Source organism: Mustela nivalis, assembly GCF_964662115.1.
Source record: "Mustela nivalis genome assembly, chromosome: 3".
Lineage (NCBI taxonomy): Eukaryota > Metazoa > Chordata > Mammalia > Carnivora > Mustelidae > Mustela > Mustela nivalis.
Window position 1 is genome coordinate 153,203,261 of NC_139022.1, and position 575,832 is coordinate 153,779,092.

The following is a 575,832-nucleotide window of genomic DNA, read 5'->3' on the forward strand; positions in this document are numbered from 1 at the left end:
TTAGATTCTCTATCAAAAGGATGAATACGTTAATACAAAAAAGGTAGAGAGGGAGAGAGAGAAACAACTATATGCTATTTACAACAGGCTTACTTTAACTTTAAGGATAAGTGGGCTAAAAGTGAAGAGATGATAAAGATAGCATAAAAATGGTTTAAAAAAAAAGAGCAGAGATGAGCAAACTTATATCAGACAAAATAGACTTTAAGTGAAATGTCACTAAAGGCAAAGAAGGACATTATGTAACGAGAAAAGGATCATTTCATCAAGATATAACAATTATAAATATGTATTCACCTGATAAGAGAGCACCTAAATAAATAAAGCAAACATTGACAGATCTGAAGGGAAAAACAGACAGTAACATAATAATAGTAAAAGACCTCAATAATGGACAGAATATCCAGACAGAAAAGCAGTAAGGAAACACGGGACTGGAAAACACTAAAGACCAGGTGAACCTAACAGAAACAGATGGAACATTCCACTCAACAGCAGTAAAATACACATTTTCTTCAATCACACATGGAACATTCTCCAGGAAAAAGCACACGTTACGTCTCAAAACAAGTCTTAATTTCAATGGTAAGAATATTGAAATCATACCAGGTAGCATTTCAAAAGCAAAGTGGAATGAAACTAGAAATCAGTAAGAGAAGGAAAACTAGAAAATCCACAAATATGTGGAAGTTAAATAACACATTCTTGAACAACCATTGGGTCAGAGAAGGTATCAAAAGGAAAAACAAAAATTACTTGAGACAAATAAAAACAAAAGTATAACATACAAAAACATATGGGATACAGTGAAAAGAGAACCAGGAAGGAAGTTTAAGTAATAAACACCTGCATTAAAGAAGAAAAATCTAAAAAAACAAAACAAAACAAAAACAAAAACCCAACCTTAAAACTCAAGAAAATTGAAAAAAAGAAGAAGAAAAAGAAAAAACCAAGCCAAAACTTAACAGAGAGAATAAACAATAGAGATTAGAGAAGAAATCAATGAAATTGAGAATGGAAAAACAAATAGAAAAAAAATCAACAAAGTCAAGTTTTTTTTTTTTTAAAGAAAGAACAGACAAATCTTTCACAGACTAAGAAAAATTAGAAAAATCAAATAAATAATATTATAAGGGAAAAGGGAAATATTACATCTGACAGGAGAGAATAAAATGGATCATAAGGGACTACACAAGAGAACCCTTGTGTGCTGTTGGTAGGAATTCAAAATAGTGTAGTTGCTTATGGAAAATACTATGAAGGTTCCACAAAAATTAAAAATAGAATTAACACATGATCCAGCAATCCCACTTTAAATATATATCCCTGAAATTGATGTTAGGATCTCAAAGAGATTATCTGTGCTCTCAAGGTCATTGCAGTATTAGTCACAATAGCGAAGACAGAGAAACCTAAGTATCCATGAACAGATGAGTGGATAAAGAAAATGGATATCCACACAATGGGATACTATTTAGCCTCTGAAAAAGGAAATCCTGCCATAGGAAAGAACATGGATGAATCTGGAGGACATGATTCTAGGCGACAGGATCCAGCCACAGAAAGACAAAAACTGCATGCTTTTACTTCTATTTGGTATCTAAAATAGTCAAATTCACAGGGATGCCTGGGTCCCTCAATCAGTTAAGAATCGGACTCTTGATTTTGGCCCAGGACTTGATCCCAGAGTCTTGGGATCCAGCCCCACCTTGTGTTCCATGATCTGTGGGGAATCTGCTTGAGATTCTGCCTCTCCCTTACCCCTCCCCTCTTGCACATGCACGTGTACACGTATGTGTGCGCGCACGTGGATGCGCATTCTCTCTTTCTGTCTGTCTCAAATCAATCAATCTATCTCTAAAAACTGAAATAGTCAAACTCACAGAAGCAGAAAGTAGAATGGTAATTCCTAGGGACTGGAGGGAGGAGAAAATGAAAAGTTATTGTTCAAGAGGAGTAAAATTTCAGTTCTACAAAATGAGTAAGTTCTAGGAGAGCTGCTGTACAATACTGGGGCTACAGTTAACAATATATTGTATACAGCACACTTAAAATTTTGTTGAGAGAGTAGATCTCATGTTAAATGTTCTTACTGCAATTTAACATACAATAAAATAAACCAATATTTATCCTGTATCAGAAACGCAGTTAGAAATTCATCTGACAGCATGTTTCCAATCATAGGATTTCTCGGTTTTACAATCTGAGAAGTGGAATTTGTAACACTCGGTTGTCCTTATATTTCCCTCCATCCCTTCCCAAATACACAAACAAGATAGAGATGGAAAAAGCATATAAGTCAAAGTCAATTTTTTCCCTCCGGGACCAGTCAGGCACTTCAGGAGGAATACTCCTTTTACTGTCCCTTGAGCTTTACAAACTCTAGTCCTGAAGCAGCAGATAGTATCAAACACAAAGTCAGATTCAGAAGGTAAAGGTGGGGTCTGACATCCTGCATTTCTAGCAAGTTCCCAGGTGATGCCAACGCAGCTCGTCTAGGGACCACACTTTGGGTAGTAAGAAACCCATGCTTCTATGGCAAAGACTGACAACAGTTGCATTTTATTCAATATTCTCAGTTTCCCTTTTTGAGGTTAGGAGACACGGATCCTCCTCAGCCAACAGAGCAACTCTCTTAGCATCTTCCACCTGGAGAAAAATATTCCCATTCCCACAATGATAAAGGCTCATTGTACTTAGCCTGTTTATTCACTGGTGAGAGTTTCCTTGGAAGGAAGAAAATATTATCTAATAATAGTAATGCCTTATATTTACATGTGGTTTATAATTTACCAAATATATTTACAAGTCAGTTCCTATCAGCCTCACAATGATTCTTAGATGTAAAACAGAGGGGTATATTTTAAACCAACTTGATAGAAGCAAACCGATAGAAGCAACTGCCTTCAGAGTTGGAGCTTTCTGGGAAAACTTTTAGAAGAAAGTGACTTTGAATATGAAGATGAGAAATGGGTACAGTTTTGAGTAGGTGAGGACTGGGAGCAATAACATGCCAAGAAGGGAAGATGGTATTCACACACTCTATAAATATTTATTGAGCTACTACTCCCCAAACCAGTAAGGTCAGCAGAAGCAAAGACATTTTAACTTTAGTCCAGGAAAGTAGGCACCATTAAAGAATTTTGGTTCAGGGATAGATTGAATCAGATTCAGCATGGGAGCATTTGAGTTTCACACAGGCAAAGATGGTGCGAGTGGGGCCATCCAGTAGGGGGCTAGGGAAGGGGAAGAAGTAAGAAAGATGAAGGCGTGACCTAGAGCATTAGCAGTGGAAAGGGATCAAAAGCTTTGTGCCTGACTGGAGGTAGATTGTGACAGAGGGAACAGTAACAGGTGAAGGCTTCAGAAAAGATAAGCGTTTATATCTCAAGGACCATAAAAATGTGCATGCCCTTTGACTTAATTATGTCTCACTGGGATTCTGGGCTAAAAAAGAAATAAATTCCCCAAAGGCAAAATGTCTTTTCACAGACATGCCCATTGTAATATTATTTGTAACAGTGAAAGTTTGGGAACAACTGAAATGTTCCTGAGATGGTATGATTAAGTAAATTATTGTGCAAGATGACATCATAAAATTAAAGAAAAAACGGAAGAATATTTTTAAAAGACCTAGATAAACACAGAGACATATTTCCTGGGTGGAAGAATTAATGCTTCAATGCTATAATTTTTTTTCAAATGAATAAATAAGTGCAATGTAATGCCAAAGAAATTTTTTCTAATTTGAACAAATTGATTCTAAAATTTTATGAAAAATACATATATCACATTTGTCAAGAAAATGTTTAAAGGAAAACTATGATAAAATACTTGCACTAATAGGTATTATAATATACAATTTTTATAATAGAGTTATCAAAATTGTGCATTATTGGCATGCAAACAGAACAGAGTAGTACTCAGAATAGATATAAAATATATGTAAATGTAACATATGATATTGACATTAGAAATCATTGGCAAAATCATGGTTTTTCAATAAAGGGTAATGGGATAACTGACTATGCATTCAGAAGAAAGTTAATGTTTACCATATTTATAAATAAAATATATAATTATATTTAATGTGCAATTCACATATATTTAATATACTAATATATTAATTAATATATTATTTGATCACATTTTGATTTAAATATATTATAATTAAGTATCAATTATGTAGTTAATATATATGACATTTATATTATATTTATAATAGTATAATATAAAATATAATAAATATAATGTTTATAATATTTTTTAAAAATTCCTAGGATGATTAAAAATCTACTGTTAAAAAATTAACAGTATTCGAAGCAAAGAAGCAATAGAGAAAACCCAGAATATAATGGACAGATTTGACAAGATGAAAAATCAAAACTTATGTCCATTAAAATAGTCCATAAACAAAATCAAGGGAAATAGGACAGAGAAATGTTTACAATAGATTTCACTAGGTGTTAATGTGTATAATAGAAACAGAACCTCAAAGATTGATTTTTAAAAAGACAAACATATCAGAAGAAAAATAGGCATAGGATTGAACAGTCACAGCGTAAAAAAGAATTCAAATAATAAACATATGGACTCAACCTCCCAGGAAGTCAGAAAACTGTGAATTAAAACAATAAGACACCATATTTTGCCTACCAGACTGGCAAAAATTAGACTGATAAAACCCAGTGGCTGAAAGAATGTGAAAAAACATCCTTGGTAAGAGGGTAAATCAGTAAGAATGTATATTGCTAAATATTTGGGGAATAGTTACCTATGTTATGATTCAGTAATCTCACTTCCAGGATTTTCTTCTCTAACAGTTTTGGAAAGCAAACTTGGCAGTGTTTAGTTCTCATTCCCTCTGACCCAACAATGCCATTTCTAAATGTCTCTCCTAAGGTACATGCAAAGATAATCATGGCAGCATTATTTACAATAAAAAGCTGAAATTACTGAAGATCTAACAAAGGAAGAATGCTAGAATAAATTACAAACTAGACAGCCATATATTAGGAAGTGGTGATGCAACATGGGAGCTTAAGTGGGTAGAAGAAGAATCAATGAAACAAGATGGAATTGGGAGGAAGACAAACCATAAGTGACTCTTAATCTCACAAAACAAACTGAGGGTTGCTGGGGGGAGGGGGTTTGGGAGAAGGGGGTCGGATTATGGACATTGGGGAGGGTGTGTGCTTTGGTGAGTGCTGTGAAGTGTGTAAACCTGGTGATTCACAGACCTGTACCCCTGGGGATAAAAATATATGTTTATAAAAAAATAAAAAATTTAAAAAAAACAAAAAAGAACGAGTGAAGTCTGTAGCCAGTAACCTAGAATGTATAATAGCACTAATCTTAAAAAAGACACGTCACAGAAATGGTTACATTTTTAGTTTAAAGAATATTTGCATGTGCATATGGAGACATAACAACATACATGTAAGAAAGGGACAGATATGCTCCAATCTGTTCATGGCAGTCACCTCTAGAGATGAGATCAGAGGAAAGGAGGAGGGTGTGTGATCTGAGAAGGTTATATCTGACTTTAGAGATACAGATTTTTTTTTTAACAGTGCTGTGATGTGAGTGATTTTTTTTTCACCCTTGTGGTTCTTTTTTTTTTTTTTTTTTAGCATTTTTCTTTTTCTTTTTTTTTTTTTTTTAAGTTTTTGAGAAAAAAGTATAATCCTCAGAGAAGAAAGATGGAGAACCAAAGGGAAGACTGTCCCCAGCCATGAAGGAGGAGAAAGAAGAGAAACACGACAAGAGGCAACCCAGAGAAGTCAGGGACAGAAAGGGTCTGGGGAGGGCAGGGGCTGAGAATCCAGGAAGGACAGCTTCGGGAGGAAGGAGGCTGGAGACAGTGTTGCAAGCCAGGGTGAGCTGTGCCTGCGCATCTCTGGAGAAACAGAGAATCAGGGCCTCACCCTAAACCTCCTGAATTAGAAGCCTTTCAAGTGACACCCAGACACAGTAGCTTTGAAACATGCCCCCCCCCCCATGATGGTGGTGTGCGGTCAAGGTTGACAACCACTGATTGAAGGCACTGAAAGGGTAGTGAGTCAGGGAAGCAGAGGAGTGTAGTTCATTCTTTCCCACTAAATTTGACAGGTGCAGAAAGGAGTGAATTAAATTAATAAAAGTTACTAGAACATGGTAAAGCACAAACAGGCACCAGGGTCAAGGACGATAGGAGCACATTATAGGCTGAGATGAAGCAGCCCATGGGCAGAAGGGATTAAATATTCGAGGAAGGTGGTCATAAAAGAGAGAGGAAGAGGGGGGAAAAGAATTTGTTTCTAGATTTTCTGTTATTTGTCAGATATTTACATATGCTATCACCATTATTATTTCTTTTACTGGTGATTAATAACCACCATCATTATTATTATTTTTGAGGCCTGTATTACTGTATCCTAGTATTTACTGTGAGGCAACTGAAGCTTAGGAAATGTGTATGAAGAGCAAGGACTCAAACCCACACCCAAAGCAATCAGCCACAGAGCAGGGTCTTGAAGGCACAGTGACTGCTTGTGGTTTAGGGACAGGGTCTGTGCACCACACCACGGAGCAGAAAGCCAGCCTTGCCTTTCTCTCCTGGTGAGCTGCCCACTAATCACTCAACAACCAATCTCACCTACCAGAAGCCAGGAGCACAGCTGAGGGGACCGGCCTGCAGCTGACTGGGAACCCCAAGAAGAAAAGCGAGGTCCCCACCTTCCAAGAGCTCACAGTCCGGACTTACCCAGTGTGCTATCTTTTTCACCAACTATGAAAACTGTCTGACTAGAACAACTCCAAGAAACAGAGTAATCCTTTGCCTTGCAAAGGTCATATAGAAATATTCTGTCATCGAAGATTTCATGTCACCCAGGGGTTCAGGAAATAAATAGGAGTTGCATGTTTTCATGACCCCCAGGAGAGGAGGCAAACGTATCTGGAGTATCACAGGAAGCAGGTGGAGGGTTGTGCATGAAAGATGCATCTCTCCCAGGACTCAGAGAACCAGATGGAATCTCTGGTCATGTTACTGAACAGGAAGCATCAGGTGATGTCGGTGGGCTTCAGGTCCAAAAAGATCACCAAGCATCCTGGGATTTTTAACTTCTTCCTGAGACCTGGCAAGTGGCTGCCAGTGAATATTACTTGCCAGATACTCTGGGGTGACAGGAAAAGTGGCATCAAAGGGGGAAAGCCCAATGTTCCGGTAACTTTTATTTCTGAAACTCGAGAGGCTTTGTTTAGAATATCTCCTTGATACCCGCTCTGGATTAGGAAGCAATCAGCTGCAGCAGTAATCAAGGGCATCAAACACACTTCCCACTTAGTAATTGGTGGGTAACTGTTTGATTCAGACAGTTACTATGGGTTTCCGTACTTTTTTGAAAGAGAAAAATTTGCAATTGTGCATGGTTTTGTTATGACCAAATTAAAAAAAAAAAAAAAAAACTATTAGAAAAAAAAAAATCTGCATTTGCAGAAAATAAGAAAAGGATGCCCCTACCACTGTTTCTGTTCTATTCGTGCGGTGGAAACACCGCACCCTGGAAATTTGGGCTCTGGGGTATCAAAAAAGAAAGCGAAACCCTATTCAGGTTACTGACTATTTTCTTTTGCCCCTTTCACTCTGACGCCTCCTTCTTGTTAGAGAAGGGGAGATTCAACTCCCTGGAGCCCCCGTCCAATATTGTCAAGCTGCTGTTATTCAGATAAGGAAAGAAATTTGACATGGAGACGCTCCCTATCTTGACTGCTGGCAGGAATACCATCTTCGATGTATTAAGCCATTTTTATGATTGTTTTGCCTCTGTGTTTTCTGGAGCAATCTCCGTGGAAGCTGTATGGCCCCGATCATGCGAAACCAATCTGGGATGATCAGTTATTTCTTCTCCAGGTGTCTGGGGTGTTCCGGCTCCCCCAAGCACCTCCCTCACCTTGCAAACCTGGCAGGTTCTGGACATTTTGCATGCTGAAGAAAATCACTGTTTTGCCTCCAGCAAGGAACATAAGTGTTGCAACACTGACTCCTCCTCTAATGAAGAAAGAGTGAACAAGTGCACCGAGTTGAGCTTCTCAGAGAGCCACCCGGCGGGGACCGCGGCGCCCGGGCAGCGACCGACCGAGAGCGCGGGTCTGCAGGGCTTCCCCCACCCCGCCCCCACCCCGCCCCCGCCCCCGCCGCTTTCCGTCTTAGTGGATCCTCTCCCTCTCTCTGGATTTTACCCGCTGTCCGCCAAACAGCTTTACACACAATGATCTCCACGTCCTTTTGCAGGAAGTGCTGACGGACGGATATGGCAGACTTGGCTCCCAGGCAAAAGTGAGTAGCCACCGCCTGGCTGGGCCTGTGGCGGACGCGGGGGCTGCGGGTTCGAAGCCCGCCAGGCGTGCGGCGCCGGGGGCTGCGGGCTCGAGGTCGGCCAGGCGCGGGAGGGCTGCGCTTTCAAGGCCGGCCGGGTGCGCGGCGCTGCGGGCTGCGGGTTCGATGCCCGCCGGGCGCGGGCGGCTGCGCTTTCGAGGCCGGCCAGGTGCGCGGCGCTGCGGGCTGCGGGTTCGAGGCCGGGCTGCGGCTCCCGGAAAGCACCAGAACCCAGCCTGAGGGGGCAGAGGCGCTATCGGGCGGCGGCCGCAGGTGCGAAAGTCCGGGCTCTGACCGCAGGCAGCACTGCTGCCCCCTCGGAGAGAAATTAAAAGTGCCCCCTCCCCCTGACAGCAGCGCACCTTGGTCTTTTGTAAAGGCGTCGTCGGATGCGCCCTGGAGAGTGAGTTTCGGCGTGACCGTGGCATTCTCGCAATGTAAATTATTTACGTGAAACTGGAAAGAAAATACAGCGGGAAGGGGCTCGGGCAGGTGAGGCGATGCCCGCGGGCTCGCGGGGTCTCCCGGCGGCGGCGCCGCGGACTCCCGGGCAGCCGGTGGGGAAAGTTCAGGGTCGCCGGTGCTGGCCCGAAAGGCGGGGCTCCCGCGCGAAGGCAGCGAGCGCCGCGGCAGGTCCGAGGCTCCCGCCGGAACCGTAGCCCCGAGCGGGGGCGGGAGGGAGGCCTTCCAGCCTGGGAGGCAGCGGCAAGCCGAGCCCGCCGGCGGGGAGCCGCACACTCGCGGGACCGCGGAGCCCGGCGCCGTGCGGGGGACAGCGGGGCGGGAGTGCCAGCCCTTCCAGCAGGAGAATATCCTTGTAGTGACCTCTACCTGTGTCCTGGCGAAGCAGCGCACGTTGCCCTAATAAGCAATTTAGGGTTTTCTGTGATCGGACTTGAAAACGGTGGCAAAATAGTATTATTAATCTGGAGAGATTCGTTTGTTTTCATTCATCGCGTTGGCTGGTAAAGATTCTCCCCCAGTCTCCTGCTTCTTGGTCAGTGGAGTGCTGCTATTCCTAGCCGTGCCTCTGGCTGTGCAAACTCGGTCAAGGCAGTCATCCTCTCTGGGCCTCCCTCTTTCTTGCAATATTTAAGCAAATTAATCAAATTAATCATCCCATATATAGATATACATATATACACGTGTGTGTGTGTATATATGTGTGTGTGTGTATGTATCATTAAACATAATATGTGTATATACATAGTGTATTTTATATATAATTATATATACTATATACTATACATTATATAGTGTATGTATTCTATATTATAAATAATATATGGGGTAAATATGCTGGATGGTATAAGGAAGAAGCAGATGAAATTTTTAATTTTAGTGGTTTTTAAATATTGGAACTCATGGGTCCTTTTGAGAATTAGCTGTGAGTCCTCTCCCAAGGGGCAAAAATATTCTTATGTAATGTACATAAAGTTTTGCAAGCAATCCCTCAGGGTTTGTAGTTGCTCCCTGAAGACCTGAACCCCAGATAAACATTCATTTCCTTCCTTCTGAGAACCTTTTGTATTGAGACCACCCAGCTAAACCTCTGCTGGCCGCTGGGCTGGCAACGTAAGTAATAATCTATAGCCAGCCCTCCCATGGGGTCTGAAGTCAGCCATGCTGATGAAGGAGAAAGCACTCCTGCCGTGAGTAAGCTCCTGGGATAGGGTTTCCCAAAGGTTTCACCAATCTCTGCCTCTGGGGAACCTTCCTCACAAACTCTTTTCATGACTTTCCAAAGGGAAGGTCCTCAACCCTGGAGTTTTCAGTCCTGTACACAACACTCTAGGGCCACCTGTAGAAAGTGACTGTCTCAAAGATAGATCTTCATGTCACCTAGCTGGATGTCAAACAGTGAAGCCAAAAGCTTTGTTTTGGAACAGAGCGCTGTTCACTCCCATGTGTGTAGTAGGGATAGTAATAGTGTTCTTTTGGACCTCGGCACTTTTCTTTTAAAGTACTAAGGACTTGTATTGGGGTATCTGGGTGCTCAGTTGGTGAAGGGTCCAACTCTTAATTTTGTCCATGCTGGGCATGGAGCCTGCTCAAGATTCTTGCCCTCTCCCTCTGCCCCTTACCTCTCGAAAAGAAAAAAAAATAATTAAAAAAAAAAATTAAGTACTAAGGACTCCTGTCTTGTGGGACCCAAGTCTTCCATTGCCAGTGCCAGCAGGGTACAGCAGAGGACACATGGAGCTTTGGAATCTGACAGACCGGGCTTCAAATCTTGACTCCCACACTTGGACAGGTCACTGAACTACTCTAAGCCTCGCTTTCCCTGTTTGTAAATGGGGAACAATACTGTCTTTCTTGCACAGTTATTAGGAAAATGGAAAATGAGAAATGGAAATGCCCGGTTTATAGTCAGTAGGAAGCTGGTATTATTAATATTAACATGAAGTTATCAGTAAGTGTTAAATAGTTTTATACTTTTCTGGAGCAACTTACTCTTCTATGGGGCTTATGTCAGCAAAAGAAGGAGTGAAGTCAATTCTGCTCTAATTATTCTCAAAGATGAGGGGTGGATTCAGAATATACAGTTGGCTTTACTGTTTCACCTTTGTCAAGCAGAGCACTCTGTGTGGCCAGCAAATAAAGTGTGTCCAGACTGACATATGTTCTCGACCCTTACTCCCAATTCTCTTTTGGCCTGTAATCTTGAACATGACATAGGTAGCTCTCTACTTCTAGCAACAGACACTGCTGCATGGACACTGCAGAGCTCTCATGGTTGCACCCATCTCCAGAAACCCTCGAGACTGTCTCTGTACAGAAAATTGTGTCCACTGTCATTGTTCGAAGGGTGGCATAGATATAGCCAATTCAGTTTATCCCATCTCTCCATCCATCTCTGCGTCTCTGTCTCTCTCTTTGGTACTGGCCCTTTGGTTGCAAGAAGCTGGATGACATTGAGATGTAGGAAAGAAGTATCAGAATCCTAAAAGGAAATTGAATACCCTCAAAGTGGCCATTCCAAAGATGGACAGGGATAGTCTGGCAAGGCAAAGATGACAATACTGATACCAACTTTCCACCGAGCCTTCAAGATGGACTAAGCACTTTGCTATATGATCTCAATTAATTCTCATAGCAACGCTGCAGGGTATGAATTATCATGTAGAGCTTTACAGATACATTGAGACTTAAAAAAGTGTGCATAACTTGTCCAATCTGCATAGCTGCTAAAAGACAGAAGAACCAGGATCCAAACCCAGGTCTGTTGGACTTGAACGCTCACTCTTTTTGCACTGCCTCGTGCCTCCACGCTCCCTGGCATCAGAAGGTTGCTTCATGCCAATTGCGTCCCAACCCAGTTCTTCTTCAGAGCATTTAGAGCAGGAATAACCTTATCTTCTAGATGATTTAAGCAGAGTGAACATACACTTTGCATGTGATACATATTAACAGGCAGCAACAATGAAATGGCCTATGAAGAAGGATGTTCCCAACCCTTTCCAGACTGAGCTGGAAGTCGAGTTAGGCAACACCAGGCCGGGGCAGGCTAGGCTGGCTTCCAGCCACCAATTCCCTGAGCCTCTCTTTTAGGTTGAAAAGAGCTCTGTAATGTTCGCTCTTGACTACTTTGAGAATCAGGACACCATTTACAGTTACGTCCCCGTGTGAACTATTTATTCACTCATTTATTCATTTAACAAACACTTGCTGAGCTCTGAATAAGGCAGACAACGTCCCAGCTCCTGTGGAGCTTCTGTAGTAGAGAGAGTGACAGATCAGAGGCAGTGAGCAAACGCAGAAATAAGATAATTTCAGATACTGAAAAATGCCATGAAGAAAGTAAATAAAGAGAGGCAGGGGCTCAAGAGAGCAGGGCTTGGAGGCAACTTGAAGAGGGGCAGCCGAGACGGTGTCCACAGAGAGGTCACTCTTGAACTTAAACCTGCATAAGAAGCGGGAGCCAGCCTGATGAAGGTCTGCGGAAAGGGCTGTCTTCACAGAAAAACCTCCAGGGAAAGCTCTGGAAGTGGAATAAATGAAACATTAGAGCCTCAAAGATAGTGAGATGGAGCCTTGCAAATCAATTTGAGTTTTAAGTAGGAGAAATTCCTCATTGACTGCCTATCATACTCTTCATGGCTGTGCTGTGTACTTACCTCCTATCTTATTTAACCTCCCCAACCATCTGGCGAGTTAGCTATTTTTGTCTTGACTTAATAGTAGAGGAAACCAAGATTCATAGCAGGTAAGCAGCTAGCACAAGGTCACAAAGCTGGTCTTAGAACCCGGTAGTCTGTTTTGCTCCAAAGCCTAAAACCTTTTGCTAACACAGCATGTGGCCTTTGAAATAATCTCTTCCAGAAGATTGCAAGGAGCTAATAGACGGAAATTGTCAAAAGTGTATTAGGTGACTAAATGCTGACAGGCGATTTGTATATCATGCCCCAAATTCCAGTGAGTGTGTCTAAACTTGCTCAGTGCAGCACACTAGCCCTAGCCACGTGTGATGACTGAAAAGTTGAAATGTGATTAGTCCAGACTGAGAAGAGCTGTAAGTGTAAAAATATACCCTAATTTCAAAGACCTAGGGGAAAAAAAAAAAAAAAACGCACTTCATTAATTCTTACACTGATCATATGTTAGGATGGTAACATTTTGGATGCTTCGTTTAGATGAAATATACTATTAAAATGAATTTCATCTGTTTCCTCTTAATTTCTTAATGCAATTAATAGGAAAATTTAATTGCACATATGACTTGCATTATGTTCGCATTTAACACAACTGGTATAGACCAATGAGTTGACAAATATATGATAGGAAAGTTTCCTCCCTTCTTCTAACACCATTTCTTCTCATTTTTGGTTCAGACTTCTCAAGTCTTACCCAATGGACAAATCTCAGACCAAAGGGTCATTTTGAATCTAAATTTAGGTTTACCTTAAAGTTACTTCCCAGGACAATGTCTTTTGTCATTCTGGCACTCGTAAAATCAGATTAGGAGACAGCTAGGGCTTCATGTTTGTGTGTAAAGCCCATCAAATAAGACATCTCACTGGGGTGATGTTGCTTCCTCTCTTCCTCTCGCTTAAAGCAGCCTGAACAACATGCAGTCCCAGTTTCCAGAAGGACTGCTCCAAGAATATAACAGAAGGCCATTTTGGTTTCTTTTGTCTGCTGGCTAAAGTGGTCTTTGAATATCATATCACCAAAGTAAAGATGTGGTTTTTTCCTTGCAGTTTCATGTATGCCAAAGGGAGAGCAGTCCGATTTCTGAAGTTGTTAGAGGAAGCCTCTGACTTGAGATATCGGAGGTCTGGGTTCTACTTTGTCTACTGGTTTCTGTGTTAGCCCTCACCCTGCTTCCCCCAACAATACTATAGTAAGTTCAGAGATGATGAGATAATGCCACATAAAATGCTCATGAAGAAATGATTCTGCAGATGTTGGCTATGGGTACCACTGAATCTTTTCCATGGGGAAAAGATTCCTTTCTGTAGCTTGAGCAAAACATTATATGGAATGTTCTGGGATGCCTGGGTGATCAGTTGGTTAAGCATCTGCCTTCGGCTCAGGTTCATGATCCCAGAGTCCAGGGATCAAGTCCCACTTTGGGCTCCTTTCTCAACAGGGAGTCTGCTTCTCCCTCTGCCTACTGCTTCCCCACTTGTGCTCTTTCTTTCTGACAAACAAATAAATAAAATCTTTTAAAAAGAAGAAGAAGGAGGAGAAGCAGAAGAGATGTTCTTTTGGATATGCAAATAGTGTTTGTTCATTTTCACTTGAAATCTACATCTGGTGGGGGGATGACAATGTGAAGCTGAGCACAAGTGAATTTTAGTAAATTTATATCAACAGGAGCCGCATCTTTCAGCATCTTCTAAGCCAAGAAGTCTGTGCCAGACTCCATAGGGAAAATAACAGAGCAAAACAGGTCTTTGTTCTGGGGAAGCAGGTTATCTTGTTGAGAAGATGGGCATAAACAGAAAAACACCAGGAGCAATGTCAGACAATATTCTCCCAGTGTTATGTGAATGAAACAGAATTTGGAGATTCCAGAGGGCAGTGTACCTGAGAAACAGAAGGTATGAGATGGACATCAAAGGACATAAACTGAGGCTGAAGACAAATGGAGCTGGGGAGAGAGGGTATTTTTTCCAGTAAGAAAACATGCACGTAGTCCATGTAGGCCCATGACAATAGGAATGTGCAGGGATGGTTTGTCGTTGTGAAAAAAAAAACAAGTGGCATCGCTGGAGAAACTTTTACAACATACTGATTCCTCAACGCACTCCCACAGTTTTCATTTAATCAGTTTAGGAGTAGGGACTACTCGGTATTATTGTTGTTGTTGTTTTTAATTTTTAAAAAAATTAAAAAAAAATTTTTTTAAATTCTCCAGAATATTCTAAAATGAATATTCTAAATCAGAGTTGAAAACCATTGAGGAAAAAACACAAGGTTTTTAAATCATAGTCATAGGAAGTAAAATTTAAAGGGTAATATTTTAAAGGGGAGTCAATGGACAATCAAGAATTCTGGTCTTTATGGAAATTGATATACATGTATATTTCTTTTTTCTTTTCTTTTCTTTTTTAAGTAAGCTCCATGCCTAGTATGGAGCCCAGCATGAGGCTTAAACTCATGGCACTGAGATTAAGACCTGAGCTGAGATCAAGAGTCGGATGCTTAACCAATTGAGCCACCCAGGCGCCCCTATATATATATATATATATTTCTATGTAGTCTTTTTAATTCACTGGTAACTGTTATCCATAGTGATCCTATCCACTTGGGAGTGGCTAAAAGTTGTAATTCGCTCCCTATTTCCTTACTCTGTGTGTTCTTGCACTGTCTTGTAGTCAGTCCTAGCTAAGTGTGTGACAGCTGGTATGTCACAGCCGCTTGGATCCACCAGGCTTGGTGTAATCTTTGCGAAGGGCTTTATCATTGTGCCCATTTGTGCCCACGGTAGCTATTTTACAACAATCTGTAAACTTCCCTCACCTCCTCAACTTGACAAATTGGGCAATAGAGTTTAATTACTTGCCTTGGACCTTGAGGCTAACTGGCAATGGAGGTGAAATTAGAATTCTCAGCCACTGCATTCCCCGTATCTTATTTGGCTCCCAAAGCGAGGCAGCCCAGCCTTATGCTACTGTTAGAATACTCTGTCCTGGCAATGCTGTTTCTTCAGTGAATGAGTCAGTGTTACAGATCAGTAGGTGAGAGATGACAGGTTGGCCCGAGCTGCAGCACTGGGATGGTGAGTATCAGCAGAGGCAGGGACAGCCACAGCAGTCTCCGGAGGACCATCCCTATCATCTGGGAGTTCCTATTCCAGTGAAAGTCTGGCCAGGCCTATGATAGAAATTCCAGCCCTACCTCTGTGAAGTGAAGTCTCCTGGGTCCCATAGCTTGTGGGCTATTCTAATTCCTCTCCAAAACTCCCGTTCGTGGACAGGATATTGATTTTTGTTACACGTCTGAAAAGAAGAGAAGAAAGCCCAGCTGTTTTTACAGCTGCATTTTTAAAAGAATTATTTACGTGTTTTGGGAACTTCTGGGTTTATTGGCAATGGTGAGGCTGGGAGGTCTTTATGAAAGGTAACAGAAGAAAGCTAGAGTCTGGGCACTAGACTCTTTAGAACTAAGAAGGGCAGCTAATTTTGCACCCTCCACCAATGGTTATTTCCTTTTTATCCATCTCCAAATCCATTACCGATTTAAGAACAATTTCCATATCTTCTGTTAGAGCAAAAAGAAAGTCTCTAGAACAGTAGTCCTCAGCACCGATTGCTCGAGACAGGCATCTCGGGAGCTTTAAGAATACAGATCCCCAGGCCCCATCCATAGATCCATTGAATCAAGATTTTGGGAATGCAGCAAGGGCATCTGTATTTATTTACAATTCTCCAGGTGACTATAATGTGCATCAGTATGAGCTGATCTTACTGCTCAGCTAAAATCCAAATCTTAATTTCTTATTCGTATTTCTCCTTTTGTCTTGTTTTAGATCACATGACCCCAGAGAACCATCCAAACTATATTTGGGTTGTCATTCTACTCCTTGGGAAACATGGTCTCCAGCATAATATTAAGTCTTCTACCTATCTAAACTAACTCCAAACTCCGAATGCCCAGCATAGCCTCATGATGAAAACTTCTGTAAGTGCAATTTGGAGATCAGATTGCCAGAAGCTTGATAACTATGAGATTGAGAGATAGAGGTTAAGCATCCCTGCCACTCATGCATTAAATTTCCCAATTGCTATGTTGATCTTTAGCAATACTTGCTTTCCTCTCTCAGCCATTTCAAAGCCAATTAACTCCATTGTTGTTCACACCCTTATTAAAAATATAATTACAGCAGTATTCTCTAGGGATTGTCATTGGATAGACTTTACAACGTGAAATGGCCAAGAACTAACTAGGTTGTGTAAACCATCTCAGCCCTGAGAAATCATATGGGATGCAGGGGACTCCCAGCCCCACGGTAGGCTAGGTGAGTCATGAATTTTAGTGTGGAAAGAAACAGTTACAAGTCACCCAAATATATCATAACCTAGGATACAGAAAATGGGTGTGGAATCAATTTGACAACAATTATTTGAGAATAATTATCCAGGGTCTAATTAACCATTTTCAGAAGGTTGTGTTAATGCCAAAAAGCAACCAAGTTTTGGGTGCCTGGGTGGCTCAGTCATTTAAGCACCTGCCTTTGGCTCAGTCATGATCCTGGAGTCTCGGGATTGAGCCCCACGTTGGGCTCCCCGCCCAACAGGGAGTCTGCTTCTCCCTCTGCCCCTCACCCTGCCCATTCTCACTCTCCCTCCCTCTCCCAAATGAAAAATGGTTAAAAAGGAAGCAACCAAATTTCTATATAGATTTGGAGGGAAGGAAAGAAAGAGAGTGATGTACCATTGTAGTTTTCTGGAGTGTTGAAGTTGCAGAGTTAGAAGATAAGAAATCATGAAGGAGGTTGCAGAGAGTAGCATCAGCAGAGCCCTCCTGGGAGCCAAGCATCATGGATGTCCCCAGTTTTCATTCACTCAACTTTGATGGAGGGCCCACTACAGCCAGAGGCTGTTACATGACCTGGAAGGAGAGTGATAAAGTTTCTGCTCACATGGAATTTATACGTCATTGAGAGGAAAGAGATACTCCACATTGAGAAGCCAATAATTAAAATCCAGTAAGTTGGTTAGTGCTTTGCAGACAAATGAAGGGAGGTCAAGGGCATGGCGTCTGATGAGGGCTGCTTTGAATAGAATCACAAGAGGTGTGCTCTCTGATGTGGTGGCCTCTGAGCTCACACATCAGTGTCAAAGCAATACAGAGGTCAGGGAAAAAGAAGGCCAGGTAGAGGGAACAACAAGACGCCCTGAGGTTGGTAAAGGGTTGTCACGTTCAGGAAACAGAAAGGAGACCACTATGGCTGGATCTCATGGAGGAAGAAATACAGCGTCAGATGGGGAAACAGTCCAGAGGGTAGAGGTCATGGGATGAAGTTAGGATTTTAAGTTCTTTAAGGAAATCATTGGGAGGTTTTAAGGAGAGGAGTGATGTGTTCTTTTTTAAATTCAATTAATTAACATATAGTGTGTTATAACATACCTTATAACATGTATTATTAACACAGAGTATAGTTTCAGAGGTAGAATTTAGTGATTCATAGTTGCATATGACACCCAGTGCTCATCACATCATGTGCCCCCCCCTTAGTGCCCGTCACCCAGTGACTCCATCCCCCCCACCTCCCCTCCAGTGACTCTCAGTTTGTTTCCTAGAGTTAAGTGTCTCTTAGGGTTTGTCGCGAGAGTATTATGCTAAGCAAACTAAGTCCATCAGAGAAAGACAATTATTGTAAGATCTCTCATATTTGGAATTTAGAAACAAAGCAGATGATCATAGGAGAAGGGAGGGAAAATAAAATAAGACAAAATCGAGCGTAACGTGTTCTACATTGCATTTTAGAGCTCTCTTGGGCTTCAGGGTGGAGAATGCAGTGTAGACTGGAAGCAGAGAGGGAATGTGGCAGGTCCAGCAGGGAAGGATGGATCAGCTAGGATGGGGGCAGGAGAGTAGAAGAAGCATGGGGTTCAGGAGTGATTCTGGAGGTAGGGTCAGCAGGCCATCCAGGTGGATAAGGCCAGCATCAGTAACGGCAGACCTAGTCCTGTCTGAGGTCATTGCTCCCACCCCATCCCTACTCAGGTCACTGGTTACGAGCCAAAATGGAGTAACATCTAATGCTATTTGGAAGCATTAGGGATTTTACGTTAGCTTATTTAAGCAGGAAAAAAAAAAAATCAAATTCCTGTCCAGGGAGAAATTTGTTTGCTGCTTTTTACCTCCTAACCCTTAAAATGTCATCCTGTCTCATAAGACTGTTTTGTTGATTACTACGCTTTCCGTAAAGGCTAGAAAAGTCACATTCACATTCCTAAGTTTATCTTTTTTTCCGAGTTTTTTGAGACTCTGGTTGCATTTACTGAATTCTTCATGCCATCAGACATGTACACACGGCTTTTTGCCATTGGTCCATTTTCCCAAGTAAATGCTGACATCATAATAGCAAGCATGGAATGAGCACTTACAATATCCAAGGCATTGTTTTAAGAATTCACATTTATAATTCACATTATAAATTCACACTTATTCTTCCCAGCCACCCTCTGACTCAGTATTCTTATCACTATCACTTTATAAATGAAGAAACTAAGGCAAAAAAGAAAGAAAGAAGAAAGAAAGAAAGAAAGAAAGAAAGAAAGAAAGAAAGAAAGAAAGAAAGAAAGAAAGAAAGAGGTGAAGTCACCTATCTAAGTTCACACAGCTGGTAAGTCACAAAGCCAGGTTTTGCACGAGTCTGGAAGCAGAGCTCCAGGTTCTCAGTCACTAAGTTGTGCTGCTTTCCCTCTGTCTCCTTTTCGCTCTTTCTTTTGTAACTGAAATTGCTACTTTCAAAATCAGACTTGTTTCCCCTGCAAAAATCCCCACCACGAAGAGGTGCTTTGGTGGGCCAGGGCTTCTGGAAGCGGAACTGGAGAGGAAATGCCATTTAAGCCACCCAGCCAAGGTGGGAAGAGAATCTCCCCGCCCCAGGGAGCTGCTGGAAAAATGCCCCCTCTTCACCCTATCTCATCTTCTGCCCACCACTCAGTTCCTGTGTTGTGCCCACCTATTGGTCTCTTCTCAAAAGATGAAAGAACTCAAAGTTTCTCAATAAGTTGTGGAACAAATTCTGGTTGCTCTTCAAGATCATCTGAGGCTGGCCTTTAGAAACCTACCACAGCAAGGGTGTCATCAGATATAATGCTCAATAATTTATCAGTAATTTACCAGTTGCATATAATACCCAGTGCTCATCACATCACATGCCCTCCTTAATCCCCGTCACCCAGTTACCCCATTCCCCACCCACCTCCTCTCTGGCAACCCTCAGTTTGTTTCCTATAGTTAAGTGTCTCTCATGGCTTTTCTCCCTCTCTGATGACTTCTCATTCAGCTTTCCCCTCCCTTCCCTTATGATCCTCTGCATTGTTTCTTATATTCCACATAGGAGTGAAACCAAATGATAATTGTGTTTCTCTGACTGACTTATTTTGTTCAGCATAATACTCTCTAGTTCCATCCATGTCAATGTAAATGGTAGATATTCATCCTTTCTGATGGCTAAGTAATATTTCATTGTATATATGAACCACATCATCTTTATCCATTCATCCGCCAATGGACATCTAGGCTCTTTCCAGTTTGGCTCTGGTAGACATTTTTGCGATGAACATTGCAGTGCAGGTGCCCCTTCAAATCAATACATTTGTATCTTTGGGTTAGATACCTAGTAGTGGAATTGTTAGCTCATGAGATAGCTCTATTCTTAACATCTTGAGGAACCTCCGTAGTATTTTCCAAAGTGATTGTATTAGCTAGCATTGCCACCAGCAGTGTAGGAGGGTTCCCCTTTCTCTGTATCCTTGTCAACATTTGTTTTTTCCTGTCTCATTAATTTTAGCCATTCTGACTGGTATGAGGTGGTATCTTATTGTCATTTTGATTTGTATTTCCCTGATGCCAAGTGATGTGGAGCATTTTTTCACATGTCTGTTGGCGATTTCTATGTCTTCTTTGGAAAAGTGTCTGTTCGTGCCTTCTGCCCATTTCTTGACTGGATTATTTGGGATTTGGGTGTTGAGTTTGTTAAGTTCTTCATAGATCTTGGATACTAGTTCTTTATCTGATGTATCATTTGCAAATATCTTCTCCCATTACGTCAGTTGCCTTTTAGTTTTATTGACCATTTCCTTTGCTGTGAAGAATACTTTTATTTTGATGAAGTCCCAATTGTTCATTTTTGCTCTTGGTTCCCTTGCCTTTGGAGACGTGTCTAGCAAGAAGTTGCTGCAGCCTAGATTGAAGAGGTTGCTATGTTCTCTTCTAGGATTTGATGGATTCCTATCTCACAGTTAGATCTTATATCCATTTTGGGTTTATCTTTGTGTATGGTGTAAGAAAAAGGTCCACTTTCATTTTTCTACATGCAGTTGTCCTTGCTAGGACAACAAAAAGAAATAAAAGACATTTAAATTGGCAAAGAAGAAGTCAAACTCTCACTCTTTGCAGATGACATGATACTTTATGTGTTACCACATTTTTACTCTAAAAATATTGAAGATTCTCTCCACAGTTTCATTATTATAAGTGAAGTAAGCCTGGGGAACACAGTAGTCCAGACTATTTTCTCTACCCTCCATTGTATATCTTCTTCCAGAAAATTCTCTCAAGTTACTTGGTTTTCCAATAATCAGCATGAAAGTAAGAGACCTCCCTCCTTTCATAATGGTAGTATCAGCAATGAATTTAACAGAATTGACATTTATACAAAGAAATGTATTAAAGATTATCCCTTTAGTGAATTCTTCAATAATAACTGTAGAGGCAATAATTGTAAAAATTCATCTTCTATGATGGAACTTTTAATTTATTACATATTTCAGTTAAATAGAAGGCATTTTTTTGCTCCATTTGCCATAGTGTAATTTTCTCTAGAAACTGAAATGCATTTATTAGAAGTGCTGAATTTATGTAATCAAGTCATCAAACTGTTCATTCAATTGTTTGATTTTTCAATAGAAGTATTATTTTAAAATGTTATACAATATATGTCAGATATTTCCTATGGTTATAATAACTTTAAAAGTACAAAGGAAAAAGAGAACTATAGTTATAGTTGCATTAGATTTTCATCTTATTTAAGTTAGAAAGACTGCAGTGAGACACCAATTAATTTAAAAAGTTTGAAAGCCATTTGGAGTCTTTGAATATCTTCCAAATAGCTTAGAACCCTATAGATAGCTTCACTTAAAAGAATCCATCTTCAGGGGCGCCTGGGTGGCTCAGTGGGTTAAAGCCTCTGCCTTTGGCTCAGGTCATGATCTCAGGGTCCTGGGATTGAGCCCCGCATCAGGCACTCTGCTCATCAGGGAACCTGTTTCCCCCACCCCCACTTCTGCCTGCCTCTCTGCCTACTTGTGATCTCTGTTTGTCAAATAAATAAATAAAATCTTTAAAAAAAATTCATCTTCAAACCAATACGGTAATTTCAAACCAAAAAGGTAATCCTCTTTTATTGGACAGGTTTGACTAAGTACTCAGCAAAAAGTGAGAGTGAATATGTACTAATGTGGATATGTCCAGAAACCAAGTCATTCAAATATCAGAGCAATGTGATAGGATCTGTTTAGTCACAAGTATGACTCCATCCATCACCTCATTCAGGGTTTGACTAGAAGTTTTATTTCTCTCTTAGCGAACTTTTCTGATTTTGCTTTTCAAAGGACATCACTGAAATCATAACACTGTTCAGACCTGTGACTTTTAAAACTCTATTTATTTTTGTACATGGTTTAAAATTCGAGGTATAGGGGCACCTGAATGGCTCAGTGGGTTAAAGCCTCTGCCTTTGGTTCAGGTCATAATCTCAGGGTTCTGGGATAGATCCCCTCATCAGGCTCTCTATTCAGCAAGGAGCCTGCTCCCCCCCACCACCGCCTGCCTCTCTGCTTACTTGTGATCTCTGTCCAATAAATAAATACATCCTTTTAAAATAAAATAAAACAAAATAAAATAAAATTCAAGGTGCAAAAGAATGTTCATTTAAAAATACTTCTCTCTCCTATCTCACAGCCAGCCATTGCCTCCATGGGCAATCATTTTTAGTGGATAATTATCAAAAATATGCCATGCTTTTATGAAGATACACTAGCTATATGAATATGGACTTTTTTTTTTAGTTATTTCATAACTGAGATACTATGATCCCTTGAAACCAGAGCCTGCTTTCTATTGCAGACCTCCCAGTCCTACTAACACTGATTCTATATTGGTCCCAGAACTTCCTGTCTAAACTCAAGTGTATCATTAAGTGTGGCTAATAGAGGATGAGTTTTCGGAGAAGGGTTCATCCAACAAGTACAGAGGAGGAGATGAATTTACATGAGATGTCCATGTGTGGGTATTGGAAGGCATATGCTTTCAAAGGTGATTTTACAAATAATCCAGATGGATTTATATTAGAGTGAGAGTTACCGCACTGTGCCTTACTTTCTCATCTCTACAATCAAGACACAAATACATCCATTCCACAGTTGATGGGAGAATAAGACAAGAAGAGAGTATATAGAACCCTTGGCACCAAGAAAGCACTCCATTCATGGGAGTCATTAATTTCACCTTCATCAAAGAACCCATGATTTAATGGGGAGACCAACAAGTGTGTAGACAGTGAGGCAAAATTTCCAAGGGCACGGACTCAGTGTGGGGTCTGAGCTTAGCATGATTAATGAGCCTGTAAGTCTCTCAAAAATCCCATCTGTGTCATTCAGTTCAACCACTTCCCTTTTTTCCTGCATTTAATCAGCAGACCAACATGGCACCTCTAGCTGGCAGTCCTTATAAAAGAATTTACCTTTTGTTTCCTTTGCCTTTGGAGACGGATCTTGAAAGAAGTTGCTGTGGCTGATATCGAAGAGATCACTGCCTATCTTCTCCTCTAGGATTCTGATGGATTCCTGTCTCATGTTGATGTCTTTTATCAATTTTGAGTTTATCTTTGTGTATGGTGTAATCAAAAACTTCTGCACAGCAAAGGAAATAGCCAACAAAACAAAGAGGCAACCCACAGAATGGGAGAAGATATTTGCAAATGACAGTACAGACAGAGGGTTGATATCCAGGATCTATAAAGAACTCCTCAAACTCAACACACACAAAACAGATAATCATATCAAAAAATGGGCAGAAGATGCGAACAGACACTTCTCCAATGAAGACATACAAGTGGCTATCAAACACATGAAAAAATGTTCATCATCACTAGCCATCAGGGAGATTCAAATTAAAACCACATTGAGATACCACCTTACACCAGTTAGAATGGTCAAAATTAGCAAGACAGGAAACAGCATGTGTTGGAGGGGATGTGGAGAAAGGGGAACCCTCTTACACTGTTGGTGGGAATGCAAGTTGGTGCAGCCACTTTGGAAAACAGTGTGGAGATTCCTCAAGAAATTAAAAATAGAGCTTCCCTATGACCTTGCAATTGCACTACTGGGTATTTACCCCAAAGATACAGATGTAGTGAAAAGAAGGGCCATCTGTACCCCAATGTTTATAGCAGCAATGGCCACGGTCACCAAACTGTGGTAAGAACCAAGATGCCCTTCAATGGACGAATGGATAAGGACAATGTGGTCCATATACACTATGGAGTATTATGCCTCCATCAGAAAGGATGAATACCCAACTTTTGAGCAACATGGATGGGACTGGAAGAGATTATGCTGAGTGAAATAAGTCAAGCAGAGAGAGTCAATTATCATATGGTTTCACTTATCTGTGGAGCATAACAAATAGCATGGAGGACAAGGGGAGTTAGAGAAGAGAATGAGGGAAATTGGAAGGGGAGGTAAACCATGAGAGACTATGGACTCTGAAAAACAATCTGAGGGGTTTGAAGGGGTGGAGGGTGGGAGGTTGGGGGAACCAGGTGGTGAGTATTAGAGAGGGCATGGATTGCATGGAGCACTGGGTGTGGTGCAAAAACAATACTATTATGCTGAAAATAAATTTAAATAATTAAAAAAAATAAAAGAATTTACCAGCGTACTAAAGCAGCATATTCCTTCTTTCTGCTGAGACTTCTTCAAAGTCATGCCACTAGAAAGGATCCATAGAAAGTTTGCTAAACCTCTCTTAAGCTTCAGGGTTCTTATTGGTGAAAACAGAGATGATAGTGCCTACATTCCAGGACTGCTTTGAGGATGGAGTACAATAAAGGATGACATACACCTTCTCTATCCTTGGCCCTCAAAATGAGCCTGAGCCCTTCTCCCATGACCCCATGTGTTTGGATGGTTAGAGCAGCACATCGCACATAGAAGAAAGGCTCAGAGATGACAATAGTTTGTTGATTTGGTGACTTGCACACCCAGCCCCAAATGGTGCATTTCAGGCCCGCGCTTATAGCCAGATACATAATTATTTGGAGTTCACGGGCCTTTGGAACCCAAATCTGGTTAAGTATTCAAGAAAACTCCTCAAGAGAGATGAAGTTCAGAGATTAGCTAAATACACTTTCTCCAGCTGCCCTACATTTGATGCCAGCAGAGCTGGTTGGGCAATGTGCAATTCTGAGAAATGAGGGAAGTGAAGAAGCACCTGTTCTTCCTCCAGTAAAGCCAAGACGAATGGAAAAGCTCAGAAATAGGTTGTACCTTTGCAAGCACAATGGGGAATGTTGGAAATGTGCTGCAGAAATCACATTGCTGGTGAAAACATGGCTTCTCACTCATGCTAGAAAGGTGTCAGGCTGGCCTCAGACCAGACAAAGGCCCGTATAGCAAGAGGCTGGATGCTTCTAGAAGAACTGGGCCCCAGGCACCCAGGATGGAAAAACCAACCTAACAAAGCATATCTGTTTCCATTTGTGAGAGATGAAATGATAACGGGTTTTGTGGAAAACCCAACAATTACAAGGGCGAAAACTGCCTGCTTTCCTGTGGTCCCACGGTGGGAGCCTCAGATTTGGTGGCTGTGTGGCACTAGTTTGTGGACTGCACCAGAAGAAACAATTAGGTTTAGATGCTTGTTGTTGTTTTCAGTTTCATTTTTATTCTTTCCATATATTTCTAATTCCTTGAACACAGTTGTGTCTGATGGTATGAAAAGGACACTTCCGTTTGTGAACAAAGTGTGTAGTAAGAATCCAACAGCAAATATCTGCAAAACTAAAGCAGGTATAGGAACAGCAGTAACAGGGGCTCCAAATATCCTGTGTTGTATTGTTAAGGTGAGAATCAGTAATATCCTGATTGTCACTACTGAGAATCAGTAATGTGCAAGAGGAATACTTGGAAACCTAGGGCACAATGTCTGTGTAACCACATGAAAGGTTGTGGGTTTCTTTAAAAATCAAAATCACATATGGCGGCTTAGGGAAATCTTCAAGTGGAACATAAGGAATGTTTATGGATTCTCAACAAAGTTCTCGGGAAACTAAGAATAGGTCAAATGCAAAACCAGTTCCCACAGTGGTATTTCATGGAGACCCACTTTACAAAAGTGGACATTGACTGGGAACTTTTCACTTTGGAAGCAATGAATTTCCAATAGGACATGATTATCATACAATGTGATAGGTAGCTCTGATTATCCAAAGACCTAGGACATTATTCAGAGGCAAAGCATTAAGCTTCTCCAGGAATCTTTCTTCTGTGCAGGTAGGCAGGAGCTATGGAGACCTCTATTTTGTGGGTGAATTTGCCCAGACATGGCAGACATTCAGTGGGAGAGGAAGGATGACACTGATTATTGATGATGATGGTTAAAAATGAAATCACCTTAATGAATCTCATACTTGGACTTGGGGACTGAGTCAGAGCCCTAGTTCTGTGCATGAAGTGCTCAAACATCATGTCTCAAAGTCAAGATCTTCATCATGAACTGCTGGTTCATGATGGTTTTCCCCTTGGTTTTGACAGAAAATTTCAATTCTCTAAGGGATTTGATGCTTTAGAAAATAGGAAAGGATTTTAATATTGCCAACCCCAAAATAACAACTCCTTGCCTTCCAGCTGGTATCAGTTTGTCACATGGGAACTACATTCAACTACAAGCTCCAGCCTTAACAATGGTCTCAATATTCTGGGCACTACTCTCAGAAGAGAGATCAATTTTCAATAAAACTTCATTATCAAAAATAGTCAAGGGGTCAGATTTGGCCCATGAGCTTTATTTTGCTGACCCCTGTTCTGGACTCTCTTGGTGCCTCAACATCCATCTGTTGTCATAACACATTTAATTCAGACTAAATTCTGTTTAATATATTAATGTTTTAGTTAATGTTATATAATACATTATGAAACTGATGTCACACCAGATGTGATTGTATCTAAATTTTTGTTTGATTTATTAATATTTAAATAATATTACATCATAAATATGTTGTCATATGTGAATTTTTAAAAATCTTTGGGGGCACCTGGGTGGCTCAGTGGGTTAAAGCCTCTGCCTTCGGCTCAGGTCATGATCCCAGGGTCCTGGGATCGAGCCCCACGTTGGGCTCTCTGTTCAGCGGGGAGCCTGCTTCTCTTCCTCTCTCTCTCTGCCTGCCTCTTTGCCTACTTGTGATCTCTGTCTGTCAAATAGATAAATAAAATCTTTAAACAAAAAAAAAAATCTTTGTTTATTCTATCAATATTTGTAGTCAGTAACAAACACGACTTGAGCTAACAAGTCTCTTAACTGTCTAATGGATAATGTAGTAAATCCTCTTCCCCTTTTTTTTTTTTTAAGATTTTATTTATTTGTCAGAGAGAGTGAGCACAGGCAGACAGAGTGGCAGGCAGAGGCAGAGGGAGAAGCAGGCTCCCCGCTGAGCAGAGAGCCTGATGTGGGACTCGATCCCAGGATGCTGGGATCATGACCCAAGCCGAAGGCAGCCGCTCAACCAACTGAGCCACCCAGGCGTCCCCCTTTTCCCCTTCCTTAACTCTTTCTGATGCAAAGAGATTTTAGGTATTTACTGTATTAGGAATAAATCTTTTTACCTTAGCCCTATGTCTCTTGCTATTAACCATATCTTGTGATAGCTTTATATCTTGGTAGACTGAATTGTTGTAATCTTCATTATTTGTCCTTCAATGTCCTCCTCCCTCATATCCTTGTTCACTATACACCTCCATCACTGAGTCTCTTTGGGCTTTGGGGGGTCCTTGTAGTGTAGTGACTAGACTGGACTGGAGGGTTTCAGCTTGGTCACATCATCTCTTCCTAAAGCTGCCCAGTTGTACCTTTTGCCTGCAGCAAGCAGTAAACTAAGTAAGAAAAAAAAAAGTGAAAGTGGGGAAGAAATTGAGAAAACCCAGAGGATTTTTTGGAAGAGCAAAGTGGATCACATGAAAAGGAAACGTTGGCTCTTGCAAAACACTCTGAACTGACTACTGATGCATTCCATAATTCCTTTAAATCTTAGCTGTGGACCACACTTAAGCTTTCTGGAGGGTTGAAAGCGTGAAAGCAAAGCTAACATCCTGTAGAAATTTAAAGTGAGGAGCTCTGGTAAAAGCTAGTCTGTGATGGAAACCAACCAAGCAGAGTTTACACAAATGACATTTCTATGAGGGGAGAAATTTGGGACATAACTTCAGCACAATGGGCCAAACAGCTCTGGAATGAGCTCTGCTGCCCTGACAGGACTACACTACTAATCTGGGAACATCTACTTTTGCACTGAATTCTCTCCTCGGCCCTCCTGACCCAGTGGGAAAAGTTAACCTGGTTAGTGAGATCAGTTATAGAGGGACTGTGTTGTCTTTAGAAGGCTTGTGCAGGGACATCTGAGTGGCTCAGTTGGTTAACCTTTTGACCCTTGATTTCAGTTCAGGTCATGATCTCAGGGTTGTGAGATCGATCCCCGAACTGGAAGAAAAGAAAAAGTTCTGTGCCAACGTTCAAATTAAAATTTATCATAATTATCCGTGCGAGTAACTCTGCAAAATTCATGGTACAAATATATCAAACTATTTTTTTATGTCTTGTATTTTTTTTATTTATTTTCAGCATAACAGTATTCATTGTTTATGCACCACACGCAGTGCTCCATGCAATCCGTGCCCTCTCTAATACTCATCACCTGGTTCCCCCAACCTCCCACCACCGACCCTTCAAACCCCTCAGATTGTTTTTCAGAGTCCATAGTCTCTCATGGTTCACCTCCCCTTCCAATTTTTGAAACTATGCCAAGGGCTGGAGAAATAATAGTGAGCAGAATGGTCTCTTCCCATGCAGAGCTTACAGTATAATGAGGAAATAGAGCCAATCAAATTTGACCCGGGAAAAGAAATGTTTTAAGATCATTGGAGTCTGAGAAAGTCTGATTTTATTTGATACTTTAAGGAGATAAAATAAGGTAATTTTGCATAAAAATATAAATGTTTGCAGCTCAGCATATCATAGAGTATGCGAGGAGTCAGTGACTGGTTAGAAAAATGGAATTTTATATGGGCTTAAAATTTTAATTACTTTTTTCTGGCATTATAGAAGGAAATAAAGAAAATTGTTATCACCCATATCCTACCACCTAGAAAAAATTACTGTTTACATAATGGTAAATTTTCCCTCTCTCATTATTATATATAATATCAATTAATTTATATAATATATTAATTAATATATATAATAATATATATTTTTTCGAAACTTCTTTTTAAAACTTAATGTTACATGATAATCAATTATATGTTTCTGAAAACATGTTTTTGAAGCCGTCCTAACATTCCCTCATAGGAATTTACTGAGTTTGCCAATTTGATAAGTCTAAAATAATATTAACTTTCATTTCTTTGATCACTAGGCATAATTATCTTTTTCTGACATTTACCACCCTTCATATGTCTTCTTTTATGAATTACGCTTTATGTCTGTTGTCAAGATTTCTATTTGTTTCTCAATATTGTCTCAATTTTTAAAAAATGAACTCTTTCTATTTTAAGGGTATTAACCTATTTTCTATAATATTTATTATACACGTTTTTACCCAGTTTGGTCTTTCTCTTTTAATTCTGTGTAAAGTGTTTTTTGATAAACACACTTATAGATTTTTATGGCTTGAAAGTTATCCCTGCTTTCCTTTGTTATACCTTGATAGCTGTTTATTCAATAATACTTCATGAATGTTATGTCTCAGGCAGAAACCATCATACTGGGAATAAAACAGAACAAGACAGGGATGGCTTTGGCTTCTCAGAGCTTATAGTCTAATGAGGAAGACAGACAGGAGCCAGGCACATTCTATTACACTTTATGTGTAACATGGCACATTATAAGCTCTGTGAGAGGAAGTACAGGTGGCGTGAGGCACCTAATTTGGGCGCTGAGTTAAGAGAAGGCTTCTGGAATGAAGCAGCTTTCTAGCTGAGGATGAAGAGACAGGGTGATGTCAGTTGGAATGAAGAGACTGGGTGATATCAGTTGGGGCAGAGAAAAACAGTATGTGCGAAGGTTCTTGTTCAGTGACCTAAATGCTAAATGTCCCGTGTGCATACTACAGTGTGGAGTGTGTACGTGCCAGAGGGGAGGGGAGTGCCGGCAGAGGATGTGAGCAAGAGCACTGGGGAGCCCACTGGTGACAGTAGTTCAGGGAGAGAGAATGGTGATGGGCAAAGAATGTGCTGCATCAGTCACCCCTTTTCCCTGCATAAATTATATATTCCGTTCTTGGGCATATCTTAGGGTCTACTGCAGAATAATTTAGCTTTATTGCCATATGTCAGTCAGTTTGGGGGCCAGCACCGTACTGGTTTTGAGTTTTATGAAACAATTAAACTGTTAGGACATGTATCCTCTCATCACTTTTCACTTCCAAGATTAATTTATCTACTCTCGTCCGTGTGTTCTGGGTAAACTCTAAAATGATTTTTAAAAGTTAGAAAAGCATGTGTGTGTGTGTGTGTGTGTGTATGTGTGTGTGTGTGTGTGTGTGTATAAATATATGTATATGTATGTACGTATATGCGTGTGTATACACACACACATACTATCTCTCATTGGTAATTGGATAATGCATTAAGCCTGTAGATCAGTTATGAAAGAACTGACAATCTTTTTTTTAAAGATTTTATTTATTTGACAGAGAGGGAGACAGTGAGAGAAGGAACACAAGCAGGGAGAGTGGAAGAGGGAGAAGCAGGCTTCCAGCTGAGCAGGGACCCCTGATATGGGGCTCGATCCCAGGACCCCAGGATCATGACCTGAGCCAAAGGCAGATGTTTAATGACTAAGTCACCCAGGTGCCCAAAAACTGAAAATCTTTTTTTTTTTTTTTAAGATTTTGTTTATTCATTTGACAGACAAAGACCACAAGTAGGCAGATAGGTCGGCAGAGAGAGAGGAAGGGAAGCAGGCTCCCTGCTGAGCAGAGACACCCCCCCCCCCACATGGAGCTCGATCCCAGGACCCTGAGATTATGGCCTGAGTGGAAGGCAGAGGCTTTAACCCACTGAGCCAACCAGGCACCCCCTGACAATCTTTTTAATAGAGTCGGCCCATTAGGAAACATTGAACATTTACCCATGGACTTGAATTTTCTCTTACATTTCTTGTTAAAATGTTATAGTTTTACTCTAATAGGCTATTTTTTTTTGTTAGAATTATTCTTACATATCTTACAATTTTAGTTTTTTTCTTATGAATGGACCTTTTTCCATATCTTCTCTCTGATATTGCTGGACTAAAAGAAAACTACTAATGTACATATATTTTCTTTTTGTCTAACTAACTCTCAATTGATTATAAGAATTTTTATTTGATAATAAGAATTTGTAATCATGATGTCCATTAATGGTAATTTTCTTCCTTCCGATAGTTGCCCTTCCAATTTTTATTTGATGTCTTCTAGCATTGATTCCAACATCTATTAAATAGTCGTGAGAATAGTGAACATCATTAGTATCAATTTTAAGAAGAATGTCTGTTATTTAACATTTTTTGAAAAGTATGTTCAATGAGAGCTAATAAAACAAGCATGGGAAATGTTACAAATGAAATCCTCTCTCCCAGGGATTAATAATTCATATTCACAAATTAATGGTGTGAGATCTTTAATAAAGAAACTAGCTGAACTGAGTTGAACCCAACATTTCTTAAATGTATTTGACCACAGAAGACTTTTTCTCTCAGTTGGAAATTTACACCAATCATAACAGTCAACATTAATATTTATTTGATCCAGTTTTTCTGTTCACCCTTGTCCTTTTTTTTTTTTTTTAAATCTATTGCCACATGGACTATGGTTTGGTTTTGCTTTTACTTTTCCCAATAATTTAGAAGACAGTTACCCTCTTTTTATTCTATGAGTGATTGGATTTAAAGTTTTTCAAACACTTGCCCCTGTATTTTATACTTAAGTCATAGAGATCATCTACTTTTATAATTAGGTTCAGAATGAAAGGATATGCTTGAATAGCTCTATTAAAGATGAGACAGTCAATCCATTTTACTTCCTTTCAACCATTTCTTAGCATTTGTAAGAATAATTTGACATTTTTTTCAGGTTACTGTCAGTTACATATTTTATATTATTTTACTTCTCTTTATGAATTTTTTTATTTACTTAATAGCAATGCAATCATAGTTACAATATATTCTGGGATAGTTATATGGTTATCTAGTTTCTGTGTACATGGCCATTTACACTAAATTTCTTATTTTTGACTCATTTTAATTAATCTCTCAGGCAGCTAATGAGATCTTTAAGAGTTATTATGGAGGGCATGTATTGCATAGAACACTGGATGTGGTGCAATGGATTTTGAAACACTGAAAAAAATTTTTTTTAAAAAGGATTATTGTAAGTGAAGCAAGAGCATCATATTTTTTGAATCCTTTGATCTGTTTAAACAAACCTCTGTTTTCTTTGAACATAAAGAATGATTTTACTGTGTATGAAATTCTTGTCTCAAACATCTTTCTTGCCTTTTACATTTAGTCATGTGGTGGAAAAATCTGAGATGATTCATATTTTTGTTTCTTCATAATTTTTTTCCCTGGGACTTATAGGTTTTACTTTCTAATTCAAATATTTTGTCATAACACATCTAGGTGTGAGGTTTTTTTTGGATTTTAATAGAATGTGCTGAATATGTCAATTTTCAGAATCAGACCTTTCATTAGCCCTGGGAAGTTTTCTATTTTCACAACTCCTTTTGTGATTTTTGAATGTTTTTTCAGTTATGTTTTATTTATCCTCTTTTTTAAAAAATTTGATTTGATTTGATTTTTTTCCAGTGTTCCAAAATTAATTGTTTATGCACCACACCCAGTACTCCATGCAATATGTGCCCTCCATAATATATCCTCTTTTTAAAAACACATTCTTAAAATTTGAATGCTTTTTTGTAGAGATGTAACTTAAGATCCAATGAAATACAAAGACCCTATGTGTTTGGCCAAACTCATATATCTGAGTAACCCACATCCCTGTCAATCCCTAGCAAACATTCCCATCATAATTTCCTCATACCCTTTCCTGGGGAATCCCAAACCCAGAGGCAACCTCTGATCTGATTTCTATCACTTAAGATTTTTTTTGCTTGTTCTGAATATCATATAAATGGAATTAAACAATAATACTATGTATGAGACTTCTTGCATGAGTTTTTTAGATTTTTTTTTTTTTTAGATTTTTAAACATTTTTTTATTCAGGTTATGGTCAGTTACATATTTTATATTCTTTCACTTCTCTGTCATGAGTTATTTTATCTCTTCAGCAATGTAGTCATATTTACAATGCATTCTTGGATAATTACATGGTTATCTGTTTCTGTGCACATGGTTATTGTCCAAGTTGTTGCTTGTGTCACTGATTCATTTCATGTGTTGCTGAATACCATTCTGTCGTATGGATACACTCTGATTTGTTGATAGATTTTCCTGCTTTTGGTTACCTGGGCTATTTTCAGTTCAGGGCTATAATAAATAAAGTGGCTATTAACATTCTTTTTAGGTTTGTCATGAACGTAGTATTCTTTTTCTTTCTTTTCTTTTCTTTCTTTCTTTTTCTTTTTTTTTTTTTATATATAATTCTGTAGGGGTGGGATTTGGAGGTCAAAGACTGAGAATATATTTACCTGTTAAGAAACTGACAGCAGTTTTCTGAAGTGCTTGTTGCCATTTTACATGCCTCCCAGCAATTTAGGAGTTTCGGTTGCTCTGTATCCCTGGTGACATTGGCGTTGTCACTCTCTCATTTAGACCTTCCGGTAGGCACGTAGCATAATCTCATGGTGATTACTGGTCCTTTTTTCAGGAGTACAAAATAGCCCTAATTTGATTTTGTGCCTCACTTTATGTATCTAGCATCTCATCTCATTGCTTCCTTTTAAGGAGAGCAACATAGGGCCTCTGTATTTTAAGAAGTATCTGATTCTGTGTCCTGTAGTGTCAGTCTTACCTCTTACTACCTTCAGTGGACATATGATATTATATGATATGATATTAATACCATTCATTTTTTGGTTTCCCTACCATCCTCCTGGTCTTCCCCAGCCTTTTATCTCATAACAGCTACCTGTCCACTTTCATGGTGTCTTTTTGTTACATCAACTGAGAATGAGAAATGGTTTTCTAAAATTGTCTTTGAGAGGATGTTTCAGTTTCCTTGTTATATACTTTACCTACTGTCTGTGCTATTTGTTTTTCATGTTTACTCATCCAGGAATGAAACTGAATCCACCTGGACCCAATATTTGTGAACACATGGCATGTGCAATGTGTTCTGGGACCTGCTCGTTATGTACCAGGCTATAAGTTTTCTGGTTCACAGCTGGAGGGCAGAATGACGTGTCCTAGTTATCAGCATCTAACAGGAATGCCACTGGTGTAGTTTTGTGTATTGAGGCAAGATCTTCTCTTCCTGCACCACCTATTCTCCTACCCACAACACAGGAACCACAGAAATTCATTGTCTTTGAGATGCCTTTCTTCTAGGACTCTTCCTCTTTCCCCCCACAGTCTTTACCTGTCAGATATATATTCCAGGATCCAATGTGCCACTGCCTGTTCTTGTAATATCCCAATTCACTATTTCCCGAAGGTTGAGATTTTCTTTTTCTTTTTTTTTAATATCTAATTTATTTATTCATTTGACAAAGATTATAAGTAGGCAGAGAAGCAGGCAGAGAGAGAGGAGGAAGCAGACTTCCTGCTGAGCAAAGAGCCCGATGCGGAACTCGATCCCAGGACTCTGGGACCATGCCCTGAGCCAAAGGCAGAGGCTTTAACCCACTGAGCCACCCAGGCACCCCGAAGGTTGAGATTTTCTTATGGATATAGAGGGGATGTTCTGCTGGGTTGAAGATGGTTGCATTCAACAAAAGGGTAGCTGAACAGTTTTCAAAAAGGGAGTGAACTATCTGCCTGTCTTATTTTAAGCCAAAGGTTTTGTTTTGTTTTCAGCAGCAAATTGTATGTTTATTAGTAAATGGGATTCACCTTTCAGTGCCAGGGGTCCCATTAGTCCTCACATTTCCTTGGAGTTTCTGGCTACAGTCTGACCATAGGTCTTGATTTTTTTAATATTGTCTAGACCTTTTCTTCTTTTCCTTCCTCCAACCCATGTCTATTTAAGTAGTCAAAATTGGTACTTGTTTCCAGAAATCTAATAAATGTCTTCTTATGTCCTTTTAAGTTTTAAAATTTTATCATTCTGCACATTTCCCCCTTGAATCTCGGCTAACTTCCTCACTTAATCCAGCTCAAGTTTGTGTGAACAACTGTCATGTTTCTCTATTTTGCATGATGAATCCTCTATCATTCTTTAGCATTTTGAAGTGCTATCTCAACAAAAGAAACCTCTCACAGAGGACCAAATATCCTGGGAAAGAAGGGTGACAGAAATCTAATTAATCCTATTTTTGTTATTTTCTTAAAAGGAAGATTAGGTGTATGTCTTCAAAGATGTGGCATTATTATCTCTGAGTAGCATCTGAATTCAAGACAATGAATGCTTACTGAGGTCCTATGATGTATCAGGAACTGTACTAAAAAGTAGATATATAGAGTTATAGAAGACAAGATTTCTTACACTGGGGAATTCAAGGTCTTCTTCCTACCTCTACCATTGCCATGTGCAGGACAGTGAGTCCAGTCTTTGGAATTTGAAAGTCAGCCACATTGTTTAAAAATCTTTTGAAGAGGGACACCTAGGTGATTCAGTCATTAAGCGAGTCTGCCTTCAGCTCAAATCATGATCCCATGGTCCTGGACTCGAGTTCTGCATCAGGCTCCTTGCTCAGCAGGAAGCCTGCTTCTCTCTCTGACCGCTGCTCCCCCTCCTTGTCCTTTCTTTCTCTCTTTCTCTGGAAAATAAATAAAAATAATCTGTTTTTTCTCTTAGGATTATATTCGTTGTCTCTCAAGAAAGCTCTTGACTTTGGAATTATATTACATTGTTATCTGGGGGTACTAAGACTAGTGAGGTAAGAGTCTTTGAAGAATAACACTAAATAATACAGGAACTAAGACTGAGGCTTCAGTGCAGTTCTCCAGGCATCCTGTAGGAACCCTCTGCTGCATGCAATGAAAATCACAAACCCTGCTTCCTCAGGAAATAGACTTATCCTAGCCATAAGATTCAAAACATAGCTATTAATTATTTTATCATCATATGTAAGTATGTGTTATACACAGGATCCTTTTCTAATGAAGAAGTGAGGCAACAAAGGTAAATTATAATCTTCTTTTGAGAGAAAAGTTTCACACAATTAGCCTTGGAAATATATTCCCTAAAGTACCATGAAAACAATGCCCCATAAAACAGTGCTTCTAAGAAACACATACGTCCCTGCCCTTGATTTTTCTTATCACCACCAATAAAAATAAGAGCTAGATTGTTCTCTTCATGACTCTCAAAAATAAATAAATAAATAAATAAATAAATAAATAAATAAAAAGAAAAACATCAGTCTTGACTTTCTCAATCTTAACTTGCAACCCCAAGGATACCAAACAAAGATAAAGGTTCAAGGAGAAAAAGATCAACTACCTGCTCAAAATATTTAGCACAGCAATTCTGAGCTTTTGATAAAGACTCAAAATTCCTATGTTTGTCCACTAGATAAAAAAAGGATCTTTGTTATTAAGAAACCATATTCAAGAAGTAAGGTAGCCCCACTAATGCTTTTCTTGCTCCGTTATGAATCACTGGTCTCTTTACACATATGTATGACAAGTTCTTAGCAAAGCTGTGTTAGACTAGCACAGATCCCCATGAGATCTGTACTAATAGCCACTGAACCATCACTTAGTAGATTTCTACTCCCTTTTATGCCATGAGTGGTGGATAATACTTCAGACCACAAATGGGCAGACATGTTGAATCCAAAGTTTTGGCATGACAGGGTGCTGTCTGCCCCCTTGTGATGATTTCAGACCCAATGGAATGACCCTGGTCATGGTAGGAACTCAAGAAATCTTGGTTCATCATTTCTTTTCTTCCATCCAGTGGGTCTTGTTAGTTACACACTCAGCAGAATGTCTTGCTGAGCGTGGCATCTCCTGCAGCTACTGTCCCCCTGGCATAACCACATGTTAGATAGCTAAAGGATTTTTTTAACTATATTTTGCCAGGAGCCCAACTTCCATAGCACTAGACTCCATTCACTTTTCTACTGCCTGTAGAGAAGAACAGCTCAGTCTTTCTGAAAGGATTGTTCTCAAACAGAGGCGCATTTGAAGCAACACATCAACAAGGTAACCTGGTAATTGGTAATTGGTGTTCCTTCCAAAGCCAGATGAAAGATGTGGTGTGGGCTCAGATCATCTTCCTTCCCACTATGGAGCAAAATCTACCAAGAACACAGCTGACACCGAGACACCATCAGGGATTTGTAACGTGTTTAAGAACGAGGCCAGGAGTTAGGGTCATTATACAACATCCCTTAAAGGGAGGGATTTCATTAAAGGAGGAATTTCCACTGACATTTTCAGAGTCACATAAAATAATTGTCAGCTTTCACAGGAGCAGAGGAATGACCTAGGCTATATTGCTTTCCTATCATGTATTTTGTTAATATATCTTGTATTATTAGTTTGCTTTCAAACAGATGCCCTGACATATTTTTCTAAAGTGGAAACAAGTCATATTATGACCATCCTTCTTAAAAGAATTACCTAAAAGATATGCATTTAATCTCTTAGTCATTTTCCAATTGCTATTTCTTGCCCATTTTGTGCTGGATATGATCTAAGGCACCAAGATGAAAAGGGGACCATTTTCCACCCTCAAAAATGCACAAGTCTGGTGGAGGAAAGAGCTGTGATAAAGTCATGGATGCAGTTGGGGGCAGTTACTGAACAAGCAGAAGAAGAAAGTAAAGAGGAGATTTTATAGAGAAAATAGCACATGCAAACTTAACAGCACGTCACATGTTCCTGAGATCTGGCGCAGTTGCAAGTAGCCTGATGGGCAAAACAAGTGAGGAAGAAGTAGGAAAGGACAGCAAGTATAGCTGAGAAAAACAGGTTGGGTCAGACTGTAAAGGGCTGAATACTGTGCTCAGTGCTTTCTTCTGTGATGCATGGGAGTCACTGTTAGTAGAAGATTTGAAGTCAGATCTCTTGTTTCATAAGCATGGTTTTCTCTGCAAGATTACATTCGTCCCTCCAAAAGCAAAAGACCACCACACTGGATTTGACCAAAGATCACTGAGTGCAAATACATAAATTGTCTGGCAGAAGCAATCAGTGAGTTTTCTTATTATTATCTCCATCTAACAAATGAGGAAAGTAAAGTATAAGGAGTTAAGTTAGGTGATCCCAGGCAACCTGGCTTCAGAGTCTCTAGCCTTAACTACAGCACATATCCCCCTTGAATCTAGAGACCTTAATGCATTTGTGTGTTCTACTGCAATGAGCATTGGTAAGGACAGGCTCTGTTCGAGAATATATCTGATAACTGGCTAAGTTTGAAACTGAAAGGATGAATGGTCTGTAACACAGGTCTTGGGATCAAGGAATGAAAGATACCCCTGGTCATGTTTCCAAGTATCTTTTCCTTTGCCCTTTCCTGGCTTTTTGAAACCAGGCATCTGGGACTGGGCAGCCTCGTCCTGTTAAGAGCAGTGAAGTGCTAGAAGGAAGCTACTCTGAGACGTTACTAACACTGCAACTGTCCTCACTACCCGAGACTTTGAAAGTTAAATCCTGCAAATCAGAGAGATGGATTTTGCCCCTGAGTAGTACAGGTTGTTTGGTTTTGTTTAAATATTCATGAAGAGAATGGCAAAGAAATTGAAATGTAAGTTGAAGTTAACCCAGGACAGACAGGCCCTACAAGTGTTTCCCTTTATGCAATGATATTAATAACATCCAAATAGGCCTTCCTTAAGGCTGTCTTCTTACTTTGTACTTACCGAAGGAGTAAGATATCATTTACCTTGGAAGCTTGAATGTTAAGTAAACTCCACAGTATGATTCAGATATTGTGGTTTTAAAAGTCACCTCCTGTGTTTTGAATATCTATAGCCTTTGATACCTTATTAGGAGTCAGTATTTGCTGGAAGTTTAACATCAAAGATCCATTATGTGGAGGAGGCAGAATTCCTCCGAAACACAGAACCAGTACAGTGGGCACTGTTAGAGTAGGACATATCTATGAGTGCAAAGAAAAGCTTTCAATTTACTAGTACAGAACTTCCTCGACTTACAGTGAAGCCATGTCCCAGTGCACCCATGGTCAGTTGAAAATATTAAGTTGAAAATGCATTTAGGACACCTAATGTATCGAACATTATAGCTTAGGCTATAATGTGCTCAGAACACTTCCATGAGCTTCCAGTTGGTCCAGATCATCTAACACAAAGATTGTTTTATAATGAAGGGTTGACTCTTATGTAATCTATGTGATATTGTACTGAAAGGGAAAATAGCATGGTTGTCTGTAGACAGAAGGTTGTAAGTGCACCATTTGTTCACTCTCATAATGGCTCTTTGCCACTGCTCAATATCACCAGAAAGGCTCTTCCCACATATCCCTCGCCCAGGAAAAGGTCAAAAATCACAGTCCAAAGTATGATTTCTACTAAATGCATATTGCTTTAATATCACCTTAAATTGGGGAAATCCTAAGTCAAACCATGGTTACATTGGAGACCTTTCCCTATGATACCCTGCAACTACTATGCGAAGTAGTGATCTCCATCTACCCAGATGTGTTTGAGCAGAGATCGAATAACTGTCGGAGGGTGATGCTAAGCTGGAATAAAAGCATGATGTCTGAGGCTGAGCTAGACTGGCCTACGAAGGTTCCTCCAGCTCTAAAGTGTTATGAAATAATTTGCAATACTGGCCTGCACAAAGACATTAGTATTCCATTTTATCATACTCACCCTTTCCATATGGAAAGGATATTCAGTCCATGTTTTGGAAATCATTGTCACTTTCATGTTCATTCTTATATCTCTGAAATTTTAATATATGTTGAGCATATAGATATTATATACCTATGTTATATATTTATATATTATATACCTATATATAGATATGTAGATCTTTGTATCTGTGTGTATATGCAAATGGCATATGCACATATACACATATACACATATGTGTATGTGTATATGCATATGGCAAATACCTATAACAGCATTTCCTTAATCCTCTGACCATGTTTATAGGATAGATCATAAGAGGTGTTTCTTTGATTATAGTACAGATGAAAAAACATGGGCCCAGTATCTTTCCACATTCTCCTGCTTCTGAGGCTTGTTTGGTAATGGCCCTTTGAAGAGAGTCCTTTATTTTATGTGTGGCTATTTTGTTCAGTTTTAATTACAACAAAAACTACAGAAGGGAGGGGCACTGAGAGATTTGGATAGCTTTCTATGGAGAGATCTTATCTTTTGTTTTGCTGTTAGACTGCGTCATTCCTGGTCTAAGATTTCCCCTCCTCACACGTAGTTAATATTTAAGAAGCACATGTTAAATTGAGTTGTCATGTTAGCACTTTTCCAGTCTCGGGTTAGAGCAAAAGGAGGCTATGCACGGCTTACGTCTGATGAGACAGCTACAAGTCAAAGCATCCTGACAACAGGGCAAATCTCAGGTAATGTGATGCTGCCGGGATTAACATAGAAGTAGCAAGATAAACGTGTAGGGGTGGCCAAACAAGACTTCCCTCCATAAATGCCTGAGTCACATGATAAATTTCTCAGACGCATTTATAAATCTGGCCCCAGCTTCTATTGCCTTAGGGAAGCTGTAGAAAGCAGAGATAACTGCTAGACTGAATGGAGAATTGGTTTGTTTTCCTGTTGTGTTGTGGAGGCAGGGATGGTTGTTTGGTTAGACCCTGCCAGAGAGCCCAAAAAAGGATTCAGAGTCCTCTACTTGGAAATAAGGAGTCAATCTTTTTCTTTCTCTCTCTCTCTTTATTTTTAATTTATTTTATTTTAGAGAGAGAAAGAGAAAGGGGAAAGGGAGAAGAAGAGAGTCTTCAAGCAGACTCCCTGAGGTCAATTCCACGACCCATGAGATCATAACCTGAGCTGAAACCAAGAGTCAGTTGCTCAATGACTGAGCCACGCAGGCGTCCCTGAACCTCTTTCTGCTTTGGTTTTGTATAAGAAATCTCACTCAAGGATCAACTACATATTTCTATAAGGTCATGGTTTTGCAAGGCACTGGACTGTGTTTCCCCAAACCAGTGGTTTCACTAAGAACTGAGTGTCGTCTTAGAACTGCTAATGTCTCTGAGGCATCTCGGTAGACACTAAATCATATAAGCCCACTCCCTAAGGCTAGTCTGTGTTCCAAGCCAACACAGGTTATTCTCTCTTGCCATAAAGTTTCGTTTGCAGTACTCATTAGTCACTCTCCAAGCTTTGAACTTAGGCAAGCATGGATCAGTGTCACATGCTTTTTTTTTTTTCTCTATTGGGGTGCCCTCAAAAAGCTGACCTGTCCCAACAGGTGAAAATTCCACCTTTATTTTTCTTGTCCAGCTGAATTTTTACTTCTTCCCTTTCATTTTATCCTCTTGCCCCAAAGCAGTGTTTGGTATACTTAGGCCCCTTTCATTATAGATTCTGAAGATGGCACCAGGAGGGTGAGTGATTGAACTTCGACCTCTGCTTAATGCAGTTTCCCTGAGTCATAGAAGATGGATCCATGTTTTTTTGCCGCTTTCATGAGATAAAAGATTCTTTGGCAACATACTTCATTGTGAAATCATGGGACATGAGGGAGAGAAGGTTTCCAGTAGAGGGATTTCTGCCCACTCTTGCACATCACTTTGGCTTTGCAGAATACTTCCAGGGATTTATTTTTCATTCCACTCTCACAGACACTCCAGAAGGCATGTATTATCAGTCTTGTTTTTCAGAGATGAAGAGAGTAAGGCAAAATGGTGAAGTGGTGTGCTCTTTAGCCATGCGGCTAAGCAGCAGCCAGGCCAGGGCTTGGGCACAGGTCTTCTGACACATGCCATATCCAAGCCTCTTCTTTCTCCTTCATGGCTGCCTTCCAATTTTCATGGAAAGAACCCAAGCCTGGAAGGATAAATAGCAACAACAAGAGTAAAATTAAGGATCGACTTTTTAACATTTACCGTGTGCTAGATACCATATTAATAACTTCAGGTACCATATTGCTTCTACCCTTTCATAATTTTTGAGGGCCACTATCTTCATCCCCACTGAAAGAAAAAACTCAGTTTTATATAGCAGAAGTGACTTGCTCAAAGGTACATGGGTTGATGGAGACAGAATTCATCCCCAGGTATTGAACCATGGAATTTTCTAGATCCATAAAGCAAAAATTTGAGGGAAGGAAAAAAACAAAAACAAACAAAAAATAAAAACAACAAACAAAACAAAATAAAACAAAACAACAGGGCCTTGTGAACAGAATCCTGAGTAAGAAGGATAAAAGATCTGAAAAATCTGAATCCAAGTTCTAACTCTGCCCTAACAGTATCCCTAACAGAGGGATAACAGTGCTATTCCTCTGTGTGATCTCTGACAAAGCTGTTGACTCTTTGGACTGTTTGTTTATTATAAAATGGGGCTAGTACTGTTTGGCCTGATGTCTCAGAGAGAAGGATCCCCAATCAGGCCAGACAAGCCTAGAGTCTCTGGAAGCTGGAGAGCACTGTACAAAGAGAAGGTATCCTTTTTAGTGTTGGAATTGTGACTGTACCCCCAGTGTCCTGATGTGTCGGAGCACTGCTGGAAAGTCTGGGCTCTTCCCTCAGTCCCGTGTTCCCTCCATAGCTGCAGATCAAGCTTGGTTAAGAAGAGTTTCATTCTCAGAGAGTGTGTCCATAAGAGTATCTCCGTGTCCTTGTAGTATGAAAATTTATTGAGTGAGATTAAGCTACCCTCTACAAACAGTGTATTTTTTTCAAAGATTTTATTTATTTATTTGACAGAGAGAGAGTGCAAGCAGGGGAAGTGGCAGAGGGAAACAAAGACACCCCCCCAACCAATGTGGGACTTGATCCCAGGACCCCAGGATCATGACCCAAGCTGAAAGCAGATGTTTAACCGACTGAGCCACCCACTCTTCCCCAAAACAGTATATTTTTGAGCAGTCTCTTCCTCTTCTGGGCAAAACTATTGTCAGTCAACAAATTACATTATCAGTCACTGCCTGGAGGGTGTTTATATTCTGAGAATGACTTACAGTCTTCTCTTACCCTGGAGCAAGTATGGCTTTCAGATGGAAGAACCTGGGGCAACTTGTGGCCAAAGCCAAGAACTGAATTACTCTTGTGTCCAGGGTTGTTGACCACCATGACCATTGCCATTTACCTATTGCCTCCTATGGGATGGTGCATTAAAATATTATTTCTCCCGACTTCCCTGTGAAGTATTTTTATCCCCAACTTCCAATGGAAAAAAGTGAGATTCTGGGAGAAATACTTCTAGAGCTAGTAAGTTTTTTTGTTTTTTTTTTTTTTTTATAAATACTCCTTTATTTTAAAACAAACTGAGGGTTGCTGGGGGGAGGGGGTTTGGGAGAAGGGGGTGGGATTATGGACATTGGGGAGGGTATGTGCTTTGGTGAGTGCTGTGAAGTGAGTAAACCTGGTGATTCACAGACCTGTACCCCTGGGGATAAAAATATATGTTTATAGAGCTAGTAAGTTTTATGCTGGTCTTCCTGTCCTGTCATCCATCCCCTGTCACCTCAGCAACTACTCAAGTTCCCAGTTTCCTGCCCCTCCTCCCCGGCAGCCCCCGCTTCTTGCCAGTCATCAGAACCATTCAGGGCTTAAAGGACCATGCTTGCAGGAAAGAAACTGCATTTTCTGAAATTCACACCCGCGCTTTGGACTGGGTCTGGAGCAGGACCACTGCCCTCTGTGTCTACATTTTTTTTTTGCGGGGAGGAGGGGGGGGACTTTATCAAAGCCTTTGTTTTTCTTCTATTCGTTCAGTCCTGGGTTTCTATTTAGTTGCAATGACAGATAAAATGTTTTTGGAAATTTTGCTGCCTTAGAGTACAGATTTGGAATTTATGACAATTAAGGAAGCTACAAAATATAGCAGGAATTGAAGTATGCCAAATACTAGTTTTCAGTCTCCTTTACAGGTCTACAGCACCTTATTTGGGAATATCAAAATAAGCTATGTGGTTACTGTTGCTCATGTAACAACCAGATTTTATTTAAAGAGCTATAAAGGACAAAGTATAAAGGGAAAGAATATATGTTGGACAACTTGTTGTTTGTTTGTTTGTTTGTTTCAATTTTCAACTTTTGAAGGAAGGTTTTTAGACAATATTTTAGAAGTTTCCTAAATTTCACTCCCTTTAAGGTAAACATACAGCTGGAAGAATGATGTCTTAAAAACCTTTCTGTCCTTACCAGATTCACAGGAAATTGCTGGAAATTTTTACCTCACATAGAATCGCAAAGTAGATCACAACTCTTCCTTTCAGAAAATAACATTTTCAACCAGATATGTTATTTGTCTCATAAATGTAACCATTTTTACCTCTGAGAAATCTTAACCTGCTTATGTCCCCAAGTCATGCAGCCTGGCTGGAGGTGTAAGGAAAGGGGAGGGGGGAGTCAGGGGGTCCTGCTTCAGAGAAAAGAAGCCCCATTCCCTCTGACCCTGGGGTTTCCTGCAAAGGGACTGCCTCTGCTTTCTCTGTGGCCAGCTCTGGAGAACCAGAAATCCAGCCTATTGGGGACAGCCAGCTGACCTCACAGGCAGAGGACACGTAATTAGCTCCTTTGAACTTTGCTGTTATTGAAATGGTGGTGGTTGTTTAGGGTCAAAGAGTTCAAGGAGGGACAGATCAGCAGGCTGGGGAAGTGGCAGGCTCATTGGACTATGAGCTTACTTGTAGAGTGTCTGCAGCTCACTGAGGACAATGCCATCAGAGCTGCGGTAAACACAGTCTAAGTGACTGATTTTAGAACCTAAACCAGATAGGTGTTACATGCTTTTTAGTCATAAAGAAAGGGAGGGGAAGGAGAGAACAAAGACCCAAGTGGTGGAATTTAGGAATAAAAACAAAGCAAGAAACCAGAAAAATGTTTCTTTCGACAGCCAGCATATTTTCTGTTTAGAGAACAGCTGCCCCCTCCTTAATCACAAATAACAGAGAATAAAATAAACCAGGGCACCTGGATGGTGCAGTGGGTTTAGCAGTCTTGATTTCATCTCAGGTGGTGGTCTCAGGATCCTGGGATCAAGCCTCGTGTCGCGCTTAAGATTCTCTCTCCCTTCCCTCCACTCCTCTCTGCCATGCTCTCTTTTTCTCTCTCTCACTCTCTCTCAATAAATCTTTAAAAGAAAAAAAAAAGAATAGAATAAATTAAGATTAAATGGCCAATTACTCAATAGGGACAGGGAAATTAGAGTCAAAATTCCTGCCTTGTCTTTGAGAAAGGAACAAGGCAAAGAGGAGATAAAAATGCCATTGTCTGTTCTGTAAAATACAGAGACTTCTGTAAGCATCCTGCAGAAACATGCCTTCTGTCTGATGCCAGGTCATCAGCTTTGTAGCCTCCCTAGGGGCTCCATGGAACCATGCACGAATAATAAATGATTCTGTTTGGGTACTTTGGCAGGTGTGATCAGGAAAAGGGAATCCTTCTCTGGGATAAGGTTTTCTCAACCCTCCTGCTCTCAGAGGGGCCCTGAGATGAATCCAGGGTGAGTATACAATTTGTCAGCACCATTGACAAATTCCTTAAGTGGATCTGGGCTACCCAGAAAACTGCTCCGTCGCTGGGGAGCTGGGGGAGGGGGGTGCGAAGGATGTTGTAAGAGGAATTGAAGGGCTGGCTAGAGAAACGGTTCCATATGCCTTTCCACTGCAACGCCCAAAACAGCTGCACAACTGTCAGGGCAGGGCTCCTCTGCTTGCCCGTCTCGTCCACATGCTTTTACATGCCCAAGGAGCATCCCCAGGGGCTGATGTAGATCCAAGTTGGCAAACCCAAGTGGTAAGAAAGCCCTGAGCCTTGGATTCTGGTACCTTTGTTCCAGTACACAATTGAACAAAGATGTGTGCTCAGAGCAGCACTTACTGGTGGCAGAAGCTTCCTGAAGGGGGTGGGTCTCAGCCCAGCCTCAAAATTGTCTCTCGTGGATGCTGCAGGGTTAGCGCACTGGTCTACCTGCAGCCGCCATCCACATTTACACCCTGTAGGTCCTTCTGTCCAGCCTCAGGACTGAATGGCTGGGATGAGAGGACCAGCAGTCATGGTGGTCGGGAGGGATAGTAGGAAGCTGAGCTGAATGGGGAGGCAAGGATACAAACTCAACCTGGGCCCTAGCCCCATCTTTAGTCCCAGATCTGAGCCAGGAGGAAGCCAGCCCACAGTGAAGCCCAGGGGTTGGGGAAGCAGCCAGAGGAGGAGGACTCGGCCCTCTCACTAAGTGGTGTTCAAAGACAGAAAAGAGAAGAATGAAGAATTGATTGTATCTTTAAACACTTCCATTGAGTCTGTGAATCTCTCCAGGTCCTAGAGCAAAGCACAAGGGGAGAGCTGACCTCACCCTCTTCCTTTCCCATGTGTGACTTATTTCTCTTCATGACTAAAGTTCTTGGCAAAATGATTTACCTTGGGTAAGAAGAAGTTGGGGTCATAGAAGAAAGTGGTGCCCAAAGACCTCCACATCCTTACCCCCAAGACACATTCCCTTGGAAAGGGCTTGATTGGTCCCCACTTAGTCCATTTGCAAACACACTGGAATCTCTTTGCCAGTGGCTTTAGGCTGCTCTTGAGGCTCCTGATCAGGAGCTCCATGCCCTGCCCTCCTTCCTGTGCAGTGGTCTTCATGCCTTAGCCCAGGGAGTGAGGAAGATTATTTCAAGAGAAGCAATCCTCTTGAGGAGACAAGCCTGCTAGGTGAGGTTCGTTCTGCTTTTGTTCATGGAGATCCCACCTACACTCTACCCTTTATTCACTTTTCTACTATCCCCCTGGCAGATAGTACTACCCTCTGCCAAGCAAGACTCCTTCACCTTCTTGCCAAGGCCAGACCCCTGTCACATTTCAGAATGAGACTTCATAAAGAATTCCAACTAAGGAGTTTGACAACCTCCTCAAAGGAATAAGAGGACTTCTCTTCTCCTAACTGCAATTGCAATGGTTTCTTTGGGGGCCAGAGCCATGAACACATTGAACACTTCTATTCTGATAAGCAAAACTTAGTTGACTTCTTCTCTTTCCTATTTTTTCTTCAAAGATCCAGGGAATTGCTAAATGTGTCCCACAACTCTGGCATGTCTTCTTCAGAAAACTTGTAGACATTCTTCCAAAGGTGTAACAGTTTGCTATGCCCTGGGCACTTTCTCATGCTGGAGGAGGCAGTAGAAAAGAAATCTATGGCTTTCATACCACCACTTCCACACTGTAATCCTTACTGCTGTAATCCTTAATGCAAACAGAGTACAAGGGGTGGGATGTTCCAGAAGAAAATGGTTGACATAGTCAGTTCGAAAGAGATTATTCTGAAGCTGTGGCTCCAATTTTATACAGCTATTTCTTCACCTAGTGTTTATTGAGCACATACTGTGCAGCAGGGTTCTAGCGCTATAAGGTGAATGACAGATGGTACTATTGCAAAACCTGGGGAGTTGAGTCTAGGGTGGACCCTCACAGTCAGTGAGGATTCTAAACTCAGGGCAGATGTCCCTTGGCCCCAATTAGCTTCTGCTGTGGGGAACTGCCCCCCTTACTGGCTTCTTCTGGTGGGAAGAAGTGATAAGGTAGGAGGAGCAAGGGTCCAAGAAGGTGCTTCTCCTCAGGGAGTCAGGCTTTGGAGAATTCTTAAAAGAGTTTCAGTGAGCCTTAAGTAACCCAAAATTTGCTTGCCCCTATAAGAGCTGCCCGTTCTGCATGTGTGTGCAGTTTCTGAACAGGCAGACAGCACGTGAGGGAGAACCTTAAGAGAGGACTGTTCTCTCACTCGTTTTGCTTTTTCTCTATTTAAGTTCCTCTCTTCGCTTCCTTTCCTTTTATCCTGTCCTACTCTTGGCACCTCCCCAGAAGCTTAGTGGCTCCTCCCTGCCTATAGGATTAAGTTCAGACTTCTCAGCTTGCCAGGCTCAGTATAGGACTGTTGAGTATGCTATCTGAAAGAACAATTCTCTTGTTCTTTTTCAGCACCTGTATTTCACAGGAGTTGATGGGCTGCTTTTTCTGGGAACTTGATATTAATATTAATATTTTCCCTTTAAAAATCAACTTTACCTTTTGCTTAGAGCCTGTGAAAGACAAAGGTCTTCTCCCAACCCCGGAACCAGCCAAACCCAGTAGACATAGGTGAGCAAGCCTTCCCCTGACCCCATGCTCTGACCCTTGGAACAAGCTGAAACAAAAGCCCTCATGTTTTACAGCAGCAGGTTTTCTTACCTGCCCTATCCCCATTACTGAGCAATGATTACAAACCTCAGTACTTTAATATGTAGATAAATTATTAACAGTGGGTTGTACCTTTTCCCAGGTTGTAAAAGGATGACTGGTTAGAGTCCCAACATTCTCCTTATCCATGTAGGAAATGTAGGGGAGGATGACATCTCAGAACACTTGTCTCTAAGGCTCGTAACAAAGATGTGGCAAGCTCCAGCCAGAAATGTGAGTGGGGTGACAGGCAGCAGGAATGTCACAGGTGAGCCTTGGTGACTTTCACCTTTCTTTGTCAATTTTGATCCCCTCCCACTTTCTCTTGTGAGATTGAGAATGGGCAGGGGGGCAGGAACCATGACTAGGATCTCAATGGTTGTACAAAGTCTTAGGGAACAGTCTGTGTTTTGATACGAAATGGTCAAGGACATTCTGTGTTAAGATAAAGACCAACATGAAGGCCCACCGTGGAGCTCAGGTATTCCAAGAGGAAAGTGTGGCACACTTCCCTGGGCCTGGGCACAGAGATCAAAAGTCTAGCATGACAATATACTAGCATGATCATATGACAGATCTGTCCATCCTAGGGGAGTGGGAAGGGGCAAACTGGGGTAGGGCAGGGGGAACTAAAAGATGCTGGAGTCAGGAACGCATTGCCTTGATGTGGAGTTGGAAACATTTCCAGATCCAGCTGGAAAGTAGAGAGACAAGGAAGAGGCCAGCCAGTGAGCTATGCAGAGCCACTGGAGCCCAAGCTTGCCAGGTTCAAGTTGGGGGATTGGGCTGAGGGGTTTTCTTTTGTTTCTTTTAACAGATGTCATTTTTTGAGAGCAGTCTTAAGTTTACAGAAAAATTGCAAAGAAAATAGAGTTCTAATGTTTCCCAGTCTTCCCTACCTACAAATTCCTCTGCTATTAACAATTAACAACTTACATTCGTGTGCTACATTCATTACAATGATGATCCAATATGTATGCATTAGTATTAATTCAAGTCTGTAGCTTACATTAGGGTTCACTCTTTGTGTTGTACAGTTCTGTGGGTTTTGACCGACACCTAATGTCAGGTATCCACCATTAAAGAGTTATATGGAATAGTTTCACTGCCCTAAAATCCCAGCTCCCTCAACCCTCCTTTCTCCCAAACCATCAGCAGACACTGAGCTTTTTACTGTCTATATTGTGTGCTTTCCACGATGTCATATAACCAGAATCATACAGAATGTAGCCTTTTCAGATTGCCTTCTTTCCCTTAGCAAATATGCATTTTAGCTTCTTCCGTGTCTTTTCATGGCTTGATGGGTCATTTCTTTTCAGCTCTGAGTAATATCCCATTGTATGGATGTGCCACAGCCTATTTATCCATTCAAGCAGACTTTTCAGTGAGTTAAAGGGCAAAAGGAAAGGATGGCCGGGTGGTTCAGTCGGTTAAGTGTCTGCCTTCAGCTCAGGTCAAGATCCCAGGTTCCTTGGACTGAGTCCTATGTCGGGCTCCCTGCTCAGCGGGGAGTCTGCTTCCCTTTCTCTCTCTCTCTCTGCCCTCCCCACCCCCGACCCTGACATGTACGCTTTTGTTCTCTCATTTGTGCACACATATGCACACATAAGCCCTCTCTCTTTCAAATAAGTAAAGTCTTTTTTTTTTTTTTAATGGCAAAGCAATGAAAAGAGTGGATGAAGAGAAAGTAGCAAGGGCCTCAAGATGTGAAAGAAGAAAAAGGTTTGGAGAAGTGGAATAACAAACTTGAGTGCAGAGGCCTGAAGCAGCCTAAGGCAAGGTTCTCGAAACCTGTATTCAGGCCAGAGCCTCACTGACTCTCACCAGGCCTCCCCTGCTTTTATAGACAGAAAGTTTTATAGAAACTTCCTAAGGGCAGGAATCATGCCAGCCTCAACCTGAGAGCCCAACATGTGGCAGATAGCCAGTAAATAATTGTTGAGCCATCTAAACCTCCAGAAATCTTTTCTAAAGAGGAACTTTACCAAATCATCAGAAAGCCTGAAGCCCCTGAAGTGGGTCTCAGCTGCCCACTTGGCTGAGCCTCTCTTTGCCACAGGATAGGGCAAAGTATACTGGGACGTTCACCTTCTGCACTGAGAATGCATCTCTCTTGCCACCATCTTCACCTGCCTTGTGAGATGTTGTGTGGACACAAGCAAAACCAACTGTAGGGAGGCAGGAGAACCAAGGGAGATATGGACCAACCTAACATACCAGGTTAAAAAAAAAAAAAAAAAGGCATTCTTTCCATAGGATTGGAATCCAGCTTTCTGTGCACTCATTTTTCAACCCAATCACATGCCAGTAGAATTAGCCCACACAGCTTCTGTAGAACAGAAGGAATAAGCAGGGTAATTCAGGTGGTAAGAAACAGCTATGAGAGCAAGATGAGCCATGCCTTCTACTCAGAAAGATGCTCCCATGTGGGAGCAAAGTCTCTGCCACACTAGTTATGGTCCATGGGTGGGAATGGTTGGAGCCCAGCCAGGGGAATGCAGCTGAGTGGAAGGGGTTGCTCTCCAGAGGAGCTGGTAAGTCAGGTCAAAAATTGCAGGACAAATAGCAATGTGCCTGTTATGAATTACTAGCTCCATGGTGCTCCCTGGGCAAAAGAGTATATATCACTCAGACCTGATGTGCTGGTGCAAGGTCATTGCTTAAAATCTGGTCATCTCCTAGAGCATGGCATTGGTGTTCCTTGGTACCCATATCACTTTCTCTCAGTGTAATAAAAAGGGTAAATGGGGCCAGGAAGACAATGATGGAATTTGTTTGGGGATCTGGTCCTGTTCTACCCACATGCATGCCCATGTATCTTGCACGGTGACCACACACAGTGGAGAACTCTTGAGAATTTTGTATCTACAAAAAAGAAGATAGTGGCTATTTGGCCCAAAGGCTTCTTGAATAGTGGGGCTCCTCCGGAGACACACATTGACTCCTTGTCCCCACTGTTACGTAACTAGAGGAGGCAGAGTTACTGTGGGTAGTTAGAGGGCAGAGGTAGAAACATTGGGTAGAGTGAGGAAGAGCTGCCTTCCCACCTTGAATCACCCAAATGGCAATCCCCCGAGGAAGGAAGACATGTCTGCAAGGTGGACGGTCCAGTGTTGACTCTGCGTGTTCCTAGAGGGGCAGCAAGAGCAGCCCAAACTTCTCTGTCTAATCAAAAACACAAGCAGAGGAGAGTCAAGCTCAAACCACAACAGACGGTCAATCTTGGGGACAGCTGGCGTCTCCTTGTGCCACAGCATCTGGCCCCTTCTGCTGCACCTGCCTGGTGTCTGGGGCATTGCTTGCATATGCAGAACACCTCCCTCTACCCCCACCCTGGAACTGCAACAGAATTTTCTGTATCCAAAATTTCTTTGAGGAAGATAGTGTCTGCGCCTCACCAGCACCTGTTTTCTTAAGGTATCTGCAATTTAGATGCTTCCTAGCACAGAATTTTTGCCCTAATTTCTTGTTCATTTACTTTTGTCTTCACATGGAGGGCCTGCCTGGAAATCCAGGGCACAGTCCACCATTTGGCAATAGTGGCAAAGAGACAGTGTGAGCCTAGGCTACTCTGCCCTGGGAATACACATCTCCATGACACTTCCCATTCTCTCTTCCCATTCATGCTTTTCCTCCCTGGCTTTCCAGAACATTCTTCAGACTTGGCTCCTTCCATCCTAGTCTATGCCTTTCCTTCCCACCCATCCTGTTTGTTAGCCACAGACATGGAAGCCCCTTTGAATATCCACCCATAACCATTATAAAACCTAAACACGGGTCTCAGAGTCCCCAGGAAATTTGGAGGTGGGGGAAAGAGAGGGTCACAGAGCTGAGAATGGCAGGCAGAGGTAGGCTCTGGCTCTTTCACAAGGAGCCCTGAATTCCCAGGGCCATTAAAAACAGATATTTATGACAAAGCCCAGAGACATGTACTTACTGTTTATAACAAAATTACGGGTCACTCCCTTACTCATGTGTTCTCTCAGCAAATGCTGACTGAGCACCAGTCATATAACAGGGTAGGCCTGGAACAGGAAGATACCTGAAATATAGTCCTTGCACCCAAGAAGCTTCTGAGGGACACAGACCCCTGGACCCATAATGTGGTAAAAAAGTGTGAAGTCTGGGCTCCTGAAAGATACCTGGACAGTGGGTCTGCCTGAGGAGCTGGGATCCCATCTGAGCTGATCTGGAAAGAAGTCCTAAGGACTTGACACCTGAACTGAGTCTTCAAGGTAAGGTTGAGAGGAGGGGGTCACTGAATAGCATGTTCCCAACATAGCCAATGCAGGGGCTAGGGTACCAAGCAAGCAAGGAGGTCACTGGAATTAAAGTGGCTGGAGACCTGGGTGCACAGCCCAGAGAGAGTGAGACCAGAGAAGGTAGAGCTGGCTCAGGAGGGACACTGAGGTCTTTGCATGAGAGGACAGTGGACTGGAAAGGTGTGCAATCAATTAGATTTATACTTCCAGAAGGAAAGCCTGGCTGAAATGTGGAGAATAGTTTAGAAGGGACAAGATAGTAGACACAGAGAATGCATTGGAGTCTGTTACAATACAATTGGCTGGAAATGATACCCTTAGAAGCCTTTCTCCACACCAGTCCTCCTTGGGCTTCTGGTCAGAAGGGAATGCGAGCTGGAGAAAAGGGCTTGGGGGCAACTCATTCATTGTCTCATCGTCTTTGTGCTCCTGGTGGCTATAATGGCTTTGTTTTACAGTCACCATCTTGTCAAATCAGTATCACATGACCGTTCCCCTCCGGTGAAAACTAGTCTCCAGAAGTGGGAGACAGCAGATGTGAGATGTTGAAGCCACCCAGCTTGCGGTCCTCTGTTCCCAAAGCTCCAGCAGCTAATACCCAGTGAGTGGTCTCACAATCCCCTGTGAAGGATACAGAGGTGCAGAGCCTTAGGGCTCCTTTGAGTCAAGATGAGACATACCCTCTATATCTCAAAGAGCTTTCCAGGGTGAGTCCAGTCCAGGCTGGCTGGGCAGCCCAGCCAGCAGTATAGTGTCACGGCATGGGAGAGCCGTGAAGCCAAGTTATCAATACTCGAGACACCAGCACTGCCCAGGAGAAATACAGGGCACTAATGTGCTTGGGAGAACTTTCTCCTGCTCCCAGTATTTTAACAGAAAGAGATGCAACCAAATATCACCCTAACTTTCTCCTCCCCAACCCAGCCTCTCACCACAAGGACTCAACAGGCTTCTCTAAGAGCAACAGATACGTGGTCAGAGTGGAGACAACTGTTCTAGCTCCTTGATAAGCCTCCAGCTCTCTTTCCCAGCAGTGTCATGTAGAAATTTTACCAGGGCACCACTCCTGCTAGGAGTCCAGAGATAATTATTAACAACCAACCAAATTCATAGTGAGAGCAAATTCAGTCTTGTTGCAAGGCTCATGCATTTTCCAGAAGCACATTTCCAGGAGGACTTCACCCCCACTGGATTCCTTGTCACGGCGCAGGACAGAGAGACAGACAAACATCAGGTCTGTCGTTTCAGCCAGAAGAGACACAAGCCTCCAAGCCCGAAACCTCCGAGAACTCACTTGCAAGGTTTTCCTAGGAAAGTAGAATTCCCTATTTGACATCTCCAAACAGGTGTTTGGAGGGAATAAAAATCACATTACCTTAGAAGGAACTGGAGTAGTCTGGCCTGACTTGGGGATTATTTAGAGAGAACATCATTCAGAGTACAAAAGAACTCTAAATGATGATGAACTATTAGGAGAATTTGACTCATTGCCTATGTACACCCACCATGAAATGAACACATTTTGGAATTTAGGTCGGGAAAGAGGTGGGGATTCATTTTGCTCTTTCTCGTATATGGATGAGGCTTCTGTAATTAAAGATTTCCCTTGTCTAGAGAGCAAGACTGTTGCCTCCTAGGTCAGTTCGCTTCCTGCTAAGGAAATCTGAAAGTCTGGGATGCTTCAGAGTGCCCTAAAATCAATGTTTCTCTAATGTTCCTAAAAAATTTTTATGTGAAATAGAACTTTATGTGAAATAAAACTTTTTATTGCTGTAATACAGAAGTGGATCTTGGCCTGAATCATGCCGAAATCTCATCACTCTAAACTGGTAGTAACCCTATATTTGCTTAGCACTTGTGATACAGGTAGTACTAGGGTAAACTGTGAAGAGTAAGTCAGATGACTTACCTTTTAGATGCTTCATGGATACTTACATTATTTGGAAGGCTGACTAAATATATGCAAAGTGCTTAGAACTCCACTGCAGCCTCAGTGTGTCCCTGCTCCATGTGTACTTGGCTTTGACCAAGTACAACCAAGCCCTGTGAGAAAGAGAAGGAGGTAGGGTGTGGGCCAAGTTGACCTTATCTACAAACACAATAGGTGGGCACACATGCATTGCAGGGGTCCCCATGCCCACGTCTAATTCATTCTAGTCCACCAAGTTCTCACTGTTTTCATAATCTCAAAAGGTTAAGGGTGCCTCAATTAGAGGTAAATAACTCTTCTGAGGGATATCATTTTAACCCACTGAGCCACCCAGGCGCTCTGAGGGATATCATTTTAATCGGCCAACCATTATCAGGAATTCTTTTACATTTTCCCAGGAACCTAAAAGAGCAACAGTCTTATAGGTAAAGGGACAAAGAAAAGGCCAATCTTCTGATGAGAGAGAATTCAGACCATCAGGATGGATCCACTCCAAAGTGACTTTTTCTGTAAGAATAGATTCAGGGTTTAGTGGGTTGCTTACTTACAGGTAGGAAAAATATTTTGAACTCTTATGACAAAAGAAGGGGACAGAGTGCTTCAGAAACAGTGCCTATTTTGTTTTTCCCAGATGTGTATCCATCCAGACCATGAGGTCTTAATATTCCACTCAGTTCTGGGCTCTCTATCTAAAAGCAACGGGTCACAGGCCATCATGTGTGTCTACAGCTGACCACAGTACAGTACCAAGATGTCTTTTGAACTGTGTGGCCTCTCTCCATGTGTGAAGTAAAAGGAAAAGCCCCTAAGGGGGCGCCATTTTCCATACCTTAGAGACCCTTGGCCTGGATTAAATTAAATTAAGCAAATGGCATGGGATCCATAGGAGAGAGGCGCAGGACCTGGCATCAGGCCACACTTTCTGGATATGGAAGGCATGCCATGGGCCTGCCAGCTCTATTGGAGAACACAAGGATTAAGGGCAGGACACATCAAGAATCCTGTGTTCAATTCTGTAATATGCCTTTGACCAGGGGCATTGGCAACTTAACAGATTATCCAGTGGACGGCAACAAGGAGACAGACTGATGACACCTAGAAATGTGAGAGATGGGAGTCTGTTTCCCAAAGGAATATGGTGACTATTCTTCAAAGGACTGTCATATGGAAGAAGGATTCTTCCTTGCCCAAAATGATAAAAGTAGGGCCAGGGAAAGGAGGCTATAGGATAACCAAGTTTTTCTAGCAATTAGAGTTGTCTAGAGTGGAGAAGCATTGCGCAGGCTGATGCCTTACTTGGTGTTTGATGTGTTGTTTCAGTGGTGGGGGCATGTTGTGGGGGAAGGAGAGCGGGAACACCAGTCAGAGAGATTGAAGAGGAAATGCCTTCCCTTGGGCAGGAGACTGGACTCACTGTTGCTAACTGTAAAAATGATTTTTTAAGTGGATGAACAATAAAGTGGGTGTGTGTTCTCTGTATCCCACAAACTTTGATTTTCTATGTTAACTATTTCATGCACAGAAAACCTGAGAAGCAGGGAAGCTAAGAAGGTAGCAAGATATTTTTAAAAAATACCTTAGATCACAGATGGCAGGAGCATAGTGTGGGTAAGACCATGGGCTATGGAAGACAAGGCCACAGGTGTTCAGGTTCTGCCTCTGTCCCCATTGAGCTCCATGATCTTGAATGGATTATCCAACTTAGATATGCCTTCACATTTGTATCTGTAAGGTGGAAATAACATGTTACTTCTACTGTTGTTGTGAGTCAGTTACTGCACCTAAAACTTGAGAGCTCTGTCTGGCACATGGTGAGTGCTCAGTAAATGTTAATGATTATGGTTGCAGAAGGAGAAATCATCATGATTTCTTAAGTCCATAAGAGAATTTAAACAGGATGGCATTGCTTTCAACAGAAAGCATACATGTTCGGAAGTGATTAATTCTGTAAGTGGAGTGAATGACAGCTAGTCCCAGGAAGAAATAGAAAGACGGACCTTGGTGATTTTTGGGGGGTAGTGAAGCCCAAGGAGAATGGAAGGGTAGCCAAGTTCCTAGGATTTCCCTGGACTATTTCCTTGGACTGTGATATGGCTTCTTGGTTCCCCAAGACAGAGAAAAGTCAACGCTTCATCCAGATTACTTGTCTACCCTGGTGTTGACAGTACAATAACATCTGATTGACAACTTAATTATCTCTACTGTCTAAACTTTTTTTCTTATCACAAAAGATCTGTATGACCGGGGGAAAGATGAGAAAAAAAGACAGAAGAGGGCTTAGTTTCTCATCTTGATAATTGCCTGAGAAGGCTTGTTGAGGGTCTAGGAGCCCTTCATCCCAACTTTGGTCCTTTGAATTTCCCAGACTCTAATCACTTTGCTTAATTGGCAACTAATGAAAAGAAAGGAGAAAGATCTTGATTGTCCCTCTCAGGACATATTATGTGGCTCTTGAGATTCTCCCTTCTTAGTTGTCCAGATGAAATAGATCCCTGGGGAAACAGCAAAAGTCTTCTGCTGTTGAGAAAAATGTTTTCCAGTCTTGGAGTTACACCACTTTGGTTCTATGTGAAATAAGGCCACTCTGTCCTAACACTAAATGATCAATTGCATATGATGGAATGAGCTTATTCTTCGTGCTCTCAATAAATACAACGAAACCACAGACAACTCTGGATGGTCTCTTCGGAAACTGTATGGTGCCAAGAACAGGAATTTAATTTGGTTCCTTTATCCTTGGGTTGTTTATAAAACCATCATTATTAAAAAATACTAAGAAATATTTTGATTCATTAGTGTGCTCTGGGACATGATTCAGTGCTTGGGGATAATATGTACTAATCATTCTCTAATCAAGCCCATCCTCTAGGACTCTCCCAACTGGTATGTTCATGCTTCCCCTGAAATTTTGAGTAAGGATGAAACAGTGGCTAGAATCAAGTGTAAGATGAAAATTATTTCTCCTGATTTCCTTGTTCTTTATTATTTATTTCTTTATTATTTTATTTATTTAGTATTTGTTTATTTCTTTATTATTTTTTCCTCTTTCTTGTACTTTTTATGATACTAGCCATAAAATCTATCTGCAAGCAGATCTGTCCATTACACAGAGGTTATATGACCTCATTTATGGAGGGAAAATTATGTCTGGCAACAGTATCATTTTGGCCAACTAACTGTGGGATGAAGAGTTAGGCAGTTTTAGGTGTCTCTAGGTTGGCAATTATAAGCTATTCTTTATTGGACCTAGCATATATGTTGATGGTGGTTTAACTCAGCAAAACTTTCTTCACAAAGGTTTCACTTGTCCAAAATGTTTTACCCACTAAGCTGTAAAGAATGCTCACAGAACCTCTTGATATGAGAAGACAGGCTACAGGTTAGATTCTCCCAGGTAGTAGATAGGTCTTCAAAAAATTTAGTGGATTATGGTAGAACAGGGATCAGATGTAAGTGTGACACACTCTAAGTCCACTATCAGCCATGTGCAACAACTTATCAGCTCTACTAAACAATAGTTGGAGACCTTACCACTGCTATTGAACTCCACAAAAGATCTCCAGAAAGCAAAAGATAGAGAAATATTTCAATGTGTGTGGACAAAGGAAGAGAGCAATGTGGACAACTTGTACCTTCTATTCGCATGCACAGAGCCTGAGTAATTGTCCCTGGTCTCCTTCCCTCCTAAAAGCCTTTCTGTTTAAGAAGGCTTTAGGATCTATTCCCCTTAATCATAAAAAAGGAATTCACTGGGTTGGAAAATTTTAGCCTCCACTTTATTCCTTACTTCACAAAGAATTGCACTTAATCTGTAAATGAGTTCTGATGTTAGAGAATAGGATGGTGCAAATTGGTATTATTAAACTTAATAAGAGAGGAGAAGGACACTTTTAGAAGAATAACATAATGTGAGGGAGATCTCTCACTTATTAGGGATCTGCCCAGAGATGTTTCTGAACTTAACAGTTACATTAAATAATTCAAAATTACTGTAAGTGCAGAGCTCTTTCCTCCCACAATCTTACTGAAATTAAGGGTGCCAAATCATTCTCTCATTATTACTTCTCAGTGGAAAGGTATGGCTCCTCCCGCTATTAGGCTAACTAGACTCTAATGCCTAACTAATTAATGTACAACAATACCAGGATTATGGGGTGCCTGGGTGGCTCATTGGGTTAAAGCCTCTGCCTTTGGATCAAGTCATGATCTCAGGGTCCTGGGATCGAGCCCCACATCAGGCTCTCTGCTCAGCAGGGAGCCTGCTTCCCCTCTCTCTCTGCCTGCCTCTTGTCTACTTGTGATCTTTGTCTGTCAAATAAATAAATAAAATCTTTGGAAAAAAAAAAAAAAAAACAATGCCAGGATTAGTAAGCATGACTTCAATTGACTTTAGCCCTAAGAAGATCACCATTGGCTACATAAACAGAATGACCAGTGGAATTCCTATGTAAATATTGTTGGCTGGTTTTGGACATTCAACAATATATCCCAGTAGAATTCTTAGGACACATTTTCATCGCTATGAAATCTCAAGAACTGAACATTTTAGGATTTAACTGAATGTATTGCTCATTACTTTTTTTAAAAAAAGATTTTATTTATTTATTTGACAGAGAGAGATCACAAGTAAGCAGAGAGACAGACAGAGGGGGTCGGGGGGGTAGCAGGCTCCCCACCGAGCAGAGAGCCCAATTTGGGGCTCAATCCCAGGACCCTGAGACCATGATCTGAGGCAAAGCCAGCAACTTAACCCACTGAGCCACCCAGGCGCCCCTCTTGCTCATTACTTTTGTCCAAGGACATACTAACCAATGATACATTTTTAAATACCTACTATACACCACTTCCAGTCTTGGATTGAGGAGGTAGGCGATACTTATCTTCAGAAAGAAATTCACTAACTGTACAGAACTGTACACAATAAATGTCAAAACAAGAAGCGTAGAGAAGTGCTGTATGAAATTACTGTGTAACCCTCCCAGGCTAATGTAGGCACTCTGTAAACACTTACCGTGGTAGACAGTTCTTTATCTCCTCACTAGCATATGAATTCCCACCCTGCTGGACTGGAAGCTTCATGAGGACAGGGCCCATAACTCATTATTATACCACCTGTCTCACCTGGTCTGTAACTAGCAATCAGTAAAAGATTATAGCACGGAGGAAACTACATAGAGAAAGTAGGGCAAAGGATGGGCAGAACTTGAACAGATATGGGTGTTTAAAGGCTGAATGAACACATAAGCCAAGACAGGAAGCAAGAATTAGCATGGCAAATATAACCTTTCACTGTCTCAGTAAACATTGACAGATACTTCTCCATCTGCTAGATACTGTGTGGGCAATATAGGTACAAAGGTGAAGAAGCATCATTCCCACGGGCTGAGAAGAGATTTTTCAGAACAATCTGAATGGTGTGAGGTGGGAGAGGCTGGCTGGGATTAGGAGTGGTTAGGATTGGACAGCTGTGAAGAATATTTGGTGTGAAACACCGGGACTTTCATCATGATGACAGTGAAAACCAGCCAAAAAAAAAAAAAAAATTAAGGAAGGTTAAAAATTCATTGGAAAGGTCACAAAAGTCACCATGGTGGCATTCTTAGGAGAAGGTTTGTTACCAATGGAAACTTTAGTCACAACACCAAGAACCCAATACTTTAGGAAAAGTGAGATATATATTCACACAGGCAGAAATTTCCAAGACTGGGTGATATTTGCATTTTTATTGTTTAATTTTTACCTAATAACTAATGAGTATATTAATACTATTAACAGTGTTTTGTAATTTTTTTCATAAATACAAGTTATTTCCTTAAATATTACACTCTGAAAAAGCTTAGGTGTCTTGTTAAAATGTGGTTTTAGTATATTCGTAGACAAAAATCTTTTCTAGCCAACTGCCCTTTTTTTTTTTTATGATATACTTCAATGGATTGATGGGACTTGCTCATACTAAGTTCGTAGAGAAACTTTGCTAGAATTTATCTGCTCTGTGACCTTTCTGTAGAGCCAGACAGTATTACAACTAACATCAGTAACTCACCTACCTCTTCAACATGATGTTTCCCATGGAGCATGCAGTGAATATTTTGCATTTTGCATACGCGTCCAGATTTTAATAATGTGTATTCTGGTTGCAAGCTAGTTCTTTCACAGGGTGTATAACTATCTTCAGACCCCATAAATAATGCAAACCACAGCCAGTGGCACAGACATCAACTTACAATAAGGAGTGTTTATGACATGTAAGAGCCAAGCATATTCAGCTTCTAAGGACAAGTGGGAAGACAAGGAAGACCTGAGTGTAGAAATGCACCTTAACACCATCTTTCACAAAGGCCTACTTTGCAACTGGGTGACAAAAATCTGTATTTGAAAAGGTTAAATTTGGTATGGTAAAAAGACAGATAACCTAATTAAAAACAGGCACAGGATCTGAATAAGCACATCTCTGTAAAAGATATCCAAATGGGGGTGCCTGGGTGGCTCAGTGGGTTAAAGCCTCTGCCTCCCAGCTCCTGGGATGGAGCCCCCACATCAGGGGGGGGGGTCTCTGCTCAGCGGGGAGCCTGCCCCCCCCGCCTGCCTCTCTGCCTACTTGTAAATAAATAAATAAAAATCTTAAAAAGAAAAAAAGATATCCAAATGGCCAGTAAGCACATGAAAAGATGCTCACCATGGTTACTCACTCACTAGAGGGAGACAAATCAAAACCACAATGAGATACCACGTCACACACACAAGAATGGCTGTAATTAAGATGACAGACAATAACAAGTGTTAGTGAGGATGTGAAGAAATTAAAACCTTCACACTCTGCTGATGGACATATCGCAATGGTGCAGCCACTTCACAAAACAGTTTGGCAGTCCCCAAAAAACTAAACATAAAGTAACTACATGATCCAGCAATTCCAAAGCTAAGTCTCTGTCCCCCCAAATTGAAAACAGATACTCCAACAAAGACTTGTACACAAATATTCATAAGCGCGCTATCCACACTCTCTAGAAGAAACAACCCAGGTGTCCATCAACAGGTTTGTGGGTAAACAAAATTTTATAATCTGTACGATGGAATATCATTCCATGGAAGGGACTGAAGCAGTGGTTGACAGGCTAGGACAGAAATGAACCTCCGAAACATTATGCAAAGTGAAAGGATCTAATCAGCGAAGACCATATATTTGATGATTCCATTTATATAAAGTGTCCAGAATAGGGAAATCCACAGAGATAAACAGTAGATCAGTGGTTGCCAGGGGCTGAGGGAGGGACCATAGGAAGTAAATGTTAATGTTACAGGGTTTCTTCTGGGGGTGATAAAAATATTCTGAAATTGGTGGTGCAGATGAATGTTCAACCTTAAAAACATACCAAAAACTTCACGAGTTGTACACTTTGAAAGGGTGAATTTTATGGCCTGTGAATTATGTCTCAATTAAAAAAAAAATTTAAAGGAAGACAAAAAAAAGATGAAATTTGGAATTATTGATTTTTTTTTAATTTGGTATGTAGTAAAATTAGTCCTTGATCTGAAGAAAGCCATGGGCGGTGGGGGGAGTATAATTGGGAGAAGTTATAAGCAGAGAAATGGATGACTCAAGAAAATTAGGGGAGAATTAAATGATAACAAGAAACAGTCCACAGAGATTAAATTGTGGTTTCTCAAAACAATCAGGCAGATGTACATGGGGACCGTGGTGCATATGTGTGTGTATTTGTAATATATACATGTAAATATGTTTAATATTTTAGCATATATAATACATAATGCTATATATTTAATATACATATACTTTATTACATGTTATATATATTATGTAATTATATATATTCACATGAGAAAAATTCTCATAGAATAGACGACTAAATGTTAACAATAATTATTTTTATTTCAAGATGATTGAAATCTTTTTCTTGCTTTTCCTTCTCAGTATTCTCTTATTTTGTGTGCAATCATATAATAATTGAATAAGAAGAAGAAAGTGGGAGGCACCTGGCTGGCTCAGTCAGTTGAGCATGCAACTCTTGATCTCAGGATTGCAGGTTCAAGTTCTGCATTGGGTGTAGAGGTTACTTAAAAATAAAATCTTTTAGAAAAAAAAAAAGTGGGTGTGGTAGGATGTCTCTTGAGACATCTGATCAGATGAAGAAAATAGGAGCAATTTTTAAAGTCTTACAGAAAAAATAACTTCCTACTTGAGGAGACTTGCCTTTGGGAAGACATTGGGAGAAAATCACATAAAGTGGCATCACTCACTATTGCCTAGAAAACTTAATCTCAGAAACTCTGAAAGCAGAGTCTACAAAAGGCCTTTTCCCCTGGCTTAATAGATTCTCTCTCAGGTTGAGGCATCCACATGTATAATCTACATAGTCACTAGGTACTGGACCTATCAGAGATCTATCATCTCTCTATCTAGCCATGTATCTCTATTGATCAATCAATTGATCAATCTATCTTTAATTGGGATGTCTAAAAGGCAGTCGTAAACATAATGAATATTCCTTTGCTAAGTCACAAAATCACTTTAAAATCACTGTTAAGATTATACCACATGCCTTGGGCGCCTGGGTGGCTCAGTGGTTAAGCCGCTGCCTTCGGCTCGGGTCATGATCTCAGGGTCCTGGGATCGAGTCCCGCATCGGGCTCTCTGCTCAGCAGGGAGCCTGCTTCCTCCTCTCTCTCTCTCTCTGCCTACTTGTGATCTCTCTCTGTCAAATAAATAAATAAAATCTTTAAAAAATAAATAAATAAATAAATAAAAGATTATACCACATGCCAGAACCCTCACCTGACCTGAGTACATGCCACTGACTAAGTCAGACACGTTCTTGCCTCTGAGCTTACCTCTGAGGCTGGCAGGAGCCAGGAAGAAGTCAGTCAGGGTAGGACAAGCCCCACAGGCTTTGTGACGCTCAGGGTAGGGCTCTTACCCATAATTTCCAGTCTGAAGCTAGAGGGGAAAGACAAGAATCCCATCCTCAAAGAGTTCCCAAGAGGAAAGCCAAGGTGGCCGGTCCCAAAACAGTTCAGAAACAAGGGTTCAGTCAGACAATAGGAGCCAAGACATGGAGCCCACATAGAAGGGTTTGGATGTGGGGCAGGAAAAAATGGGGTTCACTGGAAACTAGGTGAAAGAAAGAGGGGTGGTAGATGGAGAAAAGTGGCAAAGTGTCTGCGTTGGTGCCTGCCATCAGGCTAGAGAACATTCACAGCAGCATTGTTTGTGAGAGAAAAATGTGGGAAAGAGTTACCATCAACAGGAGTGAACAAGTTAATTGTGGGATATTCAACTAATCACATTTTCTGCATAGAAAATTAGCTGGAGTGGTATGTGTCAACACAGAAAATGAAGAACAGCAAAAAACTACTCTTGAAAGGACTGCATGTTAACAACTGCTTCTTCCCTTCACAATTTGTTTGCTGAAGCGTCTTTGGAGTGTCTTTCAATTGAATGTGACATATCTTTTTGAAGGGGTAAGAGGCAAAAAAAGTTTCAGTTGCCAAAATTAAAAGGGAAACTGGGAAGAATTTAACTTCTGAACTAGAAGGTTACTCTTGCCAGAAGCCTTTGAGGAGGGCAACATTCTGCATTTTGTTTCCTAGTGTTTTTCCTTAAATAAAGGGTTGTGGACTTCAGGCCAATCTTGTCACTTGAGCTCCTAAGTGATTCTGCCAAATCCCTTAGAATTGAGCTCTGTAGGGTCCAGCAGACCTACTTTGGCTGCGTCTTCACAGGAACAGTGCTTCCCAGGGAACAGGATCAGGGCTGTGGAAGAGGAAAAAGCAGGTGATGACTGGATCCTTGCCCAAAATAATAACTTGATTTTCTCTGCCTGCCACTGTACCGTCACAATGAAGGTCTCCTAGATTGCAAGAAACTCTCATAAAAATGAACCCACATCTGGAAGGTATTGAATTTTATCAGCCAATAGCTGCACAGATGTCCCTAGAGAACAAGACCTTGATAAATGACACCACAGATGGGATGGGGTTCCTGTCCAGAAGAGGAGTAGGAGAAGGTGAGAATAAGGACAAAAGGGGCGAAGAGTGTGGAGTCAAAGGGTAGAGATAAGACATGCTTTATCTACCAGACAAGATTTTTCAAGGCTAAGGCATCTGGATGGCTTAGTCGGTTAAGCATCCAACTCTTGGTTTTGGCTCAGGTCATGATCTCAGGCTTGTGGGATCAAGCCCCATGTTGGGCTCCCTGCTCAGCAGAAAGTCAACTTGAGATTCTCTCTCCTCTCCCTCCTCTTCTGCCCCTCCAACCACCCCACCCTGTTCCCACTCTCTCTAAAATAAATAAATCTTTTTAAAAAATGAACAATCACAATAACAAAACCCACAGAAACAAAACAAAATCTATATCTATATTTATATTTAAGAAAAAATAACTCCACAAGTATCAAAAACATTCTTCTCATCCACAAAGTTGAAGCAAAAATGAGTTTATTGCATTTTTCACCAAGCAGAACCCATTTCTGCTTAAATAAAAATACTAACACTTTCCTTGGAACAAATGAAGTGTTATCTGTTTCCCTGGGAGAGAAAACACCTCCAGCAGGAAAACAGACACCAGGTCTCCACTGTGGTTCCAGGGAAGGGAAGCGTGTCCCCTACAGTGTGAAGAGATGGACCTCACTCTGCCCCAGGAACTGGCAGGAGATTGGAGCTGCCTCGGCTAGCATCGGGTCTCCATAGGAATGGTGCAATTTGAGACGGGTTGGATAATGGAACTCCTTCCAAAGGTGTGAGTCAAGTATTCAGGACGGTAGTTGGTATGGGGTTGGCAAGCGCAGGACTGCCTCTGGCCGCTGGGGTGAGGGGCAGGGACAATTCCACCTGCCCTCCCCAAGAGCCCTGGTGTTGAAAGCTCTGCCTTGAGGAAAGCAGTGGCCTTAGGTCAGCCCAGAAAGGCAGTGAGGGGATAAATGCACCAACCTCACTCCTGGCCTCCCTTGGTCTCCTGTGGCACTAATTCATTCTGGAGGTCTGAAGGCAAGTGAACCATGGAAGCAGTTCAGACAGGGCAGGGCAGGGAGGAGGTGGTGTGGACAGTCTGGGTAGTAGACACTGAGCATGCTCCAGGTCCAGATAGTAGAGAGGGAGCCCTCCCCTGTTCCAGATCATGAGCACAAAGCATGCCTCTGGGTTACAGAGCCTTGAGTCTGGAGAAGCATGTCCATGCTTTCTGAAACCCAGACTGCTTGTACCTCCCCATCAGTTTAGCTATTTTAGGAGCTTGTTTCTCCAACCTGCCCCAGCCCCTCGTGTTAAACCATCTGATTGCAGTGGCTCAGGGAAAAAATAATTATTATTATTATTAGCTTTCAATATTGACATAGCTTACTGAATACATAGTACAGTTTTGCTCTGGTTTAAAAAGCTCTGCTATTTCAAAACACACATTTAGATGAGATTATTTGCGTAATACACAATTCTATACTCTTTCAAAAAGTAAAATTTCTTTAAAAGATATCTCCTAGAGTGAGTAGAACTAAGAGCTCATTTAGAAACCATGGCAGTCTCTAGGAAAGACATTTTAAGGGTTTGAGCTCCAGCAGTTCCCAAACCCAGATCTGTGTCCTACAACCCCAACTGACATTCATGCACCTTTAAGGTCAGACCTTAAATTTGTTGAAATGCTTCCTCTTCCGGTAGACAAATACCCACTGCCTTAGCCCCTGGGCTTCCTGCACTGCTATCCGCTGCCCTGGACCTTTATTCCTGGTCCCTCCCACATTATCAGGGACCCCAATATCCATTGATAAAAAGGTCTCCCTCTTCCTATCCAGCACAACCGAGTGCATCTGTTCTGAGTGGTCAGTGCCCAGGATGCACCTGTTGCTGGAGAGTGTGGACATTACGCCTATTGACACAAGAGTTACTTGGGTGACACTCCTCACCTACTGAGAGAATAAATAGCCCCCCCTCTTTAGAAGCAACCAGCTCTTATTTTGGCCATCTCCCTCCGCAGGCCACCACATCATCCATTGTTAAGACTCAGTGCACTGAGTAACACATCTATCCTATGGCTGTTTGTGGAAGTATTCATAAATTTTTCTGGAGTGAATTTGGAATGCTCCTCTGAGGACAGATACTGCAACATTCAAGTTGTTATGTACGCCGGGGTCGCTATCATTCTTATTTATTTTTTGATTCCCTGTGTGGCTTTTTGTCGCGATCTGAGTTGTCTGCTGTGGTTATATGGCAAGGTTTCTCAGAGCGGTTGTAATACCAGTTAAAGAAATATTGCTCATGGCCATTTAGTTCCATCATTAAGCATGACCTGGGGATAAAAGTGAGCTTTCCTTTATGAGCAAACACAAGGAAAAAACAAACAAGTAAACAGAAAACAAACTGGAAAAGAGGAAACTAAATCCACTCTCAGAACTAGTAAGCACTTTCCTTCTCCCATCAAATTATAGACTTTCTCAAGAGCAGGGACTATGTCCATTTGTTTATTACATTATTCTGAGTACCTCTAATAGTGTCTGATACATAGTTGATAATATGTATCTATCTAATTAATTGACCCAACAAATTAGGCTCAGACTTTGCTTCTGGTGCTAACCCTGTGCTTCCAGTAGCTGTTGTAGGATCTAATAAATTTTGAGGTTAGTTCATCTACTTCTGGCATTTATAGGCAAGGATTCTTTTATTTCTATTTTGAAACAAACAAGCCACTGCTATCAAATAAAAGAGTGGGGAGACCTGTCCTCCACTCCTGGCTGTCCACCAGCAGGTTTCTCAGCTTCACAGTGGTTTCTTTTCACTTCATGGATGTGATGAACTTCCAGTGAGGTTTGAAGTATATTCTCATCGGCATGATTTTCCTCGCTTTCAAATTTTGCTATCCAAAGCCACAGCGTACACACTGCAGACTATATGGCAGCACAGACCATCCATCCTACCATGTCTGTTTGGGTGATTTCTTACGTGATGCATTACAGAATGACAATGATATGTTCCCAACAGAGCCTCTTAACTGAGCTAAAATTTACATGTTTATAAACCTCTGTGAATAGTCTTCCTTAGTGACAATCTCTACTGCCATGTCTTAGGAAATTAAAAGGTGACATCTTAAAGAACTACACTCCCAGTCACAGAGACCCAACCTTTCCCAAACTGTAGGCAGCGCACAGGAAACTCCTGCTATAGATGGACTCAGAGAGGTGCCTCAGGCTGCTTGCCTTCACAAAAGCAGGGGCACCTGGGCGCTCAGTCAGCTGAGCATCCAACTTTTTATCTCAGCTCAGGTCTTGATCTCAGGGTTATGAGTTCAAACCCTGCACTGGGCTCCACACTGAGCGTGGATCCTACTGAGAAAATAAGTCTTTAAAAGTGCAAAAAGCAGACAATGAATGCAAAATGGCCACCATAAGAGATCATGGTGTATAGAAATGGAGAGCATTGCATAGCACCTGATGATTTTGGTGATCCAGTTAATAATTAAGTGATGTCTAGGAGTTGTGTGATAATTTAGAGAGTCTAGGGTAAGAAGCAAGATGGAAGTCAATTCTAGTGGTGGTAATAAATCAATAATTGATTAGTGATCTTCCACAGTATTTCCTTATAAGGATCGTTGCTAAAAGTTGTTGCTGTGATCACACAGCCTTCTAAGATTGCAGTGTTCTCTTGCAAACAAGATTGCAAACAGGGTGTACTGTTGAAGTGGTTATCTATTTTACAGTATCATGATTTCATCTTGTCAATATTAACTCACATCATTAGGATGCTCACTGCCCCAAAGGCATTTTCTTGAGATTTCCTAGACTGTTCTCAGGAACCAAAAGCTGCTATGCAGAAATTCATATTTTTATATTGGCCCAACTACTACACCAAGATATTTATATGCATGAAATGTATTTTTGCTTTACTGATAAAATAATAAAGAAGACCTTAATATCTAATAAAATAAGGTCTTCCACAAGCTATACACAGAAAGAGATTAAGCAGAGTTAAATGGTCAGGTAAAGACTCTAAAATACTATCAGTCTACATCTGACAAATGTCCATGTTCTGTCTTGAGTAATTCAGTGTCTTGTTTTCCTTGTTAGAAGGAAAGTCTATATAAAACTCAGCATTAATCAAAAAATATGAAACTGATTAATCACAATTCAACTGCAGGAAATCAGCCTGGTCAGGGGAATTCTAATCAATTATTGATTCACCACAACCCACCAGAATTGGTTTCTTCATCATCATTTGTTGAAGAGTCTCAGTTAAGCACTTGAGAAGAATTTGTTCTGCCTTTGCTATCATCCAGAGCTTCCAGGATTTGAGATGCCCATTCTTGATTTGCTGATAACCTAGTAGGATATGAATAGAGGACAAACTTGTGAGCTTGAAGTCCTATCTCAATATTATACATCAATTGAATAAGAGAAATGTAAAATTAGAACATGTAGCATCATTTTATCAAATCTGAAAACTGTGATGTACTCACACCATAAATAAAACAAGATTTCAGTATTCCCAGGACTACTTAGTAATTCTGCCATATTTTTCTTTCAGGAAGGACAACCCTAGCCCTTTCATTGGCTTAGTCTTTTCATTGTTTCTCTTGGAATGAAATACTTGCATTATAATTCAGTTCAGTATACTTTCTAATTTCCATTGTGATTTTTTTCTTAGACCTGTAGGCTTGTCAAAAATATATTGCTTAATTTACAAACATTTGGGGGATTTTCTAGTTATTCTGATATTAATTCCTAATTTAATTCTGTGGTCAGAAAGCATATTTTTGTACTTCAACCCTTTGAAATTTGCTGAAATTTGTTCTATGGCTTAGTGTTTGGTCTATTTTAATGAATATTCCAAGTGCATTTGAAAAGAACATGCATTCTACAGTTGTTGGCTATAGTGTTCTATAAATGTCAGTTAAGTTTTTAATCATACAAACCATTTATGTATATACTTACTAATTTTTATTTACATGTTCAATTTCATATTAGAATTGTATATTAACATCTCCTGTGATTATGTATTTGTCTCTTTTTCCTTTCAGTTCTGGAAATTTTTGCCTTATATATTTTAAGGGTATGTAATTACATGAGCATAGATTTTTACTTTCCTGATGAGTGGATCCTTTTATTATTATGACGTATCACTGTTATTATCTACTACTACTACTTTTATCTACTACTACTACTTCATCTGATATTAGGTATAACTGTACCAATTTTCTTTTTGATTAGTATTTTGATGATGTGTCTTTTCCCATACCTTTATTTTCAAACTTTGTGTCCTTACAATCTTATAATTGAAGTATTTAACACATTTACATCGATGTTATTACCGAATTATTTGAATTTAAATATGCTATCTTATTTCACTCAGCATGAGTCAAGCAGAGAGAGTCAATTATCATATGGTTTCACTTATTTGTGGAGCATAACAAATAGCATGGAGGACAAGGGGAGTTAGAGAGGAGAAGGGAGTTGGGGGAAATTGGAAGGGGAGGTGAACCATGAGACAATATGGACTCTGAAAAACAATCTGAGGGGTTTGAAGCAGCAGGGGGTGGGAGGTTGGGGGAACCAGGTGGTGGGTATTAGAGAGGGTACGGATTGCATGGAGCACTGGGTGTGGTGCAAAAACAATGAATCCTGTTATGCTGAACATAAATTCTAATAAATAAATAAATAAATAAATATGTTATCTTAATATTTGTTTTCTTTTTGTCCATCTATTTTTTGTTCCCTTATTAATCCCTTCTTGGCTTTTAAAAATTTTGATCAACAACAATTTCTAAATTATTCCATTTGTTCTTTTTATTACCTTAAGTAGTCATCTGTTATAACTGTTTTAGTAGCTACTGAAGGGTTATAGCATGCATCTTTCACTTAATTTCAGTCTACTTTGTTAGTATTTTAATACCTTCTGAGATCATGCAAGTAGCTTACAAAAACTTAATGTCATTTATAATTCTTTCAGCCTTTTGTATTATTGTTATGCATTTTGATTCTACATATATTGATAAACCCATAAGACATCATTGTTGTTTTAAATAGGCCGATAGTTATTTAAGATTTACCCAGTATTTGCTTTTTCTGGTAGTCTTTGTTCTTTCCTGCATTAGCATGCTTCTGTCCATGATCATGTTCTTACTGCCTGTAGAATTTATGCTAGTATTTCTTTGAGTTCAGAGTTCCTGGCTGTGTATTTTCTCAGTTTTAGTTTGGACTCACTTCTCTGTGGTCCCCTCCTTCTTCAGTATTGCCTTTTAAGACTCAGTCACCTTGGCGGCTCTTTGCCTGGTGAGACTCCAATCCCAGACATTTTATACTAGTCCACATCTATTCCCTGCCCCCAAATTGGCAAATGCCTTAAGAGAAAAAGAGCACAGACCAATGAGAGAATTGCCTCAGTGGGCTTCCATTATCCCTGGGATCTTGTATCCCTCTGGTTGACTCCAATACCTTTAAGAACTTGGTAATAGAGATAGATAGAAAGATAGAGAGATAGATAGATAGATAGATAGATAGATAGAGATAGATAGGTAGATAAATTGGTAGGAAGAAAGAAAAAATATATGTATCCTTATTATGTATTATATCTTTAATATATATTTGTATTGTATTCATTTATATTACATATATGTGTATTAAATAAATATATAGTTGTTCTTAGCATATTAGTTTGAACAGTGTGAAGCAAACTACTCTATCTTTAGTAGAGGTAAGGTGAAGCAAACTACTCTATCTTTAGTAGAGGTAAGGTGGAACTTCTCACTTAAAGAGTAGGGAAAAGGATTTTATAATATTGAATTTACCATATAAAGACATTCTCAAATGTCAGGCTATGTGGATTCCCAAAACTCTTTAGCACACACAGAAGTCAGAAATCTGCTCTTAACTTTTCCCCATTGAGAATGATATTTGTTGTGGGCTTCTCATAAATGGATTTTATGACATTGAGGAATATTCCCTTTATCCCTATACTCTGAAGAGTTTTAATCAGGAATGGATGCTGCATTTTGTCAGTTGCTTTTTCTTCATCAATTGAGAGGACCATGTGATTCTTCTCTCTTCTCTTATTAATTTGTTCTGTCACATTGATTGATTTGAGAATGTTGAACCATCCTTGATCCCAGGAATAAATCCCACCTGGTTATGGTGGATAATCTTTTTAATGTACTGTTTTATCCTATTAGCTAGTATCTTTTTGAGAATATTGGCATCCATATTCATCAGGGATATTTGTCTGAAATTCTCCTTTTTGATGGGGTCTTTACCTTGTTTGGGGATCAAAGTGTTGCTGACCTCATAGAAAGAGTCTGGAAGTTTTCCTTCTGTTTTTAATTTTTGAAACAGCTTCAGGAGAATAGGTATCATTTCTTCTTTGAATGTTTGGTAGAATTCCCCAGGGAATCTACCAGGTTCTGGATTCCTGTTCTTTGGGAGGTTTTTGATCACTGCTTCAATCTTGTTACTAGTTATTGGTCTATTCAGGTTGTCAATTTCTCTCCCTTTTAGTCTTGGAAGTTTATAGATTTCTAGGAATGCATTCATTTCTTCTTGGTTGCCTAACTTACTAGTATATAGCTGCTGATAATGATTTCTGATGATTGTTTCTACTTACTTGGTGTTAGTTGTGATCTCTTTCCTTTCATTCATAATTTTACTAATTTGGGTCCTTTCTCTTTTCTTTTGGATTAGTCTAGCCAGTGGTTTATCTATCTTATTAATTCTTTCAAAGAACCAGCTTCCACTTTCATTGATGTGTTCTACTGTATCTCTGGTTTCTAATTCATTGATCTCTGCTCTATTCTTAATTCCCTTCTCGTACGTGGGATAGGCTTAATTTGTTGTTGACTGTTCTTTAAGGTGTAAAGAGGGTTTGTGTATTTGGAAACATAGGCAGTAACCTCTTTGACATCAGTCACAGCAACTTCTTTCAAGACACATCTCCAAAGGCAAAGGAAACAAAAGTGAAAATGAACTTTTGGGACTTCATCAAGATAAAACCTTCTGCACAGCAAAGGAAAAAGTCAACAAAACAAAGAGGTAACCCACAGAATGGGAGAAGATATTTGCAAATGATACTACAAAGGGCTGATAGCCAAGCTCTATAAAGAACTTCTCAAACTCAACACCTAAAAAGACAGATAATCAAGTCAAAAAATGGGCAGAAGAAATAAGAGACACTCATCCAATGAAGACATACTAATGGCTAACAGACACATGAAAAATTGTTCATCATTAGCCATACAGAGAAATTCAAATCAAAACCACATTAAGATACCACCGTACATCAGTTAGAATGGTAAAAATTAACAATGCAAGAAACAACAAATGTTGGAGAGGATGTGGAGAAAGGGGAACACTCTTATGTTGTTAGTGGGAACGCAAGTTGATGCAACCACTTTGGAAAATAGGGTGGAGGTTCCTCAGAAAATTAAAAATAGAGCTACCCTATGACCCAACAATTGCACTACTGGGTATTTACTCCAAATATACAGATGTAGTGAAAAGAAAGGCCATATGCACCACAATGTTCATAGCAACAATGTCCACAATAGCCAAACTTTAGAAAGAGCCAAGATGCCCTTCAACAGACTAATGGATAAAGAAGATGTGGACCATATATACAGTGGAATATTACTCAGCCATCAGAAATGATGAATACCGTACTTTTGCATCAACATGGATGGGACTGGAGGAGATTATGCTGAGTGAAATAAGTCAAGCAGAGAAAGTCAATTATCATATGGTTTCACTTACTTGTGGAACATAAGGAATAGCATGGAGGAATTCAGAGAGGGAGATGAACCATGAGGGACTGTGGACTCCAAGAAACAAACTAAGGTTTTTAGAGGGGTGGGATTGGAGGGATGGGTGGGCCTGGTGACGGTTATTAAGGAGGCCACATATTGCATGGAACACTAGGTGTTATATGTAAACAATGAATCTTGGAACACTGCATCAAAAACTAATGACACACTGTATAGTGACTAACATAATATAAAAAAAAATAATTTTTAAAAAGTCAGAAACCACTATTTCTATTTATATGTTTAAGGATATGTGATAGGAGTCAAGTTTAGCCACAAACTGCCAGATGACACTGAGATATAAATGATTACTATTCAAAAAAAATCAGTATTAAAAAAAACAACAACATAATCCACAGGGGGAAACAAACACAATCAGTTGATGAAAAGATTGCTACTTTTACTGCAGGGACTGCAAGAGTTCTACAATACAAGCATTATATTTATGCCTCACAACTTGTCCTCATTGAAGTCCTCTTTGAGAATCTTTAAGAATAAATCTACTCCCATTTTTATGACTATAAACATAAAATATCAGAGCTTTGTCTCATATTTCTCTTCAAGACTGATAGGAGAATGTTGAATGCTAATGCTCTGAATATCTGCAGTAACATCCTAGAAACTTGGCTAAATCCACTCAGACTCACCCATCCAAGTTGATTAAGTCACCTGGTTAACTCTGCAGACTACCAAATCTAACTGAGCATGGGCGAGGAAGAAAGTTGAGAAAATTGAGATTATAGTTAAGAAAGCATGATATTCCGCAGTTATTATCTTGAATACTTTGTTCCTATAGTGTCTTTTATGGACATTGTTATTACAAAACCCAAGTGCTAACATTTACAGGTCATGCTGCCCCAAACAGGACTAGTTATGGCTGTAAGTTTATCCCAATATTGAAAAGATTCAAGAAAACTATAAAATATGCCATACTACTTAGAATAACCCCCCCCATGGAATATGACCATGAAGCCTTGGACAAAAATTCATACTCGTTATGAAAGATTATACTAAGACAAATGAAAAAGAAATTATTATGGAGGATTCCACCTTAAAATGTCCCCAAACATACCTTGTTTCAACAATCAAAGCTCTGGATATTATTTGCAACACATGAATGCTAAAGAGTATTATTTTCCACCATGATCCCACATGTATTCAAGTCATACATCAGAAATGTGTGGATGGAAATCATTACTGTCAAGCAAATGGTCATGTTGCAAAGATTGTCATGATGGAGTTGGTTCCAAGGTGACTGACCATTAAAAAGTTCCAGTGTTCTCTCAGAGTGTGATTCTGTCACATGTTCACCAGTAGGATTTGGTTCTGCTCATGGAGCTGCACTATCTTAATTTGTCTTAGCCATTTCCCCCGATACTTTCATATAGGTTAATCAGAGAGTCAGTAGTAGGCAGCTGCATGGGATACAAGTGTGTACTGCTGATGTTTTTACTCCTTTTGTTTTCCCATTTTTTGTTCCTGTAGAAAAACGTTGCAGTGATTTGGGCAGGGAGCAAGGCGATGGTTGGAGAAGAGAAGAACACATAGAGGAAGTCACTCTGAGTAGGGTTTTGCCCCATTAAAAGACTGTGACTAATGTCTGAGTCTCTAAGTCCTTATACTGAATAGTGCTTAGGTAAGAAGTAAGTCAGGAAATGTGGGGGTTGTGAAAGCTTAATAGGTCATCCATTAACTGACATTTCAAACATAAATGTACAAAGTGATCTCCTTATTTCTCTCACCCTCGTAAGTGAACCATCCTCAACCCAGGCTCAAACCAGAAATTTACAGATTATCCTATATTATACTTTTCTACCCCCCTATGCATTAGCAGGTCTTATTATCTTTATCTCAAAGATCTTTCTCTAATCCCTTCTCTTTTCCCATCTCAGTTCTACTGTTCCCATGCTGTCATAAGGTCATCATCTCTGAGCTGTACTTAATCCTCTGGTAGCCTTCTCCAGAAGCCTGATTCCATCATTCTTTACACCCTGTCTCTCCACTTGCATTTTCCACAGAGTTGCCAAAATGATCCAGGGAAAAAAGCTGTATCACATACTAAATATTGTGTAGCTTCTCAGTGTACTTTGACTAGAAACCTAACTTCTAGACCCTGAGGTATCAATCCCTATCTGCTTCCTTAATCTTCTTTAAGACTCCTTTTGCCATACACTCGAGCCAAACTGGCTTCTTGAGTACCTCAAGCAACCCCAGTGCTCTCACAGCTCAGAGCTTTTTGCACCTGCTATTTCCTCTGCTGAGGAGGTTTTTTCTCTGGCTCTCAAGCATTGACTTCTCCATTTCTTATGCCCAGTTTACATAGTTCATATTCAGAGAGCCCTTCGCTGACCACACATTAGTAAACTGTCATCGGCTTCATGGGTTGTCACAATACCACATTTATTTTCTCCTTAAAACTTACCATTGTCTATCACTGTTGTATTTATCAGCAATTTTTATTTTTTTTTAAAGATTTTATTTATTTATTTGACAGAGATCACAAGTAGTCAGAGAGGTAGGCGGTGGGGGGTGGAGAAGCAGGCTCCCTGCCCAGCAGAGAACTTGATGTGGGGCTCAATCCCAGGACCCTGAAATCATGACCTGAGCCGAAGGCAGAGGCTTAACCCACTGAACAACCCAGACGCCCCAGCAGTTTTTATTTTTTAATAAAATAGTTGTCTCTTACGTGTTTCTTGTCTTGGCTCAAAATATGTCTCACTTCATCTTAAACCTCAGCTTCAGTAAGCAGAGCTCCTGGCCAGATATCTGAAGCATATGGATTGCTGAGCCTCCTGACAAGTCGTAAAACAGTGTCTATATTTACTTGAGCTGCGTTTGAGCAGTGACCAAGTCTATCTATTCGTCACCATGTTCCCTAGTACAGTGCTTTTATATAGCAAGCAATCAGTTAGTATTTAACACAGCCATAAATGAATGAATGAATTTTTTCAGGAATGCTAGAGCCAGAGAAACTTGAAGTTTGAAAAGTTAAGAAATTTTGGTACTTGAAGAGCATTAGGAAGTTGACATAAACCTTCTTTTATATTTCTATGGAATCTGTGATTCACTTTACATGTAAGATTTCAGGAATACACAGGCTTCCTGTAGTGAAAGTGAAATGTCAGACTGTGCCTTACAAATTTGACTGTGAGAAGGCCAACCTTGAACAAAACTGAAGAGAGAAACAGCCCTTACTCTTTCAGGGCATTTTGTGTTCATGTGGCCTAAATGTCAGTTTACTTGGTCATTATCTTGTGTCCTTGTTCTTCCTCAGGAAGTAATGTTTATCTGGATACACTGAGTCCCAGTGTTCAGGCAAAAGAAATCCTGCATCATTCTAGCAGGCTTGCCAGGAGGCTCAGGCCTTTGCTGTCTGAAAGGTACAAATAAGAACAGGGAACTTGCAGTTGTAGAGGAAAATATAATCCAAAGAGACTCACTGCTAGAAAATATAAGCATGTTCACTCCAGGTGTCGATTGGAATATATAAGTGTACCCTCTCTCCACTCACATGGTGGTAACTCTTAAAAATAGAGGTAGGTGAGGGAATGGGTGAAAAGATAAAGGGGTGTGGTGCATAAACAATGAGTTCTGGAACACGGAAAAGAAATTTAAAAATAAAATAAAGAAGTACACTTATCTTGATGAGCACTGAGAAATTGTTGAAGCATTCTAATTGTATACCTGAATAGAAACTAATATAGCTCTGTACGTTAATTATGCTTGAGTTAAAAAAAAAAAAAAAAAAGAACACCGCCATAACAACATCAACAAAAAAACAGTTAATCATTTCCGTTTAGAGCTGTCAAAATGGAAATGGGGTAGAGGAAACTTCCTGGTAGATGCAGAGACTAAACATATGGAAAAGTAGAATCTGAATCCAGACCTACAACCAGTGCTCACCTTGGGCAGGTCACTGCCCGCCCCCCTGCAGCCTGCCTCTCTTCATCTGAGATATGAAACCACTGAACCAGATCATCTCATTCAGCTCTCTCGGCTCTGACTCTTTGATTTGAGAAATCTTGTCGCCTGAAACTGCAGTCTCAAGCAATAATCTTCTCAATGGGTTGTATTTGTAATTATATACTTACTGTTCTCACAAAGTTTCATAAAATAAGAATCCAGTGCAATTACTTTTATGCTACTTTTGTATTCCTGCTTCTTTTGAATAGAAAAATCCTTGCGTATACTTCCTCAAAGCATGGGGAAAAAATATGAAAAATGCACCCTGGAGGTCTACATGCTTCTTTGGTCAAAGACAAGGTTGGATCCAGTGAATCTGGGCTGCTTGAACTCTGTGGTTTGTTATCAGAGATAATCTTGAATTTAAGCTCTTGTGTAATCAATCAGAAAGCTAAAGGAAATTGAAGTTTACAAAATACTGATGCTAAGATAGATACCTTTTACTTCCTGCCACAGGACTTCTTTTACCGCAACCACTAATAAGCCTTTTTTTACTAGGAAGGATAAAAGGTTGGCAGGTCTTGACACGGTCATAAAGAAAAATGAAATCTTGCCATTTGCAATGACATGGATGGAGTTAGAGTATCATGCTAAGGGAATTAAGTCAGAGCAAGACAAATAACACATGGTTTCACTATTAGGTGGAATTTAAGAAACGAACAAACAAAAAAAAATGAGCATAAGGAAAGAAAGAGAGAAAGAGGCAAACCAAGAAACAGACTCTTAACTATGAAGAACACACTGGTAGTTTCCAGAGGGGGAGACAAGTGAGGCGGATGGGTGAAATAGGTGATGGGGATTAAGGAGTGCACCTGTTGTGATGAGCCCCGGGTGTTGCGTGGAAGTGTTGAATCACTATACTGTTACCTGAAACTAATGTTACACTGTATGTTAACCTAACTGGAATTTAAGTTAAAAATTTTAGAAAGTTATTCATGTTTCTGTTAGCCATTTGTATGTCTTCTTTGGAGAAGTGTCTGTTCATTTCTTCTGCCCATTTTTTGACTTGATTATCTGTTTTTTGGGTGTTGAGTTTGAGGAGTTCTTTATAGATCTTAGATATCAGCCCTTTGTCTGTAATGTCATTTGCGAATATCTTCTCCCATTCTGAGGGTTGCCTCTTTGTTTTGTTGACTGTTTCCTTTGATGTGCAGAAGGTTTTTATCTTGATGAAGTCCCAAAAGTTCATTTTCGCTTTTGTTTGCTTTGCTTTCGGAGACATGTCTGGAAAGAAGTTGTCAAAGAGGTTACTGCCTGTTTGTTCTCCTCTAGGATATTGATAGATTCCTGCCTAACATAGAGGTCTTTTATCCATTTCAAGTTTATCTTTGTGTATGGTATAAGAGAATGGTCGAGTTTCATTCTTCTATACATGGCTGTCCAATTTTCCCAGCATCATTTATTGAAGAAACTGTCTTTATCCACTGTATATTTTTTCCTGCTTTGTCAAAGATTATTTGACCATAGAGTTGCAGGTCCATATCTGGACTCTTTACTCTGTTCCACTGGTCCATGTATATAATAGAATATTACACCTCCATCAAAAATGATGAATACCATACTTTTGCATCAACATGGGTGGGACTGGAGGAGATAATGCTGAGTGAAATAAGTCAAGCAGAGAAAATCAATTATCATATGGTTTCACTTACTTTTGGAGCATAAAGAATAACATGGAGGACATTAGGAGAAGAAAAGGATAAGCGAATTGGGGGAAATGGGAGGGGGAGATCAATCATGAGAGACTGTGGACTCTGAGAAACAAACTGAAGGTTTTGGAAGGGAGAGGGATGGAAGGATGGGTGAGCCTGGTGGTGGGTACTAAGGAGGGCAAGTATTGCATGGAGGACTGGGTGTGGTGCATAAACAATGAATCTCAGAACACTAAAAAATAAAATACATTTTTTTAAAAAATTTAAAATTTTAAATAAAATGCATAAAAGTTTACATACAAAAAAAAAAAAAAAGTCTCTAGTCAAATGTTAGAATTAAATGCCCAGAATTTGTCTTTATGCACAAGACTCACTGGGTAAGTGACAACCATTTATTGTGACCATGTATAACATCCACAGAAGAATACATGAGATGCTAAATCCCCAGCAGCTCAAGGTTCAGTTTTGTTTTGTTTTGTTTTGTTTTGTTTTGTTCTCAATGAAGTATATTTGGCACAATGTTACATTAGTTCCAGGAGTACAGCAGAGTGAAGGGTCAAGACTATAGTTCATGCTATGCTCACTTTAAGTATGGTTATCATCTATGACCAAACACTGCTACTACAATTCCATTGACTATGTTCCCTATGTCTTACCTTTCACCCTTGTGACTTACTCGTTCTATATATCTGGACTCCTGTAGCTTCCACTCCCCTTCACCCATTTTGCCCAATCTCCCCCACCCAGTCTGACAGCCATCTGACTGCTCTCTGTATTTATGGGTCTACTTCTGCTTTTTTTTGTTTGTTCCTTTGTTGTGGTTTTTCAGATTCCACATAAAAGTGAGGTCATATAGCATTTGTCTTTCTCTTTCTGAATTATTTCAGTTAGCATCATAGCCTCTAGGCCCATCACAACAATTCAAGATTATTTATTTATTTATTTATTTATTCGACAGAGAGAGAGAGAGAGAGAGAGAGAGATCATAAGTAGGCAGAGAGGCCAGCGGGGCGGGGGCGGGAGGAAGCAGGCTTCCCACTGAGCAGAGAGCCCCATGCGGGACTCTATCCCAGGACCTTGGGATCATGACCTGAGCTGAAGGCAGAGGCTTTAACCCACTGAGCCACCCCGGTGCCCCAGCAAAATGTATCACCAGTAACACTTCTAGCTTTCTTTTCTCACAAGAATTTTGGGATAGGACTAAAGTTACAGGTATTTCAAGGCTCTCAAGGAAAAGATGTTATTGCTTGGAAAATTATCCTCTGTGAAGCTTGAGTTTCCAATATGGATCCGTCTGCATGACCAAGTGTGCAGGCTCTGGCTGGGTCTTCATCAGCCAAGTCAAGAGGACAGTGGAGGCATGTATGCAGATAATCCCACATCAGCACTCTTCCCTTCGGAAAATGAAAAGAAGCTTGCCTGGTAATGTGAGGAGCCTTGTGAATTAGATAGATGGTGTATCTTCTATGACTTATGCCAAGTCAGATATTTTCAGGATAAAGCCTTTGGTGAGCTGGATACCATTCAACCAGTTCCTTCAATTTTCCACTGTACTTTGCTTTTGTAATTATGGCTACAGTTTTGAAAATAACTTTATTATGACTTATGTGGGTAAAGTTGTGTCTTTAGGGATCAGAATCCCTCTGAGGAGTAGTGCCATGTTTGTTGCTAGAATGATGATCCTGCAGAGGTCACTTTCCTAGCAGTAATCTGTGGTCTTGATGAGGGGGCATCCAAACCATCTAGTTCATCCCTTTGCAACCAGCATTAGGCCTCTGTGGGATCAAATAATTTCAGAGCAGTAATCAGTTCTGTAAGAGAACACAAGAGCAGGGAAGCAAGGCCCTACCAGGAGTTAAATCACTTTCTAGGGTCACACAGGGGGCTGGGCATGAAGCCAGGATGAGAATTGGTGGATCTCTCATTGAATCATTATGCTTCTCTGATGGCTGGCAAGGGAGAGCAACATAATGCATAGCCTTGGAAGAAAGACCTTTGTCAGGTAGGAGTAAGCAAACTATTTTTGTAAGATACTAGATAGTCAAATATTTTTGGCTTTTCAGGTCAAATGGTCTTTGTTGCAACCACCTGGCTCCATTAATATAGCATTAAAGCAGCCACAGACAGTATGTAATGGAATAGGTGTGACTGTATGCCAATAAAACTTTATTAATGAACACTGAAGTATGAATTTCAGTTATCACATGTCACAAAATATTGTTTCAAATTGGATTTTTTTTTTCAATTATTTAAAAATTAAAAACCAGGGGCATCTGGGTGGTGCAGTCAGTTGGGTGGCCGACTCTAGATTTTGGCTCAGATCATGATCTCAGGCTTGTGAGACTGAGACCCACATTGGCTCTGTACTCAGTGTGGAGTCTGCTAGTCCCTCTCACTCCCCGGCCCTGCTCCTCCCACTCCCCCCCTTCACTATGAGTGTGCTCTGGCTCAGGCACTCTTTCTTGCTCTCTCAAATACATATATACATACATACATACAATCTTTAAAAATGTAAAAAGCATTCTTAGCTCATGGTGGGCTGGATTTAGCCTGGGGCAAGAGCTGCCTACCTATGGTAGAGTCATATATCTCAACCCAGAAGAAAATTGATCCTTTATCCTAGAGGATACCCATCCTCTCTGGCTCCACTCCACAACCAAGAACCTTAAATCTCACTCATTTGTCCTCTGCAGAGGTGCTGTCACATTAAACTGTGAAGTTAAGTCAATTTACATTTCATCTATGAAGTGTCTCTTATTATATAAAAGTCAACCTAAGTATGACAAAGTTCATTGGACTTACTTAGAAAAGGACAGAAAGGAAGAATTCCTTCTGACAAACAGAACCGGCCACAAATGCCAGTTCTGCTGTCAGTGAGTGGTGCTGGTTTGGATTGAACCTAATAACGTAAGTCAAAAGAGAGTATGATGTTGCCTATTGGCATGGATTTCGTGGAAAATACAGAAAATACCCCCAAACTCCTTGCTAACATCACTGACTGCATGTTTGCAATGAAAGGAAATACTTGGGTTTATATGTAAATAACTGCCTCAAGAAATCTACCACCTTCCTTGGATCAGTGGGAGTTCTAGTGGCCCATTCCTTGGACAGGTCTGGTTTGTTTGCTCACTTAGCATTCAGCCAAGCATTCTCTTCGACTCCAAGGGCTTTCCCTGCTACTAACACTGTTTGTATCAGAAGGGTAGAAAGTCCTCTAGTGACTTGTTTTTTCTGGGTTGAGATTAAGCAGATGCAGGACTTGGATGAGGGCAGTAGGTCTAAACTAAGGTAATAATGCTTTTTGCTCTTTTTCCCTTTTTGACTGGAATGCCCTCAGAGGAAAAGAGTGATCCAAGAAGGTTTTCTGGAAGCCAAAAGAAAACTAAAGGATATCACATCAGTTACTTGCCACACTGGTGACTTTTGGCTGGAACCACCACAAATGAAAGGCTTTAGGTGGATCTCTAGAGCTATACTCCAGACCCCTACCATGGGCTAAAAGGCCCTGAGGACTACTAATCCACAGTGCTCTTGCAATCTTTTCACACATAATACTACCTCACAAGAATTACTAATGCTGGCTTCATGTTGCCTATTTTTATGTTTATGGTCATTAAGACTTTTTGGTTGCAAGTGATGGAACCCAACTCAAACTGGTCAAAAATAAATACACACAAAAAAATAAGTACTATTAGCTCAGAAGTCTGAAAAAACTATAGTTTGATCTTTAGACATAATTGTATCCACTATTTAAGAAACAAATATCAGGAGTGCCTGGGTGGCTCAGTAGTTAAGCATCTAAATTCGGCTCAGGTCATGGTCCCAGGATCCTGGGATTGAGCCCCACATTGGGCTCCTTGCTCAGTGGGAAGCCTGCTTCTACCTCTCCCTCTCCCCCTGCTTGTGTTCCCTCTCTCAGTGGGTCTCTGTCAAATAAATAAATAAATGAGATCTTTAAAAAAGAAGGAGGAGGAGTTGGAGAGGAAGAAGAAGAGGAAGAAAAAAGAGGAAGAGGAAGGAAGGAGAAGGAGGAGGAGGAAGAAGAAGAAAAAGAAGGAGGAGGAGGAGGGAAAGGAGGAGAGGAGGAAGAGGAGGAGGAAGAGGAGGAGGAAAGAGGAGGAGGAGAGGGGGAGGAGGAGGGGAGGAGGAGGAGGAGGAAGTAGTAGTAGAAGAAGACATCATCTCTCCTTTCCTTTCTTTGTATTATCTCTGCTTTCATCTGTGTTGTCTTCATCCTCTGACAGGCTTTCTCTACATGTACAGAAAGCTGGACCCTGGCATTTCCAGACTCACAAGGTCTTTGCAACTCACAGTCTCAAAAGGAAAGAGCTTCTCTTCCAGCATCTATTTCTGTTTCTGTGAAAAGACTTCAATTGTCCCTGCTTCAGTCATGTGTTCACCCTTGGACTTAACGATAAGTCCAGTGGGATGAAATACTCTGATTGGCTAGCATAGGCTGGATGTTCACCTGTTCAGTGTTACTCGAATCATGTGGAGTGAGCAGGAGGAGGTTTTGATAATGAAAGAATGGGGGGCAGACACAAAACAAAAAGCTATGCACTACATTGATAAATTACTCATTTGCATTTAGCAAGAACATTGTTTTCATAAAGAGTAGGCAAATCAGAAGCTACCTGGTGAATCATTAGTTATCTCTAGATATTTCCTTATTCTCTCTCCATTCCCTGGTCGTCTTTCTTTCCATCACTGAGCTATGAGCTGAAGAAATGCAAATGAAGGGACTCTATCTCGCTCTCATTACTCTTGTGCTCTAGTTCAGGAGGACAGCACATAAACAGCAAGGTGCAAGTAACTGCAGTGGGCTGTGATTCTTGCTCAAGGGGCTGGTGATCCACCCACTATGGGCCAAAGACAACAGGGATAAAGGAGTTCATCTTCCTCTGCTATCGTGAGGATTTAGACAGGGCAAAGACTTAGATGCCAGTCCTAGCATCACTGCCTTACGGAAGCCTGCCTCGATTCTGATAAAAGGATCATCATTTTTGGCACAACCCACAGGTTCCTTAAATACCAAAAGTGTAAAGCTAGCAAATATATGGCTTGCTGAGGAAACCTCATACCATGGCAAGAACATAGTGAGAAAATAATACATTTTTAATCAATTTTAATAGAAAATTAATCAGTAAATTCCTCAGCTGGCAAGGAGCTATTAGAACACAAACATAAAAAGTATTTTTCAAGGAAGGCTCCCTTTGAACACTGCCAAAACTTACCCAGAGTAATGTTAAAATAGGAAGGCAGGTGACTCTTCAAGAAGAGAAATTATAGTCTCTAGGAAAAAACAAGGATAAAATCATTAGGATTTCACTCCTTTGGATTTTCTTTATTTTCTTTAAGCTTTCCAGTGGTTTTCAAGACATGAGGCTATGTATGCTCAGAGTAGAAGCCTGAAGGTTTTAGAACCCCAGACTCCCATGAGTAAAACAAGGTGTTTGGTTTAATGGGACCCATGGTTCTGTCCAGCATGGACATGTGGTAATCCTGTGCCCACCTTTCTGATCTATATTCTGAGCTTATACAGAATGTGGCTTAGCAACCCCTGTGAATCCCCAAGTGCTGCTATTAAGAGAAGAGGACACGTCCTCCCTGTGGTGAGACATCTGATCAATCAGGAAGTGGTTAGTCAAACTGGATATGATAGCAACTGTACCTCAGCCTCCCTGGAGTGTCCCAGAGGTGCCCCCAAAATTCATGCCTTGCATAGGAAGTCTAGAAGATACTGTGCTGATAAAAATTTGGACTGCGCATGAGAGTTCTGCCCCCATACTTGGGGAAAAAGTACCTATTTCAGATCCTAGGTGTTGCCCTCCGTCCAGCTACAGAAAGTTCTCTTTAGGGAAGGATAAAGGAATTAATGTTTTTGACATTTGGAAGAAAGCTGACCAGACCATCTTAGATATTGTTTCTTTTACACCAGCCCTCTGAGACAACACTTTAAGATGGAAATAATAGTGGGATTTTTTTTTATAGTAGGCCCATAGGGTTAGTTAAATTTAAATGGTATGACACATGTAAAACATACAAAATGTAGGTGCCTATTAGAGGATAGCCATCAACCACTCATCCATTCAACAGATGTTTATTGAGTTATCTATCATGTACAGGAGCTACCCTTAATGCTAGGGATAGCAACAAACAACACCATGAAAGGAAATTATGTTTTCTGTATAGGAGATAGACTAAACAAATAGTATGTCAGATGGTGATAAGTGCTAAAGAGATAAATAAAAAGAAAGGAGGAGTATGATGGAGTGTACATGTGAAAAGAAACAATTGCAAATAGAGCAGTCATGCAAGAGTAGACATACCTTTAGTATGTGCAAGGCATGGGGGAAAGATATAAGTAAAGAACTCTCTTGCTATATACCTAAATATTTGATAAATTATAAAATCAGTCATAGACTGTCTTCCCATCTTGACCTGATACCTTCATTACATCTTGGAAGGCCATGCTCAGATTTGGAGTTTTTAAATCCTCAGAGTACTGCACTAGAATGTGAAGTGTTTTGCCTCTAGCCAGTGTCCCTCCCTATTCCCACCCATTCTCATCTTACATAAACAAGGTCCTATACCATAAAGGTTCTCAAACACATGAGTGAATGCTCCAGCCCAGAAGTCCCAGTTTCATGCACATAACCCCATAAACAGCTGCATCTCATCCCTCCTCTCAGGCTTAGGCATATGGCACTGGCAGCATGGTGTTAGAAGTAGGGTTGGGCTATTGGGGCAGGGAACTCTGGCTACTCAGAATGTTCTCTAGGAGTTGGGGAGGGGACTCTCAGTAGACACCTCACTTTAGCCCTGCATACTCCTTGCTTTCTAAAGAGGGAGTTCTGGGACAGTTGCCCTTCTTATCTGGGTCAAAGGAAAGAACCCATGAAGAACCCACTGACATGGTAATTTTGAACAAAGACCCAAAGAAGCTGAGAAAGAAGTCCATGGAGGATATTTGAGGAAAGAATATTGTGGACAGTAGAAGTGGCGAGTGCAAAGTCCTGAAGGAGGAACATGCATGATGTGTTCCAGAAGCATCAAGGAGACCAGAGAGGCTAGAGGGAAACACGTGAAGGGAGTGGTGATCTCAGAGAGAGGTCTGGAGGCCAGATCTTGAAACATCTTATAGGTCATTGTAAAAACTTGGACTTCCATTTGAGCAAGATGGGAAGTCACTGGCAAGGTTTAAATAGAAAGGTGGGAGGATCTAACTTAAGTTTTATTTAAAATATTAAAAATTCAATTAGCCAACATATAGTACACCATTAGTTTGAGATGTACTGTTCAATAATTCATCAGTTGTGCATAACATCCAGTGCTCATCACACCATGTACCCTCCTCAATGCCCATCACCCAATTATCCCATCTCTTCATCCACCACTCCTCCAGCAACCCTCAGTTTGTTTCCCAGAGTTAAGAGTCTCTTGTGCTTTTTCTCCCTCTCTGATTTCTTCCCATTCAGTTTCCCTCCCTTCCCTTATGATCCTCTGCATTGTTTCTTATAATCCACATATGAGTTAAACCATATAACTGTCTTTCTCTGATTGACTTATTTCACTTAGCATAATACCCTCCAGTCCCATCTACATTTATGCAAATGGTAAGTATTCATCCTTTCTGATGGCTGATTAATAGTCCAGTGTGTGAGTGCCGGTGTGTGTGTGTGTATGTGTGTGTGTGTGTGTATATACACACGTCTACTTATCTTTCATCTGTTGATGGACTCTCAGCTCCTTCCACAGTTTGGCTATTGTGGACATTGCTGCTATGAACATTGGGGTGCAGGTGCCCCTTCGTTTCACTACATTTGTATCTTAGGGCAAATATCGAGTAGTGCAATTGCTGGGTCATAGAGTAGCTCTATTTTTAATATCTTGAGGAAACTCCATACTGTTTTCCAGAATGGTTGTACCAGCTTGTATTCCCACCAACAGTGTAGGAGGGTTCCCCTTTCTCCCCATCCTCACTAACATTTTTTGTTCAGTCTTACTAATTTTAGCCATTCTGACTGGTGTGAGGTGGTATCTCATTGTGGTTTTGATTTGTATTTCCCTGATAACATGTGATGTGGAGTATTTTTTCATGGTCTATTGGCCACTTTGATGTCTTCTTTGGAGAATTTTCTGTTTATGTCTTCCAGATCTGACTTATGTTTTAAAAGAATCATACTGTCTGGTGCTGGAACTAGATGACAAGGGGCAAAGACAGAGGTGGGAGGCCAACCAGAAGGCTCACATGATCATCCAGGCAAAGCGCAACTGCTTTACCCAAAGTGGTGGCAGTGAAGGAAATGAAAAGAGGTTTCGTTTTTAAATCTCATTTAAAGGTAGAGTTAACAGGATTTGCCAGTGGGTTGGCTGTGGAGGGAAAAGAGAAAAGAGTCAAGGATGACTCCAGAGAATTTTTGGCTTGAGCAACCCCAGAGATGAAGTCAAAAGTTTTATTTACTTTGTTTATCCGTACATAGGAGTGAACATAATTATAAACCATATTACTGGCAGCTGTCTATAAAAACCTCTGGATGATTTGAAGTGCAATTAGAGCAAAAGGTTTTAAATAAGAAGGGAGATAACTTGTATTGTCTTATGCAAGCAGTGTGCAAAACTACATACACATGTGTGTTTTTTTGTACACTAAAAAATATTCACAGCTGGACAGAACTTGTTTGCAAAATCATAAATATCTTTTGTTTGAACTTCATTTTATGCCTTTAATCAAAAGGGCAGTCCCTGAAATTACTGTGGTACTGTAGAATGAGCCGTTGGTCCTGTCGTTGGCCCTGGGCATGGCCCTTCTTAGCTTTGGGATCTCCAGCAAGACCTTTAATTTTTTCAAGCCTCAGTGCCCACATCTTAAAAACGTGGATGACGATTGCTCATCTCGTCATCCCCTAAACAGCATCCAAATCCCAGGTGTCATTAAATATTAATGGCCTCCACTTAAGCAAAAGTTTAAACAAATACTTGGTCTTACCCGTATTATAATTTATACTCTTGTTCATTGTTCTTTCTTGCTCTGAGCAGTTGATGACTGGGTGCTTTTTTTTTTTTTTTTAGCTGTGATTTATGTGATCAAAGAAGTAAAACCAGTTAGCTCATTTGGTTATATGCTGAAATTCGTGAGATGCTCTTTTTGTGTGTGTTCACCAATTAGCTCCACTCTGTTTCTTGGTCACACATGTCACCTCAGCTTCACATATGCGTGGAATTGATTGCAAAATGGATCGGACCAGAGAGTGTAAATCTATCACTCCCATTGAGAAAACAGTTCAAGAAACAAGCATCCCTGCTGGTAGTAATATTGTCTTCGTATTTGAAGGACACAACCTTGAATCCCTTATGATCGTGACAAAGAATAAACATGTACATGGGTAAATAAGTACAATATAGGAAGGACCACATAAGACTAAGTAACTGTAACGTTTAAAAATGTCTCATGAAGTATTTGGGCACTAAAAGAGCTGAGACATTCTTTCATAGCCTCCCAGAATTTCTACACCTTAAACTGTTGGAGCTTCCAGTTCGAGCTCTCAGAATCTTTGCTTCCTCAAATGCAAACCAAGAAGTCAGACGCCTTTACCTCAAAAACGTCTTCCACCTTAAGAGATCAGTAGTTCTCTGAGTCTTCTTCCCGGAAACCGTTCCTTCCAGCTGACACAGTAAATATATTCACATGCATTTTATTTAAGCCTACACTTCGGGATCCAGTGCTGGTGAGCTGCAGTGATTTGAAGGTGTCAGCAAATCCTCTGAAATCTGAGAAAATTATTATCCAAACCAATTAATGGAGTTGTCAACCCTGTGTGATTGATTTTGAAATCTATCAGCAGGGCTCTCTGTAGAAGAAAGGAATCTCAGGGGCAGGGTTTGCCATAAGAGTGAACCAACCTGGGGTGACACCTGGGATTTAGCTACTGTTTCAGACTTAACCAAATGGGGCAGTCATTATCCTCAGGACAGATACAGGGCAGCTGTCTTCCTTATAGCCTTGCAAAAGTAATAATGTGTGTATGTGTCTGTCTGTCTCTGTGTGTGTGTGTAAAGGGATAGAAGGATGGGGGCAACTGGCAGAGACATGAGGGAGACATGGGAGGGGAGAAGACAATCACAAAACAGCAACCCACCCTGAGCAAATAAAAGAATTTTGTAGAATGCAACTCTGGCTGTGTGCAACACAGAAAATGAAGGAAAAATCATTTCCTTCATTTGTTATATAAAAATGGTCATTTCAATGTTGATGATGAAAGCCCAGAAGGAAATGAGGGCTTAGTGGTTAGTTCTGCATATGGCTTTTGTGTAGAATAAAGCTTCATAAAGGTTCTAAATCCCTGGCCCACAGACCTGAACTGACAGATGTGAGACTGGTCATTACCTAAGTTTTGAGAGCCGAAATCTTTGATGAGTTGGCCCCAGGAGCAAAAGGAAGGGCAAAACCAGAGGACTTTCCAAAGCCTTTGCCTAAATCTGAATCACAGTTCTCTCAGCAAATTACGGAGAAGCAACAAACTCCAAAGGTTAATGCGTGTGGCTTTTGTTGGAGGAGTTTCTGCTAATTATCTTTCTTATTGAAATATGACAACACTTTACTAAGTGCTCACAATATACTAGGCATTTTATACATATGATTACCCCTCCTCAAAATAATTCTGCAAGATGGATATTATTCTGCATATATTAAAGGTAAGAAAACTGAGACCTAGGAAAGTTATTACGTCAGAGTCAAATAACAAGTTAACAGAGGAGCTATGATTTAATTCCCAGTCTTGCCAGTAGCAAGTTCAATGCCCTTTTCCATACTGCAGCTTGCCTCTGTTTGATTGTCTGCTGACTTGGCAAATGTGCCCATCTCCCTAGTGGGCTTTTATATACTTCTCTCCATTCTGTCAGTCTTATTGCTGTGAGTGAGATACGGGTAACAGGAAATCATAATATACATCATTGTCGTCAGCATATAGTTGGTTCCTTGTTCTGCATTGGTTTCCTCCCTTGTTGCAATATTTATTTTGCCTTTGCTACAAACTAACAATATAAATTTTATATTTTCTTTGGGATACATCTCTCCCAACATATTATGAATAATGAAAATGGCTTAAAATGTTTAATTAAGAAGCTGTAAAATAGACCTTAGTCAGACAATACTTGCATTAGTCTGGATTCATGGCGTCCCTTTGTCCCTAGAGCTATAGGACCTTCAAATTAAGCTAATCAGTACTATTGTTATGTGCAACGTTGGCACTTTTACTCTCTGCTTTTCCTTTCCTGGCATCTGTGCTTCTAAATATAATGTGATATGAACTCCTAAGTTGTCCTAGTGGTTTTGATAAATTTTGGGAGGCTAATAATTTGAAGGGGGAAGAGTGATATATACTAAGAAGTGTCCCAACTTACATGACAGTATCTGAAGTTTACCTGTAATATACTAACAGCTTAGATGCTGGTCCTGAAGTATCAATCATTCCAAAATTTGAGCTTTCCAGTTTTCTGCATAGCATTTTATCATGTGTAAATATTCTCCAATGTACCATTTGTTTTCTGGAGGTACAAAAGGATACAGCTATGTACAGAATGTATCTCACCTGGATGAAACAAGAAAAATTGCTATGCACCAGTAAATTGCTTATTAAGCCTTGCATACATGAGTGAGGTACTGGGAATGTGGTCTATAGTTAAGGAGAATGGATCACACAGATTAAACCTATAAAACTACCCTATTATGGTAGTATCATATAGGGCATTATTACCAAAAACTGAAAATGTCGTTTTTTTATCTTACTTTGTTATTTATGTTTTTTGACTTAAAAAAAAAAAAAAACCTGTATTAAAATAAGCTAAATTACAGTGTGGCCACAAACAAACTCCATCAGTATGTTCCAGTTACCGTTTGCTTTATGACAAACTGTCCCAACCTAGTGGTATAAAATAACAATCACATTAATAATGCTCACAAATTCTGCACGTCAGGAAATCTGACACAACATAAGATTGATGTCTTTTGTCTGCTGCGTAACACTTGGGGTCTTGGCTGGGAACACTCAAATGGCTTGGGGGCTGAAATCATCTAGAAGCTTCTTCACTCATGTGTTGGGTGCCTGGTTGGGCTAACTCAGACTCACTGGGATGCGTAACAAGAGCACCTTCCTGTGAACCTTCTGTGCAGGTTGGGGTCTTGGGTGGCCAGGTTCGGAGAAGGAGCATGCAGACAGCCAGTGTTCCAAAAGAGTCTCTTCTGACCCAGTCTGCAAAGTTGTGAAGCATCACTTCAGACCCTCAGCTCAAAGAGGGGAGGAGAAATAGAGTCCTTCCAGGAGAATGGTAAAGTCAAGTCACGTGGAAGAAGAACATGTTGGATGAGCAGTATTATGGGCCATCATGATCGTCTTTGGAACATACCATCTGCCATGCATTGGTTTACAACAAGGGCTTATTTCATGCTCAGAGTCTACTGTGGATCCAGGCAATTCTCCAGAATGGATTGTGGGCCTAGCAATCCAGGCTGCTGCTTCCATCTCACAGCTTCTCCACATCACTCATGACTCCCCCAACACTTCTGCAGGAGAAGAACAGCATGGAAAATCCTATACCAGCTCTTAGAGGCACGACCTGGAAGGAACGTAAGCGACTTCTGCTCACATTTCACGGCTCACATAGCCATGCCTACGTTTAATGGAGCAAGCAAGTGTGGTCTTCCTGTGTGCCCGCCAAGAAAATAGAGCTAGAAATGCTGGCAAATGGCAATTGTAATATTTACCACAGCTTCAGACATCTTGCCCGAGTGGTGAAGTCCTGTAATTCCCACCAGCGCTGGTTTCTGTATGTCAAATTCATTCATTCCTTCATCCATAACAAATATGTGCTTAATGCCTACTATGTGCAACACATCAGTGGCTAGTTCCCGGAAAGAATTCAGGATTCAGCTACCTTCAAAAAGCATATGATTTTTCGTCAGAAAACCAGTTAAAATTTCATTTACTTTGTTGTTGATTCCTTTGTTAGGGGATGGGGGGTGGACAGATCCTACACTGTCCTGCCCCTTCCAAGGACTATGACATAAGACTTTTTTCTCTCCTTACCTCCCATGATAGCGATTTTATCATTTTTATACACCATTATAGTCAAAACCCTTTTTCTTCAGTGTTCATCATCTATCCCCCCTTTTGTGGCCATAATTTCATGACAGACTATCGGGGATGCAGCTGTATTTCCAGAAAATGCAGATGGTGGCTATTAAATTGGACACTGCCATGGCAATACATTGTGTGATAAATTAAATGGCTTTAATCCAGTTTAGAGTAATCATGCATCATTAGTCTGAAAGCCTGATTCTATAGCCCAGTTCCATTTGTTGTTGTTTTAAAAGGAGATTTAGATATCAAGGCTGCAAACTGTAGATAAGTCTGGACAGAAGTCTCCTCTATTTTCCAAAAGCAGAGCTTGTAACCACATTTCAACAATGAAAGGAACGAAAACCAGCAGGAACTCTGTTTGGGGCCCATTTGTTTTCAGTCTTCAATTAGAAAACTATGTTTCTAATGGAAAACCAGAGGGCAATCCTCACTCCCTGCTGAGAAAGAATGATGAGGAAGAAATGAGCTCTGTGATAGACTGAAGTAATGATACTGTGGTTTTGCCTGGGCAGCTGTCTTTGGGTGACTTTGGGTATGTAGAAAATCACTCTTAACCTTGGTCTATCCAATGCACCAAATCTCCCAATGGAATTTTCTAAATTATTATGAACTTAGGGCAAGTAATTATTTAAAATCAAATAATAGAAAATGTAAACAATGGAAATCGTTGAAGGTACGTACTAAAAATATCTTCAAGATGAGTTTAAGTCAATGTGTAGCTGGCAAAACTAAAACTCAGGATTGATAAAGCTCTTCAGTGAGACCCCTAACTTTCGAGGTGCACCCACAGTGACAAGAACCCCTGTGAGAAATTGTATAGGAAACTTACTGGTCTGCTAGCCTATCCCAGTATCTTATGTGTATGCAGGCAAAAACTGGAATTTATAGGATTATTATCATAGATTTTAGTTTGTTACAGCTATATGGCTTTGTGAAGTTTTACAAACTAGGTCAACTAGTCAGCCCTCAGATCTCGCATACCATATTTGGCTGAGCCAAAAGGAACAAGCAGATACTATCAAAACCGCAAGCAAAACTGTCAATGGGCCTTCTGATGATACCTTTGCCTTTTAATGAAATCTCAGGTCTTTTAAGGTCAGTCAGATGTAAACTAAGCTGGAAGATGATTGTACTAAAAGGAAAGTTACTTAGCAGCACAACATTTTGAATTCCAAGAATTTTAGTTACATCATGGTAACCAACTTCACTTACTTGGCGCTTTGGAGTTCAAAGCAGTTATTCTCAAATTCATCTTCTGACATTCTTCTAAAACTTTTGAAACCTCACCAGTCCTTAAAAATTAAAGAAACTCTGTATGGATGTTTAAGTTTTATGTGTTTGTCTTGCATCTTTAAAATTCTACATGTGTGTGTACTTCTTATATCCCTCAATGTACATGCTATCTATCATTTATTTCTTTTCCATGCTTACGTACAAATAATGGCATTTTATTAAAGATTATTTATTTATTTGACAGACAGAAATCACAAGTAGGCAGAGAAGAGGAAGCAGAGAGCCTGATACGGAGCTCAATCCCAGCACCCTGGGATCATGACCTGAGCCGAAGGCATGGGCTTTTTATTTTTTTTTTTTTTTTTCAGTTTCTTTTCAGCATAACAGAATTCATTGTTTTTGCACCACACCCAGTGCTCCATGAAATACATGCCCTCCCTAATACCCACCTGGGCTTTAACCCACTGAGCCACCCAAGCACCTCCAAATAATGACATTTTTGAATGTGAAACTAGGGATTCCTTTGCTGGCAATATCAAATGCCTTTAAACTGTTACTTTAAAGAATTTTCTCCTTTAAAATCAAGGTTTAAACTAAATGGCTTCTAAAATCTCTCCCTTCTCTGAGAGAAGGAAAAGAACTAGTATTTACTGGACATGTACCATATACCCCCCTCCATGCTTACATACAGGGTCTTACTGAATCCTCACAACAATCCCGTCAGGTAAATGTTACTAGTCTTCTCTTACAAATGAAAACCCCAACTTCCTAAAAATTAGTTTGTGCGAATCAATGTGACCAATCAGCCCTGAAGCTGGACTTGCACTCCACATCTGTCCAGCATCGCCCACTGTCTCCCATCCTTGCCCCTCCTCACTTTACATGCTATTTGGCAGTAAGCAATGACTATCTACCCCACATAACATTGAGCCTTTCCTTTTTTTCTTTTTTTCTTCTTTTTTTCTTTTTCTTTTTTACTCCATAGAGGTTAGAGCCAAACCTTCTACTCTGTTTACTGGCATCATAAAAAGCTTCACAAATAAATGCAACAACAACAACAATGGCAAAAACCTATACCCTGAAAATTCAACCTACGTTTAATGGTGGGAATATCATTACATCTAATTGTTTACACAAAGTGAAGTTGAAATTAGAAACATTTTCTAATTAATTATGGTCAAAATAATTGCTATGAAGGAAAAAGCAGCTTCAACTATTTAAGAGAATGAGTAATAAAATTTTCCAACTTAAGTTAGTGCCATATACTTAGAGAAATTAATCAAAACACCTTTCCGGGGTGCCTGGGTGGCTCAGTGGGTTAAAGCCTCTATCTTTGGCTCAGGTCATGATCCTGGGGTTCTGGGATCATCGGGCTCTCTGCCCAGCAGGGAGCCTGCTTCCTCTTCTCTCTCTGCCTGCTTCTCTGCCTACTTGTGATCTCTGTCTGTCAAATAAATAAATAAAATCTTTAAAAAAAAAAACACCTTTCCAAATTTATTCCTTTAAAAATGAGTGGAGCAGCACCTGTGTGGCTTAGTTGGATAAGTGTCTGCCTTTGGCTCAGGTCATGATCTCAGGGTCCTGGGATCAAGCCCACTCAGGCTCCCTGCTCTAGAAGAATCTGCTTCTCCCTCTCCCTCCATCTCTCTCCCATGCTCCTACTCTATCTCTCTTTTTCTCAAATAAATAAATAAAATCTTTTTTAAAAAAGAGAGAGAGGAAAAATTAAACCTATGATTGATTTTGTGTTACTTACTTATTTGCTTTGTAAGCACAAATGTATTTTACATATTTTTCTCATGAGGTCTTATTTTTTAGTATCGTGTTTTTATGTGTTTTTTTAAGTTTTTACTTTAAGTCCAGTTAGTTAGAGTTGTGTTATTTTCAAGTATACAATACAGTAATTTATTGCCCTGTGCTCACCACAAGTGCACTCCTTAATCCCCATCACCTATTTCACCCATCCCCCCACCCACCTCCCCTATGGTTACCATCAGTTTTTCCTCTATAGTTAGGAACCTGTTTCTTGGTTTGTTTCTCTCTCACTATCTCTCCCTTTTTTTCCCCTTTCACTTGCTTGCTTTGTTTCTTAAATTCTACATATGAGTGAAATCATATGTTATTTGTCTTTCTCTGACTTACTCATTTCACTTAGCATAATACTCTCTAGTTCCATCCACAAGGTTGCAAATAGTAAGATTTCATTTTTTGTGGCTGAGTAATATTCCACTCTGTGCGCATTTGTGTGTGTGTGTGGTATACACTACAGTTTCTTTTTTCATTCATCAGTGGAATGAATGAAATGGGCTATTTCCACAGTTTGGCTATTATAGGTAATGTGGCTATAAATATCAGGAGGCATATATCCCTTTGAATTAATGTTTTTGTATTCTTTGGGTAAATACCTGGTAGCATAAATGTGGGTTGTAGGGTAGTTCTATTTTTGACTTTACGAGGAACCTCCATACTATTTTCCAGAGTGGTTGCGCTGGTTTGCATTCCCTCCAGCAGTGCAAGAGGATTCTTCTTTCTCCATATCCCTGCCAAGACCTGTTGTTTCTTGTGTTGTTGATTTTAGCCATTCTGACAGGTATGAGGTGATATCTCATTATCTCATTGTAGTTTTGATTTGCACTTCCCTGATAATGAGTGACGTTGAGCATATTTTCATGTGTCTGTTAGGCATCTAAATATCTTCTTTGGGAAAATGTTTATTCGTGTCTTCTGACCATTTTTATTGGGATTATTCATTTTTTGGTGTTGAGTTTTATAAGTTCTTTATATATTTTGGATAATAACCATTTATCATATATATATACTTTGTAAATATCTTCTCCCATTCTGTAGGTTGCCTGTTGATTTTGTTGATGGTTTCAGTTGCTGTGCAGAAGCTTTTTATTTTAATGAAGTCCCAATGGTTTATTTTTGCTTTTGTTTTTATTGCCTCAGGAGACATACCTAGAAAGAAGTTGCTGCAGCTGATGTCAAAGAGGTTACTGCCTGTGTTTTCCTGTAGGATTTTTATGGTTTCAGATCTCACATTTAGGTCTTTCATCCATTTTGAATTTATTTTTGTGTTTGATATAAGCAAGTGGCCCAGTTTCATTCTTATGCCTGTTGTTATCCAGGTTTCCCGGCACCGTTTATTGAAGAGACTGTCTTTTTTCCCCTTGCATATACTTTCCTGCTTTGCCAAAGATTAATGGACAATATAGTTGTAGGTTCATTTCTGTGTTTTCTATTGTTCTATGATCAATGATCTTGATGACTACAACTTTATAATATAACTTGAGGTCAGGAATTGTGATGCCTACAACTTTGCTTTGCTTTTTCAAAGTTACTTTGGCTATTTGGAGTCTTTCATAGTTCCACACAAATTTTAGGATTGTTTCTTTTAGTTCTGTGAAAAATGCTGTTGGTATTTTGATAGGGATTACATTAAATGTCTAGATCACTTTGGGTAATACAGACATTTTAACAATATTCCTCCATCTAATTTATGAACATGGAATGTCTTTCCATTTCTTTGTGTCTTCTTCAATTTCTTTCACCAGTGTTTTATAATTTCAGTGTACAGGTCCTTCACCTCTTTGGTTAGGTTTGTTCCTGGGTATCTTATTGTTTGTGGTGCAATTGTAAATGGGATAAATTCCTTAATTTCTCTTTCTACTGCTTCATTACTGATATATAGAAATGCAACAGATTTCTGTGCATTGATTTTGTATCTTGCAACTTTACTGAATCCATGTATCTCTAATAGAGATACACTGTTCTAGCAGTTTTTTGGTGGAGTTTTTCTGGTTTTCTATATGGAGTATCAAATAATCTGCAAAGAGTAGAAGTTTACATTCTTCCTTGCCGATTTGGTTGCCTTTTATTTCTTTTTGATGTCTGATTGCAAGAGCTTCCAGAGCTCCATTAAATCAAAGTGAGAATACATATTCCTGTCCTGTTCTCAACCATAGAGAAAAAGCTCTCAGTTTTCCCTCATTAAGGATATTAGTTGTGGGTTTTTCATGTATGGACTTTATTATGGTGAGGTCTGTTCCCTCAAAACTGGCTTTGTTGAGGGCTTTTATCATGAATGGGAGTTGTACTTTGTGAAATTTTTTTCCTGCATCTATTGAAATGATCATATGGTTCTTATCCTTTCTTTTTTTAATGTAGTGTATCGTGTTGATTGATCTGTGAATATTGAACTATCCTGGGAACTCAGGAGTAAATCCCACTTGATTGTGGTGAATTATTCTTTTAATGTATTGGTGGATTTGGTTTGCCAGTATTTTATTGAGAATTTTTATTTCCATGTTCATCAGGAATATTGGCTTGTAGTTCTCTTTTTTAGTGGAGACTTTATCTGGGTTTGGGATCAGGGTAATTCTGGCCTCATAGAATGAATTTGGAAGCTTTCCTTCCTTTTCTGTTTTTTGGAATAGTTTGAGAAGAATAGGTATCAACTCTCTAAATGTTGCCTTTGAAACCATCTGGCCCTGACCTTTATTTGGGGGGGGGAGGTTATTATGAATTCAATTTCTATGCTGGGTATTTGCTCAAGTTTTCTATTTCTTTCCATTTCAGTTTTGGTAGTTTATATGTTTCCATGAATTTATCCATTTCTTCCAGATTGTCCAATCTGTCGGCATATAGTTTTTCATAATATTCTCTTATAATTGTTTGTATTTCTGTGGTGTTCATTGTTACTTCTCCTTTCCCTTTTTTAATTTTATTTATTTGGGTCCTTTCTCTTTTCTTTTTGATAAGTCTGGCTGGAGGTTTATCAACTTTACATTTTGTTTTTTCAAAGAACCACCTCCTGGTTGCCTTGATCTGTTCTATTGTTTTTGTAGTTTCTACATCACTTATTTCTGCTCTAATCTTTATTATTTCCTCCGTTCTTCTGGCTTTATGCTTCATTTGTTGTTCTTTTTCTAGCTCCTGTAGGTGTAAGGTTAGGTGTGGGGTTTTTTGAGATTTTTCTTGCTTCTTGAGGTAAACCTGTATTGCTATATACTTCCCTCTTAGGATTGTTTTTGCTACATCCCAAGATTTTGGACTGTTGTTTTCATTTTCATTTGTTCCCATGTATTTGTTTTAATTTCTTCTTTGGTTTCCTAGTTGACCCCTTCATTTTTAGTAGCATACCGTTTAACTTAAATGTATTTGCGGTCTTTCCAAATTTTGTCTTGTGGCTAACTTCTACCTTTATAACACTGTGGTCAAAAAAGCCATATGGTATACTTTCAGTCATTTTGTATTTGTTGAGGCCTTTTTTTTGACCTGATATGTAATCTATTTTGCAGAATGTTCCATGTGCACTTGAAAAGAATGTGCATTCTGTTGTTTTAGGATGGAATGTTCTGACTGTATCTGTTAAGTCCATCTGGTCCAGTGTGTCTTTCAAAGCCATTGTTTCTTTCTTGACTTTCGGTTTAGGTGATCTGTCTGTTGATATAAGTGGGGTGTTAAAGTCCCTTACCATTATAGTGTTATTATCAATTAGTTCCTTTATATTTTTTATCAATTGTTTTACATATTCAGGTGCTCCCACATTGGGTGCATAAATATTTAAAATTGTTATATCTTCTAGTTAGATTATCCCCTTTATGATCATATAACACCTTTCTTTGTCTCTTTTTAGTCTTTGTTTCAAAATCTAGCGTGTCCAATACAAGTCTTACTACTCCAGCTTTCTTTGACTTCCATTCATGTGATGTTTCTACACCCTTACTTTCAAACTGCATGTGTTTTTAGGTCTAAAATGTGTTTTGTAAGTACCATATAGATGGGTCTTGCCTTTTTATTCATTCTGACATCATATATCTTTTCATGGGAGCATTTAATCCATCTACATTCAAAGTAATTATTGATAGATATATATTTATTGCCATTTTATTATCATTTTATTATGACTTTTGGAGATCTTCTGTTATCCTTTCTTGTCTTTGTCACTTTTGGTCTCTCTTTTACATTCAAAGAGTCCTCTGTAATATTTTTTACAGGGCTGATTTAGTGGCCACAAACTTCTTTAGTTTTTGTTTGTCTGAGAAACTCTTTATCTCTCCTTCTATTCTGAATGACAGCCTTGCTGAATAGAGTATTCTTGGCTGCAGATTCTTCCCATTTAACACTTTGAATATATCATGCCACTCCCTTCAGACTTGCCAAGTCTCTGTTGAGAAATCTCCAGCTAACTTTGTGGGTCTTCCTGTGCAAGTTAAGAACATCTTTTGTCTTGCTTCTTTTAAGACTTTTTCTTCATTACTTTGCAAATTTAATTAAAATATGTCTTTGTATTGGCCTGCTTTTGTTCATTTTGATGGAAATTTTCTGTGCCTCCCGGATCTGGATATCTGTTTCCTTCCCCAGATTAGGGAAGTTTTCGGCTGTTATTTCTTCAAATAGATTTTCTGCCCTCTTTTCTTTCTTTTCTGGGACTCCTATAATGCAAATGTTATTGTTTTATGGAGTCACTGAGTTCCCTAAGTCTGTTCCTGTGTTCCATAATTCTTTCTCTTTTTGTTCAACTTCATTATTTTCCATTATTTTGTCTTTTAGGTGACTAATTCATTCCTCCACTTCTTCCAGCCTTCTGTTCATTGCATCAAGCCTGTTTCCAATCTCATATGTTGCAGTCTTCATCTCTGATTGATTCTTTTTTAACTCTTTTTTTCTCTGTGGTAAGGGCCCCACTGATGTCTTCTAGTCTTTTCTCAAGCCCAGTGAGTATCCTTATGATTTTTGTTTTAAATTCTCCATCAGGCTTGTTACCTAGATCAGTTTCACTTAGATATCTAGCCATGGCCTTATCTTATTCTTTCATTTGAGATAAATTCCTCTGTACTGGCATTTTGTCTAAGTCTCTGTCTTCTTCTGTGTGTCAGAAAAACCATGTCTTCTGCTCCTGAAAGCAATGGCTTTATGAAGAAGAGGTGAGTGTCCAGGTAGTGTCCAGGGCCAGTTTGTTTCCAGTGTATGCTGTATGTGCTCTGCTGTTGTGTTTTGACTGTTCTGTCCTTCAGGCCAGTCATCTGCTGAGGCTCTTCTTGCCACGGTGGGCAGTGTTTGGTCTCTGGCCTGAATGTGGTGAGTTTTATATAGGTGTGCTCTGGTTGTCTTGTGAAATGAGAACTAATACCAACTCCACCAGAACTGAGGCCCTTTCCCTCTAGTTGGGAAACGTGGTGTGGGCAGGGATTTATGCTGTCTTCTGGGGGAGTGGACTGCCACACTGGAACTATGACTAAGAAGGGCAGTCTTGCTAGACTACACAGCAGTAGGGCTTGGTGTAAACTGTTTGCCTAATGCAAACAGTGTCAGTGCTCTGCTGCTTCCTGCAGGTAGTTCTGTGTTTATGATGAGTGGTCTGGGAGGGAAATGGGGTGCCAGCCAGCTCCTTATTCTCAGAGAGGCATCTCCACCAATGCTGCCTGTTAGGGTCACACTCTGAGAAGAGCAGAGCAGTCTCACCACTCTGTACCCAAGGCATTCCCCAGATCTCCATTTCCATGCTGTTTATCCCTGTTGTTTGCCTGACTTCTCTCCAGGAGCAGTGTGCAGTGCCCTCTGGATTCTATCCCAGCCGAGCTGCTGACCTTTAAAACTCCAGGCTTTAAGCTCTACTACTTGTAAGAACTCACACATTTCAGCCCCTCTTATTTTCCAAACCAGTAGCTTTGGGGAAACATACTCCTTGCACGTTCCCCTGTGTGCTCCTCTCTCTCGTGCTCTCTCCCTCTCTCTCACTTTTCTGCTTCGATAGCTCCTTCCCTCCACATTAGCCACAATCTGTTTCTGCCCTAAACCACACCTCCTCACTTTCTACCTTCTTTGATATGGTCTTTTTTCTCCCTTCAGTTATGGTGTTTGTTCTGTCAGTCTTCAGGTTGATTCCTGAGGTATGTAGAATGATTTGATAGTTATCTAGATGCGTTCACAGACAAAAGGAGCTAGGATCTTCCTACCGTAGCACCATCTTCTTCTCCTTCCTCTCATATTTTAAAAAGCAAGTTTCTTTCAATTCCACCATAATAAAGGCATTTACATATCCCACTTGTGACAATTTTTTGTTCAGTTGGCTCCATACACACATATTTGACATATTTGACAAATCTTTGGGCTTTGTTTCTCCTTTTTACCACATTTTATTGTCTCTCTCTCCTTTCTTTTTTTTTTTACTGTATTTGATACACAATATTACATTACTTGCAGGTGTACAATATAGTGATTTGACAGGTTTATACATTATGCTATGCTCACCACAAGTGTAGTACCAATTGCCCCCTACACCACTATGAAATATCATTGACTATATTCCTTATGTTGTGCCTTCTATATTCTGATCCTTCTAAATTATTGTTTTAAGTTTGCCTCCTCTGATTTGGAATTTATCCTTTATTTCTGGCCCTGATTTTTTTTTTTTAAAGAGAGAGCAGGGAGGTGGGAAGGGACAGAGGGAGAGAGAGAATCCTGAAATAGACTCCCTGCTGAGCACAGAGCCCAACACGGACCTTGATCCCAGGACCCTGATATCATGAGATGAGCTGAAAACAAAAGTCAGCCATTTAATCAACTGAGTCAACCAGGAACCCTGGCCCTGATATCTACAAAAGCATTTTTCCAATTAACCCTGAGTAACCATATAGTCACAGCTTTTAGCTATCATGAGTCCCATTACCATTCAGTCTCAGTTAAACTCTGCCTCCCAAGACACAGATTCTCATTGTCAACATCTACTTGAGTTAAAAATGATGAACTGTCTTCTTCATTTCATTTCAACCAAGAAAGAAATCTTTTTAAAACTTTGGTTTAATAATTCCTGAAATGAGAATGATAACAGATTCCCATGAATCTGAGAAAACATTTCATGCTTCCAGAAATGAAGCAATGATGTCACTCAGGCACAGTTGGAAGCAGTGCCACTAGAGCAAGGAGTAAATCTCAGGCAAAGTGAGCAGTGAAGGAACTGACAGCAGAAAAGTGGGTCTCCTGGGATCAGGAACAATTGTAAATCTTTCCCAGTTGTGGCTGTGTTTTCTAGCTAGGTTAACATAAGAAGCTGTGAAACCAAAAACTATATCAAGAATCAATGATGTATAGTGGAACAAAAGGGACTGGCTTTTAGTGGTCTGGCAGATGGGGTAGGGTTGGAAAGAGGGTCTGGCGTCACTATCCTACTCTTCTACCCAACATCCATTCCTTTTCTAGGTCCCCAGAACTTTAGAGATAGGAGTTTGTGTGTGTGTGTGTGTGTGTGTGTGTGTGTGTGTGTGTGTGCGTGCGCGCGCTTCATGCATTGAAGCAATTGAAGGTTCTTTCCTATTCTCAGGCTAGTTGGATGTCTCCACTTCCCTCTTCTTTTCTTTTTCTTCCACTCCCTTCCCAAAGGATGAAAGAAGTCATGCTTCAGGCAGGCTTAGGGGGACTAAATAAGGACATTATTTAGATCTGCAAAAAAGGCCAACTTGATTGCCTTGGTTAAGTAAATAGTTGTTCTGTCAAAAGCATTGCTCTCAAAGAAGTTCTGAGGCTGCCTTTCACCACTCTAAGCCTATATATCTGTGTCTCCATCCTTTCCTGCAGAGAGAGGAATTAAATTTCACATTCTTAAACCATTGACAGCATGGTGCCCCACCTTGTACATTTATGCCTGGTTTCATATTCTTAGGAGGAGTTATAATGATGGCATACACCTGGGGGGAGATATTGAAGCATTCTCAACCCCTAATCAGGAAAATAATGTTGCCACCCATATATGAATTCAGTGGTGTTTAAGAAAACCCTCTGTTAAAGTGTTTCTTCTAGATTATTGAGTAATTTGGTATATAATAACTCATAATGGTATTTATGGTCCTTTACCTTTCTGTGGTATCACTTGTGATGTCTCCTTATTTTATTTGAGTCTTTTCTCTTTTTACTTAACTAGTCTATGTATGGGTTTGTTAATTTTGCTTATCTTTTCCAAAAACCAGTTCTTAGTCTCATTAATTTTTCTACTGTTTTTCTATTTTGTATTTCATTTATTTCTACTTAATCTTTGTTATTTCTTTTCTTATGCACATTGTTTTATTATAACAAATATAAGTTCCTCCCATAAAGCCCTTTTTATTCATAAAAAGAAACTGATAAATTCCTAAAACCAAACAATCTACCAAAACTATATTTTTTCTAGTTATTTTTATTTAAATTCAATTAGGCAACATATAGTACATCATTAGTTTTTGCTGTAGTGTTCAACAATTCATCAGTTGCTTATAACTCCCACTGCTCATCACATTATGTGCCTTCCTCAATGCCCATCACCCAGTTACCCCATCCTCCTACCTACCTCCCCCTTCCACAACCCTCAGTCAGAGTCAAGAGTCTGTCGTGATTTGTCTTCCTTTCTGATTTCTTCCCATTCAATTTCCCTCCCTTCCTTTATGATCCTAATGCACTATTTTTTTATGTCCACATATAAGTGAAACCATGTTATAATTGCCTTTCTCTAACTGACTTATTTCATTTGAAATAATATCCTCTAGTTCCACCTATACCAATGTAAATGGTATATACTCATCCTTTCTGATGGCTGAGTAATATTCCATTGTATATATAATCCACATCTTCTTTATCTGCTGAAGGACATCTTGACTTCTTCCACAGTTTGGCTATGGTGGACATTGCTGCTATGAACATTGGGGTGCAGGGGCTCTTTCTTTTCCCTGTATCTGTATCTTTGGAGTCAAGACCCAGTTGTGCAATTGCTGGGTCATAGGGTAGCTCTACTTTTAACATCTTGAGGAACCTCCATACTGGTTTTCCAGAGTGACTATTCCAGCTTGCATTCCCACCAACAGTAATATTTCTTTACATCTTCTCCAACATTTGTTGCTCCCTGTCTTGTTAATCTACCAAGACTATATTATAAAGAAATAGAAAGATTAAACACACTTATAACTAGCATGGATATCAAATCAGTAATCAAAAACAACCCAACAAACTGGACCAGATGGCTTCACTGGTGGATTCTATCAAACACTTAAAGAATTAGTGCCAATTCTTCCTCATGCTCCTCTAAAATTTTAAAGAGAAGGGAACACTTCCAAACTCATGTTATGAGGCCAGCATCACCCTGATACCAAAGACACCCACAAACACCACCAAAAAAAAGTACCATAGGCCAATATCCCTGATGAATGCAGATGTAAAAATCTTCAACAAAATACTAGCAGACCAAATCCTGTAACACATTAAAATGATCATACACCATGACCAAGTGGATTTATTGTTGGAATGCAAAAAATGGCTCAATATATGCAAATTAGCTAATGAAAAATCACTTAATTATTTCAATACATGCAGAAAAAGCAGTTAACAGAATTTAGCATCTTCTCATGATAAAAACTCTCAACAAACTAGGAATAGAAGGGAAACCTCAACATTATAAAAGCTGTACATGAAAAACCCAAGGCTAACTTCATATTCAAAGGTTTAAAAAAGAAAAAGCTATCTTTTAGTCCAAGATCAGGAAAAAGACAAGGATGCCACTCTCACCACTTCTGTTCAACATAGTATTAGAAGTCCTAGGTAGAACAGCTAGGCAAGGAAAAGTAATAAAAGGCACCTAAATTGGAAAGAAAGAGATAGAAATACCCTTCTTTGGAAGTGACATGATTTTATATATAGGAAATTCTAAAGGCTCCATAAAAATACTTTTAGAACTAATATATGAAATCAGTAGAGTGCAAGATTAAAAATAAACATAAAAAATTAGTTGCATTTCTATACATAAACAACAGACTTTCTAAAAAGGAAATGAGAGAAAAATTCCATTTATAATAGCAACAAAAAGAATAAAATACTTAGGAGTTCACCAAAGAGGTAAAAGTCTTATATACTAAAAACTACAAAACACTGATGAAAGAAATCAAAGAACTCACAGAACAGTGGAAAGATCCCCCATTTTCATGGATTAGAAGATTTAATATTGTTAAAATGTCCATACTGCCAGAAGCAATCTCCAGATTCAATGCAATCTCTATCAAAATTCCCGTAACATTTTTTAGAGAAATAACAAACACAGTTCTACAATTCCTATGGAACCACAAAAGACCATGAACAATGAAATCAATCTTAAGAAAGAAAAACAAAGCTGAAGACATCACACTTCCTGATTTTGAAACACATTACAAAGGTCACAATAATCAAAACAGTATGATACTGGCATAAAGAGGCATATTGACCAATAGACCTGAATAGAGAAACTAGAAATAAATCCAAGTATATATATGGTCAACCAATCATCAGAAGGGTTCTAAGAATACACAATGAGAAAAAGGACAGTCTCTTCCAACAGATAGCCCTAGGACAATGGGATATACACATGTGAAGGAATGAAATTGAACCCTTAACTTACAACATACACAAAAATCAACTCAAAATGGTTTAAAGACTTAAATGTAAGACCTGAAACTGTACAACTAGAAGAACACCAATGGAAATCTTGATGACATTGGTCTTGTCAGTGATTTCATGGATATGACACCAAAAATACAGGTAACAAAATAAAAATAAACAAGTAATACTACATCAAACTAAACACTTCTGCACAAAAAAAGGAATCAATAAACAGAATAACAGAGCAACCTAATGAATGGGAGAAAATATTTGAAACCATATATCTGATAAGAAATTAATATCCAGGGGCGCCTGGGTGGCTCAGTGGGTTAAGCCTCTGCCTTTGGCTCAGGTCATGATCTCATGGTCCTGGAGCCGAGCCCCACATCAGGCTCTTTGCTCAGCAGGGAGCCTGCTTCCCCCCTCTCTCTGTCTGCCTCTCTACCTACTTATAATCTCTGCCCATCAAATAAATAAATAAAATCTTTTTAAAAAAGATATTAATATCCAAAATTCAGACAGAACTCCTATGACTTGATACCAAGAAACTCCAAAACAAACAAAAAACTAATAACCTAAATTTAAAAATGGCCTAGGCCTAGGCAGTAGACATTTCTCCAAATGAAGACATACAAATTGCCAAAAGATCTGGAAAAAAAAACAAAACCTCATCATCATTTGTAGTCAGGGAAATGTAAATCAAAACCACAGTGAGGGGGCACCTGGGTGGCTCAGTGGGTTAGGCCTCTGCCTTCGGCTCAGGTCATGATCCCAGAGTTCTGGGATTGAGCATTGCATCGGGCTCTTTGCTCAGCAGGGAGCCTGCTTCCCCCTCTCTTTCTCTGCCTGCCTCTCTGCCTACTTGTGATCTCTCTCTGTCAAATAAATAAATAAAATCTTAAAAAAAAAAAAAAACTCACAGTGAGGTAGCACTTCATACCTGTCAGCATGGCTGTTATAAAAACACAAAAACAAAAACAAACACCCCCCCCCAAAAAAAGTGTTGTGAAGAATGTAGGAAACTGAGACCCTTGCATGCTGTTGGTGGGACTGCAAAATGGTGCAGCTGCTATGGAAAATAATAAAGAGATTTCTCAAGAAATCAAGAATATGATTACCATATGATTCAGCAATCCCACTTCTGGATATATATCCAAAAGAAATCGGGATCTCTAAGAGATCTGCCAGATCTCTGGAGATTGCTTCTGGCAGTATGGACATTTTATTGCATCACTTTTCACAATAACCATGATGTGCGAACATTAACAGATGAATGGATAATGAACGGATAAAAAATGTAGTGTATACATACAATGGAATACTATTCAGCCTTTTTAAAAAAGGAAATTAGTATGTAAGAACATTGATAAACTCTGAAGACATTATGCTAAGTGATATAAGGTAGTCACAAAAAGACAAATGTTGCATGATTCTGTTTATCTAAAATAGTCAAATTCATAGAATCAAAAAATGGAATGATGGTTGCCGTTGCCTGGGAAAAGGAGGATTGGGGAGTTAATAATCAATGGGCATAAAGTTTTAGCTAAGCAAGATTAATAACTTCTACATGTCTGATCTTAGTCAACTGTAATATCCTGTACCCTTAGAAATTTTTAAGAGTTAGATCTCATGTGAAGGGTTCTTATATAATAAAATAATTTAAAAAAAAAAATATGTCAAGTATTCTTGGGGGGGGTGAGTTCTTGCTTATTTATTCCCCTCTCTTAATTCCAGTTGCCTTAGTCATTGATAAATAGAAATGTAGCCTCTTTCTTATGTTTTTTACACATTTTATAAAGAAGATGCTTCTAGTAAAGAGAGGTGAGTTTTGTTTCATGTAGCATTAAGCTTTTGTTTATTGTTCAATTCAGTCAGCAAACATTTGTTGTGAACCTGCCATGAGCCAGGCACTCAGCCATGTTTTGGAGATCCAGAGGTGAAGTAAGATCCCTGTCTTCAAAATGCTCTTACTGGGCAAAGCAAGCACATCTTCTCTGAGTTGCACTAATGCAAAATAATAGTTGTGTGCCAAGTAAGAATAGATGCATAGGGCAAGTGATAAAAATGCTCAAGCAGAGCTCAAAAAATTGTCTAATACAGAGTAAACCACAGAAAGGCTCCTAAAGGGTGCCTTTGATAAAAATGGGAAACCCTCAAAGATTCCTCCAGCCCCAGAGTTCTTACTAACAACTTCGTCAAGTAGAGACTTGTTCCCTTAACAGGAAGGAAGGAAGGCAGTCCTTTACCGAATAGTTGACATAAGTTAGGTGTTGTCCACTTTTCTTGCCATGATTTCACCAAATGGAATTGTGGACCCTGAATAGCAGCATTTCTCTTCCTGTCTTTTTTTTTGTTTGGGGGGGGTTGTTTTTTTTTTCCCCCCAAAAATCACCCACAGGGTAACTGAATGCTCCAGCAATAAGTGTTAGAAAAAAAAACAGGTAGGCATTTCTGTGCAGTCAGAAGGAGTCTGTGTACTCTGTTAACACAAAACGTTTATGAAATCAATTTTTGGTACCTGCTGGATCAGGCTGATATGTGAACTAGCTTCCCACAGCCCATCTTAGTCGTTTCTGGGTGATTTGCCAAGGCTGATATTTTAACACGAATACAAAGGGGATGAGCACTGTTCTCCTAATATATTCATTACTTGCCACACCATGCTGGTAAATAATATGCATATGATAATTTGAGAGACACAGTGTTCCCATTGCTCTTTTTTTATTCCTGGAACTCTGCCTTTTATAAATGCTGCAAAAATCAAAGGCAAAATTACCCAAAATCTGATTTTACGTTTCTCCTAGTCACCCTTCCTGGTGCCCACACAACACACATAGTACGTTCTTCATTTGGTCAGTGATTTTAGACAGAACAGCCCCTTCTGTTCCTACTCTCACTGTAGAATGTTCTAGAATAACTCAATGAAGACTCATTCATTTGTTTACTTACAAATATTTTTAAGCACCTACCATGTGCCTGGCATTATGCTAAACCTATGCTGTGTTTAATAGAACAATGGAAAAGATGGAAGCATCTGAATCAGGCACTGTTGGGGGTTTTTCCCCAAACTTCTCCAAAATCTGTGGCATCATAAATAGACAAAAGAGAACATAAAATGTATGTGTTAAATAAATGATTAATAATGAATGAGAGAATTCAAAAGCTCTCCGGAACACATATTTCGACGGACAGCCATGAGTAAGTTGATAAGCTGAAAAACCAGCATGATTGGGCCCTTGGATTTGGGGAAGAAAGCCCCATTTATAGACTTGGCATTTTGAAAGCAGATGCATAGATCAGTTTTCTTAGAATTAAGTGAACACATAAATGTTTTTTTTTTATTAGCTTTATTTATGGGTATTTAAACTATCAGAATGTTTTAGTCCTTGTGGTCAGTAATTCTTCCACTTATTCATTTAACAAATATTTATTGACTCACTACTGTGGATCCATCAGATGTTGTTGTAGGCACTGGGAATTAAGAGTCCTATGCTCCTTGAGTTTACAATTGACCCAGAGTAGGATGAAAATAAATAAATGGACAAACAAATATACCAGCTGTTAGAACTTGTGATATGTGCTATAAAGAAAACAAATGGTGTGTATAAGAACGTGTTTGTGTGTGTGTGTGTGTGTGTGTGTGTGTGTGCGCGCAGAAGGGTTATCTACATAAGGTGATTAGGTGAAGCCAATCATGCAAATAGAAGAAAAGAATTTCAGGCAGAAAACAGAATATTTATTTCTTGTTTCCAAAAGATAGCTCTGCCTGAACCAAAGCAATATACAATTATCTTAATCAGAGATTGGCAAATCCCTCCTACCATCTGTATTTATAAATAAAATTTTAGTTCTGTTTTGATAAGTGAAGCATTTTTTCAACACAGCTATGCCTGTCTTTTGTTGTGGTGGTGGTTTTCACAGTGTCTATGGCTGGTTTCATACTACAACCACAGACCTCTGTAAAGGCAGCAAAGGCACTATGTTTTTCAGCAATGCTGAAAATATTTACTATCTGGCTCTTTATAGAAAAAGTTATCAACCCCTGATAAATCAGCAGTTTACATAATCATTGCATTTGTCGTCTTTTTTATTCTATTGTCTTTAGCCCTGTGAGATTAAACAAATAGCTTATAGAAACTCTGCTAAAATGCACCTAATGAAGATAGTTGATATTTGTTAAGTGAAGTTAGGTCCCAGGCACCCTTTAAAACACTTAGGCTCACAATAGTCCTGTACAGCAGGAATCCAGTTTATAGATGAAAAAATTTAGACACAGAGAAGTTAAGTAATTTACTTGATGCTGCACAGCAAGTAAGTGGTGGCATCAGGATTCAAAACCAGACAGTCTGGGTTGTAAACACTATCTTAAACTGACCTTGTGATTTAACATTCTGCCTTTCCACTGCCATAACAGACCCATTACTGAAAACTGTCTGTCTGTTCCTAATTTGCACAAATAAGCAGACATCTTGCTCAAGAATTTAGAACTTGCTTTGAAGGCAAATTTTACAGCTATTCCTTGCTTAGCGTTGAGAGTGTAAAGAAGCCTTCCACATGATTGCCTCTTAGACTTCATTGAGAAGTGCTGGCAAACAATTCGTGCTTTCAGAAATGGCCCGGCCCATACTGGAAATCTAGACTGTTGTTTAATTACCCAGATGTCCTCACTCTTAAATGTACTAGATTATTCTACAACCTTCTTCCTTGTCTTGGCTGTAAGACATGCCATTAGAGCTAATACCACCATCTTCTTATTTTCTAAGGATCCAATGTGACTTCTGCATCCTCTCCCAGATTGCTTGATGATCTCCCCTAAAACCCTGGGAATATTTGGTACAGCCGTGTGTTAACTCACCTGAAAGTTATATTTCAGAAATCCCCAATTCTGTGGTGCCCAGTTCAATCTAGATTTCTAGATTCTAGACTTCTATTCCTGAAACTGTATATGCTAATCTCTAGGAAAGATGTCTGTATTTCTAGATCTTCTTTTTCTTGCCAGCATGTTTATTTCTTTTTTTTTTAATTATGTTATATTAGTCACCATATAGGACATCATTAGTTTTTGATGTCATGTTCCAGGATTCATTGTTTACGTAGAACACTCAGTGTATTGGGCATATTTCATTTCTAAAGAGATTCCCACAGGTTGGTATAAGCTTCCAAAAGTAGCTTGTACTTAAGCACACATCCCATGTAAACACTGAATATTAGAGAGATTACCTATTTTGCTAAGTTCAAGTATGGGCTACAAAATGTTATTGAGTAACCACAAAGTGCTAAACAGTGCCCAGTCACATGGTGGACACTATCCTTGTTCTTGTGGGATGGTGGGGACAAGGACCACTAAAGAGAAAATGAACATACAACGTAGCAAGCATTATAATGAACAAAGTGCAGGATGATACAGTCCAGGATCTTGGCACCTACCTAGGACTTGGGGTTGGAGAGCATGGTCAAGCAGCTCTCTGTAAATGTGTATGTGTGTGTGCGCGCGCGCGCACAAGTATTTTCGTTTATAAAATGGGGTTAGACGTTTTAATATTTTAACACTTTAATATTTTAAAATGTTTCTTACTTGTTGGCTCCCCCCTAAAAGGAGTATGTCTTCTTCCATTACAGGATCTGATACAATTTAGTAATTGTTTCTGTGTCTCTTTTCTTTTGCCTTGTTATTTAAGGAGTGTAGACTTCTTTGAAGTCAGAGAATAGCCTTTCATGATACGCATTCAAACGTGTAGATGAATCAGATAACTGCATCCTTGATGAAGGAGATTGTTTTAAAATACATAAACCAGTGGGAAGGCAGAAGTGTATAAGACAAGGGTTTTCTTACTGGATTTCTAAGAGTCCCAGACCTCTGTGCTGATGCCTCCACAGGGGCCTTACGGTGCCACCTGGATGGGACTGATCCACATGTTTTCTTATCTTCTTTCAGCTAGTCTTATCTATATTTTGCAATCCCATATAGATTTTACAGAAACAAAAGAAAGCTACACTGCTTCTAAAAAGTCTCATGAAGTGGCAGTTCAGACTTTCTATTTAACAGGTCTGGGTTGAAATTACAGTGCAGTCCCTTAAAATCTGTGTGTCTTTAGACCCATCACTACCCCTGCCAGCCTCCTTTTATTTAGGAGTAAAATGAGGACAGTAATAGCTATTGTTATCTCCAAATCACCATGAGGATTTAAAAAAAAGTGTTAAGTGTACCTCACAGTAAGTTTGCATTGTTAAATTGTTAAATGCTTGCGGATAGTACTCTGCATCAGCACTCACGGGGTACTGAACAACGCTGACTCACAGCCATTGATGTGATCTCACTTTATCTTTTCAGTCCGTGTCCTTCGTCTCAACTGCCTCTGCTCTCAGAGCTCAAGGGGGACTCTTGGGCAAGTGTTTTCCTGCCCCTGCTCTGGAAGACAGTAGTTTTCAAAGTATTGACCTTGGATCAACCGCATCCATATCACCTGAGAAGTTAATAGAAATGTAAAATCTCAGGGCCTTCCCCAAATCTATGAATCAGAAACTGTGGGGTGCAGTTTAGCAATCTGTGTTTTAACAAGCCTTCTAGGTGATTCTGATGTACACTGAAGTTGGAGAACCACGATAAAGAAGAGACACATGTGGAAAGGCCATTATAGGGAAAGCCAGCAAAGTTCAGGGTGGGCCCATCAGTAGCAAAGACAGAGTCTAGTAAGAACTGGATCACTCAAGGACTGGACACGAGATCTAAGTTGAGTTCCAAGATGTCTCCAGTTACTGCTCATAGGTCTTCACCCTGGTGCTGCCTTTCCCATGAATCAGTGACCTTCCAGGGCCGTGGTTTTCAACCAGAGGCCGTTCTGCCTCCCAGGGGTATTTGGCAATATCTGGAGACATTTTTTATGGTCGTGACTAGGCAGTTAGAACTGGCATCTAATAAGTCGAGTCCAGGGATGCTACAAAACATCCTGCAAAACACAGGACAGCCCCACAGCAACAGACTACCCAGCCAAAGCATCAATAGTGCCAGGATTGAGGAAAAAATAAGATAAAACTGCTCTGGATATCTTCCTCCTGATCTACTTGCCTCTCTTCCCATAACCAACTCACTTCTTTACCTTGTACCCTGCAAGCTCTTTAACTGACTTCCATGAACCTGAAGGAGGTTCAGGGACCTCCAGGAGTCCATCAACTCCCAAAATAATATACAAAATTTATACATATGACATATAAATTTATACATATACATATATATATATGTCATGTACTATATATATATTTTTTTCATGTTTGTTATTTATTTACGGGGAGGGGCAACATTTGGGAAAGGAAGCCACATGGCTTTCATCAAATTCCCAAAAGTTTTTTTCTATGTTATGCTTTCTCTGTATGTTTCTATGTTCTGCACATTCACCATTTTGGTTTGCTGATGGTTTCTGTTTACTCTAGAATCTCGGCTACTCTGCTGTCTTTCTACTTTACAGGTTCTCAACTTCTACTCTTCCTGCTGCTTTCTTTTTGTTGTTACATTTCCCCATTTAAATTCCCGAGATGAGGCGCCTAATGATCTCTACTCTCCCCACTTCAGGGAGAGCTTTTCACACCAGATACCCTCCTAGGCCCCTAACAGTCCGGCATAATAGCTGCCCTGGGATCCTGGTCAAAACACAGGTGCATGGAGAAGGCCAATGGGGGCGGGGGTGGGCACAGGTTGGGGCAGGCACCACAATTGCCACATCTAACAAAGAGAAGCAGAAAATCCAGGGATTGGGTTCTGGCTAAAAAAGCCACAGGCCATCTAGAAAGCAGGCAGAGCATAGCGTCCCTCTTAAGCAGAAGGCAGAGTACAGCGAGGACAAGCTGACATTCAGAAGCCTAGGATGAGGGTTCATGGAGTTGAGTGGGAAAGGTGATCCAGGACAAGAAAGAAGGGTCAGGGCTCAAGGGCTCCACATAATTAAGACAGAACAAGAACAGAAACAAACAGAAATGAACCAATAAAATGGAACAGATCAGCCGAAGCGTGGCAACTGTGTCTCCCTCTCGTTGCCTTTATGCTCTCCTTTCTCACCAGACACCCGTTTACCCAAAAACCCTGGTGAGAGGCTGGTTGGACAAGACAGCCAGAAATGCTGGATGCATGTGCTGAGGAAGACAAGGGGCCTGGACAGCAAGCAGCTCTGAGCTTTGATTTGCCCTCTGGGCCTCTCCTACAAATGCTTCTCTCTGTCTCTCTCTCCCGATGTTAGCTTTTCCTTAGCTCATTTCACTAGGATAGAATTAGTTTGTTTTTCTGACCAAATAGTAAAGAAGTACTTGTTTCCTGAGTCTTAATTTTAAAAGCAACAGAATAAATATTAAGGAAAAATAACACAAAACTCTAAACCACACTAAATTGTATTATTCTTTATGTAGGCTTAAATGGGTTGCTCTTCTTTGGATCCATAGATTCAAAGGAAAAAAAAAAAAAAGTTCCTTGACCCTAAGTTATATACATGGGTTAGGTGACTAGGATGTAACACCCCAGCCTCAAGAAGAACCTTAGAAGAGTGGTTTTCAAACTTTATACATTAGAATTCTAATGTTCAGGTGGCCCTTCCATTAAATCAGAATGGTTGGGGGCATGGGAGCCAGGAATCAGTATGTCTTTAGGTTTCCTGGTGATTCCAATGTGCAACAGATTTTGGGGAACCACTGTCTTCGTGGTTGTGTTAGTAAGCCTCTGAACCTGGCTGGCTGCTGTCTCGCCTCTTTACTTTTCATCAAAAAGTAGAATGTGAGAGAAAGCACATTTTTTTCAGTTAATTGACTTAAACCCCAGTTAACTGAAGTTGTGCTGTAATTTATTGCCAGGAGGCAACCAAAATGGGAGTTGCTTACTTCAGTGAAAACAACAGCCAGACTGGCATTTTGGCAACCTGTCATCAAAATAATTGATTTATTCACTGATTTTTGGTTGTTGGTTTAATCTTCAACTCTGTAACCTGGTGTTTTAATTTATCCAGATACAACTTTGGACCCTGGGGATTTTCTAACTCAGTCACCACCTTGTTCTCCAGAGTCAGTTGAGAACAATAAACTCTGGACAGCGCCAGATCTTTGTGTGATAATCCAAGGAGAAAATACCCATCAGAACCCTCCAGCAACACCTCATTATCTCAGTAAACATTTCCAGAGCTCGCCCAATTCCAGTTCTGTCTCAGATCCCTGGTTTCTTTTCCATCTTCAAAGGGGAAGGGTTTTGTGGTTTGTTTTTTCATAAAGATAGTTTGAAAGACCATAGGGCCTGTGTCTGAGCACATTCTATTTTGAAGTCATGTTCTCCTAACTATTTGGCAAAAATAGTGTGAGCTCTTTGGAGCAAGACCTTTACATGCTTCCACTCACTTTGTGCTTCCGTAGCCCAGAGACCCTCATCTGCTGGTGCACAGCCTGGAAGGAGAGAAAGCAAACCCTGTGAGCAAGAGATCAGACTCAGGGCTACTCAGTCTCTAGGAAGGGCCTAACGCACAACTTAATGATGGTCCCCAAAGGCATGCTGGATTCATGAACAGAAAATTCAGGAGGTGCCTGGGTGGCTCAGTCCAGTAAGTATCCAACTCTTGATTTCTCAGGGTTGTGAGATCGAGCCCCAGGTGGGGCTCCACACTCAGCATGGAGACTGCTTGACATTCTCTTTCTCCCTCTTTCTGCTCTCCCTGTGCGCACTCGCTAACATGCTTGTTCTTTCTCTCTCTCTCAAATAAATGAAATAGACCTTGAAAAAAAAGAAAGAAAGAAAGAAAGAAAATTCAGGCTAGTTGGACTCTATTGCCACAGAAGAAACAAGATTAAAATGCAGTTAACTGGAAGTTTAGTGATCCAGAGACAGTAACTCCAAAATTCAATAACAGATTTGCTTACTAAGAAAGCCTGTGGCATCTCCATTCCTGGAGAAACAGTCTGCTATGGGATGGGGATCAAAGAACTGGGTCACAGCCCTACCTTGGTCTCTAACTTGCCATATAACCATGCGTGTTACATGACTTTTCAGGACTTCCATGTTCCCATCTGTCAAGTGAAAAGTTGAGCCGAGTGATCACCAGAGTCCCTTATTACGTACCAACATTTTATATTATATATAAAAACAGAACAAGTAGCCTTCTGTCTCGAGTGGGTATTGATAAGCAGTTGCTTATCTGAGGTTCCTTCCAACTCAAGAATTTACAGACTATTAGTTTCTTTCCTATTTTGAATTGCAAAAATACAACCAGATTCACATTAGATGATACCAAATAACTATTATTAATTATATTAGATATGAAAATAACACCATGGCTATGTAAGAATATGGTCACAACTGCTAGACTTAATACTGAAATGGGTAGGGATAAAGTAACCTGATGTCTGGAATTTGATTTTTTTTTTTAAGATTTTATTTATTTATTTGTCAGAGAGAGAGCGAGAGCGAGCACAGGCAGACAGAATGGCAGGCAGAGTCAGAGGGAGAAGCAGGTTCCCTGTGGAGTAAGGAGCCCGATGTGGGACTCAATCCCAGGATGCTGGGATCATGACCTGAGCCGAAGGCAGCTGCTTAACCAACTGAGCCATCCAGGCGTCCCTGGAATTTGATTTTTAAAAAAATAATAGAACAGTGTATCCAGTAATCTATCCAGATCTCACAAGATGGCTTTTGGGTTGGCACACTTTCTGAATATGGAGTCTGTGTTGTAGAAAAAGGAGTCAAGGGCTAGGTGTATGAAGATGTTCAGGGTCTTAAGTGTTCTGGGCATAGAGCCAAGGGACTAAAAGCTTTAGAGACTGCACAGAGTCTTTGTAAAAAACTGGGATGTGGAGGTTGAGTTAAATTACCTTTTCCTTCCTCTATCTTGTATGGATAGGTTGGTAAACCAAAAGCAATTTCCCCTGAGAGGGAAAATGGGAGTCCTGAGAGGTTTTAGTGACCTTGCTGGGGACACATACAAAGGGCAACATCAAAGGCAGAATAAAGATTGAAGGTTGAGGCTTCATGACTACCTCTCTCCTACACTTCCTTCCATTCTTGCTGGGGAAGTTCCTGAAGTGTAAATGTGCTTTGGGCCCCTACTTGTCCATGCACGTTTTGTGTTTGTCCAGTATCCACATCTCTCTAATCATTCTTAAAACTCTTTCCAGTGGTGAGAGCTCTCCTTTCATAAAATTCACAAGATCTCAGAGCCGTGAGCTAAGAACACCATCCCTGGCTTCTTACAGGACATCAGAAGAAGCAGAGATGCTACACAGAGTAAAAATTCTTACAGAGTAAGAATGTGATGCATGTGTGGTAGTCAGGAGGACCAAATCCTGTAAATCCCACCTACTCTCACTCATTAAAAATACTCTCGGGTTTTAAATTGGCTCCTAAAAGAAGTATGAACTGGTCACAGAAAGATGTTGATATAAACACACCAGCCCACTCAGGCACAAACCATCTGTATTAGTTTCTTGGGGTTTCCATGACACAGGGCCACAGCCAGATAGCTTAAAACAACGTGTATTTTCTCCCGCTTCTGGAAGGTGGAAGTCTGTCATCAAAGTTTCAACAGGGCCAGGCTGCCTCTCAGACTCTGGGTCTGAGAGGAGTCCTTCCTCACCTCTTGCGACCGTCTGGTGGTGGCCACTCACCCTGGCCTTCCTTGGCTTGCAGGCTGCGCCCTTCCACTCTCTGTCTCCATCATTACAAGTGTGTATGTCTCTTCTCGACTTCTTAGGAGAACACCCATCGTCATTGGTTAAGGGCCCATTGTTACCAGGATGACCTCCTCTTAACTAATGTATCTCCAGTGACCCTATTTCCAAATAAGGTCGCCTTCTGAGGGGGGACCTTACCGTCTCCTTTGTGGGGGATACAGAATAGAGTTCCCTTCAAAATATGGTCCAAGCAAATGACATTATGAGAAGGTGTCCATCTGCGCACACTATTGTGACTAGGCTCCTGACTTTACTCTGTGTTAGAGTTAACATTTCCTTTCTGTCTGAAAAGTGATTTTTGGCAAGAAGGATTGAGAGAACAGTCCATGCTCTATGGCCAGGCCCAGCTCCCTCAGAAACCCATGTTCCATCCTATGTGACATGACTCACGGAACCCAAGTGAAGCCAGGTGTGCCAACACAATGATGGCTGGGGAGAGCCAGGCTTGCCATGGGAAGGGCTGCTCAGGGTTCATGGCTTACCCCGCACAGTTCGCTCTGCTGCGTTGGCCTTCACCCCTCTCAGTTCTTCCCCCTCTCCTGGCTCATTCACTCTGCTTTGCTGAAACCACAGCTGCTTCAAATGTAGCCATTTTAATTCTACATTGAGCTGTAAACCAAATAAGTCAAGCCATACAAATCCAACCACCACCACAAGCAAGTTATCCATTTACTGGGCTTTTTCTCAGATGGGGACAGGAGGCATTTGGGGCCTTACCTGCCTGCAGAGTCAGCTTGCTGAAGGGTAATCATCCAACAGGTGAGTGCTCATCAGAATTGCACAGACTGGTCATCGAGGATGTTCAGATCCACAAACAGATCCTACCAGACACCCTTAGTGAATCTAGCAAGCTCTGCCTTCACCATCTGCGCTGTAAAGCAAACATCCAAACTTTGCCTGGTTGCAAATGGTCAGAGTAAATCACTGGGCTTCTTGGATTCTGGTAGAGGTCCTGGTGCCACAGGCTCTGCTCTTCTCTTCTCCCTCCCTCCACCCCCTGCCATGAGGAACAGGGAGATGTTAGGACAGTGAGAGTGTACTTACAGAATCAAAGCTCTGTATGCACTCCTACCACACTGCTTGTATTACCTGCCTTCTGGGCAAATGGAAAGGAGGTGAACCACTCTGCCACACAGAAGATGGAAGGTACAGAGACAAGAAGAAACAAGAAGAAAGAGGAAATCGATGTCAAAGCAGGAAGAAAACATTAATCTTGGGTAAAGCTATCAAGACTTAGGTGACATGGTGATCTCCGAATGTTGAACTGGATGTAGCCAAGGTGCTGGAATCTTTCCAGATTTCAGGGCCTCCTAAAATCCAGTGAAAACCAGTTAAGCCTCAACTTAGAACCAGTTAAACTCCAACCTATCTTAAAACCCATTAAGCCCCAGCTCCCCATTTACCATGGTTGATTACTTGACCTTTGCCTAAATCCTCCCTGTCCTTGTTGAACTGACACATAACAAGACACATAACAAGAGTCAGGGGTCTGTCGGAGTGGCCAGCTCCACTGCGGCTCATCTCCAGACAGCTCAGTTAGGCACACAGGAAAGCTGAGTGGAAAATAAGTCTCTCGGTCTCTAGAAACTGGATTGGGATCTCGATCCAAAGGGACAGTTTTGCCATTGATCTGTGGCTTAAATAGCATGTGGGACAAATCCAGGATATTGTGAAGGAAACATTTTTTCCTTCCATGCCTAAATGCCAAGCATAATTTTTCTGAGTTCTCTCAGTCAGTACCCCTGTTCGAGTGGAACTTCTATTGTGATGTCCACTCTTGAAATCGAGGCTGCCTGCATAGCCACCACCATCATCCAGAAAGCAGAGAATGTGCCGCCATCTTTTTTCTTTCCATCAGTTTTTATCTCTCCTGCTTTGTGTTTATTTATGATGGTTCCAGTTCCCTTTGCACCTGGAGCCACAGTGGCCTTGCTCTGGGTCGGTTCCAATAAAACTGAGTCCTCAGCAGTGAGGTTTTGGAAGGAAAAGAAAGGCAACACAGGGTAGGGCCAGAGATGGAGGCAGATTTGAAAATGCACAGTTATCTCTGGAACTCTGACTTCCTAGCAGTCAAATACTTGACAGACCTGTTACAAGTGAGGATAAGATTAATTATGAGACTTTCTGGAGGTGGGGAGAGGGAAAGGGGGAATAAGTGCTTTCATATTTGTCACTGTTTATTCAAAAAAGAGTAATGCTGATAATGAGGGCTGCTGACCATGAAAAACAGTAACCATTTTTGAAAGGAAGTGGGGGAAATAAAACACTAACATTTCTTTTGAACATCTTCATTGTGTTATCATGTACATATCACAAAATTGACCTGTTTAAAGTTACAGTTCAGTGGTTTCTAGTATATTTAGAGTTCTGCAGCCATTTTCAAAATTTGATTTGAAAGCGTTTCATCACCTCAAAAAGGGACTGATTACACATTAGCAATAAATTCCCAGTCTCCTTCTCCCCTCCCCCACAACCTCTGACAACCATGAACCTACTTTGTGTCTCTGTGGATTTGCCTTTTCTGACAAGTCACAGAAATGGAATCATATACTTTATGAAGTCTTTTGTTGCTGGCTTCTTTCTCCTAGGATAATGTTCTTGAGCTTTGTCCATGTTGTAGCAAGTGTCAGTACGTCATTCCCTTTGTACTGCCGAACAATATTCCATGATACGGATATATGATATTTTGTGTATCCCTTCATCAATTGATGGACGACACACTAGGTATTTTAATTAAAAGGCAAGTTGCCATGATCTCTGTAATCGGCATTGGGTGCCATTTTAGTTGTAGGTATGAGCAGGAACTGTTTTATAAGCTCATATCTACAGCTAAAATGGGGCCCAATGCCAAAGTATTGACACTTGCTACAGCATGGACAGGGAACCTTCTAGCCATGGGACCTCGAGGATGACGTAAATTCCTTAAATCTGAATTTCTTCATCTGAGAGGTGGGAATACCATTAGCTATCTCTTTAGATTGCTGTGGACATTTGATGCACAGTATCCAAAAATAGCAAGTAAATAATACATGCTAATGATATTAACAGTTAACACTGATAGCACATTTAGTGCGGCAGGAATTATGGAAATCCTCAAAGCATCTCTGGGAAATAAGAACTATTATCTTCTCTTTGCTGCTGAGAGACAGGTTAAATACTTGCCCAACATCCAAAAGCTAGGAAATGGCCACACCAAATTTCCAGAGGCTTCAGTTTGGCCACAACTCCCCACATAAGGGGAATGGACAGCAAGGGTTTTATAATTTCAGGGAGGAGCTGCCTGAATATGGATTCAAGGATACCAGCTAAGACCCAAGGATCCTCTTTGCTCCCTGCCCCTCCTCTTTTCCATGTCTCCTCATTCATACCTGAGCCAGAAGCAGGGAAAGAGAATGACACACTAGATGGGGGAGTACAACCAGCGGACACCTATCAGACCAGCTAGAGTGCTCAGCCTCACACTCAGCCGTGAACTTGTAGGCATGTTCTGTGTTGGCATCATTGACAAGATTTCATACGGTCTAAAGTTATTTTATTAGACGGGAGGGTGAACACTTTTAGATACAGATCCATTCTATCAAGAGAATTAAAAACACAAATAAAAATATAATCTAATTATGCTATCATCATTAGGTCAACCTGCAGGCATCCACTGCCACAAACTTAAATAGAAATAATTTTTTGCTATTGATACTAAATTCCTTTAAATCCTCGAGGCCACATGGCTAGAAGGTTGCCTGAGTCACAACTTTATGGCTTTCAGTCTGGTTCTAAATTTTTACATATCCATTAGACTGTCTCACCAAAATGCTGTATGCAGGAACATCACCATGATAGCACACACTAATTTGTTTTCATAATGAATGATCGATGCAGTAAGACCACTTTGGAAAATGTCACCAAAACCCATAAGGAAAAAAACAGAAGCAGAATCCCAGGATGAAGCTGTTGGAACAAATGCAGGGCTTAAGAAACCTCAAAGTAAAGCAAATTGTCTGGCTAGATGCTATGGCCTCCTCGGTATGGGGATCCGGGCCCCTTGGTTTATGGGACTAGGAGAAGCTGCACAGAGCACCCTCCAGCTAAAGTTGACATGTTGACTCATTCCCATCAGCTAAGGAATTAGCCTCTTGTGCCCATGTTGACATTTCAGGTCTCAGATTAATGGTTTCAGATGTCCCCATTACCATCACCACTCACCAACCATCAGCACTTTTAAATTAGTATTGGGAACAGAGGAGTAAACAGAAGCACAGCCCAGCCTTCCACCAAATTCAACTACCCCTAAAGGGGGGGGGGGGGAGGAACATCTGATAGTCAAAAAAACAACTAGGTTGAAAGACACATTTATGTCAGCATTGACACAGGCTAGTTATTTGTTACTCCATGAGGGTCATTAGCTGTGCTGCTCTAAGAGTGAGGGAGAAAACATTTCAAGGCTAGAGGCAAATAGCATTTCAATGGTCCCCAACTGGCTGAAGTCACAGGAAAACTAATACAGATTTTCCTTCTAACATTCCTCTCTCAACAATCTCCCTGATTATACAGTATAAAATAGAAACAATTTTGGCTACTAATCCTAAATAATCCTAAACCTTGGATACTAAAACCAGGAACTATTTATTCTCTTATACTTCTAGGTACGAAGGTGTTTTCTACCCATATTACCACAATCATAACAATCTGCTCTTTTAATTAAAAGAGTATGTTCTCTCCCCACTTACAGCATTAATGCTTCACGTGCATAAAGGACCTTTTCATAAACCCACTCACGGGTATTCAGGGATCAGGATGGAGGTAATATTTTTTAAATGTTCTTAATATTGCAATCAATTGGGGATTATTTTTTTAAGCCAATTCCTTGAAAATTCTGGATAATGTATTTTCATCAGTTGTTTTTTTATTGTCTTTTTAGTTAGGAGTATAACCCTAGCTTGCAGATACTCTAAGCTTCTTCAGGAAGGGGGATTTACACTTGCAGTCTCTGAGCTAAAATAAGCAGGAAGCCATTTTGTTCAGGCCCACAGCTGGTGGCCACCTCATCCCTGTCTCCACCTGTGGTCGCCCCAATCAAGATGATCGTTGGCCCATTTGTGCAGACTCACATTTTTGCCATGGTTCTTTACTGGACTGGAAAAACTACTCTGCTTTCTGGTGATCACAAGCTGATGTTGTCATGTTTGTAAAATGCAGCTCTAAACTCTACCCTTCCCTGCTAGTCAGTCAAGGAGACCTGGACTTTGGTTCTTTTTAAATTATCACTAATAGTCTTTATTTACTTTGCACTCCCTCCCAGAAGGATCTGAAGTAAATTGCTTTAGATATGGTTCTGCTCTACTGTGACCTTGGGCAGATTGTAACAGTCATAAAAGTTCTAACCTTTCACAGTGCTGCACTGTTAGAAAGCCTTCTCCAACCCTTCCCTTGTTAAAGTTATTACCCTCCGAGAATACCAGTTGACCCATATGTTTCTGGTAGAGCTAACAGATGGGAAACACTCTGGAAAACAAGGGCAGAGAACAAATGCAGGGGTCTCCCTCTTAATCTACAGACTGGTAGGACTAGCGTTTCAGTACGTTGGTCCAACTTTGGCTTCAGTTCTGGCCTCCAGAGAAGTTCCCATCCTGGATATTTGTCAAGAACAAGAGGGCAGAAATGCCCAGACCAGGGGGGTCAGCCTGCCAAGGATCCATACAAGGAACTTCTTAGAAAAATACGAATTGAGGAATTTGGCCTGGATATCAGTAGCTGGAAAGAGGCCTTGAATTTTCTTAGCAGATGATTTCAGGAATATCTAAATTCTGGAGTTTACAGATTATGGACTACAGCTTAAATTATAAGTCTAGAGTCTCTAAGAATCATAGCATTTCAGAATTGAAATCAGTCCCCTAACTGATCTTCCAGCCCTGATCCAAGCACCCAACCCTTCTAGAATTTCATATGGCTTCTGCTTTGGGAGCTCACCTTTTATCAGATAGCTCACTTCATGCTTGGGACATATTAATCATTAAACAGTTACTCTTCTTGGTGCCAGGCCTTCTGCCTTCTAACATGACCCATTCATTGTGGTTCTCCCCAGGATTGGGCATGTGGATGGTCACATGAGGCGCTTTGCTCTTTTGTTGAACTCGAATATGCTTCCATGTGATTTTCTCCAGGTAGAGGATTTCTCTTCCTGTGCTTTTGGATATACTTTCTCAGCAGTCACAGAAGCCCTGAATGATTTCAGAAACAAGGCACAAAGCCTGTGAGAGTTGGCACACCTTCCTTTTTACTCCCAAGTTCCCCTTGTCCTCTATGTCTCTTCCTTTTCCTCTGATATTTGCACCCAGCTCTCATAATTCTTCAGGAAATTAAACATGAACTCATACACAGAAGGCAGAAGGTTCCAGTGGAAAGAGAAGAGGAACTGGGTTCAAACCCTGAAAATATTCACCTCTGAAGCTTTATAATAAATATTACTATTTACCTGATGGGGGTGGGAGTATAACAATAGAATATAAGTGAATATTCATTATAAATTGCAATGTACTATGAAGTTACTGAATTCTTTAATGTTAAATTCTAGAAGATCTCAAGCATCATGTGGTCCTAGGTTCTTGTTTTACATGAAGACATTAAACTGAGAAAAAAAGTGACATGTCCAAGGACCACAACACCAACTAGAAATGGAAGCCTGATTTTCCAACTCACAATCCTTTGCTCCTTCTCCTGCCTCTCTGTGGAACGATGAAATCAATAGTCATCCATGCACAGACCCCTAAACAGTACCCAACACATATTAGGTGCTCAATAACGAATGGCTGAAGAAACATATGAGTAAATGAATCAATGAATGACTAATATTCCTTTATGAGGATGACATTCTTTAGTTTCCCTCAAATGTCACTTCTGTTTTTAATCATTTTAATTAAGAGTCTGTTAAGGAGCTCAATGCTCCACATGGACTTGTGAAGATTATATGAAACAATGCATGAAAGTCCTTCAAAGCTTTGGTGTCTGGCAGTGTCTGGCAAGTCAGTAAATGTTAACTAATTACTATTGTACTGTTTTCTAGCCGTTGTTCTAAAAAGATTGTGCTGATGCTCTAAAAACTCACTAATCTGAAAATCACTTTGCAGTCTACTAACCAAAGGAACTGCAAAAGTAGTTAACTCCTATCCTGTGCCTTTAACTAGGCCATCCATCCCTGCCCCTCGTTGTTGGCACCCAAAAAGACACAAAGTCCCACACTTTCTAACTTCTTTCTCTGGGCTCATGTTTACTTAGCTCCTGACCTTTGGGCTCTGTCCCCCATTCCCAGTCAGGACTTGCCTCTTGGACCTGACAAGTTGTTTGGCTTTACCCTATTTTACCCTGCACATTCTTTCTCCCTCTCCTTCAATCTCAATCAAATCAAAATTCTGGAATTTCCCTTGGTTCCCTGAACTCCCAAGCATCCTGACAGCTCTCTTCCCCCTAAACAAGGCCTTCTCACTTGACCCAAATTTTGGCATGTCTGCCTCTGCGTTATATGTAGGTCAGACACTTTCTGGTTTGTAGCATTTGTTAGAAATGCTGATTTTTAATACTTGGGTCTGGAGGGTAGACTCAGGCTCTTCATCTTTCTGTGTTTCAGAGAAGAGGAATAAAAATTATTTTTCTTCTTTTTTTTCCAACTTTTTATTGATATTCCAGTATAGTTAACATACAATGTAATATTAGTTTCAGTTGTACAATATAGTGATTCAACACTTCGATACAACGCTCCTTGTGTGTCACGACAAGTGTACTCCTTAATCCCCATCACCCATTTCACGCCCCCCACTCACCTCCTCTCAGTTTGTTCTCTATAGTTAAGAGTCTGTCTTATGGTTTGCCTCTCTCTCTCCCCCTACCCACATTCATTTGTTTAGTTTCATAAATGCCACACGTGAGTGAAATCATATGCCTTTTATCTTTCTCTTTTTTCCTTAGCATAATACACTCCAGTTCCATCCACATTGTTGCATTGCAAATAGCAGGATTTCGTTCTTTTTTATAGCTGAGTAATATCCATTATACACACACACACATACACACACACAACATTTTCTTTATCCGTTCATCAGTCAATGGACATTTCATCTCTTTCCATAATTTAGCTATTGTAGATAATACTGCTATAAATGTTGGTGTGCGTGTATCCCTTTGAATTAGTATTTTTGTATTCTTTGGGTAAATACCTAGAAATGCAATTCCTGGATTGCAGGGTAGCTCTATTTTTAACTTTATGAGCAATCTCCATACTGTTCTTCAGAGTGGCTGCTCCAGTGTGCATTCCCACCAACAACCCAAGAAAGTTCCTTTTTCTCCACATCCTTGCCACCTGTTGTGTCCCGTGTTGTTAATTTTAGCCTTTCTGACAGGTGCAAGGTGATATCTCACTGCAGTTTTGATTTGTATTTCCTCGATGAGTGATACTGAGCATCTTTTCATAGGTCTGTTGGCCATCTGTATGAATTCCTTGAGAAACCGTCTATTCATGTCTTCTACCCATTTTTATTAATTATTTTTATTAACGTGTAATGTGTTATTTGCCCTAGGGGTACAGGTCTGTGAATTGCCAGATTTACACACTTCACAGCACTCACCATAGTACATACCCTCCCCAATGTCCATAACCCAACCACCCTCTCCCAGCAACCCTCAGTTTTTTTTTTTTTGTGAGATTAAGAGTCTCTTACAGTAGATCTCCCTCCAGATCCCATCTTGTTTCATTTTTTCCTTCCATTCCCCACAAACCCCCCACTCTGCCTCTCAAATTCCTCATATCAGAGATATCATATAATTATCTTTCTCTGATTGACTTATTTCACTCACCATAATACCATCTAGTTCCATCCATGCCGTTGCAAATGGCAAGATTTCATTTCTTTTGATGGCTGCACAATATTCCATTTTGTGTGTGTATATTTGTATATATACCACCTTTTCTTTACCCATTCATCTGTTGAAGTACATCTAGGTTCCTTCAATGGTTTGGCTATTGTGGACATTGCTGCTATAAACACTGGATTGCACATACCCCTTCAGATCACTACATTTGTATCTTTAGTGTAAATACCCAGTAGTGCAATTGCTGGGTCATAAGGTGGTTCTATTTTCAACTCTTTGAGAAACCTCCATACTGTTTTCCAGAGTGGCTGCACCAGCTTGCATTCCCACCAACAGTGGAGAAGGATTCCCCTTTCTCTGCATCCTCGCCAGCATCTATCATTTCCTGACTTGTTAATTTTAGCCATTCTGACTGGTGTGAGGTGGTATCTCATTGTGATTTTGATTTGTATTTCCTTGATGCCGAGTGATGTGGAGCACTTTTTCATGTGTCTGTTGGCCACCTGGATATCTTCTTTGCAGAAATGTCTATTCATGTCCTCTGCCCATTTCTTGATTGGATTATTTGTTCTGGTGTTGAGTTTGATAAGATCTTTATAGATGTTGGATACTAGATTGATACAGTTTGAAAATATCTTCTCCCACTCTGTCAGTTGTCTCTTGGTTTTGTTGACTGTTTCCTTTGCTGTGCAAAAGCTTTTGATCTTGATGAAGTCCCAATAGTTCATTTTTGCCCTTGCTTCCTCTGCCTTTGGTGATGTTTCTAGGAAGAAGTTGCTGCGGCTGAGTTTGAAGAGGTTGCTGCCTGTGTTCTCCTCAAGGATTTTGATGGATTACTGTCTCACATTGAGGCCTTCCATCCATTTGGAGTCTATTTTTGTGTGTGATGTAAGGAAGTGGTCCAGTTTCATTTTCTGCATGTGGCTGTCCATTTTTCCCAACACCATTTGTTGAAGAAACTTTTTTCCACTGGATGTTGTTTTTTGCTTTGTTGAAAATTAGTTGACCATAGACTTGAGGGTCTATTTCTGGGCTCTCTACTCTGTTCCATTAATCTATGTGTCTGTTTTTGTGCCAGTACCATACTGTCTCAATGATGACATCTTTGTAATAGAGCTTGAAGTCTGGAATTGTGATGCCACCAACTTTGGATTTCTTTTTCAACATTCCTCTGGCTATTCGAGGTCTTGTCTGGTTCCATGTAAATTTTAGGATTGTTTGTTCCATTTCTTTGAAAAAAACTGATGGCATTTTGATAGGGGTTGCACTAAATATGTAGATTGCTTTAGGTAACATAGACATTTTCACAATATTTGTTCTTCCAATCCATGAGCATGGAACACTTTTCCACTTCTTTGTGTCTTCTTCAATTTCTTTCATGAGTACTTTATAGTTTTCTGAATACAGATTCTTTGCCTTTTTGATTAGGTCTATTCCTAGGTATCTTATGTACCTAGGAATAAATGGGATCGACTCCTTAATTTCTCTTTCTTCCGTCTTGTTGTTGGTGCATAGAAATGCAACTGATTTCTGTGCATTGATTTTATATCCTGACACTTTACTGAATTCCTGTATAGGTTCTAGAGCTTTGGAGTGGAGTCTTTTGGGTTTTCCACATAAAGTATCATATCATCTGCAAAGAGTGAGAGTTTGACTTCTTCTTTGCCAATTCAGATGCCTTTAATCTCTTTTTGTTGTCTGATTGCTGAGGCTAGGACTTCTAGTACTGTGGACATCCCTGCTATGTTCCTGACCTTAGCAGAAAAGCTCTAAGTTTTTCCCCATTGAAAATGATATTCACTGTGGGTTCTTCACAGATGGCTTTAATGATATTGAGGTATGTACCTTCTATACCCACACTTTGAAGACTTTTGATCAAGAAAGGATGCTGTACTTTGTCAAACACTTTTTAAGCATCTATTGAGAGTATCATATGGTTCTTATTCTTTCTTTTATTAATGTATTATATCATTAATATTGTATTGTATCAATAATGTATTGATTTGCAGATGTTGAACCAACCTTACAGCCCAGGAATAAATCCCACTTTGTGAATAATCCTTTTAATGTACTGTTTGATCCTATGACTAGTATTTTGGTGGGAATTTTCACATCTGTGTTCATCATGGATATTGGTCTGTAATTCTCTTTTTTGATGGGGTCTTTGTCTGGTTTTTGGATCAAGGTAATGCTGGCCTCATAAAATGAGTTTGGAAGTTTTCCTTCCATTTATATTTTTTGGAAGAGTTTCAGGAGAATAGATATTAGTTCTTCTTTAAATGTTTGGTAGAATTCCCCTGGGAAGCTATCTGGCCCTGGGCTCTTGTTTGTTGGGATATTTTTGATGACTGCTTCAATCTCCTTACTGGTTGTGGGTCTGGTCAGGTTTTCTGTTTCACTCAGTTTTGGTAGTTTATATGTCTCCAGAAATGCATCTATTTCTTCCAGATTGTCAAATTTGCTGGAGTACAGTTGCTCATAATATGTTCTTATAATTGTTTATATTTCTTTGGTGTTGGTTGTGATCTCTGCTCTTTCATTCATGATTTTATTTATTTGGGTCCTTTCTCTTTTCTTTTTGATAAGTCTGGCCAATGGCTTATCAATCTTATTAATTCTTTCAAAGAACCAATCCTTAGTTTTATTGATTTGTTCTACTGTCCTTTTGGTTTATATTTCATTGATTTCTGCTCTGATCTTTATTATCTCTCTTCTCCTGCTGGATTTAGGCCTTCTTTGCTGTTCTTTCTCCAGCTCCTTTAGGTGTAAGGTTAGACTGTGTACTTGAGACTTTTCTTGTTTCTTGAGAAAGGCTTCTATGGCTATATACTTTCCTCTTAGGACCACCTTTGCTGTGTCCCACAGATTTTGAATCATTGTGTTTTCATTATCACTTGTTTCCATGAATTTTTTTCAATTCTTCTTTAATTTCCTGGTTGACCCATTCATTCTTTAGTATGATGCTCTTTAGCCTCCATGTATTTGAGGTTTTTTTTTTAAACATATGCCCTTTATTATGTTCCTTTATTTATAGGGAAACCCAAACATTTCAGATCTAGTTTCCAGCAGTTTATGGAATGCCTTTATTGATGATGACTTTGACTCCATTTGAAATTTCTCTATTTGCTGTTACAGATGGTGAGTGTTAGTATCACATCCTACTTTCAGGGTTGTCATTGGTTAAATTTTTTTTTCATTTATTTATTTTCAGCATAACAGTATCATTATTTTTTCACCACACCCAGTGCTCCATGAAATCCGTGCCCTCTATAATACCCACCACCTGGTACCCCGACCTCCCACCCCCCCGCCACTTCAAACCCCTCAGATTGTTTTTCAGAGTCCATAGTCTCTCATGATTCACCTCCCCTTCCAATTTACCCCAAGCCCCTTCTCTCTAACTCCCCATGTCCTCCATGCTTTTTGTTATGCTCCACAAATAAGTGAAACCATATGATAATGGCTTTAAAGCTATTCCAATCAAAATTCCACTGGTATTCTTTAAAGAGCTGGAGCAAATAATCCTAAAATTTGTATGGAATCAGAAGAAACCCCGAATCGCTAAGGAAATGTTGAAAAACAAAAAATAAAACTGGGGGCATCACATTACCTGATTTCAAGCTTTACTACAAAGCTGTGATCCCCAAGACAGCATGGTACTGGCATAAAAACAGACACATAGACCAGTGGAACAGAGTAGAGAGCCCAGATATGGACCCTCAACTCTATGGTCAAATAATCTTTGACAAAACAGGAAAAAATATACAGTGGAAAAAAGACAGTCTCTTCAATAAATGGTGCTGGGACAACTGGGCAGCTATATGTAGAAGAATGAAACTCGACCATTCTCTTACACCATACACAAAGATAAACTCAAAATGGATAAAAGACCTCAATGTGAGACAGGAATCCATCAGAATCCTAGAGGAGAACATAGGCAGTAATCTCTTTGATATCAGCCACAGAAACTTCTTTCAAGATATGTCTCTAGAGGCAAAGGAAACAAAAGCGAAGATGAACTTTTGGGACTTCATCAAAATCAAAAGCTTCTGCACAGCAAAGGAAACAGTCAAGAAAACAAAGAGGCAACCTACGGCATGGGAGAAGATATTTGCAAATGACAGTACAGACAAAAGGTTGATATCCAGGATCTATAATGAACTCCTCAAACTCAACACACACAAAACAGACAATCATATCAAAAAATGGGCAGAAGATATGGACAGACACTTCTCCATGTGTTTGAGTTCTTTCCAACTTTCCTCTTGTGATTGAGTTCTAGTTTCAGAGCATCGTGGTCTGAAAATATGCAGGGAATGATCCCTATCTTTTGGTACTGTTTGAGACCTGATTTGTGACCCAGGATATGATGTATTCTAGAGAATGTTCCATGTCCACTAGAGAACAATGTGTATTCTGTTATTTTGAGATGGAATGTTCTGAATATATCTGTGATGTCCATCTGGTCCAGTGTGTCATTTAAGGCCTTTATTTCCTTGTTGATCTTTTGCTTGGATGACCTGTCCATTTCAGTGACGGGGGTGTTAAAGTCCCCTACTATTATTGTATGATTATTGATGCATTTCTTTGATTTTGTTATTAATGGGTTTATGTAGTTGGCTGATCCCATGTTAGAGGCATAGATATTTAAAATTGTTAGATCTTCTTATGGGACAGACCCTTTGAGTATGATATAGTGTCCTTCCTCATCTCTTATTATAGTCTTTAGCTTAAAATCTAATTTATCTGATATAAGGATTGCCACCCCAGCTTTCTTTTGATGTCCGTTAGCATGATAAATTGTTTTCCACCCCCTCACTTTAAATTCTACCCATTTTTTAACTGGTTTATTTTTCTTCTTTACTTTTGTAAAGAAGCTAGTTTAACCAAACTAGCTCTTTCCACCCCTTTCCATCTGTTGCCTCTGGTCTCCCATTTTATTCGACATGCCCATGAAGTATGATTCTTGAGTGCTTTATTGGGTTATTTTCCTTTTGTGGACTTCATATATATATCACACACATATATATAAACACATGCCATATATGATCCGCATCATTTTCCAGGATGCTTGAAGCTTCCTTCTTAATATCTGTGTGTATCTGAACTTTATCAAGACAAAAGACTGAACTTGGGGTAATGTCAGTAGACAAGAAAGAACTTTGGTAAATTCAGAAATAGGGGATTATCCCTGAAGTTCTGGTATGGACAAGACTTATTCATTGTCTTTCTAATCTCTGTGTCTCCTCATGAATTACCACTTAATATCTTCTCATTTAATGGTGCATCTACCCTTGCTATAATCCCAGCCTGAATATAAGTTCCTACAGAGCATGGACTTGAACTTTTTATATTCATAACTCTGTCTTTAGAACCGAAGAAACAGTACTTGGCAAATAGCAGACAACCAATCAATGTTTGTTAAAGAATGAATGAATGAATGAATGAATGAATGAATGAATGAATGAGAAGCAGGATGGAATTGTGGTTGGACCATAGCATTAGGCATCAGAGAGATCCCTATTCTGGCAAAGCTACTTCCCAGCTATGAGACATCTCTGAATTTCAATTTCTTCATCTGTAAAATAAGATGGTAATGGTACATCCCTCATAGGTTTGGGAGATAGTTAAATAAGAGAATGCCTATTAAAGTTCTTAGAACAGTAGCTAGCATATTTTCAAAACCAGATAAATGTTAACTGTTACAGCCATTCTTTTCAGTGAAAATCCTCAACTATTGAAGCTTATTAACGATAACTGAACTAATTTAGTATGACTCGTAGTGATGACTGTACTAAAGACAGATTAGTTTCATTCAATTGTCAGCAAGATGTTACTTAGAGAGCCAGGTTGACAAAACATGTATCAGTCACACCTGCCATGTTTGAAATACTATACTAGGATTTCAGGAGTGAGCAAGAGGCAAGGACAGGAATGACAGAGTCTCTCCTCCAGGGACAGAAAATCTATAGGAGCTTCTATGTAGGCAGTACTATGCTGAGTATATATGAATACTAGGAGCTATTTCCTCCCACATCATCTGACTTCTTGTGTTTTGCAGAAAATTATTCTCCAACACTTAACCTTTTTTTTAAACCCTTACAGTGAGCAACCCACTCACTCTCTCATGAAACATCTCATTCTACTTGGGAATGGTAGTCACAATTAGAAAGGTTTTCCTTAAAATTAGCACAGATCTATTTTTCTGTGATTTCTATACATTGATCTATCTTCTGCCTTCTGAAGGGGATGATTTTTTCCCTAAATATCAAAAGTTAGCTAAGTAAGACTTGCAAGCCCAATGCAACTACCCGTATATTTTTGTAAATAAAGTTTATTAGAACACAGCCTAGCTTACTTATTTATCTATTGTCTGTGGCTGCTTTTGCACAATAGCAGACTAGTTGCAACAAAGAACGTATGGCCTACAAAGTCAAAGATATTTATTATTTGTCCCTTGTAAGAAAGTTTCGACCTTTGCTGTATATGGAAGGCTTTGAAACACTTACAATTAATATGTGGGAAGCCCAGAACTGTGCCTAAAACTGTAGGTGGAATCTAGTGGAAGCAGAATAAAAGCACAATATCACCTCCTTTGTCCTGGACACCATACTTCTAAGATTAGCTTGATCTTTGACTGACATGTAATCCTAGCATGTATAAAGGACTACCTCTCTGAGATTATTTTCCCCAGGAGCTTCTGTTAAATTCTTCCTCCCCACCCTGCACTGCTGTAGCTTAGTGTTAGAAACTATGTCCAAAACTTTACATCCTTCCAGCCTGTCCAAAGCAATCTGAAAACAACTGAGCATATATTAAAGGACTGCATTGGTAAGGGTCATATCAGATGATGATATGCCCAAGCTAGGATTTTTTAAGAGAATACAATCAAGAACCCATTGATATACCTGTGGGCAAGGTTGAACGAACTAACAAGGGAATTTGTGACCACTGCTTCCCCATAGAGGGGGAATGGCAGGGAGGGATTTTGCTGAGACCCAGTGAGAGCTGGAGCCATGGAAGAAGGCCTGCCCAGCTGGAACTGTGGTAGTAGAGACACGACCACTGCCAGCACCAAGCCACGAGGAAGGCAGGGAGGAAGGAAAATATTACCCTGATGTGCTCTGCTCCCACCCTCTGCCTCTTGTGAGTGGAGCCCAAGCTGAAGCTTAAGTGCGGGATCAGAAGTCACCTCCACAAGGCACAGGGCAGGCCTGAGAGGAGGTGCAGAAGTTGGGGGGAGAGAATGACAAGGCTAAATGATGCGCCAGGCACTTAATAAATACTGAGTGAATAAACAGATGGATGAATGAAGTGAGCCCAAGGCCCGTTGTTCAGTTAACGTTTGTTAACTTCTGTTAACGTTTGTTAATTTCTGTCGAATTGCAGAAATGAGTGTTGGGGCCGTGATCTCCTTTATGATCTTGCCCCAGAGTCATCACTGCTATGGCTTGGCATTCCAGACTTTCTCCCCTTAGTGGAGGCCTTGTCCTGTACTCTACACCCTCTGCACCCTTCCCTAGCCTCGGCGGACCCCGCGGTGTTTCCTGCAAGAGGGTAAAAGAAGTCTGGATTCTTCTGAACAGAGCCAGGACCTTATAAAAGAGAGGGCTTTAAGTCCTGAAGTTATTCTCAGAATCTAAAATGCATTCTAGAATGTTTGGAGTCTTAAAAAAGAAGAGCAATTGGTGGCTTTTAAGACAGCTGCCCCAGACATTTGTCTTACAGGTTCTGGATTTGTCAGACACCTCATTATCAGGTGCCTTGGGGCTGGCTGTCTCATGTCCAAATGGCTCTCAACACATCATAGGCTTTTATCGCAAAGATGTCTGGGCTCTACATTCCTTTGGACAGTTGTAGTAATGCTGAAATAGGGGTGTGTGTGAGAGAGATCCTCAGTGGCCCACTTGTCACTCGCTCCTCCATCAGTTGTGTCAACCCGGAAAGTATTCAACACTTGATTCCCCAGGGGATATTCCTAAGGATTCTGAATTTTGAAGACATAGAACCAATTTGAAGGCTAGCTACTCTAACTAGATTTTTTAGCATGGAACGCACAAGACAAAATTGGGCACTGAATTGGGAATTGTGTGGTGCATAAAAAATGAATCTTGGAACACTGAAAAAATAAAATAAAACTTTTTTAAAAAGCAAAGTTTAAAAAGTAACTGCAGACGTCGGTGGCCCAATTTTGATTCGAGTCCTGGAATCATTTTTGTTCTAACTCAGAGCCTCAGAGCCGTAGTACTGGCAGTTGTCACCTTGTGCCTCCCAGACTCAGGCCATTCAATTCCCAGGGTTTAGAATGTCCTATACAAAACCCAGGGCCAGATACACTGGAAGGAGCAAAGTGGGAACCAGGATTTCTGATGGGCATGGCCCAAGTGATAGAAGCCCACACCCAACAGCTCAGTGAACAACCTTATCTTCACCAAAAGTTAGTCCCTCTTGGAAAAGCATTCTTCCACTGAGGCTCACATGAACCCATGAGACAGTGTCAAATCTGAGCTTCAGGTGAGCGCCACCAAACACCAGAAATTCAGCCCCGGCCATGATGGGATTTGTCAATTAACCTCACTCAAGGTCTCAAGGACCAAATTTCATCTAAATTTCGTCAAATTTCAATCTCGTCCCAATTAGGATGACTGGCAAAATTTGAGTAAGAACTACTCATATATAGTAGTACTATGTCACTGTTAATTTCCTGATCTTAATCATTGCACTGTTAAGTGTAAGTTAAGTGTTAAGGTAGGAGAATGCCCTTAGTCTTAGGAAAATATACTGAAAAATTTAGGGGTTAAGAGGCATCATGACTGCAACTTATTCTCAAGTGATTCAGAAAAATAATGATTTTCATATACGGGGAAGAAAGTGATAAATTAAATATAGTAAATTATTAACTGTTAGGGTATCTGAGTGTAGGATTTATGGGATTTTCTTTTTTTACGATTTTTTGCAACTTTTCTCTAAGTTTGAAATTACTTCATAATTAAGTTGCCAAGAAACTAATTTCAAAAAACAAGGGCCATCGGGGCGCCTGGGTGGCTCAGTGGGTTAAGCCGCTGCCTTCGGCTCAGGTCATGATCTCAGGGTCCTGGGATCGAGTCCCACATTGGGCTCTCTGCTCAGCAGGGAGCCTCCTTCCTCCTCTCTCTCTCTGCCTGCCTCTGCCTACTTGTGATCTCTCTCTGTCAAATAAATAAATAAAATCTTTAAAAAAAAATAAAAAAAAAAAGAGGGCCATCGAATGCCTATCACTGAAGGGCAGTGATTGCGGTCACACTGGCGCTGAGAAGTGAGTCAGAAATGATCTCCCCTCTTTGTCATCCTTCAGCTAAAATGAGTCATTTTGTCTTTCAGCTAAAGAACCTTTCTATTCATGGAGGTGAGCACTACAGAAGCTTTCCACATAAATCCTGAAGGTAAGGGCAACCTGATCACATGTCCCTCTGTCATACCTCCATCTGTCCTGCTGTCCATTTCAACCAGGCAAGGGTGGGGACTTGCCTAACTTGGCTCACAGAGAAAATAATTCCAAACTGGTCGATGTCCACATTGTCTCATTCTGCTGTTCTCAAAGACCTTTTCGATCTTCCAACTCGTCTTGCTCAAAACCTTCCATTTCTCTAAAAGGAAATACCAAAACTATTAATAGCTGATATCTCATATTGTGGTGCAATTATGAGAGATTTTTATTTTTTTCTTATGTTTTTTTCTGTCCTTGAGAGAATGTCAACAATGACTGTGTTACTTTCAAATCAGGAAAAGAAATACTGTTTGCTCTTATTTTCCCAAGCAGCTCTATGTAAATTTGTGCCATCGCTTTCTGTGCCCTCTTCAGCCCCCTAATGTCATCACTGCCTTGTGTCTTCATTTTCCCAGCCCAATGACAGACCTTCTGGAAAGACTCAGAGGTGAAAGGCCCTAGATTTTATCTTTCTACTATCAGAAAGCAAAATCATTTTATGGCCCACTGAGTCCCAGGTACAATCTTCTGGCTGGGATCTCACAAGCTATTGTGAGATAGCTTGTGAGAAGTTGCCTCTCTTCACTTATAGTATCCTGTTGCCATTTTGGTATTGGAATTGGGTAGGAGTACTTAACTCACATTTTCCCCCTTCATCCCAACTCAAATACCGTGGCCCTATTCCACCTCCCTAGGATGCCAGCCCCAGCTGACAAATCAGTCATGTGGAGTATCAAGACTCCATTGCCCAATGGAGAAACCAAGCCATATGGCTTTCCTCAGTATATACTACAGTAAAATGGGCTCTAGACCCACTGAGACCAGTGTAACCATGTAAACCTGAGAACGCACTCTGCCTTCCAGAAGAAGTTATGGGCTCTTGAAGATATGAAACTGACTGGGTCATTGGTAGAAGAAAGTTGTGGGCCAAAATTGTCCTAGGATTTCCTGAGGTCCCCATAGGATATTTACTAGTCTTCCAAAATTGAAATAGCTCTTTGAGGCTTAGCCCAACAAGAACTCCTGTTTTTCATGAAAATGGGCTAAATGTATAGTATTCAGACAGAAGTTGCCAAAATCCTCTGGCACAGCAAGGCCCTGGGGGCATAATATAGCCTGCCCAAGAGTATTAGGTAACATTGCAACTGGTGAGCCAACCTAGCCAGATAACTAGCAGCCAATTTGGGTTTGTGCCTCTTGATGCCAAATGCCTCTGAGATTTTGTTTGAATGGAATGGAAAACAAAGAAAAACAGGATAGCACTGGATACTGTGAGTAGTCCTTCCATTCACGAGGACAGAGAGTTCCAGAAAAGCTTTGTGTAGTCTGAACTGTGTTGCAAAGCACCAGGGGGATTTGGCTGCTATTTTTATTTTATATACCACACTATTGCACTAAAGATTTGTGATTCAGTCTCTAATTGCTTCATAAAATTTGGTATTTTTAAACAATTAGACACCCATTCTTGGCAGTGGTTTAGCTGCAAATACCTTTTTCCATGGCTCAGAGAGTGTAGAGCAGGTGAGGCTGTGGTACTTGTGGTACCAACTTGTGAGTCAAGGCCCAAGAGTAAATCCCAAGGTGCTAGGATTGGTACACGCTCTTCCTGCTCATCTTCACGCATGCCTCTTTTGTCCCTGGTCGATCTCCCTTCCCTGCACCCACCTCCCATTTTCCTCCACCCTTTACTCAACCTAGTGTTTGGTTTGAAATGCTGCCTCTGATGCCCATGAGTATCTGTGAAAACACAGGCAAGAATTTGAGAACATTTCCATGGTCATCCAAGAGAAACAGAAAGGCAGCTCAGTTTCAGGCTGAAAAGAACAACCAAAAAGCAATGCTCATAAAGAAGTTTAGAGGGGAAAATCTCCCTAGAAGAGAGGATTAAAATTAAGCCTGGATTCTCAGTTCCTTGCCAAGACTCCACAAAAGTGCCACAGTCCATTTTGTGGCCTTGAATCTGGTGTCTGTTCTCTTTGACTTAACTTTCAGCCGTTCAGTCTTGCCCCAGTGATCTGCCTAACAATCCCTCCCTGGCATCTCCTCCTGAGGGTGGAACAGAACACCACTCAGACTGGCACACCAGGTTTTTTAACAAAAGCTTGGCATCCTCTCGACTCTGCCTATTTCATCTCTCCACCTCCAGCCTTTTCCCAAGCTCCCATCTGCATGACTCTGACCTTAAATTTTCCAGACTGCAAGGGAGTTTAGAAACAGCCCAGAGAACTAGGGGTGGGGCGTGGGGGTGGTATATGCCCCCCACAGAGTATGCTTTGTAGCGTGTCTAAAACTCTATGCCTATAATCTTTTCACCCACCATGTTTGCCTGCCGAAGTCCTTCAGTCCTATCATTTGAGTCTCTGCTTTCACTAATGTATGGCATTGCTCAAAAGCTATGCACTGACCTAGAAGGGTAAGACCCTAATTTATAAATAATTTACCAGAGTAGCTTATTGGTACTTCTTTAAGACAAGGTCATTGGATTGCTGCAGAGAGATTGAAATGATAGAGGTCTTGAACTCCAGACCCACACTGTCCAATACACTGACTATTAGCCCCATAGGGCAATTTACATGTAAGTTCACTGAAAATAAGTAACTTTTAAAATTCATTTCCTCAGTCACACTGGCTACATTTCAAATGTTCATATGTGCCTACTGGCTACCATATTGGACAGAGCAGTTTGAGAACAATTTCATCATCATAGAAAGTTTCATTAGGCATCCTCCTCTAGTCTGAGGCTGTTATTGGCAATGGGGAGTTCTGGAGAGGAACCCTAAAATCACCAGTTAGGTAGGGAGGAATAAAGAATAGTAGAAGGAACAAAATTCCAAACAGAAAGTGAAAGGGGGTGAAAGGCAAACTTTGGATGCTTTACCAAGGGCCCAACCCTAACCAAAGATGCCTCCACTCTGTCAAAAGCTCTCTTTGTTGACACCTGCAAATAAAGGAGTGACTGGGGTCAGCTTTGGGCCCCATTCCCTCCATTGTATGGCCCCTCAATTCTGTGTGCTCCTTTTGAAGCAAGAGACCCTATCCCAAATCCTAAACTGAGAGGGCTTAAGCATACCACTCACACACGAAGTCACTGGGCTTCTAGCCAGAGGGAAATCACCACCCCAGTTAGCATAAGGCATACATTCAGTATCCAAGAGTCCAAATCCAAAGACATCCAGGGGAAAATGAATAACTTCTCCATTTGGAATTAGACATCCAGAGAGTCTGGGGGACATGGTGGATCAAAGAGCAATTATCATCCTTTATTTATAATGGCAGATCACTCCTGCATGACGCGTGCCATCGTGTGGAGCATTTCACATATTAATCCAGCTCATCTTCACAATAACAGGCTAAGGAAAGCAAGGCAAATGTACTGTCTCATCACTTTCTATTAGAAGAAATTCACACTCAAGAGAAAGCCATGTGCCACAGTTGACCAACTGCTCACTGCAGAAACAACTTTGGAAACTATCCTCCGCTACTCTGTGGTTCCTGTCACCTCCCCCAGGTGATGGTTATTTTGTATCTGTCCAAATCCTTACATGTGTCAGCCCCAAAGGGTGTGACCTTGCCTCAGAACATGACTCTGGTTTGTGTCCAACATCAAGCCAACAACAGAGCCCTAGTAGCCCCGCAGACCCTTCATTCCCAATGACCCACGCAAGCTGCCAAGCAAGAGGGCAAAGTGAACTCATGTCTAGAATGAGCACACTGATAGAACTTTTCTTAGGAGACCCCTTCTAGACAAGAGACAATATCCAGAAAATGGCAGAATGGGAATTGTGTTCACGGCAGCCTCTGTACCGTTCTTCTCGGGTCCGCTTTCCTGTGCACGAGACACAGGCAAGAACTGTTTTCTTGAGTCCCAAAAGTCCAAGTCTGCTGTGGTAAACATGCCTGTGGCTTTTGCTTGCTAGAAAAAGAGCCAATAACCTGGATCAGATTAGTCCATGTATTGGACTTTCAATAGTTTGTGCCAAATATTTATGACTTATTTTCAGATTTGAAAGAATTTCTCACTGTATGGGAGCCATTTACATACATGTCTAAATGGCAGATGAGATTCTGGATTTTCCTTTGACAGTAGCATGTACAGAAATAAACAAGAATGCAGGGTAATTATTGGACTTTTGTTTCTGGTGAGCTCTAGTACTAAATTAGCCATTGTCCAGAGAACCAGAAAGCAAAAATCAAAAAGATAAGAATAATTAAATAGATACAACAGTAAGGATAGTGACAAAATAAACAATTACTTTAAATCTGCCCAATAAAGCAATAGTCCTAGTGACAACATACTGTTTTATTGCTTCACTTTTACAGCAACATACAGATACTTCTCAAGGTCTGCCTAGCTCTACCTCTAAGCCACCCAGTTAAAACATATTCATGGGCTCGGTGGGTATTTGTTGAAAGATGGATTGATGAGTGGATGGATAGACGGACAGATGACAGATGGTTGGGTGGATAGATGTTCCAGCCATTAAACTAGGTGGGCCTTGTCTTTTTCTGAAAATGCATTACAAAGGGCTGAATCGTGATTTTCCTTCCTCCTCCCCATTCTCACTTACTGCAGCCGCCCTGGGAGTATTTACCAGTCCACCCTCAGGCCCAGCCAAACTCAAGGACCTTGACCATAACATCTTTGATTGGACAAGTGGCTTCTTGTTAAGAAAGAGCTTTTTCCCAGGGAGGCTGAGGAGTAAAAGGAAAAGAGAAAAGAGGGAATATAAGCCCGTAAGAGAGACAAGTAATTATCTTGCTGCATAAGTAGTTCACATGTTTTGAAGGAAGAAGCAAGTTTGAAGAACATATTGTACATGACTGAGAAAGGGTGATTAAATCCAGTAGAGACAGGATGTGCTTATACAAGATGTGGAGCAAAGTGAGGGAAGAGAGGAAGATTTGGGGACTGGTAGCGGTTTCAAGTTTGAGCAACAAGCAACAAGCTTGAACCCTGGAGCCCCACGGGCTGTCCCACCTCCTCATCAAGCTTTGAACTTCCAGATCCTCCTGCTCTGCGTATCACAGATGAACAGAGGCTGAGGGGCCAGGATAAAGCCAGTGGCCAGCTTTTGAGAGAGAACCCTACCGAACTTCTTAAACTCCTCTCAAATAAGGTGACCCCACCCTTCTCTGAGGCTCTGAAAAAACAGATTTTCCATGAAATTGCCTTTCACCCACTTGTCAGAAGTTTAATGGCAAATAATGGCTAGCTACCCCTGGGTATTTTAAAGAACTCTCAGGTGGACACGGTAATGGAATTCAGACAAGTAGAGGGAATTCTTAAAAACAAGGGAGCAGGCAAGGGGACATCACGAACTATTGCAGACACTTTTTACTGCATGGGGTGAGGGGTGGGGGGATGGGGCACCAGATTTGCCACACACTGATTAACACGGGGAAGTTGGCTATCACCCACTGCTTAAAATTTTGTCACAACCCAAATAAGCAGTTTCTCTAGTCCCCAGATGGGGCCCTTTTCCATGTATTTACATCATGAAGGGACAGCTTTTTATGAGGAGACTCTTTTGCGGTGTTAAAAATTTTATTATGATTTTTTTTCCTCCTCAATGACAAACATGATAACTTTTTAAGTATTTTAGGAATATTTTATTTTATTTGAAAATTAATCATTATTTTATTTTATTTTTTTTTTTTTAGGATTTTTACTTATTTATTTGACAGAGATCACAAGTAGGCAGAGAGGCAGGCAGAGAGAGACAAAGGGAAACAGTCTCCCTGTTGAGCAGAGAGCCCGATGTGGGATTCGATCCAGATCCCAGGACTCTGGGATCATGACCTGAGCCAAAGGCAAAGGCTTTAACCCACTGAGCCACCCAGGCACCCCTCTTTTTTTATTTTAAAATCATCCTCCTAGCGATAACTACTGCAAATATATTGGTATATATATTTGCTAGTCTTTCTTCTGTGCACATAAAATATAGAGAGATACAGATCTTAGGATTGAGGTCAAAGACATTTACTTTTCATACCCAGTCTTCTTTTTCCTTTGCACAGGTTTCTTTTTGTTGTTGTTGTTGTTTGTTTGTTTGTTTGTTTGTTTTTGTTTTCTGCAGGTTTCTATATCATTAAATTTTTTATTACATTTTTTAAAGATTAACTAATACTTTATTGTAGGAATATACCATGATCTAGTTAAATAATCCCTTATCATTTGATATTTTGATTTCTTTCAGTGTTCTCTTTTTACAAATAATGTTGGGTGGACTTTTTTTGGTATGGAATTGTTCTTGCACATATCTGTTCATTTGGAACAAATTTTTGGAATTGTATTTTTCAATTCAAAGTGTATCTACATTCACAAGACTTTTAATATATATTACCAAAAGGATTATACCAATTTATACTCAGAAGACAAAGTGTCAGTCCAACTGCTATTATTGAGCAGCCAGAAGTGTTTCCAAACTCAGCTGATACCATCCTGAAATATTACAGGGGTGGGAGAAGAATAAAATAAAATATTTTACATGAAGATACTTTGAAAATTGAAACTTCCATGAAATCACATGTTGCCACTATTATCAATTTTTAAACCACCCAAGGTGGAAAAGCCATTACCTCTCTCAACCACATATTCCAATTATTAATAGCACTTTTTTTTTAAATTTCTTTTCAGTGTATCAGAATTCATTGTTTATGTACCACACCCAATGTTCCATGCAATACATGCCTTCCATAATACCCACCACCAGGCTCACCCAACATCCCACTCCCTGCCCCTTCAAAACCCTCAGATTGCTTTTCGGAGTCTACAGTTTCTCATGATTCGTCTCCCCCTCCAATTTCCCTCAACATGCTTCTCCTCTCCATCTCCCCATGTCCTCTGTGTTATTTCTTATGCTCTACAAATAAGTGAAACCATGTGATAATTGACTCTCTCTGCTTGACTTATTTCACTCAGCATAATCTCTTCCAGTCCCGTCCATGTTGATACAAAAGTTGGATATTCATCCTTTCTAATGGAGGCATAATACTCCATAGTGTATATGGACAACATCTTCCTTATCCATTCATCTGTTGAAGGGCATCTTGGTTCTTTCCACAGTTTGGCAACTGTGGCCATTGCTGCTATGAACATTGGGTACAGATGGCCCATCTTTTCACTACATTTTACTGGGGTAAATATCCAGTAATACAATTGAAGGGTCATAGGGAAGCTCTATTTTTAATTCCTTAAGGAATCTCCACACTGTTTTCCAAAGTGGCTGTACCAACTTGCATTCCCACCAGTAGTGTAAGAGGGTTCCCCTTTCTCCACATCCTCTCCAACACACATTATTTACTGTCTTAACAGCACTTTAAAAGAGAAAATCCTTCTCCACTTCCCTCTTCATGCAACTAATACCCAATAAATTCCATTTATTGAGCCCTTTTATGCATCGAGCTTTGATTATGTTTGAGGAATATAGAAGAAGAAAAATAAACACAGATCTTGACATCAGTGAGCTTCTAATTTGGGTAGATAGAGGGAGAAAGAAGAGTAAATCGGCTGTCATCATCAGGTCCTAGGAGTTCTAGGTTGGGCTTTCCCCATTTGGGGACTATCCAAGGAATTCCCTGTCTGGATGAAGGAAAGATGAAACTGATGGTAAGGAGGCAAGTGAGTTTTGGTTGGGTGGCCCTGTGCCAATCCTCACTGTTTCTGAAACAATATGGAGAAACCACATTGAACTAGCAGTTATATTCCTACATAGAAAGGGAGTTCTTTCTGGGGGTGAAGACTTTAGTAAGCCACATGCTGGAAAGTCTATGACCCCCATGTGGGTATACTTTGAGGAACACTGGATAGGTAGAGTTTCTCTAGAACTCAGCCTGGCATTTTTAGTCAGTGAGGCAGGAGAGCAGAAACTGAGAATAGAATTGCTTGGGACCATAGAGGGGATTTTAGAGAGGTTTAGAAGGAAGATAAAATGGGTGAGATACAGCATCGGGGGAAAGGAACTTTGGAGGGGAAGACAGAGATGCCTTATAAGGACTTTTGCCAAGTGAAGGTTGTGAAGTGTGCTATCTGTCTACCCCCCAAATACTTGCTCTTGTGAATACATAAAAGGATGTAGGGCTGCAGATGGGTGGAGAGTGAGAATGAAGGCTGCCTGTTGGAGGCTGCCACACCTGGTTTATTCATCTTTCATTCTGTAGGCATCTGAGCATTCCTGTGTGCTCAGAAGATTTCTGTGAAGCAGGAAAGCCTTCTTCTGAACTGCACAGAATATTAAAGTGAATGTTATGTGCTGTTCCTCTCATCCTGGCTCAGCGGGCTCAGTTGGGTTCCATGTGCCTGGCACATGTACGGAACTTTAAAAAAGAGGCAGGGATTGCAGTGGGGCCTTTTAGGCAATCGAGGACATTTAGAAATGCAAACCAGAAATCCAGGTGTGTATCAACCCCTCTCCTTAAGCAAACCCATGAAATGCATCCCAAGTCATTTATATTTTGACTTGTGAATAAATTGGCAATTAACAGAATTTTGAGTATCAGCAAAGCAGCAAATTTCCTTTTCAAATCATATTGTCCTTGTGGTCATATTAAAATTAATTTCTGTCCTAAAACTGAGTTGAGAAGCATGGGAATGTAACAATAGGATGTCTGCTAGGTCAAGGATGAAAATCATTATGGATAATCTCCCAAGAAGAGTGTTTACAAAGATAGGGAGAAATTGACTACCCTTTTGAATATTGACTTCTTCATCTTTTATTTCCCCCCTTCGGTGGTCTCAGGATTGTCTGGAAAACACAGCATCAATTACATATTGTGCAAAGAGGTGATGTTGTTATTGTAAAGTAATGACCCAGCAGTGATTTACTGGATTCTACCAAGCCAAGGTCATGATGGCCAAGTATGCAGACATTTGCATAGGCCCACTCCACTTCTATGAGCAAGTGCATTGGTACAGGAAGCCTAGCAACCAGTTGGGAGTTGAACCTACTGTTTGTTGTTGTGCTAAGAGTCTGGTAGACTAAGAAATACAGGGAGATATCCTTTTATAATTGACAATAGCATTTTCTTTTTAAGCTATTAAGCATATTTTAGCATATTTTTCTAAGTACATTGTCTTACTTTGGAATACAGAAATGCATCAATATTCAAAGCACACTTATTAGGCAACCACATCTTAGCTAGCTTTGTTACCCATCTGTCCTTGAGTTCAAATTAATATACATGAACAGCTTTATTGGAAGAATCGGTAAGGTCTCATGTTCCTCAGTAATAGGAAGGGCCTATTGATTAATGGAAGAATGGTTTTCAGAGCTCAGGGTCAAGTTTTCTTTCAGTGGGTCTGTGAATTAGAATAATATATTACCTATGGCCTTATAAACTATTCAGTCAACCAGTCATCCAACAGGTGCTGTTGAACACCATGAACATGCATAAATGTGACAGTATGTGGGAGTGGAAAATGTGGAGGAAACAAGACAGGTTACTCTGAGAGTTTGATGATGGTATTCAAGATGGAACAATGGCAGTAGGCCACATGTCAGAGATTTCCCACTTAGTCAGAGGTCTTTTGCTTGGTTAAATATAGTAGTTACCATCTAAACTAAGCTGCACCCACTCTCCCCGGATTAGCCAAGCTAAGTAAAACTAGCTATTATAATACCCAATTTCTCTATATCTTGGAAGCTTGATAACCAAGGGTTTACTTGTCACCCAAGTCACAGTTCATTAGGCATCAGCAGGGGACGCAGGATCCTTCCATCTGTTGGCTATGCCTGGCACTTAAGACCCGTAAGTCCTTAAGTTCGTCTTCCTCTGGCCAGTAATAGATGAGAGAGAGAGAAAAAATGAATGAATGAATAAGAGAATGTATGAAAAGTTTCAAACACCCTGACCAGATTAGAAGTATATCATTTTTGCTCACTTTCGGACACCAGTACCCTGTCACCTGATCCCATCTAATTACAAGGGAGTCAGTCCCGTGATCTTTAATTCTATGCCCAGAAAGAAAAGGAAAACCAAATTTCTGATGAACAACCTAAGTTTTTACCACTCCTGTGAATGGTCTCCCAGGATTCTAAGATGATAGGAAAAAGCAGGAAATAAGGAGGAAAAATGCTTTTGACACATTCTTGAGAAGTTCTTCTTAGACATGTTAACTTTATCAGATGTGCACAAAGCCCACTCTTAATGTTTTAAAAATTCTCCCATCAGGCACTTCGCCAGTGCACTTCATTTTTCCAGACTTTAGTTGCCCCATATAGAAAAGTGAGATTGGATCACAGACCTTTCAAGTCTTTTGGTTCCTTCATATTCAAAATTCTAGAACTCCTGCTCTGCATTTCCTCCTGAGACAAGTAAGCTGGGAACCAAGGAAGCAATGTCACTGAGCCAATAATTAATTTTCTATTTTAATTTTAACTTCCTGTCTTACTTCCACAAGCCAGATTTCTACAAATTGAAACTATACATAATAGACAAGGTTGTTAAATATTATATTGATTTATTTTTTATGGCAAAGTGAAGTCGTTTTGTGAATGGGTTAATAACACACACACACACACACACACAAAGTCCACAAAGATCCCTCTGTGAGAAAATAATCTTGTTTGAAGAGTCCTGCAAAACATGTACTCCTCCTAATCTCCTGTCCAGTATTAGTTTCACGGAGTTAACAAACTGCTATCTCAGTGCCGTAGGGCAGCTCACTCTGCAAAAGGACAGCCCAGCAGCTGCAGGTTGATAGTGGCTTGCTAGGCTTGACTGGCCTCTGCTGGACTCATCTAGGTTGCACCTGTGTTCTTGTTCAAGAACCCAGACTAAGGGAGCAGCCCTTATCTGGGACATCTGGAGACCAAGTGGAGAACAATCACAGGAAGCCTGAAGCCAAACTGTTCCATTGTATTTCAGGCTTCTGTTGGGACACAGCAAAAACAAGCACCACCATTCACATCCCATCGGCCAAAGCTTTTCACACGGCCAAGTCCAAAGTCATTGAAACGGGGTGTGTATTTCTACCACAGGGTGTAGGATTCTGTTCAATGACAATGGATGACGATAATGCAGTCCTTTGCCTGGGAGAGAACAGATATTTGAGGAGTATAATCCAATCTTCTTACACTCCATAGATGGGTGACAGACACAAGTGAGCCAGAGATGACAGGCAGAGCTAATAGAATTACAGAGCAAAGAGCAAATGAGAAGGTGTGAAGCCTTTGGTGATGTGCAGAGATTAAACCCAGCTGATAACAAGAATGCAAGAGGAGAAGAGAATGTCTGCTTTCCTGCTCTCTGACTCTCTAGGATGAGAGGGGTCAGATCAGGAGGAGCCAGGACCTGCAAACCAGTCATCCCCCCCAAGAAGAGCAGGGGAGTGAAGAAGGAGGAGGAGAGGGATTGCGCTAGAGGGAAGGAGGCAGGCAGCCAGATGAGCTGTGATGCCTGGGCATCGGGCAGAGATCCAGGACCTGCTGGGCCAACTCATGGGAGAGCTAGGGTCTTCAGAGCGGACAGCAGAATTACGGGACCAGGGCCCTGGGCAGGACCCATGCAAGACTTCCTTTGGGCTTCTCTCACTGGATGGACATTTGTCCCAGCGCCTACAGACAGGTCTCCAAGGGCTCCAGCCATGGAAACCTGTGGGTAGAGGTTTCCAGATCACGGCACTCTTCAGGCTAAACTAAAACATTCTATCACAGGATAGGGGGTGGAGAAGCAGCCAATTCCACCTTCACATCTTCCTTCCCCACCTCTTTGCCTAAGAACCACCTAAGTGTTCACTGGAAATGCACCTTCCGTAGAAGGCATGACATAGGGCAGCCGGTCAGTGGTATTCTCATAGCAGCCCACGGTGATACATGGTAGCGACCCTCGTGCTGAGAATCGGTGACAGAGAGAGGTTGAATCCCTATGGTGTCCACCTGAAACTAATGGAAAATTGTGTGGCAACCCTAGTCAACTGAAAAATATTTTTGAAAGCACAAAGCATTTAAAAATGCCTCTTCTGTTGCCCGGCTAGCTCAGTCGGAAGAGCATGAGACTCTTAAAAATGCCTCTTCTACTACAAACTCGCAGCCAATAAAAAACTAAGTCCTAGAGAGCTAATGCAGAGCACCGTGACTATAGATGACAATGCTGTTATAAACTTCAGAGCAGCTAAGAAACAGGATCTTATGTGTTCCCATCAACGGCAGGTGATGGAGGTGTTAACACTAAGGTGGTAATGCTATTGCAATATTTAAATGTAGCAAATCAACATGATGTTCACCTTGAACTTATACAGTGTTTTATGCCAATGATATTTCAATAAAACTCTTTAAAAACTTTTTAAATGACACCAGAGCCCCAGTGCGCATAGAGGAAGTGCGCTGAGGGAACCCTTTATCAGGTAGAGGGCCTCTTTAAGGAGCTCAGAACCCACAGCCCCAAGGGCCTCTGGGGGCCATGGCCCGGTGGTTAACAATACAGATCTCAGAGCCCAACGGCTGAGCTCATCCCCTTCCATACAGTGCTCACTGGCTGTATAAGCTTAGACAACTCATGGAGCCCTTCTGGGCCTGAGTGTCCTCATCTGTAAAATGGGCATGTTATTACTAGTGCTTGCATCTCAGGCTTGTTGTGAGGAGGAGGCCTATAGCATGTCCTGTGTAAGGGTTTGCCAGTTTTCTCACCACACATTTTTGAGCACACTGGAGACTTTTAAGATAACATTATTGGCTTAAACCACTGACCCCTCTGAGCTTCAGTTTTCTCATCTTGGAAAGGGGAGCAATGATATCACAGTAGTAACAGCAGTAGGAGGAGTACGAGGAGTAACAATTCCCTGCCCACTGCCTGGTATTATTGTAAAAATAAAATGTGATAGTGGTGAGAAAGTGCAAAGTGCTTTGCTAACTGTAACTCACCGTGTAGACAAGAGGTTTGTCGTGTGCTCTTTGGTGGTGGTATTAATTTGAGACAGGGCTCAGAATCTAAAGACTGGATTCCCATTTTTGCTCTGTCTTCTATCCGGAGGGATGGCAGACAGAGCCCATTACCTCTCTGAGCCCCAGTTTCCTCTCCTGTCAAACGGAGCTTCTTAGCGGAGGTGTGACCTGTGTCAGATGACACTATGGCAGTTAGTGCTTCCCCACTTTCACTTCACACTGGAATGTTCTGGAAAGCCTCTTAAAAATGCCTGCATAGAGGTGGCCCCAACCCTCAATTAGGCAGAATCTCTAGGGAGAAGTCACAGGAATGGGTAGTTTTAAGAAGTTGCCTACATTGTCCTAATGTGAATCCTGGCGGTCTCCCAGCACGGTCTCCACCAAGTGCCCCCTCAGAGCTCCCTCTGGGGGTCCTGGGAGAGGAGGGAGAGAGGGTGTCTGGAATCAGAGGTGAACAGTGTACATCAGCCTTTGTATTGTTTCTAGTAATTTCCGCACGGCCATGGTGTTCAGACCACACTGCCGGACTCTCATGAAGTGGTCATTTTATATAAAAGTGGTTCTCTTGTGGAAAGTGCCAGATGTTTCCCACCGAAGGATGTCTCCCAATAGGGAATAAGATGGACAACTGTTGGAGAAGCAATAAAATGTACACTTGATCACTGCAGTGATAAAAAGTCATAATAACGGATGGTCACATGTGCAAGGGTCTTGCGGTGAAGGTTCACAAATGGGTAAAAATGCTGTCTGGACCGGACACAGAAACAGGTCGTTGTTGCAGGTGCCTGTTTGCCAAGATCCCAGGGAGGGCTAGAGCCTCCCTTCCCCTCCATCTCCTCTCCCCAAGCACCATACCCCCAGCTTTCCCTGTCTGTGTCAAAAAGCAGCTGCCCCATTCTCCTTAAAATCTCTTCCCTCGCCTCCTAAAGACAGAAAACTAAGCTGGCTCCACATCTAGTGTTGGATAAGACGAATACAGGACCAGTTCTTCTCTCACATGCAGAGTTTCCTCCTATATCTTATTAGATTCTTGTTGGGCTTTGTCATCTTGACGGCTTCACGGATTCATTTACTCATGCTACAGGCAGTCACTGAGCATATATAAACATTTGGGCAAAGTTTATATAATGCTTTTAATCTTGAGCCTTAATCTCAGCCTTCTGCTGCTATCCGCACTCTGAGCAGATTATGGCTTCGGTTTTCCAGACTGAACACTGGCATTCAGTATTGGAACGACCAGCTAGACTCCTGGAAATCAAAGGATATCTATGGGGTTCTCTCCCTGTTATTTTAGCCTCAGGCCATCTAACCACATTGGAACAGCAGGTAAGGAGACCCGGTGGCCAGAGAACCCCAAACAGGCAGACCCCAAAGGAAGCACCTAACTCTTAAAGCAGGGATGAATACATGTAAAATTTGTTAATAAGAAATAAGACTTTTTTACAGTTTTAGGAAAAGAGAGACATTTGAAATTTGTTTTGCGTTCATAGTCAGGAAAAGTGGCAGGTGGTGTCCTCACCATTGATGTTGGGAAACTCAAGCTGCAGAGGAATGCAAGATTTGAGGAGTGTGGGGCTTCCCCACCATCTGAGTCTTGGTTGTTTTTGTTGTTGTTCTTGTTGTTTTATAATGTCCTGTATTCTTTTTTTTTTTTTTTAAGATTTTATTTATTTATTTGACAGAGATCACAAGTAGGCAGAGAGGCAGGCAGAGAGAGAGGGGGAAGGAGAATCCCTGATGAGCAGAGAGCCCGGTGTGGGCTCGGTCCCAGGACCCTGGGATCATGACCTGAGCCAAAGGCAGAGGCTTTAACCCAATGAGCCACCCAGGCACCACCAATGTCCTATACTCTTATTAAAAGTTTCTTCATTCGGAAGTGTTGAAATTTGCAGTTGATTCTTACCCACATTTTTAATTGTGAAAATACGCAACATTCTTAATTGTGAAAATATTCTTTATGACGTATCAAGTAAGCTCAGAAAAATACAACAAATGGGTGATATTTTCTGTTCCAATTTCTTTCTTATTGAAAAATGTAAATATTTAAGGTCACTAATTGTAATAGGTCTTGTATTTTTGTCTCCGTTCAGAATAACTTCCTTGAAACACATTTTATACAACAAAACTCATCAGGTCATTTGTTCTTATTTATTACTCTTTTTATTGTTTCAACAAATTTATATGCTGCAAAATCGTAGCATATAAATTTCTTTCCTTTTTGGTAAGTAATGTAAATTTATCCACTTAAAACTAGGAGCTTCATCAATTTTTTTTAATTTCATATATCTTTTATTCAGTTTATTTAAACAAACAAATAAGAAAAAAACAGTTCACCCATTTTTCCCTATCCCCCCACCCGTCCGCCTCTGACAACCATCATATCTATGAGCTTAGTTTTATAGATATAGATTGGTGATAGATTTCTATTTTAGGTTCCACATATAAGAGAAGTCACACGGTATCTGTCCTGCCATCTGAGTCTTGATCAGTCTTATCAAAATCCAGGTTTGCCAAAACCTGGAAATGACTCAAATGTCCATCCAGAGTAGGACGAATAGATAATGGTCTTTCATTCAACATAATATGAAACAAGATAAATGAGATGAAGTGAAAATGAACTTCGTAGAACTGCATGCAGAAAGATGAGTCATAGAGCAGTTTAAGATTAAGGAAGCCAGACACACGCGCTCACAAAGGCATGCTGTATGATTACATTTCTATAAAGTACAAAAGTAGGCAAGAGTAATCTGTGATGTTAGAAATCAGAAGAATGGTTTCTATTGGGTGGGGTAGAGATCAGGGGGAGACACCAGGGGGATGTTGGGGGCACTGCTAGTGTTCTGTTTGTTGACCTGGTCATAACATGGGCATATCCACTTTGCAGTAATTCATTAAACATAACACTTACAATGTGTGCATATCTTATGTGTGATGGTCTTGAAAGAAATCCAAATCCTGGGGCGTCTGGGTGGCTCAGTCAGTTAAGTGTCACTCTTGGTTTCGACTCAAGTCACAATCTCGTGGCTTATGGGATTGAGCCCCTCATCAGGCTCCCCACTCAGCAGGGAGTCTGATTAAAGTTTCTCTCTCTCTGGCTCTCCCTCTTTTCTCTCTCTTTATCTCTCTCTCTTAAATAAATAAGTAAATCATTAAAAGGAAGGGAGGGAGGGAAAAAAGAAATCCAAATCTTGACGTGGGCCCTACTTATCCATCAGAAATTGAGCTTGCCATAGCTAAGTAGGTCCTCAGAGTCACTGCCTACCATAGTAGGTCCATTTCTACAGTCAAGGGAACTGGGTCAAAAATCTGATTAGAACATTGGATCAATAGGGGCAGATGAGGCAGGACAAGGTGGGGACTGCTCTCACTTAGGGGATCAGCAGGTTTGGGGAACAAGTCACACAAAACGTAGAGCTGAGATCCCTGGCATTCAGAATTGATCTGGGCCTGAGTGGGCCGGAGTATGCAGATGGTGGGCACACAGTGGCTCTGCCAGTGGATAGACAGTGGGGAGTGGTGTGTTGGGAGCTCAGATCTGTTACTTCTTACTCTCCTGAGCCACACTGCCTCCCCTCCTATGGTTGACCCTTTTCACTGTGGGTAGTGGGATCAGCACACACTGTGGGACTATGGCCCTGATTTTCCATCCAGGAAGAGTAGCTCTTATTTCCTTGAAAAGAAGCTGTGAGGCATAAAATTCCTTTTTTCAACTCTTGGCCTCTGTAGAAGAGACTTGGCTCAATGGAAGAGGGTGATGAAGGGAAGCTTCTGGAAAAGAGGGCCTGGGCAGGATCAGCATTGATGCAGAATGAAATGGGGAAGTTGGAGGATTTTATGGAGATCATACCACAGTGGGACATAGCACTGTGGGAAGGTATATTTGAATAAGATAATGGGAGGACCACAAAGTTGGGGTGGGGGGGGTCTCTGAGGATTCAGAAGCAAGGCAGCTGATCACGGGTAAGGTGCTGACTTCCTACAAACCTGCTCTTCAGTCCGGAGTCTTGCATGTTTAAACCACAATCACACCCAGGGAGCTAGTGAGCACTGAAGCCAAGATAATTGTCTTGAACTGAGTTATGAGGCTGACTTTTTCCTAATTGAAGTCCAAATATTTGGAGCAATTTGCCCCCATAACCATCACTGAAAGCAGGCTGTGGGCAAGGAGGCCTTTGATCAAGATCTCACTTGCAGTGGGAGCTGGGTAGCCAGGGGGAGGCTTAAAGAAACAAAAAACACATTTATCCCTAGCCTAGTATCCACCAGCCCTAAACATTGGTCAGTGGACAAGCAGGTGGTATGCTTGCTTCTGGAAGAAAGCACTATCCGTGACCCAGGTTAACATCCAGCATATCTCCCTCTGGAGTTAGCAGTCAAGATCACCTTTCTTCGTGAAAGTTTACCTAGCCCACTGCATTTGACCTGCCGGGGACTAAGATACAGCATGAGTTGAGAAACCACTGCTGAAACACAGGAACAACACCACTAGATCTAATTCGCTGGAATGGGGATTTCAAAACACCAGAAAGTGCATGGTGGTTATTAGCCAGATTCTAAGACTGTGCAGGAAATCCCCTGGGGAAATGGGTTTTTGGTTTTGTTTTGTTTTGTTTTGTTTTGTTTTTTAGCCCATAAAATACTTCCTTAAAGCTTTCTTATAGGAAAACTCCATTTAAGAGAGTTTCTTTGAGCCTGGGCCAGCACGCCAGGAAGCATGAGCAATGGTAATGCCTGCTTTTCTCGCCCCCACCCTGCTCTCCCCATCTAGCCATTTCTTTTGCAAAACACATGCGGCCCTGATTTGGTAAAGCTGTCCAGACCTTGCCTAAAAATTGTGATTTACAGCATGTTGATCTCAAACATTTTGAGGCAATGCCCAAAAGAGCAGAGGAGAAATCTCAATAAAAGGATATTCTAGAACTTCTTTAGCCATGGGGCCAAATCCCATCCCTAAGCCAGGATGAGGTCATCAGATCTCCAAGATAAAGAAGCCTTCCAGGGCTGTATAGACCTAATGAAGTCATATTTGTGGGAGCAAAGTGTCTGAAAGCCCCAGACATATATAGGACTGGCAGCTGAGGTGAATTCTCTGAGCTCCGGCTCTCCTGTCTCCATGCCTGCTCACGGCCTGGCGTGCTGTTCCCTCAGGTCTGGGCCCATTGCTGTTGTCTCCATTCTCCACCCCCGACCCCTTGCAGAAGGAGGGATCATTGCACTGTCCATCGCAGTCTGCAAATCAAGATTATTCTCAGATGCTCTCAGATTCACTACATTTCTCTCTCCTATTGGCATCGGACTGACAATTTACTAATCCTCTCTATGCTTCAAGATCCTCACCTCTTCAAAGGGGAGGTAATAGTCTGTGCCACTCATGGGGCTCTCGTGAGGGCTGAATGGAAGCAAACGATGAGGACACTTGGCACAGTGTGGCCGTAGTAAGTGCTCCAGACACCGTAGCATGATTACACCCCTGGTGATCCTTTAGCAACTTGATTTAAATTGAATGACCCAAGGGATTAGATGGCTCAGGTAGTTCAGAGAGTGCAACCTGGGGAGGGAGAGGCATTTGGAAGGATTCCTGGAAGAGCAACTAGAAGGTTCCCAGAGAGCAACATCCTGGCTTCCTCACAGGAGCCCAATAGAAGAGAAGATGGTGTCTAGTTGCCCCAAATCTCTGTTGTCACTAAGATTTCTATTTCCAAGTAGGTCTCAGAGGGGGCGGTAGCAGGTAGAGAAGGCCTTCTCGAAGCTGTCCATGAGGCGGTGTCCAGCTGGGACATGGGGAACCAGCTCTGGCCAAGAGGGATGGGCGAAGTCTGATCTCTTCAGGGCTCATCAAACAACACCCAGCCGTTTCAGATGTCTCAAGAAGAGTAGCCTTGCCCTCTAGATGGTCTTCCCTTGAGTTATAAAAATCATAAGATGTAAAAGAAAATATATGCTATGTGTTTCCAAGAATTTACACTTAGTTCATCAAATCTGTTGTTTTCTGAGAGTTTTTTGGAGTCCAACAAGACTAATGAGCCTTTTTCAAATGGCTTTTTAAAATGTTTTCTTCTGAAAAGGACACTTAGAGGCTTTGAAATTGGTTCCAAGGGTAAAAATAATAATATTAGTAATAAATTGTTCAAAACTCTCAACCGCCGCAGGTTGAAATTTTACTTAATGCTCCAAAACCAGGGACTTGAATTATTACTGGGGTTTGTCGTTGTTTGAAAAAGGAGAAGGAAAGCACATGGAGGTTCACTGGAGTTCACTGTGTGGTTCACAGTTATGCCCACAGTCCAGCAAATTTCTTGCTCAGCCTATGTTTTCAGAGACACACACAGCCCTTCCCCCCACACTTGGCATACATGAGACCAGGTTGAATTCATACTGAGGCTACTTACTGAGTGTGCGGACTTATTTTTGGCTGTTGGATCAAAGCTCTCCCAGAATGGTTCTCTTGTAGGGCATGCAATCTGTGTCGCATAAAATGGGTGATACATGGTTAAGCGACCAAAAGGTGGAAAGAGGACAATTTTTCTTGGGGGTCTGCGCGCAGGAGCGCTGCCCCGCGGCTGCCCTTGAACATTGTCATCTGATGACCTCTGGTGGTAGAATTTTTCCTAGCATGTGTGCACGGGTGCGTCTGAGCCAAGCCATTCAACCATGTTATATTTTCCTACATTCCTTTCCTCCTGTTTTGTCATTCACATTAAGCAAGGAGCCAGGATCAGTTGCAAACACCCAGAGTAAAGTAGTGCATGTGCCTGGCCGGCCTGTTGCTTTACAAGAGTTGCCCGGTGCCTTCTCTTTCAGCGAACGTCTGATACATTTCCTCTAGAAAGAGAAAGGAGCCAAAATGAAGGAAAGTGTGGCATCCACCGTTGTTTTCATTTTGCTACTTGTTCTCAACACCGGTCTTCTGAATGGTAAGTAAGGAACTGTCCTGCTCTCTCTAATTCCCTGGGGTGTTTTTCGAGAGGATGGGGAGTCCAGCTAGCCCTGCAGTTACAAGCGATGAAAATGTCACTTGCAGCTGTTAAATCATTTGCAATATTTTTGGCATTAAAATCAATGCAGAAATTAATGCAAAAGAATGAAGGCAGTGAACACAAAAGCGTGTCTCTGTGCTCTGCCTTCTACCCTTACCCTGGGAGTTCAGGGAAGCAGCTTGGATGAATGACTAGACCAGACTCTGGGGCCAGCTTCTGTCAGCTACTACTGGCTATGTGACCTTGAGCCAATCACCCAATCTCTCTGGGTTTCCACGTTTTCAAAGTCAGGACAAAGATGTACCCTCCACCTCCGATGAAGTGATGTATGTGGAAAATCTTTGAAGAACAGTAAAAAGATAAAAGGGATCGCTGTTTTATGATGGGAAACTAACTCTATTATCTGTGCCCATGGGAGAGATGAAGTTCACAACCAGAGCGTGCATGTTGGCGTATGTACATTTCTGTGTGCCCACCTCTGTGTATTTTTGGGTGGGGATACTTTTGTATATAATTCTATGTGTACTAACTTTTCCATGTGTATCTGATTGCAAATGCTTCTCTGTTATAACAGTATGCGTCTCCATCTGTTAGTGTATCCCTGTGTACCAGTATATTTCCATGTATTTTCCAAGTGGGCTTCCTAGTATGCAGTTGCATATATGTGGGGGCGGGGGGCTGTCTGTGTGTTTGTGAGGTGGGCTCTAATGTGGACATACGTATGTACCTGTGGGTACGGTATCTACGTGGTTGTCCTTCTGTCTGTGTGCATTTTAAGAATAGTGAGACAGTCCATTTATTTTCACTCTCCCTGCTAAAGTGAGTGAAAGGAACATTTGACTAATTGTAATTTCACAACTGTACTCTCCTCTCCTGAATAACCAGTGAAATGTGAAAGAGAGAAGATTCCAGAGAGAGAAAAAGGACAGCAGAGATCAGCATAATCCATAGGGAAACTTGAAGTATTCAAACAATCAACAGTTGCCTTAATTGGCTTCTGTGGATGCTCATTATTGAGCCATAGGGTTTGGGGTTTTTTAAAAAAGAAAAAAAAAAATTCTGCCCCACAGGCCCATTCCCAGCCACAAAACAAACAAATAAACAAACAAACAAACAAACAAAAACCCCCACACACAACAAACGAATCACTTCAACCTATGAGATTATCCTAAAGAAATTTTCCTTGGAGCATAAACAATGTTACAGATTTTGGCCGACCTAACCCCAGGCTGGCTGGCATGGAGTTTTCAGATTTCCTTTAATCTTTTGATGGTTTTCAGGGAAGCTGGGAGCTCGAGGGTAGCTTAGCTCCCACTGACAAGACCGGCCCGCTGTTCTCAGCCCCTGCCTGTGCGGTGTCGTATCATTCCAAGGACTTCTTTCTGGCCAGCTTTGCCTGGGGTCCCCTCTTTCCATGCATGTTCTCCTCCGGACTTGATCTTTCTGATCCAAGTTCTCAGAGAGAACGTGTGGCCTAGGAGCCAGCGGTCGGGGACAGGGGGACAAGTATAAGAGAAAATGGAGAAAAGCCCCTGCTCTGAATGGCCTGGGGTTTTATGGGGATGGGCACAATGGGGCTGCTGCCTAGCAGGAGGCACAAGGCAAAGGCCCAGGACTACCCTCTTCCTCTTTGGACTTGACAGACAAGGAAGGGGGTCAAGGCAGTTGACCAAGAGCTTTGGGGATGAAAAACCCCATCCTCTTGACATTGTATTTTCTACATCACCTTCTGGCTTCCAACTGGGGTCAGGTATGGCTCTTGGATAATAATGGTAGCTGGTAACCAGGAGAGCAGTGAGTCACTCCGCCACCTCCTACCATGCCCCCCACCCCAAAAAGATTCATAGAACTGCAAGGAAGCCCTTTGCCACCTCACCACAAAAAGACCCAAGAGGGAAGGGGTAAATATAAGACAAAAGGGACTAAAAAACGAGAATCAGAAATGAGGGCAGGAGAATGAGGAGATAAACGAGACCGATGGTGAGACTGGGTCAGAGATCAAAGCCAAATGGAGTCAAAGGAAAGTGAAGGGAAACAGGAAGGAAAGGAGAAGATGGGGTGAGGGGGAAGCAACCAAAGGAGTGTCAGCGATAGAAAGAAGAAAACAGAAGGTCCCAGATTGAGTTAATTCTGTGGGAATGGCAGAAGGATGGAGATTTGTGAGTGGATGGAGAAGTGCTAGAGAGCAATGTGTCAGCAAAGTGTCCCAGGATGCCTGTGCCTGGGGCAGAATGCTTTTCATGGTCACTCTTCTACTATGGGAAGATGTCAACTGCATAGACTCTGGGATCATGGAAGGGCCACATACCCTTCAGTCTACACGTATCCAGCCCACCCTTGATGTTCATCCTGTTGGAATTTTACAGTTAGTCACCGGTCCTGGTTAGTGGCCATCTCTGCCTCACAGGACACACACACACACACGCACACACATAACATGAACACACATACACACGCAGTTCTCTCTCTCTCTCGCTCACTCTCACTCTCTTTCTCTCTCAGTCCTGCCAACATCAGGACAGCCCAGAGAGGAATGTTGCTGGTATTTCTGAGCCCCCCACCCCTCTGCCTCCTCCTCCCAAACTTCATCACTTCATCACTGACCTGGTCCCATCACTCTGCTTCTGTCACCAGTAGGAGGGTCAGTTGAATGCACCTTATTCTCCAATGACTTCTGGCTCCTTTTAGGACAATCACCTCCTGGAAAACCTGTGATCTCTAAATGTCGTTCTCCTGAAAAGGAAACATTCACCTGCTGGTGGAAACCTGGGGAAGATGGAGGGCTTCCCACTAATTACACACTGACGTATCACAAGGAAGGGTAAGAAGTTTTCTTCTCTCCTATCAACCCCCACATGACTGCTCTCAATCTGGGGGCCCAAAGTTAGAGTTACCACACTTCCCTGGATTGGCACGAGTAAGGCTCCTACCACCAGGGAAAAGAACTCCACTGCCTGTGTCTACAGTCTCTGGTTAATGTCCTTGAGGAGCTCTCCCCATGAGTATAAGATCATCCAACACACCAGCAGTACAGCCCGGAATTATTCCTAGTGTCTGTCCCAAGCTTAGGTTGTAACCCAAGGTCACATATTGATCTTTCCTAAAGGCTAGTCACCTTTAGATGTAAATCTTGGGCCGGTTTTTACTTTCGCAATCTCAAAGGATTATCGTATAATCTGTAACCACCACAGTACATTAGGTTTTCAAACTTGTTCCGTGACCGAGAAAGTAAAGAGCCCCATAAGCAAAGGGAGATAAGGATGTTTCCTTAGCATTTGCTGAGCCAGGATCTCTGATCTTCCAGAGGGCATATGTGGACCTAGGGTGGTGTCGAGGGCTTAACAAGGGCCTCTCTGGGCAGAGTTTTGCTTTACTCACAATGAAACCATCCCGGAAAGCCCAGGAGGGCTGTATCCTTCCCCAGAGAAGAAAACACTTACCTGTTGCAACACCTGGCCCACATCCCAAACATACTTTGTTGTACGCAACAGTGTCGTCCCTTGTGGGACCCAGAGGGGTATCTTGTAAATTGAGTTCAGGGACTCAAACTGGCAACCAAGCTAAGAAAGCCTTCACACCTCATGCTGGGCCTTGCGTTGAGGCCCTGATGTCTACATGGGGGCAGCCTAAGGAGGCCTCCTGGTCCTGAAACGGCCCCTTTCTTAGTAATGTTACTCTGTTTTTGACTTGAGGCCATCTGAAATAGACTGACAGCAATGTTTACCTCTTTCATCTTCTTTAAGTGAAATTGTAATTCAATCGACACATGTGCGCAGTAAATGCCACATTGTGCACAGCCCCCGGTGTATGTATAGGGGAGGGTCACGAGTCCTGACATGACCAGTGGCCATTCCCTGGACAGGGCCGGGCCTTGGCCATTGAGAGCTCAAGCACTTGTTGGCAGGGGGCATACAGCACAAAGCCCACAAAAACCTATGGAAGAGAGGTGTCAATGAGCAGCAGAGTCGTTGAGGATCTAACATAACCCTTCTACCATTTCCAACACCCTCTTGCCTGTCTCACCCCCAGCTGACATGGGCAGGACACAGAAGTTTGGGGAGCTGTTTCTCAGCTCTGGTTCTTGCATTTTGAAAGTCTGATCCCCAAAAGCCAGTGTTACTGATCTACTCAGAAAGAAACTAAACTCTGTTGACCGCTTCCTTATTTGCTGCTAATGCACTACTCATTGCAGAGAAACAACCACACATGAATGTCCAGACTACATAACCAGTGGCCCCAATTCCTGTTACTTCAACAAGAAGCACACCTCCATATGGACGATGTACATCATCACAATAAATGCCACAAACGAGATGGGAAGCAGTTCCTCGGATCCACGTTATGTGGACGTGACTTACATAGGTAAGGCAAAAGGCGAAAACGGGTCAGGAATGGGTTACCCCTTATGGATTTACCAGTGGTAGGACTCAGCTTGAGTCTTCTTGGCTTTTGGAGAAAAGAAAGAAAGAAGAAAATTTTCAATATCTTTCTCAACTGGTTTTTCAAACCCGTTTTTATCAAGTCATTCATGGGAGTAGGACTGGGATGTGGGATCCTTATGTTTCTGTGCCTTCCCTTGAGCCTTCTTCTCATCTTCTTGCATCCAGAAGGAATATTCTATTTATGCATCCCTTATCACTCCTTCCCTCCAGCCCTCCTCCCACAACCAATGTCCCCTTCTCCCTGACTTTCTCTCTCTCCATGGAACACAGAGTTCCTGCAGGGAGTAGAGCTCCTAGAAGGCATTTATTTGCTTCTGCACCCACAGGGATTGTGCCAACCCATTTGCCCCAAACTCAGTCCTCAATATACAGGTGCTTCTTAGTAACTGGAGCTATTATTTTAAAAATAATTTGGGGAGTAAAACTACTAATAGAACAGCAGTCTGAAGGCCAAGATCGCAAGTACAATGTTTGGAGACGTCATTAGCAAACAAAACTAAGTCAACCCAAACGCTGCATCTGGCTTTACACGATCAATCATGAGTTGTAGGGTAATTAGGCATCACTGCTGTGGCCTGGACAGTGTAGCATGGCTGACCATAAGAATCTTAGGACAAAAGATGGCTTGGCCAGGCCAGGGTTCAGCCCTCATCTTGCATCATAATCTAGGGAGTAGCTAATTAGGTTCATGGTTACCCAAGTCTTCCAGATTTACCTAACACCACTCAGTAAGGAAAATCAGATTAGGAGTCTCAAGTGTTCACTTGCATATCATCCCAAAGGCATGTTATCAGTGGTTTATCCTTAAAAACTGGAAAAGTACACACTTGAATATTTTCTCTTGCAGTAAATCACTGGAATGAGCCTGGGGGTAGAAACTGAATTTGAGCTGAGTTTAAGAAACTGAGAAAAGCAACTCCAGTGGCAAATAGGAATAAAATAAATTCCGGTCATATAACTTTCTTGAGATTCAAAGTCTTTAAGATGCTACATGCCAAGTAACTCCTTTGTCTCAGGCTCTCTCTTATGGATTTAACATAGGAGGGCAAAACAGCAAAGGCAAAAGAAGTTCTGGAAGGAGCCATTGCTACAATGAAAGTAGTCATACACACACACACACACACACACACACACACACATGCACACATTCATGCACAAAAACAGAATCACTGATGAGTAGTACCTTTACAAAGTGAAATTGATGAAGGAACCAATTTCATATGAGCTCTGGGAAACAACTTCTCTGGTGAAAAAGTGCTGGCCCCTATTTCCCAAAAAATCAGAGAGTTTATGGAACTCTCATATGACCCTACAGCACACAGTGTTGGTGACAAGCCATAGAATTCATTTAATAATCAATGCTGGGCGCCTGGGTGGCTCCATCAGTTGAATGTCGGACTCTTGATTTCAGCTAGGTCATGATCTCAGGGTTGTGAGATCGAGCCCCATGTCAGGCTCTGAGCTGGGTGTGGTGCCAGCGTGAGATTATTTTTTAAATCAGTATTAACCACAGTACCTTCTCGATCAGCCAGGGATAACTCAGAATGTTCAGAATGACAATATTGGCAGATAATATCTCAGAAATAGATTTCGTTACTGTTCTTGTTGGTACTGCTGTTGAATTACATTTAGCGATGTCGAAGATGGTTGAAAGCAGTGATTCTCAACTCGGGGCTGTGTTGTCTCCCCCAGAATATTTAGCAATGACAGGAAACCTCTCCAATGATTGCAACCTAGGGGAGCAGGCTCAGGGTATTGCTGACATTTAATGGGTAGGGGCCAGCAACACCGCAAGGCACACTAGAGACCTCAGGACAGCATCCCTCCCACCCACCCCAACGTGCCAATAGATAAGTGTCCGGTCCAAAATGCATAGTGCCAAGGTTGAGAAACTTTGCTCTAAAGGATTTAGCTTAAACATTTTGCTGGCAGTTTTGTACCAATAGTTTTTTTTTTTTTTTAAGACTTTATTTATTTATTTGTCAGAGAGAGAGAGAGAGAGAGCAAGAGCAAGCACAGGCAGAGTGGCAGGCAGAGTCAGAGGGAGAAGCAGGCTCCCTGCAGAGTAAGGAGCCCGATGTGGGACTCGATCCCAGGACGCTGGGATCATGACCTGAGCCGAAGGCAGCTGCTTAACCAACTGAGCCACCCAGGTATCCCTTGTACCAATAGTTTTTGATCAAAGGCGTTTCTCAGGTTGGTTTAGTAAGTACAGATAAAATGATTTTTCATAGATATTTACTTAGTGACATATAAGCATTAGGATTAGTGGCAGATTTTCTGAAGTCCACTTTTCTAGGCAACTGTAGGTTATAATGCCCAATACACTACAATCACACTCACATCCCTCCTGGCATGAGACTTACTTGAGGAGGTAATAAATGAAGCGAGAAAATACTACTGATCAGCAGGACTGAGATTAGGGCAAGACAAGCTGTTACCCAAGGCACTCTTCAGGGGATAGTCACACAGTTGTACTTACAGGAACCTGAAAGTAAGTGCCTCCTTATTTTTGTGTGTGTGGCATAATACACATAACATAAAATTCACCATCTTAGCCATTTTAAGATGTGTGATCCGGTGGTGTTAGTTCATTCACACAGTTATGCACCCTTCATGCTCTAGTTCCAGAACACGTTTGTCACTCTGGATGGTAACTGCACAGCAATTAACCAGTTACTCTGGAATCCCTGCTTTATCCCAGCCCCAGAACAACTACTAGTCTGCTTTCTGTCTCTAAAGGTTTGCCTATTCTGCATATTCCAAGTATATGGAATCATAGAGTATGTGGCCTTTTGTGTCTGGCTTCTTTCACTTGGTATAATGTTCTCAAGATTCATCTATGTTCTAGCATGTATCAGTACTTCCTTCCCTCTAATGATTGAGTCATGTCCCACGATATGGATATTATTTATCCATTCATCCTTTGGTGGACATTTGGGTCGTTTCCACCTCTTGGCTACTGTGAATAGTGTACTATGAGCAATCAGGTACAAGTTTTTGTTTGAACACCTGATTTCAGTTCTTTTGGGTAGAGACTAAGAGTGAAATTGATGGGTGACATGGTAATAGCACATTTAACTTTCTAAGGAATATTCAGACTTTTTTCTACAGTGGCTGTACCACTTTACATTCCCAACAGCAATGTACAAGGGTGCCACTTTCTCCACTGCTCCCACCGACATTTAGTTTTTTCGCCTTTTGAATTCTAGCCATCCTAGCATGTATGAGACGGTATCTCATTGTGGCTTTGACCTTCGTTTCTCAATGACTTTTGAGCCTCTTTCCTGTCCTTGTTGGTCATGTGTGCCTTCTTAAATTTTGCATTGTGCTTGCTTCAACCTAACCCCAGTTCCGCTGACCAGCATCTGATACCAAATGCCAAGAGTCTCATAACCACAGTGGAGTGAAACAGTAGAGAGAGCCCCCTCTAAGACTTGTCATTCAGTGTTCAGATACCACTTTTACTAAATATGGAGTTTCTTTTCTGTCTACAGTTGAACCAGACCCTCCTGTGAACCTAACTTTGGAATTAAAACAGCCAGAAGACAAAAAAACATACCTGTGGATGAAATGGTACCCACCCACCCTGGTTGATGTTAGATCTGGTTGGCTAACACTCCAGTATGAAATTCGGTTAAAACCCGAGAAAGCCACTGAGTGGGAGGTAAGTCAACTAGAAGATTTTGGAAAGAACCTGGTCCTTGGCAAAGGTGAAGCCCTCGTGCTGAGAGTAAGTCGTTCCTCCTCATTTTGGGGTAACCCTGTTGCCCTCTCAATGCTGATGTGACCTACCCTGGCATGGATGGTCCTCCTCACCTCCACTGGGATTGATAAAGGTCATCTCCATACTCTCCCAGAGCTAGCGAGCTCCTTGCCCTGAACAGTGTCCTTCACCCGATCTCCAACCCATGTCCTTCAGGATATCTTAGTTTGAGATACCTGTGAGTGTACTTATGTGGCACTAAGTAGGAGGAAAAAGTCTCAGTGTAACCGGTCCGTGATCAATGGTATTTTTATTCACTGGCAAATACTTCAATGTGAAGAAGAAATAATACAGTAAATTATAGGCATTATAATAGTCTACTCTTAAATATTTTATAGTATTATAATATTATATAATATTTTAGTCTGTATCTCTTTTATTTTATTTTCTTATTTTTTATTATTATGTTCAATTAGCCAGCATATAGTACATCATTAGTTTTTGATGTAGTCTCCAACGGTTCATTATTTGCATTATAATACCCAGTGTTCATCACAACACGTGCCCTCTTTAATCACCCATTTACCCCATCCGCCCACAGCCCCCTTCCATAGCCCTCAGTTTGTTTCCCAGAATCCAGAGTCTCTCATGGTTTGTCTCCTTCTCTGATTTCTTCCAATTCAGTTTTTCCTCCCTTTCCCTGTATATTCTCTTTTAAAAAGGGAACATTTGAGGGGTATCTGGCTGGCTCAGGCAGTGAAGTGTGTAACTCTTAATCTCAGAGTTGTGAGTTCTAGCCATACACTGGGTATGGAACCTACTTGAAATCTAAAAAGAATAAAAAGGAACATTTGGTTTCACTCATATGTGGAATTTAAAAACAAAACAAATGAACAAAGAACAAAGAGATAAACAAACAAACAAAAAAAGTCTCTCAAATACAGAGAACAAACTGGTGGTTGCCAGAGGGCAGGTGGGTGGGAGAATGGATGAAATCGGTGAAGGGGGTTAAGAGTACACTTATTGTGATGAGCACTGAGTTATGCATAGAATTGTTGAACCACTATATTGAACACCTGAAACTAATGTAACACCTCTATGTTAATTATGCTTCAATTTTAAAAAAGATACTCTCAAACCCATTAGCAATGATAGCAATACAAAATTTTTAAAAAGGGAACATTTCCAAACATAGCCAAAATAATAAGGTTACACAAAGAAAATTAATTAAAGTTCTTTAATAACATTTAATAGCCCGTCCATATTTTAATTCCCCCAATTACTTCCAGAAATACCTTTAACAGCTAGTTTGTCCAAACCAGAATCCACTCTAAGACCATACGTGGCTGGTTGTTCTGTCGCTTCCATCTCAACATACTCGGGAGAGTGGGTCATTTGTCCTATAGAATGCATTTGTCTGATGAGTTCTCTGTGAAGTCATTTGGCTAATTTTTCTGGCCCTGTATTTCCTGTAACCAGACAATTAGATCTAGAAACTTGATCAGGTTCGGGTTGAACAAGTTTTAGCAAGAATACTTCAGAGCTGATTGTAGGTGCCTCATGCCAGGAGATGGAAATCATCTGGTTAACCCACCAGAAATGATGCTAAAACTGACTCTGGGATCAGAGAGATGACAACTTCATCCCTTGATTGTTTTGCTTGTACACTATTGTTTCAACAAACTTGAAGTCCCTGTTCTCTTTCACCTAGGGGCTTCAGCTAATTGGCAATATGAATCAATAAAGTCATTAGGGTTGACAAAATAGCCACTTTTCAATTGTATTCACTGGTTGTCTTCCATAAAGTAGAATTTAGAAGTGGGTAGAGGACAGGAAGCAGAATATTTGACTCGATGTCAATGGAGTTCCCCATGAAGAGGTAGAAAACCCACTAATTTTTGTGTGAGTCCTGTGAGGAGGAAAAGATGAGCTAGGAGGATGGAATGGTGAGAAGAACAGAGATTTATCTACAAAATTGAATCTGCTGGCCTCGGCTCTTCAATAGTTTATTATCTAGGGGAATGACTTCTATCTTCCTTGTTTGTCCCTAGACTCATTTTGCTGGACAGCAGACTCAGTTTAAGATTCTCAGCTTATACCCAGGACAGAAATACCTTGTCCAGGTTCGCTGCAAGCCAGACCATGGATTCTGGAGTGAGTGGAGCCCAGAGAGCTCTATCCAGATACCCAATGGTGAGTGTCTTGGCTCCCTTTTGCATATACTCCAAAATATTTCTAAAACAAAATAAATTCAGTAAGTTTGCATGTAGTAACTACTAACAGAAAAACTATTTTAAGCCTTGGCCAGAAGAATAAAGAGAGGTGGGTTTATCATCTCTCCATCTAGTACCAAAATGCCTGGAAATGTAGCACTGCTCTCTGGGTCACTGTCAGTGAGGACCTGTTTCTAGGATAAGACTACAAACATGGGTTTGGCATGTCTCAAAGGGTTTGATGGTCAGTCATTCTGCCCTCTCCATTTGCTCAAGGTCATCATCTAGCTGTCCCAAAATTTGTAAGGTGGTATGCCACTTCAAAAGCATTAATCAATTTTCAGTCCATGATGTCAATTACATCTTGACCCTTGTATGAAGGTACAGTATGAAAGAGACACCCAGTTCTAAGTGCCAATAAACATGATGGCTTGTGCTCCACAAGAGAATAATTCATCTTACATTTCTAAAGTACATTATGGTTTATAAAGTCTTGACCTTTCTTGCCCTTTCCAACCTTCCCAGGTCTTCAGAGAGAATAGGATTAGCATTATGAATCAAAAATGAGGAAAATGAAGCTCAATGAAGTTAGAGATCTTACCCAGAACCACATGGCAAAGCCTAGCTCTTCTACCAACTTGCCCGGCCAAAGCACAAAGCTTGCATTGGCTTGGCATTGAAACAGCTCTAAATTGTGGGTCATAAGATTCATATGTGCATCCAGTTCAGCCTTGGCTCTTATTAATTAAATAAAAGCACAATGTCTAGAGGCAGAAGGTCCAGGTTCAAATCCCAACAGTAGTTTATAGTTTACATGTTTGTGGGGAAATCGCTCTTTGAGCCTCCATGTCCTCATCTTTATATACCAGGCAGTGTATGTAAAGAGTTTAGCACCCTCGATGGCTTTAGCAAGAACTTAATACATGGTGGCCTTTATTATTATTACTGCAATGGACCATGTGACCTTGAATTTCCTCTAAGGATCAAATAAAATAATATGTAAAAGAATTTTGAAATTAGTAGAGTACTGTAAAAATATATGCAACATACTAAGATTTAATAATAAAAATTAAATGTTTCACTGATGCTACTCTCTTTGGATTGCTATTCAAATCAAAAGAGGTGTAGGGAAGTGGGGGGAACTATTTTGTTCATAACTTCTGCTTATTCGTTGTGTTTTTTTGTTTGTAATGATGCTTTGATGAGATCAAATCTTTCTGACTGTTTGCTTTTTAGACATCTCCATGAAAGATACCATTGTGTGGATCTTTGTGGCCGTTCTCTCCACAGTCATCTGTTTGATTATGGTCGCAGCCGTGGCTCTGAAAGGCCATAGGTACTTCACTGTCTGTCAACCCTCCTCCCAATCATGGCTGTCAGGAATTGCAGTAAAAAGGATAATGCAAAGATGATATGTCAAGCACACTTCCTTTGAGTCATTCGCTACAGTGTGTTTGTCCATAGAAAATCTTTTATCAGTGTTAGCAAAGGGAACAGGATGGACTCCTTTGAAACTGGTGCTCTTTCCATCAAACTGAGACTCCCAGTGGTGCATTAGTTAAACTCCCATTAAGAGCAGCTCCAATCAAGAGAAATAAGTAGTCCCAAAAATTGACTCATTTCGGCATCGGCCTCCTCTAGGAGCCAGAGCTAATTACAATGTCAGCCCCTGAAATTATTAATTGTCTTTGCCATTGATCTTTAGTCTCATGGAGCTCCAGAAATCTAACTCCTGTCCACCATAGCCCATGTAACAGGTAGTTAAAGAATATTGGTCTTTCAAAAATTACAAAGTGAGAAAGTGAGTCATCTAATTCTTCTTCACAAATTATTTTATAGCATGATCACCTGCATCCTTCCACCAGTTCCTGGACCAAAAATAAAGGGATTTGATACTCATCTGCTGGAGGTAAGTAGCAGAGGTGGAGAAGGTAGCATGACTCACTGCTTTGTAATCATGACCTGGACACTTGCACACACAATTGCCATCAGTTCAGCCTGGCAGGCTCAGTCCCTGCCCAGCTTGCCCTGCTCCTTGGCACATGTGTTTACAGAAAGATGGCTGGAAGTATGAGGGTCCTTACCTTCAGACACTAGATGTCAGAGGGTAAGGAGAGAAAGCCAAGAAAACATGAAAACACATAGTAATACTTGCGAGGTAAGTATTACTTATGAACAGAACAGGTCTGTTCATAAGCACAGAAATAAACATTTTGTGCAAATAACCAATTTAGAAAGAGCGTGAATATTTTGATTAATATGAAACAGGGACCCACCACCACCTCCTTTGTCATACTTCCATTAAAGTTTTCACTGGAGTGTTCTTTGCACAATTGCAGTATCCTATTGTAATTGTCGCTCACTGTGAGGACTCAGCAGAGACTGGATCAGGCCAGGGGGCTGCTGTTTGCCCAGGCCCACTTAGGCTGATTCAAGAGGGATTTAAATTCAACTGTTTTGAATAAAAATAGGGGTTAGGACATTTTATGTTTCTGTCCAGATGGATATATATGGTTTCAGTTTGACTTCAGCTTAACAATGCCATATCTAAAAGCAATGGCTTGCACATTAGCTCCCTTGACCCAGCCACTGTGAGGCTAACAACACAACAAGAATGTGAAAAGTGAGTCCCAGGGAATTTGGCTTGACTACACTCAGTTTGATTGCAAGTATTGGAACAGGGATTAGAGCCCCAGAACTTGGGCTCCTGGTCCAGTGCTCTTACCCCACTACCCGTCTCTAGTACTGACCTTCATAGAGCCAGCACGAACATCTTAACTAAGTAAGTTAAATACTGTCTAGCTCAAAATTTGATCCTGTGGCCACAGGGACTTAATAATAAAATAACTACTGTGTTGTGTGTATGTGTGTGTGTGTGTGTGTCTCTCTCTCTCTCTCACACACACACACACACAAAGTTTTCATATTCTTAATCACAATTACCTCTCATCTTCAAAAGAACTCTCACAGATGGGTACTGTTATTCCCACTTTACAGATGGAGAAATAAGGACCATAGAGAAGCCCATCCAAAGTCAGTACCCTTTAAAAAGTGATAGAGTCAAGATTTGGATACCAGTACCTGACCAAAGTCAAGGGATCAGGAAGAAAGGTGGAAAACAAGAGGCAAGGAGGAGGCGAGAAGGAGGAGAACAGAGAGGAGGAGAGGAAGGAAATTGGGACAGCAGGGAGAGAGGGAGAGGTAGGAGGAAGGACAGGAAATGGAGCATAAGGAAAGAAAAGAGTAGGGTAGGAGTAAGGAAGAAGTAGGAAGAGGAAGAGTTGAGAAAGAAGGAAGAGACAAGAATCTGCTGACCACTGCCAGACTCCAAAAGGTGATGGAGTTGGTTAGGAGACCAGCAACCAGATCTCAGGGCCCATGGATCCCAAAACACCAAATGCAGGCATGAGCACTGTAGTTTTTTGATGTTTCACAAACTTCATATTTGTAGGTATATGTTTATTATTTGTGCGTATACTACTAGCCCATTAAACTCATAATCATGACTGCTTAAGACACTAAGTTAAAATCATGAATTGACTGAAAGAAAAATATGGGATGTGTAGTAGTCCAGGAGGTGATTATAGATAGCCTCATACCAACATGTCTGACATTTGGGAAACTCTGGGAGACCATTAGCACGTCCCACACACCCTTTTTCAAGACTGCGGGCTTGGAAGCTAACAGCCGTCTCTCCTTTTACTAGAAGGGTAAGTCTGAAGAACTGCTGAGTGCCCTGGGGTGCCAAGACTTCCCTCCCATTTCCGACTGTGAGGACTTGCTGGTGGAGTTTTTGGAAGTGGATGACAGCGAGGACCAGCAGCTGATGCCGGCCCATTCGAAAGAACACCCGGGTCAAGATAAGAAGCCTACATCCCTGGATCCAGACAGTGACTCTGGCCGAGGCAGCTGCGACAGCCCTTCCCTTTTGTCTAAAAAGTGTGAGGAAGCCCGGGCAAATCCTTCCACATTTAACACTCCTGAGGACATCGAGAAGCCAGAGAATCCCCAAACAAATGTTACCTGCACTCAGGACGCCCAGAGCGCACACTTGGAAGGCAAAATCCCCTATTTCCCTGCTGATGGCTCCAAATCTTCAACATGGCCTTTACCACAACCCCCTAGCCAACACAGCCCCAGATCTTCTTACCACAACATCGCGGACATGTGTAAGCTGGCCCTGGGCATGACGGGGACATCGGCCATCTTGTTGGACAAAACAGACACACAAGCGTTAAGATCTTCAAAAACCACTAAGACTGGAGGGGAGGAAAAGGAAGCTGAGCAGAAGGAAGTGGAGAGCTTCCATTCCAAGACTGACCAAGGCACAGCATGGCTGTTGCCCCAGGAGAAAACCCCTTTTATCTCTGTGAAACCCTTGGATTACGTGGAGATTCACAAGGTTAACAAAGACGGAGCACTATCACTGCTCCCAAAACAGAAAGAGAACAGCCACCAGACAGAGAAGCCCAGTACTTGTGAAGGCAGTAAGGAGTATGCCAAGGTGTCCCGGGTGATGGATAACAACATCCTGGTATTAGTGCAGGATCCGCGAGCTCAGAACCTGGCTACGTTTGAAGAAGCAGCCAAGGAGGCTCCACCATCTCTTCAGCAGAATCCGGCCAGAGAAGACCTGGCCTCCTTCTCCTCAGCCCCAAGCAGTTGTGGACTCCAGCTGGGTGGGTTGGATTACCTGGATCCCACGTGTTTTATGCACTCCTTCCAGTGATAGCTTGATTCACGAAATGATTGGTTAAAATGTGATTTTTTTTCAGGTAACACTACAAAGTACAGGAAATGCACCCTACTAGAGAATGCTGGAGAACGTGGTTAGAATGACACTATACAGCCCATAGTTTGCTCGTCATGCACCATTTTCAACCAGCTGCCTCTTTCTCCAACAGCTGATTCCAGAACAAATCGTTTTGTCTCCTGTGATTTGTAGATTGACTTTTTTTTTTTTTGCTGTTAGTTATAAAATTATGTGTTCAATGAAATAAAAGCACACCGTTTAGTATTCTTGAGGGACAGCGCCATTAAGTATATCCTCTGGAAGGGGCTTTCATGGTTTGACATGTGACAGAAGGAAATGAAATACTCACAGTTGTTTACCACAGGAAGATGATAGATGTGAGAAAAATGCCATGAAAACCGCTTTTGAAAACCAACAAACCTTTGCTTGACCTTTGCTTAACTTTTGCACTCCTCTTTCATTTTATTCGGATTAACCAAATATGACCCGTTTGAAGAAAGAATGCATTCCAGAAGACTGGACACGTTGTTTACATCGGTTCCTATCCCCTTAGTGATACATTGCCAATATGCAAGCCAAAATGATGCCTCCGGTTTTTTCTCACAATGGTTTGAGTTTATTAATAAGTATGGATTTTTTTTCCTACCCCCTAAATTGTATTTTATTCTGAAGCCTCTAGAGAAAATCGTTTTGGAAAGGGAAATTTTCTAATGCAGCAGGTAAATGAGTTTCACGTGGTAAATTCTTCTAAAATGTTTTCCTGTTTCATTTCAGCCTAAGAGATCATTTATTATACACCCTAGTCTCCTGTTAGGTTTAAAAAAAAAATCCCCAAAGACTAATTTTAAAAGATAATCACAGCAGGATGCTAATGGAAATACTGCCTTACTGTACATACAAATTCTACTTTAATATACACCCGTAAGTTTCACAATGTATTTTTGAAGACTATTTTTCTATCACTTAGGTAAAATAAAAGACTATTTTCTATCTTCCCAGTACAGCTGTTTACGTATTTAGTGGGTACGGTATTTTCTGCTCTGAGGTTATAATGAGTATTTGCAGTATGTAGTAGTATAAAATGCCATAGCAACCCAAAGCCCACTGAGGAATAGGAAGTATATTCAATTTCCAGCACAGCGTACTACAGTTTATCTGATTCTTTTTATCTCTGTGATACTTTGAACAGTCATCAACCCAGAAGTTTAGGGCTTTTCACAGACTAGAAATCACTTCGGTCATTTTAGGGCTACTCTGGGGCTTCTGCTCTTCTCCGGGTAAACAGTCATAAAACCACCTTAAAAAGGTGAGCCTTGACCTCTCACATACTGTTTTAGAGGGAGGGTTTTTTTGGTTTGGGTGTTTTGAGAAATTCTGGGCAGCCAAGAACATGTAAGCAAAGCCAGGAGTTAGTATCTCTCTGAAGTAGATCCACTTGCGAAACCTTGGCAGAGGCAGAGACAGGACTCACCCCAGAAGCGTTAAGATACAAGTTCTAAGGAGGCAGGCATCTGTGGAGTGGTGGCAACAGCTACAAAGGCAAGGATCTGGTAGCAAGAATCCCCATGTCAGTTCCAAGGGCAGCCTTCCAGAGAGAGAAGAGGGCATTCAAACGCTCGGATCTCAATTTTTTAAAAGAGAGCATTCATGACTCATCAAACTGCCTCCCTCTGTTTTTCATTTTATCTAATGGCAAAGCCATTCTCTGTGTTTACTCACTAGCTGGACGTAGGGAATAGGAACTCCCCTCTGCGAGTTAAATAGCCACCCTCCAGCAAGCCCGTGCTGACAGGAACTGGACTCTGCCATGGCCCTGATGTTTGCAAGTGAACACATCGCTAGGGCCTCCAGAAATGCCAGAGTAAATCGATCTGAGTTCTCTTCTCCCAATATAGACCAGCATTAAGAGTGAGGGGAACATTTGGGAAAGTTGCCCAAGTTCATCCAGTGCCCTAGGTCCTTCCTACTCAAAGTAGGCCCTGAGGACCAGCTGTCTCAGCATTGCCTGACCCTGCCTGGAAATGCAGACTCTCTGCTCCCCTGCCCCAGACCTAAAGAATCCCAATCTTACCATGGTCCTCAGATGAATCATGTGCACAAGGAAGTTTGAGAAGCACTGTCCCAGGTGACGACTTCTGCTAAAGCTGTGTTAGTGCCCAGACACAATCCTCTCTCGGAGATACAGGTCAAGTCTCACTTGTACACAGTGACCCTCTATGTAAGGAGAAGGCACACTTTTTGAAAAATCTATCTAGGGTTCAAATTTACAAGGTGATAGACAATGGCTTTGCAAAAGTACTTACAACCTCAAGAGGGCTAGGGAATATACTCCTCCTGGAATAGACTCTGCCAAAAGTCTGCCTTTCCAAGCCAGTCCAGACCAAACTTCTCCCAAAATAGTCCATTGTCCTCCAAAGTGTACATCAATCACTCTGATAATCTGAAAATTCAAAAATAACCTGTTTGGCATATGACTCGGCATGTTGGGGGGAAAAAAATTGTTATGGTGAAAGACTCACCTTTAAGTAAATCTCCAAAATACTGTAGTTAGCCACTTACTAAGTAAGCCAAGGTTACAATATAGTCAATTAACACCCTTTATTAGAATCAAGTGGGATTCTTTTTTCATCTTCTGGCGTATTTACTATCAAGGAGACAGCTGGTACAGAGGAAGGATCCAGACCTGGGGGTCAAGAGACCCAGCATACAGCCCTGGCTCTGTTGCCTTCGACAGAACAATTGCCTTTCCTGGGCCTCAGTTTCCTCTGAAGGAAAAGTCAGGCCAATCATCTCTACTATCCTTTCAAACTCTGGCTCCTTGAATCTATGACTCATTGAATATTTTCCAGCAAAGATAATTTACCCAGTGCTTTGATCGTAAGTAAGCTAACTAATCATTGCCTTTCATCAGAGACACACAAGCACTCTCCTAGGATTGGCTCTTCTGATTTCACTTTTAAATCATCAGTTCTAGTCGGTCTTAACATATGACACAAGCATGCTATAAATTATGTAGATACAGTATCAGTGTCTAAGATAACATGTAAGTATGTGTGTAGAGGGAAGATGCATGAGCTGTTTTGTTTTGTTTTGTTTTGTTTTGTTTTGTTTTTAGACATACTGAATGAGCCTTTGATTTTTAGGAAAAGAAATGGCTTCTGGTTTTTATTTCTTTCTGATGAATTATAAACCACTATTGCATCGCTGGTTTTTACAGAGCCATACACTCTAAATTATAAAAAGTCGTGGTTTTATAAACAAACACCTAAATATTCAAATTACAAAGCACATAGAGATGGGCTAGCCAATGGGTGATCTATGGAATCTCTAACCCCAACCACAAAATGTTCTCTGGTCAGTTTTAAGGAATGGATTTAAGGCACCTCGGCGTGAACCCAAGTTATTATCAGCTGCATCCCTGACATTTAACAGAATGTCCATTTTCCTAAGTGCCTAAGGCCTATCCTGGTAGGTGGATATGTACCAAAAACTTGCTTTCACTGATTTGGTCCAACATGGGTCAGTCCCTTACCACCTGAATCAGACCAAGGAGTTTGACCCCTTGTCCTGTAGTGCCCAACTGAATCAGAGAAGCCATGAGTTCAAGAGCTCCGGGACGTGGTTTAGCTCTGGAAAAGATCTGGCCCTTTCTTGAGATTCTCCATGGCTGTAGTCACTTGCAGAAAGACTTGGCCCTGCCTTTATTGTCTTCTCTATCTCCTTAGTGTAGACAAGAAAGAAACAGATTTGTATATAGTTTACAAAGTGCCTTTCTTTACTTTTATTTTTTTTAAAAAAAGTTCTGTTTTTGCAAGAAAAGCGTATAGATTGGAAAGTAAATTTTACTTGTTTTATGTAAAAGAATGGAGAAACCAGAAAGGGAATGACAAAATGATCCAAGGTCCAACCAGCAACTGTTCTGCAGATTTTTGTATTTATTGCTTAAATGAATTACCATAGAGCTGATGTGAATAGTGTAACTTATTTTGTCTAATGAGAAATTGCTAGGATTTAAGGATATGCCAGCTCCCCTACTCTGTGACTCGAGACTCCTCAATTTAAAAACATATTGATATGCTTTTGAAAGGCTTCAAATCGCATTCCTGGGCCTAAAAAGGACAATGCATGCACAGTGGGAGCTTGTATGCATACAGAAAAATGCAAATGACTCTGCATTACCCTCCCCAATTGTCATTAACGTAGATTTCCCATTGATGAAAGCCTTGTGTATGCTTCAGTGGACAAATTTCTTGTTTTGCCTTTTCGGCTCAAGCACAATAGTAAAATCCAAGGTTTCAAAGACGCAGGTGCAATGCAGGAAAGTATTGCCGACATGCCCTTAACCTAATAACATGCAGTGTCACAAAGCTCAAGAGAACGATAGGCATCTGTTGGTCCAAGTCGGGTTGATTTGCTTTGACTATCCTGGCTTCTTCTTCTCTTCTTAGCTTTCTGTACTTGTAGGCTTTTTGCTCGTCTGCTCTAGGGCCTGTATTTATTTCTGTATTTGTACATAATTCTGTATTTGTACATAATTTGTTCAATTATGTACACTAGCAACTATGAGATCCACTAAAAACTAAGTCATTCATCAACAATGACCTTGGCCCCTTCAGAGGACGAGGTCAGATGTTAAGTCAGCCACACAGATACCACGTTGTACATTGAGGGTCATTAGTCACCTCATTTAGAGATTTGCATAGTTAGAAATTGCAAACTCAATTCATTAACTGCTTCATTAATTCAAAGGCCATAAATGTACATTGATGACTCAGTTCTGGAGGTCTTAAGTAGAAATTTAAAAATACAAAATGATTGCTCGAGAACCTATGCTATAACCAGAAGTTCTATTTATAATTAAGACCTGGACTTCATCCATGATTACCAGATATAATCCAAATCAAATAGTTCTCTCCCTAGGCTTGTGTCTTTCAGTAGGTGATTAGGGGTCTGAGATCATCATGGTATCTACTTCAATAAAATGAAAAAAATAGGAAATGGGACATTTCCAGAGGTCTGGGCATCTCAGGATTCCACAAAATACCAATAGTAGTCTGTTAAACCCAAATTTTATTGGGCAAAGTGAAACTGTAATCTATTCGGTGTTCTGAGTTTATGGCTAAGAGATGTACATAACACACAGTACCACATGCCTTTTATTGTTTTATCCACCTCCATTCCTTTGATCTCTGTTCTGATCTCAAGAAGTACTGAGATGTGTAAAGTGGAAAAACATATCCTGTTTATGTGACTGTGGTCAATGAATACAGAGACCCTTAGATAATGGTATTCTATTAATTAACTTTTTTCCTGCTCCTGATTAAATAAAAGAGCAAGAACACTTAAAACCTTTGCTGAAGGAAGGAGTAACATCAAAAATAAACTTTAATAATTACATTTAAATTATGCTTCACCTGGATAAACTTCAAAACACCATCTGAGTTTCTCCATGCAAATTTCACAAATCCTGAAGAAAAAAAAATCCTGTTAATATGTTAATCTGACATCAAAAATCTGTATGGCAAAGATACCTCTGAAAAACAATTTGTTTTATAAAATTTCTGGTAAGATGTTTTTGAATTTTCAGAAGTAACTACCTCCCCTTCTTGTCCTACAGTCCTTTCTCCAAAGCTGCTTATTGTTTGGAAATGAAAGATACCTACCGCGTCTCATGCTTTGACTGTCTTTCAGTGGTATATTGGATGTACTGGCCATGTGATGTTCCTGAGTTTAATGTAACTGTTATATTATTTTATATTATACGGCTTTACATGGTTCCAAACTGTCCGATGCATTAAAACAGATAATCCGTGTATCATGAAACTCGTCATGTAATAATTATATAATGACTTATAATCTGTCCTTGTGGCTCTGTTTGATTATGTCTATGTTTGTAAAATGAAACTGAAAAAATGTAATCATATATTTCTGTTGAGACTGCGAATGTATGCATTTTTTCCTTACCCTTTGTCTGGAAGTAGTATCCTATGCTATTGTGCAGCGATCTGAGGTGTTAAGCTGAATTGAGGTGTTAAGAGTACAATCCAACCACTGTTTCAAAGTCAACCGCTCAGCTTTGCTTCATGTGACTTCTGAGAACTTCTTGAGTGTTACTTGCATCATGAGGCTTGCTTTTGTGCTCTATCGTTCATTTTAAACAATTTCATAAGAGTCTCATGTGGAAACCAAAGCAATCTAGAATCAGCCTGTTGTGTGACCTGTGTTTTCTTGTAAAGCCATATTGAAGCAAAGACTATGTAATAGCAAGTTTCCATATTTTCTGATCTCTCACTACCTCTCTCCCTAGGAAATACCAAGCAAAATTCTTCAACATGAAGTGGGAAATTAGAAGTGATTGTTACAATAAGCTCCTGGGGGTTGGATTTGATTTGGTTTTTTTGTTTTGTTTTATTTTGCTTTTACATGAGAATACACCTTCTAATTCACCACTTTGTTGGTTTATGATAGGTTTTCTCAATAACCACTTCTACATTTTATAAAAGCTGGCTGACAAATAAAGGCCAGAAAGAATACTTAGTAAATCACCAGAGGAAAGACCAACAAAACCACAGAGTGCAGATTTCTTTCCGAATGATGAGTCACCTCGAGGTGGTTACCCAAAGCCATGATAATGATACTTCTCACAATTTGACTTCCCTAACACCCCTAGAAATAAATATTTTCCTTATTTGATTTTAGCCATCAAATATCCAATGGTATGGGAAAAGTCAGCCATATATCAGAAATAGTCTTGTTTTGATTCAAAAACACATTTCTGCTTGTATTTATTGTAATGCCTACTTTTTTGCTTTCTAGCTTTAAAGAATTTTAGAGGACTATAGTTGTCTGATTTATCTTGAATTTTTAATTCTGTAAGGTTTCGGTTATTGCACATTGTACTTTCTGTTTTCCGTGGATTTATTTGTTTGCCTCCTTCCGTTTCAAGGGGACAAACTGGACCATTAAATCCTTGCCAGTAGTATGGGAGATTAAGCTAACTGCTATTGTCATAACATCCTCACTTTTACTGCACGCCAAAAACAATGCTTGCCAAACAAAATCTTAGACATCTCCGTATGATATGGTCGTTATATTTCTATTCATGTTATTGACAATATACCCAGTCCAGTGCCTATCTCAATAAATGTTTATTTCCCTTGCCTACCCTTCCTTTATTTTTATTTGATGGGTAAATAAGCAGAATAACATGTGTGTGTCTGAAACAATTTTCTGGAAGCATTTTTGCTGCTAAGGGATCTATAATCTGGCAACTGTTGGTATACATTGAACCAAAACAATTTCTTCCTTGGTCTTCGTCTTTCCATATGATTGCAAAATACACTTTCCTTCCTCCACCCCATCACTTTTATAAGAGAAGCTGCTAAAAATAAGGTGAGATGGAATGAGCAACATGAGAAACTCTTAAATATCATGAAACAAAGGAAAGACCAAACCATTTTTTAAAATGGAATCCTTTTGAATGGGATGATTCATCCACATTACTAACAATCGTTTCTGACAAAATCATCGTATTAAGTGTAAAATGATAACCTTTTCTTTTTAATGAGTCTATATCTAGAAACCTTCACCTACTGTCCATGCTTGTGTGAAGAATTATGGAATAGTGTGGGGGTCTGCCTTAGAGATTCTTCTCTGTCTCCTAATTCTTTCATACTATGTCTCACAAGAACAATGAGGAGTTTCTTACGTGAGTAGCACGTTCCAAAATGGCCTCCATTGAAGAACCACAGACTAACCATGCTTATATTGGTAACACATGCTTTAATTCTTGGGCACACTTTTACTTCTAAATGAAAAATTTGGAGTGTCAGTCACCAGACACAACATTCATATAAATAGTGATGAGCAGGAGAAGAAATATATAGCCAATTTCCCAGGATTATGGAACGCACGTCCTGCAAGAAAACAAATTCTAATTTGCCACTTCTTGTCAGAATCCCATCTGAAACCTTAACCTCACCAGACTTGCTACAATTTACTAACCAAGTGGTATACATTCTACATCCTCCCTATCTTTTAGGGACAGAGAGATAGAGCTTCCATTTAATAACAATCTTGAAGTGTTGCGGGTTGGGGGTAGGGTGGGACTGGGCAGGGATATAGGAAATAGGTTGATTGAAAAGGCCCAGAAAAAGACCTCAAAGGCCAGGGAAGCAGATTCCTGCTGCATTTGCCTCTGAGAGTCCTTCCAAACCACGCAGGTGAGACTGAACCCATTCTTGTGATTGGAAAAGCATGTTCTACTAGGGAGATCTTGACACCTACAGTGGAATTCTTTTACCCACAACCTCCCCCTCCTATCCCACCTCACCCCTGGACTTGTTGTGCTGCCAGCATAAGACTCAAGCATTTTTCTCTTATTATGATCAGGTTCACATTCAAACTTAGGCTGACAAACAGACTTGAAGCACAGATGTTTTTATGAATGTGATTTTTTTTGTTGTTTTAAGGAAAGTCTAGAAGACATCGGTCGAATAAAACACTACATGGATGTGGGTTGGTGAACACTGGGATAAGAAAAGGGAGCACAAGAAGTTTTATTACTGTGTTTATAAATGTGTTTGAAACAATTTGTAAAATGTCACAGGTGTTTTTTAAGGTGACACCCATTCACTCCGTAAATTATTACAAATTCCAAGATAAGCTTAGATGACGCTTGCCAGTAGTTTTAGTTAACATGATCAATATTGATATTGTTACTGAACTATGTGACCTTATGGTGTATTTTTCTACCTTTCTTTAGAGCAACTGTTTTTGCAATGGTAACGAGGCTTGGTTTAAACCGAATCAATAAATTACTTCCTGAACAACGATTTTGGAAGATATTTCTATATACATGTCAAACAAGTATTTTATGAAAATACAATTTTAAGAACTTTTTCCTTTGCTTCAACACACTTTATTAGGATGTCTTTTTTTTTTTAAGATTTTTTTTTTTTTTTAATTTATAGAGAAAGAGAGCACGAGTGGTGGGGAGCAGAAGAGGGAGAGGGAGAAGCAAGCTCCCCGCTGAGCAGGGAGTCTGATGTGGAGCTCCATCCTAGGACCCTGGGATCATGACCTGAGCTGAAGGCAGAGGCTTAACCCGCTGAGCCACCCAGGCACCCCAGGATGTGTTTTTTTAAAAGAAGGGGAAAGGGCGCATGGGTGGCTCAGTTGATTAAGCCTGCAACTCCTGATTTTAGCTCAGGTCCTGATTTCAGCTCAGGTCTTGATCTCAGGGTTGTGAGATCCAGTCCCACCAAGGGCTCCAAACGCAGCAGAGAATCTGTTGGAGAGTCTCTCTCCTCCTCTCCTTCTGCCCTCTCTCTCAAAACAATAAAGAAACAAATGAAGGGGAAAATGTCATGCTAAGTCCTTCTGGAAATAAAACACATATCATATGCTGCAGTATTTGTCTTAGAACACTCTTCAAAGAGATTTACTTTAAGCATGCCCTTTTATGCTTATCTTTCAACACCTCTGTATTTTTTTTTTAACAAATCTAAATCAAAATTGACATCTTGCTTCCAACTCAGCTAAGAACTACATCTTCCTTTTCCACTGCCCTCAAGATCACCCAGTCTGTATTCATGTGCCAGACCAGAGCCTAAAAAATGCAAATATGCTTGAAAACATTCTGAAGTTCCTTGGGCCTTCTGGGAACAACCAAGAATGATCAAAAGGAGAGTTCCCAAATCTGATACACAATCAACTTTCCAAATGAAGTTTAAACCACAAATCTCAATGCCCCCCAAAACGTATTTTCTTTTGTTCGATTCCTCCTACCTAGAATTATCCTGTCTTCACCTAAAACTTCAGCTATGATTTAATCTCCCACTTATCATCTTCTATTGATTGCATAAAGTAATTCATACACACTTGAAAGTTACAGAGGGGGATATAACAAAGACACATTTACCAACACTCGAATTTCACAAATACTAACATTTTACTCTGTTTCTGACCTAAAAAAAAAAGCAAAGCATCACAGATGCAATAGTACATATCTCTCAGTAACCAAATTCTCTACCCCTCCCTCTCCAGGGACAACTACAATCCTGCAATTGTGTACCCTTTCTGGCCATTTTAAAAATGCATTTACCACATATATATGCACGCATAAATATATATATGTACATATATATGTATATGTATATATATATATAATTATCCTGGGTGCTTATGAATTTTACATATATAACAACATATACCATTCTGCACCTTGATTTTTTTTCTTTCAGCATTGGGTTTATGAAATCCAAATAGCTCCAGTTTCTTGGTTTTTTGGCTATATGATTGTATACATATATATAATTTATTTGCTACTCCCAATATTAATCAACTTTGCATTTCTATTATTACCAATGATTCTACAAGGAACATTGATAATAATAGAAATGGAAAGTTGATTAATATCGGGATTAGCAAAAAATTATATATATGTATACAATCATATAACCAAAAAATCAAGAAACTGGAGCTATTTGGATGCAAGCTTCACTTTTTAAGAATTTGCCATATTTTCCCTAGGCTATACATCTAGGGGTGTAATTGTTGAATCATATGAAACATACATCTTGACATTTTCTCACTATTGATAAATTGTTCTCCAAAGCAGTTGTACCCACATACATCACCAGCAGCTGTGTGGTTGATTCCATTCCTTCCTTAATCATTACCTGATATTTTCAGATATTTGACAATTTGATGAGCATTCAATGATACACTGTTGCTATTTTAACTTGCATTGTCCTAATTAATTTGCTCTGTACCTGCTTATCTTTTATGTCATCTCTGTCATCTACAAGGTTCACATATGTCTGAATCTTCCATCTAGACTTCTCTTCCAGTCCAGTGTTTGGTTCATCTATCTCTGCCCTGATGTTTCCTGTTTTAAGTACCCCAGTTTTATGCAGCCTTGTTATCTGGTATATTAATTCCTATACCTCCATCTCTTCTTTGGGATTTTTCTGGTTGTTCTTGACATTTTCATGTGAATTTTGAGATAAGCTTATCAACTTTTAAAAAAAATGTGTTAGGAATTAGATTTTGTTCATTGAATTTTTGTGTTAATTCTGGAAGAAGTGAGACCTTTATACTATTGTGTCCTAATCATGAACATGGTTTACAGCTTCATTGTCTGTGGTATATACTAAAGTTTTATGCTATTCTTCATAATTATCTGCTTGTGTTTTAGTAGATTTATTCATAGGCACTATAAAATTTTTGTTGCTATTGTAAATGGTATCTTTTTTAAAATTATTGTATTCTGAGAAGTTGTTGTTTATATATAGAAACCACAATTTTTAAATAACGATTCTGAGTCCTGAAACTTCATTGAACTCTAATTATTAGTTCTTGTAGTTTGTAAGTTTTCTTGGGTTTCCTTTTTTACAACTATGGTAATTTACAAATATCATCAGAATGTTAACAACTTTGTTTCTTCTTTTCCAGTATATACATCTCTTGTATCTTTTTCCTGATCTGTTTCTTGGGGTTGGATTTCTGGTAGGATGTTGAAGGTAGATATTCTTTCTTGTTCCTGACTTTAAAGAGAATTTTACCAAAAGTTCACCATTAAGTATAGGGTTTCCTATATCATATTATATATTTCCTATATTTTTCCTATATTTTTACAGATACTCTCATATATATTAAGGAAATTCCTTTCATTCCTAATTTGGTATGGATTTCGTATCTCAAATTGGTGTTAAAAGCTCTACATCTACTGACAACAATTTTTTTTCCTATACCTATTGATACAAAAATGTGGCTTTCCCCTTTTATTTGGTAAATACATAAATTATTACAGAATTAATTTGGAGAAAGGCTTTAATGTTAAATTAGTCTCATGTTCTTGGAATGAATTCTACTTCATTATGACGTATTTTTACAAACTTTGCTTTATTCAACTTGCTAAAATTTTATTTTAAGATTTTTGTGTTCATAAGATTTATCTCTTTTGCTACTTGAGATATAATTTTTTGAGGTGATTTGTAAGTTACAATCATCTAGGATTATAGAAATTCCCCCTTTCTCTTTGTAATTCTATCAGTTTTTGTTTTGAGGCTATATTATTAAGTATATATAGATTTAAATGTTCAATCTTCCTAATGAATTATGTCTATCATTGTTAAATATGATGTTCTTTGTCCTTAATGATGTTTTGTCTCTTTTTTTGATATTAATATTTCTCCACTAGCTTTCTTTCCACTGGTTAATTCTATTGTGGGTCTCTTTCCATCTTCTTACTTTCAATTGTTCAGAGTCACTATGTTTTAAGTGCATCTTATAAACAGCAAATAGCTAGACTTTGTTTTTTCATTCTATTTGAGAATTTTTTCCTATAGGTGATAAGTCAGTTCCTTTTGCTCTTCTGGAAATTTTCCTTTGTTTTTCTTTTGCAACGTGACTCAATTTGTAATTTGCAATTTTAGTCAGCCAATTTTGTAATAATCATTATAAGAACAGGATATAAATAAAAGGTCCTGGTTAGATAGTTCACTGTATCTGAGTGCCTGTATTTAAGCACTCAGCCTTCTCCCAGCTCTTCTCCCAGTCAGGAGCAAACCCAACTATGGGGAGCCAAATTTTACACTGAAACTCATTCTGCTATCACTGGAAGAGACATTGTCCTCTGGTTACAACATTCAAGGGAATGTGCAACTGGAGAAGTCCGGCTTCTAAGGGCCCTATGCAAAATACATATAGATAAAATATCTCCCATACATTTAACCAAAAAGAGATTAATTTGGATGTTCAAGACCCACCCTTTTTTTTTTTTTTTAAAGATTTATTTGTGTGTTTGAGAGAGTGAGCACAGGCAAGCAGACGGGGAAGCTGAGGGAGGGGCAGAGAGAGAGAGAGAAGCAGACTTCCTGTTGAGCATGGAGCCCAAATCATGGCTCCACCCCAGGATCCTGAGATCAAGACTTGGCCCAAAGTCAAGAGTGGGTCGTTAAACGACTGAGCCACCCATGTGCCCCAAGATCCTCCTTTTAAATACAGATTTTCCTCAACTACCTGTCAATTATTGGACCAAACCCATTACTAAGTGATGCTTGACAGGCACTGTGTGCCAGGCTCCATGCCAGGATACAGGAATCCTTATGATGAACTCTCTGTCCTCCTGGGCACCACACACTAGTCTGGGAAGCTGAGGTAACCATTGTGTGTCCTGCTCTCCAGACTGGCTTTTAAAAATATTAAGTCTAATGATTCCAAATGAGCCTGGTCCGAACAGTTCATCCTAATAAACAAATTAAAGGAATTTGAATTTTCAGAAGTAACTACCTCCCCTTCTTGTCCTACAGTCCTTTCTCCAAAGCTGCTTATTGTTTAGAAATGAAAGATATCGCGTCTCATGCTTTGACTGTCTTTCAGTGGCATATTGGATGTACTGGCCATGTAACATTCCTGACTTTAACGTAACTGTTATATTATTTTATATTTTACTGCTTTACATGGTTCCAAACTGTTTGATGCATTAAAACAGAGAATCCGTGTATTGTGAAACTCATCATGTAATACAAATGAAAATAATTATATGACTTATAATCTGTCCTTGTGGATTTCAGTTTGATTGTGTCTATGTCTGTAAAATGAAACTGAAAAAAATGTATTCATATATTTCTGTTGAAATATAAGATGTGTGCATCTTTTCCTTACTTACCCTTTGTCTGGAAGTAGTATCCTATGCCATTGTGCAGCTGATCTGAGGTGTTAAGTGTTTAGAGTACAATCCAACCACTGTTTCAAAGTCAACCACTCAGCTTTGCTTCATGTGACTTCGGAGAACTTCTTGAGTGTTTTCAAGAAAATCAGTGCTATATGAAATGCTAAGGGTTTTGGTACCAGAGCACATTTCCATGCAGTTGTTCTCTTTGAACTCACCTGCCATCTCTGTACTTCATTCGGAGCACTCTACCCCGGCCCTCCTTCAGAGTCCATTCACAGTGAAATAAGATACCTGTGATATGAGGTTTCCAGTACACTGGGTTTTATCTGAAATCCTTCCAGAATTTTCCCTTTCCTTCCACTCCAGGACTCCTAAGCAAGTTAGGAAAGAGAAAGGATCAGTTCAGAAAAGTATTATTTATTCTCAGTAATTCTGATGGACCCTGTTCTGTTACTGGCAGAAGTACTAGGATCAAAGAGCAAAGTTCACTCAGACTTAACTGATAAATCATTAGCAAACCTGAGCTCAAAAAAAAAAAAAAAATCCCCCATAATTATTAACTTGACAACAGAATTTGTCAGGTTAGTAATTTTCCCCAATACTTACCCATGGCTTTCCCATTGTTTCCATAATTATCAGTTACCTTTCTCGAGGGGAGATTCCAATATTTTCCTACCTGATAAAACATATTAAGCTTCAAAATAATTCATTGTATGAGAAATAGAGATGGCAAGCCTCTTAACTGACATCCTGCCCCTCTTAGTCACCAGTCATGTGAACTGGGGTCCTTTCTCATCTTCTCCAGTCCCATATATAATGGAAAAAATTATACCTAATCCGTGTGAAGGAAAAAGAAAAAGACCCAGAGCGGATGTCTCTTAAAGTCCCTAATAACTCAGACATATCACCGGTTTATTATTTTTTTAATATTTCATTTATTTATTTATTTGTAAGAGTCAGAGAGAGATAGAGAACAAGCAGAGGGAGCAGCCACCAAAGACAGAGGGAAAAACCCGATGCAGGGCTCAATCCCAAAACCCTGGGATCATGACCTGAGCCAAAGGCAGATGCTTAGCTGACTGAGCCACCCAGGGTTTCCTGAGATAACATCTGTCTAATCGTAATTTTGCCTGTGAACCTCGGGTCAGATCTTAGATTGCTATTTCAAGTGACTCTCAGACAGAGCACGAAGATCTGAGGCAGTCTAAGCTTGTCCCTCATCCAGCTTTCAGAATCAGTGGATATCACTGTAATTCCGAAGTGATCAAAAAGACCCACCCTCTTGGAAAACAGTCTTGTGCAGTGTTAGTTGATGCCTTCTTACTGGAATGCATTTTAAATGTACAGACGTTCTGACCTGGAAAGCCCTCTTCAAGGATTTATCCAAAACGGTAACTAGTTCATTTAGAGCACAAAATTCTATGTCCTAGGATATGCAATAAATACAGCTATCTGTCAATAGGGACTTACTAAGTAAAATATATGGAGACCTCCAACTTTCTCTGCAGCATATAGCTGAACCATCAACATCCTTACAAGAAGCTGAACAAAGGGAACATGAATGAATTTTCTTGAACCTCTCAAGGAATCAAAGTTGCTGGATGGCTTGTCACTGTGAAATCTAGGGATACAAACAAATCTTGAAAGTCACAGCGTAGACCTTCTTTACCTGGAACAGAAGCCACTGGAGCCATAACTTCAAGAAACACTTAAACAGTAGTTTGGACAAATTGATGAGTATGGACTAGCTTGAGAATGAGAAGCTCCCTAGTTTCTAGAGTCACCGGAGGCCCCCCCAGAGTGTTAGGAGCCATACCTACAGGAGGAATATCATTAAGTTGTCATTGTAAAGCTCCGTTCATTGCTCTGGCTGGGGAAGGGGAAGAATAATCATTGTGAAATATGCACAGAGACTTCACTTTAGTAAAGATCTCTTCTCTGGGGGAAATGACCAGATCAGGGCCCTGTGCCTACTGCATGAAGGGCATTTCTCCCTCTCCAGCCCCATCTCTGTTTCCTACCTCACTGATGAGAAAGAAATAAAAAAGAAAGTCAAGGTTTCAAGGAAATAGATTGGGAAAATTAAGGCCAGGAAGGACAGTAGAGGGTAGGAGGTTTAAAAAAAATTTTTTTTTTACACTGGAAAAACACACGTGGCCATCCCAGTCCAGAGACATAGACCAACTAAAAGACTGAGACCTAATCATAATATTTTAAGTTTCCTGTGTAATGATGGTGAATTACAACTCAAAGAGGTGCTAGATCTTGACCCCATTTATGGAGTTTTTAAGGGAAGCCCTAAGACAGCAAGAAATCCAAAAATAAGGACACTACAGGAATTTGACTCCTTTGGCGCTTACAGCTACAGCAAACGTTAAACACATCCCAACTTCTAACCAGATTAACATAAAACCTCCCACCAAAGATTTATTCACCAGAGATCCTATTACCCAATGCAACATGTCCAGCTTCCAGCAGAAAGTTACAAGAGATGCTAAACTGACAGAAAAAAAAAAAAATAGAGTTTTAGAGACATTACTTTGTAGAACCATACTCAGACACAACACACATTTTAGAATTATTGAACAATTCAAAGTAAAAATGATTAATATGTTAAGGGCTCTAATAGAAAAGGCAGACATGACATAGTATCAAATGGATAATGTAAGCAGAGAAAGGAAAGCTCTCAGAAAGAATCAAAAGGAAAGGTTAGGAATCCAAAGCCCTGTAACAGAAATGAAGACTGTCTCCAATGGGCTCATGAGCAGACGGGACCCTGCTGAAGAAAGAATCGTGAGCTTGAAGAGGAGTAATAGAAACTTGCTAGATTAAAACACAGCGAGAATAAAGGTGGAGGGGGTAATATAACAGAACCTCTGAGAACTGTGGCACAATTACAAAAGGTATAATATATGTGCAATTGAAATCTCATCAGGAGAAGAAATACTGAAACAATCGTGGCCAAAGAATTTTCCAAAATCAAATAAAACAGGTGACAGCATATTGTGAAAGAAGTAGGAATCGTGACTCAGATCTATATTTTTTGCATAAAAGGCTGTATTATTGACTATAAGCAGGTTATGAAATGAAATGGTTTGTGTATACACAGGCGTACACATGTAATAAAGGATTTCTGGAAGATTCTTTACTGAAATATAATGGTCAGATCTGTTGAGGTTTTTCCTTTCTTCCTTGGGCTTTTCTAGACTTGAGTCTGTTTTCACAAAGAATGTGTCCTGTATTATGATAATCAGAATAAATGTTTTCACTTTTTAAAAAAGTTTGTCCCTTTATGTTTTTCAAGATTTATTTATTTATTTATTTGAGATTGAGAGAGAGAGAGAGAGAGCAAGCGCACACGCAGGAGTGGCAGAGGGGTAGACGGAGAGACTCTTCATCAGACTCCCTACTGAGCAGGGAGCCCAAGGAGGGCTGAGAGGGAGACCTGAAATAAAACCAAGAACTTGATGCTTAACTGACTGAGCCACCCAGGCGCCCATTTTCCCTTTTAAATAATGAAGGTGCAACTTCTCTATTTGATGTCAGGGAGCATGCGGTGTTTGGCTTCCCACCCAAGGCAGCCCCCAATGGTGTTGGGTGCCTCTCACCACAATAGTCTCTAAGCTGACAACCCAAGAAAAATCTTAAGTCAAAGGAGTTTTCAGCCTACAGTGTTCACAAGCACAAAACCCATCACTGCCCAGTGGAGCTGAAGACTCCAGACTTCAGCAACTCAACATGTCCTCACCTCTGGCCGAGGCATGACAGACTGGCTGCCCCCAGTACGGGCTTGCCTACATGACTGTTGGCCAGCCAGCTGCCCTAGCCACTCCTGAGAGCCCGCAAGGCAGAATGGCCTGGGAGCTGGGAGCCCATCCTGGGACAATACACAATGAACTTGAAACACTTTCTGTGCTTATCTGGGGCCCTCACCTCCTCTGGGCATTTGGGATAAAATGTTGTTGCCTAGATGTCCGTGGAGAATGTGACTGAGCCAGATGGCCTCCCCGCAGGGTAATGCAAGACGTCCCCTTGTATGATATGCACCCAACCCCCACCACTGTGGCAGGAGCTCTTGGAGAGGATGGAACCTCCTGCGGCCCTCAGAGCTGGACCCCGACGCTTAGAAGCTCCTCATCCCTCCTTTGTCCTAGAAAGTACGTTCTGCTCACCTTTCCCACACTGAGAGCTGTTCCGAAGGCTCTGCCTGGAGAAAGTATGGTTGGAACCCTCTGTATGGTCTACCTCAGAGGTGGAAACTCTAAGAAAGAATCCAGTTAACCTAGTTTAGTCTTCTATATAAACTGGGAAGATTCTAGGACCGTATAGAGATGTACTTGGCCTGTGGCTGCCCCCAAGAAAAGCCTCAGAAGCTCTGCTGCTTTTTAGAGGCCCCCCTAAGCCCCCATTCCTCTCACCACTCTCCCATCCCCCATTCCTCCCCCACCACCCCCCACCCCACCCCCACCCTCCAGCAATCCAGAGCAGCCTGCCTCTTTCTTCCAGCCCTCTGCACCCTCTGTGTACAGGACCCTCCCCACCAAGTTCCAAATGGCCTTGTCGCTGTGCCCCTTAGGTTCTGCCACACACAGGCGCACTGACTCTCAGTCTGCCACAGTATGAGAACAACCTGGATGGGTCTAAAACCATGGTCTGAGCAAAAGAGAAAGGACATATTTTTAGAAATTGAAAACACATCCACGCCACACAATACCAGTTTTCTAAGAAGACATGCCAACCAAAAGATACATATTAAATATGGAAATAGTTGCCTATGGAGATAGTAGGGGTGGAGGACGCAGGAGGGACAAATGGGAATGTTAGAAATTAAAACATAGGGGCGCCTGGGTGGCTCAGTGGGTTTAAGCCTCTGCCTTCAGCTCAGGTCATGATCTCAGGGTCCTGGGATCGAGTCCCACATCAGGCTCTCTGCTCAGCAGGGAGCCTGCTTCCCCCTCTCTCTCTCTGCCTGCCTCTCTGCCTGCTTGTGATCTCTCTCTGTCAAATAAATAAATAAAAGCTTTAAAAAAAAAGAAAGAAAGAAAAGAAATTAAAACATAAGAATAAAGCACCTTGACTCCTCAGGTCTCAACTTCTTGCCCTACTCAGATGCACTGTTGTCCAGAGCCTTCCTAGCTATTTTGTGCCCCTCATCCTTCCCCGGAGAGCAGCACGCTCTTCCCATAGTCCCCTTCTCCTCCTCAGAGACCCTCCATACCCTCAGCAATTTCTTCATCCACTCACTTCGTACACATCCTCCTTTTCTCTCTTGGGTTTACACGCCTCATTTCTCAGTCTCTGGCCTCTTTAACTATTTCTGGAACCTCCCCCTCCCCCCCACAGCCACCACCACCCTCACGGACAGATGCTCCTCCTAACAAGAAACTGCTAGAACAGAAAACTAACCAAACTCCTCCAGAAGGCCTTGACTTTGTTTGCCTGCCTTCTTTCTCTTCTCTCTCTTCCACCTTCTTTTCTTTTCTCTCCCCTAAGGCACAGACTGGGAACTTTTCTCCCTGAGGTCCTGCCCTAGGAGCTCTGGGACTTGTCCCAAGTGAAGGCAGTAACCACTCCAAGACCCCCCTCCCCCCCAGAGCTCCTCCCCTTCCATCCTAAACTCAAAGTCCAGCTGGCCCATGAGCAGTTGGAGCCCTTCCTTTGACCTGCTTCGCCAGGGGCTCGTTTTCTGACTGGGAGAGATGACTCCAGCCTGGAGACACCTGCTGAGAGCTTGGTACCTGCAGACCTCCTCTTACAGGATCCCCAAGATGTGCCCTACCTTGAGCCGTAAGTGGAAACCAGGGGCACATGGGTCAGCTGAGGGTTGGCTAGAGGGTCTGGGCTGAGCTCAGAACCTGTTGCCTGGGGCTCTGGGTTTAAGCCTACCATGGGGGCTTGGAGAGAGGCCATCTGACCCAGCAGTCCTCACCCTGGCAAATCCATTGCCTTGTTCGAGCCCAACATTTTACTACACCCCCACCCTGCCCCTCACCTGAATGGAAATCCACGGATAATAAAACCCAAGATGCACAATTTCCAAATGAAAACAATGTGGTAATTTAGCTGTATTATTAAGGAGAAATAAAAGGAAAGCCATTCATGACTAACTGTTAACTGCAATAAATAGATACTCAAGGCCGATGACTTTGGAAGGCATTAAGCCTCCTCACAAAGCCTTCTGCCCCTGCCATGCCCCCAGGAAGTGGTACCATCACCTCAAGCAATGACAAGGAAACAGACTCAGAGGAGTGCAGCCATTTCCTCAGAGACACCCGAGAGCTAGGACTAGACCCTGAGCCCTCTCCTTCCACTCAGACTCTCTCTCCAGCGGGGACCCAAAATGTGAGAAGACCTGGGGTCACCAGCCATTGGTGGCTTTATGTAGTCTCTCTTCTGTGCTCGTGATTTTCCCTGAACCTCACCTCCTCCGCAATTCCCCTCACAGAACGTGAATGTTAGCAGCTGTCTGCAGGTTTCCGTGTGCTCACAGGCCCGAATCAGGTACAGGAAAGCCTCTTCCATCCCCCATTATGATCAATGTGGTCTTCATTTTCTCTTCTTTCCCTTTTCTCTCTCCTTCCTTGTCTCCTATTTGCTTTGTGTCTTCCCAACAGTCGCTCTTCTTTCAAATTTAATACTTCTCATGCTTTAGAGGATTATCTCTTCTCATCTTCAACCCAAACTTGTTAGTGAGTATTATTAATCCATTTCACAGCTGAGGAGACAGAATAGTAAAGGCAATTAAGAAAGTTGGTCAAAGAGAGAAACACAGAAGTGACAACTTGCCATCTAAACCCAGATTTGTCTGACTCTGACTCTAAGTTAGAATGATTCCACCAGGCCCCTCCTTCCCTACACTTCTTCCAACCCTATTTGCGCTTCTCTTTTCCTCAATCATGGGATTTTGCCAGAATATCATTTAACCCTGTCATTTTCTGAGAAGGAGCTAGAATTATACCCAGAGTCTTGTGCTCCATAAGGAGGATACTACGTTACAAGTACCAGCTGCTGATGAAGCAGGGGAGAGTGCCCTCTCTGCCCCCCTTCCCCTTTCCTAGCCTAACCCCTGGTCTTTGGGGAGCTGGGCGGATGGTGGTAGCAGGTGAAGCTTGCAGGTGAAATCTTCTTGATCAAGTCCTAGGGATTTCTTAACATAGCTGCACCGAGAAACTACAGAGGGCAAGTCCTCTTGCAAACTTAGGCCACATAGACATGAACGCCATGCCATGCTCCACCTTCTCTTTCAAGAAACTCTGGGCCTTTATTTCTACTTTCTGACCTATTGTACCTAGATACAATACAATTGTACCTAGATGCTTGGGTTTGTTCATTCCAACACACATTGGCCACTCCCTTCTTAGGAACACACTCTGTGCAAGATACACATGCAAGCAAAGTATCTGAATGCCTACTAGGGACCCACAGGTGAACAGAGCCATGGGGGGGGGGGCGGCAGTGGGCAAAAAGCCATGATTTTGTTTTGTATCCCAGTTGGGGAAACAGAGCACAAACCAACAGATAAATACATAGAAAACAGCCAGTAGAGATACACGTGATAAATAAAACCAAATTAAGGTGGGAAGATAGAAAATTAAAATGGGAGAAGAGGGAGGCAGGGTCTGGTTTTGATGGGGAGATCACCAGGTGTTAAGTGTGGCCAGGCAGGCGAAAATAAACATGTCACCATCCCTGTACAACACCTGCATATAGTCTGTATGATATACGTGTGGGTCAAGGACTCAGCCTTGCCTATGTCTGATATGCACGGGCACTTGGGGCTAAACATGTCCACAGAGTTATAGGAGAAACTTGTTTCAAGATAAAAGAAGAGAAAAAAATATCTCCGAGGTGCCTTCTTCCTTACTAATGATAGTCGTTAAGTGTGTATCGTCTCTAGGGAGATGGGCTGTGTGCTTGAAGGTACCATTTTCCCATGTCTGCCTACTTGGCCACAAGGAAGGGTGTGCCAGAGGGCTGATGGATAGCAAATGGTGCCCATTTCCAGCTGAGAAACTTCCCAAGACTCTTGCAAAGCTTTTTCTAAGAAAAGTATTAAAATGGACCCTAAAGGGAGGTCTCCTGCCCCGTGGCAGTCCTTGCCGCCAACTGCAGAACTGATTGAACCCCTGAAAAGGTCCAGGAGGGGCAGGCCTGCTCCCAAAAGTTCCAAGAGGAGGGATGGACCTGCCAGCCTTGGATTCGGGCAAACTTCTTGCTTGTAGACACCAGCAACCACCCTACCTCGCTTAAGGAAAAGACCCTGATGGGAAAGATACGGAGGGAGGGAACCGAAAGAACCAGCGGGAGGGGGAGGGGATGGGCAGGAGTGGATGTGAGGAGACATCAGGAGGGCCCAGCGGGGATAGCATCCCTCCTTGCAGGAACGGCCCCGGAAGCAGTCTTGGCTCTGATGAGGGTCTGCAGCCATTCCCCCCAATGCGAGGCATCTGCTCAAGACATCACATCCTAAAGAGGGGACACCTTGTTCATCCTTTGGAGGTCTTGTGCCCCTAGCCTCACTGGTGGGAGGCAGGCACCTGATGTGAGTATCCTGTCAATGAGAGCACACAGTTCAGAGGGACCTAGTGCTCTAGCTCAATGCCAAGTGTACCCTGTAACTCCCAGCAGAACGTGAAACAGTTTATGAAGGAAAAGGATCCTGTCTTGGGTCTGGAAGCAGACGACATAATGTTTCTTCCCTGCCAACCACAGCCCCTCATTCATCCACACTTCAACATGGTCTCAGCATGCTTCCATGGGAGACAGCCTCTCTAGGCCTCAGCCCTACCAAAGTCTCTCGAAACTGCAAATGTCCCTTATGTAATCTGTCCCTCCCTTGGTCCTTAGGTGAATAAGATCTTCCTTTCTTAATTCGTTGGCTATCCTATGAAAATGAGATATCTCGAGGGACAAGTTTCTTGGTTTGGGGTTGTTTTTTTTTTTTTTTTTAGATTTTTATTTATTTGACAGAGGGAAGCCCAACGAGAGAGGGAACACAAGTGGGGGGAGTGGGAGAGGGAGAAGCAGGCTTTCCACTGAGCAGGGAACCGGATATGGGGCTCGATTCCAGGACCCTGGGATCCTGTCCTGAGCCGAAGGCAGACACTTAAGCACTAAGCCTCCCAGGGACCCGGAGTGACAAGTTTTTTTAAAGTTACCTAATATGCTATGCAGAAATAAGGCATAGTTAGCATTTTAATCAATCACCTTAATGTTCTGCAAACTATGCTCATTATGTATTACAAAATAATTCATACCCTTTTTTTTTTATTTGAAAGGGTAGGAAGATCTTATTAAATACCCTCTGTATTGAAAATTGTTTATGAATTTTAGAAAACTCTTTACCATTACAGAAAGAATTTCTGCCCAGAATTTCCAAATGCTCACAAAAATTGATCTCCCTCCCTTATCTTGCCTCAACAGATTTTCACTGTTTGATACTATGATCATAGTATTTTGATACTTTGGGAAAAGAAAACCAAGTTAATGTAACTTTGTTGTGGAACTCTGTGAGAATTAAGTTGCTGGAATATTAAACCCAACTCCCCATTTATCATTTGCATTTCTTATACAATGGCAGTGGTGTTCTCCAAAGAGAATTCCACCTTTAAATGTCTTGGGTTGTCCAGGTGAACTGGAGAGAAAATTGGTGAATTGGATGAAAATCATTAACTGTCATCAGTATTTAGCATCAGGCCTAAAAGGGCAACATTAAATCAGTTATAATAACAAAGAAGGCTCAAAAAATGCCTATACAGAAATAGATCAATTCTGTTGCAATTCCATTTTATGACCCCACATCTCAGTTATCCCTTCCCCCACCTCTCTTGGGTCTGTCTTCCCCCACCACCCCCCAACACACACATAACCTCCATGTGTGTATGTGCTCACCCACAATCTCTCAGAACCTGGAAGTTTATTAACCCTCAACTCTTGTGTCATCCTCAAAACAGAAGCTATTTTGAACAAAGAATGCAGGCAAATATCCAGATATTTAGACTTTGCATTTTTTTTCTAGCAAATAATGAAAACTAAATAAAGAAAAGTCTTTGGTTTCTGTATGTCCGTCCGCTATTATCATTACTATTAGTTTTGAGTTGGGGTTGTTTGGTGAGAGAGGAGCTACGAAAGACAGTAGACTGATGAGCTGTCATCTAGATGGACTTCACTGTTGACTAATTCCTTTCCTCCTTGCTTCTTTCCTCCTTTCCAAATATTCCTTCCTCCCTTCCTTTTCTCCTTTCCTTCCTTCCTTCCCTCTCTCTTCCCACTTTCCTTGCTCCCTCCCTTCCTTCCTTCCAACAGGAATTTATGTATTTCATTTGGATCCCTCACTCCACTATCACATTCCTATCAGTCTGGTGAAAAAAGAACTGAATAAACCTGCCTTGACTGTTCGAAATTTGGGCTCTTCTTTATCCAATCCTTCTCCCCAACTCTGCCCCACCCCCAACTAACTTTCATAATCCCTATAGCTTTGGAGTCAAGAGAACTTAGAGTCTTCTCAATGGGCAGCTCCAATTGTGCAGGTAGAAAAAAAAAAAAAGGACTGAAAGAGTGAAAGGAATTTGAATTCTTAGAAATACTCAGAATATTTTTTTTTTTTGCCATTTCAAAAGAGTAACTGATGCAGAGATACACAATGAAAAGCTTTTCAAAAGGTGAAATTCTCAGAAAACTTAAACTGTTATTTTTTTTTCTCATTTTAATACATGGATAGCCTAAAGTCACTTGTTTTTTAGGTAAGAGCAAATTAACGACATTAGTGATTATTTAGAAGACAAAAGTGAATGAGATCTCTTGGAAGAAAACCATATTCAGAGCTGTTACTTTCCAGCTTCATTTAAAAACACAAATGTTCATTGTGTTGCTCAGGACTGTGACTTCATCACTACACAAAACACCAACATCTCATCTATGGATTCAAACCTTCGTGCTGAATAAGAGGGATGACCTTCTCAGCTCTCTCCACCTGTAGAATGATCTTGATACTGACCTTGAATCTTCAAAAGTAGCAGTATTCTTTTCTAAGAGTACTTACAAGGTCTCTAGACATCTCTTCCAAACTATGAGATTCTGTAACTCCGTTATGCTATCCCACTGCTAACGACAGGTCAAAACCCGTGCTGGAAAGGAGAGGAGAAGGTGGCCAATGAATGAGAAAAAGAGAAGTAGGCTGGGAGTAAGATATTTGGAGTTTAATTCTTGTTCTGCCGCTAACTAGCTTGGTGAACTTAAGCAAATTAATTTACCACTTGGGGCTGGTTTCCTTATCTATAAAGTTAGCATTTTAACAGCAACAACAAAAATCTGAGGCCCCTTCTAGCTCCAAATATTAAGTGATTCCCCTGGCTCACCTTATCTTCACTTTGCCATGGTCTGGTCTTGTGTTGTCGTGGTCTTTGTGTTGGGTTTTGGAGGATGGTTTTTGTCTTCTGGACCTATTTGTGTGTATTTGTTATTATACTACATTGCCTTGGCTTCATAGCTCAGGGGCTAGAGCACTGGTCTTGTATACTACATTGCCTAACACCTATCTCTCCTCATTCTCTACAAGGATAGTCAACAGCCATTCATGTCTTGATTACTGAAGTCCAATCTGGTATCAGGAACTGGGATTGGCAGCAGGGTGTGGGCACTATGCCACTCAAGGCTTAAAAAGTGCCTCTATTATAAAGAAGATCTATTCCAGGAATGCACAGAAGTTTGGTGGACAGTAGAGAGAAATGTCATCCCTCGTGCAGGGTGTGGAGGAGCTCATGAGGGACCACAGTGGGAAAAAAGAGGACTTCCCCCAAATATCCTCCTGCTTTTGTGGACTAGATTTGAAAGAAATTCTCCTTTTCTTCCTTCCAATAACTTGTTATTGAGATACCCCAGTTTTTTAAATCCAAACTAAATGTCGATTTGAATTATTCTTTTAAACTAAGGAATAAATGAAGTTGCCTACAGATCTTGGTTCAGATTGTGTATATATACAGGTGATTTTTCCAAACAGGCTTGTTTGAGGTTTAATTGAGAACCCTAACTCACTTCACCTTTAATAGGTGCTTTCCGGACATCTGTGACCAAGCTTGGTCTTCATACAAAACACAGAATGCCTCCCTGTGACTTCACACCTGAAAAATACCAGGTAAGAGTCAGAATTTTAGGAAAACCCAAGGGAATGGTTCTTCTTGAAAGGGCTAAATTAATTGTTTTCTTGAGAAAGACAGACAGATGGCCCTGCCTGCTACTGAGCCCTCACATCTTATTCTATCCCTTAAGTCACTGGGAGGGTCTGAACCCTCTTACTCTACTTAGTGATGTTGTGTGAATTGTGCATGTGCGGGACACAGCGGAGACAGACCAAGACTACAAGAAGGAGACTATTTCTATCTGTCACAGGGATATACGTATAGATAGAGACATACAAAGACATATATCACAAAGGTGATACTACACATTTGCTTTCTAAAATGTTGTTTTGAGGGGCACCTGGATGGCTCAGTCGTTAAGCATCTACCTTCGGCTCAGGTCATGATCCCAGGGTCCAGGGATCGAGTCCCACATCGGGCTGTGGGAAGCCTGCTTCTCCCTCTCCCATTCCCCCTGCTTGTGTGCCCTCTCTTGCTGTCTCTCTGACCAATAAATAAATTTAAAAATCTTTTAAAAAGTAAAAAATTTAAAAATAGGTAAAATGTTGTTTTGACTCTCATACAGCAATGCGTGATCTGACCTTCAGGAGTCCTCCCGTCCAAAATATAAAATTATAATTTTGCTCTCAGACTAATATTGGGCTTCTCTTTCTTTCTCTCTCCCTCCCTCCCTCCCTTTCTTCCTTTCCATCTGCTTTATTCTACATAATACTCCTAGGTTAGAATTTGTAGAGTCAATAGTCAGGAGGTACCCATAAAGAAGAAAAGGATAGGAGAAAGTCTGGTAAGAACATGAACACCACCAGCACTTCACTTCCTTTTAATTCAAAAAGAAAAAAAAAAAAAAAAACTGGGCCCCTGGGTGGCTCAGATGGTTAAGCATCTGCCTTCAGCTCAGGTCATGATCCCAGAGTCTTGAGATTAAGTCCTTCATCGGGTTCCCTGCTCAGCTGGGTACCTGATTCTCTCTCTGCCTCTGCTTCCCTCTCTCTCTCTCTGTCTCTCACAAATAAATAAATAAAATCTAAAAAAAAAAAAAAAAAAAAAACTGCAGGAAAAAAGGAAGGAAGAGAAAAATAAAGAGAGGGAGAGAGAGAAAGGGAGGAAGTGGGGGAGGGAGGGAGGGAGGAACATTACCACAGACACTTACTTCTAAAATCGTTATATTTTTTTCTACAGCTAACATGAATTCAAAGACAAGGCTTTCCCCTGAAAGGTAGAAAATTTCAGCCTCCTTCTTCATATTTGATCTAGAAAGGGATCAAAGGGCCGCATTAATAATTTCCTGTACTGGAGAGGAAGGAAGGACCTTGAGCAAGGAGGATGTGGGGCAAATACCCCCAGGTGTGGGCACAGGATGGCAGCCTATGCTCGGTCAGCATAGAGGCGAGACGCTGCATTCGGCCCTGCTGTTGATCTTGTAAGAAATGTGAAGGTGAGGAAAAAAGAAATCTTAAACCCTTAAATCTTGCCTATCTACAGTCCCTCGCCTATGAACGTGTCCTGGAGATCCACAGTCAACACCTCGCTCCCATGTCGACGGCGTATTTCCCGAAGCCTTTGTTGCTTCACCAGGGTCACATGGAATGGCTGTTTGATTATGAGGGAAACAGATACCTGGACTTCTTTTCTGGGATTGTCACTGTCAGTGTCGGTCACTGCCACCCGTGAGTATCCTTAAAATTCCGGCATTTTCACTCCTGGAGAATATATGGAGATCCGGCTAGTGATCACGTTGGTGATTCAGAACTCTGGTTCCGAATTGTCTCTCCTTAGGCATATCTGGTTTCTGGCCACCGTGCTCCCTACCTATTTCCTGGGTAACAAAAAAATCTTAACACTGCCCTTTTTGTTTTCTCGGCAATGCTAGATTTATTCATTCTCATGCCATGAGGCGTGTACCACGTGATTGGAGTGTGGCTGTATGTGTGTACTTGTCCTCACTAGTGACAGCTTTCCAGAAAGAGGCAAAGTACTGAGGGAAAGACAAGTAGTTCTCGTAAACCCATGGGGCGGCTGGGTGTCGGGTGTGGGATGAGGAATCGAGAAATCACTTCTAGCCTTAGGATCTTCCTCACCTCTGACTGATGGATGGATGGATGAGGAAAGAAAGGATGCTAAGAAAGGAGTAATCAGAGCTGGAAATTTACATTAGAAATGCATGGATCCGTTAATCCTGGGATTCTCTGGACCCTCGTCATCAACCCACCCACACAGATACCCTGGGCAGGTTCTTCTATGGTTCTTTTATTTTTTGATTCCACTCTCCCATTTTCCTGCCTATTCGCTCTTGCCTTTAATCATCCATCCAACAAAGCTCACTTCAAGTAAGACCATCATACAGCAGCAAGCTGAAATCAACTGAGTAAGTTTGGGTCCTTCTGTCAAGTAGGAGTGAAGGTCTTCCCCTTCAGCAGCTGTCAGGTGGGAGGAGCAAGATTTACCTCCAGGGTCTAGGCTCACCTCTTCCTCCCACAGCCCTCTCCTTCCTGCTTCTGTCTCTGGGAGGCACTCAACCCATGTGAGGTCCAAAGGAGCTTGTAAAATAAAATTCAGAGGCGGTCTAAAATATGTGATAAGCACACATGAAAGAAGGTAAGAAAAACAAAAGAGAGAAAAATTTTGATTTCATTAATAATGTTAGGTGTTGTCCCTGTTAGTTGACCACTCAATGATGTTCATGACCTTTGTGCTTCTCCTGATCTCGCTCTGACCCTGTGCACAAAATGTGCATCAACATTGACCACTGTTAGGAATCAGATACTTGACTCTCCTTTGAAGAAAGAAATGTGGTCCTTATATACACATGCATGATGGATCTATAACTCTTTAGAAGAGTAAATGAAAAGACACTTAGTCTTACACCTAATCATCTCTAGTTTCCAAACTGTTCAAAGGATATTTAATAAGGAAACCTAATTAAAAGAGAGTCTGTGTCCTGAAGTAGGAATTTCTCCTCTACAATCCCTGAAAGATTGACATCTGGTCTCCTTTGGAACACCTCCCTTGGTGAAGAACCCACAACCTTTCAAGACCACCCATCCCATTGCCAGACAGCTCTACTGGTTAACCAGCTCTGCTGGTTAGAGCTCTTCCCACGTGTGGATGAAACCAGCCTCTTGAAACTATTTGAGAAGTAGCCCCATGTTTGGGTTCAATGGCCAGTGTGTGTGTGTCGGGGGGAACATGGCCACCAGCAGCATGGGGAACTCTGCTCTCCTGTTGCTCCAGGAAGGTGAACGCAGTGGCACAAAAGCAGCTGGGCCGCCTGTGGCACACAAGTTCCCTCTTCTTCCACTCTCCAATCCACGAGTTCGCAGAGAAGCTTTCGGCACTTCTTCCTGAGCCACTAAAGGTACGATGCTCTTCAAAGGAACAGGAGTCTCATGATCCCAGGGAAGCAGGAATATGAACAGCGAATCTGGTCCATGCTTTGAGCATCTGAAAAAGTGAGCTAATAGCCATATCTGAAAGGGATCAAGAAGACAGGGACTTAAGAATGGCTGGTGAAGCCAGCCAATGTTCACACATCACCTCCCAGCCTCTGCCTGTCCTTGGCCACAGATCTGCAAAAGTCGCTTCACAGAAGCCCAGCCCTCCTCCCTGGACACTCTCCTCTGTGTTCCTGGGGGAAGGGGGAAGTTCCTTCTCTTGGCTCCAGGGCCCCTCTACAAAGTCATTTGCATGGCTCATTTTACAGAGTGGAGCCATTTTTTACTAAAATTAAATCCCATTCAGTCCATTCAACCTAGGAGGCACTGAGATAGTTTTGCTAAATGAGATGTTTTTCTGCATCCAAACTGACTGAATAGGTCTCTTTTTAACTGAACTGAGATGTTGAAGTGTTGGCCAAGATTTGCATTTCCAGATTCATTGAACTAATATATGTCGTACCTAGAACAGTACCCAGGGTTGGCTTTTAGGATTACTTTCTGTATTCTCTAGATTCTCTATTTACTATAGAGCTGAAGAAAGCTGGACCAGCTGCAACCTAAGTGCAGCCCAGTCATGCTCATGGAGAAGCAGAAGTAGGGGTACAGGCCCTGAGCCAGGAGGACCCGGGTGCACTCATTTCTCCCTTTTCTTCTAACCAGGAGGAGCTGCACGTTTTCCTCATTTGCTTGTTTTTTCAATATTCACACACACTGAATAGACAGGCTATGACTGTCCCGTGAGGCTGCAGAGTCAAGGGGCCTGCCTTGTTCCAGCCTTCAGAACTCAGGTGGTTGAAGTTCAAGGCTAAGCAATCCAGTCCTCAGACGCACTCACCCACTAACCATTCCATATCCTGCCTCGGGTTTTCCTATCTTGGCATTTTGCAGAACATTGATGAGAGCCAGTGAAACCTTGGAATGCTTCACAATCGGGATGATCCCTTGGCCATTTTTGTATCTCTAGCACTTAGCAGCTTGTTCAGTGAAAAGCTGTAGAGTTAACATAGTAATCTGGGGATGGGACTGCTTGTCTACAGGGAACTCGCCTTAATAATTAGAGGCTGGGACACACAGTCTTTAGCAATTTCAGATTAATTGGGTAATAAGAAAATAAATGAACGTATGAAGTCACGTGTCTTGTTTCCCTCCAGGTCATTTTCTTGGTGAATAGTGGTTCAGAGGCCAATGATCTAGCCATGCTGATGGCCAGAGCACACTCAAACAGCACAGACATTATTTCCTTCAGGTAATCACGCCCTGAAATATTCAACCTCAATAACATTGACTTACTCCAATACCAAATGGGCATCTTTAAAACATAGCCTGGAGGGGAAGGGGGCTTTCCCAGGAGTATTGTTCTAATTTTACGTGTTAGGGAAGAATCAGTCCAGTGAATTTTATGACTGGATAAACCCATATAAAGTGGCCTGATCCAAGTTAGGAGTCCCTAAATTAGGGGTCCCTGACTGGGGTAACAAACAGCTTGGAGTACTAGTTATGTCACAGATCTTCCTATAAATTTAAAGAGATAGTCATATGTCAGTTTTTTGTGTTTTTTGTTTTTTTTTACTTTGAAGGTATGGTATTGACCAGGACAAATGCCGAGTCAACACCCACAGACGCTCCTGGCTTTAACTTTCTTCTCTTTAAGTGCAGAGGATGCATATTTAACCTGTATATTTCTCCTTCTTTGGGTGACTTTTGAAAACTGATAATTTAATAACTTCATTATAAACCCTTGGCAACTCTACTAGCATTAAAATAATAGAAAATTAAGCATTTTGTTTGCAGTTGTGTCCTCAGGGTAATTTTATATAGCACATTGAAACAGGCTCTTATAATAAGGTTTATGTCAAAGAGCAGCTTATACTCAAAGTAGGTAGAATGAAGAAGTAGTCCTGGTCTGTCACCTGTCTGGCCATAATTTCTGTCTCCATTCAAAAGAAGATGGAATACCACAGCATGTCCAATACTGCATAATCCATATAAAATGCACATGTGGCAACTAAGGAAACATTTGTTAACAAAGAAACACAGCAAGAAAAAAAAAGTGATTGATGTTTTACCCAATAAACATCCCAGAATATACATGTCCAGATAAGTGTTGATCTATTCAAAACAGGCATGTGTTACTGGGGTTCAACACACATTCATATCTCCTCCTTCAAGATAGATGACCATCCTTTTGAATGGTCTTAATAGTTGTAAATCCTCGTGTCAGAGTGACTTTGATTTGGGGAACCATCAAAACCCCTTTGAAGCCAAGACTGGTGATAAGAATGATATGGACAAAATATGATAGTCTTGGGTTCAAAAAGAAACAAAATCTGTGATCTTTATACGCCAAATAAAGAGGCTTCTGAGGAATTTGTGCAGCAGCCACATCTCAGGAACTAATACTTGGCTTCTCAAGGTGACTACCTTCAAGATTAATGCTCATTGGCTACCTAATCTCTGGCACGTTGCTGAAAGATGGGTCTCATTACTATATAGGAATCCAGTAGGGCATCGGTTAAGGTCAGAGTTCCTGCAAAGCTTCCTTTCACCATTTCAAATCTCTGACCCCAGGAAAAAAGACAAATAAGTAAATTCTCCTGGCAGAGCTTTAGAAGATTTCTTAGAAATCACTGGAGTTGCATGTCAATGGTGTTCTACTGAATTGAAGAAAAATGAACTTAACCCCATCTTCTCACTGTTTCTTCTCTGTAGAGGAGGCTATCATGGGTGCAGTCCTTACACACTTGGCCTGACCAACGTAGGGCCCTACAAGATGGAGCTCCCCAGTGGGACAGGCTGCCAATCAGTGAGTTCTGGGATTTTTATCTTCTTTCTCAAAAGTCTGCTGGGTAGGTGCTATGATTGATCAGATTGTCCAGGTATTAGGATTCGAAATGAATATAAAGCCTATCGTTAATCAGGGGCTGAATTTGACTTAGTGGAACCAAAGCCTACTTGGAGGAAATGTTTATTGGAAAAGCCTTCAGAGTCTGAGTAATAATTCGTGATAGAGATTTTTAAAGTTTGTTTTGCTTTTAAACAAAATCAAATAAATAACCAATAAATGCATTGAAACTAGTTCTCAGAGCCTTGAGTGCCTAGGATTTCTATAGAACCATCAACCCTGTACTCACCGTCTGTCCTCACTTGCTATATATACCCCCCTCAGCAGAAGACTCAGATACCTAATTATTCCTATTCTTTCAGATGCCCTTACTCTCCAAACTCTTGAGCAAGTTCCAGGCTGACATTGAAATCAGTTTCCTTTGTAAAGTGCCCACATAACTGATTTCTAAGAAAAAAATTATCTTTTCAAACCAAAATATTAGAGTTTCATCTGAGGTGGCAGAGGAGCAAGGGAGGCATCTCAATATCAAACTAAGAAGCCCTCTTACCCTGATCGGCATCACATTCTCCTTCAAATTGGCTACCTTGTCTTTCCAGTTTGCCAAATTCCTTCTTTTGTCACTTGCAGACAATGTGCCCAGATGTTTTCCGTGGCCCTTGGGGAGGAAGCCACTGTCGAGATTCTCCGGTGCAAACAATTAGGAAATGCAGCTGTGCACCAGGTTCAAGGGGTCAGGGTGGGAGGTGGGTGGTGGAAGGTCAGGAGGGGCAAGGAAACTAGAGAAAGGCTGTACCATTCCTAAGTGAACAGATGGGGGGGGGGTGGAGAATGGAAATGGGAGAAGTCAAAGGAAACAAAACTAGAAACCCACCCCACCCCACCCCCACCCCCATAGAATCAGCATTTCCCATGCCTCCCACCGCGATGCTGTCTGGCTGTGAGGAAAAGCATCTCACACTATCATAGCTGGGCTAAACAGACAATCACTTGGTGCTTAATTAAAGGGGTTCTTTTAGCTCTATTAGCAACAGCTTTTCTATCAATTTTAAAAGAAAATAAGGCTGGTAGAATTGTTTACCAATTCCCAGTGGGGAAGGGTGGGGGAGAATACTTTTTGCAATCTCTTGAAATGCCAGACAAGAAGCGCACCCCCCGCCCCAGGGATTCAGAGTGCCAGCCAAAATGACAGTATCTGTCAAAGCTTAAGGCCATTCCCAAAGGCTGCTGATATCTCTTGCAAGTTTTAAAGGCGTTCTCAAAAGGAAAGCTGTCATTTACCCATGGCGGTTTTAGTGACATTCTTTACCTATTTTTATCCTAAGAGGAAGCTTGGAAGCAGACTCTCTTCTTTGCTAATCAACAGGTTTCCCCCGGTGCCTGTCGGCACAGTTCAAGACTTTTCAATAGCTGCTTCTAAGTAGTGCTGAAAGAAAGAGCTAAGTGCTTCTGTGAAAGGTATTTGGCTATAGTCGAAATACCTTTAGACGAAATAGTCTGGCTCAAGGGGTTGAGAAAAAGAATGCAAATGGAAGTCTTTATAAAAAATGAGCTTTGAAAGGAAGAAAAATCCCTGTCTCCTTAGAGTTCAGATGGGATAATGGCAAAATGGAGGTTGGAGGAGGAAAGAATGAGCATTGAAACAGGGTGCCGTGGTCCCAGAACTGAAAACTGTAAGAAGACTTAAAGCTCTGTGTGTGTGTGTGTGTGTGTGTGTGTGTGTGTGTGTGTACCCTCCATTTTAAAAATGAAAAAAAAAACAAGGCCCACAGTGGGGAGGCTGGGGAGCTAGGACTTCACCCTAAGCCTTCTGACTCCAAACCAGTGCTCCCAGCCTATGGCCATCTTTGTTCACACTAACATTCCAGCAGGATGAACCCAGGCTTGACAACAATTCCCATTCTGCTGGCCAGACTTAGGAGACACGTGAAGTCAGCAGACCAGGAGTTCACTCCCAGCCCCGGCTGGTTCAGCTAGGAGCAAAGGCTCCACCTATTGTATCTTTCTTCTCATTTGGAAGATGGAGATAGCTGCACCTGTATCCGTCCCTCATTACTAGGCTTCATGAGATCAAGGGAAGGGAGCTTTCTGTACAGGGAGGCAGGTAATAGCAATGTCAAGTGTACCCATAGAGACAGACCTGTGGATCCAACCTAAATGGCAGCAAGAACTACAATTGGTTTCATGTACCTCGTGGACTTCAACCCAACCAGAAAATCATGAGCGTGGAACCTAGCAGCAGAAGTGCTCAAGAGATAGCTCTTGCCTTCCCTCCCCATGCTGGTCCCTCTCCCTTTCCATCCTCTCCACTCCCTCCTTCTTTGAGTCTTTCTGGGCTCCAAGCCAATTTGAAAATGCTAGAACCCCATGGTCATCTCTCTAGTGGCATTTGGAGGCTAAATGATAGTGACAGAATCCATTTCTGCTTCTCTGGACTGTTGTCCTTGGCATATCTCAAGTCAGCTGTTTTCTTAACTCATATCTTCAAGAGACACCACTGATATATATTTAAATGGACTAGGATTACAAAAAGCCTCCTCCAGGACTTTGGGGAGCTGCGAAGTGTTTGGTCCTTGTTGTAAAATGGCAGATTCATAGGTTTGCAGAAGCAAGCCAACGTATAAAATAGTTTGAGTATAGAAGATTCCAGTTCTCAATTCCTCTTAGGGTTTGTTCACTGGGCGCATGCAGGTGCCAATCTTGGTAGATGTTCTTTCATCTCAGGATTATGTCCTCACGGTCCACATGGGCATATGTAGGGTCCATATTGTGAGCCTGATCTAGTCACTGCTGTGGGAGACTTCATTACCTTCTTCTATCCTTTTGTCAGGATTTTGTCTTTCCAAGTATTCATTCCAGGCCCTGAACTTCAGATGTCACCCATGATGACCTTCACCTCCTAAAGTCCACAGCCCCCAGAAACCCCAGACCTTGTACTTATCATGTCATTCTTCCTCACCTTTTGCAAAATGAGTTTCCTTTTCCTTAAGAATTGTTCTTTCTTAGCCTTTCACTCCACTTAACGGTTTCTACCCTAGCAGCTAAAGTAAAAGCACTTCCGTCTCTACTCTGTTGCTCGCATGGTCTCCAGGAGAACATCCACTCTTTACACCCTTGGTGTTGTCATGGTGATGCCACTGCACCCCATCCCTCTCCAGAAGCAGCCTGACCTGGAGTTACAGCAATGAGCTCAAGAAGGAAATGTGAAATGTGAAATGAAATAAGAAGCTGATTACAGCAGGTGACCCCTCTCATCACTGAACTTGTGGGCAGTAGGGGACAAATCATGAAAGGTCTACCACTAGTTTAAGCAAAACCTTTTCTCGGTTTGGTTTTGTCCAAATGTAAGCCATTAGGGTTGATTTTGTTCCACCTTCTGATCTCTCTCTTTATAGCTCAGCTTGCTAAATGTCCAAATTGTATCTTTTGAACATATGTTCCATCCTTTAGAGTCATCTTTGACTGTTTTCTCTTCCTGTCTTACTAAGAATTTAAAAATCCATTCTCTAGAGGCATAGGTTTATTTATCTAGCATATCCTGTTCATCAAACAACTCCAGCAATGACAAAAAAAATGTGCTTTCTGGGCTTGATTCCCTTTCCTTTACTTCCTTCTTTGCACTTCCAGCCCCCAACTCCAACTAATCGAAGATGTCAGGTACCCTGGTTGAGCCAGCTCTCCCAAATACCACATGTACCTTAAAATACGTTTGGGACCAGGGAGTGTTCTTTCCCATTTTCAAATGAAGAGCTGAGGTATAAAATATAATTTGTGCCTCCGTGTTGATGATGATGACGGAAGTCTTCTGTCCCTTTTCTCTAGACGTCAGGAGATAAGACAACCTCCCCGCATCTCAACAAGTGCTGGGATGGCAGGTGGTGGCTCTTCTCCCAGATTGCTTTCACTGTCACTGGGGCTGGGGCTCTTCTGCTGTCCATGGATATGGGCTGTGTGGTGCTGTTTAGAATCAAATTAGAGACATAGATAAAATTTCTGAAGTTTCAGTAGTGTATGGATGCAGTCTCTCTGGGAAAGGCTTCCTGCCCCTGCCACCATGGGTGAACATTATCGGACTCCAGTACTTTTCTCTTTAGACCAGATTCTAATTGTTCTATAAACATATTTGCTAACTCTAAAGACCAAAACACTCTATAGCTTTAAAACGGTACATCAGATTAAGGGGCAATAAAAGGTAAATAGAGTCATTTTCAAATAGATGAAATCCACACTCCAATTACATTTGAATTAAATCTACCCAGTTGAGAGGATAGGCATCCTTGTGTGAAATAGCTCTGTATTCCAGACTCAGTGATACTTTGGGGCATTTCTTCCCCGGATGGAAGTGACTGAAGTGGTTTGTGTATGTTTTTATGGCTCTCCTACTCTCTCTGCTCAAACTAAAGTGCAAGCTGTTGCAAAAGAAAGTCCCCCCTTCAGAATGCTATGCCTTCATTTCCTGTTTACTGTATTCTAAGGTTTCTAATCAATCTACTCATTTTCTTTTCTTTTTTTTCTGTTTCCCCCCCATTCTACTGAATGCCATTCTCACATCTTCAAATGCTATGTTTTGTGTGTTTGTTTGTTGGTGGTTCTTGTTTTTTGCAGACTGCTGCCAAGCGAAAGACCAGTATATTGAACAGTTCAAAGATACTCTGAACACTTCTGTGGCCAAATCAATTGCTGGATTTTTTGCAGAGCCAATTCAAGTGGGTATATTGACCTTAGACATTAATTGGGCTGACTTTTAAGTTATCAGAGAGTTTTAACTCAGACATTAGGGAATTTGAAAATAGTTAAGTGACCATTGCTGTGTCCCTCTCCAAATTCAGTTCATTCTCTTGGTCTCCTTGAAAAAAAGAAGGCTCCTGATTCCTCTACTGACCTTCAAACACTCCTGCATTCCTGGGTTGAACAGATTAAATGAAACTACTGAATTCCTAAAATTCTGAAGAAATGGAAACCCCAGCAAATTTTAGTTGCTTAATACCCACACTGCCAGGGGGAGTATCTCTTCAATATTACCAAATCCCCTTAATCCACTTTGTATCTACTCTCAGAAATAAGCATTTGCTTCATTTTCCCCAAAGGCATGGCATAGGGTAATGGTCCCTCTCTTCACCCACAGTTGGAGCAGTTCTAAAGACCACTGTAAAAATTTCTAGTATTACTAATACTACTGATGATAATGATCTAGCTTCTTTTTTTTTTTTTTTCCCTTAATAGTTTCAAAGGACTATGCTGTTCTTAGAGGACACCCTCGTTTGATCTTTTGCAGGGGGTAAATGGAGTCGTCCAGTATCCAAAGGGGTTTCTACAGGAAGCCTTCGAGTTGGTGCGGGAGCGGGGAGGCGTGTGCATCGCAGATGAGGTGAGCTGTGGACCGACTGTGGGTAGGGAGGCAGGGCAGGAAAGGCACAGGGAGAAACTTCTTCATACCTCCCTCCGAAAAGCATCTCCAGGGTGGGAATTCCAGGGTGAGGGTATGAATTAATAAAGCCTTTGCTAGTTGACTGGTTGGTTAGTGGCTTATTTGGTCCATTTAACAAGCACAACAGAACTTAAATATCCAAATTGGAATCTATCAAATGAGTGGCTAGTGGGCACTTTCTACATTCTCATGTGCTGACTGTGTCAGGGGTAGCTCAAAAACCACACAGGAAATTTAATCTCATAACCAAGTTTTCATCCTAATTTTGCCTAAATAGTATTAACCAGCCTGGCAGCATTCATCTTACCTTAATTTAAAAAAAAAAAAAAAAAAAAAAACTTGTTTGGAAAAGATATTAAAAGAAAAAAAATGCATGGGGCACCTGGGTGGCTCAGTTGATTAAGCATCTGACCCTTGATGTCGACTCAGGTCACCATCTTAGCCTCGTAAGATCAAGCCCCAGCTTGGGTTCTGCACTGGGCATGGAGCCTGCTTAAGATTCTCTCTGGCTCTCTCTCTGCCCCTCCCCCCACAAAAGAAAAAAAAAATGCAGCCTCTAAGAAAGGAGAAGGCCACCGTTCCAGATCTTTAAAAACTAGTTCCAAAAAAATTCTAAAATAGCTGACGTTAAGGTATCACTGAAGGAAAAGCATATAGTAGCACCATGGGGACACTTCAAAGAGAACAAAATTCACCAAATCTGCAAGCATTAGCTTATGTCTTTTTTAAAGGTAACAATTTCATCATAATCACACTCCTATTAGGGTATATCAAAGACAGTAAGTAGTCTTTTGTCTGCCGAGAATAGCAACAGAGGTCAAAGGACCAGAGGATGGTCCCCAGGACCACAGAGAGCCCCTGGATCATTGCTGGGTGTCCAGTCATGATTCTACAAACAAGCACTTCCACCCACCAAGAACAGGTGGGCCCTTGTGACTATGTTTCCCACCTGTTTCAGTCCTGCTGTGTTCCACCTGAACATTTTTGCTCAACGAAACATTCCTTATAGCAGTCTTTTGGGCTGTCCCCTCTGCAAATTTTTTTGGTAATTTCCTCATGTGCAGCCAGGTTTTTGATAACCCCAGGTGGCCGGGATGGCCCCCCAGAGTGCTGCACACATACACACAGCCAACCCATCCCACCCCCTTCCCCGACCGGCCACTGGGAGTTTAGGGAATGCAAACCAATCATAGTCTGAAGAAAGTTAACTGCTATTAAAAGAAGAAGAAGAAGAAGAAGAAGAAGAAGAAGAAGAAGAAGAAGAAGAAGGGGAAGAAGAAGGAGGAGAAGAAGAAGGAGAAGAAGGAGAAGAAGAAGAAGAAGATTTACAATTTGCTACATCAGCGAGAGAATCCATTTTAACCTTTAGAATCAGCACTTAGTGACGCTGCCACAGTTGGACTAACAATGAGAGAAAGTAGATTGAATTTTTAAAATATATGACTTTCAGAATTTTCTTTCTTTTGTTTTAAAGATTTTATTTATTTATTTATTTATTTATTTATTTATTTATTTGACAGACAGAGATCACGAGTAGTCAGAGAGGCAGGCAGGGAGAGAGAGGAGGAAGCCCTGCAGAGAGCCCGATGCGGGACTCGATCCCAAGACCCCGAGAACATGACCCGAGCCGAAGGCAGAGGCTTTAACCCACTGAGCCACCCAGGCGCCCCGACTTTCAGAATTTTCTAAGATGGGTGTTTTTATCACTGTTTTTTTAAAGATTTATTTATTAATTTGAGAGAGAGTGAGTGAGGGCTTGAGTGTGGGGGAGGGGCTGAGGGAGAGAGAGAATCTCAAGTAGACTCCCTGTTGAAAATGGAGCTCCACACGGGCTCAAACCTAGGATCCCAAGATCACAAACCCAGCCGAAAGCAAGAGTCAGCGGGCCAACTGACTGAGCCAGCTGGTGCCCCGGTTTTATCAGGCAGCAGCTGTACCAGCCCCAATCCCCTCCCTATAACTGCAGTTTCTCCCCTGCTGCCTTACCCACTGGAGATCTTTATTAAGGATTGTTACCCAGAATGTTCCTTTCATGTGCATTACTTATCTGACCCTCACAGCAGCCCTGTGATGTATTGCTATTACTATTTCTGCTTAACAGAGTTAACATAGGTTCAGAGGACTTCAGAAATATCTCCAAAATCCCACAAAGCTAGTAAATGGGTTCTGGTAACTGAAAGCTCAAACACAGATTAAGTGTTGTGTCCGTGATCCTACAAAGATGGCGATGCCGATGACTGGCAGCGACGATACAGAAGAGGAAGAGGAGGAGAGGGAAGTGGTCACAGTCAGAAAAGCCATGATTTCTTAAAAGGTTTCCAATGACTTGGCATTGATTTCCGTCAGGTGCAGACAGGATTTGGAAGACTGGGCTCTCACTTCTGGGGCTTCCAAACCCATGGCATCCTGCCAGACATTGTCACCATGGCTAAAGGGATTGGGAACGGCTTTCCCATGGCAGCAGTTGTGACAACCCCAGGTAGGGCCAACAGGGAAGCTGCATTTTCTTCTGGGTCTCTCCCATCAGCAATGGTAGAAAACAGGTGTTTCAGAACTTGTGTGTGTTGAAGACAGTGGTAGGAACTCTACATGCATTTCTGAAGCAATAATAAAGAGAGAGAGAGTCTGCCAGACAGTGGAAGAGATGGAAGAAAGCCAGTCCTTTTTGCTCTTGCTGTAAGCAAGATTAATTCTCCCACGCCCACAATGCAAGGCAGGGTTCTCACACTCCAACAAGGTATAGGAAATTGTGCCACAAAAACAAAACCCACACAAGAGACCCCTTTTAACCAACCTGAAGATAACTGTGAAATTTCCAAGGGAATCATGTTTTGAGGGAGACTCTTCCTTGGGCTTGCTATTCCCCTACGTTATAAACTCAGGGTCCAGAGTACACAGTTTTCTCTATTTCTGTCTCATCAACAAAACAGCCAAATATAATGCATCTCATTTAGTCAGAATATTCTAGAAAATGAACATAAGAATAAACCCTATTTTCAGTTTTAGTGAGGTTTTACAGAAAATGATTTTTATGAACAGTTTATCATTAAAAGTCTTTAAACCATTTTGCTCTTCCCACCAGTAGGAAACACACTTTAGATATACTAACGGGTAATTAAGTGTTCTGATATTTCAGTGTTTTTATTGAATGAATAAAGCTCCTTCTGCTCTCCACACAATAGGCCAATAATTTAAGAGGCGAGATTGGGGGCACAAAAACCAGCAAACTGAGGAGATGGCAGATTATCATCCTAAGGAATGTCTCCCCTGGGCAGGAAGTCTAAATTCCTTGTTTGTTAGCAAAAGGAGGAAGCATGAAGGGGTTGGAGAGAAAGGTGACCCACGTCTGTAGACATCTGAGAAAGGTCTTGTAACTTCTTTGTCCTTGGTCAGTTGCTCTTTATCTACAGGTATCTGGTGGTGTCGTGTAAATCTTTTTTTTTTTTTTTTTAAGATTTTTATTTATTTATTTGAAAGAGAGAGAGAGAGAACACAGAGTAAGAAGTAGAAGCAGACTCCCCTCTCAGCAGAGAGCCTGATACTGGGCTCCATCCCAGGACCCTGAGATCATGACCTGAGCCAAAGGCAGAGGCTTAGCCCACTGAGCCACCCATGTGTCCCTCATTCCTGTAAATCTTAAGCATAACATTGGCATTTCTGTTTGTACTTCCTTATCTCCTCAAGTGACGCAGGTTTCAGGTAAAACAAACAAACAAAAAACAGTTTATGCAAATCTCAGCTATAAGCAAAATTCCTGCAGTGATTAGCACATCTACATGCAGGGTGAAGCAGGAGTTTCTAAACTATAGGTCACAACAACAAGGGAAAATGAAGCAATATGTAATCAGACACGCTGTGTTTCTACCTGTTACAGATATTAAAATGTGGATATAGAAAGTAAAGTATAATGAACCAAATATATGCTCACCCAGAAACAATCCAGAAATAATGTTATGAAATCTTTCGTGTTGTTTTAAAAAAGAAAAAAAATTTTCCTTCTTAGTCCCAAGAGTATAATATAGAAAGAAAGGTTAATAATGAAGATCCCATGTAAATTCTCATAAATCAAACGTTAAGGTACTTTTCAACTCACACAACACATTACAGATTTTGTTATCACACTTCTCGTGGAGTAAATAAGCAATTTTTCCCGATCCACTGGACACATGGATCAGTCAGTGAGGGCTACCATATCAAGACACCACACGCTGGGTGGCTTAAACAGCAGATATTTATTTCCTCATAGTTCTGGAAGTTGGAATCCAAGATCAAGGGGCCATCAAAGTGGATTTTTGGTGAGATCTTTCTCACCGATGGCCAACTTCTTGCTGTGTCCTTACATGTCCTTTTCCTCAGAGAGAGAGAGAGAGCTTTAGTGTCTCTTTCTCTTCTTAGAAAGACACCAGTGCTGTAAAGCCCCCACCCTTGTGACTTCATTTAACCTTAGTTACTTCACTAAAGGCCCCATCTCCAAATATATCCACATTGGGTGTAGGGCTTCAACATCTGAAGAGGGGTCAGTAGGGCAGGGAGACACGTAATTCCATCCATAACCTCCACTCTCTGGTGAACGAAGAATGCGTTGGATACGATGCCATGAAATACATTATTAATACAACCCACAAGTCAATATAATTCAAATGGTGTGATGAGAAATTATAGATAGGAACGTCTCACTCTCTACTCACCTTTTATCTTTTCCCCCTAGAGATTGCCAAGTCTCTGGCTACACGCCTTTTTCACTTCAACACCTTTGGAGGGAACCCCATGGCCTGTGCCATTGGGTCAGCGGTGCTCGAGGTATGTTCCAACAGCCACATTGACGTCTCTCATTTCACAGAATGGCTACTTCAAAACCACACGCACACACTATCCGACCTCTGTCACATCATATTATTCAAGTGAAGAGGTAATTACTAATCCATGCATTTAAGTTTGATTTCCAGTGATTATTCTGCCCCTTCACTCCTTTTTAAAGTTCTACTTTGGGTGCTTGAAGTATGAGATACAAAATAATTTATAATCAACTTCATCTGCATAGGAAATAGAAGAAAAGGTCACTAGCTGACAGCATTGAAATTTCTTTTTTATTTGAGTGCTATGTGATGGATAGTCACCAACTGCTATCCTTGAATTCGAGTTAATTTTGGCCTGGTCTTTATTGTCTTCCTTCCTTTGGTGGTACAGTCATAAAGAGAAACTGCGTCCAGCGGGACCAATGAGGTAATTCAGCTGTTGTTCAGACCCTGTCCCTCAATTTCCCTGCTGTCTCCTCTGGTAAATGCCTTTGCTAATGTGCATAATAAGAGCATTTGCTTAAGTGTGTGCAGGATATCACTGGAAGAATGCCCAAGAAACGAATCTCTGTGGTTGTTTGTGGGGAGGGAAACTTGGTGTTTGGGGGACAGGAGTCAGCGAGGGCTGCTCTACTGCATACCCTTCCATACATTCTGATTTTTGAACAAGGCACATGACTCACCGATTTAAAAATTTTGAGCATATTTAAATAAAAATCCCCTTGCTGATTAAAAAGTTTCTTCAAATAGGATAAAATCACAAAATGAAAAGTAGGGGGAGGAGTGTTTCATTTGCTTCATTCAGTAGACATTGCCAACTTTTTGTTTAAGTGTTGCGTCCCCACGAGCCAGTAGATAGGATTTAGGTGAGTAAGCAGGACTTAAGTCATGTAATTATTATCAGCTAACTATAAATATAGTAATTGTGTGTAGGAAATAAAAATCACAGGTGTCTACCATGAGTGAAAGTAGGTGAAAATTTTTTCGTATCTTCAGGGCCTTGACTCTGGGCCCACACAGGGCTTCACTCAGTCTGTCAGGCCACTGCCCTGTAGTGGCACACTCAAGCAATGATAGTGTGCGCCTGGCTGAGGGCCACTGTACAGAGGCCAGTAAGCTCCCAGTACAATGAGAATCTGTGACAGGTCTCTCCTCAGAGCACTGTCTTCTTCACGACTGTATCCTACTTCTCAGACAGGCCAGGTAGTAATGAACCTCAGGATAATGGCATCAGCGTTACAGACTGTGTGGAGACATGTCTTTACTCTTTCCTATATTTTTAATCACCCCTGAAGATGAGGAGTGTTTGGGGACCCTATCTGCTCTACCAAGCCTCTTTTTTCTCCTTACAGCAAAGCTCTTTGTTGTACAGGACCTGGTTCCATTAGACTTTGAGTTCCAAGTATCGGGTCAACTTTCTATAAAGAAGGTCGTACACATTTATCTCTCAATACTTCTCGGTCGATATTAGATTTTTTTTTTTTTTAATGCAAGGCCATTTGCGACTTTCTCTAAACAGGTGATTAAAGAAGAAAAGCTACAAGAAAACAGTCATGACGTTGGCACCTACATGCTACAGAAGTTTGCTGAGCTGCGGGATGAGTTTGAGATTGTCGGAGATGTCCGAGGCAAAGGCCTCATGATAGGAATAGAAATGGTGAAGGACAAGGTAGGTTCTGATCTGCCGTGCTCCCTGTGACTTCTTGGGCTTGGGAAGAATTAAAGTAAGAAGGGTGAACCACAAGGTCACTTCATTCATTCTCAGGGAGAGCACACAATGCCAGAGAGACTCAGCGAAGCCCATCAAAGACAAGTGGGGAGTGCCAAAAGCGAGCAGGTCAAGAGTTCTAGAAGAGAGAGGGAGGGCATTTGGAACAGGGAGCTAATATTTTTCCTGCTGCTCAAGGCAAAGAATATTGGTGACAACTGAATATTTAGAATCAGACATATGGATATGGAGAAGGGAGGAAGTTATTTGGGGAGCAGCTGGTGGCCCAGAGAGCTCATGGAAGTGAGGGACAAGGCTGGGAAAGAGTTGTGAGGATGTTTTGGGGTGAGGACTTTAAGGATCTACAGGATTTTGAATTTTTCTGTTTGTGAATATTTTTCAATCTCCAAGTAACCAGGCAGGGTGTGACTTTCTGATGACATTTCCCACTGTGACCTCAAACTCAGAATGACAACAATTGAACTTGGCTATTTCCTCCAAACCAGTTATTCCTCCAAGTTCGTGGTTTCTGTTTCTCACCCTCCACTCTTCTCCCAATTACCCAACCTCCACACCAAAAAATAACTTGAAAATCCTTCTCTCCTTGTTTCTAGTGTCAAGCCCTGTGGATCCTTTCTTTGCCAAGTCTCTCAAATCCTTCCCTGTGTCTCCATGGCTGTCCCTGCAGCCTGTGTCCCTCCCCTTCATAAAAGCAAAGTCTAGACCCACTGAGGAGAGCAACAGGGGGAGAATCTTGGCACCAGGTTGACAAAATCAGACTAACTAACCCCTTCACCCTAACTCTTGTCCAACTTTCTCTTAAGTGGCTTCTTGCTATTATCTTAACACAGCATCCTACTTGAAGAGGGCTGATGCTCAATTATTTTAGGACTCAGACCAGACTATGGATATAAGACTCTTCCATTGATGCCACACAGTGGAGCCAGTACAAAACTGGAATGTTTAAACAGGATCTTAAAGCTAAGGGAAGAAAACAACAAAATATGAGTAACATGAGACTAGGCCTTCTGGCTCCTAAGCCACAAGTACTTATCTTCAGCTTCTGGTCCAATCAAGAGCTGTTTAAAGGCTCAGAAGAGTCAATCCTAGTCCCCAACACAGGAGCTCCCCCAAAGAATCCATGCTTTAAAGTCCAGACGCCACAGAGGAAAACACAACGAGAGACAAAGTGTTCCTGTCTTTCCCCCTCTTCCAAACCCAGTTTCTGCGTACTCCTTGACACACAGACTCAGAGACACATGAACAAAATATTCACCAGGACTTCATCATTCATGATTAAACCTCAGCAGCCTCCACATGGCCACTGATACAGGACAAGCCAAACTATGGTACATCCATCCCACAATGGCAGAGTTACATGTTCGATGGGAAAGGTATGCAAACTGTGTGATGGAAAAAATAACACAGGCTATCAAATAGTATCTACTGAATGAGCTCCGCCATTTGGTAGTATGAAGCATAGGCTCTGAAGGCTGACCACCCAGCTTTACATCCCAGCCTGTCCATTCCTTAGTCCCATTCAACGTCCATTCCATGCCATTCACTCCCCTACATCCAATGCACCTCAAACTTTTCCCCAGCCATGGACCACAGTACTCTCCGGTCTGTATCTACCTGTGGAGTCCTAGCCTTCTTCCAGGTCTAACTCTTCATCAAACCTTCTCCCTAGCTTGTTTGTGTCTCCCCTAGACAGGGACTCGAGGCCTCAGAGAATCCCCCTAGCACCCATTCCCTAAAAAGCGCCTCTGAAAAGATCTTTCAAAATGATATATTTGTTAATTCAGGTTTCATATAGGATATTTTACTTTCCTAAATAAGTTATACACTTTTGAGGCCAGGAAACATGCAGATGGTAAGTACTTTAAAAGTGTGTGTTGACTGAGCTCAAGTCCCTGCAACAATTTAGACCATGTTCACATAATTACGACAGCTCAGAACTTGCCTATAACATTCTCCGCCATAACCCAGAATTGAAACTCCCATTTGCTGTTGATGAGGACATGGATCGGTACAGCCCTTTATGCCGCAATTTGCCGGCATCTATCAACATTTTAAATGTATGCATTTGACCTAGCGATTCCACTTCTAAAAATATGCCCGAAATAAATACTGATAGAAGTTTGAAAGATGTAGATGAGCAGGGATGTTTGTGGCATTGTTTATAATCATAAAAAATTAGAAACAACAAAAATATCCAACAACAGATGATTAAACAAATGACCAACAAACTATGAAATATCTGGTAACCTTTAAGAAGATGAGGTCCAGTTGGGGAGGTATGTGCTATGGTGAGTGCTGTGAAGTGTGTAAACCTGGCGATTCACAGACCTGTACCCCTGGGACTAATAATACATTATATGTTTAAAAAATTAAAAATTAAATTTTAAAAAAAGAAGATGAGGTCCAAAAACAATGACATGCGAAGATGTCTAAGATAGATTTAAATTGTTATAACCAAATTGAAAAACATATAATGTTTTTCAAAATGAGTAGGACTCATTTTTCTAAATATGCATATAGCTGTATTTGCACAATAGAAAAAGTGTCTGGTTCACATGAAATTATCAACAAGGGGTAAACCTAGGAGTAAGATTGGGGGAGAGAAAACTTTCCACTTCATGCATCTCCATTTCAGTTCAAGGTTTTTTTCTCGATAACTATGGATTATTTTATTTAACTGCACATCTATTGGGGGGGGGACAAGAAAAAGGTAAACACGAAGGGACATTTACACACCCACCAAGGGGTCACTTAGAACTTCCCCACTCGATGATCAAGCAGCTGGGACACAGGCTTGAGCACAGGGCCAGAGCAGCTGTCCTGGGGCTGTCCCTCGGAGTTTTCTGCCCTGTTCCTCTCTGTGGAATGCATACAAGATGTTCAACGCGTCACAGCAGTTGAGGCTAGGGGATAATAAGATGGGCAAGGGAGCAGAGTGGGTGCTGGCCCAGTCCAGAGTGAAGCCAGACTCCACCTGTGCAAGACTCTCCAGCAAGACCCCACCAACTCAACTTTCCCTAGGGAAACCTTTCCAGAGGGTGTTGAATGCCCTCCGACCTCTCACTATCTCCACACCGTATCTGACCACCTGACGGCTCTCGCAGATTACCTCAATTATTTTGTCATATTTCAGTCTTCCCCTTCTACTTGAAGAGAATGTCAAGGGCAAGCAGGAATGCATGATGACATTTTACATCAGTGAGAAGATCCTGGTCTCATCCCCCATCCCAGGTCCTCATCATCTTGCAATCTGGAAGTCTGAATTTTATCTTTAGCTTTAAGACAGACAACAACGCAAACATCTCTGGGAGGTCCAGTCTTATTCTGTGCTGAGACACTGAGATCTAAGCAGGAAGGAAGGGTTGGGGCATGAGTTGGGGGAGGAGTATGGATACTGAAGCCTAGAGGGAGGGTGGGTAGGAAGCCCTGAGAAGGACAAAGCTGGGATCCCTATAGGGAGTCCTCCTGTGTCTCACAAGGATGACAGGGGCTGGCCCAGGAGCCGGGATCATGCCTCCCTCTACATGTGAACCAGAGAGCCAGACCTGTGTTGATGCTACCACAGCCATGTGCTACAGAAGACAGACCCTCGCTCAAGACAGGATCACAGCAGCAATTCCCACACAGGCACCTGCCAGGCCTTTCACCAATCCAGATGCCCCGGCCTGCCCCCAACCTTCTCATTCCATAGGCCGAGCATGAGCCCCAAATGTCTGTAGTTTGGAAAGGCTTCCAGGGGGTGCACACACACAGCCAGACTTGAAATGACTAAGACAGAGGGAGGCGTCTGTACTCAGGCTCAGAAGACAGGAGACACACAGAAAAGGCGCCAGCCCCCAGCCCAGTGGCCACCAAAGGGGAAGTGGCATGTCTGGACCCCCCAGGGAGAGACAACCTCCAATGCCTGATAACTTGAAACAGCCTCTGACCAGCCCCCCATCCCCCAACCCTTCCACTCTCATTCTACCCCACCCCTGGGCCAAGGGCTTACTTTTCCTAACTCTGGAGGATTAAGTCTTGGGGAAGAAAGAGCAAATTCCACAAGGAGATGAGGACAGCCGGCACCACCCCAGCTGCCCTAGCCACGCTATGGCCCAGGGAAAGCCTGGATCGTTCTTGTCCTTGTGTAACTTTGGAACCATTTCCTGGACTTTGAAATGAGCCCTTTACATGAGCAAAACAAAGTGAACAGTTGAGAATTACCACATCAATAAAGCCGACTCCAAATTTGGCTAGAAAAGAACCAAATTCCCAGGATAGCCATTGGCAGAGCCAAGATTCACTGACTATCTGCATTCAACTTCATTTTTTCTTTAGGCATTTGGAATGAATTGGGATAAAAACAAATATTTTTAATAATAACACCACCACCCCCCAGACTCCATCCAGCAATTGACAGCTATATTTTTCTTTTTTTTTTTTTAAAGTTTTTATTTATTTATTTGTAAGGGAGAGAGAGAGAGCATGAGAGGTGGGAGGGTCAGAGAGAAAAGCGGACTCCCCGTTGAGCAGAGAGCCTGATGGGGGATTCGACCCTCGGATTCCAGGATCATGACCTGAGCAGAAGGCAGTCGTCCAACCAACTGAGCCACCCAGGCACCCTAGAAAATGTATTTTAAAATGTATTTGCAGGTGAGCTGCCAGCCTCTTCCCCGGGAAGAAGTCAATGAAATCCATGACGACTGCAAACGCATGGGGCTTCTAATTGGCCGGGGCGGCATTTTTGCCCAGGTAAGAGCAAGGCTGGTCTTTCCCTGTGCCTTTCAGTGGGCGTCTCCCTGACGTCCCAGCGCTGGTCTCTTTCCTTCGCGGCCCAGCCCCACATCCTCGGGGCATAATGTTCAGATCTTTTCCTGAAAAAGGTGCAGTGCGGCCGTAAGACCACGCGGGGGCGCTGTGTTCCAATTGTCTAGTTAACGGGGCTCTAGGAGGACCGTCTCACAAAAACCTCACAAGAGATCCGCAACCAACCAGAGGATTTACAGTACAGGTCACAGCAGAGTCATCACAATCATGCAGTGACTGATTTCTCTCATGTATGAATTAATTCGAACCCTGTGAAAGCAATTCCAGTCGGGAGGAACCTAACAGCGCTGGCCGACCCAGGTGACCCTTCGGGAGAGGTGCGAGACCACCCTGGCTGGATCCCTAATGAGAACCCCAAATCAGCCCCTCCCAGCGCCCTTCACCCATGCAGAGTCCAGCTCTCCCTGCTCCCTCCTGGAAAGGCCAGGGATAGCCCCAGCAGGTGCGGTCCTGGGGCAGCCCTGCGCCGTGGGTGCTGTGGGCAAGCGCTGATGCTCTCCCCATGTCTCTCACACCAGCAGGACCCTCCCCCTGAAGTGGTTCCAGGGCAGACATGTAAGATTTAGGGTAGCTTCTGCTCCTCCCCTAATTTGTTCTTGTCCCTTGTCATCTTTCTTTCGCGTTTTAAATGTCGGTCCTTCTTCCCGGTTTCCCTGCTCCCTTCTTGCCCCACATTCTAGTTGAGTGAACGCGCTTGCCTCCTACTTCTCGGAGAACACAGAAGCTCTTCAATAAGATCTCTATGTAAACTCCTCTGTTCCCCACATCCGTTTCTTACTTCCTTTCCTGAAGATTCAGGGAATGAGGTGTCTCTCCTGTCAGATCTGGATTGACAATCTTCACTCCCGACACTCTCTCCCTTTGCTCAAGGGAACATCACTGTGTTCTCTTGTCTCTGTAACTTTTCCTCAACCTCCCCTTACCTGTTAAGGAATAATCTTAAAGCTCTCCCACCCAAACCAAACCACCTCAAACGAAACCAGAATGAGCACTTTTGGTGGGACATCCTCGAGGAGTTATTTCTAGTCCCGGTCACAAATATTTTTTCTCTACAAATTAATGATTAAAAATCCTATAACTTATAAAAACATGAAACAGTTGTTTACTTACTTAGTTATTTCTTAGTTATCTGGAAAATATTCAAGCGCTAGGCACCATTTGCTATGCTAGAACTAATGTGACCATGATACGATCCAGTCCCCCCCTTCTCAGAACTGGCAGGAAAGAAAGACATATAAACAGCTAATTAGAATACAATGTAGCAAGCTCATCTACAGCTATAATAAAGGGGTATCACAGGAGGAAAGAGAAGGAACTCCTGGTCCAGATTTTCTAACCAGGCTGAGCCTTACACAATGAAATAAACACCCAAAGCTTGGGTAGAAATGTTGCAGAGTGTGAAGAGCTACACGCTCACCAGTGTGGCTGAGGCATAAGGCTTGAGGCACTGAGTGGAATAATACAAAACCTTAATGCTGGTCAGGCATTGTTATAAACATTTTGCATTGACTCATGTAATCCTTTCAACAAGCCTATGAAATAAATACTACTATTGTTCCAATTTTACAGATACAGAAAAAGAGGCACAGAGTGGTTACGTAAATTGTCCAAGTCACACAGCTAGAGTTAGTGGCAGAACCAGGATCCAAGCTCAGGCAGTCTGATTTCTGATTTTCTGTCCTCTGGGAAGAACAAACCTGAGGGGCCAAGACAGGGAGCAGTGAGTGGGTGGGTGGGGTGGCTGATCGTGCGGTTTGAACCCACTCCACAGTGTTGGGATTAAGGGGACGTTCAGAGAACAACTCCAGGAGTGTGGAGTGTACAGACTGGGATGCAAAGCATGAGGGAGAGTCGAGCACCAAGCCTCATGTCTAACTTGGTTGAGACACGGCCAGGATGAACGCTGCTTTGAACATGCTTGGGCTGAGGAGTTTATGGACATCTGTTTCTGCAGACAAGTTGGTAGCTCCGAGGAGAGAATTGGGGCCAAGTCACGATTTTTTGAGTTGTCAGCCTCTCAGTGGTGAGAGGAGGAAGTCTCGGAGGTTGTGGGGGAGTCTTCATGGGAAACGCAGTGAGAGCAGGACACACACTTTGGGAGGCACCAATGTTTACAGGATCGGTGGGAGGCAAGGTGCCCGGTTGGAGGAAATGCAAGGGCAGAGGTGCCCGGAGAGTTAGCAAGCCCCAGAGACATGAGGTGGGACGGAGGGGGCAAAGTTCAAGGGGAGAGAGGGACCCAGGTGCCCCAGACAGTGTCCCTGCAGGGAGGGTGAGGACTGAAAAATGCCTACCACCCAGGCTCCCCACTTAACAGCTCACTGGCGGCTGTGGTGCGAGTGGCGTCAGAAGGCTGATGGAGCAGAGCCAACCGGGCTGCCCTGGGTTGGGATGCGAAGAGATGAGGGCAGAGTGAACAGTAATGGCCAATAAGCCCCAACGCCTCTTTTGAGGCGTTTCAGTTTGGGCAAAAGGAGACAATAGCATTTGTATAGTGGCTAGAAGTGGGGGAGGCGACAGCTTTTTGTTTGGTGTGGTTTGAATTTGGGCTGGCAGACTTTTAAGTCTCCTTGTTTGCAGGCTGAGTTTGGGGGAGGGGGTAGAGGGGGTGCGGAGTCACAGTGATCAGGAAACTGAGAAGCTAGTTTGTAGGGTTGTATACCCAGACGTGGAGGCCAGCCTCAGCACTCGCAGAAATGCGAGGTAGCTAAGGTGCCCGAGACCTCAGGGAAGGTGGTGGAAAGACCAGGAGGTGAGCAGATGGCAATAAAGGAAGAGGGGCAGAGCCAGATGGCACCAGAATTATGCGACTAGAAGGGAAATGGCCTGGGTGCGGCACTGGGGAAGAAGGAGACCAACCCAGGAGGGAAATATAAGACATGTCATAAAAATAAGGTAAGAGTCTTAGCTTAGTGCATTTTCTCCAAGCAATATTTGATTCTATGATGATCTGTTGCTCTGTTTCCCTTTGTCTCCTCAGACATTCCGCGTCGCGCCCTCCATGTGCATCACTAAACCAGATGTTCATTTTGCAGTGGAAGTATTTCGGTCTGCCTTAATCCAACACATGGAGAGAAGAGCTAAATCAAACTTTTAAAAATAAAATCCATAAGCTTCAAGAACTTCCCACTTCTGTTCAAGGGTTAATTGGAGGAATTCCATTAGATAATTGGTGTAAGTTGTATAGGACCTGGTTGACGGCTCACCAGCCAAATGTGTTACCAGAGCCCCCATTATCTTGAGAAACCCATCCTTCAAGAAGGGATCTTTAGCCCTAACTCAGAGAATAAATCCTAATTATCTAGGTTGGTTATGGTCATTTAGTTCCCCTTGCCAGCGATTGGTTTATGCATCACGTGTGACGAGACTTGGGGACAACGAATCCTGAAAGAAAATATTTTGGTGGAGATGCCTTAAGGTGAAGGTTTGTTTACTTTTCATTCTTCATCACCAGAAGACATGTCTTCTTGCTCAAACTATGTCAGCCATTTTGAGACCACGAAGACAAAGCTTCTTTGCTGGGGTTAGAAAGTAGAAGGAAGCTGAGTCCTTAGTAAGGTCAATGAGCCTCTGACTTAACCAATCCTAGATTCTTACCTTGGAGCCTCTGGTTATATGAGATAATAAACTCTGTGCATTGCACAGCCTTTTTGATTGAAACTTATTATCTGTGGTTGCAGCCATAAGCCTCCTGAGAAATGATGCATAAAATACCCCAGGTAGATAACTGTCCCCTTCTTTTTTAACTCCCTTAAAATATCCATCAGAGCCTTCTTTTCGATTTCCACTTCCATCACCTCATCTGGAACTAAATCCTCATTACTCCTATTGCAAAAGCCTCCAAGACTAGAATTTTCCAAACTTTAGTCATTAGAATGCACATTCCTAGTGTTTTTTCCCATATGGATACACCACCTGTCTTAGAATTGACTTAACATTTTTCCTTAGTTTAACTTGTTTCACTTAGATGTTAGATGTATTTGATAGTAACCTTTCTATAATAATAAGAAATGGGAAATAAGTACTTCCTATCATACTGGAAAGTACTCATTCAAGTAAAATGAACGCAAAGCAACGTGATTTATTTCTAGGGAGACAACATTGCTGGTAGAAGTTCCTAGTCTGAGGCTTGTTCTCTCTTTATTCAAAAGGAGATTAGAGGGTATTTGAAGGGGGTCAAAAACTCCCAGCAAACTGATGCCCTCTCTCAAACACTAACAGAAGAGGGTCCACAGAGTTGAAAGGGAAACAACTTTCTCAGAATGCAATTACATGTTTATTTGAACTGTGTCCAGTTTGATGTCATGTTCCTGTGGCCTACCCCCTGGGGTTTCTGTTCCACTAACACATCCTACACCTCACTGCCAAATCTGTCTCCCAGAGATATCAACTTAAAGATGGCATTCCCTTGTATGAAACCTTCCAGTTGCTCCCCACTGCACCCTGGATAAGATCAAAACCCCTTTGGGGTGCCTGGGTGGCTCAGTGGGTTAAAGCCTCTGCCTTTGGCTCAGGTCATGATCCCGGGGTCCTGGGATCGAGCCCCACATCGGGCTCTCTGCTGAGCGGGGAGCCTGCTTCCTCCTCTCTCTCTGCCTGCCTCTCTGCCTACTTGTGATCTCTGTCAAATAAATAAATAAAATCTTTTAAAAAATAAAAATAAAAGATCAAAATCCCTTTGACAAGGAGCTCCCTGCCCTTCTGTATCCAGTTTCCAAACACAGCAAACATTTCCGAAGTGCTCTGTTTTGACAAGTGGAAAGATCACTGAATTAAGAGGCAAATGATCTGAATTTTAAGCTCAGTTCTTCCACCACTTATTTGCTCTAGATGGTGATGGCTGAGCCTTCTAACCAATTTTTAAACCTCATTTTGTTCCCAGGCTTATAAATACTTGCCCTTCCTACATCTTGAGTTGTGTTGGGAATTAAGTAAGCTACTGAATGTAAAAGCACTTTGAACTATGCAAATAGAAATTCTTCCCTTCAAGCTCCATTTCTCTTCTTCCCTTTACTACAAAAACTCCCAAGAACAGTTTTTGTGCTTCAGTGATCCTTCCTTGCTTCCTGCCTATGCCTCAATGACTAGATTTCACTGCCACCTTTCATTCCTTGGAAACGATCTTGTCAAAAGGCCATCGGTGACTTCCTCATGGCCAAAATTTAACGTTTCCTTTAAATGTTCTTCTTTTTTCCTTTTACTTAATTATTTGAGAGAGAGAGAGAGAGAAAGCACAAACAGGAGAAACCATTGAGAAAGATGAAGAAGCAAGCTCACCACTGAGCAGTGAGCTGGAAGCAGGACTCGATCCCAGAACCCTGGGCTCATGACCTGAGCTGAAGGCAGACGCTTTGGTCAATTAAGCCACCCAGGCATCCCGGAATGTTCTTTCTAAACAACCATTCGTTCTTGAATACAATTTTCTTGGCTTCTACAGTGTGGTCTTTCTAACTCAGATGGCTCCCCTAAGTCTCCTTCCTGGCAACTCTTCCTCTACAAGGTTCTGTCCTGGGTCTCTCCTGGGCCATCACTTCCTCCATGATATACTCTCTCCTCTACGTAGACTAGGGAATTTCCCAGGACAAGGAATTTCACCTGTCCTGACTATGCTGATGACATCCAAATATTCATCTTCCGTCTCCTCCTTTATTCTGAGCCCCAACCCCAAGATTCTAGCTGTCTAGACACCTTCATGTGGATGTCACAAGGACACTTCAAATTCAGCATATCGGACATAAAACACACTGAATATCTCTCCTCCAAGAAACTCCTTCTGGATTAGTGATACCTTTTGGTCTTGGCCTCAAAACTTAGGGCATTATTTTCTTTGAAGTTATCTTTTTGCCCTTCATATGACTAAGTCTCATGAATATGTTCTCCAACATAGTTTTTCTTAACCAATCCTAGATTGGTTATATGTCCATTTATACTGAAACTGCCTTAATTTGGACCATCACTCTCTCTTCTAAACGATTTAAACTACCTCCTAACTGGTATTCTAGACTCCTTCCCAATCCATTCTCCGCACTGATACCAGAGCCACCTGTTTGAGCAATAAATATGATCACATCTCTCATCTCCTGAAGACTTCGAGGGTTCCTTGTTGTCCATGGAACAAAATCCAAACTCCCAACTATTACGACATTCAAGGGTCCTCACAATTTGCCCCAAACCACCTTTTTGAGCTTTACTCTTGCTGTTCCTTCCATGTTCCGCACATAGGTTCTTTGATCCTATAGTTCCCTCTACCTGGAATGTTATTCCTCTCTTCCTTGTCCAAGGAAATTATGGGGTCAGAGGGATTGGACAAAGAAACCAAGACTTACTTCTTTGTTCTTCTTCAAAGCCTTCCCATTTTCAATACTAATTTTCTTTAAAAATAAAGTAAAAGGGAAGAATTCTGAAAATAAAATTTATGATAACCATTTGGGAATTTGGCAAAACGTGCAGAAGAAACAATAAAACACAAATTTAAATAAAGCCAAAGCAAAACAAAATGCTTCCATACTCTAGTCCAGGTCCCTGCCAATGCTAGGACATCATCTCCTGGAAGAAATGGGCTAAAGGAATTTAGTGGTTCAGATAAATTCCTAAAACATATTCCCTGTGGCTTCCTGAGTCTTAACAGGATCCTGCATATGCCTAACGGTGCACTGTTACTCTCTCACCTCCAGGGGTCCCTCTAGAGTAAAATCCGGCAATAGAATTCTGCCGGGTGAGAGGGTCCCAGGCCTCATTCCCTGACTATGAGGGTGGTGTGGCTCTGAGCGCCTGTTGGTGGGGAAAAGCTGCTCCTCTTTCTTGAAGAGTATCTGGGGACTTAAGATGCACAAGCCATCAGAGGCATGGAGCAGAAAGGGCAAAAATTATGGCCTCCGAGGCTGGATGGTCATTCACTTCTCTCACGAGTTTATAGACATGACGGATTCCTCTCTTTCCATTTGGAGCCGTGGGCAGGAGCTTCGCACCCCCATTTCCCCCCTTCCATTTTCTGCTCTACCCACAGGAGGTGGGAGGTAAGCCAGCTTACATAAGGCAAGGAGCCCACATTCGTGCCAAGCTCTTTTTTATTTCCTTTCTTGTGAAAATGGTCTAGAGTGAAGGTGATGAACACTCAACTCCAGGAAACTTCTTTCCACACAAGGAACATATTGACAGTTCATCATGTGATTAGAATAAAACAGTCAAATGTTGGCAGCTCTTTAAACATTCAAATGCCAATCCACGCAGGAGAGAGTAATTAAAATTAAAAAAAAAAAAACAAGGACCCCATCAAATCAATCTTTGGTTATACCATTATTAATGATTATAAAGAGATGCAAAATAACACTATAAAGGGATAATAGAAGAGCAAACATGCTCTTATTTGTTTTATAGAACTCCATTGTTTTATATCAGTGTAGTTTTTGACTTTCGGCTAATTCAAGCTACCCTCAGAAGGTATCTCTAAACTATGGGGGACTTAGTTCTTCTACCTTTTGAATCCCACTTACATCTTCCCTTTCTTATAAAGAAACAGGAAAGAATAATAAAAAAAAAAAAAAATCACAACATTTGCCACTCAGTCATCAGAATGCCAACCCCAGAGCATCGTTGTCTTGGGCAGAGCAGATAGAAGGCTGCGGGGCCCGGGGTCAGCCCGTCGCTCTGGGCTCATTAAAGCTGAAAGCTCCCCTCCTGCTGGGCACAGGCAGTAGAAACAGGTCACAGCTTTGCCACATTAAAAATGGGCACAGCAGAATACAACTCCACAAAGTATCTCAGCAAAAACAAAGAGTCCTCCTTGTTCAGTAAGAGCGAAGGTGCAGAAACAAAGGTTTCTTTGTACCGGTCCAGACACAGGAAGTGTTTGGCACAAGGCAACGTGTCATGCTAGCGTCCATGATGAAGGAGCAGCCACACTAAGAGATGTCAAGAACACAATCTAATTAAGAACTGGGCGGGGAGGGTCACTGCAGATGGCAGCTCGGGCAAACACGAACTTTTAATTAGCCGGAGCAACACGGCGCGAGGGAGTGAGCCTGCACCCTCTCCCCATTTGATTTATTTCCAGCAAATTCCCCTTCCTGTGCCGAAGCTTCCCCTGTCCAGAGAATAATAGAACCTTGTGGGACCCGGGTGAGGATTAAATAAGACAATACACGGACAGCTGCTCAATTCATGTTAACTCTTTCCTTGGCGTGCCTTGCCTTTCGACACAGAACTGCCTTGGTCCGTGCTTGGCCTCACCACCTTGGGCTAATGTTTATTCTCCCATATACAACTCCTCTCCCTATTCAGACTTGACGCTACTGGCAGGTGACCTCTTCTCCATCATCATGAACCTGCCTAACACAGTGCACCTCAAAGAAAAGGCAAGAACCAACTCTGCTTTTTATCCATAGATGCTGCAATGTCACCAACAGTTGAAGAGAGCAATTAGTCCATCTGAAATAAACAATGAGCCCTCTGATACAGGCTTATGTGTATGTGTGTTCGGAAACCTTTATGTTTAGAAATATATATAGTACATATTCTTAAACATGTGGAATATGTAATTAGAAACATATATAACATAGAAATATATATTTGGAAATATATTACATAAGTATAGAGTTTCAGGTAATGAAGTACCTAGGATTATTTTATTTGTTTATTTCTTTACGTTTTATTTATTTAAGTGATTTCTACACCTAACAGAGGGCTCCAGCTCAGAATTCGAAGTTCACGAGTCCCGTGCTCCTCGAACTGAGCCAGCCACATGCCCCTGGGATTATTTTAGAAAGTAAGGAAGCCTCCCTTGGATGAATTGTGAGAAGACCCTATATCCACAGAAGGAATTGAAAGGGTTCCCAGATACCTCTCCTACCTTCTCCAAGGGGGTGTCCCATTTCTTAGCAGTCTCCTCAGGTCCCCAGTTCACATCCCTGCTGTGCTCACACTGGTCTCCCCCTCCCAGGACCTGTGCTCACCCTCCTGTGGTCCTCCCCACCCCCCGCACTGCTGCCCCCACCATGCCCACAGGCTTTCCCACCCACCGCTTCCTCATCCTTCGTGAGCCCACAGCCAAGTTCAGGGACAGGTTGTTATTTCACAGAAACCTTTGTTCTCTCCCCCTCAATCACTCCGTGTTCTCTAGGATCTTGCTGCATAAATCGTTCATTCTCTGCTGGATTTACCCCTTCTAGGTTCTTCTTCCTTCTTCCCCTCAACCTATAAATGCGCTTCTCTGTCCTATAGAAAAAAAAAAATGCTTTAAGCTCATCTCCTCTTCTTAAAAGTGATGTTGCTCTGAAGAAATTGTGGGGTGCGGCTCCAAACTTTCCTCCCTCCCACCTCCTCAGTGTCCTGCAGGCTGGCTTCTGGAAATGTATTCTTTTAAAAGTCACCAGTAACAAGGGGTGTCTGGGTGGTTCAGTAGGCTCAGCGTCCAACTCTTGGTTTCGGCTCAGGCCATGGTCTCAGGGTCGTGAGATCAAGCCCCATGTCGGGCTCCACGGTCACTGCACAGTCTACCTGAGATTCTCCCTCTCCCTCTGCCTCACTTCAAACCCACACTTGATCTCTAGTTATTTTGCTTTCTCTCTCTCTCTCTCTTTCTCTCTCAAACAAATAAATAAATCTTTGAAAGTCCCCTGGAACCCCTGTAAGGGTCATTCTTATGTGGCTACTTGACCAGCCATGAGATTTTTCCAGATTTCTTACTAACTTTTCTTTCTGGGTATGTCTATCAGGGTGATTCCAAAAGAGATTAGCATTTGGCTTGGTGGACAGTGGAAAGCAGATGGACCTTCCCAGCCTGCATGGGCATCCTGCCATTTGCTGAGGGCCTGACTAGAACAAAAAGGTGGAGGAAGATTGGATGTGCCCTGTCTCTGTCTGACCAGACAGAGAAAAATCGAGCTCCTTCTGCCCAGCATCCCTGGTTCTCAAGCCTTCAGCTCCAGGCTGGAATGTGCACCTCTGTCTCCTCTCCTGGGTTCTCGGGCATTCAAATTATAGCTGGCCAGTTTCCAGCCTGCAAACGACAGACTGTGGGACTTCCCAGCCTCCCTAATCATGTGTTCCGATAACTTATAATAAATCTCTTTCTAGATATAGCAATATATCTCTCTACATAGATATATATACATATACATATGGAAAATCTATTTACATAGAGGGATGGCTAAATATCTAGCTAGCTAGATCCTATTGGTTCTTTTTATTTTTAAGATTTTATTTTTAAGTAATCACTATACCCAGTGTAAGGCTCCAACTCACAACCTCAAGATCAAGAGTTGTATGTTCTACCAACTGAGCCAGCCAGGGGACCCCAGTTCTATTGGTACTGTTTCTCTGGAGGGCACTGACTAACACACCCCCTGAACTGCTAAACTCAACAGAATGTCTTCAGCACTCACCTTACTTGGCGTCTCTGTGGCTGTTGGTCACATTCTTCTTCTAAAAATTCTCTTCCTCTATTTCTTTTTTCATAATGGTTCCATACTCTCCCACCATCTAACCACCTCTTGAGTCTTTTGTATTCTTATACATTGGTTTTTGTTCAGTTTGCTTCCAGATGCTGTTATACCCCAGGGATTTTTAGCTTAAGCTCTTTTTTCCCCATCTCTGTATACTTCATCTGAGTGATTTCATCCATGAGCCATGATGTCAGGCTTTTGACTATCTAGATGCTGAGGATTCCCAAAAGTACCTCCAGAACAATGTCCTCATGGGTTAGAGACTCGTGCTGTCAGCACCTTCTTGAACAGTCCCCCTAAATGGCTTCTGCCTTCTCTTTCTCCATCCTGGAACACAGGTTGATCCAGCCCCCTTCTTCCTCTAAGTTCCTGGTGCTGGTAATTCCCCACCCACCCAGCCCAAACTTCCAGCTCCAGCTTGCCTCCCTGCCATCCCTTTGTGCTACCCCATACCTGTTGGCCACAGCTTCCTCATCTCCTCTAACTGCCCCAGCCCTGGCCGTCATGGCTAGTTGGGAGTGTTTCAGCAATGGCCCTCGGTACCTATTGGACCTTCTTTGTCTTGCTAATTGCCCTGTTCCTTCCCTGTGGCATGGCCCACCCTGCCAGTCATCCCCATCCTCACCCATGCAATAGTTAAACCATCGGCGGTTCCTGTTATCTAACTATTTCTCTGTTCTAGCTCAGAGCCTCAGTGTGGAAGCATCATTGATTGCCACTTGGAGCAAAATTTTAAAAAGCAAAAGGTAGGAGGAGAGAATGAAATTATGCCAGGAATAAAATATTTTTAGGATTTTTTTTCTTCCTCGGATGGTACTAGGGGTACATCAATATAGTAAGTGAACTTTAGCAGAGGTGTCATTAAAAACCACTCTTCTAGCAAGTTCCATTCAGCACTGCCACCCACCAGGACCTGGCACCGGGACTTGATCCATGCTCCTCTAGGGGTCCTGAGCCAGTTCCACCAACCTGGACTAGACGGCCCTCTTCATCCTTGGTAACAGCCCTGGAGTCAACTCCTAGACACACCTTCCTTCTTTGTAGCAATATTCACCCTCCATCTTCTTTTTAGAAGGAAGCTTTTTCCCTTCCCAGAGCATTGCCTTCCCCTACATGTAGGCCTCTCTTTGTGCTTCTTGAAGTAGAATCTTTACCCCCAGAATCAACTCCTCCCTTACTCATCTAACCCATCAGGAAGGATTGTGGGGGGAGGTGGTGAGTTTGGATAGAAGGAAACAAGATGTATCTTCACTTAATCCTTTTAGTGCAGCAAAGAAAAAGCAAAAAAAAACCATTTAGTTTCTGTATCAAAGTTTTGAAAATTCAGGTTTTGCCACTCTTGAAAATATATTTTAGAACTGCATACTGTCCCAATGCATCATTTTAAAAGAATATATTTGAACAAGAAGAACGAAACTGAAGGATTTTGATGTTTGAAAACATTTCCTGTTTTCAAAACTGACTATGAAGCTCCAGTAATCAGAACAGTGTGGTATTGGAACAAGGACACACTTTAAGACCAATAGGATAAAATAGAGAGCCCGCAAATAAACTTTCTTCTAAATGGTCAGTTAGTTTTTGAAAAGGGTGCCAAGACCATTCAATGGAGAAAGGATGGTTTTTCAACAAATGGTATTGGGGAAACCAGATACCTATATGCAAAAGAACGAAGCTGGACCGTTTCCTTACAACATACGCAAAGATTAACCAAAATGGACTGAAGACTTAAATATTGAGCTAAAACTTTAAAAGTTTAGAAGAAAACGCAAATTTAAAAAACCTTCATGCCGTTGGATTTGACAATGATTTCTTGGATAAGGCAACAAAAGAAAAAACAGGTAAATTGGGGTTATTGGAATTAAAAGCTTTTGTGCATCAAGAACAGTATTGAGAGAGTAAAAAGACAGCTCACAGAATGGGGTAATATGTTTGCAAATCATATGTCTGATAAGGACTAGGAATCGAGAATATATCAAAAATTCCTACAACTCAACAACAAAACAGCCCAACTCAAAAATGGGCAAAGGACTTCCCTAGCCATTTCTCCAAAGATAATATACAAATGGCCAATAGGCACGTTGGGAAAAAAAAAAAAAAAAGCTCAACATCACTAGTCATTAGGGAAATACAAATCAAAACCGCAATGAGATATCACTTATACCTGTTAGGATGGTTATTACCCAAACATACAAACACGTACAGATGCAGAGTAACAAGTATTGGGAGGGCATATGTAGATATTAGAAACCTTGTACATTACTGGTGGGAATGTTTTCCATTATGGAAGCAGTGTAGTAGTTCCCCCAAAAGAGAAACACACAGAATTACCATACAATCTAGCAGTTCCACTCCTGGGTACATTTCCAAAAGAATTGAAAGCAGGGATTTGGGAGTACCTGGGTGGCTCAGTGGGTTAAGCCTCTGCCTTGGGATCAGGTCATGATATCAGGATCCTGGGATAGAGCCCCGCATGGGGTGGGGGGTCTCTGCTCAGTAGGGAACCTGCTTCCCCACAGCCCCGCCTGCCTCTCTGCCTACTTATGATCTCTGTCTGTCAAATAAATAAATAAAATATTAAAAAAAAAAAAAGCAGGGATTTGAACAGATATTTGTACAATTGTGTTTGTAGCAGCCAAATTCAGAAAAGTCAGAAGGTGGAAATTGGAATGTGCTTTCTGGATGAATGGATAAACAAACTGTGGCTTATGCATAACGATGGAATAGTTATTCAGTCTTAAAAAGGGAGGAAGTCCTGTCACGTGCTACCTCCTGTCTGAACCTGGAAAACATGACACTAAGTGAAATAAGCCAGCCACAAAAGGACAACTATTCTATGGGTCTGCTCGTGTGAGGAACCCAGAGCAGCACCTTCTTAGATAAAGAAAGTAGAATAGAGGTTAGCAAGGGTTGGGGGGGGAGGGAATGGGAAATTACTGGTTAGCAGGTCCGGAGTTTCTGTGTGGGGTGATGAAAAATGGGTAAATGGATAGCGATGATGGTCGTGTAACACTGTGAACGTGCTTAACACCACTGACTTGTGCACTCGGAAATGACGGAAACAGTAAACTTTATGAGCTTAAACATTTTTGCAAAGATACTCATTTGTAGGCAACATTTTCTCCAGCAAGCACAGAATGCAGGATTACATAAAGCAATGCAATGACACAGGGAATCTGTTGCTTTAAAGCCAGCGGATTTAAAGCCACTTCTCTGTATCTGGTTGCGAAAAAAATGTTCACTGGTGCACAGAGGACACATGACTTCTCTTTGTGGCTGGGTTTCTCAATACCGGACCCTGGGTCTGCAAGGCCTCTTGGAATTTTACATCTGCAAGTAGCTGTAAACACCAGCAGTGCTCACTGTCCACTGAGAGCCCTTACCAAAATAAGGGACGTTCTGTTCCCTGAAGCATGCGCTCTCCTGGGTAAAATGAGCAGGTTGAACTAGATAGATAAACTCTAAGATCCATATCGGCGCTAGCATTTTGCTGCTCCCTGAAATTTTAAACAAGTAGCAGGTACATTGAGAGGGCTGTAGTATAGTTTTTCCTAGGAACAGGGCTGAAGTGGATTTTTGAAGGGTCTGGGCTCGGTGACTTCGGGATGTGCTTGTCACAGACTCGCTCAGTCCAGTGTTCCAAGGTGTCCTGGAGAGCAGGCATGTTTCTAAGTGGGTATGGATGCGAGTGGCGCTAACGATGTGGGAAATTGGAAGGACCTGAGAATGTGGACTATAGAAGACTTTCTTTCCTTGAAGGTGTCAGGAAATGCCTTAGGCTTCCCTTGACGGCTTGCCTCCATGAATCTGCACTGACTGGGGCATCTCGGCCTCCCCCCTGGCCAGTCTGCTCTCAGGTCACACTGTTTTCCATCCTGTGATGAAGCTGATGGCGCATGAGGAAAGTGTCAGGCACAAATGATAATCGATCAAGAGATTGAGAGATTGTGCTTAATAAGGTAAACCGTGTGTTAAAAAATATAGCAATGAAGGTTTGGATGTTAAGGCTTCCACAGAAGTAACAAATCAACCCCTAAAATTTCCAAATAGACTGTTTAAAAATGTATAATGCTATTATGAGCCCCCTTCAAAGGGTGATAATGGAGAGAGGTCATTACTTCCTCCTCTCAGGACGCGAGGCTGTGCTAATACGGACGAGGACAAAGAATTAAACTAAATGTTAATTAAATTTTAAAGAAAATAAGACCTGGGTCTAACAGGCTGAAGTTTCCATTCGGAAATGGACTAGAGGATCGGAACAGACGACAGCCCTCCCTGAGTATTTCTGCTTGCCTTGGGCAGGGTGACTTCAGGAGGCAGCTTCCCGGCGGTGGTGAATGGAGGGTACCCTTCCGAAAGTCCACTGTTTGGCTCTGGAGGAGGAATGTAAGTGTCAGATGGTCGAGGAATTCAGAGGAAGAAAAACTTTGACTGAGGAGATACTGGGGAAGCTTCATGGAAAAGGAGTCATTTAAACACCATGGCTCCAAAGCAACGTTAGGGGCAGCACCCCCCCCCCCACCATCCCTCCCCCACCATCCATCCCCCCTACCCTTTAGAAGGAACTTGCAAAGGGGTCCTGGGCTGTCTACACAAAGCTGGACAGAGCTGAGGCTGGGAAGACAGGGGCATGAGAAGTCAGGGGTCGGTGTCTCCATGCCACCACTGGTAGGGAATGCAAGGAATCCGAGGGCTCAAAATCTGACCTGACGTTTGGGGTCATTATAAAGTTATAATTAGCAGGGTAGGAGGTTAAAGCTTATTTAACTTAACAGTTTGTTAGCTTGATTTATAGCTTTAAAATATCTTGACATCTGGTATGTGGGTCCCCATTTGTTCTCCTGCCCCAGGTCCCCAAAAGTCAACGGTGTGCTGAATTCTAAGTGCAAAAGGCATCCTTGCACTTCTGAGCCTAAGGGGGAACCCACGATATAGTATTCTTTTTCCCAACTGAGAGAAAATGGACCAAAGCAAATGAACATCAAAAAATCAGCTTTATTATCCATCAGTGGAAGGTGTGTGGCTACAATGGTTTCCTATCACGCCCAGAGGGAGCCCGAGACCACCCAACTCACAGCCGCACTCACAGCCACGGGCCTTGCCATCACCCCACACGCCCTCCCTGCCGGCTACCCCGTGGGAGCAGAGCCCATGCTGCTTGGCTGCCCTCACTGTGGACCTGGATCAGACCAGAACATTCCCACTCCACAGGGACACCAGACAACCCAAAGAGGAAGAGGCACAAAGGGTCAAGCCACCCACACCCACTTCCTCTGCCAAACCCACCAATCAAATAACCATTCACTCTCCTCTAGCACGAGAATAGGAGCGGAGAGAGGCTGGACAGTTACGCTCAGCAGGATTGGGAGAACAGTGAATCACAGACACACACACACACACGCACGCACGCACGCGCGCGCGCGCGCGCGCGCGCGCCCCTGTCTCCACCCTGTCCCCTGAGATTGTTGCGTATAATGCTGCGTTGAGTCTATCTCCTACAAAGAACAGGAGGATTTGAGAAAAATATTAGGAAGCTGGTAAATTTCAAATTAAAAAAAAAATGCAATCTTTTGCTTCCAAAAACTCCAAGCTGCACGTGATTTCACTTTAGAAGGGCCATGGCGGTACTGATGGAGGAAATGCATTCAATCCCGAGGCAGGAGAGAAATCCAGCCTAGTGCAAATCTCCACCTGGCCTGGCTGTTCAGGGGGCTTCGATGGCTCCACTTCTCATCAAGTGCAAATGGAGAGCCAGAGAGGGTCTGCGCTGTGGGGCTGGAGGGCAGAGCCATCTCCCTGGATGATTTTGTGTTCAGGCTGAGTGCCTAGTGCTTCCTGCCTCGTGGACATGACCGTTTGGATCTCTGCTGCAGCACTGAGCTCGGGGCCTGTGGCAGGCAACATGTCGTGTCCCCGCCCACCCGCCCGCACCCAGACATCTACCTCCTTATGCCTGAACCCATGCTGACGTTTCCTCATATGGGAAAAGGGACTTGGCAGAGGTGAGGGAAGATCTGGAGATGGGCAATCATCCTGGGAGGTGGGCCTGTAATTACAAGGGTTTTTATAAAGGGAAGAAGATCAGAGTCAGAGGAGAGGAGTCAAGTGGCCATTGCTGACTCTGAAATTGGTAGGGGCCACAAGCCAAGAATGTGGGCAGCCTCTAGAAGCTGGAAAAGGCAAACACCCAGATGTTTCCCTGGAGACTCAAGAAGGGGCCATTCTTGGGGACTGATGCCTTGACTCCAACCCAAGGAGACTCACTACAGACTCTGGCTTCGAGAATCTTAAGGTAATAAATGTGTTTTATTCCAGTCATCAAGTTTGTGCTGATGTATTACAGCAGAAGAGGAAACTAATACGACACTCTCACCCTCCTTTTACAGATGGAGCTGGAGCACAGTGAGGTTAATGTGCTCAAGGTCATGTAGCCTGTGAGAGGCAGTGCAGGGATTCAAAACTGCCTGTTTCCTTGCAGAGCCCAGGGTCTTGGAAGCACACGGTCCTCCACCCGATACAGAACATTTCAGTAAATTACAGGATGACACACGGCAGCCTTGCTGCAGGCATTGCCGTGAAATAGACAATTTGTGGCTTTCACATATGCCTGTTTTCAGCTGAGGATCCCAGGGAATTGGTGACATTTCCAGAGTGAAAGAGCTTCGTGGTCTCCATTGGGAGAAGAGGGCCCCCATTTTTGATGTGTTTCTTTCATGTTCATCTCCTTTGGGGGGCCACTGAGGAAGTGAACTTGGAGTCCCAGGACTAAAGGTAGTGGTTACTGGCCCTGGCAGTGGCCCCAGGACACGGGAACTCATGAAATCAAGATCATGGTTCTGCCTCCCCATAAAACGTCAATATATGGAGATCTAGGGAAGAAAACACCCTGTTCAGGGAGCTCTGGGAGCAGATCGATTGGCAAGAAGATCCATGATCCTCAGGGCCCTCCGGGGGACAGGGACAGGATCAGAAAGCAGGGTTCATGGGCACCTGCGTACCGCGCATTCTGCTACACCATTCGTAGATGAAATGTTGTGATTTTAACCACTAAGCTAGGACATAGCAGCCCTCATTTCTATTTTACTCTGAAGTTAACAGGCTCAAAACTTGATATGATGCCACATGGTTAACAAACCTTATAAAGTCTGGAACTGAGATCTGAACCCACATGACCCTAACTTGCATACCTATCCCCTCTCCAATCTGGTCCTCAGTGAAGGAAATAGCTATCCCCATCTTTTGGTTTTGAGGTGCCTCAAAAGGATGCTTGCTCCCTGCTTGATTCTCAAATTGTCACCATCTCTGAGGATCTCCTCACTGTTACCCAGGACACAAAGAGGGCAGGGCCCCCGGACAGCCCCCAACAGCAGGGCGAGGCGGGACCCATGAGGGAGGTACCGGGGTTAGGGAGTGGACACTGGATCCCAGGCCCATGTCCAGTTCCCTGAGGGGGTCGAACACTGGAAACCAAGGGGCCTGAGGTCAAGGAACCTCCAGAGAGTGGAAGGGAGAGCACCGAGGATGTGTCTGTCCAGCTGCACAACCTTCTCTCAGGCTGAGGGGATTTCTCCTCAAAACTCCTTGCAGCAATCTGCCATCTTCCTCCATGCTACCTTTCCAAAACATGATTCATGTCTGAGGAGAAAGCCGATGCGTGAAGTACTGTGTGATCACCCGCCCCTCTCTAGGAGAACCAGGGGCGTCGCCGGCCTCTTTGGCAGGGAAGCTTCCTGAGAAGTGAGATGCTCCACTTAATGGACTGCTCAAAGCAGAACCACGGAGACCTCGAGAGAGATTGTCCACACTGGCTGATGCCACCTTGCTTTTTGTTCCAGGAAGGTCCCAAGACAGACCAAAAATAAGCAGATCAAAACCAGAAATGATTAAGATCTCTCCTCATCTGTGTGAGAACTCTGGAATTACATTAAATGCCAAATACCTGGGTGGTCTTGGGGGTGAGAGCAGTGTCTGTGAGCCTCGGTGCAGCCGTGTCACCCGCTGCTGTGAGAACGTGCCACCCGCCGGACTCTCAGCCACAGGCCAATGGTGGCTGTCACAGAGGAAAATGACTTCACTCAAAACGTTCAACTCTTTCACTTCAGTTTCTGTTTTAAGATGTGTTGTGGACGGTTCTGTGGTTTGGCCTGGCCAGGTTATCCTCTGACGCACCGTGAAGAGAACAAGCAGATAGGCTTTTGGGGGAAGGCCGCCCAGGAATGCGGGTCAACGTTTTAAGCGGGTAATCCCTTAGACTCAACATTTCCCCTTCCAGGAGCTTATCTGAAGGGCGAAAAATACAAGCAGCATAAAGGTAAATCTAAATATAACGGTCCCAGTGTCGTGGTGAACAATTTTAAGACCTAAATGATCAGTTCTATCAACCATATATAATCCTTTATCATGCAGTCTTTGACATAATACATAACAGTTGACATAGGGCACGTGCGTAAGTGGGAAGGAAGTTATGAAACAGTATCGAGAGGATAAGTTCAGTTCTTACGAATCTTTATCTGCCTGGAAATAGTCTTAGGAGTATTCATTAAAATGTGGATACATGTGGGATCTCAGGTGACGTCTGCCTTCCTTTTAGCATTCTGGGAATGTTTTTCAAACAGCCTTTCCTCATCCTATGGCTAAAACACCCTAGTTTCAAACACTTTCTGGAAAACTATTGCTCCTTTCTGGAAAAAAATGCAGATTCAACTCCAGAACAGAAATAAAACTTGTCCCTGGAGGTCTCACCAGCAAGAGCACGACTTGTAAGCCATTCAAAAAGTACTTCCTGCCTGGTGAGCTGGCAGGTTAGAACAAAAGTGTCGTTTTGGGAATCAAGAACAATAAAATTAGTGCCAACAGAGGTGCTCTGAAAACAAGACTTTTTTTTTTTTTAAGATTTTATTTATTCATTTGACAGACAGAGATCACAAGTAGGCAGAAAGGCAGGCAGAGAGAGAGGAGGAAGCAGGCTCCTCGAAGAGCAGAGAGCCCGATGCGGGGCTCGATCCCAGGACCCTGAGATCATGACCTGAGCCGAAGGCAGAGGCTTTAACCCACTGAGCCACCCAGGTGCCCCAAAACAAGACATTTTTGAGAGTGAGTTCTGTTGGAAATTCTGCTTCATAACATGCTGAGGCCACTGTTACCTTTGGACTCACAAGAGCAGGAGTTATTAAATTTGAATAAAAGTACCTGAAGAGATTGTACAAACTGTATACCACGTTATCCAAATGCTAAGAGATACTATGATCTTTTCATTTTTAGAAATAGTTAGCAGCTTTCTCTAAGAGTGACATTTGAAGGATCCATAATGCAAAGGATAATGTGAGCCTTTTCTATTTTCAGAAGGCACATTATATCTGAAAGTATATTAATGATGTTGGGGCCCTGAGTGGCTTCAATGGCAATTACGTGTACAAATGCGCCAAGCCTTCTAACATAATTAAGATCACTGATCTGTGACACCGTTTCCATTGGCGTCACACCACCACACTGAAATAGCATATTTCCAGCTTCAGCCTATACAGATTTTGCTGCAGTTCGGCAGGAATCTTTACATATACAATAGTACGTTTTTAATACACTCTAGGATCAATATACTCCTGGATTTCCCTCCATGTCATCACTTCACTCTTCGGATTATTCCAGAAATCAAAGTAAATAGCTGAAGCAGGAAAATTTCTAGCAGAAGAGATGATTCAAAGTAAGTGAAATCTGAGTTATTGAATGCTTACCCTGTGCAGGCACTGTGCTCACCCTTGAAGACTTTAACCTTCACAGTTCTGCAAGGTTGGTCTCACATCTTTTACAGATTTTTTTTTTTTTTTTTTTGGTAAAGATTTTTATTTATTTGAGAGAGAGGGAGCACAAGCAGGAGAAGCGACAGAGGGAGAGGGAGAAGCAGACTCCCCCTTGAGCAGGGAGAACCATGTGGGGCTCGATCCCCAAACCCCGGGATCATGACCTGAGCCGAAGGCAGACATTAACTGATTGAACCCCCAGCCACCCCTATTTTACAGATTAAGGAAAAAGAAAAGGCTTGAAGAGTTTGGATGACCTGCCCAAGTTTGTCTAGTTAATGCTGGTGCTGGAATTTCATCAGAGATCTCTGAGTTCAGAGCCCAAGTCCTTGGCACTGCTGAAGCCACATCTCTCCTTCGAGTGCACACCCTGCATCAGTCAGGGCTTGAGCCACCTGGGACCCTGAGCACAGAACGAAGGCTTTGGTGATGCGGGAGTCTGAGTTCTCTGGGATGCAGAGGGAGCCAGTCTAGGGCCTGCAGGGTCTTCTCCAATGTGTCAAGAACAGAAGATGCTGTGCTCCTGCTGCTCAGCCCTGGGAGGACGTGGGGTCCCAGAGCGGGGCCAGAGTTCCAGCCACCACCTCTTCGCTTAAGTGGCCAGAGAAAGGGATAAGGACAGTCTACATCTTGAAGGACATTTCCCAAAAGTCGCTCAAGTCACTGGCTAGAAGTGACACCGGACTGCCATGCAGCCTGGAAGGTAATCACGTTCTAAGTGGCTTTGTGCCCAACTAGAGATCAGAGTTGACGGAGACACTAGTGATGGCCTCTGCGACCATGTCCTTACAGAACACATCAGGGATCAGATGTTCATCCTAAACCCTTTAAATTCCCTTTTGTAAGGGTGTATCTTGCTGGCAAGAAGGGAATCATTAATCCGTATTTCCCTGGATGTTTACTTCATGAAAACCAGTAACAAACCCTCCCTACCCAGCATCCAGAATGAACAAACAGATGCCAACCTTTTCCTTCCGGCCTTAAAATCAAGTGGACTCCGACGAGGCCATCCTGCCGGCACACCCCGCTGCCGCTGCGCTCCCTCCCTTTCTGGAGGCCATTACTTTATTACTTTTCAGAACAATGTTTCCCAGTGAGGCTACCCTGCTTTCAATTCACCACTAACAACGGTACTTTTTAAAACTCATAAGCGGCATCTTTCATCTTCTGACAGCTTGTTTTCATCGTTTGTTTTTTTTCCCCACAACAGCTATCCACTGATACTACAGATCAAGTTCACCCGTTTTAACTGCTCCGTTGTCTGCCATCTTAAAATGGGCCATAATTGCTCCATTTTCTTGTTCATGCATTTAGGCTGTTTCCCACTTTTCCTAGATACAAACAATTCAGCTACGAGCATCCGTGTAATAAGGCTGGCACACAAGTACAGGGGTTCTGGACAGTCCCGATTCTCAGGCTCTAAGGAGCAGATGAATCACCTGAGAAATCTTAACTGCAGACTCTCACTGGGCAAGTCCAGGGTGGGACCTGAGCACCGCCTTCAGGAGCGAACTCCCAGGGGAAGGCCAGGCTGCGGCGGTGCGGGCACTGGGGAGCAAGACTCTAGTCCTGTGCCTCAGGTTACAGAGCCTGAGGTCAGAGGCTATACTATTTATCTTCAACTTTCACACACAGCATCAAATTCAATTGATTTTACTCCAAAAGAAATGAGCGTGTCCTCATTTCTTCATCCTCACCAACATTCCTTCTTGACCTTGTGAGACTTTTTGCCTTCTGCCAATCTGAAAGCACAGAACAATTATTTAGCCGTATTTCCCTGGTTATCTGTAACAACGATCATCTTTTCATTGTTTAACTCTTCCAGCGTTTTCTGAGATGTTTTACCCATTTTTCTAATGTAGTTAATCTGATTGTGGTCTGGGAGACCCAGAAGGACCCACAAAGTCCTTCCTTTTCCAGTATCCTACCCAGATGAAGCTCCATTTTCTTCATATACTTTAACCAAACACGGAACAACAGACTGATTGCAGAAGCCGGTATGAGTCCTTAATTTCAAGCTAGACAAAGAAGTCTTCAAAAACGTGAAACAGTGGGGCTGTCTAGGTGGCTCAGTTGGTTGGCTTTTACTCAGGTGATGGCCCCAGGGTCCTGGGATTGAGCCCCACATCGGGAAGCCAGCTTCTCCCTCTCCCTCTCCCCCAACTTGTGTTCTCTAATAAATATTTTTAAAAATGTGAAACAATACCTCTCTTCTCATTAAACTTCCATTTCAAAAGTTATTTTTTATATTTGTTACTTAACATGTATTCTTTTTTAATAAATACTCCTAAATCCATTTTGATTTCTAAGAGTAAATATCAATAAATAGAAGCCCCACCCACAAATACTGTCTGGAGTTCTCAGTTTTTGAGAGAGTGAAGGGGTCTTGTGACCAAAAAGTTTGAGAACTGCTCTACTAATGTGTGTCTGTCATTTGCTCCTTGATTTGTAGGAGGTACTTCTTCAAGTCTTCTGGATGCTAATCCTTTTCATTATATAAATATTGCTAACCATTTCTCCCAGGCTGAAGCTTTCTACTTAGGGTGCCTGTTGTCCTACAAAAGCTTTAATTTTGACACAGTCCTGTTCTCTAGTGTACTTCTGCTAAGGATACTGCTCCTGTTTTGAAACCAAAGTCTCACCAGGCTTTCTAGGGAAGCCCAGCTCTGGCACCACTGAACACAGTGCAGAGAGAAGACAGGATTTCCCCTCAGCCTCTCCTGGCAGAGCTCACCTTCCCTGCATCTTCCACAGCTCGGCTTCCTTCAGTCCGATGGCGCTCACAACTGACCCTGAATGAGGCCAGTGTAAAACATGTGCTCACATATTTTAGACTATTCTGTTTTGCTTCAGAAACATGAAATCAAATGTCTGTGATTCACCAAAAATATTTTCCTTCAGTATAATACATGTTTCTGTTTCCCTCTTCAGAAGTGGATGAGGAAGGACATTCCTGTAAAAACTTAATACACGTTTAATTCAGCATGTACACTTCAGTCTGCAAGTATCTTAACTGAAAAAGATTCAACTCTTTTAAATTCAACATTTTGTATAAAGCTTTCATATTTAAAAAGCACTTTTGGGGACGCCTGGGTGGCTCAGTTGGTTAAGCAGCTGCCTTCGGCTCAGGTCATGATCCCAGCGTCCTGGGATCGAGTCCCACATCGGGGTCCTTGCTCAGCGGGGAGCCTGCTTCTCCCTCTGCCTCTGCCTGCCATTCTGTCTGCCTGTGCTCGCTCTCTCCCCATCTCTCTCTGATAAATAAATAAAAATCTTTAAAATTAAAAAAAAAAAAAGCACTTTTGTAATACTATTTTGCCCGGGGTGCCTGGCTGCTCAGATCACACGGCTTGGGGTCATGAGTATGAGCGCCATGATGGGTACAGAGATTAATACTGCTGTTTTATCTGCTCTTCTTGATAATCCTGTGTGCTAAACAGAAAAAATACGATGCTGAGAACTGTGTTAGAGATAAGGAGAAAGAAATTCAGAGAAGTTAAATGATTTGTCAGCATTACATATGCACAGGACTACAAATGAGATCTAGCTTTCAGTCACAACTGATGAAGATCCTTTCAAAATATGGTTGAGTAACCCCAATCAATCCGCACATGAAGCAGAAACTAAACACCTGCCTGGTGGGCACAAGGGAAAGCAAGGACATTCCCTGCCTGTCCAGAGGACTTCATAATTCTTCTGTACAATAATATGTGATCAGTATGCCCTCTTGTTGATAGGTATTCCTATTTTTTTTTTAAGATTTTATTTATTTGACACAGAGAGAGATCACAAGTAGGCAGAGAGGCAGGCAGAGAGATGGGGGAGGGGGAAGTAGACCCCCTGCTGAGAAGAGAGCCCGATGCAGGGCTCAATCCCAGGATCCTGAGATCATGACCTGAGCCAAAGGCAGAGGCTTAACCCACTGAGCCACCCAGGGGCCCCCAGTACTCCTATTCTTATTACAGCCAATTCACCTAGTTCTAATTAGCAGAGGGTGGCAACTTTTTAGACCAAGCCTGGGAGGAAGAGCCCAAAGAACTGGCTCTATTTCCCCTGAAGGGACAAGAAAGGGACAAGGTGGGGGCAGGGGATAGTGCATGACAATTAGGAGGAATTAGCAAAAGAGAGTAGAGAAATAGAAAGGAAGACAATAAAGAAAACTTATGGGGCGCCTGGGTGGCTCAGTTGGTTAAGCCTCTGCCTTTGGCTCAGGTCATGAATGGGTGTCCTGGGATGGAGCCCACTCTCAGGTTCCCTGCTCAGTGGGGAGCCTGCTTCTCCCACTGTCCCTCCCCCCACTTGTGCTCTCTCTCTCAAAAAATAAAATCTTTTTAAAATACTACTACTGGGCGCCTGGGTGGCTCAGTGGGTTAAGCCGCTGCCTTCGGCTCGGGTCATGATCTCAGAGTCCTGGGATCGAGTCCCGCATTGGGCTCTCTGCTCAGCAGGGAGCCTGCTTCCCTCTCTCTCTCTGCCTGCCTCTCTGCCTACTTGTGATCTCTCTCTGTCAAATAAATAAGTAAATAATCTTTAAAAAAAAAAATAAAATACTACTACTATTTCTAAATGAAGAAAAAATTAAAATACAAATGTGTATTTTCAAGTCAATCACACAGTGTGATCCCTATGCTCAGTACTATCCATGAGGCGTTCAGAAAAGTCTTTGCCAAGAGACTCAAGTATTAGAGCCCATAACTAACTGAAGATTCCTTCACTTGAAGGTTCAAGGATATAAGGTGAGAGCTTCACTAAACACAGAGTATGTATTTAAAGCCACTGAGTTCAAAGTTGCTCTCAAGACCAAGTGTAAGAATTGCCTATTTAATCCAGCCTCACCCTAAAACTGACTCATCACTGATCCACATTCGTGACCACACTCACTTTCAACTGTTCTGTTTTTCGAGTTAATATTCATCTTTGCTACAGAATGGATGGCATAAATACCAGCCCTATGAAAAAACTTTTATTCAAAAAGTTGTTTTCCATTAAATGATGAAAAAAAAAAAAAAAAAGTAAAACCTTGTGAAAATAGTGAAGGAAAAAAGCCCAAGGCAGAATATTCTTTGTTAAAGAATCAGTACAAATTCTGCACCACCTGCCCCTGGTTCCGTCATGCTTCACGGCCGTCACCGTGCCAAGGAGGAAGTGCCACACAGTGATTTGCTTCCACCTCCACAATTTAAATCAGGGCCAAACACCAAAAGATATATCTTATTGAGAATTACCTATAAAATCTCAAATCACCATGGTTATACCTTGAGATATAAGTCTTGAAACATAACCATATATGTTCAATTAATTTCTACCTACCCCTGTCCTGGAGGAAAAAAAATACAGTAATCAACAATAGGTTATTTAGAAATAATTTTAAAAGCAGAGCTGGAGTCATGGTATCAGGTAAGAAAAAAAACTACGATGATTTTAAAACTGAGTCTTTGACAGATCATGAAACGTTAAAAGAATAAAAAAGCACTGAATCATATAAAAATACTATGTAAAATCCCCAAAATAAAACACAAAGGAGCATTTGTATGTGTTAAAATAATTTAATTCTCCCTGTACATTTCTGTCCATGTGAGCCAACAGAAGTCAAGAACGCATACTTTACAATATGTACCTGTTTTGAAACATTCAAGTCAATCCAGATGGCAAAGTAGAATTCAATCACTAATGAAATGTTTAAAAAATATATATTAAACAAAAAAATGTTTTTACAAGATAAAAAATAATCTTCCACAATGCAATAAATTGCAGATCACCGAAATTTTAACTCTTTAGATGACTTCAGTTCAGTTTTTGGTTTCAAAATCTAGAGACAATCAAAAAGAAAAAAACGTTGGCAGGATTTCTATCTGTTTTTACGTTTCTCTTTCTTGCTTCGACTATTCGTTACACTGTTTAAAGAACATGATGCAGGCGCTCTTGCATGACCTGTGGCTTTTAGATGGTCAAAAAGTTTATTCCGGGACGGAAATTCACTGTGGCAGGTTGCACAGCTGATAAGAACATCACCCTGAAGAGGGGGGGAAAAATATCAGTTAAGAGCAAACGTTATTCCCTGAGAGCAATAATTTAGGTTTTCATGTTGAGATTTAGTATCAAATAATTCCAAATAAATCTTTTTAACAAAATTACCGCCACTCAGGCTCAAAAGAGTGAGAAGTTAAGTCGCATCAACCAAAAGCATCAACGTTAAGATGAGCCACTCCACGGTATGCACTGAGCGGTTTCAGTAACGGAAAACCGAGCAGTAGCTGTTCTGCTGGATCTGGTATTCCCACTGTGCCCTTTTACTTTAAAGAACAACAGGGATAGTAGCACAGATATAAATTCTACATTCATCAAGAAAAACTGTTGACAGATCCACACCTATTGAGTAGGTGCACAAGGGCTCACCAAAGATGGCTTCAGAATCAGAATTAAGAATTTAGATGATATTGCTGAAAGTAGGTCCACTGAAAAATGTCAATATGATTTTGACTTACCACTGTCTGCGGTTCAGCAGGTACTTTGACAGATTTTTTCATGTCTTTGGCTTTCTTCCCTTTGGGTTTAGGAGCACTGGAAGATAAATTATAGAGTTCTTACAATCCAGTAATAATGTATCCCTTTTAATTGTTATTTTGCTCCCAAAAAGACTCAAGTGAAAGGCTAATTCATTAATTTTAATGGCCAATCTAATTAATTTTCACATCTCAAATAAATAGCTTTCCTGAGCAACTTTAAAGACCACAGTAGATGTTAAAATGTGACACAAAAGCTATGGCATTTACTTACAACTGTTGAAACACAAGCTACAACACCTTACAGGACTGCACATGGCCTTGCGCTCCTTCCCCAAAGCTACAGGCCTACCCCAGGCCTCCATCATGGTGTTTCCTTCAGCTCCTAAACCCCTAAGGGCGCTGCCCTAACCCTTCACCCCTGCTCCGATGCTAAATGCTGGCAACGCAGACATGCACTTGACTCTGTTGTGTGAACTCCTTCTCGTGGTCCTAGACAGGGAGGCTACTCACTGTTCAGATTTTCCCTCAAGGAATAAGAAATTACTCTCTGCTCTAGAGGAGCAGAGGAGGCCAGAGACCAAGACAGTAAGACATGGCAGGAAGGAGAGGACCAGGAATGCTCTCTCCGCTGAAAGAGGCCTTCCTCTGGCCAGCCACTGTGACCCGAGGGGGCACCACATTCCAGGCTCCTGCCAGCAGGAAGGCTCCAGGCTCTGGATGCAGATCTTGCTGACCTGCAGCGCAGGCCCAGCACAGGACAGCCCTGAGCGTGGACACATGGTCCCAGACGCTCCAGGCAAGTGGGACGTGGCCTCATCAGGAGAATTGTTCTTGGATTCCTTGTTTGAGGATTACTGCTCAAGGATAAAATAAGAGCCTCAACAGGATAGAAACTGGGTCAAAATGACTTTCTGATTTGGGCCCTGTTGCTAAAATGTCCGTTAGCACCTTCCTCCGGCATCCTCTTCCCAACATGCCTTGTCTGTATTACGTTGGGACGTCTGTCTGGATAAAGGTACAGGTCACCAACAGACCTGCTTTGCTTCATCAACCATGGGAAAGATGTTATTTGAGATCCGAAAAGATATTCTTTCCACCAACAGTAATTAGAAAACGCCATCAACCTGACTTACTTCTTAGCTTCACTTTTTGGATCATCACAGAGTTCGACAGTCTCAGTGACACTGATACTTTCTTGGGGACTCCCGTCTAATTCTTTGGCACGGTCTTGATTTAAGTTGGTATCTTCTGATTCAACCTTTACTTCTTCTCCAGTTCCATTTTCATTGAAATTATCATCATACTTCTAGTAATAAAACATGTATGTATTACAAAATAATTACAGGAACAACCCCAGTAATTATACTAAACAATTATAATGTTGGGTACGCTCTGGATGAGGAGATCTTCAGGAAGTAAAAAGAAAAAGCAAATAATAATTTAAAAACACGAATGCTCACTACAGAAACATTAGAGTAGGAAAAAAGTGGAAACAATCTATATGTTCAATAAGTGAATGGTTGAATTATGAAGGGAATTACGAAGCTCTTAAAAATCATGTTTGCAAAGACACTGATTCAATTCTGTAGAACAGTACCTACAAATTATTAGCTAAAATATAAAAGAAAATTACACATAATGTCTGATTACAATCTAATTCAATACTAAGTAGTATCTATCGGCAGAATGAGGGGTGATATTTATAGTTCTCCATATTTTCCAAATGATCTGCAATGAGCACCTACTACTTTTATAGTTAGGGAAAAAAAAAGAGCAAATAAGCATAATGAAAAAGGCAAAGCTTGGCCAACATGCCTTCACTATGTGAAGAGTGTTTATTTTTGTTGGTTTGGGTTGGGGCAACATTTTGCTACATTTGCTTTCCCTTCCCTTCCTCCCTCTTCTCTGCACACACACACCCCACTCCCAAGCCCAGAAGGATAAAAATAAATAGCAGGCAGATATCATGACGCTTGCCCCTACATCCCCAGAATTCCCTTTGTACTCAAGAATTTAAGGCTGATGTGTGGGCTCCATAATCCATATTCACAACCCAGTAACAACCTCTCCTTGGGGCCCCTGAGAGGTGTGACAAATCAAGGACCCCGTGCTGTGTGTCGTGGTCATGCCCATTGAATCTCCTTTGTCCTAGAACTCCCACAGCCCTACTTTTTGTCTTTCAGGATTTTGACAATCTGCTGGCTATTCTGTCCCCCAGTTTGGCTTCCTCTGGTTGTCTCCTTATGATTAGATTCAGGCTACACTTAGACCAAAATATCTACTAAGTACAAGATTTATTTTTTTGCAAGTAATTTTGTCTTTGGAATGTTTCTCATGGAGGGTGTTCAGAAGACTGTCCTCAAAAGTGACTTGGACTCCTCCTTTCTGTCAGCCAGGGTCCTCTGTTTACATTCAACTGCAGTTTTCTGGGTTTCCTTTTACCATCTTACTACGTCATGCAAATTATTTTTTCCTGCCCATACAGAAAACTCTCCCAGTCTGAAGTTTGCGGATTCTCTGTGTTTGCTGCCTGCTGCTCTTCAGTCAATGGGTTCACATCTCCACACTACCCTCCTTTTAAAAAGAACTGAGGAAACGTCAGGAAAAGTGCTACATAAAACCAGATCTGAAGTGGGATTTTCTTCCTGACAGAATCAGAAATCAACAAGAGGTATTACTATAAAGGAATATAGCTTTGGAGGGAAAAAATGGGGTAGTAAATGAAGCATTTTCATTGGTAAGAAAACACAAATATATTTATTACTGCAACCTGTAAGACCTATGCTTCCTTACTCAGGATAGGCTTGGGTTAGGTATAAATCTCTCTTATCTTGTGTTTATTCTAGTGGTTCCTGCACACAAAAATGAGAGAGGAAATGTTCTAAGCTAATGATTATTGAGTCTTTGGGTAGAAGACAGTATGTATGAGTCATTTTATAAAGAAACACAGAACTTGCTATGTGGTTTTATAATTGAAGCAAAAGTTCCAAGTCACAAATTTTAACAGTGATAAATTCATGTGTCATGTATCATTTTTGGAACAGGAGATAGATAAAAACTACTTTCAAATATATAACCATTTAAATAGATAAGCCAAATCTCAAGTTTTATGAAAAATCAGTAATGTGTTAACTAAATTTTCTTAAAAATATTTTCAGTTGTCAAAAAGAACTGTAACATTTAATACTTAATATAAGCTAATATAATTAGATTATATTAAAAAAGTGCAGAAATCAATTCCACTTCCTTTAGAACCACCAAATATCCTTAGTAAAGGATAGTAAAGGAGAAGCTCGCTGTGTGTTTATACATCTATAGGATTGTCATGCATCTATAAGAACAAAATAACTTTTTATTTAAAAATATTCTTTTTTTTTTAAAGATTTTATTTATTTGACAGAGAGATCACAAGTAGGCAGAAAGAAAGAGAGAGAGGGAGAGGGAAGCAGGCTCCCTGCTGAGCAGAGAGCCCAATGGGGGCTCCATCCCAGGACCGAGATCATGACCTGAGCTGAAGGCAGAGGCTTACCCACTGAGTCACCCAGGTGCCCCAATTTAAAAATATTCTTTATTTTATTCATTTATTTGACAGACAGAGATCACAACCAGGCAGAGAGGCAGGCAGAGAGAGAGAGGAGGAAGCAGGCTCCCCGCGGAGCAGAGAGCCCGATGTGGGGCTCTATCCCAGGACCCTGGGATCATAAACTGAGCCGAAGGCAGAGGCTTTAACCCACTGAGCCACCCAGGCGCCCCCCAATTTATAAATATTCTTAAGAGATTGGATTTAGATGCCAGTGTGACATATTTAAGCTACTTACATTTCTGAGTAATATTAAGAAACATTTTTTTCAAGAATCATAAATATTACACATTTCTAGTCAAATGTTCCTTTTGCAAAATTTCATTTATGTTGTTGGCAAATAAACCCTAGATGTACAAAAATCAACCCTCAGATTTTCATATATTTCTGATTTTAACTCTTGTCTTAGAGATTTAAAGACCCAGTCATCATATGTGTCCAGATTTTTAATATGATCACTCAGTTAATTAGTATCAGGGAATTCATTCCACTTGCAATATTTGAAGATACACCGACAACAGTAATTAAGTAAATTAGCCACATACATATTAATAGAGGAAAGTGATGAAAAAAAGAAAATTGTTTTCAACTTCCTTCAATCTGTTTTATAATCAACATAAAATATAGAGTGAAAATCCCTCTCTTTAATATGAACTATACTAAAACAACAAAAGCAGTCCAACTTTATGTTTGATATTTAATGTTAATAAAACTTTTTCAACATACCTGTGCTGGTTTCTGTTTCTTTTTCTTCTGTTTTTTAGAAAGCCTAAGAATAAATATAAATAAAAATGTCAAATATTTAACTGTGACTACTTACTAAGTTAAAAAAAAAATACTAAAACACTACTGATACAGAGAGAAGTAAAATTTTAAAAGTAGTTAATAGCATAAGGTCTTAAAAAGAAAATATTCACATTATTGTTAGAAAATTAGAACAGTGGTTCCATTGATAGTAATTAGCCTATCAATTCCCTTGGTATAAAACTGCTTTTAATACAATCATAATATATTCTGTAAAATTATACTTGACATCATGTTTTTACCCGTTTCAATATTGTAAATTCCCTTACATAGAAAAAAATGTGGAAAATATTAGCATAACAGAATGACTTCTTAGATAAAACAGCATTTAAATGCAATCTCATCTCTAAAGTGATAAGTAAGTCTAGAAGCATTTTTAGAAGTACTTTTGTTTTGGTGCATCTTCTATTTCCTCCTCAGAATTGGCGTTCAATGGATTTTCATCAGTTTGAGGTCCTGAAAAATTTTCTTCCTCCTCCTCCAGCTGTTGTTTTAACAAGGCAACCATTTCCCGATGCTTTTTTGATTTTTCATGATTCCTCATGCTGGAAAAACAATCGGACGTTAGTAACCACAACAGGACTCACATGTGCCCAACTACGTGGCTGAATAAATGCAACCATGGTAAAATTTATTTTTCCCAATAAGGAAGCAAATGTTGGGGGGATCCTACAAAGAGAAGCAGAAGAACCCTGTCAGGACCTCTCAGGCAGGAGGACACAGCCAGCCCACGCCTGAGCTCTTCTTCCCTCCGTCCCAGCACCCTCCCTTCCCTCCGTCCTTTTATCTACATATATGCTTCCAATCTTGCTTTTTTTTTTTTTTTTTTGGTCAAATTCTCTATTATCTTAAAGTTCAAGTCTTCAAGTCTTCTCCACTGTTTCCTCTTAATCACTGAGTATTAGCCTAACGCATGCATGTTCCAGGCTGCACTGTGGGCTCTGGAAGATCCCGAGAATTTATAAGACAGCATTCCAACTTGAAGAGAAGACCACTTGGGTTTATGACGTGAGGGCCTCAGGTACCAGAGTAGTTTACCCCCTTTTGCTTTTTTCAATAACTGTCTTTCGCCTTTATAAGAGGGCTCTCCCTTCTCACTCCCACCATCCTAAATGTGAATTCAGACACATCTACACCCCTCTGCCTAAAACTCTCCGAGCCATGCCTCTTTCAGGGCATCTGTGGGCCATGAAGTAACATTCCACAAAATAGGGTTGACAAGACAGAAGTACCAGAGTCAGTGGATGAACAAGAGAGTAGGAAACTTATATCTGTACTATCAACCTTAACTCATCTGTTCAGACTTGGGTTTTCTAGCTTCAGTTGCTACTTTTCCCTCCCACTAAAATTCTCCTTCATACCATGGTTTCTTAGAGAAACAGGAACATGGTGTGCCAGAAAATAAGTGCTCAAAAAAAAAGACTGGGACTTGTCAAAAGGACACAGGAGCCACCTTGAAAGAACTCTCACTAATCATATCTGGAAAAGTTTGAGCATGAAAAGTACAATAAGAAATCATAGAACACTGAAAAATTTCACAAATTCATACTGGTAATAGCTAGACAGAGGCAGGGCTCTTATTGATGGAAGAAGGCCTACTGAGGACTAATAACGGAGGAGCACTGGTTCCAGAAAAGCCCCGCTTTGGAACCATTATGTGACAAGTGGGATAAGCTGAAATCATCAATGAATGCCAAATCTAGGACACTGATGAGGAGCAAGGCACTTGTCTAACTTGAAAGTGTCTCCCCACAGATTAAATGGACTATAAAGTAAAATCTGTTGCAATGGAAAAAAAACACTAACTCTACAGTGGAAAAATGAGAAGACGTCCTGGCTGGGTGATCAAAACTCTCACCACCAAGGAAGGGCAGACAGACGTCGTATGCTTCCAGAACTGAAGGCCCGAGAGCAGCACCGCATGTTGACACGGTAGCCAGCCAGACACAGAATCCAATCATGAGGAGACCGACACTCAAGATGATAAGTTCTGAAGGGCCTGTACTCTGGAGTAACAACGGCACAGACAAGGGAACTGATCCAGATTGAACAAGACCAAATAAAGGAACACAACCTCTGATCCTAGACCGGATCCTGACCGGAGTGGAGGAGACACTGGACAGGACATCGAGACAGAAGTGGAATATAGGTGGTGAAGGAGAAGAAAGGACCACAGCCTGGTTATAAGTCTCCTGAAGCTGACAGCTGTCCTGCGACCATCTAACAGAATGGCTTTCTTCTTTAGGACTATATACAGAAGTAATTAAGACGTAGACAAGCATTATGTATGTAATCTACTCTCAAATTATTCCGGGAAGAACTGTGTGGAGCAGGGGAGGTGGGGGGAGGGAGAAGGGGTGAACACAAATAGGGCAAAACAAAAGCCACAGGTGAATCGGGTGCTTTATTCTATCCTTGCAACGTCATTACAAGTCTGACATTATTTTTAAATAAAAAAATCAATTTTAAATCTCCTTCACTGTTGCTTTTGTTTTCCCGTTTCTAACTCTTCCGCCCTTGCCACGTCTCTTACTACTCAACAGCTTTTCCCCTCGGGGCTCCACACCAAAGCCTTTCACGCCTCCCACACCCCCACTTGCACCCTCCACTCTCCCCTCTCCTTCCCTGCATGTGTTTTGTTTCTTTGTCCCTTGCTGAGTCGACTTTTGTTGCCGTCCTGTTCTTTCTCCTCTCCGTAAGTACTTAAATATTTCTCTCTTCCTTGTTTCCAAAAGGCAAAGTCCCTCTGCTTCAGCAAATGTAATTCAGGCAGGACACATTTAAAGTTCCTAGGCTGAAACGGGACACTGGCCTGCATGGGAGTGTGACAGCTGGAAGGGAGTCTGCCACCAACAGCAGAGACTCGCTTTGGTCTAGCCTCCTCGTCTGTGACTGTGCCTTCATCGCAATAAGCAGTGACATGGAGACGCGTCCATGTTTTAAGAAGCAGCTCTCACGGAAGACTGCCAGTGTGCACGAGAATCAGTGCCGTGTGCTTATCCACTGGCACAAATCCTACGTCCTCCTCTCGGGGAAAGAAATCCCCCAAGAGAACACAGAGGAGGGCTGGTGACCCCCTGCTATGAGCACTTTCCTTTTAGGACTTGCAGGATTCTGGTTCACCTCCGAAGAAAAGGGGAGTTCAAAGATCTTAAACTTACGCCTTTTCTGTCTTGAAAGATTTGTCACACGCTGGGCAGTAAAGGCCGTCGTACAGCTCAGCATCCTCAGCTTCATCACTGTCTTTGCCTACGAGAAGCAAGCCAACAGTAAAAACCCGACAATAAGAACCCAAATCTGAAATGTGTTAGCAAATTACATGTCTTTAGTAACAAACGAATTTCGCACACAACGTAGAAATTGTATTTCCTTACAAAAACCAAATAAGGTTACCAGGGTTTGAGCTGACCTTTCAAAAGCAGTCCTGTATTATAAAGGTAGGCTTCCAAATCACTACTTTATCTTTCCAGTTCTTCTCCTAAGTCTACTGAGAAGACTCAAAGTCTCTCAAAGTTCTCAGTGTGAGCTAAGTCCAGAAAATCAGATGCCACTTTCACAGTTCTACCACAAAGCAGCTTTTTCAACAGATTTTTCAGTTGACCCCATTGAGCAAGATTCGATGCAAACACATTTGTAACTGTAATCTACTCTTAAATGCTTAAATAAACATAGCCTGAAATACTCCATCATTATTTGACAGGGTGGTCACAAAAGAGCCTATTATATATAAACTTTAACATGCCTTTACACCCTTGTTTTTTAAATAAGCTTGGGACTTTGTTACAATGAAATAATTACTATCAATATAGTCCACAAAATCTAAGCAACTAAAATGCTGAACTGAAAGTCCTTGTAAAATCCCATCTGTCTTCTTAAGAAATAAACAGGTAAACTGCCACAGAGATCAATAAAAGGGATCATGCAATTAGATTAATAAGGATCCCAAGCTATCTCTTCTAGTCTACATTTTGGTTCTTTGTAAGTCACATTAACATAATTTCGAAAGACACTTTCTCACTGAAATTACAAATGATCAAAACTCATTCTACCTAGTATTAATGTTTAATAAATGGTATTAGTATGCAATTACCTGTACCCTTTCATTATATATAAACAATTCATCAAATAGTTAATAAAGAATGTTAGCTTTGAAGTCAAAATCTGGATCTAAAAATGGTCATATGGCAGGTCTACATGTCAAAGCTTCTCAGAGTCATATTTTCCTCTTCAGTAAAAGGAAATTAATTCTATGAGCAAAATATAAATTTACGGGGTATTGTGTGAGGGGCAAGCAAGCTCTTTCTTGAATGTGAAAGCACCTCATAAATTTTATATAAAACTCTAATTATGTCACCTCACGTTTCCAGAATGCATTATAATTTTCAAGACTTTCACACATACTACTTCTAAAAATTTCATTTCATAATCATTTTGAGTACATAAAAGTCCACCATTCTATCATTCGCCAACTAGTCTACAGCCACACATTTATAGATAAGGTGAACTGATCCTTCCACATTATCCCTCACGCGACAGCTAGAGACTACGCGGAAGGTCAGGTTATTCTCCACAATGCCTACTCCTCCGTGTTCAGGTAGTCACAGGCCTTGTGCTCTCACAAGAGACGCACAGAAAGGACACTTCCCAGCACAGTGGGAGGAAACTCTCAGAAATGAGAGGAAGGATTTATATACACCACACAGATTCCTGTACAATATCAGCTTTTCTGGAAAAAGCTATAAAAACTTGACCTCCTGGGCTTCATCACAGGTTTTTAAGTAACCAACAGTCAATATACCCACCGGCCAACTTATTTATGCAGGCAGAAGCCCAGACTCTTTAAAGCACGCTCAGAAAAGAGGTTATTAATCAAATAAACTCTTATTTCTTATTCTGATCATCTAGGGTATAATCAACATCAATGGACTACCTTTGCTTGGCCTATACAATATTGTTTTTCATTTTAATTGTCTGCCACATTTCAAAACCGGAAGACGTCCCATAAAAATCCAGATTTCCAGCTCTGCTTAGAAGGCAAACGGACAGGAACACCCTGGCAACACAGTCCTGGCAGCAGTGGAGGAAGCGAGGGAGCACAGGAGTCCCCAGGATGCAGCCACGTCCCTGCCCCCCAAGCGCCACCCCTGCCTGCCACCTGCAAGCATCCTGAGTGCATGACATCGGAGCACGGCATTCCCTTTCTCAAGTGTCCCAATGAAGGTAGTTACCATCGTGCCCATCTTTGAGCTCAGATTCCTCCATCTCATCTTCATCTGATCCATCTCCAAACTCCTTCTCATAGCGCGCCTCCATCTCCTTGAGCTCCTTCTCCAGGTCGGCCACGGTCATCCAGCTCTGTTCTTTGTACTGCTCGGCCAGTCTAGACACACAGCACAGCCCCACTGACGCCGGTCCTGCTTACCCCGCAGGCCTCCAGCCCGGCCCTGGAGAACTGCTCCCCCTGCACTGTCAGGGCTGAGTTCAAGTGGGGGCCAGTGGCTTATCTGTCATGTGGGTGGTTTTAACCCCCCTATTAGACAACTAGGTTTTGAAACCTAGACCTCCTAGCAAGTTAGTAAAAAGTCTTGAGGCGTTTTTAAGTCCTAAGTGGCAAGTAGAGTGCCAATTTTCCAAAAATGAAGGGTGGGTGAGTAGAATTTAGAAGAAGTGAATCATCTTTAAAAGAATGCTACAGTGCTCTGGACACCATGCTTTTACACTAACTCCGAGTGACAAAGCTTTAAAGGCATAAAAATGAACCAAAGCCCTGGAGTGTGCCATCAAAGAGGAGGGACCGCGAGGTGGGGCACAGTGGGCGCACTGCACGGCATCTCGGGCTGAAGCCCACGTCTGCCACTTCCCAGCTCTGGGATCTTGGGCCTGCCTGCCTGGCTTCCTCAGAAGGACGAGGAAAAAAGCCAGAACTTACTTCACAGAACTGCTAGGACAAAAGTACTTGGAACAGGGCCTCATCCAGAGGAGGAGATCAATGGGCGGTCATTATTATTATGTCTCAGAAGAGTCTGGAAAGGATCTCAAGTATTGAGGGCCTCTGAAGGCAAACATGCAGTGCAAGGGTGGCTGATGAAGCCAGGACACGGGGGGTTGCCCCTCCGTCAGGCCCGGTCCCAGGGCCCCACACCTCTTCAGAGCCAGGGGCCCGGCCGCGCCTCCCGTACTTGGCCTGCTTCAGCTTCTGCTGCCGCCTCATCTCCTCCGCCTTCCTGGCCTTCTCGGCGTTCTGCTCCTCCACGAGCTTCCGGTGCGCCTGCACCCTCCTGTCTCTCTTGCGGATGAACGCGACCAGCTGGCGCACCAGCTCGTTCTTCTCCTTCCTCGCTTTGTCGCGAATCTTTTTGTTTTCTTTTTCCATGGCTCGTTTCTCCCAGCGGTTCGAAGCTTGTCGCGTATCATATTCTTCCTTCCATGCAAAGTTCTTCTGAGTGCAGAAACTCTGCCAATAGGCATAGAAAGGATGGACGACCTAGAGACCAAGAAAACCAGTAACATGCTGAGGTTTAAGATTCTTTTTCTCCAGCAAGGCAGCAAATTATCAGTGACGCAACACATCTCTGTTTTCACACACATCACATCACTACTCGTCAACGGAAAAGACAGTCCTTCAGGGCTTTACAGAATGAATCGCCCTCAAGAACAAACCGAGTGGGGCGCTGAATGGGGTGGGACCTGCCCAATAAACAGGAAAAGTAAAGGAGACCACTCCGAGGGCGCCACAAGCCCCTCCAGGAAGGGAGACTGAGGCAGGGTTAGTTACAGTGCGGGACCAAGAACCAGGGTCCACTCTCCTCAAATTAAAAAATGGGGAGAAAACACACTGGTAAATGCGAATTATAAAATGGCAATGCAATTTTCTTTTACCGTATCATAGTCGCTCTGGGAGTCTCCGAAAGTGGGGAAAGCCTCCATCTCCTCTTCTAACACAGATTCTAGCTCCTCCTTCGCAATCATCTCAAATACGTTACGATAAACTGTATAAAAGCCCTAAAAAACAGCAGCAGGAAAACAAATTCTTAATACTTTTATACGCTGATCACAGAATACAATTTTAAAACGTACCTGAAAAACTTTAATGTTAAAGAATTACAGGCCCAAGCTCTGTCATGACAGAACATGCAGGTTTCTGAAAACTGCAGTTTTCTTATGCCAGCAGTTTAAATACAAAGGCAGTATTTTTTCAGTTTTCGAACATTGCTTTCACCAATAATAACATGATTTCTCTTTGTGTTTGAAAGTCTCGTGCTTGATAGGAAATTAAGAGTGAGTTCATTTACCTTTTCATCATCTCCATAACCAGAGTAACAGGTCACAGTGAAGTAGTGAAGCAAATCTAAGCTGTCGTCCTGATATTCCCCATCAAGCCCACCTTTAAGGAGAGCCTCTCTATGATTATCATACCTAAACAAACAAATTAGCGTCATTAGTGATCGCTGAATAAATGAGAATTCAGAAGGACTCTTGAATCTGAAACAGCCAAAATATTATTAGACATTTTAATATGTCCAACCCACACTCAAATTTTTTTAAAATATCAACCTGAAAAGACTTGATAATCCTTCACAGAGCTGATTAAAACTATGACTGCAACTTCAAGGACGAGGCAGGCACTGTACACTACTCGCCCACATGAACAGTGAACTTAACAAGCCAGGGAATTTCCATGACTCCTCCAGAAAGGTAGCTGCATTTTTACAGGTAAGAAATACTACTGAATTGGTCAGCATGGGACTTCATCTACTCCACAGACTAAGATTATATATTTGTGATCAGATTTACCAACAAACACCAAAACTGATCTTCCTAGGTTTATATAAACAATCTACAAGTTTCACATACACACAATTACTCCCTGTAATAACTCTGTAACGTCAGTTCTTACCCCAAAGATGTAATGGGAAACTGACTCTCAGCGATACTAAATAATTTATTCATAATCACAAACCCGGTAAGCAGCAGAGCTAGAATTCCAAACGAGGCCTCCTGCACTAGAAGGACCATACTCCTAGTAACTGTGCAGTCTGCCCTGCAGGCAACACGAGAGTCAACAGCAGGGCCTTCACACAAAAGGACAAGAGAGCCCTTCGAACAAGAAGGCCACTTGAGATCTGGAGAAGGGCACAGAGCCAAGGGAGGCAGGAAAGAATTTCAAAGTTCCTAAAGGAAAGCAAAAGCATTCCTAAGTGCAGATCTCCAAATTTTTCAGGAGGAGAAAAATGTAGGATTCTCTCTCTGATTTTCACCTAAAGGACAATTTTTAAAGAATTTTTTTTCTTACAGCCTTTCTCGCTTGAGAGCCTGCCGTGTTTTACGCTGTTTGACACACACAAGACTCGAGCAGCAGCCCTGCATACCCACCTGCTCTTTGTAACAGCAGGCTCTTGCACAGACATGTCAGGGCTCAAAACTTACTCCTTGGTAGCAAAAAGTTCATCAAGAATCTGAAAACTCTGAGCCCAGGTGGCTCAGTGGGTCCTGGGATCAAGCCCCGAATCGGGCTCTCTGCTCAGCAGGGAGCCTGCTCCCCCTACCCCCACCTGCTTCTCTGCCTACCTGTGATCTCTCTTAGTCAAATAAATAAATAAAATCTTCAAAAAAAATCTGAGAACTTAAATTTAGACATAGAAATTTTTGTCTGGGGGTGACTGGGTGGCTTAGTCCTTTAAGCATCTGCCCTTGGCTCAGGTCATGATACCAGGGTCCCAGAATCAAGCCCCTCATCGGGCTCTCTGCTCAGCAGGGAGTTGGCTTCTTGCTTTGCCCCTTCCCCTGCTCATGCTCTCTCTCTCTAATAAATAAAATCTTTTTTAAAAAAAGAATTTTTTGTCTGAAATTGCTACTAAATTATCAGGTCATCATACCTAAAAGTATCTGTCATAGACATAGAAGCTTAACTCCATTTCTTCATATAAAGTAGTTCTTGGGTAAATCCTGCAATTCTATCTCTGAAACACTGTTTTAAGGATAGGTCAGCATTCCTAACCATGTAAACTTGTCATACACCAAAGAGATCCCGTTTAATAAGAAGTTACTTCCCAAGGGTCAAGGTTCAATCTATCTAATATTGCCAAGCTTTATTCTACCTCCTCTAAAATGAAATAATTGGAGTATTCACCTCTAAGCTTTCTTCCAACTCTAATACTGCATTTTCTATAATGAATAGGGGACAGATGCCTCAGAACACACCGAAACATTTGACAAATATCCACTTTTTAAAATTTTCTATTGATAATTCTTCCCGACAAAATACACTACGGTAGGAGGGACGGCGTGATGCTCACCATGCTCGTTCCTGAGGGTCACTCAACACGTCATAGGCTGCTTGGATTAATTTAAATTGTTCAGCTGCTTCTGCGGCATTATCCAGATTTTTATCTGTTAAAATAAAGTTCCAGATAGTCAGTCATCAAACAAGTAGAGGACAGAATCTAAAAGGGACCTCTTCCGCCACAAATGCCATAAATAGATGAGGAGTTCGCAAAACAAAGAAAAACAATCAGGAAAAAGCAAAGAGGTCCTAGTGAGAGTTGATAATAAGGATATGCGAGAAGTATCAACTTGAGAAGAAACTGTATGCTTTCCCCTAAGCCTTGGTGCGTCACTGAGTACTCAATCTGGGTATCCACAAACGGAAAACCTTGAGTAGCACACATTTTATTTTTTGAAAAAGCAAAATATATATGTAAAATCAGTCATGGAAGGAATGTTATTATTTAGTACAGTCTTTATGTTTTTTCTTTCTTATCAACACACACCCCACAATCTTGTAAAGCTTTAAAAATATATACTAATTATTTTTCTCTTAACTGTGAATTCAGAGAGCATCAGGCAGCTTCTAAGATGGCCTCCAAGGCTCCCCACCTGCTGGCATTCACACCCTGTGGAGCCCCCTCACAGGTCACCAGGGTTGGTCTGTGTGGCCGACAGCAAGGCAGCAAAAATGGTGATGGCACGCTAAGTTACTTCTGAGATTAGTTTATAGAAGGCTGCAGTTTCCACCTCGGGCTCTCGCTCTCTTGGATCGCTCTGCCACTGCGAGAAGACACTCGGGTGGCCCACGTGGAGAACGGAGGCCTCTGGCCCACAGCCAGCAAAGAAACAGGCCTGATACGATGGGAGGGAGACTGAAAAGCGGGTTTTCCCAATGAGGATACCACCTCACGAGAAACCCTGGGCCAAAACCACCCAGCTAAGCCATCCCCACACTCTGTCCTCAGAAACTGAGTCCATATAATGGATGTCTGCTGTGTTGATTGTTTTCAGTCCTAAGTGTTTGGTAATTTGTTACGTAGCAATAGATAACTACTATACTCAGAAAGTGAACTATTTTCGGACCACTCTGGAGCATACCAAAATTCTGTAAGCTACAACTCAGTATTTGCCCTCTAAGAGGCCAGAGGAAAAATAGGCCAGAAACATACTTCCTAGGAATAACCTTGCAGCCTTAGAACAAGACCCTCGAGGGCATCCTGCCGCCTCTTTCTAGGTACCATCATGCGGGATGTCCAGTCCTTCAGGGAGTTTTCTGTTCAACCACTATCACGGACAATACTTGCTCAAGTGCAGTCATTGGCCATAGCCCTTCTTTGCTGAGATGCTTTCACAGAAAAAGCTTTCGATATTATTTTAGAATCATGGTAACTCTAACTTGAAAGGAAAAAACCGTCCACCCCCGCAGCCTAGCTGTAAGTGGCAAGCGACCTAATGCCCGTCTAAATGCCCTTCCGCAGTGCAACCCCTCTGAAGATGGCCAATGGTTATCTCCGAGTCCTCCTTCTCCCGGAACTAAATACTCCCATCTCTCATGGCACGTCGTAATCCTCTACTTCAAATACAGCCAAAGACAGGCACCAATAATCAAGAAGCCAACCATTCACAGTCTCTCTCCCCCTCCTGGGCCACAGGCCGCCCTGGACAGTAAGTGAGGGCCCACCTGAGAGGTGCTGGGGAGAACTGCTCCATGGTGGCTCACCTGCCTGTCTCTGCACCACAACAGGGGACAGCAAGAAACTTTTCCCTCTGAGGCTTAATCGCTTACACTAGGTGCAAGCACTCAAGCCTCGGGATCAGGAAAATGGAGCAGGTCTTTGAGGGCTTCGTCAAGAGTTGGAGCTACCAAGACGGGTGTCCCCTGGATTTCTTGCTAGGTATGAAAAACAAAACTCTTCACTTGAGTTACTGTCGCCACCTTCCTGTCACATGCAGCTCTGAACACAGCCAGCTACGCCTTCAAGGTGAGAATCATGATTTCTGTATCTTTCATGATTCAAAAATACTCATGATTTCTACATCTTCATCAAACCATTCATAAACTTTCTGTCATAAACAAAACAGCACAGTCCCAATTAAAACAGAATGGCAGAAAACGCCAGCAAATAAATCTTCCCACATAAAACAAAAAAGGTGACTGGGGGAGGAATGTGGGTGGTTCTTCTTCACCTTTTAATCAATTCTGTACTTCGTTGTCCTGTTTCTTCCCACACCCTTCCTTCCTCCCCCAAAGAAGCTTGGAGAAGGCTCAAGCTTTGAAACACAGAAAGTCCATCAATGTACCCGCTGAAAAGAAGATCTCGCCTCTTACTAACACGTCTTTAAGTCTTTAATTTTTTTCAGTCTGTCATAGGACTTATTTCACTTAAATATACCTGAACTGGCTGACTATAATGTTAATCTGAGATCTAAGCACATAAATGCAGTAAGTTCAAAAGCAATAATAAAGAAAAAGCCCATATTTATTATCAGCCACACCCAAAGGCCGCAGGTACTGCAAAGCCAGTCATCAAAGTTTAAGAGGCATTCTCACACTACTCTCTGAGCTTTTCTCTCCATTCACTCACACTCTTCTACTCCCTCCCAAACTTTTTTACACCACCTTCTGGAAAATTCCATGGACTGAGCCTTTTAAGTCCTGCCTTGACTGAAACCAGGCTCCCTGAGAACACGGCTTCCCTGCAGGACTTCCTTCTTGGGCTCCTTCAGTCACAGCCCTCATGCGGCAGGGCTGGTGCTGGAGCTGGCATCCTCCTGGCTGCTGGTCCTTTCCTCATCCCCAAGGGCACACTAGCATTGCATCCAGATTCAAACCACTGGCCAACCCCACCTTCTTCCCCTTCTTACTGTCCACATATCACTCAACCACTCCCCCTTAACTTACTAAGAATTCCAGCCCTTGGCTCAGAGTTTCCATTCCCGGGTCCTATGGTCACCATGGGTGACTTCAATGTACTCTGACCTCCCGGTCGCCCTCCTCCCAAACTGCCTGCTCTAATCTGCTCTCTCCAAACTTGACAAACACAAACCTACCTTTTCCCCTGCTTCCCACTGCCCTTAGGTTAAAATCAATCTACCTCGTCCGGTTGACCCCAACCTCTAAGACCTGGCTGCTGCTTACCTGGCCATACCCCCCTCTTTGCCCTTCCTGTACTCTGCCATGCTTTGTCTGGCCTTTCTCCCCCTGTATTCCCTGCTTTCTGGCTTTCAGTCTCGCCCTAGAGGTCACTTCTTCAAGGATACACATCTGTCCCACCACACAGAAACCCAGTCCAGGTCAGGTACGTATGTTCATAAGCCTTCAGACCACCCTGTACTTGCTTTCAGACCACCCTTCTCTTGCCAGACTGAAACTGCCTGTTTCCCTGGGACTCCCTGATGACTCTACCTGCCTGCAGAGCAAGGACCATTCCAGCCTCATTCACACAGTCAAGTGCTCGCAGCAGTCATCAAATAAAAGCCTTCCCCTCAAGAGGAGTGATCTCACTAGGAAGTAACATTGACCCTACTGAAAACTATTTTCAGTTGCTCAATTTAAAACAAAACAAAACAAAACAAAAAAACACAAAGAAATACCTTTAACAATGAAAAATGAACAGCCTTTCTTCTTGAAGTACAAATTATTCTTTGAAGCAAAGCCCAAATGTTAACCTCAGAAACACCTAACACAGGACCTTACACAGAGATTGAATTGAACATCTGCTGACTGACAGACTTAAATTAACAAGTCAGCACGGCAAAATATATCAAAATCATGTGTTACCTGGAAAGTATGTATCCTTTAAATGTATAGGCATGTTCAAACAAAAGATATTTAGGATGCTATGATTATGATGACATTCAGAGAAAACACTTTGTTTCTATCCGGTTTGGTTTCAAAATACTTAACTGATGTTTTAGTAACTTTTGCCTACTTTTTTCTTCCTTCTCTGCACTGATTTCCAGTTAATCACCAAGTCTGATCATTTCTCCTTCACAGCATCTCTTCTACCAGGCCTTGCCCTTCCCTCCCACTAACCCCCATCCTGGTGTGAGCCCTTCCTTGCCATAGTGGATGCTACCTGACTTCTGTCCCCGTCCCTCTTCAATGCACTCAGACACCCTCACAGCACCGCCTCAAGACATCTTAATAAAACCAGCTTCAACCCTCTCTTACTGGAAAAAACAAATTTCACAGTCCTTAGCCTACCATTCAAGACCCTTTATGATCTAATCTAAAAACTACACTCAAATACATATTATCATCAAAATTATATATGCATTTGGTCACAAGCATTAATCCTCTTCCTCACACTTTTCCAGCCAGAAGAGTCAAGAAATTCCTAACTTTGTTCTAATTCCTAACTCAATTTCTGGTGAATGTTTACCTTACTTCTTCCTTTCCAATATATATATTTGTTTAGTTCCTCTGTTGGTAATCGCTACCATTTTAAGTAACAAACCCATACCTTTATTTCTTGTTCCACCAACTACAGACATTACCTTTTGACTTTGGGTCGTAGGCCCTTCCTTCAGCTCTTCTCTCAAACCATATTTTCAGATTTCCAATAAATACTGCCGTCAGTCAAACCGTCCCCTGGACCACCTTTTGTCCACCATGATGCTCTTCCGTCTACTCTTCAGCTCACTTTTCCCAATTCCATTTCCCTAAGATCCAGCTAAAAATCGAGGATCTTCTGCCAAAGAGAAACCTCACTGCTTCTCATGACATAGTGAGAACTCCCTCCCCTGGCTTCCTGGGGCATTTATTACTTGTTCTGTTAATCCAACTACCAATTATGTATGTTGTGCTATTTTGTTTGCGCTTGTGTTTAACTTTCCATGGTTTACAGCATGTTTTCCAAGGGATACCTTAGCATTTCAGAATCTTACTATGGTGACTTGCATATACTGGAGATTCTAGAAACACCCTTATTGATTGGTGCTAATATGTAAACCTCTTACAAACTCAGAAAGCTGATATTCAACTACAGCCTTAGTTTCCCAGTCTGAAAGATCAGATTACTTCATAGAAGTCACACAGGCCTGAACTACAACAAATCAAACATCCAAAGGAAGCATACTTCTAAGTATACATACGAACTTCACTAGGGAAGACACCTAATTAAAACTCTCCATCTGCAAAACATCTGAAGTGGAGTACAGGGTCCGTATTTCAACAGCTTACTGGGAAAGGGCGGGGAGCACAGCTATATAAGACAGTTTACCAGCTTCTTTGCCTTAATTTCAATAAAGGGCCATAAATTACACTTGGGTAGCTGGGATTCCGTGATGAAGTTAGGGTAGCTGAGCGGCAGAAACTCAAGCAAGGGCCAAACTCGAGAGCCCAGGTCTCCGGCTCCAGCTCCTGTCTGCTTAGGGGTGGGAGGAGCCGCCGAAGTCGCTAGAATGTGTCCTCCCCAGCAAGTGCCACTGCGGGTAGCGCCGGGCTTGGTGGGTGGGCCGGGGGGACGTCTGGGAAGGGACGGGCTGCCCGGGGCTCTAGGGAAGCCTGGGGTGAGCGATGCGGGCGGGAAGGACGCCCGGCGGGAAGAGCACTGCGCAGAGGCACCTGACCGGGGACCCGAACGGGGCTCCCAGGGCGAGGCGAGTCACAGGGCGGGCGGGTTGAGACTGGCCAGGGTCCCGGAGTTATTCCGGGAAGAGGGGGGCGAAGGGTGGCGGGGGCCCGGCTTTTGCAAGGGCTGCGACGGTTGCGGAGTAGTTACCCGGGTGCCATTTCAGGGCCAGCTTCCGATAGGCCTTCTTGAGCTCCTCCTCGCTGGCGTCGCGCCGCACCCCCAGCGCTTCGTAGTGACACTTCATCGCCCGGCCGGGCAAGGGGCTGGGGCCGGGGCCCGGGGCGGGGCCGGGGCCCGGGCCCGGGCCGAAGGGGTGGCGGCGGCGCTGCTGGTCCTCTTCGGCAGCGGGAGTCCGGCGCCCACACCCGGCCAGCCAGCGAGCGCGGCGGCGGCGGCAGCGGCGCGGGGTGGCGGAAGCGCGCGGCGGCGACAGGCGGCGCGGGCTGCGGCACGCGGGCGCGCGGAGGGGGCGGTGCCGGAGGCCGCGGCTTCTCATGGGCTGGGGGAGGGCTCGGTTCCGGGAAAAGCGGCGCGGGAGGAAGGCGGGGCCTCGGTGGGTGGGAGGCGGGGCCGCGGCGGGATGAAGGCGGGGCCCCGACAGGTGGGAGGCGGGGCCACGGCGGGAGTCATTGTGAGGGGCACAGTAGCCGGTCTGTGTAAGGAGCACTAACTGGGCTGGCCACCGGAGGGCTGATAGGAGTCTGATAGAAGGTTCCGGAAAGCACCGTGTCTTCTGAAGACGATTTCTCAGTGGACCCCCGTTTTTCCGGGTGAGGCGACTTAGGCTCGAAGTAGTCGAGTGTTTTGCTCTGGCCTCCCCAACTGACCAATGGCAGGATTCAGGTGAACCAAATGCAGGATTTAACTTCAATTCTCTTCAGCTGCCACTTATCGCGATCTCTAATACTGCTCATTCTGACTAATAGGCAATGAAGTGACAGTAAATAGGATGCCTTAAAGTGGAAAATTTTGAGAGACCATCAACATATTTAAAAATAACATACCAAATGTTTTACCACCAGTATGAATAAAATTGTGCTGACCCATCCACTAACACTTTCTGGCTTCTAAGCCTGCATTTCCTAGATTGTTAAGAATGCTGTTAGGGTATAGTATTTAACCAGTTCTTGTTGATCGAACCGACACACCGTTATTACAGCATGGGAGATCCGTACAACTGTTCCAATTTGATAAGGTGTCAAAATAGTATCCTAACTGTCCTTAAAATACATTGGTTTAATAGATACACCAATATATTTCACTGTAATGTGGAATGTTTACATAGGTCAGTTGTTAGGTGTAGATTTTATCAACCACATGTAAAGAGAAGGGTTGGCTCTATTGCTAACGTCTTATTGTACAAGGTGGTTCCTTGCTTCCCTAATACCCTGCCCACTGCACAATCAAAACCAACCCCAAACCTCATCAAGTTTCTCCACACACCACTGTTCAACCAACTCATACTCACACACCTGCCTCTTTTTCAAAGAAGGAAGATACTATACACCATTTTAGTTTGTAAATTGACAATGGATAGGGACTGAGAAGTTTGAATAAAGGTGAAAATGGAAACTTTCCCCATTTGAGAATGGGGCTAGGGGTAGGAGGATAAAAAGTGACAAACAATAGAATCTTTCTTCCTCCAAATGCATCTGGTTTTGCTTACAACCCGAGTCACTTGCATTTTTCCTCCTGAGAGAAGAGGAAATTGTTTCTGCCTGTTAACAGTTAAAGAAATATAGAGACAATTACACTGGATATGAATTTCAGTTTAAAGGATTATCTTTATTGAACAAGTTGACTTCTCAATGAACAGGAGTTGAAAAAAAAGGAATTCTCATTCAAATGAGCTACACATATAAATGATCGTGAAAGGGAAGTAATTTGGGACAGGAAAATATGTAGAAACTGATCATCAAAATTGTTAAAGAAATGCCACTAAAACTCTACGACACACACCTCAGAAAATCTTAAAAGTTTGGGTCTTCATTCAAACAACTTGTTGAGCCAGTCTTTTTTATAACCTATAATTAACTTCTTGGGATGTGGGTGTTTAAATACAAATCCTGAATACAGCTTTTCATCCCAGGCTATATTCAATTGCTTAAATAAACAAGCTTGTTCTCCCCCTGCACTTACCGAAATTGGCCTTCACTAGCTATGCACAATTATTTAAGGTGAACTTCTGAATTACCTGATTAGTATAGATTTCAAGGTAAGTAGCCTAATTTAGACTATTTCAGAATAAAGTGGCCTAACTTAATTTTACATTCAAGACCTTTCTTTGAAATTCAGAAAAAATGAAATATAATGGAAAATTGATTGTTCTGCCTACAGATTCAAAATAAACAAAATTAAAACACAACTGAGGAACTAGGAAAGATACCTAGAGTAATCCTGCCATAGAAGAGTTCTTACAAATTAGTAAAAGATAACTACCACACAAAAACAAGATTAGTCACAAAAGAAAAACCAGTATCTACCCAAAAAAGGGTATTCTTTTTTTAACCTACCAAACTGACAAAAGTTATTTCACTATACAAGGGTTCAAGTAAATAGATGAACACTGACCTCTGGTGAAGTACAATATTTAGGGGGGCATCTTTTCACTCGAGTTCCACTTACAGGAAACTACAAGGTGGTACAAAATAATTTATGTCAAGAAATGTTTGCCATAAGCATCCATACCTGAAATACTGTAATATCCCATAAGGGACAGATAGTACAGTATAGCAGAGTAGAATACGATGCAATTATTAGTCATGTATAATAAAGGCATGAGGAAGTGATTAATAGGATATAAAAATAAGTGGGTCACAGAACACCACACACATGATATACACATGTGCACATCAGTCTCTTCAGTGGCCACCTACCTGTCCACAGCCACTAGCACCCAGAATCTTGTCTTTCCCTCCTACTAACTGACCTCTAGGAGGGTAAGCCCAGTGCTCTTCACCTCAGTTCTTTCATTAGGGGAGCAACTCAAATATCAACTCAATATTCCAGTGCCCTCCAACTACTGTTCCACTTTTCTTCCTTTTACTATTAAATTATCATTTATACCCACTGCTTCTAAATTAAATTTGTAATCTACAAATACTTCCAAACACGTATTAACTCATTTGATTCTCAGAACCTAAAATTTATTGTAAAATTTTTTTTAAGATTGTATTTATTTTTGTGAGAGAGAGAGAGCGCACACCTACTCTAGGGGGCAGCACAGAGAAAAGCAGACTCCCTGCTGGGCAGGGAGCCCAATGATGCCTGACTCCACGGAAGGACCCTGGATTCATGACCTGAGCTGAAGGTGGACACTTCACTGACTGAGCCACCCAGACATCCTACTGTACTTTCTTGAGGTGAGAAATCAAGATCAAGGATTGGCTTTTCCAAGGCCTCATTCATTGGGACTCAGGGATTCTCAGTAAGATGCTTTTTCTACCAATCTATCTGCACTTTATCATCCGAAACTAAGTACCTAATTCATTGTTTTACAAGTAATAATGACCCAATAAATCTGTTTGAATTTCAGCTTCGCTAAATCGAAAATTTTAATCCAAGAAAGCAAGCCTAAACCTGAAGTGTGCTGAATTTTCAGTAATACCAAACAAGCTTTGAAAAGAAAAACAGAAATGAACTGATGAGTTTTGGTGACATTCAGAAAAACATACACACCACTGAAGCCACAAATTTTAATTTGGTATCTCTTTGTCTAAATTGCCACACTAGTAAGATATAAGGTAGTCCTGGATAATAAAATGTATTTACACACTGAATACAAAATAAATATAAAATTACTGAAAAGTTAGTTATCCACTGATTCATTTTGCATTCCCACTGTTCATCTTCTGTTTCATTTTTCTTTGCCTTTTATAAATCCTTTTCTTTCTTGCTTTCAAATCGACTTTGGGCTCTGGCTTTACCCACTGTATTTCTATTGGCTTCTCCTCGGCTGGTGTAACAAAAACATCTGCAGTGGGATCATGTGGAAGAATAGTCTTTGGTTCTTTCTTTTTCATTTTCTGCGCATCCTTCACTTGTTGTTTCTCTTTGTATTTTGCAGCTGTGATGCTTCTTACAATACGCCGATGCTAAAGACAACAAAAATATCAGATGCTTTCAAAATAAAAACATACTACATATGGACATTCACTTGTGAGACTTATTTTCCCTTCACTCTTGTCATTAAAAAGAAAACTAATTTGCAAGACAGTATGCAGCAAAAAAAAAAAAAAAAATTAGTTTCACAGTTAACAGAAATCACTTGACAGCATCACTTTGGCCAGCAAGTTCTGGGTGTCAAGGGACCACTGAACAACAAAATTAGCTTACCATGTTTGGTGACTGGTAGTGAGGATTTTCATATAAAGTTGGTCCTCCAAAACTTCCCTGGAAAATCTTTATGAGATTTAAGACAAAGCGAGGTCCTATTTCTACAAGAGCAGCATCTTCTTCTATTATCTTCAATAAAAGGGAAACATTTTAGTTTGGATATACTATTCGTCAAAGTTACACTGGCTATAACCTTATTACAAATATGCCTAAAAGAAGTTAGAACCAATTAAATTAAGGTGGAAGTGAAACTTGGCAAGTGCCAAATTCTCAGTATTTTCTGAAATATATTACTAGTTAGAGGTAGTTGTCACAAGAAAATACTAACTTTTTTCCAGGGTGTTCTCTCAAAATTTAGTAATTTCAACTTGGTCCTTATCTTGCTTCTCACAGCACACATATTCTTGAAAAACTGTGGTTAAATGAGTTTTTAAAACTGCTACCACTGTAACAAATTGCATTAAAGTACCCTATGGATAACCCTTTCGAAATGTAAGTCAATTCCTAAATTGTATTTCTTTATTTATTTTAAAGATTTTATTTATTTATTTGGTAGAGACACAGAGAGAAAGGGAATACAAGCAGAGGGAGTGGGAGAGGAAGCAGAAGGCTTTCCCAGAAGCAGAGAGCCTGATGCGGGGCTTGATCCCAGGACCCTGGGATCAGTGACTTGAGCCAAAGGCAGATGCTTAAGGACTGAGCCACCCAGGCGCCCCTCTCAAATTGTATTTATATGTCTAATTCAAATTAGATTAAAGGGTATATAAAAGGATATATGGCCAAATTTACTTTTGAATGGCTTCTGATTGTGGAATTAAGAGGCAACTTCTGAACTACAAATACAAACACAACACTGTTGGTTCAGGTATGTCTGCCCTCAGAGGCTGCGGGGCTATGTTTAAGTCACACTGCAGGGTATCCAACATAACACATGCAGGAAAGAGCCCAGATTACTTCACAAGCTGTTCCTTCCACCTCTCTTTCTTTAGTGTATGTGCTGCCGAAGCAAGCACGCCTCTCTACCTTTCTGACTTCTTATCCTGCCAAACTCCTCCTTCAATTTTCCAGAATCACCTCTCCTCCTAAACAAGTCACTGTATGACTTATCTCACAGTTCTCATTGAATGCATTCTACAGAGATCATGATCTTCTAAGTCTTAACAACCTCCACCTACAGATTCTAACCTTTTTAGAGATAGATTTATATCTTACTGAATATATAGTTGCTTGTTAGCAAACCCTTACTCCAAAACCAACTGATAGGCATTGGAAAAAACTAAGTAGAGAAGTAGGAAAAGTATGAGACAGCAGTTAACTGCTACAAGTCTGTGGGGGCAAATAACTATTTAAAACAAAAGGACTTATTATTTGCATCTTTTACAGATGCTATATACCCCACTTCATTTCAAAGTATAATTAAAAATCAATTAAAGCTAACCTGAAAGTTCCGAAACCATATCCTATTATCCAGAATGGTAAAAGTAAATACATGGTCCACAAACGGTTGGCTTTTGGGATGATATCGTGGTGTACTAAAGATCTAGTTTAAAAAAAAAAGAAAAAAAAGTTAATGTCTTATTCTAGCGCATATCATGTATGTTTTAGATAGCTAAATTAACAAAAAGTCCAAAGGAGACACACATTTATATTACTGAAAATACTTTCTAGAAAAGATATTTACCTGAATTAAGAGTTCTTTTAACAAAGTATAATGTGGTGATTCATCAAAAGCCTATAAAGATAAAGTGAACATATTATTTGACAATAGCAGTGTTTTGTTTAAAATTGTGGATTTTTTGATAAATTGAATTACAAACCATATTCACTAAAGAGTAAGAAAATTAGACCTCATACACTAATGAGAAACTTACGGGGTCAAAAGACAAAAGGGGCCGAGAACCTTTCAAACAGTTTCCGGTCATCTTTAGTTCAGCTAGGGTATGGACTAGAAAAAAATACACCAATAAAAGTAGTTATAACTTTAGCACAATTGTCTCAAAAGAGCATTTTCAATTTTGTCATTAAAAAAAGTCTTAAACTGAGTCAACTTACTGTTTTGAACGAGGAATTTAGCAGATGGCCCATGAGGTGAATTTGAAAGCCTAAAAAATATGAAATTTTTCAACTAATTAGAATTTAGAATGTAGTAAATTCTTACTACCCCAGTTTAATAAAAGACACCATACCATGTTTGTAACATCCACACATTTAACTTTCTTTAAAGGTTTCAACTTTTGTGAAACCAAATGAATTTGCTTCATCCCCTGGCCCCTTCTTTTTATGTAAAAGACTAAAAGGAGTCTATACCCTAAGAGATTTAAAAAGCGTAAGTCCATTTACAAGAACAGTTCCACCTAAATCTTCCTTAACACGTTATCTTACCACATATAGAGATCCTGTTTTTTCTTAGCTTCAAAATAGATACATTTATTGCAGTTTTTCATTTCACAAACCTAAACAAAGTATGAAAAAATGAAGTAGATAGTAAAAATGAGAACAAAAGCAATTAATACCTATATTCCTCCAAAAGTACTTAAGCAGGTTAATAGGCTACAAAGGTCTAAATCTAGGTAATTTCACAAAAAGAAACATTTAAAGTTTCCCTTAGGTATTCTAAAGTAAACTAGATACTCTGGTCTCTCTTCTGCTTACTGGGAGCCTCTATCTTCAACCATACTCCCACATACAATGCCCAAAGAGCAAAAAAAGATACCTGAGGGGTAAGGCACACTAAAATCAGCCTTATCAATCTTAGGAAAATACAGTCCTTCAAGAGCCAACTACATCCAATATAATGATTATTTTTATTTTTAACTCTTTAGCATTTTGATTTTAAGCTCAAGAAATTTAAGATTTTTCTTCCTAATCTGTATTATCATTTCTGTGATTTCCATTCTGTGAAATCACTAAGGGACTGGTGAAAGGCAGAAGCATTCAAAACATATTTCAAGTTGAATTAAACTTCAACATCTTGAAGGCTTATACTACTTTAACATTCCATAAACTACCTAATATAGTACTCATCAACCTCAACTACTTGAGACTTTAAACCTAACAGCTTTAAAAACTCTTAGGTCCAATATTTTTGTTTCTTATTGGTCTTAGAACAAACAACAACACTAAGTTGATTGTTTCCTAGTCAAGCTTCAACTGCTAGAAACTCATAACTTTTTTTCACCTATCTTCACTTGAAATTATACTTGTTCACGGACTGAATCCCCCATTAGTATGTAAGCTCCACTGGATGAAAGGGGGCATTATTCTGTTAAACAGTTTCCGCAGCAGTAGAATAAGGCCATTTATAACAGAAGTTCAAAAATCCATGCTAAATGAATAAAAGAAGCCTTGCTAATCACGAAAGAAAATGATCTTAAAACAGAATTCTTCTAAATTGTTAAAAGTTAGCTTTAAAATATAAATTTAGTATCTTCAACAACCCTTCGAAAATTAACCTATTAATAACTTGTAGTGTCTTAAGAGCAATTACGTGTTTCACCTTTAATACTAGCAAAATACTTTCTAAAATGTGTGGTTTTAAAAATATTTAATGAACTTTTTATTTATTTTGTACAAGTTGATAGTTTTTATTAAGTACCCATTATAGGGGCACCTGGGTGGCTCAGTGGGTTAAGCCTCTGCCTTCGGCTCAAGTGATGATCTCAGGGTCCTGGGATAAAGCCCTGCATAAGGCTCTCTACTCAGAAGGGAGCCTGCTCCCCCGTCTCTCTCTGCCTGCTTCTCTGCCTTACTTGTGCTCTCTCTCTGTGTCAAATAAAAAAAATCTTTGAAAAATATATTAAGTACCCATTATAAATTTAGCACTGTATTATATATAATGAGAAAAAAATATATAATCCTTGTCATCCAAAAATTTCAATGTTTGGTGAAATAAGACAAATACAAGAATGATCAAGAAATAACATATTCTGAATCACTATGAGACTCAGATAGTGAGAAACAGACAGTATTCAAACTGTAAGATATAGAGAGTATATAAAAATTTATAAGGCAGATTACTGGAGTCAGGAAAAATCTGAGTTACCTTTTACAAAACAATTTAAAAGTCACTGAATAGGGGCGCCTGAGTGGCTCAGTGGGTTAAGCCTCTGCCTTTGGCTCAGGTCATGATCCCAGGGTCCCTGGGATCGAGCCCCATATCGGGCTCTCTGCTCAGCGGGGAGACGGCTTCTCTCTCTCTCTCTCTCTCTCTCTCTCTCTGTGCCTGCCTCTCTGCCTACTTGTGATCTCTGTCTGTGAAATAAATAAATAAAAATATTAGGGAAAAAACAGTCACTGAATAACTAACTTATTGCTTAAATGAACAATCTTTAGTATTCCAAAATATTTTATTCCTAAGTAGAGTTCCTAGAATATTTTACTTCAATTACTATCTAAAATTACCTCATTAATGACAAATAACTTGTCTTTACGATCCATTTTTGTATCTATAAAGAGAAAGAAAGAAAGTAAATAAAAAATTTCAAAGCTACTTCAAACATATCACACATGCTTTCTAAAAAAGTATTTTAAATGTTTTTACAATCTTCAATTTAAAAGAGATTTAATTTTCAAAATTATTAGACCTAAAAACACATGACCTCTTTAAAAATCTTGTTCATTTTTTATAAAAATGACTAGAAAATAGTTCTTGAGAATCATAAAGTATGATCTAAGCAGTGTTTCTCATCAACTTTACATATTGTGTAGGTCCCTTTCACATATGGAAACATTTTCACAAACTGAACTATGTTTTAGGATTGCAATTTAAGGAACACTCACTGAAGAAACCAAAATTTGAACCGAAGGAAATGGATTGAAAAAACTTTTTCAGATTATCACAGAAAATAAAAAGCAACAATATAAATTAAATCTTTTCTGAGTTTCAGAGATATGAAGATATAAGAGCAGACCCCAGTTTGAGAAATAGTGGTCTAAGGAACAAAGCTATATCCTAGAATGAAAGCCAAAACTCCTCCCAACACAGGCACAAAAACAGCTGTGTGATGGTACTGCCACAGTTCTAAATTTGAAACTTCACTTGCCTGCAAGATACACCACTGCTAAAGAGAATATACTGGCATTTAGACGTAGGTTGAGCCCCAAATTAAAGGTGCTTGAAATCCCACTCCAGCCCATTAACTTTTTAATACGAACAGGTTTTTCTGTTTGTTTTTAATGCCAGATAGTGGGGTGCCTGGTGGCTCAGTGGTTAAGCATCTGACACTCAATCTCAGCTCAGGTTTTGATCTTGGGGCTTTGAGTTCAAGCCCTGCACTGGACTCCATGCTGGGCATGGAGCCAACTTAAAAAAAAAAAAAATGCAGTTACACAAAGTCCTCAATTATTTAGAAGAACAACCAGATCATGACCTCTGAGAACATTACAATTAAGGCATTCCTGGACCTTCAGGAAATGTTTTGATAACTAGGATATCTAAGAAAGTAAAGGGAATGTTTAGTGAATAAAGTATTTCTAACAAAATATTAATTAAAAAAATCTTGTCATTGTTCTGAGGCAAAAGAGTTCTTTACCTGATTAGGCTGAACAAGTGACAAGGTTAAATAATGACTTAAAGTGAGAATATAGAGACAAGTTTATAAATAAGAATATTAAAAGCGTATGATATAAAGGCACCTGCTTTAGAATGAGGCATCAACATTCTCAAGTCTTGCATTAAATGTCTCGTTCTGAAATTTATTCCTCTAGAAGAGAAGATAAGAATCCGTTCCTTATTTTTCCACTTGCCCTAAAGAAAAAGAAAATGTTAAGATTTTTAAATCTCATACTCATGCCTTGTTTTTTTTTTAAAGATAGTTTTAGAAGTACCTAGTTCTTAAATACGCCATCACCCTCTAATGTATCAAGACTACATCCTTAATTCTGCCTCTCTCCCATATGTGTAATTCAGAGAACTGAGATGTTTCACTATACATAGAATCCTTCCACGCCTGAACCCAGAACAAACTCCTCAGTCAATATTCCTTTCAAAAGAAAACTTTAATATTAATTTAATTTAATATTTACTAGGTTCCTACCAGAAGTCAGCCACTCTTCTTATGTGGGAAGATAGTCAACAAGCAAGCAAATCAATAAAGACATAAAGGCAAGAACCACATAAAACCCTTATTGAGATGCTTTGCCATTTCTATTCTATATGACAGATAACACAACATATCTGTCATATAGGATAGGATAGAAATGGTAAAGCATCATGGCAACATGTGATGATGCAAAAAAGGAAACTTGAAAAGTCCCCATTTTATCTTAATATTCAAAATTTAGATCCCCTACCTAAAAAACAAGCTAAAGATAGCCCCTGGTTCTGATAAAATAACACAGCCAATGAAAAGTTAACTCCTTGTATGTAAGTATGTAGAGACACAATAATATTCATTAAAAACTTCCAGGTAACAGGCTAAACAATTCTGACAATCTCTCAGTGGTATTTACTGACCACGGCTCCCTCCCAGAAATACCTTCCTTGACTTTCTTCATTTTTGGTCTTTCTTCTTCCACCTCTCTGATTCCTCCTCCTGACTTGAAAAACTCTTTCCTAGTCCTCTTTTGGTTTCAGGTCTCTCACTACAGAGTTCTCATAATCATTCCATAAATTCAATTGTCAAATCTATAGAAAGGTAAGGAACTCTCTCTACTCCTAATAATCCAAGTATTTGACTTAATACCTCAAATTCAACTCTAGAATACTAAATCTTAAATCTAGTAAGTTTCCTGTTTTTCTAATGATGCAACCATCATTTCTATCCCCCTGGCTTTGAATTATCTATTTGCCTGTTTCTCCTATATCATAAGCACTACTAAATGCTGTCAATTTCTCTTTCAATTTCTCTTAATGCCTTCCTATTCACAGTGCCCGCATTCAGATTCTTATTATCTTAAATCTCCTAAAATGGCTAGCCTTCCCGGACAAGAGTTTCTCCAATAGGTCTGGTGGACTAGCACCAGCTTAGTCTTTTTTTCTTTTTTTTCTTTTAAATACTACCTACAGCATTTTTTTTTTCTTTAAAGATTTTATTTATTTGTTTGACAGAGAGAGATCACAAGTAGGCAGAGAGGCAGGCAGAGAGAGAGGAGGAAGCAGTCTCCCCGCTGAGCAGAGAGCCCGATGCGGAACACGATCCCAGGACCCTGAGATCATGACCTGAGCCGAAGGCAGCGGCCCAACCCACTGAGCCACCCAGGCGCCCCAGCTTAGTCTTTTTAAAGCACTGTTTCAATCACATCCTTAACCCACCAGGATTTTCTAAACAAATTCCAATATGACATAGCTTTAACACTGGATTCTGAAATATATTTCTATTTCTACCTCACTATTGCTCTAAATCAACCCTACCTTTTAGCTAATCTGACTCTATTTTTTAGATTTTCAGCATTTTTCCTCCACATCAATGCTTTTGATCACTTTTTCTTCTTTGCCCTCATACAGTTCCCTCTCATTTTTGAATACTGAATACTGGAAATGTGCCCCTACTTTGAAATCCACTCAAGGAATAAATCCTTCATGATCCCTTACATGACTGTCCAAGGGTAAAAGTAATTTCTATATTCTGTACTTCCAGAGAATTTTTCATACAATGACTCAGGTCATAGATACTATTGTATTTCCTTCCAGGTTAAGGGAAGAGTGGGAGCACTAACATTTACTGAAAATCCTCTAGCAGTCCAGCTTATTCTTCACAAAAAGTAAAGTACATTTTCTTCCTCTTAATTTGCAGATGACAAAAGAGCTCAAAACATGGACATTAACTATCAGTAGAGCTAGAATTTAAACTCATCTTTCATTCCTCAGAGCTAACTCCTTTCCTAGTGCTTTCCACCACAAATGGTCATTTATCACCTACTACCTGCTAGAGTACAATGCTAAGGGCCAGGAAAGTAGAAATAGAATCAAAAGCAGAAACAAATCAAAGACCACCTCTGTCTCCAAAGTACTGGATCTAGCTTACGGAATGGAAGTTAGGCCCAACAACTTGTGTTCACCTTCTTCTGAATACAAACCATGAACTTACATGCGTTCCTAAGTTTTCTTCTAATCTCCCAACACTTCAGAAAGAAAGTCCTATTCTAGTTTAGAATCCCAAAGCCAGAGGAAGCCTAACTTCGGACAGTACCTGACATATATAAAAATATTTGAATACAAGAAAAGTTCATTCTACCTCGTCTAGCTTTCATCAACCCTTAAGAGTTAAAAACCTGATCAGACAAGTCAAAGCCATTATCCCAAGGGCAGCAATTTTTTAAAAGGACCGCCTGACAAGCTTCAGGATCCCAGAATGACAGAAACTAACTATGGCGGAATAAGGGGACTAGTAGCCATTGGAAGATATATACTCAATAGCGAGAACTAACTTTAAGGAAATGTAATACCACCCCAAATGGGGGAAATGGAGTAATCAGAAGACACAACACTGGGACTGAATACCCCAAAGGTTGCTTCCCTGTGAACCGTTCGGAAGCCAGCCTGCTTCCTCGGCCGCTGCCTCCAGAAGACGGCCACGTGCATGAGAGCTAGCTTTAAGCGCCGTAGCCTGTCTGACCCGGACGAGAGCTGAAACCGAGCGCCGGTTAACAGGCTACTCGGAAATTACCAAAGCACTTATCAGGGAGGTAGCCCCAGGGAAGGCGTGTAGAGCTGCAGGTGTAACCTGGATGTAAGCTCTACCTTGCAAACGGGGCCTGGGATACGGTCTCTCTCTTCTTCTTCTTCCACCTCTTCTGCCATGTCGCGCAGCTTAGCTGGCTGCTTGGCAGCTTTTTCATCCCTTTTTGGTTTTTTCGCCTGAACCGCCAAGCCTCCACGCCGCTTCCTCTTGGTCGCCGCCATCTTGCCTGAACGCCTCAGGTCTCGGCTTTCCTTCCGGCTCTGCCGCTCGCTCCCCTTTCCGATCTCTATGGTACAGAGCGCTCGGCTTCGCAGTCCCCCCGCTCGATGGTACTTTTTTCCGGTTTCTGATGGCGCATGCGCGGCTCTCTAGGCCGCCTCCATCTCTGTGGTGACGGTGGCCGAGGTGGCTGTCTGGTCTGAAAAGAGTGGCGGGATCCGCTGCATTTTCTCCCCAAGCTACCTGAGAGGCGCGGCTGGCTTCTTCGGTGACCTGGCTGCGAAGGACTCTCGGGCGTCCGGATCCCGCTGGAAAGGTAAGGTTTCCGTGCCCGGATCCCGGGGTCACGAAATAGATGCCGTCTCTTGACGGGTTGGGGAATGGGGTTGTGTGGGACGCCAGGATCTCCCGAAGAATGGGGGCCCGCCTTCCGCCGCCTGTTCTGTTAGGGGCAAGGTTAGGGGTGCCGGACAGCTCAAACCCGACTCAGCGGGGACACGTAATCCAAGTTTGGGGGGACCGCCCCCCAGTAGAGCTACCTCGTTAGTTACCTGTTCTCATTGTTCACAACCTTTTCTGTGTTACTGGCCCCTTACTAAAGGCGAGGAAATCGTAGCTTAGAGTGAAGAGTAATTTCCCCCAAAGTTACAGAGAGTCGAAGAGGCAGAAATGGGGTGCCACCGGCGGAGTTCGATGCCCAGGCCTCGCCTCAGCGAGGGTTGACATCGCGGGCCTTGCCCGCATTGACCGGAGCTTTATTGTCGAATCTCATCAGGTGTTTGTGTTCCTCGGCAGCAAGTGTTGGCTCCGGGAGCATCCCTTGGGACCAATGTGCAGTGGACGATGCCCCTCCTAACCCCACAGATCCAAGACGAGAATGACTACAGCTTAGTGGCCAGCCTTGACAACGTTAGGAATCTCTCCACTATCTTGAAGGCTATTCATTTCCGAGAGCATGCTACGTGCTTCGCTACTAAAAATGGAATCAAGGTTACAGTGGAAAATGCAAAGTGTGTGCAAGCAAATGCTTTCATTCAGGTATGGAAATAGGCATCTTTTAAGTGATTTGCCAACAGTCCCACAGTGGGCAAGTGGCTGAGTTGGGATAAGAACCCAAACATTTGTTTCCAGTATATGCTCTTGACCAGTATTTCCATTTTATTGGTTATAATGTGCCCTTACAAAGCAATATATGTATGGTTCAGATAGAATTTCAGATTTAATCCAAAAATTTTTTAAATTTTATTTTTTGATATATATATAGAGAGGGAGAGCACAAGAGCAGTAGAGTGACAGGCAGAGGGAGAGGAAGAAGCAGGCTCCCTGCTAAGCTGGGAGACAGATGCCATGGGGGCGTTCAATCCCAGGACCCTGGAATCATGACCTGAGCCAAAGGCAGCCACTAGTAACTGAGCCACCCAGTCGCCCCTAATCCAACATTTCTTTGAACACCAAGTGCACAGTGTACCCTCAGGTATAGAGGGATAGGTAAGACATGGTTCCTGTCCTCAAAAGAAATTGAAAACTAGTATCACTCATGCATTATCAAATTGTTTGGCTATTTTCCAGATGACTTTAGCACTGTTGACAGGCAAAAGATGAGAAAAGGGAAAGTCCTGTGGGCAATAGTTTAGATCAAGAAGCTAGGTCAAGGGCGCCTGAGTAGCTCAGTGGGTTAAGCCGCTGCCTTCAGCTCGGGTCATGATCCCAGGGTCCTGGGATCGAGCCCCACATCGGGCTGTCTGCTCTGCAGGGAGCCTGCTTCCTCTTCTCTCTCTCTCTGCCTACTTGTGATCTCTATCTGTCAAATAAATAAATAAAATCTTTAAAAAAAAAAAAAAAGAAGCTAGGTCAAAGACCTTTCATAAAGTTGTGCATGGTACTGAAATCAGTTACACCTTTAATTACTGAGTAGTAGCATTCTAATGGTAATAGTTGAAAAAGCTGAAGATGTTTTGATGGGTAATCAGAAATTATTTTCATGGGATCAGCACAATATTATTATTTTTAAAACAAATACAGTGAAATCTAGAACCTTGTCTGTGAGTTTTCATTAATATATATGCATTTTCATGTTTACTTTTCTTCACAGGCTGGAATATTTCAAGAGTTTATAGTTCAGGAAGAATCTGTTACTTTTCGAATAAATTTAACTGTCCTTTTAGACTGTTTATCAATTTTCGGATCAAGTCCTATGCCAGGTGAGCCATTTTATTATAATGACAAAAAGAAAATGCTCAGAAAAATATAGGAAAGGTTATTAGAAGTAAGAAACATATCTTGGAAATTGCAAATTCATTTCTCACTAGTCACAATCATGGATTCTAACTTTTTACATTAATAGAAAGTATAGTAGAAAGTATAGTTCTTTTCCTATTTGCAAAAGTATTTATAGTAATCTTTTTTTAATTTACGAAGTTCGGGGGTTTTAAATTTGGACTGACAAGAGAAGACTTTGAATATGTGTTAATTAACTTGAACATTGCAAAATATGTATTAAATGCTTTTTTTTTTTTTTCTAACCTGTTCAGGATTACGGTTTAGTGGCCAAGAAAGAGAGAAACCAATTCTCCTCACACCTAGTTTACTGTGTTCAAAATGAGCTTGCTGTTATTTAATCCTGTTTATAAATTGTCTATCTCCTGAAATGTTTAAAATATGTGTTTCATTTTTTTAGGACTAGTGAATTCAGTTGCTATGGATATAAAACTACAAGGAATCCCCCAAAGAGTGATTTTATTTCTCAGGAATCTAGAGATTAGCTAGGGAAAGCTCAGTGTGGTTCTTTAGAAAATATATTTTAATTTTGTACTGAAAATTCCATTATTATCATACATTTTCCTAATGCAGCATTCCCTAGCTGGTTTTTCATAAAAGCATCTGCTTTCCTTCATTCCTCATGGTGGCTCTCCATCCAGTAGGAGAAAAGGAGCTAGAATGTCTAGTCCTAGTCCTCCTTCTCTCTAGTGGTTTATAGTGTTAAAACCCACACCACCATTAACTACCCTCTTTTTTTCTCCTAGTTTGAGGAAATGTACATAATATCTCCCAAAAGGAAGGGTTGGAAGGATCCTTATCTCAGTGAATACACTGATATTATCGTACTGACAATATCAAAGTAGTCCACTGTTGCACACCTTGCACCTTTGAGAAAGAGCATAGCTTGTTCTGCAGTAATTCTGTTACTTGCAGTATTGGTCCATGTAAAATCTCCATCCTGGAAATTGTACATATATAAAATCAGTAAGCTATTTCTGAGGTGTTTTGGCAAGCTGGAAAATGATTTCAAAGAGTTATGTTTTTCTTTGCCAGTTTTATTAGTTATTGTTTGAATTGCCTACATGTAACTGTTATCAGGGAAAATATGATCCCTTTTTAGAAAGAGATGCATACATATGTGCTAGAAATTGGGCAGAGTAAAATAATCTTCAGGAGTTTTATGTATCATTTAAGGAGAAGCGGAACCTGCATTATAAAGCTGAGCCCAACATATGATTTATTTCCATTGCAGGGACTTTAACTGCACTTCGGATGTGTTACCAAGGTTATGGTTACCCTTTGATGCTATTTCTGGAAGAAGGAGGAGTGGTGACAGTCTGTAAAATCAATACTCAGGAGCCTGAGGAGACTCTGGATTTTGATTTCTGCAGCACCAATGTTATCAATAAGATTATTCTGCAGTCAGAAGGGCTCCGTGAAGCATTTTCTGAATTGGATATGACAAGTGAGGTGCTACAGATCACCATGTCTCCCGACAAGCCTTATTTCAGGTACTTGAACACAGGGCAATGAAAATTAATACTGTAGTCTACTTTCTCTCCCTGCTTACACATTTGCTTAGGATGCAGAACTTTCATTCTCCAGGTTCTTAGAGTTTTCAGATCTTTAGAGAGCTTTTACTCTTACTTCATACTTTTATAGATCAGGAAACCTGTGGTCCAGGAAGATTAACTCAGTATTTAAAGCTTCATAGTTAGGTAGTGTTGGTTGGTAGGTGAATAGCCCTGTCTCCTACTTCATAAACTAGTGGTCTTTTCATTGTACTGCTTACCGCTTACTGCTTACAGATTGACGTCACGAGGAAAATTTGGGGTTAAACTTTTGGCAAAGGTGTTTGTATCATGTGGTATCTTTTTCTTCCCTTTCAAGTTAGTATAGGATGCAAAAGGAAGCCAATGTTTTCTATACATGGTTCATTCACTATTAGTCACCTGCTGTGTGCATAGCTATCTTTTTAAGCACTTTGGAAAGGAATGGCTTAAAATCAAGGTGAAGAGAATATAAGTGAAACAGCATAGAAGGAACAGAATTGTGTGCCACTAAGTACCAAAATAATGCACAGAGACGCTTAGAGAACAGTACTGAGTACTGAGGGGGGAATTGATCGCTACAAGCTTCCTAAGGGATTAGGGCAATCTTCAGCAGAAATACAGTGTCAGAAACTCTCAAGTTGCTCCTAATGTTTTGAACCAACAAATTTTGAAATTTTCAGGATTAGAATCAATTTGGAAAGGGGATTTAAATAGTTTTCTTTTGAATTACATAAGAATATTAAAGAATAAAGAATCAGAATAAAGGAGCTAAAAATACATAAGGAATGAGAGGTGGGTTCTTTTTACATCTACTCTAGAAAAACAGCAGGCCCTTATCATGACATGCGGCAGTTAAAAATTTGGCTTAAAATTTGGTTAAAATATTAACCAAAATGGAAATTCTACTTAAGCATTGATGGGAATTAAAATTCTGGGCACTTAAACAGTATATTTCAGAGATGCCCACCTAAGGGATCTCTCTCCGCATAGGTAACTAGGTAGATCTTGGTATCTTTCATCTCCCGTATGGGAAATGATTTGGTGGTGGGGACCTAGGAGTTGACATTTTTTTTCTGGATTTGTTAAATTTGAGGTGTCTCAGACCCTAGGGAGTACTTGGACATACAGAGTTCAGGATGTCAGTCTAGAATGGCAGTTGAGATGTGAGAGCATCATCCAAGATGGCTATGGACGAGATGGCTCAGAGAAGAGGTTAGTTAGAGGAGAGAAAAGGTGGAACCTGAGGAAGACCAGCACCGAGGTCTTCTGTCACTGTGCTCACACGGTACTTACCAATGTGTTAACCCCATAACAAATGATCGAAAAATTCTTGCAGATTAAACAAACATAAACATTAACAAATTGCTAAACACAAACTGCTGATCCTGCCACGCAAGGAAAAGCATGCAACAGCCTAAAGAGCAGTGTAAGATACAGAAGAGCCAGAATTCTGGGGTATTGTGGTGAGGACGGCGAATAGGACCCCAGACTTGCTGGTGATTCCACTCAGGGTCTGCCATCACTCCTCAAACTCTCTCTCCTTTTACGTATTTCTGATTTAAGGGTGAAGAAACGTTGAGTATAAAGAGTAGAATTAAGCTAATGAAACTGAGGCAAACACCCCTGGATTCCTTTGGTGGTTGATTTTTTTCCAAAGCTGTTTATTAGTTGCTAGATCTTCTGAATTCCACAGCATCCTGCGGGAATCTTTATTACTATAATAGGTAGTGTATTGTGAGCATTTGTTTATGTATCTCTTTCATTCACCAGAATGAGCTTCTTAAGGAAGCGTCTTCTTTACTGAGATCCTAATGTGGCTTATTGTTGGACCAATGAATAAATGAATTGCCTTTTTTTTTTTTTTTTATAACTATAGATTATCTACTTTTGGGAATGCGGGAAGCTCCCACCTTGATTATCCCAAAGATTCTGATTTGATGGAATCATTTCATTGTAACCAGACCCAGGTCAACAGGTCAGTTCTTAATATATTGGTGGTGAAGGTGAGGTTGAATATCACATATCTATTAAATAAGCGTAAAACTTTCAATCCGTTGCTAAAGGTATAACATCCTAAAGATATAAATAGTATCTTTATAAGATAGTGTCTTTATAAGTAAACCCAAGTACTGGGTTTACTTGGGGACTTGGGGTCGTGACAGTGATTGAAATTTTATAAACAAAAGATATTAGCAAATTGGATAAGTATTTGATTTTATCCTTATGTTTGTTACTTGGTAGTTTTTGGCTAATTTTTGTCCTTTACTTGGAGTTATGAGCACTGCTTCAAATGTGTCCGAATAACAACTGCTTTTTATTTACTCCTCTACAGATACAAGATTTCTTTACTGAAACCTTCTACAAAGGCCTTAGTCCTGTCTTGTAAGGTATCTATTCGAACAGATAACCGAGGATTCCTCTCATTACAGTATATGATTAGAAATGAAGACGGACAGATCTGTTTTGTGGAATATTACTGCTGCCCGGACGAGGAAGTTCCAGAATCAGAGTCTTAAGTATGGTCTTCCCTGTAACCTCCACCCAAACATTCATGATAGGTCACTTTCTCATTCTGGGTATATAGCATCTCCAGGAGACTGGGTTTTCTAAAGGAAAGAAGCATGAAGGAGAGGGGAATAAGGTTCATGTACTCTAAGAGTTGCTGTGTATTTGTTAAGTAAATGTTTTCATGTAATCATAGATGACACACTACTGGACTGTCCTGGGGTTGTCTTTTGAACTCATCATGAGCCAAGATGAATAATCTATTTAAGTGAGACATTTCAAGAGTCTAAAAATTTAAAGTTTGATGAATCCATACCGGAAATATACTTTTATTTATTTACTATTAGAAAAAGCATCAACGTATGGGCATTGCTTATTAGTTTGAATTCCGAAGAATATATTGTAAACGTGGTTCTCAAGGTGTGGCACCTAGATCAACAGAAACTCTGGAGGTGGGGCAACAATCTGTAGCCTAAGAAGACTTTCCCGCAGGAAATTCTGATGCATGCTAATGTTTCAACAACTGTTTTGAAGGATGCTTTTTTTGTTTGTTTTAATAGTATTTAATTGCACTGAAGTGATTACTTTTACATGTGATTTCTTCTGTGATATTCTGAAGTTTAGGCTTTGCCAAACAAGTCTGAGTAATTATATGATCCATTGCAGGATTTATTTAGCCTCCCTGGCCCATGCCCACTAATGCCAATCCTTGGGACCTGTGATCCCCACCCCCGCTATTGATGGTTAAGAACCATTGAATAATATTCATCGAAAACATTCATCAAGGGGTATATTTGGAATGCCCAACCTTAAAATAGGCAACATGGCACGAGAGGAGATTGGTTTGGAGAGTAGTTCAGCAAAGCACTTCAGGGAAACACACCCCCAGAACAGTTGTGGGCTCTGCTCTCCGGCACATGGACAGTTCTGGGTTTTGAGCCCAGAGCGACTCCCTGATAATTTCTGAGCCCCCCAAGTCATCTCAGGATGCCGGCAGGTGCAAGAAGAGTTGGGAGTTTTATAAAGTGTGGTACATGTTCAAGAAGAAAATGGATGAATCTACTAAATGTTGTGCACACATTTTTTTAGATGAACATCAAGAACAGGACAAATTAAAAAACCTAGTTATGAAATAATTAATCAGTCAATTTCAAGGACTATAATTTTCCTTTAAAACAGGGCAGTTATTTTGGGGTTTTGTTAACTGGTATGTTCTGTACCTACAACAGTGCCTTGTATGTAACCTATTCAACAAATACTTGTTAGATGAAAGAACCTCCATTTCAGATTATCTTTTAGCATCTTATTAGTCACTGTCATTTCAGCTATTTAGCCTTGAATTGATTTTAATCCAACATATTTTAAAAGACCTGTGAAGGATTTAAAATATATATTGGCTTAATAGGGAAAGATTGACTTTTTGCACATTGAAGACCATCATTTTAGCCGCACATTTCTTTAGCTCTTTAGAATTCATAAGCTAAAGAATGTAAGTTTTTCTCACCCTAACAGAAAGGTACTGATCTAACAATTTCCTATTTAGTGTGTTCCCTCTGACCTAGGAATTTACTAGTTTAACTTGTTCAAATTCCTATGATGGTCCGCTAGGGGGAGTGCTTTTGCAGCCCGACCAGGACGCGTTGGTGATGGCACATTCAAGTGTCACACACAGAAAAATAAAATCTTATTTTTAAGACCTTTAGTTCTGCCTTTTTGAAGTTTATCTCATTTTCTTATTAAATTGTGCTTACTACAGGAATGAGTAGTTAATCTTTTTCTCCATTTTTAATGTTTTTTCCTGTTTGATGATGGTGTGCTTCCACCCAGAATTGATGAAATGATTCAAAATAAAAACAAAAGTTTTAAAATTCTACTTTTCTAATAAAAATAGATTTTGTAACACAATCACTTGTATAAGAAGCCACAGAGTTTTTGTAGTGTATCAGGTAGAGCTGGTAAGAATTCGTTACAGTTGCTGAGAGGGCGGTGTCTGGCAGGTGTTCACAGTTTAGGCTGGGGAATCTTTCTGAACAATGTTCTCCCTTCTTCCCTTCCATGTCATCACACTGACTTCCCCTTCTCCCCATGTGAAACAAAATCTACTGGACCCAGAAAAACTGGGGAAATGGTATATTCTTTCTTCTCCTAATTCTGTCATGGGTAGCATTTGCACACACAGGTCGGGCTCCACGCACAGCCGGTGGCAGCAGACAGCTCTCACGTGCATTTCCGTCTCCAGCAGTGACAGCTAGTGTCCTGCTCAGAGATGCCTTAGGCAGCTGTTCCACGTGCTTGTGCTATCCACAGCACAGTCCCCACCAGAGATTTTGATGATTAGTAAATGTTTCAAGTTGGTATTACTTTTGAAATTAATAGCTTGTTGATCAACATAATAGATAATAGTAGTGGCTCTCATTGGCAAAACTAGAGATATCCAGGAAGTGTGGAATGATTAAATGTGTGCATGGAAAGCACATAAGAATCGAGTGAGGCTTGTAGCCTGTACGTTTAGGCTTGGTGCCTAAGGCTTGACCCCTAAAGGGTCTTGCTTCCTGACATCTTGTCCAAACACTTCTGGCTGCTTGTTGCTGACTGGATTAGGATAGTCTCACCTCTGAAATATTGTCAAGTTTGTCTTACATGGGCCTTTCATGGAAACTGGTGGGTGAGCTACCAAGAGAGAGAAGTGGGGCTTTACTGACCTCAAGGAATAGGTTGCATGTATGTTTGTTGGCAAATGTTTATTAAAATCTGTATGTGGGGCAGTTTGATCTGGGCTTGATTTTTTTTTTTCCTTTTCTAATTTGTTGCAGAGATTGTAGGGAAATAGCTAACCCCCAACCACCTCAAAAATTTCAGTGCCTGTTAGCTTATTTTAAAAGAATCTAAAAGTTGCGAATTAAAACTATAGCTACCATTCATTATCACCACCATTTCATTAAACATTTTAACATCAAAATCTCACAAAATGGACTACTAGCAACTTTACACTGACAGTAAACACTGGAACTACTTAAGTATTTAAAACTAATTTCAAACGCAATAACAGGATTGCACCATAACATTTTATTTTGCAGTGTTACACTTCATGCTAATGTTTTATTGATACAGGTGTGTCAGTAGAATCTTAAGACGTTGGGGTCTCCCAAGATATTCTAAAAATTTTAGTGACATGCAAAATGGAGTCCAAATTGCCACTTCTGTCTGGTACTTTTGTTTTTTATCACAGTCATTGTTGTAAACCCATTTTCATCTGGATATGTAAAAATGGAAGCAACTCATCTAAGGCAACTTTAGTCCAGAATATTCTGGGTCAGAACAGCAGGCCTGTCTCCAGACAGGACTAAAATTAGCAAGGACAGATTGTGTGACCAGTTCACAAGCGCTGCAGTAAAGGTCAGTGGGCCATAGCCATCTCCAGCCAGGGCTGAGTCTGAGACCTTAGTCCTGAGTGCCAAACTGAAAGCTCTCTGGGAATCAGCTAAGGGAGGACACAGCTGCAGGAGGGAGACTACCAGTCTATAGACAAGTCATTGGATCAACTGCTATACATGTGCTTAGACCATAGCACACTACTCACCACTATACCTTGCTCGGGGATGAGGTCAGACTGAACAAAGGACTGAAATTTAAAAATAATTATTTTCTGAATGAACAATCAAAATGTTCTTGTAAGCACTGAGTGAAGGAGAGATGTTGTTAGAAGACACTTGGATCCCCAAAGACAGTCTTTGAGCTCCATTAAATCTGCCAACATAACCAAGAATCGATGAAAAGGGAAAATGTTTCTTATATTGTAATCTCACAGGAATCTGATTTTTCTCCCTAAGTAGGTGAAGAAGACAGTAAAGAATATAATCTGAGATTGCTGATTTCTTTTCCTGGATACACATTTGTTCAGGGAGTAAGGATTTTTATTTTTAAGCACCTTGAACATTCCTTCTCTTTAAATCCAGTTTGGGGTTGAGGGCAGCAGAGTAAGATGGAAGATGTAATCATCTATGATTCAGGAAGTCAGCTTTATAATCACCAGGCTGACCTTGAACAAATCAGTCTCTCTTATCCCTAGTTTCTTCATTTATAATAAGAATCAAAAACCCCCCTCTGGGGATGCCTGGGTGGCTCAGTGGGTTAAGCCACTGCTTTCGGCTCAGGTCATGATCCCAGGGTCCTGGGATCGAGTCCCACATCGGGTTTCTCGGTGGGGAGCCTGCTTCTCTCTCTGCCTCTGCCTGCTTGTGCACTGTCTGTCTGTCTGTCTGTCTCTCTCTGACAAATAAATAAATAAAATATTTTAAAAACAAAACAAAAAAACTCTGACCCTTCACGTGGCATGAAACCAGGGCAAATGTTTCCAGAAGATCAAATGTTTCTTCACAGGGCAGTTTTAGTGACCTGAAACAGGTTATGACTAAAACTACTTCCAAACAGTATATTAAAATATCCACCAACAACTTAGATATCTTCTTTAAAAGCCAGAACTGAAAAGAATGAAATTTGAGCTATAAAAGGTAAGTAAGAAGAGTATGGAATCCCAGTCACTAAGAAACTAAAAGCATCAGGCTGAAAAAGATTTCTGACTCCTACCTCCCCACCCCAAGTTATCGATCAGGATCATGTGTTCTAACGGGCCCTGGGTATTTTACCTGTAATGCTGCTGCTCGGTAGACCGTTTTTTGTTTTTTGGGTTTTTTTTCTTTACAGTCCTTAGTTCCACCTTTGATCTGCCATTGCTATCAGTGTTAATAAATATATCTTGTGGTCCAGAATTTTTGTTATCAACAGTTGGCTTTATTGTTGGCTATCTTAGTATAGAGGTTTTTCTTTTAACGATAACAGAAGACCTAAAGGAAAGGAGGAAAGCATTTGTGCATTTTCTTTGTTTTTGCCATCTCTTCCAGACCCAGATCACTAATTTATTAAGCTAGAAGGCTAGACTGAGTCTGAGGCAATGGACGATTTCACCATGTGCCCATCCCCCTAAAACGCTGACTCTTCTAATAGGCCTCTAAAATGATTCTAGAGTCTTGGTTTTTCTCCCTAAAGAGCAGAGCTCTTCCTTCAGTTCAGATAGCAGCCAAGAATATCTTAGATATCTGGATCGCTTTTAATCACAGCTGAAAAATTTGTAGAATTTAGGGTCTTTTATATTGTTCATAATTTTCAGGTGGTCTCTTCCTATGAATACACAGATCTTAGAGCTCAGAAGCCCTGTTAAGTGCTACAAAGAGGATCTTTCTTCCCCATTTCCAGCCATTAAGATTCCCACACTCTGATTTCCTAATACTGAAGAAGTCGGGCTGGAGTTAGAAGTAATCTGGTCCAAAAGAAATCTGGTCCAGAAACCTGGTTTCTATTAAGTGTTCTTCAGTCATCTTCTATTTAGACCTCAAGCCTGCAAAGTGTGGTTTTCATAACCCCTATTTGCCTGAAAAAAAAGTATTTGTTCCACAGAAACATGAGATGCAAAATTTTATGAGACTTTTCTTACATGCAAGTTCCACTAAAGACTGATTCATTCTCTGTCTACTACTGACTGCATAAAATACAGAAAGCTATCTGGCACTTTAACTTCCTTCTCAGTAAACCACGAGATAATGTGATTTCAAATCTGAAGAAGAACTAGGCGCAAATTAAGTCAATGGCCTAGGGTCTCATAAACTCAGAGGCGGGCCAAAATCTGAGAGACCTCTGCTGGTGATAGGAACTAGAAGTCGGCCTGGGCCTGCTCCCCTCCCGCCACAGGGTGGCAGGATTCTCCTTGCCTGAAATCTCCAGGTCACTGAAAGGACACGACTTCATCCACAGGATACACGTTATCTTCTTTGGGTTTAAGTAATGGTGTCAGACTGTCTGTTTCCAAGGGCTCATAAGCTCCAGCTCATTTTTGAGATGTTAACCAGCAAAATGTTTCCCACTCCAGAAAAGGTGGTAGCTTTTCACCAACAACAGTTATTAACCTTCTCGTTGTGCGCCATGCACCAATGGTGTAACCGGAAGGTAATAAACTCAAAGCCCAGGCTTCGGTCATAGTAAAAGTAGTTGTTATTACATGAATACTGAAGGGCGGGCCACCCTGACAACCACTTCGCATACATTTTATTTTCACTGCTACACTAAGAGACAGGCACTACTCTCATCTCCATTCTGTGGATGAGGATACTAGGGTTACCTACAGCTAGAAAGTGGTGGTTCTGGGGTCTGAACACAGGCTTGTCTGTCTCCAGACCCAGCTCTCAACCACCATGAATCATAAAGGAAAATTAGTTCATAGGGACGTATTGAGGTCATGTTTCTGTCGTCAGATAAAATAGTTCATTGGTGAGGTAGCCGTGTTCACAGACTTTACTATGTCCTGAAGTGGGGCCCAAATTCTTAACTACAAAAGCATTCTTGTACCCTCGGTTCAAGCATGTGCTACACGTACCCTTGCTTTAAAATAAAACCAAATCTTAGAGGCGTCTGGGTGGCTCAGTGGGTCAAAGCCTCTGCCTTTGGCTCAGGTCATGATCCCAGGCTCCTGGGATAGAGCCCCTCATCCGACTCTCTGCTCAGCAGGAAGCCTGCTTCCCCCACTCTCTCTGCCTGCCTCCCTGCCTACTTGTGAGCTCTGTCAAATAAATAGATAAAATCTTTAAAAAATAAATAAAAGATAATAAAACCAAATTTTAGATAGTTTCACTACTTTGGTTCTAGAGACTGTGTTTTATTTGTCAAAATTTAAGTCACTGACCATTTCAGTAGGTATGAATATTGTTGTTTTTTTTTTTTTAAAGTTAATTTGTTCTCAACATGCCAGTAGGGAACCATAGCATATTAAAAGTTTTGAGAAGTCCAGGAAATGAACGTTTGTTACTTTGTTTACCCTACTTTGTTTTTTCCTAAACTGATCTGCCCCAGAGTCTTCCTCCCTCCCCCTCAAAGCCACTGCCTGACTCATCCCTTACAATCAACAGTCCCTGCGAGACCCTCCAGGAAATACTACCTTGTATGGCAGCCACAAAGAACTTACCACTGCTTCCAAACTGTCCTCTGTCATACCTCAGGGCCTTTGCATATACAGTTCCTTCTTCCTGGAATGGTTTCTCTTCTCCACCTGGATGAACTGTTACTCGCCCTTCAAGAAACAACTCAGATGTAACCCTCTCAGTGAAGTCTTTTTCCAGCTTTCCTAGATTGTCTCTCCTTTCCACTTGCACTGTTCTGAGATTTCTACTAGGGGACTCTCTCATATTGTCATTATTTCTCATGGTTGCCTCTCCTACTTGATTATTGTCTCAAGAGTAATGACCGTGTTTTATTTATCGTTATTAGTGCCCTCATCTCAACCGCACCTCACACTTCACAGGTGCTCACGAGGTGTTTGTTGAAGGAATGAATGAAGAGGAGGAAAGAGACTCAGAATGTTCAGGGAGCCAAAGATCACGTGGCTCTTTCACAGCCGAGCTGGTCCTCACACATGAGATGCCCCTCCCTCAGAGTATCCTGCTCTTGTCGTTATGCCCAAATAGCAAAGGTGTGACAGTGGGTCAGCCATTCCCCTGCCCATACACCGTGACAATACTGATAAATCAGCTTCACCAAACCCAGCCTTTTGGTTGGGAACCTCAAGCGTCACTCTAGGACTGAGAGAGTGGGCCCGTGAGATGAAAAATATTTGATCTCCTTGCCCTATTCCACACTGTATCTTCCTATCAATCCATACTTGTAGACGTGGCAGAAGGCTATAGATTGTAGAATTCTTCCCCCGCTTTGCCACAGACAAGGTTCCCCAAACTAGCGCTCTGTTACTTAGCAGCCTCTGTTCCTCTTCAGGAAGGCCCTGAAGTGAGGAGCTATAAGCTCACTTCCCCATCGGCCCCAATGCCCCCAGATCTTCCCAGTACCCTGATTTAGACAAGCTGCTGCTCCTTGGCACCAGGACGCAAGAGAAGATTTGCCTCCCACCCATTCATACACCAAGGTTTGCCCAAATATTTGCCCCCTAATTTTGTAGGGGCAGTGTTGAAACATTTATTGATAAATGATAGGAAAAGAATAGGAATGCAGTGGCCAGGAAACCAGCAGATGCAGCATAAAGTTCATCATGAAAGTCCTGACCAAGGCTGGTCTGGCTGACACAGCACATGAGCTATTCTCTGTCTTGCTGCACTTCTCTCTGGAGATAATCTCCCCAAATCCTACTTTCCTTGGCTTTCCCTCCCTAGCCCCTCAGCCCAGAAGAGGCTGTTCTGGTCTGGTCATATGGCCAAGAGGACAGCAGACCACTAATCGATCAGTGAGCATTCCTTCTTTCCCCTCTTGTGAAGAGAAAAGGATGGCCCTCCCTGCTGCTTCTCCTGGCTTCTACATCTTAAGACCCTTCAAAAGTAATCCTGAAATAGCTTTTTGCCATGTGGCTGTCCTAGAAACATTTAAAAATAACAAAAATGAAATTGGTGCACCATAGTCTCATCCTTCCAATATGTCTGGATGATGAGCTTGAGTTGTAAAAGTGGCTAGTATTTATTGACTATTTATTTATCGAGCTAGTATTTATTAACCATGAGCCAGATACTGTGCTAAGTGTGTTATGTAAAATCTCATTTGTTCTTCATTACGTTTCCATATTATAGATAGTTCTAGTCCTCACTGGAGGAAACTGAGACTTAGGATAACTTGCCTAATGACACATAGAATGGCACATAGAACGACACTTCGAATGGCAGAGCCTGGATTCTAAGATAGGTCTAATTCTAAAGTCCATGACCTTGGCTGTTATACAATTAGAACTGTCTAAGATTGGAAAGGGCCACTTTGACAGGTAATGAGTGAGTTCCTGATTTGGGGAGGTGTTTAATCAGGTACTGGATTACTGGGGTAATCTCAAAAATCTGCTCTACCAGGATAGCTTGCTCTAATCACACTAGTGATTCTCTATCTGCCAGCATAATGGCTTCTTATTAGTCCTCATTCTCTTACCATCATCATCATCTTCATCATCACCTCTAATCAGCACATACTCTGTCAGGCCTCTTTCTGAGCAGTTTTACTTACATTAACTTATTTAGTCACATTTTATAGATTTTTATAGATAAGGAAACTGAGAAGTAAAGTGACGTGTCCAGGGTCAGACAACTAATAAATAACAGAGCTGGGACTATGACCCACGCATCTGACTGTAGTCCATTTTCTCAACACGACATTATCTTATCTCTTAATATTTGACACACATGCCGTACACTTTAAAAATTTATCTTTTTTAGGGGCACCTGGGTGGCTCAGTCGGTTGGGTATCTGCCTTCATCTCAGGTCATGATCCCAGGTCCTGGGATCGAGTCCCACATTGGGCTCTCCGGTCAGCCGAAGTCTGCTTCTCCCTCTCCCTCTGCTCTGCTTGTACTCACTCTCAAAGTCAAATAAATAAAATCTCTAAAAAATAAAAATTTATCTTTTTTTTAAAGATTTTATTTATTTATTTGACAGAGACCACAGGTAGGCAGAGAGGCAGGCAGAGAGAGAGGGGGAAGCAGGCCCTCTGCTGAGCAGAGAACCCGATGCGGGGCTTAATTCCAGGACCCTTAGATCATGACCTGAGCTGAAGGCAGAGTAACTCACTGAGCCACCCATGCGACCTCAAAATATATCTTTTTATCACATAATACATATTTGTTGTTAAAAAAAGAAAAAGTCAAGTAACACAAATATATAATATAGAAGTTGAAAGTTCCCCATAATCTTATCTCCAGAGATAACTACTGTTACCTTTACTAATACATATTTATATATATTTATGGGTGATACTACATATAATACTCATTAATATGTATTTTTCATGTTTTTACCCCAATAATATATCTGCAATATTTTTCTACAACTCTTCAAAGCTCTACTTCATGTTTCTCAATGACCATATTATATGATCATAAACATGGACCTCATTATATTGACCATAAACATGTACTAGTGTTTCTACTGGTGGACATTTGAGTTTTTCCTACTGTTTTGTTATCATTGAAAAAATCTAGGGGCACCTGGGTGGCTCAGCCGGTTTAGCCTCTGACTCTTGATTTCAGCTCAAGTCATATCTCAGGTCCATGAGATGAAGCCCTGCATTGGGCTCACTGCTCAGCACGGAGTCTGCTTGTCCCTCTCTTTCTGCTTGTCCCCACTTTCCCCTAAGCTCTAAATAAATAAATAAATAAACAAAATCTTAAAAGTAAAATCTCCAAAGAAGACAGAAGGTCTTCCTTCTGTATGACTCCAAAATAATACTAGTCATGACAATAATTAACATTTCACAGAAGCCAAACATTTCACAGTGCCAAACATTAAGTAAAGCACTTTAAATAGAGTGCTCTTTTTATTCACATTTTTAAGATTATTTTTTAATTTTTAACTTTTTTTAAAGTAAACTCCATACCCAACATGGGACTCAAACTCACAACGCCCAAACCAAGAGTCATAGGTTCTACCAACTGAGCCAGCCAGGTGCCCCTTCAGTTTTTTGTTTTTTTGGTTTTTTTTTTTTTTTTCAGATGAAGAAAGGAAGACACAGGAAGTCTCACTGCAAGTGGGAAAGCTCAAATTTGAGTCCTGTTTTGATTCTAAATCACAGTGCATATATTATCTCTAAAATAAGTGTAAGTGTTCCCTCTCAAGCCCTTTCATTTCACATATACATATTCCATGGGTTTCTTACCCATTCTCTTCACTTCAGAATCTATCTTCTTGAGCTCCTGGACCAGACATTGCCAAGTGGATGCAGTGTGGGTACCTCAGATTTAACATATCCAGAATCGAAATCATCATCTTCCTCAGACCCTCCAGACATCCTCCAGATGATCTCCACTTGTCAGCACTATCTCATTTAGTAGCATTGCCATTCATCCAATGGTCCACACTAGAAACTTCAAAGCCTTCTGTGACTCCTGCCTCCATCACACATCATATCTAATTGGTGCTAAGGTCTTGTTAGAACAGATCATAAATTGCTTTTCAATCCTTCCTCCCCAACTTCCTCCTACTATGGCTTTAGATAATTAAGGTTCCCACCACTACCTCCCCCTTGAACTGTTCTATCTGCCTCCTAACTGATCTCCCTACTTCTAAAATACCCCTAGGTCCCATCTCTTCTTCCATTGCTGTTAGAGTTAATGTTGTAGAGCCAATAACTGATGATGTCATATCTTGCTCAAATCCTTCTAACTACTAAATACGTTCTAAACTCCTTAGCATGGCACAGAAAAATCACATAATCTGACCCTAATTGATCTTTCCAAACTCATCTCCAGCATTTTCTTACTCATGTACCTTAAACCACAACCACCCTCAGTCACTTGTGTTTCCTCAGAAATATCAGATATCTCCATGCCCCTGCTTTTATTCATGCTACCTAAATGCCCTCCTCTGACTTCTCTGCTACCTGCTGATATTTTACTATTCTTTGAAAACCCAGCAGCCTACCCCCGGTGTGCACAGTTTCCACCCATATTTCTGGTCTCCCAATTTATTACTTGTCCTCTTTATTTATATTTCTATTAATGTTTTACTACAGACTAGTCATCTAGGCACGTGTGTCTCTTTTTCTGAAAGGACTCTATCTGAAACATATAAGTATTTTTAGTGCTTAGGAGGAGCCTGATGTGTAAATAATTAAAACTGAAGTACATTTGTGATTTAGGTAAAAGTTTACTCCCAAATCTGAGATGTTCTTTGCCTTTTTAAGACACTAAAATCTTACTTGAGGCTTGCAACTATCATTTTTAATCTTAGAATTAACTCCTACTTCAAGGGGCCATGTCTGCTTTCACTTCTTTGCAGAGACTTTAAAAGCCAAGAATTTGGGCTCCTGGCAATAAACGTTCAGTGAATGTTGTCATGGGGTTTCCGGAGGAGGTGGGGTAGAAAGCACAAGAGCACACTGGAGAATGAGCAGAGTTCCAGGACATCTGGGATTAATTATTCCAGCAAGAGGCTCGAGCAAAGAGAACAATTTTGGTACTGTTTTTTTTTTTTTTTTTTTTTTTTTTTTTTTTTTTTTTTTTGGACATCTGGACTTTGGCAGCTACTCCTATGGCTTTGCTCAGCAGTTGTTGAGGAATGAGATATGGGCTTGTTTCTGTGGAAGAAAAACCTCCACTGACTCCATTTCTCCTACAGCAGGATCCTTCAAAAGACTTTTCCTCTTTAATGGATTTTCTTGGCAGGTCCTGGTCTCACTGTCATCTACAGAGAGGATCAGTCTCCACGCACCTGAAGAAATTCATACTACCTGGGGTCTGAATTAGGTTAGACCAATCCCTCCTAATTTCTTCTTCTCCTCTTGTTTTTTTCAAACCACAGACAAGGAACAAGGACCAGTGAGAGACCGGAAGGAAGACCTGAGACTACTGAGGAAGTACAGTCACTTCAGCTACTTGGAAGTTTCTCTTGTTAAATACAAGCTGAGTAGAACTTTAGCTCCAGTTTTGAGGGAGAAGGGGTCAGGGGAGGCTGTTTTGCAGACACTGACTGAGCATAGACTCTGCCAGGCACCATCCTATGCAAGTCCTACACATTATTTTATCAAAAATTCACAACAACTGGATGTGGTATATCATTATCTATATTTTAATGATGAGGAAACCAAGACTTAAGGAGGTTAAGTGATTCCCCCCAGGCTACATACCTAGTAAGTGGCAGAGGCAGGTTAAGCTGATAGGGATGAATCCACTAATATATACTCCTTACTCACTACTTATAAAATAAAATAATAGTAATTGCATGACATACAAAAGCTTCTCACTTAAATATTCAGACCTATTACCTCCAGCATCTCAGAAAGATTATCACCATCATAATTATTATCCACTGTGAATTTAAGGCCTGCCAGGACTTGATCTAAGTATGCTATATTATATATAAACTTACTCTCAGAAAAGCCACCTTTTGAGCAAGATACTATTATTTTCTTCATAAATAAACAGAGGCCGAGAAAGGCTTAATAACTTCACCCAGGTCGGAGAGGTGAGGTTGGGGCAAGAGTTTTAAATCCAAACAGTCTGCCTTCAGACAGTAAGCTACATAGCCTACAAAGAGCACATTCCGTTTCAAAATCCCAGCTCCGCCTCTTCCTAGGAAAATACCAGTCCTCAGTTTCTCCTCATGTAAAATGCACTTCTGGAGACTTACTGCTAACCAGGTGTCTCCATATGTATTCTCAAATGCATCAAAGTCAGAATCCCTATCCCGTAGTAAAAAGAAGTGCATTTTGAACTATGATAAATGTGCGTTCAAATCTTAATACACTTACCAGCTAGGTGATTTAAACAAGATACTCAAACTTTCTGACTCTGTTTCTATCACCTGAACATGGGAGATAAAACACCTACCTAACAGGATTATTTGAGGGTTAGAAACAGTATATATATTGTATAATGCCAGGGAATTGGAAAGAGTTCTATATTACACCTATTATTTTGTTATGGGGGCACCTGGGTGGCTCAGTCCTAAGCATCTGACTCTCGATTTCAGCTCAGGTCATGATCTCAGGGTTGTGAGATCCAGCTCCAAGTCAGGCTCTATCCTGGGTGCAGAGCCTGCTTGGGATTCTTTCTCTCTCTCTGCCCCTTCCCCCTCCAAAAAATATATATATACTATACACACACACACACACACACACACATATCAACTTCTGAAAGTTCACTTCTGAACTTTATATATTTAAATATTTATATAACTATATATAACTAATTATTTTCTGAAAGGTCATTTCTGAAATGAACTATATAAATACATATCTCTCTCTCTCTCTCTCTCTCTCTCTCTCTCTCTATATATATATATATATATATATATATATATATATATAGTTATGGTTCTTGACCAGGAAAATATACTTTCATACCCACTAGCAGGAAGGGGGCAAAGTTCCCCATATACCGTCCTCACATGGGCATTACTAGAGAGGCTAGAGAACCCTCCTCTGGATACTAATAGAGCAGGACCCCGTCTTCTGTTGGGCCTAGTTGAAGTGTGGCTCTGACCCATGGGTGGGGATAGGATGGACTGACTGTGTTCTCTCTGCTCATCTTGTCCCTCACCAGTCCAGCCTGGTGAGAAATGTATTCATTGTGAGCCATCTCCAGTGAACTACAGTCAGGGTCCTGACCCTTACTCCATAGCAATGCCCCTCCTTATTAGAGGGTGCTAAGAGAAAAGCACATGGCCTTTAGAGCCACACTTGCCTAGGCCCAAACTTCTAAGACTAAGTGAATGCAGGCAAGTTCCTTTGCAGAACATTGGGCTCCCTCCTGTCAGATGAGAGCTATCATACTAGGGGTTTGTGAGGATTAAGTACTTCATGACTATGACCTAGCTCAGTTATAGGTGCTTACACCCAACAAATTTTAATTATGTTCCTCTTTGAAAAGAATAGTTCAAGGTCAACATTATTCTGAGATGAACAAAAAGCAATGATATGCCAAAGATAAAGAAGGGGACAAGTCTACACAAAACACTATTTTATTACTGACTCTGGAGATAATTAAATCTCCCCTGCCAAAAAACTTGCCTTTATCAAAGGACCTAGATTTTGTATGTTCAGCAAGAAAAAAACAAGTTTAATGTATTCATTTACTTTGTATATGTCAATATTGGATCTGTCACAAGTTGTCAGCTGAGACACTACCTTGTGGGATTTGGTTCCAAGCCTCAGCGTTGAAAGAGATATTATAAATACCAAGTATTATTGCAGCAGACCCCCATAACTCTGGTTCCTGAGGCACTACAAGAATTCAACTGGTTACCTCCAAAGGATTTAGCCAAATCCATAGTACAAGTTGGCATTTTGCCTTACTAGCAAGAACAAAAAAGGTGATCACCCCTAACTGAATGAATCGGGCCATACTACCCACATACCCACACAGATGACCTGGTAGATGACCAGAGCCAGAACTCACCTTTGCAATAGGGTAAGGAGGTCTCTTGTGTCTCTGCTTTTACTGTGCTCACTTCCATATAAGAGGATTTGAATCATCAGACACTGTAGGTAAGTTGAGAAACATAGCAGATTAAAGAGTATCAGGAGAAAAGCACCTTCATGATAAACCAAACTCAGGAGAGCACTAGTAGAACTGAGATATCACAAGTTTACATTTCAAATTTCTGCACAGCATCTCCTCCTGGTTCCCAACCATGGAGGAAAAAGAGCCTATATTGAAGGCTGTGCACACTTCCATGCTCTATGTGTATCATTCTACTTCATTGCACCTCCCTCTGCCATATGTGGCTACGGATCACCAAAGTGACAGGGCCAAAATATGGCTGCAGTATGGTTTCCCTGAGGATTTTCCAAATAGCTATGACCAAGTGGATGGACATAAATGAGATTTGTGTAGGGTCCTAAATTTGCATTGCATCTTCAAGATGCTGAACATCAACCAACAAAGAACAGTGGTCCCTGAGAGAGGGCAACCAGTGAGATAAAGCCAATGACTGCCCCCAGATTATTGCTTTGAGAGCCTTTCCAGGCCATGATGCAGGGAAAGGAACAAAGTGAGGCTCAGCAGACTCCACAAACAGAGGAGAAGGAGCTGGGAGTCCCAAGAGACTTTCAGAACACAGTAAAAGAGAAGAGACCGCTGCATAGAACAAGATCCAGGAATATCTGCAGTGGGTCCCCCTTAACTATTCAGCAGAGTCCTGATGAGCACATCCATGTGAGAAAACTGCCAACACTGGGGTAACAATCAGCTGAAGGGCCTGGAGGGAACAGGGCTTGGTGCAGTGCTTTTTTCCAACCAGCCAATCTGGAAAGCCTCATCTTTCATGGGCCTTTGGGTGGTGTACTCAGAAGTCTTTTGCCTCAGGAAGGGGGGATACTAGCCCTTGGCTAAGTGCTGCTCTCGTCTCATCTACTCAGTCTTAAAAAGCAAGACCTAAAAGGACCAAACTATAAATCAAATGACTTCTAGAAAAAGTTCAAAAATACTTACAGGAATACAAAAATATCCAGCACGAATAAGGTCAAATATACAATGTCTGGCATCCAAACAAGGATAGCAAGGCACGTAAAGCAGCAGGAAAGTGTGATTCACATGAGATAGTATAGTGAGAGAAATCTACTAAAATCAACCCCAAACTGATACAGATGTTAGAATTAGCAGAGAAATATATTAAAACTGTTATTGTAACTTTAATCATGTATTAGAAAAATTAAGTGGGGACATGAAAAACATATTTTCTTTAAAAGACCCAAATCAGGGGTGCCTGGGTGGCTCAGTGTTTAAGCAGCTGCCTTTGGCTCAGGTCATGATCTGAGGGTCCTGCTGGGAGTAAGCCCCATGTTGGGGTCCCTGCTCAGCGGGGAGCCCGCTTCTCCCTCTCCTGCTCCCCCTGCTTGCGTTCCTTCTCTCACTGTGTCTTTATTTGTCAAATAAAATAAAATAAATATAAAAGACTCTGGTCCAGGCATGGGCACAACAAAAGTTTCTGTAGGATGTTCTCCCTTAGCACATCAAAGAAAGTGAATTTTTAGTTTACTTAAAAATTAAAAAGGAAAAAAGAAGGAAGGAAAGAAAGAAAGGGAGGGAGGGAGGCAAAGGGAAGCAGGAGGGAGGGGAGGGGCATGAAAATACACACGCGCACGCACACACACGCGCGCGCACACACTGCGTGCACGTGCGCATCACTCCACACGTTGTGCTTAGGGGTCTGGGAGAAAATGTAAAAGGTAGCCAGAATTCACCTTCCTTAACAGCTGAATCGCCTTTCTGAGCTGTCCTTTGGCAAAGCAGATCCTGCCCATGTTGTAAAAAGTTTCAGCCACCTTTTCACTACAGTCACCATAGCTGATGACCTGAGACTTCAGTGCAGCCTTTAGCAGTCTATAAGCCTCCTGGGGAGTTAAAGAAAAGAGTTCTATAATCATCCTGGCAATTCTGAAGGAGTATGCCAGTTCTAGTCCATTAACTCTATGGAGCAGGCATTCTACGCCACACTGACGTGATTCACCAGGATCAGGATGTTGTGACTGTGACCCATGTGTTTCTGTGAAGAATTAACATTCTGAGCTTACATTTAATAATAACAGTTAATTCATGCATGCCTATCATATTTGTTTTACAGATGAAGGAATGGACACAAATAAAATCTAAGGCCCTGGCTCAAGATTGCACTGCCTCTTGTTGATTTACCTGTTCAGATTTACCTGTTTTTCCCCATTCTGGACAAGCCATTTGCAGAATTCTTCAATGGTTGTCAGTGTTTCATAATCCGTTGGGCCCAATGTTGCTTGATATGCATTGATACTCTTTATAAAATATATCTCAACAGCATCTGCCAAAAAAGGAGAACATTGAAGGCAGGCCGCTAGCTTTTATAAGTAAGTAATACAGCTTTGGCTCAATTAGACATTTCATACTTAAAGTCATTGTCTGTTTTCGTTCCAGGTCTCATAAAGACCCTTGAAAAGTCTGAGATATAATTTGATGGTATCAGTTGATGTAATTTTATTCTATTGATGAAGGGTATGGATTTTTCTGTAGGAAAAGAAAGCCATGTCTGAATAGCCTTATCCTAAGACCCCAAATAACTACCATATTAAACCTCCAAGGCAATGAAAGACTATATATTTAGCTAAATTAAACTCTGATTGAGAATATTGTTTACTCGGATTCCTGCTAACGGTGTGTGTGTGTTTTATTGTTTCAAAAAGTATTTTAAATAGAGTTGTTATTGTTTAAAAATTTACTTTTAATGTTGTCTTTTATTCCAAACATAACAGATGTTTATGTAATCAGTCTAGAAAATACAATAGAAGCAAAAAAAAAAAATGACAATCGTCTCCATGCACACTACTCAGAAGCAGGCACTGTTAACATTTTTTGCCACTGTATTAAGATATAATTGGCATACCACACATTTAACCATTGTAAGTACACAGTGTGATGCTGTTTTAGCAAATTTGTAGTTACATAATCATGATCAAAATCCAGTTTTAAAAGATACCCATCACCCCCAAAATGTGTCTTCATGGCTGGTTGCAAGCAACGCCTGCTCTCATCTGTCTGGCAATCACTGATCTTTGTTCTATCTCTGTTCTTGCCTCTTCTGGAAATTTCATATAATTGGATTCATATAACATGTAGTCTTTTGTGATTCTTTCATGCATCATGCTGTTTTTAAGGTTCATCTATGTTCTTGCGTGAATTAGTACTTTATTCCTCCTTCTGCGAAGTAGATACACATTTTGTTTACCATTCACAAGTTGATAAATATTTGTGGTTGTGTTTATACCCTATTATCCACATATCAGTTCCAGTTCTCTTTGTTCCTTTCTGTGGATTTGAGTTAACACGTGCTTCCATTTTCTTTCGGCCTAAGGGCTTCCTTTAGTATTTATTTTAGGCCAAGACTGCTACCAACAAATCTTGTTTATCAGGAAATATTGATCTCACCTTCATTTTCTTTTCTTTTTGTAAAGTATTATTGAGGCAATCTCTACACCCATGTGGGGCTCAAACTCACAACCCCAGGATCAAGAGTCACATGCTCTTCTGACTGAGCCAGTCAGTGAGCCAGAGTGACTGAGTCAGTCAGCCAGTCAGTCTCACCTTCATTTTCAAAGGGCAGTTTTTCCTGAATATACAGTTCTTAATTGAATTTTGTTCCAATATTTTGAATGTTTCCCATTACTTTCTAGCCTCCATTATTCTGAGGGGAAATCAGCCATTAATCATATCATTGTTTCCCTGAACAGAGCTGCTTTTCCACTGCTGTTTTCAAGATTTTCTTATCATTCAGCAGTTTGACTATGTGCCTAGTTGTGATTCTCTTTGTGCTTATCTTACTTGGCATTGAGAATTCTGGATCTGTAGATAACAAACCCGGGAAGTTAGGGGTCATTATTTCTTCAGATAATTTGCTGCCTCATTCTGCCTTCTGAGGCTCTTACATGTCTGTTGATACATCAGGCATTGTCCCACAGATCCCTTATGCTTTGTTCATTTTTCTAAATCAATACCTTTTTTCTCTGCTCTCTGGAGATCATCTCCAGTGCCATACCTTTGAGCTATCTCATTCTCTCCTCTGCCATCTCAAATCTGATGTTGAGCCCATTTAATAAATTTTCATTCAGTTGCTGTATATTACAACTCTAGAATTTCCATTTGGTTGCTTTTATCCTAAATAGTTTCTATTTCTCTGTTGAGACTTCCTAGTTTCATTGTATTTTCTTTTAATTTTTGGGGCAGTTTCTTTTAATCCTTTGAAGATATTTTATAGCTCCTCTTAAGTGTTTGCTAAATCCAACATGTAGCCCACTCAAAGTCAAGACATATTGACTATTCTTTTTCTGGATGTAACCATGGGTTGTTTTCTTTGTATGCTTCTCTTTTGTTGAAACTATACATTTTAGACATTATATAGTAGCAACTACAGATTCTGATATATTTTTGTGAGGTTTTTTGTTTTGTTTTAAAGATTTTATTTATTCATTTGACAGAGAAAGATCACAAGCAAGCAGAGAGGCAGGCAGAGAGAGAGGAAGGGAAGCAGGCTCCCTGCTGAGCAGAGAGCCCGATGCAGGACTCGATCCCAGGACCCTGAGATCATGACCTGAGCCGAAGGCAGCAGCTTAACCCACTGAGCCACCCAGGTGCCCCTGTTTGGTTTGGTTTTAATGAGTTGCCTAGACTTAACTATAGTCTACCTCCTCCTATGTTAGGAGGTGTCTGAATGTTAATGTCTTTGCTCAGATGTTTGATTTCTTTAAAGTAGACTTTATTTTTTAAGGCAGTTTTGCATTCACAGAAAAACTGAGTGGCAGGTACAGTGATTTCCCATATGTCCTTGCCCACATACAGACAGCTGCCAAAACAATTTCTGGGTGTGTCTGTGAAGGGGTTTCTGGAAGAGATGAACAACTGAATTAATATTGAGTAAAGATCTGTCCTCAACAGTTTGAAAAAAAAGGGGGGGGCAAAGGAAGGTGAATTTTCTTCTTCAGCTGGAAACCTCTCTTTTCCTGCCTTCAAATATTGAAGCTCCTGGTTCTTGGGCCTTTGGACTCTGAGACTTACCAGTGTTCCCTTTACTCCTATTGGTTATATTTCTCTGGAGAACCCTGGCTAATACAGATTTTGATACCAGGAGCAAGCTTGAAAACCAAGACATTTGTTTGCCAAATCCATGGCTGAGTACCCAATCAGCCAGCAGCAGAGAGCAACACTGAGCCTCTGTTTTTGCACCATTACCTAAGGTGATTAGCCAGCTACCCGGTAGCAAGCTGATTATACTGAACCATTTTCTTCATGGTCCTTAAGTAGAAGAGGTATCTACTCTGGATATAAATTTGCCTTCCCTGTATGCAATGCTTCCACCAAAACTACCATCCATAACCCACAAATGCCTCACCCACCATCATGGTATCTTCCACAGCATTGCTTTGGATCAAGGAACTCACTTCAGGAATGAAGGCTTCTTCGGTCATCCCACCAAAGTAAAAAAATCATTACCAGGTGAGGAGGTTGTTAAAGGCAAAGAGAACACAGGATAGGTAGTACAAAAAGGTAGTTACAGCAGTTCCAACCAGATGACCACTTAGAGAACGGAGGACTGTAACTGTCGTATTTCCTCATTTTGTTATAAATACGCTTGTGTGTACATATGCCCATTTAAGCAAATATCTTATTTTTCTTCTTTTATTCCCTTTTCATGGAACAGAAGACATAGTGATATTATATCACTATTTAAGTATTATTCATTTTAATCATAGTTTTCAAGTTATGGATATCAGAAGAGTAAACATCATTGAAGGACTTTATCTCTTCTGGGAAAGGGTAACTAGTACATTTCCAGTAGTACCCAGGGTAGTTATAGCATATTAAACACAATTATATCTCTATCTGAAAATTAAGTATGTTTGAGGAGATGCTTGTAAGGATCAAGCTGACAAGGAGTAGACCTGTCATGTTTCATTTTGTGTCAACTTGACCATGCTAAGAGATCCCCAAATAGCTGCTAAAACATTATTTCTGGAGTGCATCTGGGAGGGTGTCTCCAAGAGAAATCAGCATCTGAATCCATAGACTGAGTAAAGAAGATCTGCCCTCACCAGTATGAGTGGCCATCATTCTATCCATTGAGGGTTCAAACAGAATTTAAAAAGAAACCAAAAAAAGGTAGAAGGGTGAAGTCTCTCTCCCTAATCTTGAGCTGGGATGCCTATCTCCTGCCTTTGGACATCACATCCTTGTTTTAAATTCCCAGTCTGATCATTCAAATATCCCTACTATATCTGAGTGTGGTTCTGATGCTTGCTGTGTCTCTTCAAACTGTGTGCTTTTTTAGGTTTGTTTGTTTGTTTGTTTTGGGATTTTGTTTTTTGTTTTTTTGTTTGTTTGTTTGTTTACCATGACTTATAATTGTTCTTAATAGGTGGACATGATGTGCTGGGTAAAACAAACTGTTCCAAATAGGCCTCCAGTAATTGGTGGTAAGATTTGAGGCTGGAGGGCAGAGGCGAGAAAGCATTCTATAGTCCTACGATTAGCTCTCAGTCTTTCAGTGAGCCTCTGCTTCTGAACTGTGAACTTCACAAGTGCCTCAGTCCCTTTTTCCTTTGGGTAGGATAGGATGGCTAGAGGAGGCTGAAGTTGGGTATTTCCTTCCCCCAGTCTCGTTTGGCTCTGAAAAACCTGCCCAATACTTTAGACTCTGGTGAAATAGTGTCTTAAGGACAGGCCTTGTTGAGAAGCAAGCTCTAGCATATTTTTAATTGGTTACTTATCCCCTCTCTCCCTGTTGGAAGCAAGGGGGCATTTTTCTCCATTTTCACTTTGAGAACCTGGTCAAGCTTCTGGAAGTAAATTTCACAAATGTGTGGAGTCCTCCTCTATGACCAGGTACTTGGAATTTTTAACTCTCCGTCTTGTGCACACTGAGCTTCCAGAAATTTAAATCAGTTACAGGTCAGGTATTCCTACCTCAGTACTGCAGTAGAGATAGGCATCCGCTCAGGCAAACTGGGGTTCTCTGGATGCTTTGGTCTCTCTAGTTTTAGGGGCAGTAGTTTGCCCTGTGACCTCACCTCTCTGCCAGATCTAAGAAGAGTGGTTGGTTTTCCAGTTTGTTCAGCTTTTTACTTTTTGTTAGGATGGAGCGACAGCTTCCAAGCTCCTACATGCCAGACTAGAATCTTTGCTTGTGTTTTAATGCTTATTTTTTAAAATTTCGATCTGGATTCCTGGGATTACCCCTCTGCCTGCTAAGTTTAGAGTTGATCCAAGTGACTGACTCGGAAAGAGGTTGTGCTCAAAAACCTTTACAGTGTTTGTCTTCTATTCTCTATCAATTGATCTGGATGTAGACTGAGGTGTGCATTCAAAGCTCTGCTGCATTTCAAGTCTCCTTCGCTCATGATTTTCCACATCTCCTCTGCCCATATAATGTCATTTTCCAGTGGACTCAGGGCTTATGTGGCCTTTTCTTGGCTCTCATTTCCAGGTTTTCCTGTTAACATTTCTGAGTGGCCTCTAATTCCTAAAAAACCAGGACAGCAACTTTGGGCTACCAAATACTCAGGCTTTGATGATGAATCTGTTTGCCCCTTGCTCTGAATTGAGTCCGAGGTCTCTGCCACAAAGCTGCTGGTTTTCTCAGCCAGCTCTTCTCATGGACTGGGGGTGGGGGTGGGGGAGCAGGGGTGCAGTGGGTGGGTGCGAGCAGCCTCAGGCAGAAAGGCCAAGAAGAGTCTTTCTTTACCCAAAGCTCTAGCAGTTTTTCAAGAATGCTTTGCCATTTGCCGTCTGCTTATTTATTTCCAGTGCCCTCAAATGACTGTTTTTGACCATTTTATTCAATGTGTGTGTGTGTGTGTTGAAAGGATTCACAGACCTCTTTGTGAAGGCAGAGCCCAAAGTCTCTACCATTGTGATGTACATTTTGATGCAGTTTTGCCTAATCTGAAGTAGGCATATCATGTTTATATATATCCACATATATGTCCTACAAATGCAAGGTATTTTCTCCTTAATGTTGTTGTTTCTAACCCTTTTTATTTATAAAGTCTAATCCTCTTAAAGACTATAGAATTCCATCTCACTAACATACCAAATATTCCTTTCACTCACTGATAAACATTTAGGTTGTTTCCAGTTTTTTTTTTTTTTTTAATAATTACAGTGCCACAGTGAATATCCTTATATAAGTTTCCTTTTGATTTTACTAGGTATTATCAGGTTGTATTGCAAATTTCCTATCAATTTATACTATCACTCCCACCATCTGTGAATAAACAGACCTGTTTTCCCACAATAGACATTTTCATATTTAAAATTTTTTTACAAAGGATGGGTGAAAACTTGATTTTAAAGATATGTATCATTTTAAGATGTGTAACATTCTGTCAAATTATACTTGAGAGTTTGTATCAAATTGTTCTCATCAATCCTAAATGTTATCATTTTTTGCAGTGGTGACAATCTGATAGAAACTTGGTATCCTTGCTGTTTCTTCATTATTACTATGATTGAAACTTTTCATGTGATTAATTGGCCATTTGTTTTCTTTATGTAATGTTTGGTCTTATTTTTTCCCCTATTTTTCTATTGTAAAATAAATGCAAATTTTACCTCTTACATTTAGGACAATGATCCACTTTGAGTTAATGTTTGTATATGTTTATGAAAGTGGGTTTTCTTTTCTTTTTTCTTTTGGCATGTGAATACCATTGTTTCAACTGTTCCAATACCATTGTTGAAAATACTCTTTCCACACTGAACTTAGCATCTTTGTCAAAAATTAATTGGCCATACTTATTCAGTCTGTTTCTAGACTCTCTGTTGTGTTCCAGTGACTCTGAACTCTGTCCCTTCATCAACACCAAACTCTCTTGATTACCGTTGCTTTATAGTAAACCTTAAATCAAGTAGTATGTCCTCCAATTTTATTATTTTTCAAAATTGTTTCAATTGTTCTAATTTCTTTGCATTTCTGTATAAATTTTAGACTCATCTTGTCTATATTTACAAAAATTCCTGCTGGGATTTTGATTAAATTATGTTAAATCAATACTCCAATTTTTATACAAATAACAACTTTACTGTATGTCACCCATCTATGAATATATTATATCTCCATTTATTTAAGTCATCTCTGGTTTCTTTGATGAGGGTTTTATAGTTTTCAGCATTCATATACTATACATATTTTGTTAGATTTACATCTAACTGTTCCATTGGGAGGAGGTGGCTATTGTTTCCAAAAATTTCAGTTTCCAGTTGTACATTGCCAATATATAGAAATATGACTGGGTTCTGTGTGTTGACCTTATTATATCCTGTGATCTTGCTAACCTTAAACTCAGTTTTTAGTTCTAGGAGTTTTGTAGATTTCATGGAATTTTCAACAGAAACAGCTGTATTGTTGCAAATGAGGACCATTTTATTTCTTTTAAGCTATATGTCTCAGGGGTACTTCCCTGGCTCAGTCAGTAGAGCATGGGACTCTTGATCTTGGGGTCATGAGTTCAATCCCCACATTTAAATAAACTTAAAAATTTTTAAGATCAATCAAGCTGTATGTCTTTTTCTTGCCTATCGCACTGGCTAGGACATCCAGTATTATGTTAACTAAAAGAAATGAGAATGAATATCCTTGCCTTGTTCCCAATCTTATGAGCAAAAAACTCACTCTTTCACCATTAAGCATGATGTTAGCTGTAGGTTTTTTGCACATGCCTTTTATCAGATTGAGAAAGTTCCCCTTCCATCATGAAAGGATGTTGCATTTTGTCACATGCTTCTTCTGCATCAGCTGATAAGATTATATGCTTTTCATCTTTGGACTGTTAATACGATAGAGTACATTCATTCAGGTTTAAATACTGAACCAGCCTGATATCCTCAAGAAAAAAGCTCCCCTTGATCATGGTATATTATTCTTTTTTATACGTTGCTATATATTTTCTTGAGGATTTTTTGCATTTATGTGCATGAAGGTATTTATAGTTGTGTTCTCATTTTTTCTTGTAGTGTCTTTACCCAGTTTTGGTATTAGGGTACTGTTAGCCTCATTAAATGAGCTGGGAAATGTTCCTTCCTATTCAATTTTCTGGAAAAGATTTTATAGGATGGATGTTAATCCTTCTTTAAATGTTAAGTAGAATTACCCAGTGACATCATATGGACGTTGATATTTCTTTCTCAGAAAGTTAACTACAGATTCTTTTTTTTAATAAGTAAGGGCCTATTCGAGTTTTCTGTTCATCTTGGATTATGTTGTTTTCATTTTATTTGTGGTATTTTGTGACAGACACAAATTTTAGATCTTTTTATAATTAAAGCTACCAACCTCTTTTCTAGTATAACTTCATGTGCTCAGACAGTTTTTTCCAGTTTTTAGTTTTAGGAATTTTGATTTCAATATTGTGTTTCCTTCTGGATAATTAACATTTTCAGTTTTGATGTTAAAATGGGACCCATTCGGAATTTAGTGAATGATAGGAGGTGAAGATCCAAATCTTCTTTAAAGTTAAAAATCAGTATACAAGAAAATAATAAGGCGGCCTTAGAATCTCCCAACTCGAGAAGCATAAAATTTTCTTATTTGAACAAAATTTTTACTCATCAATTTTTACTCAATATTCAAATAGAGACTAAATGTGTTTTTGACCACGAAGACTATTTTAAAAAATTCAAACATATAGATGGAGTACAAATACTGTTAGTATACACAAGAAAATTTTTTAAAGAAGGAAGATGATTAGCTAGAAAACACAGAATCAGAAAGTCTTCAATGAACACTTATGTAAAAGAAAAGAATAACCAAAATATCAAGTAACTTCTGAAAATTGAACAAAATTGTTTAATGCATGGGGAAATATAAAGAATAGAAAAAAGTAGGATGAAAAACTTTTCCTATAATTGTTTCTTTTTCATACACAACTGGAAAATAATGTACACCTAAATGGATTCCTTTGATAAGCAGAGAAAATCAACATTTTTAAATGTTCTTCACATATTCTTCAGAAATCCCAAATTTCTCCTAATGGGCCACTGAATCCATTAGCATCATTAATCTGACCCAGTCACCTCATCTGAGCAGGGCTGCAGTCCTTCCTCACCAGTTCTTTTGTGTCTTTCCCAAAGCTATTAACTTTCCAAAGAATGACCTTGCCTGAGAAAGGACTACTGCCAATGGGTGAATTCATGGCTTAGTTTTCCTCCAGAACCCCCAGCACCTCACTTTTGAATATAGGTCATGAAAATTCTAGCTGCTATAAACATTTTCTCTTGTCAGCCAGAGGAAAAGAGTGAAGGAGGCTGAGAATGGAGGAGGAGGGAGAAGGAGCCCATGTTTTTGTCTTTTATCACTGGATTTCCTCATCAACTGATATGCCACAGGTCACATTCATAGCATGTATGATCTCTCTACTCTTTACGCAGGTGAATTCTGCTGAGATTCTAAGGGAATAAAGGAAATAGAAATCAGATGATTTTATTGGTTTTGATGTTCCAACTAATGTGTGGAGATATTGTGCCTAAATCCATGTGTAAATGATTTCATACAAAATGGCATCCAGTCTAATTTTTCCATCACAGTCATGAATAGCTGATTATAACCCATCAATATTGATAGACCATTGCCAGTGTGCTTCCCTCCCAAGGGAAATGAGGATAACTGCCAACTACCCCCTCCACCTACCTCGGTGTTGGGCCTCTCCAGACATGGCATGAGCCTTGGCTAGTAACGCGCTTGCCTCTGCAGTTTGGGGGCTGACTTCAGTGAACAAAGAAACACAGATAGAATGGGCCTGGAATAGAGAAAATCATGATCAAGGAACACCCAAACAACAGTGTTTTACTGAGGATTTTCTGATAGCTCTCATGAAATTGCTAGTTGAGAGCTGCATGTACCCAACCATGGAGTTACAAGAGAAATGAGTTTGAATCCCAGCTACTTCCTCACTGTGAGCTGTGAGTCTTGAACAAGTAACTTCACCTTCACACGTAGAAGAAATATACAGCTTCCATCAACTAGGGTTTGGAAAAGACTAAATGAGACGGCACATGCAAAGCGCTGGGCGTACATAGTACCATCACATGGTAAGTTCTTGATAAACATTAGCTATTATTATTTCTTATTAAGTTTCAAAGCAAAATTAGAATTACAACTTTAGTTCCGCCTCTCAAAGGCTTGTTATCAAAGGAAGTGTAGGGGAGTTGAATGTGGATCGGAAAGCCATCCTGCCTGGGTTCCTTTCACACTTCAGCCGCTTATGACATCGGGCAAGTCACTAATGTCTTCAAATATAAAATAGGAATTTCGCAAATGACTCTTGCAAAAAGTCGCTGAAAAGATTAAATGAATTAATATATGTGAAGTGTTTAGAATACCACCTGGAATGTCATAAGCATGAGAGAAGTGGCGATTTTATTACTATTATCATTCATACTAAAATGGAAGGAAAAAGAAGAGAGAAACCATCTGGTCCGCTTCCACCAGCAAGACAAAAACCACCCAAGCTTCACAGTTCACAGGGTGAACACCACAAGGTATTTCAGGAGCTCTGGTGATTATCATACAACACTATGGAGTTAAGACAGTTCAGAGCTGTTAAGAGTATAGGCTCTGAGGGCTCAGATTTCTTAAGTTCAAATCCCTGCTCTCCTACTTGTTAGACACACAACTTCAGCTGAATTAGCTATGACTCTTTATGCTTCAGTTTCCTCACCCGTAAAAAAGATAATAATAGTGCCTCCACAGCACAGGGTTACTGCATGGACTAAAGAGCTACATCCTCAAGTGCACATAGTAAAGGCATTCCATAGATGTTAACTATTACTTTTTGCTGGGAAACACTGATTATACATTGTTTTGTCTATTCTGATCTGACCAATGCTTACAGAGCTGCATTCCCTAACATTTCTCCACTGTATGATACTAGTAACTTTGGATTGTGGGATTACCTGCAATGCCTTTGCTACAATGTCAGCCTGTTTTCATATATTCCATTGAATTGTATTGGACATTTTCTATGATACAGAAAATCAGATATTTTGATCCACTTTTGACTTTGGGAGATACCTGAAGCCACAGGCCAGATTCCCATTTGAGAAGAGAAAAGGTGAGTTCAACAAGCAGTTTCAAGGCAAGTTTCAAGTACATGACAGGTAAAAATGCCTTCCACTGTTTTCATTATAATATATTCAACATTCCTTCTGGTTCTGTTTTGTTTTCCCCTGGGCATTTGTCAAATTAGTGACCTCCAAGTGAAAAACCTTTTTGTCAGTTTAAGTTTAGACTTGTTGATACAAACAGCTAGACTAGCCTAGAGGACAAATGACACCATTACACCAAAATATCATGATTTTTTTCATTTAAAAAAAAGCCCTTTGTGTTTGCTAAAGACTTAAGTTTGGTTGCCCCTATGGCTTTTTTCCCTGGAGCAGACTCACTTGGTTACCTGTTCCTAGTACCCACCGAATTGAGGGGAGGCCTGGGATGGGAAATCTGGTCTCAGATCAGGTCAAAGAGCAGATACACCCACCCTTGAGTCAGTGACCTCTGACCCTGTCGTTTAAGGTTGAGGAAGGGCTCTTGTGGATCTGCCAGGAAATCCATCCCACCCCCTTGTTCTTCTGAGAAGCCCAAGCTTCCCTGGCCCTGAGACTAGGGCCTGGGGCCAAACACAGCCTCTGGGCTGGGGGTCCAGCCAACTTACTAACCTGCTGCAAGTACTGGATGGCCTGATCATGGTTCCTCCTCAGCTGCTCAATCTGAGCGATCTCCTCATAGAGACTGACCAGATCCAATGTCCTACTGCCCTCCGCAGCAATAACATTGCCAATTGCCTTTTCAAAGTATGCCAGAGCAAGGTTCAATCTGTGGATGGCCAAGGAGGCCCTATAAGAGGGACAAAGATGCAAAGTCAGAGAGTTGTCCAGACACAAAAGGAACTGATTCTAAGAACAAAACAATTTGGCCTTCATAGGCCAATCATCTCAGTGGCTAGCTAAAAATCCAGTCTTGCAGAAACAAACTCCTATTAACCTGCATTTCGCCAACCAGATTCCACTGACTACCATTCGCTTCCATGCATATAGCATGCTGTAGTCTAATTTTATAAAAAAACAAATGGAAAAAATGGCTTCCAGCAATTCACAAAGGTGGGATGATTTACTCATAAACACAGATTTTCTAAAATCAAAATAAAATTTGATTACTTCTCGCTCCCTCTCTTTCAAACCATGCAAAATTAATGCTTTGTCTTGTTTAATTTAGTTTAGTTTAGCCCTCCTCAGTTAAAAATGAGAAAGGAAAGAGAAAACAACATAAATATCCCTTCCAAAAGGCAGTGGTTAAATAAATTATGACATGTGATACAATAAAATACTTCAGACTTTAAAAATCATGCCTCTTTTTTAGACTAAGTAATATGGGCAAAAATTAAGTGTGCTAAGTTATAAAAAAGTGATATGATTATCCTAGAAATTGACCTTGATATATATTTCTATCTATCTATATACCTATCTCTAACTAAAATGTATATCTATCTATATCTATATCTAACTAAAATGCCCATAGCAGTTATGTTTAGGGGGTGAAATTAAAACTAACTTTTATTTTCTTTTTCATATCTGTATTTTCAAAGCTTCCAAAACAAAATAGAATTTTTAAAAATGAGAATAAAATAGCATCCCATTCAGGTTTATCCCTCTAGACACAGTAAGATACAAGGAAAACATGGTAGTTCAAAGTTGCTTCTCAATAGTTATTGGCTTAACAGTCAAACTCCAATAGCCTATATTTTCTTCCAAATAAAACAAGGCTAAGAATACCCAAGATTAGGTTAAAATTTATACATGAAATATCTTCATATATAGCAGATACACAATCAATTTTCCTCCCCCTCACATTTTGCTTCTATCTTTATATTTCCAAATTGAAAAAAAAATGTGTGTGTACTAAATTATTTTAGGTAAGGCATTCTGCAATTTATAATTTAACCATCAAAAGAGTACTGGCCTGTTATCTGATAATTCTTTACCAAAATATTTTATGAATCAGACCATAAGAGCAGAAGTTACAGAATGAAAATGCCTCTCACCAAGAGCTTGTAGGGAGATATTAGCCCAGATGTCTGGCCTGTACAGTCACTCTTTATTTTCCCTACCTTTAAAATGAGGAGGGATTTAGTACAGATTTGTTCACTCTAAAACATAATTAGATGCAGTGCAGAAGGTGAGCTATGGATTCAGATGCCCCATCTACATGCCGTCTCCTCTATTTACTCTTTCTGTGCCTTAATTTTCTTATCTGTGAAATGAAAATAAAAATATCTACCTCATGGGCTTATAGTAGAGGATTGAAGTAAATAAATTATGTGAAGCACTCAAAAGACTAGTGTCTTGGATACAGTTATACCTAGTAAATGTTCCAACACTTAGAACAGTGCAAGTACAAAATAGATACTAGGTAAATATCGCAGAATGAATGAATGAACTATGCACTAGAATTTACTCTGAAAAAGGAACACAGCTATCTTTCCCATGAGGCACAAAAACCTTAGCCACTGACCCATGTGATGGCAGCAGACATTCACTGAACTCTAATTTATGGCCTTGTGGACTTACATCCCTTGTTAGATTAGCTCTGGGCATTCCAACACCTCCCCTCCACTTCCCATTTGATTTCTAGATTCATGGTTAGAGCAGGCAGACGTGATTCAGGTATTTCACTTACTTACCCTTCAGTCACCTTCCCTACCATGCCAAGCGCTTACAGTTTTGGAAACAGATTGCTTTCAAGGGTGTGAAGGTATTTTTGAAATCTAGGGAATAGATTTGTATAGGGAGTTGTAAGCCTTTTAGTCTTTTCTTCTGCTAATCTGATGGGCCCACTCTCGTATGTAAATATCATGATTATCTCTGAGGATACCTAACTCAGCTGCAAAACAGCTAAGTCTGGTTCTGACTTAAACAAATCCCATGGTGTCCCTGAGTTCAGACCATGGGTCCAACACTTAAAGCTCATCACCGTGGACAGTATGTTTACTCTCAGCCTGCCCTCTGTCTACTGAGATCGTGACTGTGCTGGACCGGACCTCGTGGTATTTTAGGATTAAAGGGCACTGCCCACAAAGCTCGGACCATGGGGTGTACTTTTGAGAAACACAAGCCTCTTTTACCATGTTTGAGGCCCTAGGTTTTCACCCTGAGTATGTTTCTCCCATTCTACAGAGAGAACACGGAACCATCATGTAATTCCAGGCCTCCTTCTCAAAGTCCAGATCTTACCTGCCCAAAGCAATGGTCAGGTCTTTCTCCGAGACTTGGGATTTGCGAACACCTCCCTTAAATAATTCTCTCAGCTCCTTCATGTTTCTCTCTGCCTTCTGCAGGTTGAAATAAGCCTCTCTGCCAGTGACACAGTCAAGGAAAAGGCCAGGCACACCAACTCCCCCATTGCCAGGGACAGCAGGTGACAAGCAAATAAAAGGGCCCTTTGGGAAAACAAAGCAGAATTTGAAAATGGGCACTTTACTGTGTTCTTTATTTTCCTTACGGTATGTCGTCAGGAATTCTTTAGAAAATGAACAGAGCCCCGGGTTTCCCATGCTATAGCCTGAATCCAGCGCTGGGGTGGGTGGTGAGCATGGGAGGCGTGAACAGAAACTGTACCCTTGGCTATGTTTCCTGCGCAGGCATCCCCCGTGGGCAAGAGCCATGCAGCCCCCCCCCTCGTTGGTTCCTATGAATGATAAAAGAAAGGAACGAAGTCCGCTGAAAGGGACTTTCTGGATCATTTAGAAAGTCCAAGCAAAGCAGGTTTTTGGCAAGAAGCAAACAACAGGAAGTCCCCTCAATTCCCAAACATCCTTCTATTTGCCGCATTTTCAGTAGCCCCTTCTAAGGGCATAACAGAGGAAGGCCAGAGATCAGTTTTTGCAAGCTGAGTATCAAGACCAAAAGAGTAGAGAGACAGGAATGTGTAAAGAGGGGAGACTAGGGACACATGGTCTCAAAGACGACTCATCATTAATTTTTTTTTAATAAGGAATGTTTTACAAATGTGTGTGGCACCCCCCCACACCCCGCAGAGGCCATGCTCATCTTTGTACGATTCCAACTGTGGTTTACACGAACATGAAACACCCTTAACGGTTCTCAATAAGAGATGGTACCAAAAGGCTGTCAAAATCACAAACTTTTGGCAGAGTAACAGTTTCGCCCTGAGATATAGAGAACAATTTTTTTTTTTTTTTTTGCTATTTTGCTTGGCTTCCAGCTTCCCGGGTAGTATTCTTGACAGCATTTCAGAAAAACAAAAATGATCAAGAGTCCATTAAATCAGAGGTTTCTGGCTGCATGTTACAATCGCCTGGGGGACTTTTTAAAAATTTCAATAAACGGATGCACCCCAGACCTCCTAAGTCACAATCTCTGGGGTGCGACCCAAACAGCAATACTTTTTAAAGCTCCTCAGGGGATCCAGGGGATTGCATGACCCGCAGTGCTGTAAATTACCACCCATTCTCCCTCTTCCTGACATACCTCCCACCACCATCGCCTGCGTCTTCCCTGCCAACACTGATCCTCTTGGTGCTCAGTGAAAGGTAGGACAGATGCCGAAAACTTTTCACCTGGCTAGGGGATGTGTCACCAGTGAGATCCCTCCCACGGCTCAACTCCAAGTTCACATGAACGGACAGAGGAGGGACATCCCTACCCATCTGGATGGAGACGAGAGGCTAGCGAGGGAGGAGGCGGCTGGCTGTTGGGACAGAGCCAAGGAACCTGCTTCGATCTCCCCGACTCCTGGGTGAGACAGCCTGTCTGGCAGGCGCAGGGGGCCCCGGGCCCCGATCACCAGACCCCCACTAGGAAAGGAAGGATATCGGTTCTGCAGGAGCCAGGCCACCCCCAGGGTATAGTACAGCATGACCAGCGCGTCCAGGATCTCCTTCTTCTCCGTGTTTGAGGTCGTGCTGTCCTTCCAGGTCAGCAGCGTGTTCCTGGCGGACTCAGCGTGCTTCTTGGCCTGAGCTGGGAGGCCTGAGGGAGTTGGAGGGTGGGTGGCAAGACGAAAAACATGAAAAAGGCATGTTTCAATCAAAGACCTTTCTGGGGGGAAATACGTGGGTAGTGTGGTTGGCATATGGTCCGGAGTACTCGTTTCCAGAGCTGGCGGTGCATCAGAATCATCTGGAATACTGGTAGAGAATATAGATTCCTGGGTCCCACCCCAGACCTACTGAGTTGGAATCTTTAGAGAAAGGAAGTCCAGGAATCTATATTTTTAATTAATTCCACACGTGCTTCTTAAGCAGCCATCACAGCAGGAATCTGTGGGCCTCTGTTTGGAAATCAATGATTGAGACAGGAGTAGAAGCTGAGTGTCCTGTTCCCAGTTCTGCCCCTAATGCCATGTGACCTTTTCAACCCACAAAGATTCTCCATCCGCCAAATGTAAAATGACAGTAATTATAGAAGCTGCTCCTTTACCAAATACCTGGAGATGGTCCAGAAACAAACTAGGTTATGCCACAGAGTGTTTGCTATGCTTTGAGCTTTCTGGAAAAGGCATTCTAAAAATACAAGGGCTTATGAATACAATTACTTCCATCTGGGGATTTTTTTGAATCCAAGATGAGGCTGGTTATACTAATTGGTCACACACGCACGCACAGAATCCAATTCCTGAATGCAGTGAGGCCCCTCGCTAAGACGACAAAGGTAACGCCAAACTCCAGCCTGACAGAACTTTCAGGATGCTTCCCCTTGTTTCCTGACTAGAGGCTAGAGTTTCTGGGCACCCACTGGAATTGCTATTTGTCCAGTTGGCTGACAGAGGTAGACTTGACAACACTCAATTTCTAGACCTCAGTCTTCATCTTCCAACTTAGCTCATGTCCAGGGACCCCTGATGGGACAAGAGAAAGCCTGGAGAAAAGAGGAAGGTCAGCCGAGAGCTCATGATCCTAGGAGTTCTCCACTCTACTGCAGACAGGCATGGCTGGCGTTCCCGTTCAGCTCTCCTCTCTGCAGGCTGGGAAACCTATTCAGTCCTATCAGGGAGACCCGCTGTGCCCCGAATTCCCACTTCACACTCCCAGCCCTCAGTCTGTCCTTCCTTCAGCCGTTCGAGCCCGGTTTCTCAGTGCAGGTATGGTCAATGGCCATCAAGATGACTTGAAGTCTTCAGGCCTCCAGCCCTCATACATTCCGGATGTGCAGGAGCTCCTTAATGAGCTGCCACAAGGGCCAGGGTAGGGAGGGGGAGGTGGGAGGAAGAACAGAGCTTCCCTGGGAGAGGCCTACAAATGACCTGAAAGCCAGGAAGTCACTGTAGAACACTCAGACGTGCCTGTCCATAGGTCTTAACTCAAGAGAAAAATGCAGGTCTGTGGCAAAAGAGAGGGCTGTGCCCCACGTTACCAGGTAACAGCAGCCCTCAGACTGCCCTGCACACCAGAAACACCCTCATAAAATGCAGATTCCTGGGCTTGCTTCCTGTTGTGGTTCACAGGTTCTGAGGTGAGAACGGAGGATTCACATTCCTAACTACCATTCTAGGGGATGACATGATGCGGGCCGTCTAAGGACCACATGTAGAGAAGCATTCGGTAAAATCTCTATACAAGAGGAAGATCTCATCTTATTTTTGAAGAGCAGGTAGTTTGACTGATGGAGAAGGATGAGGAAGGATGTCCACTTGGGGTAATCAGCCTGAGGCCATAATGACAGAATAAGCAAAAACCCTGTGTGCGTGCACACACTTGCATGCACGTGCGCACACACGCACACACACACACACTGGTGGGATGGAGTGGGGTATGTAGGAGTGTCAAGGCATAAGGAGACCAGCCTGGCTGAAGGAGAGGTTTACATGTAAAGACACGTAAGGTTAGAATTGGATGGGTCAAATGGAGTCTTGGGGGAGCCTGGATGGCTCAGTCAGTTAAGTATCTGCCTTCAATTCAGGTCATGATCTTGGGGTCCTGGGATGCAGCCCCGTGCAGGGCACCCTGCTCAGCAGGGGGGGACTGCTTTTCCTCCTCCCTCTGCCACCCCCGCCGACTCCCAGCTCGTGCTCTCTTTCTCTCTCTCCAATGAATAAATAAAATCTTTAAAAATAAAGTAAGATGGAGTCCTGGATGCCAAATGAGGAGGTTGGATTCCATGTTAGGTAATGGGGAGTCTTTATAGGTCTTGAGGAAGGGAGCAGCAACTGAAGTTGCCAAGGACATCAGACCAAGAAAATAAGACAGGAAACTGAGAAAGACTTTTTAGCCAACAGGCTGTTTCCCACAACGAGGTGGGCCCCTGGGAGAGTGTCAGAAAGAAGTATAGGAGTCCAATCTAGATGCTTCTATCAGTCTGTAGGAAGGGGAACAGTGAAACTGGCTGAGCCACTGAAAACCTCCCCTGAGTCAGCACAATGTTGCTTCTGGACTCCTGAGTGGAAAACAAATGAGAAAGCTGTCCTGAGGCTTTGCCAGTCTGCCTACCATGTACCCCCCAAGTGCCCAGTGCTGAGCTGTGAGACCCCCCCGTGAAACACTTCTACCCTAAGCTCAGCAGCTAATGAATTATAGGGTTCCTTGTCTCTGCTTTATCACGCCCCACACTTTGGCCCTTCTGGTGAAAAAGCTGAGCTGGTGACCCTTGGGCTTGAGCAAACAGAACTAGGCTCTTGACTGAAAATGGCTCATTAAACTTCAAAGTCAGGCCTAAGGGAAAAAAGCCATTTCACTACTGCTCCCAGAATCCACTCTTGTCTTCAAAGTGGGGGGCATGTAGCCCCTTACATCGCGCAAGATGCCGGAATGGTGTAGGAAAGAAAAGACACATTTCAATTTTTATCTTCTATTTTCATGAATAGTTATAATATTACATAATAGATTAGTACCACTGACATAATTTATAATAAATGCACATTTATGGAGTTTGCTCAAATTATCTGAAGTGACGAGGGAGCTAATTCTCAAGGGTTTAGAGATCACTGCTCTGGACAATGTTTCCCAACCTTTACAAGAGAGAGCTCTTTTTATGTTTCCAAAAAACTCCTTACTTTGTGATATTTTTATGGCATTTCCTACATGAGAAAATTCATGAGGACAGACAGTAGTGTGAATCAGTATCAGTAATCATTTGAAATAGATTTGTAAGAACATGCTCTTCTCATGTAAGAATAACACTGCAAATATGTATACACATGAGACTCACACTAACTGTCTCTAGAAGAAGCCTATAGATCTGTGCTCTCATTCCCTAACTCCGAGTCCCACTTCCCCAGCTCCAGTGTCAACTCGGAGAGACCCAAGTCATTTCCCTTGACTTGCCCTTCGCCCAAGCCAAGGACACCTTCTCCCAGCACCAAGAGTACACCAAGCACAGAGGTCAAAATCAGGCCCTAGTCTGGATGTCTGGAGCCTGAGGTTCAGAAATGACAGGGATGAACTGGAAACTGGGCGCTGGTATCATCCACCAAACATATCAAATCATTTTGCTTTAGTTTTGAGATATGATCCCACCACTGACATCTGTCACTCTGACTCAGGCCAGAAAGAATCTGCTCGGAGATACCCACCCAGTTTTTGGAGATGCTGCTGTCACCTTTGATCGTCAACTATTTTTAAGAAGTTCACGTAGACAGCGATTAAAAGCAGGGCCTAGAGCCTGATTTCCCAGATACTGATCTTGCCTTAGCCGCTTCCTACCTGTGGCCTTGAGCAAGTTACTTCATCTATCCGTGCCACCGTTTAGTCACCAGTACAATGGTAATGAAAATACTTTCTTCCCTGTAGGTTGTTGATAAGGATTAATTTAATTAATTCGTGAAAATTAATTTGTGAAAATTCTTTCATTCCTGTGTGCCGGAATTTTCACAGGAATGAAAGGAGTTTGAGTAGATATCAGCCATCATGATATCATCATCATCATTACTACTACTACTACCACCACTAGGGTCCATTCTCTGAAGCAATTTATCTTATTTACCCTGACTCTGGACCTTTGTCATCGAGCTGCTTAGAATCTCCACAAAAGGCCGAGTTCTCACACACAACCTCCTTGCTGGCAAGCATGAATGGTTTCCTGCAGGTCAGATCACCTAGGTGTAATCATTCCCTATAATTCCTGCACCAATTTTGTCCTTTTCAACCAACTGGACAGAGAACATAGGATTCTTATGCTTTTGCAACACTGAGAATAGAGCCCAGGATCCCTAGAAAGTTCCCAGTAATAACAGGCTGACTCATTTACTGCTTCATTAATAATAAGCCACAGACCAGGAGACTGCTTGTCCGTGTCACTATTCTGTCCTTCCTGGACTCGTGGACAACAGTCCGGCACAAGGTGACAAAACACCTTACTGTTTCTGTAGCTGCCCTTGCTCGGCCACTGAAGCACTGGGCTCATTCGGGCCACTGAGTCCCACTTCTGGTGCCTTCCTCTAGCTCGCCAACCAGCAGCCTTTACGCCCTGCTTTGCAAAGGCCCCATGTTCTCTTGTGTTATTGACTCCTGAACCCCATTCCAACAATTGTTCTATTTCTTCAAACTGCCAAACTTTCTCTTGAAAGGGCTCCTTCCTCACTCCTGAAACTGTCTCAGTCTCTCTCTCTTCTAAAATTATCTTCACGTGACTTTTCTGTATTCGCCAGTGACCCTATTCTCCCTCGCTCTTCAATGCACAGTAAGTAGCGCACGCAGTCTGGCCTCCTGGCCTCAGCTCCCCTCCTTCACGCCTGGGATCCGGCTTCTGCTCCCTCCGCTCCGCACAAACTCTTCTGCTGAGGCCCCCAGAGGCCTCCTACTAAATACACTCAGTCACAGTTTCTCAGGCAGATGCCCTGACCTGCTTGGCTTCTCCTCTTGGCTCCGACGACACTACACCAACTCGGTTCTCCTTTCTGAACCTTCTCTCATTGCTTCTTTGCTAACTCTTTCCGAGGGTTCTTTAACTCCGAGGGTTCCAAGGGTCTGACTTTCCATTTCTTCCTTTTCTCCTCTCTTTCCCTCTCAGAAGTTCTAACAATCCCTAGCACGCCCACCTTAGCCTCCATGCTTGTAATCTTCCATTTCCCCTCCCCAGTTCTGCTCTCAAATATTACTCCATGCTTGTGACACTCCTCCTAGTCCCAAAGTTCTAGTCCCAAATTTCCAAGCACGGAGTAAAAACGTGCTAGTGGATTTCTCTATTGCAATTCAAAGTCACCAAAACCTGCACCCGCCATTCCTCTCCCCCGTGCCCTCCCACCTTCCTAACCAGTGTCTCTATGGCACCCGCAGGGGCATGACCTTCATGGTCATTGTTGGGCCTCACTTCTCCTTAACCTCAAATCGAACATCAGGTCCTGCCAATTCTTCCTTCACAGTCTTTTCTATAAAAGGTTATTTGTAAATAGGTAATACATTTCCATGGTTCAAAACTCAAAATTATATGACAAGGTCAATGTTGAAGGGTCTCATGTCCTCTCTTGTTCCCTTCCACTGAAAGGCCCCACTAGATAACTGGTTTTGCTTCCGTCTTATGTATCCTTCAGTGTTTCTTTATGTCAATATAAACATAAATTCTCTCCCCTTCTTTCTTACATAAAATAAGGCATATTAAACCCCATACGTATTGTATATTCTCTTTTGCCTGACAATGCATTCTGGAGTTTTTCCCATACTAGTATATGGTGCTTTCCCATGCCCTTGTTAAAGCTGCATAAAGTCTGCTGTGGGTTATTAGTCCTCTGGTGATGGGGACACTGGTCATAAACAATGCTGCAAAGAATGATCTTATCCTGGTTATTTTGTAAGTGTGTACTTAAGAAAAACTCCCAGAAAGATAAAGGATGAACATATCTGTCCTTCCAAGACGCTTAAATCCTTAGCTTCTCACCCATTCCATTTGTGATCAGCCCTGTCACATCTAGATCACCAGATAGCTTCCCTTCCAGCTATCGTTGCAAATTCACCTTTCTGAAAGCACGCTTGCATGTATTCATCTGTCTGCTGGAAAATCGCCAGTCAACCTCCTTGCCTAACAACTAAATCACAAACTGCTTAGCTTGTATGTAAGACCCACCATGGTCTGCCAACCTACCCTCCTTTCCGGGTTCCTCTTAAGAGTCCTGTCCTTGGCCAGACAGCCCGCCCACTGCTTTCTAGATACGCATTGTGCTCTCATCCCTCCAGGCCTTGTTCTTCACCAGAGGTGCTCACCCCTTCTGTCTACCCAAACCCTGCTCCTTCTTTAAAGGCCCTCTTGAATGGCACTTCCCTCCTGAGTCTATCACTTGCCACCTCAGCCAGAAATAATTCCACCCAACTTCTGGAACGTCCTGTATTTAAATCAATCACATGGCATTTGCCTCATGGTGCCTTCTGTCTGTATGTAGCTCACCTCCCACCCGAGGCTGTGACTTCTCTGAAGGCAAAGACTGTGCCTCTGTACACTCTATTTCCCAAAGTCCCTCAGTAAAACTCACGGAAGACTGGTTATTGAGAGAAAGCAGCCTTTTGGCTTGACTTGCACTCCCCAGGGCTGGCAGAGGCTCACAAGGAAATGAGGCAAGGAGGTCTGGTGGCCACAAAACACACATACGCACGAGGAGGCAGCAACACGCACAGACGCATCCATCCGTCTACGCAGAAGGCTGGCTCCTAAGTTCTGCACGTTTTAAAGCAGTTGAGGATCAATGACAAAAAAACTAAGTGGAATTCGGCAAGCACTTCATCCCTCATGGAGGTTTGTGATTTTTCAAAGCTTGGGTTGTTTTATTCTATGGACCAAAGACTTTAAAAAAAAACTTACAGGGAAAGACTGGATAAGTCTTCTAACTGAAATACGAGGTTTCCCTTACCTGTAAAGCATAAGGAATAACACGGAGGACATTGGGAGATGGGAGAGAAGTGAGTTGGGGGAAATCGGAGGGGGAGACAAACCACGAGAGACTATGGACTCTGAGAAACAAACTGAGGGTTTTAGAGGGGAGGGGAGTGGGGGGATGGGTGAGCCTGGTGGTGGGTATTAAGGAGGGCACGGATTGCTTGGAGGATTAGGTGTTATACATAAACAATGAATCTTGGAACACTACATCAAAAACTAATGATGTACTGTATGGTGACTAACCTAATACAATAAAAACTGAAAATAAAAACAACAGAGAAATCCTAAAAAAAAAAAAAATCAAATAAATTAATAAAGAGGTTATTCTCAAGAAAAGGTCATGATCATAATCTACTCTGGAAAAACTCTATGTTAGGTTTCAGAAAGTCTAGAATTAGGGGCACCTGGGTGGCTCAGTTATTAAGCATCTGCCTTCAGCTGAGGTCATGGTCCCAGAGCCTAGGGATTGAGCCCCACATCGGGCTCCCTGCTCAATGGAGAGCCTGCTTCTCCCTCTCCTTAGCCCATTCCTCTGGCTTGTGCTCTCTATCTCTCTCTACCTCTCTGTCAAATAAATAAAAATCTTTAAAAAAATAAAGTTACTTCACTTCCTCAAAAAAATTTATTTCACAAGAATCCAGGGGTATTGTGGGGTTCCTGGGTGGCTCAGTTGGTTAAGCGACTGCCTTCAGCTCAGGTCATGATCCTGGAGTCTCGCATTGGGCTTCCAGCTCCATGGGGAGTCTGCTTCTCCCTCTGACCTTTTCCCCTCTCATGCTCTCTCTCAAATAAGTAAATAAAATTCTTTAAAAAAAAGAAAAAAGAGTAAAAAAAGAGAGAAACAAGAATCCAGGGGTATCTCTTTGTACAAAAATACTGTTCTATGATGTAGGTCCTGTCTCATGAGGATGTTGTTTCTCCCATCTAGAAAAAACAAACAAATCTTCCTGTAAAAGGAAAGCTTTTTTCCGCCTCCAATATACCACCCAAATGGGGTTCTCCATTTGTGTGGCAGGAACAGCTGTGGCTCAGGGAGAAGAGGATGGTGTTCTCATCATCTTCTGTGCTATGACCTGATCGCCTCTCTGGATCCAACCTGGAATCTAATTGGAAAAGTAAAACTCGGAGTCCGGGTATGACTGTTCATGGAATGGACTGATTACAGAAGATGAGGGCCAAGCTACCACACCACTTCCTTCCATAGACCTACCATAATCATCTCTCCCAACACAGGGAGGCAGCCTCTGGCCCGGCCCAGGCTCAGGCAGATGTCCCCCTCAAACAGTGGTGGCGCCCTCCTCTCCAGTTCAAGCTGCCGTCACTGCAAGTTAAGCAAAAATCCCCTAGATGGTCTCGCTGAATCCGGGCTCTCCTGGGGCCGAAGGAGTATACTTGTCTGTGCCAAATCAAGTAGCCATGATTTCCAACTGCCAAACCCACTTCTCCGTTCAGCCTTCACGCCATCTGACCTCTCTCTGAAACTGCTGGAACCACACCACACTTCTTTTTGAAATCCTTTCTCTCCCCTTAGCTGTCCTGACACAGCCCTGCCCGATTCTCCGATTTCCTTCGTTGGCTCTGCTTCCACGGGCTGCCCGATGCTCTCATTCTCCCTCTTCCCTCCTCTGCCCTCTTTCCCTCTCTTTCTACTTTTTCTGATCGAGCGCATCTACTGCTGCAGCCTCAGCTTGCCCCTGTGTATGTGGATCCTCCCAAACTGGCTGTTTTCCCGAGCTCGGGCTCCACTTCCCAGCCGGCTTCCGAGTACCTCACCGTGACACTCGTGGCCACCTCCCGCAGGCAATGATCCGGCCTGTCTTCTGAGCCCAAACTCAGCAGCTTCTCCTCCCTTCCCCCGTCAGCTGCTCTTCCTCTTAGCTCCCTACTTCAGCTACCCTTCCAGGCCATGCCCTATTCACTTCAGCCCTTCCCTCAGCTTCTCACCCCATTCTCCACTACAGGTCACCAGTTCTGCGTGTCATTTCTGCCACATTCCAACCACCATGGCCAATGCCCTCAGCGCCTCTTGTCTGGCAGGATAATGGCCTGAGTGCTCGGCACCTTTAGTCTATCAGTCCAACCCGTCCTCCTGAGTTTCTCCTTCACAACATCAGAGTACGTCACCACCTCACTTAAAACCTTCTAATAACTCCCAAAATTCCTGGATACCTGGGCCCAGATTAACCTTCCAATCCCATTACCAGGCAAGACCAGTCTGTCCTGAGGTGCCTTCTGTCCAACCCTAACCTCATGGGTCCAAAGGGAAACTATAGTGTTCTGTGAGGAGTCTCACAGAGGCCCTCTCAGCTCCCAGTCCTCAGATCAATGCATGTGGAGGCCCAGCGCAGGGTTCTCTACCATTCCCCTTGAAATCTACTTGGTAAACTCATCTTCACGCTTCAAAGACAAGACACCTTACCGTCTCTCTGCAGCCTTCCCTGACAGTGGCAGAAGCCCTGATCCGCCTCATTTGCTTCCCCAGAACTGTGTTCCTGCCTCTACGATCATCTGTCCCTGCCTACTACAGGATCCCGTGTCTCCAGAGGGCAGGGACTGGCAGTGCTCACTCACACATCACGAGTGTCCAGCACTGTGCCACCAGACTTCTCATAGGAGCTCTCGAAGTGCTCCAATGGCACAAAGCTAAATTTGTACTCTTATGAAGGCAGCAAGTTTGAAACAGAGAAATTCCAAATGAAGAATAACGTAGCTCCATTCAAAGGTTTTCTTTTGCTGAAGGCCTTCCTGACATCCCTTAAGTCTCACAGACAAGTGGTTGCCTGTTCCGCCAGGAAGGGAGGACTCTCTCCTCCTCTTAGCCATGTCAGCCTTCTCTCAGAATACAACAGATGTGTTCTTAAGGCCTGAAAGAGCCCCGCTGTGACCTCACTGTGGCCCACTGCTTCACCGTCCCCAACGTCAACCACTCATGGGCTTTCCACATCAATGGCCAAATGAATCTAAAATTTCATTAGAAACATGAGCTCAAAAGGTCCCAAGGAGCCCTAAGCAAGAACACACGTTCTGAAGTTAACAGATTTAATTAACAATAAATTGAATTCCATTTTAACTTTTTCAAAAGCTCCAATTTCGGGTATCTAGGCTCCTGATGGCCTAGGTACACTGGTTCTCTTCCCGTAGCCCTCAAAACCATCTCAAGCCCTTAAATCACTTCCTTGTTAGGTAAGCTAGGCCCCACCTGAAGACCCAGGTCCAAGGGATACTTGAAAAAGTCCCAGGCCAGTGGCTCAGTTCTGTCAAGCAGTGACACCTGCTGATCCATACTGTGTACCAGAGACTGTGTTCGCTATCAGGAAGACCTAGTCCCTGCTCCCAGGGAGCTTCTGTTTCAGAGACACAAACATGTAAACAAAGCAGATATGAACGTGTACAAAGAGATCTGTGGTAGGAGGGTATGCAGTCCGTGTGGGATGGCATGGCTGGCCACGGGGCACAAAGCCCTGTGCTGACCCTGTCCTTGGCTCCAAAACATTTTTATGCCTCTATCAGTCTGAACAAGTACTTATGGAGCCTCTACTGCCATGTTCCTGCCCTCGTGGATCTTACACTTGGGTCTGTTTTAGCAAATGCATCCCCATCTTGTTCTTCCGTACAGTGTACCTTCCAGAAAGCACCATTTCTCTAGGAAGAGGCCTTGCTCTTTTCCTCAGCTAGACCTTCCAGAAACTTGAGTTCTGTCCATGGAATTCAGGTCCTGTTACTGGGGCACTCAGGTCCTGATACAGGCACTCACCTTGATGCTGAGTGTCCACACCTGCCTGTCCTTTCCCTGTGGATCTGTGGCTGGAACTTCTGATATCGTCCCTAGCCCACTGTGTCTCTGTGGCCTCATGTGCACACTATGGACAATAACATTATCTTCCTCCATGGGATATTATAAGGACTAAATGAGACTGGCTTGGAACAGGCTAAGTCATCCACAGACTTTCCGTCATCCACGGACTTTCCCGCCTTTTGCTGAGGCATGAGTTGGGGGCAGGAAGGGCCCTCCCCCACGTCACCCGCCCCTGCCATCCCCACCCCACCATGCTTGTAGGTTGGGCAGTCTGGCTCTCGAGGGCTGGTCCACCACACCCAGCGGGGGGAGCCACGTACCTCTCAGTGTCAGGTAGCCATAAGCCAGGCTGGCCACGGCCTGTGCACATTTCCAGTGTTCTTCCCCAAAAATAATCCGAGAAAGGATGACACAGCGTATCAGCTCCTTGTTTGCTTGGGTATTCTGCAGAGAGCAAAGACATCATTATGCTTTTTGGAAAGGAAAGAAAGCTCTAGCCCAGGCTCTTCTCACGGGAATATAGGACTGAATTGACCTTTTATCATTTTCTCTTCTCTCCCCTTCCCATCCCTTGACCCATCCAGCAAGGCCTGGTGGCTGTCCCTTATTCCCAGGCCCTCACACTAAGCTCTGCTCCTCGCTTCTGCCACGAGTACGTGGTTCAGAGCGCCCTACCTTCCACAGGGCTGACCAAAACGGCCGTTCCCAACTGCTCCCACTCTTGCCCCTCCCCCAGTCTACTCAACCTCATAGCCACAGGGACTTCTTTTAACCTTTTATTGTGAAAAACTTTAGGAATATACAAAAATAGCATGAAGAAGGGCTCCCTTAGTTTCATGAGCTATCCACTCATGGTCAATTTTGTTTCCTATCTACCCTCCTCATCTACCCACCCTCTCTATTATTTTGAAGACAAATCAGATATCAAATCATTTCATATCCCATAAGTGTCTCCCAAAGACATGGACTTAGCCTTATAACTGGAAAACCACTCTCACCAAATACTAACAATAATTCTGTCATGTTCAGTATCTACTCTCGTAAGTCTAATAATTACCTCATAATTTTTTTTTTTTTTTTACAGTCCGCCTGTCCCTACACTGACATCAGTCTCCTGAATCCTTTTCCATCTGTAGGTTCCGCCTCCATCTAGTCATTATTCAAACTGGCCGAGGACTTGTCAAGCCTTAAAAACGCTCAGTTGTCCTCTATGGCAGATGGTACTTCTCTGTTTCTAAAAGCAAACGTTCTAGCCTGGCTCTGTGAAATATGAGTGCGTACAGGCCAAGACAACTGTCTTCTCAAGGCCTCTGAATGATTTACAAAAGTACATTTATAGATCTACCCAATAGGGTAGATCTACCCAAGAGGGGTATCAGCTTCTATCATCTGCCTGTGAGGTGTCTCCTGGCCTTTCCCAAAGCCATCTACACACCTTTTCTCCACACCAGACTTTAAGCTCATTTTCCCCTGGCCAGGAAGTCAGTGTATGAATTCCTCAGTGGATGAATCATGCTCCGGGAGCATGTTGGTGCCTGTGTTCTAAAAATGATGGCCACTGTCATCCTGTCTCAGGCTCCTGGATTTTGAACATTCTGATCTTGTTCTTCTGTACAGAGTTAAGAGCACTTGCCCTGAGGTCTAAGTTACCAAGTCTCTGCCTCACTCTGAGAAATGCACCCCTGGACCTCTGCTGCTACATCCCCTTTCCGGTGGTTTAGTTTGCTTAGGAGTCCACTGAACCCCTGGCATCCAAGCCTGGGCCTCAGCTTGGCTGCCCGTGTTTTCAGTCTCCTGCCTCACTATCCTGGCCTTCCTGTTACCCAAAAAGTCCCATTCTGAAACCTCTCAGAAGAAATTTTTTTTTTAAGTTTTTTTAATTAAAGGTAATCAAGGGGTGCCTGGGTGGCTCAGGTACATAGGGCATCTGCCTTTAGCTCAGGTCATGATTCCCTGGTCCCTGCAAACCCCATGTCAGGCTCCCCGGTCAGCGGGAAGCCTGCTTCCCCCTCACCCACTCCTCCTGCTTGTGTTCTCTTTCTCACTGTCTCTCTCTCTGTCCGAAAAACAAATAAAATCTCTTTTAAAAAATGAAAGGTAATCAAACATCAACACAAAAAACAAAATATACATTTTCAGTTTAAAGCCAGGAGGAGCACAAACCCTCCATGGAAGAAAGCAGAGTGAGCCAGGTGTGGAACCCAAGGGCAGGGCGGCTCCCCAACTATGCTCTGCCTTGTTCCCTTCGACTTACAAAGAAATACAACAACTTCCCCTACTTTGAGTCCTTCAATGTTCACTGAAGGCAGAGCTTCTGTCTTCGTGGATATATTTTTAAAAGGAAACTAAAACCTCGTGGGGTTTTTGTTTTACCATCTTTTTCTTAATCAGCTGAGCTATTTTCTTCTGAGATTGGGCTAATTTCTCTTTAGGAAGAGACATGCAGCCTACAGCGTTCTCCTCGGCTGTAGTGTCTTCTTCACTCTCTCCAGACCCGCTAGAGGTACACAATTCGTCTCTTTGCTGGTATGCTGGGATCTTGGCTTGCTGGGACCTGTAGATACCAGAGAGAGATGTGGATTCAGATTTGACCTCTGAGTATCTCAAAGCAGGGGATATGTGCTCTAACAGAAACTTGAAGGAATAAAGTCTGGAGATAAGTTCACGTTCCCCCTTGAAGCCCAGAATCAGGACAGCAATGTGTGATTCAGATGAAACATTTGTTAAACCACCCACTTCATCAGAGTCCCAGCTCTGCTACTTACTAACCACATGACCCTAAGCAAGTTATTATTTGTTTCTTTGTAAAATAAGGTCAATCAGAGGAGGTGACTGGATTAAATCAGATGATACTCATAAATCACTTAGCTATTTAGTAGGTACTATTTTAATATTAGCTACTTTTATTTTATTAGCTCCATGACTGGGTTTCTTCTTCTACAAAACAAAGGTGTTGAATTGGAAGATCTCAAAGATCTTTTACATTCTAAAATTCTGATCCAATCCAGGAAAGAAAATCAATATAATGAAATAATGGGAAGGGTATTCATAGTTTGAGGCTAGACTTCACTGTCATCTTTCATGTTTCTTATAAGTAGTGGCTAACTAAAGAGGATATGGTCCCAACAAGGAGAGGGGAGGGAACCCCACAGGTCAAGAATAGATTCCAAAGCAAAATGGCCTTCCCAACTGTATTAGAAATAAATGTGTTGAAAAAGAGCTGAGTGGCTGAAAATCTACCTCCCCACACACTTGTTTCCCTCCCTCCTACCTCTCTCCTTCCCTCCCACCCCTCATCCCCCCGCTCCTTCCTGCCCCCTCTCCTCTCTCACATACACAATGTAGATCTCTAACTTTGATGCTGAACATGACTATGAACGGGTAATTGGAATTGGCAAAGATAAAAGTCAAAGGAGGTAATCTTACAGAAAAAAAGGCATAACCATGTCTTAACATCGCCAGAAAAATCAAAGTGATCCCCAAAAAATAGAATTCTGAAATCTTAAGAGCGGCAATAGAATGTTTAATTAATTATAAACAAGTCTTCCAAATGAATCACCTTTGTATACACAATTTTAAAAGTTATACGACTTTTAAAAGTTCAACCACTACATAGTTTTAAGAATAATATTTATTTCCCTTTTCCACTGATTAGATAAGTAATAGATGTTTACTGTAAAAAGAAAAAAAAAAAGAAGCAGAAAAACAAATGTCAAGTGTAATCTTTTACGCTAGGTTTGAAAAATGACATGTTAATATCCATTCAGAGTTCCTGTTCTAAATAACCTACCCAGAGGCACATGAGCAAACTGGGTCACATGGAAGGGAAGCAACACTTCTCCAGACCCAGAAACCTTCTGCCCACAAACAGAAGTGTGCTTTCAGAAGACATGCAAACTCAGTGGAAAAGCCAGAGAACACGGCTGATGCAAGGCAATCAGAAGGTGGGTGCTAAGCTTGCCTCCTTTCCACCTGGTGAATTCCATGCTCCCAACTCAGATGTCACCTCTGCTGGAGTCCCATACTAGAGTAGCAAAGTAGAGACACCCTCCAAAGGACTTGCAAAAATGTCCTCCAAACTTCTACTACAGTGCAAATCACGTTATAGTCACATGTTCAAAATTCATTCGTTTTGTTTCTGAGTCATCCTTGACTCTGGAAAATAATCTCTACCAGGGCTGGGTAGAAGCCCTGAAACCCTGATATCTGCCTTACCATAAAAATAAATAATGGCTCATTAAATGCACAGATGAATGAAAAAAGAAAACACAGTCTTTAGAACACTTGAAAAATACTGAAGATAGAGGGAATCTGTGGCAACAGATCCTGAGTCAAGAAAACTAACAGAAACTTGAGTCCCTCAATAGAAGATTTTGCTTAGGCTTCATATTTCATAGACCTGAAACAGAAGCTCAATCTCCTGGGATCACCAAGGACTGCCAATCTTGGATCTTAAAAATAAGCCCTAAATATTTTAAGTTCAGGCTTCGATAAATTAAGCTGACTCCAAAGGCAGGAGCTTCAACAGCAGCAACCTCGAAAGAAGGAGAAACATTGAGGTCTTGACTACTGACTTGAGAATGCAAAGCCCTAAACTAGCTTTGAACATCTTGTCATGAAAGATAAGAAAGGTAACTGGAGAATACTGACCAGTCAGCTCACGTGAAAGATAAAATAATAGTCAGAATAAAAAGAATAGGCAGGTTGAATGAAAGGTCTGCCTTGCCAGGTTTATAACTTATTCTTATAATGCCATCATAAATATGAATTCAGACTAGTAATATCAAGTATGAATTATCCGATTACTTATAAGATACCCTACATGAACACCACTTCTTAACCTCAGGATATTTTATGAGGTGGTACAAAATTACTAAAACGTAACCACTAGTCACACGTGGCTATTACGCACATGAAATGAGGCTAATCTGAAATGAGACATGCTTTAAGTATAAAATACATACTGAATTTCAAAGACTTAGAAGAAGAAAAAAATAAATATTTTACTACTTATTTTATAAAATATTACAGATATTTCAAGATAAATACAGTATTAAAATTCAATCTACCTATTTCTTTTTTATTTTTTACTATGGCTCCTGGAAAACTTAAATTACATATGTGGCTCGCATTTGTGACTTGCATTATATTTCTATTTGATAACACTTGTATAGATCAATCGTTCTCAACCAAGGGTGATATTGCCCCCAGGGGGCATTTGGCAATGTCTGGAGACATCTTAGTTTGTCATTACTGGGACAGTGCTACTGGCATCTACTGGGTAGAGACCAGAAATGCTGCTAAGCATCCTACAATACATACATCAGCTTTCTACAACAAAGAGTTAGCCGAAAATGTCAACAGTGCCAAGGTTGGTATAGAAAAAACGCGGGTATAGAAAAATGGTTAAAGAATTGACTCTGCAATCCGGGTATGCAGTTTGAATCACTAGCTGTGGGATTTGGGGTCAATTACTTAACCTTTTTCTGATTCATACTCCTTATTTACAAAATTATAATAGTATAATAGTACTACCGGTACAGAGATATTGGAGCAATTAGATAACTTAATACATGTCAGTACTTTGAACAGTGCCAGGCACATAGTATTTGCTCAGTAAGTAAGTAATAGCTATTATGTGAAAGTTTTAGTTTATTATCGCCTATTTCATGAAACAATTTTAATTTCCTCATTATCTTTATTGTAGTTAATTCTCCATGACTTCATCATCCTTGTTACAATTAACCTATAAAAAATAAAAATTCCCTTCGGCTGGGAAAAACAATTATGTTCCTTCTTGCATGGCTTGCATAAGTACAAATGGATCACCAAGCAGAATTGTTAATTAAACCACACCACAGAAGCTCAAATTCCTCTTCAATGTAATATGCATGCAAAGCTCCATAGCCCAGGTTTGCCTTAAGTGGGAGGTCCTAGTATTCCAGGCCAGTAACTGTGGGTGATGTCAAGCTTCTGTGGTACTTACAGGTGGAAGCAGAAGTCCCAGTCGGTGTCATTGCTGACAGTTGGAATGCGGATGGGGCTGGCTTTCATCTTCTTACTGCCAAGAACCACAAGTCAGAGTGGCTTTAGGAAAAAAAAGACTTAGAAGTCTATTTTCTCTCTGTAGGAGGCTATTAACATTAAATTGAAACTGCCCAAATATATAACCCATCTGAAATAAATAAACAGACTTTCCACACTCATGTACAGAGATACCTAGAAGGCAGAAATTAAAGGCATTTGTCATATTAAAAGTCTGAATTAAATTTCTTTCTCCTAATTCCTATTCCTGTACCTCCAAAATCCTTGACTTTTTGCTGTTGTTGTTGTTGTTGTTTTTTACCCCCTGAAAGCCACTATATTTACAAATCCCGATTCATCAAGACTATGTTCTCCTGGGGCATCTGGGTGGCTCAGTGGGTTAAAGCCTCTGCCTTTGGCTCAGGTCATGATCTCGGGGTCCTGGGATGCTTCCTCCTCTCTCTTTGCCTGCCTCTCTGCCTACTTGTGACCTGTCTGCCAGATGAATAAATGAGATCTTTGATGGGGGGGGGGGGAGAAGAACACTATGTTCTTCTACTCAAGTCGGATATTGTTTCTGCTAGATAGAACCAAGGAAAGCAACCAGTTCGAAGCATCAAATGAACGATATCAGTAAATTCTCCCTGTCCCTAGGGCCATCCCACTATTAATAAGAAGTCCTAGTTAAGGAACACACATGCGTCTATTTGGGTATTGTCCATAGCTGATGGGGGAAATGACTGAAACCTCAGGACAAAAATCTTATTTATAATTATTTGCGAAATTCAGTTCTCACAGCTCTCCCTATCACTTAAATCAAATCTAAACCAAATGCATAGTTATGTACTGAGCATCAACACCCACCAAGTCGCTCTTCATCTCACCCTGCAGAATCATTTCCACCTGAGCTCTCAGTAGCTCTTACACAGGCTCCAGAACATCCACAATCCAAACACCAGAAGATTAATTTCTCTTTCTAATCTCTACTTTAAAAACTATGGCCAGGGGTGCCTGGGTGGCTCAGTGGGTTAAGCCTCTGCCTTTGGCTAAGGTCATAATCTCAGGGTCCTGGGATCCAGCCCCCCCCCCGCCCCCCCCCGCATCAGGATCTCTGCTCAGCGGGGAGCCTGCTTCCTTCTCTCTCCACCTACTTGTGATCTCTGTGTCAAATAAATAAAATCTTAAAAAAAAAAAAAAAAAACCTATGGCCAGGGCTAGTAGTTTTGCGTTCTCAACCTCCTAAATTCTGTTCTATAACATGCCATATGGCCCTGAATAAATTATAACAACAAACTCTGGCCCCTCTCTCAAATGCAAATCGCTTCCTTCTTCCTTTCCCCGCAACTTCGTAAACCCAGACGCCACATGCTGAGCCCCAGGCGAGCATCCCGAGGCTTCTTTCTTGAGGGTGGTGCCTTCGCCACAGAGGGTCCAACTGGAAACGCACCCGCGGGGAGCAGCGACGTAGCCGGTGGGCCGCCCCCGTGGCCGAGGGCAGAGAAGCCACGCCCCGGAACTAGCCTTCCGTCCCCCTCAGCCGAGAGCTCGGCTTCCTCGCGCGGCGTCCGCGTCCTGGCTTCAGCGTCCTTCGTTCAGGGCGCCGCCGCGCAGGTGCGTGGCGGAAGCGAGGCTCTCTGCGCGGTAGGCCTGGCGCGCCGGCAGCCCAGGTTCCGGCTCGGGAGACAATGGGGTTGCCATGGGAACGGAACGCCGCCGGCAGAGTCGGGAGCGTCGGCGCCAGTAGCCATGGCGACGCGGGGCACTTCCGGTCCGAAAAATCCCGGGCCGCTCCCGGGCGCTTCCGCCGCACCCTAGGCTTTACGGTCTCCGCGAGCGGGAGGCGCGCACGGTGGAGTTCGTCCCCAAGCTTCGTTTTGCTGCGGTTGCGTCGTCCCCTGCTGTTTTTCTGAAAGGGACTTTAGCTTTCAGGCACGAAGATGCAGGAAGAGGAGCGAAATCCCGTCTCAGGATAGAAGAGGGCGCTGGGCTCCGCGACCCCGCTTACGTAAAGCTGCTGCGTACGGGACTAAATGGGCGCCCCTTTCCGCGCTCCTTCGCGCACCCTGCATCCCCGAAGTCCCCCCAGGTGCTCTGGCTCTCCAGACTGGAGAGGAAAGGCCCCGAGGTAACTGTTGATGGTGTCAGCACCGTCTGTGTTGCCTCTCCCGGTAAGATCTGAACGATGCCTGATCAGGAAAGTGGAGTGCAGGAAATGAATGGTTTGAGCAATGGGCCCCTAATTCAGCTGCTGATTAGCAGTTCCAGCAATATTCTCGGGGGGTGGGGCACATTGGGCGAACACCACATAGCCCTAATTTTTGCAGCATGTATTCTTAGACCATTCCTCTTCAGCAGCCTGAAATACACCATGATGATAATTCAGATCTGACGGGTGCAGGGCCGTTGGGGCCAGTACCCAAACCAACAGTACCAGCTCTGCAGCCTGGTGCCCAAGGGTGTTATCACAAACCCTACAGTAAACGAGGGCCCTTTGACAAGTCAAATTGAAGATGGTATGCCCTTGTTAAAAGGAAAAAAAAAAAAAGTAGGTTCAGTAGAGAGAGAAGGAAAATATTTGCTAAGAACTTGAAAGGTGGTGTTTACATTTGTTGTTTGTTCTTTCCAGTTCCAGGTTGAAGTTTAATTGCTCTTGATCCAAGACTGCCAAGATAGATTTTCTGCAGTTAGGTTGGAAGAGCTATTTAAATGAGTTTGTTTAAATATTTCTCAAGTGAAACCTGAAGGGCATTGTAACTTATAGTTTAAATCTGTACCCTCAAGATCCTGCACCAAAATTTTAGAAAGATCCCGCCCTCTTTATTTTGTTTCCTAAGAGAACGCGCAGCGTGGAACAAAGGTGAGAGCCATGAGCTCCACTTCAAGATTGCAGGTCTCTGGTTTTGACTCCATGTGGCCTGGGCCAAATCACAGCTCTGGAGTCTCAGTTTTCTTGCCCAGACAAGAGTATTTGTTACCACTTGTTTTCCCCAACCCCTCCCAGTCCCCAGGATTCTGTGCGGCAAACCGCAGATTTTTGTATTTAACACATATGGGGATAAAAGGAAGAGCTGGTTTCCTGTTCCCTAACACTGATTCCCCCTTAACCTTGTTAAGTTGGTCTTCATCACACTGAAAAGTTTTAATGTTCTCACTTTAGGAATTGGCTAGGAGGTTTTTTTCTAAGTATATGAAACGTAACTTTTGGTTCCTGAACACCAGCTTCTACCCATCACTGCGAAGTGAGGTAACAGGACAAGCCCTGAATTCCCATTCTAAAAATGAGTCTGGTTTCACCTCCATTTAATTAGCTTTGACCTTGGGGAACCTGGGTGGCTCAGTTGGCGTTTGCCCTTGACAGAGTCCGGGGCTTGAGCCCCACTTCAGGCTCCCTGCTCAGTGGGAAGTCATCTTCTCCCTCTCATCCTCCTCCCTCTCGTGCTCACCCCCTCTCTCAAATAAATAAATAAAATCTTTAAAAAATAATAATAATTAGCTTTGACCAGAAGCAATTCACCTGTAAAATTAGAAGTCAGATTAAAAAAAAAAAAGTTAAACTCTTAGAGTTCCAAACCTGTGTGCTATTTTTTTTTTTTTCCTTGCCGTCTTCACCCTGTCCCCAGATACAAACCTTAGTTACAGGTAAATGTGTTCTAGGTTTGTTCAGTAACTCTAGAATGGGATGCTGGTAATCTGGGTGGACATTGCCTTTATAGTGTGTTCCCTCACAGTTCCTCGCTTGATCCTGAGGTAGAAGAAGGCAAGCACTGCTGTTGCAGAATCGCATAGGGGGGAAGCATGCGTACAGGGTACTTCTAGATTCTTCCATCCCCAAATAAATTGTGATTAACTCCAAATTATTTTAGCTCCAAGAACTGTGAAACTTAAGGACAAGGAAACCAAATAAACTTTACTTTGGACTATCTAGTTTCTTAAAACACATTTTCTGTCCTCTTAAGACAAGGTTAGATACCTTACTTCTGAGTTCCCATACTACCCCCTGCACAATCTCATCTTGATGGTCACAATTATAAACTTAAAAAAAAAAAAAAGTTTTGGGGAAAACAAGTGGAGCTTCTATTCTAGGTGAAGAAAGACAGGACTACTAGTTTTTTTTTTTTTAATATTTTATTTATTTGACAGAGACAGTGAGAGAGGGAATACAAGCAAGGGGAGCGGGAGAGGAAGAAGCAGGCTTCCTGCTGGGCAGGAAGCCTGATGCGATGCGATGCGATGTGATGCGATGCGATGTGATGCGATGCAGGGCTTGATCCCAGGACCTGGGGATCATGACCTGAGCTGGAAGCAGATGCTTAACGACTGAGCCACCCAGGCACCTTCTCTGTGAGTTTCCCACATTCCCCATGCATCTGTCCTTCCATCCTGGAAAAATGCACGTTGAAGAAGACCTGCTACTTGCCTAGTACTGTTCTAAGTGTTAGGGAAGCAATAGTGAACAGACAAAAATTTTGCTCTTCTGGAGCTTCTATTCTAGGTGAAGAAAGACAGGACTACTAGTAAATAGTCTGATGTCTCTCCAAGTTAGAAAAAGGCACAGAGCTTGGGAAATAGGCAACAACTTTGTGTGAATTAGAAAAAAAAAAGGCGACCCTCTTCCTCTAGCCAGACCCAGGCCCCCTGCTAAGCAGTAAAGCTATGGGAACAGAGGGTGGGCTGGGTTTTAGGACTCCCTTTTAGGACTTTCTCAGCTGGGTGAACCACCTTATTTGGAAGTAACAAATTATATGGAGAAAAACAAAGCCAGATAAAGGATCTAGAAAGTATAGGGTATGCTAGCTTCTACAGTGTAGTTAAGGAAGTCTTCTCTGACAAGTTGGTATTGAGTAAATAAAAGGAGCAACCAATACAAATGTCAGGTTTAAGAGCATTCTAAGATAACAGCAAGTACAAAGGCTCTGAGACAGGAGCAAGTTTGGTGGGTTCAAGGAAAAGCAAAAGAGGCAATTAAGAATGAGGAGACAGAAGAATGGGTCAGCAAAACAGCAAAGTGTGCAGGGCTCTATAGGCAATCCCTTCATCTAAATATCCACCCACCCACCCATGAAGACTGAATACCTACTGGGTAGTGGGCCGTGTCTGATCAGTTGTGAACTCCTTGTGGGCGGTAGTGGTTATGATTTACCCTTGAGATTTTAGCATTCAGCACAGTGTCTGGCTTATTATCAATGTTCACTAACACTTAAGAAACTTGCAACCATCTTCAGGAACGCTCCAGTAGCAGAGAATCTGGCCTCTTAGTGTGTCTATCCGTTAGGAAACAGGAGTTGCTGTCATAACCAATGACCACAAACTTCTGTGGCTTAAAACAACACAAGTTTACTATGTCCTAGTTCTGGAGGTCGGAAGTCTGTGATGGCTGTCCCTGGGCCAGAGACAAGATGTGGGCAAGGCTGATTCTTTCTAGAGGCTTTCGGGGTGGGGAGGGGGTTGTTTTCTTGCCTTTTCTGGCTTCAAGACCACGTGCGTTCTTGCTTTGTGGCCTCATTTTCCATCTTCAGATCTAGCAGTGTGGCATCTTTAAGTCTCTTGACTCCTCTTGCTTTAACAGATAAATACACTGTTAACACCGCCTTTCAGTGTATTTAACCTGACTTGATTTCCTTAGGTTTAAAAACATCCGGAAGTGACGTAGGAAGCACTTCCTATCTATCCTTCTGTTCAGAAGCTCCCATTATTTGGCGGGGTCTCGCTCCTTTCTCTCCCATACACATTCCCATTTGTAATCCAGTACATCCCCTCTCAGTACTTGAATATCCTGTTTCTTCCCATCTGGGGACTTGGTTTATAATGAACGTGCGGGAGTGTCTTCCCTCCACTCACCTCTTTCTCTTGGGGACTAACTCTTCAGAGGAGCCTCTCCATCTGCTGGAACCCCCATCAATTGCTCTCTCAACGCAGGGGCTCCAGTGGCCTACTTCCCGCAACCATTACCGTTGAGCTCCTGTCCTTGGACTGTTTCACAGATGGGCAACTCTCATGCTTGAGTTCTTGGCCCTGAGCAGAGCATAAATTGCTCCTCCAAATGCCTTGGTCTGTTGCTTTGCCCAGCAACCCCCTCTTTGCCTTGCAGTTGACCTTTTAACTTTGCTCACAAAGCAGCACCCCAGTCTTTGCTGCAGAGTTTGTGCTGCTGTCAGCACCCCGCATTCCAGATCTGCCACGTTGCGTGGGGTTGTGCTGACACGTTCTGCGAGCATTTCCCCCCCACACAGCATGTCATGTGTTTATCTGAAGATGGGTGGGTTTAATTATTAAAGGCTTTGCAGTCTGTCTTCAAGTTTATTTAAGGAAAACAAATAGATGAGTCTTATTCCACCAATGTGATGAAAAGGGCCAGTCTTTCTCACACACTGTGATGACGCAGGCACTTTTCTCCCCTTTTATTCTTTGCATTCTTGTACCACATGATGGATATTATTGCAGAATTAGGTGTGTGTGCCGATGGAGAACAACCATTTCTTTGTTTGTTTGTTTTTTACATAAGCTCTCCCCGCAACACGGGGCTTGAACTCACCACCCTCAAGAACCACATGCCGTACCAACTGAGCCAGCCAGGGACCCCTTAATTATCTTTTGAAGTATTGTCCAGAAGAGTGTATAAAGTATACTTCCATATTTAAAGGGCAACACTAAATACCTGCCTCCAGGTACAGACAGACATGCAATGTCTCAGGTCATCCAAGAAATGGAACAGCTGTTGTCCCTGGAGAGGTGAACCAAGGATTGGGAGAAGAAAGATTTATTTTCAGTGTATTTCTGTTGACATCTAGTCATCAAGCCTTGGGAGTTTCTTTTCATACCCCAGCTTCAGTATGAAGCATTTCTTTCTATTTAAGAAGACAGGTTTGGGGGTGCCTGGGCAGTTCAGTCGGTTAAGTGGCTGCCTTTGGCTCAGGTCATGATCTGGGGGTCCTGGGATCAAGCTCCCTGCTCAACGAAAAGCCTGCTTCTCCCTGTCCCTCTGCCTGCAACTCCCTTTGCTTGTGCTTTTCCTCTGTCAAATAAATTAAAAAAAAAAAAAAAAAAAAAAAAAAAAAAAAAAGACTCGTTTGGGTATAGCGTGGTTAAGTGCCCAGCTGAGTTGTATTTCTCCAAGAAATCATCTGAGTTGAACAGCGCTCTTCGTTGAAGTAAGTTCTCACAGGGTGCATGCACTGGGTACACATAAAATAGTGAATAACTTCATGTGCCATTGGCATTGTTTTCATGGACTTCTTTTGTCTTTTCGTGGTGGTGGGGGGCATTCGAGGTCCAGTGAAGCATGTATGGTGTGTAGTGACGAGAGCTGAAGTCGGTGTGGGAGAACCGTGTTGTGAGGGAAGGGGGATGGCCCACTGTATTATGATAAAGAACATTATCTGCTTAAATAATTGCACCCATTTCATTGTCATTTGGGTTTTGTTTTTTTTTTTAAGATTTATTTATCTATTTTTTGAGTGGGGGAGAGACAGAGGGAGAAAATCTCTCAAGCAGACTGCCCGCTGAGCAGAGAGCCTGCTGTAGGGCTCCATCCCACAACCCATGAGATCATGACCTGAGCCAAAACTGGAGTCAGATGCCCCATCATTTGCTGTTTTAATTATGACTCAACCTGTGAGAATTCACCCTAAAGAGTTCTCTAAGAAATGAATTATCCTTGTGATAGTTGATAGCAGGTATTTGGCTTTTTTTTTTTTTTTTAGCCTGTGTATGTATTGCCTTTTCCAAAAAGGAAAAGGAAAGAAGAGAAAAAAAAAAAAAAACAATCTAGCAGAAGCTTTTGAATGATTACAAAGACTGCAGACACCCGAGAGGCAGTTTTGAACTGAAGAGCCATGACACAGCTGTGCACTAGGGGCTGAGCTTGGGGCCGAGGTGCTAATCACTGGACCTAAAATAAGGGTCCTCCTGGGTTATCTGGGTGGGCGCCATGTAATCAGAGGAGTCGTCTAAAGTGGACAGGGGAGTCCAAGTCCGAGATTAAAGATGCTACGCCATGGCAGGGAGGTGACAGAGGACCACTGCTTGCCACAGCGTGTGACTCGGTTAAAAAACACCATCACACCCCAGCACTACTGACCCACTCCTCTGGAGCCACATACATATGCTCATGAATGCACCAAAACTCAACAACAGAGATGCAAAATGAAACAAAGTTTATTTTCTGCAATACCTTCTGTAAATTACAAAGGCAAAAATGCTAAAACTACAGTATATAACTTTTCAATATTTAACCAGAGTACTTATAATAAATATGCATCCTGAAACAAGATGAAAGGCTACACTTTGTCAGGTATCCTACAAAATGTCTCAAGTTTTATACTCTGCAGCATTTCTGCGTGGGGGCAGGAGCAGGGAGGGCTGCTTGTATTAAGGGCTGTGACAAAAAGTCCTTTTCACATTTCTTTGGAGCATTTTCGAAACGGCTGAACTATAAACAACTTCAGAAAAGCAACACCAAGCTTGAAAGCCATTTCTGCTTTGCTGTCCTTGGTCCTCGTCCAATAGAGATGAACATATCTTCCCAAACAGCCGAGCACCCTGTGCGCCCAGGCAGCCCTACGGTGCGTGGGGCCCTGTCAGGCCAGGCCTCTGTCCCTTCAGTTACACACTTCGGAGCGGTCTGTGCTCAGCCGACATCCCTCCTTAACAAAATGCCATAAGGAAGCTGCAGGCAAGTTTAAACACTTTTAACCTGAAAGTAAAGTGAACAGAAATACCCCCCCCACAAACACCTTTGCTCTGCACCATCATGTGTACCGTATGGGGATTCTCAGTTTCAACACTGGAAAAGAAATCGGTACTAACAGTCCCTCCCAGGATCGTTTATGGGCGCTGGTAATGCTGGGGCATTCAAAGATTCGGGGTAAAAGGGAAGGTTTACCGTATTCAGAAATGTGCTACAGTTCTAAGGACACAATGGCAGAAAGTCTAGGGATACCAGTGGCAGCTCACGTAGAGGTTGGAATAGGAATAAATACATAACCACCCCTGGCTATAGCGGAAAACTCTGAAGAAAGAGTTAGGCTTTTAAAAAAGTTGCAAGCACGGTTACCTAAAAATACTTTGTTAATACAGTCTAATGTAGATTTTGCTTATTTGGGGGTTTAGCTATGAAAACATCTTTAAGAGCCAATAAAAATATTGTAGAGAAGAAAACAACACTTTTAAAAAATTGAGGTTATGAACCATGAGGCATTTCATTTGTCTGTAAACACGCAGTTTACTGTCCCTTGTTGAAACACCAATGTCTGGATTCCTGAGCTTCACGGATAACAGCAGGAGGCCAGTTTGCATAGAAAATCTGCAATATGTCAACAATTTGCTTAAAAAGAACTTCTTAGGGCAATCGGCTTTTGTCTTTCAGCTTCAGATTTGAGTGAACAGGGCTCACCATACCGTGGGGCCTGGGACCGAGGAGCAGCGAGCAGCGCGATGAGCTTTCTAAGGCAGATGGGGGGGGGGGGCGACGGAATGAGTTTGAGAATCCACAGGAGATCATGATAAAGGCTCTTCAGCCTGCATGCCACAGAACTAGAGCCAGACTAATTGGATCGGAAGCTGAATCGTGTTTTAGGATTGGAAACCAAAGGCAAGAAGAGGCCCCCAGTGCTGAACACCTCGGCTGGAGTGCGGGAACAAAGACAACCAAGGCCGTCCGCTGGCCAAGCCACCGAGGGGGGCGCCCACCGGCCAGCACCAGGACCAGACCCCCGGGTGTGGCTGACCCCAGCTCCGGAATCTGAAGGGCTAACACCGTGTGTCACCTGTGCTGCTCTGAAGTCTCTAAGCGGTTCGGAGGACAGTCTTCTCCGGGGCCTCAGAAAGTCTTCAGAAAGCTGCCTTTGGAAAGGGAAAAAGCTCTGCGAGGCTGCGGGGCAGAGCACGAGTGAGCGCAATGGCAGTGGTTGCCAACAACTCCAGATCTAACACAAAGATGGACAACAAGGGGGCAGTGTCCTGCCAAGGAATCCATTTTACTTCTTCTGGGACTGGTTTTTACACATGGTAAGGATTTGCTTCAGTACTTTCTGGACATCTTCATCCATCTGGCCCTAGGAAATGCAACCAAAAGACAATCATTAGAATCGAAGTTGAGTCCTGGCAGTCTCCCCGAGGGAATGAGATGGCTGGCTGAGATGAAGCCCTTGGCTTTCCCCCAGATCATCCAAATCCAAAGGAATGTTAGTCCTATCAATTCCCACATTTCTGTGCAGGACTGAGAGAGAGAGGGCCCTGTGCTTTTCCCTCTGGAGGCTGATGAGGCTGCATCTACCAGACCCACCAGCAAAAGGTTTCTGGGTCTCAGCTGCAAATGTAAGCCCAGCTAGCCAAGCCGCCTAGAGTCATGGGGGTGAGAGCGTGCTGACGGCTGTGAGAATACGGGCGGGCCTGAAAATGAAGCCTGGGCTGCTGCTCCTGGTGGGGGTAACAGCCCCTTCCTCCTCCATTTCTCAACAAATGCTGAGGCCACTTTCCAACAATGGCGTCGGGCTCCCGACAAAATCCAAAGCAAAGCAATGAGCTTTTTAAAACTTCTCAATGTAAACGATTCCCCCCTAATTTTCATTTGTTCTACTAGGTGAATGACAGGAGTCTGGGTGACATCTGCTCTGGTGTTTCTTTAGGATATTCAGCATACCTGCACAGCATACAGAAGATGCATTCTGTAAACAGATATGACCTCCTGGTGTTGTTTCTTGCATTCCTGGGAAGAGACCATGTGACAGTGTTAAGAGCTTAGGAGACTGGTAAAGAACAAAACCAAATACCTATGAGAAAGCTGTGGCCAAATGCTACCCAAAATTACTTCCTTCAGCAAATGCTAGCATATGAGGCTTTTAAAACCGTTGTGGGCTCACTGGGTTGTATATTTCTGAATACCTATCGCTATTCTCAGGGAAACATTTGCTGATATTCTTCAGGGGGGACGAATCAACCTATTTCATATTTTGGCATGTCAACCTTAGAAGAAAATCCATGAAAAAGCAGTTGTTACGTAATCCCACCTTTGTTGCAAAAAATATATGTATACATACTTATGCAAATACACAGTCACATTCACACAAAGTAAATGGTGCAAAGAAACTATCAAATGCAAAAGGGGACCATCTCTGAGTGGTTGGATTATGGGCCATTTTTATTTATAGAAACTTTTCCAGAGTCTTCTGTATTTTCCAACTTTTCCACAATAACCAAATATTTATTAATTTTAAAAATCTGTTCTTTTGAAAGGAGCTACTGTTCTCTCCCTATACAGCCAATCAGAGTCCCCCAGGGAGCTCAGTTACTCAGCTGTCGGTGTACAGGTGTACCCCGGAAACCAACAGGGCGGTGGCACCAATCTCAGCCGGTTCCTCAGTACAGCTGTTCATGCTTGTTTCTCCTGGTTGAGCTATTGTTCCGATTCCTCTCAGTAACCATTTCAAGAATCTTCACTCGCCTCTGAACTTTTCTGAGGAGATGGTTTTCCATGACGAAAACTGAGACTATCATCTACAAATTACTTCCAAAGTCTACAAAAGCCCATCAGTACCCTTCTCACCTCCTTCCCACGAGTGTCGGAATATGAGGTGTCCTTCCTATTCGAGGAGAACCTTGGAATCCTCAGTCCTTTGATGGTCACGCCATTAGAAGGTGGGCTTAGGACCTTCCTCTGTGTCATTGCCTCTCAGCTTTTAGATACCTCCACTCAATCATTTAAAACTTCGTCTTCTGATCACCATCCTCCTTTCCATCCTTGTTTCTGTCATCATTTGGGTGACTGCGATATCCACACGCCTGAGCCCCAAACACCTCGGTCTCTCAGTTTCCTCAACGTCCACCTCAATGACTTGCTCCTCCTCCTTGCAGCCATGCACTCTCAAGGTCACAGCCCTGTCTCTGTCATTGCCTCTGAAATCTTGAAAGAGAGCACCTCACCCTCTGGTCACCAGATCCTTTCTTTCTAGCAAATCTACTTTAGGCTTCCCCTGCCTCCTGCTATGGTTCTTCAGCCCCATCAGATACTTGGCCCCTTGGTCACTTTTCTAGGAAGCCCACTGAGGTTCAGATTCCATCCATCACTCCACTGGGACTGTCCCTGCCGAGGCTGCCAAGGGCCATCTAAATGCCACATCCCATTCCTTGCTGCCTCGTACCTATCCCTTCGAGACTCAGCACAAGCATCACATCCTACAGGAAGCTTTTCGAGACATTTCCTCTGTATGCCCGGAGCATGCTGGTCTTCTCTCTACCAGTGGAGGCTGACCACACTGAGAATATGGAAAGTTCACTGAGTATAAACTCGGTGAAGGCGGGAACTGTGTCATATTCACTTTTAGATCATTGGCGCCATACATTAAAGGTGTTGAAAATTGTAAAAACGATTGTATGAACCATCAGCATTTTGTCTACAAGTCTGAAAACCACTTCATCCGAAAAATGACCTGCGGAATCCAACAGGGAGCCTCTTCCCCTCCCCTGATCGCTCCTTCACTGCTAGAGCTGATAACACAAAAAAGCTGGTTTTGTACTCTGGCCAGCCAGCGTTAAGGATTGCAGAAACCTGAATTCACCAGTATCAAGTCTGTACTGAAGAAATCCTACATCCCAGGTCCCGCCTGTCAACAAAACTAGTGATAGTCCACGACAGATGAACCCTTGGCTTCACGTGGAAAAGGTAACATCTCGTGTCAACTAAAACCTTAAATGCAAGGGGAGGTGAAATGTTGGCCCTCCAAAGATATCCACACACCAATGCCCGGAACCTGTGGAATATTACTTCTGTGGTGACAGGAACCTTGCTGTTGTGATTAAGTTAAGGATCTTGAGATGGAGGAAAAGTTTATACTGACTATCCAGGTATCACTTAAGTGTAATCACAAGAGTCCTTATAAGAGAGAAGCAAAAGTGGAGGAGATGGGAGGGCAGAGCCAGAGGTGGAGTGATATGCTTTGAACTGGAGGTAGGACCCATGAGCCAAGGAATTTGGGTATCCTCTAAAAGCTAGCGAAGGCAAGGAAATGGATTCTCCCCTAGAGCTTCTAGAAGGAACCAACCTTGCTGGTACCTTGCCTTTAGTGAAATAGATTTCACACTTATCTCCAGAATTTTTTTTTTTAAAGATTTTTATTCATTTGAGAGAGAGAGAGAGAAGGAGCGTGAGCAAGTGCGATACGGGGGAGGGGAAAGAGCAGAGGCGGAGGGGAGAGGGATAAGGCCACTCTGCTGAGCACAGAGCTCCACGCAGCTCCAGCCCAGGCTCCTGCGATCACTACCTGAACCGAAAACCAAAAGTGACACTTAACTGACTGAACCACTCAGGCACCCCGGGTCTCCAGAATCTTAAGAGCACAGATTCTTGTTTTAAACCAGGTTTGTGCTGGTCTGTTCCAATAGCCATGGGAAATAAATACAGATATGAGAGGACTTTCCCAGGTCAAACAAGGAGAGGGGCCAAGCAGCAGCTTCAGGTGCACAGACACACACCCATCAGAGGTCCCGGCCCCTAGTAAGTTCTTGCCGCTGCCGGACACTGTGGTAGAAAGCCGGAGTGGGGGACACAATCCGTGGATGTGTAACCATGAGGCCTGCGCCACGGTCCTGCCGATTCCTCTCTTAGAGATAGAGGTGACTCACCTTGTTGCAGGTGATGCCTGGGACTCTTCTCCCCAGCCCAGATGAGCAGGTGACATAATCTGCCTGGCCTGGCCAGCCATCCCCTGCCCTCCCACCCCCACCGCAGGCAGCGGAGAGAAGCCCACTCACAGCCAGCTGGTTCTGGAGCTGTTTGACCTGCTGCTGCAGCGCCTCGAGCTGCTGACTCTGCCTCTTGGACGAGCTCGCGGAGTAGGAGAGCTGCGAGAGGCTGTTCAGGGCCTCCTTCAACTTGGTGACTTCCTTTGACATCTCACTGATCTGGCGAGAAAGGAAAACTATCAATAGGCAAGAAAGGGCCTGCCGAAGCAAAATTCCAGAGAGTTCTAAGCCTTCAACAATGGCCTCTTGTTGGCCTCTGGGCCAACAAGACTTTGGAAGAGTTACTTTTTTATTTTTTAAGGAAAGTCCATAAAGTGAAATCGGTAACAAAATCAGCAACCCCACATGGCCTTCTAAGGCCATTCTATTCAAATAAGGGCCCAGATTAAATGTGTGCTTTGAGGTATGAGGGTAACAAACGCTAAGGCACTCATTTCCTTTTTTACTCTGTAAAGGGGTATTGTTGAAAAAAGAAATCAGAACCAGGAATGTTGGGCATTCTTTATTTGGAGACAGCTATGTCTTGCTCAGTAGCACTGACACAGGCAGTCAGGAAGCAGTTCTGGGAACCCTGATTTCTCTGGGCATCTTGCTTCAAAGTAGTCACAACTCCTCCCTGCAACCCGGCCTCTGCCTTCTGACCCCCTGACCCCTTGGCCTTGGAAGCTCTTTTTGAAATCTTCATTGTATTAAAGGAATAAATGACCCCCAGTGCTCTGACCAGTGCCCCCCAGAACACCTGACCCCGGAATGCAGAGGGCATTCAGGCTCCGCCCTCTTTCCCGAGCCCCCCTTTGTTTTCCTCCTTCCTCCAAGCCACACCCAGCCGGTGTCTAATCACCTGCTCCCCACACACCCCCTCCTGTCCACCTTTGCCAGGGAGAGCCAAGGAGGACAGTTCTTCCACTGACTCAGGAAAGCTCCCGGGGCTTAGGGAAGCAGGATGAAGTCTGGGAGTATTTGGGTTTCTTTATGATGGAAGAATCTGTCTGGATTCTGAGCCCTGCCACTAGGCAAAGTTTCTGTAAAATCATTTTAAAAGGGAAAACAGGTGCCACGTAGGTGAAAAAGGCTTTAAGGAGACTGACAGACGACTCACTTTTTTAAATAGAAATGTCCAACCTACTACTCTTAATGTGGTCATGGGGACAGAGGGAGTCACGTGGAGAGCTTTTGTGCCTTCACAACAGGTCTGTGCTAACCAACGCTAAAAACATTAACCACAGTAAAGGCCTGCTAACTAGAAACGCAACAGCAATGGAAGCCCACCAACCTTCTTGTCTTTATCCTCCTCCAGTCTGGAAGAGCTCTCCGACTGTCTCTTCCTTTCTGCCAGCTCTTCCTGAGCGTCCTGGAGCTGTTGCCGGAGTTCATCCGCTTCCTGCTCTTTGGCCTTTAGGAGAGCCTGAATATTCTCCTTTTCCCTTTTTGTTTGTGACACCTCGCTTCTCGTCTGCGTGAGCTCCAAATGGGCCTTCTCTTTCTCTTTTACCGAATCCTTCAATTTTGAGGCCAACACACTCACCTCGCCTTCTAACGACGACTGCAGCTTTGCGTAGGCGGACCTGGGCACCATGGCGTCGGTCATGGCGGCCTTCTCTTCCAGGAGCTGCTTCTCCAGCCTTGCCACCTCTCCTTCCTTGCTGGCAAGGTGCTCTTTAAGACTGCTGATTTTTTCCTCCATCTCTTTGGCCGTTGCCCGCAGTGTGGTTATCACTTGCAAATGTTCCGTGATGGACACAGAGTTCTCTTTCTGGGCGTCCACGAGCTGTTTGAGCTGGGTCAACTCATGCAACACCTTTGAGTACTGAGACTTCATTTCGGACAGCGCCTCTTCCGCCTTAGCTCTGGATACGTTCGTCACGTGCAGCAGTTTCTCATGCTCCGCTTTATGGATATAGTCGGCCGTCACGTCTTCTAGAGACTTCCTCTTCCTGTAATCCTCCAGCTCGGCCTGGGCTTCTTTGTACAGCTGGGACAGCTCGCTCACCTGTTTGTTGAGTTCATCTATCATCCTGTTCATGGCCTCTTTCATGTCCCCGGCTTCGTCGCCAGCATCTTGGGTGACCTGACTCTTCAGGGCATCTTTTAATTTCATGATTTCTTCTTGGGCCTCTTGGTACTTCTCAAACAAAAATGCTTTCTCCTTATTCATGTTCTCAATAACAGAGCAGTATGAGCTTTTCATTTCCTCATACTCTTCTATAGGAGGCTTAATAACCATATCTTTCTCCCTCTCTACAAGTTTTTCTTCCAACTCTCTCACCTTCTCTTTATTTCTTTCACTTTCTTCCACTGCATTCTGGAGGTCCTGCTTTAGCACGTCTATTTCCTCCTCGGTGATCCTCAGTTCCCGGAGACGTGAATAACTGTCCACGCTTTCAGGCGAGACGAGGCCCAGTTTCATCTGCTTCTGCACGTTGAGGACTTCCTTCATGGCCTCCTCGTACTTGCTCTGGGTTTCTTTCAGTTTCTGGCTGAGGTCAGAGCCGTTCTCGGAAATCTCCGCACTGTTGACGCACACCGATTCGGCCCTTCTGGACCGGAGCTCGGCCTGGAGCTGCTGCTTCTCTGCTTCGGAGCTCTCCAGCCTCTTCTGCAGGTCCTGCAGGATCTCTTGTAGTTGCTGAATTCGGCCATCGCCGTCGAGAGTGGATCTACTCACAGACTGTGGTAAGACAGGGGGAGATGATTTGGAGTCTGAGAGAGAGGTGTCACTGGGTTTGCCCAGGGGTGGGGCCAGGTCCGTCTGAGTGGAATGGTAGGAGTCAAAGCTCACGTCTGCTTCTGCCTCCTTGGGTGATTTGGCCTGGGAAAAAAGGCAAGAAGGGAATGGCACCAAAGATGAAGTCAGGTGAGCAAGCAATGGGAAGGAGAGAACAAATCCAGAGCTTCCGTATGGGAGAATCGCAGGGTCCCTTTTGTACTTGTGCCCCGTGACAAAATACAGTCCAGGACATGAGAGGCAGATTAATGACACGAAGCTTATTCTGTCCTCTAATTAGGACCGCTGATGTGTGCCACTTTCGAAACACAAGATTTGTGTTGGTTCTAAAGCCTCTGACTCATAATTTTTCCTTTGCTTCTCATATTATTGCAGTTACCAAAAGGGGAGATGGGCACAAGTACAGCTTGTTCTTACTGAAGATCTTAAATCCGCTAAATGATCAGCTCTACTACATGAATGGGTAATTACACGTGCACTAGCACACATATACATGTATGTCATCTATAAAACAGACTAAGTATATAATCATATGTAATTGACCAATTTAGCAATTTACAGAAAGGGAGTTAATGAATACCTCTTCTTTCAACAAAGACATAATTTGAAACTATAAAATACTTGAGGCTAACTATATTTAAAAAAAGAAGAAATTTTTAGAGATGTTTAAAACAAAGTATCATCTGACTAACCTGAAAAAAACCCATAGTCTAACCCTACAAAGAGTCCGTGGTAGCAATCTCTGTACCCACCTGTAATTTATCCTGTAATTCCTTATTGTGCAAGGTAAGAGAAGCGACTTTTGCTTGCAACAGGGCAAGAAGATCTTGTTGGTCAGCTTCAGAACTTACATCCAATAAGCTATCAGCACCTTGGAAAAGTGAAAAGCAATTTACAATAATATTTTAAAAAATCAAACCAGTCTTTCTCTGACCTTTAACCAAGTGGCTTTCTACCTAATCCAGGGCTTCTTCCTGGTCCTGATGATGAATGAAAGCCCCTAGCTTCCAGGTAAATGAGCAGCAATTCTCAGGTCCTGGGCTTTCCTTCCTGGGGTCTTCCCAGCACAGGACCAGATGCCTGGAGGCATCATAAGCTCATCTGAAAACTGATGGGATTTGCTCATACATTTTCCATTCACCTGATTAAGTGTCATATCTGGGTTGTTTTTTGTTCCTCCCATGCCTAGTAAGTCCCATTTCTGTGAATCCTTTCAGAAATGTCCTGGTTCACTTTTTATCCCTACCACTGTTCCTCTAGTTCAAACTTTATCACTGGCTCAAAAACCCTGCAAACAGCCCAGAAACAAAGCACGCACACGCTCTCGCGTGTCCCCCTACCCAATAGTAAAAATAGAGCCTTGCCCAGGCTAATCTTCCTGAAACATGCTTTGATAGGGTTAGTCCTGTGGTTCAAGTGCTTTAATCACTCTCTCTCCCCAGAATTGATCTCCAGACTCCTTCCTCTGGGTTAATGTCTCCATCATCTGGTGCCAGCGTACTTTTTCAGGCGTATGGCCCATGATCTCTAAAAACACATCTTCCTCAGATTCCAACTTCCCATCATCCCCCTCTAGATTCTCAACACAAGGTTGCTGTGTAATTCTTCCTACAGATGACTGCCCCTGCAGCATCTCTTGTTGGCAAGGTCACTTGTAGGCATCTTTCAGGACCCACGTCAAACTCTTCCTCACGGCATTGGATGACCCGATGACTGGGGGCCCCACCATGAAATGGTCTGCTCTGAATCCCACAATCCTACTCTTGGTAGGATTTTTTTTTTACATCCTCGTGATTATCATGCTGAAATGGCATCCAAAGCTATGCTACTCAACGTGGCTCACTGAGACAAAAACCTTGTTCCAGAATGTCATTCAGCACACCGCCTCCTTCATGCAGTGTTCCTATGGGGGAGAAGAAAAGACTACTGGACAAAACAGTGTGCTTAGCAGTATCGCTGGATGGCTTTCTGGTGCAAACTCTTTACTTCCTGTAGACTGGCAACAGTTAACAGACCACCATCTGAACGGCGCTGACCTCCATTCTTCACTGTTATTTTATTATTTTCTCACAGCCATTTAATCCAAAGATGAAAAATTTAATCTTAATTTGGAAGGACGCAAAAAGACATTTCTTCCTAGAAATGCTTACTTCAACTTCTGGTGCCTAAACCACAGCTTTATTAAAGAGTCTCCTTGACATAATGTATGGTGAGTTTAGAATAAACCAGAGGACTGAGAACATGACAGTAATTCTAAGCTACAGAAAGTACTTCTCAAATACAAAGGAGGAGTGTGTGGGGGACTCGTTGGTTGAATGTCTAACTCTTGGCTTCAGCTCAGGTCGTGATCTCAGGGTCCTAAGATTGAGCCCTGCCATCGGGCTCTGGGCTCAACAGGAAGTCTCCTTGAGATTCTCTCTCCCCCTGCTCCTCCCCCTGCTTGCATACACATACTCGCTAAAATAATATTTTTAAGATTTTATTTATCTGAGAGAGAGAGAGGTGAGAGACAGCATGAGAGGGGAGAAGGTCAGATGGAGCAGATTCCCCATGGAGCTGGGAGCCTAATGCAGGACTCGATCCCAGGACTCCGGGACTACAACCTGAGCCAAAGACAGTTGCCCAACCAATTGAGCCACCCAGGTGCCCTAAAATAAATTAAAATAAATAAATAAAATAAAATAAAATAAAATGGATGGTTTTTAAAGAATAGAATGTAACAAGTACTCAGTTAACATGGATCAGTGCCAGGATGGGTATTTCTAAATTCTGTAAGCTAAAAGTGCCAAACACATGAAATGCATGATAGGGTTAAGAAAGTGAATGCTGCAGCCCAAGGAGATTTTGAAATCCTTCACATGACATTTTAAATGGTCTCTGGGGATACTGCACTATATTCTTGGAGAGTAAACCCCTGGGATGGACTCTTAAGGCAATGAATTAAACCCTGTCTTGGTGACGAGAGTATGACTGTGTGTGAATTCATTAACACTGTGTCTTTGCATATATCTATTTAAAAACTAAAGTAGGAAAGTTAGACCATGAAGCCATGGAGGGGCTCAGCTGGCTCTCCCTTCAGTAGATAACCTACTGCCTAGTGGCAAGGAGTGCTGCAGAACAGTGTTTTATTTAAAATGTGGGGGGGTGCCTGGGTGACTCAGTCTGATAAGCGAGGGACTCTTGGTTTGCGCATATAGGTCATGATCTCAGGATCATGGGACTGAGCCCCAGGTTGGGTTCTGCATTCAGGGGGAAGTCTGCTTGAATAGTCTCTCCCTCTGCACCCCCACTTGCGTATGCACACACTCTCTCTCTAAAATAAATACACAAATCTTTAAAATAAAATAAAACGCGTAAAAGAGAATACCCAGGCTATTGTAATTTCAGAGCTAATTTTGTAATACACAAATAACCGTATCTGGCAGCAGGTCTAATAACTGCCATAGTTCTAGTAAAGAGACAGTAAATGATATTTCCAGATACCCACAGTAACTGTAAGGTGACATGACATTATCTGTGAAGTCTCTTGTTGGAGAGATGGACAAATGAAAACGGATATATATTTTTTCACATCCACGCTTAGAGACTCCTTAAAATCCAGGTGAAAGCCTCCAGAAGTAGAGAAAGTGTCAGTCTGTGTAGTATCAGCAGCTGTGGGCTGGGAGGCACCCCAGGGTTCTCCGACCTTCCTGCACTCCCTCCCGGCTTGCCCTTTGCTCTCTTTAAACAGCCATGGACTACGGACCTGTCAAAGGAACAGAAACAGCTGCCCCTTCATCTTACCTGTAGTGCTGTCACTTAGTCTGTCTTTGTTCCCCCGTATAGAACTGATCTCAGCCTGCTGGAACACAAAAATAACTTAAAAGAATATTCCTGACTGCAGTATTCCATAAGAGAAGCAAGCAAATACTCCTCCCTGAGTTGACACAGAACAGTTACCCTTCTAGAAAAAGTGAGAAAATCCCCAGGAAAGAAAATACTTTAAAATATAAGTGAATAAAAGTGACAATGATCTACTGAGATATGATCTCTAAAATGTTAGGTTCCAGAGCTTATACTCTCAAAATATTTTTTGGAAATTTCACTTAATAAGTATAATACAAATATCTTTTAATAATATTATAATAACTTTATATCTGTGCCCTAAAACTTGAGATGGCAAATATTACTTTCATAATAAAGTCAAATACAAGTTTCACCTGTCTGGGTAATACATTGAATAAAATACATTACAAGTATTTTTTTAGCTTTATTTTTTAAATAAATTAACTGCTATTAGTTTATGATTATTAATATTTCTAAGAGAAATTGGAGTAAGTAAGATAAACGTAATTTTATAAGGGAATAAAAAGTTTTACAGTCATGGATTGGCAATCCCCTGAAGATTTCCTCTAAACTTTTATCCCTGAATATCTGTTCTGGTAAATACATTGCAAAAATTCTTGCAACTTCAAAGCCAGGCTTTCATTTCAAAACAAAATACAAGGAGTTGCCAGAAATTACTATGTTTCATTCCGATGAGCCATAGACCTGATAAGAGAGATAAGTTTTCAGCAAAGGAACTTCTGTGAAAGCCGAAATGCTAAAAATAAAGTGGCTCATTTTTGGCAAGCACTTATCTTTGCAAAAAGCTGTCTTTTCACTTTATAAAAATAGATGTTTAATTTTTAACCACCTTAAGGTACAATAAACGGCATCCACTTAAAGTTTACGGTGTGAGGAGTTCTGGTAGATACACACCCATGGAGCCAGCACCGTAATCGAGACACAGAATGTTTCCATCAACTCTACAAGTTTTCTCCTGCTCCAACACAGCCAGTCCCTCCCCACCTACCCCCAGGCAACCGCCGCTCGCCTTTTAGCATGATCGAGAATTCCTGTAAACGGAATGTCCTGGGTATGAATTTGTGTCAGGCTTCTTTCAATCAGCACGATGACTTTCAGATTCACCTACATTGCTGCGGGGACAGCTCTGCATTTTTTTATGGTTAGGCAATAATTAATCGTATGGACGTATCTCATTATCCTCAACCTCTCGCTTGCTGACAGATATCTGGATTGTTTCTAGTTTTGGGATATGCGAATAAAGCTAATACAAACATTTGTGTATATAATTTTTTGAGATACACATTTTAATTTCTCTTGGCTAAACATTGATGAGTGGACAGTTAGATCATATGTTAGGTGTGTGATCAACTTTTAAACTGTCAGTTTCCCGATTTTGCCACTTTACATTCCTACCAACAGAGTAGGACAATTCTAGGTTCTTCCACATCATCACCAACATCTGTTATTTTTAAACTTTAGCCATTCTAAATGGTGTCGCTTTTTATCTTTTGTGTGTGGGGGGGGGGTGGGGAGGCGGTAGCTAAAGAAATGAGTCTTTTTACACTCTACTTCTGAAAATTGTAATTTGTAATACTGTTCTTTGGAATGAGTTGCATCCTTTGAGCCATAATTACATTAGAAGATAGCAGGGTACTAATTGTAAGAACATAATTCTCTTTCCTTTCCTTGCATAGATATTCATCTTAAGAATTTATTTCTTATAGAAATAAGAGTTTATAAACTCTAAAAAAGAATTTATAAACTCGAAAGTGGGGGAAATGTCAGATTGACAGAATCTTTTTCAAATTGTTGTGCATCCAAGTTCAAAGAAAATCCATCTTTAGTGATTCTTAGATGGGGGAAAGCAATATACAATGATACCACTGCAATTTCATTTTAACAATCACAAATTTTATTTTCTTTCCAAGTGTAATTTCCTAGTGACGGTTAGGTAAACAGATAGTAAATTGAAATATCCTCCCACTTCTAAAAATACTTTCCAACAGCAAATGTGGAGAATCAGGTAGAATGGATTTTCTAAAATTAATGCACATTAATTAAAAAAACAATTAAAAATATAGGATTACTTGTCAGTAAGACATCAGAGAATAATCAACAGGTTTTTCTTTTTTGATTGGCATTATATCAACTAGATTTAGTAAGAAGACGGGCTATCAGTTTTTATCTTTGTCCCTTTTTCTAAAAGGAAGAAAATTAGTTATTACTTAATTAATGTAATTTATTCATTCTTCTCTTTCTGTGTGGAGCCCAGACCAGGAGAAATAATTAGTGTGGTGCTTTATGACGAAAAGGTGGTGAACCAATTGCTGGGAAGTCTATTCTGTTTTGCCCAATGCGTACCACTTAAATCCATCTATTCTGTATCTTAAGATTCAAAATTAATTGGACACAGAAGGGAATTACCTTGAAGGGTGGTTCGGCAAAAAACACGGCTTCCTTTCCCGAAAGTGGTGTTGAAGTTATTGATCTTGGGGAAGACACATCACTTAACTTAAAAAACAAAATGAAAATCACAGATAAAGAATGCTTCTTCAAGGTCTTTTCTTCTCCAGTGCCACGGAATTCACCTACTTAACCAATGCAAACAAATCTAACAGTAACTGTCCTTAGTCTCAATGAATTCATGGGTATTTTCAACTTAGTGCAGCCCCTCAAAAGACTTTCTGAAAGTTTGCAGAGTATAACTAAGTAACTCTGTTCCTTTAGACACAAGAAGCAATTTTCAAAACCTATCAAACCTCTGTGACATGTTGAAAATATTATCAGAGACTATGTTCACATAATTACTATAACTTATCAGAGGAGATATTCCTCTCAACTACTTGAGAGATTTCACAGACATTTGAGCTTCCTCCTCTAGGCAACAGTCACTATAAGCTCAGAAATGAGAGCCGCTTTTAATATTAGCCAACTTTGCATGTAATTAGAAAGGCAAATATATTTTAGCAGAGTTTTAAGAAACCAACTAAAATTCATCTTCAGTTAACTGCCTCACCAGCCACCCACTCTCCCTGCCGTTATTTGAGCTATTAATGTGAGGTCCTAAAAGTAGACTGAGCTTCACCTAGGGAAGCAGTTTCTGTCATAAGATTTTGAGAAACTTCCCTGAGGCTTTTATTTATTTTTATTTTTTTTTTCTTGAGGCTTTTAAAAAAAGACACTGTTCAATTCCTCAGCCTTGCAATAAATAAGAATCAACATTATTTCCCTACTAATAGTCAAAATCCTTTATACCGCTATCTGTGATTTAAAACCAGTATGGAAAACTTCAAATATGCATTTAAGAGTCAATTCTAAAACATTTCTTTTGGGCCTAAACACAAAATGACAAAAATCACAGCTTTTGGTTGTTGTTGGCTTAAGGTTTGTTCACTATTGGTTTGCTTTTGTCTTTACCTGGGTAGGACTGATAGGAGGTGGTGGAGCTTTGCGTTTTTTTGGAGTTCCACTTCTTTCTGAGCTTATTTTAGAGACTTGATCATGCTGGAAGTTATCACAGTCCAAAGAACGGAGGTGGGTTAGTTCGGTTAGTAAAGTCTGAACAAACAGCTTCATCAAACAAATGAGAAAAACCTGAACAGTTCATGCATTTCTTACTTTATCAAGATCTGACACCTGCTACCAACATAAAAATAAGTAATATGCATGCTCCAAGTGTTCTTCCAGCAGCCCATGCTTTAATAGCCAGAAAATATAAAACACAAGACAAAACCAGATTAAGTTGGTGTAGAGAACTGGGAAAGTGGAAGATGGACAGCTGTCTGCCCTAGTTTAGAACCCAGGATACATTCCTCATCTAGCTTCCATCTTGATGCAAAGTGGTGGTATTTCTACCACTTTGCATTATCTCCACTCCTTTTCTTAAAGAATGTTGATATGGAAGCAAGGGGAAATGTCATCTCTGAATCTCTGAAGGTTATAAATAAGTAGCCCAGTTAGTACCTAATAAATTCAGTATCGACTATTTCCTGTTGATGATAATTTCTGAAGAATTTTCACATATAAGTAAATAAATATAATAGCCAACTATACAATTCATCAAAAAAGGAAACAACATTAATGATGTTTTTAGGAGAAAACTCCAAAATCACAGGGCAATCTTCTCAATTTCTGTCTGTAATTCTAATGGCATTTTAGAAGAGTTCCAATTAAAATGAAAGGACAAGCTAAACCTCTTATGTTCATTAAATATCTAACACTGCCATGGACAGAGGTCTAAAATCCATGGGCTACACAAATATTTAAAATATCGTTATTTGTTCACAGAGTTAACCAAACATTTTTACACTGACAGAAAATATTAGTACATTTCAGGAAAAGATGAATATATAAGTAGCAAGTTTTAAAGTCACATGCTTTGGCAACAGGGTAAACCATTAAGGAAACCTTTACCATCTTCTAATGACGAATCATTTATTCTAAAGATTTTTTTTTTTTACTCCTTAAGTATTTTCAACATAGTTTTTGTCACTTTTCTAGTGGACTACAGAGTGGTTTAATCAGGACATTTTCAGAGTCCCACAAGCTATGATGACAAAAAAATACTCTCCCAAAGATAAATACCTGCTTTGGTTTTGTTGGTGTCTTTGAATCTGTAGAGGAAAAAGTGAGAAAAAAACAAAACAAAACTGTAAGAACCATAACTCACATCCACTTTCAGTGGGAGATACTCACATACACACACTCAATACCCATAACACAACAAACACAATATTTAACATTTCATTTTTCTTCAAGAATATGTTTAAAAGAATAATAGAATAGATCATATTGCACACATTCCTTTACCCTTTGGGGAAAATGGAGTGGATAAATTTAAAACAACACTGGCTATTTTCTTTCACATACCAGAATCCTGAGAGATTTTTGATAATAGAAGGCTTTGAATTCCTGCATTTTCTGAGAGTTTGGAATAATGTAAGGCATTGTGTCCAAGAGAATCTACAAGGTTTAGGTCTGCACCCTTTTTAATTAAGGCTTCCACGATATTAGAGCTGCTGATCTCACAGGCCAGCATGAGAGCAGTTCTAAAGAGAAAAGGAGACACCAAATTAGTACTAACACAATGGGAAAACACTTTCTTGGGAAGTCATCTATCTTAAAAACAAGGGAAAGAGATTAAGTGCAGTTAAACACATATACACTTAATCTTCTAGGGAATTTGAAATGTAGTGCTAGCGAGATGAAATCAGGTATTTTTTTTTTAAAAACTTCAGATTAAATCAAAACATTAAACCATATTAGGTCAAATAACATAGATATAATCTTCTAAACATAATCTAAATATGACGGAATTTAATCTGACTGGCACAAATCATGTTCTCCTCTCACATCAGGCATTTTAAAGTACCTATAAGTCATTATGACTATTTTAAAAGCAGCCGATATGTTTACTCTTATTTAATTTTGCACAAAAAGCCATTGGAAATGGCCTAGTCACTTTAGTATTCAATAATCTCATCATAGACTCAATGATGTTCCCAGTGGAAACAACATATTAAAATTTTTTTTAAGTCCAAACAGATTCCAGATAATCAAAAGAGGCAGGAGGGGTGCCTGGCTGGCTCAGTCAGTAGGGCACGTGGCTTTCGATCTCAGGATCATGAGTTTAAGCCCCATACTGGGTATAGAGTTTACTTTAAAAAAAAAAAAGGAGGCAAAAAATGAAAAAATTAAAACCACTTTCTAACAAATGATCCAAAAGAAAGCTATGTTATTTAGAGACTCCCAGAATGTGGATATCGCCAAAATCCCGTAATTTCTATTTCTGTGGTACCTTCCATTTTTGTCCCTGGAATTTATATCTGCTCCGTGGTCCAGGAGAAAGCGACAGACCTCACTGTGGCCATTTTGTACTGCAAGCAGCAGTGGTATATTCCCGTCCTAGGAGACAAACGGAGACATTTTGTAGCTCAGACACCAAAGGCCAGAAGGCAAAGGCCCTTGTTCTTTGAACATTTATTCCTGAGCCGTCCTGCCACTGTGACAGTTTGTGTCCCCACTGTGTGCCATTACATCTCTGCACAGCTCTTCTTAGGGAGTGGCACCAACTGTCAGCTTTTCCTCAGGAACCTCAGCCTCTTGGGTGGCTTGTTGCCTCGGTGACCATCACTCAGTCTGGCGATGATGTGAGAGAGAGGGAACACCGAGTATGTAAAGGCTCCAGGCAAGTATATCGTGTTTACTGAGGGATGACTCTGTTTCCACAGGGCACTGGCAGCTCCTTCTGAGCCAACTACACGCTTCCTACCATTCCTCCGACTACTTGTCAGAGGTATATGCTTTCATGACCTTACAGGTAACAAACAGAACATAAATTAAGAGCCTGTCTATTCCTGACACCTGACTAGATAAAAGATCAATGGAAAGAGTGATTAAAGATGACAACTGGCATTCCTTTAAAACAAGAAAATGATGTTGAATCACTATATTACACACTTGGAACTAACGTAACACTGAATGTTAACTACCCTGGAATTAAAATTTTTAAAAAATTAAAAATAAAAAGGCAAAAATAAAAAAGAAACAAATAAAATATAGCCAGTGGTTTTAACAGGAGGATTTTTAAAAATATAATTGCTGCTTAAAGATTGAGTCTCTATTTAAAATTGAATTTCAGATACATTTCTAAAAAGTTATCTTTGTGAACTTAAAATACTTTCTGGTTATGAAGTACTGAGATTCAGGGAGTGGGAATTTATCTATAGATTTTATATACTCCCCTAGCAATATTCCCACTAGGTATAATGCATGCATGTCAATTCCCATTCTATGGCAGGAAATTGAACTTTCTAACCAGGAGTGACTTGTAAACTTACTCTCAAAATAGCCCAACAGGGTTAAAATAGGCTAGAAGCAATCTTTGAAGTTAGGAATCCCTAACCAAGAGAGTACCAAAGATGATCCATGGGAAAGAACATAACTAACAGAACTTCTGTTTAGACTGACTTCTTATTTCTACAAACCAAGAAAGTAAGCCTTATTAATATTTAGGCTGATGGCAGACAAGCTCAGAAATAAATATATACATCTGGAAATGCATGTTGCAAAAATGTCTTATTAATGATTTAGGGACCAATGGGGAAAATAATCAAATCCATTTGGCACAAGAGAACCCAGGTTGGAAAGTACTAGCCTTGCCAAACAATTAGGTCTCTAAATGTCCTCGTGACATTCAGGAGTAGCCCAGAGCACTCTAGAAACCCGTGTTCATCTCCACCTCCAGAAGCTGCCCAATACTCACCAAATCCTTGAGGTTTATGGGGCTTTTGTGCTCACAAAGAGCCTGCACGGCCTGAAGGCAGCCTTGTGCCGCTGGGGGAAGGAAGCAAACAACCACAGCCCATCACAACGCTGCTGGCACAAGGAAAAGCATCAAACACTTTCAGGATGGAACGTTCGTGTCCCACCCAGCTTGCCTATGTTACCCTAGTTGCGCTGAAGAGAAGTGGCATCAGGAAGGTTAAGTAAGGTGTTCTCAGTTATTGTTAAATTTCCATATTTCCAGTTGCCCTCGTGCAAATATTCAGTTTAGCGTTTTATAGGACTAGCTTGTCCATCACTAGCACTGATGGAAATTTATAAATGTCATCATTCCTGAGCTCTGTGTCAGCGTTTTAGTACTCGGAGGTATGCTGACAGATAATGACAGACAGTAAGACAGAACACTGATAAATAAAAGTGGGGTTTCTTTTGTGCCCCAAATCAAAAAAATCTGTATCACACATTACATGAAATCTGCGAATGCTTAAGAACACCTCTTAGTTTAAATAAGAAGCTTGCGTTAATTAAAATGTAATAACCATGACAATTTTTACTGACAGTTTGGCAGGCAACTGATGAATTCTAGATGTGTCCCTTGATAAAACTCTACACGTTCTGCAAATTGAGGGTAATGGAAATTCTAGGAATGCAGACACACAACAGCATCAGAAATAAAATGGTAAAAGACCACGGGTTGAATGAGGAAAAGGAAAATTTAGTTTGTTTGTTTGTTTGTTTGTTTTTGGTGGCAGAAGATAAATGAGACTGAAAGTCACCTGCATAATGTAAAGCTGTTTTCCCAGAACTGTCAACGCTCTCGGCTGGGCATTTAGACTAGAAGACAAAAATAAATAAATACACATAATAAAATTCAGTTCTGTTTAGTTTATCCTTTTCCAGCAAGGTTATGATATGTCTTATTAGGAAAAGTATAAATAGGAGTAAGCCCTGATTGCTGTGCTCTAGCCTACAGTCCCCTACTGGGGCACTGGGAACGGGACTCATTTCCACATAATGGTGACCCAGGCAAAAGGTCACCCCTTTGTTGCTCTGGCCGGCCTGTCCTCTCTCTCACACTGGCACCCCATGACCAGCAGACCATCTCCACCAGCTAACACATATGCTCTAGGAGTTCTCATCTTTCCCCCCATTTCCTGCCCTAATTCTCTAACCCCCTTCACAAAACCAACTTTCTGTCAAGAACGGCCCATGTGCAACCCATGCTCTCTCACTTCCCATTCACCTCCAAACCCGGGGCAGCTGCGTGCTCTTCTCCAGACTCCACGGAGATGGCCCTAGTTGGTCACCACCAACCTTCATGTTTCCCATGACAACAGACATGTGTGTCTTCCTCTTACTGCGATCCATGCCCTTCTCCAAGGGTTCCTAACTCTCAGCTCCTGGAGCCCACACTAGCCTGACCCCCAACCCCTAGCCCCCCGTTCTGGCCACTCCCCCTCTGTTAGCCAAACAGAACCTTAGGGTTCCTCGCTGCTCTCCTCCTTCATGATCTCCTCCACACCCATCTAGAGGCTGATGACTCTCAAATGAAAATTATAACAATAACCACCACAACAGCATGTATTAGCTATCGCGGGCTGGGCACTCTTCATGGAATCGTCTTTGGGCTCCTCACCACCCTAGGGAGATACTATTAACACTCGCATCTTCATCTGAGGAAACTGAGATACAAAGTAGTTGATAATTTGCTCAAGTCACAGGAAGTGGCAGAGCCAGGACTCAAACCCCTTTCCCAAATGGCACTGGACTAGAACCTGTGATCTTATCCGCACACAACAGACATCAGCTCCCAGCACCCGTCTGGACGTCCCACTGGCTACTTCACATTCCTGCTCGTGTAGGCACCTCAAACTAAACTTCCTAAGCCCAGCCTAAACTTCGGTTTCCTCTCCCTGACACTTCCCTTTGTCAATAACACCATCAGGGAACCAGTCAACGGGCCAGAGACCACGGGATCGTCTCCCTCCCCTCCACCGCCATGTCTTGTCAATGCTGTTCCCCCTCCCCACCCACCACAAGCAAGCCAGCACCCTCTCATCCAGACAAGCAGTGGCGGCCCCCCAGTGCTCTCCGCAGCTCTGCCTTTGGCCCTATTCTCTGTAGATCTAGAGTGATCCTTTAAAACTGTGAATATCATCAGGCCTTCCTTAAAAGCCACAGTTCCACGCTGCGCTTAGATGAGTTACAGTCGTCTATCAAGCCACACAGGCCGGCTCTCTGTGTCCTGCTTTCTCCTCACGTGTTTTGCCCCAGCTTCCTTTGCTCCCTGACTAGAGCCCCTCCTACCAGAGGCCTCTGTACTTGCTCTTTTGTCTGCCTGAGATGCTTTTCCCTTGACTCTTTCCATCATTTTCAGCTTAAATATCACCTCCTCCAGGAGGCCTTCCCTGAATATCCACCCAACATTCCCCTCCCTCAGTTCTCTGTTAGTTTTCTTCAAGATGTGCAATTTGTGGGATGTGCCCTGGGGATTTGTTTACAAGATGGCCAGTTCCACCGGGAGAAGGGTTGCACTGTTCTCTGTTCATGAGCATATACTCGATACTAGACACAGTGCATCGTGCCTGTGGGGGCACTTGTAAAAGGGGGGGGCACTAGGGAGCTCTTGGGGGAGGGAGAGAGTTTATTTGAATTTGAAGAATCTCACAAGAATCTCTGTGCTCAGAACTTTAAAATGGCAGCTACTAGAGAAGAGACACCTAGAGAGCCCAGAGGGGGTTAAGTGCAGAGGGTAAGGCAGGGCAGGAGGTAGCAAGAGTCCCCTCACAGAGGGCAGGGGATGCCAGGGCACATGTGAAGAATTGGCTAGAGAGGTCCAGGACGCAAGGAAAGCAGCCCATTAGTAGGACATCAAAGCCTCAGGTTTTAGCAACTATTCAGAATGAAGACCAGCGAGTCTGCAAGTTAGGGACAAGAACAGGCAATGTCAGAGTGAAATGTCTGTCTGCCCTTCAGTGGTAAGAAGAATGGAGATCAAGTTACGACTTACCATGCCTTGGCCTAATTTTAGACTAGCACAAGGAAGTGTTTAAAGGCTTCAAAGATTCCAGAGAAAAACCAATCCATTTGCATAACCAGATATAAAATTACATTAGAGGCTAGAATATCTGTTCCCTGCCAATGAGGACTTCCAGCTTGTCAAGTTCATTCTTCCTGAAAATCAGAGCCAGATGCAAAGTCTGGATAGCCAAGCCAGACTGGGAATGTAGATTTAAAATACAAATAAGTTAAAGAAGAAATTAAGGGAAGGCCAAGGGTATGGAGGCAGGATGCTGGGACAAGTCAGTGATCTGTCATTTACCCAGAGTGCTGGGTCTCAGAGACGTCCTAGTTAACCGTTTCTAGAGAGATGCCTCATAATAAAAACAAAAATAATAATCACAATCCCAGATGTTGATTTATTTTTTTGAATTTCACTTCAAAGGCCTGTTAAGGTGATGCACGGCATTGGTGGTAGCTTGCATCATGATTAATGCAAGACAAGAAGCTGTGTGATCAACAGAGCGCAACAAGTTGAAGAATGTGACCACATTTCGACATTAGAATTGCAAAGCCAAATTAAAGCAAGATGCCAGGTCCCACACGGCGCCCACGAAGGCTGAGATAACAGTGCAGCGGAACAGTCCTCCAAGCGCAGATTTTATTGCTCTGTGCCCTTCCTGAAAACCACCAGCCTGCATTCTGACTGGCAACCACTGGATGTTATGGTATGGACCGAGATCGGGAGTTCATTAAATATTCATCTTTAAAGATTTACAGACGTTGTCCCCCTCCACGATCGTCATAAATGGGCAAGCTTGGCAAACCAGGGAGTTGGCTTCAAATCATAAGGAAGAGTAAAACCAAGAACTTAAACAAAAACTACGAGCCGAAAGCTCATTAAGAGATACACAGAAGGAAATAATGGTTCTATTTCTCAAGGAGAGTAGTATTCTACCAATGACAGAAGGAGAGGCTACCAGGAGACTGGAAATCCCATATTGCAAAGATCTCCAAGAGCAAGGAAGAAGTTTTTAAAAATGGACTGTGTGAAGGATACAAGGCTTTCAGAAAAGAAAATGGGGAGCTGAATAAAGGAGAGAAAAAGGCTGGATCCCCGGAAGACACTCCAACTTCTTCCCTGTGCAAGTGCTATGGGAATAACGCACTCCTTGGTTAGCATTTCAAGAATGAGGCCTGTTAAACACGCGGATTCTGGGATGGTATTTAAAGGAGCGTGCGTGTGTTTGTTCTTTCACAGATGAGGGTACTCGTAAGTTTAAAAACTGGCATCATTTTAAACATTTATCCTATGAGGGTATTCCCTGTTACCTGAAGGAGCTTCCGGATGCATTCATGGTGGCTGTTCTTGGCTGCGAGGTGCAAAGCACTGTGTCCTAAATGGAGGATAAAAAGAAAATTTTTTTTTGGAAAAAAAAGGTCACACATTTTAAATCCCTTTCCAATCTCTGTAAGGAAGACAACTATGAGGAAATAAACTGGTCTCTAACAAAGACGGGATTGTTACTCTCAGGGGAAGGCCTCAGCTTCTTATCTGTAAAGTTCAGTGACAAAAGAGCAGAGAACACAGAGCATCCCACCCACTGGCTAACATTCAGGGTCTACTCCAAAGCTGTTCTCTCGGGGTGCCATTAAATCTGAGCTAGAAGCTTGCAAGCGACTCATGATAGGGAGCTCAGCTCTGCTTCCGGCTGTCAGTATGGACGCCAAATGTCCTGCACGCACACCGGGCTACGACCACCACAGGCCCAGGAGCCCAAGCGAAGCCGCTTGTACCTCAGCTGAGAACGTTCGAAACGCCCACACACTTAAATCCCGATTTTGGATCTTTCATATTTCCCTCTCCTCCAAATGTGCTCCAGCCCCTGCATGGAAATTACCTGGAGTTTTCAGACACTCAAAATCCTTCTGTGGAAGAAGGGAGAGAGCTGTAAAACCAATAATACTCCATGGAAGTGGTATTTCTTTATGTTCCCTTCACAGAACGGGAGCCCGACATGAGGCCCTCTGATGCCTCGGCGGTCAGCTTCGGGAAATCCTCATGCGGGACCCAACTCTCGCCGCTGTCTAATGAGCCACAGAATTTCTGTGGAAGAAGGCCTGAGGGGCGGCCTCCACAGAAGGTATGGCTCCCAGCCCAGCAGGCTCCCACCGGAGGCCCTGCCCCGCTGCTCCGGGCTGAGCCGGGAATGGCTTCCTGCAGATCACCACAGGCTTACTCTCTCACCTCAGACGCCCCCGAAAGGGTGCTTTTGAATGAGGTCTTCCCTGGCCTTCGCTTTCAAAATTCCCATTCCTCCGCCCTTTTAATCCTTACTCCCTGCTTCATTCCTGTTCTTTAGGGCACTGAGCACCGGCCCACACTCCCTTGCCACCCCACCCCCTCCACACACACGTATATACAACACACATATACCACACAATGCACATACCACACAGCACACACATACCATACAACACACACATCACACAACACATACATACCACACACACACACACACACACACACTGATGAAGATGCCTGTGTTTCTTTCCCCACTAGAGTATAAACTCACTGAGGACAGGAAGTTCTATCTCATTCCCGGTGTTGTCTCTAGTCCAGCACCAACAGTGCTTAGCAGGTTCTTAATACACACTTGTTAATTTGAATTAGAGGGTATACTCCTTCCAAATGTCTGGGGAGGTGGTTTGAGGGGAGGGAACCAAAATTACCACTGCTAGCCAACCCAGCACACATAGTTAACTCTTAAATCCTTCATTTCCCAAACCTTTTGGCCAAGATATGCCCAATGTAACACCTGTAAACAATGCATACTTTGGGATGTGCTTCCAACATGGTTCCTTAGCCTCGGCGCTATTGATATTTCAAGCTGTGTGTGTTGAGGGGAGGGAGGCTGTCCTATACATTTTAGGGTAATAAGCAGTACCTCTGGTCTCTACCCATTATATGTCCATTTCTAACGATTAGAAATGTCTCCAGACATTGCCAGATACCCCTTGGGGGCAAAAATCACCCCAGGTAAAAACCACTGGCTTAGAGAAAACAATTTCTTTTACAGGGTGGTCCAAGGCTCCAAATATCGTTTCTGCTTTTTTTTTTTTTTTAAAGATTTTATTTATTTCACAGAGATCACAAATAGGCAGAGAGGCAGGTAGAGAGAGAGAGGAAGGGAAGCAGGCTCCCCGCTGAGCGGAGAGCCCGATGTGGGGCTCGATCCCAGGACCCTAAGATCATGACCTGAGCCGAAGGCAGAGGCCTTAATCCACTGAGCCACCCAGGCGTCCCTCGTTTCTGCTTTTTAAAAGTCGTAACTCTGTAACTCTAACTAAAAAAAAAAATTATTATTATTTTTTTTAAGATTCTATTTATTTCAGGGGCGCCTGGGTGGTTCAGTGGATTAAGGCCTCTGCCTTCGGCTCAGGTCATGATCCCAGAGTCCTGGGATCGAGCCCCGCTTCCTCCTCTCTCTCTGCCTGCCTCTTTGCCTACTTGTGATCTCTGTCTGTCAAATAAACAAATGAAATCTTAAAAAAAAAAAAGATTCTATTTATTTCAGAGAGAACGAGAATGCACACGTGCACAAGTGGGAAGGGAAGGGAAGAGGGAGAAGAAGAAGCAGGCTCCGTGCTAAGCAGGGAGTCCGATGCAGGGTTCGATCCGCGTATGTGGAGATCATGACCTGAGCCGAAGGCAGACTCTTAACTGACTGAGCCACCGGGTCTCCCCCTGACTGTAAATCTTTAATTATTAGAGAATCAAACTGCTAGGAAATACATTCTTAAAAATTAAAGGGTTTTAGGACCCCAGTGAGCTGCACAAAAGCACATGTAAGGTCAGAAAATCAGATTCCTACTTTTCTGAGACCAGCTGAACTAAAGGATTCTAAGGGTATCGTGAGGGGGAGCTGTTTAGATGGTAAAGAACACATAGAGGCAGGAAACCCTCTAACCCCGCCCAAATGGGTGAGGATGAGGAAGATCAGGAATGGAGACCCTTGGAAGTAGGAAGACCAACCTCTTCTCTTCCTCTGCCTCCTTTCCCTGCATGAGACCCCCTCCTTCCAGGATATACACTGCATCATAGAGTTCGGTAACAATATGCATTAAATAGGCTTTGGTGGGCTAGCCAGGCCCCCAACTGTCATCTGTAGTGTTTCTAAGGACAAACACATCCTAAGTTTTAAACACATGCCTAGCAGATGAACTTCTGGAAGCCCTCCTGACCGTAAGTAGAAGGTTGATTATGTCATGTGTGAAGTGCATGAGCTTTCGTCTGTGCGGTGGACAGAAGCTATTCTACATAAGGAGCACCCACTGGAAAAAGACACAATTTTCCAGAGACAAGAGGTAGGGAGATTTAAACAACTCAGCGATAAAATACACCACAGGGCTTCACTGCACTCCAAGTGTTCTAGTCATACCTGGAAGTAAGTGCTGTGTTTCTAAAGAAACACAATTCTTTTATTCCCTGGCCCCGTGTGATGTTTTCCTAAACCAGGAGCACAGCAGTCTTTTCAATTCAAATAGTCTCAAAATCCAAATAATACATCATTCTCTAGACATTACACTGAAGTGAGAGGTTCCTCACTGCTATGGTTAAAACAAAATCCTCTTTCCAAATGCAAATTTTTCTGGAGAGAATACATTGTCTTAGCTACAGAATTTCAGTGCAATGAGACAGTGTCTAAGTCTGACCCCCATTCAGCTGTGGATCTGTCTGGAATATCAGGAAACAAATTCCCAAAAATAAATAATATGGCAACCCTAATCCAGGACATTTTGGTAGAACTCTGCCTGTAAGTAGAAAGATGAGTGTTATTTTTAAGTCAAGAGTTGCAGACTATTACAGGTAGTATAAAAATCCTATTAATGAAAGGAAGTCTAAAAACGATGGCCCAGGAGCACCTGGCCAGATCCATCAGTAGAACGGGTGACTCCTGAACTTGGGGTCATGAGTGTTGAGTCCCATACTGGGTGGTGAGATGACTTTAAAAAATAAAAATAAAAGTAAAACGGATGGCACAGCCATTCTCGCCATGGAACGCCTTCCCCCAGTGACCTCAGACAATAACCATTTACTCAATTCTTTAAGATCACTGGAGAAAACAGAAAAGAATTAACGAACAGAGGACTTATTAATGTACTCTTCAAGTATATGTGAAAAATTTTGAGACTAATGAAGTCAGAAGATACAGATAAGCTAACAAGGGCAAAGTCTGAAAAATCATAGTTTTAGATAATATAAAAAGCTTTAGAAAAAGAGAATAATACTCAACTAGATAAGATTTAAAATATTTTCTTAGAAATCAGAGTTTCAGAATGCTGACTATACTTAAACAACAAAAGTATAAACAAAAGTATAAATCTGGTTCTTATTTATAATTTTAAATTTTAAATTTAAATTTAAATTATAAATTTAAATTTTAAATTTTAAATATATTTAAACATCATTAGTCTTAGTAATCCTCATCTTTTCATCAAATTGTCATCACTGAAGTGCAGGTCCATTTACCTTGTTATATCCTCAGGAGAGGATCCAAATATGAAAGATGTATTTATAACCACTATTTTTACTATTAGTTAATGGGATTATCCTTTAGTCCCCCTAGTATAGATCTGTACAGCATTCCATATAGAATTAAAAGACTTCCTTGCATGGGTATATACCATCTGAAATACTTTCATAGTGAGGTTAGGTTGATGGTTGTATATGTCTGACCTTTCTTACTGCCCATACACAGGTCCATAGCAAGTAAAGTACTACAGATCATATAATCCTATCTTGTTTGTTTGTTTTTCCTTATTCCAAATGAAAATACGAAATACACTTCCTTGGCTATAATTTGCACTTACAGTTGAATCAACCCATTCTCTTAAATGCCTAAATTCTAAGATGGATAGATACTACCTTGTGTGTCTTTACATGGTATCAAATTTGAGTGGGATTGGGGGAGCACCAAGAAAGTCTACCGGGACTTTCTTCAAAACAAAAACCTCAATAAGCCCTTGGAAACCCCAGAAAGAAGTCAGGGTTTTCAAGCATTCCGTCTTCTCAAGACCATGCATTCTGAGGTTTGCATGCCTCAGTTCTCACTCTCCTAAGTTGCTCTTCTTCTGTGAAAAAGGATATTTTATTTTGAAGGTTAAGTGTGCAAAGGGATCAGAGAAAATTTCAGCTATGGGTATGAGATACAAAATGAACATTATCCTCTAACCCCTGCCTCTACCCCCTTGTGTGACAAAACCTTTGGTATTTTTAACTGGCCACAGTGCTGCCCAGATTCCCGGGCTTCCCAGAAAGCCAAGTGTGGCCACAGATCACACTCTGTCCAATGAGATCTAAGTGTGTGTCATTCATGGGCTGTGCTTGTCCTTACCCTTGTGGCTACTGGGACACAGACTCGGGGGAAGCCATCCTGGGCCACAAGGACCAGAGCCACACCCCGGATGGTGGAGCTACCACATCTGAATCCTTCACAGGGCGGAGCTGAGGTGCCATACCCATCTGTGACTTTCAACTGAGAGAGAGAAAATTCTATGTGTTTAAACCACTCTTACTTCGGTATCCTCTCCCATTGCGCCAAATGTATGCACTCACTAATACAGGCGGTCTGAAAGCTAATGCTTCAGGGAAGCACTGATAACAAACAGAAGAATCTTTGGTCTTCTTCAATCTCCTGTTCATGCTTCTGTTCAATCTTGCCTCCTCCTCCAAGGTGCTAAATGCAGGTATCACCACTCCCGACCCTCAAAAAAATCCCAAGAGCCCATTTTACTATTTATCCGGAAGAAATGTTTTCTAAGGAAACAGACAGAAATGCCAATCCTTACATCGGTGAAGAACCAGAGCAAACAAAATAAAAGATGCTAGACAAGTAACATAGATCCACTTCAAAGATGGCGCCGTGAGCTCGGGAGCCAGCTTTCCCCACGTGATCAGGACACGCCCCTGTGGTGGTGTTGGCAAACAGGCAAGTAAGGAATGGGGGAACCTCCAAAACCAAAAACGTACAGTCACGAGCTTCTACCAGTCTGGGTTTTCTTTTTCTGATTTGTACCATGAAAGCAGCTGGCTTGGTGATTATAAAAAACATAAATAAAGATGCGAAACCTTTTCAAAAGTCTCACGTGTAAAAGATAATAAAGGTGTTGTGGTGAAGTGGGAGTCATCACGATCATCTAGAAGCCAAACGCTGCGAACCCTAACAGTGTCCTGGGCACTGGGACGGCCACACTGACCATCTCACTGAAGCCTCAAAGGACATTCATCTAAAATGATAGGATTGTTCTTGTATTGGAACCATACCCAAGGCCTTATCTTCTGACAGTGCTTTGCTTGTAAGATCACTTATAAAGCATCCATAAAAATTCTCTGGTCAGACTTCTAAAAGTTTCATGTGGAAAGATAGTTGTTTAAAACAAAGAAAAGTAGTTAAAAACACTTTGCTTCTTAAAACCCCTTTTCAAATCTAGTCACGGGTTTTAAAAATAGGAAATTATACCAGTTCAGTCATCCTGTAGCCTTGGTAGATAACACTAATAAAAAGGGTCAGCATAGTATATTTTGAAAGGTTTTTCCCAAAAATTGTTACAGGGCAGTGTGATGTACAGTTAACAGATTCCTGCACCAGTTCTCAGTGGGTGTTTGGATTGAAGTTGGCCATTTCTCATTAATAATGTAGCAGTGTTTAAGTAGGTTTACTAAAAAAAATAACATTTCTAAGAGCTGAGCCATTTAGTTCCTCCCTCAACCACCATAAAAGGTGTTTTGGATAAATGACAGCCAACAGAGGCACAGTGACTAATGAATTGTTCTGTTCTTCCTTCCTTTCCTTTTTCCTTTCCTTTTCTTTCTTTCTTTTGGGATTTTATTTATTTATTGGATAGAGAAGAGTGAGAGAGAGAAAGCAGGGGGAGAGGAAGAGGGAGAGGAGGAAGCAGGCTCCCTGCTGAGCAGGGCCTGATGTGGGGCTTGATCTCAGGACCCCGGGATCATGACCTGAGGCAAAGGCAGACGCTTAATGACTGAGCCACCCAGGTGCCCCTGTGCTGTCCTCTCCTGAGAGAGAAAGATGGCGGTAGGTGATACAGCAACCCGAAGGACTCAGGCACGGGCAGTAAAAGCCGTCATGTTTACCTTGTTTGTTGCGAAGGACAAAGTCTGAGGAGTGTTGTTGCTCTAGATAACACAACCAACATCTCCCTGTACATTTTCCTTGCAGCCTTTTCCTTCTTTTGTTCCTACCTTTCTCTGCATGCTTTCAAAGAAATCGTGAGAGGTCAGTGTCTCATTCAGACAAAAGTAAAATGATAAGCCTGAAGATCGAAGTGCTACCCTCATTGCTAAAAATGTTAGTGGGGAGGGAAGTGACTGGCAGGTTTGAGACATTTTTACCTCATCGAATGTCTGGACAATGTTCTGGGCCCACACAGTGCCGTGGAGTCCACTAATTTCTACCAGGGTTAAAAAAAGATGGAGTGTGGCAGTGCCCACTGACCGGCACAGAGAGCAGCCGGGAAGAGTCTGCAGTGTCCCCTCTGGTGTTGCTTATGGGAGATGGTGTCATCTCAGTCAGCAAGGCAGTGGGGGCTACACTAGGGTGTCCAGGTCTCAAAGACCGACACTTCATCAGGCTCTTAAAAACTGAGTTAGTGCTCTGGTAGGAAATAAAGACTCTCCCCAATGTGTTATACGATGGCACAATAATGTTAAGAGCTTTAAGTGTCTGAAATGATACTGGTGGAATTTTGGAGGGCGGGGGAGGCAACCTGTAGAGTATATTATATAATGTGATCTCAACTACGTAAAACTGTGCCAGGAAAAATCTGGAAGGAAATGTAGAAAAATAGTAAAAGTTTTCTCTTCTTGTTAAGAGTAGAAGCATTGGTAGGGGTGCCTGGGTGAATCAGGCTGCTGAGCAACTGACTCTGGTTTCAACTTGGGTTACAGTCTCAGGGTCCTGGGATTGAACCCCATAGTGGGCTCCATGCTCAGCAGGGAATCGGTTGCGGATTCTCTCCTTCTCCCTCTACCCCTCATCCCACTTGCACTCTCTCTCTCTCAAATAAATAAATAAAATCTTGAAAAAAAAAAAAAAAAAGTAAAAGCACTGGTTAACTTCTCTGTAGTTTTCTATATTTCTTTAATCTTCTACACTAAGCATTAGAGAAACATATTTTCCCTATTAAAAAAAGACAGGGGAAGAGATATTTGGTTATGATAGAGATAACTAGATGCCTATTTCTTTTTTAAAAAGATTTATTTATTTATTTGGGGGGGGAGCAAATGCATACATGGGTGGAAGGGCAGAGGGAGAGGGAGAGAGAGTCTTAAGTAGACTCTGCACTGAGGGTGGAGCCTAATATAGGACTTGATCTCACAACCCTAAGATCACGACCTGAGCAAAACCAAGAGTCCAATGCCTAACCATCTGTTCCACCCAGGTCACCCTAATTTATTTTTTAAGATCCAATGCAATTAAACGAATCTGTATTATAGCTCTGATTTATTCACTCAAACTAATTCCTTTAGATTAGGAAAACTCCATCTACTTACAATGATACACTTCTCATCAAGGGTACTTAGGCGATCACACTGCCCTTGCCTATACATAGCATGACTTTTAAGGTTATAACAATTAACTTTAAAAACAAACAAAATTAAGGACGACTTTAATCAGTGCAACATAAATCAGCGTCTCCCTTCAAGTAGTTACTTAAGGAAACCATTCTTTCATTGGTATTGACAACTCTCAAAGGTTTTCTGGGTGGTTTGTTTTTGGTTTTGGGGTTTTTTTGTTTTGTTTTGTTTGGAGCTTTCTGTGGTACTGCTCAGTAAAATCACTCTGTTGCTTCAATCACTCTCTATTTTTGACCAAAAATGGTTTTACCAGTTTGATACCTCAGTTACCTGACTTGACTTTAAGTGGCTTTTAGCCTGTCCTAAAAAAACAGATCTGTTCTCAAAGGATAAAGATCCCCTAACACTGAGATTTGGGGAAAAAAAAAAAAAAAAAAAGTAATGCCACAGACTTTTTGAAAATAATTCTAAAACAAAGTCCTCCAACCATATTTTGAGTATTACCAGCCTTCTCACAACACATGACTGACCTCCCCCTTCCAAATGATTACTCTGAGGTGGCCAGTGTGTTGGGGGTGAGGGAGAAGGGAACCTTTACTGATGAATGCAAAGCCTAGATAAAGACTATGGAAATAGACTGATTTCATGTTCCAGTAAAAACTAACAAAGGCCTGTCAGAAGGCAGAGGTTTTGAAGTACAATAGAGAAATGAAAAGCCATCAGTAGGCGCTTTGATCTAGCCAGCAGGGGCAGAACCCCAGGCTGGAGACACCAGGGGCTCCTTCTTGTAGAACAATGTTCATAGAAGACATGACTTCTCTCTCCATTTGCCTTGTTCATCAGAGAGCAACACTGGCTTCACATTAGAATCACCTGGGAAGCTTTATAAAAAATCCCAGTTGGCTAGCAACCTTGACAATGGAATCTGAATCTCAGAAGAGAGAGAGTGTGGGTATATATGTGTGGGGGTTTACTCCTGCCCTCCCCGGTGACTCATAGGCACTGAAGCACGTTAAGGGGTGAGGAGACATGGGGCAGCTGGTCCAGAGGAAGACCATGGCTTCTATCCAGAGCTCACCTCAGCTGGCTGACCAAATGAGCTCCTAAGCAACACACCACATTTCATCACCTCATACGATGATTTGTAAAGAATAAAAATTACAAAATATTGTCCATACATATAATCAAAGAAAATGATATTTTAAAACACAGAATAAGAAGCATATAGTTTCTAGTTGGCTGACCACATACAAGATGGAAACACTTGTAAAGGCACAAATGATGAAACCACGTCAGAGCTTAGTCATTAGCGGTGATCCTAGGTTCTTCTTTTGGCGTATCTGCAGACTGGAAATTCTCCATCATGAACGTGTCTCACCTTTGTGATACCTACTATTGTGCTGGTCTGTTGGTTTAAGAGATAAAGACCACATACCGGCAGCATCTTGGGCAGTCACGTCCACACCATGTGTCATCATGACCCTGAGGCATTCCACATGCCCTTTCGTAGCGGCAAGATGAAAGCTGGAAGAGAGGTAAACACAATCGCCTTAAGATCTCCACTCTCGGGAGTCCAACCCCAATAATACTTTTTGCCTCTTCATGTACACTTTCTCTCACCTGAGCTCCACAACCACCCAGTGAGGAGGTATTATTAGCAACCTCGCTTTAAAGATGAGGAAACTTGAGGCTCCAAGGGGTCTGATAATTTGCTCAGTGACCCTTTTTATTAAGTAAGGGAACAGGAGCTAGATCTTGAGTTTTCCAACCTACAGACCAGGCTTGAAAGAGATGAGATTCTACTATATAATTCATCTCTTTAAGAAACATGAGAGCCCAAATTAGAGTCAATTCCTAAATAATAAGTAATTTATCAACTTTTTTCTGTTGTCTAGTGCTTTCACCAAAGCCATTATTTCTAAGTAACGTACTCTATAAAGAGAAACCTAAGCAGAACAATGATCACGGTCCTTGGACAACATCAGTGTCAAATCCACTGTCGTGCTGTAGCTGAATAATGGCAGTTGTACACAACTTTTGTTAGTGGCTAGTATGTACCAACCACCTTCTCATTTTTACACATCATCTCTTTTCCTTCTCATAATAGCCTTTGGAGGTGAGTCCTGTCACTGTGTCCATTAGATGGCAGGTGTCTGTACTCAGTCAGGTGGAAACCGCATAAAGGAAAGCCCATAATTGGGCTCCAGTATTCACTGATACTTGGGGGTTCAAACCATGCTCGGCATGTACGGACTCACCATTTAGTGAAGGGATTGCATCGTAATGCCACACCAATCATCCCTGAGGACCCCAAGGGTGAAGAGCACTTCTAGAGGCAGAAGTAAAGGACAATTCCACTGGGCATTCGGACTCAGAGGTGAGAAGGCCAAAACCTTGGGAAGATCTCCTCCCTACAGAAGGAGGTTAATGAACCTTCCACTTCTTCCCCTGTCTCAGTTCTATTTGTGGGAGTTACTTTCTCAGGATACTTGCCATGCAGCATTTTACCTGTGAGTTAACACGTTAAGGTTGTATTTGGGACAGGACCTTTAACTGGGGCCCACAGTCTCACCCAAATTGCAAATCCATGACCTACACTAACGCAGAACCCCAGTCTTCTTGACCCCATGCCTCTGCTCTGAAGCATGAGGCTGAGTGAAGGTGGGCAGATCAGCAAGAAGGACACATCAGGTCTGGTTGCAGATCAGCCATACCTTAGCTATGTATCTTGGGGAAGTCAACTTGACTCTCTGACTCTAAATTTTCCTTCATTATCAAGTGCTGGGATTGCGTCAGGTAATATCTGCTATTTCCTCCAGCTCTAACAACCTTAGCTTCGTTGGCTCTAATCACACCAACCATTTCTGCATTTGTGTAGCAATTTGTGTGTCATGTTTCCTTCCAGCCAAATCGACTTTGTGGATGATTCCACAGTACGGTCCAACTTTGATCATACGGAGGGACGTGGGACTGTGGCAACTTGTTTTCATGGAACTCCTGGTTAAATACAACTCAACCAAAAAACCTCCCTAGAAGGCAGTACAGTGAAACCCTTGTTTCAGCATTGTTGGGCTAACCTAATTTATAGTAAGTCAAGTTCACCTTCAGGCAAAGTTTCTTTTAACTGATCTGGCTGGAACGTTTCTAAAATTATTTCAGCATAAGTAACAGTGTGTGTATGTAACATGTAACATGTATGTTACATGCCCTGGAGGACATGAAGTCACCATTAAGAACCTCAATTATTGATCTCACCCTCTTAAGGCTCTTAATCTGCATGCCCATGCCCCAGATTATTAATCCCTAATATTCATTAATATTTCTCTTCTTTTCTTCATGTCTGTATGTTTGCTTCTAAGGTGTTCACTCTGCCATCTTCTATGACCAGGGGAGAACTAAATCAACTACCTGAGCAAGACAGCCCTATCCTATGCTAGAGATAAAAGTACCAGGATTAGTAATTAGCATGCACACATACAATATATACATACATGTGTACAGATATGTAACGTCTGATTAAAGTACAACATATGTAAAGAAAACGTCACATATCACAATTATAGGGCCTGCTCATTTTCACAAATGGAATATACCCATTTTATTTTCATAAGGACACAGACACGGCCAGAGACCCAGAAGTCCTCCTGGTATCTCCTGCCAGCACTCCCGAAAGCTCTCCACGCGTCCCTTCTAGTTACTAATCGCCCCGCGCATGTGTTATTTGTATTTTTCCTACTCTGAGGCTTCCTGGAGTGTCACTGGGTTGCATACAATATTCCCAAGGCGTTAAAATTACAGAGACATGTGATGAGGAAGCATGACTGTACATTTCTGCTATACATTGATCGAGGGGATCTGACGAAGGTGCAATACTATTCCACAGATGTAGGGTTCAGGATCTTTATTTAGAAGGTCAAGAATTGTAACAAGAATTGTAAGAAGGCAGGAGAACTGAGGTGCTAGGAAGTTGGGCTCAAAATTCAATCCTAGGCAGAACCTTTCTTAGACATTTCTTTTTAAAATAAAAGTCCTTATACCCATCTTTGATGGCTGTAACACATTTTACTGAGGGATCCAGTTAGTTAAGGTTTCACTGCATATGATTTAATAAATTGTGTGTGTGTGTGCATGGCTTCATTGTACTGTCTCTCATTACAGTCTGGATCAGGGAGTGACTTTTTTCCCTCTATTCTGGGAACCCTCCATCTATTCTCCTGCAGAATACTGTGTCCTACTGAGAAAACAGAATAATGAGATCCTTTCACCACTCTATCCCCATATATTTGACCCAAAATTTCAGCACTCCCCCCTCTCTAGATAAAATGAACAAAGTACTAATAATTAGAAATAGATTATATAAGGACAGGTATTCATGTTTGTAATTTTATACTGCATGATGTTTTTAGCTAGTAAAATCATTCTTAATTGTTGTGATTCAACTAAATATATCATGATTTCAAGGTGTTTCTCAGACAAAGGGGATGGGCATGAAAAGCAGGAAAGGGAAGAATTGATCACTTTAGCCAGAAGTTTCTAATTCATTTTTCCAGACAAAGAATTCCACTATGGATCATCATTCTGAGTACGTATTTCCAGGAAATGCGCACAAAGCCAAGAAACACAACATGTAAGTTTGCTCTTAGGGAATATTTACTAATGCTGTGCATCATCTGTTTGCCTCTCCAGATTTGCCCTCCACCTTTACCCCCTGGGTCAGTGGCCCCGGAAGCACTCCTTTTATGGACCGCGTTCAATGGGCTGCCTTATCCTCTGGCTTCTGGTTGGGTTCCACTAATGGGAGGCACTTATGAGAGCTAGGAGGATGAGAAGGGAGAGTTCAGGGCGTTATCCTCTCTGCTCCTTCCCTGCAAGGCCACACACACTGGCTCTCAAGACTATGAAATTCACAGCTCTGGGGGGCCAGTTGCCCTGAAGCTGTAGCTCTCTCTTGGTTTTGGGAACTACTCTCTCTCTCTCTCTCTCTCTCTCTCTCGTCCTCTCGGTCCCTTCACGTGGGGGGAGAGGGGCCCGAAGGAGGGGGGAGAATGCTGGAACAGATTCCCACTGTTACCGGCTCAAAGTTCCTTTCCCAACCCTGCTGATTTAACCCTGACCACAAATTTGTAAATACTTCCTTTCTTAAAGGGTCATCCATGATCCTACCTGAGGGGGCTCCTTCTTATTGGGACCTTAGAGGACATCACTGACACCAGGGTATTCTGTGTGTGACCATCCACAGGGTGAACTGTTAGGTTCCTCTGGACATTATTTGATTAAATATTTACAGGGGCAAACTACGGCTTTTTGAAAAAGGTTTTATCCCACAGGTAATTCACTACTTAAGAGAGTCGGGCATTTTGGCTAAAAAGCTTTGATGGGAGAATGTGCCAAATCACATTAATTATACAGAATATGATATGGGACTTCAAAAGAGTTTTCGGATATAGTGTCAGGCCAAAGTAGAAATCCGTTTAAAAGATTCAAAAATACAGCTCTGGGGACGCCTGGGTGGCTCAGTTGGTTAAGCAGCTGCCTTCGGCTCAGGTCATGATCCCAGCGTCCTGGGATCGAGTCCCACATCGGGCTCCTTGCTCCGCAGGGAGCCTGCTTCTCCCTCTGCCTCTGCCTTCCACTCTGTCTGCCTGTGCTCGCTCTCACTCTCTCTCTCTCTGACAAATAAATAAATAAAATCTTTAAAAAAAAAAAATACAGCTCTGGAAGGATCAGGAAAACAATGGACTTAAATGAACACCACATGCAGTCCAGAATACCCCACCGTGCGATCAAGAAATGCTATAATTGAGATTTTAAACTGGATTTGGTCCTGAAAGACTATCCACAATATATATGAGCACATATAGTTGTACGGGCTACAACTAGATTCTCAAATTGAGAATGCTTTCGTAAGTTCTATGCAATACACTGTGGAATAACATGGTTCTTCAGTAGTGAGTTGGAAGCAAAAAAAGGTTTAGTAAAATCTTCAATACCATATGCTATATTCTACACTCCGTTTATATACTGTATGGTACTCTATACAGTATATACTAACTGTATTTACTACTCTACTGCACTATAAAATAATCTGTGAACTACATTTAGAAAGAGGAAATACAACCATCAAGACATGTAGCTATTTTGGTATCTTTTGGCCACTCTAACTCCTTAAAATAACCTCCCTCTTATCTAATGTGTCGCTGCCATAGAATTTGTCAGAAAATCATTTTACTACCTGACTTGGGACATAGGGTCTATAACGTGAGTTTGCTAAACCAACTACCACATAAAAGAAAACCAAAATGACCATTGTACTTAGTTTTTATTTTTTAGTTTTTAGTTTTATTAGTAATCTCTATGCCCAACACAGGGCTCGAACTCACAACCTTCACCAAGATCAACAGTCACATGCTCTACCCACTAACCTTCACCAAGATCAACAGTCGCATGCTCTACCCACTAAGCTAGCCAGGTGCCCTTAGCTTTTGTCCTGTTTTTATGTAAACTGTACAAATGCAAGAGAAATAAGGCACAGATGAGGCAATGACATGACTTTGTCAGCAACCTCCCAGCAACCCATCTCTTATACATGGAAGCACTAAGAACTAGTTGCCTTACCCTTGAACAGCAACCAACTACCAGCAAAAAGAGCTGTGCCATTGTGTTTAATCCTCCTTAGAGAAAAAGCGGCTGGAAGATAGAGCCCTGTCTTCTTTCTCTCATTCCCCATCTCTGTCCCTAGAAAGAAGTTCTTAATCAGGAGTGGAGTAAATGCCACTATACAGAAGAGTAAGATGGGAAAATGACATTGCTGTTATTTTTGTGTATTTAGTTTGGACAACCAGTCATTTTAAAGTTTTTAACTTCAGAATCTCCTAATAGCCATGATTTTGAAAATTAAACAAACCTTCTAACACTACAGCTTTCCTAGAGCTTAGAGGAATGACAAATATATGTAGTCAGATGAGAAAGTATAACCAAAAAATGTGATACTGGGGAGGTAAGACATGTAATATTTAAGGACTCAAACTGAGTGGGTTTCAGTCTGTGCTTTGCCATTTATTAGCATGTGATCTTGGGCAAGAGGTCTCCATAACTCAGTTTCCACATCTGTAAAATGGGCTGTGACGGATCAATGACTTACAAGGAAGAGCACTTAGCAAAATACGAAGCACATGGTAAATTGCCCCCTCCCCCCACCCCGCCCCGCAAGCCACCACTTGCTAGGGCCTCATCAGCAAAAGGCAAGGCTAAGAGTCCAGGATGTGTTGCTTCATAAAAGGATTTGTTTCAATGCTCTAGAAAAGATGGGCTAGAAGTTAAATCAGAACCAGCACTGCTTAGGAAATAAAGAAGGAAAGGGAAAGGATAAAACTGATATGCCTCTCCACTGAATGAAAACTCAGGAACAAAGTTGTAGACGACAAAAAAAGCCATCCAAAGACCAGCTTTGTCTGAAGCTCACACTTGAGCTGCTAACATTCTGGCACCTTTCACGGAAGTGATAATCCACAAAACAGGATTTGGCAGCAGCGAGTCATTAGCATTTAGCCTCTGAATGGGAACAAAAAGCAGGGCCAATTTTTAATAAGATACTCAAGGGGGAAGTTGGGTTCAGTTGGGTGGAAAAACATGATTAGTCACTGGCAGAACCCGGATTTGTAAATGACAGTGAGTAGGTTTCTTTTCTTACCCAGTGACTGATAAATGGAGGCGTCCTGGGTGGCGGCCATCCAGGTGACTAGTGGGTTGGGGGCCGCCCTGTCTGGATTGCAGGTGGGCATCTAGGGGTTACCGAAGGCTTAGGGAGAAGATGGTGCCCCCAGTCAGCACACAACTCATGAAGAGCTTGGATCGCAGCCTCTAATGTCCTGGGTCCTGGATGGCTGGTATTGAAAAACACCTCCAAAGAGAGTTTGCAGATCTGGGGGAGGCTGGGGGAAGCAAAGTAGTATAGGTGATAAACGCCACCCTCTCACGCCAAAACAGTCTCGACAAAGTTAATTCTCAGGCCTTGGAGCTAACCCAAGTATAGGATAGTTTTCATATTTCCAGATTTGTATATTTTTGTAAGTACTCCTATAGCTAAATAAATCAACTCACTCATGTATTTATACTACGATACCAGGGTATTTATGTGCCAGACAGTGTGCTGAGCATGAGAAACACATGGCAAAGAAACAAAGCCCTCATGGGCTTTCTCATGGGGTTTCTCTAAAGAGAAACCAGTGGTTCTTACTGGGGGTGACTCTGCCCTACCAAAGGGACATCAGGCAACATCTGGAGATATTTTTGATCATTCCTGGGGTGGGTGGTAGGTGGTGGGCGTATTCTACTGGCATCTGATGTGTAAAGGCCAGAGATGCTGCGAAACCTCCTACGATGCACAGGACAGCTCCCAAAGACAATTATCTAGTCCAAAATGCTAATAATGTCAATATGTCAAAATATCGACAGGGCCCAGGTTAAGAAACTCTGATAAACCATAAAAAAAAAAAAATGTATAATGCTAAAATATAATTCTATTAAAACAAATTAAAGACAGAGAAAACAACATGAGTCGCTTTTAATCTTTTTATTGAGCTATAATTCATATATCATAAAATTCACCATTTTAGAATGTGCAATTCAGTTGTTTGCGGTATATTCACAGAGTTGTGCAACCATCATTACTATCTAATTCCAGAACATTCTCACTGCCCTAAACAAATCCATATGCCCATTAGGAGTCACTTCCTGTTCCCATGTCCCCCCAAGCCTGGCAATCACTAAGCTACCTTCTGGCTCTATGGATCTGCCTGTTCTGGACATTTCACCAAGACAGAATCATATACAGTAGGTGCCCTTTTATGTCTGGCTTGTTTTATGTTTGGCATATTTTCGAGGCTCATCCATGTTGTAGCATGTATCTCTAATTCATCTCTTTCTTAAAAATATCCCATTGTATGGACAGGTCATATTTTCTTTATCGATTTGATGGTTATGGACATTTGGGTTGTTTCTACTTATCGTTTACAATGTATCCGTACCTCTAGAGCTTTCCTGTGCAAGCATTTGTGTAGACACCAGAGGGTATATACCTTGGAGTGGAACTGCTGGCCCTGTGGCACCCGCACTGACCTGAGAAGCCCCTGACTAGTTTGTAAAGCAGAAACACCATTTTACAATGCCAGCAACGATACAGGAGGGCTCCAATCTTTCTGCATTCCAGCCAAGACTTGCTATTGCCTGGCAAATTTTAATTTAAGAGATGGGAATTTAATTACAACCTAAATTTTCCAGAGAAGCAACGTTTAAGTCTTTCTTAATGAACCCTTTGAAGTAGTTATTTCAGTTAATTATCAGTTGAAATTTCCCCTTAGAGGAATATAAAAGAGTAAACGCAGAACAAATTCAGAATATCCTTTGGCATTATCTCCACGTGGACTTTTATTCCTCATTAAAAATAGGTGTGGTCTTTCTTTTTGAAGACAAGAAACGTCATTCAAGGGTCTATATATCCTAGGAGAGAGATTTTATTGGCTTGTTTCTCTCTTCAGACCGGTCAAGAATTCAGTGAAAGAGGAAGAAAGGGTATAAAAGTTTTCTACCTGCTCCTCTGACCCCCACCCCTCTCAGCCCGGTGACAGGGACACTCGTCACTGCCCAGGGACACAGCAGGGTAGGCTCTCCAAGAGCCTAAGTCTGAGCTACTCAGAGTCAAGTTCACAGACCAGGATCTCATTAGAAATGTAGGCTCCCGGGCCCCACGCCACGTCTCCTGAATCCAGAGCCGTGTTTTACAACTTGCCAGCTGATCCACCTGCACATTCAAGTTGGAGAACCCCCACTCCCAGTGGAGGACAAGTTAAGAACCTCACACTACCATTTTTGCCACATTGCCCGTTGTTTCAAAGCTCTGGGGAAGGCACAATCCCCTTGGGCTTAAAACCAATCTTGTGGGGTATGTTCCACAAAAAAAAAGGAATCTACACTCTTTTAAGTTTCATTGTAATAGGGAATGTTCAGCGTTGCTTCTACAACTCTGCTGGGCCATTGCACAGAGAAGTAACTGAAAGGAGCACACACAGAGCAGCCTGAAGACTTACAAAATACCACTTTGATCCCTTTGCTGCTTACTGATACCAGGAATTTCTCTGCATTTGTCACTTGGAAAGTTCCCAAGGTTTCTGTGCTAATGAGTTTGGTGACTCCCGATCTCTCTGGCCTCCACAACGAGTTCTGCTTTAACGCATTACATCCTACATCCCTCAGCCAGCCCAAGGGAAGGATAACGATTATCCCCATTTCTCCCAAGAAGGACTTGGAAACGTTAGCACAGAGGAGTTTGGTAACTTGCCCCAAGTCCCAGCACTACAAAGCAGGGGAACTAACCGAGGCATTCTGCCCCTACGGCCGGCACGGTATCACCGTGTGGGGTAATCACACCATGTTAAATCATGGGCAATGTGGGAAACACTGCAATTTTTAAACACTGCTCTTTAAAAAAACAATGTTGAGGGGCGCCTGGGTGCCTCAGTGGGTTAAGCCTCTGCCTTCGGCTCAGGTCCTGATCTCAGAGTCCTGGGATCGAGCCCCGCATGGGTTCCCTGCTCAGCGGGGAACCCTCTCTCTCTCTCTGCCTGCTTCTCTGTCCACCTGCGATCTCTGTCTGTCAAATAAATAAATAAAATCTTTAAAAAAATAAATAAATGAATGAAAATTTAAAAATAATGAAAAACAATGTTGATCCTTTAAAAAAAAAGAAAAAAAGAAGTATTTGATCAAAAAAGCAAATACGGTCTCCTCAGTGGGGCAGATTCGGGTTGCACGTGCTCCCGGACGGCTGGGAAAGCAGTCTCAGCGCTGAAGCAAACAGAGCCCACCACGGAGCTTCCATTTCCTACAAAAGCACTCAGCGAGTTGTGCAAACCTTCCCGAAATAAATAAATGCCTCGGAACAAGACTGAAATATTTCTCTAGGCTCTTAACCCGAAGAGGATTTGAGCTGTTGCTCTGCAGAAGCCCATGAGTGATGGCCTGGAAAGTTCCTTCTATCTTCCAGAGTAATAAACAATTCTTCTGGTTTCTGACTGCCAGCTGAAACATATATTTGGAGGAAATACAAACTCACAAGCCTCCTTTTAGAACAACTCCAATTTTTTTCAGTGTACTCATTCATAGAGAACTTCTCTCAAACCCAACTGCTGCCCTTCACTGCAACCCCAGCTCCCGATCCCAAAGGGGCTGACAGGTCAAGAATGCAACAGGCTGGGGCACTTGGGTGGCTCAGTGGGTTAAAGCCTCTGCCTTCGGCTCAGGTCATGATCCCAGGGTCCTGGGATAGAGCCCCACATCAGGCTCTCTGCTCAGCAGGGAACCTGCTTCCCTTCCTCTCTCTCTGCCTGCCTCTCTGCCTACTTGTGATCTCTGAGTGTCAAATAAATAAATAAAATCTTAAAAAAAAAAAAAAAGAATGCAACAGGCTGGCCATCTCATTCAGCCCTCCCACCCCTCCCACTGCCTCTGCAACCAACTCTCACTCCTCAAGTCAAGCAAACAAACCCTCATGCCCACACAAAGAAATAACCACACAGCAAACGGTACCGGCAAGAGCCACACCCAGAGTCCCAGAGGGTTAGGAGGTTCCAGAAGGATAGGCTGATCCAACATCCTCATTTCCCAGATGATGACACTGAGGCTCAGAGAGGTTAGTAAAAATATGTAAAAGAGCAGGACTTGAATTCTCAGCCCTGGCTCGAAGAGCAGTTTCTCTAGAATAAACACACATCTCCTTCTTTCCTTTTAAAACCCTTTATTTCCATGGGGTCCATATATACAATGGAATATTATGCAGCCATCAGAAAGGCTGAATACCCACTATGTGCACTGATATGGATGGAACTGGAGGGGATTATGCTGAGTGAAATAAGTCAAGCAGAGAAAGATGATCAGCAGATGGTTTCACTGATACGTGGAATGTTAAGGAATAGTACGGAGGACCATAGGTGAAGGGAGGAGAATCTGAAGGGGGAGAAATCAGAGAGGGAGACGAACCATGAGAGATTATGGACCCTCGGAAACCAACTGGTTTTGTGGGGACCGGGGGGGAGCAGGGTGATGGGTATTGAGGAGGGCACATGATGTGATGAGCACTGGGTGTTATGTGCAGCTAATGAATCACTGAACACATCAAAAACTAATGATGTACTATACAGTGGCTAACTGAACATAATAAAAAAAAGAAACAAACAAACCAAAAAAAAAAAACCCTTTATTTTCCAGAGAGAAGTTGCTATGGTCAGTGAGGTTCAGAAACATTTCATGGCAATAATAACCAGCTTTCCATCATCCTAGAGCGCTTCAGCATCTCCCAAACACCTAAAAATCACCTATCCTTTAATTGCGTTCTTTTGGTGAGACCTATTTCTGGAGGGGGAAGAAAGGATATTAAGTCATATTAAATCAAGGAAGCTAAGTTATTCAGAATAAGGATGTCATTCCAAGTCCTTCCCCTGACCCTCCAGGCTTTACCTGAGGGGGCCTGGCTTCCACTCTGACCTCACCTTGTAGCTCTCCCCCTGTTTACTGGGCACATCAAACGCTCTCACAACTCAGGGCCTTTGCACCTTGCTGTTCCCTCCCCTGGAACACCAGTTCCAGGAAAGTGCATGGCCTGACCTCTGATTCCACTCAGCAATCCGTTCTGGGGAAGGGGTCTGCTCAAAGAGGCCCTCCTTTTCCAAGCTGATTCAATGTGGCCTCTGGCCCCTTCATTCCCTTCCGCGCACCTGGTATTACATTAAAGAAGCACGCGTCATCTGCCCCAGCTGACCTCACCTTCCACGCAGGCACAGACTTTGTCTTGCCTGTTGCAATTTTCATGGCACGTAGATGTGATTTTTTTTTTTTTTTTTGATAATGCAAACCTTTAGTTTTGAATTTGCTTTTCCAATCTGAAGTTGCTGTGTTTCCTTAAACCAAGGCACACACATAAGCTGGCATGACAGCGTTTTTCTCAGGTTGTAATCTCAAAACTTAGGTTATGAGAAGTTTGATTTTGTCTCCCAACATCGTATCATACTGTGATTCTCAAAGCGTGGTCCACAAAACAGCAGGATCACATCACCTGATGTATTTGTTAGAAATACAGATTCTTAGGATCCTGTCCAGACCCTGGGGTGGAGGCAGCGGTATGTTTTAAGAAGTTCTTCCCAGGTGATTCTGAGACATATTCCATTTTTAGAACATCTGCATGACAGGAAGAAGTGTGAACTCAAAGTCAGTGTTCTTTGGTTTGGGTCTCTGCTCTGCCATTCTCAAATATGGCACAGTGAACGGACTCAAATTCACTGGCCTCTGTTTACTCATCGGGTCCCTATGATCAAACGAGACTTAACTCACACTAGGTACTACGGGGGGATAATCCTTAATCCTACAAGATCTGGATCTCCATTTCAGATTATAATCTGAGGGTTAGGAAGGCAGGACTATCTAAGAGCATCTAGTTATGAAAGCTGTGAAAATCAGAATTCTACCCAATCCCAGAGATCAACTCTACAGGCAACAGAGACAAAGGCCTGCAGGCAGGGGAGTGCCACCATGTGGCTCCCAGCCATTTCAGAAGCAGCTCCGGCAGGGACCTGCTTACCGCCTCTGTTAGCAATTGATGTGGCATAAAGTTTGAGGAAAGCCAACACTGGCTGCCTTCTCTCGCTCAATGTTTCAGATAGATATAATAAAAGGTGATTGGCATAAAGAAAATAAAGGGTGTAAAAATAGGATTACTGTCCTTTAAGTGCTTACCATGTGCAAACGGGATCAGCAGTGGGGCTTCAGGGACAGAGCTCTCCTGGGGACAAGGCAGAGAGGCATGGGGTGGTTGGGGCGGCGACAGTACTGAGATGAAAGACCACATACTGAGAGCTAAGAAACTCCATGACATTTAAGCTGGGCATTGGTTCTTTTCCTGCAGGATTGTTTGGTTTCATAAATGTGGTCTGGAAATAGCACTTGGGCATTATGAAATCTCCATTAGGACAATGATTTGTCTCTTACATTCATGAAAGATCCCCAGACTCTAGAACCTAGAGCCTAGAATGGGGGTGATTTGCACTAATTCCCAAAGCTTTCTGACCCACACTCTCTGCTCATAAAGTACACCAGGGTGACTGAGAGCATCGTACAAGAAAAACCTATGGGAAACTGACAGGGTCTTTAAAATGGGTGAAGGAATGAACAGTTTTTTTGAAAGAATGACACACAGAAAAGTCCCTAGCCGGGCAGTGGGACATGCAATATTAACATGGTTAATAACATCTCCTTTCTTTTAACTGGATAAGATTGGGCTCTAACCCAGATAGTCTAACAACAGGGATAAGATATGTACAGAGGTAACCAAGACCCATCATATCCCTGGAGGTTTAAGAGGGCAACAGTGAGAGCAAGCTCAGCCACTTTGGAAATTAGGAAAGGCTTCATAAAACTGGGCCTTGAATGGTACCATGGCTTGGTGGATGAGTGGTGGTTGGGGGTCGGGGGATTTTAGAAAGTGCGAATTTCAGGACCCCAGGTGAGAAAGTGCAAGTGTTTCTCAAGGCCGGGCACTTGCCAAGGGATCTTACAGGCCTCCGACTGTAAGGTGCCTGGCTGCTGTCAGCATGAGAACCTCCTGCTCCAGGAGGGCCCCCCCAACACCACCTGTCTCTCTCTCTCTCTCTCTCTCAGGTTTAGAATGAGCAGAAGTCACTGCACGCACTGAGATCCATGCCCATCCGCCCCTGCTCTGCTCTCTATCACACAGAACCACATTTCCCAGGCTCTCCTGACCTCTGAGTGTGGGAGTCATCCAGCCAGAGGAGGATATGGCCGGAGAAATGGAAGGAAGAGAAAAAGCCAGACTCCCTCAACCTTGAGCCACAATGACCCATTTGTATGTCTGAAGTCCTTCACTCTCAATATCCTTAACCCAGCTTCAGAAAGGTTTAAACTGAAAAATCCTGTGATCCTACCCATTCCTGATCAACGTTGGAGGGTTTTTTTTTTTGTTTTTTTTTTTTTTTAAGATTTTTAAGTCATCTCTACACCCAGCTTGGGGCCCGACCTCCAAACCCTGACATCATATGCTCTGCCAACTGAGCCTGCCGGGCACCCCTATCAATGTAATTCTTAATTTTCAAGTCTATTCTCATCAATTTGCACTACTGTGGTTTTAAGTCTTCCTTTCAAAGCACAATTCTGCATTAAGATCTGCTCAGCTTTAACATACAATATACTATTTCTCTTTAAAAACCTGGTGTCTTATGTTACTTTAACATAATTGACCTTAAGCCCAAATTTGTCATTTTATTTTGCGCACAAGCATTACATATACGTATATGTACACGTGTGCCTGCTGGGAGTGGGAGGTGGGGTGGGGACCACCATGGCTCCCTGGGCCTTCCCCAGCCCACCTGGAACCCACCACTGGGTAAAGCCTGTCAGGAAGCTGGGGGCTATGGAACCTAGGGTCTCAGTGTAGAATGTTACAACAGGAGTTCTCAGTCACCTGGGTGCCTTAAAAAACTCCACACCTTCTGAACCCCCCACCTCTCACATAGGTGTGTTTGAGGGTCACATCAGCATTTTCAAAGCTGTCCCGGTGATTCTGATAGCACTAAAACTCCAATAAGCTCTTAGAGAAGGGAAGGAAACCGTAATTGTGATGTCACTGCTTTCCTTTTCAATGTGGGAAAGGCTCTATTCACGCTATGATCAACACCTACGCTGTCCTCCTAGACCCCATACCCACCGCAGTCCGCCCCGTCCACTTCTCAAGGCCACCTGACATCGCACCTCAGGCAGGAAATGTTTCTGGGCTACTGCGGTGAGGCACCGGCTCTCCCCAGATCGAACCCCTTGCAGTTAGTATTTTGTAGTTCGACACCTAATCATCGTCCCATGTTTTCACTCGTCTTGTCTTCTCCGACACTTGTCTTATCTTCTCGTAGATGCTACGTATTTTGTGGGCTAAGGTGATTTTTCTTCCTTCTTTTGTGTATGCTTACAAGAGTTCGGAACATGCAGGAAAGGGAGTAAGTACCTCCCAACTGGTAGGTTAATTGAACAAACATTTGGGCACAGTGGCAGGTAGGAACAGAAGTTTTATCACCTTCAAAAATCTATGTGGCCCGAAGCAAAGTGGATATGCAATAGAGCGATTAAACCCTTCAGTTTATCCCTCTGTCAGATACCAATAGGTTTTATGAACAATCTAGGGTGACTTTGCCTGGAAGGCAACTTCCCAGGGAAGGAGGCTGCAGTTAGGCACCAAGTATGTAGCAGTTTTAGGTAAATGAGTTTGGTGGCCCTCTGTGAGAGCTGGAGAAGGCAGCCCAGACAGCGTGATTTGCTGTCTATGACGGAACTGCTGTATCCCTGCTCTGAGAAAACAGGAAAATAGTGCAACTAGCCTCCAGACAGAGAAACCCTTTATTGTCCTGATTTGAATTCAAAGACTACCTCCTCTATTTTATATTTAAGCTCCATGGAGTCATCTAAAAACACGAGCACAAATTTTTGCTTTCAAAACAAAAAGATCAGGTTTCTGAAATGTGGACCACGTATCCTCACCCTATATATGTCTATACACACATGCCTGGGTGGTATTTCTTCAAATACCATAGTCCCAGCAGTGATTTTATTTAGTCTGGTTGTTCCTAAGGCAAACATACATAACTTTAATTAAATGCATATCTAAATGTGGGGGGAAGCATCTTGAAGCAATTAGGCTGTTCTATGGTAAGAGTTTTTAGGGCAATGATATCCTGCCACTTCCTCACCTCCACCATGGAGAGAGAACAGATGGGTCAGGGAAGCCAAGCCTGACCCCATAAACACAGGCTGCAGCTATAATTCTCTGCCTTGCTCTATTGTGTTCTCTTCTGGCCCCAAACAGCACCCTTCTTTTACTTATTCCTAAATGAATTCCAGTCATTCGATTGCTTTTTTTTTTTTTTTAAACCCCTCTCTGATCAGTTTTAGAGGCAAAAAATTTTCAGACAAAGTTTCTTCGCTTTCCCTAAAGGAAATGTGGCAGAAAGAAACTCAAAGTCTGAAGAATTACCAAAACACCCTTCTGGTCATTGACTTTGGGTTATGGAGGCTTCTGGAGAATGTCCACCAAGATGGCGGCTGTTGCCACCTCATTATTTCCCAGGGTTAGCTGGTTCTCTAGGTAGTAAAGGCTGAGTATTTCTCTCTTTCAACTGCACTGGAAGCAGGGAGAAGGGCAGCTTCAGGTTCTGCTGTCCACCAGAATAGTTCTTTCCCTCTTGAACCCCAAGTTAATCTACTCCTAATCAATTTATCCATGAGGTATCACTAACAAAGAGTGTTTTCTCCATAAGTGTCATGCTAAAAAGACATTCCACAAATACTGACTGAATGCCTCTTCTCTGCCCGGAACTGTGGGAGACCCCAACACAACAACAAAAAATCATTCTTGACAAGACAGATTCTTGTCTTTAGGGAGCTTACTCTGTTATAAGGGATTCAACCCTTTCAGACAACAAAAGGGGTTTTTCAAAGCTCTAGAGCCTTTTCTGTTGTTCTTATTCTTTTGGTAGAATAAGTCAAGCTGTAATCAAGATTCCAGGATTTCAGAGAGAAGAAAAATTTTAAAAAAGGACTGAGAACATCAGAGCAGAGGCCTTCTGGACTGGACACCAAACCTGGGCCAACAGGAGGGGAGGGCAGGGAGCCAACAGCCCTGCCTCCAGAAGAAGGCCAAGGACAAGAGTAATGGCAGTGGGAGGCAAGTGGAGTCACGGCAGGGCCAGTGGGAGGGCCTGGAAAGCCCAAATCAGGACAAGGTTGTCTGGCAAGAGGGAAACATTGTCCATTACCTCAACAGAACTATAAAATGGGTTAGTACAAAAGCTTATTAGAAAAGAGGCCTCCAGCATAATTGGGTGGGAGGTGGATAAGTCAAAGAGTAAACCCAAAGGAGTAGGCAGAGAATGAGGCAAGGACCTAACCAAGTGTGTGCCTGGCCTTACCCTTTGGAGACAGCTGCCAACCCCTCCATACATGTCCACAAACAAACGCTAAGCCAGCAAACTCCACGGGGCCAATGCGGCCAAGAGTTTCAGCAGAGGGGACGCATTGCCTCGCTCTGCCACGGACTCAGTTACTAGCCTGCATGCTACCCAACCAATGCATGTGGCGAGAATGGGACAGGACAAAGGAGAAGTCTCCACAGGTCGAGAAAAATCTTCAAACTGAGGGAGACACAGGTGTACTCGGGCAGGAATGCATGGATTCGACTAACCCAAACATGGAAGTGCAGACCTCTGGCGGTGAGGGGACAGAAGCCAAGGGAACAACACCGCTTGGGGTTCCTGTTAACAACAGAGCTCTGGGCCAGGCATGATTCCATGCCGCCAAAGGGACAGGAGGCATGGTGTCCAACCCCACAGCGCCCCCTTCTTCTGGATACCAGAACTACCAGGTTTGAATGAAACTATGAAGCGAGATAGACTGAACCCCGTGCGGCCTCTGACAATTCAACCCTTGCAGTTATCACTTAGCAACTTTAATCATCTTAAGGACTATGCCAAGCAGAAAAATTAAATGTTAACAGATGATTATTTATGAAAAATCTTCCACTGAAAAAATAATGAAAGACCTTCTCTTCCTTTTTTTAATAGTTCCTCTAACTTTCTACACAGAAGTCATCAAAGCAAAAAAAAAAAGAAAAGAAAAGAAAAAAGCAGACTTGTAATTATGAAGGCAAGGGTAGAACTTAGAACTGGTTCTGGAGTTAATTCAGGGAGAGGCAGATCCCATGAGCCTTGGTTTTACCATCTGCAAAACAGAGGGGGTGATTTTGGTCTGTCATACTCACTGCTGTCATTAAAAGAAAAGAGAATGGGGCGCCTGGGTGGCTCAGCAGATTAGGCATCTGCCTTTATTTAGCTCAGGTCATGATTTCGGGGTCCTAGATCAGGCCCCACATTGGGCTCTGAGCAGGGAGCCTTATTTTCCCTCTCCTCCCTGCTTGTGTTCTCTCTCTCTCTCTCTCTCTCTCAAATAAATGAATAAAATCTTTAAGAAAGATAATAGAATGAAGAACTGATCTGTGCTACAGCAAGGATGAACTCTGAAAACCTTACACTTGGTTTAAAAAAAAAAAAAAAACCCACAGCCAAGGGGTCCAATAGTATGATTCCATTTATATTAAATCTCCGGAATAGGCAAATCCACAGAGACAGAAAGCAGATTAGTGGTTGCCAGGGGAAGGGAGGCAGGCTGAGGAGGGTCACTGCTTCGGGAGCCCAAGGTTTCCTTTTGGGACAATGAAGAATTTCTGGAACTAAAGGTTGATGGTCACACAACATTGGGAATGCACTTAGTGTCAATGAAAAGACTACTTTAAAATGGTTAAGATGGTAAGGTTGATGTTATGTATATTTTCCCACAACAAGAGAGAGAAATTAACTACCTGGCCATCTACTCGACCCATAATTAACATCTTATTAACAAAAAGTACAAGTTTATTAACACTTGTGGCTAAGCTGCTAACCTAAATTTTCCACTTTCTTTTTTGTGAGTATTGTCTTGGACAAAACTATCAGAAACATCTATCTGCCGTCTCTCTCGGAGGGATGTAGGAGACTGTGGGAGCTGGGATCAGCAGGAGCCCAGGGACAAGAAGCAGACAAGAGTCCAAAACTCTCACAGCAAGTTTAGGAGTGTGGCCTCTGCCTCTGATGCTCAGAAGCCCGGACTCCAAATGGGGCTTCCTGGGGAAAAGGGTAATTAACGCATTTGAGAAATCTTTTTTGAGTATCTGTAAGGGGAGCAGGGGGCTAGATGGTGTCACTATAGGGATGAGCTATAAGGTAAACAGACCCTTCCGTCAAGGAAATTACAATCTAGACTGCAAGAGGGTTAAGATCAAAGCATTATGTAAGGTTGAGTAGGCAACTCATTCAATAGGATCATTGGCCCACCCTGCCTCCCGCCTCAGAATCCACCAGGACATGGCCCTGGGCCCCACACCCGAGACACGGGCCTCTGCAAAGTTGGGAAGTCAAACTCAAGCTGACAGCGAGGAGCTCAACCTGGGGCTTCCGTGGAGAGCACGCGCCTGGCTCCTAGGGAACCAGACTCCGGTCTGCGTGACAACACTTCCCTCTTCCCCTTGCCTACCACCGAGCCTGACTGACCCTCAACAATGGAACTGGTGTCCACGCTGTAGGGTTCAGCGGGTTCCAGGAAGAGGGTTTTATTGACAAAATTTTCAAATGTGAGGCTCAATCTTCTCCTGAAAATTTGCCTTTTATTCTCACTATCTGTCAATCAATCTAGAGTCAATCTCGTCTCTGGATGATGGTGCTCTCTGGCTGAACTGGATGGGATGCTTTGAAAAATACTGATCCCTGGGCCTCTCCGAGGACGACATGTTTCTGAACATTTGGAGTGCCTGTGGCATCAGTATGTTTTTAAAGTACCCCACGTGAGTCTAGGTCAGGAGCTGCCAGGATCAAGAAGCCACTCATCGAGGAGAGGAAAGAAAGGGAACTGGCTCGATCAGGTTCCTACTGGGGGCCATCGCCAGCTCTTTACATAGGGTGCCTATAGATAGCTATGAGGTGCCCCTTTCCTAATCTCCTGGAACAGTTCCGCCTACGATCATAATGGGCCCTAGAAGCAGCGCTCCACCTTGGAGGGACAAGTGATTAGGAACAGAAACCCCAGCTTCCTTACCCCTTGGGTTGGGTAACTCTCAGGCATATCTGGAACCTGGGTATGAACACTAGTTCTGCAAGGGGCCAGAGAGTCAGTATGCTGGGGTTTGTAAGCCTTAACTCCTCCGATCTGCCTTTGCAGGACAGAAGCAGCCACGGCCAATGCTACGTAATGGATTTGGCTCTATTGTGCCCCCCAAAAAACTTTATTTACAAAAACAGACTGTGGGCCAGAGGCCAACCCCTCCTCTGAGTCTAAAAAGAGACTCCCAAAGGTCTTAGCAGGATGGGGTTCCAGCTGCCCATAGCACGAGCCCGTCAGTAACAAACCATTGGGCTTTCAGGCCTTCCTGTGTGCTCCTGGGAGCGCTGGCTAGAGAAACAGCTCACACTCAAATCTTTGTCTCAGAACCTGCTTTTGGAGGTGCCTAACCAAAGTCAGGATCTTGTTTTATATTCAGAATGACCCTAGTGGTTAGATATTATCATCTCCCATTGCAACTGAATAAATTAAGATTCAAAGACTACATGACTCATGAGTGACGAAGTCCAGATTAGAAGTCAGCTTAGCTACAAAGTCAATGACCTCTCTACAGTATGACCAGAGTAAGCACGGATACAGATAAACACACGCGTGCGCACACACACAGACACACACACACACACACCCCTTAATCAAATCTGTAATTCTAATTATGGCAGGCAAGAGTACCAGCAACGGCAAAGTATAATGCAAAATTCACACGACTCATGTAATCACTGATCAACATTAAGGAAGGGGTTTTAAAAGAAGTAACAATATAAATAGTAAGGCCTGAGGGCTATGAAAAAATTACCCTCTTTTATGCTGTTTCTAATGTCAGACAGAATTCCTTCCCCACGTATCACTTGGTTGCAATCTGGTTCTATTTCGTCTCTGGTGCAATCTTTGGTTACACCTGAAAACAAACATAGCCACTGACGGTAAAGCCCAGTGTGCAATTTGGAACTTGAAAATCTCCTCCTACCCATTTTAACATGAGGGGTAGGAACCGGAGACGACAGTCATTTCACAAAGTCTCCTTCAAGGCATTTGTGAAGTTGCCTCATGGATCCCAAGGACTCCAGAGAACACTCTCGAGAAGCCAGAATCGCTACAGTTAGCAACCAATCTTTTGAGCTTACGCGGTCTTGCCCTCGCTGTCGTGCTTGGTGGCACTGGCCCCCTTCTTGCCCAGCAGGGAGGCCACCTTCTCGGGATCCCCATTCTCCACAGCCTGCAGCAGCCGGTCATCATTCTTGTTCCACTCGTTGGTCTGCGGAGCAAAGGGGAGACGCAGAGCTAGTGAACAACAGTGGCCGCAGTCACACTGACGAGCGGGACCCCAGTCCTCCCGGTCCCCACCCTCCCATCACTGAAATCAAAAGCTGTCCCCAAATCGGATACCTTCCCCTTCACTGGGGAGACACTCAAGAAGACCGGTTTCCCAAAGGAAAACATTAGTGGAACAGCAGCTGGTCAGCAAACCCTGAAATAAAGCCCCTTCTTCTCAGTGAGGCTGGGAAAATGAAGCCACTGGAAAAGACCTCGAGGCAAGTTTACACATTAGCTTGTTTGCAGCTAAACTCTGACAGCTGGCTCCTCGGGATACTGGCCTTTGACCCAGGCCACAGCTCACTGGGCCCACGGTGTTACAGAACCAAACCGGCCCACAGCCCAAGGTTACTCAAGGGTTTATTTACACACAGCTCTTCGCCTGCTTTCATTGCCACTCTTTCTGGCCTGTTCCCTGGGCCTTGACTTTTGAGCTGCATAATGATTTTAAGTAGCTATCCGGGCTACCAACTCAACAAAGTATCATCAGAAACAAAACTTCAGGGCGCCTAGGTGGCTCAGTGGGTTAAGTCTCTGCCTTCAGCTCAAGTCATGATCTCAGGGTCCTGGGATCCAGCCCTGCATTGAGCTCTCTGCTCAGCGGGGAGCCTGCTTTCCCCGGCCCTGCCTGCCTCCCTGCCTACTTGTGATGTCTCTGTCAAATAAATAAATAAAATCTTTAAAAGAAAAACAAACAAACAAACAAACAAAAGAAACAAAACTTCTTCCTGAGTGACTTCTTAAACATCAAGTGGCTTGGAGCAAAGCCTCCACCAATGCCAAGCCCAAGCCTCAGACAGAATCATTCTGTGAACCACAGCAACAATAAAGCTTTCATGTGCATAAAAACTGGTTTTTACTCTTACAAAGGAAAAGAGGAGATCTCCATACAAGAGCAAATGGGCCTTGAGTAGAAGGCCAGGAAGTTTCACATGTGAAAAGGAAGCAGTGAACCACTGAAGCCTTTGGAACAGAGGAGAGAATAAAATCAGTCACTGAAGAAGAGTCATGGGGAGGTGCAGGAGGTATACAGGATTAATTCAGGGAGATGAGATCCTGGGGCACATTTTGGGGCCTCTGGGTCACTCTGCAGGCCGGCCTGCCCTCCAGATCTCTCCTAGTTAAGCCTACTTTCCAGCCCCCGTTGCTGTGGATACCAGCACCCTTAGGGAGATTCCTTCACCCTCCCTAGAACTTTCTGCAGGGCTCTCTTGCTTCCTCATGACCTCTTAAGATCAAAAACCTCCAGGCATTTCATTTTAAAGGTTTGCCCATGGACCACTGCATGGAAGCCGATGGAGGAGATACTAGAAATTTAACAGTTAACAAAAAGGAAATTTTACAGGACTACAACCTTCCATGGCCCAAGCAGCATGTTCCCAATCTCTGCACTGATATAACTGGGAAACCCAACAGGGCTCCACTTTCTGAGACAGCAAAGGTGGGTCTACAAGATGTCCCAGACACCCCTCCAACCCCAGCCTTAAAGAAAGCCACAGGTCATGGAGGAGTAAAACAGAGGTGCACAAGGTTAAGGTAAGGAATCTGTTTTGAGGCTCAGGACTGGGCCCTTCCCATTTCTCAGGACTCTGTCCTCCCCAGAGCCACCACTGAGTGCGAGAACATAAGAATGAGGAAATAGGTTGATATGAAAATCAGAAGTCTGTCCTCTAGGCTGCATGAACTAGATTGATACATCCATGCTATGGACGTTCAGTCACCCCAAGCCTCTCAATGTTGGGTTGGGGGGCTCCGGGAATGCAGGACGAACAACAGAAATGACTGCTGGGGCGCAGTCGACCAGCCTCTCCATCCCCCCAGCCCTTTTCCTTAACCCTTGACTCTCCTGCCAAAATGATGTATGCCCAGGTCACGCCTCCATAGCTAACCCGATACCTATGCAAGAAAACAGAAGTATCAGGACCCCCGACGCCATACCCTCCAATCACCAAATACCCTACCATATATGGACGTGGGCCCATGCCCTACCTTGGCCCGATAAAAGACCCCCGCCAACTTCCTCAACTTCCCCTTTCCTAGTCGTGGAACCTCGCCCGAGAGTGCCCACCTCCTCCCAGCACGACTTTCCTGGCTCCCCTTCTCCCAAGCCCTGAAACTTTGCCAGAGAGTGCCTTAAATAAATCTTGCCTTGAGCTGATCTTGCCTGGTGTTGTGTTTACCTCACCTGCGAAACTTTACACTCAGTGCCTCAGTTTCCCAGGGCTTTGGACCAGATGACTAATCTGATTCAAGCTCAAAATGCTTAATCTATAAATGCCCCCCAACCAAACTTTGCTGAAGATTATTCTAGAACAGTATTGTCTTGGTTCATGGAAATGTTTTATATCTGTACTGGATGAACTAATAAGCAAGTTATCCTCACTTAGAGAAGATTTTGTTCCTCAGGGGACATGTGACAATCTGGGCAGACATTTTTGATTGTTGTGACTAGATGCTCCTGGCCTCTACTAGGTGGGGCGAGGGATGCTGCTAAACATTCCACATGGCATAGGATGGCCCCCACCCCACCCCAGCAAAGAATTATCAGGCCCAAACAGTCAATATCACATTAGCCACATGCGGCTCCTGAGCAGTGGAAATGTGACTTGTGTATCTAAGGAATTGAATGGTTAAGTTTAGACTTCAAGTGCCAGTAGCTGGAGGCTATCATATAGGACAGCGCAGCTCTACATGACAGCTCTCTAAATATTTTTAATAAGTTAAGAACGCATCTATGCCAATGTCATCCACACTTCTGCAACTATCAATACACTCACAGAGACGACATTAGGTTTTATCTTCAATGATAAACCAGACATACTACTGCAGAAGAACAACAAAACATACACTGCCTCAAGCACGGGCCTTTGTTGGTAGAATGCGAAGTTTTACTTAAGAGCAAAACGTAGCAAACACCAAGAAACAGACTGACACCAAGAAACAGACTGAAGTTTATTTCCCCCAGACAGCATTTGACAAGCCAAAACAAAACAAAAAAAATTCATCAAAGTACATTCAGGACCAAAGGTTCCTATCTACATGATCCCAAAGCCACATTATTAGTGCTGTCTTTAAATCCTTCCCTAATTTCAACTGACCAAATTAAAACTGGATTGGGAAGATCAAAAGGATATTAAGCTTCAGAGGATATGACCAAAAGTACTTAAGCAAAGAAAGGCCACATGAAAGGATTTTCCTTTTCAGTGCTGCTAAGGCACTCAACTCGGGTAAAGAAAAATCTGGTTCTACGGATTCCCTAAAATTAGTTACATGTGGATATTTAGAGAGTTGTTTCTAGAGGGCACAGCAAGAAAGATGCCCCCCCCCACCACCACTGGAGGACAAGGTCAACGGCACATCCCTTGAGATCTAAAATCCTTCTCTTTTATCTAGTTTCTCCTTATTGCAGGCCAAAAGTTACTTGTCTATTAGAACAGATGAGATGGACAGAACATGGCTACCCACACACAAAGATTTAATAAATAATCCACACCACCGTTCAACATGTCTGTGCTGCAGAAGGGGTTCATGGTAAGTGGCAGGAAGGAAACGGATGCTATACATATTGGCCTTAGAGTCTGAGCCAAGAGAACAGTTCAAAACAAACCAGGAAGGCAGGAGCAAACCTGAGGAAGAACTGGGGGAGAACATAGACCACTGGATGGGAAATGAGAAAGAAGTAAGAGTTTACTGTTAATTTTTCCAAGTATGCTAAAAGTGGAGGCAAAAAGGATCCCAGCTTGTCCTCTAACCCTCTAACCTCTCTCTAACCCTCTCTCTAACCTCTCTCTAATCTCTAAATCCAGATTTTGAAATGACATTACCCAGACTGTCAGCCAGCACTCACAAGCAGGTGACGTTAACATGACTGAGCTCTCTAGTCCTGGGCCAGGCGAGCAGTGATACTCATAGGCATTCTGATATGCACGGGCTGTACCATGTTTCTTCCAGAAAGCATGGCTTTCAAGGTGCTATCACCTTCTTCTCCTAAACCCGTCCGTGGAGATTATCCCTGTATTTTCTCCCATAAAACCATTCTACCCAGTGCTGCATTCCACACCAAAAATTCCATAGCCATCACAAGATGAGATAAAACAGATGTTTAATAAATACTTTTAATGTCCGTGCTCTGTGAGAATCCAGAAGCAAATTCTTCTCTTCCCTCTATTCCTCTGCTGAGTGATACTAAACTGAAACCAAGCATCAAAAGTTATCTTGGCCAATCTACTGTCTCACAGGAGGGCTGGCCAGAGTAAGGTTGTGATACCGTGATATGAGAATAATAGATTTGGTTCTGCCCCTGGTTCCTAGCACTGGAGCTTCTAAAATCCATGAATTTCCCAAATGATAGGGGCAAAGTGTATCTTTTGTTATTCATAATAAGCCCCCTTACATGAGCTAATGGTATTAGGGGCTGGAAGCCCCTAAATAGCTTCAGGATGGGGACTGGTTGGCAGGGGAATCAGCCATGTTTAATTAGAGGGTTAGAACTCTGAGCCCTAACTCCACCTCCAGGTTACAGACTGAGTCAATCAGCAATGGCCAATAACTTAATCCATTATGACTATAAAATGGAACCTCCAGAAAGACTTAACCCACTCTGAAGCCAGAGGGTTGAACTTCGAGGTTGGTGAACACATTGGGGCGCTGGGGGGACGATGACATTGGAGAGGGAGTAGAAGTGTTGCACGTACGCACCCACACACACATCTCCATCTTGCCCTGTGCGTTTCTTCCATTTGGCTGTTCCTGATTTGTATTCTTATGATAAACTTAGTAATACTAAGCAAAGTGCCTGAGTTCTGTGAGCCATCTCACAAATGATCAAATCTGAGGAGTGGGCTGTGGGAACACCCCCCACCACCACCAACAACAACTTTATAGCTAGCTGTTCAGATGTCCAGTTGGCCAGAGACTTGCAAACAGTATTTGAAATGGAAGCAATTTTGTGGGACTGAGCCCCTTAACTTGGGGTCTGACGATACTGTAAGTGCACCCTGGGACACCTTGCTGGTGCCGAAAGAGTTGGAGGATTGGCTGTGGGTACAGAGAAAACCATTTGGTGTCAGAAGCAGATCATATGATAGGTGAAGTTGGAAATTTTGCCATAAGAACCCAACGTAATTCATTCATACTCTAGAATCGGGACAGGCTTCTAGAGCCCATCACCACACAAACATCCCATTCCCCCCTCACCGCTTCCCATGGAAATCCCCTCCTTTAAGTGGCACTCCCTCCCACAGAGCTGCTTAGCTCTGCCTCCATCCACACTGGGCTCCTGGTACCCTCAGAATGGTGCTATCAACCTGCAAGCGGGTTCATCCCACATCTACAAAAAATGAGCTTGGAGAAAAACAGCAAACATCAGATGCTATCATATTTAATTAAGTTAAATGTTTTATGAGAGTTTTGATAATGTATACATCCTGGGTGGTGACATAAGATATATATTTGTACTGGGGACTCCTGAGAAAACACATCGGATGCCACTGCTTTAGAATGTTCTGTCATGCCATCCGCCTATGAAAAGGTTTCCTTCTAAAGCCTACCTGGAGCCCTGCAGGCTCTTCAAGCCCTAGGTGGTAGTCTCTGTCTGCTTCTCTCCTCCATGATGTCTCAGAGGGCCACCTACTCAGCTGCCTGAAGCCCACAGTTTAGACTCGGTGAAATATTGTGTCCTTTGTTCCAGAGCTAGGTGCCTGCTTGTTTTTGTTTCCCTGTCTTTGCCTCCCTGAAGGCACTGACAACAGCCTTTATTTCTTGCTCCTCTGGTACCTAACACATGCTCGGTACGTGTTGCTGATTTTAGCTGGAATACCCTCCTCTTCCTTAACCTAAATCTCTCTTGTCTTAGCAATTTTTTTTTTTTTTGCAATTATTAAACTTTCATTCTTTAGCAAACAACTATTCATGTTTTGGATTTTTTTTTTTTAATAGGCTAAATAAATCCAACTCCCTTAACTATTCTACTCCCTTAAATATTCTAAAGCCAATTGTCCAATATTTTAATCTAGGTACACTTTTTCCGAGCCTCTTCATAACCACGGGCCAGGTCTTATCAACTCATCGGGGTGAACCCACTGTCTCCCAGTCACGAGAATCACCCATGCCTCCTCCTGGAGACTCTGATCCCCGAGATCTCAGTCAGCACCCTGAACTCAGGTTCAAGTGTGCTCTTTGATTCTTAGTCCAAGTCTGGGGACAAGTGGAAATTATGCAAAGGCTACCCACAGAAGCATGAAGGAAGGGGGTGGGAGACAAAAAGAATTCTTTACTTTCTCCTTATAGGACTAAATATTTTGTCTCTCACAAAAGCTTAATACATATTATGCTTTCGCTGAGAGTCGCACATGCACCTTGTGTCTAAGATGTGTAGAAGAATTTTAACAAAGGCATTACTCATAACAGGCAGAAATGAAAAATAATCAAATGTGCAATAGCAGAAGAAACATTAAAACCTATCAATCAACAGAAGGAACAAAGTACAGCAGCACACAACAGGGATGGAGAAAAAAACAAGATGGCTGAAAGAGCACGGCATAGAACACTACAGTCCGCTATATGGAGACGTGGGTGACAACAGGGAAGACAGAGCCCTCTGGTTAGGGATGCGTGCTTGGAGGGCAAACCGATGCCTTAAGAGTCAGAATAGGGATTGGAAGGGAGGCCATCTGAGGAGGGAGGGACACCTGGGAGTATCCTAGGGTCCTGTGCTCTAGCTTGTGACCTGGTTAGTGGTTCCACAGAGGTTCACTTGTTAAATGCTACATTCTTGTTTCATGCACCTATCTCTATATGTGATTTATTTCACACACTCGCGCACGCGCACTGTTTAGAAAGAAGGCTTGCGGTTCACTTTCTGGTCAAATCAACAGAGCACCGAGTGCCTCTGGACAGTCTGTGTTCTACGCACGTGGTTTCCTCGTGTCTAAAAAGGAAGGCAGCAGCCTGGAGCCAAAATCTGCTTCTGGAAGAGGTCTCCCCAATCCCTTTGAGAATCTGCTCAAATTACGGGCTCTTCTCAGAATAAGGCACAAACACGCCAGAGCTCGCACACAATTCATAAGGGTCTTTGGCTTAAATCCTTATCCCCAGTCCACCAATAAGCGAAAGTCCAGAACTGCTGGTGTAGAATGAGAAACGGCTTCAGAGGTTAGTGCTTTTGAGCTGGAATCCCAGCTCCCCACCTCCCACCTAAGTGATCTTGAGCAGGTTATGGGCATTTCCTTGCCTGCAAAATGGGAGGATCTCGCTTCCTTGCAAATTATCCCGAGAATTAAATGTACATGAAGGGCCTGGCACAGACTAGGAACTCCAAAAATGGTGACTATTATTATTGAAATAGATCTTCTGTGCTGTTTCTTTGTGATTCATGCTCTATGAATCTTTTAATATTTACAGCTTAGAACTGATGGTCCATTACCCTTTCAGAGGCAGGTAATGCCTTTGTGCAAATTTAAATTTGTAAATTTTCTACTGCAGTTCCTAAAAATAACATTTTAAAGGGCCCTAGAGAAAACATTCGCAGACATGAAATTAACTATCTTATTGAACATGGCTCAGCTTTCCAGGAGACTGTTTAAACAGATGCTAGTTCAACAGAGCACATTTAGGCCATATTTGCAAGTTCAGGAAGCCATATGTTATGCTGCAGAGACATGTGTAATGTGTCAGCTATGAAGGGCAGCACGTGGGAAAGGCAGACCTTACCTACAGTGTAAGCTCCAAACATTCCTGCTAATTTATCACAAATGAGATTTTCAATGGCTGGCCTCTAAGTTTCCTATTCATCAAATCATTTCCAAATGACACTACTTGCTTACAAGTTTTCTCTCGAAGCTCGGCCTTTGGAAAGCCTTGCCTGCCTCCTGCAAGGATAGCAGACACCATGTCGACCGCGTGATGAACGCTGAGGCTTTGGTGACTGGCAATGTCTGCGGTCGGCCAGACATGGCATCACCTTCTTTTATTTTGGTTTAATCATTAGGAAGTGAAAAACCAGTGGAAACTCACTGGTCACAGACATCTGGCTAGTAGGCAAGTTTGAGTTTGGAATAGGTCAACCCAACCAAAATAATCCGGGGCACAGAGCAATCTCAGAAGAGAAAGAGTTTCTTTGACTTTCTGTAGGAAAGACACTAAAACCCTAATCATCACCAATTAGCACAGCTCCTGTTGTATGGCTGTGCTTTGGGAGCCATCTGGACAAGCTTATTTGAGAGATTATCTTTGGAAATGATGCATTTCTCCCTCTAGTTTACGAAGTGCAGACTATTTTGCCAATATAATCAGAAAGATGAAAGTTACACAAAGTAGACCGTGTTTTCGCTAGAAAGTTTTCAGATTAGTACCATCCAGAGGGAAAAAAGGAAGAAGAAGAAGAAGAAAAAGAGCACACCTTCATATTTTAGGACAGAGGACAAGAAACCAGCAAGCCACAGGCCCGAATGATTATTTTCTCATCAACTGTATAGAAAATTCCATAGCTGTTACATTCATTCATTCACCCAACAACTATTTTGTACTTTTTAAATAGTTGGCATAGTTCTTCCTGAATTTTCCATGTAGATAAAGTAAAGCAATGTGAGAAATATGTCAACAAGACAAAACAGAATATGAGAATGATAAAGTGAGTCACACCATGAATCACAACAAAAGAAGGGAGGGTCTTTTCATGTAGGCAGAGAGGGAAGGCTTTTTTAACTGGATAAGGAACTATGCCTTGCAGTGGGTAATATTTAGGTTAATGGAGAGAAGACAAGAAATAATGATTGAAAAATACAAGAGATATTCAGTAAACAGTGAGTTGATCCAAGAGAGGCCTTGGAATCAATGGGACAGCAAGAAAATGTCCAGTCCATCATGACATAAACACTAGACCATTTCACAGAGCCCAGCAGTTTCATAAAGAACTTTCCAATCATGTTAATCACTTCAGACCAATACTTATGAAGAAGTTCATCTAAAATAGGTTGGCCTTCTCCCCACACCTCTACTTCGGATTATTCACACACACAGGTCACTCGTCTCTGTCACCCACCCTGAAATCCATCCCCTTTCCCTCAATGGACTGCGTCAGTGATTCCTGAGGTCTTTCCACACAAACACTAAATTCTGTGTCTTGGACATAATGCATAATTCTAAGCACCTCCATCCAGAAACAGGCTGGTCTCTCTGCCCCACCCCTTCACCAGGTACCCTATTCCCACTTCCCATTGCTCCTAGCTCTTCCTAGCCACCTGGACCAGGTTAGTTCCTCTAGTTAGGCTCACTCATGCTTCTCTTCCACAGCACTCAGTAGAACTGTAATTAAGTAGTATTTCTGAAGTATCTTTAGAGGTCTGCAGACCGTCCCCCACTCACCGGAGTAGGAGTTCCAGGGCATGGCCAATGGCCAGCATCTGTCTTGTTCACCACTAAACCCCTGGCCTCCTGCCCACCCATCGCCTGCCAGATGGTAAGGGCTCAATTCAGAGCTGTTTGTTGAACAGCTTTGTTTTCCCCCTACTTCTTAGGAGCCACTGTAGATTAAACCCTTCTCCACTGATGCCTTTGTCCCAGTCTACAAATGTCCTGAAAGTCTCCATAATCCTATCAGATTCATTTCTTTGACTACGCTGACCAATGTTAAAATGTTATATTTAAAAATCATGTCACAAGCTATAGTGAGCGCTGTGAACTGTGTAAGACTGATGAATCACAGACCTGTACCCCTGAAACAAATAATACATTATCTGTTAATTAAAAAAAAAAAAATCATGCCACAAGAGGTAAAAGCAGTCTCAAGGGGGTGGAGGTAAGTTTGGCAATAGGTCAAATCACCTTTATCTTTCAGGGGAAAAAATGATTCTAACCAAGTCAACGGAGTTGAAGCACTCATTTATGTGGTGTTTGGGGGACTGCAAGAGGCCAGAAACTCTGGGAGGTCCTCGACAGAGAAAGATGGATATGCAGTAACCTCAGCTCTAAAGGAGTTCACAACTTTTTTTTTTTTTTTAACAATTGTATTAATTTGAGAGAGACCAAGATGCGGTGGGAGAAGAAGTCCACTTGTTTTCTGGCTTCTGTTTTCTTGGGGAACCAAGAGGTGAAGTGTGTGGGGTCCATGGTGGGCGACAAAGCTGGAACAATGTTCCCAATAGCCTTGAGGGGACTGTTGAATGAGAAAGAAAACCCACTTGAAATGAATAAAGGGGTTTTCTAGCAGTCCCGGAAGTCCAGCCAAGAGTGGGAATGGCAACTCCATGCATAACCCAACTGGGACTGCTGTGTGCTTTTCCCCTGGAAGCCCTGGGAAGGACAGGAACAAGGGGTGGTTAGCTTGAGGACTGAAGACTAGAAAGATGGGTGAGGCAGACATTCCGGGATCAAGAGCACAGGGGGTGCCAGTGAGCAGATATGTGAAGTGACTGTGGGAGCAGGGATAAGAATGAGGTCTAGGAGTCGCGAGGTTGGAGAGCGAATGGGTCGTGCCTTATAAATGGCTTCATGTGATTTGCTGAGTTTCTGCTATGTGCCCCTCCCTTCCAGGGGCCATAAGGAACGAATTTAAGTCTTTATAATCACGTACACTGGGTTGAATCGTGTCCTCACACAATGCTCATGCCCTCCCTGAACTTCAGGGTACAGCCTTACTTTGAAATAGGCTTTTTGCACATGTAATCAAGTTAAGATGAGGTCATGGTGGGTTAGGGTGGGGCCCAGGTCTGGTGAAAGGTGTCTTTCTAAGGAGAAAGAGAGATGAAGACAGGAGACAGGGAGGAAGGCCAAGTGATGCCAGAGACACAAATCGGGAGTTTGGTGCCATCAAGCAAGGACTGCTGGAGAGCACCAGGGGCTAAAGAGGCAAGGAAGGCGTCTTCTCAGAGCCGTTAGTGGGCATACGGCCTTGCTGCCACCTTGATTTTGGGTTTCCAGCCTCCATTTAACTGACAAGGAAACTGAAGTCCAGAAAACAGAAGAATTTCACCCAAATTTACAAGGCCAAAAAGAAAGAGTCAAAATTCAAAGCCCAGACCTTCAGTGCCCTTTCTACTTCAGTGCTGCCCCTCGCCCCCACCCCTGACCCCCTCCTCCCGATGCCCATCACATGGAGCAGGACCAGGCAGCACAAACTTCACAGTGTGGTGGGCTGCATGTGCCCGAGGGCAAGACCACAGTCTGATGACACTGCGACCAGGAACTCTGGGCTCTGAGTCCCTTGTAAATGCAGGAACCACCTCTAAAGCAGACATTATTATGAAATCTGTAGTCCTACAAAAGCATTTAAAGGAGGATTATTTACTTTGGAAGCATGTTCACAGAAAGGCCTCCTTGAACAGTAAGCTCTTTCATGATTTTAATAGAGTTTATTATATAATCACATATAATACAGGTCCAGGTGTATTATATAATCACATATAGGATAGGTATGGACACACATAAATGGGATTTGATTGATGGAAAGAAATACTCACTGCTTAAAGGGCAGTACGTGTGTAACAATGACCATCTCAAGGCCAGAGCAACAGGATGCTTGGAGACATGTATGGCTAGAATTCAAGCAAACATCGTAGGTACTTTTCGCATGTTTTTGAGCTTGATAAGCAGCCACAACCCCGGAGCTTTGCTCTTTACCCAAGTGGAACCAGACAGATTTCACAGATGAAATGATTTCATTCACAAAGTCTTAAGTCAAACGCTTAGATGCACGTCAGGTATCTGAACGGCCAGGGTAGAGGATCGGGGTGATCTCTGGTCCTGATCATGCCCAGGTGTCATTCTACACGGCCACACATCAGACTCCCCAACGTCTCTTTGAAAAAAATATGAATACAAACTTTAAAAATGCTCTGTGGGATTCTGTTCAGCCAGAATTTTTCTTCCTGTGACAACAACGAAGATGACAAACCAGCCTGACACTAACCAAGTTGGCATCTGTTAAAATGCTGAACTAGACAAGACAATGAATCAACAGTCCTATCTTTCTGCATGTCCACTCTTAATAAGCATCCATGGGCAATCAAGATGCCCCCCTGCAGAGAGAAATGGGCCTGAACCAAGCTCCCTGCACCCTCCTTCAGATGAGCCCCTCAGCCCGATGCCCCTGCCTCGGTTAGCGGTGTGGGCACCCAAGCCATAGGGCCCCTCTTTTCTCCCTCCACCTCTCCAGTCCATCAGCTGCTACGGCTGCCCTCCTGGTTCCCTTGCACTGACCTGGTTTCCATTCCTACGGCCAATGCCTTCACTCCACCTCCTCCACCCCAATACCCTTTGGGTTCGGACTTTTGCCAGGCATCATGCTAGACACTTTAGATGGGGCTCTCCTCTTGCCCAAGCTCCTGGGGCACATGGACAGGTTCAGAGCACCAGGAGAGAGGTTCTGACATTAATCCTGGTTTATCAGAGACACTTCAGTAGCCTTCCCCTCCCCCCACCTTTCCTTTAGGGCTCTTTATAAGCCACTTCAGAAGATTATCCTACTGTTGAGATGATCCCACAGATGCCGAGTTAACAGAAAGTACTGGATCAAAGTCTGAGAGCAGGAGTGAAGCCAGGTCACCACCAAAAAAATTCCCAGCAGAATACTATAAAAAGAAAATGAGCCCTTTTTAGTAGCCTTGAATTCTTTACATTTCAGTTTAGGAACATTAGCTATTGGTGTTTTTAATGAAACATTTGTCTTTCTAATTATAGGTATTAAAATAAATGTTTACATTTGAATTTAAGATAATCAAGGGAGATTTCGTTGATCTAATTTCTCTAACTGCCTGTGGAAAACAAATCACGGATGTCAATCCTTTGAGGTGTATCTGTGTCCCATCTCCTTGACTCTGAGCTGACTCGCTAACAGAACATAGCTAAGATGACACTCTCTGACTCTCAGTGATAGGTCAGAAAAGGCCATACAACTTCCAGCTGGCTTTCTGGGAATGGACACTCTCTCTCTGCCGACTGTCACGCTGTGAGACAGCCAAAGCCAAGTGCAAAGCCATACACAAGCGTCCCAGGTGGAGTGCACCATCTGACCGTCTCAGCCCTGCTGCCATATATGTGACTAAAGAAGTGTCCATCCCGATGACTCTAGTCCCCAGGCTGCGAGTGACCCTCGGGCTTCAACCTGAGTCCCCATCTGAGTCCCCGACATCTTCAAGTACAGATCTCCCTGCTGCCGCTCGGGCATCCTGTCTGAACACGTGACCCATCACCTGTGCCCGTAACACAAAAAAGTTTTCGTGCCATTGATTTCCAGGTCATTTGTGACACAGCAACAGTAACGGCGACCTTCTTTGTCCAATATTCTTCCAATGCAAGCAGAAGAAGGCTATTTCTAGGCCAGCAGCCATGCTGTGTTGTACTAAAACTGTGGTTTCATCCTTAGTTCCTGGACTCCGGTCCTGGTTCTTTAGTTCTAAGTTCGAAGCTTAGCCATCCTTCTGCTCCTGCGAGCGCGGAGGAGGTGTTATGGGTCTTTCTCCTCCATTTGGGTCTCCCGCTCTCTTTCCCACGTGGAAAGCGCGCCAACAAACAGGACTCTCAAGGTTCTTGATTCCTGGAACCCTGCCCCAGCGCCAAGGCTGCCTCTGCAGGCTCCCAGCAGCCCAGGCCCTGTTTGATTTGCGCGGCTCTTTTATATTCAGATCTAGCTACCCGCCTGTTTTTGTAGATTCCAGCGGATTCACATTACTCCTTTGCTTTAAAATGCTTAAATGAAGAAACTATTTGGTGCCCAGAGCATCTGTAAAGTTAATGAGCGCGGAGGCAGGAGAAGCGATGCTCTAGAAGGAACGGGGGTGCCACGGCTCCGCATCCCAGCTCTTCCTCCTGTCTGTAGTCATCCACCGCCAAAAAAAAGGTTCTGCGTGGTGGAAGCTTTCAGTGCGTGACTGCAGGCAAGCCGGCTCACTATGCTGGACTCCTTTTCCCATCCCGAAAGCAGGCATATTAATTGTTGGCTTGTTTAACCTGATGAGGTATGAGAGTAAGCTATGCTTTGTTTGGGCTGTATTTTTTATTTAAAAAATGTAGACCCTCCTTACTCCTTGTGGGGGGGGGGGCTGAAATGGGTAAAAGGGGGCATACTTTTTTTTTTTTTTTTAATAGAAAATCAATAACCTCTTCACTGGCCTGTTTCCAGTTACCCCCACTTCCTTTCTCCCTTCTCCTTCCTCTCTCCCATCCCTGTCTCCCACTTCCCTGCTAATTAAAGCCTTTCGCCTACCACTCTAGCTCACTTTCCTATATAAAGTCAGCTATGGCTGTCCCTGGCCAACAGGAGACCCCATGTTTTTTAGTGCACCCTCCTACACACAACTGAAGACTTTTCTTAATCCAGTTTCAAATCTTAAATTCCACTCTGCTCTGCTCCCCCCACCCGAGCCCCTGCCATACCCCACACTAAAGCTTGGAGCTTTAGCCATCTCTGATTCCTCATTTGTAAAAGAGAAGATAGCAGTACATTTAGAAATATTTGACTCCCCGAAAAGATCATCTTTGAAGGCAGAAATCTTCATCATCTTCCAAAATGACTCCCCTAATAAATCTCTGAATATTCTTTAATGACTCAGTAATTAAAAAAGAACTTTCCTCCAACCGGAGGGGACAATCCATTTGTTCCAAATTCATCATTACTATTCCAAATTTCTAAAGTGACTTAAATAATCAAAATACTACAGACATCTAAGCACACTTGTCTAATGTTATCAGAGGTTAATTTTAAGTAGTCTGGATATTTTAATATATTTGAGGCAAGAGACACCACTGATTTATTTATGCCAAAATACATAGTTCTCAAGAAAGGGCATATCTGTTATAGCTTTTCTACACTCCAATAATAGCAAGCCCAAAATAAACTCTAATATCCACCCACAGGGGAAAATATCTGGTTCCAAGAAGTTATTTCTTCCTGACATCTAAAGGCAGAGGGCAGCGTTTTTTAAGAGCTCAAGATGAGGGGCTATGATGTTTATCATCAGTCTGATTTCACTAAGGCATCACACGAACTTGTATCTAGATGGCCGTCTTGCACGGCCAGTCCCTGGAAGACATAGGGCTCCCAAGGAAAGCCCAAGAACATGTGACTCTGGAACTGTGCATTTCTTGGTAAGAGAAACAGAGAAACCCAAACTAAGGACACTAGCAAATACAGAAAACTTTGGAAATTTTAACAATGTTCCTATTTGTGAAGCCTCATTCATTACCCTTTTGGATACCACAAGGGACTCTCCTGAACTGTCTTGCCTTAGAATTTTATGACTGAGCTAGATGCCAAGTAAACGCACAGAAAAATCACCGGAAGGGACCAACTTCAGTCATGCAATACTGGAATTCTACTGTGTCGTCTTGGGCTATGGATTTTGACCTTAACATATAGGTCAAGAATCTGCAGTTTGAAAATATACTGAAAACAAATGAGTTCATTTATTATTAAAACAATGAAATAATGGGGCACCTGGGTGGCTCAGTTAGTTAAGCATCTGCCCTTGGCTCAGGTCATGATCCCAGGGTCCTAGGCTGGAGCCCCATGTTGGGCTCCCTGCTCAGCGGGGAGCCTGCTTCTCCCTCTCCTGCTCCCCCCTGCTTGTGCTCTCTCTCTCAAATAAATAAACTCTTTAAAGAAAAAAAAAAAAAACACAATGAAATAAAAACACAGATGGTTTTGCAATTTTGAAGCTCCATTTTCCAGGATATGCTACATACAACTTACTACCACTTAAAATAATTTCTACTAAAAGTCACTTGGTGTACCTCTACTCACCAGTAGAGTATGAGTTCAGGGACAGGGCTCACAGGCCTTAGATCTGTATCCCAGGCATCTAGCACAGGATCCGATGTGGCCAGTGATGAATAAATGCTTGTCAAGTGAATGAGTGTTTGCCTAAGCAAAGATACCAGCAAAGCCGGGAGCTTTTTCAAAGATAATGTTGCTAGTAAAAATACTAAGGAAGTAGCCAGCTCTCCTGCTTCCCTCAAGGTAGTCTTTCCTCTTCTCCACGGCAACAATTTAAATGTTATCTTCACATTTTCCTCTTGACACCTCCCTGCACTGGCAGCCATCAGCCGCCTCCCTTCTCTCCATTCCAACAAATCCAAACTCCTTACACCATCAGATTTCCAATCTCAGTCCCACTTGTTGAAATGCAGAACAGCTCCGTTCCACCTCAGGAGAGCTTGGGCAAGTGACCTAAGCCCTGTGTGCCTCGACAGTAAGATAAGAAGTCATCAGAGTAACCTCTACCATAGAGTCATCGGGAGAGCTGAATGAATCCAATATCTGCTAACTATTCAGAACAGTGTCTGGCACGTGGTAAGCATTCAGTAAGTGTTAGCTAATGTGGTTATTATTCACACTCCTCAGGGAATGCCCACTGCTTTATTTTCAATAGTGGTTCTCTTCCTCTAGGATTGGCTGATGTTCACATTCACAGTATACGCCCAAGGCCAAGCCCAGATTTCCTGACTGGCTAAAGAACAGATGAGATCGGCTGCAGACTGTAGGCAATCCAGGAGTTCCAGCTGCAGCTCTATTTGAAGCCAAGCTACCAAAGTGGTTTGGATCCTGGGAAAATGCATCAATGCCTTAAATATCTTGAGCGGCTTATCAGTGTCCCGTTAGAACGAACTGCAGCCTCTAAAATGAAGGGAAAGCTTCTATCTGCACAGGAAGCTATGGAAAGAGGATATCCACAAGCCAGACTTCAGGGAATTTCTTACAGATTTAGGCAGATCGGATAAGTCTAAGGAAAAGCCAAGAGGACCAAGGACAATGACAAGCTGCCTGTCTGCCCCATAGGAACATGCCTGGAAGATATCCCAGGAAAACTCTACTCCTAGTGCCCAACTCAGAGGGATCAAGGGTGATGGCAAGGGTGGGCCACCATGGAGTACCCCATGTGCTAACAAGACACTGAAGAAGCACAAAGGACCAGCAGCGCAGGCATGTGTGGCCAGAGCCTAAGGAAGGCCACTGTGCCCAGCCCAGAAGGGGATGCTGCCCCAGTGAATTCCAAGCATCCACTGCCAGTGAACTTGGCATAGATCGGCTTCCTGTTGCAGTCAGCTGATCCATAACCTCCTTAGGCTATCAGACTTCCGAATGGCAAAGTGTAGACTGACAACTGTTAAGTTTCCTTTCTTTTTATTTTTTGGCCGCGGCTGGGGTGGGGAGAGGTTGGGGTACACTGAAATATTTGAAAAGGAATCTTAAAACATCTGATAGAACCCATCTCTTCCCTCAGTTCTAGATGATCACAGCCTTCTATAAATATTAGCTGAGAGAAACAGCACAGGCCCTAAGTAAAGCTCCCCACAGTCCACAGTCCAAAGGAAGAGAATGTCTTTGAGAATCAGAGCACATTTATTCCTGTGACAGAATGAGTCTTTAAGAAACCAGAGAGGTTTCCTAACGTGTGCTTTCAACTAGATTCAGGAGAAAAATAGGTCTATGAAATTTCCCTATAGAACAATCTGGAATCAAAGAAGACTACATGGAGATACCAAATTTAAAATGGGTTGGGAACAGGGAAGAGAAGACCAAAAAATCTAGAAGATTTGAAATTAAAGGAAAGGACAAACATAACTTGAAGGAAAAAAGACAGTAAGGAGGAGAGGAAAAAATATTTTAAAAGGATCCAGGCAACATAATGTATGATGGAGAAATCTGAACAAAGTTAAGAAATAAGAGAATAAAAGCAAATTACCCTGAGCTAAAGAAAAGATTATCGAGAAAATGAAATGAGTCTCTAAGCAGTAGCTAGAATGAGTGAGAGGGAAGGCTGGGAGGGAAGAGACCAGTATCTGAAGACACATTTTGTTGGCTTTTTTTTTTTTTTTTAATATGAAGGATAGAGATTAAAAAAAAAAAAAAAAATTAGTATCCAGATAGAAACTGCTTATTTTCAAAGTCTCCCAAATCAGGCTGGCTCACATTTCTGCAAAACTCTGAATACCCAGAAGACAAGGGACCACCACCAACAGAGTTCTGAGAGGAGTCAAGCATCACAGAGCAATTTTATCTAACCTACCGTCCATCAGCTGCGCAGAAAGCAGAAACACGTTCTTAAACACGCAAAGACCAAGAATACCCCTACTTAAATGCTCCTGTAGAACTTTTCAAAGATATGGTCCAATTACCCAAATATGAATAAAGTAAGAATACAAAAATCTAGAAATTTTGGTTGACATAAATGTCATGTAACAAAGAAGAAGGTTGTTCATGTGACTATCAAACAATGAAGATGGAAACTATACTTGGAACCTGAAAACAGGAACGCAAGGCTGATTGCCATTACTCTAGACCAGGCTTTTAGACTTGAAGTTTCAAAATGTCAGACCATATGTTCCACCAATACCCTCTCCTTACATAAAGGGCATTCTGCTGGAAGGTGGTGATCTTGGGATGAATGACAGGGATTAATTCAGATAACCCTGTGATTCCCCCCTAGTATTTATAAAAGCCAAACCATTCTCGGGACCTGCCTCCAACATTTTAGACTACTACTACTTTCTTGAAGTTCTCAAAAATCCTAGCAGTCCAGCTTAAATACCACTACCTCTACCCCCAGCACATCCTGCCCTTTATTAGAATGATTTGCCTGCTTATCCCACCTCAGAATTGTTCTATTTGTAGGGACTACATCAATTACTTAGAACATAAATGGGATTCTACAGATTTTACACAATCAAGTAAAATGTCAGCAAACGTTAAAAATCCATTTTTAGGGGAAAAGGAAAAAGAGAGGGAATCAAGCTATGTGACTCATAACTACAGAGAACAAACAGGGTTACTGGAGGGAGGAGGGGGGGGATGGGCTGGATGGGTGGTGGGAATTAAGGAGGGCACTTGTGATGAGCACTGGTGTTTTATGTAAGTGACGAATCACTAAATCTACTCCAGAAACCAATACTGTACTGTGTGTTCACTAAAATTTAAATTTAAAAAATATAAATTTTTTCATGGGGAACCTGGGTGGCTCAGTCTGTTGGGCGTCTGCCTTTGGCTCAGGTCATGACCCCAGGTCATGACTGCCTTTGGCTCAGGTCATGATCCTCAGGTCATGATTGAGTCCCACATGGGGCTCCCTGCTCACCGGGGAGTCTGCTTCTCCCTCTCCCTCTGCCCCTTCCCTGCTCGTGCACACACTCTCTCTCTCTCTCAAGTAAATAGTCCTTTAAAAATACATATGTAAGATTTTCAATATACGAACTAAAGTTAATTCTCAGAAAATTTTTCATATTACACTAAGGAACTTTTGTGCCTTTTCTCACCACGATATGAATTTATTCACACCCACACTGTACACAGACTTTCATGTAAATACTCTAATTTAAACTAAATTTCAATATACCTAATCAAAAGGTTTCCCAAGGTGAGTCCATAACTGTGGAATTTTAGGCCAGCTTGGCATCAAAAATACTTAGATTTCTCCCACATTACTATGCATACCCCAGCTCTGTCCCTGTCCCTTCAGAAGAGGTTAAAAGCCACCTGTCCCAAAGAGCCATTGTGCAGTTAAAACAAGATAATGCAGGAAAACCACATACAATGTACCTTGCACATATTAAGTCCTAAATAAATGTCTCCTTGTCATAATTACCTGTATCATCACCTCACTTTGTGCCGGGCCTAGAGGTACCACAGGAAATTAGACTCCAATGCAGGTTCCTAACCCCCACAGCAAATAGGTTGATATTTAACTGTCCAGACTGAGAGATACAGATCTGTGATGCCACCATTTCTCCGCCTGCTGAAACTCCATTCTGATTTATGAAGCTGTAGGCACTTAAACCCTTTGGAAATAATTTCCATGAAACACTTTAGTGATTCCATTAAATTACAAAATAGTCAGGCTATAAGACAGATAGCATTTGGAGGCTCTTACTACGAGTTAAGAGTATTCACATTTTCTAGTCCTCAGACTGAAGGCTATAACATGATTTTTAAAGTTACTCAGAAGATTTATATTGTAATAAAGGAATTTTTCCAAATTACTACATGCATTTATAAATGCCAAATAATATTCAGGACGTTCAGCTGTTGAAATATAAGCCAGATTGCAGAATAAAGTATTACTTACAAGGCCAAGTAAGAAAAAAAAACCCAAAAGCTTTAATGTTCGGAGACTATGAAATATCAAAAGAAAATCATCTGTAATTAAGGACATAAGCCATCTAAAAAGATGAAAGAGGGGATACAACCATATATTCTAACTTTTCATTAATCGTCCAATACCTTTCAAAAATATTTTTACAGGGGAGCCTGGGTGGCACAGTCCATTGAGCAACTGACTCTTGGTTTTGGCTGGGGTCATGATTTTGGGGTTGTGGGATCAAGCCCCACGTCGGGCTGCTTGCTCAGCAGGGAGTTCTTTGACTCTCTCCCTCTCCCTCGGCATCCCCACCCCGCGCACTTGCATGCCTGCTCCCTCTCTCAAATGAGTAAAAAGGTCTTTAAAAAAATATTTTTATATATGTAAAAAGATTCCTTATTAAAAGGTCAAAAACCACAGAAAAGTAAAAATAAAATAAAATCATGTTTTCTTAATTTTTTTGTATTTGACCAACTTATTTCTCTGCATATAGCAAATGTTATGCCCTATAAGCTACTTTTCTCACCAGGTAATATGTGCTGAACACTTTCCGCAAACAGTAAGGAGCTCTGTCAAAAGTTTTACAGTGAAAATGGTAGTGAGCACCTAGGTTGTTAGCAGCTTTACATGGCTCACGGCTCTGTCTTGAACATCTTTGAACATTCATGTCCAATTAGTGATTTCAGAAATAAATGAGATAATGCACAAATGCTGCTCGGCCTGCCAGTTAATCTCCCCACTTCATAAGATTACAATTTGTTTTTAACCCTTCAGACCACTTAGGATGTAACTCAACATACATGCTTTTCCTTCAGCCAAAATGCCTCTAGTATCTAAGTGTCTGTGAAAATCCTGGTATAATTTCTCCCACTGCCTCAGAACTGGAGATCAAAGCCCACTGCTGAGGACAGCGGCCACTAAGTTGACCCAATTTCTAATAAAATTGGGGTCCTATACCTCCTCCAGAGTAATGGAGACAGCCCTGTTAATAGCAGCTTCCTGGTCTCTCAAAATACCAGGAACAGGGAGAGGAAGAGTTTATTGAGGACTTGGGGGCCATATTCTTCCAGGCTCCACAACCTTTCCAGCTCATTCCCCTGCCCACAAATCTGTGGAGATATCAAATGAATTATCCAGAGAGATGGAAGGTGTCTGCAAGAAGAAAGACCAACATCTCTTCCACTGGTTGCCATTTACTCAGAGATTGGTTGATTCCCTCTGTGTCCTTCAGAGCAGAAGAGAAGGGAATTGGAGAGATAGGAGGGAAGATAGAAGGAGAGGGAGGGGACACCAGGGAAGAAGCCAACACATCCAGTTTGGAGAGACAAGGTCAAGTGACTTTCCTAGGACTCAAATAATACCATGTGACAAAGCCTGCCTGATGCCATCTTGCTCATACCTAACCAAGATGGCTGCCATGGGGTAAGAGGTCCTCATCACAGAAGTGTCCAACCAGTTGCAGAGCCCCTGAGTCAGGGAGCAGAGACCTGGGATGTGCTGAGCCAGCTGCTAGCCAGAGACACAGACTCAATGAGCAGCATGAAAAGATAGCATCTGCTGGCAGTGAAGTGTAAGGATGTCCACCTTCCCTGCCTTATTCCAAGTGCTTCTTTTCTGTCCCCAGACTGGAGGAGGGCTGCTAGACCCCAGATAAGCAACAGGAAGAAAGAGCAAAAGAAGACACCTCAACTCTCCCTTTACTTCAAAGGTTGTGAGTCAGGGTCAGGTTGTCCTGGGGAAAAAGGAGATTTAAATCAGTTTAAAGATTGATTTTTTTTTTTTAAGATTTTATTTATTTATTTGAGAGAGAGGCAGTGAGAGAGAACATGAGCGAGGAGAAGATCAGTGGGAGAAGCAGACTCCCTATAGAGCTGGGAGCCCGATGCGGGACTCAATCCCCGGACCCTGGGATCATTACCTGAGCCGAAGGCAGTCGTCCAACCAACTGAGCCACCCGGGCGTCCCAAGATTGATTTTTAAAACTGGATTCATCTCTAGAAGTTTATGGAAGTTGCACGTTATGAAGGGAGGAATAGGAGACTCAGCCTGGCAGGGCTGAGCGTGAAGACTGAAGAAATAACCTTTTCAAAGTTATACCTCTTGGACATGAGACAGTTTGATACTGACAACTTGACTGCAGTTAAATGCATGTATTCAATAGGGGATTTATCGCACTGGGTTAGGCCCGGGCTCAGAATCTGGCTTGGCCCATTCATTCATTTATTCATTCACTCAGTAGATAGTGGCTGGGCACCTTCTGTGCCCTGGACAGAGCTATGAACCAGAGTGACAAAGGCCCAGTGCTCTGGAAAGCTAAATTCCGGCCACCTGTGCAATTCTGGAAAATTCCTTCACGTTCTTCAGCCTCAGATTCGTTATGGCTACTTGTTCTCATATTCTCTCCCCACTGCCCACTGACTGGCTTCTAAAAATCTTGGAAATTAAGTATAGGGTTGTTGCTTTTGTTCTGGGTTTTTTTGTTTTGTTTTGTTTTTAAGCAACATACATGCCAGACAACGAAACTGAAATGAACAGCCTGTGGTTCAGAAACTCAATCCCAAAACCACATGGAAGCTTCCAAACACAGAGGAGTTTCACCAGGCGCTCAGACGAGGGTACGTGGCTGAGGATGAAGTCAGTAATAGCTGGGGCTGGGCGCCAATTATAGCCTTATTAGCACTGTTTTTGGGTATCAGGGAGAAAAATCTTCTAAGTACCAAAACAGGCTATACTAAATAGACTTTAAAATATCAAGCCGGGTAAATATTTTGTAAAACTAAATGCTAAGTACTTTGTCAGGTGAGAGAGACCCAGAAGAATGGTCTCAGTCAAGTCAGGGACAGTAATTCAACACACCCAGTACTACTGTCACCATCTACGTATATCACCAAATCCACGGGCCACATTTTTCTGGTTACTTGTAGACAGTAAGACCCCAGTCTGTAGGCTCTAGCTTAGCATCACTGCACAGCAGACCACAGACCCCTGCCTTTATGCCCAAATGCCACCTTCCTTGACGAGAGGCCTCTCTGGGTCAGTCCCTGGAAGGCCGATGGTCCCTAAGCCCTGTGCTGGACCTGCACGTTGTCGCAACGAAGCATCTCCCAGGCACCTCCGTATGGGGACTGTGATGCTCTCCTTGCGACAAATTTAAGAGACAGAAAACAGCAGGTCGGTGAGGCGCTCGCTCCACTATACATTCCTCCTGCCCCCAATCTTTCATCCTTGAGCACAAAATGCCACCTGGGCCGTGTCTGGACTTCTGGAAGGTCAGGCCATTCGTCACTTGGGTTAATCCTCAACTTCCCTGCTTTGAAAACATGCAAACTTCACCCAGCCCGTGCCATGTCCAGGCTTTCAAGTATCTTCTGTCAACATAGGAGACGACATAGTTCACAAGGAAAGGTTACCAGAGGATCTGCAACCTAACGGGTCCTTTCCTTAACTCAGGTTTCCCAAACTGTTTCCCAAACTGTTGCTTGCTCTTCTTTATTCTCGCATCCTTTTTCTTTTGAGTCCTGCAGAAAGGAAGCACTTAGGTAATTCAGGGCCAAGAAATTGGATAATGGAAAAGCAAGATGGAGGACAACTTTGGCAGTGACCTCCACGTAGCCAGGTCAGAAAACACAAAACCGCCCATGGCTCCAAGACACCAAAGCTATTTTCTCTTACTTTTTCTAAAACAATTAAGTAAATGTATAAAAACGCAAATAAAGAAATGGCTTCTACAAGAGTTCATCTAGACCATATAACTACAAAATAACTGACCCTTTACTTAAAACAAAACTAACCCCCCCGAATATTACTTTGTTCAATAAAGTCTCTTTGTTCTTGGTGAAGATTAAATAATGTAGTTTAAAAATACCTTTCTCAATTCGCAACACTACATAGTTTCATGAAGTTGTTTTTCTTTTTTTAAAAAACTTTTTAAGTTTATCTGACAAAAGCAGGGGGAGCAGCAGAGGGATAGGGAGAAACAGACTCCCCGCTGAGCACGGAGCCTGACTCGGGGCTCGATTCCAGGACCCTGAGACCGCATCCCGAGCCGAAGGCAGACGCCCAACCATCTGAACCACTCAGGCGCCCCTCATGTTGAACATTTTAAAAATATATAACCACATAATAGAAAACTTCAAAAAGAGAGACAAGAGGAATACCCACACCCATAATTTGATACTCTCCCAAAAACAAAGCTGAACACTTAGCTTTATTTCCCTTTGGCCAACTTTCCTAAGTATTTCTTTTCTAGCACAACTGACTTTTGCCCTGCTTTCTTCCACTCTGAGATGATTAAAAGCAACCTGGGGCACCTGGCTGGCTCACACCGAGAAGCATGTGAGGCTTGATGAGGGTCATGAGTTCAAGCACCATGTTTGGGGGTAGAGATTACTTAAGTTAAAAAACAAAACAAAACAAACAAACAAACAAACAAACCCACCCAAAAATTTTAAAAAAGAAAAAGCAACCTTGTATGGCAATAAATTGTTATTTTATAAGATATGTAAAATTCCATACGTTATTTTTTAAAAATTCACATTCTTTTGTTGTCTAACATTTAGGTTATTTTCAAGGAGGAAATAGAAAGCACACAGCCAGAAACGCATCTGTGCATATCATTTTCAAAGATATCTTAGATAAAACTGCTTTCCATAAAAGGACACTAGAAAAGTATGAGAGCACTGGGTATTATCACTGTATACAATGTTCATAATGCTAGAACAATGGGCAAAAACCAGCAGGTTTTTTAATTATGTTTAATATTTAAATATACCTAAGAGTAAAGAAAGTAACTTATCTTCTTCAGTGACTACCAACTGGTAGCTGTCTCCTTTCATTTGTACTCCCATTTGATTGATTGACTGATTGATGATTAAAGATTTTTAAAATGTCTTTGTCAGAGAGAGTACACGTACAAGAAGTGGGAGAAGAAAGAAGAGGGAGAAGCAGCCTCCCCCACTGTGCAGGGAGCCCGATGCAGGGCTCGATCTCAGGACCCTGGGATGCTGACCTGAGCCAAAGGCAGACCAGCAACTGACTGAGCCACCCAAGTGTTCCTCCACTCCCATTTCTAAATACCTCCCTCCCTAGATCATCTGTGGCAAATCCCAGATCATACAGCACAACTTCAATAAGTATTTCAACATGTCACTACACAATAAGAACTTTTTTTTAGAACATGAGCACAATACCTTATCATAGCTTAGAAAATTATAACAATACCTAAATCCATCAAATATGCAGTCAATGTCCAAATTCTCCCTATTGTCTCAGATTATTTTTGGTCTGTTGGAATCAGAATACAAACACGTTTCCTGCGATGTAAATGGTGGTTCTGTCTCTTCAGTCTCCATCTGTAGGTTCACCTCACTTCCCACCCATTTTTGTTGTTTTTGGTGTTCTACCCTGTTTTTCTTTACTTGTTGAAGAAATGAGGTCACTGCCCTACGGAGTTTATGCCGACTGCATCTCATAAAAACATTTAACATGTTTCTCTTTGTCCCGATTTTCTCTGAATTCAATTTTGGGGCAACAATAAATACTTCATGGGAGGGGCCGTGTACTTCCATCAGAAAGCACAAAATAGCGGTTGCCTCTTGTTTGAAGTTGGTGGAGTCATTGGGTTTTGTGTATTTTTAACTCTTTATTATAAAAAAATTACAAACATTTTTTAAAGATTTGAACCAAAAAAGAGGAAAGAATGTGATGAATCCCCATATAAACATCAGTCAGCTTCACCGAATAAATCAACGTGTTTCCCTCCCCTTTATTTTATCCAGAGCCTTCCCTCCGTTCCTTTCCTTCTCAACTTGGACCATTCTGAAGCAAACTCCAAACATCGTATATTTTCATCTCTCAGTACTTCAGCACATATCTCTAAAAGACAGCGGCTTCTTGGGGCCCTGAGTGGCACAGTCGGTTAACCGCCCGAGTCTTGGTTTGGGCTCAGGTCCTGATCTCAGGGTCCAGGGATCGGGCCCTGAAGTGGGCTCAGCACAGAGTCTGCTTAGGACTCCCCCCCTCTTTCACTCTGCTCCTCTCCCTGCTCAGATGCACACAAGTTCTCGCTCTCTTTCCCTCTCAAATAAATAAGGTCATTAAATTAAAAGACAGGGATTTAAAAAAAAATACCATTATTATTACATCTAAGAGAGCACAAGCAAAGAGGGGCAGAGGGAGAAGCAGATTCCCCAATGAACAGGGAGCCCAACGTGGCGCTCTATCCCAGGACCCTGAGATAAGGACCTGAGCCAATGGCAGATGCTTAACTGACTGAGCCATCCAGGCGCCCCTACCTACACCTAAGACTTTTGAGAATAATTTCCTGATATCATCAAACATCTGACCAGTTCTCACATTTCTCTAACCATTGATTAAGACATTTTTGTCTCATTTATTTTAATTGGCAGGGTTTGATTACTGGCAAGTGAAAACACCATTCAATGTGGTCAGTTACTGGCTGTGAATTGTCTTCTGATGTCCTCTGCTTGCTCTGAATTGAGTTGATGGCTTGACAATAATAAAGATGGATGGCCACTTCTGCCACAAATATTTTCTGGGTCTGTTACTTGCCTACTAATAGGATGCGGGGAGGGGCAGTGTGCCTTCCCATCCATCCAATACCAAGGAAGTTAAAGCTAATTTAAGTGTACTTTGTGATTCTTTCTACTGCTTCTGTGCTCAGAAGGCCTTCCTTCTTTCAAAGATATAATGAATATTCAACTCCATTTTTTTTCTAGTTTCTCTAAGTAATCTGTGTTAAGTACATTCCAGTCTTATATCCTTAGAAAGCTATTTGGTTTTTATAAACCAAGAATTTACTTCCATGATCCTTAAATCACAGACAATAGGAAAAAAAAGGGGGCACGGGAAGGGTTCAGAAAAGTGGTACATTCCTAAATGATTTGAATTCTTTTGCAAAATATCTATAGATTTTCACTTGCTCCTAAAGAAGAATAACCATCCCTTCTAGAGGAAGGGGAACCCTGTCACCTAGTTTTAAAGCACTCTAAATAAATAATTAGGGTGTTAATTAGTTTTGTGCAAGAAAGAAAAGTAGCGATGGATTTAAATCACAATGAATATGGTAGGGGGAGGGGCGGTTTCTCGGTTCTTTCTTTAACAGTTACCAACACATTTTAAATAGACGGGGCCCTTTTAAAAGGAGGGCATTTATGCTGCCTAAGTATGGTTACCTAGGAGACCCCCACCTCTCCATTCTACCAGAGCCTGTGGCCTCAGAAAGGCGGCTTCAATTTAATAGACGGCTACTTTTCTGGGCTTCAATCGAATGGACAGGAGGACAGAAGAAAAATTCAAACATTACCTCAACTAGATTTTTAAGCAGGAATTCCCACGGTAGCAAAGCAGGATAATGATGCAAATCCTTTCCCCCCGCAAAAAAAGTAGGTTACAGGTCTCATAGGTTTCCTATATTCTGATTAAGATACCAAGGCGAAAAAAGCATAGACCAAGTGACTTATGAAACAATTGTAGCAAGTGTTGGATTCTGAAGCATAAGGTGAACAGCACTTAGCCCACACTGGACATCACACTTACTACTTGTATCATGAACAGACATGTAGACATAATGAGCACCCTAGGTTTGAATGTGTGGTCAACTCATTCCTAGGGGTGCCCGGGGGGCTCAGTCCTTAAGCGTCTGTAATCCCAGGGTCCTACATAGGGCTCCCGGCTCTGCAGGGGGCCTGGTTCTCCCTCTTCCATTCCCCTTGCTTGTGTTCCCTCTCTTGCTGTCTCTCTGTCAAATAAATAAACAAAATTTAAACAAAAAAACTTACTCCTATATTAAAACAAAAAGCTGGTTAAAAAGATCAAGTGAGGCTATCCATGTAAGAACACAACACTATTAATAAAATCATGTGAAAAGTGTGTTTTTATTAAATCATCTGAAATCCCACTTTTCTTACTTCCAAAGTAAGCCCAGCTACCACATTTGCATTAACACCACGTGATGGCTAACTTTCCATGTCAACTTAGCTAGGCAGATATTGAGTCAAACACCAGTCTGGATGTTGCTGGGAAGGTATTTGTTGGATGTGATCAACGATCAAATCAGCAGACTCTGAATGAAGCAGATTATTCTCCATAATATAGGTGGGCCTCATCCAATCAGTTGAAGACCATAAAAGAGAAGTCTGGGATGCCCGCAAAAAGGAATTCTCACATCAGACTTGAAAATGTGTTCTTAACTCCTCCCTGGGTCTGCAGCCTGCTGGCCTGCCCTGCAGATTTCGCACTCGCCAGCCATGTAACTGTGTTAGCCAACCCCTCAGAATCCAGATAGGCAGACAGGCAGGAAGAGGTGCTATCCCTGCTGGTTCTCTAGAGAGCCCTGACTCCTACAGACCGTCACCACCACTGGACAGCTGTCCAATAAAAGTAAAATTAAGTTTGTATTTGTCTGGCTATTTTCACATTATATAAGCATAGTCAGATTTTCATTAAAATTCAAGGACACGGTTTACCAAAGCTGCCACTAATCCCACAGACTGAGTGGCTTACACAACAGAAATTTTCTCACCCTTCTGGAAGCTGGAAAGTCCCAGATCAAGGAGCCAGCAGGACTGGTGGCTTCTGAGGCCTCTCCCCTCAGATGGTGATGGCCACCTTTTTGCAGTGTTCTCCATGGTCTTTTCTATACGCCTGGGTAGCCCTGGTGTCTGTGTGTGTGTGTCCACATCTCCGAAACCAGCAGGACTGGGTTAGGGCCTGCACTAAAGTTTTCACTGTAACTTAGTCACCTTTTCAAAGGGCCGAGCTAATACAGTCATATTCAGCACCCCCAGGGGTTAGGCTTCTGCCTATGAATGGGGGGGGGGGGTCTAAAATTTGGCCCATAACATTTTGCCTATTTGGAAAAATCTGATTTAACATATATGCTCCAAGGCATACCTGAAACTCACTCTGGGGAAGGACAGCTTTCCTCCAGAGCAGTCAAAAGTATCCGGTCAAGAAAAACACACAAACATTAGCAGAGAAAGTAAGGAGATGATTTAAATAACAGCCCTAAACCCAAGACATAAAGACAGACCTTCTTCATTTGAGGCACTGATTTGTCACGTGGACAATATTTTGTGTCCTGCTCAGGTGTAGCAAGCAAAAGGGACGCACGGGAGCCTGTTTAACGATCCTCCCCACACTGCTGGTAATGAGGAAATCGGCCACCAACCCCTCTCTAAGTCCAGAGCGGGGTGTGATGCAAAATCCTTGTAAATAGAGATTAAAGATGTAGTTCTGACCACGAGCTGTTCAGTCTCCATTTGACAGGCAATTATCCACAGGCATCCAAGGGACACTGTGGGCCTTGGAAAAGACAGAGCAAGAAGATAAGGGCAAGGCAGTAGGAAAACAAGAAAATAGAAAAGAGGTGAGAGAGAGCGGACCCATAGAGGAAGAAGACAAGAAAGAGAAAAGGAAAGGCTGGGGAGCGGGCTGGAGGGAAGGCGCCTGCGTGGCTCAGTCCGTTAAGCATTTGCCTTTGGCTCAGGTCATGATCGCAGGGCCCTGGCATTGAGTCCCGCATCAGGCCACCTGCTCAGAAGAAGTCTGCTTCTCCCTCCGCCTCTACCCCCTGCGCATGCGCTATCTCAAATAAATAAAATCTGAAGAAAAGGCTGGGAAGGCAGGTCTCTGTCTCTTTTCTCAGTGACACTGCACCACTTGAGTCCCACCACTGACTGATGGCAAAAAGTGCCAGAACTTAACCGTGAGTACACGTGCACACTGGCCAAGACCCTTTGCCATGGTTATTCCTCATGCACCCCAAACAGCTTGGTAAGACCTCACAGAAGTAGCATTATTTTTATTTGACAGAGAAAAAAAACCCGAGACAGTCATGAAGAAGTACTTGCAGAGTCTGGAAGCAGTGGAACGTTTTATAGGCTAACGGTACCCCACAGAAAAGATAAGAACTACAGCTTCTTTTTACCCCACCACCCGTCCCTCCGACTTCCTGGTTCATACATAATTGAACTATGGGATATATGTGCATTTTAAAAATTCTGTGTTCACTCTTTGTCTACAAAATTTCTTTTTCTGGCTTATCCTCCTAAGAGTTTAGTTTAGCTTTAAGAGTATCTCACTTCAAACAAGCGCAGGCAGAGCTGGTGGAGAAATGATTATTTACTGGGAAAAATGAGAGTAATAATACCAGAAGAACCCAGATCCCAGAGAAGCCAGGTTTTTCCTCTCTCCAGAGGTGAACTTCCAAACTTTTCTAGAACGATGAGAGGTAAAAAAATAAATCACAGGGAAACGTGTAATTGACTGTTCGTTAACGGGGGCAAGGTATGAGAGGTACAGGAAATGGCTCTTGTCGCGAAATATGGTTATAGCACTAGAAGGAAGGAGTCCACCCTTGGCTTCCTGTATGTGTCCAGCACCTCTGAGTTCAGTTACCAACAAGCCACTGGCAACCGGACACATTTCAGTGGCTTTTAGTTGAAAACCCAGGCTCAGGTTCAAAGCTGAAAAGTGATACCTGTCCTGGGACAGAGTTCAAGCCCCTGTATTCCAGGCCTTTATGTTAAGGTCTTGGCTTTTGGTTAATTGCATCTGCTGGCATGCTACTGCAGTAACCCAAGGAACACTCGTGCTAGAAACTTCTGGAAGCTCCTCTGCCTATAAACGTACAGACTGCTCATATACTGTGGCACACTTTATGGCACTTAGCCAGATTTCTGTTCCCAGCTGCTTCCAGAACTTCGCACCTGCATCCAAGAGGCAGAGTCTGTTTCTCCTCCCTTTGCATCTGGGCATGACTTCATGACAGTTCTGACTGACAGAAGGTGGCAGAAGTGACACCATGTCACTTCTGGGACTAGGTTAGAAAAAGTGACATGGTTTCTGTCTGGTTCTTTCTCAGGACACTTCTCTTGAAATCCAGCTACCGTACTGTGAGGAAGCCCAGGCCACACAGGGGATGTTAGCATTTGGGCCAAAAGCCTCAGCTTAAGGTCTCAGCGGAAAGCCAGCATCAGCAACAGACAATAAGCAAGTGAGCCCTCAGGTGACTCCCACCCGGGGGACCCATCCCAAGAATCTGTGACGGTAATAAATGTTTGCCTCAAGCCACTAAGATTAGTTGTCACTTGTTAAACAGACCTAGTAACTGGAATGTTCGATATAGCTCAAGCTTAATACCCACGGCAGAAAAAAATCATGTGATTGTAACCATTTCTGGCCTTGGGTCTGTCCTGGAGATAAGGATGAGCAGGCAGGAGGGAAACACCCACACTGACGTGCCCTCTTCCTTGTGCCAGGCGTGCTGGGAGGTCCAAGAAAACGTCAAGTCCTCCCAAAGCCTATGAGGTTTAAGTGCGATGTCCATTTAAAGAGGAGGAAGCAGAGGCATAGAAAGTTTTCGTAACTTACCCAGAAATCATACAGGAAGTATGGGAGTGGGACGTCGGAACCCATGATCTGCCCGGCTTAAATCTTTCTACTCTCCCAGTAGAGCTCCACTCGGGTGGGGAACGAGAAAATCCCATTAATCCATGAGCACTAGTCATCGTGTGTAACGTGTCCCCCAGACACAAACAATTAGCAAATACAGTAAATTTCATAGTTACAATTCAAATTCATGTCACATTATTGATCTTGGTTTTCATTATGATCTTGGTATTGGTTATATATCTTCTTGACCAACAGACACTAATAAAATAGTTGCTAGAAGTTAAAGGCCCATGAATTTTCTAGATTTGTATCAGAACAGGGTTTTCATGCTTAAAAATGTCAGGAACCACCAACTGTACACCTCCTTGTGTGTGATTAACATTCATGCCTGGTAAATTGGAAAACTGTGTTACCGCAGGAAAACAGCTGTGAATGACCAACATTCCATCCGTGTTTATTTAATAAAGGTGGTTACCAAGGGATCACTCTTAAATAGTGGGCTTTGAGTGGAGAGGTTCCCTCAGCTGTAACTCATTAATTTGCTAATTGCTCTTCCCACTGAGCACTGGCCAGCATTCATCCCTAGCTCATGGTGATGTATGTGCCTTTCCACTTTGCACACATGGCAGCAAGTGACAGGGATGGCGACCAGAGAAGAATGAGCCTTTCTCCATCCTCTCCCAGCCCTGCCCCTGTCCTTCAGGATATCCTACTAAGCAAGCATTCACTTCCTGCAGGGTTGGGAGGAGGTGGTGAGAGATCTGGGAACAACTTCATTAACCATCAGGAACGCTGAGCAAGTTCACAGCCCTCCCTGAGACAGGGAAGCCAGTTTAGATCAGATCTGTGTGCAGGAAGCAAGAATGCTGGTATTTAACGCTCCTTAGAAAAGCCTCCTTCAACAAAAGACAGACAACTCCACTGTAGTCCTGTAGTCCTTTGCTCTCAAAGTCACGGGGGAAGCCTAGTGAAATGCAGAGGCCACCCCAGACTGAGCAAAGGGGAATGCGGGGAGCAGGTGGGGTCAAGTCCCTTCCTAGGCTGCTCCTCAGAGCTCACACCCTTCAGAAAGCCTCGCTTGGGGAGGCAAGTCCTACCGTGTGACCAACCCCAGGCTCCTCCTGCTACCACAAGCTCTTAAATCACTGCATTCCACAAGGTTTTTTTCTTCCCCAAATGGGGGAGAAAAAAGAGGGGAATTAAAATACCTATTGAAGTTGGTTTGTGTCAAAACAGCAAAGAAATCCAACTCCTAAAACTACATTAAAATCGCACCTAGGGAGACGCCTGAGTGGCCCAGTTGGTTAAGCAGCTGCCTTCGGCTCAGGTCATGATCCCAGCGTCCTGGGATTGAGTCCCACATCGGGCTCCTTGCTCAGCAGGGAGCCTGCTTCTCCCTCTGCCTCTGCCTGCCATTCTGTCTGCCTGTGCTCGCTCTCTCTCTCTCTCTCTCTCTGACAAATAAATAAAATCTAAAAAAAAAAAAAAAAAATCGCACCTAGGGGCACCTGGGTGGCTCAGTGGGTTCAAGCCTCTGCCTTCGGCTCAGGTCATGACCCCAGGATCCTGGGATGGAGCCTACTTCCTCCTCTCTCTCTCTGCCTACCTGCGATCTCTCTCTGTCAAATAAATAAATAAAATCTTTAAAAAAAAAAATCACACCTAGATTTTTTAAATCTATCGTGCCTACATTCCAAAACCCATGATTTCTACTTGTAAGCTGTTCAGCTCCAGTGAAGTGGGGAGAGAAGAAAACAAGAAATGGGCTTTTAAAACTCTTAAGTCTTATTATTATTTATTTTAGGCATGCGAAACAACTTAAAGATACTCTTTTAAGTAACTCTAAAATATACAGGCTAGGGGCGCCTGGGTGGCTCAGTGGGTTAAAGCCTCTGCCTTCGGCTCAGGTCATGATCTCAGGTGTTGGAGGCAGGCCCCTGGCCAGGGCAACCTCCGCCATTATAAGATGGCGCCTGGCTAGTTGCCATGTTAGGATTGCCTTGTGAGACTAAGCGGAACGCCCAAAGAGGAAGTAAACAGCATTGGTTGCTAACGAAGTTGTTCGTTTAGGTGCACAGCCTGATTCGCTCCCTCCTGTACCCTGCTCGCTCATTGGTCATGTAAGCGTATATAAGCATGTAGACTTGCGGAAATAGAGAGAAGATGCATCCGAACTGGGGCGTCTTGTCGTCCTTGCGGGGTGAGGGCGATAAATGGCGCCGGCACCCGGGAACTAAAAAAAGGAATCTTGCAAGGTAATCCGCAGGAAAGCGGGGAGTAAAGGTCCGCAGGTAAGCGGGGACATTAGCCACGTTCAAAAGTGGGAATTCCGTGGTAAAGCGGGGAGTAAAAATAGAAAAACCTTGCAAGGGAGAAGTCCGCAGGTAAGCGGGGTAAAACCACAACAAAGGTGGTGGGAAACTTGTACAAGACCGCAACAAGAAGCAGGGCGGCCTTAGAGCCGGAATTTAGCGGTGAGTCTTTAACGTCTGCGTCTGTTGTCTGTGTGTTCATAATGGGATCTGAAGTATCTAAAGGGCGGTTGGAAGGGTCTTTAGAAGACCTGCTGAAAGCCAATGGAACTCCACTAAAAGCAAAAACTGCTTGGGCCTTTTTGAATACAGTGGAAAAGGCGGCTCCATGATTCCTAGATGAAGACTTGCTAAACATACCTCAATGGGACCACTTAGGGGAGGATTTGAAGAAACAGGATGCTTTAACTCTTCGCCTCAAATTTAACATAACAAAAGCACAGGCATGGGACATAGTAGTCTCCTGCAGAAATTGCGTGATCTTACTACCTGCACCGACCTTGGGGGTTAATCCTAAGGGTTTGTTACCTAATCATATATGGCATATGGATGTCACACATGTTTCAGAATTTGGAAAGTTAAGATATGTTCATGTCTCTGTAGATACCTGCTCTGGAATAATTTTCACCTCAGTGCATACAGGGGAAAAATCCAGAGATGTTATCGCCCATTGCCTACAGGCTTTCGCGGCATGGGGAAAGCCACACCAATTAAAGACAGATAATGGTCCAGGCTACACCTCACAACCCTTTAAAGCCTTCCTACAACAACTTGACATTCACTTGATACATGGAATACCCTATAACCCACAAGGACAAGGTGTTGTGGAGCGCGCTTCTTACAATAAAAAATGCGCTTTATAAACAAAAAGGGGGAATAGGGGACACCTTCAGGTCCCCTAAAGATAAGCTCAACACCATTCTCTTTATTTTGAATTTTTTAACATTGGACAAAACGGGTAAATCATCTGCAGACAGACATGCAAGTGATGCTGCTGCTTCCCCTAAGCCTTTAGTACTTTGGAAGGACATCCTCACAGGAAAGTGGAATGGACCAGACCCAGTGTTAGTATGGAGTAGGGGGTCTGTATGTGTTTTTCCACAGGAAAAGGAGGCTCCAATTTGGATCCCAGAGCGGCTGGTGCGTGCAGCCTTGCCCCCAAACACCAGTCATGATGCTGAAGATGCTGATGATAACTCTGGGGATGCTACACCTCCTGTGGCAGACTCAAGCCAGAGAGCTGTGGGCAGTGGTTAAAGCATGGCCATATCCTTTACCAGTGACTAACTCTTCTCTCATATTCCCTCCTCTCCCTTTGATGCATGGCAGGTCTGTAACTTGCTAGGAGCATGTACTGATATCTCAGCAGTGTCCATGTTAAATGGTGGCAAATTCCTCAACTGTTCTTATAAACAAAATGACTCTAGTACCTTTGAGACAACAGTTAATATGTCTTGTCCCAATAATATTACTTATCAGCCCATTCCCATATGCGTCTCACCACCATTCCTTTTCCTCGTAACAAATGCTAGCGAGCTGAATGATACGTTGAATTGCACTAAGAATTGCTATCTTTCCCAGTGCTGGAATGTCACGGCCTTCAAGCTGGCTGTGATTATGCGTATCCCTACCCATGTAGGAACATTCCAGAAACATCCCAGTTTCCATTCCAGAGGACAAGTTACCGGTGGTGCTATCCAGAAAGAAGAGAGATTTTGGTATCACAGCCGCTGTTGTGACAGCATTGGCTATATCTACAGCAGCTGCCACGGCAGCAGCAGTCTCGCTTGCTGCAACTATACCCACTGCAGAAGCTGTGAACACCTTGCAGAAGGAACGGCGGCTGCCCTTCAAACACAGACTCAGATCAATGCACATCTGCAAGCAGAAATCCTGATAGTCAACCAGAGAGTGGATTTGGTTCAAGAACAAGTGGACATATGGGGGGCCCTATTGGGACTGGGATGTATAGTACCCTTCCCGGCAATTTGTGTAACTCCCATAGCCTATTCTAATATGAGTGACTAACAGAATGTCTCCCGACAGCTCTCCCAATACTTGCGGGGGAATTAGTCCGCAGAATTCCAAAACTACACTCAGCACCTGCTACTAGGCATAACAAGGATAAATAACACCAGAGTTGAGCTTGCAACCCTCCCAGAGATAATCAAAACATTGCAAGATGTGCTAACCTTTATGAAACAATGGGCTAGCCTAATTGGTCTGATGATAATCCTCGTAGTGGGCTTGATTCTGCTAGTAAGGAAACTGCAAATTTGGAGGCGACGGCAACCTAGGCAACAGCAAGCCATGGTGCAGGCCTTGTTAGCCATCGAGGCTGGAACATCCCCCCAAGTGTGGCTAAGTATGCTGGATCGGTAGTCAACGATGGGTAAGATTGGTGGGGGAAATATACCAACCTAAGACAGGACGCAGATCATTGATATCTGCTGTCTGATGACGGGTAAGGATATTCCCCGCCACTGACAACCTAAGACAGGCACGATCCCTGCCAAAAAAGAAAAAAGGGGGAGATGTCGGAGGCAGGCCCCTGGCCAGGGCAGCCTCCGCCATTAAAAGATGGCGCCTGGCTAGTTGCCAGGTTAGGATTGCCTCGTGAGACTCAGCGGAATGCCCAAAGAGGAAGTAAACAGCATTGGTTGCTAGCGAAGTTGTTCGTTTAGGTGCACCGCCTGATTCGCTCCCTCCTGTACCCTGCTCGCTGATTGGTCATGTAAGCGTATATAAGTATGTAGACTTGCGGAAATAAAGAGAGAGAAGATGCATCCGAACCAGGGTTCTTGTCGTCCTTGCGGGGCGAGGGCAATACTCAGGGTCCTGGGATGGAGCCCCGCATCGGGCTCTCTGCTCAGCGGGGAGCCTGCTTCCTCCTCTCTCTGTCTGCCTCTCTGCCTACTTGTGATCTCTGTCAAATAAATAAAATCTTTAAAAAATAAAATAAAATATACAGGCTAAAAATAACCCAACAACTAACCACCATTTAATTCGTAAGTGAAGGAAAAGCCTTTCATCTTACTAAGTACGAGAGCAGACTCCATTACACACCCACGTAATAAATGTAGAACTTTAAGAGTCACATATTGGCCACAGGCAGTCAAAGAACATTTTCCCCATCCTAGAGAGGAAGCAGTGCCCCAATTACAAGGGATATGTGGCTGGGCAGAGGACAAGGAGGAAGCTTTAGCCTGAGGGTCTCCCATCCTTGCCTAGAACCTCACCAACCTCCCAACCACGGAGGAAGGCTGAAGAGAACAAGTCTCATGGATCTCTGGTCTAACCAGGCTCTCTCTCTTTCCTTCTAAAGAAAAAGGACCTAGAAAGCAGGAGGAGGAAGTGGAAGGTCACAAAATGTGGGAGAACAGATATTATAAGAAATTAACTTCAAATGTATAATTAGCTATCCATAAGAGAAGAGCTGCTGACCTTTCTCGGAGTCTTTTCTGAATGGAGGCAGAAATGTGGACCCAAGAGGTACAAGGGAATAGCCACTGAAGGAGTCACGTCCAAGAAGGCTCTGCCTCACCCAGGTTATCATATCCAAATTCCCACTTATCTCAAAAGACGGGGGCGTGGGAATCCACACATACGTGCCTTTCTGGTGAGAGACTGCGTGGCTCAGCTGGTTAAGCATCTGACTCTTGATTTCAGCTCAGGTCATGATCTCAGAGTCTGGAGACTGAGCCCCCTGTCAGGTCATACTGAGCATGGAGCCTGCAAGGGATTCTCACTCCCCCTCCCCTGTACGCACTCATGCACTTTCTCAAAAACAACCACCAAAACCAAACCAAACCAAACAAAACCCCAATGCCTTTCCTGTAATACAGAGACTGTATCCTATTTGCTGCCTATTTGTCTCATCCTTTGCCACAAATAAGTCCAGATGTATGTTATCGGGCCTTTCCAAGGTCAGAGTTCTTTATGGACTTCAGATTCCTAGAGGACAGGAAATATGGTTGGTTTTCTTGTACTGTACTGCAATTACCCAAATACTACATACAAATATATAAATTTCTACCAGGAAGTCCCTTTAAAAAAATTTTTTTTAAAAATTAAAAACTTCACTTCCTTCAAAGTATCTGGCCTTGTAAGGATTCTGGGAAGACTCATGAAAATCCTAATTTATGAACTGAGGTAACTGATTCACTCATCCATTTATTCATTCATTCAACAAAGATTTCTTGAGCACCTCTTAGGTGCCAGACCAGGGATTCAGCAGTGCGCTAGCCAAAGCCTGCGTCCTCATGGAGCTTCTGCTCTAGGAAAAGAAACAGGTCATAAACAAATACATGTACCACAGATAAACAAGTATTATGTCAAAGGTGAGACATGTTCAGTAAGTGAGGATAAGAAGTGACAGAGTATACAATTTTACATGGGGAAGCTGGAACATCAAGAAAGACCTCTCTGGGGGCGCCTGGGTGGCTCAGTGGGTTAAAGCCTCTGTCTTCAGCTCAGGTCATGATCTCAGGGTCCTGGGATCGAGCCCCGCATCGAGCTCTCTGCTCAGCAGGGAGCCTGCCTCCCCCTCTCTCTCTGCCTGCCTCTCTGCCTACTTGTGATTTCTGTCTGTCAAATAAATAAATTTAAAAAAAAAAAAAAAAAAAACCTTTAAAAAAAAAGAAAGACCTCTCTGGGGTCTGATTAAAGGTCCAGGTAAGGGAGACCTGAAGATACCTGGGGAAGAGCATTCCAGGCTGGGAACAGCAAGGAAAGGCCTTGAGGCTAAGAAGGGCACAAGGAAATGCAAATGAATGTGTTCACCCTGCAAATGCCCCACTTGTGAGGTCAGTGGGGAGTGAGGGGGAGGGGGGGTGGCAGGGTGTGTATGGAGTGCGGGTGAATTGCTTGTGGTCCTGGGATGGGAAGCCGCTGAAGGACTCTGGACACAGTACTGACCAAAAAGATCTCTCTAGCCACTGCGAGCAAAAGGAGAAGCAGGGAGGCCCAATCCCCAGGAAGACATGGGTATTGCCTGGACCAGATGCTAACAGGACAACGAGGGACAGTTTGCGGACCTATTCTGAAGACAAAACTACTCGGTTTTGCTCTTGTGACAGATGTCAGGTATTTGAAACAGACAAGCTTAGAGTCGAATCCCGAATCCCGACTCTGCCACCTACCGGAGCTGTGGGACCTCAGGGGGGATGCATTAATTTCTCTGAGTCTCGGTTTGTTCTGTAAAATGGAGATAATACTACTTTCACCACAAAGGTATAAAAGTGCTCAAGAGAAGCACCTATTGCAATACCTCGGTACTACTTTAAAAAAATCCACTTTTATCTCTAACCCAAATAACCTCTGACCTCAACAAAACAACATTCTTGCAGGGAAAGGTCAGGAGAGTTTTCATGGTCCCAAGATCCCCTTCCCAGATCTACCCTTGCTCTGATGGCCGGGGCTAACTTTCATTACACATTTATCCTTTCAGTCCAGATGTTGTTTTCAAGGTTGAGTTCTTACACTTCTAATCTTAATAGAATCAGCAACCACCACCCATGTCCCTTATCAGAGAGCTGGACACAGGCAGCAAGTGCAAAATAGAATCCTGGGGTGAAGAATTTCTGACAATGCCAGGAAGGTATTTGGAATAGTATTTCTAATTGCACGTTCAAGTCTTCTGCTATGGAAGTCAACAAAAGAGGGCTACTTATTATCACACACTGCCCGTTTAAAGCTGGGAGCTCTTGCTTGCCTCCTTTCCTGGCCAATCATTACCGTTAAGCCAGTATTTCTAACTTATGTCAACATAGGAGCAAGATCACATGACCTTGAAATAACAAGAAGTGAAACCACTCAGCCCTGAAAATCAAAAAGGAAATTATTCTCTCTTCTTGGCTAGAATGCCCAGTAGAATTGTGTACATACACTTCATTGTGTTCCCTCCCCTTCTCCATCCCAATTAACCCAATGTCACATGAACATGGTTTCCTCCCTAAAAATTTGAAATTATTTTGCAAAACTCATTTGTGCTTAATGTGACATAACAGCTTTTCTAAAGAACAATGGGTTAAGGAACAGAAACCATTAAGTGGAGGTTTAAAATGATAGTAATAGATTAAAAATAATAAAGAAATCTGATAATAGAGCTTTTATAGTTGAAAATTAGAAATTATTTCAAGAATTCACGTTATAAAAAAATTTCAAAAATTAAAAAAAAAGAATTCAAACACTTTTTTTTTTTTTTAAGATTTTATTTATTTGACAGACAGAGATCTCAAGTAGGCAGAGGCAGGCAGAGAGAGAGGAAGGGGAGCAGGCGCCCTGCTGAGTGAAAACCTGATGTGGGGCTCGATCCCAGGACCCTGACATCATGACCTGAGCCAAAGGCAGAGGCTTTAACCCACTGAGCCACTCAGGCGCCCCCCAAACACAGTTTTAACAGAACTATACCTCATTATTCAAAAGGAAAACTCAAATAGAGCAATAAAGATCAGAAGAGTAGGATCATCTCAGGAAATTATATCCAAGAAAAACATCTAAACTTCCTATTAAACAGATCACTGATGATGATGAAAAAAAAAGTCAAACCTGAGTGTCTTCCTTTTTAAAAGTTTTATTCTGGGGTGGGGGGCGGAGGGGGATGCCTGGGTGGCTCAGTCAGTTAAAGCATCCAACTCTTGGTTTCAGCTCAGGGCATGATCTCAGGGTCGTGGGATGGAGCCCCACGTCGGGCGCTGCACTCAGCACAGAGTCTGCTTGTCCCTTTCCCTCTGTTCCTCCCCCCCGTTCATGCATGCTTTCTCTCTCAAATAAAACCTTTAAAAAAATAAACAAAAATAAGTTTTCTTTAACACCAGTATTAGACAGTACTTCGTTCCAGTGTCTTTGCATATGTTTTATTTTCAGAATACAATGTGTTCACACAAGCCCCCCTCTCTTTTGAATAGAAATGGCAGCCACCAGAGTTCACATGCACCAAAAGACACGTATCATGTCCTTTAACCTCATGATGACCCACAAGGTAGGCACAGAGATACTGTCACAAAGCCAAGTTTACTGTAGGATTTGTGGCCAAAACTCATCAGCTTCATTTGCTATACTCACTGCCCATTGCTATGGCATGAGCCACAGTCAAACCCTGCTCTGCCATCCCTAACTTATCAAAAGAATCCCTCCTCTTGCCTCTTATTACCATTTGCCCCCATTTAATAGAATGGAACTATCCATTGCCTTTTATCTCTTTCTCATCTGGATGTCCAAAGGGTTTCCAAGTCTACTTCAAAACCTCTTGAATCTATCTAGTCCTTTCTGTCCTTGTGCAGCTTTCTTTTTCTTTTATCCCTTCTCACCTAAGTAACCACCTGCTAACCTATTCTCCCTATGGCCAGACCTAATATCCTCCAAGTCACCTACATTACCCCTCCCACACTAAATTTCCTAAAAGCAAGCATCTAGGACATTACTTAAAAGCCATTAATGACTCCCTAACTAAAGAAGTGAAACACAATCACTTCACCCCAGAAACTCATGGAGCTAGATGCCCCCAAATCCATTTTCTCCCCCACTATCTTCCCACAAGGCCACCTCACTACAGACAGAGTGGACCAGGAGACACATCTCACATGGTCCACCTCCACACCTTTGGAAAGGCTAGAGTGGACTCTACCAAGAATGACCTTAGTAGGGGCACCTGGGTGGCTCAGTGGGTTAAATCCTCTGCCTTCAACTCGGGTCATGATCCTAGGGTCGTGGGATCGAGCCCCACATTGGGCTCTCTGCTCAGCAGGGAGCCTACTCCCCCCCCCACCCCTGGCTGCCTCTCTACCTACTTGTGATCTCTTTCTGTCAAATAAATAAAGAAAATCTTCAAAATAAAATTTAAAAAGAATGATCTCAGTCCCACCTCTCTGGGAATTCTGCCCATCTGGCAAGATCCTTCCTTTGAGTGAGTCTGTCCTTCCCCTTCCTAACCCTTCTTTTGCATAGGAGTTATCTTCTTGGAACCCCTTCGCCACTGCCTTGTTCTCCGATCTCATTCCCTGTTATCATTTCCCTCATCCTGACCTACCTCCGTCACCACCTGCATTGTAAGTCTCAGAAGAAAGACACTGGGTCTTGCTCACCCTGGCATCTCTCAGAGTCCTCAGGAAGTGCTCAGAAAACGCTTCTTTGATTTATCTGAAAAGCCACTTTGCAAAGATGATGCTTTCCTCTGAACCTTTAAAGCAGGTATCTTGTATCACTTATGCAGCACTTAGATACTGCCCTGAATATTAACTCTTCCACATGCAGATATCCCATATCCCCAGTGAAAAGTACAGGTTCTTGGAAGGCAAAGACCATGTCTCACTTTTCACATATGGACCTTGCATCGAAGGTACTAAATATGTGTTCTTATAATATTTGTGTGATCTCCCCCAATAAAGTTGCATTTCTCCAAGGTTGTTCTCTTCCTCAAGGTACGTACTCCAGGGTTTTATAGTAAAAATTATCATATGACACCTCCCCACCACACACACACACACACAACCTCTCCCCCCACATACACTCTTCTCTTCTTAGAGATTTACAGTGTACATTAAAGCCTCATGGAGACTGAGCAGTCCTGTAATAAGGAAATTGAAACAGAACATTTTTTAAACTTACTTGACACAAGGAAACTTCTCCCGCTGATACATCTGTTAACATCCAGCAGTGCCACTTGGAGAAATCAACCTAAAGCATCTGAGGCAACATCTACGTATAACTAAGTGCCCAGTGAATAACATACATAAGATGTTTTATGGTTTATATTTTATAGCATACTTTCAACACATTATTATAACTACACTCCCTCAATAACCAGACTCATATGCAGGAAAATTATAAGGAAGGGAAAAATCTCAGTCTTCCTTTCCTCCAATCCCCTCTACTTCTCACTCAACATTCCTTTGTTCATGCATGAAATCAACTGAAAATTCCTTTTCTTTAGTTCCTGTGAGACACTAAAGATACAAGGTGATTCAGCGTCTTCTTCCCTTCAAGGGACTTGTTCCAGTCTCTTGGAACTGAGAGCGTCCCTAAGTATAAATTCCAAATCGTACTCTTGGGGTAAGGAAGGTAGGTTTTAGGGTCAGGAAATCTACCTTGAAGACACAGAGGCCACTTGATTAATAAGACTTTAGCTTGAAGGAAACTCAAAGTTCCAAACTTAGGGCTGTATCAATAAGGATTAGGTTTGACTGCATGTGAAAGAAAACCCAAAATAATAGTGGCTTAAACAAGACAGAAGTATAAACCGAGTATAAATATACAGAGTCTGAGAGGAGCCCAGACCTGATAGGACAGCTCCAAGAACATCTGAGATTGGGGCTCTCTTTAACTGTTCCACCAACCTAATACAAGGCTTCCATCTTTAAGATCACCTCAAGGTCCAAAATGGCAGCTGGAATGCTAACCATCAAGTATTCATTCCAAGAAGCAGGGTTAGGGTTGGGGGGCAGGGGGAGTTGGGAGAAAAATGATGGATTAGGCAAAAAATATATAGCTTTCAGCAGAAAGATAAGATACCCTTGTGGAGCCTTTCTCCAATCCATGTCACATCTCCTTGATCAGGACCTGGTCACACAGCCAAAACCAGCTCAGAGAATGCTGCAAAATATGGTCTTTTAGTTGAGTACGCTGCATTCCCAATTTTTTTTAATGGAGTCCTATTACTAAAAAAGAAAAGGAGAAAATATATCGGGTAGCCTACTAGCAATCTCTACCATAAGGAAAAAGATATTAGAATCCTACTACCTTCAAACACTGGTCAGATGCCCTTTCATTCCATGTTTCTCAAGCTCATTCATTGATGAGAATCACCCGCAAGCGATGGGTGGTGAAGGGGTGGGAGAAGAGATCCTCACTCAAATATCGATTCCCAGGCTCCACCCAGACCTACTGAACCAGAATCTCTAGGGAGAGGACCTGGGGTTCCCTGTTTTTAGCAAGCACCCTAGGTGATTCTTATCATCAAGCAAGTATGGGAAACAATGAAATCTAATCTTCCAACCAACGGGGCAGTCTCTGCAAATTCCTGAGCTTTGGGGCCTCGAAGGCAGTCCGTCCACCCCAGAGCAGCAAGAGACGTAGATGTTCTTTCTCATAATGAGGCCTATGAGGGCCTACTCCCTGGGAGACCAACGGTGTCTCACCATAAAGAAATTACAAAAGCAATTATGAATCAAGCAACCAAGTGCTTTCGCCAGCCAGATCTGTTACACGAACAAATGAGATCACATAAAATCAGCCCATTTCCTTACCGAAAGCTTTAGGAGGATTGTTTTCCAATTTTTCAGTCTTACTTTATCGACTAGGACATGAGTGTGACAAATTTAAGAGTCTCTCAGGCTCCTTAGCACCCACAGTGCGTCAGGCAGCACTCCAGCAGGGTGGCCTGAAATTGACTGAGGGCCTTTAGCCTATGAATAGAAGGGTTTCTCTTTGAGGACTCAAGATGAAAGCTATAGATGGAAAGGTACAGTGACCTTGGTAACATTTAGAAGTCAACCGTTTTGTACTGTTTCCCCTGTCCATTGTGACATCCTTCCTCCAAACAAAGATACTGAGGACATGTTAGTTACTTTCTACTCCAACCATCTTAGCAGTTCTGAAACCAAGGGGGACCTCAGGACAAATGTGATGGATGAACTCTAGGACTGCAGGGGGTTTTGATTTCATTTGCTCTCACACCCAGGCTAAAACTGAGAAAATCTGGTGTGTGCTGGGGTGGGGGTGGTGGGGGTGGTGTTTAATTATATCAGAAACCATTTATATCTGGCATGACCTTTCCATGGAAGATTTCAAACTATGGTTTGAGGTTTCTTTATAAGTGAAGAATTAAACCCTCGGAATGTAACGAATCAAAGTATGAAACATATTCAAGAGAGACTGTCTTTCACCTACTGGTGTTATGTTTTGAATTTTCTCCAAAAAAAGATAGAAAGTCCTAAACTTCAAGACCACAGAAGATGACCTTACATGGAAATAGGATCTTTGCAGAGAAAGTTAAAACGAGGTCAGCAGGGTAGGCATCATTCCAAAGACTGCTGTCCTTACAGGGGAAATCTGGACAGAGATACACGTATGGAGGGAAGTCAGCCATACAAAGATGGAGGACTGGAGTGAGGTATCTACAGACCGGACTGCCTGAAGATCGCTGCTCACTGCAAGACACAAGGAGGATGTGATTTCAGACCTACCCCCCCACAACTGTGACACAAGAAATCTCTATTGCACGGAATCCACCCAGCTTATGGCACTTTGTTCAGCCCTAGTAAATGAATACAGTCAGCTTAGTGGGGATACATTTCTTCACCAAGGTCAAATTCTTTACCCCTGGTCTAAGACTGCTGGTATTTGCCTACACAACGCTGAGTGTAGAACAAAAGAAATGCAAATGCAAGACCACTTGAAAATAATGTAAACATAGGCTTTAAATTACATTTACTTTCTCCAGGATGGTTTGAAATCCAAGTTCCTCCACTCACCATCAATGTGGGGTGGGGGGAGGGGCACTACTATAAGGCCTCTCAGATCAGGAAGATGTACAACACTGCTTCCTTCCTACAGGACAGCTTTTTATCCTGGATTGGTGGTTCTAAACACTTTCTGCTCAGGATAATCTTCAGAGGAGCCTTAAAAATACCCAGGCCAGAATGTCTTTTTTGTCTACTGTTGGAGGGAGTTAAGAACTGCCCAAGAATATATGGGTAAAAGGCTGTGTGTGTGTGTGTGTGTGTGTGTGTGTGTTTATAAATAGAGGGAAGAGATAACCCTCTAACTCAGAAATACTAGGAAAACCCATCCTTTGTGAAATTGACATTAAGTAGCCATTGACTTTGAAAGTTGACTTTAGAAATCAAATTTCTATATAATTGTTCCACCACTATCTGATGGGCAATGTTTTAACTAAATGACTCCACACAGGCTCTCAGGCAGGTAATTTTATCTGTGACATAATAGTCATTTATATTCAATCCTACTCCTCCATAGTTTTAATAGAACACGAAATTTTATTGTTTAAAAAAAAATCTACTGATATTTTCACTATTGCAACTTTGGCAAGACATCCAATTATCTATATCCAAAGGTATCCACCACCATTGAAATAGGTTCTAAGGAAATTTCAGAAAAGTTTTTTGCTTTGGTAGAAAGGGCAAGGTAATTACTTGATAGTTGTTCAACAGCTGGCATGATTATATATGGTCAGTACTCTGCAGACTTCTTAAAAACACTGGCATTATCTTTCATAACTGTTTTGTTAAATATGGTTCTAAAGAATATATTAAATTCTATCTTCAGTTATATGTAGGTAAAACTCAGAAGGCAGCTTAGCCATTTTATATACCACCTAATCTCTTGACGAGCTAACTTTTCTTTCCTCCACTTCAGAAACCAAACAAATTCATAAATACAGTAGACCAAAAAGACATCAAGAGCCTTTTTCTTCCTTCCTTCCGCTTTCTCTCTTCCTGCCTCTATCTCAACTTCTCTCCCCTTGACATTTGTTCAAAGCTTTGATTTTTTTTCCCCTTTGACAGAAGGTCAGAGATGGAGATTTCCTGTCTACAGCTCTGCTTTGTGCTTAAGGAAATGTGAAAAAAGACCTGCATATTTCAAAGGAGGTCATTAGAACCACTATACACAATAGGATCACGTTCTTTCCTCCCTGTTTGTCCTTCCTGCGTAGAGATTACAAGAAATGTCATGGGCAAGAGGAAGAGGAGGATACACTTTGACTAGGTACCGAGTGAGCCTTGAACACACACCAATTAAGACGCAGATCCTCTCTTCCAGATGCCCGTGGGACTTTGCACAACTGCAGTAAAAATAAATGTACTGCTCTCGGACTCCATTACAGAAGCAATTACCAGTGGACTCAGAGATGGATGGGAGCGGAGGGGGTTACAAAAAGAGACCTGAACAGGAAATACAGAACTTTAAAGCTTAATGAGACTTCGGAGAGCACCTTATTTTACCCACGTGGAAACCCAGGGAGGGGCACGGACTTGCAGAGCCGAGATCAGTAAACATAGCCTGCTGTTCAGGGCCGCAAAACCGCCTGCCCAGTCTTTCTTGACGCCATCCGGGAGGAACAGCAAGAGGCGGAGCCAGCCTCTTTGCCTCTCTGGCCTTGTGTTTTACATATTTATCACGTCTTAATAGGCTGTAATTGACGGGGGATGGTGAAAGCTGGAGGTCTTGATTGAGTTAGGGCCTCTTGTTAAAAAGAGGGAAAGTTTTTTCTGGAGTGGAAAGAGGATACTTCTCACGAAATGGAATCCACAGCACAAAGTTCAAGGTCAAAGAGCCACATGTGGCCCATTCAGAGGGGCCCCTCAGATGGCACAGATAACCTGGACTTTCATGCAAACAAAAACACTCCTGCTGTAACAGAAGCCAGCAAGACAGCAAGCGACACAGGTCAGGCGTGAAGAGCTTCATGGTACTTGGCATCACAGAATCACCGACAATAGGCCCAACACCAACGGGATGATATTCTGAAACGAAAATCCCTTCTGCAAATCCAGGACTCCATGTCTCAAGCACCAGCTTTAAAATGTCAACACCGTGTCTAAATATCACCCTCAAATCCATTACTCACCCTGAGATATTTTGAGTAAGGGCCCACCAAATATGGGAAAAATCCCATAAAGCCAGGAAAAAAAAAACCCTTAAGTGACATTCTATTTATGTTTACTTTATCAGTTATCTCATTGTGTCCAGTTTAATGAATAACTTTTAATATGGGAAGATATACGCATTCCACGGGTCATATAAAACCAAGGCTGCTGAAGTGAGCGATTTAACATTTCAAGGAAACGTATGAATTATGTGAAGGTCAAGTCCCTTTTTTAAAAGTATATTAGGAGGCATAACAAAAATAAGGAAGTGGTTATAAATCTGAGTTCCAAGAATGGTAACTCCCTCGTATGGACAGAGAAAAACAGTGGGATAGAACAATTACATTCCTATGCTACGAGAACACTGAAACCGAAGAAAACACACACACACACACACACACACAGGCTAAAATCACATTGAAAAAATGTATTTCATTGAGATGCTCCATATTGAAATGAGTGTGGCTTACCCAGAGTTCAAATGTCCCTTGAGTTCAGAGAGCAAAAGGCAGGATATCACTTATTTAAACACAGAGCTTATTTGCACACATAGAAAGAAAAAAGGAAAGTGGCCACAAACTGGTCCCACAAGGCAGAACCTCAGTGGACTGGTCGGCTCCAGACCATGAAGAGGAGCTGGAAGTGTTAAGGGAAAGAGCTCAGGTGACCAGTGTCCAGTCACATCCATTCCTACAGATGTGAGCGCTGTCTTTTTTCAATTTCTGGTTCTCCTGTTAGGGTCTAATACCGTGCTATCCAAGAGAAATTTAATGTAAGCCACATTTTACGTTTTTTGATACCCATATTTTAAAAAATTAAAAGAGCTGAAATTAATTACCTTTGATAAAACTCAATAAAACCAAAATATTATCCTTTCAGCATGAAATCACGATGAAATGAACATGAAAGCGATTAACGGGACAGTTTACATTCTTTTCTCAGGACACGCCATCAAAATCTTGCACGTTTCCAGGAAGTACATCTCAATTCCGATGCTACATTTTTATCAGAAATACCTGACATGCATTTACAGTTCATGAGATTGACCCTCAAAAAAAAAAAAAAAAAAAATTCACACACTCAAGTTGTTGTTCCAAACATAAGAAGTTTCCCAATATCAAAAACACACAAGTGTTCTAATATCTGAAGTGAGTATTCTAAAATGTTCATTTATTAAATAAATAAAATTTAAAATTCGCTTTGTCAGTCAGGCAAGCTACATTTCCAGTGCTAAACAGACGCATGTGCAGGTAGGTGGCCACAGGCATGGACAACACAAGTGTGTCCCACCCTCTCAGAAGTCATCTCGGTTTCCAACTTCCCACGGGATAGAAGTCAGGCAACAAAACAAACTCAAAGTCAGTCCATAGGAAGATAAAAATAATTTCCTCATTACCCAAAACCTTTATGAACTCCAGCTTACGAAATACCGAAAAAGCACAAATATTAGTTCTTCAAGAAACAGATTTCCCGGATGAGCTCTATAACCGGGGATAGAAAGTATCTGAGAAAGGGAAATGAGTATCTTGTGCAGTTTTGTCTTATTTAGTCTTCACAATACCCTTAGGAGGGAGGTATTTTTTCTAAAATTCTTGTTTTTACTAAATAGGAAACCGGCTCAGACTGTTTCAGTCTGAGCATAGGAATGTAATTGTTCTATCCCACTGTTAAGAGATAGTTAAGTGGAGCACACAGAATCTCAGCTTAACTAATGAAAGAGACCAACTTTTAGGAGATCCTGGATTTTGTCACAAAACCCAGCCCAGGGAGTCAAGTAATTCTGGATCCTGCCTCCCTAGGAGAGATCAAAAGACAGACAAAGCATACTAATGGGAGTATGCATTATTCAAAGTGCCATGATCTATAAACCCTTCACCTGAAACGCAGATCTCTCTCACAGGACACAGAATCTGGGGGTGGGGCCTAGAGATCAGCAGTTGCAAAGGCTTTGCGGGTGACGGTCCCCTATAGTGAAGTTGACAACTACAGGGCCAGATTAGACCTGATCTTCACTTTGCACCAGAATTTCCTGGTGGGGCGTGGGGAGGGCTTGGTTGGGCCCTGCTCCTAGAACTTCCAGGGAGGTAGATCTGGGATGAACCTAGAAATGTACACGTCTAACAATGTCTCCAGGATCGCGGATGGTCCCAGCATCACACTTGGAAAACGACAGAACTATAGAAAAGATAAATGTATGTAAGCCAAAAGAAAAGAACCACACAACTTCTCTTTAGGAATCTGCTCGTTAGGGCAATTTACTAGTCCTGAAAAGTAACGGATGGGAGGAGAGAGGTGCTGGATGTCACCGGTCGTAGTCCCTCCTCTTACTTTCAGGTCAGAATACGTGAACATGTACACCTAAACCCTTTAGACCTTTTACCTTAAGCTACTGATGCTGAAACCTCAGGGCCCCTCACATGTACAGGTTCTTCCAAGGCCTAGAAGTATGTGCGCTCTCTCTTCTCTCCTTATCTCTCTCTCTCTCTCACACACACACACACTTTTGGTATTTCTTTGTAAACAAGGAGTCCCGTGTATTTTTGTATAAACTGTAGGTTTCCCCAAACTTGGATCTGCCTTTGGAGACCACTTATTCCTATTCATATCCTTCCGGATTATTTTCCTAGGAAGAGAAAAAATATTAAGATTTTTAAACATCACAAATCTGCTTAGCACTTGCTTTTATCCCTTAACATATGAAACTGCTTTAATAGACTGATGCAAGTTTTTAATAGCTTTGTAATATGTACTCCAAAAAGACACTTAGCCAGCAGCTTTATTATAATACGTGATTTCCAGTTTTTATGGATGTAAAAGTATTGCCCTGGTGAATAGCCTTAGAACTAAATATTTTTGCCCTTTCCTATTTCCTCAGTATTCCTCTGAGTAGAAGTGTTGATACATACCATATGCATTTGTTTCTCATTTGTTGTAATTATAATGTCATATAATTTTGTAACTTGAATCTCTCTCCACTTAACTTATCATAGGCACTTTCCCAGTTGCTACATAATTTAAGCTTAACACATTTAAGGACTCTAGAACATTCTTCTCCATGGATGTAAAATAATATATTTGCCTACTCCTGCAAAATATGGGTTACTCTCCATTTTTTTTTTCTTAAATAATACTATAAAAACACTCCACGTTTCCCACGAGTTCCTTCACAGAGTTTCCCTTAAGCAGGCCAAAAATTGCAAAGGGCTAACCCAATAGTACTGTTTACAAAACAGAGGTTTGTGGTAAAGTGAAATGTGTAAGCAGGGTTCACAAGGGGCTGGAAAGTATCAGAATCTCAAAGATAAGGAACGGTCACTACATTCTACCTGGGGCTTAAACGGGAGAACTCTGTCTTGAGGGTTTACTTGAACCGTCTGAAGAATTCTTTCAAAACTAGGAGTAAGCTCTCCAGAATCTTTTTGACAAACGTTAGCAAAATGACTCATAAACTGAGTCACTGACCCATAAAAACTGAATAAGAATCCCAGCATCCTTTAAATAAGGTTGAAACAGCTGCCCCATCATAACCAGGGCCCAAGCACTGTTCTGTTTCTGGTAACAAGGAGCCCTGTTCTTAATAATATCAGGCAGCCAGTAAACTGGATTTAAACCTGGATAATTTTTGCCTATGGAACACAGGCTAGTTAATTAATGAGCCTACCCCAAAGTTCCTGACTGGTCTCCTTAGCGCAGCCCTCAAAGCATTTAAGCTAAGGAGTTAGGGATACAAAATCATTTCGCAGTTTGGGCACAAAACAAGTCCACAAATGCGTTGTACAGAACAAGCCAGGCCCTCCAATAATACTCGCCAGTGTCAAGTACAATCAAAAGTCGCGAAGAGGACATTCAAACCATACTCAAGGGCACCCATGCAGAAAATCCTCCTGCCCTTCTGTTTCCGGTTCATGACATGGGGAGAGTAATAAGTACTGAGCGAAGAGGGGCCAGGGGACTGAGGGGTGATGAGGAACTGTGGGTATTCTCATGTTGCTCTTATTCATTCCGTGCCCGGTTATCCAGAACTGGGAGAGATACTGCTGATACCGCTGACCACGCAAGGGACCGTGAGCTCATCCTATCATGACCCAGACTGCCACCGGCCACTCAAAGCCACACAGATGGGGCTTTACACTCAAAAAGGCAGGAATCCATAGTAACAGACTCCCACAGCCGTGGGGCTTAACTCGCGGAACACTCTCACCCACACCAGAGCTTAACAAAACCACCCAACTTCCCACTACTGGCAGGGCAGAGTCAAAGGCCCCAACACCTGTCCCAGCCCTAGAACCACCCCGGGGCCACCATCGGTGCCCCAGATCTTCACAACCACAACTAGCTTTGTCTAATTCATACCCTTTGTCATTTTTTTCCCATCAGAAAACAATACAAACCCCAAGTCTCAGGGTCCAATCTGCATGAGGTCCTCCCCCTCTGATGGACCCATCCCTCCTTAAAACAAGTCTAACCACTTTGCTTTCTCTGTTCTCCACCCAGCTCTTATCTCTGGCACCAAAGGCTTTCTGGCTAATCCTCTGCGTCTGGCTCACAGGCCTCACTGGAACAGGGTTCGGTCAAAGTTTCCCCATGATTATCACCTGTCAGTTGCCACAGGAAAATTATAGGGAAGACCGTGAAATCCAATCACAGGCTTCACTTGGCTGGCTGGGATCAGGGTTGTTTTTTGGTTGTTTGTTTGTTTGTTTGTTTGAATCTCTGGCAGCAACCCCCTCTTCCCTGGAGGGGCAGGTGTGGTTTCTGCCGCCACCCGGGAAGTTCCTCCCCCCCACCACCACCCACTTTCCCTCTGGGATTTGGACAAGTGTTAGAAACTGAATTATGGGTTGAATTCCATCATTCCTGCCTAAGTCTTAACCCTCACCCAATACATCTTGCAACTGTTTGGAAACAAGGGTTGTGGCAGATGTAATTACTTACGGTGAAGTCATTCTGGAAGGAGGAAGGTGGGCTCCTAACCCAACAGGACTGCTGTCCTTCTCAAAAGCAGACATTGGGACAGACAGACCATGGGAAGATGAAGGCAGACGTAAGCCAGGGAACAACAATGCCTGCCAGCGAGCCACCGGAAGCATGCAGAGGGCATGGAATGGCATCTCCCTCGAGCCTCACACCTCAATCTCAGCTGTCCCTCTCCCACAAGTGTGCAAACAAAGCCTCTTTTTTTTTTTTTAAAGATTTTATTTATTTATTTGACACTCAGAGATCACAAGTAGGCAGAGAGGCAGGCAAGGAGAGAGAGGAAGGGAAGCAGGCTCCCTGCTGAGCAGAGAGCCAGATGTGGAGCTCGATCCCAGGACCCTGAGACCATGATCTGAGCGAGGGCAGAGGCTTAACCCACTGAGCCACCCAGGTGCCTCCAGACAAAGTCTCTTTATTGCTTAAGACGATCCATTGGTACTACTTGCTAGCGAACTAACACGGCAAGTCACCAGGTCAGTTTTCTCATCTGTAAAATGGGGAAATGAATGGCCATTCACTAACAAAGAGGAATAAATTATAATTTGTTAAATTGCTTAGATAACCCCTGACACAGAAGTGCATTTTAATATTAAGTAAATAGTCTCCTTTTTTTTTTTTTTAAATCAAGTGGATTCTTTTTTTTTTTTTTTTTTGCTTCCTACCATCTCTTCCCACAAAATGGCACAGTGAAATGTAAGTACAATAAAAAGCCCACACCAGGGGCACCTGGGTGGCTCAGTGGGTTAAGCCACTGCCTTCGGCTCAGGTCATGATCTCAGGGTCCTGGGATCAAGTCCCGCATCGGGCTCTCTGCTCAGCAGGGAGCCTGCTTCCTCCTCTCTCTCTGGCTGCCTCTCTGCCTACTTGTGATCTCTCTCTGTCAAATAAATAAATAAAATCTTAAAAAAAAAAAAAAAAAAAAGCCCACACCAGATTTCTCAGGAGATGAGGGTCACTCACACTTGGCTGGCACGCCCAGAACAGGGTGTGTCCCCTGGTGTAGTAAAGGAGTCCAGATTTCCTCCCCGCTCTTCATCTACACCCACACAAAGCACCACATTCCTCCCCACCCCTGCAGCAGCCCCCACCCCAGCGTAGGCCCTTGTCCTGGCCCTTTTTTCTGGTTGGTCTCTTGAAATACCCATTGTCCTTCTGCCCAAAATGCAATCTTCATTAAGCTTCACTCTTCCGTTTCAGCCATTAAGCCCCAGCCTTCAGTGTTGTGCGGTCCATCCCTCCTGTCATCTGACTTTATATCCTGTCCTTTGCCCACGTTCATCTCCCTCTTAAGTTAGCACCCCCCACCTCCACACCAGTACTGGTTTCCTCTGGCAATCCTAACCTACGCAGTCAGAAGCCCAACCCCAAATCCACCTCCTCTGTGAAACTCCCATGGTGTTTATCACCTGCACTCCTGATGTTGTGAAGGACACAAGCCTTGTACAGCTGTTTCGTGCACATGAGTCCTGGGGTTGTCTGGAGAGTTAACTTTGGAGACCATTCATCACATACCACTGAAGACCTCACTGCTACCAGACACTGGGGTCACTGGTAACATTAGCAACCATTTACTGAGAACGTACTACTTCACAGATTTTTATCCTCATCCTCATGATGATGCTAAGGGTAGGGCTGGCATCACCCAGGTTTACAGATAAGAAACCCAAAGATCAGAGAGATAATATAACTTGCCCAAGATCACACAGGCAATAAGAAACAAAACTGGGACAAAATAGAAGATAGGACTGAGAAATAGTACAATGGATCGGCTATAACCAGAGCCACAGAATATGGATTAAGGCATTGTCCATTTGGAAGGAGGTCAAAAATTATCACATATATAGGACTAAGTATATGTGTATACACACACACACACACTGACATTCTTCCAAATGGACAATGCCTTAATCACCATTATTTGGATATATAACTCTATGTCTGTTTAGATCTGTATCTCTGAAGGCAGAGCTGTTCAATACTTTAATGACTTAAAGAGGCATGCCGACCAAGTCTGTAGAGGAAAAAATATATATATGTATATATATATATTTAAATACATATTTTTATATTTATAAATTTTATATTTTGTATATTTATAAATATATAATATAAACATATAATATTATATATAATATATAAATATAAAATTATATATAATAATATATTATATATATTTTATATATTAATAATAATAAATAATATTATAATTATAATAATAATTAATAATATATTAATAATATATTGTGTATATTTATATATATATTATAAGAATCAGAATTTCAAATGATGCAAACACATGTAGAGCAACAGACTTAACCAAACACAATAAATTTTAACTGGGATAATAGATAAATAGAGTGCCCTGAATTTGGGTTCAAATATCCAACAGGACAAGCCCATGAAAAAAAAGATAGGACTTTGCAAGCAAAAGCAGTAGAAAAGAATAAAAAGTAAACCAGACAGGAATCAAGAGGGGACTGCAGCTGCGGAGAAAAACACGATCGTAGCATATATCAAGCAAGCTATATGCCTGGGATATAGAAATGCCACTATTTTAAGTTCTTTGGGGACAAATCTGAAGTTCTGCTCAGAATTCTAAGCCCCACAGTTTTAAGACTCCAAGTGGCACAGATGGGTAGAGGAAATCAATCAATATGAGAATCCTCAGCTTTCCGTTTCATAAACTGCAAGCCGACTGAATGCACGTGCTCAGTGTAACCTAAAACCGAGGTTGTAACGGGGTAATTGGAGGCTGACAGCATTCCCAGACTGTCTTAGGAAGGTGTGGATCAGGTCTGGACAGTTCCTATCTGGAGAAGCAATCCCAAAATGCTGGCTGAAAAATAGCATTCTTCATCAAGCTCCCGTTAATCCCAGAGCTTATCAAGGCAGGTCACCTGACACAGGATCCCACCCAAAAGAAGAAGTCTGATGGATAAGCTAATGTCACCAGCTGGTAGCACTCAGGGCAGTTTACATTTCTAACATGGAAAAGGCATTAATTTCCCTGAAACGACATGTTGCAAGCGTCTTGCACCAACAGGACAATGGGGAATTGGCAAGTAGCAACCACTATTCCCCTCTGGGGTAAAAAAGAATCAAAACGAAGAACATTCAGCACACCCTTCTCATCCAACTCCCACACACAAGGTTCACCATGGAGAGCGCTTGTGGCTGAGTAGACTCATTTTCTAGGGCTGCCTCAAAGAGGTACCTCAACCGGATGGTTGGAACACAAGCAATATATTGTCTTACGTTCCCAAGGCTAGACATCAAGGTGTCCGCAGGGCTGGTTCCTTCTGAGGGCTGTTCATGCCTCTCTCCACACTTCAAGTGGTTTTCCCACACTCTCTGGCAGTCCCCGGCTTTAAGCCGCAACACCCACATCCCTGCCTGCATATTCCAACGGTGTTCTCCCAGTGTCTTCCCAGTTTTCCCTCTGTACACGTCTGTCTCTGTGTCTAAATCTCTGCTTTTTAGAAGGACGCCAGTCATACTGGATTACAGCCTACCCTAATGACCTCATTTTTACAATAAGTTGATTACTTCTATAGAGATCCTATTTCCAAAAAGGTCGCATTCTGAGGCACTGGAGGGTAGGACTTCGATATATCTTTTGGGGGCAAAGCGGGGGAGAAGCAGGAAACTCAGCCACAGCCCTGAGTTCATCTTCCCCAGTGTCCATTCCACCTGCCTCTCTGGACTTAGCCAGTTTTGTGGCTGCCAGCTGGAGGAGAGGTTCCCCGCGTCCCTTGCAGCTAGACAAGGGCATGTGACTAAGTTCCAGTCGCTTCCATGGGAGGCCAAGGATATGCGAACCTTCAGGGTCACAGCCCTTAAAAAGGAAAATGCCTAAGCTCTCTTCTCACTCTACCCAAGTCTGAAGGAGCCAGAGAAATATGCAACACAAACAGCACACCCTAGACCAGTGCTGCCCAGAAGAATTATAATGCAAGATTTTCCAGCTTCTGGGAGGCTTATTTAAAAAATAAAAAGGGTGGGTGCCCAGGTGGCTCAGAGGGTTAAGCCTCTGCCTTCGGCTCAGGTCATGGTCTCAGGGTCCTGGGATCGAGCCCCTCGTTGGGCTCTCTGCTCAGCAGGGTGCCTGCTTCCTCCCCCTCTCTCTGCCTGCCACTCTGCCTACCTGTGATCTCAGTCAAATAGATAAACTCTTAAAAAATTTAAAAAAATAAAAAAGAACAATGAAATGAATCTTAAATATTTACTTAATCTAATATGTCTAGAATATGAGCACTTCAGTAGTAGAATGATGAAAAAAATTGAGATATTTTACGTGCTTTTTCTGGTGCTAAGCCTCTGAAGTCTGGTATGTATTTTACAATTACAGCATATCTCAATTTGGACTCGCCACATCTTGAATGGTCATAAGCCACATGTGGCAACTGGCTACTGCGATGTACGATGTAGCTCTGGAGGGCGGCAAAAGGACATCGTTAGTTCTGGGTCCCTGGATGAATCTATGGGGCACCACTATCCTGCTGGCCCTGGAGTCCTTGAAACTTTAGGAAAACAACTTCTATCTCACTGGATTTCAGGACATTGCGTTATAACAGCTTATCCCATATCAATAATGTCCACTGGACCTCACAGAAGGACCCTGGAGCTTTTCAGTTATGAAACAACCCTTCCAAGAATGGACAGCTCCATGAATTCACACGGACTCCCATGAAAAGCCCACCAAAAAAAGTTGCCCCAGTCTGAAAAGTTGCCATAGCAACCTTGTCAGCATTGGGAAAGTCATCTCAGAATAAACCCATCCAAGGAGAACATGGGGTTCCTCAGAGTGTCTCTTGTTCTAGTCCCACATTATAAATCTCTTCGTTCCCCAGCCTACAGGACAGCCCAGGGGGAAAAGCAGGAGGTGGAGAACATCAGATCATTTGGCTTCCCAAGAAAATCAAAATCAAATCCTTTCGGAAAATACTGTCCAAAAAGTTAAAATGTTTTTCATTAATGCAATAAAAACCACCCTAAGAACTGGGCCATCAAGCCGATCACAACGTGAGGACTTTCCTTGTTTAAAAGGAGGCAGGCACCCAAACAAAAGGGAAGTCAAGGCTAGTCGCCTCATCTTATAGACTATTTTGGGCCTTTAGCTAATGCGGACACAGACTGCCATATAAATGAAAATAATCACCTCTACGCAGCAAAGATTTCTGGGTGGAAACTCAACAGAAAAGCACCGCAGGAAGAATCCAGAAGCAACTCTTATTTCACTCCCAAGGAAAAGTTACATACAAGAATTTGTCGCACAAACAACATCGAGGTCAGCAAGAGTTCCAAATGATTAGGTAATTAATTCTGAATACAGCGATAAGAAGTAAAAACCTACATGATTCATTGCTTATGTAGACTCTCAGATTTCCCCAAGTTTGGGGGCCAGGTTTGGAGTTTCACAATCGTCTCCAGCTACATCTGGAACAGATCAGGTTTAACCAAGATTTCCTGGACTTACAGTCTGGGGGAGCTAGAATGAAGCTGTGACCAGGTAGCCAGCAAGGAAGCTCTATTTAGAAATTGACATGTTTGGTTTGGTTTTGTGATATCGACATGTTTACCAGCTCCAGTAGAAGAGGAGAAGTAGCATCTGTTCTCTCCTGCTTTAAAAGTTAAGGCTGTGATGTATTTGCCTCCCAGGAAACAACCAACTCGAGATTTTCCCTGATCCTCCTCTGCCCTGGGAATGCCACGAACGCTGGTGAGCTCTGCCACTACAGACAGCGTTCGCAGGATGCAAAGTCATTGCCTGGGTCTTCGTGCTTAGGGCGACAGAGCAGAATTCATCTCATGCTGTTTCAGGCTTTGGAATTTGGGGAAGAGAATGCCCTGGGTCAGCAAGTATGTGTAGCGGTCAGCAGCACACACTCTGGAGGCCAGAAAAAGCAGAGTTCAGACCACTCTGCCATTTATCAACTATGTGACTTTGGGGAAGCTACTTAACTTCCCTTGACATTCATTTCTTCCTCTGTGAAATGTTATTAGAACAATGGTCTTAACTGGAAAAAGTCTGGTAAGCATTACACGATAAAGAGCAAGTGAAAGCCTCAGTACGGTGGCTGGCATGTAGCAAGCATTCAATAAAGGAGCGCTCTTCTCATTTCTGTTGTCCTTGGTCAGCAATCCATATGTTTACTCTTGCAATGCATATTATGCATTAGGCACATTTAAAAAATAAACGGGACACTCCAGCCTCCCTCTCTTAGACACTGAACATAATCTGCAAGAAACTATGGCACTGAAGTCACAAGCACACATGCCGGGGGGCGGGGGCAGCAAAGCTTCAGAGAATCTTCTCTTAAATGGAGAAGCAAGGAGGTATACTTTGGGTTGAATTGTGTTCCACTGCCCACCCTCTTCCCTTACTCCCCACCAGAACGGATGCACTGAAGTTGTGAAGCACCTCAGAACTGGACCCAATCTGGAGATGGGGTCTTTACAGAGGTAGGGAGTCAAGTTAAACTGAGGTCAGTAGGGCGGGCCCTACCTAATCCCACAGAATCATGTCCCTACAACAAGGGGAGATCTGGACACAGAGACACGCCTCCAAGGAGAGTCATGTCTAAAGAGGGAGGCGGAGATCAGGTGATGCGTCTATGAGCCGGTGATTGCCAGAAAACCATGAGAAGCCAGGAAAGGCTTGGAACAAACTGGCCTTCACAGCCCTCCCGGGAACCAGCCCCACTGACACCCTGAACCCAGACTTGCAGCCTCCAGAACTGGAAGACAAGACATTTCAGTTGTTCGAGGCTCTGGGCCTGTGTTTACAGCAACCCTAGGAAATTAATACAAGGTGAAAGGGGGTAGCAGGCAGATTCCCCATTCAGAAGGGCTCACAAGACCTGGAAAATATGTAGCATGACACAAACCTGATCAAATTTCTCTCCAGAAGTTTACAAGAGTCTCATACCTCCACCCAAAAAGGTCATCTCTGCTGTATTTTGACATTATGTCTGCTGAAAAAGAGGCTTAGCTTTACAAAAGATTTGGCCAAGGTTCTTCAGTCAACAGAGAGACTTGGATTTTAAATATTCCCATTGTGTGCATGTGTGTCTGTGTGTGTGCGCGTGCACACGCGCATACATGGTGGGGAGGGAGACTCGGGTGTCTGTAAAACCTTATTATAAATGACCAAAAACTCCCTGGGGAGAAAAAAAAGAAAACCACCTTGGCAGAGATGTGGATGATCGACCTTCCTAAGAACAGTTCTCTCACACGGGCAACAAATTCAGACTCCTGTCTGAGCAGGATGTGTCTGGTTCCTCCAGAGTCACAGGCCATGTGCATTTCTTTGGCTGAAAGCTGCAATCATTAGTAGCTGCTACCTAAAGAAATGCCACCGATTTCATAGCTCATGGAGCCAGCCATTTTGAACTGGCTGCCTTGACCTCCCCCAACCCCCCGCCATGGAATGTCCACTGCTTCCCTATTACAATGAAAAACGTAATTAGGAACAAATCTTTCCTAAAATTAAACCCACACCCCCAATGTAAACTTTGAAGGCCTCAGTCCTGTCTAAGAGGCATTTCTCAAGATTCGTTACAAAGATCTTTCAACCCCATTTCCCATCCCTCAGGCTCCACCCATTTCACTCAAGGCACCAAAAATTGGCATTGACAAAGAAATTCCAGAAGCCTGAGCATTTTCTTAACAAAGAGAAATCCCAACCTTCTTGGCCTCATTTCTCATGATGACAGCTCATTTTTCCATGTGGAACCGAGTACTGGTGGCTGCAAAAATTTAAAGAGGTAAAGAAGCCACTTGCAAACTCTAGTCATAAAAGATATAAATAATGAGGATTTAAAACTCTGTGCTCATTTTATAAGCATAAAAGTCAAGCATGTCCATTTTTAAAACGAGAGTGAAAATTTATAATGTTTTTATTAAAAGACTCAGCCATGCCACAGGCTCTCTCCTGGGTTCTTGGAAGTATGACTGTTTTGCACGTCAAGGGCAAGTTTCTGAAACGGAGCCTCCCCACTGTGCTCTGGGGCTGGCTCCCCCAGCACTCCCCTCCCCAGCATTCCTCTCCCCCTGCACTCACAGCCAATGTTCCAAATCCTGGAGGCCTGAAGGGAAAAATCTCCCCCTCTGTAAAGCTCCCCCAATCTCTCCACTTCCAATGACTCAACCCCTCCAAAAACGGACAGCATTCATCATCCAGACCCTGCAATCTGACAACTGGTTGTACCATCACTGCGGAAGGCCCCCTTTACTCTCTGCATCATATCCGGTTTGTATTTCACCTTGGTTGTTTCCTGCGTGGACTTTTTCTCCTCCTGTCTTGGTTTGTGAGTTTTTTCAAGACAAGAGGTGCACCTCACATTTCTCCTCTATGTTCTCTAGAATCTAACCCAAGTTTAAGGATGCCCAAAATAAAGTTATACATGTCAAGTGAAAGACGTCATCCACCGAAGGGCAAGCGCTGAGCTCCGTAATTCTCTCTGACTCCTGTGGGTTCCTGCAGGCTCCCAAGTGTGCACGGAGAGCAACGGGACAATGACAGTCCCTAACCACAGCCCAGAGAGCTGGGCTCGTCCCCCTGTTATACTCACATAAACCTGCTCTTGACCGGGTAGACAGCTGAGTCAAAAGTGTTCCGGGAAGGACACCAGGATTAAATCTCTACACGCATGATGGTCCTGGAGTGGCACGGTGACCTTAAGGCCATCCAGGAGGGCCTCCTTTGGGCCACTCTTGTCCTTTCTCACTCCTTGCTCTCAATGGCCTCCAACTGATCGGCCGCAGACCTCCCAGGAACAGGCTGGCTGAAATGCGATCATACCATTGGGTCACCTGCCTTCTCTTGATGAAAGCACAAACATGATCTGCTTCCCTCTTCTCTCCTACCTCCCAGAAATACAAAGAACCCTTTCTTCCCTCTACTCCCTTCAGCCTCACACAAAGACAAGCAGGAAAATTTGATGGCTGGTGGTTTAGGATTGTTATTTCAGAGAGACCACTCACTTCCGGTAAGGAAGATTCCAGTTCGGCTCATTTAACTAAATATAAATCATTTGAAACTTGTTTTTCGCTTAGTAAGTGACATGTATGTGCATATACATATGCCAAAAAGTTCAAACCACAAGACACACATTGGAAACCAAGCCTACCTGCTCCACTCACCCCAGCTTCCCCCTTTGAGGCAGCAACTGTTACAGATTATTCTGCCCTCCAGACCAGAGACACTTTACAAACCCTATTTTTTTTATCAGGGGTTTCAGATTAAGATAAAGGAATCAGCATTTACCCTGCATCACCTGAATGCCAGGCCCTACGCTGTGTGTTTTACATACATCAGCACATTTAACCTTCATGACAACTCGGTAAGGTTCACATGATTTTCCCCATCTTCAGGTGAGGAACCTGAGGGTCAGGAAGGTAAGAGACTTGCCTGGATCCAAAGTCAGTCTTCCAGGCTCCTGCCTGGAGTCAACGGGTTCCAAAGTCAACTCTCCATCCAACTTTCCTTTTAGGAGGCCTGTGCTTTGGAATGGGGCTGCCATGGCAGAAAAATGGATGGTACAAAGTAGAGCTCTGAGAATCCAGACAAGTTACTATACCTTCCTAGGTCTCCGTTTCTCCAATTGTAAAATGAGTCTAATGGTAATACCTAACATGTACGGTTCAATGAATTTCACCCAATGAGCTTTGCATTGTACCTGACCGAGGTCAGTCCTTCCTCATGGTTAGTTATCACATAGCTGATGAACAAACTGATACACAGACCCCAAATTTGATATTTTGATCAAATATGAAAAGCCATTTGATATCGTCTGGCCTCATGATAACAATCTCCTTTGCTCCAGAAGCCCAAGCTGCATCTCTAACATTTCTTCTCTTAGCACCAAATTCCACAAGCACAGTCTTCTTCCTGCCAAATCCCAGCAGCTTTTAATAATGTTATTACTGTGGATTCTTAATCGCGGAAATAGTCCCATTTTTATTTAAAAACCTCGATTCCAGCAACACTCTCCCTCCTACCACCCGTATTTAATTTTTTAAACCCAACGTTTATGTGTCTTGTCATTTCCCCCCGCCCCTGTTCATATATCCTGGAACTCTAGACGGATTAAATTTTGCTAAAATAATCTCAGCTTGTATAAATGGAAGCTACCCAAATTTCCTTAGAATGGAAAAGACATTTGTTAACCTGGTCACAAGACATACAAACCCATATCCGCTGCTTGACTTTTCCCTCCTCACTGAAAGCCACAGGAGCTCTGCTGGCTTGGGTATCATGGGGCCAGCAGATGGGGAGGCTGAAGGGGTTTCTCAGGGGAGCAGCAGGGGCAAGAGGCTAAGGAAGTCAGATGACCAAGGCTCTCAGGGGCCAGGGGCAAAGTGGAGGCCTCTGGCCAAGTCACTTCACATTTTCTGAGTTCCACTTAACTTACCTCAAGAATGCGAAGGTAAAAAACCCAATTTTTTCCTAAAATCCCTTTCTAGCTCTAACCTCTAAGCGAGAGAAAAATTTGCAACCATCCCACAGGCATCTTAACTAGTCTGGGCCCCATCAGCACAAAAGATAAGCTTCAGCCAAAAGGAGCTGTACGCCTATGGCCTGTTAGCCATCAAAGGTACAGCCTCCATTTATTTTAAAAACTGGGGTGTGTTGGGGCACCTGGATGGCTCAGTGGGTTAAAGCCTCTGCCTTCAGCTCAGGTCATGATCTCAGGGTCCTGGGATCGAGCCCCACATCGTGCTCTCTGCTAAGCAGGGAGCCTGCTTCCCTCTCTCTCTCTGCCTGCCTCTCTGCCTACTTGCGATCTCTGTCCATCAAGTAAATAAATAAAATCTTTTTTTAAAAAATTTTAAAAAAACAAAACAAAAATGGGGGTGTGTCAACCTGTCCTCGAATTCATGGCAAAACGATAAAAATCCAGGTTCACCTCTGGTTACTTCATTTTAAAGGAGAGCCAAGCAAGCTCTGGATGAGGGTTGACATATCTTAGCTTCCATCTGATGTCCTGCCGTGAATTTCTCCCATTCAACAATTCTGTTCAAAGCATCCAGAGTCCCAGCGGGGTTTCGGAAGTGACCTTGCATTAAGACACCACGTGTATAAGAATGTTAAGCTATTTTTCTCCAGTTTCTCCTCTTGGAGACTTCGTTTCATACCCCGACATCGGAACTGGTTCCTCCAACCCAAAATCTTATACGATGGATAACAAATGAGTAAGAACCCCAGGAATTCAGGGGGAGTCAAGGTGCAGGCAGCAAGAGATACTGTTGTTTTACCACAAAAACCTTAACAGAGAGTTTGAAAAAACAAAAACAAAAACCTTCTTAAAGCCAAAGATGAACCAAGCTAACACGTAATTCCTTAACTACTCTCACCAGGCCATCTTCCTCCAAAACGGACATTCTGAATCAGATTTGGGGGACTTAAGAAATGCCAAGGTTTTTACCAATTCTTTTCTTTAAGATGTTGGAATGGACTGTTTCTTTCTCTACAAGGCACAGACTGCAGGACTGAAGAAGTCATTTTCAAAAGCTACGGACACAAACAGCACGAAGCGCGCCATTCACAAGAGCCACCCAGAGCTGAGGGCCAGGGCGCTTCTGGTTCCTGTAGCTGATTAACTCAGGGCCTTATCACGGTGGGAGTGGAGAGCTGTGACTCCTGCCCCAGGAGAGGGAGCGTGGAGCCCACAGACGGTGAGTCACCACCTACTTACGTCGCTCTTCCTGAACTTGGCTTTCAAGCTCTTCATGTTTAGTCCAGTCAGCTTTCCCAAGCTCTAGAGATTTTTCAACACCTAAGCAGAGAATGAGAAAAAAAAAAAAAAAAAAAGAAAAAAAATTAAATCTTTAGGTTCCCAAATAAACCCCACAGATATTCCCTTCTGATGAGATGACGACTTTTTGGCCGCGGGCCATCGGGACTGAGTTAGGAAGATGTTCAGAATCAGAAGCTAAGAAGTGGTAAAGAACATGTTATTTCCCCTCGCTGTAGTCCCTAGAACCTTCTGACACTCTCAAGTTCACCAAAACTTTATTAAATGTCAGCTTCCCCAAGGTTAAAAGTAGAATGAGTTTCCCGTCACTGTACAAGAGGAGCTGCATGCCGCAAGGGTTCATGGTACGATCACTCCATCGCCTCCTTTTGAAGGACCACGATAGTAAGGAGTGACAAGGAAAACAGTTCATATTCCAGATGCCATTCATTCCCTATTTATTTTTCTCAGCGTGGCTTCTCTTTTTTTTTTTTTCCCTCCCAAATGCACGCTCAGGGCAGTTAGTAAAAAATACCAGGAACAACAAAACCTCCCTCTTCAAAGACCTCATTCTGCAGGAAGCCACTCTAAACAATGAAAAAGGCTCCCATCCTCCAACCCCAAGGTCTCGAGGGACCAAAGGATTCCCAGTTGGAGCTGGCAAACTCTTAGGAAATCACCTCCTTGAGGAGGTCTGAGGTCTCCTGGAAAGTGAATGTAATTTAAAAAAAAAAATACATATGTACTTTTTTCCCCCAGGGAAGGTAGTTCCCAGTTTTCACTGGATTCTGCAAGGAGTTGTCACCCTTCAGAAGTTAAGACGGTTGATCCAAGCTAAGTCCCGAGGTGGTGATGGAACCTCAGAGACATTAGGAAACCCGAGCTCAGTGGACTGCCTTTCCCATTGCCCTACGAGTCTAAAACTAAAACCAAAACACAGAATCCTGTGCTAAAATATAGTATAGACTATCTTTTCCACCCTCAAAACTTGGAAAATTACAGAGCATGGAACCTTTGCATTTAAACCAAAAGGGCAAGAAAATCTAGGTGCAAGTTCCCAGCACACAGGAAGCGCTCAATAAATGTCACGTCAAGCCTCACCTGACAAAGTGAGAACAGACGAACTTGAACAGTACGAGCCATTAGAGCACCAAGGAATAGCACTTCAATGTTTAATCGCAGCTGGCCTTTCATTTTCAAAAAGCCTTTCAAGGTCATCTCCTGTTCCTCCACCATCTTATTCTGGACCAAAGACTAAACTTATTCTGGACTAAACAGAAAAATACAAGCAACTGAGTGGCTATACTCATCCCTCCTCGGGTCCTCATCATGGCCTCCAGAAGCCGTCCAGCGATATTCTGGCTTGTATTCTAACATTGTTTACTTTCATTTTTGCCGCTGTCATTAAACAGGGCTTGGGACAGATAGGGCAAAAACCCAGATAATCATAAACCACTTGGATGACATTAATCTGGAGGCCACACCCCACTGCAGTCTCACTGGGGTCCTTTTCCATCTTCCCAGCCTGAGCAGGCGTGACTGTGTTGCCTTGGAAACCACACAGGCTGTAATTAGACCTTGTTAATTGCCCAGCATTTAACCAGAGGCTGGGCTGGTACCTGAACAGCGGAGCAGAGCGCAAACTCCAGGACAGCTTCTCGCTATTGGCTGGTAGGTATGAATCCGAATCAGAAGGCCCTGGGGACAATTTCCTAAATGCAAAATCCTAGTCCACATCTTGTGGAAACAACTTCAGGGAGCGGGGCCCCGGCATCTCCCTGTTTGTATCTTTTGCGCAGTGAGGTCTGAGAATCTCGAAGTGAGGCAGACGAGGCAGGGAACCCAACTGTCAAAGTGCAGGATTATACAACAGACATTTTTCATGTCATAGCAAACCACCTTTTGATGAATCCAAGCAGAAATCATGGTAATCAGACACTCACAAACCGCCACAGGCTCATGGTTCTCCATGAAAACAGTAATCAGCCTTTGAGTTCAACTCCTTCCACCTTTGGGTGAAGGGTCAATAACCAAGGAGCCCAATCCATGTAACAGGAAAGGGAGAAAAGAGAAGCCAAGGCTTTCAGAGTCCACAAACTGTGTAGCCCACCAAGGGAGAACCACCCAAAGCATTCCTTCGGTTGTAGGACACAGTGTCTTAGACAATGGTGGGTAAGATGTTTATCTGAGTTCATGGGGGTTTTTGTGGGTGTTGTGCTTTTTCCTATGTGCTTGTTTTGTCTTTTTTTTTTTTTTTTTTAAATTATGGCAGTGAGAACATGCAAACTCCTATTTGAAGAAGATTAAGTAAATAAAGCACTTAATTCCCAAAATTCCCAGGAGCAGATATTAGCTGTGAAGTGCAGGTCTTCCTGGAGTCATGGGTCTGGGTGTGTGATAGCTGGGTGGTCCATGGGTACAACTCCCAGATGAAAGAGGTAGAGGTCAAGGGTAAAGAGGTTCTGGAAATTTTTAGAAACAAGAACTGTAGCCCGGGGGGTAATTAAAGTTAGTATAAGGTCACTGTTTTCCTGCTATTCATGGAAGAATCTAGCACGTGGAAGTCATGACGAATGGGAAGCAAGCTGCCCCTGACACGATGCTGGATTCTGTGTGCCCCGGCATCTTCTCTTCCCCAAGAAGACCCATGGGCAAGTCAGGGACTGAACTTCCTTGGGTCTGCTGAAATCTCACAGGCCCAATTCCCAAATCCAAACTTCCAAATCCCAGATTAGGTGACAGCCTGTCTTGACAACAAGTGACATCAGTATATCTTGGCTACACTGATAGCAGTCCTTGGACCAGCCACTTGCTCAAGACAACTCAGTTCAAAAGAGCTGCAGTGAAAGTGAATCAGCTGTGCACCAGCCTAACCAGGATAGCACAAACCGAGGGCGAAGGGTCACACATATATGGGAAAAGTTGTAAGGACTCTTATTCCAAGAATAAAACACATCTACCCACTGCGCAGAAATATTAGTTTACTAATATTTGCCTCCTGAATCCAGAAGAAATCACTGGAGCCACCTGGGTAGCTCAGTTAAGCATCTGACTATTGATTTCAGCCAGAGGAGCAGAATAAATATCAGTTCATGATCTCAGGGTCATGAGATTGTGGCCCACATTGGGGGGGGGGGTGGCTCATGCTCAGCAGGAGTCTGTTTTGAGATTCTCCCCCTCTGCCCCTCCCCCTGCTCACATGCTCTCTCTCTAAAATAAATAAATAAATAAAATCTTTAAAAAGAAAAAAAAAACTAGTAAGTCCTGGAAACATGGCTTCCATCGCTGGTCACCAGTTATCATGTGACATCAAGTCAACTGGTGAGGATAGAACAGTGCAGAGATGCACAACCCTGTTGCCCTCTCACCTGAAAGCCAACATCCAACGAATGAGGTTTATTAACCCATTTTCCCTTCAAAAATAATGTAGCTCTCAATCAAAGCTAAGCATGAGCAACCTCTATCAACTATAATTCTAGCCTATATCAAAAAACCTTGATATTAACCTGTACAGCTTTATCATGAAGGTTAGATTTTTTTAAGTATTAAAAATAACTTACAACACATACAGGGTTTCCTTTGGGGAGATGCTGAATCTATTGTTATGGCTTCACAACCTGGGAACATACCAAAACTATTCAACTGTACACTCAAGTGGGTTAAGTAAAAACGTGAATTGTATCTCAACAAAGCATGCTTGCGTACACACGCGCGTGCTCTCTCTCTCTCTCTCTCTCGTATACACACACACACATACAGATATGATCTCCACTACCTTCCCTCATCCTTAGCCTTAAAAAAATTCCAGGTTAGAAATATCTGGACCAAACTAAAAAAGAACTTCAAAGGAACAAAGGTTAGCAAGCAATGCCCTTAGCGCTAAAATGTGTTTGCCCCTAGATTTTCTTTATTTAGCTATTTCCCTACCATAACCCACCCAAAATGAAGTGGTCAGAAAGCTCCTCTACCTTCAAGTTACGCCCACCCCCACGCATCCCCATGCACCTCCACCTAGGACCCACGGATTATTCCATAAGGCAACACAGCCAATTCTGTCAGCCTGGGAGAGTCCTCTTGGAAGAGCCAGGTATTCTGATTGCATAATCAGAAGTAGGGCTTGGAAATCTTTTTTTTCTTTTTTTTTTAATCTCCTCAGGTGATTTGGATGTTCAGCTCGACTGGGGAGACACTGTTCTAGACCCAGGGATCGTAGACCTGTAACGGACACTTTGACTAGAGACGTGGTTCCAGGAGGTAGGAGAGATCATTATTGTCAAGCCTCAGATATGTTTGAATCTGTCACAATCCTGGGGTGTGCAGCAGTTGGGAATGGAGGTCGGGGGGACGGGAGCCCTCCACACTGGAAATCTCAGAGAGCACCAACCTGGCTCCCCATGGCCACTGGGCGCACTATGAACGCACAAAGGCAAATGGCAGCTGCACGCAGGGGCCCGTTTTCTCGCATCACAAGGACACACCAGGTGCAAGGGCAGTGGTGTATGGTCAATCCCTGGGAATCACTGGGGCAGCCAGAGGAGCAGAATAAAGAACAACGTCTTCTGCCTGCGGACTCCTTCCATCGCGGAATGTGGAGAGGCTTCTACAGCAACACGGTAACACTGACCCACGCTAAGCCTCCAAGATTGCCTTCAGGGTATGGTTTGGTTTTTTGAGAAAATTCAGACTCACCCTCCAAAGCACTGAATAAAACCTTGAACAAATGTAAGGAACTAAAATTAAAATACTTCTCGGCTGGCCGGCACCTACCTCTTCCCCCTCAAGTGCTTGTTTCCTCAGACAATAATCTCTCTGCAACAAAGAAGGAATTTCAACCAAAAGCTGTATAAACACTCCATCCTCTCAGTCTGGCAAAACAAACACATTCTATAAAAGGTCTCTCCGGGTCAACTTTCCCCAGAAATTGACCTTGACAACACACACAGCACCTCATCCCAGCCAAATGGTTCCCAGGGTCAGAAGCTGCTTGAAGTCTCTGCCTGTGCCTACCACTCTCCACAGCTTCGGAATAAAGAACATCAAATGGGAACCAGAAGCCAGTAAGTACTGTTCCCCCTCACCTGACTTCTTCCACAGCAGATACGTGCTTATCCCAGTAAGACGGAATTTTAAACACACATTTAGGTTATGAGAGCACTCAGCAGACACTGAAGAGGATTCAAAGCCCACCAAGGGTATGACATCTCGTAATTCGGGTGTCAAATACTGCAGGAACTCAAAGAGTGGAAATCTTCAAGGGCCAGGAAAAAATCAGAGATGTCTTCGTAACATGGCCTTAAAGGAAACTCAGGGTTTGGGCAAGCTGATGAGGAGAGGGCATCTTGTCTAAGCTTTCCCACAAAAGACATGTCCATCTCAGATTTGCGACGGTCAGACACCGGTCCAATCTCGTTAAGCAGTCCTATAAGCTTCTCTGGGGGCGACAGGGGGGCGTTGAGTAGATGTAGTGGGAATCATGGCATGGCATGGTCCTTCCAAAGAAAGATCTTCTCCCAATCTCCACATACTCCGACCCTTTTACAACCTGGATATGAATGAGGGGTTCAAGACTCCCATTATCAGCTTTCCACAAATTTGAAAATGTACATCTCAGGCTGCTTACTTACTTTGGGATGGAGGATTTTTAGGGTAGGATTTTCATTTTGCTTATACTCTGTCACCAGCCGTCAGCGTACAATCATATTCATGAATGAATATGTAGAACAAAGATACAGGTTAGGCACCTGAATAGCCATTACACTTCACTCCTTTGACCTCGGCAAAGCCCTCTTTGGTCCCAGATGCACTGGATTAGTGGCACTTGGATCTGAGTGAAGGCAACAGGATTAGATTTCACCACTACACAGAACGATAAGTTGAAAAAAGAAAAGAAGAGAAAAAAGAACATTTGGTCAATGAAGTCTTGCCAAGCTGCCCCTTTTTAAACCATCCTGCCTGCCCTCCTCTCCTGGGCTACACTCCTCACACAGCAGCCTCCCAACCACAGACCTTAGCCCAGAGAACCGCCCATTTTGAATAATGGAATGTGACAGTCAACTGAGAACAAGGACCATCAGACAGAACTTCCTGGGGCAAGTTCTCAGGATAGAGATTTTATCAGCCTCATAGGAGAGCCCAAGGGGCAGGCCAAGGTTCCTCCCAAACCAACACGCCCATCCTCCCCCGCCTTCTGTTACTTGGCCTGAGATTCTACCACTTCTACTCAAAGAGCTGCTCAATAAGGAAAAAGTCCATCCTAAATCGGTGCAACCCTTCAACTCCAACTTCAGCAAGACTCTCCACAGTCAACCCTCAAGTTCACGACGGCTGAACAAGTCAACGGTCAATGAACGAATGGATACTCAGTGCTAAACTGGAAACATGAAGATACAGAAGAGATTTCCTTCCAAAGTAAGCAGCCAGGACCAGATGCAGATTTTCAAAGGATTTCGCTCAAAAACTGGTAACAGAAAGGGTCAGAGTGTGTGGAGACTGGGGAGGATCTCCCCCACCATGCCCAACTTCTCCCCTCCAATTCACCGCCCTAACCCTGGGAGTTACACAAGGCCTGATAGCAAGATGCCAGGAGAAAGTGAGGAGAGAGATCTTCTTATGGTGGGGAGCATTCTGCAATGTATACAAATACTGAATCATTACACCACACACCCAAAACCAATATGAGGTAAATCAATTATACCTCAATTTAAAAAAAAAAAAAAAAAAAAGGTACTTTGCAGTTGAAATTGCAGAATTTTTTAAAGTCCTAGATTTCATCCAGAGGCAAGGGACATACTACCTTTAAAGAATAAAATTCAGAGTGGGGTATTAAAGAAAGCTGCTTTAGGATTACATCTTAGGATGTGGCGCCTGGGTGGCTCAGTGGGTTAAAGCCTCTGCTTTTGGCTCACGTCGTGATCCCAGGGTCCTGGGATCAAGCCCTGTGTTGGGCTCTCTACTCAGTGGGGAGCCTGCTTCCCCCTCTCTCTTTCTGCCTGCCTCTCTGCCTACTTGTGATCTCTGTCTGTCAAATAAATAAATAAAAATCTTTAAAAAAAAATAGGATTATATCTTCGGAGGCTTATCTATTCAGCAAACCAGATACTTACCAATAAATAAAGGAATGCGTAAAACACGCAAATTCTACCTGGCATTAAATACGGCCCGGGTGATTTTATAGATGTCATCGTTTTTATGAACTAAGGTTCAGGCTTGTTAAAAGAGTGCCCAGATGATAAGAAAGGGAAAAGTTTAGGGGGAAAAAGACATAAGCAATAGTTTCATTTTGGCAGTGAATCCTTTCTAAAATGCACTAATATCTTACTTTTTCCCAAGAAAATGAATGACCACATTCAATTCTAAAATTGTAAATGTCATTCGGATACCGTATCATAATAGTCATGTGGTAAAACTCTCTTGAGAGCGTTAATCTCCCCCAATGTAGTCACAACTTGCCTGTATCTAGAGGATGACGTTTCTCCAGAGACACAAATACATCATTCTTCTTTAAAAATCACACCTGCTGTCAACCAAAACCGATCTAGGTGCGTGAATGAGTTGGGTCAGCGGCACCGAGGCAGAGTCGGCCAGGACTCTGGCAACATGACTGTCTAGTTGGTCAAATCTGCTACTCACGTGCTCCAGGAAGCCCACCCAAGGAAAAGCCCCAAAGTTACCTCAAGCCCTAAATCCACCCAATTTAAAAAGCACAGGCTGAATCAACACTAACTACTTCTGGAATACAAAAATCATGCTAGGGCAAAAAGACTCCACCGGATTATCCCTCACGTTGAGATTATTTTTAGATCTCTCAAATGCCCTTTCTTTTCCATGTTCCTAAATCTTTGGTGTTGACGTCAACAGCACCATCTAAACATATGACTGTTCATCTTTCCAGAGAAAAGGCTGCGCTGCATTGCATTCGCTAATCATCAACCCCAAGCGGTAAGGCACACGTTATGCACCTTAGCTTCTTCCTTCCAGTCTGTGCCTGGGGCTTCAACCATCTGGAAACCCAAAAGAACTGATCCAAGTTTAAGAATACAGGTCCAATCCTCAAACGGTACTGGTAAAAATAGAAAACGTGGAAAGCCAGAAGTCACTGTGGCAAGCAGTTTGGCAGTTTCTTACGAAGTTAAATATAAAGTTATCACACAACCCTGCAATTCTACTCCTCCTTGATCTCGCCAAGAGGAATGAAAACATATGTCCGCACAAAGTTGTACACCAATGGTGACAGCAGCGGTATTCGTGCTTAGGAAGAGGTGGGAGCTACTCAAAGAGCCACCAGCTAGGTAAATAAACTGTGGCCTTCCAACAGGATGGAATGCTAGCCAGTGCTCAAAAGGAATGAAACATCAGCACGCCTTGCAACACGGATGGAACTTAAAACCCTGTGCTAAGGGAAGGTCACACATAAAAGATCACATGTTGTGAGATTCCATTTGTAGGACGGGGTCTAAAAAAGGCAACTTTATAGAGACCAAGTAGATTAGGATCGTCTGGAAGTGGGAACAGCGGTTGCCGATGGGCATGAGGGATCTCACTGGGGGGAGGGAAGCAGTTTCAAACGGGATTGTGGTAATGACTGTACAACTATACGATTCCAAAAATGATTAAACTGTGGACTGAAACTGGTAAATTTTATGAAATACACTCATGCGGTCTTTTAAATGTCAAAGACAAAAATTCAGAAGGAGGGCCATCTGTAAACTTACAGAGTGAAAAATCCTTAGAGGAATTGAGAGGGTAGCTTTCATCCATGGTTATATTTAATTTGTGTTTTTACTCTAGAAAGACTTACTTGTCAAACATTGACTTACCGCCTGTTTCATTGGTTTCGAAATGGGGAGGACTCGGACTCTCCACATTCTGGAATGCTGAAAATGTCATTACAGTGATCCCAATGGTTCTGTTGAGCGAGCCGAATTTCTATACCCATTACATCCAGTGCCTCAAATACTTCTCAGAATATAGATTATGTGAACTCCAGGGGCCTCGGAGCAGGAGTAGAGGGTAGATGGAGAGCACAGAATTATTTCTGCTGCCCCAACTATCATGTCTGAACACTGCTTCAACATCATGCATTCAAAATTCCATGCTTCAGCAGCTCTTTCTGCCCACAGGTCCCATCCCTGTGGTTTCGTTAAAAACAAAACAAAACAACAACAACAAAAAACCCTTTGGCATCAAAAAGCATGTTGCTCATCTCTCGTCCAACAGAGAGGGGGTGTCTGCTCGCTCGAAGGCAAGGCTCTTCATTCCCTTTGACAGAAGGGTGTCACCTTGCGTACTGCAGTGGGCCTACAACCCCAGTGCCCAACCTTCTCCTGAGAACTGCACCCCACTTCTGCAGAAACACTGTCCCTCCGGCCAGGCTATATTCTGGCCATAGCTGTCCCCCGAGCGATGGGAAGGGGTCTTCAGCAAGGCTACTGGGAGACCCCCCAACCCGGGATTTTTAGGAGGGAAGATGAAGGGGAAAGGGGAGGGAAAGAAGAGGGAAGAAGAGGAAGGAGGAAGGGAAGGGAGAAAAAGAACCAAGGAGGCTCCGTGATTCCAGGGATCCCTGAGGTCTGGCAGCGGCCATCCCCTTTAAGCACAGGATCTGGGGTCCCATGAGCCAAGACACTCCCCTTCCAGCCCAAGCTGAGTGTCTGTCACTTGCCATCTAAGAGGAGAGACAAACCCTTCTCACCTCCTGGATCTTGCTCAGGCTGGCATCCCAGATGCCCCAGGCAAAGGGGGCCTAGAACGTCAACAGCCTCTGGTGACCTGTACCTCTATCTGTTCAGTTCATTTCTGATCAGGAGCTAAATTCTCTTCAGGGACCTACAGAAGGGCTGAACACAGCAGATGACCTACCACATGTCCCCCCTCGAGCCCCTTGGTAAAGAAGAGCATTTTTATCATTCATTTGGCCATCAGGTGCTCCCTGCTCTGTTCTGCCTCAGGCAGCAGGCCCCCACCCACCCCTACCTGATGCACTCCCGCCACCCTTCACCTCTGCCGTAGCAGTCACCCCCAGAAGACCTCTGCAGGGGCCCAGGGTGGATCTTCAGGGCTATTTCCATTCTGAGAGCATGCTGCTCTTTGACCCTCCTACAGGAACCAGCCCACAAGGGAAAGGATCACCCTGACCTGCGAATACATAGCATTAAAACTATTTTAAAGCCCTCACGAAATAAAAAGCCACTGTACCAGCTGGGTCCAAGAGGGACCCCACGCTGCTAACGAGGTGAACCTTACCCCCTCTGCTCCCCAGGGGTCCTGGCTCCACAGAACTGAGGGTAGACCCTGGAGGGAGACAAGGAAGCTGCTCACCGAGCTGAGGCTAAGGATGAGTAAGAAAACAGTAGACAATGAGGAAGCTGCCCTGGGGTAAGGGGTGCAGGGCTGGGGCTCAGCTGGACCAGGAGGCCTCAAGGCCCAAAGATAATCCCCAGGCAGTTAATCCTTGAATACCAAAGATCTGGCAGGCAAACACCCTGTCACTCACCCTAATGTAGTCTAAACAGGACACCTGCGAGTGAAGCCGAACACAGTGGCTGGATGGAGGCGCCCTACCCCAGGGGCTGTGCCCGCCTGGATCTGCCACACTTCGACACCCGTCAAGGGCACATGGGAAAGCCCTTGCAATCTTTTTTCATCAGCAGCCCCAGCCTGCTCCACGCCTGTGCCATATGGGACCGGGCGGGACGGGGGGGGGGGGGGGGGGGGGGGGGGGAGGGTGGGGGGTGGGGTAGCTAGCACCACCTGCCTAGTGAAGGCTGAATGCAATACCCTGGACCTTTTAGCTTTCAATTTCCAACCACTTTCTGTGTTTAGGGATAAGAAACAAACAGCATTAACATGGAAGATGGGAATGCTTCCATGAAAAAGAACAAGGATTAAACATGTCCCCCCATGCCCTACACGTCCGCAGAGCCACGTACTTTGTACCTGATGCTAGGAAGGTTTACAGAGGGAAAATGTCATGGCTGTGCAAGAACTTGCAATTTAAGGAGAAAAATAAGAAACCTATACTGTCTTACTTGCTTATAGGCCCTGAAAAGCAACTATACGCCAAGGACATAGGGATGGAGAATTGTGGCTCATACCCAAACCCACCTACAAGAGAAAGGTCTATGCAGATCAGTGCCCTTGCACAAAAGCAGAGAGATACAGATTTGTCAACCCAAAACACAAATGTCCACGTGTAATCAGTTTTTGATAAAGCTATTCTGTTTCTCTAAAGAAATGCTAGAAGCTAAGGACAAAATCCCAAGTAACGGGTAAAGACTCAGGGAAGCTTCAGTGTGTTTTCTGAGGGCATCCCCGGGGTCAGATGGTACTAGGGTCAGAGGAACCACAAAAGGACATATTGTTTTGATCAGTGCCATCCAACCCATGTGGCTAATGAGCCACTGAAATGAGCCTAGTGCAAATTGGTGTACTTGCTAAGTGGAAAACACAACGGATTTCCAAGACTTACTCTGGAAAGAGAATGTCGACTCTATCATTAAGAAGTTTTACACCAAATACATATTGAAATGTTCTGGATACACTCGGTAAAATCACATATTTCACTACAATTCATTTCATTTGTTTCTTTTGCTGTGAGAAAGCTGAAGATGGCCCGTGTGGCTTGTCCCTGTGGCTTGCTCCTATTGCTCTCAGCCCGTGAGGACTGAGTCTTCCTTCCAAGGCCGTGATGGCAGCAAGCACTTAGCACTAAGACAGCACTTGGTGTCCTACAAACAAGGCAGGCAGAAAATGAAGCAGAAAATGTATGTTACCATGTTGTCATGCTCAACGTGCTTTTAATTTCATAAAATCTCAACTCAGATCTAGTAAATACTCCACGTTCTGACTTTAAAAGATTCATTCTGCCACGTGGAGAAGGAAGGGTGAACCAACGGTGTCATGTCACTCGAGACTGATGGACTTCTGGCAAACTCAATGAGTACACGGCTCCAACGGTCCAGAAAAGAGGTCTAGATTTTTCTCTAGCAACAGCTGGACGCTTTTGCAGAGCACTTCCCAGGGGATTTAACTCACTCATCATTTCTTTCCGAGGGCCACCGTCTTCACTGGAACAGAGCTTTATTGCTCTGTGCCTGGATTAGGACAGACACCAGACAAGTTGTCTGGAGAGACTGAAGAACTTGGTTTTTTTGGTTGTTGTTGTTTTTGAGGATTTTATTTGACAGATGAGAAAGAAAGAGAGCACAAGCAGTGGGAGCAACAGATGGAGAGAGAGAAGCAGACCCCATGCAGAGCAGGGAGCCTGACATGGGGTTCAATCCCAGGACCCTGGGGGATCATGGCCTGAGCCAAAGGCATTTGCTTAACTAACTGAGCCACCCAGGTGCCCCGAGATTGAGGAACTTGTTAATATAATTGGGAATAAGACCGGTCACTACAAAAGGAAAAATACCTTCATCTTTTCCACATTACCTGGTGATGTAATAATAGAAGGGCTAGATGAAGGGATTAGGATACAGAGACATATTGTAAATGAAACAGAAGATGCTAGGCAGGTGTGTTTTTGTGACAGGGCAACCCGTCCTCATTGCTGTGGGTTACAAGGGCCCTTATAATCCTACTGGTTAGTCTCTCAGCACTTCTTTAAAGGCAGGCAGATAAGGAACTTGCTAACACTAAGAGGCAGAATAACAGCCACAAGAACTCTCTTTTACTTAAATGATGACTGCAAAATTTTTTCACTTTGCAATTTTTTTTTCTATTTCATTATGAATGAGTCTTTACTCATTTAATGCTCCTACCCTTAGGAATTAGATGCTATTGTCATTATTGCTGGTTTCCAGATTAGGAGACTGCAGCCCAGAAAGTTTATTTGGCTAAAACGGCACAATTCATAAACGGAGGCTGGATTTCAACTCCGCTTCTGAGCCCAAAATTCCGCTTCTGAGCCCAAGACACTGGGCTGCCTATTAAATGCAACATTAGTAACAGGAAAAAATATACAGTGGAAAAAAGACAGTCTCTTCAATAAATGGTGCTGGGAAAACTGGACAACTATATGTAGAAGAATGAAACTCAACCATTCTCTTACACCGTACACAAAGATAAACTCAAAATGGAAAAAAGACCTCAACGTGAGACAGGAATCCATAAGAATCCTAGAGGAGAATATAGGCAGTAACCTCTTCGATATCAGCCACAAAAACTTCTTTCAAGATATGTCTCCAAAGGCAAAGGAAACAAAAGCGAAAATGAACTTTTGGGACTTCATCAAAATCAAAAGCTTCTGCACAGCAAAGGAAACAGCCAACAAAACAAAGAGGCAACCCATGGAATGGGAGAAGATATTTGCAAATGACAGTACAGACAAAAGGTTGATATCCAGGATCTATAAAGAACTTCTCAAACTCAACACACACAAAACAGATAATCGTATCAAAAAGTGGGCAGAAGACATGAACAGACAATTCTCCAATGAAGACATACAAATGGCTACCAGACACATGAAAAAATGTTCATCATCACTAGCCATCAGGGAGATTCAAATTAAAACCACATTGAGATATCACCTTACACCCGTTAGAATGGCCAAAATTAGCAAGACCGGAAATAACGTGTTGGAGAGGATGTGGAGAAAGGGGAACCCTCTTACACTGTTGGTGAGAATGCAAGTTGGTGCAGCCACTTTGGAGAACAGTGTGGAGATTCCTCAAGAAATTAAAAATAGAGCTTCCCTATTACCCTGCAATTGCACTCCTGGGTATTTACCCCAAAGATACAGATGTCGTGAAAAGAAGGGCCATATGTACCCCAATGTTTATAGCAGCAATGGCCACGGTCGCCAACTGTGGAAAGAACCAAGATACCCTTCAACAGACGAATGGGTAAGGAAGATGTGGTCCATATACACTATGGAGTACTATGCCTCCATCAGAAAGGACAAATACCCAACTTTTGTAGCAACATGGACAGGACTGGAAGAGATTATGCTGAGTGAAATCAGTCAAGCAGAGAGTCAATTATCATATGGTTTCACTTATTTGTGGAGCATAACAAATAGCATGGAGGACAAGGGGAGATAGAGAGGAGAAGGGAGTTGAGGGAAATAGGAAGGGAGGTGAACCATGAGAGACTATGGACTCTGAAAAACAATCTGAGGGTTTTGAAGGGGTGGGGGGTGGGAGGTTGGGGGAACCAGGTGGTGGGTATTGTAGAGGGCACGGATTGCATAGAGCAGTGGGTGTGGTGCAAAAACAATGAATACTGTTACGCTGAAAATAAATTCTTAATAAATAAATAAATAAATAAATAAATAAATAAATAAAGATGGGGAAAAAAGCAACACTAGTAAAAATAACAATTAAAAAAAAAATGTTGAGCCAAGAGACAACCTTTTTACTACTTAAAAATTTAGTTGCCTTTAAAGATGGAACAGTTCTCCGATCTGCTGCTGGCACTCGCAAAGCTCCTTCTAAGAAGTCTGAATGGATTGCCTTGAAAAAGGCATTCTTCTGGCTGTTGGCCCTCACACACATACCCCTGCCTCATTCCAGGGGAGGGTAGCATTTTTATTCCTTTGTCCTTTTCATTTGCAGAGCTTACCCGTGACAAGTACACTTAAGGAACTCACCAGTCAAAAAAGTCCTTTTCCATACAGCTTTCCTAAAGACACCAAGTCAGTAACAGACAAAATGTAAAAATGATTACAGACCAGCGAAATGGCTATTTTTAAACTCAGCTGAGCTGGTCAGCTACAGCTTTGGGTGGAGGTTTCCCTGGTTTGGCAACAATCTGGAAAAGCAGAACTTCTAGATACTTAGATGCTTCTCTAGGATTAGGTCATTTCTGCTCCTTAAGAAATTATTCTAATATCCTGTACAACAGCTCTTGCCAAGCTACACAGAAATGAAATATGGCAATTCTTCAAAATTAAAAGCACCAATATAATAAAACCAGAATCCTACCACCCATCAGCCAGCCAGCCAGGAAGGAGGCAGGGAGTACAGGTGCTATTTCTTCGGAAAGCCAAAGCCAGGAGCAGCCGGGGCCAGCCGCCGGCTGCCGCCCCAGCCCGATGCTGATATCTCCAGGATAGGCTGAGCAGTCCGCTCTGTCTCCCTCTGCCACCTTGGATATAAACACCCACTTGCCATGTAATGGGAATCAAATGCGCTTTGTTCCAAGGGGGATGCACTTAAAATAATCAGGGGTTGTTTCAAGAAGAGGAAGAAAGCAAGCTTGTCGCCAAACAAGACACAAACGGTAACACAGCCATCAACAGATGGGCCGGGAGACAGGCGGGGGATAGGAGGCATTTTGAGGAGATTTCTCTTTCTGGCTTCCGGAGGCTCTGGAGGAAAGGGATAGAAAAAGTAAACAAACGGCACACCAAACATGGTGTAAAGTAGCACAGCACAGAAAGAATCTAATTAGGGAGGATGTGGTCAAGATTGCTGAATGGATGTCTCTAGGATGTTAGCAGCAGAAATGAGTTTTCCTTTAAAAGATGTCCTAGGGAATCCCAAATGGTATATGGAGATTGGTTATAGCTTCTCTGCCTATATTTTAAATAGTTTTTCCAATTTAAAAAAAAGCTCCTAGGAAAGAAATGTGAAACTTTTTTTTTTAATCAGGGGAGAGAGAGGATATAGCTCCTTGCCCTGCCCCAAATCTAAGTCTACAAAAACGAAGATCCAAGAAGGTTCTGAGAGCCCTGAAAGCAACTTGCTCCCATGATGAATGTGGACTGGGCGGGCCTGAAAGGAAATTCGGCTGGAGAGAACCGTAAGCTACTCGCCACCACCCAAGGTGGCTCATGCAGGACCTCAGGGCCCTGGCCTGTTTTTTAATTTTGGCTGCCTTTTTCTGGGGGCAGGGTGGTGGGGAGCACTCCACTGTCCATGAGCCTTTGCCTCACCAGTTCCTGCATCTTCTGGGTGGCTGGGAAGAGACCACTCCAAGCCGTGAAATGACTACAGGTCATGATCATCCATGGCCGGTTAGTGCTCTTTCATTTTTAAAAAACGATCCATCACCAGCATGTCAACTTTCATAGAAGGAGATGGTCAAATTACATGAGCAGTCTTGTCCAATTAAGAGACGCAGCACAGACACTAACTCACTGACAAAGCCTGACAAATATTTGTTCATGGAATTCTCGCTCAGCAGTTATGCTAAGGGACTGGGTTCTGGTCCCTTCATATCCCTGCTCAATGCCATCTGCCGGATCTGGGATTCCCCACTGGTCTCCAACCCAGCTTATCCAAATCTATACCAGTCTTCTTCACAGAGATCAACCAGAAAACCAGAATTAGCTACACAGAGGACTCCCAAGGTCATGGTCTGCATCAGAGAAAGATAGAAAAGGACGTTTAGAAGCTCTGTGCCCTAAGCAGCCACAATGAAGATTTATCTGGCTCTGCCTCTTACTGTGTAACTTTCTAAGGGGTCATTTCTCTTCCCTAGGCCTCAGTCCAGCTATGAAATGAGTTCCCCCATTACTAACACTCTGCCTTACTATAGTGCAATGCCAACGTGTTAGCCTGGTTCAGACGATAAGCCCCAGGACGGCAGATTATCACCCTTCACCCACGGATCTTCCAACACTGTTTCCATCAACAGGGATTGTGCACAGGAAATGGGACAATGAGTAAGACCAGCCTGGACCCCCAGAAGCGGGCAACCTAGGAGCACAGTGCAGAGCAGAGAAGGTGCTCAATGCATTGAACAGACTGGTTTAATTGCATCACTTGCCCAGTTAACAGGCAGGTATGGGTATCCCTTTGGGCCCAATTTCTGACTGAAGAGACGGAGAAGATCACCTCCAGTGGACAGTGACTGACGGAGCTCCCTGTGCGTGGCTAACAATGGCAGGACCTCCTTCCAGTGTCTGCTACTTTCCATGGAAGAATTTTCTCTGGAAGAGCAGGCTTCCAGCTGAGGGTCAGCTTCCCAACTAGGAAACGTGGCCCTGTCTCCCTCCGGTTTCTTGGAGGCAGCCCCATCAAGCTGGGAGGCCAAGATGAGCAGAACAGAGCATGCTGGGAAGATTTCCTCCACCAGACAGACCCCAGATTGATCCTGGGAGCTTAGGAGTATTGTTAGGCAGAGCCCCGGGATGTCTTCATTCCCCACTACAACAGCCAGGAAAGAAACTATTGCCACAGGAAAGCAGAAGACAGTGGAGGCCCAACCCTAAACCAAGAAACAGGTTGTCCTTGGGGTGAGAAACTCAAGACCCATCCTTAGAATTCATCAGATCTCTGTGAAACAGTCAGACTACCCATCCCCACAGGACTTCTGAACGCCATTCTGTTGCATCCAGTAGAAATGGTTCCTAAAACCGGGCAGTGGTATGTCCGTGGGTCGGCAGTGACTGGTTTTCCAACTGAGGTTATAATTCTGTTCACTCATGTAAAACGGGTTATCAGATATGGTGATCATCCCCATATGCTGACACGTGACAGAAAACAGACCCCTAGTAATTGTACTGCTCATGCTTAAGACATGTAAAGGTAAACAGCATACATTTAATAAGATTTTCTAAGTCTTTTCATAGATATTGGGCTTTTAATCTGGAGAGTCCAAAGAGGTTGGTAAATGGGCTTGTAACACAGGGAGTTCTGTGCTCTTGAAACTGACAAAGACTATGAATGTATAGCATCACTGCATATGAGCAAATTTCTCCCTAGGAAAAACGGTCCAAAACCTGTTGTCAGTTTTGCAAGTGTCCACCTTTGATCCAAAAACATTAGAAATCACTGCTAGATGGCCTTCCCCGGTTTGCAAAATGGACTCCTCTTGGAGGAAAACACTTCACTCTGTGCTGCCCTAGAGCGAAAGGAAGCCGCTCAGCCTTGTACTCCTCACCAGTGAGCTCTGCCAGAGTTTCTTTTTGGGCTGAGTTTCTATCCCTGCAGCCAGCAAAAAGAACTGGACAGATGTAGTGAACAGAGTCTAGTAGATTGCTGCTATGGCTTTTTTTTTTTTGGTCACTTAGCATTTTAAAAAGAAAAAAATAAAACATTCTGGATTCAACAGAATTCATCTAGAAACCATAAAAGAAAAAAGCAAAAAGAAGCCTGACTTTGTTCCTTGCCAATCACAATACCTAACAGGGATAAGAAAAGTTGAGTTGCAGTATAAAAAAGTAAATAAATGATTGTGAGGGAAATGGATACAATAGAAGAATTGCTTATGTTAGGTTACTTGGTAATAAACTTCTGTCTTCACTAAGTGTCAACTTAAGGAAAAAAAAGAAAAAATGTGTTTTCATCCACTGTACAAGTGACCTTCTTGGACCACAAGAAGCTTTTCTCACAATCAGATTCTGATCATTAGAAGGAGATGAACAAATCATGAGCAACTCCAAAGGCTTCCCCTTGCCCAGGGGTGATCACTGGTCATGGTATTTATACAGCATGTCACTGTATACCCAGTGAACACCATTTCCTACAGAAGAAACTGAACCAGATAGCAGGTCCGGTTAGACCAGGTGACCCACCACCCATACCCTGCTGGAGAAGCAGTCAAAACACAACATGCAGACTCATCCTAAGGGGAGATAACTAAGCCTTAGAGAGGTGAAATGTCTTTACTTTGGGAAAGAGGAGACCTACGTCTTCTGAACTTCAACCTGCGTCTTGCTAACTACCTCCATGCCTCTCCTCTGCCATTGGATCATTAAATTCTAGACTAGGACAGCTAAATATCTGAAGACCTCCAGGGGAAGCTTTATGACCCGTGTGTGTGTGTGTGTGTAAGTCAATAAACGTTAATCACTTCCTATGTGACAGATACTCTACTGGACACATGGAACACAAAGCTGAAGAATGAAGCAGACTTCCCTCCTTCAAAGAGAAGAAGTTGTTTTGAAACATATAGTTAAGTCTGTAAAGTTACTTATTAAAATACTGACTAAAGGGTGGACTTGGCTTCTGCTCAGATCCTGATCTCAAGGGCTGGAGAGGCAGCCCCACCTGGCCCCTGCCTTTGGTGTGGAATCTGCTAGGGTTAGAGAAACCCTCTCCCTCTGCTCCTCCCTGCCCCGCCCCCCTGCACTCACATAGGCATGCTCTCCTATTAATGTTAAAAAATAAAATAAAATATTAAATGTGCTGATACCCATCAATGAGTCTGATGTCAAAGACTAGCTTTCTGTTCACTGCAGATGGCTGGAGTTGAGAAATTGATGGCTGATTAACAATCCTTCTCTTTCATTAAACCACCTGTACTTTTCAGTTCATGGGTAGTGATAAACCAAGAACAAGATAAATCATGTAGCATCTTGACAATAAATAATTGTAAGCTTACAATTTTTAGCTTAAAGTTTAACCCTCTCTCGGTCCAAAACAAACTGATTTCTTTCAATATAATTTTATAACAAAGGATACAATGGTTGTACTTTTATACACTAGTGATTTTTTTTAAAAGGATACCATCAGTATCATATACCCATATATTTCATAGGGAAAAGAAACCTGGACTCCTTTTCCCTATCCACCCACTTAAAATACACCCGAGAGGCCTTTGATATATTTAGCTTTGTTTTGTCAACTCCTATATTCATCACGCAAGGTACAGAAATCTCAGTTGGCTTCTAGCAAAATAACACGACACTAGAACAGTGAATGTTTTTAGTAACAGCAGTTAAGGATTTTATGACATGACAATTTTTTAAATATTCCTAGGGACCCTACTGTATACTGGTTGCTTCTTATCTTCAGATTAAGATCATCTTCCCACCCCACCTCGCCCCCCGAAAAGACCTCACTATGAATGTACAGTCAGCAAAGATGAGTATACCCCATACAAACAGTTCAGAGAAGTATGCTCTCTAGTCCTAGAAATTCAGGGTGGTTGGCATTACTTGAGACCACTGTGGGACTGTCTGGGCAGATGCCGTGTGGAATGCAGACAGTCTTCCACATTTAAAATGTTGGAAAGCGAAGTTATCGAGAAGAGGAAAGATGGGTGTGCTTCCAAGCGTCGTGTTACTTATGGTATCTTCTGAATTCAGGTGGCAGCAAGTGTTGGCAGGAAAAATGGACAAGAACTTTGTAGGATAAACCACATCTAAAATGAAGTGCTTTCTTTATAAGATGTTCTGTCTCTTATCCTGATGGCACCAGTAAATACGACCTCTTAGGGGGACCCCCTTACACCTGTGGGGCCGCCTGCACCATGGAGGATTTCCCAAAATGTACTGAAAGAGAAATTCTAAGTAGAAAAACACACAAAGAGCATTATATTCATTCGTACATCTGAGGAACTCCTGTTTGTCAACATGGCCCTAGGCACAAGAACTATGGCAGTGAACAAGAGAGACAGAGTTCCCATCTTCGCTGAGTTTCTATTCTACTAAGCAGACTAATACAGATCAAAATATACAGCAAGCTAGAAGGTGTTAGGTGCCATGGAGAGGTCGGGGGAGAAAACAGAAGAGGGGCGGGGAGTGCTGGAAGAGGTAGCTAATGGGACAGACACTTGAGTAAAGCCCAGGGGGACTGAGGGACGCAGCCATGGAGATGATCTAGGGGCAGAGTGGTCCAGACAGTAGGACAGCAAACCCAAGGGCTGAGGCAAGAATGTGCCTGGAAACTTGAAGAAATAATGAGGAAGCAAGAGTGTCTAAATGCCTTAAATTGCTTCCAAATTAAAGGGTTACAATTTGGGGCAAAATGTCAACACACTTCATAAACTCTCCGAGTAAGCTTTCACAAAGGCATGTCTCTGCTCTAACTAATGTCACCAAGCTTGACAAAATGAAAAAGAGAGGGCTGAATGAGTGATCCGGGGTTATGCTGCTAGCGATGCCTGAGAAAACACTTGGGAACAAGTATCCCAAACTCAGCACCACAGTCCACCTCATGCTTCACCTTTACCATTAAGAGGCACTTTTCTTACTCAAGAAAATATAAATTGTGAAAACAAAACAAAATAATCTGACTAACACTCTTAGAGCTAAAAAAAAAAAAAGATCAAATTCACTTTTTTCATTCAACAGGTAAGCAAGAGAGACCCTATGTACACCCTACATTTTTGTTGAGGAATGAAACAATAAACACTGCATTACCTAGACCCCACCTGCCAGCAATGAATGGGACAGGTGTAGAACAAACAGATCTCTGATGTTTGTAATAGCATTGTTACCCTAAAAAATAAATAAAAAAATAAATTTTTTAAAAACGGAAAACAGATCGACTGCCTCGACTGTCCTTAGCAGAAAAAGTGTAACAGTGAAAACTTGGAAATCTTCTAATTTTCTCTTGGCAAAGGAATTCATATACTAGGATTTATTCATACACTGGAATTCTCTGTAGCCCCTAAAACAAATTAAAAGCTACATGCGCCTCAATACAGTGACAAATTTAAAAATGCAAGCAGTATGTAGAGAGGGAATTATGCCTTTTACTTAGAATATGAAATACACAAGCTCACAGATATTGCTTATGAATAGAGAATATACCAAAGTACCAAAACATGTTTGGAAACTGTGCACTAACTTCACTTTTAGAGGTCACCTGGGAACGGAGGAAGAGGAGGAGGGATGGAAAAAAATTTCAGTTGCAGTTTACTTTTATTAAGGGAGATATGAAGCAAATATGGAGCTATTAGCAACTTTTTTTTTAAATTAGCAACTCTTAAACACAAGTAGTGTCTATTATGCATGTGTGAAATAGTTCATATTCATTTTCATTCTGAAAGGAAAAAGGAAGAGACAAATTTTCTCCATCAATTCCATTAACTGCAAGCCACGTTTCCTTAACCTCAATTTCTCCACCTGTAAAATGGAGGTGATGCAAGGCGTACCTGCCTTGAAGAGGCTTTTGGAGATAGCGCCTCAATGACAGGGGCACTACCATGTCCCCACGGAGTCTCCATGGCCCAGCATCCACTCACTCTATTCAATTTCACAAAGAGTAATGAGATTTTTCACAACAGGGTTACAACTCCCCCCGCCCCCCCGCCAAAGCCATAAAACAAGTCTAAAACATGTAAATGCTACAATAAATTAATGAAGCCTTTCCAACCAGGGACTGGCAGAATGACTCCCTCAAACAAGAGTGGCACGAAGGGCCATTCTGCCATCATCTCTGCCAGAGAATACAGCACTGACATTCACAAGTGCATCCATGGAGTCGGCTTCAAGAGGCGTGCCCCTTGGGCACGCAAAGAGATCTAGAAATCTGCCATGAAGGAGGTGGGAACTCCAGATGTGCTCATGGACCCCAGGCTCAACAAAGCCAAAGGAATAAGGAATATCCCATGCCACATCCATCTGTGGTTGTCCCCAAAAAACGATACGAGGATGGGGATTCACCAAACAAGCTGTACACGCTGGTTACCTGTGCACCTCTCCCCACTTCCAAAAATCTACAGACAGTTCAGGTGAATGAGAACTAATCGCTGATTGTCAAATAGAGGTATAAAACAAAACAAAACAAAACAAAAAAATAGTGAAGCATTTCAATGAATGGAGATGAAAAAACCCAGGATCCCCCAGCACAGGACTACCTCTCCCAATTCGTGTTGCACAAGCACTGGTTAAAAATCATAAGAACTGGATAAACTTCCTCACTTTAAAGTCTATGCTCTTACAAAAGCCCAAAGGGGAAAAAAAGACACCAGTTAGGCATCATTAAGAACAGAGATCAGATTACATCCATCAGCAATAAAACTCCCAGCCACACCTGTGAACAGGTGGAAGCCAGAGCAATCAAAACCCAGCCTCCCTATGATACACCAGGTCTTCTCCAACTTAGTTCAAACCACAAGGTGAGGCTCTCCTCTCTAGATGAGCTTCTGCTGAGCCCGACCGATGAACAAACCAGCTCCTCCCATTCGGGCCCTTACAGTTCGGAAATCACGTTCTCCAGAAAACTGGCAACCGTTCCCTATCCCAGCCAGCTTGGTAGTCTCCTCTCCCAGAAGGAAAACGGAGACCCAAGCAAATCACCTGTGCGCCTGCGGCCGCGAGAACCCGCTGGTCGTGGTGCGCGGCCTTGAACCCCAGATGCGCCCTGACTGCTGGAAATAAAGTTGCACGGACCCGGGTTCCTTGGAGCGGCGCCAGCCTGGACCTATAGCCCAGGCTCCAGCCCCTGGGAGGCCACTTGTAACTCCTCCCTTTCTCACTGGTCTCCATCTGTCCCGTCAGTCGGCTGCCTTCCTGGGCTTTGAGCCCCCTCCACAAACGGGGAGTGTGAGGTCCAAACGCAAAGGAGAGCGTGTACCAGGGGGCAGCAGGAGAACCCTAAAAACTGCAGAAACTAAAGCACGGCCACAACCTGCCTGAGCCGGCAGCTAAGGGAAGGTGGGATGGAGAGGATACCCACCCACCTGGGCAGAGGCTGGGGTAGATGGCCGACGGGCGGGCTCCCCTCTCCCGAAGTCCCAGCTGCCCCGAGTCGGCCCCAACTCCAGCATCCCGCCCCCCTCCTCGAAAATGCGGAGGGGAAAAGGATACGAAGAGCGAGGGGCACTAGCAGGCCCGCACCCCCGGGCCCGCCGAAGGGCTCCCCAGAGTCAGAAAAGGAACAATAGCAGACCCTCGGTCGCCGGATCCACCCGGAGTCTCCCGCTTGCGCCTCCCTCCCCAGCTCCTCCAAGTTCTGCGCGGAGGCGGCTCGAGCCCGAGAGCGCGGCGCCGGGAGGGGGGCGGCGCGGGGCGGGCCAGGCAGGTAGGACCCGGGGCTGACTCCGCGCCCCCCAGCACCCGGGCCGGGCTGGCCATTCATTCCCGCCCGCGCTCCCTCCGCCGCCCCTGCCCCGCGCCCTGCCGCCGCCGGCCCGCGAGTGGCGGGGGTCGGGCAGGAGAAAAGCCCGCTCCCAACTCGGCCCGGTCTTCCCTCCGACTCGGGTCCCCACAGCCTCCCCGCGCTCCGCAGACAGTCGGCGGCCGGCGGCAGACAAGGGAGCGGTGGCGGGACCCTCGCTGCCAGCCCGCTAAGCCGCTCCAGCGCCCGGCGCGCCGCCCCTCGCCGCGCCCCAGACACAAAGGCGGGGCGGCGAGCCGGGACCCCGCTCCGGGGAGCCTCCCCGACTCTCGGCGCCGCGCACTCACCCCATCGAGGCGGACGCTCCGGGGACCCGCCGGCTGCGCCACTCCGCCCGCCGCTTCCCCAGGAAAACGCGGCCGCCGGGCTCGCTTCCTGCTCGGCTTCCTGCGCCTCGGTCCCTCCTCCTCCCCCCGCTGCGGGGGTCAGTGGGCGCCGCGGCTCCCGGGCTGGGCGGGCGGGGCGGGGGCAGCGGCAGCACCACCACGTGGCCGCCCGGCGCCGGCCCCCGCCGACCTGGATCCCGCGGGAGCGAGAAGGGAGGTGCTCGCCTCTCCCCTCCCCTTCCACCCCGCGCGGCCCCAAATTCCGCGAGTCAGGTGACCCGGCCCCGCGGCCCGGCCGGGACCTGCGGGAAGTGCTGGCGGCCGCCGCCGCCCCTGCGCCCGCACGCCCCGGGCGTTCCGGGCTGACTTCTAGTCTCCGGGGCTCGGGGACCTTTGCCCGCGGCTGTGCTCCAGCATCATCACACCTGAAGTCCGTGGGCAGCGCCCGCGCTCGAACCCCAGGGCTTGGGACCGGTGCGATCCCGAAGACTGTTCCTCTCTGGGCAACTTCCAAAGTCGTCTGTGGTCGTCGGAGTGTTTTATAAAAAGGCACGGATCCGAGCGCCGTCTTCACCAGCCAGATCGGTTATGCTTTCCGGAATTACCGAACAGAAAGTAAAGCAGATTCCGCTCCTTCTCCGGACGGACCGAACGGTCGGGTGGAGGGACCGCTAGCACTCATCAGGTGGCAGGGAAAGCGCCCGCGTGAAGCTGGGAGACAGCTACCGCGGGGCCGGGAGGCACGGGTGGGGCCGCCCCCCGAAGTCGCGTCTGGGATGCGGGCAGGGAAGGCCTTACCCGCCGCCGCACCCCAGGCTCCCCGCGACGTCTCCCTCTTCTCAGCCCACTAAAACCGGCGTTTGAAATCTTAATGGACTCCTCCCGTGATTTCCAAGGATTTCAAAATTTCCAACCTACTCTTTTAATGTGGGACGGCTTTTCGATTCGTTCTAGTCAGGCTAACCAGCTCTGGCTTAGAAAGTCCTTATTCACCAAAGCCCCTCCCTTCTCCGGGTTAGCTCTACATCCTTACCCAGGGCAGGAAGCCTTTTACAATAAATGACAAGAGTCTTTTGGTGGGATCCACAGTTAAGTCAGTTGAACTTAAGAAAGGAAGGAAGGAAGGGAGGGAAAAGAAAGAAAGAAATCTGTTCCAATGGAAGTGAAATTCACCCTAACAGTTGAGTGTCTAAGGTCTTGGTTGCATCTTGATGGTCTCCTCCTTAGAATTTCTTTGTCTCCCCCCTTCCCAAGGGAACAACCTGTTTTAGCTTTAACAGGTTAATTCTCAAACACGGAGCAAAAGCTCTGTAACTGTGAACTGTGAAGGAACCCTAGCATGGTCTTTCCTAAATCATACATCAGAGATTCTTTTGAAAAGTGATGAATAGCCCATTTCGAGCAAAGCAGACAGATTGCCCTGTCCTTTATGCCTCTGGAATAAAATGACACTCTAAAAAGAAATGTGAGCTGCCAAACTTCTGGTTTGTTTGATGCTGGCCATTTCTACCACACAGTTTTTCACTATAGTTGATATTAATGCTGTGACACTGAGGGTGAACGAATATGGTCACTTGTGTGTTTTCTGTTCTGAGCTCAGTCTCCAAGCAGGGACAGTCTCCAAGCAGGTACAGGGTTCACCATGCTATCTTTGAAAGTGAACATGTACATATTTATAGGAACACCTGACTAGTTGGAGGAATTTAGTATCAAGCAACATTAAACAATAATTCTTTTTTTTTCTTTCTTTCTTTCTTTCTTTTTTTTTTTTTTTTTTTTTTTTGCTATTACACCGCAACCATGCCCTGTCCCGGCCTCTTACCTCGGAACTTACCTGCCTGTGTCGGCTCTGTGGCTCTCGGTGGTGGCTTCTGTGCTTATTCTCCTTGATTTATAATCCCACCCTTAGACATCAGCAAGTCCAACTCTGGGTATGGGGTTGCTGTGGAGGGAAGGACTGTTACAGTTAGGCTGATATGCCAAGATTCTTTTCCAAATCCCTCCTTCCCTGAAACTCAAACATCTCCTTCACATGAAGTTGTGCCACCTGCCAGAATACTTGATGGTCAGCTACAGGACTGAACACAGTTTTCTCATAGGTTTGGTTTGCTTTTTCCCCGGGCCTTTTAGAAATGCTAACTCATTCAGGATACATTGAACACACCCTTTAACAGAGACTAGGCCCACGTAAAAAGGTTTGAGAGAAGGCAACAAGAATGAAATGATAATCTAAACTGCAAAGAGAGTTGTTAAAACCATTCTTGGGAGGAACAGCATGTTGTATTTTAATAGGTGAACTGCCGTCAAACCAAGGTAATAAGAACAAAGCGACCATGTTTCCTGCTCCCTCTTATATTAACTTGCCTTTTAAGCTTCACCAAGTGTTTGAACCTCTCCTGGTCCCATTTTCCCAATCAGTAAAAAACAGCATTGAACTACATGGCTTCTGAGAATTTTTTTCAGCTTTAACACCCTAAGCCCATTCTCTTAATCTGAGGAGCCATTGCCAACAGTATTGTCTTTACATTCTATGGCAAAGCATCCTTCTCTAATTGCTCTAACAGGTCAATCTTCTCATAGCTACAAGATTGTAAAAATCCTGTCATCCAGGATTTAGCAGGACCCATTGAAAGGAATTGATTGCTAGAACCAAATTTTCATTTTTGAAATTAAAAAAATATCACAACCCCGGGCACCTGGGTGGCTCAGTTGGTTGGGCGACTGCCTTTGGCTCGGGTCATGATCTTGGGGTCCCCGGATCGGGTCCCACATCAGGCCCTCTGCTCATCAGGGAGCCAGCTTCTCCCTCTGCTCCTTGCCCCTTTCATGCTCGCTCTCTCTCTCTCAAATAAATAAAATCTTTAGAAAAAAAAAAATCACGTCCCTCTTTCTTGCTGCTCCATCCCTTATCTTTTTTGTCTCTCCCCACATTAGGAATTTCTTAAGTCTGGGGAACCAGAGCTCAGACTAGTTGCAATAGTAAGAAAATGTCCCTAACAGAGGAAATAGAGGTAGGTACTACACCAGAGCCAAAAAGTAACCCTTTGCTTTACTTGGCTTTTGGTCAGGATCTGACTGCACTTCTGGGTCTCGTTAGAGGCAGCGTGATTTACAGGAATGTGACGATATTGGCTCCAGTCCAGAGAACGGAACAAAAACACAATCAGAAGGTTGGAGGAGATGATCTGCAGGAAAAAAAAAATATTCATAAAAAAACCACTTTTTGTATTTTTGGGGGGATGTTTCCAAATAGGAAACTGCAACATGGGAGAAATTAATAAAACAACTTTAATATGGCATCTTAATAACTTAATAAGGCCATAATAATAAAGTAGACTAGAAACACTGAGCACTTGAAATGTCATTAGTCCAAACTGAGATGTGCCACACATGCAAAATATATACCATATTTCAAAGACGTAAGATAGAGAACAGAAGTATCTCACTAATAATTTTGATATTAATTACATATTGAAGTGTTACTAGTTTTGATGTATTAGGATAAATATATTAGCACCAACTTCACTCATTTCTTTTTACTTTTTTTAAGATTTTATTTTTAAGCAATCTGCATACCCAAAGTGGGGCTTAAACTCACAACTCCGAGATCAAGTCACACACTCCATCAACTGAGCCAACCGGGAGCCCTTTGTTTTACTTTTTAAAATGTGGTTAACTAGAAAGTTAAAAATTACTCCTGTATTATGTTTCTGTTGGATAAAACTACTAAAGGGTTTGAAGTTAGCATCTAAGACACATTTAGCATCTACTCCATACGATGTATTTTTCTAAGTGTTATTTACAGAACTATGGTGGCCACATACTTAATTATTCAATCTGGGACACTTTTGACACTTTATTTTATTTTAGTTATGTATTTGACAGAGGGAGACTCAGCAAGAGAGGGAACACAAGTAGGGGAAGTGAGAGAGGGAGAAGCAGGCTTCCTGCTGATCAGTCAATCCCAGGACCCATGGGGTCATGTCCTAAGCTGAAGCTTAACAACTGAGCCACCCTGACACCCCCACTTTTGACACTTCTCAGATGAAAGGGGGCAGGAAAATTCCAAACCAGCCAGGATACAAGGACAAAAAGCATAAACTGGTATTGTCCTGAGCAATCTGAGATGGAAGGCCACCCTAATGTTAGGTCATTTAATCTTTATATTGGGGAGAAAAAATTTTCTCTGCCCTTCAAAGTCCTTCTAGCCAGTCTAAGAATCAAACAGACATGAGACAGATTATTAACAGGAGGAAATCACATTTAGTTTTGGACATACAGAGAACCCCCACAGACATAAAATTCCAAGACAGCCAGATAACACAAGGCTTCTATGAGCTAAGGAGAGGGGTAGGAGTCTGAGGACACAAAAGAGAGGAAGACCACTAGAAGGAACGTGAGAGATGACATTTTGAAAACAAGGCTGTCGTCTTATGCAGGTAAGCTTCTTAGGTAAAGAGGAATCTCTGTTAATAACTCTCTTCCTGGTACAGGCAGACAGTTGAGGGGGGAGGTAAAGGGCTTTTCCTGAATCTGCTGGGTTTTTACTGCTTTTGATTCAAAATAATCTTTACACCAGGGCGCCTGGGTGGCTCAGTGGGTTAAGGCCTCTGCCTTCGGCTCAGGTCATGGTGCCAGGGTCCTGGGATCGAGCCCTGCGTCAGGCTCTCTGCTCAGCGGTGACCCTGCTTCCCTTCCTCTCTCTGCCTACTTGTGATCTCCGTCTGTCAAATAAATAAATAAAATCTTTAAAAAAAAATAATAATAATCTTTATACCAAAGTGCTCCATCTTAGGGCTGCCTGTCCTTGGCTCCTGTGGTTATATCAATCCTGTAAGTCCCATTATTATCCCTTCTGGGCACTTAAGGGAACCAGAGCACAGAGAGATTAAGTAACTTGCCTAAAGTCCCACAGCTAACGACAGTGTTGAGTTTCAAATTAGGGCAGTCTGGCTCTAGAACCTTCACTCTTGACTGCTGTGCAACACTGCCTACTAAACAAAGACCTACTATAGATCAAGAGTTTAACAGATGCAAGGTTTTTCTTAATACAGAAACTTGGATGGATTATTAACCTATTTTTATAGATGTGGAAACTGAGTTTCACACATATCCGGTAAATTGCCCAAACCACAGAGCCAGAAAAGTGGCACCAAGAGTCATAGTTTGGGATGCCCAGCTCCAGAGTAGTCCCCCTAACCACTACTCCATATTGCCCTCAGGCCACGACAATTTATAGACCAGTTATGTATTGATCTCATGACTTCTCCCAATTCTGGCAGAGGCCTGGATAAGAGGACTGGAACCCAAGCGAGATCAACTTTAGAACAGGCAACAGGCACCAAAAGCTCAGTCTTGGTGGTCTCTCCTTTCTGAGAAGAAACCTTTTAAGATAATCTAAATAGCCATTCATGCCACCAAGTTGGCTGTTCTTCTGTGCATGTCAGAAATTCCAGAAAATGCTCTCCCTTTAAAGCAGTGGAGGAGGGCATCATGAGGAATTCAAGAACATTGAGAAGGCAGTTACTTAGTTAGCAGAAGACTAAGAGAAAAAGTATTCATGAAGTTCCATAGGCACAAGCAATAATATGGGATGTAAATCCATGGGTTTGCCGGGTGCATATTTTCTTTCTTCCTTGGCAGTGGGTTGTAACTTTGGCAACCTGTTAGAATTACCTGTCTTTTAAAAAAATCACCACTTGCCTGGGCCCCATACCCTAGGATACTGATTAAAGTGGCCTGGTGTGGGATCCAGGCATTGTGTTTTTGTTTTTTGGGGTGTTTTTTGTTTTTTGTTTTTAAGATTTATTGAGAACGCGAGAGCAAGCGAGAGAGAGAGAGAGAGAACAATGGGAGAGGCAGAGGGAGGAGAGAAGATCTCAAGCAGTGCTGAGCATGGAGCATTGAGCCATGCAGGGTTCCATCTCACAACCCTGAGATCACTCACTACCTGAGCCCAAACCAGGTGGGACACTTAACGACTGGGCCACCCGGGTGCCCCCAGGCATGGGTATTTTCTACTCTCCCCCTAGGTTATCATAACGTAGGGCCAGGCTTTACTGGCTGTCGCAGTCATGTCTGGAGCACCCCATTCTTGGTTTAGCATTACCAACAAAAATGAGATTGGGTGAGCGGGCAGGGATGGCTCTAGCAATGGGCCTTGCAAAAGTCAATGCTCCAGAAGGATTTCTTGCCAGAGTGATTCTAAACCAAGCCACTGTTTTTCTTGGCCTGGGACACTTGTTTTCTGTTACGGCATTAAATCTGAGCTCCAAGATTTTTGTCGCGTTCATTGAGATCAACGTCTGCCAATGAGATGTTTTAATTCATGTTCCTTCCTTATCTGAATGGTGTACCCATAATAAATCTGGGTACTACTTTTGCTGATGAGTTATTTGGCATCTGTTACAGCTTCTTGCTCGTGTTTTTCAAAGGCGTTGTGGCCACTTAGCTTCTGTTATTCATTTTCACTTTTGCATTTGTGTTTGTTCTCTTTAAAATCCTTGGTAGATGACATGATGAAGTAGATGGCTTGTTGTTCTCAAGATCAGTCTTCCAACTATGCAAGTGAACACATTTTTAAGATTCATTTTCCACAGCAGACTGTTAATGCTTAAGATATATGACTATAGTACTGTGAAGATATTTAACAAAATTCCACAAGTCCTTTGTTTGTTTTGCCTCGATACAAATTCCTCCACTATCCAAATATGCGCCTTAAAGCAGGTTTCTCGCATTCAGGATGGAGGGTCTTCTAAGGTAAAGTTATCATTCTTCCTTTGCCTTTGTTTTTCTAAGACAACCCCATAATGTATTGTTCTAGACTTCCTGTTTGAGTTTCAGAACAAGAAGATTCAGATCATGAAAATGTTTTGGACTGTCCTGTGATATGCCAGAAGAGAGGAAAAGGATGGAATTGGGGAGCCAGAAAGATCACAGTGTAAATACTCCCTCAAAAGGGATGAAGTAGGACAAGGAAGGTCCACAGAATCCACAGAAGCCAGTAAAAGCAGGGAAAAGGCCGTGGTGACTTCCTCCCTTGGATTCCTAGAACCCTTAGAGCACAAATGCCAAGAAAACAAATTGGTTTCACAATAATAGACCGATGGATAGGAGGACAGCAGAGTTCTGGTGTTAAGGATATAGAGGTCACTGTTGGCCATCCAGAGGGGAGTTTCTTCTTTAGAGTTATGTAAAAAGGAAGGAAACTTTGGAGGCTATTTGAGAGAACCAGAAGACTAAGTTGGCACTGAATTAGCCTGGGAAATTTGCCACCAAAAGACCTAAGGGTCATGGACAAAGAGAAGGAGGTGGAGATCTGAGTCGGTCTCATATTTGCTTTGTGGGCTTCTGGGAAGTATTTTAAAACATTTTTTATTTAAATGGTGACCTTGAGGACTCTCCATTCACATCCAACACAACTCGCTCATATTAAGAAATGTAAATTATGAGAACATTCAGTGTATTTCTTCTCAGCCTGATTCTCCCTCCTTGACTGCCCTGCCTTCTGCTCCAAGTCTGGGCATTCTAACTTGCATGCTTGATTCAGAGGGGTGGGAATGATTCGAGGTTAGGAGACACCTTGGAGAAATTTTAGAGTGGAGTGTGTGAGGTCAGTTCTGCAGAAGAACCGGTGAGAACAGAGGAGCTCTAGGAGGGCAGGAGTCCTCCCAGCATGGCCTAGAGAACAGGCTTCTCCAGCCAGAAACCACTGGCAGCTTCTGGGCAGCAATTATGACTGACCTCCCTTTTATTTTCTCTTGGTTCTTAAACATGGAGTAAAAATGCAAATTGAAAGAATTTTTAAAAACAGGAACAAAGAATAAATAGTCAGTCAGGCAGTGTTTTGGAACCCGGACTTCTCCACTTCAATTTGCAATTAGTGCAATTTGTAGCAGGTCACTTAATCTCTCTTGGCCTCAGTTTCTTCATCTCCCAACTGGGTGTAATGTTAGTACCAGCCTCTTGGGTTATCTTAGAGATGAAATAAGTAATATACATGAAGCATATACAACAGTTCCTAGCACAGAGTAAGAGCTAAATAAATAATATAAATAAATAAATAATATCGATAATTATTACTAATGTAAAGAAGCATATGAGATTCTTTGAACCCAAAGCAAAATAAAATAGTGGTGTATATCAAAATCAATTCAACCATTATTAAAACTGTCATCCCAGGACACCTGGGTGGCTTGGTGGGTTAAGTGTCTGCCTTTGGCTCAGGCCATGATCCCAGGGCCCTGGGATCAAGCCTCACATCAGGTTCCCTGCTCATTGGAGAGCCTGCTTCTACCTCTCCCTCTGCTGCTCCCCTTCTTGTGCGCTTGCTCTCTCTAACTCTCTCTCTCTGTCAAGTAAATAAAGTCCTTAGGGAAAAAAAAAATTTTAATGTCATCACATATAGTTTAAACATTCCTATGGTACTATTTACTAAGTCTTATACGGAAATTTTGTCAACTAATCTATAAGGTATAGGATTGAACACACATAGAAAAGAAACATATGAGCATATGAGGTGTTTTCTACCTTCAAGGAGCTTCCAACCTAACTGGAGAGATGGTCTTGAACCCAACCTGAACACTCAGCTTGGACAGTTTGGGGGCACAGTCTGGCTGCAGGGAGATAGCAGAAAAATCAAGTGACAGGGATCTAATAAAATAGCTATTTTAAAAAGGGTCTCTTCACGGGGCGCCTGGATGGTTCAGTCGGCCTCTGCCTTTGGCTTGGGTCATGTTCCCAGGGTCCTGGAATCAAGCCCTTAACCTGGCTCCTACTCAGTGGGAAGCCTGCTTCCCCCTCTCCCACTCCCCCTGCTTGTGTTCCCCTGCTCCCCCATTAAATAGATTTTAAAAATATTTATTTTTTATTTTATTTTATTTTTTTATTTATTTGACACAGAAAGAGAGAGGTCACAAGTAGGCAGAGAGGCAAGCAGAGAGAGACGGGGAAGCAGGCTCCCTGTTGAGCAGGGTGCCCAATGTGGGGCTCGATCCCAGGACCCTGGGGTCATGACCTGAGCTGAAGGCAGAGTATTAACCCACTTGAGCCACCCAGGTTTTTTTTTTTTTAAAGGGGGGGTTTCTTCATGCTTTTAAGATTTTTTTTTTTAACTTTTATTTGACACAGAGAGAGAGAGATCACAAGCAGGCAGAGAGAGAGGGGGAAGCAGGCTCCCTGCTGAGCAGACAGCCCGATGCAGGGCTCAATCCTAGGACCCTGAGATCATGACCTGAGCCCAAGGCAGAGGCTTAACCCACTGAACCACCCAGGCACCCCTCTTCATGCTTTTAAATACCATTGGCTGTCTTCTTCTTCTTTAGCAGGTACAGATAGAAGAGTGTGATATCTCTGCCCATCAGAGTCTAGGCAGAAGGGCTATATCAAGAGAGTGCCCACTAGCTCCTTTGTCAGGTATCTAATGTCCACGAAGTGTACGTAACCGGAGACAGAGGTTAAGACACGCATTAGGCAGGAGGAATTGGATGGCTACGTTTGGCCTCAGGAAGACATGAGGAAGAAGTTTGACATGGAGGAGTCTGGTTTAAGGAATCCTTCAAAGGCGTTCTGAAAGGGGAAAAAAAAAAAAGATAAAGTTTACTGGACTTAAACACCTGGACAAGTATGTCAAAGGTGAATCGCCCTAACATTGTAAAAACACCTCCCCTTTATGTAGATCATAGTGCAGACGCTATACTTTAAAAGTATGTTTCTCAAAGTGTCATTTATGAATTCATGTGCAGAAATAATGACTCAGTATGACCAGTAGGTGGGTCAGAAAATCTGCAGGTTTAAGGAACGTCCCAAGTGACTCGTCTATACAATAAGCTACCAAATTACTGATTTAAAGTGTTCTTTCAGGATGATGATATTAAAAACGGTGCTTTTCAAGCTTTAATGTGTATGTGAATCCCTGGGATCTCTTTGAAAAGGGAGATTCTGATGCAGAAGGTCTGTAGAAAGCCTTGAGATTCTGCATTTCCTGCAAGTTCCCAGTGATGCTGCTGATCCGAGGAACCAGGCCGACTGAGTAGCAAAGCTTTAAAACATTGGAGGAAAGAACAAACCCTTTGGGGGCTGGAAATTTTGGAGGCAGATATAGACAGTGGGAGTGAAGGTGAGAGGTCCCACTGCAATCCACAGAATGTCACTGCTCTTTCCAAAAGACTGGTCACTATTAGAGGAAGGATGTGGCAGCAATAGAGAAAGCTTAGCGATGTTCAAAGGGCCTCCCAGGTCAAGGTGAGATAGACGGGCCGTGCAACAGGAAACAATTATGAAGGTGTTTTTCTAATAAATCTGGTCTCGGGTATCTGAGGCTCTATGAAAAGAGTTCGAAGAATCTCAAAGAGTGAGATAAATTGGACTAAATGAGCACAGATGTTTCGAGGACCTCAACTCATAAGATGCGAGAATACACAATTTGTATTCAACAGAGTTTGTTTTCTTCCAACCCTTGTTTTTTCTTGGTATTGCATTGTTGGTAAGTGGAAGGAAGGACTGGTGTTATACATTATGTACTAGTTGACTTTTAAAAAGTGTATTTTTAGTCCTTGCAAATGAGCCTGGATTCCTCATTAGGCAGTGCCTTCTTTTTCCAAAGGTGAGCTAGCTACTGCACTTGCGTGACAGAGTGGCTTGCACTGATACCGCTTGTTAGAGTCCACAAAGCACTTTTATACCCACTTATCCCATTTTACCTCCCAGTTACAAGCAACAAGTAAGGCTTTAATCGCTATCCTATTTGCAGATTTTTGACAAACCAAGTTACAGAGAGTTTTAGGGATTTGTCTAAGCAGCAGGGCCAAAATTAGGACCCTCGTGTTCTGCGTCGCAGCCCCATGATCTGTTTGCTACAGTGCAATTACTTATGGCAAACAGTACAATATTTCTATGGATTATTGGAGTCTCACTCGCATACACAAAGGAAAGGAGGCTCTGTGTTCCACTAAACTGAAGCAAGAGCCCAGCTTCCTCCCATGCAACAGAAGGCCTGAGGGGTTGCAGAGGCCCCAGCCTCCAGAGCCTGGGAATATGTTTCTCCCTCCAGCAACAGAGCCGACTGGAAATTCTAACGAATGCTCCCCTACGAACACATAAAAACACTGAATAATAATACCAAACACTTGGTTAAAAGCCCAGTTAAACTTATAAGAAAGTAAATGCGATTCGGAGGAGGCAAGAAAAAGGTTGAAACCAGAGAGGTCAGCAAACCCTGAAGCATAGGGCTGCTTTGAAAGCATTGTTGATCCTGGGAGCTTGGTTCTCCATGGCAGAACTCAAGTCCTATGGGAATGAGAACCGAGATCCTGAGAAAAGCTAGGGGTCTCAAACATCTATACTCTCAAGAAAAAAGATTGGGCTAGGGAAAGAATTCATCCTTTTGGAAAAAGAAAACCAACAGGGTAATGGGTTTGTCTCAGGCCTGCATCAAAGAGATGAAAAACAGACAAACGAACAAGTCTTTACTGAGAATTTATAATTCCAAGCCTATCTTCCTGGAGGTTAAGTGTTTGCTCCACTTAGATTGCCTGGGACATAACAGATAGAAAAATGATCTTTTTTTTTTTTTTTAGAAAAATAATCTTAAAAGTACTTCTAGTTTATAACACCCCAAGGTACCAGGTATAGAGAGGAATGTATCTTTAACCTAGACCCTTCAAGCGTCCTACACTGAAGAGGAGACTTATATGAACCAAAAACTAAAAATTAGGGATGTCTGGGTGGCTCAGTCAGTTATGTGTCCGGCCTGGTTTTGGCTCAGGTCATGATCTCTTGGTCATGGGATTGATCATCTCATGGGACTCTGCTCTCCTCATGGAGTCTGCTTCAGATTCTTTCTCCCCATCCCTCCCCTTCTACCCCTCCTATCTCTCTCTCTCTCTAAAATAAATAAAATATTTTTAAAATTTTTTAAAAATTAGAAACACACGAGAAATTAAGCCACCATAAATTGGGCTCAGCAGAAACAGTAAAAGATAGAATTATATTGCAGTAACCTCAAGCATAGGATTATCTAATACAGAAATAAATATGAAATACTTAAAATATTTATGAAGAGAGAGAACTTAGACATAAGAAACTAACAAAAGACCATCAAGAATAAATAGGCAGTTTTGAAAACAACCAAACAGAATTTCCAGAAATGTAAACTATAGTAATTGAGATTTAAAATACAAAGAGTGGATTAAAAGACAGATGAACCACAGCTAAAGAGTGAATTAATAAATTGGAAGAAAAGACTGAAGAATCCCTTTACAATGCCGTAAAGGAGATAAAAGTATGGAAGCTATTAAATTGAGGCTAAGAGATATGGAGGAAGATAGAGATATTGAAAATATATTTAATTAGAGTCCCAGAAAGAGAGATTAGACAGAGGGGAAGTAAAGGCAATACACAAAGCAAAAATAAAAACCGTGAATTGGTGAGAGTCAAGATTTCTCAGATTGGAAAAATACAACAAATCCCAGCCAAGATAAATAAAAAATAAATTCATTACTACAAACGTTATAATTAAACTTTAGAAAGCTAAAGACAAAAGATCATAAAAAGTACCAGAGAGAAAGGAGAGATCCTAACCTAAAAGAAACAATAATTAGATACCAGTCTTCTCAATAGCAACAAGAGAATCCAGAATCAAAGGGATGAAGGAAAATAAATTATCTTGGAATTGTATACCTTGCTAAACTATCAACCAAGAAACGGGGTAAAATTAAGGCATTTAAAATAGAATGTAGAGAGATATCCTCATACTCTGGGAACTCATAAGCCTCTTCAGGGGATCCTCAGTGCCTGTCTCTGTACAGATCTCCCTAATCATAAAAATTATAGAAAGTGCTGTGCCTACATTTTATCATATTGGCATCATTTTAAAAATTATTCAGGTGCACAGGTTCCTGAAAAGGAAAACCTGGAGTAGATGACACTGTGTGCTTATCTGTGGAATCAAGCTATTCATTTTGTACCCTCACTTTCTGGCAATTTTTTGAATAATACATCAAAATCACACAAACGGTGTTGGGAGAAGTTTCCAGAGGAGAAATATGTGAAGGGCAGGAAGTTCAGGCAGTTGTACTTAATATTCATTGTTGTGACCTGACCGAGGAGTTTCCAGTTTTCTAATATGTGCTAAAAATCCATGTTATGGGCTGTCTTTTGTCTCCCCTATATTTATACGTTGACACCCTAACCCCTAGTACCTCAAAATGTGACTGTTTTTGGAGATAGGACTTTAAAGAGATAAGTAAGTTAAAATGAGGCCTTTAGGGTGGGCCCAAATCCGATTGGATTACTAGCCTTATAATAAGAGATGATGGGGAGGCACAGAGAAACACCAGGGGTGAGCAGGGTGAACGTGCACAGACAGACAAGCACGTGCACAGACAGACAGACTCTCTGCATGCCGAAGAGGGAGGCTCAGCAGAAACCAGTCCTGCCCACACCTGGATCTTGGACTTCCAGCTTCCAAAACTCTGAGGAAAGAAATGTCTGTTGTTTAAGCTGCCCGGTCTGTGGTATTTTGTTATGACAGCCCAAGTAAGCTAAGACAGCCCACTTTTCTTCTTTCGGTATACCCCTTCCCTCCATTGGCAGTACTTATCAAAAGGCTCTGCTTTTTGTCACTGAACACAAAGTTTTCACTTTTCTGGGTTGAAATTAATCTTCCAGATAACTGATATAACATGGTCTAAATAGATCGATGTTCTCCCCTTCAGACTCTTCTAGAATGCCCATGCTCTGCTTTGCACCAGCAACTGGGCAGTCCTATCGGCTGGCTGACCACAACCACGTTCAGTCCTGGGTCTGAGGGAGACCTCTACAGATCTCTCCCCACTCTCTTTCTATAGAATTACTCCTTGTACTCCTTCTCTAACCCAGGAATCCTGTGGGGCAGAAGATTGATTTTCCCCCGCTGTGTCATGATCTGTCTCCTGCGCCATCCATACCACACATGCTCATTTTTTTTTTTTTTTTTTTTTTTTTTTTTTTGTTCCTAGGGGCTTGCAATGCTTCTTAGGATTGAGATGAATAAGATGTTGAAAGCCCAGGCCAGACAGTTCCCCACCCCAGAAACGGAAACTTTGGGAGACAACATTTCTTACACTTAGCACCAGAGGCCTGCCACAGAGTGTGAAGGAATGCAGGGCACTCCCACTGCAGCTAGACATGGGAAGGGCTTTTTGAGCCTTGAGACTTGTAGACAAATGTAACACAACTCAAAAAGTTCTAAATTCCTGAGTATTGTTTTGATATTATTTGCTGGACTATTTTGGTCTCAATAGAATTTTGAATGTTAAAGTTAATAGCATATCTAATATAATATTGCAGCCCAGGTCAAATTCCTAGGGTTTTTTCTTTAAACAATGGTACTTGGAGCCTGTGGTTTCTCAAGATACCTCAGGGGCTTGGAACTCTGAAGAGGGGGCCCTCATTCTTGCTTTAACTCTTATGGCTCCAATTCTACTTGGGTCCTAATCCCAACCCACTACTTTTCCTCTTAACTCAAATACTTAGAGAAGGTAATTCTGAAGTTCCCACAAATATTCACTGCTTGGTCCTGTGGGAAGACTGTGTATCCTCACCGTGATGAATTGAGATGTGGCCATAAGCCTTGTTTTGGGCAGTGGAATATGAATGCAAGCAGCCTGTGTTACTTCCAGGTAGAAAACTTAAAACCCTGTGTGTGAGTCATTATATTCTCCCACACACACACACACAAAATCCCCACCTCCATCTTGGAAATCATGGAGGTAGAGTGGAGATGAGCCTCCATTAGCCTTAGGTTCTTGAGTGACTACAATGTGAAAAACCCCTGCCAACCCCCATGGGAAATGTAGTGGGAGTGGGAGATGAACTTGGTTGTTTTAAACTACTGAGGCTTTCAGGTTGTTTGTTAAATGCAACACTACTGGGCTTGTCTTGATTAATGCAATAAATAGTCTACAGGCATTATACATTAAAGCAATTTAAGTAAATAACATCTTTTATTTAAAGTTGTATTCTGAAAAATTGTGTGTACTAATAAAAGGGAACAAAGATGTATTAATAACAAAGGGGTGTTACCTCCTTCACCCCCAATAGCTTACAAATTGGACATCAAACTGTCTCAGTTCAACTCTCCTAGGGCAGATCTGGTTGGGGGTCCACAAACTTTGTAGAGGGCCAGATTGTGAACATTTTTAGAAGGCTGTCCATATGATCTCTGTTGCCACAGGAGCTCAAATGCGGCTGTAGACAATGTATAAACTAGTAGGTGTGGCTGTGTTGCAATACAACTTTATTTATTGAAACAAGCAGCTGGCCTGTAGTTTGCTTACCCTTGGCCTGGGGCACAGAGACTCAGTATAGGGACCAGCGTGTGACCCTTCAGATCTCTGAATCCTTGCCAATCCCTCTTTTGCCAAGCTTTATTGCAATATAATTGACACATAACTTTATGCAAGCTTATGAAAATCAACACGGTGAGTTGATATACTTACATATTGCAAAATGATTATCACCATAGCGTTAGTCAATACCTCTATCATGTCATATAATTGTCGTTTCTTTTTTGTGGTAAGAACATACAAGATCTACTCATATAAACTCTTAAGTATATAATACAGTATTATTAATAATAATCACCATATGAGGTCCCCAGAACTTACTCATCTTATAACTTACACCTTTGAACCAACATCTCCCCATTCCCCCACTGGTCCTGCCCCACTACTTTTTCCATGAGTTTAGCTTTTGTAGATTACACAAGTAAGTGATATCATACGGTATTTGTCTTACTCCGTCTGCCTCATTTCCCTTATCCTAATGCCCTTGAGGCTCATCCATATTGTTGTAAATGGCAGGCTCCTTCTTTCTCATGGCTGAATAATATTCCACGGCATATATATGCCCTATCTTCTTTATCCATTTATCTCTTGATGGACACTTAGGTTGTTTACCTGTCCCAGCTCTTGTGAAAAAATGCTGCAGTGAACCTGGGAGTCCACGTATCATTTTTCAAGATTCTGTTTTCATTTCCTTTGAATATATTCTCAGATTGGGATTGCTGGGTCACATGGGAGTTCTGTCTTGAATTTTTTAAGGAACCTCAGCACCTCTATACTGTTTTCGATAGTGGCTGCACCGATTTACAATCTCACCAACAGTGCACAAGGGTTCTTGTTTTCTTCACATCTTTGCCAATGCTTATTATTTCTTGTCTTTTTGATAATAGCCATTCTAACAGGTGTTTGGCAGTATCTTGTTGTTTTGATTTGCATTTCCCTGATGATTAGTGATACTAGTGAGCACCTGTTCACACACCTGTTGGCCATTTATGTCTCTTTTTAATTGAGATGTAATTGACATGTGACCTTATATTAACTTCAGAGATACAATGTAATGATTCAATACATGTCTATTCAGTTCCCCTGTCCATTTTTTAAAAATCAAGTTGTTTGGGATTTTTTGGTATTGAGTTGTATGAGTTCTTTATATATTTTGGAAATTAATCCCTTACAGATTTGTAGTTTGCAAATAATTCCTTTCATTCCAATACATTGTCTTTTAATTTTGTTGACTTTATTTTGCTGCACAGAAGCCGTTTAGTTTGAGGTAGTCCTACCTGTCGATATTTGCTTTTGACTTTTGCCTCTTCTTTTAGTGTCATAGCCAATAAAAGTATTGCCAAGACCAACGTCAAGGGTTTTTTTTCCCTATTTTTTTTCCCCTAGTTCTACAGTTTGAGGTTTTCCAAAGAGTTTGGTCTTTAATTCATTTTGAGTTAATTTTTGTGAGTGGTATACAATATGGGTCCAATTTCAGTCTTCTGTATGTGGTTACCAAGTTTTCCCTAAATTTATTTAATTTATTTAAATAAATGTATTTAATTTACTTAATTGAGGAGACTATCCTTACCTTATTGGGTATTCTTGGTCCCTTGTTAAATATTAGCTACTTGTATATGTCCTCTCAACCACTCCTGAGGATCTAAATCGGGTGGCCAAATACATTCATTATGTAGTCATTCATTCATTCATTCCCTCAACAGTGGTACTTCGATAACCATCTATGTCCTAGCCGATGTGTCCAGGTGTTGGGGACAGAGTAGAAAAGAAAAATGAGAAGATCTCTGCTAGGACTTAGAGAAAAGTGCAGGGTAACTCACAATAGTGGAAAAAAGGTAATTTGCAGTAAAAGTAAGTGCTATGAGTAGAAGAAGGTGGCATAACCTAACAGCTGACCAACATTAGATCCAGTGTCACAGAAGGGCTCCCTGAAAAGGTGACATTTGAGCTGGGACCTACAGGTCCAACTAGATAAGCAGAACTGAGGTGGTTCTCGGCTCCCCTTCTTTCTCCCAAAACATGCTTAGTGTCATCTGAAACTCCGTTTCTCCAACTGGAAGAAATAGCCTTAAAGTGCAAAAGCGTGGTAGAGTTCCCTTTTAGTGTGAATGGCCAATCCATTCCTGGGTGTGAATGACCAGTCATCATACACTTGTTTGACTGGCCAGGTGGGGTCAGGAGCAGAGGGATAGAACCTGTGTGACTCCTGCCTGGAATCAGAGCCCGCCCATCAGGAGGATCCAGACCAGGTTTGCATTCCCAGCTCCCCACCCGGGCTGTAGAGAGCCACGCACGGTCCTCTGAGTGAGAGAAAGTGAAGAGAATTTGAGGGAGGGTATTTCTTTCCTGAGTAAGAAAAGACCGCCAAAAAGACTTGGCAAGAGAGGAACAGCCTCAAATTCTCCATCCCTTTCATATATTCTCCTAACCTTAGGCTGCCTTGCTGCCACATTTTTTACAGAAATTTTGTTTGCTTCTTTGTTTTACCGTGTGGGGTTTCCAGAGGTCTGTTATGAAGAGCTGACTACCCTTATCCTTCTATCCCATACAGCAACACACTTCGTAAATTCTCAATCAGTGCATGCCATTTGATCACTTTCCTTGGTAATTATGTTCTGGAAATAGAAGTAGCATATTACTGAGCTTCATGATTATTTCCCTCCCTATAATAGGCTTTTATGCCTCACAAACAGTTATGGTTAACCAAAGAAAAGGAGAATCTATTGTCATTTTGGGGTTTTCTCTAAGTGTTTTTTAGAGTCTATTTAAATGTCTAAGAAAAAAAGATATTTAATTGAAGGGTTTTGCTTGGAAGATGGGGAGAGAATCCTTTCTTCAGGGTCTCACCACTTTCCATGGTCTCACCACTCTGAACCAGGAGAAGAAAGACCCATAATTGATGTTTCCGTCACCCGCTAAGGAGAAACCAAGATTGGGATGGAGAATTTCTGCCTCCGCTCCAAATCCTTGCTAGCTGGGATAAGGAGACTACTATTTATTTATGGGACAAAAGGCATTTTGAAAGTCTGAGCCTTTCCTGTGACGGGATGCCTCTGATGTTTTAGGCTGGCCATTCTGGGAAACATGGACCGTTTTTATGTGCTGAGGAGAACATTCAACATATTATTCATTTTTAACTGTTGTAAATGAAGTATCACAGAGCCTCTCTTACTAATGTGATCCTTTCCCCAAAGCCCCTCAATACATATCATGTTATCTTTTGCTTTGGAAAAACTGTTTTTAAGAACTCAGAGTAAGGAGTGGGAGCCAAAACAGCGTAAGTGTTGACAAGGATGATGTCTGGAGCCAGGCTTGGTGGCATTGAATCCCAGAGCTACTGCCGCTGGCTGGCTGCAAGACTCAGAGCAAGTCTCCGTCTTCCAGAACCTCAGTTTCTCATCTATATAATGGGGCCAATAAGAGAACCTGCCTTATTGAGGATTTTGTGAAGATTAAATAAAAAACAAGTAAAGCACTCACCCCAGTGTCTGGCACATAGGCAGCTCCGTGCAACTGTCAACAGCGGTTAGATCATGACTGCTTCCCTTCTGATGATATATTTCTAGAAAGACGATTATTTTTCCTCTTTTCTTTCTAAAACACCAGAGAGTCACTGAACACTAACCTCTGTGGCTGAAGGGCAATTTTGCAATGAAACAATCTCTAGACTTCATTGTTCTAAACCTCTACACCGTATCACAGGATTCTAAAACCACTTTTAAAGCATTCCACATTTCAGTGGTAGTATGATGTGCAGTATTTTAAAAAGCAGAGAGTTTTCAGATGGGGGATTAGGTTACAGATTCATGTGTAATGTACAGAAAGAAACTCTATTCTTTTTTAGGGGGTTGGTTCCGTTCCTGGTTTATACATCAATTTCCTCTTCCTGTGCAAACCCAGACAGCTCACATTCCTGCACAACTTTATGGTTCTTGGTGTTTCTGTGGAAACAACCACTGAGGAAGTGGTATTTCCCAGGCTAAGAGCCTCCCATTAAGTTTTCTTGGCAAGATGAGAGAAGGGTGTTTCAGATCCATAAAACCCATAATTTTAGCATGATCGCCAGATAATAAAGATAATAATAGAGTTGTAGAGCTTTAGAACTAGAAGAACATTAGATCCCATCTAGACCAACCCCCTCATTTTACAGATGAGTAAGTACCTTATGCTTGGACCATATTTTGCAGTCCTAAAAGGTTTTTGGCAAAGATTATGTCATTTGCCTTCCCAATGACTCCTTAAAGGTAGTCAGAAGGTAGGCATTACTTATCTCCACTTTGTAAGTGGAGAAACTAAGGCTTTAGGAACTTTGCCTCAGCGACGGAAGGAGTCCATCAATAGACACATCTATGACCCAGGCTTTTGACACTGCAGCTTGACGCCTCTCGGGACTTTGTATGTCTATTAGAACAATCAAGATTTCAGTTTTCCCAGGCTTGATACTTTGGGACTTTGAAACCCTGTTGAGAGCAGAACAAACTCTAAGCCCAGCACTGTGTTGCATGAGGCCCTCAGGCCTGTCTCTTCTTTATTCTCACCCCTTTGCTGTAGCTGGTTTCTACTTTTTGCTGTAGCAACTTTAAAGGCAGTTATAACTGTTTAGAACATCTTTCCAACTTACTTTTTTCACCCTAACTTTTTTTTTTTTTTAAGAATGAGTCTGAGATGCTCAACCTTTTCTTCCTGTCCCAATGCTCCCTTCTTGAAAACCTACCTGGTATTAGTTCTAGAAAAGCCAGGCAGGGGGTGGGGGGAAAGAGTTTATACACAATATGACTTTACCCAATCTGATTTTACCAGATGTGGCCATGAAATCTGGACAGAGAAGAATGAAGAGATATGTAGATCTAAGAAGAGATAAAAGCCCATGGGGTACCAGAGAGACTGAGGAAAATAGGAAAAGATGTTATCTTTGTTCTGGATAACATTACATTGCATGTCTCCAAACCCTCAGCTTCCATGAGATGCTCTGGTATGATTTTGACTCTCCCCTTGACAGTAGTGTTCTGGTAAACCAGCTCTTCAAACAAACAGCAAAGCATTGATTTTTAGTGTTTGCCAATATCTACGGTATAAATAGGCCCACCATGGCCTGTTTCAAGCTATCATGATATTAGTGAATGCAGAATAAGGGAGATATGCCCTTTGTGAGCTTCTATGAGCTAGGTCTAGCTCTCTGCTGCGTTGGGCTTAAGCTAAGTGAACGGGTTCCTATTCCTTGCAACCAAATAATGTGTTATATTAAATTGAAACGCTGTTGATTGGCTACTTTATTTGTCATAATAAAGGAAAAAACACTGCTTTTTAAACTATACATTAAGGCATAGTTTAAGGATAGTCCTCTGGGGGGTGACTCAGTACCACTAGCCTCTGCTCCTCTGACACTTTCTCGTTTCTATTCCTTTGGGCGTAGCAACTTACCCTGCCTTTAGCTGTGTTGCTAAGTGTGTGCGCCGTGATTTTTTCTTTGGTATCTTAGCAACAAAATGTAACAGCTTCATTTGCTTGCGGGTATCTTCTTGAGTCGAGGAAAATACGTGCCACTTTGTGAGAAAATACAGAACTGGGGACGTTCTACTGGTAATAGATATCTGCTTTCTTAATGCCAACGTATGGTCTTTCACTCTGTTCCCATACTTTTCTGTATTGCTTTCACATTCAATCACAGGTAATTTCTTGAAGACATTTTAAACAGCAATTAAACTCCACATTAAACATTGAAAATAGCTCAAATGAACTGATGTCAAAATGACAAGTTTGTTCCTGTGCCCGTAATGACAAGGAATGTCATAGTAACCTGGCTGGCCCACGACTACTGTGGCTCCGTGGATTATAGGACAAATCCTAGTTTCAGAGATGCTGTAATGTAGAAAAGAGTGCACTTTAGAATCAGGGAAAAGTGGGAAACTCTATTGCAGAAAACAATTTGGCTCAGCTACCTCTCCCCCTGGAAAGTCTTTCCTAGCCATCTTTCACTCATCATTTGGAGTTAGGCTAAGACCCCTCCTGGCGTTCTCTTGCATCCCACACGTATCATCACGATGTCATCAAATGCGGAGTAGGGAAGATGTGCAGGGTCCTCGTTATCTGTTATCCCAAGAAATGTTATCTGTGATAACTCTTTGGGTCCACAGAACATAGTACAGTGGCTGGCACACAGTCGGTGCTCGGTAAGGGCTGAATGATTGATTTCTGAATCCTGGGAGAGGCTTTCTCTTTCAGGTCAGCAGTGTGCGAGGTTCTGAGTAGGACAACTCCTGGGTGTCCCAGGGCCTCTCTTGTAGCAAAACCACTCTCTGACCATCCCTCCTACTCATGTGGAAACGTCAGACCGCACTGTCCCCTTGCTTACATTCTCCACCCGCCCCCCACAGTGCCCTTGATATAGAAAACCAAGTCCTATTAAAATTCTACTAAGTCATAATGACATCATGTTTACTCATCTCAGATAGTTTATGGCTTTTTATAAGGAAATAGGAAGGAACGAACTCACAGAAGAGGATCTTGAAAATAATTTGGGGCTGGTGTGAGGACATTTTTGAGTGGACCTGCTTTTCAGAGTCCCTAAAATCATACCACTTAAGTGATTGCCCGATTCATTTTCTATCCTAATTTGGGGTCATGATGTACTCATTTAAACTGTGTCTGTATCATCTCTAGGCTCTAGTCACCCACTTTGGGAGTCTTTCTGCCATATTGATGGGATTAAGTTGGCACCTGCATAGGTGATCCACCCCAACCTGTAGGAGAAGCTGGATCCACATGCTCTGAACTCAAACATGTCTTAGGATCTCACAGCCAAGGGTCACAAAACCCATCAAATCATTGTGATATCTTGTTTTCTTAAATGAGAAAAATCCTCTGCCTCTTCTAGATCTTAATTCCTGCTCTCCTTCTTGAGTACCTCCTATCTCTCTCCTCTATTTATTTCCCAAAACTTCCAAAAATACAAGTCAGCGAGACTTAACTTATTTTTCTCACAATACTCTTCTCCAGACTCTGCTCTATCTTCCAAGCACTATCTTGAATTAGGAAAGTCAAAGAAAGAAATACCAGGTATAGATACCAATCAAATAAGCCAACAACAGAAATTCAGAAAATTACTATAGCTTTCCTGGTTTTGGTGTCTTGCACACTGAGATTTTGGAAGACTATCAAAGGATGGGAAATGGGACCCAGTCCAACTTGTAGTGCTTGTGATTTAATGTTCCGACAGAGGTGGGTGGGGGAATCTCTCCCCTGCTTCAAAAAGGCAAAAAATAGGCCTCTAGTAACTCTCCTTCTACACGGACAGTCCGTGTAGAAGAAACCTCAAGAATGAAACATTTAATTACAACCAAACACGGGGGAACCAAGGAATGAGTTCTGTTTTATGTGAATTCTCCCTACAAAGGAAGGCAGCTCCTCCCAAATTTTGTAAGAGATCGGCGACAAGTAGGATTTTTATTTTCTTAAATTTCTGGGTGCAGTGAGAAATTAATTTAAAGAACCCTCCTCACTTAGGTTTTAAAAGCGAATAGGTAGGTGCAGCTCACCATGCCCCAGGGAGCTTTCCGGCGGCTGAACACTCGTGGAGCTTTTGTAAGGACTTAATTTCATGGCTAATCCAGTCGCTTGCTTAACTTCAATAGTTCCCATCTGTAACCTCAAGAAGGCAGGTAAAAGCAATGAATGGACGTGATGCGGGTGTCACTGGCGAGTCTGTCAGCGCAGAGCGAGGTCAGCGACGGGGACACGGGAGGGGCCGGTGGCCTCCCCGCACCTCTCGTGACAACCGTCTTTGCTAACGGTCTCTCTTGGTGATCGCCAGCAGCCTCCTCCAGACGTAAGTGGCCAGAGGACACCGTCTTGAGGAAGTCGTCCGGACGGGGGTCTTCCTGGGTGGGTGTTTGGGTCGCAGACTGCGCAGCCAGCGGAGAGGGCGTCCACGTGGACGCGGACAGGCTAAGGTTTCAGCGCCGCGCGGCGGGCTCCCCAGCGTGTCCTGCTCCTCCGGCCTCCGCGGGCTCCCTCCACCCGGCTCTCCCCCTCTTCTCTGCCCCGCACGCTCCCCTCTCCTGCCCAACCAGCAAAGCCAAAGTAATCTTTGAAGGTCATAAAGCAACTTCCTGCTTCAGACGTTTCAATAGTTCGCATCACGCTCAGAATCACACTCCGTCTCCTTATCTCAGCCGGCAGGGCCCGCGGACATCTGGCCACTCGCTTCCCCTCCACCTCCTGTCACACCAGCCTTTTTCTGGTTCCAGCCAGGGGACCTCTCTCTCGTTCCTGAACATGCCACCCCTTCCCTCCTCAGGGCCGGGGCCCTTGTCCCCTCCGCCTGGACTAGCACCACGCTCGTCACCACCGTTGTCATCCGTCAAGTGTCAGCCGGAGTGGCGCGGCCTCTCCCGGGCCACCCAGTCAGCGACAGCAACCCTGCCCCAATCCCTCTCTGCCCTCTTGGCAAGTCTTACCCTTATTGAGTTTTCCGGCCATATTGTTCCAGTTTCCCTGACAGAGTGTAAGGACACGGGGATAGGGACTTTATTTTGAACAGCCTGGCGGCCTTAGCATGAAGCCTGGGGCCGCAGGTAGGCAATAAGGACTTGCTGAGCATCTGAGTCCTTAAATTGTTCGGCCCCGTGTCTCTCAGGCCTTAGCCAAGCTCTCTCCTTCAGGATCTGACTCTGAATTCATGCCTCCTGGGAAGCCCTCCCACTTCCAGACCCCTTCTTCCGAACTCCCTTCTGTAATTTGTACCAGTCTCCGCCTTCTTCTCCTTTTTTTTTTTTTTTTTTTTTTTTGAGAGGGCTGTGTTCTAAACAAGGTCTAATACATTACCAGAACTTCCAAGTGTCAAACGATACATGTGAAACAATGGAAAATTTTATTGCCGTGGAGCGCTGACCTTTTGTTAGTCCAGTTGCAGCATCCATATGTTATTGCTTAGTTAAGTCACAGGCAGCAGCATGTATTCTGGAACTTTCTTCAGTGTGTGTATGTGTGTGTGTGTGTGTGTTTCAGATAATTGACTCCAAGTGTGCCTCAAGTTCACTATTCATTTTCTGGCTTCTCTTGTGGTTCTTAAGACAGGATATTACATAAACCTAGGATTCCAAAATACGTTCTTCTGATATTTATTATTAGAAACACTTAGTTTTAGAACTACAGTTCACCTTCAGAGGAATTTAAATTGCTTTTACACACATGGTGCTATTGGAATCATCGACTACGAGACTCAACCCTCCTCTGTGTACCTATTTTTACAGTTCGCAAAACACGTTTGAATTATTGATCTCATTTAACCCTCACAACCTGGGGAACTGTCAGTGGAAAACTGGCCTCCCTTTTTACAGGGGAGGAAACCAGCTCAGAGTGGTTGGGAGCCCCGAACTGTGTCCCCAGTTGACCAGATATCCAGGGTGAAGCCCTTACCTCATCACCATTGCAATATAACTTTCATAGCATAATTAAGTGACTCTGTAAAACACGACCCTCAAAAGGCTTGATTACGATTAGTTAACATAGGTGTGAGTACAGATCAAGTTCTTTTCATCAAGAACAGGTTTCTGAGGTTTTCCTCATAACCATCTACATTTTCCCCCCACTCCCTTATGGATTCTCTGGACAGGAAGGGTCCAAAGTCCAGTCAGTTTTTGATGTTCTTTAGATAACTAGCATTTTTTTTTTTTTTTTAAGATCTTACTTGTTTGTTTGACAGAGAGAGACAGCCAGAGAGGGAACACAAGCAGGGGTAGTAGGAGAGGGAAAAGACTCCCCACTGAGCAGGAAGTGGGGCTCAATCCCAGGGTCCTGGGATCATGCTGTGAGCTGAAGGCAGGCGCTTAACGACTGAACCACCCAGGAGCTCCTACATACCTAGCATTTTTATGTGGGGTTTATTAGAGTCTAGTCAGAAGCAATGGAACTTAATGCTTCCGTTCACCCTTATAGGCTCATCATGGACAGATCTGTTTTCTCCCACCAGTTCCAAAATATTGCCAAAGCCCCCTCCTTTAGGACCACCTCAGTGGCCCAGGGATGATTTGCACGTGGGGTCCGAGTATGTGGTATGTGGGTCTATACTGGGGAAATGTATCTGGGAAAATTACGCCAAGGATAAGTTAAGTCATATCTCAAGGTCATCTTCAAAGCCTTCTGTTGCAAGGCAGTTGGAATATAAAACATCACTTAAAATAAATGAGCTACAACAACTATGGGCAGACGATCTTTCCTCTAACCCATGATTTATTATAATGATCATTAAAGCGGAGTGGTTATTAAGCTTGTCCAATTCAAAGGACTGTCACATACCTTTGGCAGAAAGATAGAAGGGATATTTTCCTTTTTAAAGAAACATTTTGTACACATGTACAATGTGAGCCTAGATACAGGAAAGCAAACTATTTCCTTCTAAGAGAACACAGGATACATATTTAGGTAAAGGGATACATATTTAGTACCTGATCACTTCCTTTTTGTTATATATCCCAGTGGCTACTATTTAGGGTAATAACTCTGTAATAATTATGATATATGTATAATCTTAAAAAAAAGCAGTTTACAAAGTTCTTTGTATTACTTTATTTTATTCTCCCATCAACCCTGTGAGCATCATTATCTTTGATGACCAGGGAGGAGACCAAGACCCAGAGCCATTAAGTAGCTTTTTCCAGACTACCCCATGCCTCAATAACAGAAAAACTCAAACCATGATTTCAGACTCTGCAATGCCGGCTTTCCACGACGGTCATGCACTGTGAGAGCCTTTTAGTAGAGTTTTCGGCAACATTCAAGTTGGAAGAAGAGAAAATGCTAAATACTAATGACATACCACTTTTGAGCCCTCATCACCGCTAAATTCCTAGCAACAAATTTCTAACTGACTTGTTAATGAATTGGCCAAGATAATCCTCCTATTAGATAAAAGCTGCTAAATAATTAGAAATTAGCTGCTTTTATTTCAAGGATGTGTGAAACCTGTGCCTGGCCTCCTGGCTGTGCTAGGGGAGAGAAGGAAGCTGATTTGATACTTGTGAGGTTTTCTTGGCCCTCCTTCTCCCCTTCCCCCCCCAATCTGAACAGACACAGACACACTCTGGAACAGTGAGGCCATTATTACAACAACCAAATTTAGTCCTCAGATGTTAGAAGACAAATTATGTTAGCTTGATGGTAACTTGTCCCTGTTCAAACACTTTCGTTTCTGGGTCCCGTTTTCAGAGTCAAGAACAAACTCATTTGTCCACACTTGGCAAATAAACAGACTTGGTAAGAAGTAGAAAGGAGGCTGGTGCCAGGATATCTTCTTTGGTGTGCGACCTGAGCAGTGGCCCAGGGTCCCCATGCTCAGCAAGGCCTGCTCTTGCTTAATGATCTGTGGTCGCCATCTTGAAATCCTTGTTTTGAGCAAGGGGCTCTTCATGTTCATTTTGCACTTGGCCCCTCAGATTATGCAGCTGGTCTGCTTGGTGTCACAGGACATTATCCTCAGAGATAGTGATCCTGACAGGTCAGAGTGCGGCCAAGATTTTAGGTCTCCCCAAAGAATTTGGGGATAAGCCAGCATACTGCTGACCAATCCAAAAAAGTATGGGGTCAGGACTACCCAGGAGCCACAGAGCTTCTAGTCCTTAGCAAGGGCAGAGGGTACTGCCCACCCCCTGGCAGAAGGTTCCAGCTTAGTTGAAACCAGTGAGATGGAGGCCTGGTGCTGTTCCTCCCCCTTGTCAGGAAAATATGGAATGCCTCCAGGAATATAATACTAGTCCCTTGTTTGCAGCCCTTTTCCAATATACCTACTTAACCTATTTAACAGAGTGTCAGACGTGGTCGGATGGGAAACAGTTTCAATAACCAACGTGATACAAGCATTGGGATTTTTAAAAAACTCTTTCAGGGGTGCCTGGGTGGCTCAGATGGTTGAGTGTCTGCCTTCAGCTTCAGTCATGGTCTCCAGGTCCTGTGGTCGAGCCCCATATTAGGCTCCTAGGTCAGTGGGGGAGCCTGCTCCTCCCTTTCCCTCTGCCTCTCCTCCTGCTTGTGCTCTCTCTGTCTCTCTCTCTCAAATGAATACATAAAATCTTTTTAAAAATTAAAATTAAAGATAAAAAACTTGTATTTTAGAAAGCATTTTTTTATTTAAAAAATTCTCACATTTTTCCTTATTATAAAGCAATATTCATTGAGAAACATATTTCATTACTTAGGAGGAGAAAAAAATGAAAAATCACCCATAGTCTCACTCACGAGAAGTGATCATCATTAACGTTTTAATACACATATATGCATATATATGCTTAAAAAAACATATGGGGTTACACTGTATTTGGAAGTAAACAGTTGTTTTTCTTTTCATTTAATATTTTGAGAACATGATCCCATACCATTAGATATTTTACTACTGCATCACATTAAATCTACCATGATTTTAATCAGATTTCCAACTTATTGAACTAAGCTCTATGGCTTGATATTTAGATTGATACTCATTTTTTGCTATTTTAAACAGTGCTGTGATGAACAGATGTGTAGCTAAATTTTTGCCATCATCCCATGCCTACTGTTTTAGAATAATTTTCTGGAAATAAGTTATCTGGGTAAAAGACATGAGCATACTGAGAGAAGCTTGTGCAATTGCCTTGCAGGACTGTTGTCCCAGTCTCCATTCCTATCAGCAGTGTCTACGAGACTGGGAAGTGTGTTTAGAGTCCTACAGAGACCCAGTTTTGTGAGTGGGTGGGAGGTTGTGATTCACACCCAGCCAAGGCTCCTTCTGGACTCTCGTGGAATTTCTAGAGCTACAAAGGGTCCATAGGATGGGGGTCGTTTTTATAATTTGACAGTCGTTTTTATAATTTGTAGTCTAGGCAACTAGTGTGAGGTGAAAATTATCCTGAAGAGATGACCGCCAAGAAGTTACCCAGATATTTTATTTGCCTATAATTACACCTTCTGATTATATATAACAGCATGATCACATGAGGCTAAATCAAAGATTTATAAAAATTGCACTAAACCCATATCCCGTAATTTGAAAAACAAAGCACAACAAAACAAGCCTTTGTGGTTTTTGTTCCTTATTCAACCATTAGTAATTGTTGGTTAGTTTGGATCCCCTGCCCCTCCCTCTTTCCAGCTACCCTTAAGACTTTTCTTTTTTGTCTGAAGCAGAGGTCCTGAGGTAATTTTGACCATTCAAAAATGAGTTCCCTAAACTTCAGCCTAACCTTTGTAAATAAAAAGTCCAGCTCAGATCTCTTTCGTGTTTATAAACACTGAGCCTCCTAATCCCCAAGTCTCTTTTTGTATCAGATTTCTCTTTTGGGAATCCATAGGTAATCCTTCTCCACCAAACAAGTTTGCCTCTAGCCTTCTGGAAAAAATCAATATGAGGGAAACACAAGTAAATCTACCGGAAGTGAGGCTGGAATTTAGAGGCTCAGTCAATCATGGCAGCCCTCATATTTATTTATTATCGGCAGAGATTTTATTATTGTACTATAGGGGTGATAGATACAGAAAAAAATCTGAATTCTCAAAAATTATAGATCACACAGGGTCTGCCTAGCAAGTGGATGTGTGATGTGGAGTATCATTAAAGGTAAAGCTCCCTTATGGGTTATGGGGGATCCTTGAGGGACATGCTTTAATGTCAGGAAGACATTAAACCAAGACCCACCAATAAGCCAGGCAGGCTTGTCCAGTGACTAGTGGTTTGGGTGTGTGTTTTGTTTACTTTCTGACACAAAAACCCCCGCAATGAATTATATAACCTCTGGGGTGGGCAGTCTTAGAATTCCCAGGATACAATGGCGGATTCTTTTTAAAATGCATGTAAAATCAAGTGACCGTTTATCATTCATAAGATGTATGTTATTTTCCTGATCTCGTCTCTTCTGACTCTTTCTCTTGATGTCCCTGCTTTCTGTTTCCAGCTGCCCGCCTACACTAATTTTCTTTGCTTTTAGAGCTTACTCACACATCTCCTTTTAGTTTTCTTTGTAACAACTCCAACACATTTCTTTTTACATTTGTGATTTTTGCTTAGCTTTCCTCCCTTGTTTTTTCCACCAAACCCTGTTTATTTTCATTCTTTCCCCAATGCTCCGATTTCTCTCCATGCCTGTCACGTTTAATTGAGGTTTGGGGCATGATTAAGATGAAGAAAGTCTTTTCTTCTCCTGCTCTAAAAGGAAAGTGCCGCTATATAGTTTCAGCTTATCCCAGATTACTACCTGTCTTGAATAAGATCCCCAATTCCGTCCTTTATAAATCCAACTAAAGCACAGCTTTGTGCTCTGTGTAGAACACAGCAGAGACAAGCAGTTTCAAGATTTGTTGTTCTGAATTCCCAGTGCTGCTTTCTTAAATGTGATGAAACATCCTTATCACCAGTTTTCCCCTTTTCTTCTCTCATTGCCCTGTTATTGATGGATGTTTTAAGCGAGAGTTTGCCCTTTTCATCAAAGGGGAAATTAGAAGGCCTAGGCTCACCAATTGGAACCAAAAAATTGTTCAAAGAGAGGCATTAAACTCAAATTATCACCCCAAGAAGCTCTCTCATTTGTGGAATAAAATGAACTTGAATGGGCATTGCAAAAGAATTCTGGAACAGTGAATTGTTCGGAAATGTAGTTTGCGTGGAGAAAAATTCACTCTGCTTGTGTGTCCTTGTCACTGGACATGAACGGAACACCGTCTTCTTATTTGAGGTCTTGCTCAAGTCCATTCTTGAATAAGCCTGTGTGTATGGGGGGGTGTGTGGATAATGTGAATTCTAAAATATAGAGTATATCTCAGACTCTCCACTGAGTCATTTCCTTGTTCTCATTAACTGGTTTAGACCCAACTACACGGTGGAAAGCTATTTTTATGTATTTGCTCACAACGGAGAGATCTAACACAAGATTTAGAAAACACGATTTGGCAGTTTAAAAGAGAGAAAAAGATGCCTTACTGTATCCGATTAAGTGAGGTCAACAACATGTTTCACATTTTGAGATCATCTCTGCTGTCTAAAATCTTCATAGATAGGTTAAGAATAATTGGGGGATGAAACAGAGCTTGGAGAGAAAGATGATCTTCTATCATTTTCCTTCTATTGTATCTTCCTGGGGATATATTTTTCTTTGGGCTTGACTTTTTCATGGTAGGCTGGATTAAAGCTCTATCAGACATAAGGGCTCGGCAATAAAATGTGACTCACCTCTCCACTCCATTGTAAACGTCGTGAAGGCAATAACTCAAGTGTGCGGCTGACTCAGTAATTGCCCAGCATCATCTTTATTGAAATTATCCAGCAATCTAGAAATTAGGAGTGAAATAACCCATGAAGTCATCCTGACCCAGCTATTCTGAGCCAAGGTAGGAGTCTTTTCTAGGCCCTTTTTCTATTACTCTTTCAATTTCGTTTTATAATCACTAGGCATGCAACAACACTCATTAATTTGGCAAACTTCTGTTCCAACTGGCTATCATTAAAAATACAGAGTAGACCACTAAGAGGCACCGCAGATATCCTGAAATGAGGTAGCATTTATTTTTCAGAGAAATAACAGATTGGAAGCCAGTCTGTGAAAGCCAGGAAAATCCATAGAATGGTTGAAGGTGGTTGTTTACAAAGTCTGGTCTTGTTGATGTCAGAGGTAGGGTAGCAAGGTTTACAAGGGACAGAATTTGTCCTGGCATCGTGCCTGGGGCAGTGGAGAAAGCTCTGTGTGTATGAAGGCAAGGACTCCCCACTGAGTCTTCTTCTCCCTCTTTGATGTCAGTGCTGGGCATGGCGCAACAAGAAGATGGGAAAGGTGGCATCAGGGGTGGAGGGTGGGGAGCTTAGCTTGGTTTAACTGTTTTCTAAAATGCCATGAGTCAAATAGCTCTCCTAACTCTTAAGGGTCCATAGATTTCAGCATGAAGGAAAATTGGAAACCATTTAGTCCAACATCCCACGGCAAGAGGAAAATCCTTTCTAGGGCATTATTGACATGTGAGCAGCTGGCTTGCATTTGAATACCCCAGGGGCACTAGCTTGCCAGGGAGCCCATTCATTCTACTCTCAGATGCCTATGTTTGTTTTTCATGATCAGGCATAATTTGCTTCTTCGGAGCCTTCATCTGATTAAGCCCTCAGTAAAATTTAGCTCTTACTGTGGTTATTGTTATTGGCTTTTTTTTTGTTTTATTTTGTTTTTTAAATTCATGAAAAACACCTAAAGGCTATCAAGACTTTCATTTCTTCTCAGGGCTAATTTTTTCCATTGTTTAAACTCACAGCTTGGTTCCCAGATCCCTTACCGTCCTGGCTCCTCCCTCTTTCTTTCTCTCCCCCCCCCCCCCGCCGCCCCCCCTTGCTTGCCACATCATTCACCAGCCACCCGGGCAGTGACCAGTGCTTCTTGTGACCAACTCCCTATGACATTTCCTGGCTCAATTCATTCCAAAGAAAGGTCCCTTTCATTTCTCTGCTCTGTGCTTATCAGAGACAAATGCCTAAAGCAGAAGACTGAGATTGTGTTGGTTGACATGGGTGAAAAATAAATATAGGCACATAAAGAAGAGCTCGATCCCCAGTAGCATTTATTTGCTGAAGGAGAGCTGGGGTAGGGAAAGTGATTTTAAACAAATGATCAGGGATGCAGCAAGCTCGTATTTAGAAAGAATTTGTTAATATTAAATAGAAATTATGGAAGATCGCAAGCTTTCTTTTTGTATTATTTATTTACACATTGCTGTTTATTCATCAAAAACCAAAACAAATTAATCTTCATTTTTGGAAACAAAGCCATCTCTAGATCAAATAAGCTGTCAAAGAATAAGAGACTCATGGAGGATTAAAAAAAATAGTGTGTTTTTCACTGCAGGTATTAGGTTTTTAAGTTGTTCTTGGACGATCTGTGGGAAAAACAGAGCAGAACCAGATTCTCCTTTCTTGAAGTAGGCAATACAAAAATGAAACTAACAAGAAAGTAGAAAGCCCTTCTAAGCTTGATTAAATTACCAGTGGTGAAGGGATAGTTTCTGAATGGTATTGGTACCTACCCATTATTAAGCAACACAAGTAAAGGATGTCCTAACTAATAACGTACCATTGCAGGATATAGTTTTCAAGTTATTCTCTTAATATTGGTGATGAGTTTGGGCTAAGTGATCCCTATTCTCTTGGCCAGTTCCTCTTGTTCTCAATGATACATATTTGCCAAACGGATAGCTAGAGCAAGGTTTGTTACAATTTGTACAGAGAAACTGAGATCTGGATTGCTAGTTGAGTAGAAGGTGTTGGTTGTGTCAAAAGCTAAACTTGGACTGGGGCCATGGGCATGGGGAACAGAAAGTATAAGCTGGAAAAGCCTGCTCACTGCAAGTGAGCCAGCCCAGGGAAAGTGCTATTTATTGATAGGGTTCTTTATTGCCGGTACAAAGAGTAGTTTTACCTGGTGCTCCTAGACCAGCAAGCACCGGGGTCTACAGTCTTCTTGAAATTCAGGAACATAGTCCATGGGAACCAAGCGGGCAAACTGTTGCAGCAGACATTATTGGTTTCCATTTATCCCCTTCCTTTTTCCTCAGAGGACCCTGATTTTGTGTGGGTACCTCCCCTGTGCTCCCAAGGAGGCTGGCCCCAGCCCCAGGGCATGAACTGTGATTGGCTCAAATCAATTGCGGCAGCCTCTTTTTCACAGGAGCACACAAAGAGATTCTGGCCAGTGAGAAAAAAGAAAAGTCTACACTGGGTCCTTTTGAAAAGGACTGTTCAGACACACCTAGGGAAAGATAATTGGCCATTCTGTTAGGCATCATCGCCTCTGGACAGGATGGCTGGAAGAGCAACATGAGGGGAGCTAGCTTGAGGATAAAACCCACATGTTGAGCACGACTGAGCAGACAGATGGCAACACATGGGGTCTGAGGCTAGACCTGAAACACGGAATCAACCAACCCCAGAGCTACCTGTGAGGGAGTGAACAGTCTCCAAAATTTGTATGTTGAAGTCTTAATCCCCAGTACCTTAAAATGTGATTATGTTGGGAGACAGGGCCTTCAAAGAGGTAACTAAGGTCAAATAAGTTCAGATGAGAAGGCCCTAATCCGATCTGACTAGTGTCTACGTGAGAGGAGATTAGGACACACAGAAGAAGCACCAGGGGTGCAAGTGTGAGCCGAAGAGAGAGGCCTCAGAAGAAACCACACCATCAACACCTTCATCTCAGACTTCCAGCCTCCAGGACTGTTGAAAGCATCTGTTGTGTAAGCCCCCCAGTCTGTGGTGTTCTGTTATGGCAGTCCTTGTAAACAAATACACTGCCTTTCCTTGGGCCTGTCTTTGGCCTTTGGCCGTACAATTTTTCTATTTGTTTGAGTGGGGTTTTCTGTTCTAACAGGGTTGTTGAAAACACACTAGGAAGATCCTGTAGCAATATTTTTCTATTGCCAGTGGAAGCCAGTGTGAAGATAGGAGATGTAGCTATAACATCTGACACTGAGAGCTAGAGCTCCATAGAAGACCATCTTGTTTACTGTGGTAAACATGGGGAGTAGCAAGTCATGAGTGGTCAGGAGGAAGCTAAAGATGTCAGGGGTGTGGTGGTATTTTAATTTTTCCCCAAATGCCAGCGAAGGGCTTTGGTCTCTGCTCTCCCAACCTTCCCATAATTGGACCTGATGATGGAGCTTCATAAGGATATAGTTAGTGGTCAGAGGACAGAATGAAGACGACTGTCCATGCGGGGGTTTAGACTAATGACTATGACCTCAGCTAACCTAGCAAATTAACTAGCAACAGATGAAAAACAAATTTTGACCCGCTTCAGGGAATGAGAATTTATAACATCCTAGGTAGTAGTTAGAATAGGACAGCATAAAACCTACTGCATTTTATGGGTCTCCCCCTACTAATTTAGCTTACCCCAAGTCCTAACTTCAAAGCAGGAAGTTGGGCAACCACTTGGTAAAGACAGACTGACTGCCAGCATGTAAGTATTATATAGCTTACATATATCCTCGGGCTTAGCTCTGAGCTATGAAATAAATGTTTCTCTCATGACTAATGTAGAGTGCGTTTGTTGAACCAACTATATTTTTCTAGATAGTAGTTGTTGGGTTGACCATAACCACATCATTTCAAGATATCAATGCTTTGATTCAAATAGCTCCTCTTTGGTCTTCCTGTCTCCAGAATATTCCCTTCAAACCCATTCTGCTCCCTGATGAAGCTTCCTAAGCTCACTTTATTTCTTCTCTCACCTCCAACACATTCACGTGGCTCTAAAGTTAATGAAAACAACCTTCCTAGGCTTCAATCCTGTATTCCTTCTCTGAAAGTTCCTGTATCCCAGAGGTAGGCCCCGGGAGTCATGTTAATTCAATATGTTGTCATTTCTCTCATTGTAGTGGGAATGGACATGCAGATTCTCTCTCACAGAAATTTGGAATTGGAAGTCAAAGATGCTGTTAGCTTCTGCTGGCCAGGTTGACTGAGATGTAAATGTGTGAGTGGTGGGGTGAATTGTCTTATATATTCATAGGGAACAACAACAACAAAAATCTTATTTGCAGAGGGAAAGGATGAGAAGGATCTGCAGAGAGAAGCCAAGTTGAAAAAAAGGACACGAGCAGAGTGGACTGGACGACTCCAATTTAGGAAGCCTGTGGTACTAGCTCTTGAGAGCTTTGCATTGCTGGTTCCAAGCCTTGGGGAAACCCAGTTGGCCACTCTGCCATTAGGTTCCTCCTGGTCCCTTTGTTTTTAGGTGAGCTCACTTCCTTTGGCTTACACTACTTTAAATAGCTTTCTGTTATTTGCATCCAAAACCATTTGGGACAAGGTAAAGGTAAAGTTCTAAATTTTTGGCTTGATATTCAGCATTATCCGCAATTCAGCCATCCTGTATGGTTTTTGTCTCCATATCTCTCTGCCATCCTACATGGAACTTCATTCTCACCAGTCTGCTCTCTTTCCTCCTCTCACACCTTACACATTTCTGACTTGTTTCATATTTCTTCCACTTAAAATGCTCTCCTTCTTCTTCTTCTCGGACTACTTAGACTGTACACTTTTTTTTTTTTTTTTTAAGATTTTGTTTGTTTATTTGACAGAGAAATCACAAGCAGACAGAGAGTCAGGCAGAGAGAAAGGGGAAAGCAAGCTCCTTGCTGAGCAGAGAACCTGATGCGGGGCTCGATCCCAGGACCCTGAGATCATGACCTGAGCCGAAGGCAGAGGCTTGATCCACTGAGCTACCCAGGAACCCCAACCCTACACATTTTTCACGGTCAATTCAAGTTTGCCCTTTTATGGAAAGTCTTGTATAAGCTTCCCTGCTCACAAAATGTCTCCTTCTTTTAAACTTCCGTAGTGCTTGTTATTTCTGTTTTCATGTAGCAGTAGGTCATGGCAATGAAGAAAAACATGATGAAACACCCTGATGACAGAAACTCTATTATTCAAATCTGGAAATAATATGGGAGACCAAGGACTGTATCCCTGGATGTCAGAACAAGCGAGTCGTGGCAAACATATATTTAAGTATTACCATTAGTAAAATGGTAAAATGGATATTACCATTAATATCCAGTCTGTTGGGAAACATGAATGTGCCTGTTCTTATGAATTAGTTTAGCTTAATCAACAATACTGAGTGTGATAAAACAATTAGATGAGAAGGGGTAGAGATGGAAAAATAAGAGGCTATGAAGGAGAAGATGGACAGTGAGGTATTGGAGAAGGTGGAGATTGTAGGGATAGGTGTTGATAGGACAAGGAAGAGGAGATGTGGAGGCTCTTTCTTCCTCCTCCTCACCTTTCAGGTAAAATAAACGTCAACCCTGACTCTATCACTAGCTCCTCTCTCAGAAAGAGAGGCGGAGGAGAAGTTAAGAGTGGGAAGTGAGTAACGAACAGCAGAAGGACAAGGAGGACAAGAACCACGGACTCCCCCAGGGGAAGACAGACTTAGACTCCGTAGCCTCCGACCCAGGGTGACATAGTCCAGTCTTTACGACAAGAATTAACCTGTAGTGACAGATTAGTATTTTTAATAGTGAACATATGAATTCTTACAGACCTGCCTACTCAACAACAATCACTCAAATATTTATTGCATCTTTTATTATCAGATGGTTTCCTAGCATATCAAGTAGTCACACTCATCTCTCATTGCATGTTATAGAAACCCACAACCACCATCTGAAAACTCAAACAATAAACATCAGTTAGCCACAGCCATCTTAATGAAGCTGCCTTTTTGAGTCACCATTAACCTTTTGTCCATGAGAAACTTCCCCACCCCTGTCTGCCTCTGGGGTTTTCCAAGGCTAATGCTCCATGATTGGTAGCTGGGCTTAAGTCCTTTTTTCTCTGTACCCCTTCCCAAGAGTTGCTTAAGATAACCAACTACATGAGTTTGCTTAGGTGTATCTCCTGGTTGCTATCTAGAGACAGCACCGTAGCTTTTGAAGCCCAGGACATGTCACGCTTTGTGTCTAGGAGCTCTCCTCTGACATCTTTATTCAGTTGTATCAGAAGATCCAAGGCAGTCTGAAGGGGAAAGGAAGTCACACTCCTGTGTGCCAGTCCTGTTCACGGAAAGGTGAAAAGATCACAGCATTGCTTTTCTTTCTTCTAGTCTAAACCTGTATGGAGGCCAACTCTGAACCAAACATTGACCTCAAGTAGCCCACAGCCTAATGGGAAAACACCCCGGAGAATTTACAGATCATATAGATGAATACTAACTTCTTTGTCTACAGAACGACTTATACAAATAGAAAGCTACCTTCTCTATCAGCTACCTATTTCCCACTCCCTGTATTTTCCCCAGTTCTCTTACTTCATTGTATCTTAAAGGAGGCATGAACTATGTTGTAAAGGAGGGCTCTACATGTGTGCACACGTGCGTGTGTGTGTGCATGTAAGAGAGAAGTGTTCTGATTTAATGGTTCATTTTTAAGAGAGTAAAACCTATCTCTTACCACAAAGCTATGCTCCTAGATTCTGCTCCATGTTTTCCCTTCAGATAACATATAAGGCCCATTTCTTAGCCTTTCTTCTCTCTCCTGAGAAGTCAGCATGTGCTGGCTGCTGTCTGTCGTTTGGGAGACATCTTTCATTCAGGCTGTATCTCTGCCTGTGGGATGAACAAAGAGCATTTCCAAGGGCTGCACATATTATACTCCATCTGGGTGTGCTGGAAGCCGTGTTGCCTTGCCTGAGGCCCAGCAGAGCCATTTTGTTCCTTAAGTGGACACATTTATGTTCTGTTTTTACTCCACCCTCCATCAAAGTCACAGCACCCTTAGTAGGTGCAAACTGGTAATCCCAAGGAAAGAAGTGTTCTGGGGGCTTCTTTGTATTTTGTGTCAACTTGGGATGCTGAAGAAGTTAAGCATCATCCCTCAAGTCCAACCAAATTTGGTATGTTGCTCCTGGACTTTAAACTCCTTTAATTGGAGGATTTTAGCTGCCAGGTTATCTAATTGAGTTGCTATGATTCACTGTCCAAATCCAAGTCACAGTTCTGTGATGAAATAAGAGACTATTTTTTTCTCCAAGACTCAGATACCACCGATATGACGGAAAGGTTCATGGCAAGGGAAGTTCCCAGCCTGTCATGTGTCAATCGACTCAGCCTAGAATAGCAGAGCAGGGAATTTGGGATTCACAGAGGTATGGGCCCAATGTCTAACGCTTGCAAGCTCTTTGGCAGGTGTTTGTTAATTGACTAATACAGTCTCAACACCAGACGTCATCTTTTCAGATTCTCATTTTCCTTCCCATAGATATTGGTGAATCCATGTCTCATAAAAAAAGTTGTCAATTACAGAATGCCATCAATGATTTGGAAAATAACGTGAACCCTCCCTCACGGACTGGCTATATAATTTGCAGGACCCAGAACAAAATGAAGATACAAGAACCCTTGTGTAAAAGTTATTAAGAATTTCAAGATGGGGAGCTCCTGGGGGGCACAGTTGGTTAAGCATCTTCCTTCAGCCCAGGTCATGATGCTGAGGTTCTGGACCCAGCCCTGCATGGGGCTCCCTGCTCAGTGGGGAGCCTGCTTCTCCCTCTCCCTCTGCCCACCCTCACTCGTGCTCTCTCACTCTCTTTCTCTGTCAAATGAATAAATAAATAAAATCTTTTGTAAACAGAATTTCAAGATGGGAAGTACAGAACATTAAACCAAATGTGGGGCCCCCTCAGTTTATAGATTGGACCCCATGAAGCAGGCACTAGACAGTCATCTGCTTAACATGTGTGAGTGCTGGGGCACCTGGGTGGCTCAGTTGGTTAAGGCCTCTGCCTTCCGCTCGGGTCATATCCCAGGGTCCTGGGATTGAGCCCAATATAGGGCTCTCTGCTTGGCAGGGAGCCTGATTCCTCCTCTCTCTCTCTGCCTGCCTCTCTGCCTACTTGTGATTTCTGTCTGTCAAATAAATAAATAAAATCTTTAAAACAAAACAAAACATGCGTGAGTGCTTATAGTTACCAGACCCTGGGCCTCTCTGTCACATATATCTGCTCGCAGCAACCATGAGCTTCTGGGAGGTTTCCTAACTTGCTGAAGATCATATGCAAAAGACAGTATACATGCCAGTTTTCCCCCACTAGACAGAATGTAGGTCACTTCTGAACAATATCTTCACATACACAGTCTTGTATGATTTTCCCTCATCGAGTTACATGGATAATAATCATTCACACAAACCAAGAACTTATGACACATCAAGCAATGTTCTAGTTGTTTTAGGTGTCTTCACACATTTAATGCCCATCAGTGTGTTCATGTAGCTTCGTTCAGGATTTGGACAAAAGTGGAAAGCACAACTCAAAGGTGACCTGAAGAGATTTTAATGAAGGGACTACTTTCACAGGTGTAGGTAGGGTTAGAAGGATCTTCAAGGAGTATGGATATTTCTGGAACCAGCAGGAACAGGAAACTGTTAATGTTCTAGGCTGGAAGGAGCAAGGAGAAAGGGCAGAGTCACATCTTCAGCTATGGCAGACAGGCTACCTATTAGATGCTGGGGCCACGGTCAAGGGAGGATGCCTCTGTCCAAATCCCAGTAAGGAGTGGTGGCCTGGAGGACAGATATTTCAACCCCCTTTCTTGTCCTCACATCTCCTGCCCAGGGCCTCCCTGTGGCTAACCGAAGAGAGCCGATGGGCTAAAGTCTCTAGAGGTCAGCCTCCCAAGACATAGAGCAGATACAGAGTGGTAAAGACACCTGGAGAAAAAAAGCAGATTATCATCTCCATTTTACAGATGATGAATGGAGACCGGCTGAGAAACTTGTTCCAAGTCATACAGGTACCAAGTAGCAAAGCCAGGATTCAAATACAGTGTGTCTCAGGGCATAACTGAAGCATTCAGTGCTGTTGTTCTAGAACAGGTCCTCAAATGGCACAGAGGCCTACTACGTGGTAATAAGTGATTCAATAGCAGACTCGTGTATTTGGAACATCATAATCAGGAAAAACCAGCCCAAACAAATAAAATGGAATTTTAATTGTTATAAATGTGTGTGATTGAATCACCTTCAAGGTGAAGAATAATTGGGATGAGGGCTACAAAGCATTGCCTGGGAAATGGTTTTGGGGGAACTGGTCTCAAGAAAGAAGAAAAGTGGTTTGTTGTTAGTGGCATTAATTTCAAAGCAAATAAGTAATTCTGAAACAGAGTCAAAAGCACTTGAAAAGTTCTGGGGCGCCGGTGTGGCTCAGTCAGTTAAGCATTTGCCTTCGGCTCAGGTCATGATCCCGGGATCCTGGGATCGAGTCCTGCATTGAACTTCTTACTCAGCGGGGAGTCCACTTCTCCCTTTGCCTGCTATTCCCCCTGCTTGTGCGCACACTCTTATTGTCAAATAAATAAACAAAATCTTAAAAAAAAAAAAAAAAGAAAAACACTTGAAAAGTTCAATTCCTTAAATAGGCCCATATTCTTCCCCAAATGCTGTCCTTTGTAGCTTGTTGAGATCACATATTAATTCAGCCAGTACGTGTCAAGAGCCTTCTGTGTGTCCCGTGTTGTTCTAGATGCTGGGATTCAGCCATGGACACAACAGATAAAATCTCTACTCTCAAGGCACTTCAACTCTAGTGGCAGCAGACAGACAATAAACAGCGAATAAATATGTGATAGAGCTAAGAAGAAAAGTCAAACAAAGTAAGGACAGAGAGGGACGGGACAGGGAGGCAGACACTAATATCAATTATCATGAAAACTCTCTCTGATGGGGGTACATTTGTCCTGTGTGCAGCTGTGAACCATAGCCCAGTTACACTGACATGCATGCTAGATCTGGAAGGAACCACAGGGAAGCTCACATTCTTTTTTTTTTTTTTTTGTCTTATAGAGAGAGACACAGCAAGAGAGGGAACACAAGCAGGGCGAGTAGGAGAGGGAGAAGCAGGCTCCCCCTCCGAGCAGGGAGCCTGAAGCAAGGCTCGATCTCAGGACTCTGGGATCATGACCTGAGCCAAAGGCAGACGCCCAGCAGCTGAGCCACCCAGGCCCCCCGATGCTCACATTCTATAAAGAAAGTTTTATCTCTTTCTGTCATTATTTATTTTATTATTCCTCTTAATATTTTATTTATTTGTTTGTCAGAGAGGGATGGAGAGGGAGAGAGAGAGAGAAAAAGCAGAGGGAGTAGCAGGCAGAGGGAGAGGGAGAAGCAGCCTCCCCACTGGGCAGGGAGCCCGAAGCAGGTTTCGATCCAAAAGCCCGAGATCATGACCTGAGCTGACGCTTAACCCACTGAGCCACCCAGGAGCAGTTCACTGAGGCTTCCTGAGGTCAGCTTCCAGACAAGCTCACACTCAGAGTGGCTGGGTCAGAATATGAATCTTGATAGTTTGGCCTCGGAGCTCTTGCCTTTAACAATTACATGTGAATTAAAGAATTACCCCATGAATATAAAGATGCTAAAAAGGAGGGAAAGAATTCAGATATCTTTAAAAGCAGTCCCTAAATCAAGTAATTCTACCTTCACAAACTCTTATGGCCAAGTGTGACGTTTTTACAAAGTAGTACTTCATTTGGTATAAATCTCTGTGGGAGAGTCAGTGGCCACTCCTCTGGAGGTCTCTTTTCTTTCTTCTTTCTTTTCTTTTCCAGTGAAATGTGAATCTGTGCATTTAATATTTTATTTTTTGTTTACATTTGAAAAAATGCGATTGCAGGACACTTGAAGGAGAGCTCCCTACCCCTCCAAAAACAAAACAAAACAAAACAAAACAAAACAAAACAAGTAGATGTGTAAAGCAAAATTGTTTTTCTTCTTTCACTGTTTCTACCAACCAGATGAAAAGTTGTCTCCAACACAGAGCAAAAGTCTTGACTTCCTCCACATCCAAAGCAACATTAGGATTTCTGTGAATTATCTTCAGCCTCAGAGAGAGGAAAAGAGATTATGAGGAAGCAGGAAAGGCTCCCATGTCCTATCTCCTTTCAACAGGCCCGGGGAGGCTGTGGCATTTTTCTTCTCTGTCCTCCCTCCATCCTCTGTCCACCGCTTTCAAAGCCTTTCAGTCCAATTTGGAGTCTGAGTTGAGCTAAACAAAAACCACTCTGAGGGGTGCCTGGGTGGCTCAGTGGGTTAAGCTTCTGCCATCAGCTCAGGTCATGATCTCAGGGTCCTGGGATCAAGCCCCACATTGGGCTTTCTGCTTGGTGGGGAGCCTGCTTCCTCCTCTGTCTCCACCTGCCTCTGCCTCCTTATGATCTCTCCCTGTCAAATAAATAAATAAAATATTAAAAATAAAACCAAAACACTCTGAATAGGAGGAAGAGTTTTGATCTGGAGACTGTGAACTGGTGTGTCTATCAGCTCTGACATGGCCGGCCCTTTCTGTTGGTATCAAAGGCCACTTCTTCAGAGGTCACCACTCATGGGTGGTTGGAGGCAGTGGGGTCCGTCATGCTGGTTGTGGTGTGCATATTGAAGCCCAGCATAGATAGCTTCCCCAACTGATCAGATCCCAGGTGACCCAGGCTAAGTTCTTCAGCGGACCATGGGGTTCTGGTTTCCCTGGTCAGAGACTATGCTGGGTCACTTTCCTTATCTAGATCCTTCCCGGTGAACAGATGAACTGGGTATCCTTCCAGATGACAAGGGCTGAAGGCACAGACTTAGCTCTTCGCAGGGAGAATTTCAAGCAATTATGGACTTCCTATTGTACATTCAAATTTTAAATTAAGGAGTTTTGGTCAACAATGAGGAATAAGAACAACAGAACACCAGCTGACAATGGCTTGGGAAGAAGTTTGCAGTTTTCTTAGAGTAGGAGGCCCTTGCCTGTGAGCCACAACATCCAGATCTGAGCTTTGTGGCCTGGAACACTGAAATGGGGCCAGCCTCATATGCAGAGGGGGCCTGGTGGGGTGTGAGAGTCCAAAGCTGCCATCATGAGTCCATCACCAGATCACGTCTTGGTTATCTCATAAACCATACGGGCAGGAAAATGTATGGCCCAACTTGGAGACTCTGTTGTCTGGGGGTCTGGTTTGAGTCCCAGCCCCACCACCACTTGGCATGACTTAAGACCTCTCTGGAACTCAGCACCCATCATCTGTAAAAGGAGGACCATAGTTCTCTCGGTTAGGCTCCCAGCAAAACACACATGCATTCTCAACACGAGGAGTTTAATAAAGACACTACTTGACAAAGTGGGAAGGACTAGGGGAAACCAAGAAAGGGCAGTGAAGCACCCCAGAGCTGGCAATGTTAGGGGAGCCAGTGCTGCCCCTGGGCCCTGGGGTGTTACCAGAATGGAGAGTAAGTACAGATTTGCCTGCAGGCTCAGTGGAGGAACACTGCCACTGTCCTTTCATAGACCTGATGTTATACCACTTCCTGGATATTGGTGCCTCCTCCCAGAGGCCCCAGGGGCCTAACCCACTTGGGATCCAGAGTGCAAAGGAGTCAGACTGAAGCCATCCCTAAAAGCTAGCTCCTGGGGTATGAAGCAGAGTACAGAATGACAGAGAATGCCACATGGTTAGACAGAGACTATCCATCTCAACAACAAGAACTCCTTGATAGGACTGTTGTGAGATTCAAGAAATTACTGCAGAGAAATTCTTAGAGCAATGCAGGCACATAGGAAGCATTATTATTATATCCCTAATATTTCTCTGTGCCCTTTAGCAACCAGCTTCTTGCAAGATGGATGGAGCTATTCCTTATGTGTCTAACACCAGCCTAGCTCCTGCTTCCTGGAGAATCTCTCTGCCAAGGCCAGATGTCAGCTCATCTCTGGGGCATTGCTCTTACTGGACACAGTTCTTCTGCTTTATCTCTGAGGCAAGGAGCACGGGCCATGAGCCTCTGGTATGTCAATTCTACCTGGACAGTCTTTCCTTCTCACCAGAGAAAATAAATCTCCTCCCAAAAGATAAGCACAAGTCCACCCAGCTGGGGCTTATGGGATGGATGGCAAGCCTACACTTACTTCCTGTTTCTTTATCAGTTCATGATTGAGGGTCAAAGATCTTCTACTGTGATCCTACTCAGTTCCAGAATTGAATCTTGCGTCCTACCTGTTCCAGAGCCCGGTAGTAATTTACATTGCTACCATCTATTGGATATCTTAATTATGGGCCAAATTAAGGCTTCTTACATATTTTACAACATTTACTACTTAACAGTAACTCTATGGAGTATTAGTGTCCCGATTTTGCAAGTAAGGAAACGGAGGCTCAGAGGTTTCCCCTACACAGTGAAAGGCTAGCAGCATCGAGGTTAGGCCCACTCCAAAGGCCTTTCCACCACACGGTGATGTCAGTGGACCCACCTGAATCATGCATTTTCTTCTGAGCTTTTTCTAACCATAAAATACATGTAAGCAGAGGAAATGGGCTTTCCATCCTTGAAAAGCTTATCCTATTCATGGAAGACAAGATTCACATAAATGGAGCAATTGGAAAATGTTCCATAGGTGTGTCAAACCAGGTGCTAATTTGAGAATCACAAACTCTACATGGTGGGAGAGCTCCAAGAAAGGGAAGAAGTATGAGGAAAAAGTCATGGAGAAGTAGATTTTTGATGGGGAGGTATAGTCTGCAGAGAGAGATAAGGAATGTCTATGAAGAAGAGGTCAAGGGAGAAAGAGAAGGTAGGCAGAGAAAAGGCCAGCCAGTGGAAGAGAAAACAGATCTAACCAGAGGAGAGAGGTCTAGGAAGCAGTCGGTAATAGTGGTAGTGGGTAATGCGGAGGAGGAAGAACGAGGAAGTCTTAAGAGCTATGAAGAGGAATTTAGACTCAGCATGGAAGCAAAGGACCTCCTGGTATTTGTGGAGGGTACCGGAAAAAGAAGAAGAGTGTTGGGAAGGTGGAGACTTCAGGAGTAAAGGAAGGGACTGAAGGGAAAGAAACGAAGACATGCTTATGCAAAATACCAAGAACTGAGGCAGAGGGAGAGAGTTGGAATCATCCTTCCAAAGAAGGACTAGCCAGACGTGGCAAGGAAATAGAGTGGACGAGACAGGGATGACTTCGTTTGTTTCCATCATGGTCACTAAAGGGGATGGGGCACAGATGGGGACAGTCATCTGTACATTCTGTGCATTTAAACAACCTGGACAGAGGTTCCCTAAAAGGAATAAACACTGCCCCTCTGATCAGAGAAGCCAAATTTACCTTTCCTTTTTGTGGGGAAGGGGGATATTCAAGTTTTACAAAAAAGCTCCTAGATCTTGCCTTCTGATAAGTTAGAGAAAGTTTTGAGTAAATGCCTCTCAACTTAAAGGCGTCCTCTGTATGTCCTGAGCTGTGTTTGACTTTGGATTGGGCATTCAGGAGCCTGGGAATGGGAAGAAGGAGGGTGCCCCACCAACTTTCCATGCGGGAGTTGTGTCAATGTGTTCTTGCTGGTCTAAAGGAGAAATCTAAACAAGTTTAATTTTTTTGTCTTGTTGAATCTTGAGGAATTCAAAATATGTCCTTATTAATCAACCAGTCAAACACTATTTACTCAATGAGCAAAAGTCTTGATCCCCTTTGACCCTGGAAAGGATTTGTACTCATAGCTTCCCTTGGCCTAGGTTCATTAAAATACGCACTTTCATTTTTGTTAAGATGTCTAAAGAATCATTTCCACCAAACTGTTGCCACCAGCAAATTGTGAAAGCCATGATCTTTCCATGAAGATCTTATACTTCCTTGATATCTAGTCCTTTTGTTAATATAGGTGCCTTTTTGCAAGATAAACAATAAAGAAAATTAATAAAATAAAATAATAGACTTCACTTCTCTGAACGGGGTGGGGGGCAGTTTCATTTCCTTTTAAGGAATCCTCAATTCAAGTTGTTAAATACACACGACTTATAAATAACTCTTCTCCCTACCTATCCCCTTCTTCCTTATTTATTGAGCACCAGATGAGAGCTGGATTTATTTGTTCTTACAAGCCTTTTAAATATTTCTTTCTATTTTATACAAATTAAGGGAAACTGTTATTCTTCCGTGAAAGCAAACAACATACTTCAGTTTGAAGTATGCCTCATGTTGTGTGACATTTCTTCCCAAGAATTTTGGGGTGTGTGTGTGTATGTGTGTGTGTGTGCGTGTTGGTGGTGTGTGGGGGTGGGGTAGCAGGATTGGGCAGAGGAAAGGGAGGGCGATGTAAAGTTTTCTGAGAACTTGATGTGGTGAGTACGGGACATCAGTCCTTGAAGAGATAACAAGTGCTCACTTTAAAATGATTGCTCCCATGTAGTCTCTATCAAACTTTTGAAGAGGCCTTACAAGACCAGACATAAAGAGGCATTTCCTGATTAGCTGTCAGGAATACTATGTGTCTACAGACATGAATCACATCCCTTCTTTGTACATTCCATTTCACAACAGGAACATGAGAAGTACCCGCCCAGTCCTTACCAGCTCCAGGGAGAAGGGGGAGCTAACTAGCCTCCCTCTTGTGGGATGTTGACCTGAATGCCATGTTCATCTGGGCTGCGACAGAGCCTAGCACCAAGACCAGAGGAACTGGAACCTAGTTGGTTCTATGGCATGGATAGCTCAGTGAAGAAACTCTGCTCCGTGGTGAAGAGAGGGCCATGGATTTTCCCCATGTACTAGGACTTTTGAAAGCATCTGAGTCACTGGAGTTAAGGAACATGACCAGTACTCTAAAGTTTCTGTCAGAATTAGCCATCTGAATTCACCTTTTCTTCTTTTCCATCAGATGCTGCCATTTTCCTTTCTTACTTTTTTTTTTTTTAACTGAAGTATAGTTGACACACAATGTTACATTAGTTTCAGGTGCACAAAAAAGAACATGTTGCTACATAATTATAATGATTGACAAGTGTATACATTCCGCTGAGCTCACCATGAGAATAACTATCATCTCTCACTCTACAACCCTATTACAATACCTTCGATTATATCCCTATTCTGTACCTCTCACCCCTGTGACTTACTATTTGCCTTTCCTATTTTGAATGCAGATGGATGGTGGAACAGCTTCCTATTTCAGCAGGAAGGGAATGTAGAGCTTCTAGCCAGACTGCAAACGTATCCGTTTTTGTTTCCTTCATTTGTATGGCATTGCACAGTTTTCCATGGAAGTTCTGGATCAATGTTTCCTAGCATTGAGCAACTATTATGTATGCCTTCACCCCTGACTTCTTGGTTTGGATTTCTTTTTTTTTTTTTTCTTTTTTTTTTTTTTTAAAGATTTTATTTATTTATTTGACAGACAGAGATCACAAGTAGGCAGAGAGGCAGGCAGAGAGAGAGAGAGAGCAGGAAGCAGGCTCCCTGCTGAGCAGAGAGCCCGATGTGGGGCTCCATCCCAGGACTCTGGGATCATGACCTGAGCCAAAGGCAGAGGCTTTAACCCACTGAGCCACCCAGGCGCCCTTGGTTTGGATTTCTGATCCATCATTTTGGCAGGGTCTTTGGGATAGCATGCTTCCTACTAGTACTTGCCTACCTATTTCTCTTTCCAAGGATCCTAGGTCTAGCAACAGCAGAGTTGTACCCACCCCTAAGTCCAAAGGGACTGGGTAAGGAGAGGTTACTGCAACTTGGAGGGGAAGGGAGTATTGTAGAGCAGGCTACCTAGAGAAGAGTAATGATGTTTTGGTGGGAGAGAAGAGAACTTCTTCTCGTTTCTTCCCTTCTCATCAGCTGGTGTTCCCATTGGCCAAACCCAAGAGGACGTACAGGGTCATAGGAACCCTGTCAATGTGGTAACATTCACAATTTCCATTTTGGAGACAAGAAACTCAGACAGTGTAGGTGACTTTTCCAAATTGTAAGGGGAGAATCTGAATCTAGACACATGTGACTCCAAACTCATATTTGTAAGTCACTATACTAGATTCTTTATCTATAGGATAAGTTTTTGTTTTAACCCTCAAATCTAATATTTTAATTCCTTGCCCACCTGCCTCATTACAGAGTCCAATTTGCATAGAACCTCAGAAATTTCTACAAATTGTGACTACATCATATTGTCTGGATCCTGCCTCCCAATGTTACCTTGATTCCCCTTGTCTTATTAACTAAGTATCTGTTCACCAACACCACTTATATTATTAACATTTCCTATGGAAACTGGATAGTTCTTTTCAGAATCAAGGGTGTGGTACACACAAGTCACAGGGTTCCCAAGTATCCAATACATTCCATAAATGAATGTATTATCCTGCCAGATGCAAGGTATATGCTAGCTAAAACCAACAGGTAGAATGATTAACCTTAAGAAAGAATTCCAAAGATGAATAACGAAATATTCAGAGGTGTTTGTTGGTACATTATTATAATGGTGAAGCATTAGAAGCACCATGAGTACCCAACAACAGGGGAATTGCTAGTACGCGTGGCACTCATTAAATACTGGTGGGGAGAGCTTTAAGATCCCCTTGCCCATTTTTGGGGTTCTGATGGAGTTTTAGAGTATATTTCTTTCTTTTCTTCTCCTTCTCCTTCTTCTTCTTCTTTTTAAGTAAGCTCCACTTCCAGCATGAAGCCTACTGAAGGGCTTGAACTCATGACTCTGAAATCAAGACCTGAGCTGAGATGCTCAGAGTCAGATACTTAACCAACTGAGGCTCCCAGGTACCCCCTTATCTTTTTTTTTTTTTTTTTTTAAGTAGGCTCCACACCAATAGAGCTTTGGGGCACATTTTTGGACAAAGCTCATAGGGGATGCATTTGGGCTAAGAGGGAACAGTTAAAAACTCTTCTTCATCCTTTTGGCCTTCCGTGGACAGGATTAGGCAAGTTGAGAGTGGTTTCCTCTTAGGAGGATTCCCTGTCCTGGGAAAACCTAATGAGATGAAACTGCAGCCCAGGGACAGGAGTAAGTGGTTGGGGAACTCTGCTGTGGGCCTGAAGGACAAAGTCTTTTCTTTGAGATATCCTTAGATGCTTCTTTTCACCATCAGATTGGTAAGGCCTGGAGGGTTGAGAAAATGGTGTGACCCAGGGAAAAGTAGGCAAGGATGATTTGATTCTTTTTTAGTATGGCATGAAGTAGAGTATTAAAAGTCTGTGACTCACCCATGTCCAGCCCAGCTCCCTCCAGATAGGAGCGGAGGCCAACAGAGTAGGATGTATTCTTTGCCCAGAGTGGCTCATCTCAACACTTTCCGAAAGCAGCAGCTCTCCAGGCATGATCCATAGACCTTGGGGGGTGTCTGGGACCCTTTCAGGAGAGTTGCAAGCTCAGAACATCTTCCTAATAACTCTATGATGTTGTTTACATTTTTAACTGAATTGTACAAAAGCAGAGGAAATAAAGCGCTAGCATGATTTCAAACATTGGCTTTATGCTTTAATACACTGTGGTATTAAAACCACATATTTTACCAGCATACACTCACAATTAAGAAGAAAAGAGCCAGCTTTACATAAAAACATCTTCTTAATATTATGTGTGATGCAATGGGCAAGTATACATAAAGCATTTCTGCTAGAGACCTAAGTGCACTGGCTGTCATTAAAAAAAAAAAAAAAGTACATTGCAACCATTTGAGTTACAAGCTGAACTAACATTTTTCAGGGAACACCATTTTTCCTTGACAGAATGACTGAAAAACTATGATTATTCAGGTGAGAGTATTTGGCAGATGTTTTTTCAAAAGTGAATCAAGTGAGTCTATTAGTTCAAGGCAAATAACTAGTGTCATGTGTTGCTAATAATAAGATTCAAGCTTTTAAGCAAAAGATTTTTGGAAAGCTTATGCTTGCACTATGAGCTTGAATGCTTCCCAACACTTAAGGACTTTTCTGATAAGTCAGTGGTGATATGAACAAATGTGATTTCTTAAATACTTTATAATAAAATGTGTCAACATTGGGAAGCTCTGTATATCTCGATGAACAAAATATTCCAATTGACCAATGCCTGATGTTTCAAAGTCATGTATGAATCAAAGATCCATTCCAGCAGCAAGATAGGCAAATAGATTTTAATGTAGCAGATATGAAAAGTTCATTGATATTGTTCAGATTCTACATTGCCACTAATCTTTAATGAACTCCCACTTGTCAAGTTTTGGGTAACAAACAGCATCTGCAATTATTTGAAAAGGCTATTAAGATAGTCCTTTCTTTCCCGATTATACATCTGTCCGAGGCTGGATTTTCCTCATATACTGCAATCAAAGCAACATATTACAACAGATTGAATGCAGAAGTAATGAGAATCCAGATGTCTTTTATTAAACCAGACTTTAAAGAAATTTGCAAAAATGTGAAACAGTGCCAGTCTTGTCACTAAATTTTCTCTTGTTTTGGAAAGTCTGGTCACTTTGTCATAAAAAGATGTTATTTATGATAATGTGTAATGGAAGTTACTATTATTTTTAATAAATATATATAAACATTTTTAAAAGTTCATGGTTTTCATTTGGAAGCCAGTAAATATTGATACATTTAACCCACACCAAAAAGTTGCTCTGACGTCTTCCGTCCTGTGTAAGAGTGTGAAGAGGTCACAAAAATTTAAGAAATGTATTTATTTATTAATGAGAGAGAAGGAGAGAACGAGCAAGAGCGCATGAGCAGGGGAACTAGGGCCCCCTCAAAGCAAGAAGCCGGAGATGGGCCTCGGTCCCAGGATCCTGGGGTCATGACCTGAGCCAAAGCCAGATACTTAACCCACTGAGCCATCCAGGTGACTCCATTAAGAGAAAGGTTAAAGGGAGAATGCAAACCTATGTGTAGCATAACTCTATCCCAACTACAAAGTACATACCTGCAGGCAAGGACTGGACTTTGAAATCAGAGAAGCAAAATGTTCGGATGGTGGGATTCTGCTGGATAGATTTTCTTTGATGTTATTATAATAATATTTTAGCAATTTCAAAAAGTCTGATTAAAAACACCCCTATACACAGCAAAAGCAGCATTTTTCTAGGAAATTCGAAAAGTAACAATCCTCCAAGTTTTCCCCCAGTTGTTAACTTGATGGTGCCAGGAAGGTCTCCACACTGTTTTGCAAGAGGGAAAATTTCACTTCTTAGATTGTTCTCAAGGCAATGGCCATGAGGACTCAATTTCTCTCCCATGCCCCTTGAAGGACATAAGCAGATTGCACAGAGGATTGAGCTGTCTTTGCACATAGCTACTGAGCAGGAAGCAGTTAGCACCTGGCTTTGTTTCCAGTAGCCTGACCCACTGCTCACTGCGGCCCAGAGGTGAGCTGGACCATGTCCACCAGCGACTGTGAGTGAAGTTACATGAAGCTGCCTGTGAATGAAATTTCTGGGAGCTGCAAGTTCTGTACGCAGAGCAGAGAACAGGAGGGACAGGTACACTGCAGGCCACCCCGCAAATGGCTGGCTGTCAGCTAGCAGCAGCAACCCTGGAAGCACGGCCCTGAGCTAGTGAACGCACTTCCAAGCTGGTGGGAGCACCTGCGCCCCAGGAGCACCAGAGTTGGTGGCCTGTTTGGATCTGCCAAATGGGGAGAGGTGGTCTTTGATGCTTGCTTGTAAATATGACCTGTTTTTTCTTTTAGTTCAATGATTTAATTCATTCATTCATTCATTCATTCAATACACTAATGGGCTTACTATGGGGTTATCTCTTCTATGGGTCTAGGAGTACAGGAGGGAACAAGCCAGACAATCTCACCCTCCAGAATTCACATTCTAGAGAAGAGAGACAGAACATCACTAAAATCATTAAGTGACATGACAGTCATGACAGTATATCAGATGGTGATAAGTGCCATAAAGAAAGATAAAGCAGGGGGAGGTGGAGGTGAGCGTGTGAGGGTGGCTGTGAGGGTCTCAGGAAAGCCTCGCTGAGAAGACGGAACAGGAGCAAAGACCTCTTCAAAGTTATCATAGGAATTAAAAATAAAGGTATAAAATGACAGCAGGAAGTACCTACTCTCCCATTTTAACATGGCTGCTTCGTTGGCATCCTTCCCACGGTCTTCTCTGCATGTATGAACAGACACCACTTTTTCTAAGGTAGACGTGTGCTTGCATGTGCGGGCATGGAGGTCTTACTCCCTCACTTTCCAGTGCCTCCCCAGCACCTTTCCATGTTGCTTACCAGATCCACACCCTTCCTTTAATCCATGCCAGAAGATGGGTGAGGGTTCAGCATAATGGAGAGCCCAGGGCCTCACCCCGGTTCTGCCCCTTAAGTGAGCTCTCGGTGTCCCCGTTTCTTCGCCAGTAAGATGAGGATGCAGGATTTAACTTATGGGGTCATCTGAGAGGAAGGGAGTGATTTCATCTGTGTGAAGCAGGCTGTGTCCGTAACTCAGATGAGAGATGGTGACTTGAACTCGAAGGGCAGGCAAGGGAGGTGATTAGAAGATACCTGATTTAGGGCATTACAAGGATGGCCCACTAGGCTTGGGCACAGGGGTGCTGCTAATTTGGATGGAGGAGGCCAGGAGCACACATCTGGGGGGCAGGCGGGTAGATAACTTGCTTTGGGCCTTATTATCTCTATTATCATGACCCTTTGTTCTCAACGCTACCTCCTCCATCTAGACCTTGTCCCTCTAAGACCAGACTCTGGCAACAGTGTGTGCCCACAGGAGCCCTGCTTCCAGGACCTTCCTGCTAATCCCTCCTGTGGCTCTTCCCTCCTTTCCTCGAGTCCTCCTGACCACACCCACACTTCAGTCCCGCTCACCCTTCAAAGCAACACCCGAGCACCACCTTCTATGGTAAGCTCTTTCCCTTCTGAATTTTGATACAGATTAAGTCCCTCAATCCTTTCGTTTTTAGTATGTTACTCACTTTTCCTTTCAAAAATGCCTTCTTTTTCTTCTGCTGTTCCCTGAACCGTTGCTGACAGAACGCTCAAGACGGGGACAGCATCGGGCACTGCCAAGTGGAGTGTTTGGGGATGTGGGTGTGGCAAGGTGGGGATTTGGAGGAGCTCGTAGGGGACAAGAACAACAAAGGAAAAACTCCACACACCCCATCTTCCAGAGTTATTCAGATTTTAAGATGATGGCAGCCATGCACGATGGAAGCATGGGGCCTTCTGAGGGTAGGAGGTGGGGAGGGCCCATGGAGCCCTGAAGGGGCTGTCTCCTGCCTTTGGCCTCTGTTGTATCCTTAGGTAAACTTAACCTCTGACAGCATTTTTCCTGTTGCAATACATAAACGTTTTTAGAAAAGTCATTTGCTTTTTGGCTTCTTTTCTCTTTCATGAAGATGCTCTGCTCTCCAACTTGCCAGGCCAAAAATAGAGCCCACTTGAAGAGTGAAATGAAACTCAGGATCCTGCTGATAACTATGATGTCTTCAAAACAAACAGAACAGCTATAAAGATAGTTTATGGGCTCCTTAAAAATCCCCAACCACAGCAGCAGCCGTGGGATAGGGAGTGTCATGTTAGAGAAACTCTGTAATGCATAAGGGTGAACCTGGCCTTCCCCAGGGACATAGTGGCCCAGGGGCCTGAGGCAGCACTGGGATGTTTCTCAGAGTGTGCAGGGAAATGGGGGGTATCCCCAGAGGGGCTTATGGAAAAAGGGGAGTCATGGGGGTGCCTGGGCAACCATGGAAGTTTAGCTGGCTTTTGAGGGGAAGATAATTCTACAGGGCTGGCCCCCAAGTCGGCTTCCCTTTCTCCCCAAATCTCATGCTGCCACTGGTAGATGGAGAGTAAGGAAAGCAGGCCCCAGCCTGAGAATTGTCTTCACAAAAACTTCCCAGAATCAGAACTTTCCAGAACTTTCCAAAAGTCAACCTGATTTTTATCTAGCTGGTCTTTTGTGTCCTGGTGTCTGAGCCCCCGTGGACTCAGGACTCCAGTACCTGGCATTTGCCTTTAGATACATAGTTCTACATCCCTGAGTCTGATGTTCCAAAAAGACTGCGAATGCCTGATGGGCAGGAAGCTGAGCTTTTCATTTTTTTTTTTTTTTTTAAGATCCACCAATCAGTAGAGGAGATACTCAAAATCTATTAACATATTGTCTGATCAGTGGTCCCAGGAGATAACTCCTTAGAGGTGATAGCTTAATTGGCCAATTTTACTTGTAGCAGTGATGGGAGGGGACACACAATGACCCAGCTAGCCTACCTTAAGAAATCCAATTATTCCTAGAATGTTATAGCCGGAAGGACCTCATTTTCATAATGAGACAAGAGTTCTAGATGGTGACAAGGATTTTCCCAGCCCAGGGAGACTAACGCCCTCCCCTCCCCCCATACTGCTCCTTCCCTCCTTGCTCCCCACGCGCCCCCGCACCCCTGCTCTGTGAGCCTCTGATGTCAGCCCCTGGGGCACATGCTAACCTGTTCTAGGTACAGAACTTACTTCCTCTCTGAGTAAAGGGTAGCTTTCATGATGGCAAATGGGGCACCAGCCTTCTAAAGGTAAAAGGCTGTCCCTACCCTGCATGTATGTGCTGTCAGAGATGCCAGAGCTCCTGGGAAAGGAAGGGAAGAAGCCAGGACATGTAGGAGGAGCTCAGAAGTAGCACCTTACGGAGGAAGTCCTGGCTAGGCTCCCTGCCAAGAATGCACCCCCTGTGATACCTCAGGTCCTACAGCACGAGATGTCATGCATCACGGAGCCACTGGGGTGGACCTGCATTCTCTTTAGGCTCCATCAGTCTCAGGTTGGAGGCAAGAGGTGGATCTCATTTTGCCCTCCCCGAGTATGGGAGCTCTGGGAGGGTTGAGGGAGCACATCTGAAGATGGGAAGCTTTAATGGTGTAGGACCCATGTCCACAGGTGTCTTATTGAAGTCCTTACAACAGCATGTGAGTGCTCAATACCCAGAGACTCAGAGGCTAAAAATTGAATGGATAAGAATTAAAAACTTTCATCTACTTCAGAAGTGTATGTTGGCTCGCCCAGTTCTCAGGCAAGGAAGACAAAGCCCCATAAGCTGGGGTGTTGGAATCAATTTTTAGCTCCTTGACTATATGTTCTTGTCCCTTCAATTCAGCCAGCTGTCTCGCCAGTTTTACTGTCCTATGTTGTACTTCATGTCACTCCTCTGCTCAAGAAGATGCTATGGCTCCCCATTACCAGTTGAACCAAGTTCACTATTGTGATTAGGTTTTAAGATCATCTGACTCTGACATACATTCAGGATCCTATGGGCTAGAATCTAAAAATCAAGATAAACATCACCCTGTACATTACCACTATAAACATGGGAGCCCTAGGGAAGGATCCCTGTTCCTATGGAATTTAACCTGAGCTTTGTGTGCCTCGGAACTTTAACTGCTGTTGGTCAATCATTTAAAAATCTTGGAGACCACTGGTTTTTACAATGAGTTTGCAAAACATGAAAAGTGTGTATTTAAAAACTATATAAAAATGTAATCCATTTGAGCAGAAAAATTCCACTTTTCTATGTACCTTCGTTTTCACTCCATTATTTCTTCATGGCATCCTAATAGGGTAGATGTTCTCCTTTTCTTGCAAATGAGGCTAAGGCTTGCTGAGGCTTCCTTGTGCATAGGGACAAAAAGGGAGTCATTCCCTGGACACTGATCAATGTTCTTGCTGCTCTTTGTACAACCATGCAACAGTCCATGGCTTGTCTGTCCCTACAAGGTCTAATTCTGTAATTAAAACATGAGATGGGAAAGTCAGATCTGCTGGTGTTCAGGCAATAGCTTCCTTCTGTCCAAGGCAGCACCACTCTGGGGAACATCAGGATTCCAGGACACCAGACCTCACTCTCAGAAATGGCTAGGAGGGCTGGCCTCCAGCGCCCAGCGCCTCGAAGCCCCAGAGTATATGAGTGCTTCTGCTGCATTTTTGGTCTCTGGGCTCTTTGTCCACTTGTTCCTGTTTGCCAAGTCCAAGCCTAGACGTCCTCCGAAAACTCACTTCTTTTACAAAATGAACACTAAACTCCAGTGAAGACAACCCTTTCAGGAAAGTCCCTAAACTGCAGTGCTGAAGAGAGCCAGTGAAGGGGGGCAGAGATGGGGGGAAAGAAAAGCAAGTAGGGAAGCAAGAACTAGGAACTTGGTTTTAAAGACAGGGAACCTCTTCAAGAATTATGGTCTCAGGAGCCAAGGACACCATTTTGATGACTCAGCCACTTTTTGACCATAAAGGCAATACATTTCTGTGCATCAGCTTTATTTATTTAATTAATTTTTTTTTTTTTAGGTTTTTTTTTTTTTTTTTGAGAGAGAGCGAACAGGAAGCAGAGGGAGACTTGGGCTCCCTGCTGAGCAGGGAACCCAATGCAGGACTTGATCCCAGAACCATGAGATCATGACCTGACCTGAAGGCAGACACTTACTGATTGAGCCACCCAGGTGCCCCCCGTGCATTAGCTTTTTAATTTATTTTTATTTATTTTAATCTAGTAAAGTGTCCTTTAGGAACTCAGCGGTCCACTGAACTCAAGCTGAAAGTTCATTGAAAGGGCTCCCACAAGTGCTTTTTCCAGAATGGTGCATCCATGCGGCAGGTGAGGGTATGACTCTGTGGCTGGCTTAAGTAGCACCAGGCCTCTCAGCCCCAGAGGGGACTGGCCATAAGAGCATAGGGACAGTAGCTGGCCTCTGCCCTAGGATGCCGCTACCGTCCACTCTTCCCTGACACAGCTCTGTCCTTTTGCACTTAGAGAACACTGTATGTAGGTCCTTTAAAGCTCCGAATTAGCATTCCCTCCATCCTACGAGGGACCCCATTTTAAACGCTTCATCGAGCAAGGCCTATACTTCCAGTTCATGTTTTAGGAAAGTTCCTCAGAAAAGGGTTACCCTCATCAGGGGAGTTTCTAGGGGTGGGAGGAATTGGGGCACCAAAAAAAAGGACAAAGGGTCTGCAGATCAGGATGAGAGAAGAAAGGCGAGCTATTGACAGGCGGGAGGACCAGGGGTGAGACCTCCAGCCACGAGGTCCCTAAATTTATTTGTGCCATGGAACCTCTGTCTGCCTAGTGAAGCCTACGTTCCCTTTGTTGGAACAAGATTCTTAAATGCATAAAACAAAAATCATAGGATTACAAAGCAGACCTCTATTATATCAAAATAGTTATCTAAAAGCTTAAGAGAGATTTGTGATAAAATAACACAGTTGCATCTTTGCCAATGCATTGAACAAGATCTAGTGATGAGTCTTTTAATGATCTTCTTTTAGAGGTGGTGATGTTAGTAAATGCTATTGACAACAGCTACCCTATGTTACGAAAACATCTTTGATTTAACTGGTAAAAAAAGTTCTAGGATTACTGCAGTCCCGTGGTTTGTTGCCAGTTATAAGTTCCTTATAATTGAAGGAAGTGCTGAATATCCATTTGAGGTTAGTGAAAACAAAGTTGCAATTTTTTTCCATCCAGCTACATGAAAATGGTGACTTATCTCTGCAGAACTCTTGTGGTTCTGTTGGCCTCTTGGGAAAGAACTTCTCTGCAGAGATTCAGAATTGCCTGGACAAATCCAGTGGGGACAAGAAGGAGTAGGTCCTCAGATGCTGTAAATCACACAGGCAGCTTGGCTGTTTGTTAACTGCTATACGTGAAAAACTTGGGCAGAGGTTCTCATTTAATTTCTCGTGCTCGCTTTATAAAAAATCATTATTTGAAATTCATTAAAATGTGCCCACAGCTCACAAATTGCACACAACTGAATTCACGAAAAGGGTTGTTATGAAGAAGTTGCCAAAGTGGATGCACGAGAGCCATTGGTGTCCCTGAACAGTGTTCAGGAGAAGAGCTGTTGCTCCCTAAGTGGTTCACTTTGAGCTCATCTCCAGCTGCTTTGGAGACCGGTGTTTGGATGCTGGCAGCCTTCCACGAGGGTGTCATCGGGACATGGCTTTCCTGCGCATGTGGAGGGGGTTTGGGAGCTGAACAACCACAGAGATCAGAAGGCAGAAGGCGCGCATTGGGATGGTTTTCTTCCCACATTGTTTTTCCTCCCCTGTTCTGGGTTCTTCCAACTCTTTAAACAAGCAATTCCTCAGGTCAGCTCTGCAAACCTCTTATTCCAAGTGCCTATAAATGGTACCAAGGAAGGGAGTAGGGCCAGGTGGCGTTCTGATGGGTACAACAAGTCTTTTTTTTTTTTTTTAAGATTTTATTTATTTATTTAACAGAGAAAGATACAGTGAGAGAGGGAACACAAACAGGGACAGAGGGAGAGAGAGAAGCAGGCTTTCCACTTACAGGAACTCAATCCCAGGACCCTGGGATCATGGCCTGAGCTGAAGGCAGACCCTTAACTGTCTGAGCCACCAAGGTGCCCCAGGTACAATAAGTCTTGAGGTTGAGAGCCATTGCTCCAAAGTTGCCAACACATCTTGCTCCAGCTGACCATGCTGGTGGCAGTGAGGGGGACAAAGAGAGGAGATCTATTGCCTCCCTTTAAGAAAACTCTTATTAGGGGCATCTGGGTGGCTTGGTAGGTTAATCGTCTGCTTTGGCTTGGATCATGATCCCAGGGTCCTGGATGGGGTCGCATGTTGCTCCCAGCTCAGCAGGGAGTCTGTTTGTCCCTCTCCCTCTGCTGCTCCCCTCTACCCCACACTTGTGCTCTCTCAAAGTAAAATCTTAAAAACAAAACAAAACAAAACCTCCCATCGAGAACCTATTGAGCTGTGTGAGTTCCTAATACATCTTGGATATTCACCTTTTATCAGAAGATGGTTTGCAAATATTTTCTCCCATTCTGAGGGCTGTCTTTTCCTTTTGTGGATTGTTTCTGCAGCTGTGCAGAAGCTTTTTAGTGCGATGTAGTCCTATGTATTGATTTTTGCCTTTGTTGCTTGTGCTTTTAGTGTCGTAGCCAAAAAAATCATCACCAAGATCAATGTCAAGGAATTATTTCCTTCTAGGAGATTTATGGTTTCAGTTCTTACATTTAAGTCTTTAATCCATTTCAAATTAATCATGAGTGCTTTAAGATAGGAGTTTCAGTCTTAAGATAGGAGGGTTCAGTCTTTTGTGCATGGATGTCCAATTTTTCCAGCACCATTTATTGAAGACACTGTCTTTTCTTTTTTTGAGTATTCTTGACTCCCTTGTCAAATATTAGTTTACCATATATGCAAGGCTTATTTCTGGGTTCTCAATTCTGTTCCACTGGTCCACTTGCCTGTTTTTAATGCCACAAACTATTCTGATTATTATAACTTTTTAATATAGTTTGAAAAAAGAAAGTGTGGTTCCTCTAGCTTTGTTCTTCTTCCTCAAGATGACTTTGTTAGTTGGAGTCTTTGTGGTTTGATACAAATTGTATAAACAGTGCACCACAGCTGCTGATCCCAGGACCTATAATAAAATCTAACACGTGACTGTATACTAATAAAAAGTCAAACCCTGCTGTTTTACATACTGTCTTATAGAATTCTTTATTTAATACCTAAGAAGTGGATATTGTTACTACAGATAATCAATGGATATTATTACATATTTTATAAAGGAAAATAAACATAATTGGCAAAGTAAAGGAGTTGGAGCTTAAACCTATGGGGACAGGCTTAGTGTATTATGGAAGGATTCTTATATTTACACAACAACCCTCCTTTTTTAAAATAAAGAGCAGTGTCTTCCATACTTGTAAAAATTAACTTATAGATCACGAACAATTAGAAAGGCTGAATATAAAGTAGCCTAAAGTTGGAATTTTAAGAAGTATGGGTCCTCGAATCTGAAGGAAGAATTTCCGCGTAGTTCAAAATCATTTGCGTTTGACTTTCGAGCAAAGCCCCGGGATGCAAGTTCAGGTAAAGTGATTAAGGGTCCCTTTTCCCCCCAGCTGCCAGGACACACTCAGCTTTAAATGGTTTCTTTAGCAAAACAGCCACTTTTTATTAAATAACCGATGAGCAGTCAAGTTCAGTTTAAAACCGAGTTTTTAAGTTTTCTCAGCGATTCCCAAACCACTTTTGAAATCCAGAACAGGCACAAATCAAGGCACGAAATCCTCTGTGTCATCTTTGCTATCTTGTCATTATCAAGAGACGCAGTGTCCCTGCAGCCTGTGACGTCGCCTCCTCTAACGCAGCTGTTTGGTTGCGTGACCCAGGGTATGGCCACTGATGTCATGCGTTGCATCAGGCAGAGAGCACTGGCTTGGAGACTTGGGTCTGCTGGGCGACCTTGAAGAAATCACTTACTAACCTCCATGACTCTTATTGTTCTCCAGCTGTAAAATGAAATTGGCATTGCCTGTTCCGTGAGCTCATCGAGTGGATGGCTGGAGAGATCTATGAGGAAGCCCTTGACAGATGGTGGCGTTCTACCGTTCCAGTAACCCCATGAGGCCTGACGAGTATTGCTCCTTGCAGAAAAAGCTTTAGGGAATTCTGTCTCTGAAGGAGTCAAGCTACAACTCTCTTCCTTCTTAATCAGCAGCTGAGCTGCTCACCTCTCAGCATCAGCACATACACATTTGTGTGGTTATTTATCTTGTTAAGTTTCCCCTGTAAGTTGGGGAGTACCTTTGGGGCAGAAGCTCTGCCTGAGTTAATTCCGGTCCCTAGTGCCTCCATGGACCTTATGAACAGAAAGCAGAAAATACAGGCAGCTGGTAACGTTTATCGAACACGAACCAGGTGCCCAGAACTGTTCCAAGCGCTCCACACTGATGAATGAACATGATCTTCACAGTAAGCCTTTGAAGTCAGGACTGTCATTACCCCCATTTTCAAGGTGAGGAGTTGGAGGTAAAGAAAGGGAAGAAACCCACAGGGTGCAAGGCAGGGCTGGCAGGAGCTGATATAGCTCCTTGCTGATACAGCAAACGGCAGTCTGAAAAACCACTCTGCTTTCTAAATGTTCAAGATGAGCCCCTGCAGGTGGGAATGAAGAGGGTTTCTGCAGTCCTCTGACTTTGCCTACAGCAGTTTCCCTTCTGTACTGGCTGAACAGTGTACCCCTCCCCAACAAACTCACATACCCAGAGCCTCAGGATGGAAAAGGGACAGCTAGAGAGTAAACCACCAGAACCTAGGAGAGAGGCACAGAATGACTCCAGAAGAAATCAGCCTTGCTGACATTGGGATGTCAGAGAGCTGGCCTGCAGAACCGGTGAATACATTCCCCTTGTTTTAAACCACCCCATCTGTGACACTTGGTTCAGCAGCCCTAGGAAACCAATACACATTCTTCCTCTTTCTCTGCTTTCCAGTGAAGTGAAGGAAATATTGCACAGATGATGCAAAAACCCAAGAATCTGAGGCTTGGGGGGTTTCATTTTGCATTAGCTCATTTCCTTTTTCTCTGATTAAACCTCATAGAAAATCAGCCCACTCAGATGAAGCAACAGTGGCATTGTCTTGTGGGCCATTATCTCTCGGTAAAGTAACACCAGTTCCCCAAAGTGGGCTGTTTGGACAGTCCATCTTCATTAATCTACCAATAGTGCCGTGAAGTGTAAATGGGCACTTCCTTCTGTTTCTTTGTGGCGGTGTGTGTGTCGGGGGGGGCATGGTTGGAGAGAGGTCATTCTAGCCCAAGAACTCGAATTGGTCTGTGAAAAAAAAAAGAGAGAGAGAGAGAAGACTGTAATTTCAAATGTCTGCTCTGATACTGGGGAGCAGAGTCCTGTGTCCAATGGCTGGTTTAACTGACTGTTAGCAAAGTTCCGTGCCAGAGTCTAGGCTTGGGAAGAGGCTGGAGGTTGCTCAGTTTCTTGGCATGACTGAGAATAAGAAATTTCACTTAGAGATATTGTGGGACAGGGTGAGAGAGAGGCCCAGACACTGCCCAGAGAGGTCACCTTGCAGAGATCTTGGCTGGTGGGCTTGACCAAGGTCTACTTTTACAGAAGAGGCATAGCTGGTATATATTCTATTTTAAGTTGTGCTGTGTGAGACTAGACATAAATGCCCACTCTAGTTGCTTCGAACCTTCAGAAAAAGTGTCCTGAATACACAACCCTGCATTAGTTATCCTTTGCAGGAAAAGAGGGGTTCTCAGAAGCACAGGGGGAGATGGACATAGAATTGAGGTGCACTGAAGAGGAAACCCAGAAGAGGGAGTGGAAGACAGGAACCAGCAGCTGTTTCTACATCTCATCTTCCCGAAACACTTCCCACACTTTGTGAGCTTGGAGGTTAAGTCCATCTTGACTAAGTCCTAAAGCTAGCAGTCTTTAAGAGCTACTGTCAGGCTACTGATATCTAGGTCTCACCTGTGCTGAGGGCCAGTGGTGGGAAAGGTGTACTGGGGACACATAGGCTTATGGGACCTATGAGCTTACCATACAGAGAGGCAAAAGCCAGGCTAACCATAATAGGAACGCCTTAATGAAAGAATCAACAAAGAGCTCTGTGGCTTCAGAAAGAAGAGAAAGAGAAGAAAAAGAGCACTTCTGGCCAGAGTGATCAAGGGAGTAAAGGGGGATATATAAGCTTAGATTCTAATTGGTAGAATAGAGGGGTGTGTGTGTGTGTGTGTGTGTGTGTGTGTGTGTGTGATATTCCAGGCAGGCCACAGAGGACACAGCTCACATGGGTTGTAGTGGGAGGGGTGCCCTCTGGAGTTGTGCTGTGGGTAGTCCTCTTCCAGATGCAGCTTATGGTACTAATCAAAAAGTGGGGTGGGGGTAGTGCAGGGAACTCCTGCAGCTCCGTTCTTCTCAATAAAGCAGAAAAGGAGCAGAGAAGTGGTAGGCTGGTAATTGGATGAGCATGAGAAGTATTTGTGAGGAAAAGATAGGGTTAATAAAAATAAAACAGAACAGAAATCAACCCAGGTTGGGGGGGGGGTGCTGCTGGAGGAGCTCCGGCAGACTGGAAGTGGGGAGAAACAGATTCGGACTTGAGCATTTCCTTGACGTGTCCTTAGGGTCTGTACTGGTTTCCAATGGCTACTCTAACAAATTAGCACAATTTATTCTTCCACAGCACTGGTAGCCAAAAGTCTGAAATCAGTTTCACTGGGCCCAAATTGATGCTTTGGTAGGATCTGGGTGATTTGTTCTTTGCCTTTTCTGACTTCGGATGGCTACCAGCATCCCCTGACTTGTGAACACATCAGTCCCATCTCTGCCTCTATGGTCACATCGCCGCCTTCTCTTCTGTCCATGTGTAATAAAATCTCCCTCTGCCTCCCTCTTAGATGGTAATTTGTAATTGCATTAAAGGCTCAGCCAGATAATCCAGAATACTATCCTCACCTCAACATCCTGAACTTAATCACATCTGGAAAGATTTTTTCCTTTGCCATGTATGTTAACATTGACAGGTTCCAGGGATTAGGACCTGATATCTTTGGGAGCCACTATTAAACCTATCACAGGGTCAGGGAGAGCAGAAAACTGAAAGCCACAGAAAGGCACTGGAGAAGGGCACTCTTGGACTGTAGCTGGGCTGATGTGGGCCGATAGGAAACGTCTGGAAACAAAATCTTCACCAAGGCATATTTGGGTTGGGGGTGGAGGGTAGGCAACTCTTCATAGGCCTGACTCCTGGGCACCTAGAATTGTGGTCATTTCTCTTTTCCAAATTCCCAGAAGAGCCATTGCCTTTAAATTCCTGACCAGTTTCACAAGACACACTACAGACCACACAAAGTGGAGGAAAAGATGCAGGAAAAGCAGCCCTCTTTGGTCATGAATTTGAAAGGCTTACCAACAAATGTAGTGTGAAATTGTCTGAAATTCCTGGCAGTAGACATGACTCACATATTACTGTCTGACATTTACAGAACATTCTTCACAGCAATTTCTAGAGTTTGTTAAGAGAGAGATACTGAATTTGTTGGATGACAGAATCAGTAACCAAAGACCTTTTTGTTAGAGCAATGGTTCAAATTCAAGAAGATGAAATGTTAGAGTCATAAATAAAGACCCGGTTCTTGGCCCATAGAGCCAACTGCACAAATTCTACAAAACGGAGGAGATTTGGTTGAATAGCAGCACACAGAAATACTTGCTATCACTAATAAGCTCACCCTGAATCAAGAAAATGTAATGGGGGGGGGGTCTTATAAAATGTGGTGCCTGAAAAGCTAAGGTGTTCTTGGGTTATAACAATAGAAAAACAGAATTGAAAACAGGGAAGGTAATTCCAAAATTGCCAAAGGGAGAACCAATTAACCGAGGGTAGAAATCCACCACTTATGGAGAATGTTCTCAGATCTGGGGTTAACACTGTTTCTGGAAACACATATGGGATCTTACGTTGGCTTTGGGAGCTGGCTTAAAAGAGGAATGATATTGGTGGGAAGTTGAGAATGGAATGGAAGACATGGGTAGAGTCTGGGTAGATAGAGGAAGAAGATACACAAAAGAGCATATAGTACCTTACAGTGACCTTTAAAAGCTCACTAGTATCTTTAAAGTAATTTTACAGTAAATATATATTACTAGTATAACTAGAACTAGATTGACTGGACTGGGAATAAAGGAAGTAATTGTTAGGTTCTACACTATGCTGGTTAAACCATGCTGGAAGCACAAATGTAGTAAGCACCAAGCAGAAAAATTAGAGGACATTTGTAGAAGGATGGTAATATTGTGCAAGTTTTCAAAACCAAATGATGAATACTGGAGAAAGGATTGGGTCTATTCAGCTTGGGAGAGAAACGTTTTTAAAATACTGGAATGGCCACTTTTTGGAAAAGCAAGCCCACTTCTTCTGGATAACCCAAGCAATAAAAAGAAAACTTGAGAATTAAATTATAAAAAATAATTTAAAGGAAAAAAACTCTAAAATTTCTTGGAAAATACCATTCCCATTAATTCAAGGAAAGCATTGAAACCTTGGTCATTGGAAAGGTGGTTTGGTAACATTAACTTTAAAGTGATTTTAGTATCCTAAGGTTCTTAGACAGATACCATTGAGAGTTTACCCTTCTTCTTAGGCAGCATGCTCCAGGAAGAAAGGCCCATCTGCCAACTGGCAGGTAGGGCGGTAGAGAAGGATACACCTTGATTGGGATCAGTCAAATATGTATTCCTAATTCCCATGACCTGTGATTGGTTTTGTACCAGCATATGGCAAGTTATGCCATAAGACATGTGGGAAAATTAGGTGGGTAATTTCTGAGAAGGATTTTGCTCCCTGATAAAAAGAGGGAGGGTAAGGAGGTAAAGAGGCCTGAGTCCTTTTGCTCTCTTTAATGTGATTATACAAGAATATGGCACTTACATGGACAACAGCTGTCTCACTACCATGCAGACTGAAGCCAGTGTCTGTGATGGACACTGTTGAGCCCCTCCTCAAACAAAAATTCCCGATCTCTGATTAGACATCTCATTTGGTGGAATTATTAAAGATCCTTATTTCTTAAGCCACTGTTAGTTGGGTATTCTACCACTGATGCCAGATGCATGCTAACCCAAGAAAACCCTATGAGTCTAAGACCATCTCTACATTTGGGATACTGTGATATATTTAATATAACTAAGAATCTGGAACTTATGTGGAAAAGGGACCAGGAAAGTTTAGCCTGAAAAGAGAATCTATGTTTGGTGTTTGATGGAGAAAGTAGTCCAGCAGAAGTGGGCCACCATGTAGTTCAAGAGGAATCCCTGCACTCAGTTGGCATTGAACTAGGGGATTCTTAAAAGTACTTCCAGATAGGGTACTCTTCATTAGCACTGTTTTACATATGAGAAAACTAAGGCTCAGTGATAAGGGCAGGGTCCCCCAGCCAGTGGAAAGGAGAGAAAGGACAGGGGTGTGGGTGAGGTGCTGGCTTAGTACAATGATGTCTTGAACCTTTGAGGATGAAGTTTGGCTCCTCAAGGAGCATGGGGGACTTTGGACTTTGAACTTTGCAGGACTCTGTAGTTTGTTTCAGATAGTAGAGATGGCTCATCTCCTGAGTGATGGAAATCCAGGAAGCTGTCCCTGACAGGCTTCAGGCTGAGCATTAAGAAACAGGGTGATGTGAAAACAGGACACCACTGGCAATGGTTGATAAAAGGAATTCTGCCATATGCATTGCACTGGGTTGTCTCAGCCCCTGAATCAGCCCTGCCAAGGTCTTACGGAACCAAAAAAGGAAAAATGTCCTTCTGGTGCCACTTGTAAGACACTTCCTCATCCTCCCTGGAGTCAAGCCTCACAGAAGAAGGGGTTTAGGGAAACTCCAGGTGGTCCCATTTGTGCAGGTTGGAGTCTCCAAACTACAGAGTCCTCTGGACTTTGCATGAGGGTTTACCGGAGAGTGCTTTGGGGAAAATTGCTGCTGGGAGGTGAGGGGAGCCAGACTGGGCAAAAGGGTAAGCTGAACTGGGATGTAATTGGCCTGAGCTGATCCTCAGGAAGGCTCTAAAGGCTAGATTCGTGGGACTTTGTCTCCTATATTGACCAGATTTTGGCTGCAGGCTGCCCCCAGAAGAGAGATCAAATTTTTTGGCAGAAGGCAATTCCTGAAGAGGGACTCAGAGGTGAGCTCCCAGGAGCCAGCAGTCCCTGCAGCTAAGGCAATGTGTGCATGGGTCTGGAAGGAGGCAGCTGGGAGGCCATTCTGGTGATGCCAAAGAGAGCCACTCCCCTCTTCCAGATGAATGCTGTGGCAGGCCGCCATGCAAAACAGTTCCATTTCCTCTGGGGGGAACACTTCTGACATACGATGAGGTCCCTGTGGCTAAATTAATGCTCCAAAGCACAAACTGTAGCTGGGGAAGGAAGCGGACACCCGAGGGGGCATCTGGCAGGACGAGCCTCTCCCCCCCTCTGCCCTCCCACCTCCCCTACTCTCTGAACCGCTCTGCTGGGGCTCAAGCAGATCCCTGCCAAGGACGTGAACATGGGGAGGTGAATTCTTCATCCAAGCTGACCTCAAAGGGGCACCAGGCTGCTGGTGGTGGCCGTGGCGGGGGGGGGGGGGGCGGGTGGGGTGGGGGAGAGGGGACACTGTCAAAAGGAAACACCCGTGTATTATCAAAGCTGGTCAAGGTTTGAGTCATGGATTTTGAAAATTGGGTAATCCCCAGCCAAAAGATGTGCGTCATATCTAGTGACCTGACACGGCCAGGATCAACATCCTCTGGGAAAGAAGAGCCCTAAGCAGGACCCTCTGGGTTTCCTTAACTAGGTGAGATGCGTCATGGTCAGGATGTGGCCTCGAGGCCACTTTCGGCGTCATGGAGCCTCTTTTTTGGGCAAGTCCAGACCTGAGACAATGTAGCACTGAACTACACAAGGCCTTGTATTGTCTCTTAACCGGATTGTTGGAAACTGTATTCTCATCTGTGAGCTCCACGCCACCCGAGGTGTCCGCCATGCTTCTCCGCATCTGCCCAGCACTGACCGTACGCAGAAGACGGCCTTTAAGCTCTGTTAGCAGACTTTCTTTTTCCAGAGCCCCACCCCACTCACACAGGGGGGCTATTTTTAGCTGTAAGGAGACAGATTTTGTTTTCCCTAAGTAGAATGATGGGGACATAAGCACAAAGTCCCTCCAATACTTTGCTGAGGAAGAGGGAGGGAGGCGGGGGGGGGGGGAAGCGGAGGGTCCCGTCATCAAGGCCCCTGACTTGATTTGGAGAGAGAGGCTGTTCTTCGTCCGCATTCATAATCGCCCCCGACCTTTGGGTCTAGGGCAGGGACAAGGACCAGAGGCCTCACTCATCTCGTTGGCCTACTTGCATGGTGTTCCCTGCGTGCTGCCATTCTGTGATGCAGGGGCCCTTAGTCTCCTCGTTTTACAGACTAGGAAAGCGAGGCCAGAGAACTTGAGGTTGCACAGCTGGTGAGGGGTGGAACCCTGGTCCCCAGCCTGGGTTCGGGGCTGCTGTCTACACTGCAGGTCGGGACCACTTGCAAGTGAGCTGATACAGCAGTGGGTGTAGTTCCTGGACTGTCAACAGAACCCCCAGTGTAGACGCGGCAAGGGCAGTGGGAAGGAAGGCGCTGACTCTTCTAACACTTACTCCTTGGAGTAAGTGCAATCACTTTATGAAATGGACACAATTGAAAGGCAACAAGAAAAACTTTTGCTCTCCTTGGGAGACTTGAATAGTGTGTCCTGTACTGCTGGTGGATATCTCGGGCAGGATTTATTGCTTTTCCAGAAAATCGTAGGTACCCCAAAGTAAAACCCAGGGTAGTATCTGAACTGTGAATTTCCCCTGGTTTGGAACACCCCCTCTTTTCCTGGTGTTTTGTGTCCACGGCCACTGTAACAAATGACCACACATTTGGTGGCTTCCAACAAGAGAAATTCATTTTCTCACTCTGGAGGTAAGAAGTTTGACATCAAGGTGTCAGCAGGAAGCCTCTAGGGAGGGTCTCTCCTTGCCTCTTCCAACCTCTGTTGGCTCCTGATGCTGCCCGGCTTGTGGCTGCCTTGCTCCAATCTCTGTCTCCACATTCATGTGAACTTCTCTTCTTCTCCCTGTGTCTCCTTCTGTATGCCTGTCATTAAGACACCTATCACTGATTGGGTTTTGGGCATTGGCAGGCACTGCAGGATTTTTAATTACCTGTGCAAAGGCCCTTTTTCTAAATAAGGTCACATTCATGGGTTCTGGGGGTCAGGATGTGGACATGTTTTGGGGGAGCACCATTCAATCAGTACCCTGAGTTTGAGCCTACTTTTAGGTGGGAAGACTGCCAGAGAAAGGGTGTTTATTTGGGATGGGGGCTGGGTGAATTTCATCTTTGTTTCCTCTCCCCATCTCTCTCCTAGCTGCCAACCCCAGCTTGCAGATCCTGCATGGACCAACACAGGTTGGAGGTGGAGACAGAACTACTACCTGCACATTCTGTGGCTGCAGGTGTTGGAGAAGGACCTTCTGTGGATTATTTCCCCCCGTCCCCCACCCCATCCAACCTTCTTCAGCAAAACAGTCCTCTCTAATGGCTCTTTAGCTTCTGAAAAAAGTCTTTATTGTCTCTCTTATGACCCAGAAATGCTTGTTGAGCATCATGCTGCTCGCAGATCTGGCCTCACATTTGCCCAACAGGTCCCATAGTGATGGCCCAACAGCTCCCTTTTAATTTATTTTTTTTTATTAGCATATAATGTATAATTTGCCCCAGGGGTACAAGTCTGTGAGTCATCAGTCTTACACAATTCACAGCACTCACTGTAGCACATACCCTCCCGGATGTCCATCACCAGCCACCCTATCTCTCCCCTGCAAACTCCCAGCAGCCCTCAGTTTGTTTACTGAAATTAAGAGTCTCTTATGGTTTGTCTCCCTACCCAGTTCCCATCTCGTTTCATTTTTTTCCCTCCCTTCCCTCCACGACCCCCCACCCTGCCTTTCAAATTCCTCACATCAGAGAGATCATATGATAATTGTCTTTCTCTGATTGACTTATTTCCCAACAGCTCCCTTTAAGATGTGGGTGTACTTGGTCCCTGGCTGTTCTCACCCATTGGAACCACTGTCCCCAAATCCCAGACATCAGAAAGGTCTTATTTTCCTATTATATACTGTAAGTTCATAGGAGCTATTTCCCCTGGTCTCATATTAGATTTACATAAAAGATAAATACGACAAATTATTTAGATACAATTAGTATCTATGTGAAATTGACAAATACAACAACAACGACACTAGAAATGGAGATTTATTCAGCAAACATCTGTTGTCTGTTGGCAGGTGCAGATGATGGGGGGCTGGCCATTGGGATTCGAGGAGAAAGGGTACAAAGAGGAACACAATGCTGCCACCCCACCCAACACTTTCCTGTCCCTGCTTTCATCATTTCTGAAAATCCACTCTTAGAAACTTGCTCTGCCATTAAAGCATTTCTGTGGCCCATATGACAGTACCCGGAGGCCAGGGACAGGATCCTTGATGTGGCCTCATCAGCATGGCCTAGACTCTCAGGTCAGCCAAGCCTCCAGCAGGGTCCCCAGAAAAGTGTGTGTCAGCTCCGTGCCACACCCTCACCCTCTGTCTTTCTGGAGTCTCACCCCTGTATCATCCTCAGCAAGGATGACTGAGAAACACAACCTCACTGACCCTCCCCACCCCACCTCATGTGGCCAACCTTCATTTTGCAGCCAGAGTAATCTGTCTCTGGGAGGGCCTCAGAAGGAAGCAGAATCCCACTTGGCGGGGTCCATGGAAGGACCTTCATGAAGGAAGTGGAATCAGGGTCCGGGACATGCACAGGGGTGTGGGCACAAAGATTGGCATGGACAGAAAGCTTTCTGAGGCCTAAAGGCAAAAACAGAAGCACGGAGGCCCGGAAACTGCAGGGGAGGGGGTCACCCACCTGTAGAGGCAGGGTGTGTTGGGCATGGATAGAGAGTGGTCCCGTGTTCTTGTCACACCCAGAGGCATGTCCCAGCAGATGTCCCCTCAGAGGCCCACTGCCCTTACTCACAGCTGTGATAGTAGCCATACTCTTGCCTTGTTTTTCTCGCTTCCCTGCTTGACCCTCTCTGTTGCCTCAGTTCTGTGACTGACTGTAATTGGGCTTTCATGGAAAGCATTACAGTGACTTTCCTTTGGTGTTCATCTGGAAGAAGCAGGGAACTGGTTTCCCATGGTATCTTTAACTGAGGTGCAAACTTCTCCCTCAGGCCACCAAGAAATCAGTTTAGTGTGTTATTGCTTCTGCCTCTCCTTGGATTACTATCCAACCATGACAAGCTGATGGATTTGCCTACTACCTTAGAAATCATTGCATTTTTTTTTCTCCTTCACTTGACTATGAAAGATCAGATAGGCAGAGAAGGTAAGAAAGTTGTCCAAGGTTATATTACCAGTAAATAGCAGGCTGGGGCTGGAAGTCAGTTCTTGTGATTCCTCATCTAGTTGCTTCTGCCATTCCTCATTTAATTTCTCATTTCATGGGGTGTCTGGGTGGCTCAGTCAGTTGAGCATCTGACTCTCGGTTTTGCCCTGCATCAGTCTCTGTGCTCAGTGGGGGGTCTACTTGAAGATTTTCTCTCTCTCTTCCCTCTGCCCCTCCCTGCTTCTTTCTAAAATAAATAAATAAATCCTTCAAAAAATAATTTCTCTTTTCATTACCCATTATGCTGTCATCCACAAGACCTCCTATGACCAGTGATTCCTGATATGAGTGAATTGTGTTCTCCCCAAATTCATATGTTGAAGTTCTAACCCCCAAAACCTCAAAATATGACTGGACATAGAGTCTTTAAAGAGGTAATTCAGTTAAAATAAGGTCATTAGAACAAACTCCAATCCATGATGGCTAATGTCCTTATAAGAAGAGGAAATTAAGACACACATGCAGAAGGAAGAACATGTGAAGATATGGGGAGAAAATGGCCACCTGCAAACCAAAGAAAGAAGGCTCAGAAGAAACCAATCCTGCTGACATCTTGTTCTTGGACTTCTGGCTTCTAGAACTGTGAGAAGAGAACTTTCTATTGTTTAAGCCAAGTGGTACTTTTTTATGGCAGCTTTAGCAAACTAATACAATTCCTTATAAAAATTAATTGAGGGGGTAAAAAAAGGAAAGGCAAAAACAAAGATAAAAAAACTTCAGCTCTTTTGTCTTATATTATTAGCACCACCCATTGAGCTAACATACCAATAAGATTAAAATGATACATTCCATGGTGCCTAGCTAGCTCAGCTGGTGAAGTGTGTGACTCTTGATCTTGGGATTGTAAGTTTGAGTTCCATGTTGGATGTTGAGAGCACTTAAAAAAAAAAAAAAAAAAAAAAAAAATATATATATATATATATATATATATATATTTTTTTTTTTTTTTTTTTTCCCCTTTGGTTTCAAAGCAAATTTCTTCCATGGGTACAGAAAGTATATTAGGATGCAGAAAGGAATGCAAGTTTGGTACAGTGAATGCTATTTTTAAAACTTGCAGTAGAAAGGGGAGAAATTAACAATGAATAATTTACAGCATTCCCAATACTAGATATTTTTTGAATAATGTAGGCATCTGACTTACTTCTTTAATAAGAAATACAATTTTATTAACTACTGTGTCAGAAACTGCCTTCTTATTCCAAAGAAATAGTCCCTCCCTGATTCTTAAAAAATGTGAAGTTCAGCTGGGCTGATAACTTTCCAAAATCTTTTCTAACTGTCCTAGCCCTGACTGACTTCTTTGGAAAGAAACCCAAAAGGTTCTTGTCAAAAAACCAAAACGAAACAAAACAAAAACCCCAGAAAAGTATGCTGTTGTTAACACAAAAAGGAAGATGAAGTGTATTCGGAAATCTCTGCTGTCGGGAATGGGAAGTTTCTGGGCAAGCACCCAAGCCCAGCAGCGTCTGTAAGCTGTGTTGTTTTATCTTCAGAGGCACCACAAATCAGAATTTCCATGGTAGAGATGCAGTCTTTGTCCTCATTACATTCATCAGAGTTGATTCTACCCGGTGAGAGTTTTCCAGAGACCACTAACGAGAGAGGGGCACCTGAAGATTTAGGACAACTCACTCACATAAAGCATTTGAAGCAGAAGATGACATCATTGAACTCTTAGCATAAAGAGTTTGCAAAATCCAGAAAATAACCTTGAGCCCAAAGGAAAATGAGTCTAATCCACAAGTCGTTGCTTTCTCTTTTCTCCAGCTTTCTCCTTTCTTCCTTCTCCTCCTCTCTGGGCTTCTGGGAAGAGGGAAGGTGACCTAGAAGAGAATACCTAACATTTGAATCAGAGATGTCGGGTCTGAAATGTTGGATTCACACCATTCTGGCTGATGGTCCACCAGCCTCTGTCTGTTGACCAAGTTGAATGGAAGGCTGGAGAAAATGCTCTAGAAAGAGGGAAGAAAGAGGGCTGGTGTGGAGATGCTGTCTCACTGCCAGATTGTCAGCTGGAGGGTGTGGGAGAAGGAGCCCTCTCTCTCCAGTGCCCCAGGGGCTCCCTCCAGACCTCACCTTTGGTGGGGACATGGCAGTTACTGAGTCCTGGCTTTCTCTTGTGCTGAGGGTCTCCTGACTGAAGAGCAGTGTTGTTGGTGGGAAAGCAGTTGCTGAGGCAGACAGACATGCGGACACGGTGCTCACCAATGGAGTGGATGACTGAATAGTCGTCTGCATTCCTCCTTTCTAGTCCCCTCCTTGCCCCATTTATTTCTTATTCTGGCATCTTGGGTGCAACTGTGGCCCAGGAGTCCCACGTGAGTCTGTGTTGGGTCTCAGCTGAGACTTTCTGCCTCATTTCATCTCTCTGATCCTAACTTCACAACCTAGAAAGGGAGAGAAGCACGACTTGACTGCTTCAGAAGATGTTTTTAGGGATACACTGAGATAACATATGTGAGTGAGGTCATATATTTTTTTAATGTTTTGTAAGCTGAAAAGTGCTGTAGAGGTTTGGGTATTGGATTTGAATTCTCCTCATATCAAGGTCAGTTCAGCCTGTGCCAGGCTTCAGAGTTTTGTTCTCACATCCAAGGCTTACAGACCTCCCAAGATGGCGGCCGACATGTCCTGGTCTGTATGGAGACAGCCCGAAGCCTGTGATGCCATCATAGCTTTGAGAGTAAAATATTGCTTCTCAAAATAGTATTAAGGGAAAACCTTTTTTGAGGGTGGGGTGGGTGATTGTCAGGAAAAGGCCTTCAGCAGTGCCTATAATTTGCTGAGCTGTGATGTGATGTTGTGCAGGTTCCTGTTTCTGTGGGACTCCTCTCAGAACCATTAACACGCTAAATCATACCATCCAAAGAAGGGAATTTAGTCTTCAGTGTTTCTCAAAATATTTAAATAGCAGCCCCGTTAATACCCTTTGCAATTAAGAATACCTTTTAAAATTCCTATTGGGGTGAAATACAGGCTTGGGATTTATTATTTTTATTAGCTCAATAGAAAGCATTAGCAAGCTGAGGACACCAACCCATTGTAGAGGACAGACAGACCCTATCGATCCAAGGGGTAGTTTGCTGTTGGGGTGAGACAGGTGAGCCCTGGCTGGGCCTGTCTGACTCTGGGCAAGCCTGAGGTCCCTCAGGGGCTGCAGGAGGACTCTGTGAGACCAGCCCGGAGTTCTGGAAGAAAGAAAATATGCCAGGAATGCTGATTTCCTTATACCATTTCATTTCACCTTCTCACAGGTTTATTGCCCAGTTGCCCATGGTCACACAGTTTGTCGGTGTTAGAATGGGATCTGAACCCAGGTCAGCCTATTCCAAAGCCCAGTCTCCTTCCAGAATAATACCCAGCCCCTCTAAAAGCTGGAAAGGTGAATCAGACAGGCTCTGCTTACCTTACAAATATGCCGTAAGAACTGCAGAGGCAGCTGTCACGGTCACTGAAGGCCACAGTCAGGTTTAGGATATAGGCGCCTGCAAATTCCTCTTGCGGGAAAAAAAACAAAAACAAAACCCTTTTACTCTGGTGTGTGCAGTTAAACTCAGGAAAAGCTGAAGGGGATCTGGGTGGAGCTAGCTTCATAAAAATCACTACCTTTATGGTTAAAGATTTATTAAGTGGCCACAGTGTGCTGGGCATGTCAATAGACTTGACTCTTGCCCTTGGGGAACCCAGAGTAAATACACGAGATTTATGGCCAGGCTGTTTCATGGCAGACTAGATGTTTTAGGACCATGTGCATTCCAGGATCCTACGCAGCAGAGCTGAAGAATGTGCTCTGGAAGGAAGTCTGAAATGGAAGACATTGCGTACGTTTGCTAGCTGTGTGAGGTAGGCAAGTTTCTTAACGTCTCTGAACCTCAGCTTCCTTTTCCACCAAATGAAGATAATTCTTGCCTCCTGGAATTCATATGAAAGTGTAAATTAAATCATGTGTGGAAAATGCCAGGCACACAGTAGGTGCTGAATAAATGATAGCTATGCTGTTAATGTTTTCCACCTGTCCACGGGAGGATATCCAAGCTCCACTCCCTGAGATTTAACGACTTGCACAGTTTGGCAACTACTTACCTCTCCAGCCTCTACTCTGGCTTCTATCCCCTCACTAACTGGCCAACAAATGTGGGCATTCATTTCACGATGACTTGTCCAAGCCTTACCTTCCTTCATGGTTTTTTGCGGCTTTCTTTTTTTTTAAAGTAGGCTCCACACCCAACGCGGGGCCTGAACTCACAACCCTGAGATCAAGACCTGAGCTGAGGAACAAGAGTTGGATGCTTAACCCCCTGAGCGACCCAGGCTCCCCCTTCTTCATGGCTTAAAGCAGTTCTCAAAGTATGTCTACTGCCCCTGACAGATCCCTCAATAATGCTAAGAGGCTGATTGTCTATTTTACTGCATTACCATTTGCTCTGATGGTGCAAAAACATTGGTGAGTAAAAAAGGAAAGAGCACTTGGGGATGTCTGGGTGGCTCAGTCAGTTAAGTGTCTACCTTCAGCTCGGGTCATGACCGTGGGGTCCTGGGGTCGAGTCCTGCATCAGGCTCCCTGCTCAGTGGGGAATCTGCTTCTCCCTCCTGTCCCCCCCAACTCATGCTCTCTCACTATCTCTCATCCCCTCAAATAAACAAATAAAATCTTAAAAAAAAAAAAATGAAAGAGTACCAGTAATCCTTGTGTGTATCGTCACCACCCAACAGTAGAAAAAAAAAGTTTCATGTAAGAATGTTCTTGAGGAAACAAAAATTATTAATTTTATTTTATCTTGACCTTTGAGTACACTTAATATTCTGAGTGATGAAATAGGAAATATGCAGATATGCAGAAAGCGTTCTCCTGCTTATTGCTATCCAGTGATTGTCTAGAGGAAAAGCTTTTGTGCAAATGAATTACGAGCTGACCTGCCACTTTTCCATGGAACAACATTTTTATTTGAAAGCATAACTGGTAGACAAATTCTAGTTACCCAGATCTGGATTTTTGCCTAACATTTTCTCAAGAATGGACTGAATCTGTCATTGCAAGGGAAACAACTGGCAATATATGTTGCTAAAGATAAAATTGGAGCTTTCTAGCAAAAATTAGAATTTTGGAAAACTTGTTACCAGTATTTCAAACTTGATGTATTCTTAATAACCCAAGGCTTTTTTTGAGGAGGGTTATGGTAATTTTTAACAAACATGATTTTTTGATACCGTGTAATATAATGTGTCAACATTTGAAAATAAGAATTTTCCGAATGACCAGGGCATTTGAAGATAAGAATTTTCCGAATGACCAGCACATGGTATATAAAATCATGTGGAAGTAAAAGATCTGTTTAAAGTACATGTAGACCAATGAGTTTTAATATCACACAGAATAAACATTATCAGATTCTGCATGGCAACCAACCTTTAAGCAACTGCTGCTTGTTGAGACTTGATGTCTTATTGAAGGAAAAAAATACCCATAATTATTCTGAAAAAGACTATACTCCTTATTTCTCCAACTGTATATCTGTATGAGGCTGAATTTTATTTATATATTCCAACACAAACGAACAGGACCCAGCAGATTGAATACAGAAATAGATATGAGGATCCAGTTGTCTTTTATTAAGCTAGTCATTAGGGAGAGTTGCAAAATACAAAACAATACCATTTTTGTTTTAGAAAATAGTTTTTTTTCAAAAAAAATGTTATGTTATCATGTAATCAAACTTAATATTGCTATTTAAAAGTTATTTGAGAAATGAATAGTTTTTAAAAATTCTTTAATTTAAATTAAACATTTAAACTAAATGTTTTAGTTTCTAATTGGGTAGTTATGTATATAACCTACACAAATAAAAGCTCTTTCATATCTTTAATAACCCTCAAGAGTGTAGGGGCACCTGGGTAGCTCAGTCTTTAAGTGGCTGCCTATGGCTCAGGTCATGATTCCAGGGTCCTGGGATCGAGTCCTGTGTCAGGCTCCCTGCTTAGGCGGGGAGTCTGCTTCTCTCTCTGCCTCCTGCTCCCTGCTCATGCTCTGTCTTTCTCACTCTCTCTATAAAATAAATAAATAAAATCTTAAAAAAAAAATAATTCTCAAGAGTACAAAGAATATCTGAAGCCAAAAAGTGAGCACCACTGGCTTAGAGCCTAAGTTCCCCCAGATTCAACGAAATGTCCAACTATTCCCTTGGATTGAGCACCTTTTCTTGAATTCCTATAGACTTTAAGTATGCATCACTCATCTGTCACTTGGCATTATCTTGTCATTCTCTGTTCTAAAATACGTTTTTAAGAATTTATAATGTGGCCTGCAAGCTTCTCACCGGCCATAATTCTGTCTTGGTATCTTTGGGGGAGAACATGAGGGATGTTCACAGTGTATGCCCTTGGGGGATACAGTAAAGCTCCCTATTTTACTTGTATCATTTACTTGGATATGCTGTTGCAAATAAGGCAGAACCTTACTAACTTATAAGTAGTAGTCAAGGGTAGGGTGCCTGGGTGGCTCAATGGGTTAAGCATCTACCTTCAGCTCAGATCATGATCCCAGAGTCCTAGAACTGAGCCCCCTTCAGGCTCAATCAATCAGGCTGAGCAGGGAGCCTGCTTTTCTCTGCCCCTCCCCCACTCCTTCTCTGCTTTTCCTTCTCCCTCTTCCCCTCCCCCTTCTCTCTCTCTCTCTCCTAAATAAATAAAATCTTTAAAAAAAAATACTGGTAGAACAGTAGTGTAAATTAGTGAAAAATCAGAATTCTAACCATATTTATATATTTTGTTTTTAATACTTTTCCTTAAGGTAAGACTAATTGCAGAAAATTTGCAGAAAATTTGTAAATTACACAAAAGAAAAGAAAAGAAAATATATATGCAAAATAAATAGTGCCTACTTGTTTTCCAGGCTTTATTTATTTATTTTTTTTAAATAGCTGCAGTCTTACAATGTGGAGATAATGGTGATCAGTGCTTTGACCTATCACCTTCAAGGACACACATCATCCATATAAAGCAAGAGTTTTACAGAAAATTGGGATCCTACTTTACATAGTTTTATGTCCACTTTATGACCTCAATTGCTCTTTGAAAACATTCTTTTTGGGAGCTCTGCTATTGTTCAATCATGCACATTTGGGTCATTTCTAATGTTTTTAATCAATAACACTGTGATGAACATGCTTAAAGGGAAAAGACCACTGATTTGTTCAGGATCCCTTCCGGGTAATGGGATTACCAGATCCACAGGATTTACAGACAGCAGCTTGATTCATTTAAAATGATGTAACTTGAAACAAGATGATGTGTTACAACCAACAGTGAGAGCGTGGGAGGTAGGAGACCGGAGGGAGCCCTCCACTGCCCAGTGCCGGCTTCTCGCATGGTCAGATCCCCAGCCCTTGTCTGGTGTGCTCCAGTGTTTGTGGTGGCCATGCTGGAGCATCCAGGGAGATTAGTACAAGCTCCAGAAACCATGCCTGGCTAATTGAAGCAAAGGAAAATGTGTTAAAATATTGGGCCACTCTCTGAATTTTTGGGAGCCCCAGAGAGATAAGCTAGAGACCACATGGCCAGTGAAAACCTCCCAAATTACTGCAGATCTGGTCCTAGGGAGACTCCATGGCTTGCCCTACCTTGCCATTGTGACTGTCCTTGAAGTTCACCATCATGGCTACCTCCACCGGGTTACGCGGGATGCCGGGGCTGGCGTTCCCGCTCCTAAGCCACAGCCAGCACCGATGCTTGTGCTTGGCAGAGCCCTGTAATTGCCCTCATTCAAGCTGCAGGGGAGGCTAAGAAATTGTGACTCTGGTGTTGGAAAATGGTGTCTGCTTCCTATCGAGACACACCAAGACAGGCAGCCCCTGAGACTGAAGAAGAGTTCAGAAGCTGAGCCTCCAAAAAAGAATAACAAATGGTTACCATAGACAGTAGTAATGATTGTTGAGTGCCTGGGAACCTAGGACCTGTCTTAGGCTATGTGAGACTGATGGACCTTTCTTTCATGACAGAGGAGCAGCCCAGTCTGATTTGTCATCATAGTCTAACGCTTAGAGTGGAGGAGATGTACAATAAACATTGAATGAATGAATGAATGAATGAACGAACAAATGAATGAACGGGATGAATGAATATTGAGACACAGCTGGTGGAAACACCGGTCCGCCGCGAATAGGCGGTGACTGTTTTGCAGTCTGATTCAGAGGATGCTGTCACTGACCGTGGAATAGAGAGGGTCGAGCCAGAGACACCCACTGTTCTATGGTCTTCACTTTCCCTCCTTCCCACTTTTTGGGGGATGCTAAAAGATAAGCTGAAGGATATTAAAATTTTTTAAGTGTTTATTTGAGCAAGCATCAATTCCAATCTACAGTGCCAGACTGGAAGTGTTTGGGGGGTCTCTACCCGCAGGACTGAGAGGCAAGACTTAAACAGGAGACTCAGAAGCAAATGAAGGAAATTATTTGATTGGCTATCACTTAAGCAGTTGCCTTACTGGGGAGAGCCTCGTTGGCTATTTGTGATTGCTTGTCCTTAGGTTTTGATTTCTTAACATTGAGGCATTTACAGACTTAGGTTTGGATTTGCTTGTGTTGGCTGGTAAGGACAGTAGAGTCCCTCCAGTCCAATGGCCTCCTGGTTTAATTAATTTAATAGGGGAAATTATCCAGGCCACACCATCTCTGTCTTTTTAATTCTCCAGAAGTACAGAAAGTATTGGTTTTTAAGTATATTCTCTCACTTGATGAGAAACAGTAAATTCCAGATTAAAAAAAAAAAAAAGCCAACAGGTGTGAACACCCAAGACACCTCTGTAGAAATAGGAAGCTCTTATAAAGAATGCTATTTGGGCAGAGAGGGCTGTAGATGAGTGCAAAGGCATTCTGGATTTATGTTTCCAGCGATATTATCCTCTTCCCTTTTAATACCACTCCACTAGGGCCCACTTGTTAGAAATGAAATAATTTTTAAGGTTGAAGAATTGGTTTGTAAAGTTTACAGATAGGAGAAGGGTGTGAATACATAGCTGACTCTGAGTGATTTTGATTTTTCCAGTCTAATTTCCACTATTAGAAAAGGGGAACTCATGACAGATGATGTCATCTCTCAAAACCACCAAAGCATGCAGACAGTGGAGGCGCTGCCGTGCTTCGTTACCTTTTTGTCAAGCTTCGAGGTGAAATTTAGGAGATTGATGTCTTGGGATCATTTTTGGCAAGGCACCTGAATGTCAGAGCTTGTTTTCTAAGACCTTGAAGACTTACCCTTTAAAGACACCCAGGTCTTTATCCTGTTCTGCATCTGTTTTGTTTTTGTTTTGGGTTGGTTTTTTTCCCCCCTTTCCCAAATAGTCCCTTCTAGCTGTAGATATCACAAATACAAATTATAGTTCATTCACACATCTGAGATGCCATATGCTAACACAGCAATACTTGAAGCAAAAACAGCAGGGAAGTCAAAAACTTCCTTCTTTGGCTCGCTGTGCCGCCCACCGAATGTCCCCCCCACCCCCACCCCCAGGACTGTTTAGAACGAAGAAAAGCTCGCCTAATGCAGACGTTTCTCCCATCCCATATGGAGTTGACATTTTCTTAAAGCGTGCCATCTCTCACTACTCTGTGGATATTCACTGCTCTGCCTTCCCCCAGATTTTTCAAGTAATTGGTTGCCCGCTGCCAGCAAAGCCAGCCACTTCGGAGGCACAACATGCATCACCCTCTTAGTCCATCTGGTAGGGTTGTCACCACTGACACCCTTCCCGGGAGCTGGCGTGTAGGTTATGTCTCTTTTGGGTGTTGAAGAAACAGATGCCAGAGCCCAGAGTTAAAGATCCAACAAGCAATAAAACTGGACAAGATCTCTTAGGGCGCTTCCAGACTTCATTTTCCCTGGATTCCTTCAAGGGTCTAGCACGTCACCCCAGCCATGGTGAGCGCCTAGTAAGTATTAGTGACAGCTTGTGTTCACAGGGATCAGTGCATTTCAACCCAGGAACAATGGCGACCATTTGGGGGACGCATACCGTGCGCCAGGCACCGTCCTAAATTCACACCTTAAATGTATCATCTCAGTTTTCCTAGCAGTACCCCGAGGGAAGGAATATCATCACGCCGATTTTAGAGATGGGGAACCTGAGGCACCAGCTGGATTAAGTAACTTTTCCAAGGTGGCATTTAGTATGAGGCAGAGTCACGATATTAGCCGTGGCTGTTCCAGTCCCAAGACTACGTCCCTCAGAATAATAATGACAACAATAGCAAGAGGGAAAATGCTTTCATAACATGCCAGGCACCCACTTGAGGATTCTCTGTCAATCAACTCCTGCGATTTTCACAACAATAGCAGGAAGGTGCTAATATTCCTCTGGCTTTTACAGATGAGGAAACCGAAACAGTGATATTAAGGAACTCACTCAAGGTCACACAACTCGCATGTGGCAGAGTTGGGGTTTGAACCCAGGCTTCACAACCACATGCTGTTTAGGGAGCATTTCCTTGGATTTAGTTACAGATTCTGATAAAGCTACACTTCTCTCCCAGGGCAGGAAGGAGAATGCAGCTTCCTCGTAGAGTTCTTTTGGTCTGATTCTATACTCCACGGTTCTGGGTAATACTCTCGGCACCTGCATGGTCGGTTCAGCTCCTCCCACACACAGATGGCTTTCGTGGGTGGTCCAAGCAGTCTAAGCCATTTCCTGCATATTTCTGAGACAGTGAGAGGAGTGTGGTTTAATTGTAAATGGAGGCATTTGCACAGGGAGGATCCACGGTCCCAAGTCCAAGAGTCCTGTCGGGAAGAGTACACAGGGGGCTGGAGTCCACCATGCTGGAGAGTGCACGAGCTGGGAGAGGTGAGTCCCGGACTGTAGCACAACCCCTCTCAGAGTCTCCCTGATGACCACACGGGATGTGTTGTGTGACCGGCTGGGCCACGCTGACCCCTCCACAGGGATATTCCTGACCGCTGCCAATAGAGAAGCAGCGCACTGTTGTCTCTGGGAGCCCAAAACCATGAGGGGTGGCCTGAAGCCGAGATCCTTGCAGGTGGGTGGAAGAGAGGGATGCTGGCAACAGAGCAGGCAAAGAGAGAGAGGGTCCAGAAGCCTGGATGCCAGTCCCCCTTGACCACTTTCTGTCTCTCCTGGTTGTGGCGGACAGTCCCTCACTCTCTCTTGGAGTTCTGTGAAGCTGGGCTTGCCACTGCAATGGACCGGAAACCTCGAGCGGACTCAATTACCGAATCTTTGAAAAGGTACATTGGCTTTGAATTCTGTGGCGCTTCCCACTCGTGTGCCCGCTCGAGGGTATGCAGACACGGAGGACGGTTTTGCAGCGATGTTGCCTCACTTACGTAATGACATGTCTGCGGCCACTCCTGCCACTGATGGGCCACTGCCCAGGTGTCCTAGAGTCCCGAGACTGCCTTTACAAAGGACGGCAAGCTGCATGGCTCAAACCACAGAAAGCATTCTCAGAGTTCCAGAGGCTGGTAGTCTAACTAGTTGGTTCCCTCTGAGAGCTGTGGGTAGAAGCTGTTCTATGCCTTTCTCTGTTTTCTTGCTGGTGGTTGGCTCACAGTCTTCGGTGTTTCTGGGTATGTATATGCACCATCTCAATCTTGGCTTTTTCTGCACGGGGCATCCTCCCTGTGTCCAACTGCTCCAAATTTCCTTTTTTTTTTTTTTAAATTCAAGGACACCCATTATATTGAAGTAGGACCCACCCAAATGGCCTCATCTTAATTGGATCTGCAATCCCTGGTTTTCAGATAAGGTCATATTCTGGAGTACCATGGGTTAGGACTCCAACATATTAATTTGGCGGGGGTGTGGGGGTGGGTGGGGAGGAATACGATTCAACACATACCACTAAGGAATCAAGCAGGGTGTGAAAAAACAGGGTGCTGCTTCCTAGTCACCCAGCTGGGGTTGAGGACACTGCTTCCGGAATGGCATTTCACTTTCATGAGTTATTCTAGCTTGGTGGCCTTGGGCATGCCAGTTAACCTTCCTGGGTTTGAAAGACAAGCAGAGTGGGGTAGATCAGTGGTTTTGAAAACCATGTTTCATGGCTTGTTTTAGTTGGGGGGTTTGGGGGTGGAGTTGGGAGCCTATTGTCACACCACCCTCCCGTAACGCAGTGGTAGGCCAGCTGGTCTACCTTGGTGGACAGTAGGATCATCAGTGCATAGAGACAACACAATACAGACTGACTTTAATTGGCTTTATTGTTTTTCAATTGTCCAAAAATGGTGTACTCTTCTCTCGCCTGTCTCCTGGGTGGGTGATTCAGGCAGAATGACACCACCGATTCCTACCTTTGTATACATAGAATTGCCCGGGGTGGTTCCAGTTTAATCTGCTTTTAATCTCATTGATGTATAAAGATTCTTAGAAAAATCTGAAGTAGAAATTTGCTTAAATACAGACTTCTGCAAAAAAAAAATTATTCCTAGTTCCATTTCCTTCCAGCTCTGAGTCTATGTGTGTCTATAAAAAACGGTTTCGATGCTTTTAACAATTCCCATTCTCTACCCATCAGAAAGTTAATTTTATTAGCTACGTAGGGAACCTGGCACTGAAGATTGCTGAAGGTTGGGCAAACCTTTTCAGTGTTCACCGAGGCCAGGCTCCAGATCCAAAAGTCCCGATGCCACACCTGAATGGAGGTCAGGCAGAAGAGTGCTGGTTCCGTGGAGGAATGACTTTGATCAGAATTCTGTTTCTCTCAACGCTTTCACTTACGTAACCTGGAATGTCTTACAGATGTCGTGGCTGCTGAGGAGGAAGACCGTTTCCACATGCCTGCATCTGAAGTGGCAGCTTTGCTCAGCCAGCAAGAACGCCAGGCAGAGTATCAGAGTCCTGCACCGCCGAGGTACCAGACCCAGGAGTGTGGCAGGGTAGTGGCCCTCCACCTGCTGCCCCTACCTCGAAGGCCACCCTCCCCACCCCTGGCACTGAGGGCAGTAGTAAACCCTTCTTCCTCTTGCCCCAGCACCCCTATGCCGCCCCTTCCTCCAGCGCAGAACCTCCGCTCTGCTGAGACTTTCTCTCACCTTCTATTCTCATTTTGGAAAAAAAATTAGACTATTTGGATATATGAAAACAATCTCTAAAGCTTTTTAAGCACTTGCCCCCTGCCAGGCACTGTTCTAAGGGCTTTACCCTTATTCACCTGTTTCAGTCTCCTAACAATGCCTTGAGGGAGGGCCCCTCCCCTGCCCCGCTTCCCAGGGAGGAAATAGGCACAGAGAGGTTAGGTGACTGGCTTACTTGGGGAAGTGGCACAGCGAGGATCTGAATGCGGACAGTGGTGCTGCCAACCACCACAAGATGCACGCGTTACCTTCCACGTGTGCCTTTGCAAGACACTGATACAGTTGGCTTAGATTCTGCAGGGCCAGAAAGGCATCCCAGCGGCATGTAGAACGCAGCAACTTAGTGTCTGCCTAGGAATCCAGAACAGGACGCCTCTTCATCCCACAGGGCCTCTGGGGAGCCAGAGCTCACATGCAGCCTGCCGGGGACATGGCTGTTTTCTGTTCCTGCGGCGTGCTGGCAAATAGGTCCTCCATTTCCCTCCTGCCCTGTGCGGGGTGGAGGGGTTTCCCTGGGATCTCTCCCATGGCAGCGAGGACAGGTCTAGAAACAAGGGAAAGGATGTCATCTGCGAAGAGGGGATTTCCAGGGCAGAGATTCAGCCGCGGACAGGAGGGAATAATTGCTTGAAGAGAAAAACAAAACAAAACAAAAACAATGCTTGGTCCAACTTTGGAGTTTCCCTGCATTTAATTTCTGTTTTTATTGTGCAGTTTCTGTGGCCAGCCAAGTTATCAGTTATCACCTGAATGTACATAAAAGCTTTTTTCCCCATTAACATGAAAAAATGTTTATTCAGCTCCATATAAATAGAAATAATCTGTGTTATAGAACACTCTAGAAGGTATGGGTTGTGCCATTCTCCTTTCTATTCTTTGACCACTGCCATTGGTCAAAACTGCATTGGCTTCATAACACATTTCTTCATTTCCAGCCACTCTCCTCTCCAATTCATTCTCTGTGCTGTTGCCTGTGTTCTGTATCTACACATACGAATCTGGTTGTTTCCCCACATCCACATACCTTCCGCTTATCTAGGGAACAGCCCTGGAAGCCAACCTGTCTTTCCAGCTGGACAGATCATTTTAGGTTCTTTCCTCACTTACCTGTCACTCAAAATCTTTCCCATTCTTTAAGACCTCTATCACGCCCTACCCTGACAGTGCAGCCCGAGGCTCGAGACAGAACCAACTTCCTCCCCCCAACTCCTGCCTGATATATCCATCTTTCCATTGCTCCTCATCTGGCAAAAGCAGCATCCCACAGACCCCTAAGATGTTTGGAGTAACAATTTCAAGTTCATTAGGTGTATAATCTTTAAGCACCGGGGCCCAGCTAGACGGTTAAAAGAGAAAAAAACCTCCTTCCTTCTTACTTTCATGCTGATGGTTATCTAGCATTTTCTCCCCATCATCTACAGATGTCATTTTAGAAACGGCACTCTGCTAAACAGTGGCATTCTATTATACGTAGCTGGACATACGCAGATGGTTCTCAGTTGGTTTTAAGTTCTTTTGAGGCATTTAATTATGACCACATGGATATGGTTTCAATTTGAGGGTGGGTTGATTTTTTTTTTTTTTTTTTCCTGGAACTGAGGGCTAAAGTCCAGTGTTTCTTTGTTTTTAGAAAACAGTCTCAAAACTTTTTACAAATTTGTAAAACAAACTAACAAACAACAAAACAAAACTATAAAAATAGTATACTTACCAAATGCCATTTCCTTTTTCTTAGGGAAGCCAAGCCACTTCAATGTAGTTTAAGGGTTTTGTTTTGTTTGAGCAGATCAAACAAGACTGAGCTAATTTACCAACTACTTCCCTGGAGTTCATTAAAATTTGCTACCTGTTTCCCACCATGCCTCCCCCAATTTACTTTGGTTTTTAAAATATTTTATATTTCATCTTTCTTATTATAGTTGCTAACTTTGTACAACAGCTTTCTTAAGAGGTATGAGGGTCAAAGCTAATATGCACTGTTGTTCTATCTGGGCCAGAAGATTACTGATGATGTCAATGGAATAAAGATTAAATGGTGTCATTTGAATGTTTTTACATGGGCCATTTGCATAACTAGTTTAATAAGTTATTGTCATGGTGGAAAAAAAAAAAAAGAGAACTAGCCCTTGCTCTTACAAAACTAAAGCCATAAAGAGGTCAACAGAAACTGTAGGATTAAAAAACACTGTTGCTTTCCTCTTGCAAGCAGAATGGGCAGCTGGACTCATGGTTATACTCTGACTGGGGGTCCTGGTTACGGTGCCCACTGCTGCTGAAGCTGGGTAAATCACGTCGGGGAGGATTCACACACACCTGAAGGGGCCCACGAGGCTCATCCAATTCTATAACCAGCTTTGATTTGGGTAGAGACTATTGGCTAGAAACCTACCAGGTTCTAAGGGTAACTAAAACGCGTTAACACTTTTTTTTTTTTATTTAAATCAATGACACATCAATCTTCTTCAAGGAGTTTAGGATTTCATTTGTGCACTTCCTCTTTCCCATTTGAATTTTTGCCCCTAAGAAAGTGGGAATGAATGGTATATGTGATATTAGGGTTTCAAGCCTCATCCAAACAAAATCGTGACAACTTCCCTTTTCAACCTACCATGCATGTTCAAGGCTATGGGACAGAGTCCAAACCACTGAGGCAAAAGCTGCCTCCTACCCCCACCCATTCCAATTCCCAGAGGACCCTCCTCAAATGATCCCTCCATGACTACCTCCTTCTCCCTCCTTGTCTGTTCCTTTCCTCAGAATCAATCCTCCATCCTCTGGATGCCCAGAGCACTCTTAAAAATACCCATTTCCAAGCATCTACAACGTGGCATTGTGGTTTCCTCTTGGTTTGCTCCTTTACACACTCAGGTTAGTCTATGAGGGCCCCTGGGGACAGGTGGTTGTGTTTGTATCCGACTCCGTTGTTGGGTGGTGAATTCCCAGAGCAGAACCCATCTGCTCATCACCCCCGCTCCACCCCGCCACCAACATGGGTCTATGAGGGCTCCGTGAACAAACAGCTGATTGAGTGTCTGGGGAAAAGAGGTTCTAACGTTAGTCACCAACTCTGTCTGGATCCGTCGATGGCTGGCCACCGCTTGAGAAAGCTGCTAGGCAGCCCAAAACGAAGAGCGTGGTCTCCGCTGCATGTCTGCCGGTGAATTTCCAAGGCGTGATGCTGGGTTCTGGTCATGTGATGGACATGGCCTTGTTCAAGCTTGCGGGGGTTACCATAACCAAGCCCTACAAACAGACTGGTGTCAAGAATAGATATTTACGTTCTCAGGTCTCTGGAGCCTGGATGTCTGAGATCAAGGTGTCGGCAGGTCATGCGTCTCCTGGGGTCTCTCCCCTGGGCTTGCAGGCACCACCTTCTCACTGAGTTCCTCCCATGGCCTTATCTCTGGGCCCGTGTGTCTCTAGCATCTCTGTCTTACAAAGACACGAGGAATATTAGATCAGGGCCCCACAGGGAAGGCCTCATTTTAACTTAGTCACCTTTCTATAGCCCCTGTCTTCAAATAGAGTTATTAGGTACTGGGAAGTTGGGATTTTAACAAATGAATCCGGGTTGGGGGGGGGCGCAACTCAGCCCATGAGGGGTCCTGATGTACGTTATCCAGTTACCATCAAGAAGTGTGTTTACAGGGTGCCCGGGGGGCTCAGTCGGTTGTGTCTGCCTTCGGCTCAGGTCATGATCCCAGGGTCCTGGGATCAAGTCCCACTCAGGCTCTCTGCTCAGCGGGGAGCCTGCTCTTCTCTCTCCCTCTGCCCCACCCCTGCTAGTGTTCTCTCTCTCTCAAATAAATAAATAATTCTTTTTTTTTTTTTTTTTTAAAGAAGTACATTTACAAAAGTCCTACTGCTAAAGTCGATAGAAAGAGCTTTTTGCCTTTGGAATCCGTTCAAGCCTCATCTGAGAGATTTTCTGAGTAGCTCCCCATCCATATGTGGAGATTCCCAGGTGCAGGGCCCAAGAGCATTTCCGGGGTGGGGGGCGGCGGTGCAGAGCATAGGCTGACTAAAGTGGCAGGTGGGACATTTGGGAAGGAAGACCTGTTGGGCTGAAAACTTTTAGTGAAGACTTCATGCTCCATTGGAAAACTATGCACTGTTCCTAGAACAGGGATTGGCAAACTTTTGCTGTAAAGAGCCAGACAATAAATATTTTTTGTCTTTGCTGGCCGTATACTTTCTATCTACTCAAGGAGGCTATTATAACTGGAAGGTAGCCAGAGGTTAGGCCTAAACAAATGGCTGTGGCTGTATTCCAATAAAACTTTATTTACTAAGACAGGCGGCTGGCCGGATTGAGCCTTCAGGCTTTAGGTTGCCCTGGTCTAGAGCACACCCTTCCCGAGTTATCTGATTTTGATTTTACATGGATTCTGAGCCTACCAGTTGAGCTATTTCACAAGTCAGTACGTTATGGATAAATGGTAACAATGCAAAGTAATTCTTGACTCTAGAGATGTAAATTTTTTACCTTAAGAGTCTCAACTGATTTCCTTCCCCCACTTTGGAAGAAGCAGGTCTTGCCTGAATTTGCACATTTCTTTCAATATCCTTGCTCTATAAATATGTCGATTCTTTGTATTCTCCATTTCTAGCCTCTCATTAATAATGAATTAAATAAAATCTTTAACATGCATTCACTTTATATCTATGTGAAAGTCATGATTCTTTCTTTCTGCACTGTTAGCAAAGGATTTGGAAGCTATGTTAAGAGCATTGGGCTCTTGCCCTCCAGGACAATAGTCCTTAAATTTTTGGTCTTATACCTTTATCAGTTAATAGTTTTTAGCCACCTTTCCTAGATAGATGAATATAAGATACTAGAGACAGATGAAATATATAAACATACACCAAAAAAGAATTGGAAAATAAGTCCAGAATTTTTAATAGGGTTTTTTTTTTTTTCATATTTCCGAGGATCTTCTTCCTAACATCTTTGGAGACCACTTTTTTGGGGGGCAATCAGGAACCAAAAACATTAACCAACCAGAAAAAAATGAGAGCTGAGTTAACCCCAATAGTATACCAACCAAGCATATTGTAAAAACTAACTCTAGCTTGAGTTGATTGGCCAAGGATTCCTCTTAAGGGGAGAGCTGCTCCTTTGTTTTGGAAAACAACACAATGGAAATGACTGGTATGAAAGGTAAGCTCAAGTAGCTCCAACATGAAAAGCTTAATTATTTGTCTAACCAGCATCAGAATTTTGGCATTGTCTGCTAGAGCTTGGGGTGGGGAGGTGGGGCCACGAGGACTCTGGCAGAGAAGATGGGAAGAGGGTCTGCTCTTTAGAAGGAAGATCCTGAGCAACATGGTAGAGTGCAAGGTTACGGCTTTGAGCAGATCATGGCCACAGGCACAGAAAATGCCCAGTAAATATCAGAAACAATAGGGTTGATGATCCATTTACCTGTGCCTTTAGTAGGCTCTATCACTTACAGAGGCTCAGTAGATAATGATTTTGACTAACAGAATGGAGTGTGAAGAAAGCAAATAATAATTCTGAAATTCCTTAAGGGAACCAGAGGCAGAGAGAGCGAAGAACTGAGTCTAGGCTAGGAAGGAATGAGGGGCAAGACCGGGGACAGAAGCAGAGAAGGAGCTGGTTGCAAGATGAATGAACTCATGGTATAGGCCAGAGCACTGAGACTCTTAAAGGTGTGATGGGGGGAGACTAGTCCAGCAGTAATGAGCATAGGGCCTGAAAAAAAGGTCACTTCAAATTTAAGGAAAGATGACCCTGAACACTGAATTACTAGAGAATTTTCAGGAAAAGATTGTTTGGCTGCCTGTTTTAAAAATGTTATGGGATAGAGTGGGCAGAAATGACTTTAGAAATAAGAAACCAGTTAAGGGATTCCTAAAAGCCACGCAAGGATGATGAAAACAGAATGAGAATGCTCCTCCTGGAGACATTTTAGAGGTGGGATCCATAGGACTGCATGATTTACTACAGGGACGTGAGAAAAGAGGGGTGTCAATGAGAAATAACTTTTATGTAGCTTGGGCGGTTGGGTGGCTGGGGACATGTCATCCACTGAATCAGAAAACATACAAGGAACAGGTTTTCAGGAAAGACAATGGGTTCATTGTGGGATATGTTGAATTTGAGATGCCTATGACACCTCCTCGTGGAGATGGGCAGTAAATAGTTGAGAATACAGGTGAGTATCTCTGAAGACAGATCAGAGCTAAAGACATGTATCTGGCAAGTATCTTCTAGCAGGTGCTGTGGTTTTTGCTTATTAACCCTTTGATAAATATTAGGAAAACAATATTCTTTTACTTCATTTATTCATTCACTCAAAAGTATGTATGTATATATATATTTCTGATATTTTATTTATTTGACAGAAAGAGAGAGAGAGCACAAGCAGGGGGAGTGGCAAAGAGAGAGGGAGAAAAAGGCTCCCCACTGAGCAGAGAGCCCAAGGCAGGGCTCCATCCCAGGACCCTGGGATCATGACCTGAGCCAAAGGCAGACTCTTCACCAGCTGAGCCACCTAGATGCCCCTATTCAAAAGTATTTAATGAGTAGCAAACTACATTCTAGATTCTGGAGATAAATGATTCATAAGATCCTGTTTGTCTTTCCCAAAGAAATTTATGGGTTCTTTCATAGGAACCTTCTCTGTCCCCTCCCTTTCCCCTACTAAGTTAGGTAAGCAAACCCCAAAATCTAACCACGCCTTTGGGTTATTCACCACAGTAGTCCCATATGTATGTTTGTTGCACGTGTGGATAAACTTTTTCTCCTGTTAATCTGTCTTTTGTTAGTTTAATTCATAGGCCCCAGTTACTGCACCTCTCCTACACAAGGAAGAGAGAAATTTCCATTCTGAATGGCAGGGATCATGAAAGTGGCACTAAATAAAATGGCCAACATTAAGAGATGAGCAGGCTTGGAAGAAAATGAGAGAGGCAATTCCTTCCATTTTGGACATTTTAATGCACATAAAGTAGTGAGGGAGTTAGATTAACTTAGGATTTATATCACCCAGTCTTCTCATATACTGTTCACCTCCCACTGCTAGTTTCTTCTCCTTCCTCATCCTAGACTCTCATAGGCTTCCTGACAGTATCTCCTCCAAGCACAGGCAGAAAGCAAAGACAAAGTTGTTAAGACATGGAACCCAGCTCTCTGCTATGGCCAAGTACCCACGTTGGCTTCCATTCCAGCTTTTCCATTGGGTTTAAAGTCTTGGGGGCTTTCTGACCTTGAAACAGACCAAATCTATCCAAAGAACTGGTACTAAGTCTCTTCCTCTTTTCTGTTTGATCGTTTCCCAAACTCTCTTAGGAACAAGTTATATTAACATTATGCTCCTTTCAGAACAAAGTTGCCTACATTAGCATTAGATCAGAAACT

General features: G+C 42.5%; 7 protein-coding genes and 1 long non-coding RNA gene across 24 annotated transcripts; 4 read left to right on the forward strand and 4 right to left on the reverse strand.

The window, feature by feature from the left end:
* The first annotated feature begins 7,643 nt into the window (after nt 1-7,643).
* On the forward strand, nt 7,644-177,733 carry PRLR (prolactin receptor). 5 transcript variants are annotated; one of them, XM_082725870.1, is made up of 11 exons: nt 7,644-8,131; nt 8,276-8,320; nt 135,492-135,553; nt 155,280-155,392; nt 158,144-158,276; nt 159,648-159,817; nt 163,395-163,564; nt 165,655-165,796; nt 167,053-167,152; nt 167,656-167,725; nt 169,523-177,733. In XM_082725870.1, the coding sequence occupies exons 4-11, from the start codon at nt 155,323-155,325 to the stop codon at nt 170,543-170,545; spliced, it is 1,878 nt and encodes a 625-aa protein (XP_082581996.1). In that variant the 5' UTR covers nt 7,644-8,131; nt 8,276-8,320; nt 135,492-135,553; nt 155,280-155,322; the 3' UTR covers nt 170,546-177,733. The 5 variants fall into 5 exon arrangements, with proteins under 5 accessions (XP_082581996.1, XP_082581999.1, XP_082581998.1 ...); XM_082725873.1 differs by lacking the exon at nt 7,644-8,131 and having other exon boundaries at nt 8,149-8,320; nt 170,592-177,733; XM_082725869.1 differs by lacking the exons at nt 7,644-8,131; nt 8,276-8,320 and adding an exon at nt 48,409-48,517.
* Nucleotides 177,734-189,880: 12,147 nt separating this feature from the next.
* On the forward strand, nt 189,881-223,069 carry AGXT2 (alanine--glyoxylate aminotransferase 2). Its single transcript, XM_082725874.1, has 14 exons — nt 189,881-190,037; nt 196,298-196,383; nt 197,870-198,054; nt 199,619-199,742; nt 200,973-201,067; nt 202,531-202,624; nt 203,294-203,387; nt 207,269-207,369; nt 207,939-208,031; nt 210,438-210,570; nt 212,800-212,891; nt 214,407-214,556; nt 219,249-219,347; nt 222,403-223,069. Exons 1-14 carry the CDS (start codon nt 189,950-189,952, stop codon nt 222,517-222,519), a joined length of 1,551 nt encoding a protein of 516 aa, XP_082582000.1. The 5' UTR covers nt 189,881-189,949; the 3' UTR covers nt 222,520-223,069.
* A 22,115-nt stretch (nt 223,070-245,184) lies between these two features.
* On the reverse strand, nt 245,185-265,839 carry DNAJC21 (DnaJ heat shock protein family (Hsp40) member C21). Its single transcript, XM_082724442.1, has 12 exons — nt 265,542-265,839; nt 259,845-259,938; nt 257,841-257,964; nt 257,428-257,550; nt 256,728-257,032; nt 255,777-255,928; nt 253,710-253,797; nt 250,935-251,093; nt 250,471-250,513; nt 247,298-247,470; nt 246,144-246,219; nt 245,185-245,671 (listed from the first exon to the last, which is right to left on the reverse strand). Exons 1-12 carry the CDS (start codon nt 265,636-265,638, stop codon nt 245,507-245,509), a joined length of 1,599 nt encoding a protein of 532 aa, XP_082580568.1. The 5' UTR covers nt 265,639-265,839; the 3' UTR covers nt 245,185-245,506.
* A 1,319-nt stretch (nt 265,840-267,158) lies between these two features.
* Nucleotides 267,159-278,637, reverse strand: BRIX1 (biogenesis of ribosomes BRX1). Its single transcript, XM_082724443.1, has 10 exons — nt 278,410-278,637; nt 275,364-275,475; nt 274,131-274,174; nt 272,112-272,182; nt 271,782-271,831; nt 271,601-271,674; nt 271,411-271,461; nt 271,168-271,269; nt 269,730-269,858; nt 267,159-269,488 (listed from the first exon to the last, which is right to left on the reverse strand). Exons 1-10 carry the CDS (start codon nt 278,569-278,571, stop codon nt 269,219-269,221), a joined length of 1,065 nt encoding a protein of 354 aa, XP_082580569.1. The 5' UTR covers nt 278,572-278,637; the 3' UTR covers nt 267,159-269,218.
* A 23-nt stretch (nt 278,638-278,660) lies between these two features.
* Nucleotides 278,661-286,588, forward strand: RAD1 (RAD1 checkpoint DNA exonuclease). Its single transcript, XM_082724444.1, has 6 exons — nt 278,661-278,885; nt 279,365-279,607; nt 280,662-280,770; nt 282,081-282,339; nt 284,258-284,356; nt 284,714-286,588. Exons 2-6 carry the CDS (start codon nt 279,413-279,415, stop codon nt 284,895-284,897), a joined length of 846 nt encoding a protein of 281 aa, XP_082580570.1. The 5' UTR covers nt 278,661-278,885; nt 279,365-279,412; the 3' UTR covers nt 284,898-286,588.
* Nucleotides 286,589-287,933: 1,345 nt separating this feature from the next.
* TTC23L (tetratricopeptide repeat domain 23 like) lies at nt 287,934-337,187 on the reverse strand. 2 transcript variants are annotated; one of them, XM_082724464.1, is made up of 13 exons: nt 336,002-337,187; nt 334,517-334,591; nt 330,904-331,084; nt 328,851-328,974; nt 317,750-317,906; nt 316,149-316,274; nt 313,578-313,755; nt 311,554-311,662; nt 302,057-302,184; nt 301,595-301,744; nt 299,808-299,890; nt 291,899-292,003; nt 287,934-289,730 (listed from the first exon to the last, which is right to left on the reverse strand). In XM_082724464.1, the coding sequence occupies exons 2-12, from the start codon at nt 334,582-334,584 to the stop codon at nt 291,922-291,924; spliced, it is 1,386 nt and encodes a 461-aa protein (XP_082580590.1). In that variant the 5' UTR covers nt 334,585-334,591; nt 336,002-337,187; the 3' UTR covers nt 287,934-289,730; nt 291,899-291,921. The 2 variants fall into 2 exon arrangements, with proteins under 2 accessions (XP_082580590.1, XP_082580591.1); XM_082724465.1 differs by lacking the exon at nt 336,002-337,187 and adding an exon at nt 335,419-335,994.
* LOC309861501 lies at nt 336,399-338,124 on the forward strand. Its single transcript, XR_014309964.1, has 2 exons — nt 336,399-336,722; nt 337,181-338,124. It is a non-coding gene; the product is annotated as an uncharacterized lncRNA (long non-coding RNA).
* Nucleotides 338,125-342,690: 4,566 nt separating this feature from the next.
* Nucleotides 342,691-486,907, reverse strand: RAI14 (retinoic acid induced 14). Of its 12 annotated transcripts, none has more exons than XM_082724456.1 (18): nt 486,805-486,891; nt 460,868-460,948; nt 396,602-396,732; nt 376,165-376,253; nt 366,461-366,525; nt 362,905-362,962; nt 362,109-362,179; nt 360,642-360,748; nt 359,714-359,892; nt 359,429-359,457; nt 358,262-358,348; nt 357,269-357,355; nt 354,800-354,857; nt 351,769-351,887; nt 349,565-351,100; nt 348,301-348,450; nt 345,194-345,259; nt 342,691-344,606 (listed from the first exon to the last, which is right to left on the reverse strand). In XM_082724456.1, exons 2-18 carry the CDS (start codon nt 460,901-460,903, stop codon nt 344,529-344,531), a joined length of 2,946 nt encoding a protein of 981 aa, XP_082580582.1. In that variant the 5' UTR covers nt 460,904-460,948; nt 486,805-486,891; the 3' UTR covers nt 342,691-344,528. The 12 variants fall into 12 exon arrangements, with proteins under 12 accessions (XP_082580582.1, XP_082580581.1, XP_082580584.1 ...); XM_082724455.1 differs by lacking the exon at nt 486,805-486,891 and adding an exon at nt 485,396-486,452; XM_082724458.1 differs by lacking the exon at nt 486,805-486,891 and adding an exon at nt 485,396-486,451 and having other exon boundaries at nt 354,800-354,854.
* Between the last annotated feature and the right edge of the window lie 88,925 nt (nt 486,908-575,832).

What these genes read in the sequence shown, in the direction of transcription:
- PRLR (XM_082725870.1), top strand. Translation starts at nt 155,323, where the DNA reads ATGAAGGAAAGTGTGGCATCCACCGTTGTTTTCATTTTGCTACTTGTT. An exon ending in TGTGGACGTGACTTACATAG is followed by an intron (nt 159,818 to 163,394) that starts GTAAGGCAAAAG and finishes TTCTGTCTACAG; the next exon opens with TTGAACCAGACCCTCCTGTG. An exon ending in CTCTATCCAGATACCCAATG is followed by an intron (nt 165,797 to 167,052) that starts GTGAGTGTCTTG and finishes TTTGCTTTTTAG; the next exon opens with ACATCTCCATGAAAGATACC.
- AGXT2 (XM_082725874.1), top strand. Translation starts at nt 189,950, where the DNA reads ATGACTCCAGCCTGGAGACACCTGCTGAGAGCTTGGTACCTGCAGACC. An exon ending in ACAGACATTATTTCCTTCAG is followed by an intron (nt 201,068 to 202,530) that starts GTAATCACGCCC and finishes TCTTCTCTGTAG; the next exon opens with AGGAGGCTATCATGGGTGCA. An exon ending in TAGAAATGGTGAAGGACAAG is followed by an intron (nt 214,557 to 219,248) that starts GTAGGTTCTGAT and finishes ATGTATTTGCAG; the next exon opens with GTGAGCTGCCAGCCTCTTCC.
- DNAJC21 (XM_082724442.1), bottom strand. Translation starts at nt 265,638, where the DNA reads ATGAAGTGTCACTACGAAGCGCTGGGGGTGCGGCGCGACGCCAGCGAG. An exon ending in CAGAAGCTGAAGCAGGCCAA is followed by an intron (nt 255,929 to 256,727) that starts GTACGGGAGGCG and finishes CTGTGTGTCTAG; the next exon opens with ACTGGCCGAGCAGTACAAAG. An exon ending in GCTCAAAGATGGGCACGATG is followed by an intron (nt 253,798 to 255,776) that starts GTAACTACCTTC and finishes TGCTTCTCGTAG; the next exon opens with GCAAAGACAGTGATGAAGCT.
- BRIX1 (XM_082724443.1), bottom strand. Translation starts at nt 278,571, where the DNA reads ATGGCGGCGACCAAGAGGAAGCGGCGTGGAGGCTTGGCGGTTCAGGCG. An exon ending in GATGCCTCATTCTAAAGCAG is followed by an intron (nt 274,175 to 275,363) that starts GTGCCTTTATAT and finishes TTCTCTTTATAG; the next exon opens with ATACAAAAATGGATCGTAAA. An exon ending in TAAATTCCTCGTTCAAAACA is followed by an intron (nt 271,675 to 271,781) that starts GTAAGTTGACTC and finishes ATTTTTTTCTAG; the next exon opens with TCCATACCCTAGCTGAACTA.
- RAD1 (XM_082724444.1), top strand. Translation starts at nt 279,413, where the DNA reads ATGCCCCTCCTAACCCCACAGATCCAAGACGAGAATGACTACAGCTTA. An exon ending in CGGATCAAGTCCTATGCCAG is followed by an intron (nt 280,771 to 282,080) that starts GTGAGCCATTTT and finishes TTTCCATTGCAG; the next exon opens with GGACTTTAACTGCACTTCGG. An exon ending in CCCGACAAGCCTTATTTCAG is followed by an intron (nt 282,340 to 284,257) that starts GTACTTGAACAC and finishes TTATAACTATAG; the next exon opens with ATTATCTACTTTTGGGAATG.
- TTC23L (XM_082724464.1), bottom strand. Translation starts at nt 334,584, where the DNA reads ATGAAAGCCAGCCCCATCCGCATTCCAACTGTCAGCAATGACACCGAC. An exon ending in TGGAGAGGCCCAACACCGAG is followed by an intron (nt 302,185 to 311,553) that starts GTAGGTGGAGGG and finishes CTTTTTTGGCAG; the next exon opens with ATGCTGTTGAGATATATTTT. An exon ending in TCCAGAATGGGGAAAAACAG is followed by an intron (nt 301,745 to 302,056) that starts GTAAATCTGAAC and finishes TTAACTCCCCAG; the next exon opens with GAGGCTTATAGACTGCTAAA.
- RAI14 (XM_082724450.1), bottom strand. Translation starts at nt 396,917, where the DNA reads ATGTTTTCCTTTGGGAAACCGGTCTTCTTGAGTGTCTCCCCAGTGAAG. An exon ending in AACAGCTTTACATTATGCAG is followed by an intron (nt 362,180 to 362,904) that starts GTGACTTTCAGT and finishes TCCTTCCCCCAG; the next exon opens with CGGCACAAGGCTGCCTTCAG. An exon ending in AATTACAGGATAAATTACAG is followed by an intron (nt 351,101 to 351,768) that starts GTGGGTACAGAG and finishes CTTTTTTCCCAG; the next exon opens with GCCAAATCACCCAAGGAGGC.